Below are 447,528 nucleotides of genomic sequence, written 5' to 3' on the forward strand. Positions count from 1 at the left end.
TATTCTCTTTCTGTTACATTCATAAAATGAGTTTGACCAACTCTCAACTACACATTGCTTAAAGGGGTGGTGTTTCTGAACTGACATTGTCCGAGTTAGAGTTACTAATATATCACTGATCTGCTACCAGCAGCCTATTATATAAACATATACCAGACTATTTCCCCCAATTGTCTCCCTTGCTCTCCTTACAGCCATTGCTAAGCTAGGGTTCAACAGGCACCAGCAGCTATCTATTACTTCACCAGGTGACTGTTATTCATCTGTAAGAGTACACAGTGGGAGTCAATAGGCTATCTGACCACGGAGGGTGTTACGGTTGAGGCCAGTTGTCTCATTAGCTGACTTCTCGCACTCACTTTCCAGCAGGGACCACAGGACAGCAATGAGGAAAAAGGAAATTGTCTGATTTATTATTATTCTCCCAACCCTAGGGTGTTGAGATCAATGCCGCAGCTGCTCTCTTTGCATAGACCCACTAACTCAGCACAGACTAGATTGTAAGGGGAGCTCCATCATACAGAATTCAACAACAAAAAAAATCAATCCATTTCCAGCAGAGTAGCACTCTTGCTGCCCTGAGATAATCAAGAAGGAATTATGAGAAACTAATGGAGCCAGTGGTATCCTGGACAAGTGCACCTCCAGATTTCTGATCGGGATCAGTGTGTTTAAGCCCTTCAAAAGTAGAGGGCCAAATACCTCCATGGAATTCTGCTTTAAATGTCCACAGAGTTTGTTTAAAAAAACTGAATGTTGCAATGTGCATTTCTCAAAGGTAAGTTACAGGTTTCTAAAGATCCCAGTGTTCAAGTGGCAGTGGTGACCTCTTCAATTCCCCACATCTATCAATGCACTTGTTAGTGTTAACTGTAAAGGAGAATTTATGGTGACTGCAAGGAGAAACAATTCAGTCATGGGAGCACGGTGGTTGGAGGACTCCGATAGGGAATTGTATCCAAATATAAATTTTCATTGCTCCACAATTGCCGGCCATGCCTTCAGCTGCCTAGGCCCTAATCTCCGGAATTCACTCCTAAAACCTCTCTGCCTCGCTCTCCTCCTTTAAGTGACTCCACATTACAACAGTGACTTCACTTCAAAAGTATTTCATTGGCTGTAAAGCGCTTCGAGACATCCGGTGGCCATGAAAGGTGCTATATAAATGCAAGTCTTTCTTTCTCTCTTTAAGGGCCGTGTCCTATGCCCAACCATCTTCAACTGCTTCATCAATGACCTTCCCTCCAACATAAGGTCAGAAATAGGGATGTTCGCTGATGACTGCACAGTGTTCGGCGCCATTCACAACTCCTCAGATAATGAAGCAGTGCATGCCCGCATGCAACAAGACCTGGACGACGTTCAGGCTTGTGCTGATAAGTGAAAGGTAACATTCGCACCACAGAAGTGCCAGGCAATGACTATCTCCAACAAGCGAGCATCTAACCACCTCCCCTTGACATTCAATGGCATTACTATCGCCGAATCCCCGCACCATCAACATCCTGGGGGTCACCATTGACCAGAAACTTAACTGGACCAGCCACATAAATACTGTGGCAACAAGAGCAGGTCAGAGGCTAAGTATTCTGTGGCGAGTGTCTCACATCCTGACTCCCCAAAACCTTTCCACCATCTACAAGGCACAAGTAAGGAGTGTGCTGGAATACTCTCCACTTGCCTGGATGAGTGCAGCTGCAACAACACTCAAGAAGCTTGACACCATCCAGGACAAAGCAGCCCGTTTGATTGGCACCCCATCCACCACCTTAAACATTCACTCCCTCCACCACCGGTGTACCATGGCTGCAGTATGTACCATCTACAAGATGCACTGCAGCAACTCACCAAGGCTTCTTCGGCAGCACCTCCCAAACCCACGACCTCTACCACTAGAAGGACAAGGGCAGCAGGCACATGGGAACACCACCACCTCCAAGTTACACACCATCCTGACTTAGAAGTATATCGCTGATCCTTTATCATTGCTGGGTCAAAATCCTGGAACTCCCTCCCTAACAGCACTGTGGGAGTACCTTCACCACACGGACTGTAGTGGTTCAAGGAGGCGGCTCACCACCACCTTCTCAAGGGCTACTAGGGATGGGCAATAAATGCTGGCCTTGCCAGCGACGCCCACATCCCATAAGTGAATTTAAAAAAACGCTCCTTAAAACCTGCCTCTTTTTGACCAAGCTTTTGGTCATCTGTCCTAATATTCTCTTATGTGGCTCGGTGTCAAATTTTGTTTGAAAACGCTCCTGTGAAGTGGCTTACTATGTTAAAGGCGCAATATAAATGCAAGTTGTTGTTGATTAAGTTCAATGCATTTACCCGACGTACTTCATAGTTTATTTAACAAAACAGTTTTGTCTTTTCTGCATATTGTAACGCACTGAATGGAACTTAAAGTACAAAACTATATAATAAATCAAACAAATTCATTTAGCATATCTGTAATATTTCATTAGTGTATTTCAAGTCATTTGTCTGGTGAGTTTTAGTTAGCTAAATTCTTCTGGATGCGCTTTTAATTTGGAGAGTTAAATCTACACATCTATGATGAATAGAAGCCAGATTATAAAATAAATTCATTTCCAAAACTGTAGTTCTTATTGGGATGTCAGCCAGACTACAGCGCAGAATTCTTCATCTTCATCAGTCTGTGTACAGTACTTGCATTTTACAAGATAAACTTCCTTCTAGGCACCCCCAGGGAAATATTAAAACACCCATTAAGTGTTATTTAAGAAAGAGAAGTTATCCAGACTAGTTCTGTAAAGCTTTACTGCCTTTGTCCTTTTTACGATTTGGTGGATTATTTTCTGTGCTATAGTTTAGCTGAGTTAAGCATGGAGTGTTTGTATGGTTATAATAATCTGTTACATTTTATACCTGGATGACAGTTGGCAAAATGTCAGACTTTTCTTACACTTTGCAGAAGAGATTCTTCTCTTGCCTTAACATACCTCCTCCTGCTTTGTAGAGTGTGCGTTATTTGGTAGTGCACAGACGTGCCTGTGTGATGTGGCCTCTATGGCCTTATTGCTCAGTTGTCAGAGAGGGAGGCTTCCCCAGCACAAAAGACTGCTCTCTCTGCTTTCCACTGTGGGTTAGTTGAGAACAACTCTCCAGATTCTTCCCGGGCTGTTCCAGAAGCAACTTCCTGTGAGGAGTATAATTTTCTCCTTTAAATGGATGAATGTGTTACCATCAAGAAAAAGCACCTACAAAAACCCATATTTAGGTAAGTAATGATATTTGCATTTTACCTTAGTTGCAGAAAGCATTTTGTTGCTAAAGTTTTCTTCTTTCCCTTTCTGCTAAGAGTTGTTGCAAAGAAGTTGTGGAAGTATTTTATTGCACTTGTGTAATGGTTAATTTTGTAAGCTGTCAACATCCTGACAAATAATGTAATATCCCAGGAATGAAATCGCTTTCTACTTTTTAAGATCCTTCCATATTGCTGTTAAGTAAGTGAAGTCTTTGTACTTTGATCAAGTTTTAAAAAGTGCCCTACAGAATTCTTTTACAGCATTGTGCATGTGCTTGCTGTGTACTGTGGTATAAAAACCATTAGTTACAGAACACTGCATCTGGGTTCACTGCAAAGGCTGTATTTTTAATCATTAGTCTTTTAAACCTCCAGCAGAACAGTCACTTTTGCTGATGCATGACAAGTGTTAATTTTAAGATCCTATTTGCAAAATAAGCGTTCTGTGTATTATATGGGCAACTGTGGTGCTGATAGGAAATAGATCTTTATAGGTTCATAAAACCAGAGAAGGCTTTTGTTTGAATAAAGTCCCAGTGTGGAGTTGTTTTGTACTAGTTCAAAACATGATGTTTGCCGGAGAAAAGAAGTGGAAACCAGGTATTTTTAAAAAGGGGCCAACTTTTCTCATCTGTAAAATTTTTTTTCCATCTGTCAGTGTACCTTAATTTTTCCCCGTCCCCGAGCTACTGTAATTGACTTTGAAGGCAATCTGCTGGTAACTTAGCATGGGAATGACTTTATTTCTGGCACTCATAACAAGGGTTCTGTGGTTGGAAAAGGAAATAGTGTTCATGCTCTCTTGTTTATAGCAAGTGACATCTCAAGACCCACTTACACTCCCATTGGACTAAAGTTTATGACATCTGTGGTATATCATAGCTGTGAGTTTGATGGGATAAATAAATAAACTTACGTATAAAACATGAACATTGGCTTTTTGAATTTCAAATGAATATAATCCTGTATGACAGGCTGAGTAAACTTGCATTCCGATAAAGCGACATTTACCATTCTAATTGGTAGAAAAGTTTAATAATCATGTTGACAAAATTATCGAGTGTGATATTGTCTTCTGTGAAGGGAGCACCGACACCTTCGTACAAAGAACAAAAAAGAGAGAAATTCTAAACAATGTCTCTAAGTGTTTTATTTTGTCACATGCACAAATTTTTTATATAAAAAAAATCAAACTCCACAAAGAGCCTGTGTGTTGAAATACGACCTAATTTAACTGGGATTCATCTCCCCAGGCAGTTTTGTATTGATTTGGAAAGGTCAGGTAACAAGGCAGTACACCTACAACTAAATGTCCACACCAACTTCAGCCTGTAAACTCCCAGTAGGGAACACAGGAGCAATACATATACGTTGGGCTGTCATAGCAGATGGCAAACGTCGGAATGATTTGTGTCATTAATATGTAACCATTGATTAATGACTGGACATAATGATTACAAGTTTACAAAGTGATAATAGTTAATTACTGAGAAGAATATCATAAGTATGAATAATATGAGTATAAATCCTGAAATGATTTCCACCTATTATTTTAGAGGGACCTTGGCATGCATGTCCACAGATCCCTGAAGGTAGCAGGACAGGTAGATAAGGTGATTAAGAAGGCATACAGGATACTTTCCTTTATTAGCTGAGGCATAGAATATAAGCGCAGGGAGGCATTGCTTGAACTGTCTAAAACATTAGTTAGGCCACAGGTAGAACTGCGTACAGTTCTGGTCACCACATTACAGGAAAGATGTGATTATGCTAGAGAGGGTACAGAGGAGATTGACGAGGATGTTGCCAGGACTGGAGAATTTTAGCTATGAAGAAGATTGGATAGGCTGGGGTTATTTTCTCTGGAACAGAGGAGGCTGAGGGGAGATTTAATTAAGGTGTATAAAATTATGAGGCATAGATAGTGAATAGGAAGGACCTACTTCCCTTAGCAGAGAGGGCAATAACCAGGGGGCTTAGATTTAAAGTAATTGGTAGGAGGTTTAGAGGGGAGTTGAGGAGACCTTTTTTTGCCCAGAGGGTGGTGGGGGTCTGGAACTCACTGCCTGAAAGGGTGGTGGAGGCAGAAACCCTCATCACATTTAAAAAGTACTTGGATATGCACTTGAAGTGCCGTAACCTACGGGGCTACAGACCAAGAGCTGGAAAGTGATATTAGGTTGGATAGCTCTTTTTTGGCTGGTACAGATATGATGGGCCGAATGGCCTCCTTCTGTGCCGTAAATTTCTATGATTCTATGACCTATCCTTCTCTGTGTAATTAAAGCATAAAAATCAGCCAGAGAAATATTGTTGAAAGTGTGTTCAGACCTACCTGTGCTGCAATTGTCTTTTGTTTGATTATATTTGCTCTATTTCAAACATAGTGGAACCTTGATTATCTGCACTCCTTTTATTCTTCCTCTCAATAATCAGCAAAATTTTTCATACGAGTTGGACCTTGGTTTTGCTCAAACCAAATTCAAATACATTTGGGCATTTTTGATTGAATTGTTACAGACTCGTGAGTTCTTGCTCCAGCAGGATAAGTAGCTCTATACTTGTAACTCAGTGTACAAACTTACATGTTCCTTCAACCAGGCATGACTGTCTGTCAGAATGCAGCTGCAACCAGCTTTTCTCTAATCCCTGTGATGGGACGGCCTTTGAAAATTTAATATCCATGGAGTACCGAAAAGTAGCTTTGGGTCAAGTGATCAGAGCAATTCAGATTTACGACCCTCTGAGAGAAGAAATTCCTCCTCATCTCAGTTCTAAAAGGGCAACCCTTTATTCTGAAACTATGCCCCCGAGTTCTAGATTTCCCCACGAGGGGAAACAAGTTCTGCTTTATTGTTGTATTTATCAAATTGATTAATTAATTGCCTAATTTTGTAATGGGAGATAATCTAACAATTAGTTTTTGGCTTCTATGTGCCCTCAGATGATAGTCACTTAAAATGCACGAGTTTTCAATTCAGTTTAAATGTGCAAGTAATTCAGACACAATGGAGTGGATATCCGTCTGTACCACCGAGGCATAATGTATTGGCTGGGTGGTACACTGTGAGAAAAATCATGTGGGGTGGACCATACACCTGGAACAGAACCTGCAAAATGTTCCTTCAACTTAAATGAATGGAAGGGAAATCGGGCGGGCTCTGTTATGCACATGACCTGTCCAATTTGCCCCTCCGCGCTTTGCCCAAACACACTCTGCCTAGGCAGCATAGACAAAGATTTATCCCAGTGGGTTTTGAAGTGATTCTGAAAACTCTTAAATGTGGATTCCAGGAATTCTTTAAAAAAAACACATTTTTATCTCCAATATTCCTATGAGTCTACTTGTCAATTAATCACTCATCCACCTCGAACAATATAGACATATAATTTAGCTCATGATAGGATGAATGTTTCAATCTGCTTTTTCATCCACACATTCTTCAATTATATCTTGAAATTGATGTCTTCTTTCAATGCTTACAGTTTTGTCAGAGCTTATATTATTGGATAAGACATCCAAATGCTTCATTACACTAGAAATGTTCTCATGCAAAACTGACATACCAAATGATATATTTTCCCTTTTTTACACTGTGGTGGTTAAATTGGCTAACCCCCACAAATGGGCTTGGAGATTGTGCTGCATGGTTAAGCCGTGCCCGTTCATTGTGTTGCAAGCAGCATGTTAGATTCATGGTGCCTGCTCTTTTAAATAATTGCTGCATGCAGCCAGCACTACCCACACTGTTCATTGGCTGCATGCATCAGCAGGTGGGCCGCAAGTGGCTAGCGCTACTTAAAGGCAGCCTGCACCTCTTAAAGGGGAGGTGCATTGTGGCTGCAAGGAGTGGTGGGAGTTTTTTGAAAAGTGAATCTGGGCTGCGATACTTTGTGGAATGGCTGAACATGCGAGAGAGCGTGCACAAAGGTTTTCTGACAATGCACTGGAGGTCTTGGTGCAAGACATGGAGAGAAGGAGAGAGATCCTATATCCACAGTGGGGCAGGAGGCCCTCCAGACATATGCTCAGGAGGCAGTGAGAAGTAGTAAGGGCAAAGGTCAATGCCAGGAGTGTTGCACCAAGAACATGGATGCAGTGCAGGCAGAAGTTTAATGATCTGACACGAGTTGTCAAGGTGAATGAGTTCAATCTTCAAATGGTATATTCTACCAATTGCAGCACTAACCTCATCCACTGCTCAATTCACTACAGCCCCCATCACCCACCTACCAATAATCTCTATCAATCAGTACTCCACTCTTCAATTCATATGCTTAACCTCACCCTCACACACTTAGTACTGTTGCAAGCTGCTCGCACACACTGGCAGCTATTCAACCATGATGGCCACATCACCCAAACATATTGCGAGACACTCACTGACACACTTCCCTCTTCCTTGCAGGAGCAAGTGGTGCATAACAGGAAGCAGCAGGCAAGGACTGGAGGAGGATAAGTGTGCCTGCATGTTTTAACCCCATGGTGGAGACAGTGCTGGCCATTGTGGGAAGGGGCATTGCTGAGGCCATGGCCACTGGCGGGGGTGGAGGAATCGATGATGTGGGTATCTGCATATCCAATCCTCCTTCTCTCATCCCAATTCTCCCTCAGCCCACAATCTCTTCTGACTCACTAGCTTCAGATGGTGTATCACACACTTCTACTTTCTCCATAGTTCCATTTTCATTTTGATACCCAAGAAATGGAACCTTCTCAGTCAGAGGAGGAAGAGGAAGAAGATAATGAAGATGAAGGGACACTGTCACTCGATCTCACAGTCGCAGCCACTGACACTGCGCGTATTTTAGAGGATAGGATAGAGGAGGGATCTGCACATGGTGAGACACCGGGCACAAGTGTGCAGGAGCCAGAGCAGGGGGAAAGGATAGGGCAGGTGCCTGCTCACCGGAGGGCAAGGTCGCACACTATTTCTGCTGCAGTGGAGTCAGACGAGGACTTTGATGGGCCAGGCTACAGAAGAAGACTGATGGGTGTACTCACCCAAATGCTTGGTGCACAGGAAAGCCTGCCAGAAAGCCTGAGTTCAAAGTCAAGGAGCATGGAGGAGTCCAGCACCAACTTGGCACAAGCCTTTACGCAGAGCTTGGAGCCCATTCTTTCCAACATGGAATGGGTGGTCACTTCCATCAGTGCACCTGTGGAACTCACCATGATGCTGCATCTGTTGGCTCATGTCACAGCTTGGATTGCAGCACAAACAGCTTCCATCAAAGGTCTGGGTGCTGTAGTGGAAGCTCAGACTGCTGCCATTGTGGCTCTGGAAGGAGTTTCCAGGGCATCACAGCAGTCCATCAATCTGTTCTCTAACAGATCAGTAGGATTGCTAAGGTGCCACCCCGGGAGAGTGGCAGTGGCTCCATGGAACACAAACCTGCTGTCCTCTCTCAGGATGATAGCATTCCTGCTCCCACCACTGCCACTCCACCAGCTCAGACTGCTGCACCCCAGGCCGAAATGGTGCAGTCTGAAGCTGGGCCTTCTAAGCCCAGAGCTGCTCGAGGTTGCCCTCCAAGGCCATCTGCAGTCTACTCAATTGAAGGTCGGCAGCCTTCCACCACCCATGCTGCAGCTACTAGGGAAGCACCTCGTATGAACACTAGGAGAAACAAAGGCACACGGAAGACAGACACTAAGGGAATGCACAAGGCTGATTAATTTTTTTTTGTATGCGTTGTGTTGAATTTATAAAATTGGGTTAGAATGTGCATTTTCTGGTGGTTTTTATTTTTGTGTAGTTGGAAAGAGGACAATGTGATGGTCAGTGATAGAGGAAAGGTAAGGATTGTGGGACTGTTGGTGAATTGGGGTTGAGGTTACTGGTATCGCTTACGAATAATTTGATCACATCACGGGCAGAAAGGGGCTGTGTACGTTGTAGCCGCCCTTCCTCTTCATGCTTCCTCTTCGTGTTCCTCCACTTTCTGTTGCATTTCCTCCCCCTCCACTTCCTCTTCCTCATCATCCTCCTCCTTTCCTTGTACTCCTGCTCCTCGGCTTCTCACCTGATAGGTAGTGGCAAGGGCTTTTCTCTCATAGTGGCCAGGTTGTGTAGCATACTACTACAAATCCCGATACCCACTCAGCTGAGTACTGCATGGTTTCTCCAGAGTGGTCCAAGCAGCAGAAGCGTTGCTTGAGGATGCCGATGGTGTGCTCTATAAAGTTCCTTGTGGCTGCATGGCTCTCACTGCAGGCCTGCTGTGCACGTGTGCGTGGGTTCCGGATTGGAATCATGAGCCATTTCATGTGTGGATAACCCCTGTCGCCCAGTAGCCAGCCTTTGACGTGCCATGGTGGGTCAAATATAGGTGGCAGAGAGGTCTGGCACAGAATGAAGGAATTGTAACTGTTGTCGAGATAACGCACATTCACGTGCCTGCCACCTCCACTATCCCCTTCAAGTCACACACCATCCTGACTTGGAAATATATCGCCTCTCCTTCATTGTCGCTGGGTCAAAATCCTGGAATTCCCTCCCTAAAAGCACTGTGGGAGTACTTTCACCACAGCGGTTCAAGAAGGCGGCTCACCACCACCTTCGAGGGCAATTAAGGATGGTCAATAAATGCTGCCTTGCCAGCGATGCTCACATCCTGTGAATGAATAAAACAAAATGTAAAAGCAAAATACTGTGGATGCTGGAAATCTGAAATAAAAACAAAATATACTGGGAATACTCAGCAGGTCAGGCAGCACCTGTGGAGAGAGAAACAGAGTTAACGTTTCAGGTCGATGGCCTTTCGAAAAATAATGTGCTTCCTGTGTTTGCACACCAGCTGTACATTGAGGGAGTGGAATTCCTTTTGGTTCATGAACATGGCCATGTTCACATGAGCCGTAAGCAAGGCAATGTGCATGCAGTCAATGGCACCTTGCACCATGGGGAAGCCCGCAAACAGTGCAAACCCTCGTGCTCACTCCTCTTGCTTGTCTCTGGCAAGAAAGAATGAGATTAAACTGTCTGTGTATAGAGAGTCTCAGTGATGTCCCTTATGCAGCAGTTAACTGCAAACTGCGAGATGTTGCTATTGGCCCAGAAATTCAGGTCTCCACGGGTGAGTACGCATGGGGTACTCACCCGTAAGCCCAATGAAAGTGCCGGTTTCGTGCATGCACTGCGCATGCGCTGGAAACGGGCACTTCCGTTCCCCTGAAAGAAGGGGTTCAGAGGTGGAACGCGTGCGCAGGAGAGGCAGTGCGTGCGCATTGAACTTACGTTTTTTTTGCAAGGCCTGCTTTTTACAAGGTAAGTGGTGAACTAATTAAAATTAAAACATTTTTTCCACAGGTTTATTATTTTTAAATACTTTAAAGAAAGGTAAGTTTATTTTTAGCCCCGTTAGAAAATGTAATTAATTTTTTCAAAAATTTAAATTATTGTTTAAATAGTTATTTCATGTAATTTATAGTTTATTTTAAAAATGTGATTTAAAAAAAAAGTTATTTGAGGTTTTAGTGCTGTTTTGGGGCTTATAGTATTTATAGGTTTGACAGCCCTTCCTGTCAAACTTATGAATGAAGCATTCCCTGCTACCATTGGCTCTCCATGGCCCACGTGATCCCAGGGGACGCATCGAACTAACTGCGCCCCTGGGATACGCAAGCACTGCGCGCCGGCAGTTGGAGGAGGCTCAGGATCGGAATCCCACGGGGGCTCACAGCTCAACGGCCGGCGCGCAAGGTAAGTGCAGGTCGGAGTCTTGCACCCGCGGGAAGCCTCCGACCCGAATTTCTGGGCCAATATCTCTAGCAGCAGCCTAGAAGGAGCCAGACGCATTAAAGTTAAGAGCCACTGTCACCTTGTTAGCCACAGCCAATGGTGTATTTGCCCTGTTTTGAGGTTGTAGTTGTGGCTAGAGCACTTGGCAGATTTCAGTCACGACCTGTTTTGTGAAGCAAAGACGTCTCGAGCATTAGTCCTCCCTGATATTTAGGTAAGAGAATTGCGCCGAAAGACCCTCGGCAGAAATGTCCTCCTGCTGAAAGGCCTCCTCCCCTTCCTCCCTCTTCTTGCAGCTTATCCTGCTTTCATTCTCCCAGTCATGCCCAATTCCCAGAGGAAGCCCGATCAGGCCACCCATGTCTGGAAGGAACTTGTTTCAGCACAAGCTTTCAAATGAACAGACAAGTTCCTCAGCACCAGCCAGACCACTCTAGGTAGACTATTGAGACTTTAGCCAAGTGTAAGCAAGCTCCAAAAACACAAACAATTGCACCAGCAGCCAGAAGAAATAATCCAGCAACTAACCTGTAAGTAGTTCATGATCCCTTTAAGTAGCGCTGGAGGGGGTGTCCTTCATGCCATTTAATGCTGTGCGGGGCTAACACAATACGTTGGCTGGAATGTGGAGTTTGAAAATGGTACCAAATCAGTGATGCACACTGATGGAGGTCATAATCTGCCTGCTCTTCATGCTGCCGGCCGTCGTTATGTGCGCACACGCAACCCCCTTTACCAAGATGGCGTCTGATGCACTCCCGTCTGAAGCGTGCACACATCTCGGACCCCAGTTTCAAGCGTTAGTTGGCCACGTAGCACCTAAAAAAACAGGCGCTACACGGTCCAATTTAGCCCCCTATGCCTTTATCTATGAATCCATCCAACTACTATTGAGTTTCGAGGAGGGATAGGAAGATGGGATGAAGTTGAATAGGAGAACTTTTCTACAGCATTCAGTCACCATGAGTAACAGGCTCAGTGAATGGACTTCCTCTACTCTCACCTCATCTTTTATCTTTGGTACCCAATTGTACCTATATCCTGTTTTTTCATATACATCCCAAACCTGCCCACTGGCTCAATGATACTGGGCCATGATACTCAAAGTGACCATATTGACATATGGCATCAGTGTGAACCCAAAGATGTGCCATTATATTTTGGGTTTACCAGTAAAGATCCCTTTAGGTATGTTCATAGAGAGCTTCGTTGATTTGCTGCTCACAGTCAGACAGCGTATTCCATTTCTCTGGTGCCAGGCTGACGTACCAATGCAGGCTTTGTGAATCTAAAGGCTGTGATAAATTGTACAATAATGCAATCATTTATTTGCTCTGCCTTAACCAGCAAAAATCTCTGAAGCCATGATCAACATTTCTTGAATTCTGTGCTAGATGTCCTGGCAGGTAATCATCATCACTTTAGCTGATCAACTCACCGCATCATGTCGGCGTGAAAAGAATCAGGCTGATTCCTTTCACTTGCCCGCCTTCCTTTATGCTGTTCTAATTCTCTCTCTTTTCCTAACATGGATCGGACACATCTGCATATTGAATCAGCTTTGTTATGGAACTAACATGGAACTGTTGTTTTTGATTATTATGACAACAGAATGCACTAGCAGTGACGTACATTGGTTACATCACTCATTATTAAGTACAGCTGCAGAAGCACGGTGATTTTGTACAACTTTTTTCCTTGTTAGCTATTAGCTTACATTATGCTGTAGAATCATAGAAAATTTAAATAGTACAGCACAGAAGGAGGCCATTCGGCCATCGAGTCTGTGCCAGCTCTTTCAAAGAGCAATCCAGTTAGTCCCACTCTCCCGCTCTTTCCCCATATCCCTGCAATTCTTTTTCCTTCAAGTATTTATCCAATTGCCTTTTGAAAGCAACTATTGAATCTGTATCCACCACCCTATCAGGCAGTGCATTCCAAATCCTAACCATTTGTTGCATAAAAGTTTTTCCTTCTGTTGCCTCTGGTTCTTTTTCCAATCACCTTAAATCTGTGCCTTCTCATTATTGACTCTTCAGCCATTGGAAACAGTTTCTTTTTATTTACTCTATCTAAACCCTTCATGATTTTAAACAGCTCTATCAAATCTCCTCTTAGCCTTCTCAGCTCTAAGGAGAACAACCCCAGCTTCTCCAATACTATTCATTAACATTGTTGCTTTATGCAAAATGTTGAAAATAAAATGCCTAAAAAAGTCAAGAAAGAAAAATGTACATAAGAACAACAGCAGAAGTAGGCCATTCGGTCCTTCGAGCCTGGGATGCTAAATTGCATTTACAGGTCAGTAGGAGCTAAATAATACAAGGAAGATTATTAGCATTGACCACCTCTCTCAAATGAGATGCTCTGCAGGCTAGCTACATTTGGCATCAGATTCAGGACAGGCCAAGATTAAATGAAGTAATCCCTAAATTATACTGTATCTTTGGTGACAGTTTAGTGCAATCTTTTTCACTGCGCCAGCACCAATTGCGCAATATTATGCTGCCAAATTGGGAGTTTGGCTTTGATAGTATGACCATTAGTAAGATTAAACACCACCACTACATTGACTGTAGTATAACTAGTCAATGGGTAGCTGATGTTTTAACCTAACCCACCCATCGGGAATGGAGTAGTTGAGCAGTTAAAAATATTTTTAAAATGACTTACCACCCTGTTCCCGCCAGGAAGTCGCTGACCACCATTTAACTGGCAAACTGAAACTGCAGGACTGGAAGCAATATTTCAAGGGGCACTCACTTGCAACCACTCAGATTATTGGAATTTGTGGATTTTCAGAGCAGTTCTTCTTTTGGATTCTTTTCCTCTTTACTTACCCTGTGATATGAATCAGTTATTCATGAAAGAAAGACTTATGAAATAATATTGAGTGGCCTACGGGTGGCGCTGTCCAGGGAGAGTATAAATACTCAGGCACGGGCCCAGCTTGCACAGGACATTCTTAACAGGAACTAGTGAAGGACACAACTAGACCTCCATGTTGTAAAACAGTTGATTAAAGCTTTGTTTAACACTTAGACCAAGTGCCTAGTAGTTTTCTTACGTCACCCTGATTAAACACTTACAAGTTACCGGGTGGGGGGCTATTTTTGCTTCATCCCTTTGGATAGAAACAGTTGGAGGATGATGAGCAGCAGCCTCAACAACCGGGACTAGCAACAGGTGGGCCTGTTAGAACACAGCAGGTGAGGGGGGCTGCTCGTAGAAGGCTGTACCCAGCCCACAGGGTCTATAGACCAAGAGTCGGTTTCCTGGATATCTCTGAGGAGCAGGACATCAGGAGGCTGCACTTCACCAGGCAGACTGTCGCAGATTAATGCTGCCTTCTGCAGTAAGACCTGCCGCCTGTTGGACCAAGGGGCCATGCTTTGCCAATGGCTATCAAAGTCACCACCGCCCTTCCTTCCAGCTCTTCCAGGCTGTAACAGGAGACGTCACCCACATCTCCCAGTCTGAACTGCACAGCTGCATCAAGCAAGCCACTAATGCCCTCCTTGCCAGAGCAAACCAGCACGTCATATTTCCAATGGATGGCAACAGCCAGAAAGGGATAGCTCTAGGATTTGCAGCAGTGGCTGGCTTCTCTCTTGTCCAGGGCATAATAGACTGTAGCTATCTGGTCACCAGAAAATGAGCCAGCAGCTTTTGTCAACAGGAAGGGCTTTCATTCCATTAATGTGCAATGGGTGTGTGATTATCACAGAAGGAAAATGCAGTCTGTGCCAACTTTGCTGGCATCAGCCATGATGCCTTCATTCTCCAATACTCATCCATTTCCCACCTCCCCACCCCAACCTTTTTGACCCATCCCGGAACATCAGAGTATGTCCACTAGGGGACAAGGCTGATGACCACCACTCCGCAACCCCACCATAACTGAACAACACAGGTATATTGAGAGCCATAGGAACACCTCATAGAGCATACCATTGGCATTTTGAGCAAAGGTTCAGGTGCCTTGATAACTCTTGGGTCCCCCTACAATGTGGCCCAGACAAAATGGGCTGCATCATTGTAATTTGCTGCATTCTGCACAATGCACATGCACAACCTGGCAATGCAAAGAGGATTGGGATTGGAGGAGGCACAGCAACAAGAAGTGTGAAAATAATAGGGTAATAATAGTGGGGGATTTCAACTTCCCCAATATAAATTGGGATAGTCAGAGTGTGAAAGGCTTAGAGGGTGCAGAATTCTTAAAGTGCATCCAGGAGAGCTTTTTGAGCCAACATGTAGAAAGTCCTACAAGAGAGGGGGCGGTACTGGACCTAATTCTAGGGAATGTAGCCGGGCAGGTGGTGGAAGTGTCTGTAGGAGAGCATTTTGGCGATAGTGACCATAATTCGGTGAGATTTAAGGTGGTCATGGAAAAAGACAAAGACGGCCCGGAAATAAGGGTTCTAAATTGGGGGAAGGCCGATTTTAATAAGATAAGACAGGATCTGGCCAAAGTGGACTGGGAGCAGCTACTTATAGGAAAATCCACATCAAAACAGTGGGAGGCTTTCAGAAGGGAAATAGAGAGAGTACAACACCAACATGTTCCTGTAAAGGTCAAGGGTGGGACCAACAAGCAAAGGGAACCTTGGATGACAAGGGATATACAAAAATGCATTAGAAATAAAAGGGGGGCTTTTGGCAGTTACAAAAGACTAAAGACGGAAGAAGCCCTAGAGGAGTATAAAAGGTGCAGGGGCATACTTAAAAAGGAAATTAGGAGGGCGAGGAGGGGCCATGAAATAACACTGGCGAGCAAAATAAAAGAAAATCCTAAGATGTTTTATAAGTATATTAAGGGCAAGAGGATAACCAGGGAAAGGGTAGGGCCCATTAGGGACCAAAGTGGCAAGCTGTGTGTAGAGCCAGATGAAGTAGGTGGGGTTTTAAATGAATTTTTTGCCTCTGTGTTCACTATGGAGAAAGACGATGTAGACATAGAAGTCGGGCAAGGGGACTGTGACATACTTGAACATATTAGCATCGAGAGGGAGGAGGTACTAGCGGTTTTAGCAGGCCAAAAAGTGGATAAATCCCCAGGCCCGGACGAGATGTATCCCAGGCTGTTGTGTGAGGCAAAGGAGGAGATTGCAGGGGCTCTGACACAAATTTTCAGAACCTCTCTGGCCACAGGGGATGTACCAGAGGACTGGAGAACAGCTAATGTAGTACCATTATTCAAGAAGGGTAGCAGGGATAAACCAGGGAATTACAGGCCAGTGAGCCTAACATCTGTGGTAGGGAAATTATTGGAAAAAATTCTGAGGGACAAAATTAGTCTCCACTTGGAGAGGCAAGGATTAATCGGGGATAGTCAGCATGGCTTTGTCAAGGGTAAATCATGTCTGACCAATCTGATTGAATTTTTCGAGGGGGTGACTAGGTGTGTGGATGAGGGAAATGCTGTGGATGTGGTTTACATGGACTTCAGTAAAGCTTTTGACAAAGTCCCGCATAGGAGACTGGTCAAGAAGGTAAGAGCCCATGGGATCCAGGGGGCCTTGGCGCGTTGGATCCTAAACTGGCTGAGTGGCAGGAGGCAGAGGGTGATGGTCGAAGGTTGCTTTTGTGACTGGAAGCCTGTGTCCAGTGGGGTACCTCAGGGATCGGTGCTGGGTCCCTTGCTGTTTGTGATCTACATTAATGATTTGGATGAGAATGTAAAGGGTATGATCAGTAAGTTCGCGGATGACACGAAAATTGGTGGGGTGGTAAATTGTGAGGAGGAAAGCCTCAGGCTACAGGACGATATTAACGGGTTGGTCAGATGGGCGGAAAAGTGGCAAATGGAATTTAACCCGGAAAAGTGCGAGGTGATGCATTTTGGACGGACAAATAAGGCAAGGGAATACACAATGAGTGGTAGGACCCTAGGAAGTACAGAGGGTCAGAGGGACCTTGGTGTACATGTACATAGATCCCTGAAGGCAGCGGAACAGGTAGATAAGGTGGTTAAAAAGGCATATGGGATACTTTCCTTCATTAGCAGAGGCATAGAATATAAGAGCAGGGAGGTTATGATGGAGCTGTACAAAACGCTGGTGAGGCCACAGCTGGAGTACTGTGTGCAGTTCTGGTCGCCTCACTATAGGAAGGATGTGATTGCTTTGGAGAGGGTGCAGAGAAGATTCACCAGGATGTTACCTGGGATGGAGCGCCTCAGCTATGAAGAAAGACTAAACAGGCTGGGGTTGTTTTCCTTGGAGCAAAGGAGGCTGAGGGGGGACCTGATTGAGGTGTACAAAATGATGAGGGGCATAGATAGGGTAGATAAAGAGGAACTTTTCCCCTTAGTAGGGGGGTCAATAACAAGGGGGCATAGATTCAGGGTAAGGGGCAGGAGATTTAGGGGGGATTTGAGGAGGAACTTTTTCACCCAGAGGGTGGTTGGAATCTGGAACTCACTGCCTGAAAGGGTGGTAGAGGCAGGAACCCTCACAACATTCAAGAAGCATTTGGATGGGCACTTGAAATGCCATTGCATACAAGGCTATGGACCAAATGCTGGAAAATGGGATTAGACTGGACAGGGATTGATGGACGGCGCAGACACGATGGGCCGAAGGGCCTCTTTCTGCGCTGTAAAACTCTATGACTCTCTATGACTAAGTAACATTATCAGACAAGGAAGAATTGGATGAAGGCAAGGGAGAAGCACAAGAAAGATGAGCAGCACAGCGCGTTGCAGCTAGCGAGGCCATGGAGCAGTTGATGGAGCAGCGCTTGCAGTGACCTCCTCAATCCCATTACCTAAAAAGTGACAACAAGCCCTCAGTATTAAGAGTCCTTGTTACCCCTTCACCACTCCTTCGATTCTGCATTAAATAACATTGAACCAACCTCTATGTCAATGACATTCTGACAATGCAGACTAAGAGGCTGTACTGAAAAGAAACAATAGACCAAAATGCCAATGTGATAAAGGTGTTGATTTTAATTTTAATTCCAAACACATTATTATACTGAATGCTTTTGTCAATCAAGTGATCAAGCCATAGTGCTTTTCTTAAAACAAGGTTTACTAACTGTGCTACTCCTACTTGGTGCTCCCCAGTGGCTTAACCAGAGCTGATAGAAGGCTGCTGTTACTCATGTGGGGACCCTTGAGATGCTTGTGGCTGTGACTTCTGGAAGCCTGTTCCTCTGACAGCCTGGCTGCAGAATTCTGCACTCCGGCTGATGCCGGGGCAGTCTGGCCCAGCTGGCTCTCTGGCACCATGGTTGATATTGGTTGAGGTGGTGGAGAGGAAGCAGACGTGCTGACATCCCGAGAGAGGGCAACACGTGCCGCTCTACCACTGCGCCACTGCCACTCCCATGGGTTTGGGGCTCAGCACTTTCACTGATCTGCATGAAAGCAGACTACAGATGGCGAGTGACTTCTTGAAAGTCCCTATTCATTTGCTCCACCAATCTCTCCTAGGTGAACAAGGCTTTGAGTCTAGAGTCTGCATGGCAGCCGTTTGAGCTTCCAGCAAAGCTGCAAACGTAGATTCTTGTTTTGAGGGCAGAGGTGGATTAACGCACTGGTCTACAGGGCCCATGGCTCGGGGCCTCAGTCAAATGTGGGCCCCTGGTCAAACACACAACAGCGCAGAAAAACTGAATACAACCGCTGGATCAGTTTCATTTAAGTGGGTCTATTTCTTCTATTTTACGCTGTCTTGACTTGCAGAGAGAGGGCGAGAGTGAGCGAGTATATAGAGGAGAGTGCAGATGTGTGGGGCTTCTGCTTGTGCATAGGTTGAGAGGGAGATGAAGCAAAAGGCAATCGGGATGGGGAGGTGTTAAATGGCGAGAAAGTGTCTGGAGTGTGAAGTGAGGAAGGAGTCCTGAGAGAAGTTGCTCATTCTGTTGTGTCTACCAAGTGAGAAGAGAATGCTGCTAGTGGCTGCTGTGAAGGCAGAGGCGAGTGTGTGCTTGGAATAAGAATGAGAGGTGGCATAGTATACCCTTCTGCTGGGTGGTGATTAGTGTGATGGAGGGGAGAGAATAGATCAGAGTGCTGCGGGGGAGGGGGTGTGGGAAGGACTGTTGGCAGGTGTAACTGAGAGAAATAGAGAATGCAGAGCTGTACTCACTTTTGCTACTCTAGTGAGGTTGAACCTTTTCTGACATTGACTCCATGTCCTGGGGATGATTCTCCTGGAGCTGGTCATCTTTTACCCCTCCTTCCAGGCCTGGTAGACCTTATGCTTAGGCATATTCCTTCCAGTGCTAGTCTAAAGTACTTCCCTCCTCTCCCACATGTCTTCTTGCAGAACCTCCTAGGGAGGCTCAGAGAACCTGGGGGCTCATTTCCTCAACATCTCTGATGTCCCCCTTCTCTGTTCAGCAAAATGTACCCAGGAGCCAGAAGGGAATGCAAACACGCTTTAAAAGGTGCTTTAAATAGGCCTCTGGCTGACAAGCGGAAATTGTGCTGCCAAAGTGAGCAGGTTTCCCGCTGTATCAGCCAATCGATCAGGAACCCTGCATGTGAGATTACGATGAGGTCTGGGAATTTACACACCCCGGGCCTGTTTTCTGATGCAGCAGGTGAGTTTCTAACACACACCACCAATCACCCGCCCAAAACCCACTCAGAGTTAAAATGAGGTCCTATGTAAAGTTTAAAAGTATCCAGGCACCCTGCTGCACTGCTTTTAAATTTCTATTTTTAGAAAAGAACTGACTTTCTCAACTGCTCTTTCCTGCAATTGAATATTTCAACAGTATTTGGAGGTCAGAGGGCAGAGTTGCATACACTTTAGTATGCGTGTGCAGAGTTCTGCATTCTCTGACTTGGGACTGGTGCAAGTGGACAGTATAACCATAGGTACATATTCACGCCTTTTTTAAAATACTGCACATGCTGCAATACTCCACTCCCTGCATTATAACTAGGACATGAATGCAGTACCCCTTAATTGGTGTCTGAAGTGTTTCCAAGAGTAGCTTGAGCTGTAGACACGGTTGCACTGCTCACTTGCACTGGTCTTAGAGAAAGCACTGCTCCACAAGTACCTACTCAAACAGGTACTTGGAGTCCAGTAAATGATCTGCGAGGTGTTACATTACAGATGTAATATATGCTCTACATTTCTGAGTACTACTGGCATCAGTAGAACATTTGCATCAGCAGCTCATATTAGTCTTGTGTTTCAACACCCCCGTCAAGGTTAAATGGAAGGAGCTTTTATTCTGAAATCTATTTATTGTTTGTACATGAGTAGTTTAATGTCAATGTTTTTAGTAAAAGCAAAATACCAAAACCAGCCTCTCATGTCGGCTATCAGTCAAGTTCCTACTTTAATACAGTAGTCGAAACTGCAAACACAAGACTTTATAGCAATCTGTTCTTTTATTAACATGTTAAAAATAACAAAATGGGTGCATGCTGATGAACTACCTCTTAGAGCAGGATATTTCATAATTAACCACATAAACTGCAAATTTGGAGCTTGGCTGACCACAGCCCTCCATTTTGCCTGCCAAATTTCTTCCACTACCAACAAGACACTTACTCCTATTTCCTAACAAAGGTAATTAACTTGTGTTACTGTGGTTACTAGAAGCTGAGAGCTAAATGCTGGTACATTTACAACAGCCATATAACATAATGACCCTCCATGCTCAAGGACAACATTTAATGTGCTTCCTAGCATCATAAATTGCAAACTTTTTAAATATTTTCTTTCTTGCTATTGCACTATTCTAAGAATGCCCCTGTGACCTTCACAACCTTCTTGGCGAGTTATTGTGTGGCCCAGAGAGATCAGGAAAAAGGTTGCAAAATAGGGTTGTATTCTCAGCAAAGGTAAATAAAGAATTTAAAATTTAGTTCAAAAGGTGGTGGAGAGTTTTCTCATTTGTTCCAGAATAGGTTTAGTTCTGGTTCATACATAAGAGGGCAAAAAAGGTCAATTATTGGCCCGGATTTTGCGGTGGTAATGACGGCGAAACTCAGCATTCGCCGTCATTACCTCTCTGAAACTGACCACAACTTCAGGATTTAGCACATGCACAGATAAACATGGAAATCCTGAAGTTGCGGTCAGTAATTCACTGCTCCGACATAGGGTGCGTTGTGGAACACCCCAGACCCGGCAATCAGTTGAAATCACATATAAGGACAAAAACGTCCCCTTTAATGATGGAATATCGCTGTTAAAACACCCTGAAACTTCAAGCCTTGTTGAAAGAAGTGTAACTGGGTTTTTAACAGTGTATTGACTGCTGAACAATTGTTCTGGCTTTGAAAAACTAATTTTATATTTGTGGAATCTTATATTATGATAAGAATTGCAAGTTTTTAAAATAATATATTTTTTAAAGTTTGTTTATGATATTTCAGCTTCTACCTTAATCATATGTGTATGTCTCAATCTTTATCTTGCTCTCTGTAAAATTTATAAAAAGTAAATTAGAATCTGCATTTTACTTCCTGGTTTGCTGTCTGTGATAATTCTTCAGTGTGATTGGCTGCTTAGCCAGCTTGATGACATTACTGTTGCTGGACTCTTAAGATTCGCTTGATTTGGTGCCAGATTCAAATAAAGGTCAGGAGAGCTGAAATTCACGTCACAGAGATCGCTAGATCTTTGTGGGCAGCTTTCTTCAAAGTCGCTTTTGCCGCTGACCGCAAATTCCGGGTTCTGCCTTGCTCCTCTTTAAAGTCTTTTGTTATTTTAACTCTTTCCATGCTTTTCTGCCTGAAAGTGATTGAGGCTCTGATTCTTTTTATAGACTTCATTAAGATTCCACAATGAGTTCAGAGAGTGAATACTTTTGTGTGACTGGAATTTCTAGTGAAACAACGGGTATCTGCATTTCACCCATATCTAAATCACCCTTATTTAATTCTGGTAGTTGATTTTCTTTGAAACTTTTCTCTTGCAAACTATGCAAACTTTAACTTGCCCCTAAGAGACTCAGAGGGCTGGAGTTTTCAGTATTTTCCAGGATAAAATTTAAAAGCAATTTTCTTGAGGAATGTCATGAGTCGGTTTAGTTGTACTGTAGCACTTACTTTTAAAATCTGGCAAAATTAAATGAATCTCAGAATAATGAAATAGCCTGAAGGAAGACAGTGCAGAGTTGTGAATTCCAGGAATTGAAAACTTCATTTAAATACCCTGGGGGATAAAATTTATTACATTATAAAACTAAAGTTTATGCGAATTAGCTTTTAGTTTCCAATATCCATGGCAACATAAATTACATTTTTCGTTAGAAGAGAGACCACAGCCCAAATTTTAACCCCTTGCACCCGATGAAAATGGGGCATGCGAGGAGTTAAATTGGCGGCAATGTGGCACTTACTGTCTTCTCGCCAACCTTGTGCCCAGGCGCGTTTTGGTCAGAGTCTGAGACCTGAGCCCCAGGCAGGTAAGGGTCTCATTGAAATTCAAGTTAACATAGAAACATAGAAGATAGGAGCAGGAGCAGGCCATTCGGCCCCTCGAGCCTGCTCTGCCATTCAATGAGATCATGGCTGATCATCCAAACTCAGTACCCTGTCCCTGCCTTCTCCCCATATCCCTTTAGCCTTAAGAAATATATCTAACTCCTTCTAGAATATATTTAATGAATTGGCCTCAACTGCCTTCTGTGGTAGAGAATTCCACAGGTTCACCACTCTCTGGGTGAAGAAATTCCTCCTCATCTCTGTCCTAAATGGCTTACCCCTTATCTTTAGACTGTGCTGGCAGCTCAAGGAATTCCAGCTCCGTGTTGAAGAGCTGGAGTCCAAGCTTCAAACGCTGAGACACATCAGGGAGGGGAAGAGTTACCTGGACTCTGTGTTTCAGGAGGTAGTCACACCAATTAGATTAATTAATTCAGATGTAGTCCGTGGCCAGGGACAGGATGGTGTGACTAGAAGTGAGGCAGGTACGGGGATCCAGGAGGTAGTGTTGGAGGAACCGCAGCCCTTGCTCTTGTCCAACAGGTTTGAGGCTCTTACTCCCTGTGAGGATGGGAACGGGGACTGCGGGGAGGATGAGCAACCTGGCCACAGCACCGTGGAGCGGGGGGCCATTCAAGTGGGGGGAGTTAAAAGAAATGTTGTAGTGGCAGGGGATAGCATCGTTAGGGGGATAGATAGGGTTCTTTGCAGCCGAGAGCGAGAGTCCCGAAGGCTGTGTTGCCTGCCCGGTGCCAGGGTTAAGGACATCTCCTCTGGGCTGGAGAGAAACTTGGAGTGGGAGGGGGAGGATCCAGTTGTCGTGGTCCATGTTGGTACCAACGACATAGATAGGACAAGGAAGGAGGTTCTGCTGAGGGAGTTTGAGCAGCTAGGGGCCAAATTAAAAAGCAGAACCACAAGGGTAATAATCTCTGGATTACTACCTGAGCCACGTGCAAATTTGGCTAGGGTAAATAAAATCAGAGAGCTAAATGCGTGGCTCAAAGACTGGTGTGGGAGAAATGGGTTTTGCTTCTTGGGACACTGGCACCAGTACTGGGACAGGAGGGAGCTGTTCCGTTGGGACGGACTTCACTTGGCCAGTGCTGGGACTAGAATCCTGGCGAATCGAATAACTAGGGCTGTAGAGAGGGCTTTAAACTAATTAGTGGGGGGGAGGTTTTAAGAGAGCGAAAAATAAAAATGACAGCGGAGAAGGCAATAGAGCAAGGTAGCAGTGGGGGAATTAAAAACCAGAGCGTGTCAGGAAGGGACAGAATGTATAATGATAAAGGTAAAGTAGTAAAAGGGGTAAAAGCAGGAATAAATTGTCAGAAAACATATTTGAAAGTTCTTTATCTGAATGCACGCAGCATTCGTAACAAAATAGATGAGTTGACGGTACAAATAAATACACATGGGTATGATCTGGTGGCCATTACGGAAACATGGCTGCAAGATGATCATGACTGGGAACTAAACATACAAGGGTATTTGACAATTAGGAAGGACAGACAGGAAGGAAAGGGAGGTGGGGTTGCTATGTTAATCAAGGATGGAATCACTGCAATAGTCAAATGATATTGGGTCAAAGGATCAGGATAGTGAAACAGTTTGGGTGGAGATAAGGAATAATAAGGGGAAAAAGTCACTAGTGGGCGCAATCTATAGGCCTCCTAACAGTTGCAACTCTGTTGGTCGGAGTATAAATCAGGAAATAGTTGGGGCTTGTAATAAGGGAACAGCTATAATCATGGGGGATTTTAACTTTCATATTGACTGGACTAATCAAATTGGGCATGGCAGCTTTGAGGAAGAGTTCATAGAGTGTATTAGGGACGGGTTCCTTGAGCAGTATGTAACAGAACCAACCAGGGGCAGGCAATCTTAGATCTGGTCCTGTGTAATGAGACAGGATTAATAAAAAATGTCCTAGTAAAGGATCCCCTTGGAATGAGTGACCATCATATGGTTGAATTCCAAATTCAGTTTGAGGGTGAGAGAGTTGGATCTCAAACCAGCATACTGAGCTTAAATAAAGGAGGCTATGAAGGTATGAGAGTAGAATTGACTAAAGTGGACTGGGAAAACAGATTAAAGTGTAAGACGGTACAAGAGCAGTGGTCTACATTCAAGGAGATATTTCACATCTTTCAAGATAAATATATTCCACTGAGGAAAAAGGGGAATAAAAGAAAAGACAGCCATCCGTGGCTAAGTAAAGTAATAAAGGATAGTATCCGACTGAAAACAAGGGCATATAAAGTAGCCAAATCTAGTGGGAGGATAGAAGATTGGGAAACATTTAAAAGCCAGCAAACAATAACTAAAAGATGAATTAAGAAAGAGAAGATAGATTATGAAAGTAAACTAGCAAAAAATATAAAAACAGATAGCAAGAGTTTCTACAGCTATATAAAAAGAAAAAGGGTGGCTAAACTGAACGTTGGTCCCTTAGAGGATGAGACCGGGAAACTAGTGGTGGGGAACATGGAGATGGCAAAGATGCTGAACAAATATTTTGTATCAGTCTTTGCATTGGAGGACACTAAAAATATCCCAACACTGGACAAACAGGGGGCAATGGGGGGGGGGGGGAGGAGCTAAACACGATTAAAATCACTAAGGAGATGGTACTCAGTAAAATAATGGGACTTAATGCAGATAAATCCCCCGGACCTGATGGCCTACATCCTAGGGTCTTGAGAGAAGTGGCGGTAGGGATTGTGGATGCATTGGTGATTATTTTCCAAAACTTCCTGGACTCAGGAAAGGTCCCGCAGATTGGGAAACTGCTAATGTAACACCCTTATTTAAGAAGGGAAGTAGACAAAAAGCTGGAAACTATAGACCAGTTAGCCTAACATCTGTGGTTGGCAAAATGTTGGAGTCCATTATTAAGGAAACAGTAACAGAGCATTTGGATAAACATAATTTAATAGGACAGAGTCAGCATGGTTTTATGAAGGGGAAGTCATGTTTGACAAATTTGCTCGAATTCTTTGAGGACGTAACATACAGGGTGGTTAAAGGGGAACCAGTGGATGTAGTGTATTTGGACTTCCAAAAGGCATTTGACAAGGTTCCACACAAAAGATTACTGATCAAGATAAAAAAAATCACGGGATTAGGGGTAATATACTGGCATGGGTGGAAGATTGGCTACCTAACAGAAAACAGAGAGTTGGGATAAATGGTTCGTTCTCGGGCTGGCAATCAGTAACTAGTGGTGTTCCGCAGGGGTCAGTGCTGGGACCCCAACTCTTTACAATCTATATTAACGATTTGGAGGAAGGGACCGAGTGCAACATATCCAAGTTTGCCGACGATACAAAGATGGGAGGGAAAGCAGTGAGTGAGGAGGACATAAAAAACCTGCAAAAGGACATAGACAGGCTAAGTGAGTGGGCAGAGATTTGGCAGATGGAATATAATATTGGAAAGTGTGAGGTTATGCACTTTGGCAGAAAAAATCAAAGAGCAAGTTATTATCTAAATGGAGAGAAACTGCAAAGTGCTACAGTACAAAGGGATCTGGGGGTCCTGGTGCATGAAACACAAAAAGTTAGTATGCAGGTGCAGCAGGTGATCAGGAAGGCCAATGGAATCTTGGCTTTTATTGCAAGGGGGATGGAGTATAAAAACAGGGAAGTCTTGCTGCAGTTATACAGGGTATTGGTGAGGCTACACCTGGAATACTGCATGCTGTTTTGGTTTCCATATTTAAGAAAAGATATACTTGCTCTCGAGGCGGTTCAGAGAAGGTTCACTCGGTTGATTCCGGAGATGAGGGGGTTGACGTATGAGGAAAGGTTGAGTAGGTTGGGCCTCTACTCATTGGAGTTCAGAAGAATGAGAGGCGATCTTATCGAAACATATAAGATTGTGAGGGGGCTTGATCGGGTGGATGCGGTGAGGATGTTTCCACTGATGGGTGAGACTAGAACTAGGGGGCATAATCTTAGAATAAGGGGCTGCCCTTTAAAAACTGAGATGAGGAGAAACTTCTTCACTCAGAGGGTAGTGAATCTATGGAATTTGCTACCCCAGAGAGCTGTGGAAGCTGCAACATTAAATAAATTTAAAACGGAGATAGACAGTTTCCTAGCAGATAAGGGAATTAGGGGTTATGGGGAGAGGGCAGGGAAGTGGACGTGAGTCTAGATTCGGATCAGCCATGATCCTATTGAATGGCGGAGCAGGCCCAAGGGGCCATATGGCCTACTCCTGCTCCTACTTCTTATGTTCTTATGACCCCTGGTTCTGGACTCCCCTGCCATCGGGAACATCCTTCCTGCATCTAGTTTGTCTAGTCCTGTTAGAATTTTATAAGTTTCAATGAGATCCCCTCTCATTCTTCTAAACTCCAGTGAGTATAAGCCCAATCGACCCAATCTCTGCTCATGCGTCATTCCTGCCACCCCAAGTATCAGCCTGGTGAATCTTCGCTGCACTCCCTCCATGGCAAGAACATCCTTCCTCAGATAAGGCGACCAAAATTGCACACAATGTTCAAGGTGTGGTCTCACCAAGGCCCTGTACAACTGCAGCAAGACATCCTTGCTCCTGTACTCGAATCCTCTCGCTACGAAGGCCAACATACCATTTGCCTTCTTAACCGGCTGCTGCACCTGCATGCTTACCTTCAGCAACTGGTGCACAAGGACACCCAGGTCTCGTTGCACTTCCCCTTCTCCCAATCTATTGCCGTTCAGATAATAATCTGCCTTCCTGTTTTTGCCACCAAAGTGGATAACCTCGCATTTATCCACATTATACTGCATCTGCCCAATCACCCAACCTGTCCAAATCATACTGGAGTTTCTCGGCCTCCTCCTCACAGCACACACGCCCACCCAGCTTTGTGTCATCTGCAAACTTGGAGATATTACACCAAGTTCCCTCATCTAGATCATTAATATATATTGTGAATGGCTGGGGTCCTAGCACCGATCCCTGCGTTACCCCACTAGTCACTGTCTGCCACTCAGGAAAAAGACCCGTTTATTCCAACTCTTTGCTTCTTGTCTGCGAACCAGTTCTCTATCCAAGTCAGTACCTTGCCCCCAATCCCTTGCGCTTTAAATTTACACGCTAATCTCTTATGCGGGACCTTATCGAAAGCCTTCTGAAGGTCCAAGTACACCACATCCACTGGTTCTCCCTTATCTATGCTACCAGTTACATCCTCCAAAAATTCCAGTAGATTAGTCAAACACGATTTACCTTTTGTAAATCCATGTTGACTTTGCCCGATCCTGCCACTGCTCTGCTATTATGTCTTTTATAATGGACTCTAGCATTTTACCCACTACCGATGTCAGGCTTACCGGTCTATAATTCCCCGTTTTCTCTCTACCACCTTTTTTGAATGGTGGGGTAACATTAGCTACCCTCCAATCCATAGGAACTGTTCCAGACTCTATAGAATTTTGGAAGATGACCAGCAATCTACTATTTCTAGGGCCACTTCCTTAAGTACCCTAGGATGTAGATTATCAGGCCCTGGGGATTTATCGGCCTTCAATCCTGTCAATTTCCCTAACACCATTTCCCTACAAATACTGATTTCATTCAGTTCCTCCCTCTCATTAGACCCCGACATCTCTGGGAGGTTATTTGTGTCCTCCTTTTTGAAGACAGAACCAAAGTATGTATTTAATTGGTCTGCCATTTCTTTGTTCCCCATTATAAATTCCCCTGATTCTGACTGCAAGGGACCTACGCTTGACTTCACCAATCTTTTTCTCATCACATATCTATAGAAGCTTTTACAGTCAGTTTTTATGTACCCTGCAAGCTTACACTCATACTTTATTTTCCCCCTCTTAATTAATCCCCTTGTCCTCCTTTGCTGAATCCTAAACTGCTCCCAATCCTCAAGTTTGCTGGGGCCTGATGATATAATTCAGACCCTAATACTATTTTTATTCCTGTCTCACATTTGCGCTTGTTGCCAGCCTCACCAGGAACACTGGGCGCCAAGGAGCAGTAGGCCCAGAACAGGGCAGAAAGGTCAGACTTTATAAAAAAAAAATTAAAAAAAAATTACCTGCTCCCAGGCCCTATAAGGAAACCTTGGGTCTCCTCTCTTCCCCGACCACATTCCTGTCCTGAATTCTCTCCCCCCTCTCCCCCCCGATTCACTCTCTGACTGACTGCAGGGGACCGTTCCTGTGGGTCCCCGGCAGTGGCCTTCTGCTCGTCAACCTCCTCGTCATTTCCACTGTGTTTGGGCGAGAGACCTGCCTAGACTATGTTAATGAGGCCTGGGAGTTAAATGGCCCAGTGAGTTGGGGTGAGCCTGCTGCTCGCCCCACAGGCCCCACGCTGCCCTCTCACCCTGAGTTAAAATAGGGGTTCAAGATTTTGGATGGCACTGCAAAGAATTTGGCATTTTGTAAAGTTAAATTTACACCCTCTAGTGGATGGTGAAATCTTCTTTTCAAAGAAGTAATGCCACCCTTGCACTGCTACTTTGATTGTATCAATAAAGTAATGGTTTCATATAAAATTTATGTTGTAATTTTCTCTGCGCTAGTGTAATGTTCTTCCCTTCATGTCCTTTTGACCAGCAACAGGATGGCATTAGCGCAACATGAATGTTTCACCCTGTGTTAATTATCTATGTAATTTTCAGATGCACAGCCATGTTATCTATAAAAATATGTGGTTAACCGGCCTGCCAGGTTTATGGATTTAATGATTTAGATAGTCAATACAGAGTGAAAAGCTGATGTTAAGAAAAGGCATTCATTTCCATTTTCATCGATTCCAACTTTGCAATCGAACTGACCAGTTCTGATGAAGGGTCATTGACCTGAAACGTTAACTCTGTTTCTCTCTCCCCAGATGCTGCCTGACCTGCTGAGTATTTCCAGCCTTTTCTGTTTGTATTTCAGATTTCCAGCATCCACGGTACTTTACTTTTGACCAAATAAAGTTGCTCTGTGTATTCGATGGAGCAAAATCATACACCACTTTATAAACATGTTTACAGTCTCATTACAACTATTGTACAGAAAAAGTGTTCCCCAAATATCAGTTGTAAAGTTGTTTTTGAAATGTTACATAATGTGGAAGCTGATCTGAAATAAAATTATATGCAATAACGATTTTATAGACCTCGTAGAATATTGGGGGTAATTGTAACCTAACCCACCTGGTGGGAAACAGACAGGATCAGATTGGCCGCCATTTTACTTTCGTGGAAAGTAAAATCTGTCAGGATGTAAAAAGGGCGGCCGATCCAATCCTGTCAGTTTCCCCCAGGGGTTAAGTTAAAATCACCCCCATTATTTTATCATAATATTGCATTAAGGTAATCTGTGAGGCCAAACATGTGACACTCAAATGGTCCTGCCTAACTGTAAAGTAACTTTCAGATTCCATAAATATTGTGGGTGGAGGATCTTTGGATTGAATTGGCTCCAAGATGACAAGCCTCACAATGGGAGATTGGAACAATGTCGATCCTGTTAACAGACTCTGTAGTCCAATACCTGAGCCAGGCATGTCTGTAATACTTCAGGGCACTATTGATGATTGACCAGCTAACCTGGCTCATTGATGGGAACTGGAGAAGTAAATACACTTCTTGGGCTGAGCACCTTTCTGCTTGGCTCCAGACATCTTTGCATGCCAATGTCCTAATGGGTGTCAGCTGACAAGAAGCTTACCAGTGCACTGTGCTGGTACACTCTGCTATTTTAGAGGTAAGCTTTTGGTCACCTATCCTAATATCTTTTTATGTGGCGCGGTGTCGAATTTTGTCTGACAACACTCCTGTGAAGCACCTTGGGACAGTTTATTAGTTAAAGGTGCTATATAAATGCAAATTGTTGTTGCTAAACTGTTGGAAAAAAGGTTCAAGTTTTACGGTTAGAATTTCTAAATTAGGAGAAATTTGTTGCTCTGCGGTAAATTTTAGTCTCTGTATAGTAGCAATATTACTTTCTTTTACTGTCTTTAGCCTCATTGCCTTCATCTTATGTTTCCCATGGTCCCCGGTGCCAGCACACTATCTCCTTGTTAATAGGTTGGGACTTGTTAGCCAATCCCAACTATCAGCAGGGTAAGCTAACTATGCTTATTCTTCGAGGAACAGCACCTCATCTTCCGATTAGGCACCTTACAGCCTTCCGGACTCAATATCGAGTTCAACAATTTCAGATCATAATCTCGGCCCCCATTACATTTTTACTTATTTTTTATCCACACCTATGTTTTGGCCCTTCCCCCCCCCCTTTTTTCTCTCCTACATGGCAGCTGTCTCCCATTCTGCCAGCGCATTTCACACCTAATCTAGAGCCGTCTTTTGTCTCCACTAGTCCTATCACCATCTTGTCTAGTTTTGAATACCTCTTAATGTCTGTTCACTTCTCTTTTGTTCTCTCCCAGCCTGGCCTTCAGTCTTGACAAAGGGTTTGACCCGGAACGTTGACTCTATTTTCTCTCCACGGATGTTGCCTGGCCTGCTGAGTTTTTCCAGCATTTTCTGTTGTTATTTCGGATTTCCAACATCTGCAGTATTTTGCTATCGTATTATGCTTATTCTTCCCCCTCTTGGCCTGAGGGCTTTGTCTAGCAGCTAGGGTAAGAAGCTCACAGACAAGCAGTAGCAGGGAACCCTAAGTAGGAATGTGTGACCATTTCTTGTAGTATCAGTTTGCCAGGTGCTGTACTTTCTGTGCTACCAAATGGCCATCTGCGAAATCCCTTGCACTGTCTAGGCATCAGGAGCTTTATCTCTTGCACGAGTTGCTCTACCCCTGTGCTAACTGGGCACCAAGTGCTTTATGATTTGCACTAACTAGGCACCACTTACTCAATCCCTAGCACTACAAAGCCACATCTGAGTTATCTGCTGTGTCAACTAGGCAGCCGGTGTTTTATGGCTTGTATTATCTAGGCACCAGGTGCTCTACTCCCTGTGACATTGGACTGCTAGTAGTTGTAAACTCTCTCATACTGGTCTGCCAGCAGTTGTTTTGTTCTATGAATCAGGGTCACCAGGTGCTGTATGCTCTTTGATTTGGGGTCACCAGGTGTTGTATGCCCTTTGATTCGGGGTCACCAGGTGCAGGATGCCCTTTGATTTGGGGTCACCAGGTGCGGGATGCCCTTTGATTTGGGGTCACCAGGTGCGGGATGCCCTTTGATTTGGGGTCACCAGGTGCGGGATGCCCTTTGATTTGGGGTCACCAGGTGCGGGATGCCCTTTGATTTGAGGTCACCAGGTGTGGGATGCCCTTTGATTTGGGGTCACCAGGCGCGGGATGCCCTTTGATTTGGGGTCACCAGGCGCGGGATGCCCTTTGATTTGGGGTCACCAGGTGCGGGATGCCCTTTGATTTGGGGTCACCAGGTGCGGGATGCCCTTTGATTTGGGGTCACCAGGTGCGGGATGCCCTTTGATTTGGGGTCACCAGGTGCGGGATGCCCTTTGATTTGAGGTCACCAGGTGTGGGATGCCCTTTGATTTGAGGTCACCAGGTGTGGGATGCCCTTTGATTTGGGGTCACCAGGTGCGGGATGCCCTTTGATTTGAGGTCACCAGGTGTGGGATGCTGTGCCTTAAATTTTTGAACAGATGTTTTGATTGATAATGCTTTCTGGGAAATGGCTATCCTTATTACACAGTAAGGTGCCAGAATTTTCAATTTTAACTGAGATGCTCCTGAAATTTTTATTAGTATTTTTAATAGTTCATTTTTATTGCCACCTCATTTGTACATTAAACACATTGATACTATCAAAAATATATGACTTTTTCTGACCCCAGAGTCCTGCCTTTTGATATTTCTAAATGCTAATCGGTCTATCTCTTGATGGGCCGTGGGTGGTGTCACGAATCTTACCATTCGTGTAGAAATGACTCATGAGATAACACTGGGCGGCCAGCTGGTGGCGCCGTCCAAGAAAAGTATAAATCCTCAGGCGTGGGCCCAGCTTACTCAGGATGTTTTTGTAACCAGGAACTAGTGATGTAACCAGAACTCATGGTTGTGAAACAGTTGATTAAAGCCTTGTTTTATACTCAAATCAAGTGCTTAGTAGTTTTCTTACGTCAGGTGGTATGAGCATAATTGCACAGCTTTACTGTTATGTGCTTAAAGTGGCTGTTGATAGAAAATGTGCAAACACCAGTGTTAGCCAGCTCTGTACCTCAAACCTTTGCCCTGACACATTGATTGATTATTTTCAAAATAACCATATTAGTTTGTTTCAGCAAAAACAGTTAAGTATTGAAGGAAATGCAGCCTGGTGCAGGCCACCATTTCTCAAGGTTGACCGGTCCGGTGATCTTTAACCCCTGTAGCTCTTTGGGTCAGCCTGTACCGCTCAACCTTAAGACTTCTGGTGGACCCCGTCAGATAACACAGGAATATTTCTGCAATATTTAAAGTGAACTAGGAAGAACCATTTGTATTGTATCTAAAACACACTGGGGGGTGTTTTAACCTGGAGGAGCGTGTGGATTTGAGTGCGGGTGGGGACTGGATCCTGCAAAGATGCGAGTGTGTCTGGAAACTGGCTCCACATTTAACTCAAACATGTTAGGCTGATTGCGCGTAACCCCCTCACGAGAGGCGGGTTGCCTATTAGCATATGCTAATCGCTCCATTAGAGTAATATTTCAACACAGTTTTAAGCTTAACGTCGCATCCATGGGTTTCCCGGGCTTCCTGAAACCCACCATTGAAGGCAAGGTGAGAACACAACGGCAATTGAGGGGCCTGATTAAAACTCAGGAAATACTGCAATAAATACTCAGTACTTACAGCTGGTTTCTTACCTACTCGTGGGAAAGGGTTTGTTCATAGTACATTTGTTGAGAGTTTACTTTTTACACTTTGGAGGTTTTCTGAATCACATCAAGATGTTGGCGCCTTGGCTGCCTTAGATTGGATCTCGGACGAGGAATAATATGACCAGCAGCAGCCTGCTGTTGAAAGACCTGCAGCTAGACATAAGAGAGGGGAGCAGCATACAGCTTGCAAGAGGCATTACCCTAGACACAGGGTGTATAGGCAGAGACTGAGTTTCCTCGACATGTTGGAACAGCAGTGCTTCAGGAGGCTCAGGTTGTCACGTCAGATGGTGGCAGACATCTGCAGCCACCTAGAAGAAGATTTGCTCCCTGCTGGACTTGGTTGCCAGTGGCTGTCAAAGTGACTGCCGTTTCCAACATTTTTGCCGCCGAAATTTCCAGGGCTCTGCTGGAGACATTTGCAGGATCTCCCAGTCGACGATCCACAAATGCATAAGACAGATGATTGATGGGTTATAGAATTATAGAATGGTTACAGCACGAAAGAAGGCCATTTGGCCCGTCGAGCCCATGCCGGCTCTCTGCAAGAGCACTTCAGCTAGTCCCACTCCCCCGCACTTTCCCTGTAGCCCTGCAAATTTCTTTCCTTCAAATACTTATTCACCTCCCTTTTGAAAGCCGTGATTGAATGTGCCTCCACCACCCTTTCAGGCAGTGAATTCCAGATCTTAACCACTCGCTGCGTAAAAAAGTTTTTTCTTATGTCGCCTTTGGTTCTTTTGCCAATCACCTTAAATCTGTGTCCTGTGGTTCTCGACCCTTCTGCCAATGGGAACAGTTTCTCTCTATCTACTCTGTCCAGACCCCTCATGATTTTAAACACCTCTGTCAAATCTCCTCTCAATCTTCTCTGCTCCAAGGAGAACAACCCCAGCTTCTCCAGTCTATCAACGTAACTGAAGTCCCTCATTCCTGGAATCATTTTTGTAAATCTTTTCTACACCCTCTCTAAGGACTTCACATCCTTCCTAAAGTACGGTGCCCAGAATTGGACACAGTACTCCAGTTGAGGCCAAACCAGTGTTTTATACAGGTGGTTCATAATTGCCACACTTTTATACTCTATGGGCTGGATTTTGTCGATGGGGAGCTTTTGGAGACGGGACTCCCACTTGTTGGGTTTTAGTCCCGCCTCCATCGACTTGTGGCCAACCCACGCTATTTTCCCTTGATTGACCTTGTTAAACCCGTCCAGCAGGCCAATTAAGGGAAAGCCAGTTACAGGTGACGTCAGCGAGTGCCGTTTCATCTGTCAAGAGCTTTTGACAGATGAAATGTCATCATTTGACAGCTCTGTGACTCTGTGAAACTGTCAAACACTGACAATCTGTCTTCTAAGTTGTGTCTTTACTCAAGACTCAATTAGAAAGCCTTCCTGACCAGAAAGCAGAAGGCTGCAGCATTTGACAGTTCAGCGGCCATTCTGCTTTCTGTGCCGGTGAGCTGAGGGACTCCTGAAACCTGAAGGGAGGAAGCCTGCAGGAAGAAGTAAAGGTAAGTAAAACTTATTAAAACACTTTACACACACCTCACACAGTTACCTCTGCACACATGCACCCATTACTCACCTGCACACCGGACATCTCGGCCCCTCCGACTCCCGTAGACCGACAACCCGCCTCGCTGACCCAGGCGAGGTTTGGAGCTGTCGGGAAGCCCACACTTCAGGGCTCAAAATAGGGATTAGCCAAAACATTGCAAAATCCAGCCCATATACCTCTATTTATGAAGCCCAGGATCCCGTAAGCCTTTTTAACTGCTTTCTCAACCTGCCCTGCCACCTTCAACGATTTCTGTACACATGTCCCCAGGTCTCTCTGTTCGTGCGCCCTCTTCAGGATTGGACCATTTAGTTTATAAGTCCTCTCCTCATTCTTTCTACAGGAAACATTTTTTTATCCAGCACGGACGGGACCGACGTGGTGCCGGTTCATCAAAAATTCCGGATAACCAAAAGCTATAGTAAAAGATACAGAGCTGAGAGCTCCGTATGAAGCAACAAACCCTGTTGCTACAGCTTCAGAACAATGGCCACAAGTTGCAAGCGTCTCTGTAGCTTAGCAACAGCTGCAGCCACACCCTTGCACAGCAACAAATGGAGGAAGGCAAGTAATAAAAGTTACCTGAACCTACTCCTGAATTTTGCCGGTTAACCGAGATTTCCGGTTATTTAGGTGCTGGTAAATCGAAAGTTTCCTGTACCAAAATATATCAGTTCACACTTTTCTGCGTTAAATTTCATCAGTCACGTTTCCACCCATTTCACCAGCCTATCTATGTCTTCCTGAAGCCTATCACTATCCTCACTGTTCAATATACTTCCAAGTTTTGTGTCATCTGCAAATTTTGAAATTATGCCCTGTACACCCATGTCCAAGTCATTAATATATATCAAGAAAAGCAGTGGTCCTAGAACATGCTGCCACTGTCCCTTTTATTGCATGGGCTTCAACTTTGCTGGCAAGCCTATTATGTGGTACTTTGTCGAATGCCTTTTGGAAATCCATGTACACTATTAACTGCATTACCCTCATTAACCCTCTCTGTTACCTCATCAAAGAACTCAATCAAGTTAGTTAAAAATGATTTGCCTTTAACAAATCCATGCTGGCTTTCCTTAATTAATCCACACTTGTCCAAGTGACTGTTAATTTTGTTGCTGATTACTGTTTCTAAAAGCTTCCCCACTGCCGAGGTCAAACTGACTGGCCTGTAGTTGCTGGGTTTATCTTTACACCCTTTTTTAAACAATGGTGTAACATTTGCAATTCTCCTGTCCTCTGGCACCACCCCTGTATCGACGGAGGAATGGAATATTATGGCCAGTACCTTCGTGATTTCCTCCCTCAAATCCCTCAGCATCCTAGGATGCATCCCATCCACTTCTGGTGATTTATCTACTTTAAGTACAGCCAGCCTTTCTAATATCTTCTCTTTATCCATTTTTATCCTATCAAGTATCTCCACTACCTCCTCCTTTACTATGTCCATGGCAGCATCCTCATCCTTGGTGAACACAGATCCAAAGTACTCGTTTAGTACCTCAGCCATACCCTCTGCCTCCATGCGTAGGTCTCCTTTTTGGTCCCTAATCGGCCCCACCCCTCCTCTTACTACCCTTTTACTATTTATATGCCTATAGAAGACTTTTGGATTACCTTTTAAGTTGGCTGCCATTCTATTCTCATACCCCTCTCTGCCCCTCTTATTTTCTTTTTCACTTCTCCTCTGACCTTTCTATATATAGCCTGATTCTCAGATGTATTTGCAACCTGGCTTCTGTCATACGCGCTCTTTTTCTGCTTCATTGTACTCTCTATCCCTTTCGTCATCCAGGGAGCCCTAACTTTAGTTGCTCTGTCTTTCCCCCTAGTGGGACTGTACCTGAACTATTTCCTCTTTAAAGGCAGCCCATTGTTCCATTACAGTTTTGCCTGCCAATCTTTGATTCCAGTTTACCCGGGCCAGATCCGTTCTCATCCCACTGAAATTGGCCTTCCCCCCTCAGTTAATTTTTTTTACTCTAGATTGCTCCCTGTCGTTTCCATAGCTAATCTAAACCTCATGATACTATGATCACTGTTCCCTAAATGTTCCCATACTGACACTTGCTCCACTTGACCAACCTCATTAGTTCCTCTCAATTCTACATGTGAATGCATACTGGAATCACCTAAAACAAGATAAATCCTTTATTGCCCCAGATTGTTATGGGTCACTGTTTCAGTGGCAGCTCATTACCTTTTAAGTGAGCTGATTAACGTCTTAATCCGTCATTGTCCCAGCGAGACCACCAAGTGGCTGTAAGGTTTTTTTTTAATTTGTTCATGGGATGTGGGCATCGCTGGTGGTGGTGAGCTGCCTTCTTGAAGCACTGCAGTCCGTGTGGTGAAGGTACTCCCACAGTGCTGTTAGGGAGGGAGTTCCAGGATTTTGACCCAGTGACAATGAAGGAACGGCGATATACTTCTAAGTCAGGATGGTGTGTGATTTGGAGGGGAACTTGCAGGTGGTGGTGTTCCCATGCGCCTGCTGCCCTTGTCCTTCTAGGTGGAAGAGGTCGCGGGTTTGGGAGGTGCTGCCGAAGAAGCCTTGGTGAGTTGCTGCAGTGCATCTTGTAGATGGTACACACTGCAGCTACAGTACGCCGGTGGTGGAGGGAGTGAATGTTTAAGGTGGTGGATGGGTGTAACGATCAATAACATGTCATTCTATAGTGGACACTAGGTGGAGCCGTAGAGCTGTATATAGCTGTATGTATAAGACTACACTACCCAGCTGTATGATATTAAGACTACATTACCCATGAGGCATTAGGCTACCCACAAGGCAGCAGTCAAGATGGAAGCCTCCACAGATACAGTACCTAGTCCACATGTGCTCAATAAAAGGTCTAGCAAAAGCTAACTGTGTTCATAATAAGAATGTCTATTTATTAATGAACATAACATGGTACCAGGGTGGTGAAGATCTGCTGAAAATTGTGAAAAGCGACATGGAGAATTTGAAGCCACCAGAGCGTTTGAATCTCACAGAAAAAATCGACTACAATTGGCAGACTTTTAAACAACAATTCGAACTCTACATTGCAGCCATTGGATTCGGTACGAAGCCAGACGCAAGGAAGATAGCGTTGCTGCTTACGGTTGCAGGCCCACAGGCGACAGAGGTATTTAATACATTTGTATTTAATCCAGAGGAGAACAGAGAAAAATTAGAAGATGTGCTAAAAAGATTTGATGCACATTGCTCTCCCAAAAAGAATGAGACCTATGAAAGATACATCTTCTGTTCTCGGACACAGCAGCAAAATGAGACTTTTGATAGCTTTATAACTGATCTGAAACTGAAAGCACAGACATGTAATTTCTCTGAGCTCAAAGCATCCATGATTCGTGACCAGATTGTGTTTGGTATTCATGATAAAAAAGTCAGGGAACGTCTGTTGAGAGAAACCGAACTAAATTTGGAAAATGCGGTGAAAATATGCCAAGCCAGCGAGCTAGCTCGAAAGCACGCGAAGACTTTCAGTGAAATCAATAATGATGCGAATGTAATGAGTGATAATGCTGCTGTCGGTGCTGTGTCCTACAAGGGGAAGAAACGTGGGCAGAACAGAAATGAAAAGCAATCGGAGGATGACATTTTTAATTGTAAACGCTGTGGTTACAAACACCAGTTAAGACAATGCCCAGCGTTTGGAAAAATGTGCACAAAGTGTAATGGAAAGAATCACTTTGCCAAACAATGCTTTTCAAAAGTAAAAACAACGAAAGGGCAACAAGTTAATGTGATTGAGGACACTGATTTAAGTGAGACATTTTTTGTAGGAATGGTGTCATGACGATATCAAAAAAGATACAGAAAATGTGCAGCCCTCAGAAATAGACAATGCTGAACATAAAGTTAATGCAGTAAAAGAGGACAAATGGATGATGCCACTGCAGATAAATGGAGCATTAGTTACATTGAAACTGGACACTGGGGCAAAAGCAAACTTAATCAGTATGAGTGACATTAACAATATGAAAGAAAAGCCCAAAATACAGAAAAAGTCAGTACTACTGAAGAGCTATAATGGACAGAAAATAGATAGCTTAGGTGTATGCAGACTTAAAGTGACAGTCAAAGACAAAGTGCATCATCTCATGTTTTCTGTTGTGGCTGAAAGACTTGATTCGATACTAGGTGACAAAGCTTGTGAAGACTTAGAACTGGTCAAGAGAGTCTACCGTATAAACTGTGCCATAAGCAGACCAGATGACTCAGGTGATGAAGCAGAGAGCCCATCAAGGATGAAAAGGCCAAAGGGTATCCATGTCTTCAAAAAGCCTAGTTTCTCCAAGAAGAAAGGAAAAGACTTCTAGGTCAAAGAGAAGCCAAAGGAAGAAAAGCACAAAGAGGAAAAACACAAGGAGAAAAAGTCCAAAGATATAACCGCAGCAGATGTTGCTAAGCAGTGGAAAGAGAAAAAGAAAACGAAGAAGCCTGCACCAGAGCAGGAAGCAGTTCCGGTGGATACTCCTTCTTCCCTCAGGCCAATCTTTGGTGTTCCATTAGCCGAGGCTGCTGAGAGGACTATGCTGTATGATGGGATCCAGCTGCCAGCAGTTTTTCGAGAGTGCATTGACTACATTGAGAGTTATGGCATGAAGAGTGAAGGAAACACTGAAACCCTCTCCAAGCAAAGATCGCAAGGAGACCTCGATCTATACAAGAGCAGATTGATGACAATGCCGCAACTGCATCTTGTCATTCACTGCCAGAACAATCTCATGAAGACACATCAGACTTACCCGTGTTGAGAAGATCCACACGTGAAGTAAAAGAGCCTGATAGACTTAATCTTTGAGTACAATGTAAAGCTTTGAAAATGTGTTGACTGTTTTGAAAATGTTTATGTTTATAGAGCACTAACAAAAGTGTTACTGATATTATCTTTATTGTTTTCTTGAAAGTTGATTGATATTGATTTTGTTAAACCTCAAAGAAAGGGGGATGTAACGATCAATAACATGTCATTCTATAGTGGACACTAGGTGGAGCCGTATATAGCTGTATGTATAAGACTACACTACCCAGCTGTATGATAGTAAGACTACATTACCCATGAGGCACTAGGCTACCCACAAGGCAGCAGTCAAGATGGAAGCCTCCACAGATACAGTACGCAGTCCACATGTGCTCAATAAAAGGTCTAGCAAAAGCTAGCTGTGTTCATAATAAGAATGTCTAGTTATTAATGAACATAACAGATGGGGTGCCAATCAAGCAGGCTGCTTTGTCCTGGATGGTGTCGAGCTTCTTGAGTGTTGTTGGAGCTACACTCATCCAGCCAAGTAGAGAGTATTCCAGAGGACTCCCAGGGCCACTCCTTCCCGACTGTATATCACTGTGTCACCAGCCCTGGTGGGTCTATCCTGCCAGTGGGACAGGACATACCCAGGGATTGGTGATGGAGGAGTTTGGGACATTAGCTGAATGATTCTGTGAGTAAGACTATGTCAGGCTGTTGCTCTCCCAATTTTGGCAGAAGTCCTCAGATGTTGGTGAGGAGGACTTTGCAGGGTCGACTGGGCTGGGTGTGCCATTGCCGTGTCCATAGCCGGTGCCGAAGTCGATGCTGGGTGGTCTGTCCGGTTTTATTCCTTTTGTTTTTCGTAGCCTTTTTTTCACAACTGAGCGGCTTGCTAGGCCATTTCAGAGGGCAGTTAAGAGTCAACCACATTGCTGTGGGTCTGGAGTCACATAGGCCAGACCAGGTAAGGATTTCCTTCCCTAATGATGGGTTTTTAACGACAATCCAATAGTTTCATGTTTACTAGCTTTTTATTCCAGATTTATTTAATGAACTGAATTTAAATTCCCCAGCTGCCGTAGTGGAATTTGAACTCATGTCTCCGGATCATTAGTCCAGGCCTCTGGATTACTAGTCCAGTAACATAACCATTTAAAACTTTTGTTCACTCACTTTAACTTAAATCAATACATCAATATGTATCATGTCCAAATCCTTTTCTGTGGAAAAATACTCAAATATCGCAAAACACAACAATGTCACTGAGGGGCAGCATGTAGATGAGCAAGAGAAGGGTGCAACGATGGATCCTTGGTGATCTCCAATGATGACCGCACCAGGGCAGGCAGAGAAGCTGTTGCTGGAGGTGTGCTGGCTGTGTTTGGACAGGTAGTGCAGATTTGCACAAATTCAGGGGACCTGGCAAAGTAATTCCATTTAACGTAAAGGTAGGAGCTCCTCCCTTTATAAAGCAGTTCTGCTGAGAACAGAGCAATGCTTGTTATGGCAAAGCTCTTGTTAAAACAGAATTTGCAGTAATGATGAACTGTTGTATTGCTACAGTGTTATGATGTAAGCGCATGTTCTGATGAAGACAGATGCAGTCTTTAGTGTTCAATGTATTGTTGAAAGCTCAGCTATTCTTAAAAATTTGTTTTTGTTTTAAAATGGATCAAAATTATTTTCTACGCCCTAAACACCTCTGCAGAGCTAAAGCATTCACTAACGATATTAATAATCAATAGTCCATTATAATATAGCAGTATTATGGTACATGTGATGTTTTGAATTTTTTATCTCCTTTGATTGCCTGCTTGGATTCTGCTGACATACTGCGCATGTTGACATTTTTACTGTATATCAACACACCACACTGACTTTGCTCAGTAAAATGTTACTGCACCACAACTGACTTCAGCAAAAAATGTTATAGCCACCTGTGTAATACATACATGCATTCTGAAGCTTAGTTGGTGCTATATATACAGTATGTGTCATTGTACCCATTGCAGCCAGATTATGTCAGCTGATTTGACATGAAAGCTAGAGGGCCTGATGTAAGTTTTGCTGTAATAAAAATCTGTCAACATCAAAGCGACTGATGGATTTCTGTGTTCATAAAGGTCACAACAGAGTTCAACAGGCTCTTAGCAACAAGTCAAGAAATAAAGCATGCATGTTATATAGGCTGCTTTAGATAGTAACATTATTTAATCTGTTCATGTCACTTACATTGTAGAATTTAGGTTTCTAATTTGCATAATGCTTTTGAAATATGAAATTAAATATTTTGATGATAAACAGAACATAAGGGTAATTTTCTTTTTTTTAAGTTCACTAAATTACAAACACAGAATTACCCTATCTGTATAAAATGAAATGTGCAGCATTTTGCTGGAGTAGTGTTGTGTAAATGTTGATTTAATATCCTGGGTGTACAGCTTTGTTTGATGGGAGTGTATATTGGACATTGAGATCATGTGAAGCTCTGTGTCGGAAGCACTCATTTGTAAAATCTACTCCTATATCTCTTAAAAAGCATTGGAGTTTCTGGAAATTCAGTAGAAAATATTGTAACATATAACCTCAAACTAGATGAAGTGAACTGGCACATGATGTACATTATAAAGGAGATATAAATTGATTCAGTGAATTTAATGGGAAGATGATCCAGATTACTATCTACAAGAAGATCTGGCACTGAATATCGTTAAATGACTATAAACTCATGGCTTAGTTCTGGGTAACATGCTACTGCTACATTGAAGTGATTCCGACAAGATAGTGGAAATAATGGCCTTGAAATTGCGGTCTCCCTGACGGTGTACTCTCAGAGTACGCTGTCGTAATCCCTTTGAAAGGCCCCGCAACTTCCAGGTTACACATGCGCGAAATCTGGAATTTGCAATCTGTCAAGGTATGCCTTGACAGATCATCCGAACCGCAAGGAAACTCAGTATTGTTGGTGCAGAGTTGGGATATTTGCCCAACAACTGCCCAGCAATTGCTCAAAAAACTCTTATGGCTGGTAAAAGCAGGCATAGGCCCTGCTTTCATCAGCGTAGGGGTATATGTAAGCCTTAAATTAAACATTTAAAAATTATGCACATACACTTTAAATGAGTTTATGCAAATATTGGCCCAGATGTTTAAAAATTATTTATCAAAATATTTAATTTTTATTGAAGTTGATGCAATGAAGGGACTTGTGAATAAAATTGCAATTCAGTACATTTATATTTATTAGAATTGTGTAAATTGTATAGTTATTTGGGGATTCCATTGCATATCATTAGGGATTCCCTTCGGAAATGATTGCAATGGAATCCTCCTCTGTGATTGGAGGACCGGACTCAGGTGATCCCAGGGACGCTTCCGAACCGTCTGCGTCCCTGGGATCCGTGAGCCTTTACGCTGCTGTACACCTGGATACTCTACGCAACCTGGGCGCCTGGAGGTAGGTTCGTAAAGGTTTTGCAGGTCAGAGGCGTACTCCGGAGGTATGTCTCCGACTGCAATTTTTAGCCCATTACATTTGTTCTTGGGATGTGGGAAACACCAGCAAGACAGCATTTGTTTCCCATCCTTCATTTCCCTGAGTGCATTAAGAGTCTAACACACACGCATGGAATCTCCTTGGAGGTTCTCCCATCCTTTTGCCATAACGACAATGGAAGATTGGTGTAACCCCTGGGGAAATGGTATAAATGGCTAAAAGCATCCATATACCCTCTTTCTCCAGGGCTTCAGCCGAAGTTACAGTGGCAGATCAGGTGACCTCTGTGGAAGTTTGCCCCCATAGTGTGGGACTGAAATCACATGTAGGCCAGAGCAGGTAAGGATGGCAGGTTTCCTCATTATCCTACAAGATAACCAAATATCAACCGGTCCTTGCAACAGTAACTCAGTAATTTATTAAAACTAATTACAAAAATATTACTTGATTTTTTCACCATGCACACCTCTTATGACTGGGCAAACTTTGCTCTGCCCTATTCTAACATTTCTTCAACTTGCCATTTGAGAACCCGAGGATTAAGCTGTTGCAAACTATCGTGAATCTCTTGGGATGGAGGTAGTTGTGCTCTCAGGGCCCCTAAATCCTGTGATGGACACAGGACTCCTTTATTATGGGCTCCTTGGCAGCCTCATGACCAATAACTTTACTTCATACGATGTAGTGATAAATGGGTATTGTCTACATCTTGCTGCAAAAGATTTTCATTACAAAATATGCAGACATAGCATAGCATCACCCATTAAACATCTTGCCAAATTCCAAGTGTGGTGACCAGCGATAACTTGGAAAGGATGACAGGGACGGTTTTAATTCTGCCGCCTGGAAAGTGGGCAGTTAACAATAAGTAGACTACTTACCTCATACAAAAGCAAAATACTGCGGATGCTGGAAATCTGAAATAAAAACAGAAATTGCTAGAAATACTCAGCAGGTCAGGTAGCATCTGTGGAGAGAGAAAAAGAGTTAACGTTTCAGGTCGACGACCCTTCGTCAGAACTAGAAAAAGCTGGAGATGGAACAGGTTTTTAAGCAAGTGTAGGGGCAGGGAAAGGGGGAGGGGAGGAAAGAACAAAAGGGAAGGTGTGTGATAGGATGGAAGGCGGGAGAGATTAAGAGGCAAAAGGGATGATGGTACAAGGCAAAAGGAGATGGTAATGTGACAAGTTAAGAAACAAAAGATGACGCTAGATAAAGTGTAAATGGCAATGGCAGAATGATCGACAGCTGCCGTGTGAGAGAAAAAAGAAATGAAACATGGCAGCTGTCGATCATTCTGCCATTGCCATTTACACTTCATCTAGAGTCATATTTTGTTTCTTAACTTGTCCCATTACCATCTCCTTTTGCCTTGCACCATAATGGGGCAGTAATTCCTCCCCAAACGCGTGAGTACGGAAGGGGTACTCACGCGTCTGGCCGGAGGAAATGCCGGTTTTCAGCATGCGCAGCGCATGCGCTGAAAACCGGCATTTCCTCTCCTCTAACCCAAGAGGTGAAGAGGCTAGCACGTGCGCTGTAGGGGGCAGCGCGTGCGTCTTGGATTTCCTCTGTTTTGGGGGATTTGTGCATGTGTAAAGGCCTCCGGTCTTTACGCTTGTAAAAAGCACACGTAAGTATTTATTTTTACAGGTAAGTGGTGTTTTAGTGTAATTTAGAATTTTTTTTCCACAGGTTTATTATTTTAAAGAATCTACAATAAGGTAAGTTTAGTTTTAGAACCTTTTTATTAAAAATTTATTTTTTTCAAAAAACAAAATTGTTTAAATTATTTTTTTAAACTTATTTATACTTAATTTAATGATTGGGATGTTTTTTAAATTTTTATTTAAAGTTTAAATAGTGTTTTGGGCCCCCGTAGTTTTCATGAGTTTGACAGTTCTTACTCTCAAACTCATGAATGAACCTTCCCCTCCCCTGATTGGTTGTACAGTGCTCACCTGATCCCAGCCGGCACATCGCACTAACTACGCCGCTGGATCAGGTAAGCACTGCGCGCTGACATCTGAACCGGGCCTGTCACAGGAAATGCAAGCAGGCCCGGGCTTCAGATGTCAGCGCGCAGGGTGAGTGCAGATCGGGGGCTTGCACGCGCGGCAAGCCCCCGACACCAAGTTCTGGGCCAATGTCTCTTAATCTCTCCTGCCTTCCATCCTATCACAGACCTTTTTGTTTTTCCCTGCCCCTACACTTGCTTAAAAACCTGTTCCATCTCCAGCTTTTTCCAGTTCTGACGAAGGGTCATCAACCTGAAACGTTAACTGTTTCTCTCTCCATAGGCTACTTACCTGTTCAGCACAAGGTCATTTCTGACTTTAACCTGCAAGGTTTTGCAGGCAAAGGAAGTGGGAGCCTTATAAATTTATGCAAATCAGGGTCCTATTCTATCACTAGGACCCTAAAGCAGTTTTAACAGGAAGCCTTCGTGGCTTTTGATTTGGTCTGATGACAGAAGAGGCAGTTCTGGTAAGTCAAAAACATTTGATTGTGGGGTCAGGAGGAGCAAGAGTACCCCACCGTGTACCACAAGGAAAGTCGTGGACTCTCATGGCCTGGATTTCTCACCTTTCCCTTCCATAACCCCCTCCCCGCCACGTATCTGGAATCCAGAGGGCGGCCAAGGATGTCCTGATCTTTGCCTGCCGGCAGCCGCTCACCACTTCTTTTGCCTGTTCTGGGAGGGAAGTGCATTGGCGGCATTTAAATGCGGCCCAAGGCTCAATAAAATACCCTGGGCCTGAAACTTAGGCCAGCACGCATGTTTTTCCCTCGCTCTTCCCCTGCGGTTCAAAACCCACTCTGGGTTAAAATTGCCCACATTGCTAGTTAGGGTCACCTGCTCTACTCTGCTTTGTTTACACAGTAGTATCTGGTTAATAGCAATCAATTTGACCCGAAGACCAAATAATCACTATAACCAATTCAGCATTGTAGCCTTGGTGCTAACTGGCACTTATAGGATATTAATCAGCTGTTTAGACTTTCCTCCTATTTAATTCCATTAATTTAGTCCCAAACCGGCTTTCTGAGCAGAATGCTCAGGTAATTTAAACATCTCATCTGCTGAGCAGCATGCCAGTCTGGAATTAACTGAGTGGAGCGAAGAGGGGTGAGCAGCTGAGTAATCAATTGTTCAAGTGCAGGGCAATATAGGAGTGGAGCACAACATCCTTCAGATCTGATACAAATGGAATTTTTGGTAAACTGGAGTTAAGCATTATTTCTGCATGATCGCAGCAAGCAGTGCTCACTACAAGTGGACGCCAATGTACTGTAAAATAGTAAGCATCTTGCAGGTATTCTAGATAACTTTTCCAAACATTTAACATCTGGATAGTATTAGATCGAATTCAGTTTAAAACCAGCTGTTTAAAAAAAGGGAAAGAAAGAACAAAATGTGCATGTATGTTATCACAATGCCAAGTGCCTCGTACACGATGAATTACTTTGAAGTGCATTCAGTGTTGTTATGTTGGGAAATACAGCAACTATTTTGCACTCAGCAAGTTTCCACAAACAGCATTGAGATGAATCACCAGTTATTCTGCTTTTTGGTTGAGGGGAAGACTGTTGAAAAGACATCATGAGAATGCCCTGCTTTTCTTTGAATGGCACCATGGGAGCTTTAACATCCATCGGAACAGGCAGTTGGGGCTTCGGTTTAACATCTTATCTGAAACGCAGCACCTCTGACAGTGCAGCATTCCTTCAATAGTGCACAGAAGTACCAGCCTAGATGATATGCTCACGTCCCAGAACAGGACTTAAAGAACTCTCGACGTTCTGACTCCGAGGCAAGTGCACGACCGACTGCGCAAAGCTGACACTTGGGGCTCAATTTTGCCAGACCCAAGGAGGCGGGATTGGAGGCGTGTGAGGTGTTAAAATCACAGAAAATGTGTGACAAAGAAGTAGGATTAGCAAAAATAAAAATAACAATAAGTGGAATGAAGGGGGAGCAAAAGCCCAGGGTCCGATGGACTAAATGCAGAATTTTATAAAGAATTTTTCGAGATTTTGGACTCGATTTTTACCAGGCCAGAGGAGGCATGTGAGTTGTCAAAATCGCAAAAAATGATGGGTGGGTGGGTCCAATCCTGCCTCCATCCTGCCTGTGAGCAATTTTCTCACATTCGTGGTTTCAGACCCCATTTCCATCCCGCCTCCAAGAGGCGAGATAGGCCCTTAAGGTCCTTAACAACCAGTTAATTGCCTCTATAATCCCATTTTGAGAGACCTTTCTGATTTTAACACATTTCCCCCATCCTGCACGTCTCCTCTGGAACACGGCAGTTAATCCTGGCGGCCTCACAAGTGGATTGCTTACTAACCGTTGCAGCTCCACCATTAAAAAGGAGTTTTCACCAATGATCATTTGCAGGTGGCAGAACTTTGTTGTCTCAGGTCTGGGGGAACTTTTAGCAGGCATACTCATTGTTGTGGATGTTTGGAGCCTGACACCCATCTCCAGTGTGACCTCCTGGGAAACCCCTCTCCCCACCTTGACTGAGCACTTCCTCAACTGAGGTATATACCAGAAGCATGGGAACCATTTATTTCCTTTCCTCCTGGACATCAGATTTGGACGAAGACCAGCCGCGGCAGCAGCAGAACCCTGAACAACGGCACCACCAACAGCAGGAGCAACAACAGGCGCGCCAAGCTGCTGCTCACCTACCTGAAGCTGCACAGGCCAGAAGGCTCCAGCACGCGACCACATTGCTGCCCAGGATGCAAGGGACGCACTCGTTGGCCAGATTTGCTTAGTCTGCACAATCAAACACTTTTGCCTCGCACCTTCTTACCAGAGCATCGACAATGGACAAGAACCTGCAGATTCCTATCACTCTGACCACCATACTGACAATTGCAAGTCGCTCTAAGCCCTCAATGTGGAAGTTCCATTTGCGAAATGACATAGGCCACAACTTCAACAGTTTGCCATCAGAATTTTTTATCACAACAAGCAACTGATGGCATTTCAAAAATAAACACAACATAACACCCAAGTGACTACTTGTGTATTATCTTCCTCTTACGCGTGCTCCTCCATGGTGCTTCCCCTGTGGCTTCAGCAGATGTGGAGGCCCCTTGCTCACTTTCTTGCTGCTCCTGTCTTGACACCTTTGGCAGCCGTCACCTGGGGTTGCGAACCTGTGAGGGCTCGGCAACAGTTTGCTGCTCCTGCAGCTGTGCAGGGGATGAGATGCCTTTCTCAGTTGGGTGAGGACTCTGGTGGGGCTCTGACTGAGGGCTTTGCAGTGGAATGGTCGTGTGAGCACTTGGAGAGGAGCCCCCCCCACTTCCTTGTTGCCTGCCACCAACATCCCTCTCATGGGTCAGCCCCACTTCAGAGCTAGCAAGTGGCTTGACAGCATCTTGCTGCACTTCAGGTGGGCCATGAGGACCCCAGAGGACTTCCATGAAGTTCTTATTTCTATGCTCTATATATGTCAGTCTATTCTGAACAATGACTATATTTTCTACACTCTGGCGACTTAGCTCCTCCATGGCCGTAGCCATCCTCTCGTCTACTGTAGCCATCCTTTCCACGGAGGTTGCCATCCTTTCCATGGTGATGCGTTCATGAGCCAATGCCTCCACAAAGGCTCTGCTCATGTTTGCGATGGACTCTTCCATTCGCTCCACACTTGCAGCGACCCGGGAGACAAAACCTGCCAGAGACTCCTGCACCTGTTCCTGGAGTTCCAGCATCGCTCTTCTTCTGGATGGACCCGGAGGCACAGGCTCGACATGCAGCGGAGCCGAGCTGGCAGAGTCTTGCGCCCTCTGACGAGGACTCTCCACTGCTGTCCCTGTCTCCACCATCTGCTGATGCTCACTTGTGAGCTGTGATACACCAGGTGACAACACTACTCTATCTTGCGAAGGTCCCACTGAGGTGTGCGTGTCTGCGCTGGTGCTGGGTGCGCTGAATTCTGCTGACGCTGCATCCTCCAGAGGTTGCAGTTTCCTCTGAAGAGCCTTGAAGCTCAGGCTGTTCCTCCTGGCTAGTGGGGACAGGGGCTCTCGATGGTCCTGTGGGGGAGTAAAGGAAAGAGTCAGAGATGTGAGGTAAATGTTGCATGCACATTGAATTGTGCAGATGATCATAAGTCAATCTGTTCTAGCATCAGAATCATTATCAGTCACTCATGCAATGTCAATGAGGGAGATGCCAAACTATTCTGTCACCAGCTTGCTGTGATGCGCCCGTCTCTCCGCCCCCCACTTGCGAATCATCCTCGACACCGGCGATTTCCAGGGCCGCCTCCTCCGAGGTGATGAGCTGGGCTACTGAAGGTGGCCTTCCTCCTGTCCTCGCTCTTTCCCTCTTATTGTGTGCTCTCTTTTCTTGCAATGAGGGACACAAGTGGAGTTTGAGTGAGAATGAAGGAGTGAGTGTAGAGAATACATAGCATAGGTGCTTAGCGGGAGAAAAAGGGCCCTCCCTGTGTGTTTGTTGTCATTGCATCACAGTGATAGGGAGTGTGAGGGCTGCATGGTCGAATAGTTAAGTGAATGTGACCATAGAGAGAGAGGGAATGGGTAAGGGTGCAGGGATGTAAGTGTCAAGTGGGATGTGGAGGAAGAGGTTGGTAAAGCAGAGTGCTGGTGAGGAGAGGCAATGGGAAAGTCATACTCACTTTTCCTGTGCAGAGAAGGTCATGAAACCTCTTCCTGCACTGCAGCCAGGTTCTGCGGCACATAGAGATTGAGTTGACCTCCTGGGCCATTTGCAGCCACACAGCTTTAGTCTGCTGGGGAAGCTTTTTCCTCCCTGAGGAAGGAAAGAGCACCTCCTTATTTGATCTTGCTCCTACCACCAGAGCTTGGAGGGAGGCCTCATCGAACCTTGGAGCACACTTTGGCCTACTGGTGGACATAGTTGCTGAATGAAGCGATCACAACAATGGGCATAAAGTTTAAAGTCTCCAGAAGAAGCAAGGATGCTTGCAGGCCTTAAATCCAGCAGCATTGATGACATCATCGGAGGCGACCTTCTGTGTGAAAAGACTCATTGGGCCAGGGGTTTGCACATGCTGGAAATCAAGTGCCCAATTAGGGCAAAATCGCACTTTTTTCCCAGTTCACATCAGGGTCAGGGTCCTGACACAAAAACCACCTGACACACCCCCAGCCCGCCCCAATGGCAAAATTGAGCCCTTAGTTTGAAGATTAAATAAACTCAGCAAAATAATTTAGAACATGTCAATATGTATTCTGTCTGCATAGTTTCCAAAGTTTTATAGAGCTTTAATCAGTACAACTAAAGAGAGGAAAAAAGTTAGTACATACAGTAGTTGAATGTGTAGCGTTCTCTCTATTTACCCTGTAGCATTAGAATAGGGAGAGTAAATATACCAAATGCATCTGCTATGTTGTATATTTATGCTTCATGATGTGCAGAACTCCAAAGCTATTTTATTAAACTAATGCTTATAAAATTGTTTATTTTACAGCTAAAAAAAGCAAAAGTTAGACACAATGGGGGTGAAAATGGTCTTGGGTGGCAGTGCAGAATGTGCGATCGCGAATCGGCAGTCCCTTATACACCCTTGACTTCAATGGAAAACAAAATCAGGCGGGTTGTAACAAGGACTGCCGATTCACTATCAGCGGGCGGGCTGTAACAAGGACTGCCGATTCACTATCGGCGGGCGGGCTGTAACCAGGACTGCCAATTCACTATCGGCGGGCGGGCTGTAACAAGGACTGCCCATTCACTATCGCCTGTGTAGCACTGCTACCCAAGACCAATTTCACCCCCCAGTTTTCCTTGCGAAAGTGAAGATATCTTGCTTCCTTGCAGTTGGTGCTGAATCCTACTGTTGACTTTTTATATATGTATGCTGAGCCCCTTAAGAACCAAAATAATAAATGTCATTAAATCTCACGTAAAAAAGTGATCTCATAAGCAGTGTTTTGACAGAAAGAGAATGAATACATTCTTGCTGTTTTTAACACCGTGCTGCTTTGCAGGCAAGTGGAGGGCAAGTAGCATGTATTTGTGTATATCTGACTCCAGAGCTGGAAAACCTGTTGGGGTTTGTTTCTTTGGGTAAGCAGCCACCACCAGGCAGGGCGAAGCAGTCTGCTGATAGTGGGGACCTGAAGAAATTTTCCACTGTTCGGAATGATTAATGACCCAGTCACTGGCATGATCCCCACGTCTCCTGCTCTGGAAAGGAAGAAGCATTTTTCAATAATTACAAAGTATGTTTTATTATGTTTTATTATAAATAGGCATGGGTAAAACTGAAGCGCATGGGTAAAACTGAAGCACAAGGGTTTAATCATTCTCTAGTAATATGGTACAAAAGGTCCATGCTTTAATGCAATATTTACTTTATTTTCATCTTCTCTTTCACCAGTTTTCTGCCAAGTACGATGTGAACTACGATGATTTGTTTAGCAAGTTTGCATTCGTACCAAAACCCTACATTCATGCGCATAGATATAATAAACCTTAATAGGATTATAGTATGTTTTTAGATTTGCTTTGAAACAAATCTCTTTTCATTTTGACAGCTGCAGGTTAGGTTCATCAGACTTCTCAGAAACGAAGGCACATAGGGCTCGTTACCTTGTCCTGGCACAATGGCGCCGACACCAGAAGCACATGAGCACATCTTGCATCCCAAGCGTAATCATCAGATCTCACAGGAGATTGCCAAGTCAAGTCATTAACATAATTAAACCAGGCTATTACCCATTATTGCTGCTTATTCTTCCTCCCTCTAAACATTCATGCACTCAAGCACTCTGGTAGACCTTTCAGCTTTGGCGGAGTGTAAAATGGGCAGTAGTGAATCATCTGCCTGTTCTACATCCCACCTCATGTTCCTTTCCAATGACTTCAATAGAAAGGATAATCGGGTGTATGATGGGCAGCCGATTCACTACCATTTGTTTTACACCCCTGCTGAAGTTGAAAGTTCGAGTGCCTGCCTTTCACAAATTTAGCATGAGTCATAGTAGCTCAGCATGTCATGTGTTGGCACAGCAAACTTGTTAGAAGGGAGCCTGTTATGTTTTCGTAAGTGTCTTAGAGGAATTGCCAAACATAACCCCTTAGGATGCTCAACCTAGCACCTCACAGCACCCTGTCATTCTCTTCACTAGTCACAAGCACCAGCACAGGTGCACCCACCCCAGGAGATTGACCTGTTGAGATTGAAGAGGGAGTCCTGGGTGATCCATGAATGAGGAGAAGTAAGTGGATGTGGCGCTGAAAGCTTCTGATCTGAGGTCACCCTCAGCTGCCAAGCTGCAGAATTGGTGACATCCAGGGCCTGCATACAAATGAATGCTGCTTTCTGAGCACCATTGATTCCTAGAGTCATTTAAGAATATGTGACACGCCCTGCAATGTTTGATGGCTGCGGTGGAGGAGTCCACAGTGTAGCCATGTTTGACCACTTCACTTCCCAGATCTGCAGTTCACCCTGGAGCATATGGCACATCAAAGGCCATCTGGCGTGGAGTCCTCTTAACAATTTCTTAACACAGCTGTGAGTTCTCTAGGAATGGTCTAACTAATGTTATAGAGACCATGGGTTCCATCGTCCATTGGCTGTCTGGATTCACCATGATGGTGAATTGTCTGGACAGTACCTTGAAACAGGACTTCAACAACCTAATTTCAGCTCTGCAGTTTGCTCCCAAGCAGATCACAGGGCATACTGAGCGAGTGCTCAGTGGTAGGGCCATGATATACATGGGCACAGATGATGGAGCTGTCTCTCAGGGAGATGCAACATTGTGCCACTCAGCTGCCCCACTCATTTGAGACAGGCTGGGCATGAGCAGTCACCACAACATTGAACATGGTGTAAGCTTAGCTCAATATTAGCACTCTCAACTCTGAGTCAGAAGGTTGTGTATTCAAGGCCCACTGCAGGACCTGAGTGCAATGTCCAGATTGACACTTCAGTACAGTACTGAAGGGGTGCTGCATTGTTGGAGGCGCTGTCTTTCAGATGAGACATTAAACAAAGGCCTTGTCTGTAAAGGATCCTGTTGTGTTTGTACCGCTATACACAACTACATAAAATAATAAAGCAGCAGAGACTGAGAGTAACTTCAAGTGATCTTTACTAGGTAACTGGAACTTTGGCACTGACTGTACAAATCGATACGCGTCTGTTATATACGCTCGCAACTAAGGATATACATCCACAATACAAAGTAGTCCCTTCAATGTTGTATACATTACACTTCCTCCCCCTTTAGTATAATAGTATATTAACGCAAAATTTCTATAATTAACATACAAAGCCTGTCTTTACAGTAACAAAATTCAAATTCCAACATAACATTTTATTTTGTCAACAGCCCTTTTACAAGTCAAGTCTATGGGGAGGCCTCCTCTGCCTCTCTGGGTAACGTCTCTCCAGACTCTTCTCTCCACCTTCAATGTTCTGTTGGTAATTAAGTGGTGGCCCTCGGCGGCAAGGGTTGTAGCGGCGGTAACGATTTCGGTCCGTGGCATATCGGCTTCCTTGAACTGGAACTCCTCCTGAACCAGTGACGTTTGCCGCCTCTGCACCCTTTTCACCTTCCACTACGTCAAACTCCACAGTTTCACCATCTCCAACACTGCGTAGATATTTCCATGGGTTATTCTTCTTTATGGCAGTCTGATGTACAAATACATCTTCCTTTGTATCATTCCTGTTGATGAATCCATAGCCATTTCGTACATTGAACCACTTTACTGTTCCAAGAACCTTTGTTGCGATGACTTTCTTCTCCCCAGGGGATTTGGGCTTGTCGGGCTGTGGCTGCTGCTGCTGTTCGGGTTGCTGCTCAACTATTGTTGTGTGAAATACCTCGGCTGAGTCAACTGTTGTAGTTCTCTCTGAGGTCGGCAGTGGTAAACGTGACAAACCATCGGCGTTGCCATGTTGCTTGGTCCCCTTGTATTCAATATCATACAGGTGAGCCCCTAGGAAGAGTGACCATCGTTGCAGCCGCTGTGCCGTCATCACTGGAACGCCCTTCCTTGGGTTGAAGATTGAAATGAGAGGCTGGTGGTCAATTAACAGTTGAATTTCTTGACTCCCCACACAAGGCTGAGGGTCTCTCGGTTAATCTGTGCATAATTGCGTTCAGCTGTAGTCAGTGATCTTGACGCAAAGGCTATTGGTCTTTCTGAGCCGTCTGGGAACTTATGTGACAACACGGCACCAATGCCATGGGGTGAAGCATCACATGCCAGTCGAATAGGTAAGGATGGGTCAAAGTGAGCTAGCACCTCTTCTGAAGTAATGAGTCTTTTACTCTCTTGAAAAGCTTGTTCACAGCTGTCACTCCACTTCCATTGTGACCTTGTCTGTAGCAGTGCATTTAGTGGATGTAACACTGTGGATAGGTTGGGCAAGAACTTGTGATAGTAGTTCACCAGTCCAAGATATGATCTCAACTGAGACACATTTTCAGGTGTTGGTGCATTAATCACAGCTTCAATCTTGTCTGGAGACTTGTGTAAACCGTCCTTGTCAATCACATGTCCCCAGTATGAGATTTCCTTTTTGAAAAACTCACACTTGTCTCGGTTCGCTCGGAGCCCATACTCCCGTAACCTGATGAGCACCTGTTCAAGGTTGGAAAGGTGGTCGTTGTCATTCTTGCCAGTAATGATGATGTCATCAAGATAACACTGAGTACCTGGAATCCCCTGTAGGACTTGGTCCATTGCCCTTTGCCAGATTGCAGGAGCTGATGCTATTCCGAATACCAGCCGATTGTACTGGTAAAGGCCTTTGTGCGTATTTATTGTCAGGTACTTCTTTGATGCATCATCAATTTCCATTTGGAGATAGGCTTGGGCCAAGTCAATCTTTCTGAAGCGTTCCCCTCTTGACAGGGAAGCAAAGATGTCCTCAATGCGAGGCAATGGGTACTGTACTGTGTGGAGGACTGGGTTAACAGTCACATTAAAGTCTCCACAGATGCGCACTTTTCTTGGCTTTCCTGGTTTTGTGCTGGAGGTTTTCTTCATCACTGGAACTATAGGTGTGGCCCATTCACTCCAATCCACCTTGGACAGGACCCCTAACTGCTCCAAGTTCTCCAGCTCTGCTTCTACTGAAGGGCGAATTGCATAAGGCACTAGTCTGGCCTTGTGGAACTTTGGATTTGCGTTCTCCTCAATCTTAATTTTTGCTTTCATGCCCTTAAGTGTTCCTATTCCCTTCTTGAAGTGTTCCTATTCCCTTCTTGAAGTGTTCCTATTCCCTTCTTGAACACTTCCTGAGAGTCAGAGAGTATTTGTGACAGTCTCTCAGGAGTGGCGTTGCTGTCCTCCTTTGCTGACACAAACAGTGCTTGGATGGTGTGCCAATCCAACTGTATTTTCCTGAGCCATTCGCGTCCCAGCAATGGTGGTACTCCATTTTTCACTACATAGAGGTTCAACTGCGGTATTTTTTTTTCTTTGTATGTCACGATCACTTTTATTTTACCTTTGGGGCACACTCTTTGTCCTGTGTATGTCTTTGGAAAACTGCTAATGTAACACCCTTATTTAAGAAGGGAAGTAGACAAAAAGCTGGAAACTATAGACCAGTTAGCCTAACATCTGTGGTTGGCAAAATGTTGGAGTCCATTATTAAGGAAACAGTATCAGAGCATTTGGATAAATATAATTTAATAGGACAGAGTCAGCATGGTTTTACGAAGGGGAAGTCATGTTTGACAAATTTGCTCGAATTCTTTGAGGATGTAACATACAGGGTGGACAAAGGGGAACCAGTGGATGTAGTGTATTTGGACTTCCAAAAGGCATTTGACAAGGTTCTGTAGGATTCGCAAAATCCAGAAAATACAGTCTAGATTGGTAAAACCCCTGAAATGGCCACATTGTGAGAACACAAGATGGAGTTGGCAGTTCTCATGGCTCAGTTCAAAGGGACACACCAGCAGTATCTTACAGCAGCCTGAGTCATCACCGATTAGAAGATTCCAGAACTTACTGCTATTGATATGATAATATGGTTACAGCAGTAACGAACTCGGAAACAAAAGTATTTGCACCTGGCGGTGCGCTAATTGCTAGCAAAACGCAAACCCATCTCTGAAATCGCTGAGCACAGAAAAAAAAACATTATCTGTACCAAACTCAGAGGGACACAGGACAGATCCCATCAGTTTCATTTACAAGACATTAAAATAAAGTACTTGCTTTTGTCAAAGCAGCCTGCCCATTACCTTGACAAAAGAAAACCCTTGATTTGGCGCCGAGATAAGGGCAAGGAAACAGTATAACTGTTGAGGGAAAATTGACAGCATTTCCTTTCATTCAGTGAGATTCAGACAGATCCATCACAGATTCACACAGACACGAGGTCAAGGACAGAGCGAGGAGGACCCACAAGATTGTGCAGGAGGAGAGATTCAGCCAGACTCAGACAGATCCACAAGATTCACCAGAAGCAGTGAAGTCCAAGTCCAGATACCATCAGGAGATCGAAGACCGTGCGGAAGAGGAGACAGCTCGAGGAGTTCGGAGGACTTCCAAGTTTGTGCAGGAGAGCGGGTCCAGGAGCCGGTCCCATAAGGAAGATTGGAGATCCCGGACGTAACAAGGAGTACCAAGGTCCAGGAGGGTTTTAAAATTCTGGTGAGCATAAAGGCCCAACTCTACCTAACTGACATAGTTGAGGTATATTTTAGCAACGGGAGGGTTTGTAACATTAAGGGTTTTATAATTCAGGAGTGTGATTTATCCCTCGATGTGTCCGTGCGCTTTTCCCACCCCCGTTTTAGTATACCGCTGATTAAGAATGGTTGTATGATTTAAGATAGTCAAAGTTATTCCTTGTGTGTTAAATTTTAGTTCCCATTGGGAGACGTGCTAATGATTTTTGTCTAAATTGATTCTTGCATTCTCTGTGTTTATTCTCCTTGAAAATAAAGATATTTCTGATTTAAAACTCACCTTGTCTCACCTGATCCATTTGTCTTCCGAGTCACAAGTTGGGCCACACATCAAGGTTGTCTGGCAATAAGCCCAGTGTCTAGAACCGGTGAGGGGTAGCGCTTCGGAACCGCTCACGAGCAGTGCGAAATCAAAACCGATCTAGCACACCATAAGCTCGTTAAAACAACCCCTTACAGTTCCACACAAAAGATTACTGATCAAGATAAAAAAATCACGAGATTGGGAGTAATATACTGGCATGGGTGGAAGATTGGCTATCTAACAGAAAACAGAGAGTTGGGATAAATGGTTCGTTCTCGGGCTGGCAATCAGTAACTAGTGGTGTCCCACAGGGATCAGTGCTGGGACCCCAACTCTTTACAATCTATATTAACGATTTGGAGGAAGGGACCGAGTGCAACATATCCAAGTTTGCCGACGATACAAAGATGGGAGGGAAAGCAGTGAGTGAGGAGGACATAAAAAACCTGCAAAAGGACATAGACAGGCTAAGTGAGTGGGCAGAGATTTGGCAGATGCAATATAATGTTGGAAAGTGTGAGGTTATGCACTTTGGCAGAAAAAATCAAAGAGCAAGTTATTATCTAAATGGAGAGAAACTGCAAAGTGCTACAGTACAAAGGGATCGGGGGGTCCTGGTACATGAAACACAAAAATTAGTATGCAGGTGCAGCAGGTGATCAGGAAGGCCAATGGAATCTTGGCTTTTATTGCAAGGGGGATGGAGTATAAAAACAGGGAAGTCTTGCTGCAGTTATACAGGGTATTGGTGAGGCCACACCTGGAATACTGCGCGCAGTTTTGGTTTCCATATTTAAGAAAAGATATACTTGCTCTCGAGGCGGTTCAGAGAAGGTTCACTCGGTTGATTCCAGAGATGAGGGGGTTGACGTATGAGGAAAGGTTGAATAGGTTGGGACTCTACTCATTGGAGTTCAGAAGAATGAGAGGCGATCTTATCGAAACATATAAGATTGTGAGGGGGCTTGATCGGGTGGATGCAGTGAGGATGTTTCCACTGATGGGTGAGACTAGAACTAGGGGGCATAATCTTAGAATAAGGGGTTGCCCTTTCAAAACTGAGATGAGGAGAAACTTCTTCACTCAGAGGGTAGTAAATCTATGGAATTTGCTACCCCAGAGAGCTGTGGAAGCTGCAACATTAAATAAATTTAAAATGGAGATAGATATTGTCCTAGCAGATAAGGGAATTAGGGGTTACGGGGAGAGGGCAGGGAAGTGGACGTGAGTCTAGATTCAGATCAGCCATGATCCTATTGAATGGCGGAGCAGGCCCGAGGGGCCGTATGGCCTACTCCTGCTCTATTTCTTATGTTCTTATATTTAGTTGGCCTTAGTGGTATGTGTGAAAACAGTCGTTTGTAGTCATGTACAGAGATCACTGTTAATGCTGAGCCTGTGTCCAACTCCATTTTCAGCCTAACTCCTGCCACTTCTGGAGTAACCCATATTATTCTGTGATCCTCTGTTTCTTTCACACTGTGTAGTTTTAGACAAGCCAGATCCTCTTCCTCTGAGTCTGTGTCACTTTTTTCTTTATCTGAACTGTCTCCAGTCACGTAGTGTACCTTTTTGTATCTATCTTTGAAAGGTTTCTTGTTTTCAGTCACTTGGTGTGCCTTTGTATCAGTTTTCTGCTTCTTTGCTTTGCAGACCCTTTCAATGTGCCCTCGTTTGCCACATTGTCTGCAATCTTTGTCTTTAAACCAAGAGTCATTGTGGTCATGTGACATTTTGCCACAGCGATAGCACTTCTTTTCTTGTTTCAGTGCAGCTATGAGCAGTGGTTTGGGGCTTAAATGGTCTTGGAGTGTGTCCACTATTTGTTTGAATGTTTTGTTTGCTGGCTTTTCAGGGGTTAATAAACTACGTAGCAGCCCATATGTCTTTGCGCCCATAACACACAGCAAAACAGTGGCTTTCTTTTCTACCTCCACTCCGTTAACCTCACAGTACAACTCCACTTTTTCAATGTAAGTTGCCCAGTCTTCAATGCTGCTATCAAATGCTGCAATCGTGCCAATCATCGCCATTTTTTTTTCCAAACCCGTTTTTCTTTCTTTACCAGTTAGCTAGCGTCATGCAAGTCCTGTGCACTTTTCACTTGACTTACGTATCCCCTGCCTAGCTTAGCAAGCGTGCTCTGTTTTCTCTACCTTCTCGCTCCTTTCTTCCAAATTTCAGTGTCCTCTGGATGCGATGCCAGAATAGGAAGATGTAGGTTCATAATTCTCGTCGCCAATTTGTTGTGTTTGTACCGCTATACACAACTACATCTATATATATAAATCGGTACTTCTGTCTATCTGTCTTTCTGTCTATCTGTCTATCTGTCTGCCTGTCATCGCGTGTGCGTTGCGGGTATGCACTCGAAAGTTACAGGGCGTACCTACGCGCGCGTTATCTCCAAAGAAAGCTTACGCTTCCGAGACGGTTTTAAGCGTATTTACGTTTCGGCCGGGCTAAAATTGCGCCCGCGGTATCCCAATAACCTTCAACATTCCGCTCATTAGCATCTCATTATCCGCTCATTAGCGACAGAGTGACCTCGAGCTCGACCAATCGTACGCCGGGTTGCTGGCGTGTGCCGCCGGGCCAATCGGTGCGCGTGTGGCCGGGCTTTATCGTTCTGAACCGAGGTGAGTCGCCGCCATCTTGATTCCAAACTTTTCCTTTTTCCCGCTTTCTGCGTCTTAAAAAAAAACGTTGCTTTTAAAACACATATTGTTTTTTAAAAAAATGATTTAGAAAGTAATTAACTTATCTAATCTCATTAATTTTCCTACCTTTCCCCGTTTTTCCAGGTAGGCCTAGAAGCCTCGGCGTCTCCTCCGCACCCACGCCCGAGCTAGGCACCTCCCGGCCCCACTCGAAGGCTGGAGGGCCGAGCCTCAGCCCAGCGCCGCTAGGGTGCGCGCGCAGCAGGAGCTGAGACGTCTCTCTCTGCCGGGGCTTGCTGAGCATCCAGCGTTACCCTGGCAACCGGGCCCGCCGGACGTCTCGCACAGCCGCAATCGGCGGTCTTCACCTCGGGGGGAGGGGGGGCGGCCGCGACCCTCGGGGGGGGGCCGCGCGTGCAGCAGGAGCAGCTGAGACGCGGCGTCGCTCTCTCTGGCTTGGTCAGCGTCACGGTTGCCCTGGCAACCGGGCCCGCCGGGCGAGAGAGACGCCGCGTCTCAGCTCCTGCTGCGCGCGCAATCGGCGGTCTTCACCTCGGGGGGGGGGGGCGCCCGCCGCTCCCCTCCCTTCCCCCCGCCCTCCATTCCCCCCTCCCCTCCCCCCGCCCTTCCCCCCCTGCCCTCCCTTCCCCCCCCTCCCTCCCTTCCTCCCCCCCCCGCCCTCCCTCCCCCTCCTCCCCCCCGCCCTCCCTCCCCCTCCCTTCCCCGCCCTCCCCCTCCCCCCCTTCCCCTCCCTCCCCTTCCCCTCCCCTGCCCTCCCTTCCCCCCCTCCCTCCCTTCCCCCCTCCCCTCCCCCCGCCCTCCCTTCCCCGCCCTCCCCCTCCCCCTTCCCTCCCTTCCCCGCCCTCCCCCTCCCCCTCCCCCTCCCCCTCCCCTCCCCCCGCCCTCCCTTCCCCTCCCCCTCCCCCCCCTCTCTGCCCCCCAGTCGCTCTCTCTCTTCCCCCCCAGTCGCTCTCTCTCTTCCCCCCAGTCGCTCTCTCTCTCTCTTCCAACAACAACATGCCCTCGAAAAAGCCTCGGCACCGCCGGGCACTTCAGCTAGTAAAATAATAAAGCAGCAGAGACTGAGAGTAACTTCAAGTGATCTTTACTGGGTAACTGGAACTTCGGCACTGACCGTACAAATCGATACGCATCTGTTATATACGCTCGCAACTAAGGATATACATCCGCAATACAAAGTAGTCCTTTCAATGTTGTATGCATTACAGATCCCATTACAATATCCAAAGAAGAGCAGGGAGTTTTCCTGGTGCCAATATGCATCCCTTCACCAAAAAACAGACTAACTGATCATTTATCTTTTGCCATTTGTGGGACCTTGCTGTGTACAAATTAGCTATCTTGTTTGCCTACCAAACAACAGCGATGACACTTCAAAAGTCGTTAATTGCCTGTGAAGCATTTTGGGACATCCCAGGAACATGAAGGGTGCTATATAAATGCAAGTTCTTTCTTTCTCTAGGGCCATCTTTTCACCCAGCACAAGAAGGTAACAAGTCACCTCCATTCCAACAGCCACCCATTGACATCTAGCATTCAGCCACCTCACTTCCTTTTCCCACTGAGGTACACCTAACCGGAGGGTTAAATCACTCCCCCAACACAGCCACCAAGAGGAAGTGCCATGACAAAAGAAATGCTAAACACACATACACAAAGCACTTCTTTGCAACCAAATTGTTTAAATAGAATCCTAGTTTGGCTAGAAAGTTGGTATGTAATGGCTCAGATTTAGGAAGCAGCAGACGAATGGAAGTGTATGCATGATAGATAATATTAAGTAGAGGATAGCGATGTGCATTGTGTTTAATGAGGCAGTTCATTGGGCACATGTGGCCAGAACTATGTGTGTGTGCGCGTGTGTGTGTGGGCATGTCACAAAATGTAATGAAAGTGTTGGTCATTAGACTTAGCCAAAGAATTTTCCCTGGCTGCACTGCTGCACAAGCAGCTAAACCTGTCCTCACTTCCCTGCACCCTCTCTTCGTTAGGCCATGAGGGCAAGACACATTCCCAGAAAAATGTGCATCCTAACAGATTAGGGTGCGTAAAATAATTTGTAAGCTCCCTGAAACGTTGAGATATATTAAATTTACAAACAAAAAAGAAATGCCAAAAAGTGGGGGGGGGGGGGGAACCTCTTGTGGTCAAACAGTCACTGCTCCTGTGACTATTAGTTTGTCACCTAGAACGATGCCTGCAAATTTCCTGGCAGTTCCTGGAAATTGTGGCCCCTTCATTTTCATTTTTGCAACTTCATGAGGCTGTCGCTCACCAGTATGTTAGAGGAGAATGAGCTTCTGATATTCTTAAACAATAGCATTGACAGTGGCTGGTTTGCTTGATGCCATGATGCTTTGATTAAAGAGTAGCATTTGTCATTCAATCTTATGGGATACCAGCTTATTTTTAATATTTAATTATGCAAAAAACCACTGCCTTTTTGATATTGTAGGGAAATTCTGCTGTAATAGTCTGTATCTCCAACAGATTTATCTGTATTGTGGATGACTAGTAGTGGTGTAGTAGGTTTGTAATGGACTGTTCTTATAACAAGTAAATGTAGTTTGGAAAAAAAAACTTGGATAATACAATTTGTTTCCGTAAAGTAATTTGTGAGTTAAACACAACTGGCTGGCATGCATGCATGTCAAATTGGGTTATTATAGTACTATTATAACCACATGTGAAAACAAAACTTGGGTCTGAGAAAAAATGCTTAAGATTTATTGAAAATGGAGTGAGATTTTCTGAAAATACTTTGTTAATGCAGTTAGCTGTACTAACAGTGAGATTATGCATCAAAATATTTCCCTTGCTCCACTAATAGCTCAGTGGGTGAACAGAGCACAATGTGGTACTGAGCCATACAGACCAGGAAGATCTCGGGTCTGATTCTTGATTATATGTTCCATTAGCAGATCTCAATCAAGGTAGCAGATGAAGCACTACAATTGACCTAAGTGTGCTTGGGTTAGGAGGGGGAAATCAGTTAGCATTCCTGCATTGTGCTCCTGATCACAATCCAGTGATCCCTGTTAGAAAGTATATATGTGCATGCATAGAATGTAAGAGCAGGGAGGTTATGCTAGAACTGTATAAAACCCTAGTTAGGCCACAGCTAGAGTACTGCGTACAGTTCTGGTCACCACATTACAGAAAAGATGTGATTGCACTAGAGAGGGTACAGAGGAGATTTACGAGGATGTTGCCAGGGACTGGAGAATTTTAGCTGTGTGGAAAGATTGGATAGGCTGGAGTTGTTTTCTTTGGAACAGAGGAGGCTGAGGGGAGACTTAATTGAGGTGTATAAAATTATGAGAAGCATAGATAGAGTGGATAGAAAGGACCTATTTCCCATAGCAGAGAGGTCAAAAACCAGGGGGCATAGATTTAAAGTAATTGGTAGAAGGATTAGAGGGGAGTTGAGGAGAACTTTTTTCACCCAGAGGGTGGTGGGAGTCTGGAACTCACTGCCTGAAAGGGTGGTAGAGACAGAAACCCTCATCGCATTTAAAAAGTCTTTGGATATGCCCTTGAAGTACCGTAACCTTCAGGGCTACGGACCAAGAGCTGGAAAGTGGGATTAGGCTAGATAGCTCTTTTTTCGGCTGGCACAGACACGATGGGCCGAATGGCGACCTCCTTTGCCGTAAATTTCTATGGGCATCTGGTGAGGACAGGTTTGGCTCTGATGCCTCTCCGTGGTCAAGTATCTTGCTGTCGCTCATCATTTGGGCTAACACAGTAATAATGGCCACTTGAGCAATGTACTGGAAGACATTTGGAATTGTTCCCTAATATGAATAACTGCCTTCAGGGGAGAAAAGGAGATACAAGGGTTAAACTTGCAACAACCTGTAAAATGCAGTCATTAATAGCATTTTATCTTTTAACGGGATTTACTACAGCTCACAGTTACATCTTCACACAGTGTAGACCAGAGAGCCATTTTTCTGAGTTTGCACTACCAGCCATCAGGAACTCCAAATAGGTTTTACAAATTTTGACAACATACTTCGAGGAATGTTACCCTATCAAATAAAATACCTGTCCAGTACTTTTCCCCTGTTTCCAGGGTCTTTAAAGTACTCTGCTTTCTAATTCCTTTGACATGAGGAGGTGGATGCTGACAAAATATCAGTAGAAGTGGAAAAGGTAGAAGCAATGGAAGGGGTGAAAATTGCTAAACAGGATCTACTAGAAAGGCTGGGTATGCTTAGAGTGGATAAGTCGCCTGGTCCAGATGGATTGCATCCCAGGTTGCTAAGGGAATTGGGGAGGAGATAGCGGAATGTGCTTGCCATAATTTTCCAATCTTCCCTAGATGCGGGGGAGGTGTCTGAGGATTGGAAAGTGGCAAATGTGACACCATTGTTCAAGAAAGGGTGTGAGGACAATCCTAGTAACTACAGGCCGTTCAGTTTAATATCAGTGGTGGGTAAAGTTTTAGAAACAATAATCAAGGATAAAATTAACGGGCACTTGGAGAGGTTTAAGCTAATTAAGGAGAGCCAACACGGATTTGTAAAAGGCAGATCGTGTTTGACTAATCTAATTGAATTTTTTGATGAAGTAACAGGAGGATTGATGAAGGGAATGCAATGAAGTTTGTCTACATGGATTTTCAAGGGTGTTTGACAAAGTACCACATAGAAGGCTGGTTAACAAAATTGAGGCTCATGGAATAGGTGGGTCAGTGGCAGCTTGAATAAGGAATTGACCTTAAGGACAGAAAACAGCGAATTGTGGTAAATGGCTGTTTTTCAGACTGGAGGATGGTAGACAGTGGTGTTCCCCAAGGGTCAGTGCTGGGGCCACTGCTTTTTTGATATATCTAAATGACTTGGATATTGGAATATAGAGTAGAATTTCTAAATTTGCCGATGACACCAAACTTGGGGGTGTGGCAAACAGCGATGATGATACCAATTGACTGTAACAGGACATAGGCTAGCAGAATGGGCAGACAAGTGGCAGATGCAATTTAATACCGACGTGTGAGGTGATGCATTTTGGCAGAAGGAACAGGGAAAGGCAATATCCACTTCATGGCACTTAGAATGTGCATAGGTCCCTGAAGGTGGCAGGACATATTGAGAGAGTGGTTAGCAAAGCATATGGGATCTTGGGCTTCATAAATAGAGGTATTAAGTACAAAATTAGAGAAGTTGTGCTGAACTTTTATAAAGCGCTGGTTAGGCCACAACTGGAGTATTACGTCCAGTTCTGGTCACCATACTTTAGGAAGGATGTGAAGGCCCTTGAGAGGGTGCAGAGGAGATTTACCAGAATGGTTCCGGGGATGGGGGATCTTGGCTACAAGGACAGGTTGGAGAAGCTGGATTTGATTTCATTAGAGCAACGGAGGTAGCGGGGTGATTTGATAGAGGTGTACAAGATTATGACGGGTTTGGATAGGCTAGACGGGGAAAGGCTGTTCCCACTAGTTGATGGTACAAAGACTAGGGGACACAGATTGAAGGTTTTGGGCAAGAGATACAGGGAGGACGTGAGGAAAAATTTTTTACGCAGGGAGTGGTGAGGACCTGGAACTCGCTGCCGACGGAAGTGGTGGAAGTGGAAACACTCAATGTTGGGCACTTGAGGGAAATAAACTTGCAGGGCTACGGGGATAGAGCGGGGGAATAGGACTGACTGGATTGCTCTACAGAGAGCCGGCACGGAATCGATGGGCCGGATGGCCTCCTTCTGTGCCGTTATGACTCTGAGGAAATATTGAAAATGAAAGAGTAGTAATGTCTGGGAATGGTACAAAAGACAGTTGAGAATAAGTAAAGAATTAGCAGGATTAAAAGCCAAGTATAAAATTTAACTGTTAACTACAGCAAGAAGGGATTTCCTTGGCTCTATGTACAAAATAGAGTGTGAAGGACTAGAAATGTCCTTTAAGGGATAGATAAATTGAATGGAAATTTTCAGTGGAATCAGGAAATAGCAGTTATGTTATGAATGAAAACTGAAAAAATTCAAACTTAGTCTTAGTTTGGATACAAAACTGGCTTAGTGGCAGAAGGCAGAGGGTGATGGTCGAAGGTTGTTTTTGTGACTGGAAACCTGTGGCCAGTGGGGTACCACAGGGATCGGTGCTGGGTCCCTTGCTGTTTGTGGTCTACATTAATGACTTGGATATGAATGTAAAGGGTATGATCAGTAAATTCGCGGATGATACTAAAATTGGTAGGGTGGTAAATAGCGAGGAGGGTAGCCTCAGTCTGCAGAACGATATAGATGGGTTGGTCAGATGGGCGGAACAGTGGCAAATGGAATTTAACCCGGAAAAGTGCGAGGTGATGCACTTTGGGGGGTCTAACAAGGCAAGGGAATACACAATGAAGGGAAAGACCCTAGGCAAGACGGAGGGTCAGAGGGATCTGGGTGTGCAGGTACACAGATCCCTGAAGGCGGCGGAACAGGTGGATAAGGTGGTAAAAAAGGCATATGGGATACTTGCCTTCATTAGCCGAGGCATAGAATATAAGAGCAAGGAGGTTATGATGGAGCTGTATAAAACACTGGTTAGGCCACAGCTGGAATACTGTGTGCAGTTCTGGTCGCCACACTACAGGAAAGATGTGATCGCGTTAGAGAGGGTGCAGAGGAGGTTCACCAGGATGTTACCAGGGCTGGAGCACTTCAGCTATGAAGAGAGACTGGGCAGATTGGGTTTGTTTTCCTTGGAGCAGAGGAGGCTGAGGGGGGACATGATTGAGGTGTACAAAATTGTGAGGGGCATAGATAGGATGGATGCTGAGGAGCTTTTCCCCTTAGTAGAGGGGTCAATAACTAGGGGGCATAGATTCAAGGTAAAGGGCGGGAGGTTTAGAGGGGATTTGAGAAAGAACTTTTTCACCCAGAGGGTGGTTGGAGTCTGGAACTCACTGCCTGAAAGGGTTGTGGAGGCAGAAACCCTCACAACATTTAAGAAGCATTTGGATGAGCATTTGAAATGCCATAGCATACAAGGCTACGGGCCAAATGCTGGAATATGGGATTAGATTAGACAGGGCTTGATGGCCGGCATGGACACGATGGGCCGAAGGGCCTCTATCCGTGCTGTATTACTCTATGACTCTATGACTCTATGACTAGGGAACCTAGGGAATGTGTAAAGGTCAGTAAAGTATGTGTTATGAAGAAATTCAAAGTAGTAATGAGTAATTTCCTGCCTTGTAATCTGTACACCAATTTGTCAACAGGTGGAAAATATTTAGCCAGGCTTCTTTAGACATAATAATGCTAGTTTACAAATTGTGACATAGCTTTCACAGGGTTTTATGGCTGTTGACCAAAATACATTAATTTAGTCATTTACTAGGAGATGGATCCAATTAACTTCAGTTAAACTGTAATTGTTCCATGGCATACGCTACATATAAATCACACAAAAACACAGGTCTAACTATAATAAAGAAAATTGGGAACATTTAAAAAGTTATTTTTCATTGAGATAAAATGAGTGTGCAAATTACAGTATATCAATATAGGGGGAGGCATCAAGCAGTAATGATGGTTAATTGAATCCATATTGGTGTATGTCCAATTGTTCCATTATTTTGAATGGACCTATTGGCCCCAAAATTCCTGGGTTGGGAGAGGGCATAAATCCCACTTTTCTGAGGGGTCCAGAATATGAGCTGGAACCTGACTCCACCAGGATTCTGCGCTGTTTAGACCAGGTCTTTCAATTCTGGCCCGTGGATTGTTCGGCAAGTCTTGGACAGGGATCGATTACCTTCTTTAGCATCAGAATGGCTGCAATGGGACCGAAATACTTAATTTTTTCTTCTGCTGATTTAAGCCTCTGGGATTTCAGGCAGATTGGCTGTTGCCCCACACCATCTTAGAAAGGCAGATTGGGTTGGGCCAGGGTGGGAACCACTGATATGCCCTTCCAGGTGTCGGCAGCCTGCCCTGGATATGCAAATGACTCCATTCCTGGAATTTGGGTTGGGGTTTCCAACCTTGAGCTAAGGAGGGTGGGGAATGTACTCTGCCACACTTAGCTGGTAGAGCAATAACCCTGGAAGTTCTAGGCCATTGGATCCAGATGCAATTGCAACATTTATGTGGAGGACATAATTTCTCTGTTGCAAGTAAGACAAGTCCAGGCAATCTCTACATGAAAATATTAATGATAGTACTGGATTAAAGAGTTCCACATTTGACTAAATATTTCAGAAACTGTTACAGTTACAAGTAATTCCCTGAAGGTTTTCCATCTATATATACTGGGCAGGGAAAACTGAAATTAAGATACAAAGGTACAGGAGATAGCATGAATACGCAACTTTTACTTCAACAACCAGAAAATATTACAGTTAATTAAAATATCAACTTGTATTATTAAACCAATATTAGTGTAGTAATCTTCATTACAACCTAAATAAGCACATAATATAATGTTCCATTAATGAACAATTTGGACTAAGCATGCTTGGAAATGTGGAAGGATGCAAGGGGTTTTACTGTGTGGGTGTCTTGGGTTTGTCAGTTATGCCTCTGACTACCCCTTTGAGCGGCTCGAATCGCTCGCCCCTTTTTGAGTTCTGACCACCGGACTTATTTGCAGGTAGCGATATAGAAAACGAGCAGACCAGTGGTTTGGTGCAAAGAAAATACCAAGATTTTATTACCAGAGAATGATTCTATACAAAGGATAATATGGATGCAGTACACTTACACTTAACAGGGATGGGAAATAAACGGCACATCGAGGGAAAATGACTAAAATGACAATTTTAGCAATCCCCTTAACTCCCACCCTCTAAACCTCGCTAGGCTATCTTATGAGGGGTCAGAATTCCATGCTCACCAGTCTGTTTAAACAGACGAGAATCTTGCTTCTTTGCCCTGCTGCCTTTCGATGCCACGTGGTTTCAATGCTGCACAGGGTACCGTCCAGGTGAAAAATACCCCAGTAATAAAATAGTCTCTGGCAGGGTATTTCACCTCTCGGGACGGGCTCTTCTTAGTAGGTCCTCTTCCTGGGGTGGTGGCAGGCAGGGCGCGGGAGGAGAGAGAGAGAGCACGGCTTCCTGAGGGGCTATAGTTATACTCCTCTCGGTAGCCCTTATCTCACGCGCTAAATCAGCTCATCCTTTGTCTGATTTGAGCGGGTTGGAATTGAACAAAAGGTGTCGATCTTGGCCCATTGACTTAGATGGCCGGTAATAGCTTCTAACGGTCCCATAACTGCTCTCCTTTGTTCAACAGATTCCTTGATGGGGCCAGCCTAACCTGGATGGCTCCGCTGATCGTTTGGATCGTTTGAGTAAACAAGCTTGATGGCCTGTAAACGGGGGCCTGAATGTAACTGAGTTTGCTCCCAATACATAAATGTAAAAGTTCTGTCTGGTTTCGTGATCTCGCAGACATCAAAAATACCCAAGCTGTTAGCTTGTCACAGAGTCCACAATTGGGACTTACAGGCTTTTGGTCACGAGGCCATTTTGTGTGCCCCTGGATTTTTAAAATCAGTCCAACCAGGGTCTCTTTTAATTAAATAATCTTCGGGGGGGGGGGGGGAACTGCCTGAATTTTGTGAAACTTACAGTCCCCCCTAGGATACTAAAACTTGCTTGCAGTATCCATGTTCCAAAAATGAGCAAAATTTTCTGACCCTCCATAAACAACCTTCCCCTGTATTTACCTGTCCATAATCCCTCGACACATGTATTTCCCGTACTTAGAGAAAGCGCAGTGTGCGATAGGCATCTATAGATGAAAATACGGTTCATTACAAAATCCAAGTGCGGAGGGGGTCCAACACCCCTGCACCACTTGGTCCATTACAAAATTTTTGATTCTGTAGTATCAAACAGTCACAATCTTTATTAAAATAACACAATAAAACAAAGAAACAATCTTTATTAAAAATAACAAACAACGACCATCACGTTTAAGTGATGCGACGCAAAACTCAAACGGGTGTCTCTTCTTCTACCCGGGCATAATGTTCCTTCCACACCTTTTGAGTTTTAAACTCTAATCTGGGACCCTTTCTCCTACACTGGATGCACACCAGGTAGAGAACTATCCCTAACTGACACAGCACCAGGATGTGGGATGCCATACGGATCCAGGATGGGATCTCTATATTTTCAAAAACGTCCCACCAGGGTGGGGTCGTAATATCTAAAATGTCGCCCCCTATCTGGACAGTCTTCTGTTCCAGAGTATAGAAGTGTTTTTGTGACACTAAAACGGCTTTCAGCAATTTGGTGAGGTGTTCTGGGAGAGGGGGAATCTGGTAACCAAAATGAATATTTTCTTTAATTACGTTTTTAAACCATTAATCTGGGTCTGCAGCTCGATGTTGTCTAAGCTGTTGATGACAGAAGATCCCGTGTTAAAACCAGTTGAAACATTGTTAGAAGCACCCCTTCTTTGTCTCCCAATCCCGTCCAAAAGCTCGTGGGTGTATAGTCTGGTTCTGTCAACGTCTGAAAAATCAAACTCATGAAATTTACGGAACATATCTTTTAAGAGGGCTTGATACAACTGCGCAGTCTCTGTGGGGCACCACGCGGGTAGGTGTACCTCGGTGAGGTTTAAAATCACGGAGGCTACCGTGTAGTGCACCCCTTGATACAGCACCTGGTCTGTAGGTACTAGCACCAGGCCGTTCCCTGGTCCCTTGGTGGTGGCGGGGCATCCCTCTACTATCGTCCGTGACATCACAGTCGTGGGCAGGGGCTGTCGGGGGCGGGTCACTAGTTCAGTGGCATTAACTGAGATTGGGGAGTATGGGATCACGCATGCGTCCAGGCGAGACTCCCAGTCCATCCCCCTCCCGTTATCTTGCCACTGGCTGCGGAAAATGATGGAAATGCCTGTGGGGCAGGCTTTCTCTGATCTCCACATACAGACATAGATCCCCTGATCCGGTTCCCACCATTTACCCCAGCACACATTTAACCCCCCGTGGGTCCCTGTGATAGTCCGGTGAGTGTCGTTCCCCAACCGTTCCCACTCAACTCTGGGGTTCCCCATGCCTTTACTTAATTTCCTGAGCCGCCACCACCACCTATCCAGGAGAACGTGTCCCTTGCATGTTAAACGTATCCTTTTGCCGACGGTGACGCTAATCCTGGGAGTAACGACTCGTATCCTGGTGCACAGGAGGGAGGCCTCCCCGTAGGTGAAACCGGTCTGGCTGGAGTACTGGGACGAATTGGATCCCAGTCACCCCGGCCACGTTCCCTCGTGGAAGTAAGTGGTGGTCTCCTCCGCCTCCCGTACGCCGCTACCGTCGACCGCCACCGGCGCCTTGTTCCCCGAGCACCCGAAGATGTGGTGGTCCTCGACGTCCCCTCTCCTACCGATTCTCAGCCCGAGCAAGGCGAGCAGGATTATGCCTCCGTACATTCCGAAATTTCCTGCAATAGACATAAAGGCATCTAGCCAGGTTCCCTGGAGACTCGTTGGCTCGGGTGACGTATGGTCAGGTCCCGCGACCTCGACTCACATGGATAATACTCTGAGACGGCTTCATACTTAAATCGAAACTAACTGTTCCTTACTTAGAATTAAATTAAAATAGCCTAACTTAACACTATAAACTTAAACTACTAAAGCTATATACATCTGCCGCCCGTCTCCGAGCAGCCAGCCTAATTCCTGTCTGGGCTGTTGCAGGTTGCTCTCTGCGGCGTGGCTGCACTGACCTGCACTTCCGGTCCCTTGCAGTCTGTAGCTGCTAGCTGGGAACCTTTGTCTTTCGGCTTCTCCCTGGTTCGGGAGGCTGTTGTTTTAAGCTGGGGAGCCGGTGACCATACCTTTCTGGGCTGGGGTGTCCGAGGGGACCTTCTAGGGAGGGCTACTGGTGGGGCCACCTTGGTGAGTGGATCTTTTGCTCGGACCCCAGCCTTTGTGGGCGCGGCCTGTGGGTTTCCCACGACCGCTGGCTGAGGGCCCTTTCCCTTGTGTCCCACCCCTCCCAAACCTAAGCTGGGGACAGGTAATCCCTCACTGCCGGCTGCCGGTGGTTGAGGGTCTCCGCCTTCAGGTTCAAAACCTGTGTTGTAGGCGGGGTCATCTGTCTCGGGCTCCTCCTCCTCCCCACCTGAATCCCAGAAGATGGGGGGAGTGGTCTGAACAGGGGGCTGGGTAACTCCTCCCCTGATGCACGCGACTGCGCCTGCTTGCATAGCCTGTGTACTTGAACTTGCTGCAGGCTGGGGATTTTTAACCTCGGGTTGGATCCCGGCTGCCTGGTTCTTTGCCTCCGGCCTGAACAGCTTGCATTGGTTTACATGAAACCATTTTGTGTGCCGGGGCAATTTTACTGCATACACCATGGGGCTGGCTTTATCCACTATGCTATAGGGTCCCATGTACAGTGGCTCTAAACTCCCCACTCGGGCGTAGTTCCTCACCATTACCTGGTCCCCTATCTCCCACTGGTGACTTTTGTTAGGCTCGAGCAGCAATCGGTTATTCCGATGCTGCTTCCCCATGCTCCCTGCTGCCTGCTCGTAGACCTGCTTTTGGTCCGGGGCCAAAGCTACCCCCTGTGTGCCTCCCTTGTCCTGGATTGCTGCTACCGGGCTTGCTCTACAGGGGTTCCAGAACTCTCCTTCCCTGTCCCCTTGCTTGGCCACCTCGTCGGTCTTTTGGTTACCCTCCCACGTGGTATGGAGGGATCCTAAATCTATGGCCAAAGGTTTTGACCTTTTCCCCAGCCTGCTCGTTCCCTGTGGATCCCATTAAGCTAAATGGGACCTTGTTAGACCGGGGTGAATTGGTCAGGTCTTCTGAATGAACCACCGTGCTGCAAGCTCCAGTGTCCACCGAATATCTCCCCTGCACCGTCTTCACCCCCATCTTAACATAGGGCCTGCTCCCCTCAGCATTTTCACGGGGACACAGGTCGACAGGCTGCGCTGGTTCTAGTCATTGCTGGGAGTTGGATGGGGCAGACGGGGTCAAAGCACCGGTGGTGGCTGCTACTTTTCCCTGGCTGATCAGGAAAACCCGCATCGACTCTTAACAGTGATTCGACCGTGGGAACTCCTGCCTCTGCCTTTTGGGCTGGGGGTGGTGAATTCTTCCCTTTATTATCCTTCCAAGGATTTTTACAATCCTTGCGCCAATGGCCGTCCTTCCCGCACCCATAGCAATTTAGCTTGATTTGAGAGGGACGGTTCCCTTCCTGGTGCCACTCTTTCTTATTTTGGACACCAGGTTTAACCTCATAAACTTTGCCCTTTTGCTGGGGCGCCTTGTTAATTCTGCCGTTTTTATAGACTACCGTGAGCTGACGGATTATGGTCTCTTCGGTAGTTTGGGGGCTTCGGGGGTCGAACCAGGCCTCGGCCTTGGCTCGGATCTGGGGTAAGCAGTTCGACACCAGGCAACGAAGCCAGTGGGTCAACTGCGGCCGGGTCAGGAATGCCTGATCCGCCACTCCCAGACACGCGCTATTGTAGACTGGCCACAGCTTGTCTGCGAACGCCTGCGGGGCCTCCCCTGCAAGCTGTACCGTCCTCTCCACTCGGGAGAACGGACTGCCGTCGTTCATACCCATGCCTCCATTATCTCATCTCTCATCGTCATACCCCTTCTGCCCTTTTTTGCACTCATCCAAAAGGGTCTGGAGGAGCTTACCCTCCAGAGAGAATAGCAACATCTTGGCCTGCTCTGCGTCATCGCAATCGTTGACGCAGGCTGCCTGCTCTACCTCTCGGAAGTGCAGTGAGGGGTCTCCTGTTTCGGAGAGCTTGGGGATATGACTCACCATGGCCCTGAGCTGTTGGGTGCCATGAGGTAAGACGAATTGGTTTTGGATGGCCCCGGGTTCATCGTCCTCCCCGGGCGGGCCATACCTCCGCTGTCGGATGGAGTATATCGGTCCCAGCCCCGACCTATCTAATGGGGGCTGCTGTACCTCCCCTACCACTTCATCTTCCACCCCCCTTTGCCGCCAGACCTGCTGAAAGTTCGGCGCTATGGGTGGTGGCCGTGAAACCTCTGGTTCCCTGACTAGCTCGTCCCCAGGCGCTGCCTGCGGGACTATTCTGCTTGGGTTGCCAGTAAAGTCCGACTGGCCTGCCTTCGGGCTTATGAGGCACACCATGCCTTTTGCCTTCCTTAGGGCCAGGCTCAGATTTTCAATTTCCTCTCTGCAGGGGCCATGATCTGCGTCTTCAAACCCCTGTTTTCTCACATACCTATACGCTGCCTTAACCTCCTTAACTTTCTCGTCCTGCTCTCGTATTTCTTGGGTAAGGCGGGCATTCTTCTCCCGCAACCTTATCTCACTATTCTTGGCCTCGGTAACCTGGCACTCCAGATACTCCAGCTTGTGCCTCGTGTTACTTTTTCCCTCACTAATCTGGCGCTCCAGGTGCTCTATTTTGGCCTGGTGTTCCCTTGCTGTCTGCGCTCGTTCCTGATTTAGTGCCTTAAGGGCAATCAACAATTTCTCCTCTGCTAGGGCCTTATCCTGAATCTTTATTTCCTTATCCTGGACTTCCAGGGCTGCATCCTTAAGCTTGGCAGCCTGTGCCGCTACAACTCCGTCCAACAGGAGGACCTGCTTCTTGTAGCACATTAGCCACACTGCTTTCTCTATTGACCTTTTATGTTTCTTACTCCCTGTCCACTGGGCGGCAGCATCTATCGGACGCTCAGCCTTTAACAGAGTGCTTATCCACTTCTTGGTGATATTCACCTTTCTAAAAACATAATCGGACAACCTCTCTTCCATAGCTGTTCCTTCCTCCGCACCACTGTCTGCTATATCACTTACTGCTGCCGATGGTCCTGCCACGGTCGCCATTCTGTAAGGGGTTTTACTGTGTGGGTGTCTTGGGTTCGTCAGTTATGCCTCTGACTACCCCCTTTGAGCGGCTCGAATTGCTCACCCCTTTTTGAGTTCTGACCACCGGACTTATTTGCAGGTAGCGATATAGAAAACGAGCAGACCAGTGGTTTGATGCAAAGAAAAACCAAGATTTTATTACCAGAGAACAATTCTATACAAAGGATAATATGGATGCAGTACACTTACACTTAACAGGGATGGGAAATAAACGGCACATCGAGGGAAAATGACTAAAATGACAATTTTAGCAATCCCCTTAACTCCCACCCTCTAAACCTCGCTAGGCTATCTTATGAGGGGTCAGAATTCCATGCTCACCAGTCTGTTTAAACAGACGAGAATCTTGCTTCTTTGCCCTGCTGCCTTTCGATGCCACGTGGTTTCAATGCTGCACAGGGTACCGTCCAGGTGAAAAATACCCCAGTAATAAAATAGTCTCTGGCAGGGTATTTCACCTCTCGGGACGGGCTCTTCTTCATAGGTCCTCTTCCTGGGGTGGTGGCAGGCAGGGCGCAGGAGGCAAGGAGAGAGAGAGAGCATGGCTTCCTGAGGGACTATAGTTATACTCCTCTCGGTAGCCCTTATCTCACGCGCTAAATCAGCTCATCCTTTGTCTGATTTGAGCGGGTTGGAATTGAACAAAAGGTGTCGATCTTGGCCCATTGACTTAGATGGCCGGTAATAGCTTCTAACGGTCCCATAACTGCTCTCCTTTGTTCAACAGATTCCTTGATGGGGCCAGCCTAACCTGGATGGCTCCGCTGATCATTTGGATCGTTTGAGTAAACAAGCTTGATGGCCTGTAAACGGGGGCCTGAATGTAACTGAGTTTGCTCCCAATACATAAATGTAAAAGTTCTGTCTGATTTCGTTGTTAAGCTGGATTAATCCCATACTGCCTTACCAATGATTTGCAAAGCATGATGGACTACTTGACATACAGTGAATGGTTTAAATGTAAAAAGCTGATACAGGACTGTGGGAATGCAATACACATAGATAAGAAAGGACGAAGCAGAATGTTTATAGAACAGAGTAGAGACAGTCTCCGGGCCGAATTTTGTTGAAAGCTAAAGTGAATTTTAAACAGAACTCTGTAAAAAGAAACAAAAGACTCGTGCAGCGTGTGATCGCCTAGTTTTCTGTATTCTCATGATGACTTGCAATTTATGAAAATGTATAAATATTGTAGCCCCATGAGTCCAGGGCTCACTCTTTGGGAGGCATACTTGTGTGCAGAAACACAAAGGGTTTCTCAGAGTGAAGTCCAGTACCGGTGACCGGAATAAAACTTTCCTTATTTTACAGTTTCTGACTTTGTGTATTACTGAGAAAGTGACAATAGACTGACCGGCGTGTTGAGTCTCCTAAAGCAGCGAACCCTGATACCCCGAGTTAGGGGTAGATCCTCCTCACAGAAGCAAGGGGTTAACATCGTGATCTCGCAGACATCAAAAATACCCAAGCTGTTAGCTTGTCACAGAGTCCACAGTTGGGACTTACAGGCTTTTGGTCACGAGGTTGACCGCATCCATTTTGTGTGCCCCTGGATTTTTAAAATCAGTCCAACCAGGGTCTCTTTTAATTAAATAATCTTCGGGGTGGGGGGGGGGGGGACTGCCTGAATTTTGCGAAACTTACAAGGACCGCTGTAGATCAAAGGAATATCCACACACGGCTTTATTCTTGTCAGTTAATAACTTCCCCACAAAATGCTGTTAATAAGCCAATTAAGGTAAATTTTTGAACAGTAGTTTCAACTTATTTGCACAGTATGGGTGAACATTTTAAAAATCACTATATTTTACACTTAACCAGACTGTGACAGCTTTGATGAAACATACCCATACTCTTGGAGCAGATGGATCTGCTTGGCAATTGTGTGCTTAGTTGTAAGGTTCTGAAATTCCTATGGCCCAGAAATTCAGGTCCCAACGCGTGAGTACGGACGGAGTACTCACACGTGGACCCGATGGAAGTGCCGGTTTCTTGCATGCACTACGCATGCGCGGGAAACCGGCATTTCCGATCCTCTTGAACCAAGGGGTTCAGAGGTCGAACACGTGCGCGCAGGAGTCTGCGCGTGCGCGTTGAACTTCCTCTTTTTTTTACAGGTTTGCCCGTGCGTGAAGGCCTCTACATTTTACACATTAAAAAAACAGACGTAAGGACTTCATTTTAAAAGGTAAGTGGTCAATTAATTAAAATTAGAACATTTTTTCCACAGGTTTATTATTTTTAAATACTTTACAGTAAGGTAAGTGTATTTTTAGCCCCGATTTTTTCAAAAATTATTTTTTCAAAAATTTAAATTATTGTTTAAAATAGTTATTTAATGTTATTTATAGTTGATTTTAATAGTGTGATGTTTTTTTCAAATTTATTTTAAGGTTATGTACTGTTTTGGGCGCCCGGAGTTTTCATGAGTTTGACAGTTCTTTCTGTCAAACTCATGAATGGACTTTTCCCTCCTCCGATTGGTTGCCCAGTGCTCCCGTGATCCCAGCCGACGCATCGCACTAAATACGCCGCTGAATCACGCAAGCACAGCGCGCCGGGAGCTGGACCGGGCCACAGAGAGGAAATGCACGCAGGCCCAGGCCTCAACTGCCGGCGCGCTAGGTAAGTGTAGGTCGGGGGCTTGCACCCGCGGGAAGCCCCCGACACAAATTTCTGGGCCATTGTCTCAATTGCAGGTTTTGGGGACCATTTGGAGAAGTCAATATCAACTCAATTGCAAAGCATACTTGGGGCTGAATTTTCCAGGGTGGTAGCAGGTGAGATTTGTGGCAGGTCAGGTGGGAAAGTTATTATTTTTGACAGCAGGTCGGGAACCCACTGTCATTTCGCTCCCACGCGCCTTTCCCACAGGCGCGTCAGTCATCGCAGAGCCGACCTGACCGGCAGCGGCGGGGGACCCAATTGAGATGATTATCAGGTGGTTTACAGGAGAGCCTTTTTTCACTTACTTTTTAAATTTTCCTGCATGGCCACGGGATTCATGCAGCTCGGGAACCACATCTGTCAACCTGAGGTGTGAGTTCTGTGGCCATTGCTCCAGCTGATTACTTGACAGCATGAAAAACAAACCAAAATAAAAACATATTGATTACTTTAGCTAACAGATTGATGGAGATTCTGTTCTACTTGAAAAGCTACTGGTAAATGTTAATTCAGAAATTCCTGAAGGGATGTGTGTGCTGAAGGCTCCCATCCTACCCTGGATGGTGAGAGAAATACATTTTTCACTGGCCATTCTCAGCTGTTGCCTTCCAACTTAACAGCAGTGAATTGATCTGCACTATAAAAAATGACATATACCATTTAACTACATTTTTATGTTTCTGGTCAGGTTTTTCTCACAGTATGTGATTGTCCATTTACATATTAAATCACGTCATCAAATGTAACAATTTCATTCTCATCACTCATTCCACTGGTTCATTTTGCATTCAGTCCCTGAATATAACTGATGTAATTTTTCAGTCTGAGGCTTTGGGGGTGAATTTCTGCGGAGGTTCTCTCACTTGTCCATTGTTAACTTCAACGGAAGAGCTGCAGAAATCCCAGAAACACACAAGCACCACTTACACTGTTTGTCAGGGTTTCCGCAGCTCTTCCGCTGAACTTGCATAAGATTGTAAATCCACCCCTTACTGTTACCATTTAAAATCTGCTTAATTTTATACACTACCTATACACATACATCTTTTATTTGTACCAGCTACTGATATAAAAGTCTATAGATTCGTGACTAAAGCACAAATAACTTCCCAATAGGTGGGGTAGAGGAACAAAGGGATCTCGGAGTACAAATACACAAATCACTAAAAGTTGTGACACAGGTTAGCAAGGACATAAAAAAAGCAAACCAAGCACCAGGGTTTATTTCTAGAGGTATAGAATTGAAAAATATGGAAGTTATGCTAAACCTGTATCGAACCTTGGTTAGACCACACTTGGAGTACTGCGTACAGTTCTGGTCGCCATATTATAAAAAGGATATAGAGGCACTGGAGAGGGTGCAGAGAAGATTTACAAGGATGATACCAGAAATACGAATGTATACATATCAGGAAAGGATGAACAAGCTTGAGTCTCTTTTCTCTTGAAAAAAGGCTGAGGGGTGACCTAATAGAGGTCTTTAAAATTATGAAAAATTTTGATAGAGCGGATACAGAGAGAATGTTTCCACTTGTGGGGAAGAGCATAACTAGAGGCCATCAATATAAGATAGTCACCAAGAAATCCAATAGGGAATTCAGAAGAAACTTCTTTACCCAAAGAGTGGTGAGAATGTGGAACTCGCTACCACAGGGAGTGGTTGAAGTGAATAGTATAGATGCATTTAAGGGGCGGTTAGATAAGCATATGATGGAGAAGGGAATAGAGGCTTATGCTGATAGAATTAGATGAGGAAAGATGGGAGGAGGCTCAAGTGGAGCATAAACACCAGCATAGTCTGGTTGGGCCAAATGGCCTGTTTCTGTGTCATATATCCTATTTAATCCTATGTAATGAATGTACTTTTTAAATTATGTTCTTGATCGTATTTGTAGATGGCGTCATATTACTTAATGATATTATTCAAATATTTCTTTGTCACTCATATATAACTTTTATTATGTTATTGTAGAGTAAAGATTTGACACTGACTTTGTTAGATTAAACGTCAAATGTAATGTGGCCAGGGTCCCTTTAAGAATCCTGGCTGAAAACGCGTCATGAATGACGCCACCAGACCTGCTCATCTCATTGGGCCGGGTAGCGTGCTGAGTGGGCTTAATAGGCCCCATTAAGGTAAGTTCATTTTCAGCAGCAGGATGGAGCCAGCAGCAGGGTTGGGACCCAACACAGACACTAGCCGCACCAGACCTGCCCAGGTAGGCAATTTTCTGGCCCTGGTAGGGCTAGAGGTTATTAGGTTAACTTTCTCTCAGTGATTTAATGATCTTTCTGCTTCTATGAAGTCCATTCTCTTGCTGATCGCTGGTAACCAGAATCTTGTTCCCAGTATCAGTGGAGCAGCTAGTGTACATGCCCATTTCCTTCACACAGCAGCTCTCTATCATGTTTGATTGTATTGTAAGAAAATGGGGAGCTGGGACTGTGCTGATGTTGAGGCTCATGATTATGGTACGATGGCCAGCTCAGAAGGATATTAGCCCACATACATGTGAAGGTGCCTTGAATGAGTTGGCTCTCTGCTGTCTAGCAGTACTAGCCACTGGAGCTGCTCCATGTTCTTCATGAGCCTAGTCTTCAACGTTAACAGTGTCATCAGCAACCTCTGCTTTATTCTCCAAGCTATCTACTTCAGTCCTTTGCTGATTGTAATGTTGTGAAGCACACAACCTACTACCACAATTTACAAGATGGTGCTTGGCCTATACTGCAGGGCACCCCTGTATCTATCCAAGATTAGAACCTTCCTTGAAGAATCCCAGTGACTTGTTCAGTTCTATTTCTTGTCTTACTGTGTGCTTCATTGTATTGCCCCTCTGCAGCACTGGTGGTCCTACAAAGTGGTACTAAGAGCCATGAGAGCAGCACATATTCCTCATCACCCAGCAGCCATCCTACCACTTGCCCCGCTTTGCCACTTTGAAATAGAGTTGGGATGCTGATCTTGAGAAATATAAAATCATTGCGATAGCTCCCAGCATATTGGGAGTTCACATACCTATGGTCACAAATGATGACATATTTAGAGAATGAAAGCCTTTGTGATTGATGTAAATATGGAGGTTTATATTTGGGGCATGCAACAACAACAATAAATTGCCTTTATATAGCATCTAAACTTCCCAAAGTGCTCCACAGGAACATTATCAAACACAATTTGACACCAAAGCACATAAGCAGGTTTTAGGACAGGTGACCAAAGGCTTGCTCAAAGAGGTAGGTTTTACAAACCATCTTAAAGAAGGAGAGAGAGGTAGAGAGGTGGAGAGGTTTAGGGAAGTGTGTCCGTCAGTAGTAAGACACAGACTGCAGGAGAATGGTACAACAGGTGTTTACTCAACGTGGCTCACTCTGGAACTGAACTGTACAGATTACTACTCAGTGCTATATACAGGTGTGGTTACTGCCAGTACTGCAGTATACATGAGCTGTAAAAAGTAGTTCCCCCCCTTAAAGGTATATACATTACAATTCCTCCCCTTTTAGATTAACAGTACCATAACACTCATTTAACAATTAAATATCAAACTAATTACAATTAACACTTTTAACATACAACGTTAGCTGAAAATAGTCCATTTATATATTCAGTCTTTGGGGAGGCTTCCTGATCCTTTCTGGATAGCGCCTTTCCTGAGTGTCTCGCTCTTGGTGCGGAGGCGATTCTGGCCCCCTGTTGTCGGTTGGGTCATCAGCTTCCGATGCTACTGTTTCTGGGGTAGATGCGACCTGTACGTCGGGTTCCTCACCAGGTACGTATGGGCGAGGCATGGGGTTGACTTGTTCCTGTGACTCTAGGATCTGGTCAGCATGGCGTCTCACGATGTTCTCCCCAACGTCCACTGTGTACATTAGTGGGCCCTGCCATGTGCATCTCGTTCCTGGCTGCCATTTTTCTGTTCGGTAGTCGCGGGCCGAGACTGGTTGCCCTACATTGAAGCTCCTTGTTGGCTTCTCATGGATGTGCTGGAGTTGCTTACTCTCAACATCTCTTCGTACGTTTGGTCTGAGCAAATCCAGGCGAGATCTTAGCCTTCGGTTAAAGAACATCATGGCCGGGGCCTGGTTGGTGACTGCATGTGTCGCATTCCGGTAGGCGAACAGGAAATTGTCCACCTTATGCTGCAGCGGAATGTTGTCATTATACATAGCCTTTATTGCCTTCTTAAAGGTTTGTACAAACCTCTCAGCCAATCCATTTGTGGCTGGATGATACGGGGTGGATGCGTAATGCCTTACCCCATTCTTCTTCATAAACCTCCGGAACTCTTCGGACACAAACTGTGGTCTGTTATCGGAGCAAATCTGTTCTGGCAAGCCGTTCCTGGCAAAAAATGGTCCGTAGGACTGCAATAGTTTTCTCCGTGGTGGTGGAGGACATTTTGATGACCTCAGGCCATTTCGAGTGCGCATCCACAGCTATTAAAAACATCGAGTCCATGAATGAACCAGCAAAATCAATATGCACCCATTGCCATGGAGATGAGGGACACTCCCATGGGTGTAGAGGGGCATGTGGTGGTGCATTTTTGGACTTTCTGGCATCCCGAGCAGCTCTTGGTCAGGTCCTCGATTTGTTTATCGATTCCCAGCCACCACACATAAGCCCTGGCAAGGCTTTTCATTTTTACCCCTCCCAGATGACCCTCATGAAGCTCATTGAGCACTCTATCCCTTAACTTGGGTGGAATTACCACTCGGGATCCACACATCAAGGTCCCCCGGCACACTGACAGCTGTTCTCTTCTTGTCGAGAATGCTGGCAACAGTGAGTCGCCATGTGCTGGCCATCCCTTCACCGTCAAATCATATACCCGAGACAGTGTCGGGTCATTTCGGGTCTCCTGTTCTATACGAGCGTTAGTTATCGGTAGGTATTCAACTATAGTCGAATGAAATATTTTGACAGGATCCACTGCTGGTGCTTCCTCCGCAGTAGGCATTGGCAGGCGTGATAGCCCATCAGCATTTCCATGCTGTTTCGTGCCCTTATATTCAATCTCATAGTGGTGCGCCCCAAGAAAGAGTGACCATCTTTGTAGTCGTTGCGCAGTCATCACTGGAACGCCCTTCTTCGGATTAAAAGTGGAGACAAGAGGCTGGTGGTCAGTGAGCAAGGTGAATTTCATCCCGTGCAGATAGTGATTGAACTTTTTCACTCCCCACACTAGGCTGAGGGCCTCCCTGTCAATCTGGGCGTAGTTACGCTCGGCTGAGGTTAGTGATCGTGACGCAAAGGCTGTTGGTCTCTCTGAGCCGTCCGAGAATTTGTGCGACAGCACCGCTCCAATGCCGTAGGGTGACGCATCATACGCCAACCGAATTGGTAGTGCTGGGTTGAAATGGGCCAATACCTCTTTCGATGTGATTAGTGTTTTGCTCTTCTGGAAAGCTCGTTTACATTTGTCACTCCACTTCCATGGCACCCCAGTTTGCAGTAGGGTGTTCAGTGGGTGTAGTATTGTCGACAAATTTGGCAAGAACTTATGGTAGTAGTTTACCAGCCTGAGGAACGAACTCAGTTGTGACACGTTTTCCGGTGCTGGAGCCTTGACTACTGCCACAATCTTTTCTGGGGACTTATGTAACCCCTCTTTATCAATAACGTGGCCACAATACGAGATCTGTTTTTTTAAAAACTCGCATTTGGGGCGGTTAGCTCGCAGCCCATATTCCTTCAATCTAGTGAGTACCTGCTCCAGGTTGGCAAGGTGATCACTGTCATTTTCGCCCGTGACCAGGATGTCGTCCAAATAACACTGGGTCCCTGGGATCCCTTGCAGGACTTGTTCCATTGCCCTTTGCCAAATAGCCGGAGCTGATGCTACCCCGAATACCAGCCGGTTGTATTGGTAGAGACCTTTATGGGTGTTGATTGTGAGGTATTTTTTTGATGCTTCTTCTACCTCCATTTGCAGATACGCCTGGGCCAGATCAATCTTAGTGAAGCATTTCCCTCCAGATAGCGAGGCGAAAATATCTTCAATCCGCGGAAGTGGATATTGCACGGTGTGAAGGACTGGGTTCACTGTTACCTTAAAGTCCCCACAGATGTGAACCTTCCTTGGTTCCCCAGGCGTGCTGCTCAACGACTTTTTCATCACAGTGACGATGGGTGTAGCCCACTCGCTCCAGTCTACCTTGGACAGTACTCCTGAACGTTCCAAACTCTCCAGCTCTGCTTCGACAGCTGGGTGGATTGCATAAGGTACCGGTCTGGCCTTAAAAAATTTTGGGCTTGCATTTTCTTCGATTTTAATTGTTGCTGTCATGCCTTTTAGTGTTCCGAGTCCTTGGTGGAACACTTCTTGCGCGTCGGTTAGGATCTTTGACAGTCGCCCAGGTGTGACGTCGTCATCCTTTTTGGCAGCCACAGTCAGTGCTTGTATGGAATGCCAATCCAGCTGTATTTTCCGGATCCATTCACGTCCCAGTAATGGTGGTCCTCCATCTTGCAATAGATACAGGTCTAGTTTTGGTGTTTCCTTACCGTTATATATAACGGTCACCCTTATTTTTCCTTTGGGGTAGACTTTTTGCCCCGTGTACGTCTTCAAAATAATTTTTGTGTCTCTCAAAGGTATGTGTGAGAATAGCCGCTCGTAGTCCCATCGGTTTATGACTGTTAGGGCTGATCCTGTGTCCAATTCCATTTTTACCTGGACTCCTGCTATCTTGAGAGTGATCCAAATGGTTCGGTGATCCTCCGTTTTGATCACATTATGTAGTTTCAGACAACTCAGCTCCCTGCTTTCGGAGTCGGTATCACTCTTTTGTTCGTCTGAACTATTCTCCGTCACCTTCTGTACCTTCTTGTACTTTTCTTTTGGAGATTTCTTCTTGCTGGTTTTCTTTCCCGACCTGCAGACTCATGCTATGTGTCCTACTTTTCCACACTGTCTGCACACTTTGTCTTTGAACCAGCAATCATTGTGGTCGTGTGTTGTTCTGCCGCAGTGATAGCACTTCTCTGTTCTGTATGACATTTCGTTTGTGCCATATTCTTGCGGTCTCTGTTGTATCTCTGCAGCGCCCCGTGCTGCTGCTTCATATGATATCGCAATGCTGAAAGCCTTGTCCAGCGTAAGGTCCTTTTCAGATAAAAGCCGTTTCTGGGTTCTTTCACTTTGAAGCCCACACACAAACTTGTCCCTTAAGGTATCTGCCAGTCCCGTTCCAAACTGGCAGTGTTTCGATAGTTTGCGCAGTTCTGTTAAATATTCAGCATTGCTTTCATCCTTATGCTGGTTCCGTTTGTGAAACTTGAATCTTTCTGCTATCAGCAGCGGTGTGGGGTTTAAATGTTCCTGTAGTATCGTCACTATGTCTCCAAAACTCTTTTCCACTGGCTTCGCTGGGGTTACTAGATTTCGTAATAAGCCATACGTCTTTGCACCCATTAAATTTAACAATACCAGCGCTTTCTTGTCATCTGACACCTCATTTGCCTTGCAGTATACCTCTATTCGTTCGACATATGTAGTCCAATCTTCGACTTCATTGTCAAATGCGGTGATACTGCCACTCGTCGGCATTTTGGGTGTGGTTTAAAATGGCGTCTCCTGCGCTTTCCTTCGTCCCCCGCTGCTGCCAACGCCGCTCTCGGCGGTCCTCGTGGCAATGGCAGCGCCCTGTAGGTTTCACGCGCTTCTCCTTGGCTGCTGCCAACGCCGCTCTCGATGGTCCTCGTGGCAATGGCGGCGCCTCGCGGGTTTCTGCGCGTCACTCTCCCTCTCCTCGACGCTGCTCAGCCCCTGAACACTGGCTGCGCCCTGTGCACTCTGCCCTCTCTCTCTCTCTCCCGTCGACGCTGCTCGGCCCTTTGCTGTGCCGCTCGGTTGGGCTCTAGCCCGCCGGTGTCCGGGAAGGGTCTGCGCACTACCTGTTGCCAGCCTGTTTCGCTGGACCACCGCGACTGGAAAACCAAGCCTGGCTCTCAACAGCCTCCCCCACAATTCTCGAGTCTCTGCTGGATGACTGGGTGGTTGCCCGTGGTCGACGCCCGTGCCTCTGGCCTTGACCTCCAATCTACTGGTCTCCAGGAACGAATCCCTGGGAGGTGATGCAGAGTTGCAGGTAGGATCGAATTTGCCTCGTCGCCAATGTTGTGTCCGTCAGTAGTAAGACACAGACTGCAGGAGAACGGTACAACAGGTGTTTACTCAATGTGGCTCACTCTGGAACTGAACTGTACAGATTACTACTCAGTGCTATAGACAGGTGTGGTTACTGCCGGTACTGCAGTATACATGAGCTGTAAAAAGTAGTTCCCCCCTTAAAGGTATATACATTACAGGAAGGAATTCCAGAGCTTAGGGCATATGCAGCTGAAGGCACAGCCAGCCATGGTGGAGCAATTAAAATCGCGAATGCGCAAAAGGCCAGAATTGGAGGAGCGCGGAGATCTCGGGGGGTGGGGGGTGTGGCGGGCTGGAGGGTTGTAGAGCTGAAGGAGTTTACAGAGATAGGGAGGGTTGAGGCCATGGAGGGATTTGTGGCAGTGCCACATGCGTGCATATAAGTAGGCCCCACAATGCTGGGAAATGCAGCAGTTTGAAATAAATTTACTGCCTCTTAGTCATCTTTTTCGGTCGACTGTCAAAGTGTATAAATTCAGCTACTAAAGTGACAAGGTCCTTGATGACTTGCCTTCTGACATGAATGTACAATGAAATAGCTTAGCTGGCAAGAGTCCCATGTGGGTCCCTGGAATGATCCTGCAATGTAAAAGTTCAGAACTATAGTCACTTTCTCTATCACAGTCAGAGCTGTCCATGCTGTGGACCTTGTTTGCAGATCAGCAATGAACAGATCTTTTCCAAGGCTGCTTGACTGAAACATAGCCTCCTGAGACACAGCTAATGAGAGGTTTTGGAAAGTGCACCTGGAATGATGCACCCTACTGGACATGTACCAGCAGGATGGTCTGGCTCCCTGGTGTTGCCTGATTTAATATGGCTTCCATTACAACCTCCTGCTGCTTCTTTTCTTCCTTCTTCCAACATGTATATCAAATAATGTTGGATTCCCATTGGAACCCCATTTTACAGCCTTCAGTTACTTACTCTGCAATTTCCCTTTAGCAGATGAGTAATGATGAATGCAGGTTAGGTTTGCTGAATAATATGATGCAAAAAATTTGCAGATACCAAGAAATTGCCAAAAGTCTGGAAAAGCAACCTCCCCCTCAGCAGGTTCCCTTTAAACAGCCACTTTTGTTGTGATGAGTAGGTGCTGGTAACTCTGTCTCCTATATAGTGGTGTCTAATTGGAAAGGTGCATTGGGAAGCTTGAAGTCACAGAATGTAGGACAGATGATGCCATTCCGTGATATGACTGCCAATGAGAGTGTGGGCACTTGTTCAATTCCTTCCTGCCAAAATTTGCTAGAATTTCATGTACAGGAAACTTTTTGTGTTATCCGGAGGCTAAATGTCTGGAATGCTCGAGTCACTGGCAAAAATCAGGAGCCGTTTTGTTCGGTTTTTTTTTTCTTCTCGTGGCTTTTTTTTCCAACAGTCAGGCTGTGCAAAGTCTCTCTGAAGCTGTTGCTAAGCGACAGAGACGCTTCCAAGGTACGGCCGACTGTTTAGAAGCTGTTGCTAAGCAACAGTGTTTGTTGCCAGATACGGAGCTGAAAAGCTCCGTATGCTTCAACATTAACGCTGGTTTGTTCGGCAGTTTTGAGGGAACGGCAACAGCTCGGTCCTGTCGGTGCCGGATAGCAAAAGGTTTCCTGTATGTCGCTTTTGGGGTGGAAACCTAGCAAATCTAGGGCCCACCCCAAGTTTCTGTCTCCACGCAAGCATAAATGCTAATGTTTGCCCTCCCTTAATCAAGGAATTCCAGGGCCTAAGAGTTTACCAGTGCCTCAGGACTATTGTGCGTTGCTTTGCATTTTTCTTTTGTTGCGTATTGCCTATTGCTACATGTCTACAGCACAGAAACAGGCCAGTCAGCCCCTCTGGTCTATGCCACACAAGCCTCCTCCCACCCCCTTCATCTAACCCTATCAGCATATCCTTCTATTCTTTACTCCCTCATGCTTATCTAGCTTCCCCTTAAATACATCTACGCTATTTGCCTCAACTACTTGTGGTAAAGAAGTTTCTCCTGAGTTCCCTATTGGATTTATTAGTGACTTATCTTCTATTTATGACCTCTAGTTTTAGATTCCCCCACAAGTGGAAACATTTTCTTTACGTCTACCCTATTGATACATTTATGAAAATTCAGTGCTGTTTGGAATTTTGCAAATCTGTTCATTTTACATAATATGATATAGTCTGTGCATGTGTCTACTATTCTATAGTTGTTAATATCATATTGTGCGAAAGCAGGCATATTTGAATTTAATAAATTATCTTACTGGTATAATCCATTGTGATTCAGTAAAGCACATTTCATGTTTTCCATTTTGTTTCTTTTACCACCAGTTTATGATGTCAAAATCAGTGGCATTCATAGAATCATAGAATGGTTATAGCACAGAAGGAGGCCATTCGGCCCGTCGAGCCCGTGCCGGCTCTCTGCAAGAGCACTTAAGCTAGTCCCACTCCCCTGCCCTTTTCCCGTAGCCCTCCAAATTTTTTTCCTTCAGGTACTTATTTAATTCCTTTTTGAAAGCCACGATTGAATCTGCCTCCACCACCCTTTCAGGCAGTGCATTCGTGATCCTAACCACTCGCTGCATAAAAATGTTTTTCCTCATGTCGCCTTGCTCTTCTGCCAGTCACTATAAATCTGTGTCCTCTGCTTCTCGACCCTTCTGCTAATGGGAACAGTTTCTCTCTATCTACTCTGTCTAGACCCCTGATGATTTTGAACACCTCTATCAAATCTCCTCTCAACCTTCTTTGCTCTAAGGAGATAGAATGATAGAATTAATTCAAACACATTAACACTGAACTAACAATTAGCGCATTTTACCATGAGTAACAGAAATGTGGAGCAAATCATATGTGTCATACTTGATTGGAATAAAATTAAACATTAAAGGGGTCAGTATTGCTATAAATGATCAAATATTCTACAGAGCACTATAGCACCTGTGTTTCTGAGACTGCAGGCATATCACCTGTGCAATACAACTAGTCAGTGTTGAATAATGCGGGCTGTTAAGTTTCATAAGATTAATTTAGGGGCTAGGGAGAAATTTCACAGAACTTTATCTTCCCTTGGTTATTTACCTCATTCAGCAGATTAACTAAGTTAGGTAGAGTATATGTTGGGGTAGATTGTCCTTGGTCTATTGGAAGGAATGGGCTTGATGGGCCAAATGGCTTCTCCCATTCTATACTTTATAATGTCTTTAATTACCTGCAGAGAGCGCGAGAGAGCTTCTTACTAGTAATTTGTAAGTCTTAACAATCCAGCGAACATTGTACCGTTCCTGCACCGCTACCTCTGGTGTCCCCAAGGATCTATCCTTGGCCCCTTCCTATTTATCATCTACATGCTGCCCCTCGCGACATCATCCAAAAACACAGTCAGTTTCAACATGACACCCAGCTTTAGCTCACCACCACCTCTCTTGACCCCTCAATTGTCTCTAAATTGTCAGACTGCTTGTCTGACATCCAGTACTGGATGAGCAGAAATTTCCACCAACTAAATATTGGGAAGACCCAAGCCATTGTCTTCGGTCTCTGCCACAATCTCCGTTCCCTAGCCACCGACTCCCTCTCCCTGGCAACTGTCTGAGACTGAACCAGACTGTTCGCAACCTTGGTGTCATATTTGACCCCAAGATGAGCTTCCGAACACATATCCACGGCATGCGACTGCCTATTTCCACCTCCGTAACATTGCTCGACTCCGCCCCTGCCTCAGCTCATCTGCTACTGAAACCCTCATTCATGCCTTTGGTATCTCTAGACTTGACTATTCCAATGTACTCCTGGTCGGCTTCCTGGCACTGGGGGCGCTCCTGCTGCCCAGGAGGGGAGGAAAAAGAGTGGGAGAGCAATAGTTGTAGGGGATTCTATAGTAAGGGGAACAGATAGGCGTTTCTGTGGCCGTAGACGTGAATCCAGGATGGTTTGTTGCCTCCCTGGTGCCAGGGTCAAGGATGTCACTGAGCGGCTGCAGGGCATTCTGGAGGGGGAGGGTGAACGGCCAGAGGTCGTGGTCCACATTGGTACCAACGACATAGGTAAAAAGAGGGATGAGGTCCTGCAGCAAGAATTTAGGGAGCTAGGGGCAAGATTAAGGAGCAGGACCTCAAAGGTTGTAATCTCTGGATTACTCCCGGTGCCACGTGCTAGTGAGTATAGGAATAGGAGGATAGAACAGATGAATGCGTGGCTAAAGGGATGGTGCAGGAGGGAGGGCTTTAGTTTCCTGGATCACTGGGTCTGCTTCTGGGAAAGGTGGGACTTGTACAAGTCGGACGGTTTACACCTGAACCAGAGGGGAACCAATATCCTTGCGGGGAGGTTTGCTAGCACTGCTGGGGGGGGTTTAAACTAATTCGGCAGGGGGATGGGATACAGAGTGGAGCTATAGTAGGGGGTGATGTACAGCCAAATAAGGAGGAAAAAACAAGTCAGCAGGGAAGGCAGAGCAAAGATGTGAAGGCAAAAGGGAATATGGCAGGGCTGGAAGGCATTTATTTTAATGCAAGGAGTCTTGCAAATAAGGTGGATGAACTGAAGTTGTTGTTGAACACATGGGAGTACGATATTGTTGCTATCACGGAGACATGGTTGAGGGAGGGTCAGGACTGGCAGCTAAATATTCCGGGGTATAGAATCTTCAGGCGAGACAGAGGGGGGTGTAAAAGGGGAGGGGGTGTTGCAATATTAATTAAGGAGTCTATTACTGCTGTAAGGAGGGATGATATATTAGCGGGTTCCTCTAATGAGGCCATATGGGTAGAACTTAAAAACAAAAAGGGGTCAAGCACCTTGCTGGGAGTGTACTATAGGCCCCCAAACAGTCAGGGGGAGATAGAGGAACAGATATGCAGGCAGATATCAGAAAAGTGTGAAAATAATAGGGTAGTAATAGTGGGGGATTTCAACTTCCCCAATATAAATTGGGATAGTCAGAGGGTGAAAGGCTTGGAGGGAGCAGAATTCTTAAAGTGCATCCAGGAAAGCTTTTTGAGCCAACATGTAGAAAGTCCTACAAGAGAGGGGGCGGTACTGGACCTAATTCTAGGGAATGTAGCCGGGCAGGTGGTGGAAGTGTCTGTAGGAGAGCATTTTGGCGATAGTGACCACAATTCGGTGAGATTTAAGGTGGTCATGGAAAAAGACAAAGACGGCCCGGAAATCAGGGTTCTAAATTGGGGGAAGGCCGATTTTAATAAGATAAGACAGGATCTGGCAAAAGTGGACTGGGAGCAGCTACTAATAGGAAAATCCACATCAAAACAGTGGGAGGCTTTCAGAAGGGAAATAGAGAGAGTACAACACCAACATGTTCCTGTAAAGGTCAAGGGTGGGACCAAGAAGCAAAGGGAACCTTGGATGACAAAGGATATACAAAAATGCATTAGGAAAAAAAGGGGGGCTTTTGGCAGTTACAAAAGACAAAAGACGGTGGAAGCCCTAGAGGAGTATAGGAGGTGCAGGGGCATACTTAAAAAGGAAATTAGGAGGGCGAGGAGGGGCCATGAAATAACACTGGCGAGCAAAATAAAGGAAAATCCTAAGATGTTTTATAAGTATATTAAGGGCAAGAGGATAACTAGGGAAAGGGTAGGGCCCATTAGGGACCAAAGTGGCAAGCTGTGTGTAGAGCCAGATGAAGTAGGTGGGGTTTTAAATGAATTTTTTGCCTCAGTGTTCACTATGGAGAAAGACGATGTAGATATAGAAGTCGGGCAAGGGGACTGTGACATACTTGAACATATTAGCATCGAGAGGGAGGAGGTACTAGCGGTTTTAGCAGGCCAAAAAGTGGATAAATCCCCAGGCCCGGACGAGATGTATCCCAGGCTGTTGTGTGAGGCAAAGGAGGAGATTGCAGGGGCTCTGACACAAATTTTCAGAACCTCTCTGGCCACAGGGGATGTACCAGAGGACTGGAGAACAGCTAATGTAGTACCATTATTCAAGAAGGGTAGCAGGGATAAACCAGGGAATTACAGGCCAGTGAGCCTAACATCTGTGGTAGGGAAATTATTGGAAAAAATTCTGAGGGACAAAATTAGTCTCCACTTGGAGAGGCAAGGATTAATCGGGGATAGTCAGCATGGCTTTGTCAAGGGTAAATCATGTCTGACCAATCTGATTGAATTTTTCGAGGGGGTGACTAGGTGTGTGGATGAGGGAAATGCTGTGGATGTGGTCTACATGGACTTCAGTAAAGCTTTTGACAAGGTCCCGCATAGGAGACTGGTCAAGAAGGTAAGAGCCCATGGGATCCAGGGGGCCTTGGCGCGTTGGATCCTAAACTGGCTGAGTGGCAGGAGGCAGAGGGTGATGGTCGAAGGTTGCTTTTGTGACTGGAAGCCTGTGTCCAGTGGGGTACCTCAGGGATCGGTGCTGGGTCCCTTGCTGTTTGTGATCTACATTAATGATTTGGATGAGAATGTAAAGGGTATGATCAGTAAGTTCGCGGATGACACGAAAATTGGTGGGGTGGTAAATTGCGAGGAGGAAAGCCTCAGGCTGCAGGACAATATTAACGGGTTGGTCAGATGGGCGGAAAAGTGGCAAATGGAATTTAACCCGGAAAAGTGCGAGGTGATGCATTTTGGACGGACAAATAAGGCAAGGGAATACACAATGAGTGGTAGGACCCTAGGAAGTACAGAGGGTCAGAGGGACCTTGGTGTACATGTACATAGATCCCTGAAGGCAGCGGAACAGGTAGATAAGGTGGTCAAAAAGGCTTATGGGATACTTGCCTTCATTAGCAGAGGCATAGAATATAAGAGCAGGGAGGTTATGATGGAGCTGGAGAAAACGCTGGTGAGGCCACAGCTGGAGTACTGTGTGCAGTTCTGGTCGCCTCACTATAGGAAGGATGTGATTGCTTTGGAGAGGGTGCAGAGAAGATTCACCAGGATGTTACCTGGGATGGAGCGCCTCAGCTATGAAGAGAGACTGGACAGGCTGGGGTTGTTTTCCTTGGAGCAAAGAAGGCTGAGGGGGGACCTGATTGAGGTGTACAAAATGATGAGGGGCATAGATAGGGTAGATAAAGAGGAACTTTTCCCCTTAGTAGGGGGGTCAATAACAAGGGGGCACAGATTCAGGGTAAGGGGCAGGAGATTTAGGGGGGATTTGAGGAGGAACTTTTTCACCCAGAGGGTGGTTGGAAGCTGGAACTCACTGCCTGAAAGGGTGGTAGAGGCAGGAACCCTCACAACATTCAAGAAGCATTTGGATGAGCACTTGAAATGCCATTGCATACAAGGCTATGGACCAAATGCTGGAAAATGGGATTAGACTGGACAGGGAGGGATGGGCGGCGCAGACACGATGGGCCGAAGGGCCTCTTTCTGTGCTGAAAAACTCTATGACTCTATGACTCTATGACATTCTACCCTCCATAAACTTGAGGTCATCTGCTGCCCGTGTCCTAACTTCGCGTTCACCGATCACCCCGAGTTCGCTGACCTACATTAGCTCCTGGTTAAGCAACGTCTCGATTTTAAAATTCTCATCCTTGTTTTCAAATCCCTGCATGGCCTTGCCCCTCCCTACTTCTGTAATCTCCAGCCCTGCAACTCTCCGAGGTATCTGCGCTCCTCCAATTCTGGCCTCTTGAGCATCCCTTATTTTAATTGTCCCTCCATTGGTGGCCGTGCCTTAAACTCTGGAATTCCCTCTGCCTCTCTGTCTTGCTATCTCTCTTTTGTCCTTTAAAACACTCTTTAAAACCTACCTCTTTGACATCTGCCCTATTATGTGGCTTGGTGTCAAATTTTGTTTGATCACACTCCTGTGGAGCGCCTTGAGACGTTTTACTATGTTAGAGGCGTGCTATAAATACAAGTTGTTGTTGTTGTTGTAAAAGACAGCTGGATGTCTTGTAATTGCAATTCAAGTTATTTGCTGGTGAAATTACAGACTTGTTAAACATTCTCTTCTTCTGCATACTCCTTAAAATGATTAAACCATCAAGTCTAAAGCCACAAAGTGGTATTTACTAGCTAATACAAATCATAGTATTTATAACCATAGACATGGACCATGTACAGCAGGCACCTCAAAGCACTGGAGAGGTACCACCAACGCTGCCTCCGCAAGATCCTGCAAATCCATTGGCAAGATAGGCGCACCAACATCAGTGTTCTTGCTCAGGCCAACATCCCCAGCATCGAAGCTTTGACCATGCTCAATCAGCTCCGATGGACAGGCATGCCCCATACGAGACTCCCAAAACAAGCGCTCTACTCGGAGCTCTGGCACGGCAAGAGAGCCCCAGGTGGGCAGAGGAAACGCTTCAAGAACACCCTCAAAGCCTCCTTGAAAAGTGCAACATCCCCACTGACACTTGGGAATCCCTGGCCCAAGACCACACAAAGTGGAGGAGAAGCATCCGGGAAGGCGCCGAACACCTCGAGTCTCTTCGCCGGGAGCAAGCGGAAGCCAAGCGCAGGCAGCGCAAGGAGTGCACGTCAACCCAAGCACCCCACCCACCCGCCCCTTCAACCACCGTCTGCCCCACCTGTGACAGAGACTGTAGGTCCCGCATTGGACTCATCAGTCACCTAAGAACTCATTTTTAATGTGGAAGCAAGTCATCCTCGGCTCCAAGGGACTGCCTAAGAAGAAGTTTAACCACCAACCAACATTCTACATTATGCAACTAAGTTAGCTGAATCTAATTGTAAGTGGACCCCAACTTAAGGGCCACACCAGTTTTTAATGATCTATTAATAGGTGTGCTTTAAATGACAGCTAAATGGCCAGTAAGGTAATGGTGCATGTATTGAGAAGTGAAGACTGATCTTCAGGATTCGCAGAAAGGTGGACTACAAAGGAGTCATGTGACTGCATTAGTTTTCCAACAGCTTTTCATAAGCTTGCATTAGAATACCAATATTTATCATTCTAGCCCTTTTTCTTTTAAACTTGTAAGATCTCATAATTAATGCAAAATGTTTTTTCTGACATACAGAAAGACACAGTCTGTGGACATACAATGCTAACCACTACTCTTCAACACTTGAACTTATTTGTAAAAGCATGAATATTACAAAGAGGACAAGGAACATATTACAAGATAAGACTTCCATGGATTCGATTTGCGTATCAGGAAGATTTGTGGCATCTATAATGCACTATAGCTTTAAAGCTGAATTACCTGGTGGCAATCTGTTTATATATAGTTGCAATTCAGAATCACTGTGAGAATACTTGTGGGAACTGCCTGTTCAGTGCATAAATTTATTAAACAAATTTAAAACCAACAAGCAGCTTCTTAGAACCTGCAATTTCAAATCAGCTCTAAAGCAGGTTTGCTAACTATTCAAATATTCAATTACACATCTGCAAAGTTCTACATGAACCATCTCTCTAAAGTGTCACCTTTACTAGTCATGTCCAAACATGTTCAGCAATATTTTATTGCTTCACAGAGCTGTATAATATTAGAAATAGCTGCTAAAGTTCTTGGTATGATGTGGCTGTCTTAGATTTTTGAGACGAGAAAGCAGCTCGTCATGTGAGTGTAAAGGGCACCAGAAACCCACGGGAAAAAAGTTCTCATAACCTTTGCTTGATATCTTTTAAGGCTGTTGTATGGAGTTCAGTAGCCTTACTGCATATGGTTTAAATTGAATATACATTAATAAAATGATATCTCTGTTATAACATAGATTATCGGGGCTGGATTTTCCTTTTGCTGCCCCTACATATTCAGTGTGGGGGTTCTGCCCACCCTGATCTCAGCCCATTTCCCTGGGTCGGGAATCATTACCCATTTTTTGCAGGCTTCCCAGGAAAATTGAAGTGGTGCTGTTGCGGGATCAGAGCTACAGCAACCATACATCAACAGCAACTTGCATTTATATAGCACCTTTAACGTAGTAAAACATCCCAAGTTGCTTCACAAGAACGTTATCAAACAAAATTTGGCACCAAGCCACGTAAAGAGATATTAGGACAGGTCTCCAATAGCTTGATCAAAGAGGTAGGTTTTGAAGAGCATCTTAAAGGAGGAGAGAGAGGTAGAGAGGCGGAGAGGTTTAGGGGTGGAATTCCAAAGCTTAGGGCCTTGGCTGCTGAAGGCATGGCCACCAATGGTGGAGCGATTAAAATCGGGGATGTGCAAGAGGCCAGAATTGGAGGAGTGCAGATATCTCGGCGGGTTGTAGGGCTGGAGGAGGTTACAGAGATAGGGAGGGATAAAGCTATGGGGAAGGGACTGTAAAACAAGGATGTGAAAGTTAGGACACGGGCAGCAGAGTTTTGGATGAGCTCAAGTTTACAGATGCTGCAAAGTGGGAGGCCGGCCAAGAGAGCATTGAAATAGACAAGAGACCACATAAAAAGGTCACAGGGCCGTGAAAAAGCCCAAAGACCTTGTCTGAGAATGTGTCCTACAAAGATAAGTGCCTAGGGCTGAATTGGAGGCAGTGGAGGTCATTACAGGTCCCCTAGCTCCATTCTTGCATTATGGGCCTTCCTGTCACTGCCTCAGGGATTACGGGCAGGCTCCACCTGGAGATCCCAGGGAGTGGCCATAAGAGGGACGGTTGGATGGTAAATGGGCCAGGAATCTGGGCTCACCTCCCCACCTGTATTTGCATGTAGGAGGCAGGGAAGGGACAGTGAACAGCAGTTCCAGTGGGCGCAAAGGGAGGAAAGTCAAGGACAAAGCAGGAAGGTGGTGATATGCTTCACCATCTGATTTTCACCAGTTTCCTGCCCTATTTTTAAGAAAAGCAGAGATTCAACTTAAATAAAATGTATGAAGAGATAAAAATAAAGGTCTTGCAAAGAAATCTAATACTTTATTTACAATTAGCAAATGAGAACCTAACCACCCACAACAGGATGATTCAGCTCTGTTTGCAACTGCAAACATTCCAAGTTGTCGAATATGAAACTCCCTCCACAGACCCACAGCAACGTGGTTGAATCTTAACTGCCCCCTGAAATGGCCCAGCAAGCCACTCAGTTGTACCAAACCGTTACGAAAAACAATAGTAAGAATAAAACTGGACAGACCATCCGGCATCGACCTCGGCACCAGCTTCGGACACAACAAAGGCACACTCAACCCAGTCAATCCTGCAAAGTCGTCCTCACTAACATCTTGGGACTTGTGCCAAAATTGGGAGAGTTGTCTCACAGACCAGTCAAGCCTGACATAGTCATATTCACAGAATCATACCTTTCAGTCAATGTCCCAGACTCCTCCATCACCATCCCTGGGTATGTCCGGTCCCACCGGCAGGACAGACCTACCAGAGGTGGCGGCACAGTGGTATACTGTCTGGAGGGAGTGGCCCTGGGAATTCTCAACATTGACTCTGGACGCCATAAAGTCTCACGGCATCAGATCAAACATGGGCAAGGAAACCTTCTGCTGATTACCACCTACTGCCCTCCCTCAGCTGATGAATCAGTACTCCTCCATGTTGAACACCACTTGAAAGAAGCACTGAGAGTAGCAAGGGCACAGAATGTACTCTGGGTGGGGGACTTCAATGTCCATCACCAAGAGTGGCTCAGTAGCATCACTACTCACTGAGCTGGCCGAGTTCTGAAAGACATAGCTGCCAGACTGGACCAGCGACAGGTGGTGAGAGAACCAACATGAAAGAAAACCCTGCTTGACCTCATCCTCATCAATCTACCTGTCGCAGATGCATCTGTCCATGACAGGTAGCAGTGACCACCACACAGTCATTGTGGAGGCGAAGTCCTGTCTTCACACTGAGGACACCCTCCATCGTGTTGTGTGGCACTACCACCATGCTAAATGGGATAGATTGAGAACAGATCTAGCAGGTCAAAACTGGGCATCCATGAGGCGCTGTAGGCCATCAGCAGCAGCAGAATTGAATTCCACCACAATTTGTAACCTCATGGCCCGGTATATCCCTCACCCTACCATTACCACCAAGCTAGGGAACCAACCCTGGTTCAATGAGGAGTGTGGAAGAGCATGCCAGGAGCAGCACCAGGCGTACCTAAAAATGAGCTGCCAACCTGGGGAAGCTGCAACAAAGGACTACATGCATGCTAAACAGCAGAAGCAGAGTGCTATAGACAGAACTAAGCGATCCCACAACCAATGGATCAGATCAAAGCTCTGCAGTCCTGCCACATCCAGTCGTAAATGGTGGTGGACAAGTAAACAACTAATGGGAGGAGGAGGCTCCATGAACATCCCCATCCTCAATGATGGCAGAGCCCAGCACACGAGTGCAAAAGACAGGGCTGAAGTGTTTACAACCATCTTCAGCCAGAAATGCCGAGTGAATGATCCATATTGGCCTCCTCCTGAGGTCCCCACCATCACATCAGCCAGTCTTCAGCCAATTCAATTCACTCCAGGTGATAGCAAGAAATGGCTGAGCGCCCTGGATACAGCAAAGGCTGTGGGCCCTGACAACATCCCAGCTGTTGTGCTGAAGACTTGTGCTCGAGAACTAACCGTGCCTCTAGTCAAGCTGTTCCAGTATAGCTACAGCACTGGAATCTTCCCGACAATGTGGAAACTGCCCAGGTATGTGCTATCCACAAAAAGCAGGACAAATCCAATCCAGCAAATTACCACCCCATCAGTCTACTCTCAATCATCAGCAAAGTAATGGAAGGTGCCCTCAACAGTGCTATCATGCGACATTTACTCACCAATAACCTGCTCACTGATGCACAGTTTGGGTTCCGTCAGGACCACTTGACACCAGACCTCATTACAGCCTTGGTCCAAACATGAACAAAGGAGCTGAATTCTAGAGGTGAGGTGAGTGACTGTCCTTGACATCAGGGCAGCATTTGACCGAGTGTGGCATCAAGGAGCCCTAGTAAAATTGATGCCAATGGGAATCAGTGGGAAAACTCTCCACTGGCTGGAGTTATACCTAGCACAAAGGAAGATGGGTGTGGTTGTTGGAGGCCAATCATCTCAGCCCCAGGACATCGCTGCAGGAATTCTTCAGGGCAGTGTCCTCGGTCCAACCATCTTCAGTTGCTTCATCAATGACCTTACTTCCGTCATAAGGTCAGAAGTGGGGATGTTCGCTGATGACTGCACAGTGTTCAGTTCTATTCACAACTCCTCAGATAATGAAGCGGCCCATGCCCACATGCAACAAGACCTGAACGACATTCAGGCTTGGGCTGATAAGTGGCAAGTAACATTCGCGTCACACAGGTGCCAGGCAGTGACTATCTCCAACAAGAGTCTAACCACCATCCCTTGACATTCAATGGCATTATCATCGTCGAATCCACCACCATCAACATCCTGGGGGTCACCATTGACCAGAAACTTAACTGGACCAGCCGCATAAATACTGTGACTACAAGAACAGGTCAGAGGCTAGTTATTCTGCGGCGAATGTCGCACCTCCTGACTCCCCAAAGCCTTTCCACCATCTACAAGGCACAAGTCAGGAGTGTGATGGAATACTCTCCACTTGCCTGTATGAGTGCAGCTCCAACAACACTCAAGAAGCTCGACACCATCCAGGACCAAGCAGCCTGCTTGATTGGCACCCCATCCACCACCTTAAACATTCACTCCATCCACCACCGGCGCACCGTGACTGCAGTGTATACCATCTACAAGATGCATTGCAGCAACTCGCCAAGGCTTCTTCAACAGCACCTCCCAAACCCATGACCTCTACCACCTAGAAGGACAAGGGCAGCAGGTGCATGGGAACACCATCACTTCCAAGTTCCCCTCCAAGTCGCACACCATCCTGACTTGGAAATGTATCGCTGTTCCTTCATCGTTGCTGTGTCAAAATCCTAGAACTGCCTCCTTAACAGCACTGTGGGAGAACCTTCACCACACGGACTGCAGCTATTCAAGAAGGCAGTTCACCACCACCTTCTCAAGGGTAATTAGGGATGGGCAATAAATGCTGGCCTTGCCAGCGACGCCATATCCCAGGAACGAATAAAAATAAATAAATTAAAAATATACTCTGCAAGATCCGACTGTTGGTTTTTCACAGCATAAAAATATGGCTGCTACCCAACCTCCTGCCCTTTGCACTCTCACTTCTGTCCCATCTGCTCAGTACTCAGTTTTAGTAGGATTTTCTTTCAGTCCAGCTCTACTTTGCATTAATGGCCCAGAACTTGGTGTCGGGGGCTTGCCGCGCGTGCAAGCCCCCGATGTGCACTTACCCGGCGCGCCGATATCTGAAACCTGGCCCGCAGTGGATTTCCTGTCAGTGGCCCGGTTCTGATGTCGGCACACTGTGCAAACCTGACCCAGCGGCGTAGTTAGTGCGATGTGCCGGCTGGGATCAGGTGAGCACTGTTCAGCCAATCAGGGGAGGGGAAACTTCATTCATAAGTTTGAGAGTAAGAACTGTCAAACTCGTGAGAAGTACGGCACCCCAAAACACTACTTAAACTTTAAATAAAATGTTAAAAAACATCCCAATAATTAAATTAACTATGAATAACTTTAAAAAACTATTTTAAACAATTAATCAAATTTTTGAAAAAATAATTTTTTAATAAATCGGGTCTAAAACTACACTTACCTTACTGTAAAGTCCTTAAAAACAATAAAGCTGTGGAAAAAATGTAATAATTTTAAGTTAAAGACCACTTACCTTCAAGAATGAAGTCCTTGCGTCTCCTTTTTACATTCGTAAAAAGGAGAGGCCCTTACACACGCGCAAACCTGTCAAAAAACAGGAATTCCATTGCGCACGCACTGCCTGTCAATCCGTACGCGTTCCGCCTCTTAACCCCTTGGGTCAGAGGACAGGAAATGCCAGTTTTCCCCGCATGCACTGTGCATGCTGAAAACCGGCAATTCCTCCAGGCCCACGCGTGAGTACCCCGTCCGTACTCACGCATTGGGACCCGAATTTCTGGCCCATTGTAAAATCGAACTGAAAATAGTGGCATAATGCATTCTGACTGTGCAAACAGCGTATATGTATGCTGGATGTGACATTTTCTTGAACAACATTTTTTTGCTACATTTTCAGCTCTATTTTAAAGCAACGTGGAAATTATTAATTAATACTTATAAGTTGATAAGTCAAGTTTTTTTTCTCCCACCCCTTCTGTTGGTGACACTGTACTTCAATGTAAATTGGCCAACTCTGAATGCCCAGGACTACCTTTTTGTTCTGGAATAAGCAAGGTTTAAATGAACCAGTATAAAAACCCCTATCTATTTTGTATACTGCTATTACTGTATTTATTTTTGGACAATAAATATTATTTTCAATGTCAATATTATAAAAAAGGAGGGGGCATTGCAATATCGATTAAAGAAGCAATTACAGCTGTGAGGAGGGATGATATCTTAGGATCATCCAGTGAGGCCATATGGGTTGAACTGAAAAACAAAAAAGGGGCAATCACACTGCTGGGAGTGTACTATAGACCCCCAAACTGTCAGAGGGAGGTAGAAGAGCAAATATGTAGGCAAATTTCTGAGACGTGCAAAAATAGGGCAGTAATAGTAGGGGATTTCAACTTCCCTAATATTAACTGGGATAAAATTAGTGTGAAAGGTAGAGAGGGAGCAGAATTCTTAAAATGCATTCAGGAGAACTTTTTTAGCCAGTAATTAGCAAGCCCAACAAGAGAGGGGGCAGTTCTGGACCTAGTTTTAGGAAATGAAGCTGGGCAGGTGGAAAGGGTATCAGTGGGAGAGCATATTGGTGGTAGTGATCATAATTCAGTTAGATTTAGGGTAGTTATGGAAAAGGACAAGGATAGACCAGGAATAAAAGTTGTCAATTGGGGAAAAGCTAATTTTACTAAGCTGAGATGTGATTTAGCCAAAGTGGACTAGAGACAGAAACTTGAAGGTAAATCAGTGTCAGAGCAGTGGGAGGCATTCAAGAAAGAGATAATGAGGGTTCAGAACAAGTATGTTCCCTTAAAGAAAAAGGGCAGGACTAACAAATCTAGAGCTCCCTGGATGTCAAGGAGCATACAGGGTAGGATAAAGAAAAAAAGTGAAGATACCGAGGGCTCAATACTGCAGAAACCCTAAAGGAGTATAGAAAATGCAGGGCTGAAATTAAAAAGGAAATTAGGAAAGCAAAAAGAGGGCATGAAAAAATATTGGCAAGTAAAATCAAGGAAAACCCAAAGATGTTTTATAAATATATTAAGAGCAAGAGGATAACTAAAGTAAGAGTAGGGCCTATGAGGGACCATAAAGGTAACTTGTGTGTGGAGGTGGAAGACATGGGTATGGTTCTTAATGAATACTTTGCGTCTGTTTTCACAAAAGAAAGGAATGATGCAGACATTGCAATCAGGGAGGAGGACTGTGAAATATTAGATGAAATAAACATCGTGAAAGAGGAAGTATTAAGAGGTTTAACATCTTTGAAAGTGGATAAATCCCCAGGCCCGGATGAAATGTATCCCAGACTGTTAAGAAAAGTAAGAGAGGAAATAGCAGAGGCTCTGACCATCATTTTCCAATCCTCTCTGGCTACAGGTGTGGTGCTGGAGGACTGCTAACATTGTACCATTGTTTAAAAAGGGAGAAAGGGATAGACCGAGTAATTACAGGCAAGTCAACCTAACCTCAGTGGTGGGAAAATTATTGGAAAAATTCTGAGGGACAGGATAAATGTACATTTAGAAAGACACGGATTATTCAGGGACAGTCAGCATGGATTTGTTAAAGGAAGGTCGTGTCTCACTAACTTGATTGAATTTTTTGAGGAGGTAACAAGGAGGGTCAATGAGGGTAGTGCGTTTGATGTAGTGTATATGGATTTTAGCAAGGCTTTTGATAAGGTCCCGCATGGCAGACTGGTCACGAAAGTAAAAGCCCATGGGATCCAAGGCAAAGTGGCAAGTTGGATCTAAAATTGGCTCAGAGGCAGGAAACAAAGGGTAATGGTCGAAGGGTGTTTTTGTGACTGGAAGGCTGTTTCCAGTGGGGTTCCGCGGGGCTCAGTACTGGGTCCTTTGCTTTTTGTGGCATATATCAATGATTTGGACTTGAATGTAGGAAGTATGATTAAGAAGTCCTGATTAAGAAGTATGATTAAGAAGTATGATTAAGAACTCCTGATCCCTCAATACCTCCTCTCTGGTGAAGAAGGCCCAGCAGCGCCTATATTTCCTAAGGAGGCTGAAGGGATGTAACCTGTCACCCCTGATCCTCTCTAACTTTTACCGCTGCACTATAGAGAGCATCCTGATGAACTGTATCACAGTATGGTATGGCAGCTGTAGCTACTATGACCGGAAAGCCCTGCAGCGGGTAGTCAAAACTGCCCAACGCATTACCGGCACCCGGCTACCGACCATAGAGCACATATACCAGAAACACTGTTTACGGAGGTCACGGTCCATCATCAAAGACCCTACCCACCCCAGCCACAGTCTGTTTGCCCTCCTGCCATCTGGGAGACGCTACAGATGCATTCGCACCCGTACGACCAGATTTAGGAACAGCTTTCCCAGGGCTGTCATCCTACTGAACTCCACAAATAAACTCTAAAGCCTGCACATCTGCCAATGCACTTTATTATGGTTATGTTTATGTTAATGTATTACAAACCAAATGTATGTTGAATGTTTAAATGTCTTAATCTAAATGTACACTCTCGGGAGCCGCAAGCCTACATTTTGTTGTACTGCACTTGTGCACTAACAATGACAGTAAAAGTTGATTTGATTTGAGATGATACAAAAATTGGCCGTGTGGTTGACAATGAAGAAGAAAGCTGTAGACTGCAGGAAGATATCAATGGACTGGTCAGGTGGACAGAACAGTGGCAAATGGAATTCAATCCAGAGAAGTGTGAGGTAATGCATTTGGGGAGGGCTAACAAGGCAAGGCAATACACAATAAATGGTAGGACACAGAAGTACAGAGGATGAGAGGGACCTTGGAGTGCATGTCCATAGATCCCTGAAGGTAGCAGGACAGGTAGATAAGGTGGTTAAGAAGGCATACAGGATGCTTGCCTTTATCAGCCAAGGCATAGAATATAAGAGCAGGGAGGTTATGCTTGAACTGTATAAAACACTAGTTAGGCCGCAGCTAGAGTACTGCGTGCAGTTCTGATCACCATATTACAGGAAGGATGTGATTGCACTAGAGAGGGTGCAGAGGAGATTAATGAGGATGTTGCCTGGGCTGGGAATTTTAGCTATGAGGAAAGATTGGATAGGCTGGGGTTGTTTTCTTTGAAACAGAGGAGGCTGAGGGGAGCCCTAATTGAGGTGAATAAAAATATGAGGGGCCTAGATAGAGAGGATAGGAAGGAACTATGGCCTAGAAATTCAGTATAGCCACTTTTGGGGCGGTAAAGTCGGGCGGCTGCTAAAGTTTGCGCCCGCCGGAAAGTGGAGGCCACTTCGCCGATATTCAGTAGCTTTGGCCAAGGAGTTTGCTCGAGCGCTAAAACTGGCGATGCACGGCTATCTGTAGGCGCTAAGCCGGCGGTGCAGACTGATACCACCGAGGCCGGGCGCAGCGCAGGTGCGGTCATGTCTTGATTGACAGCAGACACCCTGGCGCCGGCCAGCTCTTAAAGGGGGAAGGGTCGACTTGGTCTGCTGCCACGCCCTGGATACTGCAGCCCTCCAGCTAGGCCTAAACACTGCTGCTGGAGAGAAATAGCGCCAGGAAGGATGCAGAGGGCCCGTGAGCGAGCGCAGCGCTTCTCTGGCCATGATTTAAAGGTGCTGGTTAGGGCTTTGGAGAGGAGACGCCATATCTTGTTCCCGGACAGTGGCAAGAAGCCTGCCACCAGGGTGTACAGGAGAGCCTGGAGGGATATCGCCCAGAGGGTCACAGCCACCTGCGATGTCCCCAGGACTGGTGTCCAATGCCGGAAAAAGTTGAACGACCTCACTCGGATTGTCAGGGTGAGTACCCTTTCCAGTGTCCTCCTCATCCTTGCATGTGCACCTCACATTATGGGCAAAGGGACCTCAAAGCCCTAATGGCCAGCCCTCATCCAGCAGCTATGGCACTGGCATGAACATCAATTGCACTTTCTGCACTTTACACACTGGCCAAGCTATTCCACCATGGGAGGCAGTGCATACAGCAACAGGGCACCACACTGGCCAAGCTATTCCACCATGGGAGGCAGTGCATACAGCAACAGGGCACCACACTGGCCAAGCTATTCGACCATGGGAGGCAGTGCATACAGCAACAGGGCACCACACTGGCCAAGCTATTCGACCATGGGAGGCAGTGCACACAACAACAGGGCACCACACTGTACTTAGAGGCCGTCCTTTCTCTTGCAGGCCAAGCTGGCCCAGAATCTGAGGAGCCGGACTGTCACCGGGGGAGGCCGTCCCCAGTTCCAGCAGTTCAGTGACCTGGAGGAGCGCGTGGGTCGACTCATGGGTGGCCGGCTGATTGGCCCCGTTGCATGTGGAGATGCCGACCCTGTGCTGGGCCCCAATGGTAAGGACATGACCTTTTGGACCTCTCTCGTTCCCCTTGCGCTTCAGATCTACATCCTTTGCCACTGTCCGACCAATGCGCTGAATGCCACCACTCATGCCTCCCTCGCTGACGCCCTGTCCTCACTCTAAAGCTCCTCTTGTGCCTTCCTGCTTTCAGCTGGTGAGGAGGAGGTCCCTGAAGCTGCCAGTGATAGTCCCTCGGAAGAGGAGGACGAGGAGGAGCAAGAGGAAGACGGCCCATCGGGGGAACCCTCATCCGCGCCAGGGGATGGCAATGGAGGGGACACGTCTTCCCTGGAGGAGAGGCAGGGGGAAGTGTTGCAGGGGGGTGTAGCTCCTGTGCCCAGTGGCGTCGAGCCACGCGGGAAGGGTCGGGCAGCTCGGCAGCCTTCTCCCCAGAGGGGGGAAGTGTTGCAGGGGAGTGTAGTTGCTGGGCCCAGTGGCGTCCAGCCACGCGGGAAGGGTCGGGCAGCTCGGCGGCCTTCTCCCCAGAGGGAGAGTCCGGCCTCCAGTCCGGAGACGGTCCTCGCCCAGGAGGTGCGCCTCCTCGATCAAATGTCCGCGGACTCGGATCGCCGGCACACTGAGTTCATGGGGGTTGTGGCACGGTTGCCTGAGGCCATCGAGTCCCTGGCTCATAGTGTGTCCGATTTCGGGGCCTCACAGGCCAGGGGTTTCGAACAACTCGGGACAGCACAGGCCAGGGGTCTCGAACAATTCGGGGCAGCACAGGCAGACACGGTGGCATAGTGGTTAGCACTGTTGCCTCACAAGCACCAGGGACCCGGGTTCGAATCCGGCCTCGGGCGACTGTCTGTGTGGAGTTTGCACATTCTCCCCGTGTTTGCGTGGGTTTCCTCCGGGTGCTCCGGTTTCCTCCCACAGTCCAAAGATGTGTGGGTTAGGTTGATTGGCTATGATAAATTGACCCTTAGTGTTAGGGGGGTTACGGGGATCGGGTGGGATATGTGTCGGTGCAGGCTCGATGGGCCGAAATGGCCTCTATCTGCACTGTGGGGTTTCTGTGATTTCTGTGATTTCTGTGAGGACGCGAGTCGGGCCGAATTGAGGGCAGCACAGGACGCGAGTCGGGCCGAATTCAGGGCAGCACAGGACACGAGTCGGGACGACTTCAGGGCAGCACAGGCAGCGAGTGGCCAGTTGATCAGTGGTGCCGTGCAGTCACTGGCTGGTCTGATGCGGGCACAGACCAGGGCAGTACGGGCACTCACTGCTGCCACACTCGCTGTGTCAGGCAGGCATCGCCAGGGCACCCGCCGCGCTGCAGCAGCACAGTGGTCTGGCCTTCAGCAGATTGCAGCGCTTGCTGCAGTGCCAGCCCGGCCGAGTGCCAGTGTCTCAGGCGAGCAGCGAGCGCCTGGCATCAGCCAGCTTGCCCCCATTGCTGCAGCCGCCACTGCCACTCCCCCAGCGAAGCTGCCACGAGCTGCTGGACAGACTGATGCTGCCCAGCCACAGCTGCAGCAGTCAGCAGCCGGCCCCTCGAGGGCCAGAGCTCCTCTAGGCCGACCCCCAAGGGCATCTGCCATCACGCAATGTGCCCCTCAGGAGCCTTCCCCCAGCCTTGCAGCACCCACAGGGCCCAGGCTGAGGCGGAGCAGCAGGTCGGCCAGGGGCCGGAAAAGGCTGGACAAGGACTCGCCCTCTCGGCACACAAAGTAGAGTGTGTTGCCAAATGTTTTTTTATATGGGGGTGGTTGTGTTGTCTATGGGGGGGGTTGTTTTGGTAAGGCCGAGGATGAAGGCCATTTGGATGGAAAAGTTTTGTTATTCCTCCCCAGGTTGTGGGAGTGAGTCATGTGTTTGACTGTTTTTTGGGGGTGTTGTCTGTTTTTGGGTTTCATGTGGGAAGGGCCCTGAGTTTGTTCAATAAAGCTTTTTCTTTATTCAGCTTGTCCGTGTGTGATGTTTGAAGTGGTTGTTGCGTTAACCGGCTGAGGGCTTGCGGAGCGGCTGCATTCATGTCCCTTCATTGCCACAAGCCATTCCCTGACGGGGCCTAGAAGTGTCGTTCAGTAAGCCGCCGATGGACGGCCCTTGGACCTTGTGGCTCCCTCCTGGGCTGGTACTCCTCCTCCTCCTCCTCCTCCTCCTCCTCATGGTCCTCCTGCTCCTCCTCCTGAGGTGGTGGTCCAACGTGAGGTGGCAGTGCCTGAGTCCTGCGGATAGCCAGGTTGTGCAGCATGCAGCAAACGACGACGAACTGGGAGACTCTATCCGGCGAATACTGCAGAGATCCGCCGGAGCGATCCAGGCAGCGGAACCGTTGCTTGAGGACGCCAATCGTTTGCTCTATGATGTTCCTTGTGGCTTGATGGCTTTCGTTGTATGCCTCCTCAGCAGGGGTCCTGGGCGCGCGGAGCGGGGTCATGAGCCATGTACACAAAGGATAGCCTTTGTCCCCGATAAGCCATCCTCTTGGGGGAGGCTGTGCCTGGAACATGTCAGCCACAGTAGTCTGGCGCAGGATAAATGCATCGTGGCTGCTGCCTGGAAAGCGGGCATTGACAGCTAGGATGCGCTGCCTGTTGTCACACACCAGCTGTACATTGAGGGAATGGTAGCCCTTCCGGTTGCGGTAATCCTCGGCATTGTCGATAGGTGCCCGCCAAGCCACATGCGTGCAGTCAATGGCGCCCTGCACCATGGGGAAGTCCGCGATCCTCGCAAATCCGACTGCACGCTGCTCCTGCCTCTCCAGGGTCATGGGGAAGGAGATGAATTGGTGTCTCCTTGTGAAAAGGGCATCGGTGACCTGCCGGATGCAGCGATGCACGGCGAACTGGGATATGTTAGCTATGTCCCCAGCAGCGGCTTGGAAGGAGCCGCTTGCATAAAAGTTCAGAGCCACCGTGACTTTCACTTCCACCGACAGAGACGTCCTGCACATCAGCTGTGGACGCAGATCTCTGTGAAGCAGCTGGCAGATCTCTGCAACCACCTCCCTTCTGAAGCGCAGCCTCTTAACACACTGCGCGGCAGTCATGGTGAGATAGGACACCTGCTGGCGGTATTCCCTGAGTGAGTAAGGCCTACGTTGCCGACGCCTGATGCCCCCTCTGCGTCTAGGCATGGCTGCCCCTCTCACACAGCGTCTGCGAGCCCTTCGCACATAATGCTGGAACTGAGGGTTGGAACCCCATGCAGCCCCCATAATATACTTGCAAACAATGAAATCACAATGAGGCAAATTTCCAAGCTCTGGCCAGAAGCCAAAAATACCTCTCCTATGTTGGGCCAAATCAGTAAGGTCTCTTCCTTGGTCTCTGTCCAGAAATCCGTTGCACAAAAGTCATTGCAGCAAAATGGCTGACCTTTATAGTTCAGTGTAAGTGCCCTTTAATTAGCACTCCCCGAGGCCCGCAGGGCCTCTGCTGCGTTCCACTTCACAGTTCTTAGCACCGCCACGCCCACATTGGGCGGGTGCGACTGAAGTTCCGGTTTGGGGCGCACAAAGGGCGTTGCACGACGAAATGACGTCATAAGCTGCGCACGCGCAAACACTTTGCGCCGGCGCTAAATGTCTACTGAAGTTGGGCGTAGGCGCAGATCGCCCTGCGCCCGGCCGCTAAGTGCCTAGCGCTCGAGATCTACTCCTAAGGCGCTAACGGCTGGCGCACGCGACTGAATTTCTAGGCCTATTTCCCTTAGCTTAAGGGTCAATAACCAGGGGGCATAGATTTAAAGCAATTGGTAGGAGGTTTAGAGGGGATTTGAGGAGAATTTTTTTCACCCAGAGGGTGGTGGGGGCCTGGAACACACTGTCTGAAAGGGTGGTAGAGGCAGAGACCTTCATCACATTTAAAAAATACTTGGATATGCACTTGAAGTGCTGTAACCTACAAGGCTACGGACCAAGTGCTGGAAAGTGGGATTAGGTTGGATAGCTCTTTATTGGCCGGCACGGACAAGTTGGGCTGAATGGCCTCCTTCTGTGCTGTAAATTTCTATGATTCTACGATGATTATCATTTTTAGATCAAGATCTGTGCATAGCAATCCAGCATGCCAAAGTTTGTTGCTACCTCATAATTAAATGTACAATTTCAGTGGTGGTGTGTTCTGGGCATTCTCTCACTCATGCAACAGACTTCAGAGCTTGAGAACTCATAAAGAACTCATAAAGACCTCGTGAATCTATCACACTCCTGAGACCACACCGGAAATGTGTTCGAAGAAATGCTGTATTCGGCTCATTGGAATTTAAACTATTCCCAAATGCTTCATCGTGACAAGTTCATTGTCTTGTTGCCAAGATAATTGTCTCAGTAAAATAAACAAGCGATGGATTAAAAGTAGAATATTATGACAATTAATCACCATTGTAAAAGACGTCATCCGAATAACTTTGACTCTCAGTCTATGAATTACACCAGAAGTACAAGACAAGGGTGACCTCTGTCCCTCTGTTCTTTTCCCATGTGATTGACGTTGGCCATGGCAGGGAAAATCTTGATTTTTCCCTGTTGAAACTACCCGTTTTTGGGCAGTGTAGAGGCAGCCTGGCAAAACAAAATGCAGCAGAGCGGCCCTCCACTAAAACTCTGCCCCAGAAATTGGCAGAAAGAGCAGAAAGGAAAAGTTTAGGGGTAAAACTAAACTTCCTGGAGTCGAAAGATACAGCAATTGAAATATTTTCCATTTGCTGTTTGAACTCATAGCATTACCTTTGCTAAGTGAATACATTCAAGGAAATGGCACACATAAGGGGTCTGTGTTGGGGCTGATCTTATGTACTATATACATAAATGGCCTGGGAATTGAGGGAACAACATTGAAACTTGTTAATGACACAAAATTAGCGGTATGGCAAATTGTGACAAGAATGTGAAAGACTGCAGGAGAACAAAGATTGATTTGCCCGATGGGCAAATAAGTGGTAGATACAGTTCAATGTGGAAGAATTTGAAGTAAGAAGAGGGAAAGTAAATACATCTTAAATAGTAAGATTTTAAATAGAGTTGAGGAGCAGAGGGACTATAAAGTGCAGATATACAGCTCATGAAAGGTACCAAAGAAAGTAAATATGGCCATAACAAACTTTTAAGACTGGTCTTGGTGGACACTAGTAGTGGCGGATCAGCCACCCGTTATACACCCCGCCTGAGTTTCCTTTTCAACAGGCGTCCAGAGGTAACTCACTAGGCTCAAGAGGTCAGCCGGCCAGCAACAGGAAAAGTTGTCGGGTGGGGGAGGCGGTGGGGAGTGTGGGTGGTGTGGTCAGGATGATTTCAAAAATGTGGAAAGGGGTGGAGGCTGGGGTGGCAGCAGCCCAAACTATTTCCTTTTTTTTAAACTTACCTTGGAGGGTCTTCGCTTCTGGTCTAATAGATTTTTATTGAGCAGAGTGTCCACAGTGGATGCTCCACTCAGTAGGCCACAAAAGTGGCTTTGCTCCTATCTATGTAATTGGACCCCACTTAGCCTAAAGTCATGAAGCTTCCACCTGAGTCGGGTGAGCACATCAGCTGCCAATATTTAAGATAGCCGTAGGCCGGAAAAAGCGAGGTCAGTGGATTGTTTTGATTGTAATTCTACCACCGGGTTTTCACCGGATGAAAGGAGTTAAAATGCGCCCAACCCCCATTTTTATATTGTTTGACCAGCTTAAAATTTACTTGTTGAATTCTGATTTCTTTTTCAATACTTGCAAGCTCATTATTACTGTGTTATAGTGCATACTTACACAAGCACTCCACAACCCAAAGGAATTATTTCAGTTACAAAACCAAATCCATATTAAATTGATATTGAGTATTTATTAAATGTTGGCAGATGCTCTAAGAACAACTATTTAATAGGAGAGATGGGTGCAGGAGATACAGGAACACATATCTTATAATAAGTGGAAATAAATATGGACTTTGGCTCAGCTAACCTCAATCTATTAAAACCAAAGATATGAAAAGGCAAATTCAATCGCATTGCTTTCATACCTTGGCAGTGCTATCATGTACATGGAGTTATCTGTAGTAGAAAATGTGGGAACAATGTATTTCTTATCTTATGTTTTAAAATTGTCCCAGTATAACTACTTTTTGAACTAATGTTTTCAAAGAAATTTGCTCAATAACTGAAGAAAGTAGCGTGAGATCTTATCTTCTACTCTTGCTGGAATGAGTATGGGATAGTATTTCTTGTAAATTTAAACAGATCTCAATTATATCGACAAAGCCATAAAATGCAGAAGACGCAATGTCAGAATATGTGGGCTAAGGACACTAAGCGCAACAAGCACAATGTGAATAAAAATTGTTCATTGAGACTGATACAAGAGGTGTTTGGTATGTGTTGTGCTATGTACTTTGATAAAGGCCAGCAGGCCTATATATGCGCTCCTTTTTTTTGCGTGACTCATCCGCATGTGTCTACTTTTCCTCCCCACTCTCCTTCTGGTGAGAGGCAAAAAAAATCAGAGATCCATAGCCAATTCAGGAATCCTTTGCCAAATATTCCTCTAAAATCCTCAGAGGGTTTGAAATCAGGTAAACCTCAGGCAGCCCTAAACCTGTTAGGTATTGTCTGGAATCTCGCCTTCCTTCTGAGATCAAATAGGGATAGATTTTAGTCTGGGCCCATATCAGCACGTCCGGCGACGCCTGATGCAAGAGGCTTCATCAGCATATTTGGCATGAGCTATCGGCACTGATCGCGCCTCCATAGGCTGCTTGCTATAAAATGCTATTAAATAGAATCATAGAATAGTACACCACAGAAGGAGGCCATTCGGCTCATCAAGTCTCCGCCGGCTCTTTTGATGAGCAATCCAGTCAGTCCCACTCCCCCGCTCTTTCCCCATAACCCTGTAATTTTTTCTCCTTCAAGTATTTATCCAATTCCCCTTTGAAAGCTACCATTGAATCAGTATCCACCACTCTATCAGGCAGTACATTCCAAATCCTAACCACTCATGTAAAAAAGTTTTTCCTCATGTCACCTCTGGTTCTTTTCCCAAGTTCCTTAAATCTGTGTCCTCTCGTTATCCACCCTTTAGCCATTGGAAACATTGAATACTCCGGATACGGTCTCACTAAAGCCTTATATAGCCCTATTCTCATGGCCCTTATTTTGTACTGAACAGTCCAGGTAATATAGCCCAGCACCCTGTTCACATTGGCTGCAGAATCTTCGCACTCAAGTCTCTCTTCCTTCATGTCTCCTTTAATCTACGCTGAACTCTGTTTTGAAATTCTGCACAGTTAAGTACATAACTGCGCACTTCTCTATACTGAAAGTTATTTTTCAGTCTTGGGCCAACTGCACCAATCTATCCAAATCTAGTTTCAATCTATTTCTTTCTTCTAAGGTCTGGACGATACCTCACAATTTAGTAACCTCTTCAAACTTAATAACTGTACTATCTATGCCCACTCTAGATTTTTATTAAACTGAAAGAAACCTTGCATCATTATATATAATGTTTGGCCTTCACTTGGATTCACTGTGGGTGTACAGCCTAGGTGACTCACAATGATGCTGTAATTGCAGGATGGCTTGCCTTTGGGTAGTGTGTTTTAAAGAATTATAATATTTTAACCATTTGAAAATATTTACACAACATTGCCAAGATGGCTGACTCAGTAATCACAATTAGCTTAATGTAAGGCTGGTGGAACCCTTGTATGACCATCGCCTGAGGTAACTTGGTCTTGCCGCCTTGTTTTATTTCACCTTATTGCTATTCTTAACTCGGATAGAATTTTAGGACATCTGGGATTTTGGAAATCCTCAGCAAAAAGACATTGAATCCTTCTTCTGTTTATTTCCATTAGAATCCAGTTTGTGTCTGGTATGCTTCCCAGCTGCTATATACTGGTGCTAACGGTGGCTCAATATTGAGGTTAGCTGATCTGATGGGTTCAGCCAGAGTTCTAGAAGCTCTAAATTTAACAAATCTACATAAGTAATAGCTGCATAGCCAGTTTACTATGAAACAATCCTGTCTGCAGCAACGGTGTTATGCTCGATGTACAGAAAGTTAACAAAAACAATACTCAGCCACAACAAATTCTTACTTCTAATAATTTAAGCATCAACAACATAATACATGAAGTGATGCTTTCATAATGGTTTGTTTAAACCTTTTGCTTTAATAAAATGCAATTTGTAGAATATGCAAGTCAACTTATATAACTATAACATCTTACATGTATAAATTTCAATGGTGTGGAATTCAGAACTGTACATTAAGAATTTTATAGAGCAAATCCTCACATTGTTTAACAGATCGTGGCAAAAACATTAATTAATCATTACTAGTAACCACTGAATTTGAACTTTTTGGACTGTAGTGTGCAGGATTTAATATGCAGAGTGTGAGCCTTTTATTGCGGGATTAACACCACTGATTTGTTTTAAACAGAATTTTGGTTTTAGGAAACCGATGTGAAGCCTGCAAAAACTGGTCATCTTGCAGGCTACTTTGTTCTGAGCAGTACAAACAAGTATCTGTCATTATGCAGAATGTAAAAGAGGACAGAATAAGATACACTGCAGAAATATTTCACGAAACTGTCGGAAATCTTAGTTTTAAGCATAAATTCTCTTTCATGTCATAGGTTCACATCAAAGGAACAATACTATTTTAACATGCAACAATTCTGCCTAACACTCAAAATACAAGATGGAAATATCCACTATAGAACTCTGATGTAAAATTTCAATGGCGATACCAGTTGTTTCCTCAGCTATTACAAAGTCAAACATGCTCAGCCATTGTCTCAAGTTATGCATAATTTCAAATGTTACCATATTTTCTTAATTGAACACCAAACCTAAGAATGAGCTCACTGTCTTTGCAGATGAACTTGAGCCATCTTACATGACCTGACATGGCAGAAAATATGACTGAACCAGGATTAGATACATCAGATTTTTAAAATATACCCAAGTACAATAAGACAACATTTCAATTTTCATCATAGTTTTAACAAACTACCTAATTTTGCACGATTACTAAGATTTTTAAAGAATGAATTGAGACAATGGTGGGGATATGTAGCAGTTGGTAGGTGAAATGTTGAGATGTGCTGACTGATGTGTATCTTGTGTGGAAAAGAATAAAACAATCATTGAAGTGTTGGTTGTTTTTATTATAACCCTAATCTTCAAGAATTGCATGCTGTAGCAAAGATTAAATATTTGTGATAGATAAGATTAACCTGATCAAGTAAAGTGTTTCTAAGGTGCTGCAAAGCAGGAGAGGGTTGAAATCCATTATTTAATATTTGGCAGAAGGATGGCAGGTTTCAAGGCTGTGTGTACACATGAACAGATTGGGTGATGTGGTCATATAATTTATGGCTTGGCCGTTTGCTGTTTATAAAATAGTACACCTTCAATATGGCCAGAAACCTGCCGTCCTCACGTTGTCTGGCCTATATGTGCCTCCAGTCCCACACCAAAGTGGGTGACTCTTAACAACCCTCTGAAGAGGCCTAGCAAGCCACTCAGTTGTCAAATAGAGGTGGGCAATAAATGCCAGCTTTGCCAGTGGTGCCTACATCACGAGAATGAATAAATAAAAACAAGGTTTCCTGTCAATCTGTAATGCACTTTAAGATGTTATGAATGTGATGACATCCTGCTAAATATTTATTTTTCAGCATGTTTGCCAGGGAATATTTTTGAAATTTTAAATGCAATCCTGAAATCTGGTGGATTCTACACAAATTAAGCTTGGTCTGAAATTGTAATGATCATAATTTACTAGTAATTTACTAGTCTTTTATTATAAATAATTTACCCAATTAGAAGGTTTCCAAAACACTCTCTAAAGAGTACAATTATAGTGTTGGTGCTCATTGCTCAGGAATAGTTTTTTTAAATTGGATAGTGTGCACTGTTTATTTAATGTACAATACAATTCTGCCAATTAGGTTAGTCCTTTGGCTTGATGGTGAAGGAGGAGTGAGGGTGCAGTAGTGTAGTGGTGATGTTATTGGACTAGTAATCCAGAAACCTGGGCTACTAATCCAGAGAATGTGAGTTCAAATCTCACAACAGCAGTTTGTGAATTTGAATTCAGTTGAGAAAAAAAACTAAATAATCAAGGATAAAAATCTGTTAAAAGTGGCCAGGAAGCTGTTGGATTGTTGTAAGTCCCAACTGGTTCACTAATGTCCTTTAGAGAAGGAAACATGTTTGACTCTTAACTGCCCTCTGACATGGCCTAGCAAGTCACTCAGTTGTATCAAATCACTACAAAGAATAAGAAGAATAGAATTGATGGACCACTCGGCTGCGAACTAGGCATTGAGTTTGGACACAAGGAAGGCACACCCAGCCCTATCAACCCTGCAAAGTCCTCCTCATTAACTTCTGGGGACCAGTGCTAGAGTTGGTAGAGCTGACATATTCATAATCACGATTCCTGGGTATGTCCTGTCCCACCGACAGGACAGATCCATCAGAGGTGGGGGCACAGTGGTATACAGTCGGGTGGTGGTGGCCCTCGGAGATCTCAAACATGGACTCTGGACCCCATGACATAGCATGGCTTCAGGTCAAACATGGGCAAGGAAACCACCTGCTGATTACCACCTTCCTCAGCTGAAGAATCAAAAGTCCTCCATGTTTGAACACCACTTGAAGGAAGCACTGAGGGTAGGATAGGGGACTTCAGTGTCCATCACCAAGTATGTCTCAGTAGTACCACCACTGACTGAGCTGGCCGATTCCTGAAGGATGTAACTGCCAGACTGGGATGTGGTGGGTGGTGTGAGAACTAACACAAGGGAATAACCTTTTTGACCTTGTCCTTTCCACTCTACCTGTCTCCGATGCATCTCTCCATGATGGTATTGATAGGAGTGACCACTGCACAGTCCTTGTGGAGACCAATTCCTGTCTTCACACTGAGGACACCCTTCATTGTGTCATGTGGCACTACCATCGTGCTAAGTGAGATAGATTAACAGATCCAGCAGCCCAACACTGGGCATCCATGAGGTGCTGTGGGACATCAGCATCAGCAGCAGAATTGTATTCCAGCACAATCTGTAACCTCATGACCTGGCATATCCCTCACTCCTCCATCACCATCAAGCCAGATGACCAACCCTGGTTCAATAAAGAGTGGAAAAGAGCATTCCAGGAGCAGCACCAGGTGTACCTGAAAATGAGGCAGCAACCTGGTGAAGCTACAACACAGGACTACATGTACGCTAAACAGCGGAAGCAACATGTTATAGACTGAGCTAAGTGATCCCACAACCAAAGGATAAGGTCAAAGCTCTGCAGTCTTGCCACATCCAGTCACAAATAGCGTTGAACAAATTAGAAACTGATGCAAGGAGGAGACCCTATAAAACCCCCATCCTCAATGATGGTGGAGTTCAGCATGCATGTGTAAAAGACAAGGTTGAAGTGTTCACAACCATCTGCAGCCAGAAGTGCAGGGTGGATGATCCTTCTCGGCCTCCTCTTTAGATCCCCACCATCACATATGCCAGTCTTCAGCCAATTTGATTCACTCCACATGATCTCAAGAAACAGTTGAGCACACTGGATGCATAAAGGCTACAGGTCCCGACAACATCCTGACTGTAGTGCTGAAGACCCATGCTCCAGAACTAGCTGCATCTTTATCAAAGCTGTTCCAGTACAGCTACACCACTGGCATCTATCCGACAATGTGGAAAATTGCCTAGGTATGTCCTGTCCTCAAAAAGCAGGACAAATCCAATCTGAGCCAGATCGAAACCCTATTATTGATCCATGCAGACTGGGTTCAATGGGGATTCAGAAAATCCCATTAGATCATGAAGTAGGCCAGGTCAGGTTTCAGTAACTGTAGTCCAGCCCGTGAATATGGTCCTCCCATATTCAGTCTGGATAATACCAGATCTGAGAGGTTATAACTATCAGGAACGATTGAAGAGCCTGGGGCAAGGGAAGGCTGAGGGGTGACCTAATAGAGGTTGAGGGGTAACCTAATAGTTGTCTTTAAAATTATGAAGGGATTTGATAGGGCAGGTATTCAGTAATGAAGGTGTTTCCACTTGTGGGTGAGCCCAAAACTAGGGGTTATAAATATAAGATAGTCACTAATAAATCCAATAAGGAATTCCAGAGCAAATTCTTTACCAAGAGAGTGGTTAGAATGTGGAACGCATTACCACATGGAATAGTTTAGGCAAATAGCATAGATATATTTAAGGGGAAGTTAGATAAGCACATGAGGGAGCAAGGAATAGAAGGACATGCTAATAGGGTCGGATGAAGTAGTGTGGGAGTAGGCTCGTGTGGAGCATTAGCACCGACATAGAGCAGTTGGCCTGAATGGCCTGTTTCTGTGCTGTAAATTCTATGTAATTTTATGTATGCTGCCCCCAGTGAGGGTCTTTTATTAGTAGAAATGCAAAACTGACCAAAATTAAGTTTCATTAAAGGACATTCAAAACAGTACCTCTACAATACAATAGAAATTAGAAGCTAAACATTGTGACGTACATTTAGCGGGAGTAATAGTAACACTAATCAAACATGTATTTTTGTGCCATACATTACAACAATGACTACACTTCAAAAGTACTTCATTAGCTGTAAAGCGCTTTGGGATGTCCTGAGGTCATGAAAGGCGCTATATAAATGCTGTTAGAGTTAGATGAGGAAAGATGGAAGATGGGAGGAGGCTCGAGTGGAGCATAAATGCCAGCTGGTTGGGCCGAATGGCCTGTTTCTGTGCTGTATATCCTATGTAATAAATGCAAGTCTCTCTCTCCTAGAATTTTCAACATTTTTTGCCTTTGTTGTCTACACATTTCATAGATTTTTGATTAGAATTAAGGCTTTGAAATTTTTGGCAGTGTGTTCTACTGACACCGTAATGATTTATAGCCTGAAATACTGGTAATCCAACCGAATGAGTGAGTAAAATATTAGCATCATGACCTACTGGTAAGGAAACGCTCTGGGCCCTGCTTTAAAACAGACAGAGACTTGGGTGCTTTAGACTAAAGTGAATCAGAAATAGCATGAATAATGCCATGGAAAACACATGTTGAAAGTAACCTTGCCTGAGTTAAAGAGATTTACAACTCATTTGAGTCATTGGCCTGGAAATTGCGGTCGGAGGCTTGCTGCCCATGTATGCCTCCGAACCGCAAGAAAAGTACATACTTACCTTGTGTCTCCGGAGCTTCAGACTCTTGCGGCCCTGGGCCTGCGGGCGTACGTCTGCGTAAAGGCCCACGCATCCGGGGCGCATGTGGTTCGCAAGTGTCCCTGGGATCGCGTGGGCCAGGCCAACCAATGAAAAAGGGGGATTCCATTTACGTACGGAGTCCCCATAAGCATAATAGAAATAACCTAAAAAGGACAATTTCACAACACTGAAATAAAAATAAATAATCACAGGTTCAAAATGAATTAAAATACCATTTAATTTAAACATTTAAAATAAAAGTTTAATTATTTGAAAAATAAATTTGAACATTTTTAACCGGGACAAAATTGACCTAAACTAATTTTAAATGCAAGTGAATGTTTAAATCATTTTTAAAAATGTATTTTAACATTTATTTAAACCCTTCCACTGGTAAAAGAAGGCCTTATACCTGCTTATACCAGGCGTAAGTGTTTGGCAGGTATTCGTTGGGCAGTAATTGGGTAAAAGGCCCAATTCTGCGCCAGTGAAAGTCAATTTCCAGCGGATACGGCGATCTGTTAGATTTTTCCTTGACATCGCATGCGGAAACCCAGAACTTGCGGGGCACCTACGACAGCATACACTGTCATAGGCCCCGTAAAATCTGGGCCGTTATTAACAGTCCGTTCCTGTACTTTATGGAGTTGGTCGCAATGCAAAATAATTTCTGAGTAGGATTTCAAAATGTGCCTTATTGGCGATTCAAGCACCTCTCTCAATAGATTTCTGTAGCTGATACTGTTAAAAGATATTAAACCATGATTTTTGATGGCTACCAAACTATTCATTGTACTCCGTATTTAGAGGTTTAAAAGCTATGTTGACAGAAAGTGCTGCAGTTAAATGTGCTGTGCATAGTATGATGATTTTGCTACAAATCTAATTTACGTGGTTAGTCATTGCACTGTAAGATATTAGAGCCCCGATAGTAGCTCGGGGCATGACTGCAGCCCGCAGGGGCAAGAACAAGCGGCAAGCTTGCATCACAGTGCCGCGTGGGGCCTGGAGAAATGTTAACTCCTGAGTCTCATTTCACTGTTGGAGGTGAGTCTCCCGCCTGAACCCGGCAGGAATCGCTACCTGGCCAAAGGCGGGAGCGTGATTTGGGGCAGCAGCAAAACACTGCCGGGGACCAGAGGTCATGAACCCCGGCTCTAAGCTAGGTGGCGGGGGCAAGGGAGCTCCAAGGGAGCACTCCTGCACATAAGGAAACCACAAAATAAAAATGACCATCCTGGGCCTTTTCTGGCCCCATTCCTACAAGTACCTCCCCGCCCCCCGGGTCTCGAGTCTTGCTGGGGTACGGGTTCTACTAGTCTCTGGCGGCTCTGGCACTGATATCGAGTCGTGAGTCATGTGACTGCAAGTTTAAAATGCTATGGGGTCCTATTTGCATCACAGCACCCAGAGTTTTACATATTTATGAGGCCCACGTCTGCCTGCGGTGAGCCTCCGAAACCCAGGCAGGAATGGGGAGGTAAGTACTCCAAATTGGGCCTCGGGCCACATCTCCGTAATGCCAGTGAGCGGCATGGGAGACTGCGCCCAGAAATTAGTCCCCCAAGGTCCATTTCGTGCCCAAAACAAATGGACCAGTTTCCTCCAGCCCGCCCCTGCAAGTAGAAACATAGAAATCATAGAAACGTACAGCGCAGAAGGAGGTCGAAAGTCCGAAATACAAGTCTATCCCCCAAGCCCCCAAGGGCTTCAGTATACTAATCTTTAATTTTGGACCCCTCTGAGAAATTTGGCTACCCTGATTTCAGCAGGCTGCTCAGTTTTCTTGCCGTGGATGGGACCTAGGAACCAGCTGCCACCGAAAAGGTAAGTTTAAATTTTTTAGAATTCAGGTGGAGCCAGGAATAGCAGGAGTGCTTCTCCCGGCTCCACAGCACTCCTGTTGGCCCTTTCCCCCCATCTCCTGATCGCCTCCCTCCCCGCCCCCCGCGCCCCCCCCCCGCCCCGCTTGCCTCTCGGGACCTACCTGAGGGATGCTGCTGGTATTGGAGTGGCTTGAAGTTTGAATCCTCTTCGTGGGCAAGCTGCCTGGGGACACCCAGCAGGCTACTGCAGCTCGCCGGTCTCGTGTAAATGAAGCCCGAGGCCCAATATTGGGTGTGCCATAGGATCGTTCTCTGTGCCCAGTTGGCATGAACCAATTTCTACGCAAGTGAGTTCAGATTCAGTTCTGGCTATTCGACTGGCTTGTTCAATTTATATTATTTTAGAGCAATGTGTTTGCTCTGTGGGAATAACATAACTTGACAGTTTCTTTTTACCCCAGTAATGACAGTTCCACCTTGCCTTTTCCTAGTCACTCTTTGTAGTCTTTTGCTACTTGCTCCAATTACCTTGACCTCCCTGCTATCAGACCATGGCCTTCCCGCTCTTTTGAACCCATTGGGCTCGAATTTCCAAGCCCCGTGGAGGTGGGTTTGGAGGCAGGAGTGGTGGGAAAATTGCAGAATCAGGGGCACGAACCCATCCCGCCCCCAACCCGCCTCCGTGCCAATGTCCCAGGAGGCGTGTACCCAACCTGTGCTGGGAGCCACCTCCCCGAGGCGGGAAGGGGATTAGTGCCAATTAACTGCCTGTTAACAGGTAGTTAACAGGCAGTTTTTTGCCTAATCCCTATTTTTAGCCCTGAAGTGTGGGCTTCCCAACGGCTCCCAACCACGCCAAGTTAGCGAGGCGGACCGTCGGTCTGAAGGGGTTGGAGGGGTCGAGATGTCCGTTATGCAGGTGAGTGATGGGTGCATGTGTGCAGAGGTAAGTGTGTGAGGTAAGTGTAAAGTGTTTTAATAAGTTTTACTTACCTTTACTTTCTCCTGCAGGCTTCCTCCCTTCAGTTCTCGGGAGTCCCTCAGTTCACCGGCATAGAAAGCAGAATGGCCGCTGAAATGTCAAAATCTGCAGCATTCTGCTTTCTGGTCTGGAGAGATCTCTAACTGAGTCTGAGTAGAAGGACTCAAGTTAGAAGACAGATTGTCAATGTTTGACAGCTTCACAAAGCTCTTGACAGATGAAATGTCAGTCGCTGACGTCACCAGTAACCAGGTGTCCCTTAATTGGCCTGCTGAGCCCGCTGGGCGGGCTTAACAAGGTCAATCAAGGGAAAATAACGTGGGTTGGCCACAAGTCGATGGAGGCGGACTACAACCCAAAAAGTGGGAGTCCCGCCTCCATCACGACCCCATTGACAAAATCCAGCCCAGTGTCTCTGCTTCTCTTCATGGATGAGGGTCTGCTTCCAAATTCACCCTATTCCTAGGGCCTACTTCCCCAATTTGTGCCACCCTGATGTCCTAGTCCAGTGCTCATCTCCCCTCCCCCCAAAAAGAAAGAAAGACTTGCATTTATGTAACGCCTTTCCGACCTCAGGTCTTCCCAAAGCGCTTTACAGCCAATGAAGTACTTTTTGAAGTATAGTCACTGTTGTGATGTAGGAAACGCGGCAGCTAATTTGCACACAGCAAGCTTCCACAAACTGCAATGTGATAATGACCAGATAATCTGTTTTAGTGATGTTGATTGAATCCCCATGTTTGCAACAATGTGACTAAGTTTAAGGAGGTGATTATTCAGTAATTTATTCAACAATTATTTTAAGGCTACAGTGCAAGCTCTCCATGTCTGCTAAAGACAACTTTTTTAATGGCCTGTGTCAGCTACATTGGGGTAGGATCATAAACTGCCTGTGCTCCTTGCTCACTCCCTGGCTCGCCTGTGCTATTTTTCATGCGCTCCCACTCCAGTAACCATGGAAACTAAATATTCCAGCAGTTTTGTTTCCTTCCTTGCTCTGATGTAATACATTCTATTGTCTTTCAAGATATGATTTTTGGAGGCCATGAAGATCCATTTTCTTTTTAAATAAAAGGTACTCATTGCAATATGAAATTTCTGAAACCCACCCCATACCATCTTCATTCATATTCCTCCATGAACAAACAGTTTCATTTATCTTTGAAGTTCCAAATGATGCACAGTATGGCGCTCTGTTGTAATATCACTAAGCAGCGCATGTGGCTGCTTCGTGCCAAACAATTAATGCTGCTTCCCTCTAATTCTGGCCTCTTGAACATCCCTGATTATAATCACTCAACCATTGGCAGCCGTGCCTTCAGCTGCCTAGGCCCTAAGCTCTGGAATTCCCTCCCTAAACCTCTCCACCTCTCTACTTCTCTTTCCTCCTTTAAGACCTCTTTGAACAAACTTTTGGTCATTTGCCCTAATTTCTCCTATGTGGCTCGGTGTCAAATTTGGTTTTATGACACTCCTGTGAAGCGCCTTGGGGCATTTTACTACGTTAAAGGTGCTATATATACAAGTTGTTGTTGTTGTTGTCTGCATGATGTTAGCAAAAGATTATTTGCTCCTAGCTGCCAGAACCCCCTCCCTGCCCAACTGATTCCAGACTCCAGTCTGTCCCCAGCTGCTTCACTCTCAGAACCAAGTCTCCTACTCTCGAGACCCTCACCTGGATGTCCATGCATTTCCCGCCTTAGTCATCTGCTGCCTAAGCTCAGTTCATCATTTCTCTGGCTCGAACCCCATCCCATTCCCTTCTTCATATCCAGGGAGAGTCAAGGAGCTGGATTATCCTGATCCCACCCTACAGGATCCTGACCCTCCTATGATCCTGGCCCACTTTCCTGGGATGGGGGTCATTGGGCATTTATGAAGGGCTTCCAGTCAGATTCCTTCCAGCAAGTGGGAACCCGTCAGCGACCAACAAGAATATCTAGGTGATACGGCAGTAGCAGGCAGATTAACGGGGCAGAAGAGCCTCAGATCTAAATGCATGTTCCACTGAAGGGCTTGGCTAAGACTGAGACCATCAGCATGTAAAACGGGCGATATTGGATTGGCCGTCCATTGCACATCTCGCCCGATTTTCTAGTCATTATTTATCCTGTGCCCCACACACAAAAATGGGTGAAGTTCCGGCCCCATCTCTTTTGCTCATATCTGAGAACAGTGCATGATTCTCTGTGTGATGCTATATTCATTAGAGTGGAATTTTATTTTGACCAGCCAGATTTCGGATATGCTCAGACGCTTGGCTTAAGGTGTCAAAACCAAGCTATTGAGAAATCCGTGCAGGTCTGGTTTCTGTTACCTGGTATGGAGTGTGTGATGAAATATTCCATTCATCACTGCCTGTGACTGTGGTTGGTTTCAGTTTCACTTCCCTTACCTCTGTTCCGTTTCCTCACCATTGTATTGTACTATGTGTAGGGCTCCACCCATACCTGGCCCATTGTATTGTACTATGTGTAGGGCTCCGCCCATACCTGGCCCCTATGTAAGCTGGCCCAGCCTGCAGCACATCCAGTGCGGCAGAGCTTTGGATGGAAGATACCTCTCTCCTGTGTGTTACCTTCTAAGTCAATAAAAGCCTTGTTTTGTTTCGCTAACATCGAGTCTCGGATTTATTGAGGCACATCAATGTGGATGTTCTCTTCCCCCCCCCCCCCCAGGAATACCTTAGTCCAGAGATCTTTACAGGGTGGTAGAGCCAAGAGTTAGGGCCCCCAATTATGTATAGGGGTACTACTGAAATTTAGCGAATTAAAACTGTACAGACTACCAACATAGAGCCCCAATAAGCTTTTAACTATTTGTTCAGCCAGGACCACCCTAGCTGTTAGGACATTGTCTTTTGCAGGGTTATCCTGAACCCAAGTGGGAAGAATTACAGACTCCAGCTACAAGTCTACCCCTCCAAGTTTGAGAGCCATGCTGGCTGGCTATTCATCAACAGAGCCCTGGTGTACGGCAAACTTGCTTGATTCAGGTTTTCAGGTTTCAAATTAGCAAGCCTGCCACTGAGGGTTGACTTGATTGAGAACTTCCATTACCACCAGTAGTGTGTAGGTTTAGTGAGCTGTGGAACACACTGTTAGACAGAACAAAACCACATAACTGGTCGTTACGGGTTTTGAGTTTGAGTGTATCTACAGTGGAAACATTTCTTTTGCATGCTTAAAACTGAACTCTGTGATGGGATGGTTGCAGTTTCTGTTCAGGTTTTGTAAGGAAATTTGAATGCGTATTTTGATCGCCAGAATAAAGTGATTCTTCTAACTTGAAACTAGATTGTAGGTTATGGCATTGCTTCACAATAATCAAATGTAGTTCCGTATCAAGTGGTAGATACTGGTGGAACCACTCTTTGCAAGGAATCGTTTCAACAAAAGAGGTTTTGATTCCAAGGAGTGTAATAGAAACATAGAAGATAGGAGCAGGAGTAGGCCATTCAGCCCCTCGAGCCTGCTCCGCCATTCAATGCAATCATGGCTGATCATCCAAATTCAGTACCCTGTCCCTGCTTTCTCCCCATAACCCTTGATCCCCTTAGCCTTAAGAAATATATCTAACTCCTTCTTGAATATATTTAATGAATTGGCCTCAACTGTCTTCTGTGGTAGAGAATTCCACAGGTTCACCACTCTCTGGGTGAAGAAATTCCTCCTCATCTCAGTCCTAAATGGCTTACCCCTTATCCTTAGACTGTGACCCCCTGGTTCTGGACTCACCCGCCATCGGGAACAGCCTTCCTGCATCTAGTCTGTCTAGTCCTGTTAGAATTTTATAAGTTTCAATGAGATCCCCTCTCATTCTTCTAAACTATAGCGAATATAAGCCTAATCGACCCAATCTCTCTTTATATCAGTCTTGGTGATTCTTCGCTGCACTTCCTCCATGGCAAGAACATCCTTCCTCAAATAAGGCAACCAAAACTGCACACAATACTCAAGGTGTGATCTCACCAAGGCCCTGTACAACTGCAGCAAGACATCCTTGCTCCTGTACTCAAATCCTCTCGCTATGAAGGCCAGCATACCATTTGCCTTCTTAACCACCTGCTGCACCTGCACGCTTACCTTCAGCGACTGGTGCACAAGGACACCCAGGTCTCGTTGCACTTCCCCTTTTCCCAATCTATTGCCGTTCAGATAATAATCTGCCTTGCTGTTTTTGCCACCAAAGTGGATAACCTCGCATTTATCCACATTATACTGCATCTGCCATGCTTCTGCCCAATCGCCCAACCTGTCCAAATCGTACTGGAGTTTCTCTGCATCCTCCTCACAGCACACACGCCCACCCAGCCTTGTGTCGTCTGCAAACTTGGAGATATTACATCTAGTTCCCTTGTCTAGATCATTAATTAATATATATAATGTGAATAACTGGGGTCCTAGCACTGATCCCTGTGGTACCCCACTAGTCACTGCCTTCCACTCGGAAAAAGACCCGTTTATTCAAACTCTTTGCTTTCTGTCTGCCAACCAGTTTTCTATCCAGGTCAGTACCTTACCCCCAATCCCATGTGCTTTAACTTTGCACGCTAGTCTCTTATGCGGGACCTTATCGAAAGCCTTCTGAAAGTCCAAATACACCACATCCACTGGTTCTCCCTTATCTATTCTACCAGTTACATCCTCAAAAAATTCCAGTAGATTATTCAAGCATGATTTACCTTTTGTAAGTCCATGTTGACTTTGTCCGATCCTGTCACTGTTTTCCAAGTGCTCTGCTATTACATCTTTTATAATGGACTCTAGCATTTTCCCCACTACCGATGTCAGGCTTACCATCTATAATTCCCTGTTTTTTTCTCTACCACCTTTTTTAAATAGTGGGGTTACATTAGCTACCCTCCAATCCATGGGAACTGTTCCAGAGTATATGGAATTTTGGAAGATGACCAGCAATGCATCTACTATTTCTAGGGCCACTTCCTTAAATACCCTAGGATGTAGATTATCAGGCCCTGGGGATTTATCGGCTTTCAATCCCGTCAATTTCCCTAACACCATTTCCCTACAAATACTGATTTCATTCAGTTCCTCCCTCTCATTAGACTCTATGTTGCCCGACATCTCTGGGAGGTTATTTGTGTCCTCCTTTGTGAAGACAGAACCAAAGTATGTATTTAATTGGTCAGCCATGTCTTTGTTCCCCATTATAAATTCCCCTGATTCTGACTGCAAGGGACCTACGCTTGACTTTACCAGTCTTTTTCTCTTCACATATCTATAGAAGCTTTTACAGTCAGTTTTTATGTTCCCTGCAAGCTTACTCTCATACTCTATTTTCCCCCTCTTAATTACTCCCTTTGTCCCGCTTTAATGGCTTACAGGAGAGGTTAAAATGTGGGAACACCAATAAAATATTGGCAGGTACCAGTTACTACACAGTTACTGAGTTCTAGAAATCAGTTTTAAGGAGAGTATTGTCCAAACTCCTCCACCTCCTCACCCCACAAAACTTTTTCAGTGATGGATGTTAAAGGATCACAACCCCTTAAGGAGCAGCAGATTTTATATCCTGCTGTTGCACATACCTCTAATTTCCTCGATTTTCTAACCCCGGGCTAGCTAGTCATTGCCAATTGGGGACTTAACTCCTGCTCCTTCACTGTAGCAATGAAACTTATCTGCAAAATAGTCTTTTTTTTCTTCAAGTACCTTCATTAATGTTCTACTTGGAGGCCTCACCTTCACTTCGAGGTCTGCACTTGGAGTTGATAATGGCCCGTAATTTGCTGTCAGCGGTGATGCAAAGGCGTTCGCCACTGGCCCCGAAGTAAGCTTCCCACAAAGATCTCGATCTCCGTGGTGAGAAATTCAGCTTTTCCCACGTTCAGTTGAGATCAGTGTAAGTTAATGGGGAATCCCTAACACGAGCTGCTGGGACGTTAACAAGCTGTCTAACCTGCCTATCACAATGCAGAATTCTCATAGACCGGGAAGCAGGAAGTGAATACGCTCCTTTTATTCTAACTTTTTAAAAGTGTTATGGAGAGCAAAACAAAAATTGTAGCTCTCACATGGGGAAAAGGTAAATCTGAAATAAAGATGAAGAAACTTAAAAAAAAACTTTACTTTTAAAGTTTCTTAAAATGTTTAATTTTTATTAAAATAGATAAATTTGACAGTCCACAAAATTAAAATTTGTTTTTCAGGGCCATAATGTTTGTTTAGCAGTCAATACGCTGTTAAAACCCCAGTTACACCTAATCCAAAAGGGTCTAACATTTAATGGGGTATTTAACAGCGATATTACTGCGGAAAAGCCGAAGTTTCCATCTGTCTCACTGATTTCCCTGATTACACTGAGTGCCGGCGGGTGGGTGGGGGCGGGCACAGTTTATTTATCTTTTCCTGCAACTAGGAGGATGTCTTTCTTCAGGCTATAACATTTTATATGGGTTTGTTTATTTATCCAAATGATTTGAAAACAAGCTGGAGGATTCATAATAAAAGCTTTTCTGAGGTAAAATTTCAGAGCAAACTATTATCAAGTGCTGTTACAAATTCAGGTCTACCATAGATACCTTCTTGTGTTAAAAGGGTTGACTCAGAGCCATAAGTGTTGACTCCACTTCCCAATATCAACTTGCAAAATAGCATAACCTGAGGTTATAACAATAGTACTCCTTGTGAACGAAACCAGATAATCGTATCTTTCTCACATGTACTTCTTCTATCTCTCCAAAGGCATACTGTGCTAATACTTATGGAGGTGAAGGTTGCTAAACTGCTTTATTCCTCTGAAGTTGATCATATATACAGCAATTAAGATCAATTTAATTAATTCAATTAGTACAACTTATCTTTGCGTAATAGTACAAAATAATGCAATGTTATCCATATCAGTGGGCTAGCTGGCTTGACTTAAAATGATTTCTGACTACTTACCATGCATTCTAACCATTTCATAGCCTTTACTGCCTAACTGTTTCACAGCATTCTGTTTTAAAAACCTGACTGCTCGCTGGCATGTGTGCAAGTACAAAGCACTTGATTTGAGTATAAAACAAGGCTTTAATCAACTGTTTCACAACCATGAAATTCTAGTTACATCACTAGTTCCTGGTTACAAAAACGTCCTGGGCAAGCTGGGCCCACGCCCGAGTATTTATACTCCTTGGATGGCGCCACCAGCTGGCCGCCCAGTGTTATTTCATGAGTCATTTCTTCATGAACAATAAGATTCCTGACAATGTGTACATCTGTTTTAACCCTCACTGTTCACAATCAGAAAAGGAATGCCTATCAGACCCCTGCTGAGTACCCGAGACCAGCAACTTCCCAAAAAGCAGCCTCGGAAAATTACCCCCTATGTTTTTAATTCAGAGAGAGAGAGGGAGACAGAGGAGGTAATTAGAACATTTTTCTTCTTTATACTGAGAATTCAGAAATAATGATTTGTTAAATAAAGATATGTTCTGTGTCGCTGCAATGGATAAGCAAGACAATAATTATTTATTTTCAGAAACCAATCAAAATACACTTGCTTCACAGTCTCTGGGTAGAAGTATTAGACACTTTCCATATTCATCCACTGGAGATGTGTACCCCTTCCCCACCTCCACACGCCCTTGCAACAGCCTAACCTCTGACTTAGTATGAGCAGCACCATAGGAGATTGAGTTTTAATATATTAAAGACTGCATCTGTATGCACTTCCATTACACTTCAGGAATCGCACTTGCAGTGTCACATTTTGGTGTTGCATTCCAGGATCACACTTTTTCCATTGGCTTGCATTTTTTATTCATAAAACAACACATCAGGACTAAGGGGGTAGGGAATGTAAAAATCAAAGCCAGGGAAAACAGCTAAATTACCAGCAATAAGAAGTGTATCAAGGACTGAAAGAAACAACAAATAATTTCTTTTTATAGAATACTGTAGGAATAGGCGTATTCCTAACAAATAACGGAGCTTGACTCGGAAGAACAAGAAATAGGATTTTAATGTTGGATAAGATGAAATACAGCAAACAACGTAGATCGATGCAGGAGAGTCGTGGAACAGGTCTTTCCCCAGTGGGGACGCCACGAGGACTGACTCGGCAGTCCCGTGGATTGCGTGATGATGTCATCGCGTTTTCCTGCGCTTGGGCAGGCACGTGAATGGTGCGATGATGTCATCGCGTTCTCCCGGCACCCGGCACTGCAGCCGGCCGTTGCGGCCGAAGTCGCGGGAGTGGGAGGCCGAGATGAGCCGGCGATTGCCGCAGGAGCGGGAGGCCGAGCTAGGCCGGCGATTGTCGCGGGAGCGAGAGGCCGAGCTGGGCCGGCTCGCGTTTAGGTGAGCCACGTGATGCACGACATGACGTCATCACGTTAGCCCGCATTTGGGTGAGTCACGTGATGCACAGCGTGACGTCATCGCGTTAGGTCGTGTTCTTAAAGGGGCAATGCCCCGTATGTGCAAACTGTATATAAACATAGTTAAAGTTAAAGGGAATTATGTATAATAAGTAAGGGACACTCGGTGGTACCGCTACATGCGCCCCCCAGAATTCACTTTAATGAACGACAAAAGATGAGGTGGTCTGACGAGCCTGTCCGAACGACTCCTGCAGTCTCGAGACGGAAACTGCTGGGTGGCTGGCGATCCGGTGGGCGATTGTGCTTGGCCTGCCGTAATGACGATGGATGTCCGAAGGTCTCAGCGGTCGTGCTGTCTGGACTTGGCGGGCGAGGTCGAAAGGTGCTGGTCATGAGCGGATCCTTGCATGCGTCGTGGCGAATAATACGTATGCAGCCGTGCGAAGGACTGTGGCGTCATGGCGAATAAAACGTATTCAGCCATGCGAAGGACCGTGGAGACGTGTGACCTCTGCAGCCCATGGTTCGAAGCGGGCGCCGGGGTGAAACAGCTGGCCACGTCATAGTGACTGGCAGGTTGGGCAGACGCGGACCATGGCTCCGTCATTGTTGGAAGAAGGTCCTCAGTCTGACAAAATCTGCAGGAACGCCGAATGGGCGATCCAGGAGGAAATAACGTGGGACCTGGCAGGTCGGTGAACTCGCCGACAGTCGGGAACGCACGGAACGGTGCATGCCGTAGTGCTACTATGGTAACACAGAAGTGAGTGAACCGTTGCTGCATTGATCAGTGATCGGTGATGAGAGCAACTTTCGCGTGGCCGATCGCGGCCGCGGGATGCCTGTTGGACCCGTCCTCGATGTTTGCAGCGTCAGTAGATGTTTGCGTTTGTTATGGGGAACACTGTAGAGAGGGCGGCAACGCTTCTAGTTGTTGGTTTAGGGGAAAAACTGCCGGGAGGGCGGCAACGCTTCTAGTTATTGTTGATTGAGAGGGAAAACTGCCGGGAGGGCGGCAACGCTTCGCTTTCGCGCTGAAAAGCGTGGTAGAAAACACAACCAGCAGGCTGACTGGCTGGTGCATCGTCAGCGGGGAATGAGTCTTCGTGTTTCACAAGGGATGGGTCCTCGTGGTTCGCGAGGGATGGGTCCTCGTGGGTCGTGAGGAGTGCGTCCTCATGATTCATGAGGGATGGGTCCTCGTGGTTTGCGAGGGATGGGTCCTCGTGGTTCGTGAGGAGCGAGTCCTCGTGGCATCTCCGCGGGGGCACGCTCCAATCTTGTGGGCCTGAAAACCTGCGGAACCCGCGCTTGGAGGGATGTATACTTGCTGTTGCGTTGGGAGATGTTGTGGAGGCGGACGATCCGTAAGGCGGTAGAGCTGACGAATACGGAGACCTCGTTGGTCTGCACCGCATCGATGTTCTTGGTGAACGGGGCTTCTACCTGAAGAAAGCACAAGGGCGGTTGCAGCTCCCTGAATTGTGGTAGCGACAGCGAAACGGCTGATGCTTCCATGGCGTACTGCTTTTGTGAAAATCGTTCACAAAAATCGGGGTCCGGCTGCGTTACGTTCGTGAAAAACGGGATCACCTCCAGGCTGCGCTTCCTTTGCGAATACGTTCGCAAAGATGGGGTCGCCATCCGTCGTTGGTCGGCAATTGTAGGAATTGGTGTTCGTCGGTTGTTGCTTGTCGGATGTTGTTCGCCGTGCTCTTCCTCTGTGAAATCGTTCACAGAGATGGGGTTCAGGCTGTGCGCTGCTTCCGTGAAAAATGTTCATGGAAAACGGGGTCACCAATTGTAGGTTTCGATTAATTCACGTCCTCACGTCGTTGGGTCGCCAATGTAGGAATAGGCGTATTCCTAACAAATAACGGAGCTTGACTCGGAAGGACAAGAAACAGGATTTTAATGTTGGATAAGAGGAAATACAGCAAACAATGTAGATCGATGCAGGAGAGTCGTGGAACAGGTCTGTCCCCAGTGGGGATGCCACGAGGACTGACTCAGCAGTCCCGTGGATTGCGTGATGACGTCATCGCGTTTTCCCGCGCTTGGGCAGTCACGTGAATGGCGCGATGACGTCATCGCGTTCTCCCGGCACCCGGCACTGCAGTTGCGGCCGAAGTCGCGGGAGCGGGAGGCCGAGCTGAGCCGACGATTGCCGCAGGAGCGGGAGGCTGAGCTAGGCCGGCGATTGTCGCGGGAGCGAGAGGCCGAGCTGGGCCGGCTCACGTTTAGGCGAGTCACGTGATGCGCGACGTGACGTCATCGCGTTAGCCCGCGTTTGGGTGAGTCACGTGATGCGCGACGTGACGTCATCGCGTTAGGTCGCGTTCTTAAAGGGGCAACGACCCGTACATGCAAACTGTATATAAACATAGTTAAAGTTAAAGGGAATTATGTATAATAAGTAAGGGACACTCAGTGGTACCGCTACAATACCTTATCAGATCTTCAGGATGTCTCAAAGTGTTTCACATCCCACAAATTACTTTTGAAGCACAATCCCTGTTGTTGAGTAGGCAAGTACAGCAGCCAATATGTGCACAAGAAAGTTCCAGATGCAGTCAATGAGATTAATGAGAAGTTAATTGTTTTTAGCGGTGTTGATTGAAAGAAAGAAAGACCGCCGGACGTCCCAAAGTGTCGTCACTGTTGTAATGTAGGAAAATGTTATGGTCAGAACGGTGGGGGAACTCCCTGCTCTTTTTCAAAGAGTGCCATGGGAACTTTTACATTCACTTGAACAGGCAGCGGATCCTTAAGTGCCACAATGGTAATGACTAAGGTGTGAAGGTGGAAAACTGTGGTTATGCTAAAGAGAAAGGCAATAACTTAGGGAGCATGCAGTAAGTTTAAGAGAGAGGCCACAGGCTGAGGAGAGCAGGCAGCATTTTCCTCTTTCCCTGAACTTGGGTTAATAGAGAGGCTGAGGTGTGTGCATTCTGGTAGCTGTGCAGTGTGAAGTGGAGGTTCTGCAGCTCCACCTAATGTACAATGGGACCTGCTAGCATGACAGCGAACGTGACAGCTAATTGCTGCTCACTGAACAATGGGAAATCCTAATGAAGATAAACTTACAAGCATGACGGGGAATGGTGACAGCAGTTGACATTTGAACACTGGATTACCCCATAGGAGATGTTGACCTATTCCTCGACTAGAGGATGTGACACATGTACCAATATTAATATATCACTAATTGATCTCCTGTGGTGTTACACGTGGGAGGTCAAGATACAGGGCACTTTTCAGGAGAGAAGAGCGGAGGCGAGAAGGAGGGGGGGACGGGGGGAGAGGACAGAAGGGGGAAGGGAGGGGGAGGACTACCGTTGACTACCCTATGCGCCAGCGAACTTATTTACTCTACTCTCATCTGGGCGGAGGCTCGTGTGGAGCATAAACACCAGCATAGACCTGTTGGGCCGATTGGCCTGTTTCGGGTTAGGGTTAACCCTAACCCTGTGTTGTAAAATGCTATGTAATTCTAATCTACTCTTACGAAGTCATCCCTGAGTGGGATGAGGTTTAGCAGTAGGTGGATGGGATAATTCTCTTGAGCATTAGAAACCTGAGATGACCCATGTCTCATGGTAGCTGCTGTCCCAGAGGGACCAACCTCCAACAGCCTGGCACTTGCACTGGCAAGGGGCACCCGGGACATGTCTGAAGCTCACTCATGAAGGCTTTGGAGAGGGCCTTAAGGAAGTGGGTTCATCTGCACTGGTGTTGGGCACAGTTTCTGAGGTGCTACTGGTCAGTGTCATTGTCTGAGAGATAGCTATTTGGACTATTGGCAATCAGAGCCTCTAAGGTATTCCTCCTACTTATCCATTATCCAGCCAGCAGGGTTGCACCTCAACGGGAATGGGACCAATATCCTCGGGGAGGGTATGCTAGTGCTGTTCGGGAAGGTTTAAACTAGCTTTGCAGGGGGATGGGAACCTAAGTATAGAGTTAATAGAGAGGGAAGAAAAACTGAAATTGGAAAACAAAAACGTAGAAAGTAAATTGGAAGGACAGAGAAATCAAGGGCTAGATAGTAGTCAACAAGGAGGTTTGCCTCTACTAAATGGTATATACTTCAATGCAAGGAGTATAGCGAACAAGGCAGATGAGCTGAGGGCACGGGTAGATACTTGGGACTATGATATAGCTATTACAGAGACGTGGCTGAAAGAGGGGCGCAGGTATGGCAGCTCAACATTCCTGGTTACACGATTTTCAGACGGGATAGAGAGGGAGGTAAAAAGGGAGGGGGGTCGCGGTGTTGAATAAATAAACTATTACAGCTGTGAGGAGAGATGATATGTTGGAGGGATCATCAAACGAGGCCATATGAGTCAAATTGAAAAACAAAAAAGGGGCGATTACACTGCTGGGAGTGTACTACAGACCCCCAAACAGTGAGAGGGAGATAGAAGAACAAATATGTAGACAAATTTCTGAGAAGTGCAGAAACTATAGGGCAGTAATAGTAGGGGATTTCAACTAGCCCAATATTAACTGGGATAAAATGAGTGTGAAAGGTATAGAGGGTGCGGAATTCCTAAAATGCATCCAGGAGAACTTTTTTAGCCAGTATGTAGCAAGTCCAACAAGGGAGGGGGCGGTTCTGGACTTAATTTTAGGGAATGAAGCTGGGCAAGTAGAAGGCGTATCAGTGGGGGAGCATTTTGGTGCTAGCGACCATAATTCTGTTAGATTTAAGGTAGTCATGGAAAAGGACAAGGATAGACCAGGAATAAAAATTCTAAATTGGGGAAAAGCAAATTTTGTTAAGCTCAGAGGGGATTTAGCCATAGTGGACTGGAAACAGCTACTTGAAGGTAAATCAGTGTCAGAACAGTGGGAGGCATTCAAGGAGGAGATCCGGAGGGTTCAGACCAAACGTGCCCTGAAAGAAAAAGCTGGGACTAACAAATCTAGAGCTCCCTGGATACCTAGAGACATACAGGATAGGGTAAAGGAAAAAAGGGAGGCGTATGACAGAAACCGAGGGCTAAATACTCCAGAATCTTTAGAGGAGTACAGAAAGTGCAGGGGTGCAATTAAAAATGATATTAGGAAAGCAAAGAGAGAGCATGAAAAATTCTTGGCAAGTAAAATCAAGGAAAACCCAAAGATGTTTTATAAATATATTAAGAGAAAGAGGATAACTAAAGAAAGGGTAGGGCCTATTAGAGATCATGAGGGTAATCTGTGTGTGGAGGTGGGAGAAGTCGGTAGGGTTCTTAATGAATACTTTGCATCTGTTTTCACAAAGGAGAGGGGCGAAGCAGACATTGCAATCGGGGGGAGGAGTGTGAAATATTAGATTAAATAAACATAGTGAGAGAGGAAGTATTAAGGGGTTTAGCAGCTTTAAAAGTGGATAAATCCCCAGGCCCAGATGAAATGTATCCCAGGCTGTTAAGCGAAGCAAAAGAGGAAATAGCAGAGGCCCTGACCATCATTTTTCAATCCTCTCTGGCTTCAGGTGTGGACTGGCGGACTGCTAATGTGGTACCCTTGTTTAAAAAGGGAGAAAAGGAGAGACTGAGTAATTACAGGCCAGTCAGCCTAACCTTGGTGGTGAGAAAATTATTGGAAAGAATTCTGAAGGACAGGATAAATCTTCATTTAGAAAGACACGGATTAATCAAGGATAGTCAGCACAGATTTGTTATGGGAAGGTCGTGTCTGACAAACTTGATTGAATTTTTTGAGGAGGTAACAAGGAGGGTAGATGAGTGTAGTGCATTTGATGTAGTGTATATGGACTTTAGCAAGGCTTTTGATAAGGTTCCACATGGCAGACTGGTCACGAAGTTAAAAGCCCATGGGATCCAGGGCAAAGTGTCAAGTTGGTTTCAAAACTGGCTTGGAGACAGGAAGCAGAGGGTAATGGTTGATAGGTGTTTTTGTGACTGGAAGGCTGTTTCTAGTGGGGTCCTGCAGGGCTCAGTACTGGGTCCCTTGCTTTTTGTGGTATATATCAATGACCTAGACTTGAATATAGGGGGTATGATTAAGAAGTTTGCAGATGATACTAAAATCGGCTGTGTGGTTGATATTGAAGAAGGAACCTGTAGACTGCAGGAATTTATCAATAAATTTTTCAAGTGGGCAGAACAGTGGCATATGAAATTCAATCCAGAGAAGTGTGAGGTAATGCATTTGGGGAGGGCTAATAAGGAAAGGGAATACACATTAAATAGTAGGACACTGAGTAGTGTAGAGGAACAAAGGGACCTTGGAGTGCATGTCCACAGATCCCTGAAGGCAGCAGGCCAAGTAGATAAGGTGGTTAAGAAGGCATACGGAATACTTGCCTTTATTAGCCATGGCATAGAAAACAAGAGCAGGGGGGTTATGCTTCAACTGTTAGGCCTCAGCTAGAGTACTGCACGCAGTTCTGGTCACCACATTACAGGAAAGATGTGATTGCGCTAGAAAGGGTACAGAGGAGATTTACAAGGATGTTGCCGGGAGTAGAGAATCTTAGCTATGAGGAAAGATTGGATAGGCTGGGCCTGTTTTCCTTGGAACAGAGGAGGCTGAGGGGAGACCTTTATTGAGGTGTATAAAATTATGAGGGGCCTAGATAAAGTGGATAGAAAGGACCTATCTCCCTTAGCAGAGGGGTCAAAAACCAGGGGGCACAGATTTAATGTAATTGGTGGAAGGTTTAGAGGGGATTTGAGGGGAAATTTCTTCACCCAGGGGGTTGTGGGGGTCTGGAACTCACTGCCTGAAAGGGTGGTAGAGGCAGGAACCCTAACCACATTTAAAAAGTACTTGGATGTGTAGTTGGGATGCTCTAACCTGCAGGGCTACAGATCAAGAGCTGGGAAGTGGGATTAGGCTGAATAGCTCTTTGTTGGCCGGCGCGGACACGATGGGCTGAGAAGGCCTCCTTCCGTACTGTAACTTTCTATGATTCTATGATCTCAAAGCATATGCGTGGAAACCCTCGCCACTACCTGCCTTGGAGATCGATGTTCCTAAATCATTGTTCTTTGAAGACTGGGTCTCTGAGATTTGGGTCCTTAGACTCCTCAGACAAGGTTGGTTGTTTCTATCTCCTCTGTGGAAGAATCGCATTCTCCTTCTCTTGTGCTCTCCAGATAACTAAGTTTATCCAACCTGGCTTCAAAATTTAACCCTTTATACCCAAGTATTTCTATTGAATCTGCGCTGCACCCTCTCCAAGGCCATTATATCCTTCCTGAGGTGCGGTACCCAAAACTGAACGCAGTACTCTAGATGGGGTCTGACCAAGGCTCTGTATAACTGAAATATCACTTCCTTACTTTTTTATTCCACTACCTTGAAGTAAAGGCAAATGTTCCACTAGCCTTTTTGATTGCTTTCTGTACCTGCTTTTAGTGATTTGATTACCTGGACACCTAATTCCCTTTGCTCCGCCATAGCTCCTAATCTATCACCATTAAGGAAATAATCCAATTTGTCTTTCTTGAATCCAAAGTGGGTAACTTCGCACTACCTCACATTAAACTCAATCTGCCATAGTTTTGCCCACTCGCTTATTCTGCCTATGTCCTCATGAAACTTCTTGCTCCCATCTTAACTTAGTGAAATCTGCAACCTTGAACATACAATTCTCTGTTCCTTCATCCAAGCCATTAATATATATGGCAAAAAGATAAGGCCCCGGTACAGATCCCAGTACAAATCTATAAAAGATAAGAAATTCGGATCTCCACGGGTGAGTACGCACGGGGTACTCACCCGTAGGCCCAATGGAAGTGCCGGTTTCCTGCATGCACTGCGCATGCGCGGGAAACCGGCACTTCCGTTCCCCTGAAAGAAGGGGTTCAGAGGTCGAACGCGTGCGCAGGAGAGGCTGCGCGTGCACATCGAACTTCGTTTTTTTTTGCGGGTTTTCCCGGGAGGGTAAGTCTGCAGAATTTACACATTTAAAAAGCAGGCGTAAGGCCTGCTTTTTACAAGGTAAGTGGTGAATTAATTAAAATTAAAATATTTTTTCCACAGGTTTATTATTTTTAAATACTTTAAAGAAAGGTAAGCTTACTTTTAGCCCCGTTGGAAAATAAAATTATTTTTTTCAAAAATTTAAATTATTGTTTAAAATAGTTATTTCATGTAATTTATAGTTTATTTAAAAAATGTGATGTTTTTAAAAAATTTATTTGAAGATTTTGTGATTTTTGGAGCCCGTAGTATTTATAAGTTTTGACAGCACTTCCTGTCAAACTTATGAATGGAGCATTCCCTGCTCCGATTGGCTCCCCATGGCCCACGTGATCCCAGGGGACGCATCGAACTAACTGCGCCCCTGGGATACGCAAGCACTGTGCGCCGGCAGCTGGAGCAGGCCCCGGATCAGAATTCCACGGGGGGCCACAGCGCAACGGCCGGCGCGCAAGGTAAGTGCAGGTCGGGGGCCCGACCCGAATTTCTGGGCCATTACATTATGCATCAAATGGCATAATGCTGCCGTTGGTGTAAACAACACATCCTCTGACTCACCATGAACAATGCCATGGGAAATCTGCTAGTATTATTTAATGTTATATTTGTTACAAATAGTTCACATCATCATTCATTGCTTATCTGTGTTCACAGATCTGCAAAAAAGTGGTAAGGTTACACAAACGGCTATCAATAGGTGAATAGCATAATATGACACATGCCTTCATGGGACAACTTTAAATATTTTAAATAGTTAGATTTGCAGATAACTCAGCAAGTTAAAATCTTAAAAGCAATCGTGCCAATACAAAAAAAATAAAATCATGAATACTTGCAACAATAACTCTGATTGATGATAGAGTTCTGCTGTGGGGTTTTCTGCAGTGTCATAATGGTTGAGGGACAATAGCTGATAGTGTTGGTAGCCGCAGAATAAACTCATTTGAATGGCTAACCAGATGAGATGTATAATCAGAACTCCTGGGACATTACTAATAAAGTCAGAGAATGCTTTATAACACTGGTGTGATGTTGGCATTTAGGGGATAACATGAGGGAGACTGATTTATAGTGACTAAATATATCAAATTCAATTATATTGTGGAATTTATTTTGTGGATTGAACTCCATGACTTCATTATTCTGTGAAAAGTGTAACTGATTTCTCTTTATTTGTGATGCATTCTAACAGATCCCCTGTGGTATTGCTCTCAGTGAGTTAAAGGTTTTATAAGCACAGGGGTCTTATGCCAAATAGCATTATCAGGGATACTGACCTATCAGTATTGGGACATCCCTGAGATCTGGGAGCACTGGGACTGTCAGCTGGGACCTGGCAGTACAGGGATGGGGCCTCAGTATCCAGCAGAACATTCAGGAGCAGAGCTTCTCAGGTATTGGAGCACTGGGAGGCCACCTATTGTCCAGGGTTCTGGGAATACTGCAGAGTGAGGTTCTTTGAATACTAGGGCAGGCCTTGGAATCTGGGGTCACTGGGCAAGAGATCTGGAGAAATGGAAATAGAGGTCTCAGGGTCTGGGAGTATTGAGGGGAGGGTGGTTCTGGGATCACAGAGCATTAGGAATGCTGTCTAAGAGTTTATTCGCACTGACTGAGGATACTAGGATCTGGGAGGAAGGAGTCTGAGGAATGGGGCCCTTGTGACCAGTGGGACAAAGTAGAGTCTGATCCAATACCACCAGTTTTCCGCCCCATTGAAGTTGAAATTTAACCCCATTGTCTGTCTTTCTGTCTCTGTCTGTCTTTTCTAGGAACACAGTCTCACTGAATTAGCACTGTGGCTTTTCACTGTCCACTTGACAGGCAGGATCCTTTCCTTCTAAATGAATGAATGCTAGAGACACCAGGTGGTGGTGTCTTGAGAGACTCCTGGTTGGCAGCCTTTGATGGGAGGGGCAGTTTATTGGGAAGGGGCAGAGGTGCTGGCATCCACTGGCACAGCCTTTGTTAGCTTGAGTCAGTCAGTTGCTTTGATGTGAGCTAGGCAAAGACTGATTGTTATCTTCCTTCTTGCTTCCAGTCTCAGCAGAGAGCCACAGGTAAGGAGGTGAGATGAGTGCTCTTAATGAAAAGCATTCATCTCTGGAAAAACCTATTGGCATAAACAGCTGATCTGCTGGTGGGGGTGTGACTTGAAATCATGAAGAGTGCTGCTGCTTTCTCAAAAGTTGATATACACCACACCATCTCCTCCTTGCAATGTTGTGGATGTCTAAGCACTGTTCGAACAGCTGGATGATGCCAGTGCCACTTGTGTTAGCCTGCTTTATGCCTGCTGCCTGCCGGCAGTGCTGCCTATGATTTTTTATATTTTCCCAACTTTACTGTCGGATCAATTGATTCTGCCGGGGGCAGAGACTAATTAATAGGTGGACTCCACAAACCGGATAGAATTGAGAGGTGGGCCAGTTTCAGTCTGTGGGTCAAAGGGTCGGACACCTCTGCTCTAGGACATATATCTAGTTTGGTGAACTGTAATCCAATCAAAGGGGCTGTCTTCAGGAGAAGTGGTGAAAACACTGGGAAAACCAAAAAGTGTACTCAACTAACTCATGCAGATTTGAACACAGAATCCTTACTGAAACCAGTCTCAGTATACATTGTAGGAGTGCGAACTGAAACAAAAATGAAAACCCAAAGTCACTCAGATTTTTGGAGTTGTCCAAAAGCTTAGCTACTGACCATTAGCTGGATTTCATTGGTTTTGGTGACCACTAATAGAATTTTCACATAACTTATGTCACAACAAAAAGTCTTTTCATCAGAGGTTATGTTAACCTTGGTGTAAGTCAGAGATTTACAAATCAATCTTATAGTGGCACAGTTCCAAAAAATAGAGAAAACAGGATGATTTTGCTTGATTGAACAGTGGATGTTTCCATGATTTAATGGAAATAGATAAAATAACACAATTAAATTGAGATAACAACAGAAAATGCTGGAAAAACTCAGCAGGCCAGGCAACATCCGTGGAGAGAAAATAGAGTCGACGTTTTGGGTCTAACCCTTTTTTAAAACTGGAAAGGAAATGAAATATTCCAGTTTTGAAAAAGGGTTAGACCCGAAACGTCGACTCTATTTTCTCTCCACGGATGTTGCCTGGCCTGCTGAGTTTTTCCAGCATTTTCTGTTGTTATTTCGGATTTGCAGCATCTGCAGTATTTTGCTATCGTACAATTAAATTGAGGCTCTTCAGTTTAAACGAATAAGAAGTTTGCAAAGTATGAATGACAATGATAAGGAATAGGTACCCCGGGGTGGAATTTAGGGCTTGTACATTTTTGGGCGCATGGGGTATGGTCCCCGTGCCCGAACGGTGAGGCCCGAGGCGCCCCCGATATTGGGCCTTGGGTGTTATTTCCATCAAGCCGACGTGGCGCGAGCAGCCAGCCAGCGAAGAGTTAACACTTCAGCAATACTCAGGTAAGTGAAGTCAGTGGGAGGAGAAACGGAGACCGGGGAGGATATGGGGAGATCTGAAGCCAAATTGGGGGGAAATGGAGGCTGGTGGGGCGATCGTAGGCCAAGGGGATTGGGGAGCAGTGGCAATTGGTGGTAAAGCGACGGCGGCCCATGTTCTATAGAGGTGGGGTCAGGAGGAGCATTCCTGCTCCTCAAGGCTCCGAATTCAGGTTTATATATATTTCAAAAACTTACCTTGTTGGTTGCGGTCTAACAGACGGTCTCAAAGCATGTTTTTACTGAGTGCAGCCACGCTGGCTCCGGCAGCCTCAGAGCACACCAATCTTGCAGTGGGGGCCTTAAACTGATGTTAGCCACTTTGCATATGCAAATAAGGGTCCTAACACATCATTGAGAGATGGGTACTAGACAATGATTTTTTTCCCCTTCCCAATATGGCCAAAATATGCACATCCTTCTTGCCCGCTATATTGGGGCCTTAGTTAGGCCTGTTAGCCCTCGAAAAATGGGTGCTGTGCAGTCTAATTTATAGGCCTATACAAGTATACACCACTGCAGTAGGGACTGGATGCAACTTCATTACTGGAGTTATGGCAAATTGTTGGGCGAGTCTACAGAGAAGTTTAATGTGTATTTGTCTGTTCTATTTCTACCTAAAACTGTTTGATAGAAACATTGAGTGTCAAACTGTGAAAAGTGTTCCATCTTGTAGCATTGACACATTTACATCTTGAGGGGTGCAAAACTTAGCAAAAACAAATGTCCATATCTTGACTTCTGCTGAGAAAGGGTTCTGTTGTCTTTATAGGAGGTTCTTGGGATTTTGAGAGTAGTTATCTAATCCAAGACCACTTGATTTATCTTCACTGTGCCAATAGTGGGTCCACAGAACTGCTGGTACACCTCTAGGTTTACTGTTATGCTTGTTCCCTGAACTGGTAGCTCATTCTTTGCACAACTGCAGGCTAAAGAATGCAGCATCATTGACACACAACTATTATAGACCCAATCCTGCCACATTGACAACCACAACCTCACTAAAAATATGACTGGTTAACAGCGTAAGTTCACCAGTTGCATTCAAACATCGTGGCACTCGGTGAATGAAAACCACACAACTGTGCTGAAAGAGTGATTAATGTAGAAGGTGTTGGGGGAGATGAAGTTGATTGTAATAAGTGAACTGTGATAAATAATAATTTGCTTACAAATAACATCCATTAAACACAACCCACTTACCACAATCAATTTAACTTTCATCTAATACTTTCTGGTTAATGTAGTTCCGTGGCGGAGCCACCAGGGGGACTCTGATCTAATGTACATAATTATCTTTAACAAATTATTAGCTACAGAATGAATCTGTATCTTTGTTCATATTGCATGTACATAGCGCGGTCCCTTTAAGAATGAGACCAAATGCGATGACATCATCACGTTGATCACGTGATCCTCCAGCGGCAGGAAAACGTGATGACGTCATGATGTCAGGCTGGGGAGCCGCCCTAGCCAGTCCTCGTGGAGCCAGCAAAGAGTACAGACCTGTAATGTAGTTCTCCTGTGTTTTCGTTTTAAACTCTGTTGATTAGTGTTAAACATTGTTTGTTTGATAGACTGACTCGACCTCAGTCCTTTAGTTAGGAATCTAGCCATTCCTACAGTGGTGACCCCGAATTTTCGTGAACAATTTTCGCGGAAGAAGCGAAGTGCGACGAAACATGGATGCGAACTCCGTGGCTTTGAAGCTCCCACAGTTTTGGGAACAACAGGCGGCCTCCTGGTTCGTCCAAGCAGAAGCACAATTCGATCTCCGAAACGTCGTTGCGGATCAGACCCGTTACCTTTACGTGGTCTCCGCACTCGACAGCTCCATGGCCTCACGGATCATCAGCCTGCTCGAAAACCCCCCGGTTGACAGCAAGTATAATACTCTCAAAGCGCGGTTAATACAAGTCTTCGGGCTCACGAAGGCGGAGCGTGCCCGCTGGCTACTCGCTTTGCCCGGGCTTGGCGATTCCAAGCCATCTGAGTTAATGAGCCAGATGCTCACGCTCCTTGGCTCAGAACAACAATGTTTCCTCATTCGGGAGTTATTCCTGAGTCAACTACCCGAGCAGGTTCAGGCTGCCCTCGCCAGATCGGAAGCCACAGATTGCGCAGCACTTGCTGCAGAAGCAGATACGATTTATGCGGTCATGCAGCCATCCTGCGCCGCCACAAGGCACCCCTCCCCCGCGAACGCCGCCCCGACGCCTCCATCCCCCGGCTTGTGTTTTTACCACGCCCGTTTCGGCGCAAAAGCCAGAGGCTGCCGCCCTCCCTGCAGTTTTGCGCCTAAAAAAAAAACCGACATCAACACCAGCAGCAACTCCAGAAAAGGAGGACCGAGTCTGAGGGACGTTCCGCGGCCGCAATGGCGATTGGAAATTCCGGGAAGCTCCTCTACATTACAGATTCCCTCTCAGGCCGGCGCTTTTTATGCGACACCGGGGCGCAGTGTAGCATCCTTCCTGCCTCAGCACTCGATATTCAGTCTGGAATGTACGGCCCCTCCCTCGTGGCAGCTAATGGCGGGGCCATTCGTTCCTTTGGCAAACGGCGGGTCCAGGTGTACTTCGGCGGGCAACGGTTTCAGTTGGAATTTATTACAGCCAAGGTTTCGCAAGCCATCCTCGGCGCAGATTTCTTATACGCCAACAGCTTCTTGGTGGATGTAAGAAATCGTCGATTGGTCAACGCGGCCACCTTCCACTCCATCCCTTGCTTCCGCAGTTCTGCAACGTCACACACTGTCTCCTGCACGTTGTCCTCGCCGGACGAGTTCACTCGCCTATTAGGTGAATTCCCGGAGCTGACCAAGCCCACTTTCTCCTCGGCCACTAAGCATGGTGTCGAACACCACATTTCCATGACTGGCTCTCCGGTTTACGCGCGAGCTCGGTGCCTGGAACCCGGCAAGCTCGCGGCTGTGAAGGCAGAGTTTGCCACGATGGAACGGCTGGGGATTATTCGCCGGTCGAATAGTCCCTGGTCCTCGCCTCTCCACATCGTCCCGAAGCCCGGCGGTGGCTGGCGGCCATGCGGGGACTACCGACGCCTTAATGACACCACTACTCCCGATCGGTACCCGATCCCGCATATACAGGATTTCTCCGCCCATTTGGCGGGAAACTCAATCTTCTCCAAGGTCGACCTCGTCCGTGGCTACCACCAAGTTCCTGTACACCCGCAGGATGTCCAGAAAATGGCTGTCATCACTCCCTTTGGACTGTTCGAGTTTCTACGGATGCCATTTGGGCTCAAGAATGCCGCACAGGCTTTTCAACGACTCATGGACTCGGTCCTGCGGGATCTTCCCTTTTAATTTGTCTACCTTGACGACATCCTGATAGCCAGCTCTACCAAAGAGGAACACGTCTGCCATCTCCGCACCCTCTTTCGGCGCCTCAGCCAACATGGCCTCATAATCAACCCAGCCAAGTGTCAGTTCGGCCTACAACAGATTGACTTCTTGGACCACCGCATTACTTCGGAGGGCGCAATTCCGCTGCAGTCAAAGGTCGAAGCAATTACGGCATTCCCAAGGCCGCAGTCCACCAAGGCTCTTCAAGAATTCCTGGGCATGGTGAATTTCTACCACCGCTTTGTGCCCAAGGCAGCACGACTCATGCAGCCCCTCTACGAGGCCCTCAAAGGCAAGGCCGGAAAGGATACAATAGCCTGGACGGTCGAAATGGACAACGCTTTCAACAACACAAAAACCGCTCTAGCCAATGCAACTATTTTGGCGCACCCTCTGCCAGGTGCCACCATCGCCCTTACCACCGACGCTTCCGACTATGCCATAGGCGCTGTGCAGGAACAGTGGGTCAACAGGACGTGGCAGCCACTGGCATTTTTCAGCCGCCAACTCCGGCGCAACGAACGCAAATACAGCACTTTCGACTGGGAGTTGCTGGCGCTGTTCCTGGCTATCCGCCATTTCCGTTTTTTGTTAGAAGGACGTCCCTTCACTGCATTTGTAGATCACAAACCACTGACCTTTGCCATGGCCAAGACCGCCGAACCATGGTCGACTCGACAGCAGCGACAGCTAACTTTCATTTCAGAATTCACGACAGACGTCCAACACGTAGCTGGCAAGGACAACTTGGTAGCTGATTGCCTTTCTCGCGCGACCGTACGGGCGGTCCAGCTGGGCATCGATTATGCCCTCGTGGCTACCGATCAGGCATCCGACCCTGAAACGCAGTCGTATCGCACCGACACCTCTAGCCTCCAACCGACCGATGTGCAATTCCACGCTGCAGGCACCTCGTTACTCTGCGATGTCTCCATGGGAGATCCCCGCCCGATCGTTCCAGTCGCCTCGCGCCGCAAAGTTTTCGATGCCATACATGGGCTTTCGCATCCTGGTGTGAAGGCATCTCAAAAATTAATGTCGACTAAGTTCATCTGGAGAGGAATGCGTAAGGATATCCACGACTGGGCTAACACCTGCGTCGTCTGTCAAACGTCTAAGGTGCAATGTCACGTTAAGGCCCCATTGGCCACGTTCGCAGTACCAGAACGTCGATTCGACCATGTCAACGTGGACCTCGTTGGGCCGCTTCCACCGTCGCAGGGGTTCACACACATCCTCACCATGGTCGATCGTACTACTAGATGGCCAGAGGCAGTTCCTCTGGCGTCTACTACGTCCGCTGATGTCGCCAGAGCATTCCTCTCCTCGTGGGGTCGCATGTTTCAGCGTTCCGGCGGACATTTCTTCAGACCGCGGTCCACAGTTCTCTTCCGAGCTAAGGAACGCTGTGGCCCAGGGTCTCGGCACCAAGCTTCACCGCACCACGGCCTATCACCCGCAAGCAAACGGTTTGTGCGAACGTTTCCATAGATCGTTAAAGGCATCGCTGAGGGCCAGCCTCCAAGGCGCCGGATGGGTGGATAAGCTTCTGTGGGTCATGTTGGGTCTCCGCACGGCACCCAACGAGGACCTGCAATCGTCCGCCGTGGAGCTCATGTGCGGCCAGCCACTCCGCGTACCGGGAGATTTCCTGCCGCTTCCAACTGAGCCGTGGTCCACAGCCGAACAACTCAGCAGCCACCGGGAAACAGCCAGGGCTTTTGCGCCTATCCCAACTTCGCATCACGGCCTTCCATCTTCACACGTACCAGCGGAGCTAAAGAATGCTGAATTTGTATTCATTCGTCATGATGCTCATAGGGATCTGCTCAAGGCCCCTTACACAGGCCCTTTTCGTGTACTGGAGACAGGCGACTTTCTCTGTAGACATTGGTGGTAAACCCGACCACATATCCATTGACCGTCTCAAACCAGCACACCTGGACATCGACTGGCCAGTAGAGACTGCACAGCCACCACGACGTGGTCGACCTCCCGTTGCATCCACGCCAGACCGAAGGCTTCCATCCGCCAGCCCGCCCGTTGTTCAACAACGTCCACTCCAAGAATACAGGAGTCGCTCTGACAAGCTTGTCAGACCTCCTAGTTGATTGACTTTTACTGTTAAAGATAATTCTGGGGGGGCGCATGTGGCGGAGCCACCAGGGGGACTCTGATCTAATGTACATAATTATCTTTAACAAATTATTAGCTACAGAATGAATCTGTATCTTTGTTCATATCATTGCATGTACATAGCGCGGCCCCTTTAAGAATGAGACCAAACACGATGACATCATCACGTTGATCACGTGATCCTCCAGCGGCGGGAAAACGTGATGACGTCAGGCTGGGGAGCTGCCCTAGTCAGTCCTCGTGGAGCCAGCAAAGAGTACAGACCTGTAATGTTCTCCTGTGTTTTCGTTTTAAACTCTGTTGATTAGTATTAAACATCGTTTGTTTGATAGACTGACTCGACCTCAGTCCTTTAGTTAGGAATCTAGCCATTCCTACAGTTCATTTATTGTGTAGGCTTCATGGAGCTGAATCATTTCATTAGTACATCTGTTCATTCTTCCCTCTTATTCTGGCTCCCTTCTTGACCCGAGTAACCAAATCTCTGGGGTGAACATAAGAATTAGGAGCTGGAGTAGCCCATTCGAGCCTGCTCTGCCATTCAGTAAGATCATGGCTGATCTTCGACCTCAGCTCCATTTTCCCGCCTGATCTCCATATCCCTTGATTCCCCTAGAGTCCAAAAATGTATCCATCTCAGCCTTGCATATACTCAATGATTCAGCATTCACAGCAAAGATTCACAATCCACTGAGTGAAGAAATTCCTCCTCATCTCAGTCTTAAATGGCCGACTCCTTATCCTAGAACTAGGCCTCCTAGTTCTAGACTCACCAGCCAAGGGAAACAGCCTCTCAGAATCTATCCTGTCAATCCCCCTCAAAATCTTATGTTTCAATGAGATCACCTCTCATTCTCCTAAACTTCAGAGAGTATTGGCCAATTCTACTCAATATCTCCTCAGAGGACAACCCTCTCATCCCAGCAATCAATCCAGTGAACCTTCATTGCACCAGCTCTAAGGAAAGTACATCCTTCCTCAGATAAGGAGACCAAAACTGTGCACAGTACTCCAGGTGTGGTCTCACCAAAGCCCTGTACACTTGCAGCAAGAGTTCCTTTCTCTTGTACTCCAAACCCCTTGCAATAAAAGCCAATATGCCATTTGTCTACCTAATTGCTGGCTGTACCTGCATGCTAACTCTCTGTGTTTCCTGTATGAGGACACCCAAATCTCTCTGAACACCAACATTTAACAGTTTCTCACAATTTAAAAAATATTCTGTTTTTCTATTCTTCTTACCAAAGTGAATAACCTCACAGTAGCCGGGCTGCTTTCCCGCACCGCGGTGGTCCAGCAGGGTCCCAGTGCACACAGTGCTAGGTCCCTCCCCTTTAATCAGGGGAGTGAGGCCTGTAATACTGTGGCGCTACGTGCCAACGCGCGTTGCACTGTTGCACGTAGCGCTGCGATATTCACTTATAGCGCTCTAGGAAGGAGGTGGAGTGCTTCCAGTAGCGCCCCGCCTCCTGCTTGGGGCGCTACCACTGAATTTATGGCGCAGGGGGACTAACTTTTTCGGGGCACTAAAAGTAGCACCCTGGCAAAGTTAGCACCCCAAAGGGGGTGCCACCGAATTTTCCCCCCCTAGTTTTGTATCATCGGTAAACTTGGACAAATTACACTCGGTCCTTCCATCTAAATCATTTGTAAATAGCTGAGACCCAAGCACCAATCGCCCCACTAGTTATAGCCTGCCAACCTGAAAATGACCCGTTTATCCCTACTCTCTGTTTTCTGTCCATTAACCAATCCTCTATCCATGCCAATATATTACCCCCAACCCTATGAGCCCTTACCTTGCGTAACAACCTTTATGTGACACCTTATTGAATGCCTTTTGGAAATCCAAATATACTACATCCACTGGTTCCCCTTTATCTAGCCTGCTAGTTACATCCTTAAAAACTCTAATAAATTTGTTAAACACAATTTCCCTTTCCATAATAAATAAAATAAAACCATGTTGACTCTGCCTATGATTTTCTAAGTGCCCTGTTACCACTTCATTAATAATGGATTCCAGCATTTTCCCAATAACTGATGTCAGGCTAACTGGCCTGTAGTTCCCTGTTTTCTCTCTCTCTCTCCTTTCATGAATAGCTACTTTCGAATCCACTGGGACTGTTCTAGAATCTAGGGAATTTTGGAAGATCACAACCAATGCATTTACGATCTCTGCAGCCACCTCTATTAGAATCTTAGGATGTAGGCCATCAGGTCCAGGGGATTTGTCTGCTTTTAGTCCCATTAGTTTCTCAATTACTTTTTCTCTCCTGATCTTAATTACTTTAAGTTCCTTGTGAAGACAGATACAAAATATTTGTTTCAGTCTCTGCCATTTCCTTATTTCCCATTATAATTTCACCTGTTTCAGCCTCTAAGGGACAAATGCTTACTTTTGCTACTCTCTTCCTTTTTACATACTTACAATCTGTTTTTATATTTCTCACTAGTTTATTCTCATTCTATTTTCTCCCTTTTTATCAATTTTTTTGGTCATCCTTTGCTGGTTTCTAAAGCTCTCCCAATCCTTAGGCTTACTACTATTCTTTGCAACATTATAAGCCTCTTTTAATCTGATACTTCCTTAACTTCTTTTGTTAGATGGATCACTTTTCTCATGGAGTTTTTATTTCTCAATGGAATTTCTCAATGCACGTGTCCTAACTCGCACCAAGTCCCGTTCGCCCATTGCTGACCTACATCGGCTCCCGGTAAAGCAATGCCTCGATTTTAAAATTCTCATCCTTGTTATCAAATCCCTTCATGGCCTCACCCCTCCCTATCTCTGTAATCTCCTCCAGCCCCATAACCCTCCGAGATATCTGCGCTCTTCTAATTCTGGCCTCTTTAGCATTGCTGATTTTAATCGCTCAACCATTGGTGGCTAAGCCCTAGGCTCTGGAATTCCCTCCCTAAACCTCTCTGCCTCTCTACCTCTCTTTCTTCCTTTAAGACGTTCCTTAAAACTTACCTCTTTGACCAAGCTTCTGGTTATCTGCCCTACTTTCTACTTATGTGGCTTGGTGTCAAATTTTGTTTTATAATACTCCAGTGACATGCCTTGGTATGTTTTACTATGTTAAGGCACTATATAAATACAAGTTGTTGTTGTTGAAACTGTCTCGAATGCATTCCATGAACTTGTCCTCCAGACTACGTTTGCCAATTTGATTTGCCCAGTCTATATGAAGATTGAAGTCCCCCACAATTATTGCATTACATTTGTTACAAGTTCCTATTATTTGTTGATTAATACTCTGTCTAACAGTATAACTACTGCTGGGGGGTCTATAAACTACGCCCACCAGTGTTTTCTGCCCCTTGTTATTTCTTATCTTCACCCATATTGATTCTACTTCCTGATCTTCCGAGCCAAGATCCTTTCTCAATACTGTCCTTATGTCATCCTTTAATATTAGGGCTACACCCCTCCTTTTCCCGTCTGCCTGTCATTTCAAAACATCAAGTACCCTGGAATATTTAGTTCCCAACCTTGGCCACCTTGCAGCCATGTAATGGCTATTAGATCAAACCCATGTATCTCTATTTGTGCCACTAATTTGTCTACCTTGTTATGAAATGCTTCATACATTCAGATAAAGAGCCTTTAATTTTAACTTTTTACCATTATTCCCTGCTTTCACCTTATTTGCTGATGCACTGTTACCGTTCAACTTTCTTTTCCTTCCTGTCACACTCTGCTTATCTTTACCCAAATCGCGACACTGCTCCATTGCCTTAACTTTTCCCTTTAGATCTCTAAATTTTCCCTCACTTGACTCTTCACCCAACCCACCCCCCTCTTTTAGTTTAAAGCCCGGTCTACAGCCCTCGTTATTTGATTTGCTAGGACACTGGTCCCAGCCCAGTTTAAGTGGAGCCTGTCCCAACGGAACAGCTCCCTCTTTCCCCAGTACTGGTGGCAATGCCCCATGAATTGAAACGCCTTCCTCCCACACATTTTTTGAGCCATGCATTTAACTCTTTGATCTGCTGGTCCCTATGTCAATATACACGTGCTCAGGTAACAATCCAGAGATTATTGCCTTTGAAGTTCTGCATTTTAATTTGGACCCTAACTCCTCAAACTCTCTCAGCAGAACCGCATTATTAGTTCTGCCTATATCGTTGGTCCCTATGTGGACCACGACAACTGGATCCACCCTCCCAAATTCTTCTCCAGCTGCAAGGAGATATCCAATGGAAGCTGAGACTTCGGCCACCTGCATCATGGTTGGGTCCACAAGTGCGCTAACAGAGTTTCCCATCACTTCCATCTTATAAAACATGGGCGCCAAGCTTTTTTGCAAAGTTGGTGCCGGACTCCTCTGTACTCTGGCAGGCCTGTCAATGCACCTATCATTTCTGTGTGCATGCCCATCAGCCTTCTCCTGTGAAGTGATATGTGAGAAGGAGGATTAGGTATGAGCATAACATTATCATCAATGGATTCAGCCTCACCATTCGCCATGGCCCCTCCAATAATGTCAAGCACAGTCTCCTCCAGCTGGGTCAGGATATGCAGGCTTGCCCGTCCCCCGCCGGATAGCTGCTGCTGCTGCTTGCGGTTATGAGCCACCTCACCCTGCAAGAGAAAGGGAAGTGTGTCAGTGAGTGTGGAGCAATGTGTTTGGGTGAAGTGTGTCAGTGAGTGTGGGGCAATGTGTTTGGGTGAAGTGTGTCAGTGAGTGTGGGGCAATGTGTTTGGGTGAAGTGTGTCAGTGAGTGTGGGGCAATGTGTTTGGGTGAAGTGTGTCAGTGAGTGTGGAGCAATGTGTTTGGGTGAAGTGTGTCAGTGAGTGTGGTGCAATGCGTTTGGGTGAAACGTGTGTCAGTGAGTGTGGAGCAATGTGTTTGGGTGAAGTGTGTCAGTGAGTGTGGAGCAATGTGTTTGGGTGAAGTGTGTCAGTGAGTGTGGGGCAATGTGTTTGGGTGATGTGTGTCAGTGAGTGTGGAGCAATGTGTTTGGGTGAAGTGTGTCAGTGAGTGTGGGGCAATGTGTTTGGGTGATGTGCCTGTCTTGTTTGAATAGCTGGCAGTGTGTGCAAGCTGTGAGATGTGGGTGTGAGTCTTGCAGCAGTGGTAAGTGTGTGAGGGTGAGGTGAAGCTATGAATGTGAGGTATGAGTCGTGATTGATAGAAATTGTTGGTTGGTGAGTAATGGGGGTGTGGTGCATTGAGGAATTTGTGAGGCTAGTGGTGCAGTTGGTGGCAGACGGCTTTTGAAGATGCATTCACTGACCTTGGCCACTTGTCTGAGGTCATTGAACTTCTTTCCACATCAAGGTCCTTGGGGCAACACTGCTGGCATTGACCGCGTCAGCTATCTGCTCCCACTGCCTTAACAGTGTGTGTCTGGAGGGCCTCTTAGTCCCTGCGGATAGAGGACCTCTCTCCTCCTTTCCACCCCCTGCACGAAGGCCTCTAGTGCTGCGTCCGAGAAACTTGGAGCCCATTCTTTCTCTGGTTTGTTGGGCCATTATTCAGTCACACGCCTCCACAACCATTTCCAGCAGCTGCTGCAGGCAGAATGCACTTCCTCTTTAAGAGGTGCAGCCTGCCTTTAAGAAGTGGAGGCTAGCTTTAATTGGAGCTAGCCTCGAAAGAACTTGGGCCCCCTGCTGTGTGCCCTGACACTCAGCAGTGCGTTCAGCACTGGGCTGAACGCTGCAATCATTGTAATTAGCAGGCAGCATGAAAGTCGTGTGCTGCCTGCATTCCTTTCAACGGGCACCCTTTTTTGTGTCCAATCCAATTTTTAGCCCTAAGTGTTGAGATATTGGAAGTTTGAAGAGTACATGCACTGACACTCAAGTGTCCTTCCTGCATCCCAATGTGTGCAAGGAAATGAATGTGCTACATTCACCTAGGTGTATTTGAAAGATTACTTTATGGATGCATCTTTACTGATGTAAGTGCAGAAGTAATTCTATTTTTGAGTTGCAGCTGGAAGGTTTACTCTGCTACAGTTTGGGCAGAATGTTAAAGCTATGAAAGAACTGCAAGACTGTCTAACTGCTTTGCATGTAGCCTCAGTCTAATAGCTATTAGACAAGCTGCTAAACACAGGTGTAACAAGCTGCTTGTCCAACATCCAGTATTGGATGGGCAGCAATTTCCTCCAAGTAAATATTGGGAAGACCAAAGCCATTGTCTTCAGTCCTCGCCACAAAATCCATTCCATAGCCCCCGACTCCATCCCTCTCCCTGGCTACTGTCTGAGGCTGGACCAGACTGTTTGCAACCTTGGTGTCTTATGTGACCCTGAGATGAGCTTCTGACCCCTTAGTTCCAGCACCAAGACCACGTACTTCCACCTCTATAACATCACCCATCTCCGCCCCTGCCTCATCTTACCTGCTGCTGAAACGCTCATCCATGCCTTTGTTACCTCTGGACTTGACTATTCCAATGCACTCCTGGCGTGCCTCCCATCTTCCACTCTCCATTAACTTAAATTAATTGAAAACTCTGCTACCCGTATCCTAACTCGCACCAAGTCCTGGTCACCCAACACCCATTGGCTGCCGGTCCGGCAACGTCTCAATTTTTAAATTCTCATCCTTGTTTTCAAATCCCTCCATGGTCTTGTCTCTCCCTATCTCAGTAACCATTTACACTCTTACAACCCCCCCGAGATCTTTGCTCTCCTCCAATTCTGGCTTCTTGTGCATCCCCGATTTTAGTCGCTCCACCTTTGGCAGCCGTTCCTTCAGCTGCCTAGGCCCTGAGCTCTAGAATTCCCTCCCTAAACCTCTACATCTCTACCTCTCCACCTTAAAGACGCTTCTTAAAACCTACCTCTTTGACCAAGCTCTTGGTCACCTCTCATTATATCTCCTTATGTGGTTTGTTTGATAACACTCCTATGAAGCGCCTTAGGTGCTATATAAATGCAAGTTGTTATCGTTGTTGTTGAGAGGAAAGTCTTTGTGGCATGCAAACTTTCCCAATACCAAGGAGATGGGCAAACAGTGGGAAAGTTCTTTCTTGTCTACTCCCAGGTTTGGCACAGCATTCACACTTTCCACCACACCCTCCTATATAGCCTGCTTTGCTCTCCTATGGGCATTATGCCCTGGAGTGCAGGACAGAGCAACTCTGCTTTCACTCACTTCTTGAAAAACATCTCCACAGCTGTGTCTATCATGTGTGGAATTCTTGCCTCCCATTCTTCATTATTTCACAATATTTCCAGGCTCTGTACAATTTCTGGCTGTCAAAAATAAACTTTCCAATTAAGTGGCTTCTACAGCTCTTTTAAGAGCTAAACATCCTGCACTCACCCGTTGAGTAAGTTTTCAGTGTGGGCCCAATCCAGGCTGCTCACCATAAATATTAAATTGAGCTGACCTAATAAGATCTAGCAAGCTCGGCCCTGTGCAGGACGTGTGGGGGGGAAAAGGTCGCTTTGCAGTTTTCCAGCTTCAAAGAAATCTGCCTTATAATCTACAATCTTCTTCCAAGAATTAGGGGGAACTGAGTGCATATATATTTTGCTACAAACCTTTGAATTATGTGTTTAATAAAATAAGATCTCCAGTTTATCTAGTACATAGACCAGTTATGAATCTCATTTAGTTTGTTTTTAAGGTATTTCCACAAAGCACAAATGATCTGCCCTTGTTTTAACTGTAATGGAATAGTTACTTTGGTACTTTTGCACAGTAGAAAATCCCACTCATGGCTGAGGTAGTACAGGTAGACTATCCTTTATCCGCACTTCTGAAAACCGAAAACCTCTGAAAACCGAAAGTTTTTTTGTGGAGCGTAAGTCGTGTGCACGACATAACCCGAGTGGCGCCAAACATGACCCGACGTGGCCGATGCTTTTCTGACCTGATTTGTGGGCCAGCTTAGCGTAGGAGTCAGCCGATATCCGGCTTTCCCACAACTGGCAGCGGCAGTCGAGCCCCAGACCCCCGCTAAATCAAGGAATTCAGATATGGAGCAGGGGGAGCTGTAAACAGACTGGGAGCGGCAGCACAGAGAAGCAGGAAGGGGAATGAGACACGCAACAGTCGCAAGAGGTAGCCTGAACTTTTAAAATTTATATTAAATACAAATACTAATTACCAAATTAAATTAATGTTCAGAGTTTCCCAGTCTGAAATAATACCTTCTGAAATCCGAAAATTTCCGAAAACCGAAACACAGCTGGTCCCAAGGTTTTCGGATAAGGGATAGTCAACCATTACGCTTCTAGTTTTCTGAACTGCACTAGCATGCAATCGAAAATATATTGGCCCCGAAATTGCCGGAATGGCGCATTGTGTGGCAAACGACGAGTATTCGACTTTTTCTTCACTCTTCAGATCCGCAAATTGCTGGAAATGTGAATTGATAATGGCGCAGTGATGTCAACATCTGGGATCTCATGAACCTTGGGTCCAATTGTCGATCTCCTTAACCAATGAAACTAAAGGATAGAGAAAGAAACAGAGCGAGTGACAGAGAAGGAAATAAGGTTAATTAGCATAAAATTAGAGACAGAAACAAAATAGAGGGAAAGAGAGGGGATTAAGAGAGAGAAAAAAGAGACAGAAAGGAAAAGTGAGAAAAAAATTAAAAAGAAGCAGAAGAAGAGGGCATTGTAACCCAGCTGTGTTTGGGAATTGTTGTATTGTTCCTTGAGAAGTTATGAGTGAATAGCAGGGAAGATGTGCAAAATATACAAACATTCTTGAGCCATTGAACCAGCATGATCAGGAACAGTGGAACAGAGAGGAACATAGGAATTACTAAATAACAACAGAAAATGCTGGAAAAACTCAGCAGGTCAGGCAACATCCGTGGAGAGAAATTTGAGTTGACGTTTCGGGTTTGACCCTTCTTCAAAACTGGAGAGAAAAGGAACTAGATCGAAGGCAGGGCTGCGATCGGACAAAAGAATAAAAGAACCAAAAGAAGTAAAAGAGATTAGAAGCTAGACGAGATGGTAATAGGCTGGGATTAGGTGTAAAGTGTACTGGCAGGGCAAAAGATAGCTGCCAGGTGTGAGAGAGAAACAAAAGGAAAGGCGGGGGGGAGGAAAGGAGTGGAAAAATATAAGTAAAAATGAAATAGGGGCCGAGGTTATGATCTGAAATTGTTGAACTCGATATTGAGACCGGAAGGCTGCAGAGTGCCTAATCGGAAGATGAGGTGCTGTTCCTCGAGTTTACGTTGAGCTTCCGTGGAACAGTACAAGAGGCCAAGGACGGTGAGGTCCGAGTGGGAATGGAGCGGTGAATTGAAATGACAGGCGACCGGAAGCTCGGGGTCACCCTTACGGACTGAACGGAGGTGTTCCGCAAAGCGGTCACCCAATCTGCGTTTGGTCTCCCCAATGTAGAGGAGACCGCATCGTGAGCAGCGAATACAGTATACTAGATTGCGAGAAGTACAAGTAAATCGCTGTTTCACCTGGAAGGGGTGTTTGGGGCCCTGGACAGTGGGGAGGGGGGAGGTATAGGGGCAGGTGTTACATCTCCTCCGCTTGCACGGGAAGGTGCCAGGCGAAGGGGAAGGGCTGTTTGGGGTGATAGAGGAGTGGACTAGGGTGTCTCGGAGAGAGCGGTCCCTGCGGAATGCTGAAAGGGGAGGGGAGGGGAAGATACGTTTGGTGGTGGGATCACTTTGGAGGTAGCGGAAATGCCGGAGGATGATCCGTTGAATGTGGAGGCTGGTGGGGTGAAAGGTGAGGACAAGGGGAACCCTATCGTGGTTCCGGGAGGGAGGGGCAGGGGTGAGGGCAGAGGTGCGGGAGATAGAACTGACACGGTCGAGGGCAGTGTCAACCACGGTAGAGGGGAATCCTCGGTTGCGGAAAAAGGAAGACATGTCTGAATCACTGGTGTGGAAGGTGGCATCGTCGGAGCAGATACGGCGGAGGCGGAGAAACTGGGAGAATGGAATAGAGTCCTTACAGGAAGCGGGGTGGGAGGAAGTGTAGTCCAGGTAGCTGTGGGAGTCAGTGGGCTTGTAGTAAATATTGGTCGATAACCTATCCCCAGAGATGGAGACGGAGAAGTCGAGGAAGGGAAGGGAAGAGTCAGAGATGGACCATGTGAAGGTGAGGGAAGGGTGGAAATTGGAGGCAAAGTGAATGAAATTGTCAAGTTCGGGGCGAGAGCAGGAAACGGCACTAGATGAATTACTAGATGAGAAAAGACCTAGATCCATCTAGTTCGTCATCTGCTACCCAGGTAGTCGCATGGTACAATGATAATGGAGTTTTGACTAATGATAACAATCAATCTCTATCAATTAGTCTTCAACAGACCCAGACATGAGGTGAGAAAATCCCCAGTGAAGGGCTTTGGGAGCCATAGGTTCAAAGTCACCTTTTCCTTCCAAGCATGCTACATGTACCACATTTTGTCTCAAATTACTCACATACTGTATCCTAAAATGTTATTTTCTGAAATAAATCTATCTAATTTGCATTTCTGAGTGTCGAAACAGCATGGCATCCTGAAAATTATTGCTTTCTGACATTAACAGAAGTGTGGATGGCAGAACTGGCACAAAAATACTGCCAAGACAAATGAAAAGTCCTCTAGCAACAATTTACGACCTGCAGGAGTGAGACTCCATAGCTTAATATGCATTCTCAGTAAATTTGAGTGGCATGTTAAGACCATAAAGCACGTCATTATTAGGGTCTTTACAACATGAATAACCAGCCCTAAATCCCTAAATTTCATGACATGCAATGTCATGGTTCACTAATATCCTTAGGGAAGGAAATCTGCCGTCCTTACCTGGGCTGGCCTACATGTGACTCTTCGGCAGCACCTCCCAAACCCGCGACCTCTTCCACCTGGAAGGACAAGGGCAGCAGGCGCATGGGAACACCATCACCTGCAAGTTTCCCTTCAAGTCACACACCATCCTGACTTGGAACTATATCCCCTTACTTCATCGTCACTGGGTCAAAATCCTGGAACTCCCTCCCTAACAGCACTGTGGGAGTACCTTCACCACACGGACTGCAGTGGTTCAAGAAGGTGTCTCACCACCACCTTCTCAAAGACAATTAGGGATGGGCAATAAATGCTGTCCTTGCCAGCGACGCCCACATCCCGTTAACTAATTTTTAAAAATGAACTTCAATGGGGAGGTTCACGGCAAGGTCGAAATTTTTTCCGTTTTGTCGAGGCCGTTGGCAGAGCGGCACAAATTGTCCGGCAACTTGTGATGAATCGGAACTCATGGCGCATCTCTTCCTCGTCACAAATTGCTGGATTTTTTACAAGTTAATAATGGCAGGCACCATGAACTCACATTATGGGCAGGATTTTCATTGGGCCGTGGAGGCGGGATTGGAGGCGTGTGGGGGGTTAAAATCTCGAAATCGGGGGGCACGAACCCATCCCGCCTCCATGCCAGTTTCAAAGGAGGCGGATACCTGACCTGTGCTGGGACCTGCCTCCCCAAGGCGGGAAGGGGATTAGTGCCAATTAACTGCCTGTTAACAGGTAGTTAACTGGTAGTTTTTAGCCTAATCCCTATTTTTATTGCTGAAGTGTGGGATTCCCGATGGCTCCAAACCACGCCAAGTTAGCAAGGTGGGCTGTCGGGCTGAAGGGCTTGGAGGGTTCGAGATGTCCGGTGTTCAGGTGAGTGATGTGTGCATGAGTGCAGAGGTAAGTGTGTTTGGTGTGTGTAAAGTGTTTAAAGAAGTTTTACCTACCTTTACAGCCTTCCTTCCTTCAGGTCTCGGGAGTCTCTTATGGCGGTACCACTGGTTGTCCCTTACATTGAGACACATAATTCCCTTTAACTTACCTTACTGTATGTTTAACTTACCTTTTGGGGCCGTTGCCCTTTTAACTTACCTGTTGGGGCCATTGCCCCTTTAAGGCACGCCGTAGCGCGCTGACGTCACGTCACGTATGATGTGATGTGCGTGCGCCGGCACAGCCCGGCCTAGCATCTTCAGCCTCAATGGCCAGCCGACAGGAGCGACGCGATCTTCCGCTCCTGCAGCAAGCACCGGCACAGCCCGGCCTCCCGACTTTGGCCTCAACGGCCAGCGACGCAACAACGCGCATCACGTGACGCCCTAAGCGCGGGAAACGCGAACAACGTGATGTCGTCACAACACAAACGCGATGACGTCATCACGTTCCCCACAGGGCTGCGAACTCAGTCCTCGTGGAGTCCCCGCAGGGACAAGACCTACACCACGGTGCTCCTACAGTCAGCCATCTTACCTGCTATCTTACCTGCTGTAATTAGCCTGTTCCTGTAAATAAACAACTTATTTATAGTTCGTCGAAGTCAAACTCTCTTATTTAGTGGCGATCTACACGAACCGCTACACTCTCATCTCACCGGCACAGAAAGCAGAATGGCCGCGAGCTGTCAAAAGTTGCAGCATTCAGCTTTCTGTTTTGGAGAGATCTCTAAATTGGCCTGAGAGGAAGGAATTAACTTAGTGTACAGATTGTCAGTGTTTGACAGCTTCAAAAAGCTGTCAAACGCTGATATTTCATCTGTCAAAAGCTCTTGACCGATGAAATGTCAATCTGTGACGTCACCTGTTGCTGGGTGGCCCTTAATTGGCCTGCTGAGCCCGCTGGGCGGGCTCAACAAGGTCAATCAAGTGAAAATTGCGTGGGTTGGCCACAACTCAATGGAGGCAGGACTACAACCCCGAAAGTTGTAGTCCTGCCTCCATCACGCCTCCAGTATCAAAATCCAGCCCTATATTTCCAGCAATCTCTGGGCCATTGCTAGTATTGAATCTTGTGGTTCTCGGTCACTTCAAATATAGGTAAAATGAAGTTTAAAATCACATGATGAAATAAAACTACAAGCATGGTTGGAGTAGCAACGGATAGTATTAATGGAAGACTTACAGATTGTGTGGATAGAGCTCGAAGTAATGCTGCAAAATGAATAGAGTTCTGCCCTATAGCTTCAGCTATGTCTTTCCTAGTCCCTAAATTTGAATTGTGAATGGTTGTTCCTATCAAAACAAATGCGCATAATTTATTATTGCCTCTTCTGTTGGTTTTATTACTTCTAATTCATTTTGAAGGTACATCAGGGTGGGATTAGAACCAGTGATGTAGAGAGCTTGCATTATTCTTGTCATTATTACAAATTCTGCCAAGAAAGAACTTTCTCCCAGTGATGGAAGCCAAGTTTTCACATGTGAATATATTCTACAGCTCATCAGGGTCAGGAAGAAGGTCAGAGATTGACAGTGGATAGTGACAGGGTCTAGTTGTGTAGAGCACCAACATTGCGTGAAAGGTAATGTATTGTAGAATAGCCAGTTATGTCGCAGTATGTTTCAAGTGAATGGATCCAGAATTAGGAACAATTTCATATTTGCTTCTTTACTATTGGAAAATTGTCATGTATCTGAAAAATTCATCTTTAAAATGGTTTATCATCTATTTGGGATAAAAATTATTTCCAGCTTTTTAGAGGAGGCCACAACACCAAAAACAGATTAACTGGTCACACATTTTATTGCTGCTTGTAGGACCTCGTTTTTCACAAATTAACTGCTGAGTTTGCCTCCAAAACAACAGTCTATGCTTCAAAAGTACTTCATTGGCTGTAAAGCACTTTGGGATGTCTCGAGGACATGAAAGGTGCTACATCACTGCAGGAATTCCTCAGGGCAGTGTTCTCAGCCCAACCAGCTTAAACCATCTTCCCTCCATCATAAGGACAAAAGTGGGGATGTTCGCTATTGATTGCAGTGTTCAATTCCGTTCGTAATTCCTCAGATAATAAAGCAATCCATGCCCACATGCAGTAAGTCCTGGACAACATCCAGGCTTGGGCGGATAAGTGACAAGTAACATTTGCGGCACACAAGTGCCAGGCAATGACCATCTCCAACAAGAGAGAGCCTAACCATCTACCCTTGACATTCAATGGCATTACCATCGTCGAATCCCCCACCATCAACATCCTGGAGTTCACCATTGACCAGAAACTTAACTGGACCAGGCACATAAATACAACGGCTACAAGAGCAGGTCAGAGGCTAGGTATTCTGTGGCGAGTGACCCACCTCCTGACTCCCCAAAGCCTTTTCACCATCTACAAGGCACAAGTCAGGAGTGTGATGGAGTACTCTCCACTTGCCTGGATTAGTGCAGCTCCAACAACACTCAAGAAGCTTGACGCCATCCAGGACAAAGCAGCCCACTTGATCGGCACCCCATCCACCACCTTAAACATTGACTCACTCCACCACCGGCATACCGTGGCTGCCGTGTGTACCATCTACAAGGTGCACTGCAGCAACTCGGCAAGGCTTCTTCGGCAGCACCTCCCAAACCCTCGACTTCAAACACCTTGAAGTACAAGGGCAGCAGGCGCATGAGAACACCACCACCTCCAAGTTCCCCTCCAAGTCACACACCATCCTGACTTGGAAATATATCGCTGTTCCTTCATCGTCGCTGGGTCAGAATCCTGGCACTCGCTACCTAACAGCACTGTGGGAGTAACTTCGCCACAGGGACTGCAATGATTCAAGAAGGCAGCTTACCACCACCTTCTCAAGGACAATTAGGGATGGGTAATAACTGTTCATCTTGCCAGCGATGCCCATATCTCGTGAATGAATGAATTAAAAAAAACTTTTTTTTCTTTCTTTCTACTAACTGATAATTACTATTTGTACATCTGGACAACATTTCTATTCTTCATCTGTGATGATCATTGGGACTTTGGCCTCTAGAGAAATTTCAAAATAGTTCACAAGTGGCATTTTGATGGGTACTTCAGTATGCAGTGCATGGAATTGTAGTAGCTGTTTTTCGTGGATGGTTACCAGCACGATGAGTTCCTATTTTCAACGCCATCGCTGGTATGAACTGAACAGAGTCAAGTCACTTCCCTGTAGGACAACCATAGAAAAGTTGCAGAGCGATTCACCCACAGCCTATCTTTGTAGTCAGTTAGAGTAGAAGAGGCTGGAAGCTAGGTTATTGACCCTCTCAGACAGGTATGATGTATGGCTCAGGTAAACCTAAAGATTGGTGGAAACCATCAGCCAATGTTATGAAATGTGGGAGAAACTCCCTTGCAAATAAAGATGTGTTTCCCAGCTTAAACACAAAGAAAGAAAATGTTGGGGAAGATTTTCATCCTTATTGCCCAGACACTAAGCATTGCCTGGGTGGAACACAGAAAGGAAAATCTAACAGGAGGGTTGCACACCTTTTATAGAAAGTGCTGGATTTTCCCTCCATTAATTTGGAAATCGGACATGTTCTGGTGTGTAATTCTCCCCGCCAGATATTTCTTTCTGTGTTCTTTCCAGGCGATTTATTAATTTTAGGTAGTAAAGAGAAAAATCTATTTTGTTGCCTTGTAAGACAAAATATTGGAATGGATTTTTTTTTATCATAATGGAAATTTGAAAGCCTTGAGCAGCAGCTAACTTGACAAATAAGAAGACAAGAATATGGAAATGAGAGAGGGCTAAGCCAGTTTGCTCAAACACTGGGGTACTGCTTCAGGACCGCATCTCACTACTTCGCAAATATTCATACCCCGAATCTTGGTGCTTCTGCTCCCAGCCTAAAGAGGAATTAATAAAATTCCATTTTGAATGTTTCATAATTAGCTGTAACAGCTTTCTATTAACAGCCATCCCATTCGCATTTGATGCCCCATTTATATAATAAAACTTTGAAAGTGGCTCTGAAACATAACTCAGTTCCCTTGCTACTGAGAGTCAGCCTTAGCTCAGTGGTAGCGCTCTCGCCTCTGAGTCAGAAGATCATGGGTTCAAACTGCACTGTCAGAAGTGCTGTCCTTCAGTTGACACGTTAATCTGAGGCACCGTCTGCCCTCTCAGGAGGATACAAAAGATCCCATGCTACTATTTGAAGACGAGCAGGGGGAATTTTTCCCATGTCCTGGCTCTCATTAATTCCTTAACCAACACTAAAAACAGATTATCTGGTCAATTATTTCATTGCTAATTGTGGCACCTTGCTGTTCACAAATTTGCTGCCACGTTTCCTGCATTGCAACAGTGACTACATTATAAAAGTACTTCATTGGCTGTAAAGCATTTTGGGATATCCTGAGGTCATGAAAGGCGCTATATAAATGCAAGTTCTTCCTTTCTTTACTGAATCTGCCCCACTTATGCTATTGGACAGATTGGACAACAACCAATAAATGCACATGTACAAGATCTGGACATACATAATTTCTCCAAAGCAAATATATGTATGAGAATATTGTGCCTATATAGTTGGTGCAAAGTCACGTTTGTAACCGTATCAGATAATGTCAGGGGAAGGTCCGTGCAAACCAATAATGCCAAAGAATGTATTACTGACCTATATGGACCTACCTGCAGCCAGATATAAAATGCTGCACCCAACCTGAATGTGATTGGTGATACTTTGAGGAAACTTTGGGGAGTCTTGGTATTTCCAATGGCAATGCTGCTGCTATGTGTAGAGATTTTGTTTCAATGGTACACTTGTCACACGTGGCAATCCTATAAATTAAATAAGACACAAACTTTCTCAATGCTTTTCTACTCTGTTCTCAGCCTCAGCATTGCTACTCATCGTTAGCTCAAATAGCAATTTACTGTGTTGAAGGGCAGAAATAAAGTTCAGGGATGCGTCTATCTGAAACAATTTATAATACTCCTGGTATTAAATGGGAGTACTTATACATGCTCAGTTATCAGAACTTTTGTTTTCCAAGTGATAAAGGATTTACAAGACGAAGCTAACATGTACATGTTTCATATTATACATGATTAATAGATAGAGGTTTAAGGCTTAAAGGGGAACATTAATATGAGTAACATAAATATTCAAAAGCACAACAAGCTGCAATCTGTTGTAATAAAGCCAAACAGTGTAAATTCAGTGCTGGATAGTGGACATCCCATTAGAGATCTGCTCAGTGCAACTCATAAGAGCACAACCATTTTACAAATGCTGGGATAAATTGTAGGAATTCCTGACTGAAGGTTTTCAAGTTGGCCCCAAAATGGGTGTGATATTGGCCTGCACATGCACCCAAGGCCACGGTTGGGAGGTGCGAACCATATTCAGATGAAGGCCTCATTTAAATTTTATTAGCAAGCTGCAGATGCCAAACGGGTGGAAAATCGGCTGGCATCTGTAGAGAGGAGGTGGCAAGCGTGGCCTGTTGAGGGGAAGCGGATCTCAGGGGCAGGAATGAGCTGGCAGTGGATCAGGAAACTTTTGTGGGGCTAGGAGGAGCAAGAATGCTCAGCCAGCAAATCATTTGTTTACATTTACAAGATGTTTTTATTGCACAGGTTAGCCTACCTATAGGGGCCGTTTAAAGAATGTGTGCCTTGGTGTGTCAGGGTATCTGTGTTATTTTCTGTCTACTGTGGGTAGAAAATTGTGGAGGGGGTGAATGCACAGCCAAATTCCTAATATGCGTTCTCGGTAAGTGAAACTAGGAGCGCAAATTTGTAAAATTAGCCAGTCTGTACACAGCGTTCGTGGCACAGTGATTTATGCAGGGCAATCGTCCAGACAGTATTTTAAGTGATCTTTGAAATTTAGCAATTGATGGTGTAGTCCACAACTAATACTCTTTACCTTACTATGGCTGCAGAATTCTCCATTTACTTAATTATTTTCACTTATTAAACTGTTTTCATGCCAATGTCATCTCTGCACCCGAAGGCTTTGACTCTTTGCTGGGCTACAGTTGCACAGGCATCAGTTGCTCTCCCCAACCTCGCTCGTGTGAGCCTTGGCAGGAAATGTTGGTGAGCTATTTAACCGCAGGGAACATCACAGCTCAGCCTGATCCTGGCCACATCCACAAACACTTCCAGCAAGGATCGCTGGATAGCAGTTAGCACTCTGAAGGTAAATGTTAGCCCTCCTACTACTGCTCAACAGAAATCAGCTAACTAAGAACAGACTGGACATGCAGTCTTGAACCTTCACAATCTGTATGGCTCAGCTACTCGGTGCCTAAACTCACTTAAACCATTAGTGAGAGCAGTAACTTAGTCATTTTCAATCAGCTTTTAAACTGAATTGTCATGGCTTTTTGTATTTTAAAAAGCAAAGAAGAAGATAGTAATATCCTCCTAAGTGATTCTTTTTAGAATTGTATGCCATGCTAGTAATGTGCAGGTGCAGCACTAGCTGAATTGTGTAAAGATCTCAAGAGTTTTATCCTGAGTAATCATGCCTTACCTGTGGCAATTAGAGTAGTATTTTATCTTTTTCCCAGTCTAAAGATTGTTATTTTTTCTGGTATTAAGGGTCAGTTCTTGCTCTGGTGATGGTGTTTCCATGGGAATAGGAAGGGAAGGAGGGTTCTTACTGCTGCATTTTCACAAGATGCTTGGATGTTGGCTATCTTTGTTAGGAGCCTCTTTTTTAAATAACATCTTTTTTTCTTTTATCTCCATGTGCTTATTTGTTATTTACAAGTGCATTTACTTTTTGTGTTTTTCTTGATAATATAGACATTGTTCAGCTTTCTATTAATTAGAATCATAGAATGATACAGCACAGAAGGAGGCCATCAGCCCACCGTGCCAATTATTCCCCCTCCCCTGCTCTTTCCCATAGCCCTGCACATTTGTCCCCTTCAACTGGCCCTAAGCTCTGGAATTCCCTGCCTAAACCTCTCTGCCTCTCTACCTCTCTTTCCTCCTTTAAGACGCTCCATAAAACCTACCTCTTTGACCAAGCTTTTGGGCACCTGCCCTAGTTTCTCCTTATGTGGCTCGGTGTCAAATTTTTGTCTTATAATACTCCTGTGAAGCGCCTTGGGATGTTTTATTACGTTAAAGGCGCTATTTAAATACAAGATGTTGTTCAAATATTTATCCAATTCCCTTTTGATAATTGTTATTGAATCTGCTTCCACCACCCTTTCAGATAGCGTATTCCAGATCAGAACAACTCGCTGCGTAAAACAATGTCCCCTCATCTCACCTCTGGTTTACTAAGTTATTATTTCTCTACTTCAGTAATTAATTTAACAATCTCAATTTGGATAAAGATTTCCTATGTTTTGTGCATTTTTACACTTTTGAATTACTCATTTAATTCATACTGTGATTCCCTCTAGGCTGCCACAAACTCATGTGAAATATATACAGGCTGATAGGTTTAATTCAGAACCCCCACCCAGCATTGTCACATTGTACTCCATTTACTTTACAGGGGTACCACAATTGAGAAGCTGCCATTCACAGAGAGCCCTCTAAAATATACAAAGCAATGTTAGTGCCACCTGGAGCATCAAAACCCTGCTTAGAAGAGGCTTCCTAGAAAGGAAGGTCTGATGAAGGATACAGTCGGAAATGGCATAACCTGTCTTTTCTCTTTACAGATGCTGACTGATCTGCTGTACATTTCTCGGATTTTCTGTTTTAATTTGAGTTTCCAGGGTGCCTCGGGTCACTGGATGCCCATAGGCACTTAGGTGAGGTCTGCAATTTTGAGTTTGGCCACCTATAGAGCACAGCATGCTTCCAACATGGTGAAGGTCCCGGCCAGATTCACCAAGTTGCATGTTTAACAAAAGGACAAATGGAAATCTGAAACAGAAACAAGAAATGCTGGAAGCACTCAGCCGGTCAGTCAGCATTTGTGGAGAGAACAGACGAATTAACATTTCAGATGTAGACCCTTCAGAATGGCATATGTACTATTATCTGTTATCTTGTTGCTGAATCAGCCTTGAAATATGATTGAGCAGCAAGGGAATTTGGCTGTATTACTGTACTTTCAGTGGAATATAAATCGGACATCAGACTTACAAGTTCTCTCACTTTTTTTTAGGCAGTTTAAACATCAATCTCAAATATAAATAGGCAATCATAAAATAGTGTTTGCTACTGCTTGCACCTGTTTGGTATATATATAAAATATATGTATATAGATATATAATTGTGTGTGTGTATGTGTGCATGCGTCCATCATACTTCAAATATTACATTTCAAAGTGGCAAAAGAATGCAAAAAGAAGACAAAGCCAGTCATTTCTTGCTGTTTTGTTATGTCTCTGCAAGTGTTTGAGCAAAAGATGGCCAAAACATTTACCGATCTACAGGAATATCCGTCACCAATTAGCCTCTAATTGACTTCAGGTTGTGCCAATTTAAACAACTTCCCCACAATGCAGTGAATAGTGGCCCAAACAAACAAACATGACTGCACCCCAACCCTCCTCCAGTTACCAATTTACCCTTGAGCAACTCAGCAGGAGATGAGTGAATATATAGACAAAAATATGATTTTATGATAACAACAACATTGTTTAATTGAAGTTTAGAATTATATAAGTAAGCCCTGATTTTACAAGGGTCCACTGACAGCATGGAGCCTTGCTGTGGGTGAACAAGAGTCATAAAATTGGGGATGTAGGCTAATGACTACATAAACCTCATTAAATCTACTAAAATTATTTGAATTAGATCCAAACTGGATTTAGTGGCTCATTAATATCATTACGCACATGAAATGGGTGTAACAGTGTGTGAACAGTCTGGCCTACAGGAGTTGGCATAAATGTTTAATTGTTGGTTGGAGAGTTAGAATTTTTGGCCTTCATAGCTCCATTGCTTTATCTGCATTCTCATTTGTGCATGAATTTCTGTTGTGTTGGGTCTGCTATCTTGGATTGCAAGACTTTTATTTCCAACTCTTATTTCTTACAACAATCTCTGCTCATAGATTTTGAGGAGGAAGGGTAGTTTCTGAAGAGACAAGAAAGGCTGGTGTGACTTTACTTCATGCTTGACTACAAGACACATGTTTACTGGCCCTTCTCTGAAATCTCAGGGGAGACCTATCTTCAGCATTTCAGTCTCACAAAGGAAGTTGCCACAATGCTATAAGCCATGAAATTCATCCCATTAGCGCCAGCTGATAAGGCGGTTTGGGTGAAAAAATGGCAGCCGCCTCGCTTCCTCTCACTTCCAGTGCGGAACACAGCGGTCACCATTTTGGGCAGGTCGGCAGCGGTGCCGTTGCCTGCGCTTGCTGCAGATACGGAAATTAGTCAGATCATGACGTCAATCAGTGTGCAATGCTGAATTGATGCACAACCTAATATTTTGGACGTCACCGCTCCTTTTAATGCCCTCTCCAAAGCACACACAGCTGAACATGCATTCATCTGTATGATGTACCCCCTACCAGCGTTTCTTAAAGGGAAACATGCAACTTTCAGGTAAACTTACATTTTTGCTTTTGTACTGATTTTTCTACATTTTATTTGATTAGTGGCTTGGTGTAAGACATTTAAAAAGTTGTTAAAGTGTGCAGGGAGTGCTGCTAGGCATTTGCAAGACTTTGGCTCTTAAAGGAAGGCCTCTGAGAAAACCAATTGCTCCTAGTCCTGGAAGGTCTAGTTGCCGTCCCCTTTGGGCTACAGCATGACATAGAGATGGAGCAGAGGCAGCAAAGTGGACAAGCTGCTCCCTGAGGGAAGAGGAGGAAGTAGAAGAGGAGGAAGCGGAAGGAAGGAGGCAACCCAGTGAGTCCCTTTCTGGCTGGGATATCCGGGATCGAATCATCCGCCTGTGGCACCAGTGGCCACAACCTCAATTCCCCTTTCAACATTTGTCCCATATCTTACTTTCCCTCTGTTACTGGCCATCTCTTGGCCACAGTGCTGAAATAAAAGCCACCACAAAACAAACTTTCCAATCCAACTTTATCCATATATGCATCCAATATTACATTTAAAAAGTCAACTAATCACCCTTGTGCATTCCCTTAGTGAGTGCCTTGCATGTGCCTTTGCCTCTCCTGGTGCTCTTACACAGTGCTACCCCAGTGGCTGCAGCATGGCTGGTGGAAGGCTGCTGACTTTCAGTGGGGGAGACTGAAGATGGCCTTGCAGGATGACCTCGAGGAGCTGGTGGCTGGGAGTGTCAAATCGAGTGATGGTGTTTCTTCTTCTTCTCCTTCTTCTTCACTCTCCTCTCCCTCTTCTTGTTCAACCACTGGCTGGGCAGGCTGGATTTCTTGGGTGTCTGAAATGAGGAAAGCACAAGGGTAGAGTTGTGGTGAGAGGAGGGAGGTAAAGGATGAAGATACTGGCATCTTGTATTCTTTCAGCCCCACTGATTCAGCTATGCCCCTGCCAAGAATGGCCAGCACCGTCTTCTCCAAGGGGGTGAGGTGAAGCTAGGAATGTGAGGTGTGCCTCATGTTTGGTAAAGATTGTTGGTAGGTGAGTGAATGGGGTGGGGCGTGGGATGGGCAGCATTGAGCAATGTGTCAGGCTAGTGGTAGTTGGTAGGAGACGGATTTTGAAGATGCATTCACTGACCTTGACCACTAATCTGAGGTCATGAAACTTCTTTGGGCACTGGAGCCAGATGCAGGGGCGACACTGCTGGCAATGACAGCCTCGGCGGTCTGGTCCCACATCCTTCTATCTGGAGGGCCTCCTGGCCCCCTGTGGATAGAGGACCTCGAGTGTTCGCCCCCTGCACAAAGCCCGAGTGCTGCATCCCAAGACCCTGGGTGCCCTTTCCCTGTCCATTTGAGCCATTTCGGTTTGCTGAAACACTTTTAACATTTTTGATCAGCAGAAGGCAGCTCCCCTTTAAGAGGTGTAGGCTAGCTTTAAGTAAAGCTAGTCTCACGCAAACATCAAGTACTTGGGCCCCCTACTGAGTGCACAGCCTGTTAGCAGCACGTTCAGCACTGAGCTGTGCGCTGCAATCATTATAATTAGCAGGCAGCATGAAGTTGACGTGCTAATTGGGATAGTCAGTGTGAAAGGCTTAGAGGGTGCAGAATTCTTAAAGTGCATCCAGGAGAGCTTTTTGAGCCAACATGTAGAAAGTCCTACAAGAGAGGGGGCGGTACTGGACCTAATTCTGGGGAATGTAGCCGGGCAAGTGGTGGAAGTATCAGTAGGAGAGCATTTTGGCGACAGTGACCATAATTCGGTGAGATTTAAGGTGGTCATGGAAAAAGACAAAGACGGCCCGGAAATAAGGGTTCTAAATTGGGGGAAGGCCGATTTTAATATGATAAGGCAGGATCTGGCCAAAGTGGACTGGGAGCAGCTACTTATAGGAAAATCCACATCAAAACAGTGGGAGACTTTCAGAAGGGAAATAGAGAGAGTACAGCGCCAACATGTTCCTGTAAAGGTCAAGGGTGGGACCAACAAGCAAAGGGAACCTTGGATGACAAGGGATATACAAAAATGCATTAGAAATAAAAGGGGGGCTTTTGGCAGTTACAAAAGACTAAAGATGAAAGAAGCCCTAGAGGAGTATAAAAAGTGCAGGGGCATACTTAAAAAAGAAATTAGGAGGGCGAGGAGGGGCCATGAAATAACACTGGCGAGCAAAATAAAGGAAAATCCTAAGATGTTTTATAAGTATATTAAGGGCAAGAGGATAACCAGGGAAAGGGTAGGGCCCATTAGGGACCAAAGTGGCAATCTGTGTGTAGAGCCAGATGATGTAGGCGGGGTTTTAAATGAATTTTTTGCATCTGTGTTCACTATGGAGAAAGACGATGCAGACATAGAAATCGGGCAAGGGGACTGTGACATACTTGAACATATTAGCATCGAGAGGGAGGAGGTGCTAGCGGTTTTAGCAGGCCAAAAAGTGGATAAATCCCCAGGCCCGGACGAGATGTATCCCAGGCTGCTGTGGGAGGCAAAGGAGGAGATTGCAGGGGCTCTGACACAAATTTTCAGAACCTCTCTGGCCACAGGGGATGTACCAGAGGACTGGAGAACAGCTAATGTAGTACCATTATACAAGAAGGGTAGCAGGGATAAACCAGGGAATTACAGGCCAGTGAGCCTAACATCTGTGGTAGGGAAATTATTGGAAAAAATTCTGAGGGACAAAATTAGTCTCCACTTGGAGAGGCAAGGATTAATCGGGGATAGTCAGCATGGCTTTGTCAAGGGTAAATCATGTCTGACAAATCTGATTGAATTTTTCGAGGGGGTGACTAGGGGGGTGGATGAGGGAAATGCTGTGGATGTGGTTTACATGGACTTCAGTAAAGCCTTTGACAAAGTCCCGCATAGGAGACTGGTCAAGAAGGTAAGAGCCCATGGGATCCAGGGTGCCTTGGCACGTTGGATCCTAAACTGGCTGAGTGGCAGGAGGCAGAGGGTGATGGTCGAAGGTTGCTTTTGTGACTGGAAGCCTGTGTCCAGTGGGGTACCTCAGGGATCGGTGCTGGGTCCCTTGTTGTTTGTGATCTACATAAATGATTTGGATGAGAATGTAAAAGGTATGATCAGCAAGTTCGCAGATGACACGAAAATTGGTGGGGTGGTCAATTGCGAGGAGGAAAGCCTTAGGCTACAGGACGATATAAACGGGTTGGTCAGATGGGCGGAAAAGTGGCAAATGGAATTTAACCCTGAAAAGTGCGAGGTGATGCATTTTGGACGGACAAATAAGGCAAGGGAATACACAATGAGTGGTAGGACCCTAGGAAGTACAGAGGGTCAGAGGGACCTTGGTGCACATGTACATAGATCCCTGAAGGCAGCGGAACAGGTAGATAAGGTGGTTAAAAAGGCATATGGGATACTTGCCTTCATTAGCCGAGGCATAGAATATAAGAGCAGGGAGGTTATGATGGAGCTGTACAAAACGCTGGTGAGGCCACAGCTGGAGTACTGTGTGCAGTTCTGGTCGCCTCACTATAGGAAGGATGTGATTGCTTTGGAGAGGGTGCAGAGAAGATTCACCAGGATGTTACCTGGGATGGAGCGCCTCAGCTATGAAGAAAGACTAAACAGGCTGGGGTTGTTTTCCTTGGAGCAAAGAAGGCTGAGGGGGGACCTGATTGAGGTATACAAAATGATGAGGGGCATAGATAGGGTAGACAAAGAGGAACTTTTCCCCTTAGTAGGGGGGTCAATAACAAGGGGGCATAGATTCAGGGTAAGGGGCAGGAGATTTAGAGGGGATTTGAGGAGGAACTTTTTCACCCAGAGGGTGGTTGGAATGTGGAACTCAATGCCCAAAAGGGTGGTAGAGGCAGGAACCCTCACAACATTCAAGAAGCATTTGGATGAGCACTTGGAATGCCATTGCATACAAGGCTATGGACCAAATGCTGGAAAATGGGATTAGACTGGACAGGGATGGACGGGCGGCGCAGACACGATGGGCCGCAGGGCCTCTTTCTGTGCTGTAAAACTCTATGACTCTATGACTCTATGCGCTCCTTGAATATCACGCATCGCGGAGCCTGGGCCTGTTTTTCAGCACTATGGAATTTCACCCCCATACTGTTTCCCAGAAGCTGACCTGCAGATAATATGTAACACAGAGACAACTCTTCACATAAGCATGGAGGTCACTGATGAATTAAACATTTAAATGCCTTTCTAAGCCATTACCAGTGCATTATATCAAATCAGCCAGTTGGCTGTTCACAGAAAGTGGTAGAAGCCTTGTTTGTGTGTGACAACACATTCATCACTTTCCCTCTGGAAAGGAGGCATCAGTTCGGTAAGATACAAAGGTTTTCAAGGTCCTCACGAGTGCAGGGCATTATAGATGGCACCCATGAAGTGATCTGGCCAGCCGGTTCCTGCTCCTGATCTCCCACCATCACTTATTCCTCCCCATCTGTGCTCTCTGCATCAAGCAGTGCTACCTCCTCATGTTCATTAATTACATCCCCTGGGATGCACGTCGCTGTGTTGTTTGCAAACTTCAGTGAGCGAGATGCTGCCTTACTGTGGGCCAATGGCATTGAGGACCGGCTGCACATCCAGGCCTATAACAACAGGAAAGAGACAAATGTTAAAATGTTGGCTGCCCAATACACCATCAGATAGAGCTTGTATTACACAATACTGTGTGTGATGTTTGTGTGGATGTCAGCCTTATGAATTGGGTTAATTCATGGTAAATAACTGTTGATTGGAGTGAGCCTTTTGCTTAGTGGTAGCATTCCTACCTCTGAGTCAGAAGGTGAAGAGTTCCCGCCCCCTTCCAGACAGCCCCAGCAAGTGGAGATTAGAATACGAGGTTGACAACCAGCAAGCTCCTTGCATCCAGAGGGAGTGACCACTGGCTCAGTGGTGGTATTCCTGCCTCTGAGTCAGAGGGTTGGGTGCAGGCCCCACTCCAGATAGTCCTGGCGAGCAGAGACCAGAGCACCAGCTCTGAATACTGGATTGATGTCCAGCAACGGTGCTTGCGTCCAATGGTTGAGTGTAAAGGGGAGGTAGGGTTCAGTTGCAGCCCACCTAGAAGAAGATACTCAGGAGATAAAACCACGAGAAAGGCAACAGGGAACGACCACAGCTACTCTTCCCTAGTAAGTAGCTTAGGAATATCATGTGTGAGACTTGAGTTAGGACCTATCCTAGGGTTGAACACAATGGATGGACAGGCCTGTTGATTTTCAATTGTTAATTTTGCGATGGTAAACCTTCAAGTTGGACATGACCAGACTTCAACTACGTGGCGTGCTCTGGTTGTTGATGCCTATCACAATTACTGGATGAAAAAACAGACCCCCAAAATGCCATAACACTACTCACAAATTTCATAGCATATAGTAAGACCATTTCTATCACTCCTAGATAGCCAATATTTTCTATATGAATAAAATGTTCATAATGAATCTGATTTTATTTGTACTTTGATTATGTGGCTATCTTTTGTCTCCTGTGCTAATTAAAGTGTAATTTTGCTCATTGCATGGTGCCTCAGTCTGTGTTTTCCACTCTTTTCTTATGGCTCATCTAATGTTGGCTCCAAACCAAACAGATGTGTCCTATTATGTATAAACTAAATGCCCAAGCAAGTTTTATAGCACTGCAATAGAAAGCAAGCTGGCTTCAATGGCATAACTTTCTCAGAATGCAATGCAAACATGAAATAGTGGAGAAAATTGAGTTAAAAATTACATTTCTGTACAATAAAGGAGCACAGGGTTCAGAACAGGAAAGGATTCAATTTGTAAGCAAAGAATTAAAGTTACATTATTTTAGAGGATATTGTTTCCTTTTCACCCATTCGTCACATGTAGATTATGTTGTGTATGTACCTTTAAGAGAATAACTGGTCTCAGACTGCAGTACCGGCAGTGACCACCCCTGTATAAAAGGCGCTAGTGAGCCTCTGTAGTTTCAGTTTCCCGATTGACTTCAATCAGTAAAGACTTGTTTTGTTCAACTCCTGCTGTCCGTGTCTCAATCATTCACGGACATAATACTGGCGACGAGCAGATACGAATTTACCTACAGTCTGCACCACCTCCTGGGATCCATTCCTGCAGCGAAGTGAGCAGAGGTCGAGGCCAGAAGGAAGAAAGAAGCAGTAGAAACGGGCGTCGACCGTGGGCATCTGCCCCTGTGTTAGCGGAGTTGAAGATTGCTGGAGAAGCTGTCGAAAGCGGGGCCTGGTTCCTGTCGACGGTGCTTCAGCTAATCGGGCTGGTGGCAGGTAGTACACTGATCCTTCCTGGGCTGCGGCATTCACGAACTCGAGCGGGTGGCTTGCAACGGAGCCGAGCAGCGTTGTCGGGAAGAGGAGAGAGAGAGGGTGGAGCACACAGGGCGCAGCCGGTGCTACGAAGCCGGGCTGCGTATAGACCCGAGAAGAGGGAGGCAAGAGTCCCACAGGGTTGTTCCACGACGGGAAAATAATAAAAAAAAGAAATATTAAACGCGCAAGAAACCGCGAGGAGCTGCAGGTTGCAACGGGAACCGCGGAAAGCAGCGCTAGCAACAGCGGGGAAGAAGGCAAAGCGCGGGAGGTGCCATTTTAATCAGTGGGGAAGAAGGCAAAGCGCGGGAGGCGCCATTTTGTTAAATCGGGGAAGAAGGCAAAGCGCGGGAGGCGCCATTTTAGATTTTCAAGATGCCGAAGACTGGCTGTATCACTGCCTTTGATAATACAATAGAGGACTGGACCACGTATGTGGAAAGAGTCGAGGTATATTGCGAGGCAAACGAAATAGCCGATGAGAAAAAGGCATCGGTATTGCTAAACTTAATGGGCGCTAGAATGTACGGCCTATTGCGGGACCTGATTACTCCAGCCAAACCGAAGGCGAAGAGTTTTAACGAAATTGTTGCTGTCCTACAGGAACACCTAAACCCTGCACCGCTGTTGATAGCAGAAAGATTTAAATTCCACAGGAGAACTCAGCATAAAGATGAGAGCAATGCTGAGTACCTTACGGAACTACGCAAGCTATCAAAGCACTGCCAGTTCGGAGCAGGACTGGCAGATACCCTACGGGACAAATTTGTCTGTGGACTCCTGAGTGAAGGAACACAGAAGAAGTTACTCTCAGAGAAAGAGCTGACGCTAGATAAGGCTTTCAGCGTGGCAGTATCGTACGAAGCAGCAGCCAGGGGAGCTGCGGAAATTAAACAAAAGCCACAGGAATACGGCACCCACGAAATGACATGGGGATTTGCAAAATGTTATCGCTGCGGCAGAACTAACCATGACCAGAAGGACTGCTGGTCCAAAGAAAAAATATGCAGGCAATGCGGAAAGATGGGACACATTGCACGAGTTTGCAGGTCTGGGAAGAAGACCAGCGACAACAAAAAGGCTACTAAGGAACCGTACAAGAAAGTACAAAAGATGACGGACAGTAGTTCCGAAGACCAGATGAGCGATAGTGAATCCGGGAACAGGAGACTAAGCTGTCTCAAACTTCACAATGTAATCGCAAAAGAGGATCACCGAACCATTTGGGTCACCCCCACGATAACAGGGTCCCAAGTTAAAATGGAATTGGATACAGGATCAGCGCTAACCGTCATGAATCGACGAGACTACGAGCGGCTATTCTCACACATACCCTTGAGAGAGACATCCATCGTCTTGACATAGAAACATAGAAGATAGGAGCAGGAGTAGGCCCTTCGAGCCTGCTCTGCCATTCAACGAGATCATGGCTGATCATCCAAACCCTAGCACCCGGTCCCTACACCGACAGCCATCCCACCCAAGCCCTATCCCCATAACCTCGTAACCCCACGTATTTAATCCCCCCTAACATTAAGGCCAATTTTTATCATAGCCAATCAACCTAACCCGGTGGCATAGTGGTTAGCACTGTTGCCTCACAGCGCCAGGGACCCGGGTTCAAATCCGGCCTCGGGTGACTGTCTGTGTGGAGTTTGCACATTCTCCCCGTGTTTGCGTGGGTTTTCTCCGGGTGCTCCGGTTTCCTCCCACAGTCCAAAGATGTGCGGGTTAGGTTGATTGGCCATGATAAAAATTGACCCTTAGTGTTAGGGGGGATTAAATACGTGGGGTTACGGGGTTACGGGGGTAGGGCTTGGGTGGGATGGCTGTCGGTGTAGGGACCGGGTGCTAGGGTTTGGATGATCAGCCATGATCTCGTTGAATGGCAGAGCAGGCTCGAAGGGCCGAATGGCCTACTCCTGCTCCTATCTTCTATGTTTCTATGAGAGAGACATCCATCGTCTTGACGATGTACACGGGGCAAAAAGTATACCCCAGAGGAAAAATAAGGGTGCCTGTCGAATACAACGGCAAGAAAATATGGAAATTGTATCTCTACATACTGCAAAATGGTGGACCACCGTTATTGGGACGTGAATAGATCAGGAAGATAAGCTTAGATTGGCACTCCATTCATGCAATGACGGTGGACGGTAAAAAAGACGACGACGTCACTCCTGGACGATTGTCAACAATCTTAGCTCACGCCAACGAGGTATTTCAACAAGAACTGGGCACTCTTAAAGGCATAACCGCCTCGATAAAAATAGAAGAGAATGCAATTCCCAAGTTTTTCAAAGCAAGACCGGTACCATATGCAATTCGCCCAGCCGTCGAGGCAGAGCTGGAGAATCTGGAGAAGGCAGGCGTGCTGTCTAAGGTCGACTGGAGCGAGTGGGCGACACCCATCGTTCCTGTCATGAAGAAAACGTTAAGCAATAAGTCTGAGGAGCCAAGGAAGGTTCGCATCTGTGGGGATTTCAAGGTGACGGTGAACCCAGTCCTTCACACAGTACAATATCCTCTTCCAAGGATAGAAGACATCTTCGCCTCACTGTCTGGAGGGAAGCATTTTACAAAAACTGACCTAGCACAAGCATATTTGCAGATGGAGGTTGAAGAATCCTCTAGGAAGTATCTCACGATAAACACTCACAAAGGTCTTTACCAGTATCATCGATTGGTATTCGAAGTAGCATCGGCTCCGGCGATATGGCAAAGAGCGATGGAACAAGTCCTGCAAGGGATTCCGGGGACTCAGTGTTACTTGGACGACATCCTTGTGACAGGTGAAGGTGACAGTGAACACCTTAACAACCTAGAACAGGTGCTCACTAGACTACGGGAACATGGGCTACGAGCCAACCGCCCCAAGTGCGAGTTTTTTAAGAAACAGATATCGTATTGTGGCCACGTGATTGATGATCCCCTGACAAAATTGAAGCGGTTGTTAAGGCCCCAGCGCCTGAAAATGTGTCGCAACTGAGGTCATTCCTCGGATTGGTGAATTACTACCATAAGTTTTTGACGAATTTGTCAACAATTCTGCACCCACTGAATGCCCTGCTACGAACGGGAGTAGCATGGAAATGGAGCAATGACTGTAAGCGGGCCTTTCAGAAGAGTAAGGACTTAATCACTTCAAGAGAAGTATTGGCTCACTACAACCCAGCACTGCCGATCAGACTGGCGTGTAATGCGTCTCCCTACGGCATTGGGGCGGTACTGTCACATAAATTCCTTGATGGTTTAGAGAGGCCGATAGCTTTTGCATCACGCTCATTAACTTCTGCCGAGCGTAACTACGCCCAGATTGACAGAGAGGCCCTCAGCCTAGTGCGGGGGGTGAAGAAGTTCAATCACTACCTGCACGGTCAAAAATTTACTCTACTAACCGATCATCAACCTCTTGTCTCCATTTTCAACCCTCAGAAGGGCGTACCGATAATGACAGCACAACGGCTGCAGAGGTGGTCCCTTTTCCTAGGGGCACACCAATATGACATCGAGTACAAAGGAACTAAACAGCATGGGAATGCTGATGGATTGTCACGCCTATCGTTGCCGACGGTGGAAGAAGAAGACCTTGCAGTGGATCCAATGGAGTTATTCCACTCGACCATAGTCGAATGTCTCCCTGTGACGAATGCAAACATAGAAAAGGAAACACGGAATGACCCGACACTATCACGGGTCTATGATTTAACGGTGAAGGGATGGCCAGCACATGGTGAACCACTGCTGCCAGCATTCTCGCCGAGAATAGAACAGCTGTCAGTGTGCAGAGGAACCTTGATGTGTGGATCCAGAGTAGTAATTCCACCTAAGTTGACGGATAGAGTGCTCAATGAGCTTCATGAGGGTCATCTGGGTGGGGTAAAAATGAAGAACTTAGCCAGAGCGTTTGTGTGGTGGCCGGGAATCGATAGATAAATCGAAGAGATGACCAAGAGCTGTGCAGGATGCCAGAAGGTCCAAAACACCCCACCACAAGCTCCTCTGCATCCATGGGAGTGGCCCTCATCTCCATGGCAAAGGGTGCACATTGATTTTGCTGGTCCCTTCATGGACTCGATGTTTTTAATTGCGGTGGATGCACATTCAAAGTGGCCAGAGGTAATAAAAATGTCCTCAACCACCACGGAAAAAACTACCACAGTTTTACAAACCATATTCGCCAGGAATGGGCTGCCTGAACAGATTTGCTCTGACAATGGACCACAGTTTGTGTCTGAAGAGTTCCGGAGGTTCTTAAAGAACAATGGTGTTAAGCATTACACATCTGCCCCATATCATCCAGCCACTAATGGATTGGCCGAGAGGTTTGTCCAAACATTCAAGAAGGCTATCAAGGCAATGTGTAATGAAGATATACCCCTACAACACAAGGTGGACAACTTCTTGTTTGCCTACCGGAATGCGACACATGCGGTTACCAACCAAACTCCAGCCATGATGTTCTTCAATCGAAGACTACGATGCCACTTGGATTTGGTTAAGCCAAACGTCCGAAGAGATGTGGAGAACAGGCAGTTTCAGAATATGAATGAAAGGCCGACCAGGAGTTTTAAGATAGGTCAACCAGTTTTGGCCCGGGACTACCGCACTGAGAAATGGCAGCCAGGAACGATTTGTACACGGCAAGGACCTCTCATGTATACCATGGACGTTGGAGAGAGCATTGTAAGACGCCATGCTGACCAGATTCTAGAGTCACTGGAAAACGTCAACTCCACACCACGATCTGATACACCTGGCAATGAAATCGACGTACCAATTGCAGCTACCGCAGAATCGGTGATATTGGAAGCAGATGAACCAAACAACGACATTGATCCCGACTCAACCTTGCCAGAAGAACCTGATACCCCAAAGAGGCGTTATCCAGACAGAATCAGGAAGCCTCCTCAAAGACTGAACTTATAATTGCTTAAACTTAACCAATGTATCTAGCAACTGTAATTGTGATTGTAATTAGTTATCATTTAGTTGTTAAATGAATGTTATGTACTGTTTATCTAAAAGGGGAGGAATTGTTGTGTATGTACCTTTAAGAGAAGAACTGGTCTCAGACTGCAGTACCGGCAGTGACCACCCCTGTATAAAAGGCACTAGTGAGCCTCTGTAGTTTCAGTTTCCCGATTGACTTCAATCAGTAAAGACTTGTTTTGTTCAACTCCTGCTGTCCGTGTCTCAATCATTCACGGACATAATAGATTATACCACCAGACACTGATGTGTCTGTCACTGTATGTGTGATGTAGTTATATTAGTAGTTATACAACCTCGGTGAATTATTTTCTAGATTCTGACGCATGGAACATGTAATACACTAATTTTAATTTGTTTAAATATTTTGAACCACATTATTTAGAGGGGACACTCTTTGTTTCCCAATTGTGAAATACAATTCTTCTACAAATATTGTCAGATGACTCCAGTATTACAGTAAAAATTAAACATCAGGATAGTATTAATCACCCTATGCTGATTAGAGATTATAAAATACACATGCAAATGAAAGTTAAATAACCATAAATGTTGAAGTTTCTAATACGTTACCGTAGATATTGCTATCTAGTGATGTCTTATAAACAGTGTGATGGTATAATGAATATCTCTTCCAGCTTTATAAAACAAACATATGGTTCCCACCAATTAATATCCTGAAAAAATTACCTCTCCTGGAAATTTCAAATGCTGATTATTATAGAATATTTCTTAATCAAAAGCAATGTGGATAAACTTAAAAATCATCTGTAATCCTGTTAAATATTTTACACTGGTGACGAAATGCTACCATAATCCTCCAGAAGGTTTAAAAATAGTGTAAGCAAACATGTAAGATGTCAGATTTACTCTCACCACTTTTGTACTCACTTGACAATGCAAACTGGACACCCCTGGAGATAAGTATGCTCTGATGAGAAAAGTGGTTGTAATTATGGTTATCCAAGAGGTTGCTGTTCATTGATGAAAGGTTTCTAGTTGCTTTTACTTCAAATCCAAACAGCAGCAGAATAATGTGCACTTTGTTCTGTTCAGCTAGTATAATTGTCCAACAATCACGTTCAGAGCTGGTGGTTTTATCGCCCAGTGATGGTGCAAAATCATTAGGATACCAATTTTCAAACAAAATATAAAGAAAATCCTGGGGCCATTGTTCTTTCAGAAGTACTGTACTGAATGTATTGAAAAGGCCATTCCTACTGGTTTCGGGCCTGTAGACGTCATTTTAATGATGGGTTTGGTAGTTGCGTATCTGTTTATTAAAATTTTTACTAGAGTATGACGAGAGAGATTTTTGCTGACAAATATATCTATTGGTCATTTATGCTACAAGAAAGATAGCTGCACTCTTTGATAGCTGTTACAAAATGTAACTGCATGATTTACTGTGCCAGATAAATATTCTAGAAATTCATTCAGTAACAGGAATGTTGCATAAGAACTAGGAGCAGGAATAGGCCACTTGGCCCTTCGAGCCTGCTCCTCCATTCAATAAGATCATGGCTGATCTTGGGCTCAAAGCTATTTCCCAGCCCGCTCCCCATAACCCTTCACTCCCTTATCTTGCAAAAATTTGTCTAGCTCCACTTTAAATGTAATTAATGACCCAGCCTCCACAGCTCTCTGGGGCAGAGAATTCCACAAATTTACGACCCTCTGAGAGAAGAAGTTCCGCCTCATCTCAGTTCTAAAAGGGCGACCCTTTATTCTGAGACTGTGCCCCCGAGTTCTAGATTTCCCCACGAGGGGAAACATCCTCTCTGCATCTACCCTGTCGAGCCCCCTCAGTATCTTATATGTTTCGATAAGATCACCTCTCATTCTTCTAAATTCCAATGAGTATAGGCCCAGCCTGCTCAACCTTTCCTCATAAGTCAAACCCCTCATCTCTGGAATTAACCTAGTGAATCGTCTCTGAACTGCCTCCGATGCAAGTATATCCTTCCTTAAATAAGGAGACCCAAACTGTACGCAGCACTCAAGGAGTGGTCTCACCAATACCTTGTACAGTTGTAGCAGGACTTCCCTGCTTTTATACTCCAACCCCCTTGAAATAAAGGCCAACATTCCATTTGCGCTTTTGATTACTTGCTGTACCTGCATGCTAACTTTTTGTGTTTCATGCACAAGGACCCCCAGGTCCCTCTGAACTGTAGCATTTTGTAATCTCTCCCCATTTAAATAATAGTTTGCTTTTTTATTTTTCCTGCCAAAGTGGATAACCTCGCACTTTCCCACATTATACTCCATCTGCCAAATGTTTGCCCACTCACCTAGCCTGTCTATATCCCTTTGCAGATTCTTTGAGTCCTCTGCACAACTTGCTTTCCCACCCATCTTTGTATCAGCCGCAAACTTGGCTACATTACACTCGATCCCTTCATCCAAATCATTAATGTAGATTGTAAGTAGTTGGGGCCCCAGCACCGATCCTTGTGGCACCCCACTAGTTACCATTTGCCAACCAGAAAATGACCCATTTATCCCGACTGTTGGATCCGTGGTTCAGTGGATATGCTGTTATTAAATAATCACACGGATGCTGTACATTAACAATAAACAGGTCTTTACTGGAGGAAGGTAGTCTCAAGACTGGGGGTACAGAGGCATGCGCAAAGCTTATATACAGGTGTGGTCACTGCCGGTACTACAGTATACAGGAGCTGTAAAAGTAGTTCTGACTTAAAGGCACATACACTACAATTCCTCCCCTTTTAGATTAGTAGTACCCCTAATATTCAAATAACAATTAACATTTCAACATGTACATTAAACAACAAAAGTCCATTTATAGATTCAGTCTTTGGGGCGGCTTCCTGACCCTTTCGGGATAGCGCCTTTCCGGAGGTTCTTGTTCTTGGTGCAGAGGCGATTCTGACCCCTTTTCATCGGGTAGTTCATCGGGTTCCACTGCTACTGGGTCTGAGGTAGATGCTACCGGTATGTCGGGTTCATCCCCAGGTACTCGAGACATGGGGTTGACGTGTTCCTGTGACGCTAAGATCTGATCGACGTGGCGTGTCACAATGTTCTCCCCGACATCCACTGTGTACATTAATGGCCCCTGCCTTGTACATATTGTTCCGGGTTGCCATTTCTCTGTTCGATAGTCACGGGCCAAGACTGGTTGCCCTACATTGAAGCTCCTTGTCGGCTTCTCATTGATGTGCTGGAATCGTTTGTCCTCAACATTTCTTCGCACATTTGGTCTGAGCAAGTCCAGATGAGATCTCAATCTTCGGTTAAAGAACATCATGGCCGGGGTCTGGTTGGTAACTGCATGTGTCGTGTTTCAGTAAGCTAATAAGAAATTGTCCATCTTATGCTATAGTGGAATTTCATCGTCGCACATGGCCTTTATCGCCTTCTTAAAGGTTTGTACGAACCTCTCAGCCAAACCATTTGTGGCTGGATGATACGGGGCGGATGTGTAATGCCTTACCCCATTCCTTCTCATAAATTTTTGGAACTCATCGGACACAAACTGTGGTCCATTATCAGAGCAAATCTGCTCTGGCAAACCATTTCTGGCAAATATGGTCCGTAGGACTGCAATCGTTTTCTCTGTAGTGGTTGAAGACATTTTTTTATCACCTCAGGCCACTTTGAATGAGCATCCACTGCTATTAAGAACATTGAGTCCATGAATGGACCAGCGAAATCAATATGCACCCGTTGCCATGAAGAGGAGGGCCATTCCCATGGGTGTAGAGGGGCATGTGGTGGTGCATTTTGGACCTTCTGGCATCCTAAGCAGCTCTTAGTTAGGTCTTCGATTTGTTGATCGATTCCCGGCCACCACACATAAGCCCTAGCAAGGCTTTCCATTTTCACTCCCCCCAGATGACCTTCATGTAGCTCATTTAGCACTCTCTCCCTTAACTTGGGTGGAATCACCACTCTGGATCTACACATCACTGTCCCCTGGCATACTGACAGCTGTTCCCTTCTGGATGAGAATGCTGGCAACAGTGAGTCGCCATGAGTTGGCCATCCCCTCACCGTCAATTCATATACCCGAGACAGCGTCGGATTATTGCGGGCCTCCTTCTCTATATCCGCGTTCGTTACTGGCAATCGTTCAATTATTGACGAATAAAATACCTCAATAGGGTCCACTGCTGGTGCTTCCTCCACAGTAGGCAGTGGCAGGCGTGATAGCCCATCAGCGTTCCCATGCTGTTTCGTGCCTTTATATTCTATTTCATATTGATTCGCCCCTAGAAACAGGGACCATCTTTGTAACCGCTGTGCAGTCATCACTGGAACGCCCTTCTTAGGATTAAAGATGGAGACAAGTGGTTGGTGGTCAGTCAGCAAGGTGAACTTCTGCCCATGCAGATAGTGGTTGAATTTTTTTACTCCTCATACTAGGCTGAGGGCCTCCCTGTCAATCTGGGCGTAGTTGCGCTTGGCTGAGGTTAGTGACCGAGACGCAAAGGTTACTGGCCTCTCCAACCCGTCAGGGAATTTGTGCGACAGCACCACTCCAATACCATAGGGTGATGCATCACATGCCAAACAAATTGGTAGTGCTGGGTTGAAATGAGCCAACACCGCTTTTGATGTGATCAATTCTTTACACTTCTGGAAAGCTCGTCTACGTTCGTCATCCCACTTCCATGGTACCCCTGTTTGCAGTAGGGTGTTCAGTGGGTGTAATACCGTAGACAAATTTGGTAAGAACTTGTGGTAGTAGTTTACCAGCCCGAGGAACGACCTCAGTTGTGACACATTTTCCGGTGCTGGAGCCTTGACTACTGCCTCAATCTTGTCAGGGGACTTATGTAACCCCTCTTCATCGATGACGTGGCCACAATACGAGATCTGTTTCTGGAAAAACTCGCACTTGTGGCGATTAGCTCGTAGCCCATACTCCTTTAATCTGGTGCGCACCTTCTCCAAGCTGGCGAGGTGATCACCGTCATTTTCGCCCGTGACCAAGATGTCGTCCAAATAACACTGGGTCCCCGGAATCCCTTGCAGGACCTGATCCATCGCCCTTTGCCAGATAGCCGGAGCCGCGGCTACTCCAAACACCAGCCGGTTGTATTGATAGAGACCTTTATGAGTGTTGATCATAAGGTATTGTTTCGAAGCTTCTTCTACCTCCATTTGCAAGTACGCCTGGGCTAGATCAATTTTGGTGAAGCGTTTACCTCCAGATAGCAAGGCGAAAATATCCTCAATTCATGGAAGCGGATATTGTACCGTGTGAAGGACTGGGTTCACTGTCACCTTAAAATCCCCACAGATGCGGACCTTCTTTGGTTCCCCAGGCGTATTACTCAACGACCTCTTCATTACAGGAACGATGGGTGTAGCCCACTCGCTCCAGTCCACTTTGGACAGTACTCCTGAATGTTCCAACCCTTCCAGCTCTGCTTCAACAGCTGGTCTGATCGCATAAGGCACTGATCTGGCCTTCAGAAACTTTGGGCTTGCATTTTCCTCTATTTTAATCGTTGCTGTTATTCCTTTTAGTGTTCCTAGTCCCTCCTGGAACACTTTTTTTGCGTCAGTTAGCATTTTTGACAGTCGTCCAGGTGTGACGTCGTCATCCTTTTTGGCCTCAACCTTCAGTGCCTGTATGGAATGCCAATCTAATTGTATCTTCTGGATCCATTCACGTCCTAGCAGTGGTGGTCCTCCATCTGGCAATACATATATATCCATTTTAGGTATTTCCTGGCCTTTATATGTCACTTTCACCCTTATTTTTCCTTTGGGGTAGACTTTTTGCCCCGTATACGTCTTCAAGACAATCTCTGTAGCTTTCAAGGGTATGTGTGAAAATAGCCGCTTGTAGTCTCTTTGATTTATGACTGTTAGCGCTGACCCTGTGTCCAATTCCATTTTCACTTGGACTCCGTCTATCTTGAGTGTAACCCGGATAGTCTGCTGATCCTCCATTTCTGTTACCTTATGTAGTTTCAGACAACCCAGCTCCTTGATTCCGGAGTCTGTGTCACTTTTCTGTTCATCTGAACCACTGTCCATCACCTGGTGTACCTTTTTGTCCTTTTCCTGTGGAGATTTCTTACTGTTGGTTTTCTTCCCAGACCTGCAGACTCTTGCTATGTGTCCTGCTTTCCCACACTGTCTGCACACTTGGTCCTTGAACCAACAATCTTTCTGGTCATGTGTTGTTCTGCTGCAGCAATAGCACTTCGCTGTTCCATAGGACATTTCATTGGTGCCATATTCTTGCGGTCTCCGTTGTATCTCTGCAGCGCCCCATGCGGCTGCTTCGTGTGATACTGCCATACTGAAAGCTTTGTCCAGCGTAAGGTCCTTTTCTGATAGAAGCCGTTTCTGGGTTCCTTCACTTTGTAGCCCACACACAAACTTGTCCCTTAACGTATCTGCTAGTCCCGCTCCAAACTGGCAGTGTTTCGCTAGCTTGCGCAGTTCCGTTAGGTACTCAGCATTGCTTTCGTCTTTGTGTTGGTTCCTTTTATGGAACTTAAATCGTTCTGCTATCAGCAGCGGTGTGGGGTTTAAGTGGTCCTGTAGGATTTCTACTATGCTTTCAAAATTCTTGTTTACCGGCTTCTCTGGGGTTATTAGATTTTGCAGTAACCCATAAGTTTTTGCACCCATGGAATTTAACAGAACCAGTGCTTTATTAGCATCTGGCACTTCATTCGCCCTGCAGTACACCTCAATACGTTCCATATATGTCGCCCAATCTTCGACTTCATTGTCGAACATAGAGATACTGCCACTCTTCGGCATCCTTGGGTGTGAGTTAACTGTCAAAAATGGCGCCTCCCGCGCTTCCCCTTCTTCTCCGCTGGCACAAAATGGCGTCTCTCATGCTTTCCTTCCTTCCCGCGCTCGCCCTTCTTCTCCGCTGCGGCTTCTAAAAATGGCGTCTCCCGCGCTCTTTCTTCTTCTCCGCGGCTCAATGGCATCTCCCGCGCTCCCCTTTCTTCGCCCCGCGGACCCTGTTCAGCCCGTGAGCCCTGGCTGTTCTCTGCGCGTTCTTCTTTTTATATTTTTCGACGCCGCTCAGTCTGGAACCTGGCTGTTTCTCTACCCTCTCTCTCTCCGGTTTGTTTTCTTTTTCTCGACGCCGCTCGGTGTTCAACCCCCGTCTGCACCCTGCGCTCTTCACCCACTCTCTTACCCCGTCGACGCTGCTCGGCTTTCTCTCCGCCGTCGGTCGGCTCCAGCCGCCGCTGCTCAGGAAGGGTCTGCGCTGGACCTGTCGTCGGTCTCTTGCTGCTCGTCGTGGCTGGGGAACCAAGCCCGGCTATCCACAACCTCCCCTGCGAAGTTCAATCTCTGCCTGACTGCTGGGCTGTTGCTCGTGGTCGACGCCCGTGTTCCTGGCCTCGACTATTTTTTTTTTAATGTTGCAGGTAGATTCGAATCGACACTCGTCGCCACTGTTGGACCTGTGGTTTAGTGGATATGCTGTTATTAAATAATCACACGGATGCTGTACATTAACAATAAACAGGTCTTTACTGGAGGAGGGTAGTCGCAAGACTGGGGGTACAGAGGCATGCGCAAAGCTTATATACAGGTGTGGTCACTGCCGGTACTACAGTATACAGGAGCTGTAAAAGTAGTTCTGACTTAAAGGCACATACACTACACCGACTCTCTGCTTTTTGTAAGTTAGCCAATTCTCTATCCATGCTAATATATTACCTCCAACTCCATGAGCTCTTATCTTATGCAGTAACCTTTTATGTGGCACCTTATCAAATGCCTTCTGGAAATCCAAATACACCACATCCACTGGCTCACCCTTGTCCACCCTGCTTGTTACTTCCTCAAAGAACTCCAGCAAATTTGTTAAACATGATTTCCCTTTCCAAAAACCATGCTGACTCTGTTTGACTGCAGTATATTTTTCTAAATGCCCTGCTACTGCTTCCTTAATGAAGGACTCCAGCATTTTCCCAATGACAGATGTTAGGCTAACTGGTCTATAGTTTCCTGCTTTCTGTCTCCCTCCTTTCTTAAATAGGGGTGTTACATTAGCGGTTTTCCAATCCGCTGGGACCTCTGCAGAGTCCAGGGAATTTTGGTATATTGCAACCTTGTTCCTTAGAGAGTAAATATTTAGAATAGGTTGAGTTATATTTAGTGGAAGGTTGTCCAAGGTTTTAAACAGTGGTCCTTTTTTTCTTGGCTATAATAATGCTTTGTTCGTTTGCAGGCTGCGGTTTTATTTCTGATAACAGTCAAAGACTTGAAGAAATATTCCAGAAAAGTTATTATTAATTAAAATGAGTTTGCAAAGTGCCTCAAATGTTTCCCCTCCCATCACCTGCAAAAACATTTGTTTGGAATGTATATTGCATGTGGATTGAATTCATGGGAGTTTTCGCTTTTCGGACTATCTTGCGCAAATGATCAGAGGCAAAGTAGGCATCTGATGATATTCTAATATCTTACAATTATTTATCCACTCCTACATGTTGTGGGAAACTTGTTGCATTATTAAACTATATACGCTGTGAAGCTATTTAAAATGAATAAGCGTACCTGTGAGGTGGCACTGAATCTCATGGACCAAAAAGGTGTCAGTTTTACTCTGTATAGTATGTAGTGAGTTTGCTGATCTTGGCTGGGTAAGTGGTGGTGACACAGAAACTAACCTCAAGGTCACTGGGTTGAGGGAATGAAAAAAGTTGTCCAGTGTTCCCACTCTTGGACTGCTGTCCAATAACCTCTTGCTGGAAAGTGTGCGTATGTGGATCTGGTGACTGCCACCCACAGAACCGTAATCCCGCAGGGGTTTCCACACCACTTAGTATATTGATATTGCCGTGTGACATTTAGGGAGTATGGGACAATTAATTAGAAAAAGCTTTCCCTTTAATAGATGCACTACTATGGCTAGATCTCTTATGCTAGCTTATTGGTGGAAATGTTCCGAATATGTGCCGGTGGCAGGGAATTCGTCCGTCTCCAACACACTTTGGAAAGTCATGGACAACACACTGATAGTTTTCCGATATGCGCAGGTGGCAGACAAAGGTTTACCACTAACTCCCAACCTAACAGCACTGTGGGAGTACCATCACCACACGGACTGCAGCAGTTCAAGAAGGTGGCTCACCACCACCTTCTCAAGGGCAATTAGAGAGGGGCAATAAATGCTGGCATTGCCAGCGACGCCCTGATCCCATAAACGAATAATTAAAAAAACACTACCACTGCAGCTGTCATTTGCACACGTACACTGCAGCAGACCCACAGCTCGCCTCGCTGACCCTGGTGGGGTTTCCCGCCGTCGGGAAGGCCACATCAGTAGGCTGAAAATGGGGAAAAGCCTCTTAACTGCCTGTTAACAGACAGTTCATTAGCTCTAATGCCCTCCCTGCCTCCCGGGAAGATGGTTCAGAGGCGGGTTGGGACCCGCTCCCAATTTTTCCCATTTTCCCAGCAGTCCCGCCTCCTCAGGCCTGGTAAAATCCAGCCCCATAGATGTATTCATATGCACACATTATCATCTTTACTGCCTGAGTGTTAAGCATCACCTGACTGGAACTTAGAGAGGAAAATCGAGCAGGGAGGATTGCATGCCAGTAACAGAACCCACTTGGTTTTCCTGCATTTGGATTAAAGAAAGGAATGTGGAGTGAGTTCAGAAATAGGCGTGTGGTCCTCGCCACCATATTTTCCTTTCTGTGCTCCACCCAGGTGATACTTAACACCCAAGCAGTAGAGATGTAAATTTACCCCAGGGTTTCAGGGCCTGAAATGATCCTGCTTCCTCATAGTAATCAAGTGATTTCATTTTCATCATGTAAACTATTATGAGATAGAATCAATGGTGAAGCAACACTGGTAGGATAAAATCTAAACTGGAACCACATCATATTTGTGCATGAAAAAAATGGAGTTCTTATTCCCTGATGTGCGTCACTCAACATCATGGAAATCATTTGTATTTTTACTGTGCAGCAATGTTCCGATGTGAAAGTCTGAAGACAAAACACTTTGTTTTAAAAAGAAAGCTGATATCTTCAAAGTATTGAACAGATAGCACTGAAATAGCGACTTTCACGGAAAATTATTACTCCTAAATCACCTCCAGAGGTTTAATTTTTTTTAAATATGTAAATTCATGTTTACAGAGGTCTTCCTTGGACTCCTGTGCTCTGTCTACTTGTTCGACAAAAAGTGGAGAGAGCCTGCTCACTCTGACTGCCCATTCTTTTTTATTTCCAGTCTCTAGTATGCCTACACTTTAGAAAATACCTTGGAGCTGAACATAACCAGATGGCCCATGATTTATCTTCGAGAAGAAAATTCTTTCTGTTAATTTCAGCAAAAATGTTGGAGCGAAAACAAAACTGAAAATCATGCTAACTTTCTTAATGAAATCGTCAATGAGAAGAATTTCACCTCATTAAAAGAGTTGTTTTATACCCCATTTTGTAGCACATTTAAATCTATCAAAGCAGCCAGAACAAATTGTTAGTTGGGAAGATAATTTATTAATTTGTAAAATATTTGGTCATCATCTGATCACTTCTCACAGAGAAAAACATTGTGACCATTTGAGGAGACAACCATTGTATTCTTAAGGTTAGCAGCGAGCATGTGATTTCACTTTAATGCTCATTAACCTTGTTCTGTAAGAACTAATGTTCAATCCTGGGCACGCCAGCCCTATGTTTCATGTATGAGAACAGGTTTCAGATAATAAGCTCCGTCTACTTATGAAAAGCGGACATTTTGCTGTAAATACAATTTGCTTTTACATAATGCCTTTAATGTCAAAAGCATCTCAAGGTTTTTGCAGAGGAATAAATAAGGGAGCAGAGGAGAGACAAGACCAAAGTTTGGTCAAATAATGGGTTTTGAGATAGTTTTAAAAGTGGAGAGAAGAGGGGTGGGGAGTGGCATGGTTAGAGAAGGAGTTACAGAGTGTCAGTCCAAGACTGCCACCGATGATGGGAGGAAGGTATGGGAGATGTGCAGAAGGCCAGAGTTGGAGCGAAGGATTTTAGTGGGGTTGTAAAGCCAGAGTTGCTGGGGCAAGGCTATGAAGGAATTTAAAGATGAGGATGAGAATTTTAAAGTTAGTGTGTTGAGAGACTGGCAGCCAGGGTAGCTCAGGGAAAATGGGGGAATAAGATTTAGTGCAGAACACGATGTAATTCTGGGGCAGTTGGAGTTCACGGAGAGACCTGCAACTAGAGCACTGAAGAAATCAATTCTAAAATAGAAAAAAGTGGATTCAGGGTTTGAAACTCCACTCTGGGTCAAGCAGGTTTTGCACAGTCTGAGTGAATGGCTGGGGAGAAGAATAGAGTCAGTGGCAAGGGGATGCAAATGATTCTGGAAGCTGAGGATGGTTATGATCTTCCCAGTATTCATCTGGGGCTAGTTGTAAATCATCCAATACTTGATAGTGGACAGGGTGTCTGACAGCACAGAGGTGGTTGTGGGGTCAAGAGAAGTAGTGGAGCTGGCTGTCATCAGCATACATATGGAAGTTGACCCCATGCCTACAGTTGAGGTCACTGAGGGAGAGCACATAGATGAGGAAGGGGAGGGGCGAATAATAGATACTTGGGGGTATCCAGTGATTACAGTGCAGGAGCTGGTTGGGAAGTGCTGGCTGCATTCAGTTAGATAGGAGCTGAACCTAGCAAGGGCAGTATAACCTTACTGATACAATTGATATGCATTAAAGAATAATGCCCGAGGAAAAGGCAGCATTAGTTATCCTCTGATGTAAACTGGGGAAAATAGAGGTTTTAACACATCTCAGTAATTAACTGGTAACGCAATGGGAGAACAGATATTCCTAGTTAAGCTTCTTAATTAACATTTTCTGCTTGCATATAGGAGAATATAAGAAAACATGGAACAAGTCAAGTCATCATACCATTTCCTTCCGCAGATCATGTACAATCTATCATATCCTGCATCTATTCAAGGTGGTCAAGGGTGGGCATTTTTAATTTTGTTGGAGAAACACCCTTAAGCTCTTCAACAAAATATGCTATTTTTATATTTTTAAATATGCTTTTGCTGACAGCTCATTCATTCTTGACAATCAGTATCACCAGGAGATGTCTATTACAAATTTGTAGGTCTGTGTTAGATAGTCTTTCTGTGTTGGATAGGCAATGGCAAACATTTAAAGATTGCATGGATGAACTACAGAATTTGTTCATCCCAGTTTGGCATAAAAATAAAACAAAAAAGGTGACTCAACCGTGGCTAACGAGGGAAATTAGGGATAGCATGAGATCCAAGGAGAGGACATATAAATTGGCCAGAAAAAGTAGTAAACCTGAGGATTGGGAGCAGTTTAGGATTCAGCAAAGGAGGACAAAGGGATTAATTAAGAAGGGGAAAATAGAATATGAGAGTAAGCTTGCAGGGAACATAAAAACTGACTGTAAAAGTGTCTTCTATAGATATATGAAGAGAAAAAGATTGGTAAACTCAAGCGTAGGTCCCTTGCAGTCAGAATCAGGGGAATTTATAATGGGGAACAAAGAAATGGCAGACCAATTAAATACATACTTTGGTTCTGTCTTCACAAAGGAGGACACAAATAACCTCCCAGAGACGTCGGGGAACATAGGGTCTGATGAGAGGGAGGAACGGAATGAAATCAGTATTTGTAGGGAAATGGTGTTAGGGAAATTGACGGGATTGAAGGCCGATAAATCCCCAGGGCCTGATAATCTACATCCTAGGGTACTTAAGGAAGTGGCCCTAGAAATAGTAGATGCATTGCTGGTCATCTTCCAACATTCTATAGATTCTGGAACAGCTCCCATGGATTGGAGGGTAGCTTATGTTACCCCACTATTCAAAAAAGGTGGTAGAGAGAAAACGGGGAATTGGTAGTGGGGAAAATGCTAGAGTCCATTATAAAAGATGTAATAGCAGAGCACTTGGAAAACAGTGACAGGATCGGACAAAGTCAACATGGATTTATAAAAGGTAAATTGTGCTTGACTAATCTACTGGAATTTTTTGAGGATGTAAGTGGTAGAATAGATAAGGGAGAACCAGTGGATGTGGTGTATTTGGACTTTCAGATAAGGTCCCGCATAAGAGATTAGCGTGTAAAGTTAAGGCACATGGGATTGGGGGCAAGGTACTGACTTGGATAGAGAACTGGTTGGCAGACAGGAAGCAAAGAGTTGGAATAAACGGGTCTTTTTCCGAGTGGCAGGCAGTGACTAGTGGGGTACCGCAGGGATCGGTCCTAGGACCCCAGCTATTCACAATATATATTAATGATCTAGACGAGGGAACTAGATGTAATATCTCCAAGTTTGCAGACAACCCAAAGCTGGGTGGGCGTGTGTGCTGTGAGGAGGATGCCGAGAAACTCCAGTATGATTTGGACAGGCTGGGTGATTGGGCAGATGCATGGCAGATGCAGTATAATGTGGATAAATGCGAGGTTATCCACTTTGGTGGCAAAAACAGGAAGGCAGATTATTATCAGAACGGCAATAGATTGGGAGAAGGGGAAGTGCAACGAGACCTGGGTGTCCTTGTGCACCAGTCGCTGAAGATAAGCATGCAGGTGCAGCAGGCGGTTAAGAAGGCAAATGGTATGGTAGCGAGAGGGTTCGAGTACAGGAACACGGATGTCTTGCTGCAGTTGTACAGGGCCTTGGTGAGACCACACCTTGAGTATTGTGTGCAGTTTTGGTCGCCTTATCTGAGGAAGGATGTTCTTGCCATGGAAGGAGTGCAGCGAAGTTTCACCAGACTGATACCTGGGATGGCAGGAATGAAGTATGAGGAGAGATTGGGTCGATTGGGCTTATACTCACTGGAGTTTAGAAGAATGAGAGGGGATCTCATTGAAACTTATAAAATTCTAACAGGACTAGACAGACTAGATGCAGGAAGGGATGTTCCTGATGGCGGGGGAGTCCAGAACCAGGTGTCACAGTCTAAGGATAAGGGGTAAACCATTTAGGACAGAGATGAGGAGGAATTTCTTTACCCAGAGAGTGGCGAACCTGTGGAATTCTCTACCACAGAAGGCAGTTGAGGCCAATTCATTAAATATATTCAAGAAGGAGTTAGATATATTTCTTAAGGCTAAAGGGATCAAGGGATATGGGGAGAAGGCAGGGATAGGGTACTGAGTTTGGATGATCAGCCATGATCTCATTGAATGGCGGAGCAGACTCGAGGGACCGAATGGCCTACTCCTGCTCCTATCTTCTATGTTTCTATGTTTCAGGTTCAACATCACTGGTCACGACTATAACTGGACTGCACCTCCCTATGATCTGGAGAGTACCTTTCCTGCCCAAGATCTATTTAACTGATAGTGTGACCTACGGATTGTAACAATAAGATTCCTTGTTACATGTACTGGAGTCCATGATTGTGTTCTTAATCTTTTTGGAAGGCAAATTGACAAGCACTCTAGTGAGACAAGGTCAATTGTAAAACAACAAACTGGTTTATTTTACATGAAATATGAGTGAACAAATTGGATTATTTTTTTTAGCAAAATACATCTATTTCCTACCACTCCTTGTAACATCTAAATAATAAAATATGTGACTTTGGCCTTTACAGGCTGAACTCACTCACAAGTTAGCAGTCCTGTACTAACTGGCACTCACCTTGAAACACAAAGCCCCTCCATCTCATTCTGGAATAACTCTGGAATGTGCTCAATAGCCTCCATTGTGTAAAAACTGATGTGGTAGATTGGCTGATTTCATCTGGTATTCCAGCTAATTTGTCCCAGAGAACATCCCAGATAGCCTTTGTGCCTCCTGGGAATTAACATATTGTGAACTAAATCTGACATCATAGCAACATCATAGTATAAATCAAAATCTCAGCATGTTACACTATACAACTCAGTAATCCTCAAGATTTTCTGGATGAGCCCCACTGAAAGATCAAGGCAGATGGCCAGGCAGGGAAGCACTCCGGGCAGATGGGCCAGGAAGCGCTTTGGCTGAGTGAGCATGCCGGCAGACCAGGAAGCATTTGGGCTGGTGAGTGAATGAGTAAGTGGGCCAGGAGTCACTTGGGCTGAGTGGGCAGGTGAACAGGTCAAGAAGTACTTGAGTACATGTACTTCGCAGATTTTATAAATTATAATGTAGGACGTCAGTGATAGTACAGAGAAACAGATATTCTTGGAGGAATGACTAATTAGCAACGTGGCACTGGATATGTTGGACAATGAGAGTGGCAATCCTTGTGATGGTAAGGGCAGTAATATAATAGATATTACAATGAGGAAGAATGATATTTAAAATGTTAATGAACATCCATAATAAAGTCATAGTGAAGGTGACTAATGACTTAAAGATTTTTGCGTCATCCAGTATTCATTTATATCCTCGTGCCAATAAATTATGCATTTTTTAACGGATCTTAAACATTTAGCTGCCATCATCTGGAACATGGAAATAGTGATATTCAGAGAGAACATGTGGTTAATCTATGACCTTTGAAAAAGTATAAAATGTAATAAAAGATCAAAGTGTTAATGGGTTTAATGTTTAGAGAGTTTACAGAAACCTGGCACAGTCCAAGCTGACTTCAATGCTTTTTGTCAAAGAAAGTCTGGTCCATGTGCATTGGTTTCTTCAGTTTGTCTGATGTGAACATAAAAATTATGAGCCAACCTCAATTACTCATAACAGTTTGAACAGGCTAATATTCCATTTTAGGTATTGTAACTGGTTGTACTGTAAGATACTGAAAGACCAGCATCTGCAAGTTTTGAGTTTAGGGGACACCTTGTGCATTGTTAGATTGTTTTTGCTCAGTTAGAGTTGTGCTGTCGGTTTTCTGCCGAATGCTTACGGTTGGATTTCAATTACTGAAGAATTCCTGCATTATACTTACGGCAGCTTTTCTTAAACATACTAAGAAGGGAAATGAAAGTTGTGAAGGGCTGAAAACTTGCCAAAAGCAACTGCAGTACGTGTCAGGCAGCCAATGACATAGATACATTTGGCAGACCAAAGAGGCAATATTTGCAGTAAATATAATTTGATGTACTTTTTATACATATATATATTTCAGGGTGACACATTTAATTTATTAAGTATTACAATGAGAGTAAAAGGAAACCTGTGATGCTAAAGATCGTTTTCACAATCATTATTTCTCTTTCAAATCTGTCGTCATCACCCCCTCCTCAAATAAAAAACCCATTTTTGACCCCTCTGTCCTTGCAAACTACCACCCAATCTCTAACCTCCCTGTCATCTCAAGACCTTGAACGTGTTGTCGCCCCCTAAATCTGTGCTACATCTTTCTCGCAACTCCATGTTTGCACCTCTCCAATCAGATTTCCACCCACCACAGCACTGAAATGGCCCTAATCAAAGTCACTAATGACATCCTCTCTGACTATTACATATGCACTATCCCTCCTCATCCTTCTCTATCTCTCTGCAGCCTTTGGCACGGTTGACCACACCATTCTCCTCGAATGCTTCTCTTCCATTTTCCAGCTGAGTGGTACTGTCCTCTCCTGGTTCAACTCTAGCCTATCCAGTCGTAGCCAATAATGGTTTCTCCTCCCGCACCATTACCTCTGGAGTCTCGCAAGGGTCTGTCCTCGGCCCCCTCCTCATCGACATGCTGCCCCTCGGCGACATCATTCAAAGACAGGACGCCAGGTTCCACCTCTTTGACAAAAAACCTTTCAGTCACCCGTCCGAATATCTCCATTTGCTTGGTTGCATTTTTTTCTGATTATGCTCTTGTGAAGCGCCTTGGGATGGTTTCCTATTTTAAAGGTGCTATGTAGCTGCAAATTGTTGTTGCATGTTGTTAAATAGTAAGTTATTCCACAAAGTAATTTTGAGATCCAAATTACATTATGGTGGCAACTCCAGCAGCTTCCTGACAAATCACAGCAGACAGTCAGCCGGGAAGCATGTATCAGTCCTAAAACAAGGCTGTGCTAGCCAACTGTGTGAAAATTTTTTAGATTTCAACCTGTTGGGATGTCTTGCAGAAAGGAAGCAATTTACCAACGAGTATTGCTGACACTTCTTCCCTTTTGCCAGTTAATGAGTGTTCCCTATCAGCCAAATACAGAGCACTAAGAGTCTTCAATTCATTAAATGTATTCAAGAAGGAGTTAGATATATTTCTTAAGGCTAAAGGGATCAAGGGATATGAGGAGAAGGCAGGGACAGGGTACTGTATTTGGATGATCAGCCATGATCTCATTAAATGGTGGAGCAGGCTCGAGGGGCCGAATGGCCTACTCCTGCTCCTATCTTCTATCTATATCTATATATATAAAGGAATCGATCTGTCTGTCTGTCTGTCTATCTGTCCTTCTGTCTGTCTGTCCTCACGTGTGCGTCTGTCCGGCTATGCGCTCGAAAGTTATAGAGCGTACCTATGCGCGCGTTACCTCCAAAGAAAGCTTACGCTTCCGGGACGGTCGTAAGCGTATTTACTTTTTGGTCGGACGAAAATTGTTCGCGCCTTATGCAAAAAACCTTCAAAATTAAACTCATTATCTGCTACTTAGCATTGATTGACTGACGTCAAGGTTCCACCAATCCTGTGCCGTCACGATTGACCAATCCTACAGTACAGTCCCCTGATGGTTGGCCAATCGGTGTGTGTGTGTGGGCAGGACTAATCGTTTTCATCTCAGGGATGTGGCAGCCATTGTTTCACTGCTTCCAGCTCAAACTACTTTGATCATCCAGCTTTGAAAAAGTTAGTATCTCTTTTAAAAATAACGTAAGATTTACCAAAAACGTTTTATAAGTACTTTCACTTTCATCTTTCAAGGTATTAAAAGGTAGAAATGTTGCCCGGCAGCAGATTGAGAGAGGGACACAGACAGGGCCCAAAAGCCTGGGACTCGATTTTAAATGTTGCCCGGCAGCAGATTCACAGAGGGACACAGAGAGGCCCCAAAGCCTGGCACTCGATTTAAACTGCCTGGCCCAAAACAGCCCTGGCAAAGCCGGGCTCCCCCAGCTAGTATATATAAATGAAAGGATTGATCTGTCTGTCTGTCTGTCTGTGTGTATGTCCGGGCATCACTCAAAAGCTATAGACCGTACCTACACATATGTTATATCAAAAGAAAGCTTATGATTAGGGGAGCGTCATAGGCATATTTACTTTTTGGTCAGACAAAAATTGTTCGGACAGTATACAAAAAACGTTCAAAAAATGGCAAAATTCCGCTCATTAGCGGTCGACCAATCCTACCGCTCATTAGCGTTGAGTGACATGAAGGTTGACCAATCCTACGGGGGGAGCGCGCTGCATCACGGGGGGCCTTTCATGGCATGTGTGGGCGGGGCCTAATCTTTCAAACTGCCATTATTTCAGCCATCTTTACCTCAGCTTTTAGTTTTATTCACATTTTTACAGCTGCCACCTTCCTGTTCTATATGGCTTAATGCCAGATCATGTAGTGCAGTTGTCTTCTTAGCTATGGGGTGCTTAAAAACCTGAACTTTAATACAGGGAACTAAGGAAAAGAACAAATTAATTCAGTTTTAAATAGTATTTAGGAACAGTTAGAAATGAAGTGATCCATTTCAAGTATGAAGGAACTCAGTTGTCTTCCAGGGAAGGTCTCCCCACCTTGTGGAGCTGGAGGCCCCAGCCGGGAACTCGGGCTTTCCCCCCCTCGGCCTGGTCCTCGGCTCCGTTTGCGGCCGCGGGCCGGGGACTCGGGCTTACCCCCCCTCGGCCCGGTCCCGGGTCTCGGCTCCGTTTGTGGCCGGGGACTTGGGCTTTCCCCCCCTCGGCCCGGTCCCGGGGCTCAGCTCCATTTGCGGCCGCGGGCCGGGGACTCGGCCTTTCCCCCCCTCAGCCCGGTCCCGGGGCTCGGCTCAGTGTCTCAGCACTGATAACCACGTGACACCCCTGCCCATGTATCACCCTACTCGGTCCGCTCTCAGTGTCCCAGCGCCGAGAACCACGTGACACCCCACCCCGCCCACGGGGTTCAACCTACTCGGTCCGCTCTCAGTGTCCCAGCCCAGCAACTGCCGGAGGGAGTCTGGCAAACCCGGCTCCGAGAACCACGTGACACCCCGCCCCACCCCAGAAACAGTGAGGTGAATTGCCAACCTTATTAGCGGTTGACGAATCAGGGGAGTGTCATAGGCATATTTACTTTTAGAAAACGTTCAAAAAACGGACAAAATCCGCTCATTAGCGGTTGACCAATCAGGGGAGTGTCATAGGCGTATTTACTTTTTTTAAATGTTCAAAAAATGGACTAAATCCACTCATTAGCGGTTGACCAATCCTACTGCTCATTAGCGTTGAGTGACGTGATGGTTGACCAATCCTACGGGGGAAAGCGCGGTGCATCACGGGGGGCGTTTCATGGTGTATGTGGGCGGGGCCTGGGTTAGATGCAGAGTAAAGCTCCCTCTGCATTGCCCCATCAAACACTCCCAGGGCAGCGACAGCATGGGTTAGGTACCGAGTAAAGCTCCCTCTACTGTCCCATCAAACACCCGAGATCCCGGGGGAGAGGGAAGCGAGCAGGTGAGCGCAAGATAAACTGCCTACCCCTTCCCCGCGGTATCAACCGCGCAGCCTGAGAGCCCGGGGGAGAGGGAAGCGAGCAGGTGAGCGGCGGCGCACGGGGCCTCCAGGTCACCAAGGCCTCTCTGTCTCTCCTTCCCTCTCTCTCTCTCTCTCCCCTCTTCCCTCTCTCTCTCTCTCCTTCCCTCTCTTTCTCTCTCTCTCCTTCCCCCCCTGTCTCTCTCCTTCCCACCCTCTCTCCTTCCCCCACACAGACGGACAGACTCATTGATATATATGGATAAAAATTAATTCTACTTTTTTCATAACAACATGCCCTCAAAAAACCCTTGGCACTGCCAGGCTCTCCAGCTAGTGTTTCTATATAAGCTGTTGGCCTCCCCTCCCAGTTTAAAGGAAAACTCCAGGCTCAGATAAAATTATTTAAAGCATATAATGTCTTGAATGCTACTCTTGCTCATATTTATTTTATCTGGATGAAGGTGGAGTTGGGAATTTTGGAATAACAACAACCAGGGACTCACCCCAGAGAAGATTGTAAACCAAATTAATAATTAAATAAAAGCATCCATCACAGCAATTTTTGATGTAACTACATGGAAGTCTTGTTTGTAAAAGCAATGGAAATGATACGTTCACTTGGATGTTAACAAAATGAAGAGTTATAGTTGTGAAGAGAAATGTCACAAGTTAGGGCTATTTTCATTAAAGCTGAGATAGCTAAATGATGACCTGATAGAGGTCTTCAGAATTAGGAAGGGTTCAGCATGTTTCCACTGGTTATCAAGACAGGATGAAACAAATTTAACACAATAGCAAAATACTGTGGATGATGGAAATCTGAAATAACAACAGAAAATGCTGGAAACACTCAGCAGGTCAGGCAGCATCGAGGAGAGAAAAGCAGAGTCAACGTTTCAGGTCGAACCCTTCGTCAGAACTGGAAAAGGTTAAAGAGAGATTTTTATCCGGGGCAGGAGGAGGGGAGGAAAGAACAAAGGGAAGGTCTGTGATAGGCTGGAAGGCAGGAGAGATTGACTGACAAAAGAGATGATAATGCCAGGCAAAAGGAGAGGTAATGGGACAAGTTAAAAAACAAAAGATGACTCTAGATGAGGTGTGAATGATGATGGCAGCAACATTAACAGCTACCATGTGAGAAAACAAGAGAAAAAAATTAAAACATTTAAAGAAATACAGGTTATAGTCTGAAATTGTTGAACTCGATCTTAAGTGGGCTTATAATGGATGTTGGTCAATAGCCTATCTCCAGAAATGGAGACAGAGAAGTCAAGGAAGGGAAGGGAAGAGTCAGAGATGGATCATGTGAAGGTGAGGGAAGGGTTGAAATTGGAAGCAAAGTGAATGAAATTTTCTCATTCAGGGCGAGAGCAGGAAACGGCACCAATACAGTCATCAATGTACCGGAAAAAGAGGTGAGGGAAGGGACCTGAGTAGGACTAGAACAAAGAATGTTCCACATATCCCATGAAAAGGCAGACATAGCTAGGACCCATGTGAGTACCCATAGCAGCATCTTTAATTTGGAGTAAGTGAATAGAGTCAAAGGAGAAGTTGTTCAATGTGAGAACAAGTTCAGCCAGGCGGAGGAGGGTGGTGGTGGATGGGGACTGGTCGGGCCTCTGTTCAAGATAGAAGCGGAGCACCCACAGGCCATCCTGCTGGGGGATGGAGGTGTAGAGGAATTGGACGTCCATAGTGAAAAGGAGATGGCTGGGGCCAGGAAACTGGAAACTGTTAAAGTGGCGGAGGGCGTTGGAAGAGTCGCAACTACCTTCTTTCCAAGGTCCACAAACAGGATTGCCCTGGTAGACCCTTTGGAGGCGATTTTGCCGGCGCTCAGGGATTGGGTTTGGAGGCAGGACTGCTGGCAAAATCAAAAAGATTGGCTGTGGGTCCCGAACCCACTTCCAACCAACCTCCAATCAATCTTCCAGGGAGTCAGGTCCCCGATTTGCGCAGGGACCCGACTCCCAGCAGCAGGAAGAGGATTATAGCCACTTAGCTGCTTGTTAACAGGTAGTTAACAGGCAGTTAAGTGGCTTTTACCAATTTTGACACTTTTACTGCGGGCTTCCCGACGTCGGGCGTGCTGTGGGTTTACTGTAATGTTTGTGTAGATGACAGTTGCAGAAGTGGTGTGAAGGATCCAATGGGACACTGGTGAGTTGCAGAGGTAAAATGTTGGGAAAGTCATTTTTAATGTGTTTAGAATTTTCTGTATGTGACAAGTTTTGAAGTGTTTGTGTAGTCCCACCTCATTGGGAGAACCTCTCTCACCAGTGACAGATCGCTTCTGTAACCTCATCTGCAGCTGCCATCTGATTTAGCCTAAGGAGAGAGTCACTGGAGAGCCTGGATGAAAGGGCTCACCTTTTTACAGTGATTGTCAGTGTTTATAGCACAGTGTCAAACACTGAAAAATTCATGTCAAAAAGAAATGGTGGTGGCCCCTTTAAGAAAACCGGCAGATGGCGCGTCATCAACTGATGTCATTTGATACCGGCTTTCTCTTAATTGGCGGGCTTAACAAGGCCAATTGATGCAAAATAGCGTCTGTGCGTCGGATATCGCTGGGGGTGGGACTAGAACCTGAAAGGCAGCAGTCCCGCACCCAACGCGTCTCTTCAGTTAAGATCCCAGCCATTGTTTCAGCCTGTTCTTGTCCCACAGAACTGATTTCTTCTATCTCGACTATATTTTTTCTCCCCTTCTCCAGTCCCTTCCCACCTATATTTGCGACTCTTCAGACGCCCTCCGCCACATTAACAGTTTCCAGTTTCCTGGCCCCAACTGCCTCCTTTTCACCATGGACGTCCAATCCCTCTACGCCTCCATCCCCCAACAGGATGGCCTGAGGGCGCTCCGCTTCTTCCTTGAACAGAGGCCCAAACAGTCCCCATCCACCACCACCCTCCTCCGCCTGGCTGAACTTGTTCTCACATTGCACAACTTCTCCTTTGACTCCACTCACTTCCTCCAAATTAAAGGTTTTGCTATGGGTACCCACATGGACCCTAGCTATGCCTGCCTTTTCGTGGGATATGTGGAACACTCTTTGTTCCAGTCCTACTCAGGTCCCCTCCCTCACCTCTTTTTCCAGTACATTGATGACTGTATTGGTGCCGTTTCCTGCTCTCGCCCTGAATGAGAAAATGTCGTTCACTTTGCTTCCAATTTCCACCCTTCCCTCACCTTCACATGGTCCATCTCCGACTCTTCCCTTCCCTTCCTTGACTTTTCTGTCTCCATTTCTGGGGATAGGCTATTGACAAACATTCACTATAAGCCCACTGACTCCTACAGCTACATGGAATGCACTTCCTCCCACCCTGCTTCCTGTAAGTACGTTAGTCCATTCTCCCAGTTTCTACATCTCCGCCGCATCTGTTTGCACGATGCCACCTTCCATACTAGTGCTTCCAGTATGTCCTCCTTTTTCCTTAACCGAGGATTTCCCTCGACCGGGTCCATTCCATTTCCCGCACTTCTGCTCTTGCCCCTTCCCCTCCCTCCCAGCACAATGATAGGGTTTCCCTTGTCCTCCCCTTTCACCCCACCAGCCTCCACATTCAATGGATCATCCTACATCATTTCCACCACCTCTGGCGTGATCCCACCACCAAACACATCTTCCCCTCCTTTTCAACATTCCGAAGGGACCGCTCCCTCCGTGACACCCTGGTCCACTCCTCTATCATCCCTAACACCCCTTCCGCTTCGCCCTGCTTTTGTCCTGCTCGTAATGGAACCTGTAATCATTGCAGTATGAAAGGTCACTTTTCTAAAGTATGCCGGTCAAGAGCCTCTACTAGGGTTGCAGCTGCTATCTATAAAACTGCTCCTCCCCCAAGAGCCACTACTAGTGTTACAGCTGCTATCTATAAAACTGCTCCTCCCCCAAGAGCCACTACTAGTGTTACAGCTGCTCTATATAAAACTGCTCCTCCCCCAAGAGCCACTACTAGTGTTACAGCTGTTTTTCCCAAAGCCTGTCCCATGCAGCCACGAGGGTTTTGGTAAATGGACACATTTTGAGTGCATTAATTGACTCATGTAGCTATGGCAGCTTCATCAGTGAGCGGGCTGTCAGTAAGTTAAAACTACGTATTTACCCCTCGGACAGGGAAATTGTAATGGCTCTGACGACACTGACCACCAACTCTTCCGGCTTTTGTCTTGTCGACCTTATTCTCAATGGCCGCACTTATTTTTCCACCCGGCTTGGGGTGCTCAAAAACCTATGCAGTGATGTGCTCCTGGGGCAGGATTTCGAGTTTGGAGGGTCAAAGCCGGAACTTACTATTTCCAAAGTACTGTTTTGTGCGCTTTCGGTGGCTTCACTCGACGAGCCCTCCTTGTTTGCCAACCTTTCCCCCCAATGTAAGCGCATAGTCACTAAATCACGACGTTTCAGCCAAGATGATCTATCCTTTATCGAGGCAGAAATCTCTCGCCTTCTAGCTGACGGTATCTTTGAGCCATGTTCATCTTCCTGGCAGGCTCAAGTCGTCATTAAGAATCCTCTGAAGCAACACAAGAAACGTCTTTGCATCGATTACTCACAAACTATTAATCAGTATACCGACCTGGATGCCTACCCACTACCACGCATCGATGACCTGGTCAATAACCTTGCCAACTACAGGGTATTTTCAACTTTTCACTTAAAGAGCGCATACCGTTAAAGGATTCTGACAAAAAGTATACGGCCTTTGAGGCCAATGGTCGGCTTTACCAGTTTTGTCGCCTTCCATTTGGGGCCACCAATGGGGTGGCCGTCTTTCAACAGGCAATGGACAGCCTAGTCAAACAGGAGAACTTAACGGACACTTTTCCATATCTGGATAATATCACCATTGCTGGTCATGACCAGAAGGGGCATGATGCCAACCTCCAGAAATTTCTTGATGTTCTCCGTCATCGCAACTTAAACTTAAACGAGCCCAAAACTGTGAAATCAGTACCATCAGTCAACATCCTTGGCTACTGGGTGGGTAATTGTGTCATCAAACTGGATCCGGAGCGACTTCGTCCGCTTCAGGAGCTCTCTCCTCCTACGAATCTCAGCTCTCTTCGTCGGGCCCTCGGCATGTTTGCCTATTATGCGAAGTGGATACTCCACTTTTCCAACAAGATCCAGCCCCTGCTTCACGCGAAGTCATTTCCGTTGAACGCGATGGCTATTTCAGCTTTCGACCTCATTAAGCAACAACTGGGAAAAGCCACGCTTCATTCCATCTATGAAAATCTCCCTTTCGTGGTCGAGTGCGATGCATCGGAGTTGGCGATCTCGGCTACCTTGAATCAAGGCGGTCGACCCGTTGCATTTCTGTCCAGAACTTTGCAGGGTAGTGAGCTCCATTATCCTCCTGTCGAGAAGGAGGCTACGGCTATCACCGAAGCAGTACGTAAATGGAGTCATTTTCTCGCTCGTCTCCATTTCACGCTCATAACTGATCAGCGCTCTGTGGCATTTATGCTGGATAACCGGAAATGCACTAAGGTCAAGAATAACAAAATACAGCTCTGGAGGATGGAATTGGCCGCCTTTGGCTACACCATACTTTATCAATCCGGCAAAGAGAATGTGGCCCCAGATACCCTCACGCGTGCATTCTGCTCTTCCGTGTCAACTTCGACTCTTACGGATCTTCATACTGACTTGTGCCATCCTGGCGTTACCCGTATGTTGCACTTTGTGCGATCTAAAAATCTCCCATTTTCTACGGAAGACGTGAAAAGAACATGCTCCACTTGTAGAATTTGCGTAGAATTAAAACCGCAATTCTTCCGTCCGTCGGTTGGCTCGCTCATACACGCTACACAGCCTATGCAGCGACTCAGCATTGAATTTAAAGGGCCATTGCCTTCCTCAACGCGAAACACCTACTTGCTTACTATGGTGGATGAATATTCATGCTGTCCCAATATGCTTACTTCCACAGTGATCAAATGCCTCGATTAGGTCTTTTCCCTTTGCGGTATGGCCAATTTCATCCACTCTGATCGGGGTCCCTCCTTCATGTCAAGCGAACTCAAAAGTTATCTTTCCCAACAGGGAATTGCCACAAGTAAAACGACACCGTATCATCCTATTGGAAACAGACAGGTTGAGAGATACAACGCCATCGCTTGGAACGCTGTTCATCTTGCACTGAGGTCACACAACCTATCAGACCAGCAGTGGGAAACTATGCTCCCTAACGCGTTGCATTCCATCAGGTCTCTTCTTTCTACATCCACCAACGCTACTCCTCACGAACAATTCTTCGGGTTCCAGCATCGCTCCACTCATGGGACGTCCCTACGATCATGGTTGGCAGCTCCTGGCCCCGTGCTGCTCCGAATATTCGTCCAATCCTCTAAGAGTGATCCCCTCGTCGATGAAGTGGAACTGACGGATGTCAATCCCACGTACGCGCGGTACCCTGATGGCCGGGAATCCGCAGTGTCACTTCGGGATCTGGCTCCCTGCCCAACCGATCCCACGGACCCAATCGACAGTGGGATCTGTATTAATGACGCCAATACCCTGCGCTCCTCTGAGGATGACGCCCTACCCAGGACGTCAAGGGATCTGCCAGCTATTCCACTGGATCAACCTGGAGAACAGAGCGCTCCCCGCGGGATGGCCACCCGAAGCCAGGACGCCGGTCAGTCACCAACTACTGAGCAGGGTGAAGCCAGCTCTGGGCCGGTGGGGATCCCGCACCCGGAGCCACGATCTCCCCAGTCCCCCTCAGGTCGATCAAGGCAACACGGACTCTGCCGGTACGAGTCATGCCTTTTGGCCTCCAATGGAGATCCAAACGACTGCGTCTATTCTTAGTCCGATTAATTTGGTAGAAGGTAGCCGCCGGACTTCCAATCTTTCAAGCGGGAAGAATGACATGAATCTTGTCATTCATGTGGAAATGACTTATGTAAGGGGTCGTTTTAACGAGCTTGTGGTGTGCGAGATCGGTTTTTGATTTCGCACTGCTCGTGAGCGGTTCCGAAGCGCTCCCCCCTCACCGGTTCTAGACACTGGGCTTATTGCCAGACAACCTTGATGTGTGGCCCAACTTGTGACTCGGAAGACAAATGGATCAGGTGAGACAAGGTGAGTTTTAAATCAGAAATATCTTTATTTTCAAGGAGAATAAACACAGAGAATGCAAGAATCAATTTAGACAAAAATCATTAGCACGTCTCCCAATGGGAACTAAAATTTAACACACAAGGAATAACTTTGACTATCTTAAATCATACAACCATTCTTAATCAGCGGTATACTAAAACGGGGGTGGGAAAAGCGCACGGACACATCGAGGGATAAATCACACTCCTGAATTACAAACCCTTAATGTTACAAACCCTCCCGTTGCTAAAATATATCTCAACTATGTCAGTTAGGTAGAGTTGGGCCTTTATGCTCACCAGAGTTTTAAAACCGTCCTTAATCTTGGTACTCCTGTGACGTCCGGGATCTCCGATCTTCCTCATGGGACCGGCTCTTGAACCCGCTCTCCTGCACAATCTTGAAAGTCCTCCGAACTCCTCGAACCGTCTCCTCTCCACTCGGCCTTCGAACTCCTGATGGTCTTGGATCTGGACTGAACTTCTGAATCTGCTCTCCTGCACAATCTTGAAAGTCCTCCGAACTCCTCGAACCGTCTCCTCTCCACTCGGCCTTCGAACTCCTGATGGTCTCTGGACTTGGACTTCACTGCTTCTGGTGAATCTTGTGGATCTGTCTGAGTCTGGCTGAATCTCTCTCCTCCTGCACAATCTTGTGGGTCCTCCTCGCTCTGTCCTTGACCTTGTGTCGGTGTGAATCTGTGATGGATCTGTCTGAATCTCACTGAATGAAAAAAAGGTCTTGCTGTCGATTCTCCCTCCACAGTTATACTGTTTCCTTGTCCTTATCTCGGCGCCAAATCAGGGGTTTTCTTTTGTCAAGGTAATGGGCAGGCTGCTTTGACAAAAGCAAGTGCTTTATTTTAATGTCTTGTAAATGAAACTGATGGGATCTGTCCTGTGTCCCTCTGAGTTTGGTACAGATAATGGTTTTTTTTCTGTGCTCAGCGATTTCAGAGATGGGTTTGCATTTTGCTAGCAATTAGCGCACCTCCAGGTGCAAATACTTTTGTTTACGAGTTCGTTACTGCTGTAACCATATTATCATATCAATAGCAGTAAGTTCTGGAATCTTCTAATCGGTGATGACTCAGGCTGCTGTAAGATACTGCTGGTGTGTCCTTTTGAACTGAGCCATGAGAACTGCCAACTCCATCTTGTGTTCTCACAATGTGGCCATTTCAGGGGTTTTACCAATCTAGACTGTATTTTCTAGATTTTGCGAATCCTACACTTATGAAATAATACTGGGCGGCCTGCTGGTGGCGCTGTCCAGGGAGAGTATAAATACTCGGGCATGGGCCCAACTTGCTCAGGACATTCTTTAACAGGAACTAGTGAAGGACACAACTAGATGTCCATGTTGAAAAAGAGTTGATTAAAGCCTTGTTTAATACTCAGACCAAGTGCCTAGTAGTTTTCTTATGTCAACCTGTATTTCTTTAAAAAGAAAATTCTCTTATTTTCTCACATGGTAGCTGTTAATGTTGCTGTCATCATCATTCACACCTCATCTAGAGTCATCTTTTGTTTCTTAACTTGTCCCATTACCTCTCCTTTTGCCTTGCACCATCATCCCTTTTGTCAGTCAATCTGTCCTGCCTTCTATCCTATCACAGACCTTCCCTTTGTTCTTTCCTCCCCTCCCCCGCCCCTGCTTAAAGGTCTCTCTTTAACCTTTTCCAGTTCTGACGAAGGGTCTCCGACTCAAAACGTTGACTCTGTTTCTCTCTCCTCGATGTTGCCTGACCTGCTGAGTGTTTCCAGCATTTTCTGTTGTTATTTCAAACAAAGTTAAGATAATCACAAAAAGAATGAAGGAGAAGATTGGAGGAAAAAATCCTTTCTCATAGAGGGTGGTTAGAATTTGCAACTTTCTGCCACTAAGCATTGTTCAAGCAAAGTCCCCAAAGCCTTTCCACCGTCTACAAGCCACAAGTAAGGAGTGTGATGGAATACTCTCCACTTGCCTGGATGAGTGCAGCTCCAACAACACTCAAGAAGCTCGACACCATCCAGGACAAAGCAGCCCGCTTGATTGGCACCCCATCCACCATCTTAAACATTCACTCCCTCCACCACCAGCGTACCGTGGCTGCAGTGTGTACCATCTACAAAATGCACTGCAGCAATTCACCAAGGCTTCTTCGGCAGCACCTCCCAAACCCGCAACCTCTTCCGCCTGGAAGGACAAGGGCAGCATGGGAACACCATCACCTGCAAGTTCCCCTCCAGAGTCACACACCATCCTGACTTGGAACTATATCGCCGATCCTTCATCGTCGCTGGGTCAAAATCCTGGAACTCCCTCCCTAACAGCACTGCGGGATTACCTTCACCTCACGGTCTGCAGTGGTTCAAGAAGGCATCTCACCACCACCTTCTCAAGGGCAATTAGGGATGGGCAATAAATGCTGGCCTTGCCAGCGACGCCCAATTCCCATGAACGAATAAAAAAAGTTTTTTAAAGAAAATTAATATTATTAAAGGATATGGGGAGTGAGTAGAAGACTGCAATTGGAGTAGCTGGCTCATACAGAGAAAATTACCAGTGTAGATTTGATAGGCAAAATATTTCTGTGCCATAATGTTCCATGATTTTATTCAGCCGTGTGTTTTTGTAAATTTTTGGTCTTCCTCAAAATGTTCTCTGTGATCTTTTATTCCAACTCCAGGCAGCTAGGGCTCAGTCTCATCTGAAAAAAACAACACCTCTGACAATGCAGCACTCTCTCAGTGCAACACGTTCTGCTCAAGGTTTAAATGAATTTGTATGATAAGGAAAGTATCGTGTAGTAGCTGTGAGCTAGCCAAAGGTATCTCTCTGATTTGTGTTTATATAAAATTGATGGATAAATGATATCAACAATGATCCAGGTGAACAACTCAAATCCATTCATACCGCTTCTATAGGGTCTCTGCCGATCTGCTCAAGTTACTGTGGGAGTTTAGGTGAATGCCATGGAAATTCTACCCTCATTAATATTAATAAAACAGAACAAATGCCATTAACATAATTTTATAATTTTTCTGATCATCTGTTATTGCTGAATTGGAGAGGCAGAGTGGTTTGGCACTACACTGAAAATGTGCTTAAAAGTAAATAGAAAATCAAGACCTAGCCCCACATGGATACAAGACTATTTCTGACCCACTTTTCATCAAACGTGATTTTTTTTAAAAAGTCTTGTTTGAAGAGGTAACAACGTCTGTGTTAATTCCTGGTGCTGTTTGGGGACACAGCTTTTCAGTTTGTGGCTTGGAGACTGGACAGAAATGCATTAAAAACAACTGATAAATATCAATCCTGCAACACAACACTGAATAATATTTTGTTCTAGTAGCACAATATATTGAAATCTATTCAGCATAAATGCAAATTGGCCCTGAATTTCTCTCTGCCATTGCCCCACCATAGCTTTGTTGGAACGTAGTGGAGATCCTGTTTACGGTGTGCTTTGGCGAAGCTCTGGCAACATAGCAGCAGAAAGTCCGAGGACATCTTGTCCTTGGAGCACATCTCATATTCAGAGTTTAATACAGCACGGCACCTGATTTCCCCACAGTGGTTCTTTTAATGAAATCTCTCTTGAACATTGAGAGATTCTATTTACTTAAACCACCGCTGACATGTTCCAAAAAGTGGAAGGAAAACATTTTGAAAAGCCACTGGCAGCTGTGTTTATGTTCTGTTCCGAAATAGAAACGTCTAAAGTGGCCAATTAATCCTGGTCGCAGAGATCAGAGAAGACCTCTGATCAATTTAAGATAAAATGAAGGCTCCATCAATGGCTCAATTGGTAATTGCACTGTATTCTGTGGTACTGGACAATACAGACCAAGCATATCACTGATCAGCTGGGGCAGTGGGAGTTGCAATTGGCCTCAGCATCTTAAGTCAATGTTAAGGAACACTATCTGGTGACGCCTGTTTATCTGTGTGTGCATGTGGACATCAGGTGAGGACCAGATCTGGCTTGGCTCTGATATTCCCCATAGTTGAATAGTCTATTAACATTTACAAAAAGGAATGTTGACTTACTGAAAGGCTGCACTGTTCGTGGAACTCTACCCCTGCATGAGTCAGTACTTATGGACAAAAGGGGATAATATTTGAGGGAAAACAAAAGGGAAGCTGGTTTGAAACTTGAGGTGTAATGAAATGGGGGTTGAAAATCTGATGCCCTTCTGGCGGACTCCTGCCATAACTTTGTTGGGAGTCAATTTAACAAATCTTGCATTTTATTTGTCAGGGCAGTATAGACTAGCCATTTCCACCCCCAACCAACGCCACCCCCCGCCCCGCCCTTTTATTCCTACACCGAGGAGAGATACCACTGTTGCTTTTCACTCCACTGACCTTGCTGTTACTTAAGTGTATTAAAAGTAATGAGAATTCTGCTTTCTAAATGCCCGGCTTTTGTCAAACCGATTAGCGCTCAGCTATTTGGCATTCAAGTCCTGTACCTACCTAACTTGCTCATTTACTAGCTTTGTTGTCAATCAAGCACAAAACATTTGCTGAAAATAGTTCCCCTCTCCCTTTACCATACATGAGTGTCGGGAGTTGTCTTGTTTTTGTGTCAAAAGCTTTGTAATACCTGATGCATCATACCTAAAAGGAAAAAAATCTTGTTTGTTGCATATTAGAGCAACAAGTGTGGGACTTTCCAGTTCACAATGATCTCCCGCACCCTTTGCCAACATCAAGCCAGTTACACCCTGCTTTCTCTCACTTCCGTTCCACAGAACCTGTAATCTATTTTGCTGTTCATAGCAGATTGTACTTTTAAGCTATTGATCCTTTTTGAATGTCAATATCTTTCCCAATCATGTCGCAGCCAAACTACGTCAGACATGTTAAGTATAAAGGTCACTACCTTCCATTGTATGCTGAACCGGGCTCTATCTTTCTGCATCTCTTGGCTGGCTGTCCCCAGCATAATAGCAATACTGTTGTGAGAACACAACACCAGATGTTCTGCATCTACTTAAATAGTTTTTAAATATAATGGCCCAGAAATTGTTGGAAAAATAACGACCAGTTCACAGCTCCTGCTATTATTAGTGCATTAAAAAAAGCAATTTGTGGCTAGGAAGAGATATGCCAAGAGTTCCGAATCGCCACAAATTGCTGGACGAATTTCATCGTTCACCTCACCAAACCCAGAAAAATTACTATCTTACCATGAGCCTCCCCAATGCGTGTCATGAAATTGCTGGATTTGCGCCATTAATACGAATGAATCTCACCGCAGCCATTTAGGGCTGGTAAATATATATGTTATAGATATGTGAAGAGAAAAGCCTAGGTCCCTTGCAGTCAGAATCAGGGGAATTTATAATGGGGAACAAAGAAATGGCAGACCAATTAAATACATATTTTGGTTCTGTCTTCACAAAGGTGGACACAAATAACCTCCCAGAGATGTCGGGGAACATAGGGTCTGATGAAAGGGAGGAACTGAAAGAAATCAGTATTTGTAGGGAAATGGTGTTAGGGAAATTGACGGGATTGAAGGCCGATAAATCCCCAGGGCCTGATAATCTATATCCTAGGGTACTTAAGGAAGTGGCCCGAGAAATAATGGATGCATTGCTGGTCATCTTCCAACATTCGATGGAATCTGGAACAGTACCCATGGATTAGAGGGTAGCTAATGTTACCCCACTATTCAAAAAAGGTGGTAGAGAGAAAATGGGGAATTACAGACCGGTAAGCCTGACATCGGTAGTGGGGAAAATGCTAGAGTCCATTATAAAAGATGTAATAGCAGAACACTTGGCAAACAGTGACAGGATCGGACAAAGTCGACATGGATTTTACAAAAGGTAAATCATGCTTGACTAATCTACTGGAATTTTTTGAGGATGTAGCTGGTAAAATAGATACAGTAGAACCAGTGGATGTGGTGTACTTGGACTTTCAAAAGGCTTTTGATAAGGTCCCGCATAAGAGATTAGCGTGTAAAGTTAAGGCACATGGGATTGGGGGCAAGGTATTGACTTGGATAGAGAACTGGTTGGCAGACAGAAAGCAAAGAGTTGGAATAAACGGGTCTTTTTCCGAGTGGCAGGCAGTGACTAGTGGGGTACCGCAGGGATCGGTCCTTGGACCCCAGCTATTCACAATATATATTAATGATCTAGACAAGGGAACTAGATGTAATATCTCCAAGTTTGCAGATGACAGAAAGCTGGGTGGGCGTGTCTGCTGTGAGGAGGATGCCGAGAAACTCCAGGATGATTTGGACAGGTTGGGTGATTGGGCAGACGCATGGCAGATGCAATACAACATGGATAAATGCGAGGTTATCCACTTTGGTGTCAAAAACAGGAAGGCAGATTATTATCTGAATGGCAATAGATTGGGAGAAGGGGAAGTGCAACGAGACCTGGGTTTCCTTGTGCACCAGTCGCTGAAGGTGCAGCAGGTGGTTAAGAAGGCAAATGGTATGTTGGCCTTCGTAGCGAGAGGGTTTGAGTACAGGAACAAGGATGTCTTGCTGCAGTTGTACAGGGCCTTGGTGAGACCACATCTTTGTGTGCAGTTTTGGTCACCTTATCTGAGGAAGGATGTTCTTGCCATGGAGGGAGTTCAGCGAAGATTCACCAGGCTGATACCTGGGATGGCAGGAATGACGTATGAGGAGAGATTGGGTCGATTGGGCTTGTACTCGCTGGAGTTTAGAAGAATGAGAGGGGATCTCATTGAAACTTATAAAATTCTGACAGGACTGGACAGACAAGATGCGGGATGGATGTTCCCGATGGTCGGGGAGTCCAGAACCAGGGATCACAGTCTAAGGATAAGGGGTAAGCCATTTAGGACTGAGATGAGGAGGAATTTCTTCACCCAGAGAGTGGTGAACCTGTGGAATTCTCTACCACAGAAGGTAGTAGAGGCCAATTCATTAAATATATTCAAGAAATATTTCTTAAGGCTAAAGGGATCAAGGGATATGGGGAGAAAGCAGGGACAGGGTACTGAATTTGGATGATCAGCCATGATCGCATTGAATGGCGGAGCAAGCTCGAGGGGCCGAATGGCCTACTCCTGCTCCTATCTTCTATGTTTCTATGTTTAATTCATGCCATAAGGACCCAGTTAATAGTTAATGATGTGTTTTATGGTCCTTACATGAAACTCAACATTCGAGACCCAGAAAGGGAACAATTGATCCTGTGGTGTATCTCTCCCCCGCAGGTAGTAAATTGTTCCTAGAGGTTTTTAAAATTTAAAATGTTCTTTTTTTTCTTTTTCTTTTTCTTTTCAGCCTATTTTCTTCTCTGTTGTTTGCTCTGTTTCTTTCTCTATTCCTATATTATATTGGTTAAGGAGATAAATTATTGATGTTCACAAGGTCCCAGATGCACTGTTTACGTCACCGCACCATTATCAATTCGCACTTCCAGCAATTTGCAGTGCAAAAACAATACAATCTGAAAGGTGAGGTAAAAAATCCAATTCACGGTGCTTGCCGTGAGTTGCACTGCTCCAACAATTTCTGGGCTAATCGGTGAAAAATCCACGACTTCTCCCGGTGCACTCCCGCCATAAATCCAACAGGAGTGCAGTGGAAGGGCTTGAAATTAGGCTACAATCTGGGCATGGCCTTTCCTGCTGGTTTCTGCAGGGCATTGATTGGGGTGGAGCTTCGGCACGTCCCCCTTAAGGGTCAAAGCTGGTGTGGCCGGGAGAGGGGACTCCCAGGCTAGGAGTTTCCTTGACCCTGGCCTGTTGGCTAGCATAAATGGGACCAACCTGGGGTGCATTTAGGATTGCCAGTCGTTCAGGATTGTCCCAGTGTCTCTAGGAATTAAAGATTAATCTCCTGGGCACTGCTACGAGCAACCTGGTAGAAAAATCACAGGTACACAAGACTGATGTCCTGTTTAACCCTGAGCTAAGTATCAAAGTCAACATCATTAAAAAAAATTGGGGGGTTTTCCCCCATTTTCTTTGAACACTTTTGCGTATTAGTTATAAAATTAGTAGAGATGGGGAAAATACTGGTGTGATGGTAGTGGCAAGTTGACACAATGGCCTGTATTTTCCGATCAGAAGCTTCCTGCGTGCGGAGGCCTCCGATCTGGAAAAAATCTACAGACTTACCTGAGGTCTCCAGAGGTCCGGCACTTCCGCTCCTGGGCTTCTCCAACTCGAAAAGCGCAGGGCCCACATTCACAAGCGTCCTTGGGATCACGTGGGCCATGGGGAGCCAATCAAAGAAGAGAAAGGGAATCTCCCTTCATACACTTGACAGATAGACCTGTCAAATATATGAATGGAGATCACCCCAAAAACACTGTAAAACATTAAATACATTTTTTTAATCACATTTTAAAAATGAGTTGAAATTACAATAAATTAAATATTTTAAACAAAAATTTAATTTTTTGAAAAAAATAATTCAAGTTTTTTACGGGGCTAAAAATAAACTTACCTTTTTAAAAGTATTTTTAAATGATAAATGAGTGAAAAAAAATTTTAAACTTTTTTCAACACTTATACTGGTAAAAGCAGGCCTTACACCTGCTTTTACCAGGCGTAAGATTTCTAAGGGTTTTCTGTGGGCGGAGGTTCCCAGAAAGTGGAACTATCTGCCTGCAGAGGCCCTTCTCCAGGGCAGGCGTCCGATCTGTCAAGAGCATTCTTGACAAATCAGAAATGCCGGTTTTCAGCGCATGCGCTTGGCATTCCTGAAACCAGCATTTCTGATGTCCCTACGAGTGTGTACACAGCTCATACACACACCCGTAGGGATCAGAATATACAGCCCAATGTGCCCCTGGTGCAATCTGGCCTGCATGGCATCCTTCTGTGTCCCTCCTCTTCTTCCTCCAAAAAACATAAGTAAGGGGATTCTCATTGAGAAACCCATTGTCTTAATATCATGGACATGCCAAAAAATATTTGTACCAGAGTATTTGACACAAGTGAAAATAGGAAGAAATAAAAAAAGGCAAGAAAATTATCAAAAATACTTTTAAAATGTTACTGCAAAACTTTGTGTAGGGCTCGTGAAATGCTCTTCCTTAAATGTCCCAGGTGCCTATTTTATATGGACGCATCGATAACTGAGCACAATTTGTAAAGGCCAAGAAATTGCATAGCTTTCTAAATGACATCATGAGGGCCTAATTTTAATATATAACAAACTGCAAATTGGCAGATTCTTCCAATTCCAGTAGAAAACCCAACTGCAAAATTGGCTGGGGTGCTACGTGGGTGGAAATCTGCTGTAACAGTTCTCCACACACACTTTTCAATTGGTTCCGTCCACTTTACACTCGTGTTTGTTAAACATCTGAACCATTTGTAAAAGAATTCTGGAATAAAGATCAGACAGGTTCTATAAAGGGCGGGCAATGCACTCCACCAGTCTGCCACCCAGATGATGAAGGTGGCAGTCTACCAATGCACACGGCAACAAGATTCTGTGCAGTTTATTTTGTTAGACGTTAGAATAATAACATTTGTCAGTAACATCCCATCTCTGTTGTCTACATATCAGCTGTTGACAGACATTAGCAGATCGGCTGCTGTATGTGAAGGTTTTCCTAAAGCTGTGACATTCATCTTCTGAACTGGTATCCATTCACTGGTGTTTAACCACTTAGCCCATGTGAGAGATGAGATTCCTTTTAATCACATTTCTAATCTTGGTAATGCCTGTCTGCATGAAACTTTGTAATGTAAGAATAATTTCTCATGCTGACATGTCTGATTAGGTATGATTCATTTTTAATTGCATGTCTGTCTAAAACTGTGAAGATGTTTGATTGCTGAGAGTGAAATCATAATTCAGCTTGTTTCATTCACAAATGTGACCCAATCCCACTTTGCTATCTCAGCTTCATATCTCTGGATGTGAAAGAGAGATTTTATCTCAGGGACTTTGTATGGTTCTGAAGGTCAAAATTGAAGTCATTAATATTGCTCCCTTCATTGACATGTGTTGTTCTCTAATGTGCTTATTCCAAAGTGTAGTTTGGATCGAAACTGCTCAGAACTGACCAATGTAGATCGTAATAATAGATTGATAGCTCCTAAAAGAAACACGTGCCTCAGGTAACCACTCTCAGACTGAACTCTCAGGTGCACAATACTGATGTCCCGTTTGACCCTGAGCTGAGTTTCAAAGTCAACATTCAGTCCGTTCCTAAGCTGCCTTTGCCACATCATGCCTTGATTTTCCAACAATCTCCTCGCAGCTCCTCCCAACTCATCAAAATGCTGAAGCATGTGTCCTATCTGGCACAAAGTCCCATACACCATTATCCCTCTCCTCATTGACCATCATCGTCTTGCTGTCCCTCAACACATTGACTTCAAAATCCATGTCCTTGTCTTCAAATCCCCCCATGGCCTTGCTCCACGCTACCTCCACAATATTCTGCTGCTCCACATCTCAGCTCACAGCCACATCATTCTTTTGACTCCAGCCCACTGCTCATTCCTCACTCCTCCTCTGCACCAGTGGTGGCAGTGCCTTCAGCCATCACCAATTACATTCTGGAACACTTTTTCTAAGCCATTTCACTTTGCTATTTCTTGCCCAGCTTACTATGCTATAGAATAGAAGGAGTAATTGTTAGAAATTACTGTAGGAAGGAAATGAGCAGAAGTCAAGATGGATAAGTCACCACCCCTTGGTGGCATTTACCTTAGGCTGTTGAAATAAGTTGGAGAGGAGATAGGAGAGGCTCTGGTCAAATCTTTTCAATCCTCTTTAAATATGCAAACTTTGCCATTTGACTGGAGAGTACCAGCGTAACACATTTGTTCAAGAAGGGAGAGAAGGGTAAATTGGGTAACTGTTAGTCTAATGTTAGCTGTGCACAAACACGAGAATCAATAATTTGAGAGAAAATTAGCGAGCATTTAGAAATACATGGGTTAATCAAGGGCAGTTAGCATGGCAAGTTGTGTTGGACAAATTTAACAGACTGTTTTGAGGAAAATAACCAACTGGATAGATAAAGGGAATACAGTAAGTGTAGCGTATATGGATTTTCAGAAGGTATTCAGTAAGGTATCTCATGAGAGGCTTGTTACAAAAAAATCAAACAAATGGTACAGGAGAAAATGTCGATGGAAAGTTGGTTGACAGACATGAAACGAAGTGTTAAGGTAAATGGATGTTCTTGGATTGGAAAAGGGTTGAAAGTGGTCTAACCTGGGGTCAGTGCTGGATCCAATTTTGTTCTTGGTATTAAGAGGATTTGGACTTGATTTTTCTGCCCCACTGAGGTGCAACTTCTGCTTGCTCGCATTAACTCACCGCAATCAACAACATTTTCCCTGGTGGTAGGGGGCCATTAATGTTATATGCACAGCAGGTTTAATGCAGGATTCTCCCCACTGATGCTCCATTGCTAGAAGGGAGGGGAATGTAGTTTAGCTGCAGTAGTTAAAAGGCTGCTGGAGTTTCCAGACCCAGAAACACAGAAAATTGTGCAAGGGAGAGAGATTGAGAGCACAAGAAGAGGCTTCAGATGACAGAAGGAGCAGCAGCATTGGGGTGCCTGTTGTGTCCGGAGTCTCAGAGATCTCTGAACCTTCCATGGAGCGTTTGTGGATGGAGATAAGGGCAAGGAGAGATAGGCTCCTTGGTACCCAAGACAGGAAGCCCCAGAAAAGGTGGTATCAGGCAGTCAATGCCACCTCAACCACCCCATGAACAGCAATAAAGTGCTGGAAATATCTTTAAGGCCTCACTAGGCTGGCCGAGGTGAGTGAAGGCAAGAGTATCTGAGTAGATTCGGTTAGGATGCTAGAAGCACGACTCACCTTAGTGGAAATGAAGAGATGAATTACTTTCCTAGCTCAGGTATCAGGCTACCAGATTAGCCACAGAAGTGTTCATTTAGTTCCGAACTTTCATCACCAGGCAACTCTGTGTTGGAGCTCAAACTCCAAAAGACCCCACATACTTCCCTCTGAATCGTCAATGTATCAAAGCACTTTTAGCCCTAAAGCACAATTACAATGAGAGAAAATTGAACTGCTCTCTTGTATTGTTTTTGCTCTGTTTTGCTAATGTACTTTAAACCTGCTTTAGAAATATTCGTGGGTTTGGGGATTGTGCTTTCAGTATTTGGATTTTCCCTTCAGCCTTTCATGTACTTGTGTTTTTCATTCCCCAACACAAGGGTGCACCTATCACTTAAGGTACAAAGCCCATGTTTTCACACGTCAAGGCTATCCTTGAATTGTCAGATGTAGGCTGTGTCAGCTTATTTGAAGCTGTTGGTCAGCTTTTGCTAGTTTTTTTTTAAGTTGTCTCTAGTAATTTTCCTCCAATAACATTTACTTTTTCACTGCCATTCACTCCTTTCCTCATCCATTTCCTTTTTCTATACATTTTACCTCCTCCGATTGCCATGTGTACTCACCCCTCCCCTCTCCTTCTTTATATGCTTCTGCCCTTCCCTTACCTTGCTATGCAGTCTACCCCTTCCCCTTGGATGCATTCTGCCCAATCCTTTCGCCTTGTAATGTATTTTGCATTATTTCCTTACTATGCATCATTCCCCTCCCCTGCATTCTGCCTGCCTCCCTCTGCTCCCACTGCATTTTCTCACCCCTTGCCCTCTCCTTGTATTCTCTCTCCACCCCCCCACCCCCTTTCCCTCACCTTTCATTCTCCTCACCCTCTGCATGCATTCACCCGCCACTCTGCTCCTACCCAAGTCTGATGACTAATATGCTGGTCAGGCCTTGCTCCTCTTCACTCGCTCCCAGCGCTACTGGCCTAGATTGCTGCTGCTGTATATGGGAGACAGGAATTCTTGCGGGAGTTCACATCTCCAGAATGCAGATGCACCAGTGGAGGTCCCTAATGCAAGTACACAAAGAGAAGCAGCGAGGCCTGTTCAAGCCATTAGCCTCTGTACTTGGGCGAAGTGGGATTGAAGTGCAGAGGAGAGCCCAGTTAGCAAATGCTACATGCTGACTGGGCCCCCAAGATGTTGACATGTTTGCTAGAACCCATCATTAGAGATAAAAGAAATTAATTTTTAGAATGGCATAGACTGATCTGAGATAGTCAACATTGATTTGACTACAAGAGAGAGTATGGAAATGAGCAGAGGCAATTTAACACAGAAAAATATGAGGTGATACATTTTGAGAACAAGAATAAAGAATGGAAATAAATGGTATATTACTCAATGCAATGGAGGAGCAAATGGATCTAGGTGTACAGATGCAGAAAGCCTTACCAATGAGTGGACAGGATAAAAAAAAGAACCATTTGCAAGGTAAATGGGGTTTGGGGTTTACACCGAGAGGAATGAAATGCAAAAGCAAAGATATCATGAGGACAATGTTCCCTCTAATTTTTTTTTGGTGCCACCTGGCCCCTTTAACAGACTATGCAGTCCATTCAAAATTCTGCGTATGCGTGGTTTTTCCCTTTAAAAGCCGGTGGAGCCAGCTGTGTGGCCATGCAGCTTAAAGGGAACATTGCATGAGGACTGTACAAAATGATCAGTAGACCAAATCTGGAATACTGTGTACAGTCTGGGCTCCTCACTATGGGAGAGATAATAGTTGTGGAGAAAATGCAACTCAGAATTACAGGATGATAACGGGGGTGAGTAATCTGAGTTACAAGGAGTGACGAGCAATTAGGGCTTTTGGATTGAGAAGATTCTGTATTCTCTTGAACTGGGAAGTTGGAAGCAGATTCAATAGAAGTGTTCAAAATGATATAAAGAATAAATAAGGTCAACATAGAAACAAAAACAAAATACTGCAGATGCTGGAAATCTGAAATAAAAACAGAAAATGCTGGAAGTACTCAACAGGTTAGGCAGTAGCTGTGGAGAGAGAAACAGAGTCAACGGTTCAGGTTGATGACCTTTCATCAGAACTGGAAGAAGTTAAGAAACAAACGGAAATCCTGTCGGAGAGAAGAGCAGAAACTTTTCAAGGTGGCATTCCTGGAAGAGAAGTGGCAGTGAATTAAATATAAAAGCAAAATACTGCAGATGCTGGAAATCTGAAATAAAAATGGGAAATGCTGGAAATACTCAGCAGGTAAACATAGATTATTTTTGTTGGTTGTGAAGTTAAAGCCATGGGGCATGATTTCAAGATAAATCTTGATACATAAAGGGGGAATTTGGGAAAAACATATTTACACAAAGTATTATTAGAATGTGAAATGCATTGCTGCAATTGGTGGTAAATTGATGATAGTGTTCAAAAATGAAGTGGGTGACTCCTCAAAGAGGAACAATATCAATGGCTATAGGGTGGAATTTGGGAAAATGGGATTATGTAAAATCTTCTACCAACAGGGGTATAAATTCCATGCAGGCAAGAAGGGCCGAAAGATCTCCTGCTAAAATTCCTATTTTTCTGTTTCTAAAACACTGCTATTTAACTTCTGATTCAAGGGTTTGAAAGCAATCCAGAGCTGAATTAACGATTAATTTTGAAAAATATTTTAAACCTCATGGAGCTAAGTGATAACAAATCCACTTCACTATCTGAACAGGGAGGAGTCGGAGGGTTCGAGCCACTTATGCTGATGGTGATTGTGATTTTGTTTTTGTAGACAGCTGTTAGCAGTCTTCACTGGAAGGGTCACATTATTATGAAATTAAAATCCCCTCCCTCTGCTGGCTGAATGTGCCATTAGTTAAATGAGTTTGCAACACTCACCCACGTCTTAGTGATGTGAGTCCCTGTTATAAAACCACCCATAATGTGGCACAAATTTTGCCGGAATGGTAGTGTGGGAGACAGAGGAGCTGAAATTTTTTGGTTAGGGGAGGGCAGAAAAGGAGATTTCTGCCTGGGAGGGAATTTGATTTTGCTTCGTGCAAGATGCCATCTTAAATTCTGGTGGAGGGGGAGGAAGGAGGGTGAGTCTTTCACTCATGGACTTCGTCAAGGGAACATGTCTGGGAGAGTTCTCGAGCTACACTGGGAATTCTCCCAGTTTGCCCTTATAAGGCCTGAATGGAACTCTCCCAAGCTGAGACTTGATGTGAGTTCCTTTGGGGGTCTTATAAGTCCTCTGAAAGCATTTCTGGCCAAGAGTTGCCATGTGAACCCTAAGGAGCATTTTTAAACTTTTGCGGCTCTCGCTCTTTCTTTCTCTCTTCAGCCCTTCCTAGGCCACTACTTCATCATTGCAATGCACCAATCTTCCTAGCCCCTGTAGAGACGGGTGTCTCTGATATAACTTTGATGCACACTTATAGGCACAGGCCGTCCACCCCTAATATAATAATGACCCTCTTCCCACAATTTGGCACAGGGCCTACAACTTTCATGAGAGTGGATGGGATTTCCACTCCGCCAGACTTGTGCTAGTGGAGCGGGACACAAAGAATTTCATACCCCAGAGGTTTTAAATTGGTGCAGTAGTACCTGTTTTAGGTGGAGTGTAGAGAATGGCGGGCAGGGGGAGGGGGAGAAATTCGGTTGGTTAGCGCCTCCGGGGGGCGCTAACGGGGCGCTAGGAACTTAGCGCCCGAGCATGGCGATTTTAGCGCCGCTCGCGAAATTGACCAGATGTTTTGCGGTGGTGCTAAACACTACCGCCATGATCTCCTGTGCCTGCAGATTGTGACGTCAGTCGAGCGTGCAACTCCCCGGTAGTGCCCCGGACTGGATATTGAGTCATGCCCCTTGCCTTCGCGCCTGCTGCTAGGAACGACAGATTGAGGGGAACGTTTTCAAGTCGAAGGGGCGGGGGGAGCACTATTTAAAGGCGGCCGCTTCCTGCCTTTTCTTGTCGGCAAAATTTTTGGTACACGCAGGTTGAGAGGGAGAGACGTCTGGAAAGATTTAACGCTGTCCTAAGGAGTTTTGGTCCTCGGCACCACTTTTGAGGTTCCTAAGTTCTTTCCCGTGACCTATCCATTAGTGCTTTATAGAGGTCTCTCCAGGCCGAGATTCAAGGCTGCAATGAGCAGGGTGTGGCTGGCCAGCAAGATGGCCGCTCCCCTTTAAGAACTGGACGGCGCCAGTCTGTCTGGCTTCCATGGTAATTGGCATTGCCTGAGCTTCAGTAGCGTTTTGAGCTAGCGCTTCGCTCCCCGACGTTTGCGCCTTAAGAGAGGTGTGTAGTGCCTGATTTACCGTTCAAATCACCTCCAGGGGCGATAGAGATGAATTTGGCAGTTGAAGGCGAGAATTGGCGCCGGGCGCTAAACTTTGCTCCCGGCCGATATTAGATATCCAATTTTTGCCCTTGGTACTCTGCAGCTGGCTCCTGTATAACCTGAGAGTACTCGTTCAAAAGCAAATTACTGCGGATGCTGGAAGTCTGTAATAAAAACAGAAAATGCTGGAAACACTCAGCAAGTCAGGCAGCATCTGTGGAGACAGAAACAGGGTTAACGTTTCAGATCGATTACCTTTCATCAGATCGACCTGAAACATTGGGCTAAAAATTCTGGGGCTTTACGCCACCTGTTACCGGCAAAATATAGTGAAAAAAAGGCAGCCGCCGCTCTTTCGCCAGCTGGTGGCGCGTCCCACGGCATCCGCCATTTTCCGAGGTATGCCGGTAAGAGTGCTGGCCCTGCAAACTTAAATTAGGGAGAGGTGATGTCATGTCACCTCAGCGAACTTGGACCTTAGCGCTGAGTTCAGCACTGGGTCCTAAGTTTGCCATGAAAACCCAGCTTTCAGCAGACATGGAGGCTCTGTCGGCACCTCTTAAAGGGACACACACATCTTTCAGGTAAGTTTGCATTTAAGCTTTTGGACTGGATTTTTTTGATTTTATTGAGGTAGTGGCTTGGTGCAATAAATGTTAGAAGTTTTTTAAGTGTGCAGGGCATGCTGCTGGATGCTTGCAAGGCCTCGGATGGTAAAGGAAGGCCTCTGAGAAGACAGAAAATGCTGCAAATACTCAGCAGGTCAGCTAACATCCATGGAGAAAGAAACAGCGTTCACGTCTCAGGTCGAGATGCTGCCTGACTTTCTGGGTATTTCCAGCATTTTATGCTTTTATTTCAGATTTACTGCATCTGCTTGCAGAGGCAAGAGGAAGGCACCAAAGAGGAAGATGCCGAAGAGGAGAAAGCCGAAGAGAAGGAAGGATGCAACCCAGGCAGCCCCTTTCCAGCCGGGATATCTAGGATGGAATTATCCGCTTGCGGTACCAGTGAATACAACACCAATTCCCCTTTCAACATTTGTCCCACATCTTACCTTCCCTCTATTACTGACCATTACAGCGTCCTCTTGGCCACAATGCTGAAATAAAAGCCACCACAAAGCAAACTTTCCAATCCAACTTTATACATCTATCCATCCACTATGACATCAAGAAATCAACTCAACACCCTTATGTATTCTCTTAGTGACTGTCTTGTGTGTACCTTTGCCTATCCTACTGATGTCACACAGTGCTGCCCCAGTGGCTGCAGCATGGCTGGTGAAAGGCTGCTGACTTTCAGTGGGGGACACTGCAAATGGCCTTGCTGGTGGCTGGGAGTGTCAAATCAAGTGACTGTGTTTCTTCTTCTTCTTCACTCTCCTCTCCCTCTTCTTGGTCAACCACTGGCTGGGCAGGCTGCATTTCTTGGGTGTGTGAAATGAGGAAGGCACAAGGGTGGAGTTGTGGTGAGGGGAAGACAGCAAAGCAAGAAGTGCATGTGAGAAGGAGGATAACGTAAGATGATACCAGCATGTTGTATCCTTTCTGCCACGTCACTGGCCAATGGCTCAGCCAGGCCCCTGCCAAGAATGGCCTGCACCATCTCCTCCAAGGGGATGAAGTGAAGCTAGGAATGGGAGGTGTGTCTTGTGACTGGTACAGATTGTTGGTAGGTGAATGAATAGGGTAGCGAGAGTCGTGCATTGAGCAGTGTGGGAGGCTAGTGATTCAGTTGGTAGGAGACGGCTTTTGAAGGTGCATTCACTGACCTTGACCAGTGGTCTGAGGTCATCAAGCTTGTTTGGGCACTGGAGCCAGGTGGTGGGGGCGACACTGCTGGCAGTGACAGTCTCGGTGATGTGGTCCCACATCATTCTTTCGGGAGAGCCTCCTGGCCCCTGTGGGTAGAGGAACTCTCTTGCAGTGGTGACCTCCTGCACAAAACTGGAGTGCTGCGTGCGAGACCCTGGGTGTCCCTTTCCTGGCTCGCTGAGCTATTTGTCTTCGTGCTGAAGCACGTTTCCCATTTTTTGAGGTTTGGAAGGGAATTCAGCTTTAAGAGCTGAAGACTCCCATTTGAGACTTCTTTTTAATTTTTTTTAAGAAGGCAGTAAGGGCTGAAAACTGCATTTTTTACTTCATTTTTATTTTTTGCAGTTCAGAAGGCATTGCCCTTTTCATGTCCGACAATGCCTAGTGAACTCATTGCCTCGCTTCCAGAGGCTGTTGGAAGATGGAACGTCGCTTCTGGACACTAACTTCGCCTCTGATGCCTGCACTATTGCCACAAGGAGGGTGTTACCTACCCAGTTCCAGTATTGGGCAGATGTATATATGAACTTCCAAAAGGCATTTGATAATGTACCACATAACAGACCTATTTGGAAAATAGAAGAACAAAAACCTTTAGTCCCCTGCACAAATTTTTCTCTCCTACCAGCACAACCATTTTCAGCGGCCGTTAACCCAAGCCCGCGGTGACACCGGCAACTTTCATGGTGGCCACGTATTTCTAGGCCATTAACCCTGTTTCTCTCTCCACAGATGCTGCCTAACCTGCTGAGTATTTCCAGCATCTTATGTTTTTATTTCTGAGAATACTTGTCCCTATCTGAGTGTCTAGAGTGGAAAGTGTTCCATTCTTCAGCACAAGCGATCCTCAATTTCTCAGTTATTGAACACAAATTCAAATAAATAAAGGTTCCATGTTTGAGAAATAGTATTCTTTGAGTGTATGCAGCACTATAACAACATGTACATAACCGGGTTTAGGTTACAAAGAAATATATACCAATCATTTTTTAAAAATTCATGGCAAACTTTCTTGGGAAAATTGAAGGAGGTGTATGAACATATATATGTCCTTAAAAGGGCACTGTTTTTAAACAGTATCACTGTCTACACAGTATGATCCACTTAATACAGTGTTGTGTTTTCAGTGGTGCCTAAACATTAATAATTTTAATTATATTAAAAAAGAATAATTGTAAAACCATTCTGGCTCAACTCTTGTTGCTAAATGGAAACTTGTTTTGAACTTTCTCCCTGTTGTAATAATTACTGTAACGTTAATCGGTGGATCCTGAGTAGGAAAATATTTTGTAGAACTCTGTTTTGTTTACAACTGTTTTAAACAAATCCAGTGAAGGTAATTGCTACAATATGTGGAATTTACTGTTGTTAACTTTCGCAGCTAAAAGCAGCTGCTATTGTACCTATTTTTTAAATGTGTAAGGCATTACAGTTGTATTTAGCATTTCTTGTCCAACATGGAAAATGGTGTAGAACCAAAACTAGAATTCCTTTGTAGCATACTGCCAGCTTTATACTTTGCATTGAACCTTTCCTTTCAATCATGCAAAGTGTTGCGTAAACCAAATACTGAGGCACAGGATTGTCCCAAGCTGTTCAATAACATTCTATTAGAACATTCTATTAGAACAAAGCCCAATATTATAAGTGGGTAATTGTGTTTTTATGGTATTCCCTTTGAATAGAGAGCTAAAGATGCACAATGTCTGCTCATTAAATTGAGAGCACCAGTGAAACAATTACATTTCTTGGTAGTGAAAGACTATAATCCATATTTGCAGAATTATGTTATGGATTGCATGAAAAACTATATCCTGAACATGTCAGTGACCCCTCTATTGTTCTAAAAAAGCAAATGTGTGGCTGTTATCTAGCCTTAAATTCCCAGTTCCAATATTGGGCAGATGTATATATGAACTTCCAAAAGGCATTTGATAACGTACCACATAACAGACTAATTTGGAAAATAGAAGAACATGGTGGTAACTTGGGTACGCAATTGGCTAAGGGATAGGAGGCAGAGAGTAGTGGTGAACGGATGTATTTCTGATTGGAGAGAAGTATGCTGTGGGGTCCCCCAAAGATTGGTAATAGGACCATAGCTTTTCTTGTTATATATAAATGACCTGGACTTGGGTGTAGGGAGTACAATTCAAAGTTTACGGATGATACAAAACTTGGCAACATAGTAAATAGTGAGGAGGATAGTAGCAGACTTCAGGAGGACATAAACAAATTGGTGAAATGGGCAGACACATGGAAGATGCAATTTAATGTGGATAAGTGTGAAGTGATGCACTTTGAAAGAAACAACATGGAGAAGCAGTATAATCTAAATGGTACTACTTTGAAGGTGACAGGGCAAGTTGATAAGGCTGTTAAGAAAGCACATGGGATTCTTGGCTTTGTAAATTTGAGCATTGAATGCAAAAACAGGAAAGTCACAGTAAACCTTTACAAATCTCTGGTTAGGTCTCAGCTGAAGTATTGTGTACAATTCTGGGCATCATACTTTAGGAAGGATGTCAAGGCCTTGGAGAGGGTACAGAGAAGGTTTACCAGGATGATACCAGGGATGAGTTATGTGGGGAAATTGGAGAAGCTGGGATTGTTCTCAGGGCAGAGAAGGGGAGACCTGATAGAGGTATTGAAAATTGAGAGGTTTTGATCGAGCAAGTATGGAGAAACGGTTTTCTCTGGCAAGTGGGTCGATAACCAGAGGTCATAGATTTTAAATAATTGGCAAAAGAACTAGAGGGAAAATGAGGAAATGTTTTTTTCAATAGAAGGTTATTAAGATCTGGAGCGCACTACCTGAAAGAGTGGTGTAATCAGATTTCATAGGAACTTTCAAAAGGCAATTGGAAAAGAACTTGAAGAGGACTAATTTGCAAGGTCATGGGGAAAAAGCTGGGGTGTGCAACCAAATTGGACAGCTCTTTCAAAAAAGCTGCCACAGTCATGACCAACCGAATGGCCTCCTGTGCTGTAAGATTCTATGATTTGCCTCTTGGATGATCAAGCTTGTAATTCTACTTCCCTTTATTGTTATCAGAGAGGGAATATGATTGTAGGATAACGCGTCAACGAAAAGGTAACAACAGTGTGTTAACACTTCGCTCGCAAATCACTTAGTGGACAAGAAGCACCTCAAGTGATATTCAAGAACTAATACCAATTTGACTAAATGATTTGAGGTGTCCACCAAGGACCTGCAGGCCTGATGTTTCTTGTTACGTTTATATTAATTTTTATAAATAATTATTTCATTATTTACTTTTGGAAACAGCAGTGGTGGAAAATGGTAGGTTAGCACATTGAATTTTAACCTGAGTTTGAATCTAGCCTGTTCAGATGGGGCAAAAATCTATGTTTTCTGATTGCAAGGGTTCAATGTGAATGTATTAGGGCAGTCTCTACCCAATTCCTAATGGATAAAGCCCACCTCAGACAACTGCTCCTAATTTGGCACTAAATTGATAACCACACACAAGCATAGGCACGTTGTTGATGCAGAGTAGAAGATACCTTACTCTGTGGCCAGCTTTGCTACACCTGAATTTGGAATGTTTGATGATACTGGGGCCTAGAAATTCGGTTGTTTGCGCCAGCGGTTAGCGCCTAAAGAGACCGAGAATTGGGGCGTTACCCAATGTTGGGGCGGGCGCAATGAAGATAGCGACAACTCCCATATTGACTATACATTTAATGCCTGCGCTAAGTGTTTGCGCGCGCCCGCGAGCGCAAGCAGATCATGACGTCATTTCAGTGTGCAACGCCTTTTAGGGGCGCCTGAGCGGATATTGGGTGGCGCCCGGAGCCTTTACGCCTAGCGCTATTAGTGACAGTTCGAAGGAGCGTTAGCAGACCCTTCTCGGAGTCAGGGGGCGCTATTTAAAGGGGACAGCTCTAGTATAGAAGCTTCAGCCACTTGGCCTGTTCATTGCGATCGTTGGTGGAGAGAGTTGGTGAGCTGCTGTGGAGCAGAGTTTTTGGAATTTAGCATTACAGTACTTGGGACCTTCAAACCTGTCCGGAGCAGTTGGAGCACTAGACCTAACAGCCTTTTGACCAACTGGCATCGGAATGGGAGATGCTTTGGAGGGCGACCGCCTCATGGCCGAACACTAGGGGCAGAGAGACAGCGGGAGAGAGGGCCGGGATTGGCCAGAAGGAGGAGGGGCAATGGAGGTCGGCCAATCCGAGGGTATGCTGCGAGGGTCTTTAGGCAGCAGGTGTCATACCTTGACATGTCGGAGGAGCAGTGTGTGCGAAGGCTCCGAATCGGGAGGGACGTTGTTACTGAGCTGTGCCACCTGCTTGCTGAGGATCTGCAGCCGTGTCTACGGTGCAGGACCTCTCTGTCGGTGGCCGTTAAACTGACTGTTGCCCTCAATTTTTATGGCAACGGATCCTTTCAGTCAGCCATTGGGGACATTGCGAATATCTCTCAGGTTGCAGTCCACTGTTGCATCCGGCAAGTTACAGCTGCCCTTTATAGGCGAAGGCATCAATTCATCACCTTCCCTCTGACCCTGGAGAAGCAGACGGAGCGCGAGTAGGGCTTCGCTGCTATTGCGGACTTCCCCATGGTGCAGGGGTCGATTGACTGTACACACGTGGCTTTGATGGCGCCATTCCAGAATCCTGAGGACTTCCGCAGCCGCAAGGGCTTCCATCCCTCAACGTGCAGCTGGTCTGTGACCACCGCCAAATCATCCTGGCAGTCAACGCCCAATTCCCAGGGAGCAGCCACGATGCCTTTATCCTGCGGTAGACCTCAGTTTGTTACCTTTTTGAGGATCCGGCTCGACCACGAGGCTGCCTTATTGGGGACAAGGGCTATCCTCTCTGCCCATGGCTGATCACACCACTCCGTGTGTCCGCCACCCCAGCAGAAGAGCTGTTCAACAGCAGCCATCAGGCGACCAGGAACATTGTAGAGCACACTATTGGTGTGCTCAAAAAGCGTTTCCGATGACTTGACCATTCGGGGGGAGCCCTGCAGTACTCGCCGGAGCAAGTGGGTCACATCGTCGTCATCTGCTGCATGCTCCACAACTTGGCGATTCGACGCATCCAGCCAATTCCAGCTGTCCCTCAACGACCAGCAGAGCTGGCGGTCGAGGAGGAGGAGGAGAAGGAGGAGGAGGAAGAGCAGGCGGAGGAGGAGGAGGAGCATGCGGACGAGGAGGAGGAGGAGGAACATGGAAGGGCTCCTGAAAGTGGAAGGGCCATCCGTCAGAGGCTCATGAGGACTCATTTCGAGGCCCCTCTGGCAGAATGATGAGTGTCTTTACTCCTGCGCACTTTTGATGTTTGAAAGCCTCTGAAGGCCAGCATCACTGTAATTAGTCACGTGCACCATAGCACATTAAAACTTCTCTTTATTGTCACAAAAGTCTTTCATTACAGCAAAACAACGTCATGTCAACAGAAACCATAACTAACAAAATAACAGTTAACTCTTCGGCAAAGCCGCAAAACTAAACAAACCATTTCCAACAATTACAACAGGTGAGGTGGTCCTTGAATTTGGCCAAGGAAACGTCTCAGCACCTCCCTCTACTGCTGGCCCCTTGATGGAGAACGACTTCTCTTTCGCGGACGGCCCCTTCCCTCCCTGCTGCTCCTACGTAATTGAACCCCAGTGGCGGGGTGAAGGCTGGGGGACGCCTGCTGACTGTGTGGAAGCGCAGAAGCCCCTGAGGGATGGCCTGGCCGACCTCTGGGCTTGGAGGGTGCGGACGCAGGATGCTTGATCTGAGCATGGCTGGAAGCAGTGTTCCCTGCAGGTGGTGGCAGCTGCACTGCAGACGTACCAGCGCTGGCATGTGCAATGGTTACCTGCCGAGAGAGGACACCTGCACCATGGTCGGACGACACACTGGCTCTCTGAGGGGACCGGCTCGGCTCATCCGCCACAATCGCATGCTCCACTGATTCCTGGCCTTGTATGGGACTGGAAGGGCCCGGGGTGATCCTAGCTGATGCAGATAGGGTGGCTGCAGTGAGAGTTCGCGTTGCCTCAATCTGGGTGTGGACGAGGCCGGCAAGTGACTGCGTGGCAGCAGTGAGGACCTGTGAGCCAGGTGCCAGTGCTTCGGAGAAGCCCTGGACAGTTCTTTCCATTGCTTCGGACAAGGCCGGTGCCGACCGCTGCACTGCCTCGGACAAGCCCTGGACAGACCTTTCCAGGGATTGTCCGAAGCCCTGAACAGTCCTTTCCATAGCGGCCTCGAAGCCCTGGACAGTCCTCTCCATTGTTGGCCCGAAGCCCCGGACAGTCCTCTCCATTGTTGCCCCGAAGCCCTCGAGAGTCCTCTCCATTGTTGGCCCGAAGCCCTGGACAGTCCTCTCCATTGTTGCCCCGAAGCCCTCGAGAATCCTGTCCATTGTTGCCCCGAAGCCCTCGAGAGTCCTGTCCATTGTTGCCCCGAAGCCCTCGAGAGTTCTGTCCATTGTTGCCCCGAAGCCCTGGAGAGTCCTGTCCATTGTTGCCCCGAAGCCCTGGAGAGTCCTCTCCATTGTTGCCCCGAAGTCCAACACACTCTTTGCCAGTGTATCTATTGACTGAGGCATCCTCCCCACTGCAGCCATCAGCTCAGTGTGCTTGAGCCGGGCCTGGGTGCTCATTTCAGCCAGGCGACGCACCTCCTTTGCACTCTGTGCAGCAGTCATCACTACCTGCCTTGCCCTCCGGGGAGACGGTGGCCGAACTTGCCTACCCCCCTTGCGTTGCTGCATGCCGCTTGTTCCGGCAACTGGCTGATCCTCAGAGCCCCCCCCCTCCCCTCCAGGGAACTACTATCCCCAGTCTGTAGATGTGTATGTTCCCCTGAGATTGGAACGGATGGTCCGGCTTCCTCCTGATCCTCGCCTCCGGAGGCACTGGCACTGGCAGCTTCAGGGCATTGAGCCCGAGTTGGTGATGCATCATCTGAAAGCAGGGAGGTGGAAGAGTGGCTTTAGCAAAAGGACAGGTTGGCAGAAAGGCATGCCAGATTGCAGCAAGGCTCTGACATGGCTGCACACTGAGGAAGCATGCTGGCGGGGGGACCAAGTGGAAGGAAACAGCTGAAAAAGGAAAGAGCCTTACCCTCGCTGTTGGAAATGGGGTCGGCAGCTGCAGTGGTAACAGGACCAGACAGACGTCCTCCAAGAAACTGCTGCACTCTCTCCTCGAGATCCGTCAGAGTGACGACTTGTGGAGGCCCGCCACCGGTTCGAGTCTGCTCCTTTCGCCTCGCCGCCAGCTTGGACTGCAGGGGAAAGAAGGGGAAGTTCTGTAACATGAGGCCTTGAGAGATCATCGCATGCCCCCCATGGTGCAAGAGCCCTTACATGATGCCTTGAGAGATCATCGCATGCCCCCCATGGTGCAAGAGCCCTTACATGATGCCTTGAGAGATCATCGCATGCCCCCCATGGTGCAAGGGCCCTTACATGTGGCCTTGAGTGAAATGTCCATGTGTGTGCCCAGAAAGGGCCATGGGTGCTTGCTGACAGATGGCCATTGGGGCATCATGGCAACAGGGTGCTTGAAGTCAGGTGCAGATGGAGGGAATCAGAAGTTTGCATAACCAACACTCACCCTAACGACCCGAGTGAGGTCGTTGAATTTCTTCCTGCACTGAACAGTGGTCCTGGTCGCCATGCTGCTGGAGTTGACCCTCAGAGAAACCTCCCTCCAAGATCGCCGGTAAGCCTTTTGATTCGGCCTCTTGCCATTGTCAGGATACAGAACATCTCGACGGCGCTCAACTGCAGACACCAAATGGTCCAGAGCCTCAGTGCTGAAGCGCTCTGCTCTCTGTCTCACCTTCTCCATCCTGAACAAGTTTCTTGTGCCAGAGAAGGGCGAGCGCCGATTCTGAGGCCTCCAGGGCGTTGAGTGTGGCAGCTCAGGCTGACTGACCCACCCCTTTAAGAGCCGGCCGGCGCCTGGAAGTCTCGTAGTTTCCAGAAATTGAGATCACCTGCGTTGCGCCCGTCCGCACCGATATTGGGTAGCGCCTGAACTTTTGCGCCTTAAGAGCCCCGTGCAACGTCTGAGTTCGCGCCTCAATCCCCTTTGGGGGCGATGCAACCCAATATCTCGCCAGGCAGCGATAAGTTTCGTCTGGCTATAAACTTTGCGCAGCGCCAGTTCTAATGCCTCAAGCGGGGCTATACCCAATTTCTAGGCCCGGGTATCTGAAATGGGAAATGTTCCATTTCCAACTGATAACACCCCTTGCATTGAGGAGCACAAAAATTCACCAAAAAAAGTAAGTGTGTGGTATGTTGGGACTTTGCTGCTTTCAGGCGGGAATTAAAGGAGGATGTTATTGTACTCTCGTGAGGGTGCCTGCTAGCAAAATCCTGTTTGGATGATTGGAGGGTGCCAATTCATTTAATGAATCAAGTACCCAGGTCAGCATCTTTTGCTACTGGCATCTGCTGTAAGGCCACACGCAATTAATGATTTGTTTCACCTTTCATTTCTTTCATTGCTACATAAACCCAAGAAACATTACCAATTAAGCAGCATAGGAGTCCTTTTGGTAATTAGCACATGATAATTAGCACTTATGATAAGATCTGGAGGCAGGAGATTTTGGATGCCTATGAAAAATGTTACTGCCCAATTTGCAATTTATAGTTTTATGACTGTTTTGACAGTAATCCTACTTTTGGCACAATTGCCATAAACTCACATTTTCTGCAGTGCAAATATATTGCTGTACAATAACTAAAACACCACTTAAACCAATTAAATAAATATCCAATTCCCTTTTGAAAGTTGTAAGAAGTCACACACCAGGTTATAGTCCAACAGTTTTATTTGAAATCACAAGCTTTCGGAGCGCTGCTCCTTCGTCAGGTGAAGTGGAGAGATGCATAAAGACACAGATTATATAGTCAGAGAATAATGCCAGATGATTACAGGTAATCTTTCTAACTGCCATTTATCACACCTCAGCAAAGAGATAATCACAGCAATCAAAGGTGTGAATGGTGTCCAAACAGGTCAGTCAGAAAAACATTACATCAAAGAACAATGAGGTGGGGGTCACAAGGGGTAAAATGTTGCAGATGCTGGGGTCTGTATGAAAAACAAAAACAAACAAAAAACATTTTCTTTGCTGGAAATCACAGCAGGTCCGGCCGCATCTGTGTAGTGAGAACAAGCCAACGACGACTCGAGTCTGGATGACCCTACGTCAGGTGGGGTTACATGTAGCGTAACATGAACCCAAGATCCCGGTTGAGGCCATCCTCATGAGTGTGGAACTTGGCTATCAGTTTCTGCTCTACGATTTTGCGTTGTCATGTGTCTCGAAGGCCGCCTTGGAGAATGCTTACCCGAAGATCGAAGGCTGAATGTCCTTGACTGCTGAAGTGTTCCCCGACTGGGAGGGAACACTCCTGCCTGGCGATTGTTGCATGGTGTCCGTTCATCCGTTGTCGCAGTGTCTGCATGGTCTCGCCGATGTACCATGCTCCAGGGCATCCTTTCCTGCAACGTATGAGGTAGACAACGTTGGCCGAGTCACATGAGTATGTACCATGTACCTGGTGGGTGGTGTCCTCACGTGTGATGATGGTATCTGTGTTGATGATCTGGCATGTTGCTGTGGCAGGGTTGTGTGGTGTCGTGGTCGCTGTTCTCCTGAAAGCTGGGTAAAAAGCTGGCCATCCCCACGCCTCCACTACTCGCCTTCAAATAGCCGCCTAACCTCAAACAGACCATCGTTCGCAGCAAATTACCGAGCTTTCAGGAGAACAGCGACCACGACACCACACAACCCTGCCACGGCAACCTCTGCAAGACATGCCAGATCATCAACACAGATACCATCATCATACATGAGGACACCACCCACCAGGTACATGGTACATACTCATGTGACTCGGCCAATGTTGTCTACCTCATACGCTGCAGGAAAGGATGCCCCGGAGCATGGTACATCGGCGAGACCATGCAGACACTGCGACAACGGATGAACGGACACCGCGCAACAATTGCCAGGCAGGAGTGTTCCCTCCCAGTCGGGGAACACTTCAGCAGTCAAGGACATTCAGCCTCCGATCTTCGGGTAAGCATTCTCCAAGGCGGCCTTCGAGACACACGAGAACGCAAAATCGTAGAGCAGAAACTGATAGCCAAGTTCCGCACTCATGAGGACGGCCTCAACTGGGATCTTGGATTCATGTCACGCTACATGTAACCACACCTGACGTAGGGTCATCCAGACTTGAGTCATCGTTGGCTTGTTCTCTCTACACAGATGCGGCCGGACCTGCTGTGATTTTCAGCAAAGAAAATGTTTTTTGTCTGTTTTTTGTTTTTCATACAGACCCCAGCATCTGCAACATTTTACCACTTGTGACCCCACCTCATTGTTCTTTGATGTAATGTTTTCCTGACTGACCTGTTTGGACACCATTCACACCTTTGATTGCTGTGATTATCTCTCTGCCGAGGTGTGATAAATGGCAGTTAGAAAGATTACCTGTAATCATCTGGCATTATTCTCTGACTATATAAGCTGTGACTTTATGCATCTCTCCACTCCACCTGACGAAGGAGCAGCGCTCCGAAAGCTTGTGATTTCAAATAAAACTGTTGGACTATAACCTGGTGTTGTGTGACTTCTTACATTTGTCCACCCTAGTCCAGCACCGGCATCTCCACACTTTTGAAAGTTCCAGATCATCACAACTCGCTGCAATTTAGAGTCACTAAAAAAAGGCAAATTGCAATTTTCTGCAACCCATTTGTGCACTAAATGTCTGATATACAAGGCTCTTTTAAAATTGGTGTAATACCTCAATCTGTAAGAAAACTGCTCAGTCACGAATCTGCCTTATATATCCTACTTCATAAAAAGGTGTTGCGGTTTATAAATCTAATGAGATCTATTATCAGTAACTGCAGTGCAGACACAGGGGACTGATTTTTTTAAGCAATGTATGATTTTTTTTTAAATTAAACCGCTACAATGATTACATTTTATTATATTGTTAACTCAAAAGGATTGCAACAAATTTGGCATAAATTGAAAGTGCTCCCTTTCCAACAATATTAATCACTTACCTGGCACCAAAGGACCCAGAGGATAAAAGCATAACAACTGTGCCAGACAGGGAATATAAACAGTACAGGGCCATGTCACTGCACTTTATTTTTTTGAAATGATAACCTGCTTTCCAACATCAAAGGCCATGGACACAGGAGAGATGAAAACAACTATTTATTTAACAGCTTTGGTTAAAAATGTCAAATATGATAATATCATTACATAATAAAAAACAATTTTTGCAGTTAATTTGATGTTCAACTTTGAGAAAAGGCCTCATCACAAAGACTTTGCTCACGGGGGCAAAAGAACCAGAGGGAAGATGAGGAGAATGTTTTTACGCAGCGAGTTGTTGTGATCGGGAATGCACTGCCTGATAAGGTGGTGGAAGCAGATTCAAGAGTAACTTTCCAAAGGAAATTGGATAAATATTGGAACATGAAAAAATTTGCCGAGCTATGGGGAAAGAGCACGGGAGTGGGACTAATTAGATAGCTCTTTCAAAGATTCGGCACAGGCACGATGAGCTGAATGGTCTCCTTCTATACTGTATGATTCTCGGGTCAACCTCTGAGAGAAGTGGCAGATTTGCTTGAGTGGCACTTGAAGCTGAACCAACAATCGTGTTCTGTTTGGCATCAAAGGCCACCGAGGAACTCTGACTGGTAATAATTCTAAACTGGAATGAGGTGGTGAGTAGATCGTAGACTGGTATTGTCAACAAAGTGGCAAGAGATCCAATCTGCACAAATAACTACCCCAAGCCTGTGATATTCCTGCTAAGCCCCTAGTCACCTAATTAATTAACTAAGCTTCACCTCAAAGCCTTGCAACCTCAGCTCTGATTCCCTGTTATTGTTTAGCATTGTTCTGTACTATAGAAATCAGCCTGGTTCCCACTAATGATAATATCCAGTGACCCCCACCACCCACTCCCTGCCCTCCCCGCCACACCACTGCGATGCAGCCCTTGGGTTTATGGTTACAATACACTCGGGGTAAGTTAGAATGGGAAATACAAGCTGCAGGCTCAGCTGGGACAGGTGAAAGTCAGGAGTTGTAGGGCTGGTTGTCACTACATATTAACCCCGACCCCCTTAATGAGGAAATGTCGCCTGCCCACACTGCTCTGTCTGTGGCTGCAAAGATGATGACTGTACTCAACTTTTAAGACACAGGCTCATATCAACCAGGGTACTGTACTGGTATGTATAGTTTTGAAGAAGGGTTTCAACCCGAAACGTCAACTCAAATTTCTCTCCATGGATGTTGCCTGACCTGCTGAGTTTTTCCAGCATTCTCTGTTGTTATTTTGGTATGTATTATTGGTTGATTAACACACTTTTCAAGAGAACTGGGGAATTCATTGAGTTTGGCATCACGGCAAGGCAGCACTGAGATAAGGATATCCAATTTTATGGCCAGTTTTTCCAAGGTACAGTGTGGAATAAATCTCACCCAAGTTGCTCCAACAGTCAACGGCTTCAACTTCCTCAACAGAAAGGGCTTCCCATTGTTGAGCATACAGATTGTGTGTGACAACTTGCAGAACACCTCGTATGTCAACACAAGTGTTGTTGGAAGTTGTCTCAACCTCTGGAATTCAGTTCTTCCTGAACTCTTAAAAAAAGAAAATCACCTCAACAAATGTCTTGTGGGTGACAAAGCCTGCCCTCTGCTCCCATGGCTAATCAGCCCACTAAAAATTCTGCAAACAACAGCAGAGGAGCAGTACAATGAGGCACATTACCAGCTGGTCACTGAGAGGACCATCAGGATCTTAAAGGAATGCTTTCAGTTCCTTGGCAGATGGGAGGGGCTCTGCTCTGTGATGCAGCTCATATATTTTGCATAGTCATAGTGTGCTGTGCCCTGCCATCTAAAAAGGCCTGTGTGGTGTATGTAACCTGTACCACCTTAAGAGAACTACCTTAAGAAGATGGACTACTTTCTCTTGCTACTGTATATTGTAGTACCGGTGGTGACCACACCGGTATATAAGCTCTGTGTAGTAATTTGTAAAGCAGTTCAGCCCTGACCTTCAAGTAGTAAAGACCTGTTTAAGTTTTTCCTGTTGTCTGTGTCCAGTTATTTAAAATAAGTATATCTGGAACACACAGACTCAACAGTGGCGACGAGTCGATCTTACCCAGCGGCAATTGCATCCAAGGCAGCTTCGTCCCCAGAACGGGCGTCGAGAAGAGGCATCCGCCCTCATCATCCTGCTGAGCACCGCATTCGCACGGGAGGCATCGAGAACCCGGGTTGGAATTGCTGACCACGAAGTCCACCATCAGCGACAGGCAGTGATCATCCTTCTTCCACGGCGGTGGGTAAGCCGATCTAGCGACACGGGCAGAAAGTCGGCCGCGTTGTCAGTGGAGAAGGGGGGCAAGACCGGAGGAAAAAGGGCGGAGAACTCGACCGCAGCCGGTGTAAAGGGCCGGGCTGCAATCGGAATAGACGCGCAGCAAGAAAGGAAGCGCTAACACCCACGAGGACAGCGGGGAGTAAAAGCAGCAGCGTCGGGGGAAATTAAGGACCGCTGGGAGGCGAGAACGGCAACAGCGCGGTAATTGCCATTGTAGCCAGCGGGGGAAGAAGCCAAGCGCGGGAAGCCGCCATTTTAGTCGGCGCAGGAAGAAGACAAGCGCGGGAAAAGCCGCCAAGCGCGGGAAGCCGCCATTTTGGAAAAAAAATAAAAATAATAAAATACTTAAAGAAACTTACAAGGATGCCTAAAAACGGTAACATTACTGCTTTTGATAGCGATGTCGAAGATTGGGCCACTTATGTGGAGCGTATTGAAGTTTATTGTACAGCAAATGAGATACCGGCTGAAAAGAAAACACTAACCCTATTAAACTCGATGGGTGCGAAGACGTACGGGTTATTAAGGCACCTTGTAACACCAGATAAACCGGCGGATAAGACTTTCGCGAATATTGTTACTATCCTGCAAGAGCATTTAAACCCCACGCCGCTGCTGATAGCGGAACGATTTAAATTTTACAGAAGAACGCAGCTGAAAGAGGAAAGCAATGCTGAATTCTTAATTGAACTGCGCAAGCTATCAAAGTACTGTCAATTTGGTACAGGACTAGCAGATGCTCTGAGAGATAAGTTCGTGTGTGGACTATTAAAAGAAGGAACTCAGAAGCGACTGCTAGAGGAAAAGGACCTTACGCTAGATAAAGCTGTCACCATTGCAGCATCGCACGAGGCGGTAGCACGAGGCACCGCAGAAATGCAGCTAAGGCCATCGGAACTCAGCACCAATCAAATGGCATTGGGCGCAGTAAAGTGCTATCGTTGCGGAAGGACAACGCACGATCAGAACCAGTGCTGGTTCAAAGATCAAGAATGCAGAAAATGTGGCAGACTCGGTCACATAGCGAAAGTATGCCGGTCAGGAAAGAAGACCAGCAACAAAAAGTCACCACAGAAGAAGTACAAAAAAGTACACAAGGTGACAGAGAACAGTTCGGATGAACAGAAGACGGATTCAGACTCCAGCAGTAAGGAACTGGGTTGTCTAAGAATACATAATGTGGGTAATGCAGCAGACCACCAAACTATTTGGGTTACACTCTAGATAGCAGGAGTCCAAGTGAAGATGGAATTGGACACGGGATCGGCATTGACGGTCATGAATAAGCAAGATTACAAAAGGTTATTCTCACACATTCCCCTAAGGGATACGGAGATTGTATTAAAAACATACACGGGGCAAAGAGTGTACCCCATCGGAAAGATAAAAGTAAAGGTGGTCCACAAGGGTAAAGAAAGCAAAGGAATGGACTTGTATGTGTTACCTGAGGGAGGTCCACCACTACTGGGACGGGAATGGATCAGGAGAATAAATATGGACTGGCATTCCTTAAAAGCACTAACTGTAGATTCCGGTAAAAAGGACGATGTCAAACCTAAACGACTGTCCAGAATATTGGACGATGCTAAGGAGGTGTTCCAACAGGGACTGGGAACACTGAAAGGAATTACAGCAAACATCAAGGTTGAAGAACATGCAAACCCGAAATTTTTCAAAGCCAGACCGGTACCTTATGCGATACGACCTGCTGTGGAAGCTGAGCTGGAAGGGCTAGAACGTTCAGGAGTACTGTCAAAGGTGGACTGGAGCGAATGGGCCACGCCCATTGTTCCCGTCATGAAGCGTTCATTGAGCAACAAGCCGGGGGAACCGGGGAAGGTTCACATCTGTGGCGATTTCAAGATCACTGTTAATCCGGTTCTTCACACGGTGCAATATCCGCTTCCGCGGATTGAGGATATCTTCGCTTCGTTGTCTGGCGGGAAACACTTCACCAAGATAGACCTGGCGCAGGCGTACTTACAGATGGAAGTTGATGAAGCGTCACGCCAGTATCTCACGATCAACACGCATAAGGGCTTATATCGGTATAATAGACTGGTTTTTGGAGTGGCATCGGCTCCAGCGATTTGGCAGAGGGCTATGGAGCAGGTATTACAGGGAATTCCTGGCACACAATGCTATCTGGATGACATTCTTATTACAGGAGATGATGATGAGGAACACCTTGCTAATTTGGAACAGGTGCTCACCAGTTTGAAAGAGTATGGACTTCGAGTTAATCGCCAGAAATGTGAGTTCTTTCAGAAGCGAATCTCGTACTGTGGTCACGTCATTGACCAGGAGGGGCTTCACAAGTCACCTGACAAGATCGAAGCTGTTGTGAAGGCTCCCGCTCCGGAAAATGTATCCCAGTTGAGGTCATTCCTAGGGTTGATTAACTATTACCATAAGTTTCTGCCAAATTTATCCACGGTGCTACACCCACTGAACGCTCTTTTACAAAAGGGAGTGCCATGGAAGTGGAGCGAGGACTGTAAGCGGGCTTTTCACAAAAGCAAGGCATTGATCACCTCTAAGGAAGTGTTGGCTCACTTTAACCCAACGCTGCCTACTCGTTTAGCTTGTGATGCTTCAGCATATGGTATTGGGGCAGTGCTATCACATAAGTTGCCAAATGGCTTGGAAAGACCAGTCGCGTTCGCATCCAGATCATTGACCTCCGCTGAGCGCAACTATGCTCAGATAGATAGGGAGGCTCTCAGCCTCGTGTGGGGAGTAAAAAAATTTAATCATTACCTGCAAGGCCAAAAGTTTACGCTGCTGACAGACCACCAGCCGTTGGTTTCCATTTTTAACCCTAAGAAGGGTGTTTCGGTGATGACAGCGCAGAGGCTCCAGAGATGGTCCCTTTTCCTAGGGGCACATCAATATGAGATCGAATTCAAAGGTACAAAGCAACATGGTAATGCTGATGGGCTGTCACGCCTGCCACTACCTACAGCGGAAGAGGCACCGACAGTTGACCCTGTTGAGTTATTTCACTCGACCATCATCGAATGTTTGCCAGTCACCAATGCGAGTATTGAGAGAGAGACCAGGAACGACCCGACACTGTCTCGGGTCTACGAATTGACAGTGACGGGATGGCCAGCTCATGGCGAACCACTGTTACCGGCATTCTCAGCCAGACGAGAACAACTGTCCGTTTGTCAAGGAACATTGATGTATGGAACAAGGGTGATTATTCCTCCTAAATTAAGGGAGAGAGTTCTAAAGGAACTGCATGAAGGTCATCTGGGAGGAGTCAAGATGAAAAGCCTTGCTAGGGCTTATGTGTGGTGGCCAGGTATCGACAAACAAATAGAGGATCTGACTAAAAGCTGCTCAGGGTGCCAAAAAGTTCAAAATGCACCTCCAATTGCACCGCTGCATCCATGGGAATGGCCTTCAACCCCATGGCAGCGTGTACATATCGACTTTGCAGGTCCATTCATGGATTCCATGTTTTTGATAGCGGTAGACGCACATTCTAAATGGCTAGAAGTGATTAAGATGGCGACCACTACCTCGGAAAAGACGATCGCAGTTCTAAGAACCATTTTTGCAAGAAATGGATTGCCAGAACAGATATGTTCAGACAACAGACCGCAGTTCGTGTCAGAAGAATTCCAGAAATTCATGAAGAAGAATGGGGTGAAACACTATACATCTGCCCCATATCATCCGGCTACAGATGGGTTGGCCGAGAGATTTGTACAAACGTTCAAAAAGGCGATAAAGGCCATGAGCGAAGACCATATTCCACTACAACGCAAGGTGGACAATTTCCTAATGGCATATCGAAACACCACACATGCAGTGACAAATCAAAGTCCTGCCATGATGTTTTATAACAGGAGGTTGCGGTCCAGGTTGGATTTGTTAAAACCAAATGTGCGTAGGGAAGTCGAAAACAAACAGTTCCAGCATGTAAATTACAAGACCACTCGGAGTTTCGAAATAGGACAACCAGTGTTAGCCCGGGACTATAAGAATGAGAAATGGCAATCTGGAACAATTCGTGCCAGACAAGGACCCCTGATGTACACGGTAGAGATTGGTGAAAACGTAATACGACGTCATGCTGACCAACTTGTAGAATCGAGAACAAGGGTCGAACCCATGGCTACGGAAGAGACACCAGTGGAAGAAATTATTGAACCTGTAGCATCTATCTCAAACGCGAACGTACATGAGGATGTTCAATCCATAAGAGATCAATTAGAGGAGTCACCCCAGCAACCAGAATCAGAGACCCCTGAAAGGCGTTATCCAACTCGGATCAGGAGGCCTCCTCAGAGACTGAATCTTTGAACAGTTGCATGAAAGTTGTATATATGTTATCCATGTTATGTTTAAATTGGGGTGTACACTGTTAAGCTAAAAAGGGAGGAATTGTGGTGTATGTAACCTGTACCACCTTAAGAGAACTACCTTAAGAAGATGGACTACTTTCTCTTGCTACTGTATATTGTAGTACCGGTGGTGACCACACCGGTATATAAGCTCTGTGTAGTAATTTGTAAAGCAGTTCAGCCCTGACCTTCAAGTAGTAAAGACCTGTTTAAGTTTTTCCTGTTGTCTGTGTCCAGTTATTTAAAATAAGTATATCTGGAACACACAGACTCAACAGCCTGAAGACGGTGGCCCAGCAGTCTCTCGGTTCAGTCTCCTTGAGGAAGATTTGGAGGTTGATCCCACTGAAGTTTAGAGCTCTTCTTTTAGTTATCCTAGCAACCCCCTCTTCGGATGTCTGCATCAGATCCTTCTGTGGAAGGCATTTTTGAAAAGACTAAATCACACATGAGCCATCCAGTGTAACTGCCTTTTTTATTTGTTCATGGTATGGTAGTGATGCTGGCCAGAGACCATTAATTGCCCATCTCTAGTTTCCCTGAGAAGCTGGGCCTTCTACAATGGCGTTATGTAGAAAATATTGACTTAGTGACTGTGAAGGACTGATGATCCATGTCCAAGTCAGGATGGAAGGGAACTTGATGGCGTTCCCAAAACACTGCTGCTCTTATCCTTCTCAAAAACAATAACCACTTGAATTCATATTGCACCTTTAACATAGAAAAATGGCCCCGAGGTATTTCACAGAGATGTAAGGAAAAAATTAATGCTGAGCCATAGAAGGACATATTAGGAGGGGTGACTAAAAGCTTGGTAAAAGACTTGGGGGGAGAAATTCGGTGGTGCCCCCTTTGGGGCACCCCTGCACCGTAAATTCAGTGGTAGTGCCCCAAGCAGGAGGCAGGGCGTTACAGGAAGCGCTCCCCCTCCTTCTTTGGGTGCTACCGGTGAATTTCGCAGCGTTACATGCAACAGCGCCACTCGTGTCGGCATGTAGCGCCGCGTCATTGCAGGCCTCCCTCCCCTGATTAAAGGGGAGGGGCCTAGTGCTGCGTGCACCGGGGCCCTGCTGGATCACCGGGGAGCGGGGTGCCGGGAAAACTGTGGCCGGCACCCCGAAGGAAAAAGGGGAAGAGGGCAGGTGCTGGTAGTCAGCCAAAAAAAAATGGCTGGCCGGCACCTGCCCTTTAACTTGCTCCGCTGCGACTACAAAAACGCCACTCTGACCCTGTCGGACATATTGTCCACTGATAGGTCAGGGGGCGCAACCGAAGTTTGCGGCCAGGGCGCGAGCGGGACGCTGCGCATGGCGATGATGTCATTGGCGACGGCGCAGCACCGCGCCGTGGGGTGCTAACGGCTACCACTGCTGCTAACCTCCCGCTGAATTTCGCGGGAGGTGTCAGCGGCGCCGCGTCCAGGCACTAGGGGCTTTGCACCCCGTTAGCACCCCCGGGAGGTGCAAAGCTAATGGGGAGGCGCAATGCAACCGAATTTCGCTCCTTTGGGTTTTAAGGAGGAGATGGAGATGTGGGGGCTTATGGAGGGAAATGTGGAGCTTGTGGCCTAGGTGGCTGAAGACACGGTCACCAATGGTGGAGCAAAGGAAGGGGGGATTCACAAAAGTGAGGCTGTGGAATGGAGAGTTCAGAGCAGGGGTTGTAGGATTAGAGGCGGTTACAAAGATAGGGAGGGACAAGGCCATGAAACTATTTTAACATGAGGATGAGAATTTTAAATTTGAAGCATTGGATAAGTGAGGACGGGGATGGTGGGTAGCAGTACTTGGTAAGGGATAGGATATTGCTAACAGAGTTTTGAAATAGTTGAAGTTAATAGACGTGCAATATGGACAGTTGGTCAAACAGCATTGGAATAGTTAAATCTGGAGGTGAAAAAGGCATGGATGAGGGTTTCAGCAGCAGATGAGGTAAGGCAGGGGTGGAAATGGGAAATGTTACGGAGGTGGAAGTAGGCGGTCTTTGTGTCGGAAGCTCAGCTCGGGGTCAAATAGGATGCCGAGGTTGAGAAAAGTCTGGTTCAACATGAAACAGTAGCATGTCCCATGGTTCTTCCTAACCTATTCAAATGGTCAATCCACACAGATAGTCCAGTCCTTTCATTAATCTAAATACCTCAATCAAATCTCCTTAAAGTCTACGCTTTTTCTAGAGTAAATTGACCCAGTTCTTTAAGCCTATTATAATAACTAAGTGCTTTTAAACAAGGTATCAATCTAATATCCCTCCTCTGAACTTTTTCCAAGGCCTCTATATCACCCACCATGTGAGGGGACCAAAACTGGACACCGTATCGCAGATGAGGCCTAAACACTACCACCACGATCTCCTGCGCCAGCAGATCGTGACGTCAGTCGAGTGTGCAATGCCCCGGTAGCACCCCGGACCAGATATTGAGTGGTGCCCCCTGCTTTACTGCCTGCCGCTAGCAACGACAGGTTGAGGGGAGCGTTTTGCAGTCAGGAAGGGACTGGGGGAGTGCTATTTAACGACGACCGCTTCCTGCATTTTTTTATTGGTGACATTTTTGCACCACGCATTCTGAGAGAGAGAGAGACTTCTGGAGAGATTTAATGCTGTGTGAAGGAGTTTTGGGTACTGAGCAGCACTTTGCAGGTTCATTTTGATTTGCCCTTCCTTGTATCGATTTAGAAGAGACTGTGGGGGCTGCACTCTGAGCTCTTTCCCTGGGCCTCTCCATTGTTCTTTCCAGCAGATTTGATGTACAGGTCTCTCCAGGCCGAGATTCAAGGCTGCAAGGAGCAGGATGTGGATGGAGAGCAAGATCAACCCTCCCCTTTAAGAACTGGCCGGTGCCAGTGTGTCTGTGTTCCATTGCTGACTGACATCATATGAGCTTCGCCAGCGCTCTGAGGTAACGTCTCGCTCCTCGGCCTTTGCACCTTAAGACAGGTGTGAAGCGCCTGATTTAGCGCTCCAATCACCTCCAGGGGCGATAAAAACCAAGTTTGCAGTCGGAGGCGATAATTAGCGTCAGGCGCTATTCTTTGCGCCTGGCTGATAATTGCGCCCCAAATGGGGCGATACTGAATTTCTCCCCCTTGGTGTTAGCCCTACCTATATGCATAACATTACATTTATTTACAATAAATATAATCTGCTAGTTTGCAGGAACAGCAGCACAGCTAGTGTTTGTTTGTATTTAGTAGATAGGTGCAAAAGGCAGAGGGTTGAAAGAGAGCACAGACAGCATAGAATCCTGTGACCTCCTGGCATCAGACATCCTTTGAAAAGTGCTTACCAACTCAAGACCAACGATCTGGATATGACTGCAGACCACTGCAGGTAAAGCCTACAGTTACCCAGAGAAATTAGTGCTGAGTTATGCCACCTCATAGGACCTGTGCAGGAGGGGCAATCTACCTTGAACACAGCTGTGGCTCTTAATTTGAACGCAACCCTGAATTTTTATGTTTCAGGATTATTCAAAGCTGCTAGGGGGTTTTTACAGAAGTGAGCCCTTCGTTGGTGCAACAACATGCCCACAATGTCATCAAGGCTCTGCTAAAGCATACGTATATCTACATGCCAATTGGCAGCAAGCTAAACCAGCAAATATCCAAGCGGCAAGACTTCTTTGATATGGACAATATCTCAAGGATTCGGGCAGCATTGATTACACAGACATGCCCATTCAGGCTTCATCAGGTCAACCCATAGAAATAGAAAGGATATTATTCAGAGAATGTGATGTTGAGCTGAACATCCTCCAAGTTAGTGTGGAATATGTTGGAAGTTGCTATGACTCTTACATCCTAAACAGTCCATCATTTAAGATCTGTTCCTTGGAAAAGCATAGGTAGATCCAGGGGATTCCCGTTATTACTGTCAACATTGGCTGATGACAGTTGCTATGACAACCACCATAGCTACAGATTGCTAAAATTAGATCCATGTCAAAACAAAGCTGTTCATTAAGCAGTGGTTTGGAGTTTTAAGCAGTAATTCTATTACATTATAGTACATCCCAGCAAAGCTGTCCAAAATAGTGATGGTGTACTGTATGCTTCATTATATCACAATTGAGAAAGCTTCAGTATGCAGGATACCGAAGAACTGCAGCTTCTAGGGGAAAAGCAGGACGAAGGACTGAGAGAATGTGAACAAAGCATTACTGACAGACATCCAGCAATTGAATTCATTCTTCAGGTGACCTCCAACATTGCAACTGTTGAAATGTCATGTGGCCAATGATGTTTGTCCCTTCTGCTTGTCATTTGCAGTACTGATGCTGTTCTGCAATGCACAGGAAGTGTATGGAGCTCATGGTTGGCAGGTGTTCCCACTAATCAAATGCGACATGCACTGTGGGATGATACTAATCTTGTTGTTCCCCTGGCTGCTTGTTAGCTTTCTTATTGTCTGTAAGTGTCCAACATAGTAATCTATTTTTCTTCACCTAACCTATATGCAATATATCCTAGACGATGACTATAGAACAAGTGCTAGTCCGTGGTGAGGGGTAAGCTACCAAGTCTTGAGGTAAATGCATTTAATGTGAAGGTTCACCCAGTGTGCATCTTCTATGATGTGTGATCAGTAGTTAAAAAACACACAACAGCACAGCCTGAAGGGGCTGCTCCTCGATTTTTGGTTGCACTTCAGTCCCACGTTCCTGATCTTTGGTCACCCGGTGCGGGGGGAGCAAGCAAGTCGGAGGACCTCCTCGAGGGACTGCTCCTGGGCCTGGCCAAGGTGGCCATAAACAGGTCCAGGCAGCGGGCGGTCGAGTGGGTCATTCGGCCCGACTGCCTGCCTCTCTTCCACGGCTACATTCATGCCCGGGTGACCCTGGAGATGGAGCATGCGGAGTCCATCAGCACACTCGAGGCCTTCCGCCACCGGTGGGCACCAGAGGGACTGGAGTGCATCGTCACCAATGGAAATAAAATTTTAATTTGATTTGTTAAGGTTCCTTTTTATTTGTTTTAAATGACAGTCTTTATTGTTTGTGCCCCTTTAAAAAGGGGGCACATGGTTGACTTTTAACTGGCAATTGTCGCATGAAGAAGAGTCAGCTTGCCACTCGATTGTATTTAGTGGATAGGTGCAACAAGCAGGGGGCTGAAAGAGGACACAGACTGTTGGTACTTTATAGTACTGTCTGGTCCAGACCTCAGTTGCTACTCTCAACCTGTGGCAGATTACGACTGCAATTACAAATGACCCAATAGAATGGCCCCTGTTCTCGTGTGTGAAATCCTGCACTTGTGTTGGTAAAGAGGAAATTTTGAGGCTTGCGGTTACTGTCTTGAATTTCAAAACAGTGTGGCATGGGGCAGATTGACAGATTTTGTTTTTCATTACTGCCCATTTTACACCTCTCTGCTGAAGTTGAATTTCACCTCCCCGCCCCCCCCCCCCCCCGCGCTTCAGTCTTTACAGCTCGCTTAGAAGCTACAGCTGCATTTACATCAATTATTGGGGAGGCATTTAAGAGGTGTATAAAGCCTGCCTACTGATTGGCTAGCTTTTATTTTGTTACTGACAGAAGCAGCATGGAGAGTAATTTATTGGTCTGCTTTGGGATTGTGCTGGTGGCTGCTCATTTCCGTCATTATTAGCAGTGTAGATTTCCAATCCACACAAAGTGGAAAACGTAGAACGGAGCCGCATGTGAAATAGGAGAATGCAGTTCCTAGGGAGCATGAATCCACTGCCCAAAACTGCTCTAAGATTGGCAATATCAATCACACAGGCCACATAATGGCTAGTGTGGAAGTAGAAATAGTGGCTAATATTAGTATAATAGGTGTTTTTCTGAGGTTAGGAATAAGAGACATTGATGAAGCAGAGGAAGTTTTTCTCACTGTAACTGGTTGTCCTATACCTGTTTGAGACTGACATTGGTTGCCTGAAATGTGTCTTAACTGCACATGTGTGGACCGTGGAAGTTGGTTTCTGAGTTTACTACATACAACGGTGAGTGCCGATAGCCTTACCATTATTCTTAACACAAAATCTGGGCCTATATGTATCACTTTTACATTATCGAGATTCATATTTATTTAAAGAAAATTCCTAAATTGGAGTTCGTTGGGAGTGGTTGTGGGTCTATTTTAAAAAATAAATCATCTTCAAATTGTATATAGACATCATTCATCGGTCCCATCCATATCTTGGCAAACATTATCAACTCTCCCATGCTGCCATTACCTTATGGTAGGTTTGTGAGACAGGGCCCTAAACAAGGCACTGCTTGGAATTCTGGCCTTTGGCCAAAAGTGAGCTCTCGGTTATTACCCTGTACCATCAAAAGTGCCTTAATCACTATGGTCAAATTCTTTCTAGCTTTGAGAGCTTTTTAAAACTAATTTAATTAGGACCAATTATGTAAGCATTGTTCTGTCCTCCTAAATGCATTAATATTGTTTTATTAACTTTTTTAATATTTGATAACTTTTGGCTGTTAAAAAAATGAAATTGAAAGATAGCTGTAAGGAACACAACATATCAACCTTGGCAGCAAAATGGTTGGAAAAAATCTCTATTAATGATACTTGTAAGGGTAATGAATACAAATATCAATACATTAAAAATATACACATTTAGTTTTGCATTAATTTGTTGTTAAACAAGAATATTAACCTTGGCCAGAAAACAAACTGTGTCAAATAGTACCAGCTCGGTTAAACTGACCTAGATGTCAGATCTGCACTTAAAAGCTTGGCTTGTGCTTTTAAAATGAAGTAATCTAGGATTTTACTACAAATTGGGACTTCTGCTAAGATTTAACCTTCATTTAATGTCATTGTGTTGCTGCCAGTTTCCTAATGGCGGTGGCTCTTTTTGAAGGTTTGCTTTTCAGAAAAAGAGGAGCAGCAACGGAGGGATGTTACACTGGTTATATAGCATCAAGGACATAAGCCACCCATTCATAGATACCCCCAAACCAGAACGTACAGGGAGAGGTGCACATATCAAACCTACCTGCTTTTGCCTGAGCAGCAATGCCGCTCTTTGCCCGTGGGAACCAGCTAACTGTTTACTTTTTAAAGCAGCTATAAAATTTTTAGGATTTTTGACTATTTGGCCTAGAAAAATTGCACATTGATTTTATATTATGCCATTAAATTAAATTCAACTCATAAGGGATTCAATCCGCAAAAGTCTCTGGCAACGCAAGTTAGATTAAGAGGAAGCATCTGTCCAGATGGTATTTCTCGCATACCAGGTCAGTGTGAGACAATGGTTATCTTTAAAATATTCGAGTGTCTTCATTCATTTGAGTCCAGGGGGACTACACCTAGAAGGGTGATAGGATTTGGCCAGTTGGGCTACCAATAAAATGTACTAACACACACAGCTGAGGAGTGTCAGAGGTCAATTTTTTTAATGTCTGTCTAGTTGTAACACTTTTTTTGGAACAGGAATTTGGAGTGGAAGACAGATTCAGAGGAAGTAACTCCTATAAGTTATAGCTGACGTTTCAGAGATTTTGCTAGTTCATAAAGTGAATTTAGCCTGCTAACAAGTGTAGTGTGGCATGTTTTGTTATTTTATAATTTATGAGTAGCATTATGAAATAAATTGAAATGTTCATTATGTTTGTTCATATATTACAAGCAAAATAAAGCAGCTTGTTCCTTTATAATTTGGCCTCATCTCACTAGAATGTATGTTAGTTTGCCATTTAGAAGATAGGAAAAAGGCACATGAGGGTAAGTGTAAGATTACAGTATCAAATGCACAGAATGAGGGGGTTTCATTGTCCCAACCACTCGGTCACACTATCATTGACTAAATATTAGGCATTAAATGTAACGTCCTGATTGTAAGGGATGTGTAGTCTGTTTACGGGAAGTGCCCAGTGATGCTGAACCCAAGAGAGTATCTCATGAAAACCCAACATTTCTAACAGTGTTCATAGCGCTTGTACTTGCGAAGTAATTTTTGCCCACTATGTATATTCTAAGTGTTATGAACACTTTAAAAATAAACAGCTGGGCTTCCAGCACCATGTGCAGCCAGTAAGCCCAGGAGCAGTGTAGGACGGAAGCAGGCACTGTAAGTACTATACGCAATTTGAAGTTTAGAAAATGAACTGTGGAGCCAGAGGCACCTGATCACTGCTGAGTGTTTCAATGTAGCAGGACAGCTGAGATTAAGCAGTTCAGTCAAGTAGAGGATCAGACCTGCATCATTTGCTACACATTGATGTTTCAACACGCAATGTCACCAGCCCACCTTTAAATTTAAAAATGTTTGCAAAATACTTTGAGCTTATATTTAGTTATATATTTAGCTTTAGATCTGTTTTATTAGCCTTAACCTTTGAAGATCTGAAACATTATCAAAGTGTTTGTGCAACATTTGAATTACATATATTTGGTAAAAATCTTGTAGGAATTTTTGAAAATGCAAAACCTAAATTATAATTGTGGGTGGGTAGAAGGTCAGTTAACATTTTAATCAACATCAAATGAAGGTTCCTCTGGAATTGAATTGGTTGTTGACCACCTGCCTTCTGAAGAGATGATGGTACAGGATAATGGAAGACATTTATGTTGTAATTCCTATAGAATACAATAATTATTTTTAGAACAGTTTTTTCCACTTCATTGTTAATCTTTCACTTATTTAAACACAAGAGAAAAAAATCAATAAAAATTGCAGTTTTGCAATGGCTACCTTCAGTACAAGACATATTTGCTACAAAACTACCCTGTCCATTGTTAAATCATAATTTCCATGTAGGAAAAGAAAGAATTTTGATTTCTATACCACTATCACATCGCAAAGCTCTTCACAACCACAGAATTATTTTTGAAATGTAGTTACTGCTCTTAAGTTGGCAAACACAGCAGCAAAGATTCCACAAAAAGCATAACCAGTTAACCTCCTTTTGGCTGAGGGAGGAATATTGGCAAGAATACCAGAACTTCTTACTCTTCTTCAATGCCTGCCATGGAATCTTTAGCATCCACCTGAACTACAGGAACAGGCAGATGGGGCCTTGCTTTGTGATCTCATCCGAAGGACGGCACATCCGAAAATGCTGCGCTCCCTCAGCAGCTCCGGGGCGTTGCCCAACTGCATCTGCTCAAGTTCTGGATTGTGGCTTGAACCCATAAATTCTGACACAAAGGAAATAATACTAGCAACTGATCCAAACTGACTCTAAATCTACTTTCTGGATTATTTCTCTGTTTAAAAAAACTATATACAATCAGACACCGCATTTCTTTTCCAAGTAAAATTTCCTGTTATAGATTCATCTTGCTGACCTGTAACAAATAATCTTGCCAAACAGAGCTCATAACTCTTCAAACTATTGTTGGAGGTACTTCAAGTCAGTAAAATAAAGGTAGACAGCACTACGCTGAATATTCTGTTTGTTCTGATTCAGCTTAAAGTGGCAAATTGTTCCAGTTGCTTGGAGTTACATTTTTATTTGTTTCTTAGGCAAGAAAACTCAATTGCAGCCAAACAAAAATAATATGTTTTGTCATTATCCTTGCAGCAGTGACCTTAAAGAAAAAATACAGTTTGACAATGCTGACTCACATGCTCATGGTGGCACTGGCAGAGGGTTGAAGTGTAATGGCAGCATAGGACAGGAGTGTACTCATCATTTTCACTGGCACAACAGAAATTCTAATAGTGCGAGACAATCCAGGTCCTCCTTTAATTCCTTGAATATATTGTACAAAATTTGCTTGTTAGATTGAAATTTATAGAAGCAGCACGTGCCAGCCTGGTCTATGAAACTTATTCCAGACTGGAGATCCTTTGAAAATATGCTCAATTTCTGTGTCTTGGAACCAGGAAACATTCAATTATTTAGGAACCAGCTGTGGGACACAGAAATTATGGCAGAGCGCACAGACAGCACAAAATTCCCCAAACAACACTTCAGGCCATGGATGGCATCACATGACATGCTAAAGGACTCCACAACAACAAAATAAGTTTAATCATGCCCTCAAGTGTTTCTGAGTAGTCACATAATGTGCTCAAATTATTTCTATATGGTAATTAACAGCCTTCAGCTTGCATTAATGGAAAGTCAAATGCTTGAAGAGAACAAAGAAGTGTATTTGATTTTTTTGTCTTTGAAGTGTGCTGTGATGATTCCAGTGTGACTAGTTCCCTTTGGAGATTCATAGATCAGAGTACCTGGCTGTAAATTATTTTAGCCATGTTGAATTCACTCAGGATAACTGTAACTGTAGTTACTTGCTCTTAACTCCTGAGATGTACCATGTAGAATTACTGCCAGCCCAGTTCAAAGGGCTGGATTTATTCACACACCTTCTTTAATGCCCAATAGAATTTAGATTTACATCAATGCTCTGGAACCTATTCTTCTTCCGACAAAATAACCTAACCAATTTTACTCTTACATAATTCTATCTAAACTGATAAACCTAGAAAACATATTGTAGCTTTTAGATATTTTCCCCTTATTGTTAGCTGTAAGCCATAATACTTTTATGTGCCAGAGATCCACGTATCATTTGGATACTGCCATATCTCAGTCACACTTACTTAAAGTTTGTGTTCAAGTTATTAAGTATATTTCTCTTTTTCAACTACTTATATGATGTACACAGGCTAGATTTTCCACCCATTTATTTTTAATGGGCTGAAAATCTGGGTTTCCAAACTGAATGTAGTTTGAATATAAAATTGAGTTTCAATCTTCAGCACTCATTGGTAGTTCCTTAAAATTGCTAAATCAAGTTGCATTTGGTGTTTAGCATGAACCATTACCACAGATTCAAACAGAGCAGAAGATTACAAAAATATTGTTTATATCTTCAAGCAGATACTTTTATAGTAATACATCTTTTGCTGGTTGTTAATTTTTAAGTTTGAGTTAGACAGGGCCATGACCTTATTACTGGATTATAACAGCTCTGATGCCAGATTTCGACCCAATGATGACCATCATAAATTTGTCCTTTTACTGTGCTTGGATAGATCTGGGGCTGTTGCTGTATAGCCCACAAAAGTCTTAATGATCATTGGAAACTAATGTATATTGCACAGTTTTGCCATACAAAGAGCAAGTGAAGGAAGAGGTGGCCCGTATTTTCTGACCCCTACGGGATGTACGAGCTGTGTATACACCCGTAAGGACCATGCAAGTGCCGGTTTTAGGCATGCGAAGCGCATGCACTGAAAACTGGCATTTCCGATCTGTCAATAATTCTCTTGACAGATCCTCCACCTGCCCGGGAGAAGGGCCTCTGCGGGTGGAGAGTTCCGCCTTCTGCAGAAACTCCGCCCGCTGAAAACCTTTAAAAATCTTATGCCTGGTAAAAGCCTTACGCCTGGTAAAAGCCTAAGGGTAAGGTCTGCTTTTACCAGCATAAGAGTTTAAAAAAGTAAAAAAATATTTTTTTTCTCTCATTTATAATGTAAAAATACTTTTTAAAAAAGGTAAGTGATGTAAGAAAACTACTAGGCACTTGGTCTGAGTATTAAACAAGGCTTTAATCAACTGTTTTTCAACATGGAGACCTAGTTGTGTCCTTCACGAGTTCCTGTTAAAGAATGTCCTGAGCAAGCTGGGCCCATGCCCGAGTATTTATACTCTCCCTGGACAGCGCCACCAGCAGGCCGCCCAGTATTATTTCATAAGTCATTTCCACATGAATGACAAGATTCATGTCAGTAAGTTTATTTTTAGCCCTGTAAAAAACTTTAATTTTTTTCAATATTTAATTTAATGTAATTTTAAAACGTGATGTTGTAGTGTCTTTTTTCAGTGATCCCCATTCATACTTTTGACAGGTCTACCTGTCAAAAGTATGAAGGGGGATTCCCTTCTCCCATTGGCTCGCCTGGCCCACGTGATCACAGGGACGCTTGTGAACTGCCTGCGCCCCTGGGATACCTGGGCCTCTGCGCGTGTGCACCAGGAGAGGCCCAGGAGCAGAAGAGACGGACCTCGGGAGCCCTCAGGTAAGGGTGTAGATTTTTTCCCGATAGGAGGCATCCGCACGCAGGAAGCCTCTGATCGGAAAATACGGGCCATAATAATGGCAGACACTGTGAGGTGAATGTGTGCCCAGTGCACCTTGGTGCTTCCCTTTGTGTATATTGTGTGTGTTACACCTAACCTAGTGCTCTTTATAAGTGATTTCCCACTGACATTCTGTCCAAGCAGAATCAGCCAGTGTAGAGGTTAGCTGATGGTAGTCTGTGCCTGTCTCTTGGGTTGAAGGTAATCCAGTATCTCCATTTGATATTTTATGAGATGGCCCAGCAACTCCTGGCACCACATTTACAGCTGTGGTGGCTGTTTGGTCCTGCATGTTATCTGGCACATAGTGAGCCATTTGAGCTGCTTGGCCAGGCATGATGGATGTGGTATCTTCCTGATAGTGCGATCATTCAACACCACTACAACTGAACACTACCTCAGTATAGGCAGTAAACTGCGATGGAGCAGATTGCTGGGCAGAAATGAGGTTGTTGAAGTCCTATACTCTGTCCCTCAATATGATTCTCCAACATGGTAAAACCAGACAAGAGACTGCTGTATATTGGAGCCCAAGGTGTCCAGAGCCCCAGTCTGAGCATTCAGTAGTGTATTTGTACTCCGAGATCCCTTTGTTCCTCTACCCCACCTAGACTCGCACCCTCCAAGTGATAAGTGACCTCCCTATTCTTCCTGCCAAAATGTAATACCTCACATTTATCTGTGTTGAACTTCATTTGCCAATTGTTTGCCCATTCTGCAAGTTTTTTAATGTCCTGTAATTTTGTTGCAGTCCTCCTCAGTATTGACTATCCCCCCAATTTGGTACCATCCATAAATTTAGAAATTGTGTTAATGTAAATTACGAACAGCAGTGGTCCCAGCACTGATCCTTGTGGAACACCACTACCCACCTTCTGCCACTGTGAATAGCTACCCTTTACTCCCACTGTCTGCTTTCTGCCTTAAAGCCAGCTAGCAATCCATTCTGCTACTTATCCCCTGACTCTGCATTCTCTGACCTTATTCATTAGCCTATTATGGGGTACCTTATTGAAGTGCCTTTTGAAAATCTAGATAAATTACGTCTACTGCATTACCATTGTCTACTCTCTCTGTTACCTCTTCAAAAAATTCAATAAGGTTGATCAAGAAAGATTTTCCCTTTTGAAATCCATGCTGACTATTCATTATTATACTTTTTGTTTCCAGATGTTCTTCTATTCTTTCCTTTAGTAGAGATTCCATTATTTTTCCTACCACCGATGTTAAGCTGACTGGTCTATAATTCACTGGACATGTTCTATCCTTCTTCTTAGATATAGGTATTATGTTAGCTATCCGCCAGTCCTCTGGCAGTATACCTTTTTGTAAAGAATTATTAAATATGTGTCGTAATGCCTCTGCTATCTCTTCCCTAGATTCTTTTAAAATGTGTGGATGTAATCCATCCGGAGCAGGGGTTTTATCCTCTTTGAGTTTGATTAGTTTGTTTAATATACAGGTATCCCCTTTAAAAAAGAAATACACATCTCATTACTTATCTCATCAAAAATGTCATGTCCACCTGTTCTATCTCCCTGGTAAATACCGAAACAAAATAATGATTTAATATTTCTGCCATCTCCCTATCGGTACCTGTGGTATTGTCCTGTCTATCCCTTAATGGTCCTATTCCCATCCCAACCTTCCTTTTTTTATTGATGTGCCTGTAAAATATTTTACTATTTTGTTTTATGTTCCTTGATAATTTAATTTCATAGTTCCTCTTTGTTTTCCTAATTGTTTTTTTGACTTTTCTCCTAATCCCTTCATAATATCTCTTATCATGCACTCCTCTGCAGTCTATATACTTAATGCATGCCTCTTTCCTTACCCTCAGTTGTTCCCTTATGCCTTTATTCATCCATGGAGTCCCATTAGTGTTTAGTTTGTCCTTTCCTTTTAGTGGAATATATTTTTCCTGCACTCTGTTAAACACCTTTTTAAATGTTCCCATTGTCATTCTACGTTGTTGTTTGCCAATATCGTTGCCCATTTTATCTTCCCAAGTTCTATTCTCAGCCCCTCAAAATCAGCTTTTCTCCAATCTCTTAACCTGGTTTTTGTCATACTTATGTCCTTCTCTATTATTATCTGAAAGCGTATTATATTTTGGTCACTATTGCCTATATGTTCCCCTACTTTTACTTCTCTTATCTGCTCTGGCTCATTCCCCATTACTAGATCCAATAGCTTGTTGGGCTTTTTACATATTGGGTTAGAAAGGGGTCCTGTACACATTGTAGGAACTCCATTCCCTTAACCCCTTTACCTACCTCTTCTGTCCAATTAATATTGGGGTAGTTGAAATCCGCCATGATCATTATTCTATTTTTTTACTAATTTCTCTAATTTGTCTGTATATTTCTTCCTCCACCTCCCTTCCATTGTTAGGTGGTCTGTAGACTACACCTATTAGTGTGATTGCCTCCAGCACCCCTGTTTTATTACGGACAGTTTAACTCATTTTTAATAGGATTTCCTCTCACTTTATGTTTAACCATTTTTTTAGACTCCTGTTCTATAACTCTTTTTGCTCCCTTGCCGACAATGTCCTCCCTTTATTCTTTCCTATGCTCACTTTTCCTGTTTTGTTAATATTTAGGCTGCTTACGTTTCTTGTAGATTCCTCCCCTCTTCTTACTAGTTTAAAGCCTTTGCCACCTCCCTATTTACCCTTTCCGCTAGGACATGGGTCCCATCCCAGTTCAGGTGGAGCCCGTCTAATTGGTTCAGCTCCCTCCTGTCCCAGAACTAGTGCCAGCGTCCCATGAAAAGGAACCCTTCTTTCTCACACCAGCCCTTTAGCCACATGTTAATTCTCCTGCTCTGTCTGCTTCTGTGGCAATTTGCATGTTGCTTGGGCAATAATCCAGAGATTAGTACCCTCGAGGTCCTGCTTTTTAATTTAGAGCCTAACTCCTGAAACCCTTTCAGCAGGATCTCCTCCCTGTTCCTACCTATGTCTCTAAGGCCTAGAAATTGGGTTGGGGCGCCAAAGTGGCGCAAAAGTCGCCTGAGCGCAGGATTTAGCGCAGCGTTCGAGGCTTTAGCGATCGTCAGATATTCAGTTTCATTGCTCCTCGAGGGACACGGGGCGAGGCTCGAGCTGCTCCGCGTCCCTCTTAGGGCGCTGAAACTGAATATCGCAGCGCAACGTGCCGCAGCACCACACGCTGCAGCACGGCACGCTGTGGTACTGCAGGCCTTCCTCCCACTGTTAAGGGGGAGGTGCCTGCAACAGCGCGATCCCCGCTCGCGAGTGCCGGCAAATGAGCCCAGCACCAAGAAGTGCCGGGCTCTCGGGAAACAGCCGGCAATGCTGCGGGGGGGTGGTTAGGAGGCCGGGGATGGAGGTGCTGGCAGGCGGCCGCCCCGCACCTCCACCTTAACTTGCGCCGTTGCCTACACAGTAAGGCCCCGTGAACCGGGCGCGGGTAGCGAACGGCGCAACTGCGGCGTTCGCTACCAAATATCGCAAACGGGGCGCGAATGGGGCGCTGCGCACATCGATGACGTCATCGGTGGCGGCGCAGCGCAAATGCCTAACGCCACCTTTAGCGCCCCCTGCTGAATATCGCGGGAGACGCAGCCAGTGGCGCTACAGCCACTGACTGCCTCTTTAGGCGCTAACAGGTGGCGCTACTCACCCAATTTCTCCCCCTATATGTATTAAAAATGCAGTAACCAACATTTTCTTTGCTCTGAAACTCACCATCTGCAACATGGCATCCTTGACTTCTGCAGCTGTCATCTTTTCACAAACATCAGACCAGACTCAAAACAAGCCAAGTTGAGCTGAAGTGTTCCCCGAACAGCGGGTAACCAGTGGGGGAGAAGGTAAAATTAGAAGTAAGCCTCAAAATACTCTTAAATTGACTCTTAACAAGCCATTTAAGTAGCTAAATTGTATCCCCTGCCACTTGGTGTCGGGTCAGTTCTCCGCTGACAGACCCAACACCTGGGAGACTCACGTGGAGGCGGGTTGACAGTGGGTTTCCTACCCGCTGTCAATCTTTGTGATTTTGACAGCAGACCCGCCTCCAAACCCGCCCCCTCAGTGCGATTAAATTTGTGGCCTAAAACTCCCTTGTCAAAAGCTTCCCTCAATTAAAATCAGTGTCTGAGCCAGTGCCCTGAAGACTGTTTGATATTATTGTGATTGTTCACACTCATTGATCCTGTGAAAACTCTATTCATTTGAATTTAGCCGGTGTCATCACCAAATTAGACTGGTGAATTCCACTCCGAGGAGGTGGGAGTTAGCCTGGGGTCAGTCATTTAAAACAGAACTTTTACGGCCCAAGCACCCAAGGTCCTACCTCACAGTGGGCCAAGAACGGAGAAGTACTCATCAAGGACAGAGAGGCAGTCAGTGCCCACTGGAAGGAGCACTTCGAAGATCTCCTTAACCGAGACTCTGTCTTCGATGCGAGTGTCCTCAACTCCATCCCACAGCATGCTACCCGCCACCATCTCAGCACAGCCCTAGCCCGGCATGAGGTTGAAAAGGCCATCCGACAACTGAAGAACAGCAAGGCCTCAGGAGCAGATGCAATCGCTGCCGAGGCACTAAAGCATGGCAGAGAAGCACTACTGGCGTGAATTCATGAACTAATTTCTCTTATCTGGAAGGAGGAGAGCAATAAAGCGATTTGTATTGTATTGTATTGTATTGCATGCCAGGGGATCTCAGACACCATAATTGTGACCATCTTCAAGAAAGGTGACAAGTCCGATTGCGGTAATTACAGAGGAGTTTCCCTGCTGTCTGCCACAGGGAACGTCATCGCAAGAAATCTCCTCAATCACCTTCTCCCAGTGGCTGAAGAGCTCCTCCCAGAGTCGCAATGCAGATTCCGCCCACTAAGGGGCACAATGGACATGATCTTCACCGCGTGTCAATTACAAGAGAAATGCAGGGAACAGCACCAACATGGCCTTCTTTGACCTCATAAAGGCCTTTGACACTGTCAACCATGAGGGATTATGGAGTGTCCTCCTCAAATTGGGCTGCCCTCAAAAGTTTGTCACCATCCTCCGCCTGTTTGACGATGACATGCAAGCCGTGATCCTGACCAATGGTTCCACCACAGACCCAATTCATGTACAGACCGGGGTCAAGCAAAGGCTGTGTCATCGCACCAACGCTCTTCTCGATCTTCCTTGCTGCAATGCTCCATCTCATTATGGAGCATTGCTGGAGTGGAGCTAATTTACAGGACAAACGGGAAACTGTTCAACCTCCGTCGCCTCCAGTCCAGATCCAAGGTCGTCCCATCCTCTGTATGCAGATGACGCTTGTGTCTGCGCTCACTCGGAGGTCGAACTCCAAACCATCGTCAACACCTTCACCAAAGCGTACGAGAGCATGGGCCTTACACTAAACAGCCGTAAGACAAACGTCCTCTACCAACCTGCCCCCGCCACACAGTACTGGCCCCCGATTATCAAAATCCACGACAAGGCCTTGGACAATATGGACCACTTTCCATACCTCAGGAGCCTACTTTCAACAAGGGCAGACGTCAATGACGAAGTCCAACACCGCCTTCAGTGTGCCAGTGCAGCCTTCGGTCGCCTGTGGAAGAGAGTGTTTGAAGACCAGGACCTCAAACCCGGCACCAAGCTCATGGTCTACAGAGCAGTAGTGATAACCGCCCTCCTGTATGCCTCAGAGACATGGACCATGTACAGCAGGCACCTCAAAGCACTGGAGAGGTATCACCAATGCTGCCTCCACAAGATCCTGCAAATCCATTGGCAGGATAGGCGCACCAACGTCAGTGATCTCGCTCAGGCCAACATCCCCAGCATCGAAGCTTTGACCACGCTCGATCAGCTCCGATGGACGGGTCACATCGTCCGCATGCCCGATACGAGACTCCCAAAACAAGCACTCTACTCGGAGCTCCGGCACGGCAAGAGAGCCCCAGGTGGGCAGAGGAAATGATTCAAGGACACCCTCAAAGCCTCCTTGGAAAAGTGCAACATCCCCACCGACACCTGGGAATCCCTGGCCCAAGACCGCACAAAGTGGAGGAGGAGCATCCGGGAAGGCGCTGAACACCTCGAGTCTCTTCGCCGGGAGCAAGCGGAAGCCAAGCGCAGGCAGCGCAAGGAGCGCACGTCAACCCAAGCACCCCACCCACCCGCACCTTCAACCACTGTCTGCCCCACCTGTGACAGAGACTGTCGGTCCCGCATTGGACTCATCAGTCACCTGCGAACTCATTTTTAATGTGGAAGCAAGTCATCCTCGGTTCCGAGGGACTGTCTAAGAGAGAAAGAGTTATAGCTGAGGGCTGTCAAACAGCAAACATCTGTGAGTAGGATGGAACACAGGAGAGGGTATTTTAGGAGAACAGCTTAAAGTCAAATGAGACAACGAATGAGCTGGGCAGCATAGCGAATTCATTTCTTTTATATTATTACACATGCAAGTTATATTGTTAAAAATAATGAATCCGATCATAGCTATTGTTGTGTATCTTTACCTTAGTGTGGAATAAAGCAGTTTAACATTTTGTCTCCGGTTTCACTTCATCTGGTAGTAACTTCCCCAATATTAACTGGGATAGTCAGAGTGTGAAAGGCACAGAGGGTGTAGAATTCTTAAAGTGCATCCAGGAGAGCTTTTTGAGCCAGCATGTAGAAGGTCCTACAAGAGAGGGGGCGGTACTGGACCTAATTCTAGGGAATGTGGCCGGCCAAGTGGAAGAAGTGCTAGTAGGTGAGCACTTTGGTGAGCACTTTGGTGACAGTGACCATAATATGGTGAGATTTAAGGTGGTCATGGAAAAGGACAGGGATGGGCCGGAAATAAAGGTTCTAAATTGGGGGAAGGCCGATTTTAATAGGATAAGGCAGGATCTGGCCAAAATGGACTGGGATCAGCTACTTGTAGGAAAATCCGCATCGGAGCAATGGGAGGCTTTCAGAAGGGAGATTGAGATCATACAATGGCAACATGTTCCCGTAAAGGTCAAGGGTGGTTCCAAAAACCACAGGGAACCTTGGATGTCAGGGGATATACGAGAATGGATTAGAAAAGAAAGGAGGGCTTTTGGCAGATACAAAAGGCTAAAGACGGAGGAAGCCCTAGAGGAGTACAAAAAGTGCAGGGGGATACTTAAAAAAGAAATTAGGAGATCAAGGAGGGGCCATGAAATAACACTGGCGAGCAAAATAAAGGAAAATCCTAAGATGTTTTATAAGTATATTAAGGGTAAGAGGATAACTAGGGAAAAAATAGGGCCCATTAGGGACAAAAGTGGCAATCTGTGTGTGGAGCCGGAAGATGTAGGAGGGGTTCTAAATGAATTTTTTGCATCTGTTTTCACTATGGAGAGGGACGATGTAGACATAGAAATAGGGCGGGGGGACTGTGATATGCTCGAACACATTAACATCGAGAGGGAGGAGGTAATGGCGGTTTTAGCAGGCCTAAAAATGGATAAATCCCCAGGCCTGGACGAAATGTATCCCAGGCTGCTGTGTGAGGCAAAGGAAGAGATTGCGGGGGCTCTAACACATATATTCAGAACCTCTCTGGCCACAGGGGATGTGCCAGAGGACTGGAGAACCACTAATGTAGTTCCATTATTCAAGAAGGGGAGTAGGGAAAAACCGGGGAACTACAGGCCAGTGAGCCTAACATCAGTGGTGGGAAAATTATTGGAAAAAATTCTGAGGGACAAAATCAGTCTCCACTTGGAGAGGCAAGGATTAATCAGGGATAGTCAACATGGCTTTGTCAAGGGAAGATCATGTCTGACTAATTTGATTGAATTTTTTGAGGGGGTGACTAGGTGTGTGGATGAGGGCAACGCAGTGGATGTGGTATACATGGATTTCAGTAAGGCCTTCGATAAAGTCCCGCACAGGAGACTGGTCAAGAAGGTAAGAGCCCATGGAATCCAGGGTGCCTTGGCACGTTGGATAAAAAACTGGCTTAGTGGCAGAAGGCAGAGGGTGATGGTCGAAGGTTGTTTTTGTGACTGGAAGCCTGTGGCCAGTGGGATACCACAGGGATCGGTGCTGGGTCCCTTGCTGTTTGTGGTCTATATTAATGACTTGGATATGAATGTAAAAGGTATGATCAGTAAGTTCGCGGATGATACAAAAATTGGTAGGGTGGTAAATAGCGAGGAGGGTAGTCTCAGTCTGCAGGACGATATCGATGGGTTGGTCAGATGGGCGGAACAGTGGCAAATGGAATTTAACCCGGAAAAGTGCGAGGTGATGCACTTTGGGGGGACTAACAAGGCAAGGGAATACACAATGAATGGTAAGATCCTAGGCAAGACGGAGGGTCAGAGGGATCTGGGTGTGCAAGTACACAGATCCCTGAAGGCGGCGGAACAGGTGGATAAGGTGGTAAAAAAGGCATATGGGATACTTGCCTTCATTAGCCGAGGCATAGAATATAAGAGCAAGGAGGTTATGATGGAGCTGTATAAAACACTGGTTAGGCCACAGCTGGAATACTGTGTGCAGTTCTGGTCGCCACACTACAGGAAGGATGTGATACTTTGGAGAGGGTGCAGAGGAGATTCACCAGGATGCTACCAGGGCTGGAACGCTTCAGCTATGAAGAGAGACTGGGCAGATTGGGTTTGTTTTCCTTGGAGCAGAGGAGGCTGACGGGGGACATGATTGAGGTGTACAAAATTATGAGGGGCATAGATAGGATGGATACTAAGGAGCTTTTTCCCTTGAAATAACCCTACTGAACAAAGCAGTGGCGACACAATTTTCCCTCTTAAAATGTGGCTTCAGTCTCACATGGCTCCACTCCCGGGAATCTCACCCTCTCCACATTACTGTTTTCTGCTGGGCCTCTATCCGTGCTGTATAACTCTATGACTCTATAACTTGGTCCACCATCAGGGAGATTGAAGAATGATTATTTATTGTTGCTATGGTTGGGAAAAAGCAACCTCCATGTGACACATTTATACTATTTTGTTCTGGTGTCTATGTAACCCCTTCAGAGACCTCCTTGGAATAAACCTGGGAGCTTATAGCTTACTTGGACTTGCTGCACTACAGGCACTCGGAGAAGCATTTCTAATACACGGTTGAAGGGTCTTACTGAGGAACTGGTAACTGGAACATTTCTATGTGGAGAGACACACATCCAATCATAGTGGGATCTTTTGGAACGCACTTGAGGGTCTGCTTGATAACAATTCAATTACCGAGACCTGGCTCCCTGCATTTGCCTAGAAAGTGATGGCTTTATTCTGAAGACACATTTGTAGACTTACTTGGGGGTGCAGGCAATGGAGGTAAAACCACACCTGCTGTCTGCTGCACTCCTGTATTTTAAAAGCACCTTTGTGCCATTAATCATTTATTTTAGTAAATTTCACATTAGCAGTTAGTTACCTAAATTATATTGTAGGTTGTATTTTGTTGCATGTTACAAAAGAGTTTTGCTGCTAAAATAGTGGAGTTCCCAAAAGAAGTAACCAGCAGAAAACAGTAATGTGGAGAGGGTGAGATTCCCGGGAGTGGAGCCATGTGAGACTGAAGCCACATTTTAAGAGGGAAAATTGTGTCGCCACTGCTTTGTTCAGTAGGGTTATTTCAATCTTTCCAGTTTCAATAAATATTTAAACTATCGTTGTGTAGCCTATCACCTGAATTAGAGAAACATAGAAACATAGAAGATAGGAGCAGGAGTAGGCCATTCAGCCCTTCGAGCCTGCTCCGCCATTCAATGAGATCATGGCTGATCATCTAAATTCAGTACCCTGTCCCTGCCTTCTCCCCATATCCCTTTAGCCTTAAGAAATATATCCAACTCTTTCTTGAATATATTTAATGAACTGGCCTCCACCGCCCTCTGTGGCAGAGAATTCCACAGGTTCACCACTCTCTGGGTGAAGAAATTCCTCTTCATTTCAGTCCTAAATGGCTTACCCCTTATCCTTAGACCAGACCACTGGTTCTGGACTCCCCGGCCATCAGAAACATCCTTCCTGCATCTAGTCTGTCCAGGCCTGACAGAATTTTATAGGTTTCGATGAGATCCCCTCTCAGTCTTCTAAACTCCAGTGAGTATAAGCCCAATCGACATAATCTCTCCTCATACGTCATTCCTGCCATCCCAGGTATCAGCCTGGTGAATTTTCGCTGCACTCCTTCCATGGCAAGAACGTCCTTCCTCAGGTAAGGGGACCAAAACTGCACACAATACTCAAGGTGCGGTCTCACCAAGGCCCTGTACAACTGCAGCAAGACTTCCTTGTTCCTGTACTCGAACCCTCTTGCTACGAAGGCCAACATACCATTTGCCTGCTGCACCTGCATGCTTACCTTCAGCGACTGGTGCACAAGAACAGCCAGGTCTCTTTGCACTTCCCCTTCTTCCAATCTATTGCCATTCAAATAATAATCTGCCTTCCTGTTTTTGCCACCAAAGTGGATAACCTCACATTTATCCACATTATAGTGCATTTGCCATGTTTCTGCCCAATCACCCAACCTGTCCAAATCGTACTGGAGTTTCACGACATCCTCCTCACAGCATACCCTCCCACCCAGCTTTGTGTCGTCTGCAAATTTGGAGATATTACATCTAATTCCCTCGTCCAGATCATTAATATATATTGTGAACAGCTGGGGTCCTAGGACCGATCCTTGCGGTACCCCACTAGTCACTGCCTGCCACTCGGAAAACGACCCGTTTATTCCAACTCTTTGCCTTCTGTCCACCAACCAGTTCTCTATCCAAGTCAATACCTTGCCCCCAATCCCATGTGCCTTAATTTTGCACGCTAATCTCTTATGTGGGACCTTATCGAAAGCCTTCTGAAAGTCCAAATACATCACATCCACTGGTTCTCCCTTATCTATTTTACCAGTTACATCCTCAAAAAATTCCAGTAGATTAGTCAAGCATGATTTACCTTTTGTAAATCCATGTTGACTTTGTCCGATCCTGTCACTGCTTTCCAAGTGCTCTGCTATTACATCTTTTATAATGGACTCTAGCATTTTCCCCACTACCGATGTCAGGCTTACCGGTCTATAATTCCCCACTTTTTCTCTACCACCTTTTTTGAATAGTGGGTTAACATTAGCTACCTTCCAATCCATGGGTACTGTTCCAGAGTCTATCGAGTTCTGGAAGATGACCAGCAATGCATCTACTATTTCTAGGGCCACTTCCTTAAGTACCCTGGGATGTAGATTATCAGGCCCTGGGGATTTATCGGCCTTCAGTCCCATCAATTTTCCTAACACCATTTCCCTACAAATACTGATTTCTTTCAGTTCCACCCTTTCATCAGACCCTATGTTCCCCGGCATCTCTGGGAGGTTATTTGTGTCCTCCTTTGTGAAGACAGAACCAAAATATGTATTTAGTTGGTCTGCCATTTCTTTGTTCCCCATTATAAATTCCCCTGATTCTGACTGCAAGGGACCTACGCTTGACTTCACCAATCTTTTTCTCTTCACATATCTATAAAAGCTTTTACAGTCAGTTTTTATGTTCCCTGCAAGCCTACTCTCATATTCTATTTTCCCTTTCTTAATTAATCCCTTTGTCCTCCTTTGTTGAATCCTAAACTGCTCCCAATCCTCAGGATTGTTGCTTTTTCAGGCCAATTTATATGTCCTCTCCTTGGATCTTATGCTATCCCTAATTTCCCTTGTTAGCCATGGTTGAGTCACCTTTTTTGTTTTATCTTTATGCCAAACTGGGATGAACAAATTCTGTAGCTCATCCATTCGGTCTTTGAATGTTTGCCATTGCCTATCCACCGTCAACCCTTTGAGTGCCATTCCCCAATCAATCCTACCCAACTCGCTCCTCAGACCATCGTAGTTTCCTTCATTTAAATTGAGGACCCTAGTCTCTGAGTCAACTACTTCATTCTCCATCTTAATGAAGAATTCGATCATATTATGATCGCTCCGACCCAAGGGGCCTCGTACAACAAGATTGCTAATTAATCCTTTCTCGTTACATAATACCCAGTCTAAGATGGCCTGATCTCTGGTTGGTTCCTCGACATATTGGTCCAGGAAACCATCCCATAAACACACCAGGAATTCCTCCTTCACAGTATTGTTACTAATTTGGTTGGCCCAATCTACATGTAGATTAAAGTCACCCATGATGACTGCTGTGCCCTTATTGCACGCTTCTTTAATTTCCCTTTTAATGCCATCCCCAACCTCTGCCTTACTGTTTGGAGGTCTATATACCACTCCCACTAATGTTTTTTTCCCCTTAGTATTTCTCAATTCTACCCATACAGATTCCACATCATCAGAGCTAATATCCTTCATTACAATTGTGTTAATCCCTTCTTTAACCAGTAATGCTACCCCACCTCCCTTTCCTTTTTGCCTATCTTTCCTGAATATCGAATACCCCTGGATGTTGAGTTCCCAGTCTTGGCCATCCTTGAGCCACGTTTCCGTAATCCCAACCAAATCATATTTGTTTACCTCTATTTGCGCAGCCAATTCATCCACCTTATTACAAATGCTCCACACATTAAGACACAAAGCCTTCAGGCTTGTTTTTTTAATGCTCTTAGACCTATTAGAATTATTATTTACTGTGGTCATGTTTGATTTAAACCGTTGATTTCTCTGACTGCCACTTTTGTTTTTCTCCTTCCTATCTTTTTCTTTTATCCTTGTTTCCCTTTCCTCTGTCTCCCTGCTCAGGTTCCCAACCCCCTGCCATTTTAGTTTAAACCCTCCCCCACAGCACTAGCAAACACTCCCCCTAGGACATCGGTTCCAAGCTTGGTACACACATGTAACAGACTTTTTATTTAAAAGAATTGTTGTGAACTGTTTTATTGTATCTTTCCTGAGGTCGGACTGTTGAATGCTGTTATCAGAACATCAATTGTTTGAGACAAATGTTCTCACCTTACAAGCTTGTGTTTCCAAATGAATAAAGTTTAGAATAAAGTATTCTAAAAATGGAAGAATAAGCCCTGTTGTGATGGTTGGAAATTTTGTAACGTAATCTCTTTATATTTCAGATTAAGATGTCTTGTGAAGCAGTTAGAGAAAGGTGAGATTAACGTGACAGATTTAAAGAAGAATATAGAATATGCAGCATCTGTGTTGGAAGCAGTTTACATTGATGAGACAAGGTGAGTTATTGTCTTTTAAATGGAAAGCCCTATGACATGGTATGCATGTGATTTATGCACATACTTTAAAATTCATTTTGTGTGTGTGTTGCCAGTAATGGCATATTTCATGCTTACAATTAAAAAAAAAATTTTTTCACTATTTTATTTCCATGGAATTTAAGGGCAGATTTTCTGCTTTGGCGCTCCAGTATATCAGGACTTTTTCCACCCTCATTCCATGATCTTTTTCCTATTAAACTTAATGGTTGGAAAATCAAGTGTGGGGTTATGCAATTTCCCGGTATGCCCGCTATGTATGTCAGGTGCCCCGAAGTGGAACATCTCTCTTTTAAATCGCTCTTGTGTACCATTTTTAGTGCACTGTTTAATAAGTTTACATTAAATTCCTGTCTATGCTATTTAAATACAGTTGTTAACCTGTTTATATTAGTCAACAACTGTTTAACATAGCAAAAGTAGTAAATTAAGATCAACAAATTAAACAGCATACTAAATATATCACAGAAAGAACTACAACCTGTGTAAGCCATTTGTATTAAAATGTGAAGGCTAAGCTAAGGGTGCATTTGTGTGTCAATACTTAATTACATAAGAAATAGGAGCAGGAGTAGGCCCTTTGAGCCTGCTCCACCATTCAATAAGATCATGGCTGATATTGTACCTCAACTCCACTTTCCGACACTATCCCCATATCCCTTGATTCCTTTAGTATTCAAAAATCTATCACTCTCAGTCTTGAATATACTTATCAACTGAGCATCCCCGGCCCTCTGGGTAGAGAATCCCAAAGATTCACCACCCTCTGAGTGAAGAAATTTCTCATCATCTCAGTCTTAAATGGCCAACCTCTTATTCTGAGTTTGTGACCTCTAGTTCTGGACTCCCCAGCCAGGAGAATCATCCTCCCTGCATCTACCCTGTCAAGCCCTGTAAGAATTTTATATGTTTAAATGAGCCCACCTCTCATTCTTCTAAATTCGAGGGAATATAGGCCTAGTCTCCTCAATCTCTCCTCATCCTAGGAATCAGTCTAGTGAACCTCGTTGTACTCCCTGTAAGGCAAGTATATCCTTCCTTAAGTAAGGAGACCAAGACAGTACTCCAGGTGTGGTTTCACCAAGGCCCTTAGGGCTGATTTTAACTTTTGCCGTTGGCAGAAAGCAGGCACTTGTTGTACAACCCACTCAATTTTCCTTACAATTGAAGTCAAAAGGTTAACCGGGTGGGGAGTCATACAGGTGGCTGCTCCAAATCCATCCATTTTTTGCTATCATCGAATGTTAAAATCAGCCCTATTATGTCGCACAGCCTTAGACATGCATTTGTTCTGCCACATTTCACCACAAAGTGAGTTCACTATCTCTGCTGTGTTGTGTGGGTGAAGTGAAATGAAGCTACTTTCCACTGTTCTTGTGCACCAACTAAAATTGGTTACAGAGCACTCTTGATCTGGAAAGATGTCACATTTCCAGCAATGTCTTAATTTCAATCTCTAACATTACTTCATTGCACTCACCTATTTCAATATTGCATTTGACTGATACAAAAGCAAAATACTACAGATGCTGGAAATCTGAAATAAAAACAGAAAATGCTGGAAATACTCAGCCGGTCAGGCAGCATCTGTGGAGAGAGAAACCGAGTTAATGGCCCATAATTTCCGATGCCTACGGCTGTGTACGAACTGTGTACACACCGTAGGTCCTCTTGACAGATCAGACGCCTGCCCTGGAGAAGGGCATCTGCGGGGGGAGAGTTCAGCTTTCTGCAGAACCTCTGCCTGCTGAAAACATTTAAAAATCTTACGCCTGGTAAAAGCAGGCGTAAGGCCTACTTTTACCAGCATGAGAGTTTAAAAAAAGTTTAAAAAAAAATTTTCACTCATTTATAATTTAAAAATACTTTTTAAAAAGGTAAGTTTATTTTTAGCCCTGTAAAAAACTTTAATTATTTTTTCAAAAAATTTAATTTTTGTTTAAAATATTTAATTTAATGCAATTTTAACTCATTTTAAAAACATGATTTAAAAAAAATGTATTTAATGTTTTGATGTCTTTTTTCAGTGATCTCCATTCATACTTTTGACAGGTCTACCTGTCAAAAGTATGAAGGGGGATTCCCTTCTCCCATTGGTTCACCTGGCCCATGTGATCCCAGGGACGCTTGCGAACCGCCTGCACCCTGGGATACCTGGGCCTTTGCGTACGTGCACCCAGAGAGGCCCAGGAGCGGAAGAGTCCAGACCTTGGGAGCCCTCGGGTAAGGGCGTAGACTTTTTTACCGATGGGAGGCATCCGCACGCAGGAAGCCTCCGATTGGAAATTATGGGCCAATGTTTCAGGTCGATGACCTTTCATCAGAAGTTCATTGACCTGAAACATTAACTCTGTTTCTCGCTCCACAGATGCTGCCTGACCTGCTGAGTATTTCCAGCATTTTCTGTTTTTATTGCATTTGACTGAATTGCCACCACATAACAATAAACTTTGTAAGAAGAGATATTTGTGCCTTTAGCTGAGTCCTTCAGTTGTCCCCTGTTATAGAGTTTTATGCTTTTAAAATTATTGAAAGCAGACATTTTGAGTAACCTCCCTCCCGATATGACATCATGAGGTTTATATACGGTGACATTGTGAATAGAAATGTTGAGTGTGCTAAGATCACCGAATCAATAAAAGTTCTTGAAATGTAATTATGTGTAAATTATTAGTGTTTGTGTGTGACATCCGCCCTAAGATTCTTTAAGCACTTTGAAGGGATGTATATACAAAAATTCTAGGGCGCATTGCTACTGTGTCCTATTCAGGTGTGTTTTCTCTGATACCTCATCTACTTCCTTTAGCACACAACTCCGTTGCCCGTTTTGGAATGGATTTTAATCTTGCGTGGAAGAAGGGGTAATAGATTTCAGCTTCATCTCTTGATAGCTGTGGTAGAGCTGAGGAGCTCTTGATGTCCTTCCTGATCCTGGATGATACTAAATCCTGGGATCTACATCCGGGTGCATGAAACATGCTAAAGTTTATTTTCAGGTTGCGACAGCTAATGTGGCATGCTTCAAAATGCACTGGGGTATATTTTCCTTTGTGTGTAAATTTAAGGGAAAGTTATTAACTAAATTGTCATTACAGGATCTTTTCTTTAACTTTACACAGAGATGAGAAGATACCTTTTTTTACTGGTAAAATGAAGGAATCCTTTGTGATTTTTATGTTTCAGTCTTTTAGGGTGGAGAATTCTGTGAGATCAAAGTTCTTTCTTTGAGTCTTATTTCCTGCTTACTTCATGCTTAATTAGGTCATGCTTACTTTTCTGGAGTTTTTTGAAGATGTAACTTCTATGGTGGAAAACAGATATGGGGGGATGTTGCCTACTTAGGTTATACGATATCTTTGGCAAAGTTCAACATTGGAGATTAATAACTAAAATCAGAGAAGTGCTGTCTAGCAAAGTCGTTTTAAAACAGGAAATATATATAACTTGGTGAGGGAGTCAAAAGCAAAATCTTCCACATTTATAGACGGTATCAGGACAGGAGACAAAGAAAATAAGGAGGAACAATAAGATGCAAAAGAGTTGGATATTTTAGGTAACTGGACCAATAGGTGGTGTATGCAGTTGAGTACAGGGAAGTGTATAATCATCAATTTGGTATGAAGGCACTGAAATAATGGTTATGTTTTGAATGAAACAGTCAGGAAGCTTACTGAACAGGAAATAGATTTGGATTTATTATCATTAAAATCATCAATTCAGGGCAGGGCTGCAATTTATTTAAAAAAAAGACAAACACGTTACTGTGTTCCATTAGTAGAGGGATCAAATACAAATAAAAATAATGATATTGTTACTGCTTAAGGCATGGATTAGATCCCGTTCTAGAATATTGATCATATTGGAAATAACCTCAAATCAAATATTTACTTGAAGTCTGCCTGTAAGTATATTTTACAGACGACTCATTTGATTTGCATATTTGATGAAGTATAAGCTAAACTAAAAATGTACTCAAGAGGCAGCCTCTTTGGATTACTATTTCTTCAGGAGGGACTAAGTTCAGGAGTTCTTCTAGGTCTGAAGCCATATACTCTGTTCTCTCATCAGAAGGCTCTTGGACACTGAGGACGAACTCAGCGACATCCAGTCAGATTCCGTTCCATCGGAGGTTCGAGACTGGCTGGCGTCCACCTTCACGAGGAAGATGGGGGTGATGAGAAGAAGGCCAGTGGAAAAGCCTAGATTCCGCAGCATTGTTCATGCTGTTCAAGCTGGCATTTTTGTAGAAAGGTAGGTGGAAGTGAATCTGCAGTGCTGTGATGGTTGTTTTGACTAATATTTGTAGTTCTTAAAAGTTCTAAAAAGTTACTTGTAAAATTCAATGTTGGTGTTTTTAAAAATATTGTTGAACAACTTCCATTAACACTTGACGTTCAGTGCCTTTCAAAACATTAAAAGGTGCAGTTTTGTGGCCATAAGAAAAAACATATTTCTGCACAAATAAAGTCACCAGCAACTTAACAGTTTACAACTTTCTTAAAACAATTATTAGAGCTAAATATATACCATGAGCATTATGAGCAGGATCCTAAAGGGCTAATTCCACGATCCCAGAGAGTGCAGGACAGAGAACCGGAGCTGCAATGTTGGAGCCCTATCTCTGGCCTACTGTCTGTTTGAGCACAACTTCCCTGCTGGTGGAGAGGGGTGGGGGGCACAGGTTTGCAGAATTAGTGTTTAAGTGCCTTCTCATGAAACAATTCACGTAGTGAATTTTGGACTGTAATGACTGTGTTATGTAGGCAAACTCAGCTCTACAGGTCCCCATAGCCTTCCACTAGCTCACTCAAGTGCAATTCTTTGTGTGCGAGCCTGGACCCGGAGTATCTGGGGGTTATTTCTTGTCCTCACTCCATGTCGACAAGCACACGGCCAGCGGGGGTTACTTGAAAACAAGAGTGGAAGCCATAACCAAATTTGCCACTGCCAAGGCTCGGTGCTATGGCTGACTGGAGGGCGTACACCCACTGCTGCTATTGCAGCTGAATACATCTTACCGAGATAGAACCCAGCTGGTGCCGATCTGTACAGCTCATCACCACACTGTGTCATGCATTCATTCAGTCAGCCTTCAAGGGAGCTTGTAATATTTACATCTATGAGGCAGAAGGTAACCTAATCACAATCTTGTTATTTCTGAGGAATCTAATCAGGTTCAGTCACGTAAGCAAATATTGTGTTAAGTGAGACACTATCTTCCGCACAAATTTCAAAACCATGAGGGTAGGCACAGAGCATACGGTGCTACAAGATGTGTGAGTGTGAAATAAATAAGGGGAAGTGCTTACAGTGCAATAAACCACTGAATAATGAGTTCCCACTTTTTGTTGTACCACACACCACTAAAAAAACTCACAAATTTTAACTCGAATTTTCCTGGGGCTAGCTATTTATAAACCTACACATGGTAAGGCTGAAATAAGCCCTCATATTATAGTGCTAAAGTCGCAATGCCTAAAATTAAAATAAATACTAAAAAAATTGGCATGAAAGTAATTTTTTAAAAATCCTTTTGCTCTGGAATTCCTTAAGCCAGAGGGCTAAGAATGACTGATTTCCAACTGGGGAAAGAAAGACTTGCATTTATATAGCGCCTTTCACGACGACTGGACATCTCAAAGTGCTTTACAGCCAATGAAGTACTTTTGAAGTGGAGTCACTGTTGTAATGTAGGAAATGCGGCATACAAATTTGCGCGCAGCAAGGTCCCACAAACAGCAATGTGATAATGACCAATCTGTTTTTGTTATGTTGATTGAGGGATAAATATTGGCCAGGACACCGGGGATAACTCCCCTGTTCTTCTTTGAAATAGTGCCATGGGATCTTTTACGTCCAGCTGAGAGAGCAGACAGGGCCTCGGTTTAACATCTCATCCGAAAGACAGCACCTCCGACAGTGCAGCACTCCCTCAGCACTGCACTGGAGTGTCAGCCTAGCTTTATGTGCTCAAGTTCCATGGACTGGAACTTGAACCCACAACATTCTGACTCAGAGGCGAGTGTGCTACCAACTGAGCCACAGCTGAAGGTGGGGAGGCAAGAATTAGGGGTGGAACCTGGTTATGACAGGATTCTGCTCCATTTGCTGTGGCCTTTTAAATTCTGGTGGGGGTTCATGGGCAGATCTGGAGGAGTTCCCGAGCTTCCTCCGGAGTTCTGCCCATTACGCCAATCAGTAGAATTCATGCCAGCTGAGAGCTAGTGTGAGTCCCATTGAAGTCATTAAAAAGGCCCCAAATCTTTACTAGAATAACACAATCGATTTGGGAGCAAGTGGATTACCCTCCTCTGAAGGGACAAAGGCTACACTGGGAATGAAATCTTTTCTAACCATTTTTGTTTTCAGCCCAGAGGGCCTGGGGGTCCTTGGGCAGAATGGGTGCGAGACGCTCCATCTCCTGGCCAGGTGTATGGTGGATTGTGCTGCTGAAGTACCTTTGCAGGCACAATGCACCCACCCTGGTTTCCCCAAGATTTGAAATGGAGTCTCTGTCTTGAGCTAACCCCCAGAAATTTGGGGCCTTTAATTCAGTTTGCCCTGTGTTCCCATTTTCCCCTACATTTGCTCTTCCTCTCCATTTTCTCTCCCTCTCTTCACTTTTATTACCTTTATATTTTTACATCTAATGTACACTGTTGCATCCTGTTCCTTTTTTTTCTTAACTTTCATCCAGTATCCCTCGGGTTCCACATTGGAGATAGAACCCACATTAATAAAGTTGAATTCTGATTGTCTGAAACCAGACTCCAAGCCTACTTTTTTCAGCTGCACACAACACAGACACATTCAAGTCAACTTCTGCTGTGATTTTTCAGCATCAACTGAAAGGTTGATTCCCTGATTCGGAGCTGCCGGCAAGTAGCAGCACTTGGAGAGAGAGCCTAGTTGGGGAGGTCAGCCCTTGACAGTGCTAGTGCAGGATGAGCAATCTCATCCTTAGCGCAGGTGGCCTGATTGCATCCAGACATGGCCATTAACCTTCAGTTCAAGAAGGGTTAAAAAAATTCAGTAAAGATGAAAAAATACTGCAAATAACAAAGGGTCTGCGCCTGAAGCACCTTGGGATGTTTTACTACATTAAAGACGCTATATAAATGCAAGTTGTTGTTGTTGAAACATTAACTTGTCTTTCCCCTTTATAGATGTTGATGGGCCTTCTGTGTATTTCTAGTCTTTTCTGCTTTTATTCAAATATTTACATTTCAACATCATTTTTCCTTATTTAGGACAAACTAAATGTCATATAGGGAAAGCAGTGATGCACAGAAAAATCTTGGAAATATTTACCTTAACTCTAAATATTGGTAATGGAATGTTTATTCAAGTCTTGAGAGTACTGAGAAAAATAAACTTTATTTGGATTATCTGGTTTGCCGCATCGGAGACATAATAACTCGGGCCTAACTCTGTGGAATTGACACAAGGCTGATCACCAGCAGAAATTAGTCAGGGCCTCGGCCTCATTAGGAAGATTTTATTTAAGCATTTAAAATGACTGCTGAGAGGAGTCTAATGTTTAAATACCCAAGTCATGCTTCTGATTGGTGGTGAAGTAAAAGCAAACACCAGCCCCAGAGTGGTAAGTTTCCAAGCTGGCTTGTTTTTTTTAAAAAAAGGATAAATAACCTCACTATTGTAGGCAAGGCTCACAACTAGAATTTTGCCTCACTGAGGCCAAGGCTCCAGTCACTTACTGGGTTTGTTTTTTCAATTTAAAATTAAATGTTCTGAAGAGTGATAAGAGATGTTCCTAATTAACATGAGTGCTATACCAGAATTTACAGTAGGGATTTGGGAGTGGGTGATAATTATGGCAGTCCCACCCTTGAATAAAATGCCCACAGGAGTGTTAACTACTGTGGATGCAGAGCAGGACATAGAATGCAAATGGCATCCGCTTACTTTAGAGGATTATTGGAGAAGTACATTTAGCCAAATGCATGAGGATAAACCCCAAGGAGATTATACCCAATACACTCGCTCTAAACGTATACATAATGCTAAATATATAGGGGTTAATCCATGCTGAGATGCTCCTCTGTTGTTTGCGGTTTCTCAGAGGGATAGGAAATCATTGTGTCAGCCTGTCTTTTGAAGCCCATGCAACAAAGACATGAATCGTCTGATGTAGCCAGGTGTAGGTCATGGCTAGTTGTGGGTGTGGCTAAAGTTATTGTCATTGTACAGTATTTGTTGTCCCCCTCCCCCCACAAATAACGCTTTCTCTTCTCAGTTATTGAGCACATTTGGAATCTCAAAAAGAATATCCACCCTCAGCTCTTTAAGTTATATCTAAGCCAGCATTAACCAAAAATAATGAAGAAAAGTATTGGCGGGGCAAAAAATAAATACAACTAAAGTATTGAGCAAAATGCAGCAAAAGGTTGAGGAAAGCACAAAGAAACAAGCAAAACAAATTCTAAAACTTAACTTCTGCCTTTAAGAAGCCTGCTTCAGACCAGATTCTAGACTCTAAATTGTCCAGTTTTTATATGTGAAACTGATACTCTGGATGGAACCTCACCAAAGGCTTGGTGGACCAAACTTAAAAAGGGGGATTTTAATTCTTATATTAAGCCATACATCCCAGTAGTGCAACGTCATTACTTGCTCCCAAATTACCAGTTGGGAAATCAAGCGGTTCATGAGCCGCTCACATACGATCGGGCATTCGATTTGCCGAGCTGTGACATTATGCACAAGGCTCTGCCAGTAGCACATGGCCTTGAAAAATTTACCCTGTCGTCTCGAGCAGTCCAGAGAGTAAAAATGTTTTGTTGTCTCGTACAAACAGCTCTTGAATCTAATGAGTGCAAAATTTACAAAAGTAAGTATCAGCGCAAATCAATAAATAATTGTATTATAGAAAAAAATGACAATCCAAGCTTCCTGTTGTCTTAGTTACGGGAATAAATGGGCAAGTATAGAAAAGTAAGTAGGGATAATTCAGGATCATGTTACTGAAATCTGTTGTCAAATATATACTTCTTATCATTTTAAATTCAAGGATGTACCGAAGAACATCAAACATGATTGGACTGACTTACCCATCAGCAGTGATATCTGCTTTAAAGGTGTGTAGCACAACAATTTAAAAAATGTGGACGGTGTGAAAATTGGTTGAGCAATATGTCTAAATTTGATATCTCTTTTCTTTCTGCAGGATGTTGATAAATGGTCATTTAATGTATTCGCCCTTAATGATGCCAGTGGAGACCATGCTCTGAAGTTCATGGTGCACGAGTTGTTCACCCGATATGACCTTATCAATCGCTTCAGGGTCAGGACACTTTAAGGTTTAAGATAAAAATAAAACAAACAAATGGTTTTTCAAAGTTAATGCCAAAAAAAACTCCAATCAAATCCAGAAGGTCTCAATGCGTATGTATGTGACTGTCCATCAAATAAAGAATTTTTGTATGTATATAATTAGAGTTTCTGGTGAATAATAATATTTATTTAAAAATAAGTTATTCATTCGGGTACCCATTGTATAACGGATGTATATGATGATGCAAAATTATCTGGCATCAACAAATAGAACCCTCTCACCAAAAGATTAGACCCAGTTTAACCTTCGTAGTGGGGAAGCTTTTAGAAACGATAATCTGGGACAAAATTAACAGTCACTTGGACAAGTATGGATTAATTAAGGAAAGCAGCACGGATTTGTTAAAGGCAAATCATGTTTAACTAACTAGATTGAGTTTTTTGATGAGGGTTGATGAAGGCAATGTGGTTGATGTGGTGTACATGGACTTCCAAAGAGCATTTGATAAAGTGCCACATAGTAGGCTTGCCAGCAAAGTTGAAGCCCATGGAATAAAAGGCACAGTGGCAGCATGGATATGAAATTGGCTAAGTGACAGGAAACAGAGAGTAGCGGTGAACGGTTTTTTGGACTGGAGGAAGGTACTTTTCTTGAAGGTGCTTTTCTTGATATATATTAATGACTTGGGTGTACAGGGCACAATTTAAAAATTTGCAGATGACACAAAACTTGGAAGTATAGTGAACAGTGAAGAGGATAGTGATAGACTTCAAGATGACATAGACAGGCTGGTGGAATGGGCGGACACGTGGCAGATGAAATTTAATGCAGAAAAGTGTGAAGTGATGCATTTTGGTAGGAAGAATGAGGAGAGACAATATAAACGAAAGTGTACAATCCTAAAGGGGGTGCATGAACAGAGAGACCTGGGGGTATATGTGTACAAATCATTGAAAGTGGCAGGGCAAGTTGAGAATGTGTTTAAAAAAGCAAACGGGCTTCATAAATAGAGGCATAGAATACAAAAGCAAGGAAATTATGATGAAAACTTTATAAAACACTGGTTTGGCCTCAACTGGAGTATTGTGTCCAATTCTGGGCACCGCACATTAGGAAGGATGTGAAGGCCTTAGAGAGGGTGCAGAAAAGATTTACTAGAATGGTTGCAGGGATGAGGGACTTCAGTTACATGGATAGACTGGAGAAGCTGGGGTTGTTCTCCTTAGAGCTGAGCAGGTTGAGAGGAGATTTGATAGCGGTGTTCAAAATCATGAGGGGTCTGGTTGGTGATTGGCAGAAGAACCAAAGGCGACATGAGGAAAAACTTTTTTACGCAGCGAGTGGTTATGATCTGGAATTCACTGCCTGAAAGGGTAGTGGAGGCAGATTGAATTGTGGCTTTCAAAAGGGAATTGGATAAGTACCTGAAGGAAAAAAAATTGCAGGGCTACGGGGAAAGGGCAGGGGAGTGGGACTAGCTGAAGTGCTCTTGCAGAGAGCCGGCACGGGCTTGATGGGCCGAATGGCTTCCTTCTGTGCTGTAACCATGCTATGCTTCTATGATTCTCTCACCGAACGATTACTCAGTCACAATCATCACATACAGTAGGCTGCGGAGAATGTAGATACTGCTAGTATTGGTTTTCCAGGCATTACTCCTGTCGAAGTTGTGCAGTTGATCCTTATTTGCCACATGAGGCACAAATTAGTATAAATACATCAGTGCTGACAGCCATTATAATCCATACCTTTTAGTGAGTGGAACTGCAGACTGAGGAAGGCACAAGGAATATGAAGTGTGAGGCAACAAATCCAAAATATTTAGCAAACACAACTTCTAAAAGGAAGTAAATCCTACAGCTCTGTTTCAAGGTCGCCCACTCCCAAATTCAAAAACAGATGTCTGACAACCAAGGCTGCCCACGCTAAAAACACACTGCACATCAAAGTCAACACTGGCAACATTTTAACCTGGATGAGATTTTAGTTGTTAGTACCAAAATATAGCTTCATCAGGTGATAAGCAACCTACATCACACATTGATTACAGTAAGGAGTAGCAAGTGTATTAAGACTATCATTTCTCATGTGCTAAAACACTAAGGTAGGAGAATCTATACAGTCACTAGAGACATAAGAAATAGGAGCAGGAGTAGGCCATTCGGCCCTTCAAACCTACTCCGCCATTCAGTGAGATCATGGCTGATCTTCTGCCTCAACTCCATTCACCGGCCCTATCACCATATCCATTGATGCCCTTACTAGTCAGAAATCTATCGACTTCTGTTTTGAATATACCCAATGACTGAGCCTCCACAGCCCTCTGGGGTAGAGAATTCCAAAGCTTCACCACCCTCTCTGTGAAGAAATTTCTTCTCATCTCAGTCCTGAATGGCCTACCCTTTATCCTGAGGCTGTGGCCCCTGGTTCCAGACTCCCCAGCCAAGGGAAACATTCTCCCAGCATCCACCCTATCAAGCCCTGTAATAATTTTGTATGCTTCAATGAGATCCCCTCTCATTCTTCTGAATTCAAGAGAATACAGGCCTAGTTTACTCAACCTCTTCTCATACGACAGTCCTGCCATCCCAGGAATCAATCTCATGAACCTCCGTTGCACTCCCTCTATGGCAAGTATATCCTTCCTTAGGAAAGGAGACCAAAATTGTACACAGTACTCCAGGTGTGGTCTCACCAAGACCCTATGTAGTTGGAGTAAGACTTCTTTACTCCTGTACTCAGATCCTCTTGTAATGAAGGCCAGCATATCATGTGCCTTCCTAATGGCTTGCTGCACCTGCACATTCACTTTCAGTGACTCGTGTACAAGGACACCCAGGTCTCTTTGAGCATCTGCATTCCCCAATTTTTCACCATTTAGAAAATACTCTGCCTTTCTGTTTTTTCTACCAAAGTGGATAACTTCACATTTATCCACATTATATTCCATCTGCCATGTTCTCGCCCACTCACTGAGTATGTTGAGATCCCCTTGAAGCCTCTTCACATCCTCTTCACAACTGACACTGCCACCTAGCTTTGTATCATCAGCAAATTTGGAAATGTTACATTTAGTCCCCTCATCCAAATCATTGATAGATTGTGAATAGCTGGGACCCAAGCACCAATCCTTGCGGTACCCCACTAGTCACAGCCTGCCATCCTGAAAAAGACCCGTTTATTCCTACTCTTTGTTTTCTGTCTGTTAATCAATTCTCAATCCATGCTCGTATATTACCCCCAATTCCATGTGCCCTCATTTTATTCAACAACCTCTTGTGTGGGACCATATCGAAGGCCTTCTGAAAATCCAAATACACCACATCTACCGGTTCCCCTTTGCCTACTCCACTAGTTACATCCTCAAAGAACTCCAATAGGTTTGTTAAACAGGATTTCCCTTTCATAAATCCATGTTGACTCTGCCCAATCTTACTATTAGTTTCTAAGTGCCCAGTTATTTCATCCTTTATAATAGATTCCAGCATTTTCCCAACTACTGATGTGAGGCTAACAGGTCTGTAGTTCCCCATTTTCTCTCTCCCTCCTTTCTTAAATAGCGGGGTTACATTTTCTATCCTCTAATCTGCAGGAACCGTTCTAGAATCTATAGAAACATAGAATATAGGAGCAGGAGTAGGCCATTCAGCCCCTCGAGTCTGTTCTGCCATTTAATGAGATCATGGCTGATCATCCAAATTCAGTACCCTGTCCCTGCTTTCTCCCCATATCCCTTGATCCCTTTAGCCTTAAGAAATATATCTAACTCCTTCTTGAATATATTTAATGAATTGGCCTCAACTACTTTGTGTGGTAGAGAATTCCACAGGTTCACCACTCTCTGGGTGAAGGAATTCTTCCTCATCTCAGTCACGGTGGCATAGTGGTTAGCACTGTTGCCTCACAGCGCCAGGGACCCGGGTTTGAATCCGGCCTCGGGTGACTGTCTGTGTGGAGTTTGCACATTCTCCCCGTGTTTGTGTGGGTTTCCTCCGGGTGCTCCGGTTTCCTCCCACAGTCCAAAGATGTGCAGGTTAGGTTGATTGGCTATGATAAAATTGACCCTTAGTGCTAGGGGGATTAAATACGTGGGGTTACAGGGATAGGGTGGGATATGTGTTGGTGTAGGGATTACGGGGATCGGGTGGGATATGTGTCAGTGCAGGCTCGATGGGCCGAAATGGCCTCTATCTGCACTGTGGGGTTTCTGTGAATTCTGTAAATGGCTTACCTCTTATCCTTAGACTGTGACCCCTGGTTCTGGACTCCCCCGCCATCGGGAACATCCTTCCTGCATCTAGTCTGTCTAGTCCAGTTAGAATTTTATAAGTTTCAATGAAATCCACTCTCATTCTTCTAAACTCTAGCAAATATAAGCCTAATCGACCCAATCTCTCCTCATACATCATTCCTGCCATCCCAGGTATCAGTCTGGTGAATCTTCACTGCACTCTCTCCATGGCAAGAACATCCTTCCTCAGATAAGATGACCAAAACTGCACACAATACTCAAAGTGTGGTCTCACCAAGGCCATGTACAACTGCAGCAAGGCATCCTTGCTCCTGTACTCGAATCCTCTCGCTATGAAGGCCAACATACCATTTGCCTTCTTAACCGCCTGCTGCACCTGCATGCTTACCTTCAGTGACTGGTGCACAAGGACACCCAGGTCTCGTTGCACTTCCCCTTTTCCCAATCTATTGCCATTTAGATAATAATCTGCCTTCTTGTTTTTGCCACTGAAGTGGATAACCTCGCATTTATCCACATTATACTGCATTTGCCATGCATCTGCCCAATCACCCAACCTGTCTAAATCATACTGGAGTTTCTCTGCATCTTCCTCACAGCACACACGCCCACCCAGCTTTGTGTCGTCTGCAAACTTGGAGATATTACATCTAGTTCCCTCGTCTAGATCATTTATATATATTGTGAATAGCTGGGGTCCTAGCACTAATCCCTGCGGTACCCTAGTAGTCACTGTCTGCCACTCGGAAAAAGACCCGTTTATTCCAACTCTTTGATTCCTGTCTGCCAACCAGTTCTCTATCCAAGACAGTACCTTACCCCCAATCCCATGTGCTTTAACTTTGCACGCTAATCTCTTATGCGGGACCTTATCGAAAGCCTTCTGAAAGTCCAAATACACCACATCCACTGGTTCTCCCTTATCTATTCTACCAGTTACATCCTCAAAAAATTCCAGTAGATTAGTCAAGCATGATTTACCTTTTGTAAATCCATGTTGACTTTGTCTGATCCTGTCACTGTTTTCCAAGTGCTCTGCTATTACATCTTTTATAATGGACTCTAGCATTTTCCCCACTACTGATGTCAGACTTACTGGTCTATAATTCCCCGTTTTCTCTCTACCACCTTTTTTAAAATAGTGTGGTTACATTAGCTATCCTCCAATCCATGGGAACTGTTCCAGAGCCTATAGAATTTTGGAAGATGATCAGCAATGCATCTACTATTTCTAGGGCCACTTCCTTAAGTACCCTAGGATGTAGATTATCAGGCCCTGGGGATTTATCGGCCTTCAATCCCGTCAATTTCACTAATACCATTTCCCTACAAATACTGATGTAATTCAATTCCTCCCTCTCATTAGACCCTATGTTCCCCGACATCTCTGGGAGGTTATTTGTGTCTTCCTTTGTGAAGACAGAACCAAAGTATGTATTTAATTGGTCTGCCATTTCTTTGTTCCCCATTATAAATTCCCCTGATTCTGACTGCAAGGGACCTATGCTTGACTTCACCAATATTTTTCTCTTCATATACCTATAGAAGCTTTTACAGTCAGTTTTTATGTTCCCTGCAAGCTTACACTCATAATCTATTTCCCCCCTCTTAATTAATCCCTTTGTCCTCCTTTGCTGAATCCTAAACTGCTCCCAATCCTCAGGTTGCTGCTTTTTCTGGCCAAATTATCTGACCTCTCCTTGGATCTTATGCTATCCCTAATTTCCCTTGTTAGCCACAGTTGAGTCACCATTTTTGTTTTATTTTTATGCCAAACAGGGATGAACAAATTCTGTAGTTCATCCATGTGATCTTTAAATGTTTGTCATTGCCTATCCACCATCAACCCTTTAAGTAATGTTCCTCAATCCATCCTAGCCAACTCGTGCCTCATACCATTGTAGTTTCCTTTATTTAAATTCTGAGTCAACTACTTCTCTCTCCATTTTAATGAAGAATTTTATCATATTATAATCGCTGCTCCCCACGGGACCTCACACAACAAGATTACTAATTAATCCTTTCTCATTACATAATGCCCAGTCTAAGGTGGCCTGATCTCTAGTTGGTTCCTTGACATATTGGTCCAGGAAACCATCCCGTATACACTCTAGGAATTCCTCCTCCACAGTATTATTACTAATTTGGTTAGCCCAATCTATATGTAGATTAAAGTCACCCATGATAACTGCTGTGCCCTTATTGCACGCATCTCTAATTTCCAGTTTAATGCCATCCCCAACCTCAGCATTACTGTTTGGGGGTCTGTATACAACTCCCACTAATGTTTTCTGCCCCTTGGTACTTCTCAGCTCTGCCCATACAGATTCCACATCATCAGAGCTAATATCCTTCTTTACTATTGTGTTAATCTCCACTTTAACTAGCAATGCTACCCCACCTCCTTTTCCTTTTTTCCTGTCCTTCCTGAATATTGAATACCCCTGGATGTTGAATTTCCAGACTTGGTCATCCTGGAGCCATGTCTCCGTAATCCCAATTATATCATATCCGTTTACATCTATTTGCGCAGCTAATTCATCCACCATAGAATTTTGGAAGATGACAACCAATGCGTCCACTATCCCAATGGCCACCTCTTTCAAAACCCTAGGATGTAGGTCATCCGGTCCTTGAGATTTATTTACTTTTTGTCCCATTAATTTTGCTAGTACTGTTTTTTTACTAATAATTTCTTTAAGTTCCTCATTTTCACCACACCTTTGGTTTTCTCGTATTTCTGGGAGGTTTTTTGTGTCTTCCTCTGTGAAGACAGAAACAAAGTATTTATTTAATTTCTCTGCCATTTCCTCATTCCCCATTATAAATTCTCCCGTCTCTGACTGTAAAGGACCTACATTTTCCTTCACCATTCTTTTCCTTTTCACATACCTATAGAAGCTTTTACAATCCGTTTTTATATTTTTCGCTAGTTTGTGCTCATTCCATTTTCCCTTTCTTTATCAATTTCTTGGTTCCCCTTTGCTGATTTCTAAAAAGATCCCAATCCTCAGGCTGACCGCTTTTCTGGCAACTTTATATTAGCCTACACTTTTGGTGGGTGTTGGGTTATCAGGTCGACCAGTGAGAGAGCAGCAAAGATTCAAATGTGTGCCCTTCAAATTTTTGGACCAACCACCCTGTGCCAGTCCACAAGGAAACGGCAAGGTGGTGCTGTGAAATCTCACCGGGTCTGTAGGCAGGCACCCCTGGTGTACCATTACTACCTAAGGAAGGATATACTTGCCATAGAGGGAGTGCAACAAAGGTTCACCAGACTGATTCCTGGGATGGGGGGATTGTCCTATGAGGAAAGATTGAGTAGACTAGGCCTATATTCTCTAGAGTTTAGAAGAATGAGAGGTGATCTCATTGAAACATACAAAATTCTTACAGGGCTTGACAGGGTAGATGCAGGGAGGATGTTTCCCCTGGCTGGAGAGTCTAGAACCAGGGGTCACAGTCTCAGAATAAGGGGTCAGCCATTTAGGACTGAGATGAGGAGAAATTTCTTCACTCAGAGGCTGGGGAATCTTTGGAATTCTCTACCCCTGAGGGCTGTGGGGTCTTAGTCGTTGAGTATATTTAAGACAGAGATCGATAGATTTTGGGATATTAAGGGAATCAAGGGATATGGGGATAGCGCAGGAAAGTGGAGTTGAGGTAGAAAATCAGCCATGATCTTATTGAAAGGTGGAGCAGGCTCGAAGGGCCGAATGGCCTACTCCTGCTCCTATTTCTTATGTACTTTTGACTGCCACACCTCTTATTTAAATGATCCTTAGGATTTGGGATATGTTTAGGTGAGAACAAACAGGTGTCTAGAAGTTCCAACCTTCCACACTTCCCTCAACGGAGTAGGGCTTCCAGAATTTCCAGATTCTTGTCCTTGAGTTTGAGTTGGTGTAATAATATGTCGCTAGGTAACAATCATAGCAAGGCTAACATGATCCATGGTCAGTAAGACTATAGAAAACACTGCTGGTCATGATTTCATCATCATGGCAAAGAATTTGAGTGCTGTAATATTTAGCGAAATAACCTCTTGCACGATGGATAAATTGAGACTGAGAGGAAGGAAGTTGTTAAATAAATCTTAACTGTAGTGGTCCTATTATTGGCCATATTTTGCCTTATGTTCTAGCCAACAAGCACAGTGCTATGGATTCATCTAAATAGAAAGCAGTCTTTGCTACATGGCTCACCTCGCCAGCATCTACTTCTGAAGTTAAACACTTATGCTAACTTTGTGACTCAATAATGATAGAAAGAAAGAACTTGCATTTATATAGCACCTTTCACATCCTCAGGACATCCCAAATCACTTCACAACCAATTAATTACTTTTTTGAAGTATAGTTAGTGTTGTAATGTAGCTGTAACTAACTTTTGGGACTATGATTTCCCCATGAATTTAAAACTGACTCACTGTACAGAGGATTATCAAAGTGGAACAAATTTAACTGGACACAGGTGAGAGAAAGTTCAGCTCACAGTATTAAATTATGCTCCACATTTGTAATAAGCCCTATTAGTAATCAATAAAAAATAAATACAATTTACATTGTTTTCTATTTTATGACAGAATAGCTAACAATAGTGAAATACCTATTTTTGTTTACTTTGGGAACAGCCTCATAGTCCTCTCATGACTTTGTCATTCAGAAATGATCTGGTCTTAAACTGTACATTTAGCTGTATACCATTGTGTATTGTCTGAATATTCAATCATCAATTATTTATAAGCCTTCTTTACTCATGTTTCCTATTGCTGGCACTTAAATGTTGTACATCAAAGCATGTATAGTCATTAAAATTAGCCAGAAGAAATACAATTGTAAAACCTAAAGCACTGAACCAAAAAGAGAATTTGTGGGTGAGATATCTCTACAGGGTCCCTGTAGAGTTAATATATGTAGCTGAGGGCTCAGAATAACATGTAATAAAATAATGTGCTGCCCAAAATTACAATTTTACTATAGTCTGTGGCATCTGCCTGAAGCTGCTTAATACACTCATGCAAAATTGCTAATACAAAACCATCAAATACTAATCAGTTATTAATTATGCACAACTGGACTACTAATTGAGCCAAACATTATAAGCTTTTGCCCCATAGCAATATACAATCGGCTACAAAATGTTAGATGTTTTGAAATGTTAATCTCTTTGAGAAAAATAATTGTGAATTGGCCTAAATTAGTTCATTGAAAATTCATATTAAAATGCTAATTATACAGTATTTTAATTAACTGTTGAGTTTTAGAAAATTGTTTAAATACACAATGCGGGCATCCCCCTTTCAAACAGGTATACCAAGTTGGATACTGTTGAGGGGGATGACTCACCAGGGGAAGGCAGCAGCAGCCAGCTTCCTGGCACCAGGGACGCTTCTGCTGCTCAGAAAGGGAGGAAAAAGAGTGGGAGAGCAATAGTGGTAGGGGATTCTATCGTAAGGGGAACAGATAGGCGTTTCTGTGGCCGCAAACGTGACTCCAGGATGGTTTGTTGCCTCCCTGGGGCCAGGGTCATGGATGTCACTGAGCGGCTACAGGGCATTCTTAAGGGGGAGGGTGAGCAGGCAGAGGTCGTGGTCCACATTGGGACCAACGACATAGGTAGGAAGGGGGATGAGGTCCTGCATCAAGAATTTAGGGAGCTAGGTAACAGATTAAAGAGCAGGACCTCCCAGTGCCACGTGCTAGTGAGTATAGGAATAGGAGGATAGAGCAGATGAATGCGTGGCTAAAGAGTTGGTGTAGGGGGGAGGGTTTCACTTTCCTGGATCACTGGGCCTGCTTCTGGGAAAGGTGGGACTTGTACAAGTCGGACGGGTTGCACCTGAACCAGAGCGGGACAAATATCCTTGCGGGGAGGTTTGCTAGCACTGTTGGGGGGGGTTTAAACTAACTTGGCAGGGGGATGGGATACAGAGGGGAGCCGAAATAGGGGGTGATGTGCTGCCAATTATAGAGAAAAAAACAAGTCAGCTTGGTAGACAGGGCAAATATATAAGGGCAAGGCTGGATGGCATCTATTTTAATGCAAGGAGTCTTGCAAATAAGGTGGATGAACTGAAGGTGTTGATAAACACATGGGAGTATGATATTGTTGCTATCACGGAGACATGGTTGAGGGAGGGGCAAGACTGGCAGCTCAATATTCCGGGGTACAGAATCTTCAGGCGAGACAGAGGGGGAGGTATAAGAGGAGGGGGTGTCGCAATATTAATTAAGGAGTCAATTACTGCAGTAAGGAGGGATATATTAGCAGGTTCCTCTAATGAGGCCATATGGGTGGAGCTTAAAAACAAAAAGGGGGCAAGCACTTTGCTGGGAGTGTACTATAGGCCTCCAAACAGTCAGGGGGAGATAGAGGAACAGATATGTAGGCAAATCTCAGAGAAATGTGCAAATAATAGGGTAATAATAATGGGGGATTTCAACTTCCCCAATATTAACTGGGATAGTCAGAGTGTGAAAGGCTCAGAGGGTGTAGAATTCTTAAAGTGCATCCAGGAGAGCTTTTTGAGCCAGCATGTAGAAAGTCCTACAAGAGAGGGGGCGGTACTGGACCTAATTCTAGGGAATGTGGCCGGCCAAGTGGAAAAAGTGCTAGTAGGTGAGCACTTTGGTAACAGTGACCATAATATGGTGAGATTTAAGGTGGTCATGGAAAAGGACAGGGATGGGCTGGAAATAAAGGTTCTAAATTGGGGGAAGGCCGATTTTAATAGGATAAGGCAGGATCTGGCCAAAATGGACTGGGATCAGCTACTTGTAGGAAAATCCGCATCGGAGCAATGGGAGGCTTTCAGAAGGGAGATTGAGATCATACAATGGCAACATGTTCCCGTAAAGGTCAAGGGTGGTTCCAAAAACCACAGGGAACCTTGGATGTCAGGGGATATACGAGAATGGATTAGGAAAAAAAGGAGGGCTTTTGGCAGATACAAAAGGCTAAAGACGGAGGAAGCCCTAGAGGAGTACAAAAAGTGCAGGGGGATACTTAAAAAAAGAAATTAGGAGATCAAGGAGGGGCCATGAAATAACACTGGCGAGCAAAATAAAGGAAAATCCTAAGATGTTTTATAAGTATATTAAGGGTAAGAGGATAACTAGGGAAAAAATAGGGCCCATTAGGGACAAAAGTGGCAATCTGTGTGTGGAGCCGGAAGATGTAGGAGGGGTTCTAAATGAATTTTTTGCATCTGTTTTCACTATGGAGAAGGACGATGTAGACATAGAAATAGGGTGGGGGGACTGTGATATGCTCGAACATATTAACATCGAGAGGGAGGAGATATTGGCGGTTTTAGCTGGCCTAAAAATGGATAAATCCCCAGGCCCGGACGAAATGTATCCCAGGCTGCTGTGTGAGGCAAAGGAAGAGATTGCGGGGGCTCTAACACATATATTCAGGACCTCTCTGGCCACAGGGGATGTGCCAGAGGACTGGAGAACCGCTAATGTAGTACCATTATTCAAGAAGGGAAGTAGGGAAAAACCGGGGAACTACAGGCCAGTGAGCCTAACATCAGTGGTAGGAAAATTATTGGAAAAAATTCTGAGGGACAAAATTTGTCTCCACTTGGAGAGGCAAGGATTAATCAGGGATAGTCAACATGGCTTTGTCAAGGGAAGATCATGTCTGACTAATTTGATTGACTTTTTTGAGGGGGTGACTAGGTGTGTGGATGAGGGTAACGCAGTGGATGTGGTATACATGGATTTCAGTAAGGCCTTCGATAAAGTCCCGCACAGGAGACTGGTCAAGAAGGTAAGAGCCCATGGAATCCAGGGTGCCTTGGCACATTGGATACAAAACTGGCTTAGTGGCAGAAGGCAGAGGGTGATGGTCGAAGGTTGTTTTTGTGACTGGAAGCCTGTGGCCAGTGGGGTACCACAGGGATCGGTGCTGGGTCCCTTGCTGTTTGTGGTCTATATTAATGACTTGGATATGAATGTAAAAGGTATGATCAGTAAGTTCGCGGATGATACAAAAATTGGTAGGGTGGTAAATAGCGAGGAGGGTAGCCTCAGTCTGTAGGATGATATAGATGGGTTGGTCAGATGGGCGGAACAGTGGCAAATGGAATTTAACCCGGAAAAGTGCGAGGTGATGCACTTTGGGGGGGACTAACAAGGCAAGGGAATACACAATGAATGGTAAGACCCTAGGCAAGACGGAGGGTCAGAGGGATCTGGGTGTGCAAGTACACAGATCCCTGAAGGCGGCGGAACAGGTGGATAAGGTGGTAAAAAAGGCATTTGGGATACTTGCCTTCATTAGCCGAGGCATAGAATATAAGAGCAAGGAGGTTGTGATGGAGCTGTATAAAACACTGGTTAGGCCACAGCTGGAATACTGTGTGCAGTTCTGGTCGCCACACTACAGGAAGGATGTGAACGCTTTGGAGAGGGTGCAGAGGAGATTCACCAGGATGTTACCAGGGCTGGAGCGCTTCAGCTATGAAGAGAGACTGGGCAGATTGGGTTTGTTTTCCTTGGAGCAGAGGAGGCTGAGGGGGGACATGATTGAGGTGTACAAAATTATGAGGGGCATAGATAGGATGGATACTGAGGAGCTTTTTCCCTTAGTAGAAGGGTCAATAACTAGGGGGCATAGATTCAAGGTAAAGGGCGGGAGGTTTAGAGGGGATTTGAGAAAGAACTTTTTCACCCAGAGGGTGGTTGGAGTCTGGAACTCACTGCCTGAAAGGGTTGTGGAGGCAGGAACCCTCACAACATTTAAGAAGCATTTGGATGAGCACTTGAAATGCCATAGCATACAAGGCTACGGACCAAATGCTGGAATATGGGATTAGATTAGACAGGGCTTGATGGCCGGCGCGGACACGATGGGCCGAAGGGCCTCTATCCGTGCTGTATGACTCTATGACTCTATGATATGTACAGTGAATATGAAGTAATATGAATGTTAAGATTTTAATACTAACTTTTAGTAGATTTTTTTATATAAAATAGAAAAAGTTTTTTCATGGACATAACTGAGTTATTTATTGATCAACCTATATTTGAATGACTGAGACAATGAATCTTAAAAGCTTTTGATCAACAATATTTTATTTTGGAAATCTAATATTTTGTAATAATATGTGGTTTGTGATTTGTTATGAGTTACCTCATCTCCTGGTCTCATTTAAAATGTTCTCTCTTTTATAGATCCCTGTATCTTCTCTAATGTCTTTCATTGAAGCCCTGGAGGCGGGTTACAGCAAGTACAAGAATCCTTATCATAACTTAATCCATGCAGCAGATGTGGCCCAGACTGTGCATTACCTAATGCTCCACACTGGCATTATGGTAAGAGTATGCTAATATAGACTTATTCTATTTTAACAGTAGCGTGTATTTAGGTCTGTGCTTGGGCTCTTGAGGCTTTCAGAGACAGTTTTGACCAATTTGTTCTTGGAAGATTGCCAAAGAATTCAATATAAAAGCTTTCACATTGCAAGCTATTTTTGGTATGGCATTGAAACACAACCATTCTGAGAGGGTGGCATCAACAGTAACAGAAGCAAAATGCCAAATAGATCTTTTCATTAATGGTTCATGATTAGCATACTCAGCAAAGTAATATTTATGGTTGCTAGGTTCTAACCAGAAAATATTTCCAAATGGTTATGTAGCTCCTGGCCAATAGGAAACAACCTTTAGTTGTGTATGAAACAGAGAATACTTAATAAGTAACTATGAAATACCATTTTATCCTAGAGAGGCAGATTGTACAACAATTAGTGAATTATTAAGCTGTTCAAACTTTATGGGATAAATCTGAACACTGAATAGTCTTGAGTATGGCATTTATTCACAAGAAATTCTTGTTTTAAAAGTGTTAAAAGCCCTGAGGGTACTTAAATACTTACTGTAATTGTGCAAGCTAGCTTGTAACTCTCTTCACAGGTATCTGGATGCCCCATCATAAAATATTACATTGCAGTGCTAATTACAGGTGTACACCTCTGTATTGAGAGTATGTTGCCTCAACTCCCTCCTTCATTGTAGGACTGCTTACATGGAGCCTTACCATTCTATAAGGGAAGATCCAAATACATAGGTTATTACAACTAAGGAAGCACCTTTTACTAACACTAAAACTAAGGCTACTAACAGCACTAAAGCCAAGAAGTGTGAGACTCTCTTAAAGAGATTGTCTTGCACTGCCTGGTCATTACACTAAAGTATAAGTCCAGTCAGGTATATTGAGTAAAATAAAAATAGAAAATGCTGGAAATACTCAGCAGGTCAGGCAGCATCTGTGGAGAGAGAAACAGAGTTAACATTTCAGGTCGATGACCCTTCGTCAGAACTGGAAAAAGTTGGAGGTGTAACAGGTTTTTAAGGAGGTGCAGGGGCAGGGAAAGGGGGGAGGGGAGGAAAGAACAAAAGGGAAGGTCTGTGAAAGGATGGAAAGCAGAAGTGATTAAGAGACAAAAGGGATGCTGGTGCTGGTATATTGAGTCTTTGATGAGAAAGCAAACACTACTATCCACATTCTCCTAACATTAAAAACACCTGTGTTTGTGGATTTCTGCATAAGTGTATAAGTATTCACGAGTTCAGCTCTTTCCTGGTTCAGTGTGAGGCACAGCCTGCAGCATAACTCTGATCTTGCTGGCATCACTTACATTCTACGGATACCAAACGCTGCATGATGTCAACCTGAAGTTTTCCAGAAGTCCCTGGTCAAAAATCCACTGTAGGCTCAGCCAGATAACTTTCGGAAAGTTTAATGTCAGCTCCAGCAGTCACACAGCCAAAGAAGCAAAAGCAGCACAGTAACAGTCAAAGAGTAGAAACCAGTGATTTACTTGAGAGCAGCTGATAATGCCTTTAAATAATGCTGGAAATGGCACCCTGATTTCGGGCAGCCACGCTGGATGACTAACGGGAGGCCCGACACAAAATGGTATCAAGTCCATCTACGATGCAAATGCTTTCCCCTTTAAGCTACTTCAGGGCTTTAAATCCTGAGGCTGGACATTAACCCCTACCCACAACAAGCATGCTCCCAGTCAGTGGCATTCTTGATGTCTAGTGCTTATGTTGAATATTTTAATTAAACTATAAATTACAATGAGGTTAGCGCATCAGCTCAGTGCAAATCAAGCTGCACCCTATTTAAATTTAAGATTTCAACTGAGCGAAAAAATCTAAGCTATTGAGTTGAAAAACCTTAGCCCAGATGAAATGCAAGGAGATAAAATAGAACTGATTCTTAGGCCACAATTTTACGAATCTCGGCGGGACCGTGGTGGGCGCTATCTCCATCCCGGCCTCTGAAACGGATTTCCCTTGATTAGGCTTGTTAAGCCCGCCCAGCGCATTTCCTGGCCAATTAGAGGAAGCAAGTCTGGTGACATCATTTGATGATGCGTCATCAGCCAGTTTCCTTACAGGGACCATGGCCAAATTTATTTTGACATCTGTGCTGTCACTGTTCTACAGCATTGAGGTGCTGCAAACACTGACAATCACTGCACAGAGGTACACAGCTGTACCCAGGCTCTCCCATGACTCCCTCCATATGCTTATGGAGGGAGTCAGAGCACGCAGGAGGTCCTCTTCCCTTCCTATGGGCGGAAGAGACCTCCCCAGGAGGTCAACACAGCCTGGTTGCCCATTGCAGAGGAGGACATAAGCAGGGATGTGGTCAGGAGGACCTGGGTGCAGTGCCGCAAACATTTCAATGATCTCAGTAGATCACGAAACGTTAGTACAAAGCCACACTCAACCTCATCCTGCTGTGCCTCTCATCACATCCCAACCACTCTGCCTTCCCTACCCTACTCCTGCACATCCTTACTCACACCAACTTACCTTACACCTCCACCCATCCCTCTCTATCTACATTATCACATCCCTATCTCACTAGCCAGCCCTCACACTCACCCTCATCCTAGTGCAATCATACCAACTAACAACACAAAAGGGTAGGCACTTGGGTGTTTTATGCAATGGTCATGTAAAGTTTCTGTTAATGTGGTGTCAAACATTGAAATCTTTATTTTCAACACTTTGCTTTCTTGGACAGATTTGTATGCACCTTTGGAAGTGGCTTGGTGAGTTGCAGTGAATGGTGCGACATAACCGCCTCCCCTCCCCCCGCAATGGTGATGAGTGTGAAAGGAATGGCTTGGATATTGTAGGAATGCTTTATGGTATTGGTGTGGGGTGGTGCCAACCTGGTGCATCATGTGGCAGCCAGGGTGTACTGGGTCAAGTGAAGTAAATCTGGCCATGGTGAGGCCATCCCTGGCCTCCCGGGCAGCAATGTGGGCGGGTGCTGATGCCCTGTGGCCTGTGCAGCATCAGTTGATTGCGGAGAAGGTTGGTAGTGCTGTTGGTGTGCCAGGTGCTGCTGGAGTGCCTGGTGCTGCTGGTGTTGGGGCTGATCGTGGTGGGATTCTGAGGACTAAGTTGAGAGAGTTTCAAGGGTACCTATGCTGATGGAATAGATGGCAGGTGAAGTAGAGATGACAGAAGCGATCTGTCAATGGTGGGAGAGGTAATGAGGTCAGACTGGATGGAGACTTGTGTAAAGACTTGCAGCATCCTGAATCCGTAGTGGAAATGCAGTTTAGAGAAGCTAGTGGTTAAGGGAACATTTCTCAATCAGCTAGGAGCTTTCACTTGACATTTGCAGCTATCAATTCATCAGCTGATTCAATAGCCACTGACCTCCCGCCTCAGCTTCACAGACGAGGTCTAGGCACAGCGGGAAACCGGTGGGCGACCTGTCAAATCCAAAAAGCTGGGACAAAAACATTGATAAGTGACTGCAAACAAGCCACTAATGATTTTAATTGCCTCCCCCGCTGCTACGTGTCGGGTCTGCTCAGCGCTGACAGACCCGACATTTGGGAAAGGCGTGTGCCAGCGGGTTCACAGCGGAGTCCCGACCTGCTGGGGGAAAAAATCACTTTCCCACTCAACCCGCCACCGATCGTGCCCGCTGACCCCCCACAAAATCCAGCCCTTAGAGTTTAGAAACAAATTGCCTACTTGTTTGAAAAAACTGAGTTTATCAGTAGAGGCCAAAAATAGGATTTGAGTCCAAAAATATTGTAACGAATCCAAAGTGCCACTAATGGAATGTATACACTCGGGGGCGGGGGGGGGGAAAGGAAAGTAAATAATTCATTTTTCGTTTATCAAATTGGAAAAATGTAATTCTAAACTATATTACAATCACTGCAGCTATCTATTGATAAGCGAGTCAGTGATTGCGAAGAAGGTTTTATGACTGGAAACTTCAATATCTTGGTACTAATATATTATTTAATCAACATTAATAAATTATGAACAATATTAGTCACCTTCAGTTATAACACCTTTCCTTTTTCTTTTGTATGCCTTACAGTATTTTGCTTTGGACAGTTATTCATTGATTAAAGCTAATATTAACTGTCATTATTCAATATAGAAACCACATCAAACACAATAATTGAAAAGTCAGCTGTTAATTCACTAAATTGAAAGATTCAGAAAAGTGACTTTTATTACATTCAGTAATATATTAGTTAACATTATGGGGTATTTTGAGGTACTTAGCACTTCAGCATCTAAATTTCACTAATCCTTGCTGATAGATTGCAGATTTGATCAGTTACTATCTTTTAAAACCATGCTCACTTCAACAAAGCTAGATTGATTATTTCCCAAGTTACCTTCAATCGTTGATACCTATACAGATGGTGTAATGAAGTATGAAATTGTACTTGGAGCTTCTGTGCGCTTGGCTGCCAAACATTTAGTGACTCACCTGCAGCTATGTTTAGTATTTTTATCTATATTAAATAGAAGTAACTAATAATTCATTGGAGAAAGCTTTCCTTTCACCATGAGCACTTGAAAAAGATTTAATTAGTTCAAATGAATTATTTGCTCGTCCATATAAAATATTTATGCTCCACGATAAATAAGGCTGTTTTTAAGCCCATACCTAATGTTGCAATAAATATTATCAGCCAGTGAACTGCTGCTTTTTAGTTTTGGGTTCTACCTAATAGTGCTGAAGCCCCTGACATCTCGAGTGTCCTTAGCATTCACTCCTGAAATGCTTCCTAAAAGTTTCTTCCATCTTAGTTAATTCCTCCAGCTGCTTATGTTTTACAGTTTACAGACACTTTCTTTCATGGTTTGTTAGTTACTTTGGTGATAAATAACAAATAGCTAACAGTGTCAGATCAAGCCCAAAAAATCAAATCAATATTCATAGAACCATGCAATCATAGAATGGTTACAGCACAGAAGGAGGCCATTTGACCCATCGAGCCCATGCTGGCTCTCTACAAGAGCACTTCAGCTAGTCCCACTACCCCACCCATTCCCCGTAGCCCTGCAAAATGTTTTCCTTCAGGCACTTATCCAATTCCCTTTTGAAAGCCACGATTGAAACTGCCTCCACTACCCTTTCAGGCAGTGCATTCCAGATCCTAACGACTCACTGCCTAAAAAGGTTTTTCCTCATGTCGTCTTTGGTTCTTCTGCCAATCAGCTTAAATCTGTGTCCTGTGGTTTTCACCTTTCCGCCAATGGGAACAGTTTCTCTCTATCTACTCTGTCCAGACCCCTCACGATTTTGAACAGCTCTATCAAATTTCCTCTCAACCTTCTCAGCTCTAAGGAGAACAACCCCAGCTTCTCTAGTCTATCCATGTAACTGAAGTCCCTCATCCCTGGAACCATTCTTGTAAATCCTTTCTGCACCCTCTCTAAGGCCTTCACATCCTTCCTAAAGTGCGGTGCCCAGAATTGGATACAATACTCCACTTGAGGCCGAAACAGTGTTTTATAAAGGTTCATCGTAACTTCCTTGCTTTTGTACTCAATGGGCTGGATTTTCATTGAGGAGGCGGGTAGGAGGCGGGATTACAACTTTTGGGGTTGTAGTCCCGCCTCCATCGAGTTGTAGCCCACCCATGCGATTTTGACTTGATTGACCTTGTTGAGCCCGCCCAGCGGGCTCAGCAGGCCAATTAAGGGCCACCTGGCAACAGGTGACATCACAGATTGATATTTCATCTGTCAAGACCTTTTAACAGATGAAATATCAGCATTTCACAGCTGTTTGAAGCTGTCATACACTGACAATCTGTTCTCCAAGTTAATTCCTTCCCCTCAGGATGATTTAGAGATCTCTCCGGAACAGAAAGCTGAATGCTGCAATTTTTGACAGATCGCGGCCATTCTGCTTTCTGTGCCGGTGAGATGAGGGACTCCCGAGACCTGAAGGAAGGAAGGCTGTAAAGGTAAGTAAAACTTCTTTAAACACTTTACACACACCAAACACACTTACCTCTGCACTCATGCACTCATCACTCACCTGAACACCGGACATCTCTACCCCTTCAGCCCGACGGCCCGCCTCACTAACTCGCCGTGGTTTGGAGCCATCCGGAATCCCACACTTCAAGAATGAAAATAGGGATTAGGCTAAAAACTGCCTGTTAACTACCTGTTAACAGGCAGTTAATTGGCACTAATCCCCTTCCCGCCTCGGGGAGGCGGGTCCCAGTGCGGGTCAGGAACCCGCCTCCTTTGAAACTGGCATGGGGGTGGGTTGGAGGCGGGATGGGTTCGTGCCCCCCCCCCCCGATTTCGGGATTTTAACCCCCCACACGCCTCCAATCTCGCCTCCATGGCCCAATGAAAATCCTGCCCCATACCTCTATTTATGAAGCCCAGGATCCCGTACGCTTTTTTAACCGGTTTCTCAACCTGCCCTGCCACCTTCAATGACTTGTGCACATATACCCCCAGGTCTCGCTGTTCATGCACCCCCTTTAGAATTTACCCTTTAGTTTATATTTCCTCTCCTCGTTCTTCCTACCAAAATGTATCAATTGCTCTTTTCTGCTTTAAATTTCATCTGCCACGTGTCCGCCCATTCCACATCGGTAGTGGGGAAAATGCTAGAGTCCATTATAAAGGATGTAGTAGCAGAGCACTTGGAAAAAAGTGACCGGATTGGACAAAGTCAACATGGCTTTACAAAAGGTAAATCGTGCTTGACTAATCTACTGGAATTTTTTGAGGATGTAACTGGTAGAATAGATAAGGGGGAACCAGTGGATGTGGTGTATTTGGATTTTCAAAAGGCTTTTGATAAGGTCCCGCATAAGAGATTAGTGTGTAAAATTAATGCACATGGGATTGGGGGCAAGGTATTGACTTGGATAGAGAACTGGTTGGCAGACAGAAAGCAAAGAGTTGGAATAAACGGCTCTTTTTCCGAGTGGCAGGCAGTGACTAGTGGGGTACCACAGGGATCGGTCCTTGGACCCCAGCTATTCACAATATATATTAATGATCTGGACGAGGGAACTAGATGTAATATCTCCAAGTTTGCAGATGCCACAAAGCTGGGTGGGCATGTGTGCTGTGAGGAGGATGCCGAGAAACTCCAGGATGATTTGGACAGGTTGGGTGATTGGGCAGAAGCATGGCAGATGCAATATAACGTGGATAAATGCACAGGAAGGCAGATTATTATCTAAATGGCAATAGATTGGGAGAAGGGGAAGTGCAACGAGACCTGGGCGTCCTTGTGCACCAGTCGCTGAAAGTAAGCATGCAGGTGCAGCAGGCGGTTAAGAAGGCAAATGGTATGTTGGCCTTCGTAGCGAGAGGGTTTGAGTACAGGAACAAGGATGTCTTGCTGCAGTTGTACAGGGCCTTGGTGAGGCCACATCTTGAGTATTGTGTGCAGTTTTGTTCGCCTTATCTGAGGAAGGATGTTCTTGCAATGGAAGGAGTGCAGCGAAGATTCACCAGACTGATACCTGGGATGGCAGGAATGACGTATGAGGAGAGATTGGGTCGATTGGGCTTGTACTCGCTAGAGTTTAGAAGAATGAGAAGGGATCTCATCGAAACTTATAAAATTCTAACAGGACTAGACAGACCAGATGCTGGAAGGATGTTCCCGATGGTCGGGGAGTGCAGAACCAAGGGTCACAGTCGAAGGATAAGGGGTAAGCCATTTAGGACAGAAATGAGGAGGAATTTCTTCACCCAGAGAGTGGTGAACCTGTGGAATTCTCTGCCAAAGAAGGCAGTAGAGGCCAATTCATTAAATATATTGAAGAAGGAGTTGGATATATTTCTTAAGGCTAAAGGGATCAAGGGATATGGAGAGAAGGCAGGAACAGGGTACTGAATTTGGATGATCAGCCATGATCTCATTGAAAAGCGGAGCAGGCTCGAGGGGCCGAATGGCCTACTCCTGCTCCTATCTTCTATGTTTCCACCAGCCTGTCTATGCCATCTTGAAATCTATCACAATCCTCCTCACTGTTCACTATATTTACAAGTTGTGTCATCTGCAAATTTTGAAATTGTGCCCTGTACTCCCAAGTCCAATTCATTAATATATGTAAAGAAAAGCAGTGGTCCTAGTACTGACCCTTGGGGAATACCACTGTATACGTTCCTCCAGTCCAAAAAGCAAATGTTCACCGCTACTCTCTGTTTCCTGTCACTTAACCAATTTCTTATCCATGCTGACACTGTCCCTTTTATTCCATGGGCTTTAACTTTGCTGGCAAGCCTATTATGTGGCACTTTATCAAACGCCTTTTGGAAGTCAATGTACACCACATCAACCACATTGCCCTCATCAACCCTCTCTGTTTCCTCATCAAAAAACTCAATCAAGTTAGTTAATCACGATTTGCCTTTAACAAATCCGTGCTGGTTTTCCTTAATTAATCCACACTTGTCCAGGTGACTGTTAATTTTGTCCCAGATTATCGTTTTTAAAAGCTTCCCCACTACTGAGGTTAAACTGACTGGTCTATAGTTGCTGGGTTTAGCCTTACACCCTTTTTGAACAAGGATGTAACATTTGCAATTCTCCAGTCCTTTGGCACCACCCCCGTATCTAAGGAGGATTGAATGATTATGGTCAGTATCTCCGCAATTTCCACCCTTACATCCCTCAGCATCCTAGGGTGCATCCCATCTGGTCCTGGTGACTTATCTACTTTAAGTACAGCTAGCCTTTCTAGTACTTCCTCTTTAGCAACTTTTATCCCATCCAGTGTCTGAACTACCTCCTCTTTCAATATGACTTTGGCAGCATCTTCATCTTTGGGAAAGACAGATGCAAGCTACTCATTTAGTACCTCAGCCATGCTCTCTGCCTCCATGCCTAGGTCTCTGTTTTGGTCCCTAAGCGACCCCACCCCTCCTCTTACTACCCTTTTATTATTTATATGCCTATAGAAGACGTTTGGATTCCCTTTTATGTTAGCTGCCAGTCTATTCTCATACTCTCTCTTTGCCCCTCTTATTTCCTTTTTCACTTCCCCTCTGAACTTTCTGTATTCAGCCTGGTTCTCACTTGTATTCTCAATCTGACATCTGTCATAGGCCCTCTTTTTCTGCTTCATCTTACTATCTCTTTCACCATCCAGGGAGCTCTGGCTTTAGTTGCCCTACCTCTCCCCCTCGTGAGAATGTACCTCAACTGTACCCGAAACATCTCCTCTTTAAAGGCAGCCCATTTTTTGATAACAGTTTTGCCTGCCAATCTTTGATTCCAATTTACCCAGCCCAGATCCGTTCTCATTTTATTGTAGAAGGGCCAATTTCAGTCGATTGAGAACGGATTTTTACGCTAGATTGCTCCTTGTCCTTTTCCATAGCTAACCTAAACCTTATGATACTATGATCACTGTTCCCTAAACTGGCACTTGCTCCATTTGACCCACCTCACTCCCTAGAACCAGATCCAGCAATGCCTCCTTCCTCGTTAGGCCGGAACGTACTGATCAAGAAAGTTCTCCTGAACACACTTCAGAAATTCTTCCCCCTCTCTGCCCTTTATACTATCACAGTACGAATCTATATTAGGATAATTGAAGTCCCCCATTATCACTACTCTATAGGTCTTGCACCTCTCTGTAATTTCCCCGCAAATTTGGTCCTCTATATTCTTCCCACTAGTTGATGCCCTATAGAATACGCCTAGTAGTGTAATGACACCTCTATTGTTCCTTAACTCTAAGCAAATAGATTCTGTCTTTGACCCCTCCAGGACATCCTCTCTCTCCAGCACTGTAATATTCTCCTTAATCAACACTGCCACCCCGCCTCCTTTCTTTCTTTCCCTATCTTTCCTGAACACCTTATATTCAGTAATATTTAATACCCAATCCTGCCCTTTTTTGAGCCAGATCTCAGTTATCACCATGACATCATATTTCCATGTGGTTATTTGCACCTGCAGCTCACCAACCTTATTTACTAGGCTTCGTGTATTTACACACATGCACTGTAAACCTATCTTAGACCTTCTTGTATTCTCTCTTAGTCTGACCCCACCTAATACTATACTATTTCAGTGGCCTACTCCTGCTCCTATTTCTTATGTTCTTATTTCTTACTCGAGTGCTGTCTTCTCTCCCAATCCTTTGTGAACCTTTAAAACAGACTTTCCAAAGTCAGACTGGCCTAGAAATTCAGTTGTTAGCGCCAGCCGCTAACGCCTTAAGAGGGCGAGAAGTGGGGCGCGAAGCGGCTAGCGCCCGGGCGTGGCGCGATCTGCACCTCTCGCAAACTTGAGTCAAGAATTAGCGGCGGCGCAAAACCGCAGTGCCCGCTCAGCTGCGCGCGCAGATCCTGACATCATTTCATGGTGCAACGCCCTTGGTGCTCCCTGAACCGGAACTTCAGTGGCGCCCCCCTTTGCGCCTGGCGCTCCCAGCGACTGGTTGAGTGGAATGGTTCCCAGTCGCTGGGGGGGCGCTATTTAAAGGGGACTCTTCCTGCATTCTTTGTGGCAGCCATTTTGTTCCACTTCTTCTGTGTGAGAGTGAGAGATTTGGAGAGAGACAAAGAGAGAGAGCTTTCTGCTTTGACTCATCGCTCGCACAGGTACTTCTGGCTTCAGGCCAGAGCTTTGCAGTTGGATTTATTTCTCAGTGCCATAGCCTTGAGTGGCCACATATAATGGGGGCTGCAATGGGCGGAAACGTTGGGTTTCTGCATTGCATTGAAAGGGCTAAGAGACGCCGAGAGAGAGTGCCAATCATGGCCAGATGGAAAAGGGCCAACAGGCGTCGGCACAGGAGGCCTTACCCTCCCAGGGTATATCGACAGCACTTCTCTTACCTCAACATGCCTGAGGAGCAGTGCATTCGGAGGCTTCGATTCAGAAGGGAGGTGGTCACGGAGATCTGCCGCCTACTTCAGAGAGATCTGCAGCCTCAGCTGAGGAGCAGGACGTCTCTGTCGGTGGCGGTGAAGGTGACAGTGGCTCTCAACTTCTATGCCACCGGCTCCTTCCAATCCGCTACTGGGGACATTGCCAATATCTCCCAGTTCGCGGTGCATTGCTGCATCCGCCAGGTCACGAATGCCCTCTTCAGAAGGAGACATCAGTACATTTCCTTCCCCATGACCCCCGGACAAGCAGCAAGAGCGTGCAATGGGATTTGCAAGAATAGCGGGCTTCCCCATGGTCCAGGGCGCCATTGACTGCATGCATGTGGCTTTGCGGGCGCCTCTAGAGAATGCCGAGGATTACCGCAACCGGAAGGGCTACCATTCGCTGAACGTGCAGTTGGTTTGTGACCACAGGCAGCTCATACTAGCTGTGAATGCCCGCTTTCCAGGCAGCAGCCACGACGCCTTCATCCTGCGCCAGACTTCTGTGGCAGACATTTTCGAAGCCCCGGCTCACCCAGAAGGCTGGCTTCTCGGGGACAAGGGCTATCCTTTGTGCACCTGGCTGATGACCCCACTCCGTGCGCCCACCACCCCTGCTGAAGAACGATACAATGACAGCCATCAAGCGACCAGGAACATCATTGAGCACACAATCGGCGTGCTGAAGCAACGGTTCCGCTGTCTGGACCATTCTGGGGGAGCCCTACAGTACTCGCCTGAGCGAGTCTCCCATTTCGTTGTAGTGTGCTGCATGCTGCACAACCTGGCTATCCTCAGGACTCAGCCACTGCCAGCAGACATTGGAGGACCACCAGAGGAGGAGGAGGAGCACCAAGACGGGAGGGAGGCACAAAGTGCAAGGGCCATCCATCAGCGACTTATTGCAAGTCGGTTCTAGGCCCCCTCTCAGGGAATGGCTTGTGCCATTGAAAGAACATAAATGGAGCCGCTCCGCAAACCCTGAGGCGGTCAAGGCAACAAATAGTTCAAAGTGCAAACATGGACAATCTGAATAAAGACAATTTTTTATTTAACAAACTCTGTGCCCTTCCCGCATGACAAACAAATACAGAGAAACCCCCCAAAAAACAGTCAGACACATAACTGGCTCTCACAACCTGGAGAAAATGAACAAAACAGTGAAACAAAAATGACCATGATCCTCGGCCTTCATTAAAAACAAACACAACATCCTCGGCCTTCATAAAAAAGTAACACAACATCCTCGGCCTTCATGAAAAAGTAACACAACATTCTCGGCCTTCATAAAAAAGTAACACAACATTCTCGGCCTTCATAAAAAACTCAACATTTTGCCACACCTCCTACTTTTTGGCCTGCGAGGCTGATCCACCTCGCTTGCACGATTGGCCCCTTCCCGCCCTGCAGCTCCTCCTCAATGGGACCCCAGTGGCTGCAGCAAGGCTGGGGGAAGGCTGCTGAGGGTCAGAAAGTGAGTCGGCAGATACCCTTGGGGGACGGCCTGGACCAGCTCTGGGCCTGGAGGGCCCGGCTGCTGACTGCTCCAACTCTGCTGTGGCGGCAGCAGTCTGTCCTATGGGTGGTGGCAGCTGCAGTGGAGGAGTGACAGTGTTGGCAGCAGGAATGCTGCCAACCTGACAGAGCACAGGCACTCCCTGGTCGGCCGAGACACTGGCACTCGCACGGGCCAGCACTGAAGCATGCGCAGCAATCTACTGAAGCACAGACTGCTGGGCTGCTGCGGCGCAGCAAGTGCCCCGGCGATTCCTGGCCGATCCAGCGAGGGTGGCAGCAGTTAGTGCCCTTGTGGCACTGATCTGTGTCTGCAACAGACCAGCCAGTGAATGCATGGCACGACTAAGCACTTGGCTGGAAGCCGCATGTGATGCAGCGAAGTCCTGCTGACTTCTGGCCTGTGATGCAGCAAATTCCTGCAGACTCCTGGCCTGTGCTGCCCCGAATCCCTGCACACTCCAGTGACTCTATGCAGTCAGGCATCCTTGCCACTGCAGCCATGAGCTCAATGTGCCTGCGCTCAGCCTGGGCGCCCATTTCACCAAGGAGCTGCACCTCCTCTGCGCTCACTGTAGCAGGACTGGAGGCCAAACTCACCCTCCGGGAAGAAGGCCGCCGAGCTTCCCTACCCCTCCCATGTTGCTGCAGCCCACTGGGCCCCGGAGCTTCACCGTCATCAGACCCTTCCCCCCTGCTCCCCTCCAGGGAAGACGTGTCCCCATCATGGCCATGGGCTGCCTCGGCTGAGGGTGGCACTGATGGGCCGGCTTCCTCTTCCTCCTCCTCGCCTTCCGATTCACTCACAGTGCCAGCATGAGGGCCTGCCTCCTCACCTGGCGATTCAGCATCTGAAAGCAGGGAGGTTTTGAAGGGTCAAACCCGAAACGTCAACTCAAATTTCTCTCCACGGATGTTGCCTGACTTGCTGAGTTTTTCCAGCATTTTCTGTTGTTATTTCAGGCACAAGAGTTGCTTTAGAGTGAGGACAGGGCGGCAGCGAGGGAGGCATGAGTGCTGCAATGCACTGCATTGGTTCGAGAGTGGCAAAGGATGCTGGTGTGAGGCACAAGTGGAAAGAGAGAGGTCAAAAAGGTGATGACCTTACCATTGCTGTCCAGAACAGGGTCGGCATCTCCAGTGGCGACGGGGCCAATCAGCCGGTCTCCCATAATCCGCTCCACTCGTTGCTGCAGGTCGCTGAGGTCTTTAAGTTCAGGACGGCCTCCCCCGGTCCGTAGCTGCTGCCTGCGATTGTGGGCCAGCTTGCCCTGCAAGAGAAAGGACGGGCTCTGAGTACAGTGTGAAGCCCTGATCTTGCCTGCACTGCCGCCCATGGTGGAATAGCCCTGACAGTGTCAAGCCCTCATCTTGCCTGCACTGCCTCCCATGGTGGAATAGCCCTGACAGTGTGTAAAGTGGTGAATGTGCATGTGATTTTCATGAGAGTCTCATAGGTCTTGGATGAGGGCTGGGTATTGGGGCTTTCAGGACCCTTTGGCCAGAAAGTGAGGTACACATGCAGGGATGAAGAGGATACTGGAAAGGGTACTCACCCTGACAACCCAAGTGAGGTCGTTGAACTTCTTTCTGCATTGCGTGGGTGTCCTGGGGACCATGCTGCTGGAGGTCACTCTGTTTGCCATCTCCCTCCAAGCTTTCCTGTATTCGCTGGGCAGCGGCCTCCTGCCACTGTCAGTGAATAGGGTAGGTCGCCGGCGCTCCACTGCGCCAACCAGAACCTTCTGGGCACCCTCACTAAAGCGCTGCGCTCGCTCCCTGGCCTTCTCCATGGTCGTGGGCATTGAGATGTTGAAGCAGGTCTGTCTCGGCCTAGATTCAGGGCTGCAGTGTGCAGGACGTGGCAGCAAAACAAATCGACCCTCCCCCTTTAAGAGCTGACCAGCGCCAGCATGTCTGCCTGCAGTCTATAATTCGCCGCACCTGCGCTGTGCCCGCCCTCGCTGGTAGCGCCTCGGCTCGCCGGCTTAGCGCCTTATGATAGTCGTGCACCGCCTGCTTTAGCGCAGCAGCAACCTCTTGGGGCGATGCAACTCAATTTCGGCGAAGGTGGCGCTAAATTTAGCGAACGCCCGGCTATAGCGCCCCAAATGTGGAGATACCGAGGCCTAGAAATTCAGTTGGCTGCGCCAGCTGTTAGCGCCTTAGGAGGAGTAGATCTCGAGCGCTAGGCGCTTAGCGCCCGGGCGCAGCGCGATCTGTGCCTCGCCCCAACTTCAGTAGACATTTAGCGCCGGCGCAAAGTCTTTGCGCGCGCTCAGCTGCGCGCGCAGATCATGACGTCATTTCGTCGTGCAACGCCCTTTGTGCGCCTGTAAAGTCTGTAGGTATTATGGCGAATTAATACACAGACTACAAGAGTAACTTTAACAGGACTTTACTATTCGAAGGTCAGGGCGAATCTGCCCAATAAATCCTGACACAGCACTTATATACCGGTGTGGTCACCGTCGGTATTACAGTATACAGCAGCCAAGATCAAATAGTGCCACACCTAAAATAGTTCTCTTAAAGGGGGACGGTTACATACAATAGTTCTCTTAAAGGTAGAACAGTTACATACACTACAATCCTCCCTTTTTAGCTTACAACATACTTATTCCCCATTAAACATAACATATATTCACTTCATGTAAAAACAGTTCACAGATATAGTCTCTGCGGAAAACAGTTCACAGATTTAGTCTCTGCGGAAAACAGTTCACAGATTCAGTCTCTGCGGGAAACAGTTCACAGATTCAGTCTCTGTGGAGGCGTCTCCTGTGCTTCTTGACTCGGTCCGGACAACGCCTCCGTGGTGTAGCAGTTCCTTGTGGTGTATTCGGTTCACGTTGCTGGAGTGACTCATCCAATAGTCCTTCCCTAACTTAACAGCTTGAACTTCCATCACTTCTGAACCAGCATTGTTGACTTTTACAACAGCTAGATTGCCTTGGGAAGTTTCTCTACTTCCCAACTGATTTGGCTCCGTTCGGAGGGACCACGTGCGTGATCTGGTAGAGGTGATAATGGTTCAGATGGTCATCGTCTTCTGCTTCGTCTTTTCCTTTTCTGCTTCCTGGAGACTCTCTGGGCTCCACTGTCAGCTGCCAGCTGCATGCACAGTTCCTCCCTCTCATCCTCCTTTTCCCGTAGTAGCGCCACCATCTCCCGATGTTCCTTAGACTTTAGGTGATGCATCATGGTTTCGGCACTTTGGGAGTTTTCAGCACAAGCTGGGCAGACCAGGTCATCGTAATATTCAGTGTCGCTCAACAGGTCATGGTAATATTCAGTGTCGTCCTGAGCTAGACCAGCGAGAGGGTCTTCTATTTCCTCCTTACCCAGCTGGACGTTAGCCAACTTTTGTTCCAAATCCAGACATCTTTCCTGAAGAGACTTCTTCATGCGTTCAGCTTCATCCCGCTTTTCCTGGGCTTCCTGCAAGTCTTTTACTAATGACCTCATTTGTGATTTCAATACTTCAACTTCATTCGGAGATTGATTGATCGGACTATTCAATCCTTCTACTGAAGTAGCTGTTTCAGCATTCCGTTGTTCTACATTGACGCGAGTCAGCATACTTTTGGCATCCAAGGGCTGCTCTGCTGCAGTCTTCTCAGTCTGTGTTGCCACCTCAGCTATTTCAATAACTTTTGAGAGCTCCGAACCCCTTTTCTTTGAAGATTGAGGCTCGTGTTCCAGTTTTTTCCATTTTAGAGTCTTGTCCCTCAGCATATGAAGGAGTTGGCTGACTGTTAATTCTTCTGCCATCATCCGTTTCCCATTAGCTGCAGGGCTGTTTATAACCTTGCCTTGGGGCTCCTTTGCTGTTTCTACTTCGCCATCATCCGCAGCCTCCACCATTCGAATTTCCACAATTGAATCGTCCGGTGATGCTGCACCCAACTCCAGTAGGAGCTCGGAAGTCATGTCAACCAACTCAGCCTTTTCTGCCTGCAACCTGCTAACAAGCGCCTTCAGTTGCTGAACATCATGTTCCACCAGATTAGAGCACGCACCTTCAGAACCCGAATCAGCTTTGATTCGTTTGGCCTCCTCGCGCAGACGGTTTGTGTGCTCCTGCTCCCTTTTCTCCCTCAGCTGCTTCTGTTGTCTTTCCAGATTCTCCCATTCGGTGTCCAAGAACTTTTGCATTGCTTTCATCTCTTGCTCGAGACGGCAACTCAATTGTTCTAATTGCTGTCGTAATTTGCAATGGAGTTGAGTTCGAGCTCGGTGTTCCTCAGTAATGTATATGTCTGTAACCTGGACAGACTCAGAATTCGCTGTCAAACTATGTTGTTGTTCAGTGGAATTCTGTTCTGCAACTTTGTTCTCCTCTGGAGCATAAGCATTTATGCACGCCTTCGTTTTTCCAACCTTAGTCAGCAAGTCCATTTTAGACTTGTCTTTCGTACTTGGGCTGGTCTTATCGTCATCCGTTTCAGAGTCTGAGCTGATTGGCTGCACCGAGTCCTCACTCGTTATTGCTTTTAGGTAGTGCCATTCCATGTTTATTTTCTTGATCCACTCCCGTCCTAGAAGTGGTGGTCCTCCCTCAGGTAGTACATATAAATCCATTCCTGGGTGTTCTTTGCCCCTGTCTCTCACCTTGACTCTTATCTTTCCCATGGGGTATACTTTATGCCCCGTATATGTCTGCAATACAAACTTAGTATCTCTCAAGGGTATATGTGGGAATAGCCGGTTGTAATCCTTTCGATTTATGACTGATAGGGCTGATCCTGTGTCCAATTCCATTTTCACTCGGACTCCGGCTATTTTTAGCATGACCCATATAGTTTGTAGGTCAGTTTCTTTACTCACATTGTGAATTCTCAGACTACCCAGTTCCTGGCCGTTTGGGTCTGAATCCGAATTCTGTTCATCTGAACTCTTCTCAGCCACCTTGTGTACCTTGTTGTACTTTTCCTGCGGTGACTTTTTGTTGTTGTTGTTGGTCTTCTTCCCTGACCGGCATACCTTAGCTATGTGACCAAGCTTGCCACATTTTCTACATTCCTGGTTTTTAAACCAGCATTGGTTCTGGTCGTGTGTTGTCTTCCCACAACGATAACATTTCGATGTACCCGAAGTAATTTGATCCAAACTGAGTACCGCTGCCTTCAGCTGCATTTCCGCTGTGCCTCTCGCTGCGGCTTCATGCGATGCTGCAATAAGGACAGCCCTATCAAGTGTAAGATCGTTTTCTTCGAGCAGACGCTTTTGTGTTCCTTCCTTCGACAACCCGCACACGAACTTGTCTCTCAATGCCTCTGTCAGATTTTCCCCAAACTGGCAGTATTTCGCTAGTCTACGCAGTTCGACCAAGTATTCCGCGTTGCTTTCCTCTTTCCGTTGTGTTCTCGCATAGAATTTGAATCGTTCCGCCAACATCAGTGGTGTGGGGTTCAAATGATCCTTCAGGGCAGTAACAATATTAGCGAAAGTCTGATCCGCCGGTTTAGCTGGTGATAGAAGATGCTTCAATAGCCCGTATGTCTTGGCCCCCATTGCGTTTAATAAGGTGAGAGCTTTATCATCATCTGCTATTTTATTGGCCTCACAATATATCTCAATACGTTCTACGTACGTGGCCCAATCTTCCACCTCGGAATCGAAGTTGTTGATGTTACCATGCTTAGGCATCTTCACTATCTCTCACTATCTTTCTGCGAAACAACAACGAATTTGTTCGTTAACTTTTTTTTTCCAAAATGGCGGTTTCCCGCGCTTGTCTTCTTCCCCGCCTACTGGCAAAATGACGGTTTCCCGCGCTTGTCTTCCCCTGGCGGGAGGGTAAGCTTTTTCCCTCGGGCGACGACCGCTGGCTTTCGGGGTTCGCAGCCTGCGCGTCGGCTTCAGTGCGTTCTTTGTTCCCTTTTCTCGGCAGGGCAACTGGCGCTGGGGACAACCCATTGACGGCGAACAGTTCCAGCCGCGGGCTGGATCTCGCTCAGTCTCCCTCGCTCGGGCTCTGTTGTTCCCTTTTCTCGGCAGGGCAACCGGCGCTGGGTACAACCCGTTGACGGCGAACAGTTCCAGCCGCGGGCTGGATCTCGCTCAGTCTCCCTCGCTCGGGCTCTGTCTCTCCCGCTCGCTTGGGCTCTGTCTCTCCCTCAGCGGCTTCCAATCGCGCCTCCCAGCCCTCTCGCAGTCCGGTGCTTTCCTCCCCGGCTGCGGCTGAGTTCTCCGCGATTTATTTATTTTTATATCTTCCCGCGCCTTACGATTCCGGTCGCAGCGCTTCGTGGCCTCGGTCGCTGCCCGGCCTCTTTCACTCCAATCGCGCCTCCCAGCCCTCTCGCAGTCCGGTGCTTTCCTCCCCGGCTGCGGCTGAGTTCACTGCGGTTTATTTATTTTTATATCTTCCCGCGCCTTACGATCCCAGTCGCAGCGCCTCGTTGCCTCGGTAGCTGCCCGGCCTTTTTCGCCAGTCGCGGTCTAGCTGTCTCACGACGCCGTTGCGTCTCCCAGCCCGCTTGTACCGCGGCTTCCGTGCTCCACGCTGCCCCAGTCTCAGCGCCTCTGGGCCCGACTTCTGTCCGGCTCCATTCCCCCGACCGTGGTCGAGTTCACCGCCCTTATCCTCCGGTTATTTTTTTATTTTCCCTTTACTCACAGTCACTGTGGCCGACTTGCTTCTCGTGCTGATCGGCTCACTCACCACCGTGGCAGAAGGGACAATCAGTGCCTGTTGCTGATGGAAGGCTTCGTGTCTGAATTCTTCCTTCTCCCTTGCTCTGCAGACTCGAGTTTTCTCTCAGCAGAACGACGAGGGCGGGTGCCTCTTCTCGACGCTCGTTAACTGCTTCGGAAGTATTGTTGCCGCAGGGTAAGATCGAACTCGTCGCCACTGTAAAGTCTGTAGGTATTATGGCGAATTAATACACAGACTACAAGAGTAACTTTAACAGGACTTTACTATTCGAAGGTCAGGGCGAATCTGCCCAATAAATCCTGACACAGCACTTATATACCGGTGTGGTCACCGTCGGTATTACAGTATACAGCAGCCAAGATCAAATAGTGCCACACCTAAAATAGTTCTCTTAAAGGGGGACGGTTACATACAATAGTTCTCTTAAAGGTAGAACAGTTACATACACTACAGCGCCCGGAACCGGAACTTCACTCGCGCCGCCCCATTGTGCGCCGGGTGGCCCTAACGACTGTTGAGTGGAACGTTGTTCAGCCGATGCGGGCCACGGGGAGCGCAAATTAAAGGGCACTTCCCCTGCACTAGAAACGGCAGCCGTGTTGCAACACTCCATTTTGTGAGAGACGGATCGTCTGGTTGGAGGAGGAGGAGGAGGAGGAGCTGAATTTCTAGGCCACTGTGTTTTAATTTTCAGAAATATATTGTTACAAGTATTTTAGATTTATTGAAATGAAGAGTCTTCTTCCTTCCTATTATCAGGCATACAGACACCCATTCCATTTTCTCAAAAGATCTCGAATCGCAAGCAAAATAAAAATCTGTTCAAAATTGGAGATTTGTATATTATGAATTATTAAGCTGTATAAAGCTGAGGCTACTCAGGGTCAACAGTGCAGCTCAAGCACTGCGCCGTCGGTACCTGGGGACAGGTGGTCTGACTTCACCAGATAAAGCAAGGTCAGACCATTTGCATAATTTCCTGGCGCTCCTTCTACATCTCCCATGACAATCCAGGAACATCTGGGCAGCCCATTTTGCTGTAGCACTTGCCCGATGGATGGGGAGGGGCACTGGGCAGGCAAGGGCAGGAAGTGCCCAATTTTTATTTTTAGATGTTACCATGACCTCCCATCCAGCGCTAGTTCCAAATGCGGTCAAGGCGCTGCTCAGACAATTCCATGGCATTATGGGATGGGCACTTCATTTAAATAGAACTTGGTTGTGAGCAGCTTGTGCTGTGGCTCCCAGCCCGATTTGTGCTCATCATCTGAACTGGGACATGCTGAGTGTCTCGGACGTCTTTAAAGCCTTCATGCCCGATTTTCTGTAGCTAATCGTGTCACGCCTTCTCATCTGAGTTGAGTAAGTCAAAAGTATTGTTCTCAGCAGTTTCCCGAATTGCAACCTTTCTGTTACAGCACTGGTTTACAGAACTGGAAATTCTAGCCATGCTCTTTGCAGCTGCCATTCATGACTATGAGCATACAGGGACCACAAATAACTTCCACATTCAAACCAGGTAGGAAGCAATATCACAAAGAGTCATTTAAAAGTGTGTGTCATTGTACTTCAGTAAAATTCTTTTCAGTGTGGGTATCTTAGTAATAAAAATGGTGTAACTTTCTACATTTATTAATTGGGTGACACTAGATCAGAGGGTTGAAATTTCGCCTTGGGCGGTTGTGCTAAGTGGGTGATATTGGATTGGCTTCCTTTTATACACCTCGTTAGATATTCACTTCTATTGAAGTCAGTGGAACTGAATATCAGGTGGGGAGTCTAACAGGCGGCTGATCCGATACCATCCACTCTGCACTACTGCCCAAGAAAAATCTCTACCACAATGTCTTCAATAATCAGAGCTCGCAATACATCAGGAGATGGTATATTTTTAGCTGTTGTCTTTTACAAATGTTGCCATTGTTTTCACTACAATATTCCAGTCATTATTTATACAATTTGTGGTGACATCTTGTTTCATTTTGATCATGTAAAAAAGATGTATGCTACATACTTCTGGAGACCTGCAAGAGTTACAAATGTCTTGACATTTTCAATGTATTAACATCTAAAGGAATTATGTTTTTAAAACAAAAATGAAATAAGCCTGTCCCCAAGCCTTTCTTCTGGAGTTTCTGGTCTAGAACTTGGGCCGTGCCCTGAAGCATGATCCCGGTGCAGCGCCAAACGAGGCCGGCGGCAGGCCCACAGAAAATAGGTCTGCCGGCCTCATTTGCCTATTACTGCTGAGCTACAGGTCACACCAAAGGCAGCTAGCAATGGCTCATGCTGCGGTTATGCGCAATAACATTTTGCAAAGGGGATCTCAAAGATGTGTTAGGCCCCCTATTTGTGTATGCAAAGGGACATATGTCAAGCCTTTACCAATATGGCAGGCAGTACATTTCCAGCCCAGAATGAACACAGGCACACCACCCGCCATATTGAACCCTTAGGCACCAGTTGTATGCCTGTAAAACGATCTGGTTCCAGGCCTCTGGTTTACTAGTCCAGTAACATAACCACTATGCTATCGTACCCATATATGTTTACACCTTTTTTTAAACTTCTCTGCTTGTCAGACTAATAGATACAAGTACCGGGCAATGTAACATTATTCAACCTTTGGCTTCCACTGTTGATATCAAGCATTCCTACCTCAGATGCAGTGTACAGCTCTTTCTATTGGAAGTCCGCAAACACTAACTCACTCTCTATTGTATCAGGGTTAATTTTCCCATGTCCTACACCAGCCATCCTTACAGTCTCTCTCAGTAATATAACAATGCTCTGGAAGCCTCACAGCTCAGTCACTCTGGGTGCAGCAGAAACATACTTCTTCACATTACCAAGTTTGGCCGGATGGGAAAACTAAATTTATTAAGACAGAAACAGATTTGCAGCTACAGTAATCCATGAATCATGTTGAGTTCAAATAGCAATGAACATAATGGCCCTGAAATTAGGATCGGGAGCTTGCCGCGCGTGCAAGCCCCCGATGTGCACTTACCTGGCGCGCTGACATTTCAATCCTGGCCCGCATTGCATTTCCTCTCACTGGCCCGCTTGAGGTCCTGCCGCGCTGTGCGTGCGTGACCCAACGGCGTACTTAGTGCGATGAGCCAGCTGGGATCACGTGAGCACAGGGCAACCAATGGGAGGTTGCAAAAGTTCATTCATGAGTTTGATAGTGAGAGCTGTCAAACTCATGAAAACTCCTGGCCCCAAAACACTACTTAAACTTGAAAGAAAATTTAAAAAAACATTGCACTACTTAAATGAACCATAAATAACTGTAAAAAACTATTTTAAACAATAATTTTAAAATTTGAAAAAAATTATTATATAAAAAATCGGGGCTAAAACTAAACTTACCTTATTGTAACTTCTTTAAAAATAATAAACCTGTGGAAAAACATTTATAAATTGTATTAATAGACCACTTACCTGTAAAACTAAGTACTTACGTGTGGTTTTTCAATGCGTAAAAACCGGAGGCCTTTACACATGCGCAACTCTCTAAAAATAAAGGAAATCCAAGTCGCACGCGCTGCCTGTGTAGTCGCACGCGTTCAGCCTCTTAACCCCTTGGGTCAGAGGAGAGGAAATGCCAGTTTTCCCCGCATGCGCTGTGCATGCTAAAAACCGGCAATTCCTCCGGGCACACGCGTGAGTACCCCGTCCATACTCACGTGTTGGGAGAGGAATTACTGGGCCATTAATGCCTGCTCACATACTTTGTTTAACCATTTTCACACTTTGTAATAGTACATTTCTTATTAATATTTATTGTCTATCCATACTGTCTCTGGGTGGCTTATAATGCAATGGTGGACATCCGATGTGCTGAAGTACATTTGGCTCCCACTTCATCTATTAACACAATGCTCATTGGTAATGGACACTGAAAGGAAGTTCCTAGTAACAAAATTTAAAAAATCCCTTTGCTGGTCCTCCACCCGACACCCCTCTCTGCTTGCTGTTACCTCCTCCTTTTCCCCCGGAAAACCTGCTGGTGCCCAACAAACAGCCAGCAGCTCTTAATTGGCTGCCAGCATATAGAATTAGGGCCTCGCCCCTCATGACATTTCTGGCACATCTCATAAATGATGCATCACAAAAATATTCAAAATGAGCTGACTTTGCATTGTCAGGTAAGGTCATCTCATTCACACTCAGGTGCCTGAACACACTAGCCTCAGAGAGTGCTCAGTCTTTAATTTCTGCCCAATTATTGTTCCCCAACCCCTTTCTCCCAAATTGTTCTAACTTGCACTAGTCCCACTAAACTCATCATTTATCTTGACTCTACTCTCTTTCACCTTGGCCATTCTCTACCCACTTATATCTATGATGACTCTTGTCATGCTCTCCGCCTCTTTGACAATTACAGGTTCCCTTGCACCAGTCAACTCCTTTTTACCATGGGTTTCCACTTCCTCTTCACCTTCATCATTCAATATAGTGGTCTCCTGCCCTCCTCTTCTTTCCTGAGCAGTATCTCGATCTACTACTAGCCTCTTCTACCACGTGGAACTTTATTTAACATTTAACTTCTCTTTTAACTTCATACACTTTCTGCGAATCAAAGCTGTCACTATGGGAACCTAAATGGGTTCCAGCTATGCTTATTATTTCATAGGATATATGAAACAGTTCTACTCTGGCCCATTGTCTGATCTCCTCTTGTTACACTGATAATTGTGGTGGTACTTATTGCTCTTATTCTGATCTGGAGAAGTTAATTGACTCTTTCCACCTCTTTCTCTTTTTCCAAGTCTGGGGGTGAGCTTAATACAGATATCCTTTACAAGCCCACTTACTTCCACAATTAGACTCTTGGCCTCCTTCCTGCAAAAACTCCACCCTTTTCTCTCAGTTTTTTGAATCTTTCATATCTGCCTTAGTAACTTCACTTTCAGCACCAGAGATTCTGAAACATGCTCCTTTTTTCTCTTTGGAGGCTTTACACTCATGGTGATTAGCAAGGCCTTTTCTACATCCGTCCTATTTCCCATGCCTCCACTCAGGCTTTTTTCTCTCCCCTCACAACAACAGGATCCCTCTTGCTCTAACATTCCATCTCACTGATCTGCATCTACCAGATCATCTCCCATCACTTCCACTATCTACAACCTCAATACCAAACATCTTCTCCTATCCTGTCCTCAGACTTCCGGATGATCTTTTCCAACTGTGATATTCACTCTCCCATCACCATCAATTCAGGCTGATATTTCCTTAGGCGTTTCCCATGTAACATCTGGCCTTTCTTCCCACTCTATTATCAGGCTCACAAGCATTTTGTCTTCCTAAGCCTTTTCCCTGTCTGACTGAAAGATCTTTGTATGTCATTCAACATTTTTACTGCTTTTCATTTTGACTCCCAAGCTATTAGATTCATTAGTTGCTTCTTTTTATTAGTAGTTAGTGTATTCGACTGATGATCTTTATCTCTTGTTCTTCCCTCGTCTCTTTGTTTTGTCCAGTGTTGTTAAGGGAGTTGCCTACCTCCCCTTTTCAGTTTTGTCCAAACAGTATCTTATCCAATCAGTAATTTTGTTTAGGACCCTTGCGGCCAGGGAGGAGAGGAGACTTTTACTCCATAAGTCAAGGCTGTATTCAAATCCTGTGGTAACTGATGCACCACCAGTCTGCTGTGAGACATGATCAAATATTACATCTGTAATTATGCAGTGACTCAACCCTCATGACCAAAAGAAGCTTAATGCTACATACTGAACTGCTCCGGCTTCATCAATATTTGGTTATGTTGCTAACTTACATTATAGACTATCTGTAAAGATGCCTGTTAAAGTTCTTGGATACAATCAGATTGACATTAGTGCCCTGTCTTCCAGATGGCTTTATAGAATGATATCATTTAATATTTTGACTTCAAAATTACACCATGGTATATTAAACTATGATCACTTAGTATATTTATCTGAAATTTCTCTCTGTGCTATTTTAATGAAGGTGTTAACTCATTTATATTATCTTAAATGGGGTAATGCCTCCACTAAAATAAAGAACAAGGAATGTCCGATGAATGCGCTCAGTATATTTTTACCCCATGGCGTAATTTCAGTGCCTTCATTTTTAATCTACATTTTTGTAGCCACTTTATCATAGAACAAAATATTTAATATAAATTATTATATTTCATTCATTTATTAACAGGTCAGGTGTAGCTATTTTATACAACGATCGTTCTGTTCTTGAAAACTATCATGTGAGTGCTGCCTACCGATTAATGCAAGAAGAAGAAATGAATATCATGAGTAATTTATCTAAAGATGATTGGCGGTAAGATGTGACTCTTTGAGAATAAAAAATAGTATGAAAGACTACATTTCCAATTTTTCATTCTATATAAAGTGCTTTCTGAGACGTGATAAAACATTATACAAATGCAATTCTCTCTACTGTTTGGTGTTATAGTGTAATTATAGATTTGTTACAGAATTAGTTCAGTTATTCTTTATTAGATGTAGCCTCAAGCACATCTGCACTAGATTACCAGACAGCTGAAAGAAAGTGGCAGAGCAATATTTTGCACATGTGGAGTATGGGCTGTATTTTTTTTTTAAAAGTGGGGGGAAGAGTTCCATTAACTTAAGAGTCTTACTAGGTACTTCTCTGAATGTATTTATAGGTTAATAAACGACAAATCATGAGCAGCAATTGTAGTGACTTTTATTCATGAGCTATTAATGAAATCAGAATAATATTGCAGGGAGCAGTGTATTGAACATGATTTATACCAGGAGTTCTAACCTTATGTCTTTGTGGACTGTATAGGTGTTCATCATGGGGTCTTGAGGCCACTTATAAAGTTTACGTCCATGTTGCTATTCAGTTACATATTTCTCAAGTTGCTGCTACTAACAGAACTCAATGTTCTGAGCTACAAATAACGCACCAGTGAGGCAACAGCACTAAAATCAGCCCTTTCTAAACCTCCAGATCACAGCATTCTAAAAGTACAAGCCAGCAAATAAATATAAACCAAAATAGGAATGAACTGCCTGGGTTTCGAGGGTCAGATTGGCCGTGCTTAGCGGACAAACATGAACCTAGGGCTGTATGTTGGACATGCCTGAGTCGAAAAGGAATTCAGTATTCAGGAGGCCCAAACAACTTTTCAGGTTCGGGTTGAAGCTTGGGGTTTGGTTCCTTGGGAACAATGATGCAATCTTTTTTTAAAATAAAGAAAATGCTTACCTTTACCAACTATCGGTAAGGCCTCGCAAAACCTGGAGAAAGGAGGACTGGCAGGTACCCTGCATGCTTAGCCCACTTCTTGAAAGTAGCAATCAGGGTCCAACAAGCGTTGGATCCCGATTTGCATATTTGAACAGCCCCCTGCCTGTTTTGGGCGGGAGTGCTAGGCGCCCATTTAAAGGCCTACCTGAAAGTTGATTCAAGTGGTCAAATAGTTGCACAAGGTCCCCACCAGATTTTCAACTGCCAGTCACCTGTATTTCAGGCAAGAAATGGTCAGCCGGCAGCTGACAGTCTTCCACTTGAACTTTGTGTTTGTTTTGATTCTGGTGCAATAGGCACTGCTGTCATGTAAGGATTAAAGGATGGCTGCTCCTTAATATCGTTATAACTTAAACCGATTGACCAAAATAGCAGTAAAGTCACATTTTTCAACATAATAACAAGAATTAACCCTAAATACATTTGGCTTTAGTAAGAATATTCAGACAGGCTGGCATTTCAGCTGGTGAGCTGTACTTGAGGGTTGACAGTCCTTCAGTCGTGGGAACATTAGAAGTTCAGCACCTTTTTATATATTTTTCCATTCTTTTATTGTAGACATGGAAAGAAAGCTAGCAGCCAGATCTATTCCCGTATTTAGCATTATGAATCAGCTAGTTAGAGCATCATGTCATGTTTTATAAATCAAACAGGGAGCTGCGTTCATTGGTGATAGAGATGGTTTTATCGACCGACATGTCTTGTCATTTTCAACAAATCAAGACCATGAGAAATACTTTGCAGCAGCCTGAAGGGTGAGGCAATCTCCTTTTCTTGACAAATTCTTCTAAAAACAGCAAACTTTTAATTACGTAGCAAACAATATAATCCACTTGCAGTCCTTGAATGCAACAAGTCAGACATGTGCCCTTGATTTTTCAGGACTGACAAAGCTAAAGTTATGTCATTAATGCTGCATGCAGCCGATATAAGTCATCCTGCAAAATCCTGGCAACGGCACTACCGCTGGACAATGACATTAATGGAAGAATTCTTTAGACAGGTAAAGGCTTTTGATGTACTGTGAAACAACACATGCAATAGGAGCACTCTTTACTCAGTAAGTGTGGTATTGTAGAAACACCATTTTCTAAAGCTAGTGCCTTGTCATGTGAACATTGTACATCATTTAAGTAGGTATATTTTAATTAATAGTATTATTCCATTTTATGTACACTGTTCCTTGAACATTTTGAGTATTGGGCCCCGAGGTTCCACACCATATCCATGTATAAACAGGGCAAGTCACTTTTTTTTGGGTAGCCAACTGGAGCGAACCTATTCCTGCCAGTTTTGTGCTCCAAAATAGAAGCCCTGAATTCCCTCAAGTTTCCTGCTGTTACTCTCGCAATGCACTCTGGGTAAGTTAGAAAGAGAATTAGAAGGTGTAGTTGTTGCCAGGATCAGCTGAAACTGGCAGAAGAGAGGTGTTTGTGAACCTAAAGAGTGTGGAGGGTTTCGAATAGCAATTTCAGCAGCTGGGAATAACCTTTTACATTGTTTTTTATATGGCATTCTCCCTACACAGCCCTAGTCTGTTTTCTGCTTGATATTGAGATTAGCAGATTGAATATACTCAACGACTGAGCCTCCACAGCCCTCTGGGGTAGAGAATTCCAAAGATTCACAATCCTTTGAATGAAGAAATTTCTCCTCATCTCAGTCCTAAATGACCAACCCCTTATTCTGAGACTGTGACCCCTGGTTCTAGACTCCCCAGCCAGGGGAAACATCCTCCCTGCATCTACCCTGTCAAGCCCTGTAAGAATTTTGTACATTTCAATGAGATCACCTCTCCTAATTTCTAGGGAATATCGGCCGAGTCTACTCAATCTCTCCTCATTGCATAATTCCCTCATCCCAGGAATCAGCCTAGTGAACCTTCATTGCACTCCCTCTAAAGCAAGTATATCCTTCCTTAAGTAAGGAGACCAAAACTGTGCACAATACTCCAAGTGTGGTTTCACCAAGGCCCTATATAATTGCAGTAAGACTTAATTAATCTTATACTCCAATCCTTTTGTAATAAAGGCTAACATACCATTTGCTTTCCTAATTGCTTGCTGTACCTGCATGTTAACTTTCAGTGATTCGTGTACAAGGACACCCAGGTCCCTCTGAACACCAACATTTCCCAATCTCTCATCTCTGTAGTACCATGAGATAAATTTTAACTCTCTCCGCTCCATGGGAGCGGGATGTTAGAGCCCTGAAAATTGTGGAGATAAAATTACCGCCCTGTTCCTGCCTTTTTCCATGGGGCCTCCGCATGGGCGGCCAAGACGCCTGCCTGTTACAGGCTGGTGTCTAATTCTAATATGCTAATCAGGGTCCGATCATAGGTACCAGTGGGCATTCATGCTCTTCCTGGCCCTCAAAAATCTTGATAACTGCTATAAGTCAGTCCGCAAACCCCCACATTTGTTGCTGCTCCCTCCCCACCAACCCCCGTAGATAAAACTCCTGGCTCAACTCTGTGGTGATTTCCTGTTCATCACGGTCAATGATCTGGCTTGTTAGAACTGGTTCAATGCTTGCAGCTCACCGATTAAATGTAAATCGGGCCCAGCCATCAAAATGCCTTGGGCCTGTTGCCAAAAACATTGAGCAGATAGTGCGACCGCCCAGTGTCTCCCCGGAGTTAAAATTGTCCCCCATGTCTTTCACTGTAATTTACCAATCTTGTGAACAATGATGTAGTTTAATGATAACTTTACTCTGCATTTTCAGAATACAACGCCACTTAATAATAATCAATCGTATTATCTACAGGTGTACATTACTTAGCTGAATGTTGCCATGTATCTAGTTCACATCATCATTTCCTATTCTAAGCTGTAGTACATTCCATTATAGTGACATGAGGAGTAGTATTGTGGAATGATGACACAAGGTCATGGATGATGTAGTTCTGTTTCTTAACACCACTCTGAATGCCAGACATTAATTTGGCCAAAACACATGTTCTAAACACATTATTAATCACCTCAGGATTAACAATTAAAATCAACACAGATGGCTATTTATAACGTGTGAACATTTATCTAACAATAATTAAAATTAAATTAATAATTAAATTTTAATTGTAATTTTAAATTTCCATTTGTTTTAAATATTCATGTTAATGGCTTTGATTAGTTTTTGTGATTGGTCATGCAGCTATAGCTTGAGGTCTCCAAGAGAGATGTTAAAGGATAACCATATCACAGTATGGTATGGCAGCTGTAGCTACTATGACCGGAAAGCCCTGCAGCGGGTAGTCAAAACTGCCCAACGTATTACCGGCACCCGGCTACCGACCATAGAGCACATATACCAGAAACACTGTTTACGGAGGTCACGGACCATCATCAAAGACCCTACCCACCCCAGCCACAGTCTGTTCGCCCTCCTGCCATCTGGGAGACGCTACAGATGCATTCGCACCCGTACGACCAGATTTAGGAACAGCTTCTTTCCCAGGGCTGTCATCCTACTGAACTCCACAAATAAACTCTAAAGCCTGCACATCTGCCAATGCACTTTATTGTGTTTATGTTAATGTATTACAAGCCAAATGAATGTTGAATGTTTAAATGTCTTAATCTAAATGTACACTCTCAGGAGCCGCAAGCCTACATTTCGTTGTACTGCACTTGTGCACTAACAATGACAATAAAGTTGATTATTATTATTAGCTGGTGCCTTCTGACCCAGAACAAAGCCATATGATTGGAGGGAAGTGGTGTGATGATTTAGTGACAGTGGTAGTGCAATATAAGCCCAGTATGTTGTACTTGGTACAGAGTTAATGATCAGAAATCTGATCTCCAGAGCTTGGTCCACCAATTAACTATACGGTATACTTTCCCCTCTCCACTATTTTTAACAAAAAAGTAGACAGTGTTCCTCACTTTATATTCACATCAACTTTTTCCACTTAAAATAGCAACTGCAAGAAAATACAACTAACATTTCTTATCCTGATCTGGTTTTAATGGCAGAGTATTACATATATTATTAACCATCCAGTTAAAAATAGATGAAATCACAGCAGCTAAAAATGTCATTTATTCTCCACCCACCCAGTCAGCACAATGGGAGGGGAGAAACTGATATAATCACCTAGCGCTTTCGATTACAATTTCATCTTGTCCAGCTAATGTGCCCGTACAACTTTTCACTGTGTAGACTTTCAAACCGTTATATTTAATATTGGTCTTCATATCCTGTCCTCGCAATAAAGGCATGTTATTATTTATTTCTAATCAAGTTGGTGCCACCATGGCTTTGGTGCCAGGGCTGAATGCACAGGAAATAATGGAAAGTCTTTCCCTCTCAGCCCTCTGCCCCACCAAACACACATGCAGATCAACATTCGTTATCATTATCTGTTCTTCATTTTAAAAAATATAATTATTCTTTGATAATGTAATGTTTACTTTAATTTTGAAAATGTACTACTTTCTATGCAGGGTGACAGTGAGTCAGATTTGGGGTTGCCATTTTCCCCACTGTGTGATCGAAAATCCACAATGGTGGCACAGTCTCAGATTGGTAAGTGTGTGCATGCATGATGTCCGGGTGTCTGTACATTGATAGACAGTTTTCACTTTATTCTGCTTTTCAGTAGCATGAAGCAATTCTAAAAGTGCTTGGTGTATGGGGCTATTGTATTTTTGCCCAGGTGCTCCCCCTTGGTAACTATATGGGCGGGAATCTCCTCGGAGCTGCTCCCACTCCGCTGGTGTAACTTTGCCAGAAGCCCAGTGGAAACAATATTTATGATTGTAAACAGGATTTCCTCTGCACATCCGGTGAAGTTACAGAGTGGGAGCAGATTCGAGGAAATTCAGTGCATATTTTTTGTGCCGCAGTGCTTAACCTTGTGCTCCATTGAGATGGTCACCCCATTGGTAGGTGTAGGTGAGGTAGCTGGATTCTGCACATCAGTGAAGGTTTCTTGGGATTGAAGTGGCCTTCTGCCTCTTTGTGCTCAGCTTTGAGATAACCCTGCAACTACCGCTACCATTGACATTGTTGTTCTGGCTGACTCGTCCTGGCTGATTTCTGATACATGTACTGTTATTTGAGTGGTGGGGGAAGAGTGGGGTTGGAGGGTCCAGATGTTGCATTGGCCTGAGAGGAAGCAGTCTCATCTGTGCCGACTCCAGCCATGCCTCTGATGCTGGACACTCCCTCGGCCTGTTCAGCGCTCTGTGTGGGAGCGGATCCCTGCGCAGCAATGAGGGTGGTAAGTCCTTGCAGAACACTCTCGCTCCTTCTGAAGTCGAAGCTGAATAGGACAGCCACTTGGAGATTGAAGTTCAAGGCCCCCTTAGCAGTTGTCTGAACATTCACAAAAGATACTTCCCACTGTCTGAAGGACCTCTATTACTGGGGACTCTGAGGCTGATGTGCGTGAAGGTGTCCTGCGCTGTAGGGTGGACTGCATTTCAGATAAGCAGTGTTGTACGACTGCACAGATGTGTGTAGTGAACTGCTGTACAGTCACTGCCACAGCTTGCAGTAGCAACATAACAGACAGGAAGAAACCTGAATGGGAAGAGGACTCCGCAGTTTTAAAATCTTCAGTTCCTTTGAACAGGCCTTGCTGAACATCCTGGTGCCAGAGAACACTGAGGGGGCGGGCCCAACTGGAGAGCAACTAGAAAAGAATGATACTATCCTTCAGCATCAGTGAGGCCTCCAGCTTCACTTGGTATACTTTCCAATGATAACAAAGGAGTGCTGTAATAGCATCCCTTTTTTAAATCCCAAGACTCTACCCCAGGGTAGATGTACCTATACTTAATAGCCTCGGGAAGTCTACCAAGGTAAGAATAGGCAGTCTTTCCTTATACCAAGTAGGCAGACAAAGTATGGATTTCACAATAACAATAGAAAATGCTGGAAAAACTCAGCAGGTCAGGCAGCATCCGTGGAGAGAGAAACAGAGTTAACGTTTCAGGTCGATGACCCTTCGTCAGAACTGGGAAAAAGCAGGAAATGGAGCAGATTTAGGGGCTGGGAAAAGGGGGAGGGGATGAAAGAACAAAAGGGAAGGTCAGTGATAGGATAGAAAGCAGGAGAGATTAAGAGACATTGAGAGACATTAAGAGATATTCAAGGCGAGAGGAGGTGGTAATGGGACAGGTTAAGAAACTAGAGCCATCCTTTGTTTCTTAACCTGTCCCATTACCACCTCCTCTCGCCTTGAATATCTCTTAATGTCTCTCAATGTCTCTTGATCTCTCCTGCTTTCCATCCTATCACTGACCTTCCCTTTTGTTCTTTCATCCCCTCCCCCTTTTCCCAGCCCCTAAACCTGCTTTCCATTTCCTGCTTTTTTCCAGTTCTGACGAAGGGTCATCGACCTGAAACGTTAACTCTGTTTCTCTCTCCACGGATGCTGCCCTGGCCTGCTGAGTTTTTCCAGCGTTTTCTGTTGTTATTTCGGATTTACAACATCCGCAGTATTTTGCTATCGTATGGATTTCACAGCCTATTACACCCTGATTGAGGCTGCATGCTAAGCCCTCAGAAAATATTGCAGCTCTTTCCAAGCATCCCCAATTTTAATTGCTCCATTGTTGGCGGCTGTGTCTTCAGCAGCCTCAATCAAGGTGTAATGGGTTGTGAATCCATACTTTGCCTATCTACCTGGTATAAGACTGCCTGCTCCCCTCCTCCCGGTCGGAATCCCTTCCCGCTGAGGAGCGGCCGGCCGACGTGCCCTAGCGGGTCGACGTGGCTGCTGCTGCTTGCCGCGCTGTGCTGCCTCCGCCCGACTCGCCGAACACCTCGCTCCGGTTGTGGGAGCGAGCAGCGAGAGCGGGCCGCCCAAAGCAGGGAGAGCGCGCTAGCACCGGACCGTCTCGGGCGCCATCTTGAATTCCTTGGGTTGAATGCACATTTCTTCTATGCAGAGGGTACTCTGGGCACTCTGAGGTTAACCCCCATGCAGCATATGGATAGGGAGATGCTTTGGGATGTTTTGTGCAGTAAAACTTTCTGGCTAGCAATTTTCTCATTGGCCAACAAAAAATATGTAACCCCTTTAAGTAGCAGTCACAGAGCTTCAAGAGCTGTATTTCCCAAACTCCGTTGACTGTGAACTCCCACTGGCAGCTCCAGTCCAGGTTATGGTTATGTAATTAGGCCAAGCTTTGGAGATCAAGATTTCAACAAACACAAATCTTCCTGTGTTTTCAGCCCTGGAACCAGAAAGAATTACCCTAGGATAGGAAGCTGCAGAAAAAAGCAAATGTCTAAGAACAGTTAGTTATCAGTATCGCTTAATGGCCATCAGCGTGTGCTGCAATCTTGAATAGGTTTAAGGGAGACCTGTGTAACACACTGAAAATCATATCACTGTTAACATGTTGCAGAATTGCTCTCTCTTGTGATAAAGGTGTTTATGTCTTTCACTATCAGGGGCAAACAAATCTTCCTAAAACACCATACCAAACAATATCATATTGATCATATTAATTGTATATTTTCTGTCATTCTTCTTGCAGTATCCAGGATGACAACTAAATAAACCCTAAGAATTACTGATAAGCAGGAGAGCTGAAACCAGTTATATCCTGTGCCCTTCAAACTGTCATTACCATTTATATTATTACGCATGAGCATGCATTGTATCCTCTCATAGCAACAATTATACCATTCTGTGAAATTTCTATCATTAATATTTAAAAGATTACTGTATATTGAATGTATCAAATATCTTTAGTCAGTTTTAACAAAGCTTAGTTTCCACATGTTTGACTATTCCATACTATAAGAGGAAATTTAAAGGTCATATTGTTCTGTGGGATCTGACTTTGTGGATTTAGTGAGACATGACATTCAAAAGCACACAAGGCTGTTTAAATCTCAATTTATATTTGCGGAAATCTGTTTATCTAGCTGTGAGCTGTTAGTACAGGGTAATACTGAACTTTTATTTCAAACAGGTTTTATTGATTTTATTGTGGAGCCAACCTTCTCTGTTCTGACAGATATCGCAGAAAAAATAGTAACTCCTCTTATAGAGGAAGCTTCTCAACCCGAGACCCCCGACTTTCGCCGGCAAAGGTTTGTCATGACATTTTTTAAATTGCATTTGTGCATTAGTCATTTTTTATATTTTTATTTTACAACATAATAAATCCAGTATGGAGAAATTTGTAAAATCATCTTTCCTGTCCTACATTTCAGTTGCAGTGTTAGAATGTGAACCAGTTACTGTTTGACTTTGACTTTGTTATTGTTGATTTCTATGCTGTATTTTCCCTTATAATTGTGCTCAGACTGATATTCAGTTCCATGAAAAGCGTTGTCAGAGTTTAAAACTGGAATGTTTGCAAATTTAATTGATTGCGATTGATTTTTATTCTGTGCTTCTCAAGGTTCAGCTGTCAGTCATGGCACTGTTGTACTGACAATCAGATCACCATCTCTGACCATATTGGGTGATAAGTGAGAGACTTTTTTTCAGCAGAAAATAAAGTTTGTTCCCTAGAGGCATCCTCAAAGAGGTCATGGTGGCACTGTACTAATACCCTGGGCACGATGTAGGTTAGGGTCCTTAATTCCCCATTTGAGAGTTTCTAATCTCAGTTGCTTTGTTGGTTGAATGATAATATGTGAAGATGTAGGAGGGTAATTTTAGCCACACTGCTTTCTCATACTTCACAGCGGCTGGGTCAAATGTTGCATGGGTGAGTGTACGGGGACATATCACCTGCTCACTATCTCAGGGCATAGGAACGTGGCATGGAAGGAACTAAAGGAGAGAAAATAACCAAATATGTAGGCAACAAAATAGAAACGGTAATTTCCAGTTGTAGATGCTCACAGTTATTTTCAATGTTTGATATTGATTTACAGCAACAACAATGTCGTGCATTGTGACAAAAATTCCTTCTCATGTATTCATGATGATAATTCCTTCATGACTCTGCAGTGACTCATTAGCACCTCACTGAGTTGTGAACGAGTGCCTCACAGGCGTTGTTTTGATATTCTGTTAGTTCCGTGGAAAGTCTTTGGATTTAAAATACTTTGTGCATTACTAAATTAAATTTCATGTCCCTGTTTTAATATTTTTATAACTGCTGTGAACTATTGCTTTTATAGTATTGCCAATGGTCCTGCAATCAATTGAGGTTACAGCTCTGGTAGCATTGCATTACTAGGTTTATTCCACTAATGTGAGTAGTATCACCGGGATGAATGAAATATACTCCAGAATCGAAGAAAGAGTTTAAACTTGTAGTTCTATAACGCCTTTCACATCCTCGGAGTGTACCAAAGTGCTTCACAGCCAACTAGTGCAGTCAGTTTTGTTATGTAGACCAAAATGACAGCTAATTTATGCACAACCAGGTCCCACCAACAACAATGAGATAAATGACCAATTAATCTGCTCTTTGGTGGTGTTAGATGAGAAATGGCGGAGCAGGCTCAAAGGGCCGAATGGCCTACTCCTCCTATTTTTCTATGTTTCTATAGATTTCTAGATGCAAAAGGCATCAAGGGGTAGGGAGAGAAAGCAGGAATATGGTATTGAGATAGAGGATCAGCCATGACCATATTGAATGGCGGAGCAGGCTCGAAGGGCCGAATGGCCTACTGCTGCTCCTATTTTTCTATGTTTCTAAATAAATGTTGGCAAGGACACCAGAAGAGTTCCACCGCTCCCCTTCAAATAGAGCAATGGAAACAGACAGGAGAGGTGCCAGTACAGTACAGCTGACAATGTAGTGCTCCCTCAGTACTGCATTGAAATGGCAGACTAGATTACAGTTCAGTTCTTGGAGTGAGGCTTGAAAACAAAACCTTTCAACTCAGAAGCAAGACTTATACCACGGAGTCTAGCTGACACTTAAATGTAACACTGCTAGTCACCATCATTATTATTCTAATTTTTTTCAATTCTCACTTCATTTTCCTCCCCACTTTTTTGAAAACATTGGGGGAGAAATTGGGCTCTATAGCACCTGTTTTTTGGACACTGAGACCTCCTAAAGTTCCAAAATGGCGTCCGTGATGCGCATGCACACTTCTAACATATTTGTAAAGTGCTTCGCGTGCACACCTAACAACCGCCAGCAGCATGCAGAGCAGGCAGATCATGACGTCAATCAGTGTGCAGCGCTAATTTGACGCCAGCTCTGCCATTTTCGAGCTCCACACTCCAGCCTACGCCCTCTTAACCTTGCACAAATGAACACGACCTTAAATGACATCAAGGACCCCACTGCCACTAGCTCTATTAAAAAGGGATAGTTGTTGGATTACTTCTTCTGGCTGTTGGTGTAATTCTAGGCATTTTGGAAGCTTTTCCATACTTGCTTAAAAAAGTTTCAGTAGTCTACAGGGAGTGGTCTGGCTGGTGCTGAAGTATGTTTTTGTGGTTTAAAGGCTAATGCAGAAACCAGTTGCTTCCAGATGTGGGTGGACTAGTAGATCTTCCTCTGGGAATTGAGCATGACTGGGAAAACAAAGAGAGGCCACACAGATCAGGACAAGCTGCTAGAAGAGGAAAGAGGGGGAGAAGGGCTCTCAGAAGGAGGCCATTTCCGCAGAGGATCTTTAGGGAGCAATTCGCTGAAATCTGCCACTTGATGCAGCCACAACTGCAACCTCAGAGCAGAGCAAGGACCGCATTGCCAGTAGCTAGCAAGGTGACCGTGGCGATGAACTTTTATGTGTCTGACTCCTTCCAGGCTGCTGCTGGAGATATTAGCAACATCTCACTGTTTGCAGCACACTGCTGCATAAGGGAGGTCACTGAGGCTCTCTATACAAAGAGAGGCAGCTTCATCTCATTCACTCTTGCCAGAGACAAGCAGGTGGAGCAAGCACAAGGGTTTGCTCGGATTGCAGGCTTCCCCATGATGCAGGGTGCCATTGGCTGCAAGCTCGTTGCTTTGCGTGTACCTCATGTCAACTCTGCCATTTTCCTGAACCGAAAGGGATTCCACTCTTTCAATGGTGTGCGACCACAGGCAGCACCTCATGCAGGTCAATACCCCGTATCCTGGTAGTAGTCACGATTCGTTCATTCTGCGGCAGTCCTCTGCACCTGCTGTATTTGAACCACCATGGCAAATCAAAGGGTGGCTACTGGGCGACAAGGGTTACCCATTCGTGACATGGCTCATGACCACAGTCCAGAACCCATGCACACGTGCACAGCAGGTCTACAATGAGAGCCATGCTGCCACAAGGAATATTACAGAGCACACTATCGGTGTCCTCAAGCAACATTTCTGCTGCCTGGACCACTCTGCAGGAGCCCTGTATTACTCAGCTGAGCGGCTCTCAAGATTTGTGGTAGTATGCTGCATGCTGCACAACTCCGCCATTATGTGGGAACAGCCCTTCCCTCCACCTCTTGCCACCTATCAGGCAAGAAGCTGAGGAGCAGGAGTACGTGGAGGAGCAGGAACAGGAGGAGGAAGGGAGGCTACAACGTAGACAGCCCCTGTCTGCCCAGGCTGTACGTGATCAAGTAATTCATGAGCGATGCCAGTAACCTCAACCACAACTCCCCAGTCACCAACAGTCCCACACTCCTTACATTTCCTCTCTCACTGACCATCACATTGTCCTCTTTCCCACAATGGAAAAATAAAAGCCAACACAAAATACAAATTCCAATCCAAATTTATAAATTAAATCATGACATAATGCATACAAAAATAAACTAATCACCCTTGTGCATTCCCTTAGTGCCTCTTCCATGTGCCTTTGTCTCTCCTAGTGCTCCTATGAGGTGCTTCGCCAGTGGCTCCAGCATGGGCGGTGGAAGGCTGCTGACTTTCAGTGGAGAAGACTGCAGGTGGCCTTGGAGGGCGATCTCAAGCAGCTCTAGGCCTAGAGGGCTTGGCTTCAGACTGCGCCAGCTTAGTCGGAACTGCAGCAGTCTGGGATAGCTGGCTGACAAGCAACAGCAAGGGTACTGGTGAAGTGGCAAGGGTGGGAGAATGCTGTCATCCTGAGAGTGGATAGCAGGTTCATGTTCCCTGAAGCCACTGCCACTCTCCCAGGGCGGCGTCTCAGCAATCCTAGTAATCTGTTGGAGAACAGATTGCTGTGAAGTGCTGTGACACCCTGGAAGCCCCTTTCGACACTGGTATCCAGAGCCATATGGCAGCAGTCTGAGCTTCCACTGCAGCACTCAGACTTTTGGACGAAGCTGCTTGTGCTGCAATGGAAGCTGTGACATCAGCCAACAGACACTGCATCATGGTGGACTTCACAGGTACACTGATGGAGGTGACCACCCATTCCCTGTTGGAAAGGATGAGTTCCCAAGCTCTGCGCAAAGCCCTGTGCCAAGTCAGTGCTGGACTCCTCCATGCTCTTTGACATTGAACTCGGGCTTTCCGGCAGGATTTCCAATGCACCAAGCTTTTGGGTGTGTACACCCATTAGCCTTCTTCTGTAGCCTGTCCCAATGAAATCCTCATCTGACTCCTCTGCAGAAGAATTAGTGTGCGACCATGCCTGCCGGCGAGCTGGCATCTGTGTTATCCTTTCCCCCCGTCCTGGCACCTGTGCACTTGTGCCCGGTGTCTCACCACGTGCAGGTCCACCTCTAAAATACATGCAGTGTCAGTATCTCAGCCGATGGCTGCAACTGTAAGTTAGAGTGATGATGTCTCTTCATCTTCACTTTCTTCTCCCTTTTCCTCCACTGCCTGGGCAGGTTCCAGTTCTTGAGTATCTGAAAGGGATAAGGGTAGGGTTGTGGTGAGCGATGAGGAGAAAGTAAGAAGTGCATGCTTACACCCTCTGCAGCTTCTCAGTCAGAAGAGATTGAGGGAGAAGTGGGATGAGAGAAGGAGGATTAAGTATGCAGATACCCTCATCATCAGTTGCTACAGCCATGGCCTCAGCAATGCCACTTCCCACGATGGCCAGCACTGGGGTTAAAACATGCAGGCACGCTTGTCCCCCTCCTGTTAGTTCCTGCTGCCACCTGTTATACACCACCTTCTGCAAGAGAGAGGAAAGTGTGTCAGTGAGTATCATGCAATATGTTTGGGTGATGTGGCTGTCATGGATGAATAGCTGCCAGTGTGTGCAAGCTGTCAGATGTGGGTGTGAGGATTGCAATAGTGCTAAGTGTGTGAGGGTGACATAAAGTATATGAATGGTAGGGTTGAGTACTGATTGATAGAGATTGTTGGTAGGTGGTTGATGGGGGTGTGGTGAATTGAGCAGTGGATGAGGCTAGTGGTGCAGTTGGTAGGATATACCATTTGAAGATTGAACTCGTGCGCCTTGACGACTCATGCGAAATCATTAAACTTCTTCCTGCACTGCATCCAGGTTCTTGCAGATATACTCCTGGTATTTACCTTCGCTACTATCTCTTCCCACTTGACCTGACCATGTGTCTGGAGGGCCTTCTGCCCACCTGAAAATACAGGACATTTCTCCTCCATTCCACCTCTTGCACCAAGACTTCCAGCACAGTGTCTGAAAACCTTGGTGTATGCTTGCACCCATGAAAATACTCCCAACACCTATTCCAGCCACAATGCACCTCCCTTTTAAGAGGAGCAGGCTGCCTTTAAGTAGCACTAGGCACTCGCGATATCAGGCCCCATGCTGATGAGTGCAGTCAATGAACAGTGCAGGGTGCGCTGGTTGCACGGGCAATCATTTAAAACAGCAGGCAGCACGAATTTGACGTCCTGCCTGCATAGCAGTGAACAGGTGCGGGTTAATCGCTCATCGTGATCCCTGTGACCGTTTTCGGGGTTAACCAATTTAACCCCAATTGACTTTTGCCGACATATCTATTCCATAGATGGCAACATCCGCTACCTCACCATAGTGGTTATTTTTCACGTGAGTTGCAGGAAGCTATTTGACTGAGAACAACATGCATGAACCCGGCATGGACACATGCGCAGGGTTCAGCAGAACATCCTGGATAGGGATTAGATGCAGGAAGCTTGATCTTTTCTTTGCTCTCCCTAGCCCAGATGTACCGAAACCAATAGTAGCACCACCCGACAGATCAGTTAACTCAGCTCAGACCTGGGATCAAATCTGCAGCCCTAAAGGATAATATTTTGCTGTTTCATTGTCAGTGCACAAATTTCAATGTTTCCTCCTTAGCTAATTGTCAAAATTTTAGTGACTAAACTATCCAAGTAAATTACAATAGCAAAATACTGCGGATGCTGGAAATCTGAAATAACAACAGAAAATGCTGGAAATACTCAGCAGGCCAGGCAGCATCCATGGAGAGAGAAACAGAGTTAACGGTTCAGGTCTGGGACCCTTCATCAGAACTGGAAAAAGCTGGAGATGTAACAGATATTAAGCAGGTGCAGAGACAGGGTGGGGGGGTGGTGGTGGTGGGAGGGGAGGAAGGAATTGAAGGAACATACTGTGCTTATGTAAGAGGCAGGAAAGATAAAATGTTGCAAATGGGAATGGCAAAATCATACAGCATGACAAATGGGGGCAGAGGTTATAGTTTGAAATTGTTGAACTCAGTGTTGAGTCCAGAAGGCTGTAAAGTGCCTAATCGAAAGATGAGGTGCTGTTCCTCGAGCTTACGTTGAGCTTCATTGGAACAATGCAATAGGCCAAGGACAGAGAGATCAGAATGGGAGTGAAGCGGAGAATTAAAGTGACAGGTGACCGGAAGCTCAGGGTCACACTTATGGACTGAACGGAGGTGTTCCGCAAAGCGGTCACCCAATCTACGTTTGGTCTCCCCAATGTAGAAAAGACTGCATCGTGAGCAGCGAATACAGTATATTAAATTGCAAGAAGTACAAGTAAATCGCTGTTTCACCTGGAAGGGGTGTTTGGGGCCCTGGACAGTGGGAAGGGAGGAGGTAAAAGGGAATGTGTTGCATCTCCTACGCTTGCACGGGAAGGTGCCAGGCGAAGGGGAAGGGCTGTTAGGGGTGATATTCAGGAAGGACAGGCAAAAAGGAAAAGGAGGTGGGGTAACATTGCTGGTTAAAGAGGAGATTAACACAATAGTAAGGAAGTATATTAGCTTTGATGATGTGGAATCTGTATAGTTAGAGCTGAGAAATACCAAGAGGCAGAAAACGTTAGTGGGAGTTGTATACAGACCCCCAAACAGTAATGCTGAGGGTGGGGATGGCATTAAACAGGAAATTAGAGACGCGTGCAATAAGGGCACAGCAGTTATCATGGGTGACTTTAATCTACATATAGATTGGGCTAACCAAATTAGTAACAATACTGTGGAGGAGGAATTCCGAGTGTATACGGGATGGTTTCGTGAATCAATATGTTGAGGAACCAACTAGAGATCAGGCCATCTTAGACTGGGTATTATGTAATGAGAAAGGATTAATTAGCAATGTTGTGCGAGGCCCCTTGGGGCGGAGCGATCATAATATGATAGAATTCTTCATTAAGAGACTAATGAAGAGACTCAGAGACTAGGGTCCTGAATTTAAATAAAGGAAACTACGATGGTATGAGGCGCGAGTTGGCTAGGATGGATTGGGGAATGTTACTTAAAGGGTTGACGGTGGATAGGCAATGGCAAACATTTAAAGATCGCATGGATGAACTACAGAATTTGTTCATCCCTGTTTGGCATAAAAATAAAACAAAAAAGGTGACTCAACCGTGGCTAACAAGGGAAATTAGGGATAGTATAAGATCCAATGAGAGGATAATAAGTCCAAAGATGTGCGGGTTAGGTTGATTGGCTATGATAAATTGACCCTTAGTGTTAGGGGGATTAAATACGTGGGGTTACGGGGATAGGGTTGGATATGTGTTGGTGTAAGGGTTACGGGGATCGGGTGGGATATGTGTCGGTGCAGACTCGATGGGCCGAAATGGCCTCTATCTGCACTGTGGGGTTTCTGTGATTCTGTGACATATACATTGGCCAGAAAAAGCAGCAAACCTGAGGATTGGGAGCAGTTTAGGATTCAGCAAAGGAGGACAAAGGGATTAATTAAGAGGGGGGAAATATAATGAGAGTACGCTTGCAGGGAACATAAAAACTGACTGTAAAAGCTTCTATAGATATGTGAAGAGAAAAATATTGGTGAAGTCAAGCATAGGTCCCTTGCAGTCAGAATCAGGGGAATTTATAATGGGGAACAAAGAAATGGCAGACCAATTAAATACATACTTTGGTTCTGTCTTCACAAAGGAGGACACAAATAACCACTCAGAGATCCCAGGGAACATAGGGTCTAATGAGAGGGAGGAATTGAATGAAATCAGTATTTGTAGGGAAATGGTGTTGGGGAAATTGATGGGATTGAAGGGCGATAAATCCTCAGGGCCGGATAATCTACATCCTAGGGTACTTAAGGAAGTGGCCCTAGAAATAGTAGATTCATTGCTGGTCATCTTCCAAAATTCTATAGACTCTGGAACAGTTCCCATGGATTGGAGGGTAGCTAATGTAACCCCACTATTTAAAAAAGGTGGTAGAGAGAAAAATGGGGAATTATAGACCGGTAAGCCTGACATCGGTAGTGGGGAAAATGCTAGAGTCCATTATAAAAGATGTAATAGCAGAGCACTTGGAAAACAGTGACAGGATTGGACAAAGTCAACATGGATTAACAAAAGGTAAATAATGCTTGACTAATCTACTGGATTTTTTTGAGGATGTAACTGGTAGAATCGGTAAGGGAGAACCAGTGGATGTGGTGTATTTGGACTTTCAGAAGGCTTTCGATAAGGTCCCACATAAGAGATTAGCGTGCAAATTAAAGCACATGGGATTGGGGGTAAGGTACTGATTTGGATAGAGAACTGGTTGGCAGACAGGAAGCAAAGAGTTGGAATAAATGGGTCTTTGTCCGAGTGGCAGGCAATGACTAGTGGGGTACCGCAGGGATCGGTGCTAGGACCCCAGCTATTCACAATGTACATATTAATGATCTAGACGAGGGAACTAGATGTAACATCTCCAAGTTTGCAGATGACACAAAGCTTGGTGGGCGTGTGTGCTGTGAGGAGGATGCAGAGAAACTCCAGTATGATTTGGACAGGTTGGGTGATTGGGCAGATGCGGTATAATGTGGATAAATGCAAGGTAATCCACTTTGGTGGCAAAAACAGGAAGACAGATTATTATCTGAACGGCAATAGATTGGGAAAAGGGGAAGTGCAACGAGACCTGGGTGTCCTTGTGCACCAGTCACTGAAGATAAGCAAAATAACAACAGAAAATGCTGGAAAAACTCAGCAGGTCAGGCAACATCCGTGGACAGAAATTTGAGTTGACGTTTCGGGTCGAACCCTTCTTCAAAACTGGAAAGAAAAGATAGATCGGAGGCAATGCTGCGATCGGACAAAAGAATAAAAGAAACAAAAGAAGTAAAAAAGAGACAATAAAAGGTGTGAGAAGCTAGACGAGATGGTAATAGGCTGAGATTGGGTGTAACGTGTACTGGCAGGGCAAGGGATAGGTGTTGCTGTTGTTGTTTGGCGCACTGACCTCTACCTAGCGGAAGCTGAACGCCAACTCTCCGACACCACCTCCTACCTCCACCTGGACCATGACCCCACTACCGAACATCAAACCACCGTTTCCAAGGCTGTCACTGTCCTCATCTCCTCTGGAGATCTTCCCCCCGCTGCCACCAACCTCATAGTTCCCCAACCCCGCACAGCCCGCTTCTACCTCCTTCCCAAGATCCACAAACAGGACTGTCCTGGTAGACCCATCGTTTCAGCCTGCTCTTGCCCCATGGAGCTTATCTCTTCCTATCTTGACTCTATCTTTTCTCCCCTTGTCCAGTCTCTTCCCACCTACATCCGTGACTCTTCGGACGCCCTCCGTCACTTTAACAGTTTCCAGTTTCCTAGCCCCAACCGCTTCCTTTTCACCATGGACGTACAATCCCTCTACACCTCCATCCCCCACCCGGATGGCCTGAGGGCGCTCCGTTTCTTCCTTGAACAGAGGCCCGACCAGTCCCCATCCACCACCACCCTCCTCCGCCTGGCTGAACTTGTTCTCACATTGAACAACTTCTCCTTTAACTCCACTCATTTCCTCCAAATCAAAGGTGTTGCCATGGGTACCCGCATGGGTCCTAGCTATGCCTGCCTTTTCGTGGGCTATGTGGAACAATCTTTGTTCCAGTCCTACTCGGGTCCCATCCCTCACCTCTTTTTCCGATACATTGATGACTGTATCGGTGCCGTTTCCTGCCCTCGTCCCGAACTTAACAATTTCATTCACTTTGCCTCCAATTTCCACCCTTCCCTCACCTTCACATGGTCCATCTCTGACTCATCCCTTCCCTTCCTCGACTTCTCCGTCTCCATCTCTGGGGATAGGTTATCGACCAATATTCACTACAAGCCCATTGACTCTCACAGCTACCTGGACTACACTTCCTCCCACCCCACTTCCTGTAAGGACTCTATTCCATTCTCCCAGTTTCTCCGTCTCCGCCGTATCGGCTCCGACGATGCCACCTTCCACACCAGTGCTTCAGACATGTCTTTTTCCGCAACCGAGGATTCCCCTCTACCGTGATTGACACTGCCCTCGACCGTGTCATTTCTATCTCCCGCACTTCTGCCCTCACTCCTGCCCCTCCCTCCCAGAACCACGATAGGGTTCCCCTTGTCCTCACCTTTCACCCCACCAGCCTCCACATTCAACGGATCATCCTCCGGCATTTCCGCTACCTCCAAAGTGATCCCACCACCAAACGTATCTTCCCCTCCCCTCCCCTTTCAGCATTCCGCAGGGACCGCTCCCTCCGAGGCACCCTAGTCCACTCCTCTATCACCCCAAACAGCCCTTCCCCTTCGCCTGGCACCTCCCCGTGCAAGCGGAGGAGATGTAACACCTGCCCCTATACCTCCCCCCTTTCTACTGACCAGGGCCCCAAACACCCCTTCCAGGTGAAACAGCGATTTACTTGTACTTCTCGCAATCTAGTATACTGTATTCGCTGCTCACGATGCGGTCTCCTCTACATTGGGGAGACCAAACGCAGATTGGGTGACCGTTTTGCGGAACACCTCCGTTCAGTCCGTAAGGGTGACCCCGAGCTTCCGGTCGCCTGTCATTTTAATTCAACGCTCCATTCCCACTCGGACCTCACCATCCTTGGCCTCTTGTATTGTTCCACGGAAGCTCAACGTAAACTCGAGGAACAGCACCTCATCTTCCAATTAGGCACTCTGCAGCCTTCCGGACTCAATATCGAGTTCAACAATTTCAGATCATAACCTCGGCCCCTATTTCATTTTTTCTTGTAATTTTTCCACTCCTTTCCCACCCCCCCCCCTTTCCTTTTGTTTCGCTCTCACACCTGGCAGCTATCCCTTGCCCTGCCAGTACACTTTACACCCAATCTCAGCCTATTACCATCTCGTCTAGCTTCTAACACCTTTCATTGTCTCTTTTTTACTTCTTTTGTTTCTTTTATTCTTTTGTCCGATCGCAGCCCTGCCTCCGATCTATCTTTTCTTTCCAGTTTTGAAGAAGGGTTCGACCCGAAACGTCAACTCAAATTTCTGTCCACGGATGTTGCCTGGCCTGCTGAGTTTTTCCAGCATTTTCTGTTGTTATTTCGGATTTCCAACATCTGCAGTATTTTGCTATCGCTGAAGGTAAGCATGCAGGTGCAGCAGACAGTTAAGAAGGCAAATGGTATTTTGGCGTTCATAGTGAGAGGATTTGAGTACAGGAGCAAGGATGTCTTGCTGCAGTTGTACAGGGCCTTGGCGAGACCACACCTTGAGTATTGTGTGCAATTTTGGTCGCCTTATCTGAGAAAGGATGTTCTTGCCATGGAGGGAGTGCAGCGAAGATTCACCAGACTGATACCTGGGATGGCAGGAATGACGTATGAAGAGAGATTGGGTCGATTAGGCTTATATTCGCTAGAGTTTAGAAGAATGAGAGGGGATCCCATTGAAACTTATAAAATTCTAACAGGACCAGACAAACTAGATACAGGAAGGATGTTCTCGATGGCGGGGGAGTCCAGAACCAGGGGTCACAGTCTAAGGATAAGGGGTAAGCCATTTAAGACTGAGATGAGGAGGAATTTCTTCACCCAGAGAGTGGTGAACCTGTGGAATTCTCTACCACAGAAGGCAGTTGAGGCCAATTCATTAAATATATTCAAGAAGGAGTTAGATATATTTCTTAAGGCTAAGGGGAACAAGGGATAAGGGGAGAAAGCAGGGACAGGGTACTGAATTTGGATGATCAGCCATGATCTCATTAAATGGTCAAATGTAAGAAGTCACACAACACCAGGTTATAGTCCAACAGTTTTATTTGAAATCACAAGCTTTCGGAGCGCTGCTCCTTCTTCAGGTGAAGGAGGCACTTCACCTGAAGAAGGAGCAGCGCTCCGAAAGCTTGTGATTTCAAATAAAGCTGTTGGACTATAACCTGGTGTTGTGTGACTTCTTACATTTGTCCACCCCAGTCCAACTCCGGCATCTCCACATCATTAAATGGTGGAACAGGCTTGAGGGGCCGAATGGCCTACTCCTGCTCCTATCTTCTATGTTTCTATATGATTGAGGAGTGGACCAGGGTGCCGCGGATGGAGCGGTCCCTTCGGAATGCTGAAAGGGGAGGTGAGGGGAAGATGTGTTTGGTGGTGGGATCACGTTGGAGGTGGCGGAAATGGTGGAGGATGATCCGTTGAATGTGGAGGCCGGTGGGGTGAAAGGTGAGGACAAGGGGAACCCTATTGTGGTTCCAGGAGGGAGGGGACGGGGTGAGAGCAGAAGTGCGGGAAATGGAACGGACTAACCAAGTAAATTGTTGGGTTTAATTGAACTGTTTCTGTTTGATGGATTAACATTAAAGTTGATGCTGATGGAGCTCCGGGATGAATTCCGCAGACCGTTTATACTTGTGTGTATTAGTGTGTGTAGTTGAGTTGGTTAAGATCTTCAGTTAGAACAGAAAAGGAAGAATCTTGCCTGGGCAGTGAAAGCAATTTGAACTGGAATGATTGAAACTATCTCTACATTTTAGCCCCGATTTTGTCCTAACGCACCTGACGAGAAGGGGATGTGCTCATTCGGACACCCAATTTACCTTCTGCCTGATTTTACGCTCCATTGACTTCAACGGAACCGAAAATCAGGTGGGGTTTAAATCTCGCATCCGACCCAAATATGCCCCATTCTTGCTGGGTGCATTAGGTTACAATCAAGACCTTTATCTTTTCTTCACTGGATTCTTTAATTTAGAAGTTTTATTTTTGTGTTATGAAAGTTTTCTGAGGTGTGGAGGGATTTTAATAGGTTTTGAAGGATCTTACTGTTTCTGTAATCAAACAGAATTGGTTCTATCGGTTTGTTCAAATGTCCAAATGTGCATTAAGTATGAAATGAGCAGTTAAGTGATATTTTCACAAATGCATTATTTTGTTGTTTTCTGTTGTAATAATAATAATAATCAAATTTATTGTCATTGTTAGTGCACAAGTGCAGTACAACGAAATGTAAGCTTGCGGCTCCCGAGAGTGTACATTTTGATTAAGACATTTAACATACATTTGGCTTGTAACATAAACATCATAAGGTGCATTGACAGATGTGCAGGCTTTAGAGTTTATTAGCAGAGTTCAGTAGGATGACAGCCCTGGGAAAGAAGCTGTTCCTAAATCTGGTCGTGCGGGTGCGAATGCATCTGTAGCGTCTCCCAGATGGCAGGGGGGCGAACAAACTGTGGCTGGGGTGAGTGACCTCCGTAGACAGCGTTTCTGGTAGATGTTCTCAATGGTCGGTAGCCGGGTGCCGGTAATGCGTTGGGCAGTTTTGACTACCCACTGCAGGGCTTTCCGGTCATAGTAGCTACAGCTGCCATACCATACTGTGATACAGTTCGTCAGGATGCTCTCTATTGTGCAGCGGTAAAAGTTAGAGAGGATCCGGGGTGACAGGTTGCATCCCTTCAGCCTCCTTAGGAAATATAGGCGCTGCTGGGCCTTCTTCACCAAAGAGGAGGTATTGAGGGACCAGGAGAGGTCTTCCGTGATGTGGACTCCGAGGAACTTAAAGCTGCCCACCCTTTCCACCACAGCCCCTTGGATGTGGATGGGGGTGTGTCTTCCGCCTTTAGACTTCCTGAAGTCCACAATGATTTCCCTGGTTTTCTTGATGTTAAGGGCCAGGTTGTTATCGGCGCACCCCTTCACGAGGTACTGGACCTCCTCCCTGTAGGCTGACTCATCGTTGTTGGTGATCTGGCCTACCACCGTGGTATCATCCACAAACTTGATGATGGTGTTGGAACCATGAACAGCCACACAGTCGTGGGTGAAGAGGGAGTAGAGGAGGGGGCTCAGCACACAACCTTGTGGGGCCCCCGTGTTCAGAGTCAGGGGGGGGAGGTGTGGTTACCTAATTTGACAGACTGGGGTCTGTTAGTTAGGAAGTCCAGGGTCAAGTTGCAAAGGGAAGTGTTCAGGCCAAGAGTGTGGAGTTTGGTGGCCAGCTTGTTGGGGACGATGGTGTTGAATGCTGAGCTGTAGTCTATGAACAGCATTCTGATGTAGGTCTCTTTACCGTCTAAGTGTTTCAGTGCAGAATGAAGAGCAGTTGTGATTGCATCCTCCATTGATCTGTTTGCGCGATAGGCAAACTGGTGTTGGTCAAGAGAGGCGGGAACACTGGCTTTGATGTGAGCCAGGACCAGTCTCTCGAAACACTTCATTATGATGGTTGTGAGTGCAACAGGTCGATAGTCGTTCAGACACGTCACAGCCGTTTGCTTTGGCACAGGAATAATGGTGGCGGTCTTGAAGCATGTAGGGACTACTGCCTGGGCCAATGACAGATTGAAGATGGCGGTGAAGACATCAGCCAGCTGATCAGCACATTCCTTGAGTACCCGTCCAGGGATGCTGTCAGGTCCAGCAGCCTTACATGTGTTCACTCCGCGTAGAACACCCCTTACGTCAGAGGTGGACAGAGTGAGCACCTGGTCTTCCGGGGGTGGCAAGGCTTTGGTAGCCGGTTCCCTGTTGTCCCTGTCAAAGCGAGCGTAGAAGTTGTTAAGCTCCTCCGGAAGGGAGGCACCGCTAACCGGGGGGCTGGTGTTTTTACTCTCGTAGTCAGTGATAGACTGGATGCCTTGCCACATACGCCGGGGGTCCGAGTTGTTGTGGAAATGATCCTCAATCCTCAATTAGTACTAATATGTAATGGAGATGTAACAATATGCCTTACCCTGTGTTATTGTTCCTTGGTAGACTCATAAACATGGAAAGACGGGATGAAAAGATGACCATTTGATCTCGGAGATTTTCAACTTTCTGTTGCATTTTGAAACAGTTAGCTTTGGCTTATGATATAGCACCACCTAGTGGTACCCTTATGGAGTTTGCCAATTTAACATTTGTGATGTGCCTCACAAAAGTTCACCGTGTTTTTTGTCAGTTAGTACATAAATACTTATTAAAAGCACTTTTGAAATTACAGTTTGCCAGTTCATACCAAAGTTGTAATGCACTAGTTCCTCATCATCTTCCAGCTTTAATGTTACAATGTTTTGTCAGCTTTCTGTATTGCATTTTAGAATTACCTAAATATATGTTGTTCCTGGTTTGAATTTCTGTAATTATTTCATCGCTTGTGAAAGTTATTTAACTTTCCTCTGACAGTTCCTCATTTTGATCAGTCTAAGTGCATATAATGAATGGTTGGTAGGGTTGTGTATTTTGTATTTTGCTCAAAGTGCAATTTTTCAGCACATAGAGAGAAGGACAGAGATCGAGGCTTATGTTGTTGGAGACAAAGACAGACAGACTCGGGAGATTTCAAGAACAGAGATGGGAAACAGAAAACAACAGAAATGGCAGATGGAGAGGCAGAGTGAGGGGATCATAGGGACAGTCAGGAAATACTAAGAGCAGATGGGGAATTGTGGGTATAATGCACAGAGATGACGAAGGCCTGAGCTTGGTAGATCACAGGGGCAGAGCCACAGCTTGGCTAGTAGACCACAGAAAGAGCCAATGCTTAGCCGGTAGATCAGTGTCCAATCATAGCTTAGTCAACAGTCATAAGGACAGAGTTAAGAGATTATAAGGAGAGGGGTGAGAGATGAAGAGGAGACAAAGCAGGCATATCAAAGGGACAGAGCCTTAGGCTTAGGTGGTAGATCACAGGAAAGAACTAGGCAGTCAAAGGCCAGAGCTAACAGGTCATAAGGACATGACCATAAACCAAAGAAGGATAGAGCTGAAAGAATAGAGGGACAATAAAGCAAACATAAATAATGGTAGTCAAATAGAGAACTGTGTTAGTGGAGTGGGAGGGGGAGGATCCAGTTGTCGTGGTCCATGTTGGTACCAACGACATAGATAGGACAGGGAAGGAGGTTCTGCTGAGGGAGTTTGAGCAGCTAGGGGCCAAATTAAAAAGCAGAATCACAAGGGTAATAATATTACCTGAGCCACGAGCGAATTTGGCTAGGACAAATAAAATTAGAGAGTTAAATGCGTGGCTCAAAGACTGGTGTGGGAGAAATGGGTTTTGCTTCCTGGGACACTGGCACCAGTACTGGGGCAGGAGGGAGCTGTTCCGGTGGGATGGGCTTCACTTGGCCAGTGCTGGGACTAGAGTCCTGGCGGATCATATAACTAGGGCTGTAGAGAGGGCTTTAAACTAACTAGTGGGGGGGAGGTTCCTAGAGAGCAAATAATACAAATGACAACAGAGAAGGTCATAGACTTAGGTAGCAGTGGGGAAATTAAAAACCAGAGCATGTCAGGAAGGGGCAGAAGGTATGGAGTAAAAGGTAAAGTAATAAAAAGGGCAAAAGCAGGAACTAAGTGTCACAAAACATCTTTGAAAGTTCTCTATCTGAATGCACGTAGCATTCGTAACAAAATAGATGAGTTAATGGCACAAATAACTACATATGGGTATGATCTTGTGGCCATTACAGAAACATGGCTGCAGGGTGACAATGCCTGGGAATTAAACATACCAGGTTATTTAACGATCAGGAAGGACAGGCAGGAAGGAAGGGGAGGTGGGGTGGCTATGTTAATAAAGGAAGGAATCACTGTAATACAGAGAAATGATATTGGGTCAAAAGATCAGGACAATGAAACAGTTTGGGTGGAGGTAAGGAATAATAAGGGGAAAAAAAGACTAGTGGGCGTAGTCTATAGGCCTCCGAACTGTGGCAACTCTGTTGGATGGAGTATCAATCAGGAAATAGTTGAGGCTTGTAATAAGGGAACATCTATAATTATGGGGGATTTTAACTATCATATTAATTGGACAAATCAAATTGGGCAGGGCTGCCTTGAGGATGAGTTCATTGAATGTATTAGGGATGGGTTTCTTGAGCAGTATGTAACTGAACCGACCAGGGGGCAAGCAACCTTAGATCTGGTCCTGTGTAACGAGACAGGATTAATTAAAAATGTCCTAGTAAAGGATCCCCTTGGAATGAGTGACCATAACATGGTTGAATTCCATATTCAATTAGAGGGTGAGAAGGTTGGATCTCAAACAAGCGTGCTAAGCTTGAATAAAGGAGACTATGAAGGTATGAGAGCGGAATTGAGTAGAGTGGATTGGGAAAATAGATTAAAGGGTAAGACGATACATGATCAGTGGTGTACGTTTAAGGAGTTATTTTACAACTTCCAAAAAATATATATTCCACTGAGAAGAAAAGGGTGTAAAAGAAAAGACAGCCATCCGTGGCTAAGTAAAGAAATTAAGGATAGTATTCGACTAAAAACAAGGGCATATAAGGTAGCCAAATCTAGTGGGAGGATAGAGGATTGGGAAAACTTTAAAAGACAGCAAAAAATAACAAAAAGATTGATTAAGAAAGGGAAGATAGATTATGAAAGTAAATTAGCAAAAAATTAGCAAAAAATATAAAAACAGATAGTAAGAGTTTTTATAGTTATATAAAAAGAAAAAGGGTGGCTAAAGTAAATGTTGGTCCCTTAGAGGATGAGACCGGGAAATTAATGGTGGGAAATATGGAGATGGCAAAAACACTGAATGAATATTTTACATCAGTCTTTACAGTAGAAGACACTAAGAATATCCCAACACTGGACAAACAGGGGGCTAAAGGAGGGGAGGAGCTAAACACGATCAAAATCACTACGGAAGTGGTACTCGGTAAAATAATGGGACTCAAGGCGGATAAATCACCTGGACCTGATGTCTTACATCCTAGGGTCTTGAGGGAAGTGGCGGTAGGGATTGTGGATGCATTGGTAATAATTTTCCAAAACTCCCTGGACTCGGCAATGGTCCCGGCAGACTGGAAAACTGCTAATGTAACACCCTTATTTAAAAAGGGCAGTAGACAGAAGGCTGGAAACTATAGACCGGTTAGCCTAACATCTGTGGTAGATAAAATTTTGGAGTCCATTATTAAGGAGACAGTAACAGGACATTTGGATAATCATAATTTAATAGGACAAAGTCAGCATGGTTTTATGAAGGGGAAGTCATGTTTGACAAATTTGCTGGAGTTCTTTGAGGAAGTAACAGATAGGGTGGATAAAGGGGAACCAGTGGACGTAGTGTATTTAGACTTCCAAAATGCATTTGACAAGGTGCCACACAAAAGATTATTGCTCAAGATAAAAAAATCACGGGATTGGGGGTAATATTCTGGCATGGATAGAGGATTGGCTATCTAACAGAAGGCAGAGAGTTGGGATAAATGGTTCATTCTCAGACTGGCAATCAGTAACTAGTGGTGTTCCGCAGGGGTCAGTGCTGGGTCCCCAACTCTTTACAATCTATATTAACGATTTGGAGGAGGGGACCGAGTGTAACATATCAAAGTTTGCAGATGATACTAAGATGGGGGGGAAAGTAGTGAGTGAGGAGGACATAAAAAACCTGCAAGGGGACATTGACAGGCTAAGTAAGTGGGCAGAGATTTGGCAGATGGAATACAATACTGGAAAGTGTGAGGTTATGCACTTTGGCAGGAAAAATCGTAGAGCAAGTTATTATCTTAATGGCAAGAAACTTGAAAGCACTGAAGTACAAAGGGATCTGGGGGTCCTGGTGCACGAAACTCAAAAGGTTAGTATGCAGGTGTAGCAAGTGATTAAGAAGGCCAATGGAATGTTGGCTTTCATTGCTAGGGGGATAGAATATAAAAATAGGGAGGTATTGCTTCAGTTGTACAAGGTATTGGTGAGACCGCACCTGGAATACTGCGTACAGTTTTGGTGTCCATACTTAAGAAAGGACATACTTGCTCTCGAGTCAGTACAAAGAAGGTTCACTCGGTTAATCCCGGGGATGAGGGGATGGACATATGAGGAGAGGTTGAGTAGATTGGGACTCTACTCATTGGAGGTCAGAAGAATGAGAGGCGATCTTATTGAAACATATAAGATTGTGAAGGGGTTGGATCGGGTGGATGCGGGGAGGATGTTCCCGATGATGGGTGAAACTAGAACTAGGGGGCATAGTCTTAGAATAAGGGGCTGCTCTTTCAAAACTGAGATGAGGAGGAACTACTTCACTCAGAGGGTGGTAGGTCCATGGAATATGCTGCCCCAAAAAACTGTAGAAGCTACATCATTACATAAATTTAAAACAGAAATAGACAGTTTCCTAGAAGTAAAGAGAATTAAGGGTTACGGGGAGCGGGCAGGAATTTGGACATGAGTCTAGGTTCGGATCGGACATGGCCCTGTGGGTAGCGGAGCGGGCCCAGGGGCCGTGTAGCCTGATCCTGCTCCTATTTCATGTGTCTAATTCTGTTAGATTCAGGAGATGGTTCTGTGATAGTGGATTGGCGGTTAGGATCAGATCAGCCATGATCGTATTGAATGGCGGAGCAGGCTCGAGGGGCCGATTGGCCTACTCCTGCTCCTATTTCTTATGTTGTTATGTTCTAACATGAAATACAGAGAGAGAAACTTTGTGAAAATGTTAAAGAGAATCAGAAAGCAAAAGAGAAAAGGAAAAATGAAATACTACAAATAGAAAAAAGTAATAAAGGCTAAAATAGAAGAAATAATAGAAACTAAATAAAAAGCTAGTAAGAAAAACAAACAAACAGAAATCAAGGGACCAAGAAAGTAAAACAGAAATGGGCATTGATGAGAAGTCATCCTTGTTAAATAATTAACTAAAGTTTAAAATATGATTCAGTGATATGCCACAAATTTTACCTCGGTAATTAACATGAATGATTTTTGTGTCGTTAAAGTCTTGCCAGTACTGGAGTGGAAGCCACTACAGATTCGACCAGAAGACACAGTGTGAGGAGTGTACCATCAGATGGAGGCTGTTCCACAGAGTATTCCGTGTCTACTGTGGACCTAAAATGCTTTAAGTTGAACTGGATGGACATCATTCAGCAAAACAAAGAGAAATGGAAAGAACTGGCAGTTCAAGGTGTGTGGGGGTGATTTTGTATCTAATCATTCTATCCATACAAACACGAACCTCTTAAAGTATCAGATGACTCCTCCAGCAGTTAGTACCCTTTAGAGTCGTATGAACATCCAGTAACCAAGATGCACCATAATCATCTGTGAAGCTGTCATAGTTACCTTTCTGTGTCAAAGAATATTCACTTTTTCAATTTATTTCCCTCACCTGAAGGGGCTGATTCTTGCTGGGGTAAAATTCCACAAGTATCAGCAGCCTTTCAGTACCTCATCTCAAGTGGTTATTGGGAGCAGCAGACTGTGAGCATGGAGGGCTTCACAACTAAGCCCAACTCTCCTCACCTGAGGTCCATGCAAAGCACTCACCAGCTGGGGTCACTTGGTAGTAATCAGAAGTGAGAATCCTGGCTGCTTTGCTCCAACACCAACCCAGAGATATTGGTGGTGAAATTAGTCTTTTGCAGTATTGCAAAACGGGCGATAGCGAATCGGCAGCTCTGTTTTACACCTGCCGGATCTTCCTTTTCATTGAAGTCAATAGAAAAGTCATTCGTTTTGCAATACCACACAAGACCAATTTCACCCCCATTGAGTCAATAATAACACCCAAATATCATCCCAGCTGAGACTAGCTAAGTGCACAGACCAGAGATCGAATTGGCAGTCTTTCTGGTCTGTACAATGCAGTACCACACAAGCTATCTACCCGCCAAGCCATTGGGAAACACTGAAGGAAGTTCTTAATATGGAAGTCAGCTTAAATGGATAACTGCAACCAAACACTATACAGCTTCTGCAAAAGCAAAATACTGTGGATGCTGGAAATCTGAAATAAAAACAGAAAATGCTGGAAATACTCAACCGATCAGGCAGCATCTGTAGAGAGAGAAACAGAGTTAACGTTTCAGGTCGATGGCCCTTCGTCAGAACTGGAAAAAGTTGGAGATATAACAGGTTTTTAAGCTAGTGTGGGGCAGGGAGAGGGGGGAGGAGAGGAAAGAACAAAAGGAAAGGTCTGTGAAAGGCTGGAAGGCAGAAGAGATTAAGGCCTAGAAATTCAGTAGCGCCCCGTTTGGTAGTCGCGGCCGCCTGCCGGAAATTCAGTTTGCGCGCCCCAGAGGGAAGCGCAGTGCTACTGGAGGCACCCCGCATCCCTCTTGGGGCGCTGCAACTGAAGATCGCTGTGCAACGTGCCGTAGCGCCACACGCTGCGGCATGACGCGCTGCGGTACTGCAGGCCTTCCTCCCCTTCTTAAAGGGGAGGGGCCTTGTGCAGCGCGATCGAGGATCGCGAGTGCCGGCAAAAGAGCCCGGCACCGAGGAGAAGTGCCGGGCTCTTGGAACGCAGTTGGCACTCCGCGGGGGGGTGGTGTTCAGGAGGCCGGGGACGGCAGCGCGGTGAGGTGCTGGCAGGCGGCCAGCAAAAAAAATGGCCGCCCCGCACCTCTTCTTTAATTAGCGCCTCTACCGCCGCAGGTAGGCCCCCCTGAACTGGTCGCAAATAGCGTCTGGAGTTAAAGCAGGGGGCGCAACTAAATATCGCGATCAGGGCGGTAGCGGGGCACTGCGCACACCGATGACGTCATCGGTGGCGGCGCAGCGCTAACGGCTAGCGCCACCATTAGCGTCCCACTAAATTTAGTGGGAGGCATGGCCAGTGGCTTCCAACCCACTTAGCGCCCTCTTAAGATGCTAACTGGTGGCGCAGCCCACTGAATTTCTAGGCCTAAGAGACAAAAGGGATGATGGTGCAAGGCAAAAGGAGATGGTAATGAGACAAGTTAAGAAACAAAAGATGAAGTGTAAATGGCAATGGCAGAATGATCGACAGCTGCCATGTGAGAGAGAGAAATAATGATGGGGCAGAGGTTATGGTCTGAAATTGCTGAACTTGATATTGAGTCCAGAAGGCTGTAAAGTGCCTAATCGAAAGATGAGGTGCTGCTCCTCAAGTTTACGTTGAGCTTCATTGGAACAGTGTAAGAGGCCGAGATCAGAATGGGAGTAGAGCGGAGAATTAAAGTGACAGGCGACCGGAAGCTCGGGGTCGCCCTTACTGACTGAACGGAGGTGCTCCGCAAAGCAGTCACCCAATCTGCGTTTGGTCTCCCCAATGTAGAGGAGACCACATCGTGAGCAGCGAATACAGTATACTAGATTGCGAGAAGTACAAGTAAATCGCTGTTTCACCGGGAAGGAGTGTTTGGGGCCCTGGACAGTGGGAAGGGAGGAGGTAAAAGGGCAGGTGTTGCATCTCCTGCGCTTGCACGTGAAGGTGCCGGGCGAAGGGGAAAGGGTGTTAGGGGTGATAGAGGAGTGGACCAGGTTGTCGCGGAGGGAGTGGTCCCTTTGGAATGCTGAAAGGGGAGGTGAGGGGAAGATGTGTTTGGTGGTGGGATCACTTTGGAGGTAGCGGAAATGGCGGAGGATGATCCGTTGAATGTGGAGGCTGGTGGAGTGGAAGGCGAGGACAAGGGGAACTCTATCGTGGTTCCGGGAGGGAGGAGAAGGGGTGAGGGCAGAAGTGCGGGAAATAGAACGGACACGATCAAGGGCCGTGTCAACCACGGTAGAGGGGAATCCTCAGTTGAGAAAAAAGGAAGACATGTCGGAAGCACTAGTATGGAAGGTGGCATCGTCAGAGCAGATGCGGCGGAGACGGAGAAACTGGGAGAATGGAATAGAGTCCTTACAGGAAGCGGGGTGGGAGGAAGTGTAGTCCAGGTAGCTGTGGGAGTCAGTGGGCTTGTAGTGAATGTTTGTCAATAGCCTATCCCCAGAGATGGAGACGGAGAAGTCGAGGAAGGGAAGGGAAGAGTCAGAGATGAACCATGTGAAGGTGAGGGAAGGGTAGAAATTGGAAGCAAAGTGAATGAAATGTTTTAGTTCAGGGCTTTACAGCTTCTTCTGACTGCAGACTGCCTTCATTGGATAACTTAATAGTTTGTTAATCATTAAAAACACATCACAAGGACTCACTGGAAGTGGGTCTGGCTGCAAAGCAAAAATGTGCTCAGCGCTTCGGGTGCAGAGCATTTTGAGAGCACTGCTGTAAAATATTTTATTTTTGTGGAGTTTAAATTTAATACTTTATTAAATCCCGATATGTAGGTTGATTTTAATTTCCTTGACCCTGCTTTGTATGATCTCACTGGAGAGTGAGTAGTTTATTAATGAGGCATCAAGACTATTGCTTAATTTTCCTGGAATAGCACCTAAATCATGTGCTTTGGTGATGTGATGACGTAAGTAAGATTATTATTTAACCAGGTGATGCTGAGTCTCAGACAATTAGTGACTGTGTAAAATTTGCCAACAGGATGGGATAGATTTTAACTATTGAGCTGCCAACCATCAGAGTGCACCAGTCGGTCACAGGAGGCCCCGTCCATTTTGAGGGATGGGCCCCACTAACAAATATGTAACGGGCGCCAAAAGGGTGCTCTGATGCGGCTCTGTACCGGCGTAATATCTGGTGGCCCAGAGGCCAACCCGGCTTGGAGAGCTGCCCACATTATTCTTGTGAAACCCGGGGGAGAAACCCTGTCCCTCAAAATAATTTCAACACTTACATTTTCTGGCCTCTTCTGATGTTCCACCATGTTTTATTGTACGGAGGTAGGTTTTAAGGAGTGTCTTAAAGGAGGAGAGAGAAGTAGTGAGTCAAAGAGGTTTAGGGAGGAAATTCCAGAGCTTTGGGCCTAGTCATCTGAAAGCACCAATGGTGTAGCGATGAAAATTGGGGATGAGCAAGAGGCCAGAATTTGTACTTGGAGCTGCCAAGTCGTAATGCGCTGCTTTCATCCAAAATATTATAATCGCTGGGGACATATCTAACAACAGACAGCAGCAATTTTTTGTTGGGTATGTTTTGAACTTCTAACAACCATAAGGAACAGCCGTGCTTCACTGTTCTCATAGAATCACTTAAAGAATGAAGATCTGAGGTAAAGATGCATCTAAAGTCTGCGGGTTTATAGCGACTCCCTTGGAAATGGCATTTTAAGTCTCAGGCTATGTAATTATCATTTGGTTTAGAAGTGGCAAAATGTTATCACTAAGATACCTGGTTTTATGCAATTGCTGGATATTGTGTTACTCTGGAATTAGATGGCATTTTGAGATTAGTTGCGAGATTTGTTTTAAAAAGAATCCGAAATCAGATTACATGACAAACTATGGAATCCTTGTAAACACGATAGTGGCTGTGACTATCTCAAGATTTAGTAGAACCCCTCTTAGTCAACTACCAGTTGGATTAGTCAAAAGTTCTCAACTCAGTGAGGTGGTTGACTTAGAGGCACTTGATCCTAACAGAAAGTCATCCTTCCATCTCCTGACTTTATTACATGCTCTTGTGCTAATTTAAAAATCAGATACAACCCAGCAGGATAAAAAAAAACAGAACATATTTAAAGTCAGCAGTACAAGTCAGGACTGGATTTGACAGTTGATAGGAAGAGTTGCTAATGTCACAGTGCAGAAGAGTTGAGCAGAGCACAGACATTTCACTAATTTGGCAATAAATCTTACTGAGAGGTTATGGGATGGCTTGAATGGGAAATTGAAAACTCTCACATTGGTGCAGTAGGGTGCATCTGAGGTTGGGTCACAAGTATAATGATAAGGCACAGTAAAGGGAGCTTTAGGATGCATCTACCATGTACTGTACTTGACTCGAAAATGCTTGATGGGGCAAATGTGGAGAATGCTTTATTCTGCATCTAACTGGTGCTATATCTGACCTGTGCATGATTGGTGCTGACACTTGGGCTGCGATTTCCCCTACCTTGGCAGGTCCGTGGCTGGCGACGCAGTGGCGGGTCCCGACCCCGCTGCTGGCTCCAGCCCGCTGTGTAGAATGATTTTACGTTGATTGGGCTTGTTAAGCCCGCCCAGTACGTTTGCTGGCCAATTGAAGGAAGTGGGTCTGATGACGTCATTTGATGATGCGTCATCAGCAAGTTTCCTTAAAGGGACCATGCGAAAATTTAGTTTGACAGTTGTGCTGTCAGTGTTCTACAGTATTGAGGTGCTGCAAACACTGACAAGCACTGCAATGAGGTGCACGGCTGCACCCAGGATCTCCCATGACTCCCTCCATATGCTTATAGAGAGAGTCACAGCACGCACGGAGGCTCTCTTCCCTTCCAATGGGTGGAAGAGACCTCACTAGGAGACCAACGCAGCCTGGTTGCACATTGCACAGGAGGATACAAGCAGGGATGCCATCAGGAGGACCAGGCTGCAGTGGCGCAAACCTTTCAATGATCTCAGTAGATCACAAAATGTTACTACAAAGCCACACTCAACCTCATCCTGCTGTGCCACTCATCACGTCCCCATCACTTTGCCTTCCCTACCCTATTCCTGCACATCTTTACTCACACCAACTTAACTTGCACCTCCACCCATCCCTCTCTATCTATATTATCACATCCCCACCTCACTAGCCACCTCTCACACTCACCCTCATCCAAGTGCAATCATACCAACTAACAACACACAACACTTGGGTGTTTTATCCAAAGTTCATGTGAAGTTTCTGTTAATGTGGTGTCAAACATTGAAACCTTTATTTTCAACACTTTGCATTCTTGGACTGATCTGTGTGCACCTTTGGAAGTGGCTTAGTGAGTTGCAATGAATGGTGAGACATAATGGTACCCCCCGCAATGGTGATGAATGTGAAAGGAATGGCTTGGCCATTGTAGGGATGCTTTATGGTTTTGGTGTGGGGTGGTGCCAACCTGGCGCATCATGTGGCAGCCAGGGTGTACAGCGTCAAGTGAAGTAAATCTGGCCATGGTGAGACCATCCTTGGCATCGGGCAGCAATGTGGTCAGGTGCTGATGCCCTGTGTCCTGTGCAGCATCAGTTGATTGCGGAGTAGGTTGGTGTTATTGTTGGTGCTGCTGGTGCGCCTGGTGCTGCTGGTGTTGGGGCTGATCAGGGTGGGATTCTGAGGACCAAGGTGAGATAGTTTCTAGGGCGCTGATGTTATAGATGGCAAGTGAACTTGAGATGACAGAAGCGATCTGTCAGTGGTGATAGAGGTTGTTCCAATGAGGTGATACTGGATAGAGACTCTGCCCCAAACACTTGCAACCTGCATAAAGCTCAATTTGTCTTCCAAATGCAGTAAGCAACAGCTTCTGAGTTTGGAAAGTGAACAGCTGTGAGATGGGAGCTTTTATAGCACATTTGCAGCTGTCTAGTAATGAGATGATTCCATGGTCATACAATTCCCGACCTCTTTACCTGATGTGAACCCCGAGCAGCGTGGACCCCGTGGGCGACCTCGTAAAATGTAAAGGTGAGCTCAAAATACTTTTTAATGGGCTGTTAACAAGATCATAATGACCTGAATTGCCTCCCCCGCCGCTGCGTGTCGGGTCTGTTCAGCCCTGACGGACCCGACATCTGGGAAAGTCGTGTGGTGGTGGGTTGACAGCGGGGTCCCGACCCACTATCAAAAAACTTTTTTTTTCCCACCCGACCCACCACCTGTGCCTCCTGACAATTGATTTGGAGAGGTGAATAGTAGAATTTGGGACTACAGAAATGGTTAACTTAGTGAGGTGATCGACTTCATGAGTGGTCATATTAGTGGGACATTATTCCAATTGATGCTATTTGTTTATCATCAGAACTTTGAAAAAGTGGTTGATTTAGCAGGCTAAGTAGGGTTAGAGGCTGTTTGACAAACATAATTCCACTATAATTAACTACAGGAGCAAACCTAGTCAGCAGGCAGGCCTTACCAGCAGTTAATATGAATAAGGCTATTGCCTAATTTTAGATGTATTATTATTATTTGATATTAATTTTCAATGAGAGGTCTTTTTTGAGGAGGTTTTTGATCCATAAAAATCAACTCATTTATATCTGTATAATTTAAGTTACTTTATATTTTCAAGCATTAAAGCAAAAGATCTGAAAGTCAGCTCCCTTTAAGAGCTAGGAAGGTTAGCCAGTGAAATCCTGAGTCCTATAGATCAGGACGGTCCCACGCTTTAGCAGTTCAATTAGCAGATCTCAGCCAAGGCTGCAATAACACTAATGAGGAAAAACTGGCCAGGAATCTTACTCCTGTTTGATATCCAATGACCCCTGCTTGAAATGCTAATGCATGAACATTGGGTGAGGACAGGATTGAACTCGGCTATGATGCCCTCAATGACAGTTAAGACTCATTCATGGCTAATGGCCAATTGAGCGAGATACTGGAGGATAACCAGCATCCTTGAAGTTATGTCCTAGCAAGGAGTCAACACTTTTGATAGACAGAGAGAAAGAAAGGTTGTAGCGTAAGCTAAATGTTAAAGGGAAGTACAATTGATTTTGCATGTTGTTTTAGTGTCTGGCAAAAGGATATAAAGAAGCAAGAAAATGGAAAGGTGGGAGAGAAAGAGGAAGAAAGGGAAATAATCAGAAACAACAGTAAGAAAGTATCCAATATCAAGCAGACAAAATATTGTATTCTAAGGGGGAGAAATTTGGTGGGCTGCGCCACCAGTTAGCGCCTAAAGAGGGCACTCAGTGGCTTTAGCGCCACTGGCCACGCCTCCCGCGATATTTAGCTGGGGCGCTAATGGCGGCGTTAGCCTGTTGCGCTGCACCGCCACCGATGACGTCATCAGTGTGCGCAGCACCCCGCCACCGCCCCGATCGCGATATTTGGCAGCGACCGCCTCTGTAGCGCCGCTCACTAATCGCGCCCGGTTCACGGGGCCTACCTGTGGCGGCAGTGGTGCAAATTAAGGTGGAGGTGCAGGGCGGACGTTTTTTTCGGCGGCCGCCTGCCAGCACCTCCGTCCCCGGCCTCCTGTTCTCCCCCCGCGGCATTGCCGGCTGTTTTCCGAGAGCCCGGCACTTCTCCTTGGTGCCGGGCTCTTTTGCCGGCACTCGCGATTTCCGATCGCGCTGGTGCAGGCCCCTCCCCCTTAAGAATGGGAGGAGGGCCTGCAGTACCGCAGCGCGCCGTGCCGTAGCATGTGGCGCTGCGGCACGTTGCACTGCGATATTCAGTTTCAGCACCCTAAGAGGGACGCGGAGTGCCTCGAGCTTCGCCCCGTGTCCCTCTTGGGGCGCTCAAGCTGAATTTCCGGCGATCGCTGCTGCTCCGATCGCAGCGCAAAATCTGGCGCCCAGGCGAGCTTGGCGCCCCGTTTGCGGCTCCACCCAACTTCTCCCCCTAAGTGTTTTGTCTAAAAGAAGTTAACAGATTTGTTTGTTTAAGATAGAGCTAGGAGTTCCTGTAAACTTGGGATCGAATTTTGCTTTGATCCTAAACAAATTAACTCATTAGGTATAAAATTAGTTTAACTTTTACTTTCTTAATGAACTATTATGATAAATATTCTCTCTTTCCCTCTTTAAAAACCTTTTTGCAAGATACAGAAGAGAAAACAAGGCAAGATACAGAACAAAATGACAACAATGACCAGCACACCTTCAGCAAGAACAATGGGGATAGCGTTGAGAAGCCAAACCTGATAACAGCAGATGATAACACTAATGAAAGACATGATGAACAGTCCTTGGAAATAAACACTTCTCCACCTAAGGCACCTGTCAGCCAGCCTTCCCAGTTTTCAACAGGCCGACCAGCTGCCAGTAGTCCTACTCTGCAAAAACATCTTAACACCGTCAGCTGTGATTCCACTATTTGGGAAAATGATTCTAACCGAGCAGGGACTCTGATGCAACACAGACCGCCATGGAATGGTAACTCCCATTCACTGATTAGGTAGTCATACTTTAGGAAAAGTACACCAATTATCATTCAGGGGAGAGTTAGACATGGCTGCTTTTTCAATGACGGGGAGCAATATCTTCTGATTGGTTCCTGATGGCCTCAGTTAGGCACAAAGCCAGAGGTACAAGAAGAGTTTAACATAAGGATGTTTAAATCCATGACACAATTACATATTTACTCATTTTTCCCTGCTTGCGTCAAATAGTGCATTACTATGTACGGAGTAGGCAACAATTCCCAGAAGTAACATGATATGAGAGATGGTTTCATTCATGCATTACCGAGTATTTCAACACAGAAAACAAATAGAGGTGTAGGTTTCTGGGAATAGCTGTGGTAATATTGATATGTTATTTGCTATTTGTCAGTAAGATTGTGGCAGCACCATGACAAACAATTTCCCACAACATTGTCGAGGGCCATAAGTAATGCGCTTGTGTGATTTGACAATTTATGTGTACTTCCTCCAATTTAGTATGCTGTATTTATGCTCACATTGGATATATCAAAATCAAACTGGGTGACTGCTTGGCTGAATTTCTCCATTCTGTCTGCAAGTGTGATGCTGACCGCCTTGTGATTCACCACTTTAACTGCCCAACCTATTCCTATTCTCACCTTTCCATCATTGGCCTCCTACACTGTTCCAACCAACTTCAAAAGAGATTTCAAGAACAGTATCATGCTGTTCTCCTCGACTCTCTGAATCTGGTCTGAACGGTGACTTTAGACCTTAGCTATTTTCTCCTTTCTTGCCTGCTACTCCCATTCATCATCCACTTCTTTCCCCTTTCTTATGGAGGTGTGTGTGTCCAGGCCAGTTTTGGGTGTGTGGATAGTGGTATGAGTTAGAAATTCACCCAGTGCTCCGGAAATGAGGCCTAGGCTATTTTAACTCCTGGGTCCCATTTAAATCTCACCGGCCAACTTCCCGGCCATCCACTGACACCAGGTAGGGGTCAGGATCAGTTACTGCCGATGTCCCGTGGGGGGCTCGCGATTGGGAAGGATGAGACGAGTCTATGGCAGGGGAAGCCTGCGCTATCCTTGTAGAGCCTGAAGGAGCAGTCCAGCTTTTCCTGGCCCTGCAAGGAAAGTGAAAAGCCTTACTTGTTTGGGCCTTTTCTGGCCCTGGATCCTCATTCCCACTGTCATTACCTGGTGGGTAAGTCACTGTGGCTCCCCACTCAGGCTGCTGAGTTAAAATTGCAGTTAGGTCCCAATAATGTCATCAGCACCCATGTAAAAAAAGGACCCTGCCGGCTTTGGGTGGGTGTCCTTGCTGCCTGGTCAGTTGACCAGGTTAACATTGTGAACAGTCAACTCCCGGCAGTTTCAGGGTGATTATAATTGGCCACCCACCAGGCAGGTAGGAGTAAAATTGCCTCGTGTGTGTGTATAACCTACCATGCCTTTCACTGCTTTTTGCAGCTATTTTCAAGCCTTTTATTCTTTTAATACATTTTCACTTCCTCAATGAGTTGATCGTTGTATATCAAAAAAAAGTAAGGACTTGCATTTATATAGTACCATTCACAACCTCAAGAAGTCTGAAAATACTTTGCATCCGGTGAAGTACTTTTTTTTTTAGTGTAGTCACTGTTATAATTTAGGAAATGTGGCAGCCTATTGGGCACAACAAGCGCCCATAAACAGCAATGATATAAATGACCAAATCATCTGTTTTAGGGATTGGATGAGAGATAAACATTGGCCAGCACACATGGGGAACTCCCCTGCTCTTCTTTGAATCATGCCATGGGATATTTAACATCCACCTGAGAGGGCAGATAGGGCCTTGGTTTAATGTCTCATCCGAAAGGAGAGACTTCGGACAGTGCAGCACTCCCTCAGTACTGCACTGAAGTGTCAGCTTGGATAATATAGTCAAGTCTCTGGAGTGGGGCTTGAACCCACAACCTTCTGATTCAGAGGCGAGTGTGCAATTTTTTCATCTATTTCCAGCTTTTTAAAAAGCCTATTTGCAACCTCCCTCTCTGTGACAGAAGCCAGTGGACATGACTCTTGACTTTCACCTGTTTTTGCCTTGTAAAGGAGCTTGCTCATCTTCCATTTTCCAGTGTTTTTTTCGGATACTGACGGACTTACTGTGCATTTCCAGCATTTTAGAGTCATAGACCTAGAAATTGGGTTGAGGCGCCAAGTTCGCCTGAGCGCTGATTTTTGTGCAGCGTTCGGAGCATTAACAAACGTCAGAAATTTAGTTTCAGCGCCCCTAGAGGGAGACAGGGCGAGGCTCGAGGCGCTCCGCGTCCCTCTTAGGACGCTGAAACTGAATATCGCAGCGCAACGTGCCGCAGCGCCACACGCTGCGGCACAGCACGCTGCGGTACTGCAGGCCTTCCTCCCATTGTTAAGGGGGAGGGGCCTGCAACAGCGCGATCCCCGATCGCGAGTGCCGGCAAAAGAGCCCGGCACCGAGGAGAAGTGCCGGGCTCTCGGGAAACAGCCGGCAATGCCGCAGGGGGTGGTCAGGAGGCCGGGAACGGACGTGCTGGCAGGCGGCCGCCGAAAAAGGCGGCCGCCCCACACCTCCACCTTAACTTGCACCAATGCCGGCACAGCAAGGCCCCGTGAACCAGGCGCGGGTAGCGAACGGCGCTTCAGCGGCGTTCGCTACCAAATATCGTGATCGGGGTGCTAATGGGGCGCTGCGCACACCGATGACATCATCGGTGGCGGCACAGCGCAACAGGCTAACGCCACCATTAGCGCCCCCGCTGAATATCGCGGGAGGCGCGGCCAGTGGCGCTACAGCCACTGACTGCCCTCTTTAGGCGCTAATAGGTGGCACTACATACCCAATTTCTCCCCCATAGAGTTATACAGCACAGAAAGAGGCCCTTCGGCCCATCGTGTCTGCGCCGGCCATCAAGCCCTATCTATTCTAATCCCATTTTCCAGCACTTGGTCCGTAGCCTTGTATGCTCTGACATTTCAAGTGCTCATCTAAATGCTTCTTGAATGTTATGAGGGTTCCTGCCTCCACCACCCTTTCAGGCAGTGAGTTCCAGATTCCAACCACCCTCTGGGTGAAAAAGTTGTTCTTCAAATCCCCTCTAAACCTCCTGCCCCTTACCTTGAAACTATGCCTCCTGGTTATTGACCCCTCTACTAAGGGGAAAAGTTCCTTTCTATCTACCCTATCTATGCCCTTCATAATTTTGTACACCTCAATCAGGTCCCCCCTCAGCCTTCTCTGCTCTAAGGATAACAACCCCAGCCTGTCCAGTCTCTCTTCATAGCTGAAACGCTCCAGCTCAGGTAACATCCTGGTGAATTTCCTCTGCACCCTCTCTAATGAAATCACATCCTTCCTATAGTTTGGCGACCAGAACTGCACACAGTATTCCAGCTGTGGCCTAACTAGCGTTTTGTACAGCTCCATCATAACCTTCCTGCTCTTATACTCTATGCCTCGGCTAACGAAGGCAAGTATCCCATATGCCTTCTTAACCACCTTATCTACCTGTCTTGCTGCCTTCAGGGACCTATGTACACCCACACCAAGGTCCCTCTGATCCTCTGTCCTTCCAAGGATCCTACCATTCATTGTGTATTCCCTTGCCTTGTTAGTCCTCCCAAAATGCATCACCTCACACTTTTCAAGGTTAAATTCCATTTGCCACTGTTCTGTCCATCTGATCAACCTGTCTATATCGTCCTGTAGCCTGAGGCTTCCCTCCTCGCTATTTACCACTCCACCAATTTCCGTGTCATCTGTGAACTTACTGATCATACCTCCTACATTCATATCTAAATCATTAATGTACACTATAAACAGCAAGGGGCCCAGCATCGATCCCTGCAGTACACCACTGGACACAGGCTTCCAGTCACAAAAACAACCTTCGACCATCACCCCCTGCCTCCTGTCACTAAGCCAATTTTGGATCCAATGTGCCAAATTGCCCTGGATCCCATGGGCTCTTACCTTCTTGACTAGTCTCCCATGCGGGACTTTGTCAAAAGCCTTACTGAGGTCCATGTAGACTACATCAACTGCACTACCCTCATCCACACACCTAGTCACCCCCTCGAAAAATTCAATCAAATTGGTTAGACATGATCTCCCCCTGACAAAGCCATGCTGACTATCCTTGATTAATCCTTGTCTCCCCAAGTGGTGACTAATTCTGTCCCTCAGAATTTTTTCCAATAATTTCCCTATCACTGATGTTAGGCTCACTGCCCTGTAATTCCCTGGTTTATCCCTACTACCCTTCTTGAATAATGGTACTACGTTAGCTGTCCTCCAGTCCTCTGGCACCTCCCCTGTGACCAAAGCGGTTCTGAAAATTTGCGTCAGAGCCCCTGCAATCTCCTCCCTTGCTTCACACAGCAGCCTGGGATACATCTCATCTGGGCCTGGGAATTTATCCACTTTTAAGCCCACTAAAACCACTAGTACCTCCTCCCTCTCAATACTAATTTGTTCAAGTATATCACAATCCCCCTGCCTGATTTCTATGCCTACATCGTCCTTCTCCATAGTGAACACAGATGCAAAATATTCATTTAAAACCTCATCTATATCTTCCGGCTCTACACACAAATGGCCACTTTGGTCCCTAATGGGCCCTACTCTTTCCCTCGTTATCCTCTTGCCCTTACTTATACTTATAAAAGACCTTGGGATTTTCCTTTATTTTGCCCGCCAGTGTTTTTTCATGCCCCCTCTTCGTTCTCCTAATTTCTTTTTTAAGTATCCCCCTGCACTTTCTATACTCCTCTAGGGCTTCCACTGTTTTTAGTCCTTTGTATCTGCCAATAGCCTCCCTTTTTTTCCTAATCTGTTCCTGTATATCCCTTGACATCCAGGGGTCCCTGGACTTGTTGGTCCCACCCTTGACCTTTACGGGAACATGTTGGCGCTGCACTCTCTATTTCCTTTCTGAATGACTCCCACCGCTCTGATGTGGATTTTCCTACAAGTAGCTGATCCCAGTCCACTTTGGCCAGATCCTGCCTTATCATATTAAAATCAGCCTTCCCTCAATTTAGAACCTTTATTTCTGGTCCATCTCTGTCCTTTTCCATGACTACCTTAAATTTCACCGAATTATAGTCACTGTCACCTCCTACTGACGCTTCTACCACTTGCCCAGCTACATTCCCTAGAATTAGTTCCAGTACCGCCCCCTCTCTTGTAGGACTTTCTACAAGCTGGCTTAAAAAGCTCTCCTGGATGCACTTTAAGAATTCCGCACCCTCTAAGCCTTTCACACTCTGACTATCCCAGTTAATATTGGGGAAGTTGAAATCCCCTACTATTATTACCCTATTATTTCTACACTTCTCTGCGATTTGCCTACATATCTGTTCTTCTATCTCCCCTGACTGTTTGGGGGCCGATAGTACACTCCCAGCAAAGTGCTTGCCCCCTTTTTGTTTTTAAGTTCTACCCATATAGCCTCATTAGAGGAACCTACTAAGATATCATCCCTCCTTACTGCAGTAATTGACTCCTTGATTAATATTGCGACACCCCCTCCTCTTTTATACCCCCCTCTGTCTCGCCTGAAGATTCTATACCCTGGAATATTGAGCTGCCAATCCTGCCCCTCCCTCAACCATGTCTCTGTGATAGCAACAATATCATACTCCCATGTGTTCATCAACACCTTCAATTCATCTGCCTTACTCGTAAGACTCCTTGCATTAAAATAAATGCCATCCAGCCTTGCCATACTCCCTTGTGCCGTTACATATTTGCTCTGTCTTCCAGACTGACTTGTTTTTTCCTCTATATTTGGCTGTGCATCACCGCCTACTATAGCTCCACTCCGTATCCCATCCCCCTGCCAAGTTAGTTTAAACCCCCCCTCAACAGCACTAGCAAACCACCCCACAAGGATGTTGGTCCCGTTCCAGTTCAGGTGCAACCCGTCCAACTTGTACAGGTCCACCTTCCCCAGAAACAGACCCAGTGATCCAGGAAACTAAAGCCCTCCCTCCTGCACCAACTCTTTAGCCACGCATTCATCTGCTCTCTCCTCCTATTCCTATATACTCACTAGCACGTGGCACCGGGAGTAATCCAGAGATTACAATCTTTGAAGTCCTGCTATGCTTTTTAATCTGCTACATAGCTCCCTAAATTCTTGTCGCAGGACCTCATCCCTCTTTCTACCTATGTTGTTGGTACCAATGTAAACCATGACCTCTGACTTCGCCCTCCCCCTTCAGAATGCCCTGCAGCCGTTCAGTGACATCCTTGACCCTGGCACCAGGGAGGCAACATACCATCCTGGAGTCACATCTGTGGCTGCAGAAACACCTGTCTGCACCCCTCACTTTTGAGTCTCCTACCACTATTGCCCTTCCACTCTTACTCCTCCCCCCTGTTTTTCTGTTTTTAGTTAAAATTCCCAGTGTTTGCATTTTTTTAAATTTTATCGGCACAAATTATAAACCTCCCTTTGAGAATAATATTGGAGTAATCAGTCTGAGGTGAAGGAAGAAGCTGCTGCAATGAAAAGAGGGTTCAAAATGAGGTGCCAGATTTCTTATATGACTAGTAAATGAGTGTGAGGTTATTTGCAATAATGAAGGTGAAATTACTATGAAGTTTAGACAATTTATTCTATTTATGTTTAAAACTGGACGAGTAGCTGGATTCAGCCTGAGGCAGAGAATTGGACAATGGTGAATAAAGTGGTACTTAAAAATGGTTATATTGACAATTTGCATATTGATTCTTTAAGACCATTGAAATTTGTTAATGTTTTACCTTTAATTACTGGATTCCGAAGGTCCGTCAGTTATTGAAAAGGCATTGCGGTTGGTCACAATGCCTACAGAGGATAAGCAATTACTTCACTTTTGCCTCACAGATGTATGTAATTTTATTCCCATAATGTGTTGGATTGAATATTAGAATAGCAATGCGTGTTATTTCAAACTGGAAAGATGCCACAGAGATTGAAAATTAAATCATTAAAACTAAGGAAGAGAGTTTATGATAAGGTATCAGCGGGTGATGTTATGTTCCCAAGCAACTTGCTATGTTGCTCCCAACAAAGCTGAGCCCAGGTATTGGAAAACAGATTGGTTTTCATTTGCAGGTAACAGCTAAGACTCTATTCCTAATATTGTTTAATACTTTAACAGTAACAGTCCTTGTCACAACATAAAAATATTTAACAGCTGGAAGAGATCTTTCCACCCAACAAACCTAACCCCATATTTCTCAATCCCTTCTCTCTCAAAGAACTAATCTAATTGACTGTTGAACCCATTTAAAGGGGTCAAAAAGAGGTGCAGGGATCACAATGCGGGATCTGCCTGTTCACACAATACGTAAACTTTCTTCTGCCAACTTAACGAGCACACAGCCCAGCGCTGAACGTGCGGCCGATGTTTGCGGTAGGCTAGCTTTACTTTTAAAGGCAGTCTGCACCTCTTAAAGGTGAGCTGCCTTCTGCTGATGAAAAATGTTAAAACTGCTTCAGCACAAATACAAATGGCTCAAGAGGCCAGGGAAAGGACACGCAGGGTCTCGGACGTAGCACTCGAGGCCTTTGTGCAGGGGGGTGAACACTCGAAGGGAGTTCCTCTACCCACAGGGGGCCAGGAGGCCCTCCAGAAAAAATGATGTTGGACCAGATCACCAAGGCAGTCACTGGCAGCAGTGTAACCACAAGGACGTGGCTCAGTGTCCAAAGAAGTTCAATGACCTCAGGCGAGTGGTCAAGGTCTATATGCATCTTCAAAAGCTGTCTCCTACCAACTGCACCACTAGCCTCGCACACTGCTCAATGCATGACCCCCCCAATCACTCACCTACCAACAATCTCTACCAAACACGAGGCATACCTCACATTCATAGCTTCACCTCACCCTCATACACTTACCACTGCTGCAAGCCTCACACCCACATCTCACAGCTTGAACACATTGGGGGAAAAATTCGGTTGCTTTGCGCCTCCCATTAGCGCCCTGCAGTGATGCACCGCCGGCGATGGCGTCATCGCTGTGCACAGCGCCCCGCTCGCACCCCAGCCGCGATCTTCGGCAGCGCCCCCTGACTTATCACCGGATGCTATGTCCGACGGAGCCAGGGGGGCCTACCTACGGCCGGGGCAGAGCTATTTAAAGGCGAGATGCCGAGTGGCCATTTTTCTTGCTGGCCGCCTGCCAGCACCTGCCTCCGCTCCCGTCCCCAGCCTCCTTACCCAACACCCCCCCCCGCCCCCCCGCGCTGTGCTGGCTGCGCTCCATGAGCCTGGCACTTCTCTTGAGTGCCGGTCTCTTTTGCTGGCACTCCCAATCCCTGGGGGCCCAGCTGGGCCCCGGGTCGCGCTGTGCAAGGCCCCACCCCTTTAAGAAGGGGAGGAAGGTCTGCAATACCGCGGCGCACAGCGCCGCGATATTCCCTCGCAGATCCCAAGAGGGAGGAGGGGCGCTTCCAGTAGCGCCCTGCTTAGCTCTTGGGGTGCTACCACTCAATTTTGGTTGCGGGGATGCTAATTTTTCCAGAGTTAGCATCCCAAAGGGGGCGCAACTCAATTTTTTGCCCAATTTCAGTTATTCAACCATGACAGCCACATCACCCAAACACATTACACCACACTCACTGACACACTTCCCTTTCTCTCGTAGGAAAAGGTGGTGCATAACCAGGGCCAGCAGATATTAACTGGCGGGGGACAGGCTCGTCTGCATCACCTCACCCCCTTGCAGGAGACGATGCTGGCCATTCTTGGCAGGGGCATGGCTGAGCCCTTGGCCAACGGCAGGGCTGAAAGAAAAGAAGATGTTGGTATCATCATACGTTATCCTCCTTCTCACATCCCACTTCCCCCTCATCCCGCAATCTCTTCTGATTTACAAGCTGCACATGGTGTAAGCATGCACCTCTTGCTTTGCCCCCGCCACTCACTACAACCCTACCCTTGTGCCTTCCTCATTTCAGACACAATAGAAATCCAGCCTGCCCAGCCAGTGGTTGAACAAGAAGAGGGAGAGGAGAGTGAAGAAGAAGAAACGCCATCACTCGATTTCACACTCTGCCACAGCTCCTCAAGTTCATCCTGCAAGGCCATTTGCAGTCTCCCTCACTGAAAGTGAGCAGTCTTCCACCAGTCAAGCAGCAGCCACTGGGGTAGTACTTCGTAGGAGCACTAGGATAGGCAAAGGTACATGCAAGACAGTCACTAAGGGAACACACAAGGGTGATTAGTTGATTTTTTTTAATGTCATATTGGATGTATATATGGATAAAGTTGGATTGGAAAGTTTGCTTTGTGGTGGTTTTTATTTCAGCATTGTGGCCAAGAGGACGCTGTGATGGTCAATAACAGAGGGATGGTAAGATGTGGGACAAATGTTGAAAGGGGAATTGGGGTTGTGTTCACTGGTATCACAGGCAGATGATTCGATCCCGGATATCCCGGTCAGAAAGGGGCTGTTTGGGTTGCCTTCTTGCTTCCACCTCCTCCAGCTTCCTCTTCCTCCTCTTCTGCTTCCTTCTTCCGCTTCCTTCCCATCCGCTTCTTCCTCATTCACTTCCTCCTCCCTCTATAAGCAGCTTGTCTCCTTTGCTGCCTCTGCTCCATCTCCCTGTCATGCTGCAGCCCAAGGGGGACTGCAACTAGAGCCCCCAGGACTGGGAGCAAGCGGTGTTCTCAGAGGCCTTTCTTTAAGAGCCAAAACCTTGCAAACATCCAGCAGCACTCCCTGCACACTAACAACTTTTTAAATGTCACACATCAAGCTACTACTCAAATTAACTGTACAGGAACCGGTACAAAAGAAAAAATCAAAATTTATCTCAAAGTTGCGTGTGTCCTGTAATGATATCAGCAAATAGTGATGGTATTTGCCTGTTTGATTATGATGCCTTACCAGCATAGTTGCATGATTGATTACTTATGCCTGACCAGCAGAGGGCATGTGACAGAGACAAGCAGTTTAGTTTTAGTTTAGTTTTAGATGGATTTCTAGCATGGCGTCTCCTGTAAGGCTGTTAACCAGAGTTGAACAAACTTTAGATTAAAAGACATTCTCTTTCATAAATGTCTCGTCATTGAACCCACAAAGAAATCAATACATGGTGTCAGAAGTGATTGAAAGAGATGAAGAGGAAAAATCTGAAGTTAAATCAGCTCTCCACATATTAGCAAGCCAAAAGAGAACATCGTTACTTACCTTTGAAGAATAGTTAACGAAGTGAAAAAATGGAAGGTTTACACCCACCGGCGAAGCTTCAGTTGACAGGTAATGTGGCTGAAAATTGGAGGAGGTTCAAACAACATGTGGGGTTGTATTTAGCGGCAATCGGAGCTGACGAGAAAAGTGATAAAAAGAAATCGTCAGTGTTCTTACACGTCGTGGGTGATGAAGCGCTGGAGGTGTATAATAACTTCACATTCGCTGCTGATGGAGACAAAATGAAGCTAGATAAAATAATGGAACAGTTTGAGGCCTACTGCATACCTAAACGTAACGTGACGTTTGAGAGGCACAGATTTTTCACATGTGTACAGAAAATGGGAGAGACTATTGATCAGTATGTGACTGAACTAAGAAACCGAAGCAAAACGTGTGAATTTGGGGGACTGACAGACTCGCTGATAAAAGACAGACTGGTGTGTGGTATTCCAGATAATGGTCTAAGGGAAAGACTGCTAAGAGAGCAAAATCTAGACCTGGGAAAAGCCATAGCACTGTGTAGGGCTACAGAGACTGTGAAGTCGCAGGCAAAGGAGCTGTTCAATGACAATAGCTGCAATGTGGATGCAGTGAGAAAGAACGGACACAAACCGTTTAACAAAAAGAGTGCCAATGTGAAAAAAGAGGCGTGGCCAGTGAACAAAAATGAAAGGGGCAATCGAAAGTCATGTAGTCGATGCGGTACACAGCATCCACCAAAAAAGTGTCCAGCATATGGTAAAACATGCAATAGTTGCAACAAGAACAACCATTATGCCCGTTGCTGTAAGAACCAAGCGCAACAAAGCAAGGTCCATACAGTAGATGAAAGCGAGATAGAGGAGTTCAATGTAGATGTTGTGTCTGAAAACAAAGAAGAAAAAAGAGACTGGATGTTGACACTAAAAGTGAATGACATACGCATTCCATTTAAATTGGATACTGGAGCACAAGTTAATGTGATATCAGAGACTGATTTTAAGAAAATTAGACCCAGACCAAAGATACATGGAATAAAAGTGAAAGTGACAGGATACTCAGGTACTGATATACCAGTGAAAGGAAGATGCATTGTCAAAGTGACACACAAGGACAGAGAGCACACGCTAGCATTAATCGTGGTGCCAAAGGATGTGCAGGCCATACTAGGTTTAATAGCCTGTGAGAGACTGAACCTGGTAAAGAGAGTCCTCGTTGTGGAAAGCGAAGGAGAGACAGTCTATGATGAACTCATGAAAGAGTACAACGACCTATTTCAGGGTCTAGGCTGCATTCCAGGAGAACACACGATCAGAGTAGATAAAAGCATGCCAACGGTCATACATCCATGCAGAAAAGTTCCGTTTGCTCTTCAAAAGCAACTGAAGGCAGAGTTGGACAGGATGGAAAGCCTGAACGTGATTCAGAAGATAGATGAGCCAACTGAGTGGGTGAGTTCCCTCGTCGTTGTGGACAAAAAGAATGGAAAGCTCAGAATTTGCCTGGATCCAAGAGATCTAAACAGAGCAATAAAGAGAGAACACTTCAAGCTTCCTACATGTGAGGAAATCATGTCACAGTTTGCAAATGCAAAGTATTTCAGCAAGTTAGATGCATCATCAGGATTTTGGCAGATGAAATTGGATGAGGCAAGTTCAAGACTGTGCACGTTCAACAGTCCATTTGGCAGATACAGATTCCTAAGGTTACCATTTGGCATTGCCTCAGCTCCTGAAGTGTATCACAAAACTATCCATATGATCTATGAGCACCTGGAGGGAGTTGATACATCAATGGATGACATCATAGTATGGGGAACCACGAGAACTGAGCATGACGAGAGACTGAAAAAAGTGCTGGAAGCAACAAGGAAAACAAACCTGAAGCTGAATAGAGAGAAATGCCAGCTCGGGGTGACAGAACTGACATTCGTGGGAGATATCCTTAGCAGTGAGGGCATCAGACCAGATCCCAGAAAGGTGTCCGCCATTGAGAATATGCCAAAGCCACAATGCAAAAAGGACGTGCAGAGGCTTAATGGAATGATCAACTACATGGGGAAATTCATATCCAACCTCTCAGAAAAGATGGCGCCACTGAGAAGACTAACTGAAAAGAACATAGAATGGGAATGGAATCATGAGCATGAGAAGTCATGGAGCGATCTAAAGAAACTGCTCACAGAGGAACCAGTTCTGAGGTTTTATGACCCAGCGAGACCCATCAAGATATCATCAGATGCATCACAGAGTGGGCTCGGTGCCGTTCTTCTGCAAAAATATGACTACTGGCAACCTATTGCATATGCATCGCGCTCAATGACAGACGCGGAGACGCGATATGCTCAAATAGAAAAGGAGCTGCTCAACATCACATACGCCTGTGAAAGATTTCACCAGTTTGTGGCAGGACAAGCAATCAGTGTAGAGACTGACCATAAGCCCTTGATTGCATTGTTCCAAAAGCCACTAAATAGCTGTCCGCTTAGAATACAAAGAATGATGATCAGGCTGCAACGCTATACACTGAATGTTGCGTACACACCGGGTAAGCTGATGTATACAGCAGACACGTTGTCCAGAGCTGTTGACCCAAGTGAGCCCGCAAACACCAAAATGGATGAAAAAGTGAATGCCTACGTGGACATGATCACAAGTGCACTGCCCATAGCAGATGCAAAAATGGAGCTCATAAAGACTGAGACAAACAAAGATGAAACAATGAGACGACTGAGGAAAAGCATCTTGGATGGATGGCCCAACATGAAGCAAGACTGCTCACCTGACATGGCAGAGTACTGGAACTGCAGGGCGGAACTATCAGTGGTCGAAGACATCATCTACAAAGGAACTAAAATAGTTATCCCAAAGAGTCTGAGAAAAGAGATGCTAAAAAGGATCCATGGAGGACATCTGGGAATTGAAAAGTGTAAGAAAAGAGCACGAGAGGTGATGTACTGGCCACGAATCAACCAAGATGTGACAAATGAGGTGTCAAACTGCACAATATGCCTGAAATATCGAGCAAGCAATCCGGTAGAACCACTAAAGCCACACCCAGTGCCAGACAGACCTTACCAGAAGGTAGGCGCTGACCTATTCGTATGTCAAGGGAAGGACTATCTTGTAGTCACAGACTATTACTCCCTGTATCCAGAGGCTTGTAGACTGTACACCACCACTGCAGATGCTGTGATAAGATGTATGAAAGCAATATTCTTCAGACATGGCGTGGCAAGCGAGGTCTTCACAGACAACGGACCCCAGTTTTACAATGCAAGTTTCCGACATTTTGCCAAAGAGTGGGACTTTGTCCACACAACGTCAAGTCCTCACTTTCCACAGTCCAATGGACTAGTGGAAAAATCGGTCCAGACAGTGAAAAGACTGATGTACAAGGCAAAAGACAGTGGAAAGACTGATGTACAAGGCAAAAGACAGTGGAACTGACTTCTACCAGAGCATGCTTGTATACCGCACAACGCCGCTCGAGTGTGGTATGTCACCAACCCAACTCCTTATGGGACGTCGGCTAAGGTCAAACCTACCCATACCGGTGAACCTCCTGAAAACAAAAGAGGGGGAGAAAGTGAGGAAGTTCAAAGAACAACAGAAAGAAAAGCAAAAGTACTACTATGACAGAGGAACACAAAACCTACCTGAACTCCACACTGGTGACCAAGTAAGGTTCAAAGACAAAACAAACATATGGACTCAGAAGGGAACTGTCCTGAGTGAAGTTCAACCAAGATCATACACCATTCAGACAGATGAGGGTGCTGTTCTGCGAAGAAATCGTCGAGATCTTTTCATGGGACCAGCCACAGCAAGTCAAAAGACTGATACTGTTGAACAACCTGATCACACAGCAGGTCAAAAGACTGATACTGTTGAACAACCTGATCACACAGCTGAGAAAACATCATCTGAGGCAACAATTCAGATTCAAGGACAATCAATCAGAAAATCCTCAAGACACGTGAAGCCTCCTGAGAGACTCATTGAGCAAATTTAAGGACTATTGTTATAGAAGGAAGTAATGTTATCTTATTCTTTCTTCAATTTCTAGTGTATTTACATATTTCATGTGAACACACAAAGCAAGGTTAAAAAACCTTGATCATGATAATGATAATGTAAGTTCATTAAGTGTTACAGTTAAAATGCAGATTAATACAAAGAAAACATGTTGTTAGTTAAAAGTAAAATACTTTTGTTTTAAGAAAGGGAGATGTAATGATATCAGCAAATAGTGATGGTATTTGCCTGTTTGATTATGATGCCTTACCAGCATAGTTGCATGATTGATTACTTATGCCTGACCAGCAGAGGGCATGTGACAGAGACAAGCAGTTTAGTTTTAGTTTAGTTTTAGATGGATTTCTAGCATGGTGTCTCCTGTAAGGCTGTTAACCAGAGTTGAACAAACTTTAGATTAAAAGACATTCTCTTTCATAAATGTCTCGTCATTGAACCCACAAAGAAATCAATACATGTCCCTTTAAGTAGCACTGGTGGGAGGGTCCGTCATGCAGCTGAACGCACCTTCAGCTGTGCATGCTTTGGAGAAGGCATACATTCGAGTGGCGAAGTCCAAAATAGCAGGTCTCGTGTTAAATCAGTGTTGCACGCTGATTGGCGTCACAATCTGCCTCATTACCATTTTTCTAGCGAATGTAGGCCTTGCTGCTGACCTGCCCAAAATGGCGGCCACTGCAGGCCATGCTGCAAGTGGGCAGAAGCGAGGCGGCCGCCATTTATTTGACAAATCCGCCCTTAACAGCTGGCACTATGGTGCCGAATTTCATGGCCATACTGTTTGCTTTCCAGTGGTCTTCCTTGGCAGCTTATTCCACAGCTCTGTTATCCCTTGTGTGAAAACTTTCTTCCTTGAGGACAGTGATACCCTTCCCATGATTAAATGACCAGAACTGCACTCTGGACACCAGTTGACCTTTAACCAGTGGTTTATATAGCAATAATTTGTACTCAGTCTCTTTGCTAGTGTAACCTAACACCACTTTGGCAATTTCTCCTGTCCAATATGTCAGTAATATCTTTGAGAAACTCCAGGAGACTGGTGAGGTATGATGTCCCATCCCTGAATCTATGCTGATGGTTAACAAGTTACATTTTTCCAAGTGTTTACTCACCAGCTCTCTCAAAATCATTTGGAAGGCAGTCCTTGTGTGCGAAACTGTCTGGTATAAAAGCTGCTAATGCTGCTGGTGCCCAGCACATGGATCTCCCTTAGCCAGCAGCAACCCAAGAGTAAACTTACCAAAACCAATCAGGCCAATGGCAAAGAAAGACAAGGTCAAAAACAAGGTAAAATTAGTACATGCATGGATTAATTAACATGTATGTATTAATCAAGAACATCCATCACTGATTTGTTAAAGGCAAGTGGTGTTTGTCAAATTTAATGGACTTTTTTCAAAAAGTGACCCATTGGATAGATAAAGGGACTGCAATAAATGTACAGGTATTGTGTATGGACTTTCAGGAGGTGTTCTCAAGGTGTTTCACAAGAGGCTTGTTAGAAATATTCAGGCATATGTTATAAGAGGAAATGTAGCAGCATGGATAGACGGTTGGTGGATAGGAAATAAAATGTTATTGTAAATGAGTGTTGCTTAGATTGAATAAGGGTTGGAAATGGTGTACTCAGGAGTCAGTGATGGGTCCACTTTTATTCTTGGTGTATACAGATGATTTGGACTTGAGTATAGGGAGCAGAATTTTGAAATTTTCTGACAATGCACAAGCAGGAGATTTGGCAAAGAGGCAGGAGGAATGTAAAAACTTCATGAATACTTAGACAGGTTAGTAGATAGAAGGAGACAGGTACCAGATTCAATTTAATGTGGATAATTATGAGGTAGTACATTCTGGGAGAAAAATCATTGAGCGAATACACTTAATGGAAAGATCCTGAAGGGGTTGGATAAACAGAGAGAACTAGGGGTCCAACAGCATAATTCCCTGAATGTACAAATACAGGTGGATAAAGCCTTAAAAGGCCAATAGAATTTGGGGTTTTATATAACAGGGCACAGAGTACAAGTATTGATGAATTTATACAGAACATTGATTAGGCAACAGTTCGGCTACTGTGTGGGCACCCCATTATAAGAAGGACTTTAAAGCCATAGAGAGCATTGATTCAGCAGGATGATACCAGTTATGAGGAGAGACTTCAGATACCAGGACTATTTCTACTGGAGCAGAGAAGGCGCTTTAATGGAGGTTTTTAAATTTCTGAAGTGTTTTGATAGAGTGAATAGGGGAAGACTATGTCCTCTCATTGGGAACTCACTGATGAGAGGTCAACAATTTAAAATTCATCACTAGGAGAGTGAGAAGAGAGGTTAGAAGAAATGTCTTTGCACAGAGGGTTGTTGGAGGAAGTGGTTGATGCTGAGACCATTTAAAGGGAAAATGGGATAAATATTTGAAGCAAAGAAAAATATAAGATTATGATTTGACAGCGGGGCATTGGGATTAATTTTGGATTGCTCCAGCAAAGAGCTGAATGGCCTCCTCCTATGCTGTAAATTGCTATGCCCTATAGGTTGCTGCTGGTTATACGTCACCTACACGTTGGGAGCTGATAGCACTATCACAGTACGTAGACCAATATAACAACTGCTTTAAATAAAAGTACAGTCAAACCTCATTTCTAGAAAGTAATGGGGACCAAAATAATTTCTTATCAGTGTTTGAGTTCCTTTGCTGGAATTGAAATACATACTCAAATCATAGTTCCTTCCTAAACCAACTGAATCTGTTTCCCTACACTTTACCTCTGCTTTGGCAGGAGCTCTTCTTACACTTGTTCTCTAACTCTGACTGTCCAGTGGCATAGTTGAGCAAGCTAGAAATCAGAAAGCAACCTATTTATTTGGATGGATGGAGATGACAAGAGTTAGATGAAACGGTGCCCCAGATCAGATTTTTTCTAATAAGCCTGTTTCAATTTCTTTTAGTTAGATTCCAGTTATACTGCACTATCGGTTGGAGACCAGTAGCTGTTGTGTAAAGTGCAGCTGAGTTATACTGCAGGCAGAAACTTGTCCTTTGTGGGACAGTTTTTCTTCTAATGTTAAAAGAGAGCAGATGGAAGTGTCTACTTTCTCATTGCTTTAAGAAGGACTGGATGCTAAATTTATATTGTCTGAGCCCTTTTCAAATTGGACTTCAAACTGTACCAAGTGGTATGAGGTGGCCTCCTGGAGGATGTCTATGAATAATCTTGCATGTTCAATGATCTCCTTTGGCTTCAGTGCATTCCAGATCAGAACCTTTGCATCACCCACTTTGCTTCAGTGTGAAAATGGTAGTGTAGCTACAGCTTTAAATATTCAATTGAATACAAGTACATAAGTGCATTATAATTTGGTTTAAAGCTGGTAAATTGTATTTTCAGGAGTCTATGCTAATCTACATACAATCAAAGTGAGATGTATCTTAACAGGGCATGAGCAACAACAGTTGTACATTAACTGGTGTGCTTCTTGTAAGATACAATTTAATATTATTGATCAGCATCATCAATTGAAGTCTATTATCCAGATTTACTGATAACTGAGCCAATACAGTAAGAATTAGTGCAACATTTTCTGAGGGAATCAAGCACTTCATTACTTTGAATTTGTAAGTTGTAATATATAATGTTCCAGTTAAGAAAGTTTAGTAGGTAGAATAACTACATATCATCTTCTGTGGTATATGTACATTAGTTATTAATAATCTTGCACATTGTCTGGTCTCCTGTGGTTTCCAAGCTGGTAATGAGGCTGGTGTTGCTGTGAAAATTAAAGCCCACTTGTAGCCTTTTCCACCCATAAAGTGAAGAATTTAGTTGTTTCCTAGTTTCATTTTGACTGAAGTTTTTATTCCTCTACTTGGAGCTAATTCCCTTTCCTCCCTCTTCAGACAGAGTGCTCTTGCTCAGTGCTCTATTTGTGTATTTTGGCTTCTTTCTGTTAATGTCAAATGGATTCTATTTATATCCAGCTATGCGAAAGTATACTGCTCTATTACATAGATGTCTAGATGCAACGAACTGTCAACTGTCCAGTACAGACATCCTCCTATTGCACTAGACATGCAGGAAGCTTCTCCAGCAAAACTGAAAAAAACCTTCCCCTCAAGTCCACCCTTATGTGTTTAAACATAAAATGACTCAGTTGTGTCTGAATTTAACCAACGCAACTTGCAGAAGAAAAACAATCCTGATTCTTTGTGCATCCTACGAATACTGCAGGAACAATTTATGTGGCACCTTGCATACTTAAAGTACATACTTGCTGACCTCTGTTGGCTTCCGGTCTGACAATGCCTCAATTTTTAAATTCTCAACCTTGTTTTCAAATCCCTCAATGGCCTCGCTGTCCCTATCTCTGTAATCTCCTCCAACCCCACAACTCTCCGAGATCTCTGTGCTCCTCCAATTCTGGCCTCTTGCGCATCCCCGATTTTCATCGCTCTACCATTGGTGGCCGTGCCGTCAGCTCCCTAGGCCCTAAGTTCTAGAATTCCCTCCCAAAATGTCCCCGCCTCTCTGCCTCTCTCTGCTTCTTTAAGAGGCTCCTTAAAACCTACCTCTTTGACCAAGCTTTTAGTCACCTGTCTTTCCTATGTGGCTCAGTGTCAAATTTTGTTTGACCTTGGAATGTTTCATTATGTTAAAAACACTATATAAGTGCAAATTGTTATTGTGTTACACTTGCACATGTTTGGCTTAATTGTCATATTCATTAAACATCAATAAATCACAATTGAAGTGCAGAATCTATAAATGAACAGGTAGTAAGTGGGAACAAAAGTTACCAATTAAGAAGTACTAAGGAGGTATGAAAACTACTTATCAAGAGTCAGTCAGCAAACAGCTGCCAAATAAACAATTCTCAGGAACAATTAGGGAAGTCAGTGAAATCATACTACATTTTTTTTTAATAATACTTTTGGCCACCATCTTGGTTTATCAGTGACCAGAGGGCATAGTACTAAAAGTTTCTAACATAATAAACACATACTAAGTTATATAATTCACAGCATCATTTAACTTGTCCATAGGAGTAGATTTTCTAAGTCGTCAACCATGGGAAGGTACCTGCCTCACTGTAAACAGGGATTTGAAAATCGTGATTTACTGATGTGTGCTCCCACCAGGTCAGATATCTTGGCACAGAAGAGGATTTGGAAGATCTACCAGAAAAGAGAGTCTCCATTTGGAGACCTGCACCTGTCTCAGAATATTGGACTTCTGCTGAATTCCCCAAGTCTCTTGAAAGAAAAAAGAAAGAAAGACTTGCATTTCTATAGCGCCTTTCATGACCACCACACGTCTCAAAGCGCTTTACAGCCAATGAAGTACTTTTGGAGTGTAGTCACTGTTGTAATGTGGGAAATGTGGCAGCCAATTTGCGCACAGCAAGCTCCCACAAAGAGCAATGTGATAATCACCAGATAATCTGCTTTTGCTATGTTGGTTGAGGGATAAATATTGGCAAGGACACCGGGGATAACTCCCCTGCTCTTCTTCGAGATAGTGCCATGGGATCTTTTACGTCCACCTGAGAGAGCAGACGGGACCTCGGTTTAATGTCTCATTCGAAAGACGGAAAGTTGAGTAAGGAAATTCAACCAAGCATCGACCTCTTACAATGCACCAGTGGCACTCTACATGTCACATTGGTACACTACAACTTCTAAATTGTATCAGTCAATGGCTGGAATTTTCCCATTTAAAAAAAAAGGGTGGGTTTGGAGTGTGGGGGCAGTTAAATTGTTAAAAATGTGAATCCCGACTGATCCCACCTCCAACCCACCCAGTTCCAGTTTTGCTGGAGGCGGGACGGGGGCGGGCAGTCAACCCGCTCCCGGGGATGTTACCTCAATTTAAATATTGTAATGAGGCTGGAAGCCTCTATTTTCCCCACCATTTTCAATTTAACTGCCTGTGGATGGGTTTCACACAATTCGTGAAACCCGGCAGTTAAAGCGAGGCGGGGATTGCTGCATCCAGGAGGTAAGTGGTTTATACCTACCTCCAGGATCCAGGGTCCCTACCTAACCCACCCTGCGATCAGAGACCCTTCCACAAGGCTTCTGATCGCATTCCCAGGCCAGCCCCCCACCCCCCCAACCCCACCAGAACTTCCCCCCAACGATGATGATGCTGAGGCCGGCCCCAATCATCCAGCCCCCTGCTGATCCTTCCACCCCCCACTGATGATCCCCGATCCCTGGCCAACAAACACACCCCGCCCCCCCCGCGATCTTCAATATCCCCCCCAGGATCACCAATCACCCATCACCTGCCGATCCTGCAGCCCCCCCCCGCCGATCCTCTCTGCCCCCTCCCGATTGCCAACCCACCTCCCGTCGATGGCCGACACCCCCCCCCACTGATTGCCAACCCCCTCCTGCCGATTCCCGACCACACCCCTCCCCGATTCCCAACCCCTCGCAACTGAGGCCTTCCCGCTGGCAGCCAGCCAGCCTCTCGAGGCTGTGGGAAACCCGGCCTCCCAGAGAAAATTCCGGCCAATGTGTGTGCTACTCTTAAAAAAAAGAACTACAACTCACAGGATTCATATTATGGCTGCATCTTTCTCCTTTCCAAAATACAATTACTGGACAGGTAAGGCAGAGCTTGGAATACAAGGCTCGTTCTGTAAATATCCAGTTTTGCTGCCAATCATTTTTTTAAAAATTGATGCTTATTTTTCTGATTTTCTAATTATGTAAACAATGTGTTGGCCCTGCAGCCTTTGAATTAGAAATTAGATCCAGGGAAAGAAAATACTGCCGGAAAGCTGCCATATCAGGTCAGCACATTCTCAGTGCTATTAAATGGTGTCACATTTTAGGTCATTTTTTTTTCAACTGAAGTAATTAGGAATAAATTATGTTTAAATGTTACGTTTCACAACAAAGTGAATTTGCATAGGTTTACAAAAAACTGCGGAGATTTTATTAAAGCCAGGTGAACCAGTGTGTGGAATGTTACAGCTCAGGGTTTATTTCAAACTGATTCAATCAGGGTCAGTTATCAAATCCCAGGTCTATTAAGCCATGACAACCCCTATTCACTTTGAGATTGAGATGTCTTCTTTAAACATGTACCCTAAGGGGGCAAAGGGGGAGACAGGTATTCAATTTTATTGACAGGTTTACTGGCAAATCAGTAATCAAAGGGGTAGATCTCCCATTGGCTTGGAACACAGAGAAAAGGACAAATGGGAGCATTGCCAGTCAGCCAGCTGGGTCCAGGGAGGAAGCCTGGCCTAATGAGAGGGAGAATGTTTCAATCTCAAGTCTCGAGGCAGTCAGGACAAGATGGCTGTCCATGAAAAAGATAAGAGAGTCCACTAATAGGGGCAATGTGGTATTCGTAAATTATCTTCCTTGTTCTCAAGGAGGGTTCTGTAGTTAGTTGAATCAAGGTGAGATTTAATTACATCTGTTACTCTATGTTCCCTTGCTTTCTGTAAAATAAAGCAGCTTAACAATTTGTATCTGGCCATATCTAACTAAATGTTTCAGTCCACCTTCAGAAAGATTGGAGAAATGCACAGGCAGACACTTGTAAGACATTAGGTCCGATTTTAACCCTGCTCGCCCAGGGGCCTGGTGTACGCAGGGGGTTAAAATGGCAGCCAGCATTCCAACCCGATGTGATATTAACTCTCAGGTTTTCAAAGGTGTGGAGGCCACAGGCAGACGGGTCCCTCCTAAATATTGAAATGTCGGCGTTTGATGATGTAATTTTAACCTGCAAATGCATGAATATCCACAAAGTCTTGGAGCAGCCAGCATAATTATGATGAAACTTCATTAGTCGAGCCAGAAGAGTCATTTTTAATTTTTGTTAAGTTGATTGTGAGCCAAAAGGTGCAGAAGTGCTTCTCTTGGCCAACAAGGAAACCTTGAGGCTGCTTTGCCCCAGGCTCCTCCCCCTCCCCCCCCCCCCCCCCCCGCCCGTACTGTCATTGTCACAGACCTTCATCCTTCTCATTTACCAGTGCCAAATGGGCAATAATAAATTGGCAGCCTCTTTTACACCCCACACAATTTTCTTTTCCACTGAAGCCGTTGTCATCCGTTTTCCATTACCACTGAGGACTAATTTCACCCCTAAAGATTCTTGGCCAGTTGATTTAAAATAGAGATACTATCTGTACCGATTGGGGAGCGTAAATGTCCAGTACAAGTATTCACATTTTATCAAATTTGTCTTGTTTTGGAGAACCAAATCTTTAGAATGTTATTAATGTACAATGTATGAATCAAAGATGGGAGATTCTTATTTTTTCAAAACAATTGGTACAATGCCTGCTTATGTCAAGATTAATGAACCACTAACAAAATCAGGGGAATACACATTTTTAAAAGGTACGATTCCAGAGAATGGAATTTCATTAGCGGTAATGGAAATGGAGCAGCCAATTCTGACACACCTGCAATAATGATCCTCTTAAACTTCTCAAGCAACTAACAAGCCAATTAACCAGTGAAAACTGTCAGAGTATGTTAATCCAGTTGTGTCGTGCACAATTCTAATAGAAAATGGCTCGACGCCAACCGGGAAAATCACATATTACAGACCAAGCCCTCCAAGCACTGGTGAATTTTGTGAGAAGCGTCAGAAGAAATATCTGGTTTGGAAGGAAGAGCCTCAAATATTCAAAGGAGGCGGCCAGCAAAGGGAGTATGTGGCAGGGATAGTGAACCGTGCCAATCCACTAGAAGAGCCTGGATGGAAGTGAAGAAGTTGCACAAGTTAAAGAAGAGCACAAAAATGATTATCACTGTAAGGTAGCAGCAGAGGGCACATATGGACAAGTTATAATTTTAACAGATGCTGTATATGTGAAAAAGCTGTACTGACATTCAAAGTGGGGAAAAAAGCAGGATTATGCAAATTGCATTATGCCTGCCATGATGGGAAAGACAATGTACTGCAGAAAGTCCACTTTTAATCTCCACTTTTAAGATTACTGGCAAAGCTACTGCATAATTGGAGGGTGCAGGCTGGTACAGGTGGTAGACTCCTAAACCATAAACCACCGATGCCTTATAAGCAGTTTATTGTCAGGATGGCAAACCTGGAAGGCATGGGGTCTGTGAAGATTGGAAGATGATGCAGAGCTTGTGGCATGTATCATGTTACATGAATGTGTTTCCACCCCATGATCGTACGACATGCAAAAGAGGATGTAGGCACAATGGAGAAGCATGCTTATTTGCTCATAACATATAATCCATACTCTGCATGGAACAAGGAGAACACAATTGCCATCTCACCAACAGCGAAGATCATCAACTGTCACCATGGGCGCGATCTTGCCAGCCCTGGAGAGGCGGGTTTGGAGGCGGGACTGCCAGGAAAATGACAGAATTTGGGGGCGGGTGCCCATCCCGCCTCCATGCCATCTTCCCAGGAGGCGGGTAGCCAACCCACGCTGGGTCCCGTCTTCTCGAAGCGGGAAGGGGATTACAGCCACTTAACTGCCTGTTAACAGGTCGTTAACAGGCAGTTAAGAGGATTATCCCCATTTTTTCACCAGAGGTGCGGGCTTCCCAACGTTGAGGAAACCCGCCAGGGTCACCGAGGTGAGCAATGGGTCAGAGGGGTGCAAAAGTGCACTGTGAAGGTAAGTGATGGGTGCAAGTGTGGAGAGGTAAGTACGTGAAGTGAGTGGAAAGTGATAGAAAATGTTTACTTACCTTTGTTTCTTCCTGCAGGCTTCAACAGTTGGGGAACCGGAGACTCCCGCATCTCACCGGCAGAGATGACAGATGGCTGCTGCATTCTCCGATGCAACAACCATCTGATTTCTGCTCACAAAAGTGGTTTGATGAGTCTTGAATACAAGGACTCATCAAACTACAGGGAATGTCCGTGTTTGGCAGCTTCAGAGCTGTCAAACAATGATGATTCATCTGTCAAAACTTTTTGACAGATGAAATGTTATAAGCTGACGTTCTCTGTAACTGGCTTCCCATTAATTGACCTGCTAAGCCCGCTGGGTGGGCTTAACAAGGTTAGTCAAGGGAAAATAGCGTGGGTTGGCCACAAGTCGATGGAGGCGGGACTAAAACCCGACAAGCAGCAGTCCCACCTCCAAAGTGCCCCCATTGGCAAAATCACCCCCATCTACTTGAAGCACTCACCAGCACAGATATATCTGCTTCCAGCGAAGTAGACTGATACTCAAGGTGTTAGGCACCAAGCGCAGGACAGAAAGTGTTGGGAATAAATAAGGGACCAGCTGTTGCAGAACTAAGGCCCAGCATATAGTGTGCATCTCCTGAGCTGTATGGCGATACAGACCTTAATCAGCCAGCTTTCAAACAGGGGTTGGTATAATAGTAGAAATATATTGTGTATTCACTTGCCTTCCTGCACACAACACTGGAAGCTATTCAGGTGGTGTGTGGGAGAGTCCAACACCCAGATATACACTGTAACTCCCACATAATTGATGCATTGCGGTTTGGAGTTGATCACACAGTGCCCCAGTGGCACATGCAATGGAAACCTCAATTCTACAGGCTCACAGTGCCCCAGTGAAGGCTTTTGAGGTTGAAAATCAAAGATCCAAGTCATGGCCTGCTTCAATGCACTTGGATAACAATTATGGCAAATTTGACTGAAGGCTTGAGACTTCGTGCAATGGTGGGCATCCTGTCAAAAATTAGCATTTTTCTATGTGTGAATTTCCAAGCCTAAACTCGAAATCTGCTGTTTAAAACAACGTGAATTTAAATTTGTTATTTGGTCCTTCCAATTGGCGTCAGCCATAATCTGCCTCACCCCACAGTCCAACCAGTTTGATTTCTTCTTCCTGCCTTGTTTCAAACTTTGCCAATTTAGCTGAGGTCCTGGTCACACTCCCACTGCTGTAACTGATGTCCCTGGCTCCAGCTTGATCCTTCCCTCTCTCGCCACTGAAACTGAGGGCCCCCCTATTCTCATCATCTTTTTTTGTTCCACAGCTCACATTCCTCCTAGTCTGCAGTCTCTCCATGGAGAGAGGGGGGATAAGAAATCCCTCCTTGGAAAGGGGAAAAGATGAGGGGGAGAGGTAGGAAAGAGGAATGGCACAAGAGCAGAGAGAGGTAGAAGAGCTGATTGTTTTAGACTATGTAAGTGAGCTGCAAGCAAACATGGGCTTATAAGATATAAAAGTAAAATATTATTTTACTCCAAAGCTTCAAGATTTTGCTCATTTAGGTGTGCCCACCCCTGTCATAAATTCATCTTTAGCAGTGACCTATATGGAGTTGCACAGGAGGAGTTGTTTGTCACTCATGTCAGCAGCATCATATAGCCCTGTACAAGTGGCTGTATGTGCCTTCCCTGAAAACAATGGCCCATATTTTGCGACCCCTACGGGTACATATGTGGTGTGTACATGCCCATAAGGGCTGCGCAAGTTTGCACGCAAAGCGCATGCACGAAAACCCGGAACTTCTTGATAGATCATCCGCATCCCTGGGAAAAGGGCATCCATGGGCGGAGAGTTCTGCCCAGCGAATACCCGTGAAATTCTTACACCTGGTAAAAGCAGGCATAAGACCTGCTTTTACCAGCGTAAGAGTTTAAATGAATATAAAAATAATTTTTTTTCAATTATTTAAACATGAAACCACCTGTAAAATAAGTTAAGGTTATTTTTAGCCCCTTTAAAACATTTAAATTTATTTTTCAAACAATTACATTTTTGTTTTAAATTTTTAATTAAATTGTATTTTAATTCATTTTAAATATGTAATTGTATTTATTTGTTATATAAATGTGTTTTTATGTGATCCCCATCCATGCTTATGGGGTTTCTGTACATGCGGAATCCCCATAAGTATGAATGGGGAGCCCCCTTCTTTCATTGGTTGGGCCAGCCCATGTGATCCCAGGGGTACTTGCGAACTGCCTGTGCCCCTGGGGTACGTGGGCCTCTACACATAGAGGCCCAGGAGCGTGAGTCTCCATGGATCCAGGACTATCAGGTAGGTTCATAGATTTTTTTGCCGTTCGGAGGCATCCGCCCGCGGGAAGCCTCCGACTACAAATTCAGGCCGACTTCATCCCCTGTGCTCCTGGGCTGTCCTCTTCTCTTCCTGCTGCTCTACTCCAATATACCTCTCAATGGCCACCAAAACATTCCTGTGTATTATTCACTACTTTGGTTGCTCTTCAAAATGTTCCCATTTGTTAAACTCACTAAATCTGGCCTAGAATAGAGCATTCACCAATTTGACTTCAGCTAAAGAAAGCTACATAAATTTCTGAATGATGATGATAAGGTCTTGAGGAAACACAGCCTATGCTCTCATTTTCAGTGATATTCATTTTTTGGGATGAAGAGGGACAATTCTCAGAGTGAACTAAACTTGGTTGAAATATCTATTGCCCTTTCTACCAGCATTACACCTTGTTTTACTCATGTCTACTTTTTCACAAAAATTCAGAATGCTACCCCTTTCAGCAAATAGTCACATTTGACATTTTTGTTAATGTGTGTCATTACTTTATTGTAATCAATTGGTTGCTTGTTGAGTGTGTAACCTTTAGAGACATGTGGCTTATTGCCAGATTCCTCTATCTGTGAGAAAAGAGCTAGTGTACGCTTGTCTGAGAGTCAAACACTTCCAGTGTGCTGGAGGTGGTTCATGTGGTTGTAAAAAAGCATTGATTATGTATATGCCTATTAATTGGTATTATGGTTTTAGGTTTTTATGCCAGGTGTATTCTTTGCGCTCAACATCACTGGCCACTTCCGTAAGCAGAGGTTGTGTCCTCGATGTAGCAGAGTGTGTATTTATCTCCACCAGTACCTAGATACAAGACCCAGCAGTTGAACAGAGAGCTCGCATCATGGTACTCTGCCATACTGGATATATCACATGCTACCCCAGCTGGGGTATTTTACTAAGAGGACACTTGTGTTCTTGCAGACTGAGGTGCACAAGGGTGGTGCTTCAGAAGCTGATGAAGTGAAATCAAAGATAACCTTTTTTCCTGTGGATGTCCATGATTCACGTGCAGTCAGGAATTAAGATAAATAGACAGGAATGTGGGGTGTTCCATCCAAATATTGCTGAGATTTATATACTATAAAGATCAGCCAAACAGATATATTATCTATGGGCAGGTGTAGCTGTAGCTTCACTGCTTTATAGAGCGATTATCCTCTGCCTACATTATAACAGTGATTACACTTCAAAAGTAGTAATTGGCTGTAAAGCGCTTTGGGACGTCCAATGGTCATGAAAGGTGCTATATAAATGCAAATCTCTTCTTTTCCTTTCTTTCTTTTCCTTTCTTCGATGCTCTTGTGCCCTTAGATGCCTCTGATAAGAAAGATAGAGAGTCCTGACTCGGTTGAAGAGTTTCTATGGTTATCATCTCCTACCGTTACTATAAACTTCCATCTTATGTCCCCAACATTGAGTTTGCATGGTCTTGCTAAGTCTTGATACAATCTTCATGTCCTCCATGATTGCTGGCAGATGGCTAAACAATCTGCTTGCAGCAAATTCCAAAAGTTGAAGTATATGAATATGAAACCAATAACATCTCTACTTGACATTCAATATTTTTCTATAACAGATCCCCCATCCATATACTGGTATGACAACCCATGCTTGCAGGCAGTCTTGTGTCTAGAGTTGTGGGGGATTAAATTGGCTAACCCCCAAAAACGGGCATGGGGATCGCGGTACAGAAATCACAGAAACCCCACAGTGCAGATAGAGGCCATTTCGGCCCATCGAGCCTGCACCAACACATATCCCACCGATCCCCGTAACCCCTACACCAACACATATCCCACCCTATCCCCGTAACCCCACGTATTTAATCCCCCTAACACTAAGGGTCAATTTATCATAGCCAATCAACCTAACCCGCACATCTTTGGACTGTGGGAGGAAACCGGAGCACCCGGAGGAAACCCACGCAAACACAGGGAGAATGTGCAAACTCCACACAGACAGTCACCCGAGGCCGGATTCGAACCCGGGTCCCTGGCGCTGTGAGGCAACAGTGCTAACCACTATGCCACCGTACGCAATTAACCCGCGCCAGGTCATTGCAATGAATACAGCACATTAAATGTGTGCTGCCTACTATTTTAAATGATTGCTGCCAGTGCTACCTGTTCTGTTCATTGGCTGCATGCATCAGCAAGGGGCTTGATATCGTGTGTGGCAGCAGGCACCTCTTAAAGGGGAGGTACATTGTAGCTGCAAGAAGTGGTGGGAGTTTTTTGAGACGCGAATCTGTGCTGTGGTACTTTGAGGAATGGCTGATGATGCGAGAGAGCGTGCACCAAGGTTTTCTGACACTGCACTGGAGGTCTTTGTGCAAGACGTGGAGAGAAGGAGGAGACATCCTGTATCCGCAGGAGGCAGCGGGACGAAGTAGTGGCAGAGGCCAACGCCAGGAGTGTTGCTCCAAGAACGTCGATATAGTGCAGGAAGAAGTTTAACAATTTGACACGAGTTGTCAAGATGAGTGAGTTCATCTCCAACTGCAGCACTAACCTCATCCACTGCTCAATTCACCACATCCCCATCACCCACCTACCAACAATCTCTATCAATCAGGACTCAACCCTAAAATTCATATACATCACCCTCACACACTTAGTACTGTTGCAAGCCTCACTCCCACAACTCTCAGTTCGCCCAAACTGGCAGCTATTCAACTAGGACAGTGTCATCACCCAAACATATTGCAAGACGCTCACTGACACACTACCCTAATTCTTATAGGAGCACTAGGATAGGCAAAGACACACAGAAGACATGTACTAAGAGAATACATAAGGGTGATTAGTTTAATTTTGTACGCATTATGCAATGATTGAATTTATAAAATTGGATTAGAAAGTGCACATTCGGGTGGTTTTTATTTTTGTGTTGTTGGAAAGAGGACAATGTGATGGTCAGTGATAGAGGAAAGGTAAGCAGTGTGGGACTGTTGGTGAATGGAGAGGTGAGGTTGAGGTTACTGGTATCACTCATGAATTATTTAATCACGTAGAGCCCGGGCAGAAAGGGGCTGTCAACATTGTAGCCTCCCTGCCACTTCCTGTTCCTCCACTTCCTGTTGCACTTCCTCCTCTTCTACTTCCTTCTCCTCCTCGTGCTCCTGCTCCTCAGCTTCTTGCCTGATAGGCGGTGACAAGGATTGCTCCCTCATAATGGCAAGGTTGTGCAGCCTGCAGTATACAAGTATAATCTTGATAGTACAGCTGAGTACTGCAGGGCTCCTCCCAAGCGAGCGGGCACCTGCGCTATGCTATCCCCCACCCTGATTCCTATGCACTTGTGCCCAGTGTCTCACCACGTGCAGACCCCTCTATCCTAGCCTCTAGAATACGAGCAGTGTCAGTCTCTAAGCTGTGAGTGTGAGTGTAAGACTGAGTGACGGTGTCTCTTCATCTTCACTTTCTTTTTCGTCTTCCTCCTCTGACTGGAAAGGTTCCAGTTCTTGGGGATCTGAAATGAAAAAGGGACAAAGAGTGGGTGGTGGTGAGGGGAGAGGAGAAAGTAAGAACGTACTTACACCATCTGCAGTTTGTGAGGCAGAAGAGATGGTGGGTTGAGGGAGAAGTGGAAAGAGAGAAGGAGGATTAGGTATGCAGCTACCCTCCTCATCGATCCCTCCTGCCCTGCCAGTGGCCACAGTCTCAAAAATGTCCCTTCCCATGATGGTCAGCACTGGCTGCTCCATGGGGGTTAAAACATGTGGACGCTTGTCCCCCTCCGGTTAATTCCTGCTGCTTCCTGTTATGCACCACTTCCTCCTGCAAGAAAGAGGGAAGTGTGTCAATGAGTGTCCTGCAATATGTTTGGGTGATGTAACTGTCATGATTGAATAGCTGCTAGTGTGTGCGAGCTGCGAGTTGTGGATGCAAGGCTTGCAATCATACTGAGGGTGTGAAGGAGAGGTAAAATATATGAATTTTAGGATTGAGTACTGATTGATACAGATTGTTGGTAGGTGGGTGGTGGGGGTGTAGTGAATTGAGCAGTGGATGAGGCTAGTGCTGCTATTGGTAGGTTATACCATTTGAAGATGAACTCACTCACCTTGACAACTCGTGTCAGATCATTAAACTTCTTCCTGCACTGCATCCATGTTCTTGGAGCTACACTCCTGGCATTGGCCTCTGCCACTATTCCTTCCCGCTGCCCCCTGAGCATATGTTTGGAGGGCCTCCTGCCCCCCAGTGGATACACGATGTCTCTCCTTCTCTCCACGTCTTGCACCAAGACCTCCAGTGCATTTTCAGAAAACCTTGGTGCTCGCTCTCTCGCATGTTCAGCCAAGTATCACAGCCCAGATTCACTTTTCAAAAAACTTCCGCCACTTCTTGCAACCACAATGCTCCCCTCCTTAAGAATTGCAGGCTGCCTTTAAATAATGCTAGCCGCTCACAATATCAGGCCCCCTACTGATACGTGCAGCCAAGGAACAGCATGGGTAGCACGGGCTGCATGCAGCAATCATTTGAAACAGCAAGCAGCACGAATTTTATGTGCTATATTCATCGCAATGAACTGGCATGGGTTACTTGTGTACCATGATCCCCATGTCCATTTTCAGGGGTTAGCCAATTTAACCCCCTCCCTTCTCTTTTTCTAATGCTATAAACTCCCTCCTTGCCTCCCCAACAGTAGATTTTGCCTTGTTGTGCCAAACTTCTTGATTCTCCTGATTCAGAATGGACATGATCTTTGGAGGATATTAGGGCTAACCCTCTTCCCTTGCATATTTTGTTATCTAGACTGTTGTTGCTGTTGGACTACCTTAATTTTCAATTGGCATTTGATACTATCATGCAATTATCAGTAGTGGTCCCGTGTAATGTTTTCTGGAGTTTTCTTATCAGGGTAACAGTTCACTGAATAAGAGTATCAGTTAAAAGTTGAAGATTTATTTTGTAAGTATCTGTGTATAAACCTGTCAGTGAGTACTGAGGCATGGCACATTGCACTTGAGTCCAAACTTGTTCATACACACTTCCAGCAAGGGTCACCGGACAGGCTTAGAAGTGGGAACCCTGGCTTATTTTTCCAGCCCTAACCCAAGGGCAATGTAACACCACTACTGCTGCCCTGGCTGAAATCAGCTCACTTAGTACAGACTGAGGCTGAAACCTTGGACTGTTGTGGTCTGCTGTTGTACAGCTCTGTTACTCACTGGATAAACTTGCTGACACATCGGGGAGGCTTTTCAACTTACCACCCGGGCAGAAAACTAGCTTTACAGATTGGCTTCCTGTTATAGGACCTGCCCAGTTTTAATTTCCATTGGTTTCTATGGAAATGAGAATCAGATGGTTTCTATAGCGGGTGGTCGATCCTCAATGTCCGTTTTCTGCCCAGACGCAAGTTGGAAAAATCCACACCACCATGGCAGATACTTAATTTAATAATATTATTAGAGTATTTCCAGGACGAATAGGACAAATAACTCCATGGTCTCCAATGAGGGCATAAAGCATTCATGTGATTTCTAGGGACACCATCTATAATGCCATTCTTTCACTCTTACAGCAAGTCAGAGAACAAGTGTATGGATAAGAGAAAATTACGTTGAATGAATATGTGGGCAGATTTTATGGTCTTCCACCCTGCGGAAACAGGACAGTAGCACCCCAGAAATGTTGGGGAGTGACCTACTGATCCTCTGGGCTTCCACTGGGCTACCGGAGCGCCTGCCTGAATCAGACGCTGGTCCCATTTAAATGCAAATCAGGGTCCCATGATGTACGTAGGAGCTTGATTGTGATTTTTGGTCAGCACTGGGCAGAGTGTGCACCACCCATGCTCTGCTCAGCATCAGCTGGCTGTCCAGTCGAAGAGGAAACCATTTTGTGACCAGCAGCAGAGCAGAATTGACAGCAGCATGGGAGCAGATCTCTAGGCTACCCTCTCAGGAAGGGAATAATAGAGAAACTTTTATAAAAAAATACTATGTTAACATCTAGGTTTATGCTATCCATCTTTTGTGTAATGTGCATGCTTTTGTAAAAGAATTTAGTCTCGTCTTAACCTGTTACTTTCAGGAGAGATGGAGCACTTTAAGGACTCAGAAGATTCAATGAATAATAGCAAAGACATACTGGAGCAAAAAGCTGCTTTTATACACAACTAGTTCAGAAAAACTTCCAATGATACATCCCTACATGGAAACCGAGGTGATGACTACATTTATTTTTTCATGTAAACTTGGTCAGAATGGAATAAGTGTAATATGAGAATCTCAGTCATATGCCAAGCATTTTTATTCACACAGATGTCTGCTTTTTTATTCTGAAATATGTAACTCCATGCAGTCAGTAGTTTAAAACCCAATAGTTAGTTGGAGTATTTCAGTGCTTTGCTCTCGATTAGGTTGAGTTCCAAGACTATCTGCCATGCAGACTTCCTTGGATTAATGTGGTGAGTTTTGTCATTCCTCTGACTTTCTATAGTTGAATTGCTATGCAACAGTAAACTATTCCATCCAGTTCAGCCTGTTTAAAATGTGTATAATATTACAAAATAAAGCACAATGGATGCTGATCGTCAAGAAATCTATGGCCTGACCATACTGCTCTCCAACTTGGAGGATTATACACAATGGTTGGTTTAAGAATGAAGAAACATGGGAAGGAAAATAAATCCATATAAATGAAGATCATGTGTACCATAGCTGACAGATATGTTTTGCTGGTGGATTCTAGCCCTTCTGTACATCTGTTGTTCAATGTTTAATGTGATACTGGTGTGTATATTACTTTAAAAACACAGCTTTTACAAACTTTAAACACCCTCATGCTTTGGGTTTGAGTACATTTGAAAAGTGCCTGGCATAAAAAAATGCAATTGTCAAAAGCAACCCAGTACCAGCTGAGTACAACGAACATTTATTAAATAATCAGTAACATAGCTGTTCCTCAGGGGTGAGATAAATGGAGTATCCCACTGCCCCCACTGTGAATATTCTTTTAGTATAATAGGTATGGAGATATTTTTTTGAAATCAAATAATTTGTTTCTTTTTATTGGGATGCTGAAGTATCATTACAAATAGATTGTTAACAGCCACTCTGAGAGCTGATATACAGAACAACAAATATTGCAATCAGTAACGTTTAAAAATTCAGAGATATAAAAATGTGTCTTTTTGCTTCTTCAGAATGAAAGATCACGGCATGGTGTCGCAATGATTAGAAATCAACTTACTGCATCTTCATGAAGCATCCTTCTAACACTGCTGGTGCTTTCCTTCAAGCCACTTGAACTTGATTGCGTGGCACTGCTCGCCTTTAAAACCAAGAGCCGGAAGGTGGCTGGAATGACTTGTTTCATCTTTCTGTGAACTATTTAATCTAACAATTTCCTCTTCGCTAACTTTCCCATTTGGCTACAGTTGTTTATTTTACAAAGCCAGCCATCAGATTGCAGGTTATTTGGGCTCACACTGTATTGCTTTTTATAGTGGCACTTTCATAAACTAAAACATTCAGCTTGCTGAGCTTAAGTGACTAATCTGCCCATCATTGTATCTCCTTGACTATAACAGTAAACAATATACAAACAGCAATTTGACAGCAGACAAGGACATTTGTAGCCCCTGGAAACACAGTAAATCTTCAGGTCTTTGTACACCATCAGTTTTATTCTAAGGTGAAGCTGTTACACACTCAGCTCTGGAATGAAACATTTAATGGAAGCCCTAATGTGCATTGGAGTTGTGCTGGTATAAAGACTCATCTGTCTGGTTACTTGATGATGTCAGCACAACATAAAATCAGCCACAGTATTACGTTTAGACTGCCCTTTTATCTACCTTGCATGCTTCTAGGCAATTGGGTGCCAATGTGTTAAAATGACACCTAGATGGGTAGATTTTAAATTTGAGATCAACAGTGGTGCAAATATCATAACCCCAAAGTTATCTTGGCAGTACCCAGAGCCACACCGCATACAATTGTAAACTCAGCTTACGTGTTTCACAGATTTGTAAATACACTACACCTTTGATGTTATATCGATGAACGATGCAGACCTTTATGGTAAAGGGTAAAGTTGTTAATAAAAGATAAAGGAAATTCAGATCTTTACTCAATAATTTATTAATGAGATATGTGCTGAAGTGTGTGCCCAGTTTTACCGTTCTGTCCTTTCTAAATGTGCACCAGGCATTGTATCTGTTAATGACTAATCCATTGTGGACAGACAGCATTCAGCATTGTACTAATTTAAGGTAAATACTATAGCGCTGAATGAGATCTGATCTGACGATTCTCACTAACAGCATCTTTGCATTGAAATCTCATGAATTACTCTCTTGCATTCTTCTGTTAAAATGGAGAGCAAAGACTGATTTATTTTTATTTAGAGACACTCTAATTTCCGCAGGGGTTCACTCACTCATCCACTGTACCTTCGGTGGAAGAGTCCGCAAAAAACGGCATAAGCAGCATTTCCAAGTTTTCCATGACTCTTTCACCAAGTTATGGTGGACAAGCGGGAAAGCCCCCATGTTAATTCACCACCACCATTTCAAATTTAGTTCACCCTTAAAGACTGAATGAAGTACATTTGTGGTTGAGTAATAGAAATGTTTTCATTTCTAATACTGAATCTTAAAATTTTTTGAATATTATAAAGGACCTTCGAGTAAAATATGGGGAGCTAATGCCATAGAATCTTCCTGATTAAACTAATAAATTGCAGCCATTCAAAGGATTTATTATTATTTTAGATAACTTTGTTGAAATGTTTGCACTTAAAATCCTCAAACAAGTTGTTCAGAAACGCTGTCATTGTAAACTGAAAGGTTTCCCCGATTTCCCACTGTTTCTTCAGCGGAAGATTGACATGAACTCCAGAGAAAACAGATCTGTGCCATTTCTCTGGGGTTTCTGCTGCTCTCTCACCAAATTACGGTGGGAGATTGGAAGAACCTCTGTGGGCATTCCAAGCATATACATCACAGGTTAAATGTACTAAAGTATTCAAGACTTGCTTTACACATTAGAAGAAGCGCATGTTTTTAGATCTGATACAAATGCACAAAACCAGCTTCTGAAGTGGAAATAACAAAAAAATAAGGAAAATATAACAATGAGATTTAAAAACAGGAATTTACTATTTAAAACAATTTAAGTGAGACTATTGTGCAGATGCAAATAACTCATTTTGTATTTTCTTGTAATCTAATGCTAAGCTATGATAGATACAAATGGAGCCATTTAAGAAAAACAACAGACAAAATTCATTCTAGACTGAAAAATTATTAATGTGTTTGTCCACAATACTTTCAGTCTCGAAAGAGTTAATTGCTGAATTTTGATTAAATTGTTATGCCACGCTATTTAATCTTACGATTCATCACACGTAATCTGAGTAGTCTAATTCTTATTTTTACTGTTTTTATTTATTCTTATGCTTATTGTATTTATTTAAAAGACATCAGTAACTGCTTTGCCTGCTCTTTGATACGTAGTAGAAATGTCTGATCTTCATCAGCCATGGAGGAACTTATTTTATCGACTGAATTAAAAACATCCAAACTGCTTCTGACTAAATATGACAGCAAAACACTTTAGTGATGTGGGAACACTTTGAGGACAACAATAGGTTAAACAGTTTGAAAATAAATTAAAAGAATGATTTGCATTTATATAGAGCCTTTCACAACCTCAGGACATCCCAAAGTGCTTTGCAGTGAATGAAGTACTTTTGAAGTGTAGTCACTGTTGTAATGCAGGAAAAGCAGCAGCCAATTTATACACAGCAAGCTCCCACAAACAGCAATGTGATAATGACCAGATAATCTGTTTTTTATGTTGATTGAAGGATAACTATTGGCCAGGAGACTGGGGATAACTCCCCTGCTGCTCTTCAAAATAGGGCCATGGGATCTTTTACGTCCACCTGAGAGAGCAGACAGGGCCTCGGTTTAACATCTCATCTGAAAGACAGCACCTCTGACAGTGTGGCACTGCAGTGTAGGAGTGTTAGCCTAGATTTTTGTGCTCAAGTCTCTGGAGTGGGACTTGAACCCACAACCCTCTGACTCAGAAGCAAGAAAGATGTTTAGTAATTTCTATTTAGGAAGATATTTTTATTCTTTAATGAAATCGAACCACTACTCTATATCATTCCCGATCAACGCCAGAAAAATTGTGATTTTTTTTCCAGGGTTTTCATAGACCTTCTGCTGAATTTACAGCATCCAATCAAAAGACCCCACCCTCCCATGGAAATTCACCCCTCACTGTCTCAGATTGCATATGATCAATGGCCAATAATGTCAAGATACCAAATAGTGACCAGCGCCATGGAGCCAAACCCTTTGAGGGAATTAACCCCTTCAGGAGAGGAGACGAGGAGAGAAGTTAGGGGAAGTTGGAAGAAAGGAATTAGGATAGACAATTGGGAGGCATAAAAGCTGTAAAATATTGTACAAGACTGAATTACATCAAAAATATGAAGTGTGATTGCTTTTGTATCTAGACTATGTGGTGATGTTTTTCTGTGTATGTGCATTAGTTCAATATTCTCTGCAGTTGTGCTTTGTCTCCTGGGCTCCAGTCACTGTACAGAATATACATAATTGTACCTGAGTAAATAAATAGAAAGCCTGGACTTTTTGTACCATTCATTACTCGTATGCAAAAGAGAGAAAAACATTGTTCTCTATGGAAATGGATGATAAATCCATTTGGAAAAAAATGAAATAAAATGACAATAACTTCTTAGCATTGTTATTGGTTTGTATATTGAGAAATAATTTATTTAAGCTTTCTCCAGTAAAGAAGGATAAATACAAGTTAAATAAAAATGAAATTCAATTTCTGGCCACTTGATTGAAATATATAACTGAAAAAGAAACTAATTTTATATTATATAAAATCTCGTGTTTCAGTCCCACTTTTGCGTAAAGTTGTTTTCCTCTTATTGTCCATTTTTGTTTTTTAAAAACCCTATGAATTCATCTATGTATGTCAGGTTCCTCTTTTTAAATGACTGAAATATATCCCCAACTGTTATTCAATAGATAGTACCATCACTGCAGTGTAACTACAGTCAGTACAACCATCAAGGTTTGGGGAATCTGCGAATGTAGTGTACACAATTGCATGTTCCCAATTTCCAACTTTGACATGCCACTATTTACCCAAAGTCAGCAGTGTGATCTTATGTTTTTTAAAGTTACAGTATATCAGTGCACCAACAAGCTGCCCCACAGACGAGATGGGGACATGGGTGTGTGCCTGTGCTCATCACGCAGTGGGTTACTCACCTCATTCAGGCCCATCCAGGAAAGCACAAAGTGAAAGACATGAGGGCAAGTCAACAGAGGTTGGCCATGTGTACCTGCTAGCAGCCAAGTGCCATTCACAGAGGCCTTGGAGCAGGCTGTTTATGTGCTGTCTCAGTGCATAGCTCAGGGAGAGTAAAAGTGGTGGGAAGTTAAATATAAATATCTATGATAAAGATAGCATTATAGAGGTGGGCAGTATCTGGGGAATTCATGTTTATTTTATACAAATCTCCACATAATATTAGAATGGGGAAAATAGAAGATTGAGGTCATTCACCAATTATTTGTTCGCTGAATAATAATTTGTGAATAAAGAAACCTCTGAGCCAATATATTTGAACCTTAAATGTCAAACATTGTAAATGAACTTCACATGATGAATTATTTAGGGAATGTTGCAATGCTAAACTGAATTTGCTACAATCACTATGCTAGTTTTGCATATATTGGCATTTTCAAGAAGCTACGTAACAATTTGTAACTGTTAAGTTTATGGCATCGAAAACACAGCATAGCACAGGAATCCACGTAATACTAAATGAGACTATGCAAAATCAAATTGTTACCAAAAAAAATTAATTTGACATAATGGCCTGCATTTTGCATTAAGAATAACAATGAGGCTATCGGTGCTCACCGTTATTAAGGAGTAAATCAGCAATTTCCTGCGTCCACACGTGCACAGTTAAACACGGAAATCAGGAAGTTGCTGTCCGATTTGCCCTGCCCCACCACAAGCTTCACTACACTGGTACCTCTCCGAGAGACTCGTCATTCTAATACATGAAGGGCATGAAATTGTTGTACTTACCCACTAGATACTCATGAAACACGTCCAATAAAGCTAGGGCTTGTGCATTCAGTGAATTTTTAATGTCGTGATAAATCTTGATTACTGCCAAACAACCTCTTTGGCACTGAAAATCTAACTTTACAGGCGTGGAGTCTCATTCTTTCAGATTTTTATTATTGTTGGAGATTTAAAAATGATTTTTTTACTTTTTCTGTCTCTTTTACCTCTCTCACTTGCTTAATCTTTCTTCACCTCACTTTATTTTGCTCTCTGTACATGATTTTACATTAAATTAAATATTTAAATTTGCACTTCCTGGTTTAGACTCTGCGTGTCTCAGTGAGGATTCTTCAACCTGAAAGTGGAAAATCCACATCGGAGCAATGGGAGTCTTTCAAAAAGGAAATTGAGAGAGTACAATGGCAACATGTTCCCTTAAAGGTCAAGGGTGGGACCAACAAGCCCAGGGAACCTTGGATGTCAAGGGATATACGAGAATGGATTAGGGAAAAAAAGGGGGGCTTTTGGCAGATACAAAGGACTAAAGACAGAGGAAGCCCTAGAGGAGTATAAAAAGTGCAGGGGGATACTTAAAAAAGAGATTAGGAGAGCGAGGAGGGGCCATGAAATAACACTGGCGAGCAAAATAAAGGAAAATCCTAAGGTGTTTTATAAGTATATTAAGGGCAAGAGGATAACTAGGGAAAGAGTAGGGCCCATTAGGGATCAAAGTGGCAATCTGTGTGTGGAGCCAGCAGATGTAGGTGGGGTTTTAAATGAATTTTTTGCATCTGTGTTCACTATGGAGAAGGACGATGTAGACATAGAAATCGGGCAGGGGGAATGTGATATACTTGAACATATTAGCATCAAGAGGGAGGAGGTACTAGCGGTTTTAGCAGGCTTAAAAGTGGATAACTCCCCAGGCCCGGACGAGATGTATCCCAGGCTGCTGTGTGAGGCAAGGGAGGAGATTGCAGGGGCTCTGACACAAATTTTCAAAACCTCTCTGGCCACAGGGGATGTGCCAGAGGACTGGAGAACAGCTAACGTAGTACCATTATTCAAGAAGGGTAATAGGGATAAACCAGGGAATTACAGGCCAGTGAGCCTAACATCAGTGGTAGGGAAATTATTGGAAAAAATTCTGAGGGACAGAATTAGTCTCCACTTGGAGAGGCAAGGATTAATCAGGGATAGTCAGCATAGCTTTGTCAAGGGAAGGTCATGTCTGACCAATTTGATTGAATTTTTCGAGGGGGTGACTAGGTGTGTGGATGAGGGTAGTGCAGTGGATGTGGTATACATGGATTTCAGTAAGGCTTTCAATAAAGTCCCGCACAGGAGACTGGTCAAGAAGGTAAGAGCCCATGGGATCCAGGGTGCCTTGGCACATTGGATCCAAAACTGGCTTAGTGGCAGAAGGCAGAGGGTGATGGTCGAAGGTTGTTTTTGTGACTGGAAGCCTGTGTCCAGTGGGGTACCGCAGGGATCGGTGCTGGGTCCCTTGCTGTTTGTGGTCTACATTAATGATTTGGATGTGAATGTAAAAGTTATGATCAATAAGTTCGCAGATGACACGAAAATTGGTGGGGTGGTAAATAGCGAGGAGGGTAGCCTCAGTCTGCAGGTCAGATGGGCGGAACAGTGGCTAATGGAATTTAAACCTGAAAAGTGTGAGAGGTGATGCATTTTGGAGGGACTAACAAGGCAAGGGAATACACAATGAATGGTAAGACCCTAGGAAAGACAGAGGATCAGAGGGACATTGGTGTGCATGTACATAGATCCCTGAAGGCAGCAGAACAGGTGGATAAGGTGGTTAAAAAGGCATATGGGATACTTGCCTTCATTAGCTGAGGCATAGAATATAAGAGCAGGGAGGTTATGATGGAGCTGTACAAAACGCTGGTTAGGCCACAGCTTGAATACTGTGTGCAGTTCTGGTCGCCACACTATAGGAAGGATGTGATTGCTTTGGAGAGGGTGCAGAGGAGATTCACCAGGATGTTACCTGGGCTGGAGCGCTTTAGCTATGAAGAAAGACTGGACAGGCTGGGGTTGTTTTCCTTGGAGCAGAGAAGGCTGAGGGGGGACCTGATCGAGGTGTACAAAATTATGAGGGGCATAGATAGGGTAGATAGAAAGGAACTTTTTCCCTTAGTAGAGGGGTCAATAACAAGGGGGCATAGATTCAAGGTAAGGGGCAGGAGGTTTAGAGGGGATTTGAGGAAGAACTTTTTCACCCAGAGGGTGGTTGGAATCTGGAACTCACTGCCTGAAAGGGTGGTAGAGGCAGGAACCCTCACAACATTCAAGAAGCATTTGGATGAGCACTTGAAATGCCATAGCATACAAGGCTACGGACCAAATGCTGGAAAATGGGATTAGATTAGACAGGGCTTGATGGCCGGCGCGGACGCGATGGGCCGAAGGGCCTCTTTCTGTGCTGTATAACTCTATGACTCTATGACTCTGTGATTGGTTGAAGAGAATTGCTGTTGCTTGGCATGCTCACACAGACCCCCTGTAGAGGGCGCTGTGTTGGATCAGATGGCCGATGACTGTAAGTTGCTGCTCAAAAGCCCACAAAAAGTCTGTGGACAGCTTTAAGCATAATGAATGGCGAGCGCTGTTCCTTCGCTTCTGACCACATAATCCGGGCCAATAATCATAACATGTTTGGAATCTGCCAGTAAGTAGCATGGAATGTCTCATTACATTGTAGCACTAAGTGAAAGATCAGGTTTCAACACACACATCTTAACCTAGAAACATGAAACCAATTAACAGGTACACATTATGAAAACATAGTGATCAATTTTAACCCACCCTGCAAGTTGGGAACAGGGTGTGGGAGCTGTTAAAATTGATTGATTCAACTTATTGGCTCCATTTTTGCTGCAATCGCACTGGCTGCCATTTTATCTGCTAACTTCATTTAGGTGGCTGAAGTGCCTGCCTGAAATAGGCGGGTGCCTCATGCATGCATGCAAATCAGGGTCTCATAAAGTAATTAAGACTTCAACGTGATTTTAACTGGGCGGGACAGAAGGCTTGCCCAGCAGTGAGTAAAACATAAGAACATAAGAACATAAGAAATAGGAGCAGGAGTAGGCCAATCGGCCCCTCGAGCCTGCTCCACCATTCAATAAGATCATGGCTGATCTGATCCTAACCTCAAATCTTCTATCACTCTGCATCCCCCCGAACCCATGTGATCTCCCGGGAGAGGCGAAAAACCAGATAAAGACCCAATGGCCAATTTGGGAGAAAAAAATCTGGGAAATTCCTCTCCGACCCATCTAGGCGATCGAAATTCTTCCAGGAGATCACTCTGTCCCTATATTTTCTACAGTACTTACCTTCTGTAAAGGCGATCTCCACCCCAGCCAGGAACAGGAATAAAACCATCTCCTGAAATCTAACAGAATTAGACACAGTAGGAGCAGAACAAGGCTACACGGCCCCTGGGCCCGCTCCACTACCCACAGGGCCATGACCATTCCGAACCCAGACTCATGTCCAATTTCCTGCCCGCTCCCCGTAACCCTTTATTCCCTTTACTTCTAGGAAACTATCTATTTCTGTTTTAAATTTATTTAATGATGTAGCTTCCACAGCTTTCTGGGGCAGCAAATTCCACAAACCTACCACCCTCTGAGTGAAGAAGTTTCTCCTCATCTCAGTTTTGAATGAGCAGCCCCTTATTTTAAGATTATGCCCCCTAGTTCTAGTTTCACCCATCATTGGGAACATCCTCACCGCATCCACCCGATCAAGCCCCTTCACAATCTTATATGTTTCAATAAGATCGCCTCTCATTCTTCTGAACTCCAATGAGTAGAGTCCCAATCTACTCAACCTCTCCTCATATGACCACCCCCTCATCCCCGGGATTAACCGAGTGAACCTTCTTTGTACTGACTCGAGAGCAAGTATGTCTTTTCTTAAGTATGGACACCAAAACTGTATGCAGTATTCCAGGTGCGGCCTCACCAATACCTTGTACAACTGCAGCAATACCTCCCTGTTTTTATATTCCAACCCCCTAGCAATAAAAGCCAACATTCCATTGGCCTTCTTAATCACTTGCTGCACCTGCATACTAACTTTTTGAGTTTCGTGCACCAGGACCCCCAGATCCCTTTGTACTACAGTACTTTCCAGTTTCTTGCCATTAAGATAATAACTTGCTCTATGATTTTTCCTGCCAAAGTGCATAACCTCACACTTTCCAGTATTGTATTCCATCTGCCAAATCTCTGCCCACTTACTTAGCCTGTCTATGTCCCTTTGAAGGTTTTTTATGTCCTCCTCACTCACTACTTTCCCTCCCATCTTTGTATCATCTGCAAACTTTGATATGTTACACTCGGTCCCCTCCTCCAAATCGTTAATATAGATTGTAAAGAGTTGGGGACCCAGCACTGACCCCTGCGGAACACCACTAGTTACTGGTTGCCAATCTGAGAACGAACCATTTATCCCAACTCTCTGCTTTCTGTTAGAGAGCCAATCCTCCACCCACGCCAGAATATTACCCCCAATCCCGTGATTTTTTATCTTGAGCGATAATCTTTTGTGTGGCACCTTGTCAAATGCCTTTTGGAGGTCTAAATACACTACGTCCACTGGTTCCCCTTTATCCACCCTGTATGTTACTTCCTCAAAAAACTCAAGCAAATTTGTTAAACATGACTTCCCCTTCATGAAACCATGCTGAGTTTGCCCTATTAAATTATGTTTATCCAAATGTCCCGTTACTGTCTCCTTAATAATGGACTCTAACATTTTACCAACCACAGATGTTAGGCTAACAGGTCTATAGTTTCCAGCCTTCTGCCTACTACCCTTTTTAAATAAGGGTGTTACATTAGCAGTTTTCCAATCTGCTGGGACCTTTGCTGAGTCCAGTGAGTTTTGGAAAATTATTACCAATGCATCCACAATCCCTACCGCTACTTCTCTCAAGACCCTGGGATGCAAGCCATCAGGTCCAGGGGATTTATCCGCCTTGAGTCCCATTATTTTACCAAGTACCACTTCCTTAGTGATTTTAATCGTATTTAGTTCCTCCCCCCCTAGAGCCCCCTGTTTGTCCAGTGTTGGGATATTCTTAGTGTCCTCTACTGTAAAGACTGATACAAAATAATTGTTCAGTGTTTTTGCCATCTCCATGTTTCCCACCATTAATTTCCCGGTCTCATCCTCTAAGGGACCAACATTTACTTTAGCCACCCTTTTTCTTTTTATATAACTATAGAAACTTTTACTATCTGTTTTTATATTTTTTGCTAATTTACTTTCATAATCTATCTTCCCTTTCTTAATCAATCTTTTTGTTATTTTTTGCTGTCTTTTAAAGACTTCCCAATCTTCCATCCTCCCACTAGATTTGGCTACCTTATATGCCCTTGTTTTTAGTCGGATACTATCCTTAATTACTTTACTTAGCCACGGATGGCTATCTTTTCTTTTACACCCTTTTTTCCTCAGTGGAATATATTTTTTTTGGAAGTTGTAAAATAACTCCTTAAATGTACACCACTGGTCATGTACCGTCTTACCCTTTAATCTATTTTCCCAGTCCACTCTAATTAATTCCGCTCTCATACCTTCATAGTCTCCTTTATTCAAGCTCAGCACGCTTGTTTGAGATCCAACCTTCTCACCCTCTAATTGAATATGGAACTCAACCATGTTATGGTCACTCATTCCAAGGGGATCCTTTACTAACCTCACGCAATTGGCTTCAGGCACTGACTGACTCACTGGAAGCACTGTTTAAAAGGGCACTCAGCTGCAGGCACTCAGATTACAGGGATCTGTATGCTATTATGCTTAGTGGATTGCCAAGGGATTTTTAAGCTTGGCGATTGCTTATTGCTGTTCTTTTTTTGCCTTACGCTGATTAAGCTCTCACAGCTTATGATGGGTGCATTTTGCTTCGTTGCTTTGGAAGAGGGGATGGCTGGAGGATGATGAGCAGCAGCCTCAAAAACAAGAATGAGAAGCAGGTGGATCTGTTTGAACATAGCAAGTAAGGGTGGGGGGAGGGCTGCTCATAGAAAAGCCCGCAGAAGAGAGACTGCAGCTCAAAGTGCCAAATGTGATAAAGGATGATTAATCTAATGCAAAACACAATTGCCTTGAATACATCTCTCACTCAAGTGTCAACTTAAAAGGAAGTTTACTAACTCTATGACAAGGCTGGTGGAAGGATGCTGTTGCTCAAGTGGGGACTCTTGAGATGCTCCTGGCTGGTGACTTCCGGGTGTTCAAACCTGTGAGGGCTAGGCTACATACTGCAGTACTTTGGCTGAGGCAGTCTGGCTTCCTGGCACCAGTGAGGGTATTGGTTGCAGGAGTGATATTCTGAAAAGGGGAAACATATGCCACTGACACTCCCATGGGGCTGAGGAGATGAATGATGCCTTGAAAGCCCCTGTCTGTTCGGTCCACCAGTCTCTGTGAGGTGGAGCCCAGAGTCTGGATGGCAGCCGTTTGAGCTTCCACCAAAGCTGAAAATGCTGGCAACATCGACTCCTGTTGTGAGCAATGTTCCCTGTAAGCTGCGTTTTGCTCTGCGAGGCCTGTTTCTTTTAATGTGCGGACCCTTTAAATTTCTGCGCATACGTGGTATTTACAATGTAAAGCTGGTGAGCGGCCTGCACGGGACCGTTCCAATTACTGCGGGGGCACTTAGAGGGAGCATTGGTTGTGAGGGCTCGTTGCAGCATCATTGGCCACATGATCCAAGGTGATGCCCGTGTGAGATGACCCCACACAAACTAGAAGCAGACTCTTCCATATGTTCAGCCATGGTGCTGAAATTCCTTAGCAAACCTTCCAATACCTGGTATAACTGCTTGTGTGAGGCAAGCACTTTTGTTCTCATTGCTGGGCCCCTGAAGTCCCCTGTTATCATCAGGAGAGCTGGGTAACCAGCTCTTGGGATGTCCCTGCCACCACTACCAGCTACTGCTCACTAGAGCTGGGTGTATCACCATAGCCAGACCACTTTGTAACCCATCCAATGTACTGGTGCTAGGGAGGGAAGGAGAGCATAATCGTGCCTGCTCAGAAGTATTGTTCTCCTCCCAAGGTGTCTTCTTCTGGAGGCTCTTGCTGCTGAGAAGGACCTAGAGAAAGGAGACAAGAGTTAGCCTGGCACGGACAGGCTTCACAATGCAGCTTGATGCTTCAAGCTGGCTGAATGTGGGATTTTCTGAGGTAAACTAAGAGGTACAAGTAACAATCAGACACTCTGTTCAGATAAGCTCCAACCTCGCAATCTCCAATGTCAATGTCCATGCCATCACCAGGGCTTCACACGCAGCAGGCATCTAATTAAAGCATCGTGTACGCTGTGCCCACAACTTTCCTTGCATTGACATTCATGTCTTTATTCTTCTCTCCTTTCTCTCTCCCCAAGCCTTTTTCTCCGTTAGTTACAAGATTGTGAAATATTTTCTGTTCTCTCTTTACTTCCCACAGTGGATTTTTGTCGTTCTCATTGAAGTTTTTCCCGCTGTCGAGTTGGTCCCCTTCACCCCGGTGAAAACATCAGGTCCTCGTGGTAATACAAATAACAAATCATCCCAAATAACACCTGTAGCTTAGAAATTTTATTCAACAATTTAAACCGTGTAAAATGGTTAAAAGATTGCATCTTTCTTAATTGAGGAGTTTTTCCGGTGCATTATTATTTATACATTTTTCAGCTGGTTGTCAGGTGATGGGTTTTCATGATGCGTTCTGAGTATTGTTGTTCCAAGTAAAAGTAGTAAATACTGCGACATTTTAGGATGCATCTCTCCCTCAGGAACAGAATTTGTCAACATGAGCTAGAATTTAAAGCTCTGAACGGAGCAGAACTCAAGACACAGGCCTGTGTGGGGGATACGTCTTAGCCAGTTCCAGCATAAAGTAACTAATTTATGATTAGGTTTGGTTATTTTCCAGAGTTATGTCATTTTTATTGTGCATTGTGGTATAAATTGTAGCCCTGATGATCCACGGTCGTTCTGGCACACTCCCACCACGACTTCAGGTGGACCATGTTGAGAGGACCAGCTACTAGGCCGGGACCTAGATATGTTGCGTCCTGGGCTTGTGCTGAAGTTTTCTGAAAAGCCTGTTGGACGTGGAGCCTCTGCTTGCCACAAACAGACCATTAGCGTATAAGGGGATAGGGCTGGGTACTCTGGCCATTGGTGTTACCATGTCCTGAGCCTTCACTGGGGCCCAGTGTATGGCTGGTGGAGGCGAGACCAAGCGTGCCTCCATGGCCTCACCCCTCCCTATCTCTGTAATCTCCTTCAGCCCCACAACCCCCCGAGATATCTGTGCTCCTCTAATTCTGCCCTCTTGAGGATCAAGGCATGAGCCCCGAAGAGGAGTCAAAGTTTTCTTTTAATAATTCTTCAATGCCGACCCTTGCCAAAGGGATTACTGGAGGCAACATTATGTTGTTTCTGGGATGGGGGTGGGCCCAAACACCACCTCAGTTCCAGCCATGTATGCTGGACTTGTTTTATATGGCATATGCTCACCATTTGTAGGTTAATTAGGGGACCTCCCCCCAACTCTGAAAGGTTTGCTGGGGTCAGCGGGGGAGGATCCCAGCAGGCACAATCCAGACATAAGCGGCAGAATTGCTGGCTTGCAGATTTCCAGGGCTAATTTTTTACAGTATATTCTGCCACGTGTGAGGAAATAATATGGCTGCTCAAATGACTTCAAGAAAATTGTTAGAGGGTTGGATTGGTTGGTTTTATGGTGGTTGTGGATTGGTATTTCGTGTCTCGTGAATGGAGATGGTTTTTGATTGCCGATTGCTCAGATAACCCATTGAGTAAATGCAAATCACAGTTAACAGATCATAGTTATTTGATCCAATCAGAATTTTATGGCTTCTGGACACCTTTTGAGATATAGGCCTAGAAATTCGATCCCTTAGCGCTAGCCGTTAAGGCCGGTTTTGTAGAAAAAATGGCGGCTGCTTTGCTTCCGCCCGCTTCCGGCGTGGGACACCGCGGCCGCCATTTTGGTAAGAGCCATAACACTGCCGTTAACAATGCAGGCCTCTCAAATTTAAATGAGCAGATCGTGAGGTCAATCAGCGTACAATGTCTGATTTGACGCCACGACTGCTAATTTGGACGTTCTCGCTCTCCTTTATGCTGGGTCCTAACCACGCACAGAAAAGCAAGCATGAAACAGCCCTGCAGCGATGTTTTCAGTGCTTCTTAAAGGGACACACACATCCTTCCAGTAAGCTTGGATTTCAGCTCTTGGACTGGTTTTTAAAAATATTTTATTGAAGTAGTGGCTTGGTGCAATAGATTTTAAAAGTTTTTAAAGTGTGCAGGGAGTGCTGCTAGATGCTTGCAAGGCTTTGGATGGTGAAGGATGGCCTCTGAAGACAGAAAATGCTGGAAGTACTCATCAGGTCAGGTGGCATCAGTGGAAACAACATTAACATCTCGGGTTGAGATGCTGCCTGACCTGCAGAGTATTTCCAGCATGTTCTACTTTTATTTCAGATTTCCAGTATCCACAGTATTTGGCCTCTGAGAAGACGACTTACTCACACACCTGGGGGGCACGTGGCAATGAAGCAGAGGACAAGCTGCTCACAGAGGGAAGAGGAGGAAGCGGAAAGAAGGATGCAACCCAGACAGCCCCTTTCTGTCCGAGATATCTGGGATCGAATCATCCGCCTGCGGTACCAGTGACCACAACCCCAATTTCCCTGTCAACATTTGTCCCACGCCTTACCTTCCCTCTGTTACTGACCATCACAGCATCCTCTTGGCCACAATGCTGAAATAAAAGCCACCACAAAGCAAACTTTCCAATCCAACTTTATCCATATATGCATCCAATATGACATCCAAGAAATCAGCTAATCACCCTTGTGCATTCCCTTGTGTGTGACTTTACCTATCCTACTGATGTCACACAATGGCTGCAGCATGGCTGGTGGAAGGCTGCTGACTTTCAGTGAGGGACACAGCAGATGACCTTGCAGGACGACCTCGAGGAGCTGGTGGCTGGGAGTGTGAAATCAAGTGATGGTGTTTCTTCTTCTGGCTGGGCAGGCTGCATTTCTTGGGTGTCTGAAATGAGGAAGGCACAAGGGTAGAGTTGTGGGGAGGGGAGGGCGGGAAAGCAAGAGCTGCATGCTTACACCATGCGCACCTTGTAAATCAGAAGATATTGTGGGATGAGTTGGAAGTGGGATGTGAAAAGGAGTTTAACGTATGAGGATACTGGCATCGTGTATCCCTTCAGCCCCGCCACTAGCCAAGGGCACCGCCATGCCCCTGCCAAGAATGGCCAGCGCCGCCTCCTCCAAGGGATTGAGGTGAAGCTAGGAATATTAGGTGTGCCTCGTGTTTTGTACAGATTGTTCATAGGTGAGTGATTGGGGGTTGGGGGCATTGCGCAATGAGCAGTGCGAGGCTAGTGTTGCAGTTAGTAGGAGACGGCTTTTGAAGATGCATTCACAGATCTTGACCACTGGTCTGAGGTCATGAAACTTCTTTGGGCACTGGAGCCAGGTCGTGGGGTGACACTGCTGGCAGTGATTGTTAAGTTTGTGTGTTATATTGCGAATTACTACACAGACCACAAGAGTAAACTTTAACAGGACTTTACTGGTTGAAGGTCAGGGCGGAACTGCCCAATAAATCATTACACAGCACTTATATACCGGTGTGGTCACCGCCGGTATTACAGTATACAGCAGCCAAGATAAAGTAGTGCAACTCTTAAAATAGTTCTCTTAAAGGTGGAACGGTTACATACAATAGTTCTCTTAAAGGTGGAATGGTTACATACACTACAATCCTCCCTTTTTAGCTTACAATATACCTATTCCCCATTAAACATAACATCATAACACATATATCCAACTTCATGTAAAAACAGTTCACAGATTCAGTCTCTGCGGGAAACATTTCACAGATTCAGTCTCTGCGGAAAACAGTTCACAGATTCAGTCTCTGCGGAGGCGCCTCCTGCGCTTCCTGACTCGGTCCGGATAACGCCTCGGTGGTGTAGTAGGTTCACGTTGCTGGGGTGACTCATCCAATAGTCCTTCACTGGACTTAATAGCTTGAACTTTCGTAACTTCAGAACCAGCCTTGCTGACTTCTAAAGGTTCAAGTACCTTGGGAAGTTTTCCTACTTCCAGACTGATTTGGCCCAGTTCAGAGGGACCACGTGCGTGACCTGGAAGGGGTGATAATGGTTCAGATGAGTCATCATCTTCATCATCACGGAACAACTCACATGAATATACTAGATTGCTGTCCTCCTCAGTATCTACGTCCTCCAAATGGTTTATTATTTCTATTTTTGGAGCTCCAACCGTGAGTGTGGCTGCGGTCTGTGCATTACTTGATTTGCAGCTATATTCACCAGAGTCTTTGGGGGTGAGATTTGTAATAGTAAGTTCTATCACATTCTTATTTTGTTTAAATTTGTAACGGTCAGAAGATTCGATTAAGCTCTGGTCTTTGTACCATCTGACCATCTTAGGAGTAAGTGTAAACTCACAGTTCAAAGTAGCAGAATGCTTCTCTTCCACTGTAATGTTCTGTAGTTCTTTGACTACCTTTGACGGAGGCTCTTTAATAGTCAGCCTTGTCTCAGATTTTGATTTCCCTGCAATAAACTGCAGCAAGCCGGTCATCTTACAAGTTGTTTTTTTCAGAGTGAGACGATGAATAGTGCCACGATGTTCAATGTCCACATCTTCAGAAGCATGAAGAATTTCACCATTTAGTATCCATTTTGGAGACTTCACGTCAGCAACTGAAAGCTCACACTCAAAAATGGCGTCACTTGGCTCTGACACTTCCACATCACATATGGGTTTAATGATGGCAATTGATTGCTCTTCTACATATAACTTTGCTGTGCTTTGGTCATCTATGGCGTCGCACATGTAGTTGCCTTCATCTTCAAAAGCGACATTATTAATAACGAGCTTCCTGTACACATCTTCACTCACAATCTCATATTTATTACTGGGATGAATCTCTTTGTCTTTGTAATACCACTTGACAGCAGCATTTGACCTGGAAACCTTGCATTCGAAAAGGACACGATGTTTCTCCATGTCAATCTTCTCTCTCAAGGGTTTCACAATTTTAACTGGCAATTCTTTAATTCGAAGCAAAGCTCTGGAAGTAGCGCTTTCAGCAACAAACTTGATCTCTGCAGCATCTTCAGTTTTTGCCTCTGCCCCCAATTCCCTGAGTGGCTTATCACTGCTGACACGGCTCACAAAAGGGTGCTCTTTCTTCTTAGCTTTCAACTGATCGATGAATTCGACATATTCCCTTTCTTGCTCAGCTTTGATTCGTTTGGCCTCCTCGCGCAGACGGTTTGTGTGTTCCTGCTCCATTTTCTCAATCAGCTGCTTCAGCTGTCTTTCCAGATTCTCCCACTCTGTGTCAAAGAACTTTTTCTTCGCATTCATCTCTTGCTCAAAACGGCGAATCATTTGTTCCAATTGCTGTTGTAGTTTGAAATTGAGTTGAGTTCGAGCCCGGTGTTCCTCAGAATTGTGCATGTCTGTAGACTGGACAGACTCAGAATTCTCTGTCAAACTATGTTGTTGTTGTTCAGTGGAAATCTGTTCTGATACTTTGTTCTCTTCTGAAGCATTTATGCACTCCTTCGTTTTTCCATCATTAGTCTGCAAGTCCATTTTAGACTTGTCTTTTGCACATAGGCTGGTCTTACCATCATCAGTTCCAGAGTCTGAGCTGATTGTCTTCACCGAGTTCTCACTCTCTGCTTTGTCACGGTCACTGTTGCATATGTCCTCATTCAATATTCTGGACAATCGTGCAGGTTTGACATTTTTCTTTCCGGAATCTACCGTTATTGCTTTTAGGGAGTGCCAGTCCATATTGATTTTCCTGATCCACTCCCGTCCCAGAAGTGGTGGACCTCCCTCAGGTAGTACATATAAGTCCATTCCTTGGTGTTCTTTGCCCTTGTGTCTCACCTTGACTTTTATCTTTCCGATGGGGTATACTCTTTGCCCCGTGTATGTTTGCAATACTACCTTCGTATCCCGTAGGGGAATATGTGTGAATAACTTTTTGTAATCTTGTTTATTCATGACCGTCAACGCCGATCCGGTGTCCAAGTCCATCTTCACGTGGACTCCTGCTATCTGCAGTGCGACCCAGATAGTTTGTCGGTCAGCTTCCTTACTCACATTGTGAATTCTCAGACTACCCAGTTCCTTGCTGTTGGAGTCTGAATCCGAATTCTGTTCATCCGAACTCTTCTCAGCCACCTTGTGTACCTTGCTGTACTTTTCCTGCGGTGACTTTTCTTTGTTGCTGGTCTTCTTTCCTGACCGGCATACTTTAGCTATGTGACCAGGCTTGCCACATTTTCTACATTCCTGGTTTTTAAACCAGCATTGGTTCTGATCATGTGTTGTCTTCCCACAACGATAACATTTCGTTGTACCCGAAGCCATTTGATCCACGCTGAGTACCGCTGCCTTCAGGTGCATTTCCGCAGTGCCTCTCAAAGCGGCTTCGTGCGATGCTGCAATAAGGACAGCCTTATCAAGTGTAAGATCATTCTCTTCGAGCAGTCGCTTTTGTGTTCCTTCCTTCGACAACCCACACACGAACTTGTCTCTCAGTGCCTCTGTCAGATTTTCCCCAAACTGACAGTATTTCGCTAGTCTACGCAGTTCAACCAAGTACTCCGCGTTGCTTTCCTCTTTCAGTTGCGTTCTCGCATAAAATTTAAATCGTTCCGCTAACATCAGCGGTGTGGGGTTCAAATGATCCTTCAGGACAGCAACAATATTAGCGAAAGTCTGATCCGCCGGTTTAGCTGGTGATAGAAGATGCTTCAATAGCCCGTATGTCTTCGCACCCATTGAGTTTAGTAAGGTTAGTGCTTTATCATCATTTGATATTTTATTTGCCTTACAATTCAATTCAATTCAATTCAATTCAATTCAATTCAATTCAATTCAATTCAAATGCTTTATTGGCATGAAAGTTTACAGAGAACCATATTGCCAAAGCTTACATAGCAAAAAGGTACAGTTTTCCAACATTCTGTAGGTGTCAATCGATTTGACATTTGTTGGGTACATACAATATTACTTTGAAACAATATTAATTTTAAACAGTCTTTGTACTTCACTTGGTACGTTCAATATTAATTTTAAACAGTCTTAATTTTAAACAGTCCTCAGGTTGTGACATGTTGTTACATATTTGGCCCCAAGGTATGGTCTGTCTCCTTCTCCTAGGACTAATCTCAATTTTGACAGGTCATCCAATTCCTTGAAATCTGGGGTTGTTTGGCTTAGCTTGTTGAATAATATGTTTCTTGATGTGTTGAATTTTTCGCATTTTAGGAGGAAATGCATTTCTGTTTCAACCTCGCCAGCCAGACATTGATCGCATATTCTATTCTCTCTCGGCTGCCAGGATTTCTTGTATCTGCCTTTTTCAATTTCCAGTTGGTGGTCGCTTAGTCTGTACCTGGTGAGGGTCTGTCTCTGTTTTGTGTCTCTGATGGTCGTGAGGTAGTCTGCCAGTTTATATTCTCTTTTTAGGGCCCGGTAACATTCTAATCTGCTTTGGCTTTCGGTTATTTTGTTCCAATGTTCCAGGTAGGTTTCTTTGCATTTTTTAATGATTTGGTTCACTCGGATTGGTGTTTGGACGGCTGTGTTGGTCTGGGGCTGGTCAGGGTCCGGCTGAGTACTTAGTTTCAGTAGCAGCTGACTCAGGGGACTCTGTTCTGGGTTTAGCTCTTGGGTCTGAAAGGCTTTGAAATGAAGGGTGTCTGGGGAGCTAGATTTAAGGTGATTTAGGAAGTTTAGTGCTCGTTTTTGGATGTTTATTATCAGTGGGTATCTGCCTAGTTCGGCTCTGCATGCATTTGTTGGCGTTTTTCTTTGGGTGCGAAGGATGCTTCGGCAGAATTCTGCATGTAGGGCTTCTATTGTGTGTTTTTCCCATTTAGTGTAGCTTTGGTGATTTAGCGGGCCCCATACTTCACTACCGTACAGTGCAATGGGCAGGATTATGCTGTCAAATATTTTGAGCCAGATTTTGATTGGGATTTGGATGTTGTAGAATTTTCTTTTTATTGCATATAGGGCTCTTCGGGCTTTTTCTTTTAGTGCATTCACTGCTATGCTGAAGCTCCCTGATGCTGTAATAGTTAGACCAAGGTAGGCGTAGCTCATAGTGTGTCCTATAGTGGTATCACTGAGGGTAAACTGGTATTTGTTTTCCTGACATCTGGGTCTTTTTTGAAAAATCATGATGTTGGTTTTCTTTAGATTTACTGTTAGAGCCCAATTTTGGCAGTATTTGTCGAGTAGGTCTAGTTGTTGCTGTAATCCCTGTTCTGTGGGAGACAGCAGAACCAGGTCGTCCGCATAGAACAGGGATTTCACTTCTCCATCCAGGAGACGGAGACCTGGTGACTCGCTTTGCTCCAGCATGTCTGCTAATTCATTTATGTATATGTTGAACAGGGTCGGGCTCAAATTGCAGCCCTGCCGGACGCCTCTTCTTTGGGTGAAGAAATCGGTGCGTTTGTCTCCAATTTTGACCCCGCATTTGTTTTTCAGATACATTGATTTAATAAGGTCATAGACTTTGCCCCCTATTCCACTCTGAAGAAGTTTATAATAGAGCCCTTCGTGCCATATAGAGTCAAAGGCTTTCTTGAAGTCGATGAAACAGGCGAATATTTTCCCATTTTTTGTTTGGTGTATATGTTTTTCAATGAGGGTGTGAAGGGTATAGATATGGTCGGCGGTGCGGTGTTTTGGAAGAAAGCCTATTTGGTTTTTTCTGAGGATATTATGTTTGTTAAGAAAATCAAGTAATCTACTATTTAGAACACTGCAGAATAACTTCCCTAGACAACTGTTGACACAGATGCCGCGGTAGTTATTTGGGTCTGATTTGTTTCTACTTTTATATATGGGGGAGATTAGTCCTTGGCACCAGATATCGGGAAAACAGCCTGAGCGTAATATGATGTTGAATAGTTTGAGTATCGCACCCTGCATCTCCATATTGCTGAACTTGAGCATTTCATTTTTGATGTTGTCTGGGCCACAGGCTTTCTATGCGTTCTGCATACGTGGCCCAATCTTCCACCTCGGGATCGAAATCGTTGATGTTACCACGCTTAGGCATCTTCGCAATCTTTTTGAGAAACAACAACAAAATTTTAATTTAACTTTCTTCTTTTTTTTTCAAAAATGGTGGTTTCCCGTGCTTGCCTTCTTCCCCGCCTCCGAAAATGGTGGTTTCCCGCGCTTGTCTTCTTCCCCGCCTCCGAAAATGGCGGTTTCCCGCGCTCGCACGGTCTCCCTCGCTCGCTCGGTCTCGTTCTCCCTCGCTCGCTCGGTCTCGTTCTCCCTCGCTCGCTCGGGCTCTGTCTTTCCCGCTGGCTGTAACGGCGATTGCCGTATTGCTGCGTTCGCCCTCCCCAGCGGTTTTCAATCGCGCCTCCCAGCCCCTCTTGCAGTCTGGTCCTTTCCCCCCGGCTGCGGCTGAGTTCTCCACAGCTTTTTTTAAATTTTTTTTATTTGTTTTATTTTCTCCCGCGCAAGCGGTTCTCGGTCGCTGCGCCTCGCAGCCTCGGTAGCTGCCCGGCCTTGTTTACCGGTCGCGGTCGAGCTTGCTCTCGACGCTGTTGCGTCTCCCAGCCCGCTTGTAGCCCGGTCTCTCTCACCGGCTGCGTTCCCGCTTGTAGCCTGGTCTCTCACACCGGCTGCGTTCCCGCTTGTAGTCCGGTCTCTCGCACCAGCTGCGTTCCCACTTGTACCATGGCTTCCGTGCCCTACGCTGCCCCAGTCTCAGCGCCTCTGACCCCGACTTCTGTCCGGCTCCTTTCCCCGGCTGTGGTCGAGTTCTCCGCCCTTATATCCTCCGTTTTTTTTTTATTTTCTCCCCTACTCACAGTCAACGTGGCCGACTTGCTTCTCGTGGCTGATCGGCTCACTCACCACCGTGATAGAAGGGACGATCACTGCCTGTTGCTGATGGAAGGCTTCGTGTCAGAATTCTTCCTTCTTCCTTGCTCTGCAGACTCGAGTCTTCTCTCAGCAGAATGACGAGGGCGGATGCCTCTTCTCGACGCCCGTTAACTGCCTTGGATGTATCTCTGCCGCAGGGTAAGAGCGAACTCGTCGCCACTGTTAAGTCTGTGTGTTATATTGCGAATTACTACACAGACCACAAGAGTAAACTTTAACAGGACTTTACTGGTTGAAGGTCAGGGCGGAACTGCCCAATAAATCATTACACAGCACTTATATACCGGTGTGGTCACCGCCGGTATTACAGTATACAGCAGCCAAGATAAAGTAGTGCAACTCTTAAAATAGTTCTCTTAAAGGTGGAACGGTTACATACACTACAGTGATGACCTCAGTGATCTGATTCCACATCATTCTTTTTGGAGGCCCTCCTGGCCCCTGTGGGTAGAGGACCTCTCTTCGAGTGTTGATCCCTTGAACAAAGCTGGAGTGCTGTGTGCGAGACCCTGGGCGCCCTTTCCCTGGATTGTTGGGTCATTTGTGTTAGTGCTGAACCATATTTACCATTTTTTTACGTGTAGAAGGCTCTTCAGCATTAAGAGCTAAAGGCTGCCATTTCAAAATTATTTTTAATGTTCTTTTTTCAGAAGGCAGTTGAACTTCAAGGGCTAAAGACTGCTTATTTTTAAATGATTTTTAAAATCATTTTAGAAGGCAGTTCCCCTTCAAGGACTCGACACGGCTTTCTAAAATGACAGACTAGCTTTAAAACAATGCTGCCTCGCTCCAAGGACACTACGGCTATGCTGCATTGGGCCTCCTGCTGAGACTACGACCCGAAACAGCGCATTACACGGTAGGTTTAGTGGTCCGATCATTTAATTCCACAGGCAGCACCGAAATACCTTTTAGTGCCCCGAAAAAGTTAGCACCCCATGCCTTAAATTGATTGGTAGCGCCCCAAGCAGGAGGTGAGGTGCTACTGGAAGCACTCCCCCTCCTTCCTGGGGCACTACCATTCAATAGCGTGGCACTACATGTAACAGCGCCACGTGCGTCGGCACATAGCGCTGCGGTATTACAGGCCTTCCTCCCCTGATTAAAGGGGAGGGGCCTAGCGCAGTGCGCATCGGGGCCCTGCTGGACCACCAGGGAGCGGGGTGCCGGGAAAACAGCCCTGACTGATCGCGGCCGGCACCCCACATGAAGAAGCGGAAGGGGGCAGGTGCTAGTAGGTGGCACAAAGAAAATGTCCGCCTGGCACCTGCCCTTTAATTTGCATCACCACGGCCACAAAAACGCCACCCTGACCCTATCAGACATATAGCGCGACCGAAGTTGGCGGCCGGGGCGTTGCGCATGGTGCTGATGTCATCGCCGGAGGCGCAGCGCCCTGGGGGTGCTAACGGGAGGTGGAAAGCAGCCCAATTTTTCCCCCTAAGTCTTTGAGCTGTTACCCCTTTCAGATGTAATGTCTTTAACTGATGTGATTCAATGGACTTGCACTAGGTATGGCTTTTTATAGAAATACATTGGTTTAATTACACAACAGATACAAAACTGAGATTCTGTCACCTTTCGATGTTGAATACTGGAAAGGAAAGCTCAAAGTGAACAAACACACCTACTCAGTGCACCTCTCTGCAGTAATTAAATAAATTGAAAATTAAAACTCCTTTTCATAATTTGATGCTTGGTATAATATCCTTTCATGGTCCTTTTAAAAGGATTTATTTTATAGAAAAAAATATCCCAAGTAGGTACTGTACATCAAAAGATCACTTGACTTAAGTTCAAGGGAAACAATTAAATTTTTTATTTCTAAATTGAATTAATTGATGTCCAGAGAATCATTAATCAGAATGGAAAAAAAAAACCTTTACCAGGCACTGGCCCAGGTCCCTCTGCTAATATATACTTCATGCTTGCTAATTGGAAAAAATTCTAATTGGATAGACAAACAATTTATAATCTGATCAAACTTGAGTCTCCTGAGTTTATAAGGCTCCAGTTATACTCCAAGCTTCACATTGAGGCATAGAATTTTCAGGTGCAAAAATGGCAGTATAACCTCAGAGTTGGAAGCTGACTCTGGATTACGTTCAAGTCAAGTAATTTGATTCTTGGGAAGATAGTGTGGAGTATAATTCCAGTGCAGTATGAAGCCAGATATAAAAAATACTCGGACAGTCCATTGGACCTCCTATGCACTTCATAAATTTACTGAAGAGTCCTTTCAATGCCATGAGAAAGTCCAAGCTTCTGCCTACTCTCTGCGAACATTAGAAAATAGTTGCTGGAAGACTGAAGTTCTGTACACTTGTGTAAGCGTACATCCATACAGAACTCTTGTGGCGGACATGGTGTAACATGTAGCCCTCAGTATAACTCCGGTGTTGCATATAAATATGCAAAATAACAGACAGAAAAAGACCAACTGGTCTATCAAGCCAGTCCCATTCAGCCATGTTGCAACTAAGCAACACAACCCACAATATTCCACACCCACCAGCAGCCATGAAATCTCCTGCAAGAGGTAAAAAAACAGATTATTTTTTTTAAAAACTCTGAGAAAATATAATTCTGGGGAATTTCTCTTTGACCCCTGAAGGCAAGCCAAATGGAGTTCCAGGAGATAACAATAACCAACAACCCACCTACCTTTTGTACACAGTGGCGTTGGCCTCTTCCAGGAACTTGTCCTTTTGAACGTTTGTAGCAAAATTGCACAAGTTGGCAACCTATTCCAAACATTAATAACCCTCTGGGAAAAGAAAATCCTCTTAACATCCAATCTAGTTTTATGCATGCATGCATGTGCCCTTGTTCTACTTAAATTATCTAATTCAAATAATCTATCCGCATATCCACAGATTAGTCCCTTTGTTATTTTAAACAATTCAATAAAGTCTACACTTTTCTACAGTAAAGAAACCCAAGTCCCATTTTTAATCTAACCCATCCGGTGAGAATGGGAAGGTTTGTATTGGACGACCATTTTACATCATACCCAATTTCACTCTCCATTGACTTCAGAGGTTGTGGACCTTTAGAGACTCATGAACTGTAACACTCAGGTCTCTTTCCCTTTCAACTGGCTTTAATTCAGAGTCCAGCATGGTATACACATGCTTGGCATTAGCCCTATCCACATGCATCACACTACATTTATCAATATTAAACGTAATCCACCAGGTGTGGGCCCATGCCCCCATCCCATCTAGATCAGATTATAATCTTCTCTTCTAGGGTTGTGACATTAATGCAGATCTTTTTATCTTCTGGAAACTTGCAGACAGTACCCCAGCGCCTTCACCACTTCATTGATCTATATCAGGAGAGCAACAGCACAAACACCGATTTCTGCGGGACTCCACTAGTAACTGGTCTCCGCACAGAGCCACTGCCATTAATGTCTACAAGAACGCAAACAATTCCCTATCCAACCCAGGACCTGCCTTCCAATCCCACAGGTTTCTAGCAGCTTTCTGAAAGTCCAAATAATAGTATGTTGGCCTTCGTAGCGAGAGGGTTTGAGTACAGGAACAAGGATGTCTTGCGGCAGTTGTACAGGGCCTTGGTGAGACCACATCTTGAGTATTGTGTGCAGTTTTGGTCGCCTTATCTGAGGAAGGATGTTCTTGCCATGGAGGGAGTGCAGCAAAGATTCACCAGGCTGATACCTGGGATGGCAGGAATGAAGTATGAGGAGAGATTGGGTCGATTGGGCTTGTACTCGCTGGAGTTTAGAAGAATGAGAGGGGATCTCATTGAAACTTATAAAATTCTAACAGGACTAGACAGACTAGATGCAGGAAGGAGGTTCCCGACGGTCGGGGAGTCCAGAACCAGGGGTCACAGTCTAAGGATAAGGGGTAAGCCATTTAGAACAGAGATGAGGAATTTCTTCACCCAGAGAGTGGTGAACCTGTGGAATTCTCTACCACAGAAGGCAGTAGAGGCCAATTCATTAAATATTTTCAAGAAGGAGTTGGATATATTTCTTAAGGCTAAAGGGATCAAGGGATATGGGGAGAAAGCAGGGACAGGGTACTGAATTTGGATGATCAGCCATGATCGCATTGAATGGCGGAGCAGGCTCGAGGGGCCGAATGGCCTACTCCTGCTCCTATCTTCTATGTTTCTATAAACAATGTCTACTGGGCTACTACAGAAGCCATGTTGCGTGTCCCTAGTAACTCCTTCCCTGTCAAGGTGATCATGCAGGGCATCGTTAATGATCCTGCAACAGCTTTCCTACTACTAAGATCAAGCTAATAGACCTATAATTTCCAGTTCTGAATTGTTACCCTTTTTGAAGAATGGTATAACATTAACCTCTTTCCATTCATCAGCACTTTAGTGTCTATTGCACACTGCGTTAATGATATCTGATCACAGTCTACAGGAGCAAGGGCTGATGCAAAATAACTATTTATAACTTCTGCTATGTCTTGCGAGTCTATCTGAATCTGCCCTGAGGATTCCTTTACAGCTTAGAAGGTATGATATGGTGGCAATTACTGAGACATGGCTGCAAGCTGGTCATGATTGGGAGTTAAATGTTCCAGGTTATAAATCTTTGGAAAAGATAGGGAAACTGGGAGAGGAGAAGGGGTGCCTTATTGATTAAAGATATAATTACAACATTAGTAAGAGAGGAAAAAGGTAAGGGAAAGCAATCTGCAGAGACTCTATGGCTAGAATTGAGGAATAAGAGACCACTTAAAACTGTAATATGAGTTGTCTACAGGCCTCTGGGTAGCAGCAATGAAGTTTCCGAATGTATTAATTAAGAAATTAGAGAGGTTTGTAGCAAAAAACAGAATTGTTTTAATGGGAGACTTTGGGGGGAATTTTTCGGGGTGTCAGCAGGCGCTTTTGTTGGTAGGTTGGGAAAAATGTTTTGTTTTGACAGCAGGTAGGAAACCCACTGTCAACCTGCCTCCATGCATGTCATTGCTGAACAGACCTGACACCAAGTGGCGGGGGAGGCAATTTAGATTATTGAGAGCTTGTTAACAGGCACTAAAAACTATTTTAAGCTCACCTTTAGATCTAAAGAGTTCGCCCATGGCTTCCCCGCTGTTCAGGGATCATGTCAGATAAGGAGGTTGGAAGTTGTGTCAGCATGGGATGATTTCTTAACTTGACAGCTGCAAATTTTCTATAAAAGCTGTTCACTTTCCAAGGTTGCTTACTGCATTTGGAAGACCTATTGAGCTTTATGCAGCTTGCAAGTGTTTGGAACAAACTCTGTATCCTGTGTCACCTCATTGGAACAACCTCTCTCACCATTGACAGATTGCTTCTGTCATCTCAACTTCACCTGCCATCTATTACATCAGCATTGGTGCCCTTGAAACTATCTCACCTTGGTCCTCAGAATTTCACCATGATCAACCTCAACACCAGCAGCACCAGCGGCACCATCAACAGCACCAACAACACCACCAACTCGCGAGCAAGAAAACGGCTCTGCAGATGCCTGAAGGCCGAGGTCCAACAAAAGTCTTGCGATCTAAAGAACAGATGGTGGGTGGAGAAAGTGCAGGAGATCCAGCAGATAGCCGACAACCATGACGTGCGTGGATTCTTTAGCGCAGTCAAGACCACCTACAGCCCAAGCACCCAAGGTCCTACCCCACTGTGGGCCAATAACGGAGAGGTACTCATCAAGGACAGAGAGGCAGTCAGTGCCCACTGGAAGGAGCACTTCAAAGATCTCCTTAACCAAGACTCTGCCTTTGAAATGAGTGTCCTCAACTCCATCCTGCAGCATGCTACCCACTACCACCTCAGCACAACCCCAGCCCGGCATGAGGTTGAAAAGGCCATCCGACAACTGAAGAACAATAAGGCCTCAGGAGTAGATGGAATCCCTGCCGAGGCACTAAAGCATAGCAGAGAAGCACTATTGGCGTGAATACATGAACTCATTTCTCTTATTTGGAAGTAGGAGAGCATGCCAGGAGATCTCAGAGATGCCGTATTCGTGACCATCTTCAAGAAAGGTGATACGTCCAATTGCAGTAATTACAGAGGAGTTTCCCTGCTGTCTGCCACAGGGAAAGTCATTGTAAGAATCCTCCTCAATCGCCTTCTCCCAGTGGCTGAAGAGCACCTCCCAGAGTCGCAATGCAGATTCCGCCCACTAAGGGGCACAATGGACATAATCTTCAGCACGTGTCAAATACAAGAGAAATGCGGGGAACAGCACCAACTGCTGTACATGGCCTTCTTTGACCTCACAAAGGCCTCCGACATTGTCAACCATGAGGGATTATGGAGTGTCCTCCTCAAATTAGGCTGCCCTCAAAATTTTGCAGCATCCTCCGCCTGCTTCACGACGACATGCAAGCCGTGATCCTGACCAACGGATCCACCACCGACCCAATTCACGTACGGATCGGGGTCAAGCAAGGCTGCGCCATCGCACCAACGCTCTTCTCAATCTTCCTTGCTGCAATGCTCCGTCTCACCCTCAGTAAGCTCCCCGCTGGAGTGGAGCTAATCTACAGAACAAACGGGAAACTGTTCAACCTCCGTCGCCTCCAGTCCAGATCCAAGGTCGTGCCATCCTCTGTCATCGAATTACAGTATGCAGATGACGCTTGCGTCTGTGCACACTTGGAGGTCAAATTCCAAACCATCATCAACACCTTCACCGAAGCGTACAAGAGCATGGGCCTTACACTAAACATCCGTAAGGCAAAAGTCCTCTACCAACCTGCCCTCGCCACACAGTACCACCCCCCGATTATCAAAATCCACGATAAGGCCTTTGACAACGTGGACCACTTTCCATACCTCGGGAGCTTACTGTCAACAAGGGCAGACGTCGATGACCAAGTCCAACACCTCCTTCAGTGTGCCAGTGCGGCCTTTGGTCGCCTGAGGAAGAGAGTGTTTGAAGACCAGGACCTCCAACCCGGCACCAAGCTCATGGTTTGCAGAGCAGTAGTGATTCCCGCCCTCCCTTATGCTTCAGAGACATGGACCATATACAGCAGGCACCTCAAAGCACTGGAGAGGTACCACCAATGCTGTCTCTGCAAGATCCTGCAAATCCATTGGCAGGATAGGCGCACCAATGTCAGTGTTCTCGCTCAGGCCAACATCCCCAGCATCGAAGCTTTGACCACGCTCAATCAACTCTGATGGATGGGCCACATCATCTGCATGCCCGATATGAGACTCCCAAAACAAGTGCTCTACTCGGAGCTCCGACACGGCAGGAGAGCCCCAGGTGTGCAGAGGAAACGCTTCAAGGACACCCTCAAAGCCTCCTTGAAAAAGTGCAACATCCCCTCCGACGCCTGGGATTCCCTGGCCCAAGACCACTCAAAGTGGAAGAGAAGCATCCGGGAAGGCATCGAACACCTCGAGTCTCTTCGTCGGGAGCAAGCAGAAGCCAAGCGCAAACAGAGGAAGGAGTACACGTCAACCCAAGCACCCCACCCACCCACCCCTTCAACCACCATCTGCCCCACCTGTGACAGAGACTGTTGGTCCCGCATTGGACTAATCAGTCACCTGAGAACTCATTTTTAGTGTGGAAGCAAGTTATCCTCAGTTCTGAGGGACTGCCTAAGAAGAAGAACCTTCTCTGCAATCAAGTAATGCTGCACAGTACGCAGGGCATCAGCACCCGACCACATTGCTGCTCGGGACGCCAGAGATGGCCTCACCATGGCCAGATTTACTTCACTTGATGCTGTACACCCTGGCTGCCACATGATGCGCTAGGTTGGCACCACCCCACACCAACACCATAAAGCATCCCTACAATGCCCAAGCCATTCCTTTCACACTCATCACCATTGCGGGGGGTACCATTATGTCTCACCATTCACTGCAACTCATTAAGCCACTTCCAAATGTGCATACAAATCTGTCCAAGAATGCAAAGTGTTGAAAATAAAGGTTTCAATGTTTGACACCACATTAACAGAAACTTCACATGAACATTGGCTAATACACCCAAGTGCCTACCCTTGTGTGTCGTTAGTTGGTATGATTAGACTAGGATGAGAGTGAGTGTGAGGGGTGGCTAGTGAGATGGGGAAGTGATAATGTAGATAGAGGGGGATGGGTGGAGGTGCAAGGTCAGTTGGTGTGAGTAAGGATGTGCAGGAGTAGGGTAGGGAAGGCAGAGTGATGGGGATATGATGAGCGGCACAGCAGGATGAGGTTGAGTGTGGCTTTGCAGTAACGTTTCGTGATCTACTCAGATCATTGAAAGGTTTGTGCCACTGCAGTTTGGTCCTCCTGACGACATCTCTGCTTGTGTCCTCCTGAGCAATGTGTAACCAGGCTGCATTGGTGTCCTGGAGAGGTCTCCTCCGCCCATTGGAAGGGAAGAAAACCTCAGTGTGTGCTGTGACTCCCTCCATAAGCATATGGAGGGAATAATGGGAGAGCCTGGGTGCAGCCGTGCACCTCTGTGCAGTGCTTGTCAGTGTTTGTAGCACCTCAATTTGCGCATGGTCCCTTTAAGGAAACCGGCTGAAGACGCATTATCAAGTGACGTCATCAGACCCGCTTACTTTTAATTGGCCGGGAAACGCGCCGGGCGGGCTTAAAAAGCTCAATCAGCGTAAGATCTCTTTTTGGACAGTGGGCTGCAGCCAGCAGCAGAGTCACACCACACCACCGACCCCGGACACAACGGACCCGCCGAGGTAGGCAAAATCGTGGGCTTTAATTTTCATATAGATTGGGAAGAGCAGAATAGCTCAAGTCAGAAAGGTAGTGAATTTCTTGCGTGCATTCAAGATAGTTTTCTGGAACAATATTTTCTAGAGCCAACAAGAGGGCAGGCCATACTAGATTTAGTAATGAGTAATGAGCCAGACTTAGATTAATTTGTCATTACTGTTAGATTATTAACTAACAGTGATCATAATATGATCAAATTCAATGTTAGGTTTGAAAAGGAGAAACGTAACACAATTACTAAGATTCTAGATTTTGGTAAGGCTAAATTTAATGCAACTGACGACAGCAAACTGGTCAAAACTGTTATTGGGTAAAACTACAGATGAACAGTGATGGTGTTCAAAAAGAATTTAGCTTAATACAGGACCAGTGTATACCCCTAAGGGGCAAGAGCTCTACTTACTAAATAAAACAGCCATGGTCAACTAAAGAGGTCAGAGATAACATAAAACTAAAGGAAAGAGCATACAAAAGTGCAAAGAATAGTGTAAATCCAGGGTACTGGGAGAAATATAAAGAACAACAAAGGAAGTCAAAAAAGATAGCAAGAGCTGCAAAAAGGAATACGAAAGGAAACTTATGAGGGATATAGGCCTAGAAATTCAGTTGTTTGCGCCAGCCGCTAGCGCCTTAGGAGGAGGAGAAGTGGGGCGCTAAGCGGCTAGCGCCTGGGCGCGGCGCGATCTGCGCCTCTTGCGAACTTCAATTAAGATTTAGCGGCGGTGCAAAACCTTTGCGCGCGCTCAGCTGCGCGCGCAGATCCTGACGTCATTTCATGGTGCAACGCCCTTTGTGCGCCCCAAACCGGAAATTCAGTGGCGCCGGCCTATTGTGCGCCTGGCGCCCCTAGCGACTGGTAGAGGGGAATGGTTCCCAGTCACAGCAGGGCGCGGGGAGCGCTAATTAAAGGGGACTCCTCCTGCAGTATAAATGGCAGCCATTTTGCACCACTCCTTTTTGAGAGACGGATCTTTGGAGAGAGACAAAGGTAGAGAGCTTTCTGGTTTGGCACAACACTCGCACAGGTACTTGTGGCTTCAGGCCAGAGCTTTGCACTTGTCTTTAACTTCAGTGTCATAGCATTGATTGGAAACATATAATGGGGGCTGCAATGGGTGGAAACGTTGGGCTTCTCCATTGCATTCAAAGGGCTCAGAGACACCGTGAGAGAGTGCCAGTCATGGCCAGATGGAGAAGGGCCAACAGGCATCGGCAAAGGAGGCCTTACCTGTAAAGTCCGCGCCTCAATAATACACGGACTTCGGGAGAACAGTTTAACAGGTACTTTACTGAACAAGAGGCAGCTTGAAACTGAAACTACAGAAGCCTGCTAGGGCCTTTTATACAGGGGTGGTCACTGCCGGTACTGCAGTCTAAGACCAGTTATTCCCTTAAAGGTACATACACAACAATTCCTCCCCTTTTAGATAAACAGTACATAACATTCATTTAACAACTAAATAATAACTAATTACAATTACAATTTTCTCAGTAATATATACATCAACTGAAATAGTCATTTATAAGTTCAGTCTTTGAGGAGGCTTCCTGATCCGGACTGGATAGCGCCTTTCTCGAGTATTCTGTTCTGGCGGTGGAGTCAATTCTGGCTCATTGTCATTGGTTGGTTCGTCAGCTTCCAATACCCCTGCTTCTGAGGTAGACGCAATCTGTACTTCGGGTTGATTACCAGGTGCACATGCTTGTGGTACAGGTTTGGCTTGTTCCTGTGACTCTAGAATCTGGTCAGCATGGCGTCTCACGATGCTCTCTCCAATGTCCACTGTGTACATTAGTGGTCCCTGCTGTGTGCATATCGTGCCTGGCTGCCATTTTTCTGTTCGGTAGTCACGGGCCAAGACTGGTTGCCCTATCTTGAAGCTCCTGGTTGGCTTCTCATTGATGTGCTGGAACTGCTTATCCTCAGCATCTCTTATGTTTGGTTTGAGCAAATCCAAGCGACATCTTAGTCTCCGGTTGAAAAACAGTACGGCTGGAGTTTGGTTGGTTACTGCATGTGTCACATTCCGGTAAGCAAACAGGAAGTTATCCACCTTGTGTTGCAGTGGTATGTCGTCATTATACATTGCCTTTATGGCCTTTTTAAAGGTCTGAACAAACCTCTCAGCCAATCCATTTGTGGCTGGATGATATGGGGCAGATGTGTAATGTTTCACCCCATTATTCTTCAGGAACCTCCGGAAATCCTCAGACACAAACTGTGGGCCATTGTTGGAACAGATCTGTTCTGGCAACCCATTCCTGGCGAAGATGGTCCTTAGGACTGCAATAGTTTTCTCCGTGGTGGTGGAGGACATTTTAATGACCTCTGGCCATTTCGAATGGGCGTCCACAGCAATTAGAAACATTGAGTCCATAAATGGACCAGCGAAATCAATGTGTACCCATTGTCATGGAGAGGAGGGCCACTCCCATGGATGTAGCGGGGCCTGTGGTGGAGCGTTTTGGACCTTCTGGCATCCTGTGCATCTCTTGGTCATATCCTCGATTTCTTTATCGATTCCCGGCCACCACACAAACGCCCTGGCTAGGCTCTTCATTTTTACCCCTCCCAGATGACCCTCGTGAAGCTCATTGAGTACTCTATCTCTCAACTTGGGTGGAATTACCACTCGGGATCCACACATCAAGGTTCCCCGGCACACTGACAGCTGTTCCCTCCTTGGCGAGAATGCTGGCAACAGTGAGTCGCCATATGCTGGCCATCCCTTCACCGTCAAATCATAGACACGAGAGGGTGTCGGGTCATTTCGGGTTTCCTTCTCAATACTTGCGTTTGTAACAGGCAAACATTCGACTATGGCCGCATGGACTATCTCCACCGGGTCCACTGCAGGTGCTTCTTCCGCCGTAGGCAACGGTAGGCGTGACAGCCCATCAGCGTTTCCATGTTGTTTCGTACCTTTGTACTCTATGTCATACTGATGTGCCCCTAGAAAAAGTGACCATCTTTGCAGCCGTTGCGCCATCATCACTGGAACGCCTTCTTTGGGTTAAAAATTGAGACATGGGGTTGATGATCAGTCAGTAGGGTGAATTTCTGCCCGTGCAGATAGTGATTGAACTTCTTCACCCCCCACACCAGGCTGAGGGCCTCCCTGTCGATCTGGGCGTAGTTACGCTCGGCTGAGGTTAGCGAGCGCGATGCAAAGGCTATTGGCCTCTCTCAACCGTCACAGAATTTGTGTGACAGCACCGCTCCAATGCCGTAAGGTGACGCATCACATGCCAACCGAATCGGTAGTGTTGGGTTGTAGTGGGCCAATACTTCTTTTGAAGTGATTTGGCATTTACATTCCTGAAAGGCACGCTTACACTCATCACTCCATTTCCATGTTACACCAGTTTGAAGGAGGGCGTTCAGTGGGTGCAGCATTGTAGATAAATTCGGCAAGAACTTATGGTAGTAGTTCACCAACCTGAGGAACGACCTCAGTTGTGACACATTTTCCGGTGCTGGAGCCTTGACTACAGCCTCAATCTTGTCCGGCGACTTATGCAACCCTTCCTCATCAATCATGTGGCCACAATACGCGATTTGTCTCCTGAAGAACTCGCATTTGGGACGGTTGGCTCGTAGCCCATATTCCTGCAATCTCGTGAGCACCTGTTCCAGGTTGGCAAGGTGTTCATTGTCATTTTCGCCCGTAACCAGGATGTCGTCCAAATAACACTGGATCCCCGGGATCCCTTGCAGGACTTGTTCCATTGCCCTCTGCCACATAGCCGGGGCCGATGCTACCCCAAATACCAGTCGATTGTACTGGTAAAGGCCTTTGTGAGTGTTTATCGTGAGGTATTTCCTAGATGTTTCTTCCACCTCCATTTGTAGATACGCTTGAGCCAGGTCAATCTTTGTAAAACGTTTCCCTCCAGATAGTGAGGCAAAAATATCTTCTATCCGCGGAAGCGGATACTGTACTGTGTGCAGGACTGGGTTCACAATCACCTTGAAGTCCCCACAGATGCGAACCTTCCTTGGCTCCCCAGGCGTGCTGCTCAATGCTTTCTTCATTACAGGAACGATGGGTGTGGCCCACTCGCTCCAGTCCACCTTAGACAGCACCCCCGAACGCTCCAGACTCTCCAGTTCAGCTTCCACAGCTGGGCGTATCGCGTATGGCACCGGTCTGGCCTTGAAAAATTTTGGGGTTGCGTTATCCTCAATCTTTATGGTTGCCTTTACTCCTTTTAGAGTCCCAAGTCCTTGTTGGAACACCTCTTCCGCGTCAGATAGAATTTGTGACAGACGTCCAGGTGCGATGTCATCATCTTTTTTGTCAGTCACAGTTAGTGCCAGAATGGAATGCCAATCAAATTGTAGTCTTCGGATCCATTCACGCCCCAATAATGGTGGTCCTCCATCTCGTAGTATATACATGTATAGTCTCTGTGTTTCCTTTCCGTTATATTCAACTGGCACCCTTATTTTTCCTCTGGGGTAGACCTTTTGCCCCGTGTATGTCTTCAATACAATGGACGTGTCCTTTAAGGGTATATGTGAGAATAGCCGCTCATAGCCTCGTCGATTCATGACAGTTAGGGCTGATACTGTGTCCAATTCCATCTTCACTGGGGACCCTGCTATCATGAGGGTGACCCAAATGGTTCGGTGATCTTCTTTTGCGATCACGTTGTGTAACTTTAAACAACTTAGTCGCCTGCTCCCGGAGTCCTTATCACTCTCCTGATCTTCTGAACTACTATCTGTCAGTTTCTTTACTTTCCTGTACTGTTCCTTAGTAGTTCTTGTCGTGTTGGTCTTCTTTCCCGACCTGCAGACTCTTGCTATATGTCCCATTTTCCCGCATTGCCTGCATATTTTGTCTTTAAACCAGCAGTCCTTCTGCTCATGGGTTGTTCTGCCGCAGCGATAGCACTTTTCGGCTCCATACGCCATTTAGTTAGCGCTGTATTCTTGTGGTTTCTGTTGTATTTCCGCAGCTCCCCGTGCTGCTGCTTCATAGGATACTGCCACGCTGAAAGCCTGTTCTAGCGTCAGGTCCTTTTTTGAACGTAGTCGTTTCTGGGTTCCTTCACTCTGGAGCCCGCAGACAAACTTATCCCGTAAGGTGTCTGCCAGTCCTGCTCCGAACTGGCAGTACTTCGATAACTTGCGTAGTCAGCATTGCTCTCATCTTTGTGCTGGTTTCTTTTATGGAACTTGAATCTTTCTGCTATCAGCAGTGGTGTAGGGCTTAGATGTTCCTGTAAGATATGAACAATCTCCTCAAAACTTTTCTCCATTGGTTTAGCTGGGGTAATTAAATTCCACAATAGGCCGTACGTACTCGCACCCATCAGATTTAATAATACCGACGCCCTCTTTCCATCAGCCACCTCATTTGCCTTGCAGTACACTTCAATTCTTTTCACATATGTGGTCCAGTCTTCTACCTCATTGTCGAAAGCAGTGATACTGCCACTTTTCGGCATCTTGGGCGATTTAAAATGGCGCCTCCCACGCTTTTGCTTCTTCCCCAATGGAATAAAATGGCGCCTCCCGCACTTTTGCTTCTTCCCCTTACTGCCACGCTGCTCCTAGCGTTCTACGGGGTAATGGCGGCGACCCGCGGCTTTGGCGCATCTCACTTTCCTTTCCCCCCGTTTAGTTTCTCTCCGCTGTCCTGTTCTCAAGCACCGACCGCGCCCTGTGCGCTCCACCCCCTCTCTCTTGTTTTCTTTTCCCGGCGACGCTGCGCGGCCCAATTTGTAGAGCTGCTCGATCGAGCTTGAGCCCGCCGCAGTCCGGAAGGGTCAGCGCGCTACCTACTACCAGCACGATTCGCTGGAACCACAGTCTCTCCCGCAATTCTCCAAACACCGATGGATTCTTCGGGCGGTTGCCCTCGGTCAACGTCCGTTGCTCAGACTACGACCTTCCAGGACCTTCCTTTCAGGCGAGATCCTCGTGAGATGATGCCACACTGCAGGTGAGTTCGAACTTACTTGTCGCCACTGTAAAGTCCACGCCTCAATAATACACGGACTTCGGGAGAACAGTTTAACAGGTACTTTACTGAACAAGAGGCAGCTTGAAACTGAAACTACAGAAGCCTGCTAGGGCCTTTTATACAGGGGTGGTCACTGCCGGTACTGCAGTCTAAGACCAGTTATTCCCTTAAAGGTACATACACAACATTACCCTCCCAGGGTATACCGCCAGCAGTTCTCATATCTGAACATGTCTGAGGAGCAGTGTGTTCGGAGGCTGCGATTCAGAAGGGCGGTGGTCACTGAGATCTGCCACCTGCTTCGTGGAGATCTGCAGCCACAGCTGAGGATAAGGACGTCTCTGTCGGTGGCAGTGAAGGTGACGGTGGCTCTCAACTTCTATGCCACCGGCTCCTTCCAATCCGCTACTGGGGACATTTCCAATATCTCCCAGTTCGCGGTACATTGCTGCATCCGCCAGGTGACCAATGCCCTTTTCAGAAGGAAACGTCAGTTCATCTCCTTCCCCATGACCATGGACAAGCAGCAAGAGCGTGCAATGGGCTTTGCAGCATTAGCAGGCTTCCCCATGGTGCAGGACGCCATTGACTGCACGCATGTGGCTTTGCGGGCACCTCTACAGAATGCCAAGGATTACCGCAACCGGAAGGGCTACCATTCGCTCAACGTACAGTTGGTGTGTAACCACAGGCAGCTCATCCTAGCTGTCAATGCCCGCTTTCCAGGCAGCAGCCACGATGCCTTCATCCTGCACCAGACTTCTGTGGCAGACATGTTCGAGGCCCAGCCTCACCCACGAGGATGGCTTTTCGAGGACAAAGGCTATCCTTTGTGCACCTGGCTGCTGACCCCGCTCCGTGCGCCCAGCACCCCTGCTGAAGAGGGATACAATGACAGCCATCAAGCAACCAGGAACATCATTGAGCAAACAATCGGCATGCTGAAGCAATGGTTCCGCTGTCTGGATCATTCCAGGGGAGCCCTACAGTACTCGCCTGAGCAAGTCTCCCATTTCGTTGTCGTGTACTGCATGCTGCACAACCTGGCTATCCGGAGGACCACCAGAGGAGGAGGAGGAGGAGGAGGACCAGCAGGGGAGGGTGGCAGAAAGTGCAAGGGCCGCCCGTCGGCGGCTTATTGCAACTCGGTTCTAGGCCCCCTCTCAGGGAATGGCTTGTGCCAATGGCAGAAGATGAATGTAGCCGCTCCACAAGCCCTCAGCTGAGCAGGGCAACCAGGACTTCCAAAAGAAAAGATGGACAGTGCGATTTAAGAATTTTTTTTACTGTGATACCTCTGTGCCCTTCCCACATGACAAACGAATGGAGAGAAACCCCCCCAAAAACACAAATACAGCAGTCTCGGCCTTTATAAGTAAAACAAATACAGCAGTCTCGGCCTTTAAATATGAAACAAATACAGCAGTCTCGGCCTTTATAAATAAAACAAAACATTTGGCCACATTTTTTACTTTTTCCCCTGCGAGGGTGATCTGTTTCGTTGCCGTGACTGGCCCCTACCCGCCCTGCAGCTCCTCCTCAATGGGACCCCAGTGGCTGCAGCAAGGCTGGGGGCAGGCTGCTGAGGGTCAGATGGTGAGACGGTATATGCCCTTGGGGGTCGGCCTGGACCAACTCTGGGCCTGGAGGGGCCGGCTGCTGACTGCTCCAACTCTGCTTGGGCGGCAGCAGTCTGTCCAACGGCTGGTGGCAGCTGCAATGGAGGAGTGACAGTGTTGGCTGCAGGAATGCTGCCAACCTGACAGATCACAGGCACTCCCTGGTCGGCTGATACATTGGCACGCGTACGGGCCAGCACTGCAGCATGCGCAGCAATCTGCTGAGGCACAGACTGCTGAGCTGCTGCGGCCTGGCGATGCCTGGCTGATCCAGCGAGTGTGGCAGCAGTTAGTGCCCGTGTGGCCCTGGTCTGTGTCCGCATGACAGTAGCCAGTGAATGCACGGCACGACTGAGCACTTGGCTAGAAGCCGCCTGTGATGCAGCGAAGTCCTGCTGACTCCTAGCCTGTGCTGCCGCGATGTCCTGCAGACTCCTGGCCTGTGCTGCACTGAATTGTTGCAGACTCCTGGCCTGTGTTGCACTAAATTGTTGCAGACTCCTGGCCTGTGCTGCCCCGAATTCCTGCACACTCCTTGCCAGTGACTCTATGGAGTCAGGCATCCTTGCCACTGCAGCCATGAGCTCAGTGTGCCTGCGCTCAGCCTGGGCGCCCATTTCCGCTAGGAGCCGCACCTCCTCTGCACTCACCGTAGCAGGACTGGAGGCCGCACTCACCCTCCGGGGAGAAGGCCGCCGAGCTTCCCCACCCCTCCTGTGTTGCTGCAGCCCGCTGGTCCCCGGAGCTTCACTATCCTCCGACCCTTCCCCCTTGCTCCCCTCCAGGGAAGACGTGTCACCATCATGGCCATGGGCTGCCTCGGCTGAGGGTGTCCCTGATGGGCTGGCTTCCTCTTCCTCCTCCTCTATGTCTGACTCAGACACAGTGCCAGCTTGAGGGGCCACCTCCTCACCTGGTGAGTCACCATCTGAAAGCAGGGAGGCACACGAGTTGCTTTAGAGTGAGGACAGGGCGGCAGCGAGGGAGGCATGAGTGCTACTGTGCACTGCATTGGTTCGATAGTGGCAAAGGATGCTGGTGTGAGGCGCAAGTGGAAAGAGAGAGGTCAAAAAGGTGATGACCTTACCATTGGTGCCCAGAACAGGGTCAGCATCTCCAGTGGTGACGGGGCCACTCAGCCGGCCTGCCATGATCCGCTCCACTCGCTGCTCGAGGTCGCTCAGCTGTTTCAGGTCAGGACGGCCTCCCCCGGTCTGTCGCTGCTGTCTTCTGTTATGCGCCAGCTTGGCCTGCAAGAGAAAGGACAGCCTCTAAGTACAGTGTCAAGCCCTGATCTTGCCCACACTGCCTCCCATGGTCGATTAGCCCTGACAGTGTCAAGCCCTGATCTTGCCCACACTGCCTCCCATGGTTGATTAGCCCTGACAGTGTCAAGCCCTGATCTTGCCCGCACTGCCTCCCATGGTCCATTAGCCCTGACAGTGTCAAGCCCTGATCTTGCCCGCACTGCCTCCCATGGTCGATTAGCCCTGACAGTGTCAAGCCCTGATCTCGCCCGCACTGCCTCCCATGGTCGATTAGCCCTGACAGTGTGTAAAGTCCTGAATGTGCAAGTGCTTTTCATGACAGTCCCATAGCTGCTGGATGAGGGCTGGCCATTAGGGCTTTCAGGCCCCTTTGGCCATAAAGTGAGGTGCACATGCAGGGAGGAGGAGGATACTGGAAAGGGTGCTCACCATGACAACCCGAGTGAGGTCGTTGAATTTTTTCCGGCATTGGGTTGGTGTCCTGCCAACCACGCTGTTGGACATGACCCTGTTTGCCACATCCCTCCATGCTTTCCGATATTCGGCGGGCAGCGGCCTCCTGCCACCCTCAGGGAAGAGGATATGGCGCCTGCGGTCCACTGCGCCAACCAGCAGCCTCAGGTCACCCTCGCTGAAGCGTTGCGCTCTCTCCCTGGCCTTCTCCATTTTCCTGGGCGTGGAGCAGTTCCAGAAGCAGTGTTCAGGCGTTGCCTTAGGGTTGCAGTGTGCAGGGCGTGGCAGCCAAACAATTCCACCCTCCCCCTTTAAGTGCTGACCGGCGCCTGACTGTCTGCCCTCAATTAGCAACTCGCCGCACCTGCGCTGCGCCCGCCTTCGGTGTTTGCGCCCCGGATCGCCGGCTTAGCGCCTAATGATAGTCATGCATCGCCTGCTTTAGCGCAGCAGCAACCTCTTGGGGCGATGCAACTGAATATCGGCGAAGGTGGCGCTAAGTTGCGCCGGGCGCAAAAGTTAGCGAATGCCCGGCTGTAGCGCCCCAAACGTGGCTATACTGAATTTCTAGGCCATAAAGATTAATACAAAAAGATTTTACAATTGTATTAGAAGAAAAAGGGTAGTCAAGGGTAATGTGGGCCCTTTAAAAACAAATGCAGGTAATATTGCAAATGTAAATAAGTAATTGCTAGACTTGTTGGCTAATTACTTTGTGCCAGTCTTCACTGTAGAGGAAGAGGATAATACACTTGACATTCCAAGGAAAAAGTGAATCAAGTACTGGAGCTCACTATAGTTAATGTAAGCAAGAAAACAGTATTAAAAAAACAAATGGCACTAAAGACTGACAAATCCCCAGGACCTGATGGTTTCCACCTTAGAGTTTTAAAGGAAGTAGGTGAGGAAATTGCAGATGCTTTAGCCATAACCTTCCAAAGCTCTCTCAATTTAGGAATTATTGCTTTAGATTGGAAAATTGCAAATGTAACTCCATTATTTAAGAAAGGTGAGAGAGAAACCAGGAAATTATAAACTTGTTAGTCTAACATCTGTTGTGGGGAAGCTATTGGAATCTATAATTAAGGACAGAGTGACTGAACACTTAGTGAAATTTGAGCTGATTAGAGAGAGAGCCAACATGGATTTGTAAAGGGTAAGTCATGTCTAACGAACCTAATTGAATTTTTTGAGAAAGTAATGAAAGTAGTAGACAGGGGAATGTCTTTGGATGTAGTTTATATGGACTTCCAGCAGGCATGCGATAAGGTTCCACATAAGAGACTGTTAGCTAAAATTAAAGCTCATGGAATTGAAGGCAACCTGATTAGTAGATTGGTTAGGTGGTAGAAGACAGAGAGTAGAGATAATGGGCTCGATTCTGTTACAGGGGCGGGCTGAGGTCGTGTAATCCGCTTTTCGTGTTAGCCACCCGATTCCAAATCGATATGGGAGAATGAAGCGATTTTAACTTAAGTGGGCAATTGAGTTCCATCGTGTGCGAACCCATGGCCCAATTAATATTTTCAGTCTGAAACTCGCCTCCGATGACGTCATCATTGCTGCTGCATTTAATGTCTGCAACAAGCCTTGCTTCTTCTGCAGATTGCCAACCTTTTGGCCTTTCATGTTAGAGGGACCTGGAGGCAGAATGACCAGCGAGAGACCTAGGTCTGCTCCCAGGTTTGATGACATCACCCTGCAAGCTTTAGTGGAGGGAGCAAGAGCCAATAAAGTGGTGCTCTTCCCTTCTTCAGGGAGGAAGAAGCCTCCCCAGCAGACCAAGGCTGTGTGGATCCAGGTGGCCCAGGAGGTCAACTCGTTGTCGATAACCCGCAGAACCTGGCTTCAGTGCAGGAAGAGGTTTCATGACCTTCTGCGCACTGGAAAAGCGTGTATGAATTTCCCTTCACTCCCAATCTGATCCCCATTGCCTCTCCTCACTAGCACTCAGCTTTAGGAATCTCTTCCTCCACATCCCACTTGACACTGACATCCATGCACCCTTACCCATTCCCTCTCTCTCTATGGTCACATTCAACTATTCGACTATGCAGCCCTCACACTCCCTATCGCTGTGATGCTATGAAAACAACTTACGACACACAGGCCCTTGGTCTTGCCACCTCACTTCATCTTTTTCTCCTTCTAAGCATCTATGCTATGGATTCTCTACACTCACTCCTTCATTCTCACTCAAACTCCACTTGTCTCCCTCATTGCAGGAAAAAAGAGCTCACAATAAGAGGGAAAGAGCGAGGACAGGAGGAGGGCCATCCTCAGTAGCCCAGCTCACCCCCTGGGAGGATGTGGCCCTGGAGATTGTGGGAGTGCAGGACGATGCGCAAGTGGGGGACGGACAGGCGGGTGCCTCACAGCAAGCTGGTGACAGAATAGTTTTCCATCTCTCTCATTGACATTGCATGAGTCGCTGATAATGATTCTGGAGCTCTAACAGATGGACTTATGATCATCTGCAATATGCAATGTGCATGTTACCTTGGTATCACATCTCTAACTCTTTCCTTTACTCCCCCACAGGACCATCGACAGCACCCATCCCCACTAGCCAGGAGGAACAGCCTGAGCATCCAGACTCCTCAGAGGAAGCTGCAACCTCTGAGGGCGCAGCGTCAGCAGAATTCAGCGCACCCAGCACCAGCGCAGTCACTCACATCTCGGTGGGACCTTCGCGAGATAGAGTAGTGTTGTCACCTGGTGTATCACAGCTCACAAATGAGCATCAGCAGATGGTTGAGACAGGGACAGCAGTGGAGAGTCCTTGTTGGAGGGCGCAGGACTCTGCCAGCTCGGCTCAGCTGCATGTCGACCCTTTGCCTCTGGGTCCATCCACAAGATCAGCGGTGCTGGAACTCCAGGAACAGATGCAGGAGTCTCTGGCAGGTTTTGTCTCCAGGGTCGCTGCGAGTGTGGAGCGAATGGAGGAATCCATTGTGAACATGAGCAGAGCCTTTGTGGAGTCATTGGCGCATGAACGCATCACTATAGAAAGGATGGCAACCTCCATGGAGGTGATACGTCGCCAGAGTGCAGAAAATATGGTGAGTGTTCAGAATAGACTGACATCTCTGGAGGAGCGATGGTCATCTATTGAACAGAAAAACCAGACCTTCATGGAAGTCCTTCTGAGTAGGACTGCCAGTGCAGATATGGGTCCCCCTGATGTGTAGCAAGGTGCTCTCAAGCCACTTGCAAGCGCTGAGGGGGACCTGGCCCATGAGGAGGAAGTTGGTGGCAGACATCAAGGAAGTGGGGGCTCCTCTCCAAGTGCTCACACTTCCATGCCACTGTAGAGCCCTCGGTCAGAGCCCCACCAGAGTCCACACCCATCTGAGATCGGCGTCTCAACCCCTGCACAGCCGCAGGAGCAGCAGACTGTTGACGAGCACTCATAGGTTCGCATCCCCAGAGGACGCCCACCAAAGGTGTTGAGACAGGAGCAGCAAGAAAGTGAGCAAGGGGCCTCCACATCTGCTGAAGCCACAGGGGAAGCACCACGTACGAGCACGCGTAAGAGAAAGATACTGCACAAATAGTCATAAGGGTAGTCACTTGGGTAAAATTTGATGGTTAATGTTAAAAAGCCATCAGATGGTTACTGTAAATAAAAAATCTGATGGCTACTGCTGCAGTTGTGGCCTGTGTCATTTCGCTCATGGGACTTTCACATTGAGGGCTTAGGATTACTTGGTATATGCCTCAGTTAAGGAAGCGCTCAGTGAAGGTGGCGAGAGGGGTTTCCCAGGAGGTCACACTGGAGATGGGTGTCAGGCTCCAAACTTCCACAGCTGTGGTTATGCCTTCTAAAAGTTCCCCCAGACCTGAGACAACAAAGTCCTGCCACCTGCAAATGATGGCTGATCAAATATCCTATTTAACGGTGGAGCTGCAGCTAATAGTCAGCAATCCAATTGTGCTCCCGTCAGGTTTCACCGTCGTGTTTCAGAGCAGGCGTACTTCACATCAGAAAAGGGGTGAAACCACCAAAGCCTTTCAAAATGGGATAATAGAGGCAATTTAGTGTTTGTTAAGGGCCTTAAGGGCCTATCCCGCCTCTTGGGAGCAGTAAACACGATTTCTTGAAAATTGCTTGGAGGCACTTTTTGCAATTTTAACACCCCACACGCCTCCATTCCCGCCTCCACGGCCCTGTGAAATTCGAGCCCAATGGTATATACTCTAAATTGGAACGAAGTGACTAGTTGTGTCCCACAAGGATCTGTGCTGTGGCCTATATTTATTAATGATTGCGATAACACAATAGAGAGCCATATATTCAAGTTTGACAATGACATAAAGATTGGTGGCATAGTAAGACGGGAGCATAAATTACAAAGAGATATTGATAAATATATTGGGCTCGATTTTAACTCAGGTGCGGGCAATTGTCGGGTTCCCCGAATTTAGTGTTTCCCACATGAATCTAAATGGGTCTGTGAGATTGATGCAATTTTAACTCAATTGGCCAATTGATTTCCAACGTGTGGGAAGCCTTGGCAATTGAGTATTTCCAGTCAGAATGTCGTAGAACATGACATCATCATTGCTGCTGCTTTTAAGGTCCACAGCAAGCCTTGCTTCTTCTGCAGGCTTCCAAACTTTACCATTGAGATGGCACAGGAGCCTGCAGGAGCAACGGCCAGCGGGAGGGCAAGAGCTGCCCCCAAATTTGATGAGGCTTCACTCCAGGCATTGCTGGATGGTGCAAGGGTCCACAGGGAGGTCCTGTTCCCTTCTTCAGGGAGGAAGAGGCCTTCCAGTCAGACCAAGGCTGCGTGGCTGCAGGTGGCTGGTGAAGTCAACTCCTTGGGGCTCACACGGCGCACCTGGATGCAGTGCAGGAAAAGATTCCATGACCTTCATCGCACTGGAAAAGTAAGAACTGTATGAAGTTTCCATCACCCTCAGTCTGATCCCCATTGCCTTTCCTCACCAGCACTCAGCTTTAGCAATCTCTTCCTCCACATCCCACTAGACACTCACATCCATGCACCCTTACCCATTCCCTCTCTCTCTATGCTCACATTCACATAACTATTCCACCATGCAGCCCTCACACTCCCTCTCACTCTGATGCTTTGAACACAACTGACAACACACAGGGAGGGCCCTTGGTCTTGCAACCTCACTCCATCTTTGTCTCCTTCTAAGTATCTATGCTATGCAATCTCTGCACTCGCTCCTTCATTCTCACTCAACCTCCACTTGTCACCCCCATTGCAGGAGAAGAGAGCTCATAACAGGAGAGAGCGAGCCAGGACAGGAGGAGGGCCACCCTCATTAGCCCAGCTCACCCCCTGGGAGGAAGGCGTCCTGGAGATTGTCGGGGCTGACAGAGATGCGGAAGTTGGGGAAGGAGAGACAGGTGCATCCCCGCAAGCTGGTGACAGAATAGTTTTCCATCTCTCTCATTGGCATTGCATGAGTCGCTGATAATGATTCTGAAGCTACATCATATGGACTTATGATCATCTGCAAAATGCAATGTGCATGTAACCTTGGCATCACATCTCTAACTTTTTCCTTGACTCCCCCACAGGACCATCGAGAGCCCCGTCCCCAGTGTGCAGGAGGAAGAGCCTGAGATGCCAGACTCCTCAGAGGAATTTGCAACCTCTGAGGGCACAGCGTCAGCAGGAATAAGCGCACCCAGCACCAGCACAGACACTCACACCTCGGTGGGACCTTCGGGACATAGAGTAGAGTTGTCACCTGGTGTATCACAGCTCACAAGTGAGCATCAGCAGATTGTGGAGACAGGGACAGCAGTGGAGAGTCCTCGTCAGAGGGCGCAGGACTCTGCCAGCTTGGCTCAGCTGCATGTCGACCCTCTGCCTCTGGGTCCATCCGTAAGATCAGAGGTGATGGAACTCCATGCACAGATGCAGGAGTCTCTGGCAGGTTTTGTCTCTAGGGTCGCTGCGAGTGTGGAACGAATGGAGGAGTCCATAGCGAACATGAGCAGAGCCTTTGTGGAGTCATTGGCGCATGAACGCATCAACACGGAAAGGATGGCTACCTACGTGGAAATGATTGCTGCCTCCGTGGTAAGGCTGGCTATGGTAGAGGAAAGGAGGGCTATGGCCATGGAGGAGGTTCGTCGTCAGGGTATGGAAAACACGGTGAGTGTTCAGAATAGAATGACATCTCTTGAGGAGCGATGGGCATCTATTGAACAGAGAAACCAGACCTTCATGGAAGTCCTTCTGAGTACGACTGCCATTGCAGATACGGGTCCCCATGGCCCCCCTGATGTGCAGCAAGGTGCTCTCAAGCCACTTGCAGGCACTGAGGGGGACCTGACCCATGAGAGGGAGGTTGGTGGCAGACCTCAAGGAAGTGGAGGCTCCTCTCCAAGCGCGCACACTTTCATGCCACTGCAGAGCCCTCAGTCAGAGCCCCGCCGGAGTCCACACCCAACTGAGCTAGACGTCTCAACTCCTGCACAGCCGCAGGAGCAGCAGACTGCTGACGAGCCCTCACATGCTCGCCACCCCAGAGTACGCCCGCCAAAGGTGTCGAGACAGGAGCAGCAGGAAAGTGAGCAAGGGGCCTCCACATCTGCTGAAGCCACAGGGGAACCACTACGTAGGAGCATGCGTAAGAGGAAAATAAAGCACAAATAGTCACAAGGGTAGTCACTTGGGTGAAATGTTGTGCATTCTGTAAAAATGCCATCAGTTGTTTGTTTTGCATAAAAATTCTGGTGGCAACTTCTGCAGTTGTGGCGTGTGTCATTTCGCTAATGGGGCTGGAGGTCCTCTAATGCCAAGAAGGGAAGGAAAAAAAGGCCTCCCATGCTTCTGGTAGATGCCTCAGTTGAGGAAGCGCTGAGTGAGGCTGGCGAGAGGGGTTTCGCAGGAGGTCACACTGGAGAAGTGTGTGAGGCTCCAACCTTCCACAGGTGTGGTTAAGCCTGGCAAAAGTTGCCCCAGGCCTGAAACAACAAAGTCCTGCCACCTGCAAATGATGACTGCTCAAATCTTCTCTTTAATGGTTGACCTGCAGCTGATAGTCAGCAAGCCAATAGTGCTCATGCCAGGTTTCACAGGCGTGATCCCCACCAGGCGTGTTTTACGTGGGAAAAGGGTTAAACAGGCAAGGGCCTGTTAAAATGGGATTATAAAGGCCAATGAGTGCTGTTTAAGGGCCCTAAAGACCCTTTAGGCAGGACTGATTCAGGACCATCAGACACACCTGGGTTAAAATGGGTAGGTGTCGGGAACCAGGCGGGGGGGGGTCCCGACCCCCCGGTTTTGCGATTTTACCCCCCCACACGCCTCAAAGCCCGCCTGACGGCTGAGTTAAAATTGAGCCCAATCATTGAGTGGGCAAAACTGTGGCAGATGGATTTCAACACAGGCAAGTGTGACCAAAAAATGATAGATGAGTATTTGTTAAATGGTGAAAAGCTAGGAACAGTTGAGGTCCAAAGAGATTTAGGGGTCCATGTACACAGACCACAAAAATGTAGTGGTCAGGTGCAAAACATAATCAAAAAGGCTTATGGAATCTTAGCCTTTATAACTAGAGAGCTAGAATATAAAAGGGAGGAAGTTTTGCGACAGCTACGCAAAGCCCTGGTTAGACCACATCTGGAGTACAGTGTACAGTTCTGGGCACCGCACCTTAGAAAGGATATATTGGCCTTGGAAGGAGTGCAGCGCAGATTCACCAGAATGTTACCAGAGCTCCAAGGGTTAAATTATGAGGAGAGATTACATAAACTAGGCTTTTATTCCCTTGAATATAGAAGGTTAAAGGGTGATTTTATTGAGGTTTTTAGAATTTTGAAAGGAATCGATAGGGTAGATCGAGAGAAACATTTTCTGTTGGTGGGGGAGTCTAGGACAAGGGGAAATAACCATAAAATCAGAGCTAGGCCATTCAGGAGTGAAGTTAGGAAACACTTCTTCAAACAAAGAGTCGCAGAAGTGTGACACTCTTACAAACAGTAGATGCTAGTTCAAAAAAGTAGATGGTAGCTTAATTAATAATTTTACATTTGAGATCAATAGGATTTTATTAGCCAAGGGTATTAAGGGATCTGGAACCAAGGCGGGTGAATGGAGTTCAGTTACAGATCAGCCATGATCTCATTGAATGGTGGACACTCGAGGGGCTGAATGGCCTATTTCCTATTCCTATGTTTCTTTAGCAACCCTATGCGGTCCCTTATCACCTTCTGACTCTTAAGATAACTAAAGAAGGTTTTACTATTGCTCCGATAGTTATCCACAACCTTCTCTTCTACTGACCTTTTGGCCACTCTGATAACAGCTTCCATTACCTTAGCTGAGCACAATACCTATTCACCTGAGAGTTATTTTTTCCTTAATCTGTAAAAGTATTTCTGCTCAATTCTGATTAGTCCTTGTAAATGATCACTTAGCCACATTGGCTTGGTTTTGCTATGTGCCCTTTTTGACCTTAGTCACATACATGGCTTCCATTTGCATTAGAATAGTTTCAAAGATATTCCCTTTTTCATCTGTACTATTACTAACCCCTCCTAATAAGGTTGCCTCATTGACTTGATTTAAGTCCTCAGCCATTTTTGCAAATTAAGTCCTCTTGAAATCAGCATTGAGTTTTTGGCAACTTCTGTATGATTGATCAGGTGAAATCTAATAATATTGCGGTCACTGTTGCCCAGGTGTTCCCCCACATGAAGCTCTGATACTATATCAGGGTCATTATTAAAGATTAAATCAAGGACCCGATTACCCCAGTATCCTCATTAACATGCTATGTTAAAAAACAGTCATTTATAATGTCTACAAATTTTCAGCTGATCTGCTCACTTTGGTCCATTAAATGTTTTGGGAAGTTAAAATCATCCATTATACATCGCCCTGAGCACAGAAATAGGAGAATAGAGCAAGTGAATGTATGGCTGGAGAGATTGTGCAGGAGGGAGGGCTTTAGATTCCTGAGGCATTGGGACTGGTTCTGGGGGAGGTGGGGCCTGTACAAGCTGGACAGGTTGCACTCAAAAGGGCCAGGACCAATATCATTGAGGGGCGGTTTGCTGGTGCTGTTGTGGGGTGGGGGGGCGGGGGGGGTTAACTTAGTTTGGCAGGGGGATGGGAACCTAAGCATAGATTCAGAAGGGAGAGAAGCAAAGCTGGAAATAGAAGGCAGTAAATTTGTAAGTGAGTTTGGAAGGCAGGGGAAACAAAGGCTAGAAAATAGACAACACAGAGGTTTGGCAGTGCTTAATGGTATATACTTCAATGCAAGGAGTCTAGTAAATAAGGCAGATGGAAAAAATTCTGAGGGACAGTATTAATCATCATTTAGAAAGGCACAGATTAATCAAGGACAGTCAGCATGGATTTGTTAAGGGAAGGTCATGTCTCACTAACTTGATTGAATTTTTTGAGGAGGGAACAAGGAGGGTCGATGAGGGTAGAATGTTTGATGTAGTCTACATGGATTTTAGCAAGGCTTTTGACAAGGTCCCACATGGCAGACTGATCAGAAAAGTAAAAGCCCATGGGATCCAAGGAAAAGTGGCAAGTTGGATCTAAAATTGGCTCAGTGGCAGGAAGCAAAGGGTAATGGTCGATGGGTGTTTTGCTGACTGGAAGGCTGTTTGCATTGGGGTTCCACAGGGCTCAGTACTAAGTCCCTTGGTTTTTGTGGTATATATCAATGATTTAGACTTCAATGTAGGGGGCATGATTAAGGAGTTTGCAGATGATACAAAAATTGGCCGTGTGGTTGATAGTGAGGAAGAAAGCTGTAGACTGCAGGAAGATATCAATGGACTGGTCAGGTGGGCAGAAAAGTGGCAAATTTTCTTTGGAGCAGATGAGGCTGAGGGGAGACTTAATTGAGGTATATAAAATTATGAGGGATAGGAAGGACCTATTTATCTTAGCAGGGAGGTCAACCAGGGGACATAGATTTAAAGTGATTGGTAGAAGGATTAGAGGGGAGTTGAGGACAACTTTTTTCACCGAGAGGGCAGTGGGGATTTGGAACACACTGTTTGAAATGATGGTAGAGACAGAAATCCTCATCACATTTAAAAAGTACATGGGCTGGATTTTGTCAATGGAGACGTGCTGGAGGTGGGACTGCTGCTTGCCGGGTCTCAGTCCCGCCTCCAACAGCCTCTGGCCAACCAATGGGATTTTCCCCTGATTGACCTTGTTAAGCCTGCCCTGCGGACTCAGCAGGCCAATTATGGGGTAGTCACTTACAGAGCACATCAACGTCTGATGTGCCATCCGTCAAGATTTCTTGAAAGAAGAAATGTCAGCGTTTGACAGCTCTGTGAAGCTGTCAAACACTGACATTCTGTGTAGTTTGATGAGCCCTTGTGTTCAGGACTCATCAAACCTTTATACTTTGTAGAAATCAGATGACTGTTGTTTCGGAGGATCCAACAGCCAGCCTGTGAAATCTACAATGAAGATGTCGGGACTCCGGATCCACAGCGGCTGAAGGCTGTAGGCAGAAACAAAGGTAAATGAACATTTTCTAACACTTTACACTCACCTCACATACTTACCACTCCACACTTGCACCCATCACTCACCTCTACATTGCACTTTCAGACCCCTCCGACCCCCGCAGACCTCCTACTCAACTCTTCCACCCTGGCAGGGTTCTCCGAGGTCGGGAAGCCTGCACTTGAAAAGATAAAATGGAACTAATCCTTTTTTCTGCTTGTTAACTACCTGTTAACAGGCAGTTAATAGGATTTAATCCCTTTCCCGCCTCAGGGAGATGGGACCCGGGGCAGGACGGCTTCCCACCTCCTGGCTAAAGGGCACGGAGGCGGGATGGGGACAGGTTTGCCAGCTGCCCCCAGATTCTGCAATTTTACAGGCAGTCCCGCCTCCATACCCGCCTCCTCGGGGCTGACAAAATCCAGCCCCTTGGATATGTACTTGAAGTGCTGTAACCTACAAGGCTATGGACCAAAAACTGAAAAGTGGGATTAGGCTGGATAGCTCTTTTTCGGCCAGCACAGACATGATGGACCGAATGACCTCCTGCTGTGCTGTAAATTCCTATGATTCTATGATATACAAATATTACCAAACTCAGATGCTTTAATAATTTGTGTCCAAACTTCTTCGTCACAGTGGGCTCCTTGGCCTGGAGACCTATAACAAGTGCAAATGATCAATTTGAGGCTATTAGTTTGTTCCAATTGAATTTGAATAGATTCAACTGATGCACCAATATCATCTCTTTCTAGAATAGTGAAGTCTTCATTATCAAATACAGCTACACCTCTTACTTTCTGTCCTACTCTGTTGCTGGCTATTAGTCACACTTTGCAGCTACTCTTCTCAGAAGTGGAATGTAGGTAAACTGCAACATATGTTTCTGAAGCAAAATGGAATCCAAGGATTTTATTTGGAAGAGTGGACATATTGGGCAGGATTTTCATTGGGCCATGGAGGCAGGATTGGAGGCATGTGGGGGGTTAAAATCCCGAAATTGGGGGGCAATGAACCCATCCCGCCCCCAACCCGCCTCCATGCCAGTTTCAAAGGAGGCGGGTACCCGACCCGCACTGGGACCCGCCTCCCCGAGGCGGGAAGGGGTTTAGTGCCAATTAACTGCCTGTTAACAGGTAGTTAACAGGCAGTTTTTAACCTAATCCCTATTTTCATTGGTGAAATGTGGGATTCACGACGGCTCCAAACCATGTCAAGTTAGCGAAGCGGGCCGTCGGGATGAAGGGCTTGGAGGGGTCGAGATGTCCGGTGTTCAGGTGAGTGATGGGTGCATGAGTGCAGAGGTAAGTGTGTTTGGTGTGTTTAAAGAAGCTTTACTTACCTTTACAGCTTTCCTTCCTTCAGGTCTCGGGAGTCCCTCATCTCACCGGCACAGAAAGCAGAATGGCCGTGATCTGTCAAAAATTGCAGCATTCAGCTTTCTGTTCCGGAGAGATCTCTAAATCATCCTGAGAGGAAGGAATTAACTTAGAGTACAGATTGTCAGTGTTTGACAGCTTCAAACAGCTGTGAAACACTGATATTTCATCTGTCAAAAGGTCTTGACAGATGAAATAGCAATCTGTGACGTCACCTGTTGCCGCGTGGCCCTTAATTGGCCTGCTGAGCCCGCTGGGCAGGCTCAACAAGATCAATCAAGTCAAAATCGCGTGGGTTGGCTAGAACTCGATGGAGGCGGGACTACAACCCCGAAAGTTGTAGTCCCGCCTCCTACCCGCCTCCTCAATGAAAATCCAGCCCATTGCATTTATTAAGAAGTGAATAAGCACAGCACACTGAAGAACCCTTGGTCTTTTGCTCACTAATATTCTTTTCTAGGATGACCAACCTTCTCTTTTACTATTGCCTTTCATATTCCTAACTTTTCTGTATCACTATTACTTATTTCCCATACAGTCAATTGGCTGAACAATTTTACATTATGTATTCGATTTCCTCTTAACTTAATTGCACCTGCAGCTGACATCCCTTGTGATGATGTGGATCATTAACAAGTTTAATAACAGATGGCACACCTGATATTTTCCAGGATGGTTAAATTCTCAGAGCTTTCTCCCTTTACAACTGCCATGAAGGAATAGGTTGATTAATGAAAGCATGCAATCTGATTGGCCAGAGAGCTAACATTAATTAAACAATCCCAGAAGTCACCTTTGAAGTTCGGGAGCAATGCCCTCAAGGATTTTTGAAAGTCCTTCATTCTGCTACATTCTCCAAATGTATTTAAAAACTTAAACCAAGTTATGTATGTCCTGATAAATATGAACATCCTTCTATCAAACTAGAAGTCCTTTAACTAATTAATGCATTTGACCATCTTCTTTCACTTTAAGCATCTCCTTGCACCCCAATCCAACACAGAACAGACTGCAACACTGATTAGAGCTTGAACAATAAAAACATAGCACCTTCTGCCAAATGATAGATCTGGATAATATTCTGCTATATTCTATTGCTGGAAAATATTCTTTTTGAGTTTTCTGTGTTAGTCTGCTTCAGAAAGAGATTTTTCAGGGCATAATGACATGTTTTTGAGAGCATGAGATGTCAGACTGAATGTTGTAAATGCAAGACTTCTGCACACAAATTCCACATTCAAGCTAAAGCTTTCAAAGAAAGCAATTGTCTTGAAGCTACAATTTGGAAAAAAAATTCCTTCATTAAAATTTTAATTGCCTAATTACAAAGTCTTTTGCAATTAAGGAATTTTTTAAGTAAAAATAATAATAATAATAATCAACTTTATTGTCATTGTTAGTGCACAAGTGCAGTACAACGAAATGTAAGCTTACAGCTCCCGAGAGTGTACATTTTGATTAAGACATTTAACATTCAACATTCATTTGGCTTGTAATACATTAACATAAACATAATAAAGTGCATTGGCAGATGTGCAGGCTTTAGAATTTATTTGTGGAGTTCAGTAGGATGACAGCCCTGGGAAAGAAGCTGTTCCTAAATCTGGTCGTTCGGGTGCGGATGCATCTGTAGCATCTCCCAGATGGCAGGGGGGGGCGAACAAACTGTGGCTGGGGTGGGTAGGCTCTTTGATGATGGTCAGTGACCTCCGTAAACAGCGTTTCTGGTAGATGTTCTCAATGGTCGGTAGCCGGGTGCCGGTAATGCGTTGGGCAGACAAAGCAGATTCATGATTAATGTGGGTCACATTTTTGGTCTTGGTGTTGTAGCAGCTACTTTAAATCAATGTCAGAGTCCCAACTTTGAGTATGAAATTCAGGAAATCTAATTCTTTACACAAATTTCATAATAAACCAAAGGGTGTTCTAGCATATATTATACAAATCACAGATGATATGATGTGACTGTATACCCTATGTGATTTTCTGATGATAAACAGGGAGGTTCTTTTCCAAAAAGCAGCAAACTCCTGAATTTTACGAACATAAGTTGATCAATTGTTGAATTCAGACTTTCCTAAATCAAATGATATTTTTCAAAGTTCCTGCTGGTGGAAATGCATTTTTTTTTATCAACAAAAGGGAAGAATGCACATGGAATCAATTCACTTTGTATTGGTAACCTTTATGCACAAGTAATGCACCACCAGCCAACACAAAAAATAATAATGCTCAGTTTGCATTAGTCAGTTTGTCATTTGTTTTATTCTTTGCTGTTAATTCTTATATCCCACATAGTCATTTTAAGTATAGACCCAAATTTTACACTATTGTGGAATTGGGGCACATTTTCAGTGTAGCAAGATTACCATCTGCCCCAAAGATGCATGTCTGATCCCTGCCGACCTTCTATCCTCGGAGTAATTTCCATGATCTTTGCAGGCTCCCCAACATCCCAAGGGGAGTCTGCCTCAAGGCGGGGCAGGGAATCGTTGTGTCAGGCCTCAAAGCATAGCCAGTGGCCCTTTGTGTTGTTGGTTGAAAGTTGTGTAGACTTTCTAGACTTTCGACCCGAGTAGGGAGGAAGTGGCGTCCCTGGTGTCCAGTGTTGCTGAGGCTCCAATGACAGAAAGTATGATGGATGACATATTTCTCTCATTCCAATATTGTTGCAATACATTTACCCATATATGGGTGGTCATCACTTCTGGTGGAAAATCGAGACAATGTGAAAATGGGCAGGGACACTGCAGAGAAAGTCCCCCGCAGATTTCTGGCCTTGCCTGACTTGAGTCGGCTGAAAAATTGGCAGAGAGAGGGCAGAAAATGCTTGTGATATTGCTACAAAGCTATCTGGTAGCACAAATTGTAGTGCACAACAGCATTAGAACAACAATACTGGATCGGGACACCATGGGTCCTCCATTATATAAAACACATCACTGAAGTGTCTATTTGTGTCGAAAAATGTACATTTTCTGACAAACCTTTTGGAAATTCTTGGCAGTAAAATTTGCAGTAACAGTTTGAATGGGGACCAGAAAGTCACAATTCATGGGGCTCGCTGGCTCCCAGCCTGCAAGGCTTCTGTCCTGGTTGTATACCTGCAGTGTACTTTCTTGCACAGGATGTGTGAGAGCTTCATTAGGCAGCTAAATTTTATTTGACTCAGAGCATAATAATCTATGATTGCTCTGGTTTCACACCAAGCTTTAAAATGGATATTAAAGACCTGCAATGTTATTGCCTGTCAGGAAAAGATACTTTAAAGGCACACTGTTATTCTTTTTTCCTGTCATTCCTGGCAAGATAATGGGGATTGTTTTCAATTAAATCCTATCGCAGGATTCACACAAGCGATTAAAGAAGAAAGATAAAATGCGTGCGAGGTGAGCAGATGGTACAAGAGCCAGACTGCTAACATCCACCGTTATCCCACCACGTTATCCCACCATATCATTAGGCCCAAGCACAGCTACCTGGCAATGACAGAGGAGTACTGCCTCTGCAAGCTGCAACTGAGCAGGGAGGCAGTTGCAGAGCCATGCCATCTGCTATAAAGAGATCTGTGGCCACTGGAGGAGAATATAGAAGAGGCAGCACCGTAGGTAATAGAGCACATCAGATGTAAATCCGATATGAAGCACCGCGATGGCATGCATTAGACTCAAAGATACATTTTGGGAAATAGGTTTTGGTGGAATTTCAGTTACACTGTATTTGGAGAGTGTTCTTGTTATGGTATTGCATACATACCAGCAGGTGACAAAAATTATATCCTTGCCAGTTCGGGAGTAACTGTCATACCCATAGGTGTCAGTGGATTTGCTAAAAAGGGTTGATGAAGCTATAGGGAGGGCTGTACATGTAGGGCAACAATGTGAAAGACTCCTCAATCAGGGCCTGATGAGTGGCTCTGATGGCTGACAAATTTGCATCACTATGAGAATCTTGAGTCTCCTGTATGCACTCAACTTTATGGTGCTCAAGACTGTCCTTCTCCAGGTATTCCATGTTTATTCCTTATTGCACAGAAAACTTGTGCAGTAAATAACATGACTCTTTGGCTATTCTATACTGTAGGAAGCCTCCAGATCTGCTTAAGCACCATGCATACAGTGTGCTCGATGCATGGAATTCATTATACCTGTGTTCAGCTGGTGTACCTGGATGTCATGAGCCAAGAAATTTAAGATGTCCTGGACTTTGAGAAATCTTGCAATCTAGAAAAAAAAAGCCAGTGCACGCTCCTGCTTTATCCAGTTGTCCATTGGGAAATAGGAAATGCATCCGTCACGTGCTTAGTACTAGTATGGAATGCAGACTGACTGATATCTGTGATACCCTCTCCAAGTAACCTAAATAAAGGAGGAGGGTATCTGTTGTCCACAGAGCTATACAGTTTTCAATACATGCATGCACACACATTAATTAGTAAACATTTTTGTTGAAGTCTAAAAACAAATTCTAAACACACCTGCAAATTGGAGGCTATCCCTTTAAATGCCTTAGTATTCAAACACACAGCCTTGCATTTCTGAACATCCATTTCATATGAGTAATATTTGGATCTGGGACACCACTGGTCTCCCATCGGAAGGAGGTCCCACTTTCCTGCCCTCAGGGAGACCCACTAAGTCTGGAGGCCAGTACGTCCAGTGAGATGACATGTATCAGCTTCCTCAGGCTGGTGGAGGTCCAGGTTCCAGGCCAAGGACCCCTGAAGGACTTTTTTCTTTTTAGTTTTTTTAAGGGGGCTAAAGAGACCAGCAAGTTGTTGTTCCAGTGGGGAGGCAGAGGTGGGGAGCCAGTTGGAAGGATACTTACCCTAGATGGTAGTACGGCACCACCATTGCTGATCTGCACAGCTGGCAGACCCATGAAAATTAGATGCCATCCCACAGATCCCACTTGCTCCAGTAATGTTCTGTGCAAAGTTGGGGCCACTCCCTTTATTCTCAGCCTTATACTGTATTACTATATAGGACTGTAATACTGGCAGGTATTCCTTATCTATAAGACAATATAGCCTATTTATTCTATGCTGTTGGCAGTCTTGTATTCACCTCACTCCAGCCATTAATTGAGAACACTTGCTAGTTCTAAGAGCCATTTTTTGTATCATAGAGCTCATTGTCTCAACTTTCTCAGAATTCTATATTAACATTTTGGATTACCCAGAATTCAGCAAGGTGGTTTAAAACGTATGGCCGGGAAATTGGACCTGTTTGTGCTGGCTGTTAAGGCTGGTTTGGAAGAAAAAATGGCAGCTGCCTTGCTGCTGCCGGCTTCCGGTGCGGAACATGACGTCCGCCACTTTGGGAAGGTCAGCAGCGCTGCCGTTGCCTGTGCTCGCTTCAGATATATAGATGAGCCAGATCTTGACATCACTGCTCTTATTAACGCCCTCTCCAAAACACGCATGGCAGAACGTGCATACAGCAGTCGGACGGACCCTCTGCCAGCGCTTCTTAAAGGGACACATGCAACTTTCAGGTAAGTTTAGATTTTTGCTTTTGCACTGGTTTCTTTACATTTTATTGGAATAGTGGCTTGGTGCAATACATTAAAAAAGTTGTTAAAGTGTGCAGGGAGTGCTGAACGTTTGCAAGGTTTTGGCGCTTAAAGGAAGGCCTCTGAGAACACCACTTGTTCCCAGTCCTGAGGGCTTTAGTTGCAGTCCTCCTTAGGCTGCAGCATCACATGGAGATGGAGCAGAGGCAGCAAAGGGAACAAGCTGCTTGCAGAGGGAAGAAGAGGAGGAGGAAGTGGAGGCAACCCAGACAGCCCCTTTCTGGCTGGGATATCCGGGATCGAATCATCCGCCTGCGGTACCAGTGAACACCTTACCTACCCTCTGTTACTGACCATCAGAGCGTCCTCTTGGCCACAATGCTGAAATTAAAGCCACCACAACGCAACCAATCAAAATCAATCCAACTTTATCCATATCTGCATCCAATATAACATCAAGAAATCAACTAAACACCATTGTGCATTCCCTTAGTGAGTGGCTTGTGTGTGCCTTTGCCTATCCTAGTGTCTTATGCGGTGCTCCCCCAGTGGCTGCAGCATGGCTGGTGGAAGGCTGCTGAATTTCAGTGGGGGACATTGCAGATGGCCTTGGAGGATGACCTCGAGGAGCTGGTGGCTGTGAGTGTGAAATCGCGTGACGGTGTTTCTTCTTCTTCTTCTTCACTCTCCTCTCCCTCTTCTTGTTGACCCACTGGCTGGGCAGGCTGGATTTCTTGGGTGTCTAAAATGAGGAAGGCATAAGGGTAGGGTTGTGCTGAGGGGAGAGGGGTAAAGCAAGCGATGCATGCTTTACACCATGTGCAGCTTGTAAATCAGAAGAGATTGTGGGATGAGGGGGAAGTGGGTTGTTAGAAGGAGGATAACGTATGAGGATACCAGCATCCTGTATTCTTTCAGCCTGCCGCTGGCCCAGGGCTCAGCCATATCCCTGCTAAGAATGGCCAGCAACATCTCCTCCAAGGGGGTGAGGTGAAGCTAGGAATGTGAGGTGTGCCTCGAGTTTGAGATTGAGATTGTTGTTAGGTGAGTGATGGGGGCGGGTCGTGCATTGAGCAGTGTGTGAGGCTAGTGGTGCAGTTGGTAGGAGACAGCTTTTGAAGATGCATTCATTGACCTTCACCACTCATCTGAGGTCATGAAACTTCTTTGGGTACTGGAGCCAGGTCCTGGGGGTGACACAGTGATGGCCTCGGTGATCTGGTCCCACATTCTTCTTTCTGGAGGGCTTCCTGGCCCCCTGTGGGTAGAGGATCTCTCTTCCAGTGTTGACCCCCCTGCACAAAGCTTGAGTGCTGTGTCTGAGACCCTGGGTGCTCTTTCCCTGGCCATTTGTGTTAGTGCTGAAGCACTTTTACCATCTTTGCTCAGCAGAAGGCAGCTGACCTTTAAGAGGTGCAGACTGCCTAGTGCTGAAGCACTTTAAAAAAAATTTCATCAGCAGAAGTCAGCTCACCTATAAGAGGTGCAGACTGCCTTTAAGAGAAGCAGGCTAGCTGTAAGTAAAGCCTCATTCGAACAACACATACTTTGGCCCCCTGCTGAGCTCACAGCCTGTCAGCAGCTCGTTCGGTGCTCGGCTGTGCGCTGCACATTATAATTAGCAGGCAGCGTGAAGTTGACATGCAGCCTGCACTTTTTGAATGGGCGCGGGCATATCTTGCATTACAGTGATTTTTTTTAGCGGTATTGAATTTCTAGGCCTATGTTTTTCATGTCACTTTCACTACAATCATTAGTTGGATGAATAGATGCATATTGTAGTTGGTGGGTGGATTGATAGCTGACTAGGTATGTAGATAGTCAAAGATAGTGAGGTAGATAATCAGGTGGCTGAGTGGGAAATGATGATATGGGGTGGACAAGAGTCCAGAGATTGGATATATAATGAGCATCTGAGCAGATAGATGATAACATAAAGGTAAATATGCAGATAGTTGGGTGAGTAGTTAAGTAGGTAATGAGTTCATAGTGAGATGAATAATGAAGTGGGTAAATGGACAGCGACAGTGTTGAGTGGATAAGAACTGTTGGATGGTTTAGAGTTTGGGTAGATAATGAATAGCTGAGAGGACAGATGGAGGGATTGGTGAGCAGGCAAATAGGTAGATAGTGAGGTAAGTGAGTGAATGCACAGTGATATAGCTGATAAAGTGAGTGGGTGAGTAGATAGTGACATGGGTGAGTAGATGTATAAGGGAGTCCCTTGATAGAGAATGTTGGACAAAAGTAGTGACTTGAGTAAATATTGAAATAGTTGAATAGATTGACAGTAAGATGGATGAACTGGGTAGGTCAATAGTGTGATGGTAGATTAATTTGGTTCACCTTTACAGAGGATAGACTATATTGTCTTACTTGGTTGGTGAAGTCAAGCGTAGGTCCCTTGCAGTTAGAATCAGGGGAATTTATAATGGGGAACAAAGAAATGGCTGACCAATAACATACATATTTTGGTTCTGTCTTCACAAAGGAGGACACAAATAACCTCCCAGAGATGTCAGGGAACATAGGGTCTGATGAAAGGGAGGAACTGAAAAGAAATCAGTATTTGTAGGGAAATGGTGTTAGGGAAATTGACGGGATTGAAGGCCGATAAATCCCCAGGGCCTGATAATCTACATCCTAGGGTACTTAAGGAAGTGGCCCCAGAAACAGTAGATGCATTGCTGATCATCTTCCAACATTCGATGGAATCTGGAACAGAACCCATGGATTGGAGGGTAGCTAATGTTACCCCACTATTCAAAAAAGGTGGTAGAGAGAAAATGGGGAATTACAGACCGGTAAGCCTGACATCGGTAGTGGGGAAAATGCTAGAGTCCATTATAAAACATGTAATAGCAGAGCACTTGGAAAACAGTGACAGGTTCGGACAAAGTCAACATGGATTTACAAAAGGTAAATCGTGCTTGATTAATCTACTGGAATTTTTTGAGGATGTAACTGGTAAAATAGATAAGGGAGAACCAGTGGATGTGGTGTATTTGGACTTTCAGAAGGCTTTCGATAAGGTCCCGCATAAGAGATTAGCATGTAAAGTTAAGGCACATGGGATTGGGGGCAAGGTATTGACTTGGATAGAGAACTGGTTGGCAGACAGAAAGCAAAGAGTTGGAATAAACGGGTATTTTTCCGAGTGGCAGGCAGTGACTAGTGGGGGACCGCAGGGATCAGTCCTTGGACCCCAGCTATTCACAATATATATTAATGATCTAGACAAGGGAACTAGATGTAATATCTCCAAGTTTGCAGACGACACAAAGCTGGGTGGGCGTGTGTGCTGTGAGGAGGATGCCGAGAAACTCCAGTATGATTTGGACAGGTTAGGTGATTGGGCAGAAGCATGGCAGATGCAATATAATGTGGATAAATGCGAGGTTATCCACTTTGTTGTCAAAAACAGTAAGGCAGATTATTATCTGAATGGCAATAGATTGGGAGAAGGGGAAGTGCAACGAGACCTGGGTGTCTTTGTGCGCCAGTCGCTGAAGGTAAGCATGCAGGTGCAGCAGGCGGTTAAGAAGGCAAATGGTATGTTGGCCTTTGTAGCGAGAGGGTTTGAGTACAGGAACAAGGATGTCTTGCTGCAGTTGTATAGGGCCTTGGTGAGACCACATCTTGAGTATTGTGTGCCGTTTTGGTCGCCTTATCTGAAGAAGGATGTTCTTGCCATGGAGGGAGTTCAGCGAAGATTCACCAAGCTGATACCTGGGATGGCAGGAATGATGTATGAGGAGAGATTGGGTCGATTGGGCTTATACTCGCTGGAGTTTAGAAGAATGAGAGGGGATCTCATTGAAACTTATAAAATTCTGACAGGACTGGACAGACTAGATGCAGGAAGGATGTTCCCGATGGTCGGGGAGTCCAGAACCAGGGGTCACAGTCTAAGGATAAGGGGTAAGCCATTTAGGACAGAAATGAGGAGGAATTTCTTCACCCAGAGAGTGGTGAACCTGTGGAATTCTCTACCACAGAAGGCAGTAGAGGCCAATTCATTAAATATATTCAAGAAGGAGTTGGATATATTTCTTAAGGCTAAAGGGATCAAGGGATATGGGGAGAAAGCAGGGACAGGGTACTGAATTTGGATGATCAGCCATGATCACATTGAATGGCAGAGCAGGCTCGAGGGGCCGAATGGCCTACTCCTGCTCCTATCTTCTATGTTTCTATGTTTACTTGGTCACAATCCCATAATCATGATGCAAAAAGATTGTCAATGCCTATATATCATTTACTGATTTTTTTAAACCTTGTTGCTTCTGCTAATGTATTTTAAGATCTGACACACTCATTAATTATTTGTGATCTTGTCTAATGGGATGAATGCATTAATGTTGTAAT

General features: G+C 45.3%; 1 protein-coding gene across 1 annotated transcript; it reads left to right on the top strand.

Moving 5' to 3' along the window:
• The first annotated feature begins 2,584 nt into the window (after window positions 1-2,584).
• On the top strand, window positions 2,585-389,309 carry pde1a (phosphodiesterase 1A, calmodulin-dependent). Its single transcript, XM_085985945.1, has 16 exons — window positions 2,585-3,247; window positions 265,920-266,033; window positions 270,141-270,323; window positions 275,104-275,170; window positions 275,260-275,376; window positions 288,805-288,945; window positions 309,397-309,497; window positions 314,162-314,287; window positions 315,901-316,002; window positions 316,130-316,250; window positions 319,702-319,783; window positions 323,191-323,311; window positions 343,428-343,615; window positions 352,015-352,341; window positions 384,624-384,755; window positions 385,738-389,309. Exons 1-15 carry the CDS (start codon window positions 3,195-3,197, stop codon window positions 384,710-384,712), a joined length of 1,932 nt encoding a protein of 643 aa, XP_085842071.1. The 5' UTR covers window positions 2,585-3,194; the 3' UTR covers window positions 384,713-384,755; window positions 385,738-389,309.
• The last annotated feature ends 58,219 nt before the right edge of the window (window positions 389,310-447,528 follow it).

Source organism: Somniosus microcephalus, chromosome 4 (genome assembly GCF_052327205.1).
Source record: "Somniosus microcephalus isolate GS21.2 chromosome 4, FLI_Smic_1.0, whole genome shotgun sequence".
Classification (NCBI taxonomy): domain Eukaryota; kingdom Metazoa; phylum Chordata; class Chondrichthyes; order Squaliformes; family Somniosidae; genus Somniosus; species Somniosus microcephalus.

Excerpts from the sequence above, each read along its gene's own strand:
- pde1a (XM_085985945.1), top strand. The coding sequence starts at position 3,195 with ATGGATGAATGTGTTACCATCAAGAAAAAGCACCTACAAAAACCCATA. Across the intron at positions 266,034-270,140 it reads GTTTACATTGATGAGACAAG|AAGGCTCTTGGACACTGAGG; the intron begins GTGAGTTATTGT and ends TTCTCTCATCAG. Across the intron at positions 275,377-288,804 it reads ACCTTATCAATCGCTTCAGG|ATCCCTGTATCTTCTCTAAT; the intron begins GTCAGGACACTT and ends TCTCTTTTATAG.